At 45.3% G+C, this 576,716-nt stretch overlaps 2 protein-coding genes across 4 annotated transcripts; both read left to right on the forward strand.

Annotated features, from left to right (window-relative positions):
- Positions 1 to 4,247: 4,247 nt before the first annotated feature.
- On the forward strand, positions 4,248 to 311,473 carry LOC119653208. Its single transcript, XM_038057775.1, has 9 exons — positions 4,248 to 5,303; positions 79,442 to 79,492; positions 144,662 to 144,700; positions 211,996 to 212,872; positions 237,974 to 238,125; positions 255,023 to 255,233; positions 275,781 to 275,892; positions 282,461 to 282,744; positions 309,352 to 311,473. Exons 4-9 carry the CDS (start codon positions 212,791 to 212,793, stop codon positions 309,528 to 309,530), a joined length of 1,020 nt encoding a protein of 339 aa, XP_037913703.1. The 5' UTR covers positions 4,248 to 5,303; positions 79,442 to 79,492; positions 144,662 to 144,700; positions 211,996 to 212,790; the 3' UTR covers positions 309,531 to 311,473.
- Positions 311,474 to 480,013: 168,540 nt separating this feature from the next.
- LOC119651961 (speckle-type POZ protein-like) lies at positions 480,014 to 481,649 on the forward strand. Of its 3 annotated transcripts, none has more exons than XM_038055823.1 (2): positions 480,014 to 480,302; positions 480,372 to 481,649. In XM_038055823.1, the coding sequence occupies exon 2, from the start codon at positions 480,481 to 480,483 to the stop codon at positions 481,276 to 481,278; it is 798 nt and encodes a 265-aa protein (XP_037911751.1). In that variant the 5' UTR covers positions 480,014 to 480,302; positions 480,372 to 480,480; the 3' UTR covers positions 481,279 to 481,649. The 3 variants fall into 3 exon arrangements, with proteins under 3 accessions (XP_037911751.1, XP_037911750.1, XP_037911749.1); XM_038055822.1 differs by having other exon boundaries at positions 480,014 to 480,298; positions 480,342 to 481,649; XM_038055821.1 differs by having other exon boundaries at positions 480,014 to 480,298.
- The last annotated feature ends 95,067 nt before the right edge of the window (positions 481,650 to 576,716 follow it).

Here is a 576,716-nt window from a genome sequence, read left to right on the forward strand (position 1 = left end):
TGGAGAAGGATGTAGGTGAGTCCCCCGCGCCTGAAAACGGGACAAAATGTACCAACGGGGCCTCCAGGTTCAGGGTTGAGTAGGGTTAACAACCCTACACGGAAAACCGATGTTACGAAACCACGGAAGGAGCCTCGGACAGGATGAATTTTATAACGATGATCCCGCCAACGACAACGGATAAAGGATTCCCACATTTTCTCAAGGAACGTGCGCTCCCTGTACAGAGATGAAGCTGCTGAGCAGCTAGCCGCTATCCTGTCCCAATATAAGGCTGATGTAATAGCGTTGCAAGAGATGCGATGGACAGGGATCGGTTGCCTGGAGAAAATCCGCTACACCATATATTATGGCGGCCATCCGGTAAACCATGTGCTCAGAGTAGGTTTCTTAGTCAGACAAAAAATGAATCCTGCTGTTATCGGCTTTGAAAATATAAGCGAAAGACTATGCACTCTGCGTTCGGAAGGCAAGTTTAGAAATATAAGCCTCATATACGTTCACGCCCCTACAGAGGAGACTGGAGAGCCGGACAAGGATACCTTCTACGGGGGAGCTGAGCGGACCCCTATAGACTCGGATCACTTTCTCTTTGGTATAGTGCTCCGAGCTCGAATTACGACACCATCTGCAATCCCCCCTGACAATCAGGTGAGAGTGAATACTGAAGCCATTCTCAACACAGCCCTCCGCAACCCCTTTAAGGGCGAAGTGGACGCCGCAATAACCTCAGTCAACACAGATCCTAGAGATGAAGCATCAACAAATGATCTTCACAACCACCTGAAGAACGCTATCATTGATACAACATGATTGATACAAGATGAAGATGGACGATTCTGTAGCCTACATAACGACGAAATTTATGAGCGATATCATGACCATCTGATTGTGGATAAAATCCGGCTCAACAGGTTGCTTTGGGCGAGAGACCTAATTCGTATGGATGAGAATCATCCAGCCCGGAAAGTCTATAAGGGCAATATCTATGGTTGAAAAAAACAGACGAGGCAGACCCTGCCTGAGGTCAGGACGTCAGACAGCTTTCGAATTGGTGGACCTCGGCATAAAACCAAGGTGTCTGGAGTTCCTTATTAAAGCAGACCTAGACTGGATACCGCCTTTGATGATGATGATGGCAATTGCATTGGTGGCTACGCGATGCAGCGGAATCTACTCTTCCAAGATGGCCGGTGAGTGAGTCGTCCCAAGGTCAGTTGGTGTAGAACAGTAGAGGAGGAATGCGAGCGTCTCAGAAAATTGTGGGAGTAGCTACAGGTCATTTTAAGTAACTTGGGCGGTGATACATAGTCGTCGTTTCCGCGCTATTCCCCACTAAAGGGTGAATTGCAACCACATATTCATCTGCTGGTGTGCCGCGACGTCGACCGTTTCTTGATAGCAGTTTTGTGGCTGATACTCGCTACGCCCAGTTCGACAGCAGAACATTCCCAGCTAGGAACTGCTAGTCCGTCTGCTACGTCGCTTTCCGATATTGCTATTGTTGGTCGAAGAACACGGATGCTACAGCTGACGCTGACTGTACTGCCTCCGACAGCTACTGTCTCCAGGCTTAATGGCAACACATAATTTTGTGACGAGGCGCGTATCATCGGCACTTATTCTTCGTCAGTCACCCGTGTTCTGTTTGTGTTTGTTGAGCACATGTTTTGGTCCCTTGAGTAATTCGGAAAAACTGTCCACCCTGGCTTACCGGGTGACCAGGATAAGGGTCCTAGCTGAAACTGCAGGTCTTCAAGGCATTCAGCGACCGCATACCAGAGACCATTGATCATGTAGTACTCGGGGTATGATATACCACCTTAGCCTGAGATCCTGTTAGCACCTTTCTCAGCCCAGGAAGGACGGACCACGGGTTTTGATTCGGTTCATCCCCTCCTAAATCTGCTTGCCGCTGAAACATGATCGGCATGCAAACAGGTGGGTGAACCTACTCCCAGCCCGACCTTACGTACTCTGGGCCCCTCTGAAGGCGGTTTCCAGTGGTTACCATGGTTAAGTCATGTAAAGACTTATCCAATTATGCAGCCTTAACTTGAAGCATAATCAGAAACGGCCGTCGGGAGAGTCGCACTATAGTCTCGCTCGACTAGACAATACAAAGGAGGAAAAAAAATCACTAGTGTTATTCTATTGATGGGGGGGAGCAGGAAGATTCGAAGATAGTCCCTCTCTCAATATAGGAATATGTCTTTTGTAAGGATATCACCAATTGTACTGGTTGGCTAACCTGAACTCTTTCCAGTCGTCTCTATCCATGCTATGTCAAGGCATCCACGTGCTCTCTTCAAACTTATGCCTTAAAAAAGAAACGTCTTCTTGCTTTCGTAGTTTGGTTGTCATTGAGAATATGACAACTCCTTCCTTTCCAATTTTCCAGCTAGACGAGGGACTATTTTTGACCAAGTCGTTCGAATGATGTGCAGAAGTCAGGATTCTAGGTTTCTTCAGTTGTTGCTGGGCAAAATAAGCTTTATTGTGTGAACCTCATCCCTCTCAAAAATTTCCTACCTTTGAAGTAGCAAACGATTGAATGAAGTCTCATCAAATTTTAAGGAATTTCTATTCGATCGATATCCCAAGTCATTGTCTGTATTTTCTTAAAACTCAACGTCGGTAATGGCGCCGTAAAGAGAACACAAACTGTGGTTCCACCAACCCACGACCACTCTTCACGCATCTGCATTGCAAAGCCTTCATCATCGTCATAAATACGGGTTCATGCCGTGCCACTTCTGGTACTTCCAGGAAATTATTCTCCTCAAAGAAAATACCATCAAATAATAATGAGGATTGTAAATGCTCACCATATTCACAGCAGGAGGCAACCCCCATCAAACGGCAAACACCGCACTTTGCGAGCCAAGAATAAACGAACAAACCGACAAATCAGACAGACAAAAGACACAAAGCATACAACACGCTCCTGCCCACACCTAGGTTGAGTACCAGGAGCCAAGGACGATGAATCCTGTTGTGTGTTAAGCGGAGACAAGAAGGTGATATCTGGAACGGATTAGAATTTCGATTGGGATTAGCGAAACGCAGTATTACAAAACACAAGGGACCGATGAGGGCCAGGGAATTCCTGAATGATAAGGATAACGTCGCTGGGGGATTGGACCGGGGGGTTTGACTGGGGAGGAATCTAAAAAATTTTCCCATTAAACTCATTTGAGATGAGAGCCAGAGAGCCTGTGAATGACAAGAAGCGAGATAATGTGATTTACATGGGATGCATCTGTGACTAAAATGGATTTTCAATGTTATCAATTTATTTTGAAAAAAGCCGTTTCTGAGAAGATGTTCCAATGAGTTGAATAATTGATTCGAGACGCTGAGGAAATGAAAAATAGATCAATTGTACGCTGACTTGGCGCCATGAAAGGCGAGTAATTGGTTCAAAATTGAGTTGCGCCCGGTTGGGGGTGGACTGGTTTGTTCAAGGACGATATTCTGGCCTTGAGTAGGTGAAAGGAGGGCTGTTGACATGGATTTTTGTCATTACTATGCAAATGTCATCACTCGTTAGTCCGAGGGAATTGGCTTAATCGTGGAAAATCTGTGGTAAGTTGCTTGGCATTTCGAAGGATTTAGCTTTCGTCCTCCCACTCGAAGAGTTGCTAACTAAGGTCCTGATTGAATTTACAATTTTAATTCATTTTAAATACATTTTGCGGGAACTGCATCCGTTGGTGTTGCTCTGCAGTGCACATTCCACTTCCCACGATAGTGCCAGGAGAAAATCCACTCAAGCAATATGTCCTGCTTTCCTTTTTAAAACTCCACTAACAACCCCCAATTAATAAAGTATGAGCAAATCCAATTTTAATGAAATTTACTATTAGCAGAGATTATTCTGCTTGTTTTGCTCCGCTTGCTCTGCTGAATGCACTTTCTGCTATGAATAATTCACAATTTCCGTGCAGACACCAGCGGACTACCCCTTTTGTCGTCAGCGAACTCGTTCGCTGTAGACTTCAGGCGCATATCCTTCATTTTTCGTCCCCTCTGTGATGTGACGTAATCGATTGTGGTGTGTGTCACGCATGCTCCCGGGCCGGGATTCCCCTCGGACTAACAACATTCTGAGGGACACCACCGAGCCACACGCTGTTAGATAGCATCACGTTAACATGAGTTTTCCCGACTTGCACTCAGCCAGTTCCCGTGGAGTTTCCCAGTCAGCGTGAAAATGACTTTAGTTGGTCGCAGACGTTCTTTGGGATCGTAATGTGAATTCCATTTGGATTTTCCTTGGGTTCCAAGTCTGTCGTGATTTTCCGCGTATTCTGCCTGGTGGTGTACGGGTACTCTCCGGTTGGCATAAACAGTTTTGTCCGTTGTTTTTCATTTGCGGCGTTGACTCTGTTTCGGGGGTAATTTGGGAGCATAGCTTGCACGAGGAAAGTTGGAAAATATATCGGGGTTCAGGGTGCGGGCTTGCTGGGCTGGTCTTCGAGATGTCCGCCTGAATATTGTTGTTTACTTGGGGGTTAAGGTCACCCGCTGGCGCTCTCCGGTCGCTAATAGACATCCTATTTAAAAAGGATCCTCGAATTTCCTAAGGTGGAATAGCTATTCTTGTTGTCGTTACGCGTGAACCGGAATCCTCCGTACACATGAAGTTAATTTGCCGAGGTTGAAGGGTGGAGTGGTGTAGCCTGGTGATTTGAACGCGGATGTGGACGGGGCTGGAACGGAACTAATTTAGTGCTTGTGATTTGAACAGTGATACGACGTGTTGGGATTTACTTTCCTTTGGGCATACCACGATAAAATTGGTGACGCATGACCGCATTCTTCCGGTCTCTCTACTTTCTCTATTTTTAAAAAAATAGGAAAGAAAAAAGTGAGTGTACAAAGTGGGAAAGTCAGGAAAATTCGGGCAAATAAAGAAGGCATTTTAGTGTTTCCAAGCCTAAGTACAGTGGAATCGATTCAATATTCGCGGAGTGATACCGACCAGTCCTCCCGCAACCACCCTCGGATGTTCAGCCAGGGAGGTGCGTGCCGTCGAAGTAACAGTGCTAATAAAAATTTATTATGAGTGTGTTTTGCATTTTTAAGTGAAAGTGAATGGGAATATGAGGCTCACGTGCCATTAAAGTTAACAAGATAGAAGGATATAACGTCTTATTAAGTTGCTGGATTATTAAGTTACGCGGAGAGCTCTAGTGAGGCTGGAGCTAAAGAAAAAGGGATTTTGTGCGATTACTTGCTGAATATTAATAGACTATTGTTCGTTGGATGTTGCGGGGATGAGCTTACGTAATTCAAGGGTAAGAAATCCAGCATTATTATTGTCTGTAGATACACTGAAGGCTCATGCTACTGTTAATTTATGCAGGACAGCGTATGCTCTTCTTTGTTTATTGTTATTATGCTAATTTGAAATTTATTCGTGAAAACAAATCACGGGAAACTGTGCAAAGAATTGGAGCCTGGAAATTCATTAGAAAAGTTGGCAGCTATGACGGAATTGGGGAGCAGAGAGTAAAGGACTACGTGCAAAACAGGTGTGTTTGCCAAGAACGAACAACTCGATGGTTACATTTTGGCAGCAATGGTTGAAGGCGTTAAGTCCTACGCGAAATATAGTCCAGCACCATTGATTTGGGTGAATTTAATGCGCAAATGAAACAAAAGGGGAAATTGTCCAGAAATCTTTAAAATTTCGTCCCCTGGGTAGATAGCAAGGACACACCCTTTTCTTATATCAAGATAATTGCTTAACCTTTTTAGAGTGTGATGGGCTGGTAAAGGGTATTTGGGAAATATTCGAGGAATATATTCCCAGAAATCCTTCCCGAGATATGTCCACACTTCTTCCGCTGTGTTACAAGTTAACATCCTTGCAACTATTGACCCTCTATTTTAGGGATGTTGTTCGTCCTTAACAGCATTAATAATTATTCCAGGAGAGTTTTGTCTGTACAACGGAGAAGGTTGAAGAGAGCTTTTTATTTTCAATGTTCTCTGTTCAAAAAGGAGAAGGAGGGCCAGTTTTTCCAGAGGGCCTTAATGCTAAAAACAACTTGTGTTGAAGTTTGACAGGAGTTGGAGGACATCGTGAAAAACCGATAGAGATAGTTGAAGTACTGGGCTCCACCTGCATTTTTGCGAGAACAATCAAATTAACCTCAAATTTCACCAGTAACTGATCCTCTTTAAGAAAACAAGAAAAAGTGATAATAACCCTCTCTTTAAGGATGAATAATCAGATTTCGTAAAGACATGAACATCGTCCTTATTGGCTCCAGAGATAACCCATAACCCTATATATATGGAAAATTTATAAAAAATATAAACTGACATGAAAGCGGACGAATTCCTGCCGGTAATTTGAAGATATTGACTCAAACCACCTCCACGCTTCTATCTTCAATTCAAACCACTTCGAGAAAACAATTTGTATAAGGTTGGAGTTTGCAAGGATGTCGTTGCTTTTTCACGTTTACCAATCAGTGATAAATTTGATAAATTTGGTGGAATTCGCACTGTAATCAACAACTTTGACGAAACCATAGTATTGTCAATAAATTTGGTATTCGGAAGTGCTGAGGAAGATCCAGTGTCATCGCTTTTTATTAGCAATCTCCAGTTGAATATTCGTATATTATTTCCGAACTAAAAATTGAGAGAACCGACCATCCTTGATTGAAAAACGGTGCAACATCTGGTGTCCGAACAATGTCTATCTCACTAAGGATGGCCAAACATTTGGCTTTTGTTCCGGAGTCTACCAATTCGATTCCCTAGTAGTTGTCGGCCATACTGGTTTTAGGTTAGGTCCACCATGTCTTCCTTTTCTTCCATCCTCTAGGATGTGTCCCGATAGCTGAGTGGTTAGAGCACAATACTGTCATACGGAAGGTTGCGGTTCAAATCTCGTGTATCGTGATTTGACGTCGGATACCAGTCGACTCAACGGTGAATGAGTACCTGAGTCAAATCAGGGTAATAATCACGGGTGAGCGCAATACTGACCACATTGCCTCTTATAGGATACTTTCATCCTGTAGTGTACCGTTATGGTTTTGAATGAAGTGCTCTAACACAGTTCAAGGCTCTGCTCCAATTGGATGGTTGCGCCAACGATTATTACTAATCCCTCTAGGAGTTGCCTCTGTAGACTTTTCTTTACTGAATGGATTAGATGATACCAACATCCCAACATTTTTAGCCGCCTTTGGCACAGCCAAAGGCTAGGGGTAACTTCCTTCATTTTATATTCTACAGAATCCTCCATTCTCCTGAAGGGTGCAAACATTTTTCAGAGGATTTTTCTCTAGAATGAAATTTTTCATGCTCACAATCCAAGCTCTCGAGGAATATATGAAGACTATGCAAACCATTGCTTTGTCTATTAGAGGTTTTGGTGAGGTGACCTAAACAGCCTTTAAAAAATCCAATTGAAGTAGTCTATTCGAAAGGACTAAGCAACTGACGCTTTTGCTAATGGAGTGGTTGCCAGACCAGAAGCAATCTTTCAGCTGCTGGCTTACCTCTGCCTTGCACAGTGGCATGGCCTAAAGCAACCCCAGGTGCTGATAAGCATAATATAGAGGAGAATACCGTCGATGCAGCCCTGAACTATCCTAAACCTAGAAGGTGGTAGTCGCTCCTCAAAATTAGTACGATCCACCTTCAAACAGAAGGTGGATTCAGGACCACTCAATCCTGGAACAAACACCTTTGATATGATTTAGACCTTCCAATATTATTGGAGTTAATCACACCTGCAGCTCTTTTCGGTCACGTTACCCTTCAGTGCATAGTTGACGCTGCATCTCAAGAGTTCCCTATACTCCGACGATGACACCGTCAGGAATTGTGTTTGAAATTTGCCTAAAAAGTGGTCCGTGCACTAGATGGAAAGAGCGACTTGCTCCTCGGAAATCAATGCGGTCCGCTATCAAGGGGATGTTGTATACAGGACCACTCTGCCCTCCAACAACCGACGGCTTTCTCAGAAACATCACCATTGCCCCTAGGCATGAGGCCTACTTATTTTTATTTAGTTCTCCAACCCGTTGGCTTCCACGATTATGTGGATACCGCCTATTTTGAAATAGCACATGTGAAACTCTATTTCGTTTGCAGTCTAAGTCTTGATTCTTCTAGGAAGCCCACCCAGAAGATCCTTTAACGTGATTATATTAGAATCGTTGGTGCAAGAATCTATATTGGATCAGGGCCTTGAAGTGTGTTAGAGCACTTTATTCAAGACCGTAATGGTACACCACAACAGACTTTAGGAGGTAATGTGGTCAGTATTGCGCTCGGGATCGGTTTCTATTAATCTGCGTTAAAGACCTCTGCAGTTGATATATAAATATTACGCTATCCGATCATCTTACAAATAAGGAATGTCAATTTTTTTAAACTTAGGAAGTGGGAGAAACCGTAGTTTAAGTCATATATTGACTCATTGTACTAACCCTTGGTACCTTAGGTATGTAAACGGTTTCCTGCCTGTGCCGCTTGTAGGCTTTCGAGAATCGAACTACTTCTCTTGAAGGCAGAAGGCGTACTGATTTGTCGGCGAAAAACTTCTTTTTGAGGAATCTTCGCGTTGAATCAGGGATTGCTTGGTTGATCCAACCGGGGGGGACATAATATGATTGGAAGTATGCCTATACTATGCAGCTTCGGGGCAATATATCATTACGTAGTAAATTGACATAGTCTTACCTTAACCAGGTAGGTAAAAGCGGGCAGTGGTGCGTGGTTTTGATGCTAAAGGTCACACAAATTCAGAAGAGTATTCCCGTATAAGATGAAAGGAGTAAAATCTGGCGAGTCCTGAGTCTTAGATTTACCCGTTGAGTTCAAGAAAGATAACAGCTCCTTTACTATACAGTTGCTATATATGCCCGTTGCCTGGCTTTATTTAGACTTGGGCTCTCGTTCAAGAAGAAGTGTATGAGGGTCTCACTTTGCTTTTGGTAGTTTCAATATTGAACATTACAGGGTATGCTGACTTTCGTGGTATAGTTCTCGGTCGACTATTGTTCTGAGTGACCCTGCATGCATTTACCTCAAAAGTTCCCATGTTACGGTTTTATAGTAGAAGGGCTAAATCTTCTTCGTTGGATATAGTTAGTTGACATGGTCTATTTGGAATCAGCAACTGATCAGTAGTAAAAATCTGTTCATCAGCGGAGTCAACGCAACGTAGGCAACGCTCACCGCCGGGCAATCAAGAGCAAAAACATTTTTAGTCAACTTGCCGCCCGCCCTTTCTTCTTTTTATTCCTATCTCCATTAACCTAGAGCAGGAAGCCCCCGGATTGTTCAGTTCATCCGTGATCTAACTTAACAGTTTTCATGGATGTTATAGTTCACTCTGAAGCTTCGATGGCGGCATGATGGTCTGTGAAAAAAGCTAGGATATAATATCAAACTGTCGGTATACGCTAGTTGTGGTTAGAAAGACAGCGCTGCTCTGAAATGTTCCTCTAGACGAAATGCTTGCCAAGTGACTGTCTACCAGATCTGATCTGTTTATCCTGCTTCTTAGCATAAATACTATCTAATTCGTAAGATATCCCCACAACCCTATTCCGGTCACTACATCCTGATTGACTGAAGTACTAATATTGCTAAATGTCCCTTTTTTATTCATGAGGCTTGACTACTTTACTGCATTGCTTGTGGTATGATGTCGGTTTGGTAGTTCTAATTGCATACTTCATGAAGAGCAACTTGGGAGATTTCTTTTGAGCTAGGCGTCCTGATAGTTTCAAAAAGACGATCTTTCCAAAAGCGCCCTTTAGGTGATGTTTAGGAGACATCCTTGGATTTTCAATACAAATTGATTGGTTAGCCTAAAACTCTGCGCAGACTCTGGGCCGCGTATGTCCGTCTTTGGAATGACAGCTTGCCGTAGATATGTCCAGGTGTGTGGTACTACGGCATAACCTTATCCGGCTACTTCTGTAACATATCTGGTATTATCTCCTTTAGGCCGGGAGATGGAAATGTTGAGAAGGTGTTTATTGCTTTGCTTTTCGCGTAATCTGTCTGAATCATCGGATTTTTAGCAATCAATAGGTTCCTATGTGTCAAAATCCTAATGATCCTTACGAAGTCGCTGATTCTTTCAGTGCTTTGAGAGTAATCTATCTAGGACCATGTTTTTTACAGTCCAGACTTTACTTTGGTGCAACTTCAGGCGGAAGATTAGACAAATTTTCATTCCAATGGGGTAGTGGCGCCTTTTGTTGCCTTACTGGGTATGAGATTTTGAAGGCAACTTCTATAGCCTTCTCTTAATTTTCGACCGTGGATTTCAGTTTTTCGATGTCGTAAATACTGCCAAAAAATAGTACCAGGAAGCTCTAAAACTTGATCAAACTCCTTCTTATCGGAAGCTTATTAGATCCATCAATTGATGTGGGAATATCTACTGCTAGATTAAAAATAAAGAATATCTAGCTGTAGTGTGGGAAAGATTTCTGATTGGTAACTCTTTGGTGCTCCTATCTAAAGGCCCCGTTATCAGTAAATATTTTCGTAGACCTATCTCCAATTCAAATTACTCTAGAAAGGTCACCCCGTTCTTTTCATGAGGCACCCATCACAACCTACAGGTGGTAAACTTGAGAAGTTCCATAGTATTTCCACTCCCTTTCACTATACGACATTGGTGGATTGAGATCTCATTAAAAATGGAGTGTTAGATAGTTGAAATAAAGGAACACTATTAAAATCCCAAACAACAAGGACCAATGGTTTCGTCCAGGTCAGAGGCAACTGTTCAGACGCTGCTTCACGTCTGCCCTGGGAGCAGCGTGACCGAAAGTGGCAAGGGGAAGGGCGATTATATAAGGGAGCCTTTTTCAACCTGTTTCCACCTTCGGTCACGCTGCTCCCAGGGCAAATGTGAGGCAACGTCTGAAGAGTTGCCTCTGCCCGAAGTTTTGCCATTTTTTCCTCCGATTTTTGTTTTGGGTCTCATTTCTTTGTCAGTGGTTTAACAAACCAAATTGGCCCTTGGTTTCAAAGATGGTTCGCCCCTAATCTTCTCAATTCGCTGTCACCAATAGGACAAGCTCAAAGACAATCTACTATCTGAGTTGATTAAATGCTCCTTTAGGTGGTTATCCTTAGTCTCTTCTCTTTAATGTATGGCTGGGCAATCAGTATTATTTCATGCAGGCATAATCCAGCTTAAAAGGGGCCTTATCAAGTTCCTCTATTTTTAATTGCGCTCTTATGGTGCCCCAGGTTTCATTGATGTATTATCAGATTATTTTGCGAGGGCGAAAATTTGTAACATTCAGGAAACTTAGCAGGAGCACAGGAGAGACCATAATCTTGTTGTGCATCAATACCTGTGGGAATTTTCTGATAAGCTCCTCATCCCTATTGCACTAAGTTCAAACGCCTGTTCGGAAAGGGAGTTGTTGTTACACTTCAATATTGAGCGGCTGGTTGAGCTTCTGTAGCAGACTTCCCTCGCTGGACGTTGCGATCACCTTCAAGACGTTGTGCTCGATCACTCAATGTATGGTATTCGGTGGAAGAATTACATACTACGCACTAGCTATCATCAAGGTGTTGCGGATTTGGATGACTTCAATTCACTTCAGATGCCAGCTAAAAAGAGAAGTGTCCCGTTAGGAGCTCCATTCGAATTTTTGTATCCTCCTTAAGGCTCAACACAAACATTTTCGCCTGCTGAAGATAGTCCAAAATTTTCCATTCGCTTCTATAATTCATTACGATTTCATACTTTGCGGCAGTTTCGATAGTGGACCTTTGATACCAGAAGCTACCTCTAGTCTTATAATTGTAGCAAAAGAAATAACTTCATCGGCCGATTAAGAATTATATTAAAGAGGCCGAAATTTCTTCAACTTTTTATCCTCGAACATAACAACTTCTTAGCTCGCTTTTCTTTTTACATTTCTTTCACATTTTCTAGATTCACTCTCTTAGAACTTCCCTCTCATTTCTTTGACTGCTGTTGTTGGTATTATGGTCAACTGTATGGCCGGTGTGTATATTGGATGGTGGTGGACGATGACAAGCTAGAATGATCAGCTGTGAGGAAATTGGATGAGAGATTATTTCGGCGACAGACAGCTGGTGTTGAGAAATCGGGAGTCAGTTTTCGAAAATCGTTGGCGTTAACGGTATCCAGAGATAGGAGTACAAAGAAGAAATAAAGGAATTGTACATTAGTGAGGAATTCTGATACAAAGTTTACAAAATAAAACACTGCTTTTGAAGAGAATCAAATGATCTCTTTCGGTAACAAAGGAAGTGAAGTGCAATTTGTCATACGATATCTATTTTTTAAATATTTTCCGATTATTATTATTAACTGTGGCGTAATCAAGCAGGGCGTGGTTCACATGGCAAAGTTTCCAAGAAATCGTTGCAAAACTCACCTGTGTATGATTGTCCCCGGGAGTCATACATAACCATTACCATCTTATCTAAATCTGGGTTTTGACCATGGTTTCTCAGTTTTCCGAAAAAAGGTCGTCTGCCGGCCCAATTTTTCATGGATATATCTTTTCGCTTACATTTTCTATTTTTGCCGAAAGGAATTCTTCAATTTTAAGTCGTATGGGCTCCTCTTGAAAAAGGAAGTTCGAGTGGTGAAAAATGTAAATCCTCGATAATATTGTTCGTCCCACTCAAGATTGTTTATGGGACCGACCGACTGTTTTGTAACTACCAACAAACAGAAGAAAGTACTTATTCTCAATAAGTATTCTTAGAAGGTCCCCCTCCCCTTAGGGTGTCGTCTATAAATAGATGACAAAATCTAAAGTGCTCAGATTGATGAGAAATGTATATTCGTAATTAATTATTCTCCCTCTGGGCATATTAGATAGATAAATGCATACTGAATTAGATCGTATAATATGGACTCAATTGAAATAAGATTAGATAATTGATAAAGCCAATAATTGCGTTTGAGTGACAAACAACAAACATCTTCCATATCCTTGGCTCAGTATCTATAATTACAAAATCGTCTTAGAAACAATCTTAGATTGCACTGATTTCCCTGGAAGAGTATGTATCAAGATTACGCTTTGATAAGGGGATATTACAGTCCAGCACTAATTTTGGTAATTAAGGCATTAGGAGGGCTATTGCAATTTTAGCTCGCAGGACGTTTGGGAATTTGCTAGTACAAGGATAAGGTTATGTTTGTATAGGTTTCGTATGGGGCGAATCAAGAGGTGGCGTAAAATCAAAGATTTTCTTCACTTCAAGAAGGGCCTTGGTAAGTGTTCTTACTCAAATTACTTAAAAGGATTTATTATTCCGCCCTGTAAGGCCAGATTGCCCCTTCATTTGCATGTGATTCGTACTGAAACTCCTCCAGAAAAGGTGAAATTCCATTTTATCAATAAAATATTGAGGCTGCAGAGAATGTAAATTCGGATTAAGATTGATATCGAAGGAATTACTTTTCAGAAAAATTAGGGGTTTTCTTGTAGTGCAATGCGGTTTCGAGTGAGTGGTTTTGCAACTATGGCTCTAATTGGAAGTGCAGTCAACCCAAAAGCGGTAATCATCTTCGTAGGGGTTAACAAGATTGTTTTGGAACAAAAATTGGTTCAGATTGATTTTCCTTCAATTGCGGTGAATACTATTGATGTAAACTGAGGTTAAACTTCCTTCTAGCCTAAAAGGGGACGGGTACAATTTCGCATTGCTCTGATTTTGAACAAGTCAAGGATACACTTTTGACGCTTTAACCACTGGTAGTGTCCTGAGGTCTCATTGCGTACAGAAGATCCCATCGTTCCATCTACTTTACTGTTCTCATCCATTTCTTTCCATACAGCTTAACATTTTATTATCTCCCAATTCTCTTAATCATGAGTTTACTACTTTTGCTTTGCTATTGTTGGCAACATGGACAACTAGATGTACAGCGGAGTCAAGTAGCGAAAAATGCTGGTGTATATCGACCGCTGGATGTGTTTGATATCTGAAAAGGAGTTCTGTTTCGTGTATTTTCATTGAAATACAAATGTTAGTGAATAGGACTAAACAAAATCGCTATGGAATTTAGAAGATAAAAACATCTATCTATGAGTAGTATTGATGGAAAAAGCGAGAAGACGACTAGAGAATGTGGGAATGTAGAAAAAGTTTGGCAAAAAGACTCTCTCGTCTTATTACTAAATGGAAAGCAAGAGAACTTAGCAAAAATAGGGATACCGAAGGTGTTTAATATCACAAGAATGACAACTCGGTAGCTAAGATTGGCTTGAACATCCGAGTCGAATAGAAATAGCCCAGACGTTGACCAAAATAATCATGACTAGAACTATATAGTAAGGAAATATGTCAGGTGATCACTTAACTCTCTGTTTTTTCACTCGACCAGTTTTCAATCCACAAAATCATTACGGCAATTCAGTAGCCCTTTTGACACACCGGATATGTTTCTGCTTTTTTAAGATTTTGTCGGTCGGTCCGTTCGTCTGTCGTTCTGTCGGTCTTTTTTGAGTGGGAAATCCATCATATTCATCATCATCATCTGGATTTTAGGACATACATGCCGGACTCTTACCGAATAAAACCTTCCCTCCACACTCTCCCTGCGGGACCACCGTTCCGGTATTGCTTCGCGGGACCGTTCAGTTCTTAGCTGTGCTCTCTAAAGGAGCTACTACCGCTTTGCGTAGCGTTAACTGCAGTAGCTTCCATTCTATGTCTCCGCTGTACTAGTGCTGCTTTTAGCTGGTGGTGGAGACGTTTCACCATTGCAACTACTGTGTCCCATGCTGTATTTGATTGTACCATGTACGTTATCAGATTTTTAGCTTTTAAATCTTGGGCAGGCGAAGAAAACGTGTTCTGCATTTTCGGTTGCATCTTCACATGTAGGACAATCGGGCGATTCAACTAGACCGAACCTATAGAGGTAGTTCCTGTATTCACTGTGTTCGGTTAACAACTGAGTCAGATCGTAACTGGTCTCACCCTGGTTCCACATAATCCACAAACTTAGGTCTGGGATAAGCCTGTGTATCCACTGGCCATTCTCCGCCTGATCCCATGCTGTTTGCTATGCAGCCAATGACCTAATACACTTACTTTGCTTGTTTAGGCTTGCTTCCTGATTTTCGTACAGACGACTTGCCTCATCGGTTAGAATATCTACCGGGATCATCCCCGCAATCGAGCATGCCGCCTCATAAGATATTCTTCGGTAAGAGCAACATGTTCGGAGAGCGCTTAATCGATATGCAGCTTGAAGCTGTCTGCGATTTTCTCCGATTTTTATCGCCGTCGCTCACACTGGTGCCACGTATAAAAGTACAGAGCTGACTTCTTTTTCTTCAGCCTTTGTCCCGTTCACAAGCACGGCTGGCTCGTCGTGATCGGTTTCGTCATTTTTCTCCATCAAATGCCTGATCTGGACGCAATCTCGAGGCTTTTAAATCCTCATCCAGCTTATCAAGCCATCGTTATTTTGGCCGATCTTTTGATCGTTTACCATCGACTTCGATGTTCAAACCAATCTTGGCAAGTGAATTCTCATTAGCACGAATTGCGTGACCATACCTTTTTGGTAGTTTTTCCACGATCGATGCAACCCCATAACGATGGCAGATATCCCCATTTCGGATGTGATCAAAACGTGTCACGTCACTAGTCCAACGCAATATCTTTGTCTCCGTTACCGCAAGACGCGGTTCATTTTCTTTTATAGTCAGCTAACTTTCAGAACCATAAAGGGCGACAGGATGGACGACATTTCGGCAAATTTTCGCTATGAGACGTTCGTTGATACGTCGATCACAAAGAGCATCAGTTGTGGAATGTCACCTGAGTCGTTCCGCAGTAGTTGACGTTGTTTTAAGTCTTACACGCAGCTACATAATGTTTCATAATGTGGCTGCTTGACCTTAAGGTTAACGTTAGGGATGGTACTTTACACTCTGAGCACGTCCTACATAAATCTTATATAGGACAATAAGAGCCGATGGCGGCGGTATTTCCTGCATGTCAGGTACCGTGCTCATTCGAGTACTGATGGAAAAATACCAATGGGGAAGCACTTCGTCCCAATATGGACAATTCAACGGGTGTTATCCAAAGCAATGCCTATCAACCTTACTCTCTTGAATATGAGTAAGACTCATTCAGAGTACTTATACTGCCAGTGTGCAGAGGGAGAATAGGCCTTCATCATAGGATATAATGGTTCTCCATTTGATGAGTTGAATTTGATATGGATTCACTCTTTGATTCAAGATAGTTGGACCGAGGTTGGACAGATTTTAGCCCAGCCGATTTAGGGCCGAACTGATATAATTACCTAAACTGGACATCCCTGAAACCAGTCTTAAGTCCGATCTCGTGGTCAGTTGTCGCACCTCGATTTATGGGATTTATCTCGTCCTTTTCTCTGAAACAATGCCTAGCAAATTGTGGGCCGATTAGAAAACATAAACATGAAACGGAGTTGGTAAAGGCCTTGCAATTCCATAGCTCCATTAGACTGTTCTTCGCTTTTCCACTGAAACCAGGGGCAGGAAATTTCGGAATAGAGTTCGTCCACTTTACGCCTACAATTACAAATACGGTCCGATGTTTTTGGAAGACTTGATCCGTCAGCAGGGATGGCAACAATTTCGGAGCTTGATTCTATCGCGGAAGCACTGAACAATCGAAGTTGCTGGAATCGTAGAGCACTTGGGTACCGATGGAAGAAATAGGGTTAGTCATACAGAAGAGTGGCATATATTCTGGTACGGTTGCGGAACTGTCAATATCTTGGAGCCGCAGCATTAGCACGGACGATGGACGACAAAATTGGACAAGCTGACAAGCTCAGTCGTTAGCGCATAAGAATTGGGTTCGACTTCGAAGATCGAGTCCCATTTTGGACGCTATTTGTAAGGGTGGGATATGGTCAAATGAATCGGATTCAACCTGGATGACAATTTTGGTTAGGTTCAACATTTACGTTATTTACACTTGATTTGTCTGCTTCCTCCGTGCCGTTCTATATGAAGTGTCTTTCTTGGCATGTCCCACTCTTTTTTGACCTATCTAGATCGGTGGAGCATTCAGATTCATCATTTAGATCTCCTTGGGGAAGTTTGCTTCCTTAGCCTTTTGTCAATGTGTGTTCACGGTGTTTCTAGCGAAAAGGTTATGGATTGAAACGCAACAACGCCTCCGTTGCTAGTAGTGGTTTTTATTTGATAATATATCGATATTTCGGGAACAACTTGTCCCCTTCTTCAGTGCCAGGGACCCGGCGGGAGAACAAGCTGTTGCTCCCGAAATATGGAGATATAGTCAAATAAAAACGGACGGAAGTCGTGTTGTGTTTTAGACCCTTAGCTCGCTCAATGCACATCCTACTTTCGTCCTCACCACTTTAATCAGTTTAAACACTGATCCCTAATACGAGACAGCTTTTCTCTACATGCGTCCCCCATGCTCTTTATGATGCTTTACTCTGGATCAATAACGCCATACTTCTCTTTCAATGTTGGGAGAATATATTTCTCCGAGCTGACCTCGTTTAGGACTATGCTGTCATTGTTGTGGGTTGGGTGGAGGACAGAGGACAGAGGACAGAGGACAAAGGACAGAGGACAGAGGGGGTGGTTGTGGGTTTATTGGACTTGTTAAGGAGGACTTAATGCTCGAATGTCAGGTCCTCTTTGTCGGCTGAGGTGATATGACTTCGGTTAAGTCATTTCTGCATTTCTTTTTTATTTTTGGGAAGGTTTCAACATAGACGTCTTCTTTTTGGAAATTATTATTTTGAAACAGATCTTCTGCAGATTCTTCTTTGAACTGGTTGTTGCTTAGCTACTCTGTTTCTGGCTGTGTTGCAGGTTTTGTCCTATTAGTTTTCCAGTGATTCATTCATTTTTTACTTGACAGTTTGCTGTTAACGGCTCATTTACTCGGCTTCTGTTGTTACCTATGTTGGTGAGGTATCACCACTTTCTCCTTGGCTGTTTTCTCTCCTCTCCTCTATTGCTTCAATGTAGAATAATTTGATGCCGTTTATTAAGTTCTGAATGTTTTGGTCAGAATTCTGTTGTTCCTTTATGACGTTCGACAATCCGCTCACCAAGCAAGAGAAAGGTTGTTCCTGAATATATCGGCATCAATCTAGGTACTGTCCATGCTCTTATTGGTAGTGATCTCATGGGTATACTGCTCGTTTTGAAAGGATCTGTCATGGACTCTAGTTTAACCTCAAAATAATTGTAGTTTGCAGTGTAGATACAGAGGTTTCTGGTAGGTAAAATTGGCCCTATAAGGTTGCTGAAAGCTGGTAAAGCCAAAATCGGGTCGTTTGCCAAAGTCCAGAGCATTATGATTTAGGACTCCTGGCAACAAATTGCGAGAAATACCCTTAATGCATGTTGTGCAAGTTACCAGCTTTGGTGACAAGAAGCATGTCGCAGAAAGGACATACGTGAATTACTCTTTGACGTGAGTGCATGATCCTTTACTATCATTACGGGAGACTTCATCGCATATTTTACCGAGTGGGGAAACAAACTTGAACACAACTGCGGACTGATATCCATGGCAACGCTTTTGTCGCTGTACATGTTGGCCCCTAACGTTGAAAGTACTCCCACTCTTTACAGAGGAATTGCGGAACGGTAGATATGACAGGACAAGTAGAGCTCGAAGATATTTGAGACGGAAATGGTCAACGATTTATTTAAAAAAAGTTTTGGTCCGATAAATATGGTAGAAGGAAAGTTTCGGGCGAATTGTCGACAATATAGTCGCAGATTGTGATTTCTCTAAGCCAATGGTCAAAAGAACTGCCCAGACACTCCAGATATGTTGCCGGAATGGCAAGATCACTAATGATCAGGTTAATATATGAAGAAGAGGACACTAAAAAATTGCCTCCCCAGGACCCTGGGGATCAAGTGCCAAGTTTTCTTACACAAGGTAGTGTCAACACAGTTTCCGCAGTAAAATAGACGTTTTAAGGCGGTCGTATGAGAGCATTCCTACGATGGCATTCCTGCACAGAGTTAGAAGATCAACGAACAACCTAGCTATGAAAGCGGCAATAAAATCGAGATCTTTTAATAGATGTTTGGAAGAGTGATAAACTATTTCGTAAGCCATCCTCGAACCACTCCATTCCCTACTGCCGTTATAGGTAGCGTGCTGTTCCTGATCGTAGAAGAGGCATAAGCATATCGGTTCTAAATTTGAACTGCCAACCTAAAAACGAAAGCTATCAACGAAGCAATCAAAGGAGGCAATTACAACCATAAAGTTGGCGATTCTAGGCGATAATAACCCTCGATGAGGAGAATAAGTACAATTTTGTGGCTTGTCAAAATCAGCTGAATGTGCCTACGGAAATTCGACAAATTATCAGGGACTATTTCGTGGATAGGAAGCTCCTCTATGATACTGACGTAGACCAATTAAGCTATGGTGACAACATCTCGGTTGTAGTAGAAAACAGACTTTTTGAAGGTGATCGGCCAGGCAGGTACCTCATGGGTTGCAGCTTGCGGAGCATAGAAATGAGTCTGTATTCATCAGTAGTCAAAAGCTGAAGGAAGTTTTAAGATTTCGTGCAGGACAACATGTGGTAGAGTCCAAGACATACATCAAATGGGTCGATGTTATGCTGGATCATCGGCTATTTTTTTAGGAACACCACTGCGCTAACTGGTATGATACCCAACATTTAAGAACCCAAACCACCGAGGTGGACATTTCCAGCGTGAGCGTAGGCATCCATTCTGCTATATGCAGCATCAGTTTAGACGATAGCCCTCAAAGTACACAAGAACACTGTTTTTAGTGCATTATTTGAGCACGTTAAGAGTCGCTAACCCATTTCGAACAATGTCGGACGACGCAACAGCTACAGTTGTGGGCTCGCTACCTTGACTTTCGGTTCATCCGATGTGGAGATCGTATGACTGGAAGGATTGCGGTGACTACCGGGGAGTAGTGCTAGTCCCAGAAGACGCCCAAAATCCAGCTATGGCAGAGACTCTCGGAAAGTAGTCTTTTTTTTTTTGGGGTAGGGTAGGTGAATGCATTTACGCACACAGTGTTGGACTCCCGATTCGGTACGTCGTCGGATTACCAACTAACCACCTCCCCATCGTCAGAGAGCTAGCCTGGAACCGTTTGTCACATTACTTCGGGCCAGCCCCCGAACTCTCCCGCCTTGCGGAGCCTTCAAATCAGGGAATTCCTTTCACCAACGGGAGGGGAGAGGAGGAAAGGAACTGTCAGTTCAAGGAACCCCCTGCCATCCGGCTCCTCCACCGGTCGAGTTCTATCTTCTTAGCAACGAGAAGGGCCCGAACGTAATGGCAACACGGTTCCAGCTGTCAGCAGTCCTCAGCATCTCTTCCACAATGTTGTCTGGAGAGAAATCCCCTGTGTTTAAATAGAGCTGCTGACGAACCCCATCCCACCTTCCACAAGAAAAAAAAGTGTGGTGGTCATCGTCCACAACTCCATTGCGAAACACACAATGCGGAGAACGCGCCTTTCCAATCTTGTGCAGGTAAGACTGAAAATTTCCATGCCCACTTAAAAATTGGGTAAGGAAATAGTCAGTCTCACCATGCTTCCGATTCAGCCACGCACAGTGTTGCCGTTCTTCGCGAGCAACCACCTCCCTTGGCTCATCTCCCTTGCGCTTGTATATGGCCTGACGCTCCCTAGCAAGAAGGGCAACGGGGATAACTCCCGCGATCACCATCGCGACCGGTTCAGAGACTGTGCGCTACGCAGACGCCACCCGTAAAGCTCCCCGTCTCTGTACTTGCGCGAGGCGTCTACGATATACCTCCTTGTTAAGAGCGCCAGCCCATACCTCTGCACCGTAGAGCAGGACAGACTGCGTTGAGCTCATCAGGAGACGTCGCCTGCTAGACGTAGGACCCCCAATGTTTGCCATTAGCCTACTTAACGCCGAAACTCCAGCCGCAGTCTTGTTTGCTGCTGCTTGGATTTGCTCAGAAAAGCTCATCTTTGAGTCAAGAGTCAACCTGAGGTACTTTACCGCTGATTTTGACTCGATTATCGACTGGCCGAACGATATGGGACGCAGGGTCGGAATTCTCTTCTTAGTGAGGATGACTTCTTCGGTTTTTTGCAGTGCAAGGTTGAAACCATGAGTAGTCATCCATCCGCTTACCCGTCGCATCAATATGCCGAGTCTGCTTTGCGCCTGTTCGACAGTGCGTCCAGCAACAAGGTGAAGGTATTCTCTAATGTGCCTAGAATGTCTTTCCATCTTACGGAATTGAAGGCGTTTCTGACGGCAAGTGTTACGAGGAGCACCACCCGTCGAGTTCGGCGGCTATATGCCTCTGCTCGTCGAACGGCGTCCACGACCTGCATGACAGCATCAATTGTCGATCTCACTGCCCTAAAACCAAACTGCCGGGGAGATAAATCTCCGGCAGCGCGTATCGCTTCAGCGAGTCTATTTCTGGTGAGCTTTTCGAGCAATTTCCCAGCAGTATGAAGCATACATAGTGGGCGGTATGAAGACGGCAGTTCGGGATCGCCTTTCCGCAAGCCTCGCAACTTTCCAACGAGCAGGGAAAATGTCCTCTTTCAGGCAAGCGTTGAATGCGCCGAGCAGTAGGTCTGGCCGGTGTTGGAATACCAGTTCGTACACCTCTTCTGGAATACCATCGGGTCCTGGCGCCTTCTTATTTTTCATAGAGAGGACTGCCTGTTCCAACCCTTTTACAGAGAAAAGTGGACAGTCCTCTGCGCTCTCCGCGCCGACGTCACCATCCCATACGGGGTGTGCTCGGCCTTAAGTGAACAGGGTTTCCGCAGAGCCTCGATTTTTCGGGTTACAAGTTTGTAACCGAATCCCCACGGATCCCCATTCACCTCGTCGATCAGATCTTGTCAGCAGCGAGCTTTGCTCTTGTTTATTGCGCTGCGAAGTCTCCTTTTGGCTGATTTGTACTCCATCATTATGGTACATGCCTCCTCCCGATCGCCTAGACGTTGTGTTAAGCGGCGGAGCCTGTGACACTCCTTCCGGAGCTCTGCGATTTCCACTGTTCACCAATACATGGAAGGTTTGCCGCGCCTCGATGTCTTCCTGGGCATGGAGGCTCCGCCGACCGTCGTTATCAGGTTCATAACTGAATTTACGACAGTGTCAGCCGCGGCGCCACCGCACCCAGGAGTGGCCCCACCTGTTCCCAGAGTTTCGACAAACTTCCCGGTGCTCACTTTCGCGACGTTCCATACACGGAGAGATCGCTGGGGTGGCGCACACCGAGAGTTTGTGTCCACCACTTCGAAAGCAATGTATTGGTGGTCACTTGCCGAAAAGTCTTCCAGAACTCGCCACCCGTCCACCAGCGACACCAGTGATTCCGACGCGAAGGTTACGTCTGGAATGCTCCCTTCGCAGCCCGGGCGTCGGAACGTTGGGGTGGATCCGGTGTTTAGAACTACCAGTCCTGTTCTCGCCGCCATTTCCAGAATTCGTTTCCCTCTGGAATTTGTGTGAGGCATGCCCCATTCAAGTGCCCTAGCATTGAAGTCACCCCCGACCAGGATCCGCCCATTCGTGCTTAAGATAGCGTCCTCCAAAGCCTCAAGCCTCCGACGAAAGTCCGGCATCGTCTCATTCGGCGTAAGATAGACACTAAAAAACGTTATCCCTGAACACCGAATCCAGACAAAGCCGTCCCCTCGGCCTTGGGCAAGAACCCCCAGGAGGGTGTCGTCCCGAACCCAGATGGCAGCGGTACCTGATATATCTGGGTGCCATGAAACTGGGCCCTTGTTTCGGTACTGCTTACTGATGAGTACTAAATCAGCTTTGGTCTCCGCAGCGAACTGCGTTAACAACTCGTGAGCGGTTGCACTCCGGTGCATATTGATTTGTAGGATGCGAATCATGTTGACCGTATCCTAGCTCTTTCCAGTTCTGCTCTGAAAACTGGACACCGCCCCGATCCCGCAGTATGCGCAATGCTCTCATCAGTCGCGCCACGGTCCCTGCATAGGACGCAGCTTTCCTTTTCATTGCAGCTGTTCGCTTTATGGCCTGCCTGACCGCATTTACGGCATGTTGCCCTTCTGTCAGGTCCCAGACAGTTTGCAGATGTGTGCCCATAATCCAAACATCTGTAACATTTGGTTGGGGCTTTTTAGAAGCTTCCTCGCGTATTGCTCGGCAACTTCCACCACAGCGAGTTTTTGGCCTCGGAAGTTTGCAGAGGTGATACCAATCCGGACATTGGTTACCTCCAGGCTTTCGCGTTTGATGGCCTCTTCTACCTCGTTCTTTTCCGTGAGACAGTCAAGGTCTCGGATTTCTAAAGCACACATGGGTTCCCGGCTAGAAATCAAAGCTTTTTCTCCTAGAAGCCCCTTGACTGCTTCACAGAACGTGACTTTATTTATAGTCTTCGGGCCTAGTTCGACTAAGACTCCACCACCCTTCGTTTTACGTATGGAAGACACCTCCGCTCCGTTGTCTTCGGGTTTGATTTTGTAACGGATTTCGCTGAGGACTTCCGCAAAAGTCTTGCCTTCCGTCGGTTAGATAGTAGTAACTAAGCATGGTGGACACACAAACCTGCTCCAGGTGATTGAGATTTGCTAGCGAGAGGGTGAAGACCCTTACAATCACAGGCGATCATTCCGCCAATCCCAAGAAATATAGGACGCAAGTGGCACCGTGAACTGTATTCATGATGAGCTGCATAGAAATAGACACCATAAGAAGGAACAGTAGGAAGGATTCCTATTGAAAGAATAGGCCGATAGGTTTATGATTCGCCTCACTTCGTAATATTTACGGATGGGTTTGTGGTGCAATTGGGCGAGGAGAGGTGGTTTTAATGGATTATAGCCCACGTTCGACTCCCGGGAATATATTCCAGTTGACTGTCTTTCTCGCGAAATCTGCAAGTAATATTCCCAAATATCCCTACCTTCCATGGATGATAGTCTGGCCTGCAGTGAGTTGTGAGTATACTCGCTATAATTCTATGGTTGGCTCTCTTGGTTATTTCTGCGAGCGTTTGGGGTCATTTGTTTTCATAAGACCCCTGGATTGCTCCACTCCTGGCAGGCATACCCGGCATAGTTCCTTCACCAGTACCTCCGCTTTTCTAAGTGTCCTGTTCCGTAAAACTCTCCTTACTTCCATTGAGGGATTCTGGTTCATAAAGCTGTTTTTCAGGTCCTTTTGCTGCTTACTCATCTCCTGCTTCATTGCCCATATCCTTATATGATCTGGAACCAAGAACAATGGAAGGTCTCCCTTCCTGTAGAAACTGCGGGAGTTGGGAAGAAGTAGTTGAATGGCAAAACGTTTTAAGAGAGCCATCTAAAGCATGCAAAAGTGCAATCTACAAGTTTGTAAGCCGTTGCTAAATATATGTGAAGGTTAACGACGACTATGTAGCAAGGACATCATTTTCAGTTGCTTTGACGGCTAGCAATTACCTTGTATTACTCACCTGAAAATTTTATGAAGATTCATCTCTTTTTTAGCAACATTTTCATATTAATTCAAGGACAAAGTTCCACTTCAATGGCAACTTTTTAATGCAAAAACCGCTGTACAAGCCAAAATAATTTATAGTCCCAATGGTGAGCCTTAAACAATGGATAAGCTCAAATTACACAATAAAGATGTTACGATTCTGTTAATTTCGAGGAAAGTTTAAAAAAAATTTACGCTTTCGCATACTGAATGCTACATAAATTTCAAATTAGCACCCAAACCCCCAGACGCCGGGGAGCCATTCGCTAACGACAATAGCAATTAAATAATACTTTATGGGCGGAAGCAATTCTGAAGGACTTAATGAAGCTGTTACCCCTCAAGATGGCAAGCTATGATCTTTATGATTTGTGTGATTGCCAGGAATATGGGGAAGGTGAAGATGAGGATATTAAAGTCAGTGTATAGGTTTATGACAGACGAGGACAATAAAATTGTCGTACTTGAGTCTGCCAAATTGGATGGGCTCTGTGGGGCAACTGTGAGTACAGTGTTGCTGGTATTCCCATTGGTATCCTGGTATCCTGTTTAGAAGCGGAAACGAACGAATTGAAATTGATGAAGTTGACAGAAGGCTCGTCGATGTTCCTGGCATTTCACCAAAATGCTAGGTTCGTCCATATCAAGCAACAATCGAGCTGAGACTTGCTTGGCTCCTTTCTAAAAAAATGGCCTGCAAGTAATCTCATCCAGCATGTGTACCTACAAACATCCAGGCATTTGTTGTGTATCCTCAGAGATGTTTGTATCTATCCTCCACTGAGAGATAATCTCTCCTGAATTGATCCTGATAGGAACAGTTGAAAAGCTGCAAACATGAAAAGAGTCTTCTTCGAAAGGCAAATAAACAACTTTTATTGTTCATTTCGACAAGTGTTCTATCAGCCGCAGGATACCGAACAATTGATGAAAGTGCGACTACCATCCAACAGGAATCCAGTAGAACGAGCATCCATTGATTCCCAGAAAGTGATGAAAAACGCTTAGCACACCTCTTGCCTTCCAACAAAATTGTTTAGTTTATTTACCAACATGTCGGCAAGGATTTATCCTGGAAATGGATGAAATTTGCTGAGAGAATGAGATGAGAATGAATTGAGGTAAGTAACCATGGATATTAGTTCTCATGGAATTAATAAAGGATAATGAATTAGATTGAGATTTACGGGATTTGACTAAAATGGTACCTGGGGATTATTGGAAAAGTGCCAGACAAGTTTGAAGGATTGAAGTTTGTTTTCAGCTCTGTTGATTTCAGCCTTGGTCATGTCTGGACGGCTGGAAAGGATTAATCAATTAGAGATTAAGTCTGAGTATTTTGACTAAACTTTCAATACTTTTCTGTTGAAAATTATCAAGATTTCAGATCTTTGATTGCCCCCGGACAACTTTGGAGACATAACCTTTGCTTACACAGGATCAAAGACGTGTATCTTCTTGGGGGTACGCAAGCTCCCTTGATAAATTGAGTAATTTGCTCCTTTGGTAAATCACACTCATTAAATTTTAAAATAAATGATTGCGAGCACTTTTGATTACCAAACTTGCTTAGGCGATAGAAAGGATCCATTGGTATGCACATCGAAATTGAAATTAATTTTGACCTCTTCACCTTGGCTTTCTGAAGGAGCTCGGTTGCAGTGAAGAGCCACTCTAAAAAAATATTAAATTAATTAAATATTTGATTTAGAATTCACATGCAATGGAGAGGACAAAGGAGACAAGTCAGAGAGCAGAGGATGGAGGATAGAGGACAGAAGCCAGAGGACAGAGCACAGAGAACAGAGGACTGAGGACCGAGGACCGAGGACAGAGGACAGAGGACAGAGGATAGAGGACTAAGAACCAAGGATAGAGGACGGAGCACAGAGGATAGAGGATAAATGACAGAGAACATAGGACACAGGGCAGAGGACAGAGGACAGAGGACAGAGGATAGAGGACAGAGGACAGAGGACAGAGGAGAGAGGACAGAGGACAGAGGACAGAGGACAGAAGACAGAGGACAGAGGACAGAGGACAGAGGACAGTGGACAGAGGACAGAGGACAGAGGACAGTGGACAGAGGACAGAGGACAGAGGACACAGGACAGAGGACAGAGGACAGAGGACAGAGGACAGAGGACAGAGGACAGAAAACAGAGGACAGAAGACAGAAAACAGAAGAAAGAAGAGAGAGGATTGAGAATAGAGGACAGACGTCTCACCTTTCTCAAGAGAAAAAGGTATGTTTAGCGTCGTCCGCCGCTCCATTGCAGAACACACAATCAGGAGATCGCGTCTTCCCAATAGTGGGCAGATAAGACTGAAAACTTCCACGCCCGCAGAGCCCTGTGGAGTCTCCTTTCTGCTGATCCATATTGTGCCTTTATGCCGTATGCCTCCTCCGGCAAGTAGCGTCAACCTCTTCTAGCGCTATGTCCTGGTGATCCCTTGTCGAGAAGTCTTCCAGGACTCGCCACCTGTCCACTGATGATACCAGAGATTTCAACGTAAAAGTGGTGTCAGGAATGTGTCTTTCACAGCCTGGGCGCCGAAACGGTGTGGATCCGGTATTTAAAACTATGGGTCTAGTTCTCGCTGCAATTTCCAGTATCCGTTTCCCGTGCCCGAAACACTGTCCTCCAGAGTGTCAAGCCAGTGCCGGCCGGCATCGTCTCATTCGGTGTCAGGTAAACTCTAAAAAGCGTTATCCCTAAACAACGAATTCAGACAAACCAATTCCCTCGGCCTTCGGCAAGAACACGAAGTCGAATGTCGTCCCGAACGCAGATGGCATCGGTGCCCGATAAGTCGAGATGCCATGAAGCCGGGTCCCTGTTTCAGTATTACTCGCTGATTAGCACTAGACCAGCCTTTACCTCCCCAGCGAACTGCCCTAGTATTTGGTGAGCGGTTGGACTCCGGTGCATGTTAATTTGCAAAATGGGGATCACGCCATTCGCACCCTAGCCCTTTTCAGGTCCGCCCCATCCCGAGCCTGCAGTGTGTGCGACGCTCTCACCAGACACGCCACGATCCCTGCAAAGAACGCATTTTTCGGTTTCATTGCAGGTCTTCGTTTAGTGACCTACCGGACCTCATCTCCGGCATGCTGTGCTCCTGTTCGGTCCCTTGCAACTTACTGATTTGTGTCCATAGTGTAGAGTCTCGTCAAGATCCCGGATTTCTAGAGAGCACATGGGCGCTAGGCTAGAAACAACAGCCATCTCCCCAAATAATCCCTTGATCGTTTCGCAGTACGCACTTTTGTTAGTCGTCTTCGGGTCCAGGTCGATGAGGGCCCGCCTCCTCGTTTTCTATATGGAAGACACCTCTGCTCCGTTGCCTCGGGGTTTCATCCTGCAGCGGATTTCACTAAGGACACCCGGAAATCTCTTGCCTTCCATCGGTTTAATGAGCAGAGCGGACGGTCTAGTTCTTGGTCATTTCCCCACCTTTTCTGGCTTTTGGTTTTCTGTCTCCTTGTCTTTGGATAGACGGGTTTCCGCGGTGTAGTCAGTTGTTTCCGTTTACCTTTCTTCGCCTTCTTTTTTTGGTCCCTCAAAACTACTTTGATAAAGTCTCGTTCAGACACATCGTCCTCTTTTCCCTTTTCTCTCAGTTCGCTATCTGCGGTCCGTCCTCGCTGCCTCTTTTGCTGATCGCTGCGGTGAACGACGCTTTTTTGTGCTGTGCTCAAATGCACACAGCTCTTCCTCCTTCCTTGCTATTTCGTCGATTTTTTTTGTTGTTTTTGGTTTATTTTCCATGGACTCAACTCACCAGGGCATCGTGTGCAAGGAAACGAGCCGAGTCAGGAATGGGTGTATCCTCGGGGACAGAGCCCCTACCCCAGTTCGCTGAGGTCTGACCTACGCTTAGCTGATCCCGGAATTCACGGACGAATTAGGACTTGCTCGGAGCAACGCGGTCCACTAATACCAGTTCAATGTACACTACTCGACCAGCGTTCCAAAGGGGATGGCTCCTGATCTACTTCACAACTGCCACCTTGCCATAGCTAGGCTCACATCACCATATCAACGTTCGTAATGCAATTTGTAGGCAGGCACTGGCACGAGCCTGTCGTTGTAATCGTGCATGTATTTGCACGCGTTTAGCACAAGAGCTCTCGGCTTGTTATAGGCTGGGCAAATCTTTCTTGACTTAACCCATCGCCATCTGAAGACAACGGCTGCTGAGCATTGCTCTTGACAGTTGCCGATGGAACGCAGACTGTGCCGATCGCCAAGACCAGAGCCCCATCTGGCCAGTCTGCCATTATGATTATTATGCGAAGGAAGTGAGGGACGGGATTACCGGCATATTGGCGGAAGTGGTAAATGCCCGGAATTTAGGAAGGCGCTGAAATGAGGTTTATTCAAGTAAACCTCAATCATTGTAGGGTGGCTCAAGATTTACTCGAGCAGACCATCTACGAATCCGAGGTGGAAATTGCCATCATTAGCGAACCCTATAGAAACCGTCACGGTGGCGTATGGGTTATAGATTCGTCTGGTGGAGCCGCGATATGGGCATGCGGTCGACAAGCCATACAATGTACTGGGAATCAGATATACAGCGGCTTTGTGTGGGCGAAAATAAACGGGGTATATGTGTACAGCTGTTACGCCCCACCAAGCCTGACACTGCCCGAATTCGAGGAAATGCTTGGCAGTCTTGTTCTGGATGCAAGGGGCGTAGTCCAAGGGTGATTGCTGGTGACTTCAATGCTTGGGCCCGTGAGTGGGGTAGCAGAGAGACTGCCCCTTGCGGCCGCAGCCTATTAGACACTTTCGCCCAGTTGGATGTCGTTCTGGCCAACGAAGGATATGTAAACACCTTTCAGAAAGGGGGGTCTACCTCAATCGTAGACCTAGCTTTTGTCAGTCCTGCACTGGCACGTGGTATTCTTGGTGCGTCAGCAAGCACTACACCCACAGCGATCACCAGGAAATCTTCTTTGGGCTATGGGTGGAGTCACCGGGCATAAGATCATCATGCCCGAAACCGAGAAAGATGTCAGGCTGGTCCGCTAAAGCTCTGGATGACCAGACCTTCATGGAGGTGTGGTTAGACCAACCTAATAAAGCAAGCGCCTCTACGGAAAGAGCTGCCCATGTGGTCCAATGCATCACCGAAGCGTGTGATGCGTCCATGCCGAGGAGGTGCTCATTCCCCAGTAGAAGACCAAACTACTGGTGGAATGGTGAATTGGCCAGCCTTCAATCAGCCTGTCACCGAGCCAGAAGAGCGGCTCAAAGAGCGGTAGGCAGAATTGACCAAGGGCAAAAAGAGCGCGCCTATAAGGAAGCCCGCAAAACCCTCAAGCTCGCCATCCAACGGAGCAAGAGGGAATGCTTTCAGGAGCTCTGTTTAGAAGCGGGCGTAAACCCGTGGGGGAGCGCCTATAGAATCGTGATGGGGCGATTCAGAGGCCGATCATCTACGCAGATCACGTGTCCTTCACTCTTGTTAAAAATTATCCAGGGGATATTCCCTCAGCAAGAGGAGGACATAGACAGTTTCCAGCGACCTCTGAACGACATGGCAATACCGCCAGTCACCAGTGACGACCTGCTGGAGATCTGCACTAGGATAGGAGATAATAAAGCTCCGGGTCTGGATGGCATCCTGAATAAGGCCCTTAAGCTTGCCGTGAAATCGAGACTGGACATGTTCGCTGAGTTGTTTGAAGCGTGCATGTCCGAGGGGATATTTTCTGCATCATGGAAACGACAGAAGTTGGTGCTACTGCCAAAGGCTGGCAAACCTCCAGTTGAGTCAACCTCCTTCAGACCTATTTATCTTTTGGACACTGTGGGCAAAATGCTGGAGCGATTAATCTATAATAGATTACTTCCGGTCGTTGAGAGCCAGGGAGAGGAGGTCTCTCAGATCGGCAGTATGGGTTCCGTGAAGCCAGATCAACCATTGATGCCATCAAAATGGTTACTGGCTTGGTCGAAGATGCAATCCACGGAAGGGGCAGTACTAGAAAATATTACATAGTGGTGATCCTGGATGTGAGAAATGCATTCAATTCGGCCAATTGGAACCTAATACGGGAATCTCTGGCGAAGATTGGTGTTCCCGCTTATCTTGCAGCTATTGACAACAGCTATTTACAAGAACGGAGCCTTCGGTATGACACCAACGACGGACCCCAAGAGTACGTTGTCTCCGCGGGTGGCCCGCAGGGCTCCGTACTGGGCCCACTGCTGTGGAACATCATGAACAACGATGTTCCTAACCTTCCCCTTTCGGAGGAAGCCACGGTGGTGGGCTACGCCGATGATATAGCGCTGGTTGTTGTCGCAAAGCATCTCGAAGATGCTGAGTTATACTCATGCGAAGCGATCAGTGCTATTAAGGGTTGGCTTGAGAGTTCTGGTTTGGCACTTGCGGAGGAAAAAACGGAAGCGGCCCTTTTCACCAAGCGCCGTAAAAGAAATTTTGCCCGTATTCAAATTGGAAATCATATCATCACTTCTAAGCCTGCCATCAAATACTTGGGAGTGATGATAGACGGGAAGCTTAGCTATAAGCCACACGTGCAGTATGTCTATGGCAAAGCATCCACTGCGAGTGTGGCCCTGGCAAGAATGATGCCGAACGTGGGAGGGCCACGGCATGCTTTCAGGTTGCTTATGGCTAGGATAGTGAGTTCGATCCTGCTCTATGCAGCTCCAGTTTAGGGAAAGGCATTGCAGGTTACATTTAACGGTAACAAACTGAGTTCAGTCTACAGAAGAACAGCCCTAAGAGTGTGCTCGGTATTCAGGACTGTCTCAGATGATGCAGCATTTGTCATTTCTGGAATGATGCCCATTGACATCTTGGCAGGTGAGGTGACGAATATATATAAAGCGAAGTCTATCTCTCCTTTATCGCAGACGAAGAACGCTGAAAGGGAGAGATCGCTAAATAGATGGCAAGAGCATCGGGGACGCTTGGGAAAGGGTCGGTGGATACACAGGCTCATCTCTGCCATCAAGGAGTGGTTGGAGAGACGGTATGGTGAGATTAATTATAATCTTACTCAGTTTCTCACGGGGCATGGAGGATATCGCCAGTACCTGTTCAGGTTTAAATTGGAGACCTCACCCGACTGTCCAAACTGCGATGGAGTCCCAGAGGACCCAGAGCATGTATTCTTCCACTGCCCAAGGTTTGTGGAGGAAAGGAAGAACCTAGAGGAGACTCTAGGAGAGGTGTTCGTACCAGAGAATCTGGTGCGAAGAATGCTAGCATGTCAGGAAAATTGGTATGCGATCAACTCCATGGTCGTAACTATGCATGGCAAACTGCGAAAGACAGAGAAGACCAGAAAAGCGCGGTTACGTACGCCGCGTAGAGACGAAAGGGGACCAAGCTAAAATCAGCTGACTCCGCCCCGTGATGTAATACCGTACGGTGGTTCCACGGGGCTTGGGGGGAGTCAGGGGTGTCGGTTTTGATAAATTGCAAAGAGGAAGGAAGTTAGTTTAGTTTACTGGGGGGAGCCGCAGCTCCGATCACACAGGCCATTGTAAGGCCCATTGTACTATCCCCGTAAATCGCTTATTCAATGGCTTCCCGTCTACGGCGTTCGCAGGCTTTAGCGAATCTGATAACATTCTCCAGAGACAGAGAGTGTGTAGATTCTTCGTTGAAGAAAACCTTGCCAAGCTGTCTTCGTCTGAGATCTGAGGAGGGCAAGCAGCTGCATAAAAAGGGCAGTGCAGACTCCTCCTCCTCCTCCTCACATTGGCTGCATATAACCGAAACCATCACCACAACCTTTTCAATATGGTAGTTTAATGAGCAGTGTCCGGTTAAAAGCCCTACTAAGGTTTTCATGTCCCACTTCTTAAGGGAGAACAAAAATGCCGCTCTAGTGACCCCAGGCTCTTTCATAAGGATTTTCGCCTGCCGGCAAGAGTCCAAAGAGGAAGGAATCACATCGTGTAAATTGTAAATCATATCGGAGTTGAAAAAGTGGCGACTTTGATCAACTTATGCCACTCTGAAATAACAAATCTTTAATTTGCATGGATCTCCGGATAGTCACGTTAGAGGAAAAGTAGGTGTCCTATCTGGAGGTACTCAGAGGTGACGAGGAGCAGATGTGGCAGCAGTCCTAAGTCAACACCGAATGGTCAAACGATTTGTATGTCGTGAAAGTAATAGGCGAGTGGTCTAAGGCCTAGGAAGGCAATTGGGCCGAAGTCTCCAAGGGACTGATCTGAAGGGGATTTTAGCATGAAGCCTCACTGAAGGTTATTGGGACAATGGGAAGAGTTATGTCCCAGGAGAATTAATGGGGCCCGGTTATTTACGGTTGGCTCTCTTCTGAAAATTTTATGGTGATTGTGATTGTGCTTGTATTCCGGGCGGAGTTTCCTTTGGACTCAAGCGTCAAGCCGCGTCGTACCCCTTAATTGGGTTAGAAGTGTAAGATAGGTTTGACATCGATTGGTATGAATGCTGGGCCTGTAGTCAATATAAAGCAATGCCGCTGTGCCAATCACGACGGGCTCTGTCTAAGGTCTCCAAATCAATCCTTGTCCGCAGAGGACCTTGGGATGACAGACCACTAAGTATTATATCTGAAGGACACGAAGGTATGTAATTTTTTTTTGTTGCGCTTAAAAGGATCAAATAAAACGAAAACTGAATGAAACATAGTAAATTCCCTTCTTTCTCGATTGGCATTTGTAGAAAATATCGTCTTCATGCGGGTATAATTATTATTTTCTGCCATGCTTCGAGGCCCAAAAATTATATGTCTCCTGTTCAGTTCACTTTGATTCTTACCTTCAGGAATCACCTGGAATGGATTTCAATTTGTGTTATGGTCGCAAAAAGCATCTAAAAAGGTTTCCAAGACGGCGAGCCCAAAAGCTCTGTCTGTCCGTCACTCTTGCACTATCGGTTACCAGAGGAAACTATCCACCAGACGCTGATCGTAGAAAAAGCCTTTTCTATCAATGCAGAACATATACATATAGAAAGAAGGCATTCAATTATGGGAACCTTGCTGATGGTGTCACTTACTCGGACTTTAGAAAGGCGTCAATTCTTCATCTTCTTTTTCTTTAGCCTTTGCCCCCTTCACAAGCGGAGTTGGTTGAGATCGCTGGCCTGACACTATCTGAAACGAGGAACTTTGCGGGCGCAGAGGCTTGGGATTCGTACGCACTGTGATCGGAAGATGGAAATGGAAGTGGATAGGCCGCACTTTAAGGAGGGGTGACAATTGCTTTATGAGCTACATCATGCAATGGAATCCACTCTCCCAAGGTGGCCGACGAGTGGTTTGCCCCAAGAGCACTTGGCACAGAATAGTAGATGACTAGTGCAAGAGCCTCGGGAAGTAGTGGGGGAACTGAAGTGCATTTCAGGTAACAGCGAGCGATTGCACCTAGGTGCGATTGATGCGATGGTGGGATACATCGAAGTAGTGAATGGCAATCATATATACTTGTCGTAAGGGGCGACTAAAAAGAATAGAAATTTGAGGGCTAGCAAATTTTGGTACTCTATTGCTATTGAACCGTCAGCAACGGAATGGGTAGGGATCGTATCAAAAATGGACTACGATTGGTTTCTGTAATGTGAGTACACTCTTCGACAATGGTAGCGATGGTACCCAGAAGATCCGCCTCCAACTTGAGCGAGAATTCTAGCCATATAAACTGGACACTTTGGGTCTAAGCGAAAAAAGGCTGTGGGACTCTTGAAAGTACTCCTGTTCTTCTTGCGGCAATGTGCTTTTGTACTCTGGAAAGCCAAGTAATAGCAGATGCGGATTCGGTGTCAGGTTGCTTCTGACGGCTATAGAGAGGGACGCTCTCTTGACTTGAGAGCCGGTTTTTTCTAACTGCTAGATTTTGGTCTAGGTTAAGGAGCATCACATTTGTGCAATGTTACACACCAACGGAGACTTCCGACGTAGTGGAGAAAGATACTTTCTATGAGTAATTACACTCTACATTGTGATCGTGGTGGATGATCTGAATGTCAAGATGGGATCTGACATCTTGCTCGGGCATGTGATGGAGAAGCACGGTTTTGACGATCGTAACGCTAATGGTAATAGGTTCGTGGATTTCTACAACTTCCACCGCCTTCCATAAGGTCAGTTGGGTTTCAGCTGACCGACGCTCAGATTGACCACTTCGTGATCAGCAGTAGATTTAGGAATTGTCTTCTGGATGTGCGTAACAAAGGAGGCACTGATATCGGCCTCGAAAGGGATCACTATCTAATAGTCGCTTACGTTCGCTTGCGTGTTGCTTCCGCTACTTCCCGATAGTAGGAGAGCTGGCTTGCAAATCGGGCGCAGATACACTGAGTAACTCGCCTAAGAATATCGAAGATATCCATAAAAAATGCTCTTTTCACGGCCACGTCCCCAAACGAGGTTATAAGCTCGTTGACTGCGGTATCGTAGAAGCGAATCTATGAACGGAAGGGGTTCAAAGCTCTACTGACCGTTGCGAGTGATGGCGGGCGGGACGCACTCGAAGTCAGCGAAATCCCTAGAAGTTCAGCGTAGATTGGAGCCTGGGGTCGGGAGTAGTGACAGAGGGGCCTGCTTCGGCTCGTCCGTTAAGGGCTGAGTCGTAATTAGATTGGTCCCCACTTGAGTAAGTGAAGAATCTGAGTCTAGACTCATGTTCTCCATAGATGAGTTTAGGGTTACCCCTTCACTCGGGTTGGATCGTCACGATCGAGATTTACTTGTAGTTTTTTAAAAGGTTTTGTTTTTTTTTTTGTTTTCTCATCATTGGCTGCCATCGCTTCAGTTTTATCGGGGAAAGTAATTCGATCTCGGCAGAGGCCATTTTTCCCGAGAGAAGGCTAGTTGAAACTGGAGGTCGCCTGGGACCCAGAGTTCACAGTTTATGGCCACATCTTAATCCCTGTAGCCATTCAACCCAACGTACGGTAGTCACACATTTGCTTGGGGTTTTGATTACCGCTTGGTTTCAGGTGTCACCTCTTGTTTTCAGGACAAAGTATGTTATCGCTGAGGGACCTGACCTAACGCAGATAATGAGCCATTGCCAGCTGAAGACAACGGTTGTTCATTAAATTTCTTGACAGTTGCCAACGGAACTCAGTTTGTGGTCACTAAGGGACTACCAAGACCAGAACCGCGCCTGGTTAGTCCTTTAACTCCTCATGTACCTTCATACCCTCTATGCACTTTTAACCGGGAACAGTAAAGACGGTAACTCTGATGGCGTCAGTATCGCCAGTAGTTCTACTTGGAATCCTGGGAGACTGTCTGACCTCGCTACACTGTGTGTATCTTTTTTTTTTTTGTGCGTACACGGAGGTGGAAAATCTTAGAAAGACACGTCCGCCGCAGCTCCGCCGCCCGAACGGCGGAACAACAGCGGGCGCGTGTGGGATTCACACCCACTAAAAACCACCCCCGGTCTCTCCAGCCCCAGCCCCGCGGGACCACCATTGAGGTATTACTTCGCGGGGTAGGTTTGCCCTTAGGCACTCATCCTTCTCCTATTTGCAGCTTTCCTCCTTGTTTGTTCTTTCAGCAACTCCTCCTGCATTTGGATGATTGCGGAGCTAACCGCAAGCCACTTCTCCTCGGAATCCAGCATCTCAGTAACCAAGCTCTCCGGGGTCCCGCTCCTGCCCAGCACCTGGTTTAAGCTCCTTCTCTCCATCGCAAATCGTGAGCAGTGAAACATCACATGCTCTGGATCCTCCGGTATGCCATCGCATCTGGGACAGTTCGGAAAATCATCCAACCCAAAGCGGTGCAGATACTGCCTGTAGCAACCACCGTGTCCTGTGAGGAACTGGGTAATGTGGTAGTTGGTATCCCCATGTTTTCGCTCAAGTCACACCCTAATGTTGGGAATGAGCCTGTGCGTCCACCGACCTTTCGCAGACTCGTCCCATCTGCGTTGCCAGAGATCAAGCGACTCTGACCTTGCCGCATTTCTACGCTGTGCATGCCCCTCCATATGTCTTGCATTGTACAGGACACTCATTTCTTTGGCCAGAATGTCAACCGGGATCATGCCTGCCACCACCAATACTGCCTCATCTGATGTGGTTCTAAGCCATCCGCCGGTAAACCGAGTTCACCTGCTTCCGTCTCTGAGAGTTTGCAAGCGCCTCTGCCCACACAGGCGACGAGTAGAGCAGGATGGAGCGCACCACTCCGGCTAGCACCAACCTCCGGCAATGTTTCGGCCCACCAATATTTGGCAACATTTTTGCAAGTGCCGTGGTGGCACTGGCTGCCTTTTGGCATGCATACTCTAGGTGCTCCCTAAAACTCAATTTGGTGTCAATTATTACCCCCCAGGTATTTGATAGCCGGCTTTGATACGACCGTATGTCCACCGACCTCCACTTTTACAGTATTATTTTTCCTGCGTTTCGTTATCAAGACCGCTTCCGTTTTCGCGTCCGCCAAGGTCAGCTCGGCCTTTTCTAGCCAGGACTTTACCGCTCTCACTGTTTCCGTTGCGTAAACCTCCACATCTTCTGGGTGTTTTGCTGCAACAACCACAGCTAGGTCATCAGCAAAGCCGACAATCGTAGTTCCCTCTGGGACGGGAAGAGCAAGCACCCCATTATACATGATATTCCACAACAGGGGACCAAGTACCGATCCCTGTGGTACCCCGGCTGTGACAATGTACTCTTTGGGGCCCTCATCCGTCCCGTACCAGAGAGTCCTCTCTGAGAGGTAGTTTTCCACCAAATTCGTTAAGTATCCGGGGACACCTATGTCAGCCAACGCCCCTTTAATTCTATTCCAGTTGGCCGAGTTGAATGCGTTTTTCACATCCAACGCCACCACGGCACAGCAGCCACCAGAAATCAGTGCACCTTTTGCCAGGTTTACCACCATGCCAATTGCGTCCACCGTAGAGTGGGCGCTTCGGAAACCAAACTGGCGTTCCGACAAACCATTGCTGGCTTCGACGATGGGCAGAAGTCTGTTGTAGATGACTCTCTCCATCAGCTTCCCCATTGTATCCAACAGGCAGATAGGACGATACGACGCTGGGTTTCCAGGTTGCTTGCCAGGCTTCGGAAGCAACACCAACTTTTGCTTTTTCCACTGGGCAGGGAATATTCCTTCTTTTAGGCACGCCTCGAAGGTGTTGGCGAAAAGGTCGGGCCTAGTCTTCACTGCCAGTTTCAAAGCTCGGTTGGGGATGCCATCCAAACCTGGGGCCTTGTTGTCACCGACCCTACCACATATTTCCCGCAGCTCCTCCACAGTTACAGGCGGTATTATGCGGTCATTTGGCTGGACAAAAACTTGCCTTCCCCTATTTTCGTGGTGAGGGAACAGAGTGGTAACAATCTGTTTCAGGAGGCGCGGACAGGTCACCTGGGGTGATTTCCGCAGCCTTTTCATCACCACTCTGTAAGCTTCGCCCCAAGGGTTTATGTCGGCATGGTCGCACAGCTGTTTGAAGCAGTTCTTTTTGCTCCTCCGAATGGCTTCCTTTAGGCGGCCACGCAATTGCTTATGTGCCTCCTCTCGACCGTCGCCACCGGGTTTTCCCCTGAGTCTCTGGCAAAGCCTCCTTGCCCGAAAACATGCGGCTCGCAAACTTGCGATTTCATTGTTCCACCAGTAGTTGGGTTGCCTACTGGGGAGCAATCGCCTTCTGGGCATAGTAGCATCGCATGCTTCCGTCACCCATCGAGTGATCTGGGTGGCTTTCTCTGCAGTCGTACCATTCAGGGATATGTCGGATTTGAGCACCGCGGAAAACGTGTCCCCCTCGAACACTTTCACTGTCCAGCCAAGTATACCACCCGGCATTTTGCGAAAACTCTTTTTCGAGCTCGATCCGCCCTTGATCTCTATGCAGATTGCCTGGTGGTCGCTGTGAGTATAGTCCTCACTGACATGCCAAGCGATTCTACTGGCTAAAGTGGCACTCACGTATGTCAGGTCCACTATAGACCCCAGGCCCCTTCCCCGGAAAGTGTACGAAGACCCAACATTCGCCAGTACCACGTCCAGCTCCGCGAATGCTTCGAGGAGAACACGTCCCCTGACATTAGTTATCCGGCTGCCCCATTCAAGAGCCCACGCATTGAAATCGCCTCATATTATGATCGGCCAACGTCCTCTTGCATCCAAAACAAGAGCAGCAAGCATCCGCTCATACTCGACGAGTGTAGCGCTGGGTGGAGCATAGCAGCTGTAGATGTGGATGCCCTTCACCTTCGCTTAGATGAAGCCTTCCTCCGGGTGCTCCATTATTTCCTGGAAGGCTTGTTCTCCACAAGTCCACAGCGCTGCTTGGCCCGTTTGGTCTTTGAGCCAAACGCTACCACCGCGGCTTCGGTATGGTTCACTTAGTATGGCCACATCGATGTTTTTCTCGCGGATGGTTTGCGCGAGTAGATCCTGCGCCGCCTCGCAGTGGTTGAGGTTGATTTGTATCAACCTCATCTGCGATTTGTGCTAAGGGCTCTCCTGTATTCCGGGCACCTACTGCTGCCTGCAGTGTGCCGATGGTCCACACCCTGTGTGTATCTGGGAAAGCCCCTGTACCAACTGCCGAGGTACTTCGTCTAGGATGTTAGTATGCCTGTAGGATTTCGCTGTCAGGAAATCGGACTCACATAATCTGATAGCTCTGCCCAAGCAGCTGTATGCCTTTCAAGGCATATTCCTGATTTTTTGGTTGTAGTTAGGGTGCCGAGAAATTGTTTAACCTTGACCAGCCTGAGCCTTCCAGCTAGGATCCTATCTGACACCAGATAACTAAGCTGCCTGCTAGTTATTTTCTTTTGTTGCTTTTTATAGCGTACCCTGCTTAAGGGCAGATTATACTCTCCTTTCGGGTAAGGATAGGAGCAACAATTAACAAGTACTTACAAAATATGGATTTTTGTACCAAAAAGGAACACAATATATAACGGAGTGCAAAGGACGACTATTCTAAAGCAATTTCGAGATGAATTGCAACTACGAATTCCTTTTCCTGTTGATGATACTTTGACTGAATTATTTCAGAGCCCCTAAGAACGGGTCATTATTTACACATTTTCAGCTGTCAGTATTTCAACTTCATATTACCAACGTACTATGACATAGCAGCGTTTATAACTTGGGCAAACCAGCTACGAAAATCAGGGACGAGTGTCATTAGTACCCCCTTGTTGTGGCAAAGTTGTACACCGTAAAATCATAAGCATTATCTGAATGAATGTATCTTTTTTACTTGATACGAAAGTTCATCCAATTTGAGCATCTTCTAAACTCAGCAACTTTCCTTGCCATAGAAACTCGATACCTCTTAAAGTAACGCCCACCCAATTAGAAACTCATTGTTATTTTCCAGGGCGTTGTGTTGCACCCCAAACAAGCACAACCCTAAGGGCAATACTGAACTTTCTGCAAACATGACTTTAACAATAATGTGTGCGTACATAATATAATATTACCTGCCCTCGTCCTCGAGACTTTCATAAATAATTAACGATCGTATTATCCCGAAAGGACGAGTTTGCATAGGTAAACTTCATTAAATGTTGAGCGATTCATCTGTTGAATTAAACTTGGGCGGAGGGGGGTGGAAAGATGTTTGATACGACTCGAATGGAACGCAAAAGAACAACTGAAAGCAAACAAACTCATTCAGGTTTGTGTTCTCCAAATGTTTTATATTTGAATAATCCGCTCCATGCCTGCAAGTCATCCTCGCAGGGGCCGGAAAGGTATTTTATTCGATTTCTGTGTGGGTGTTGGCATCACTCTGATACACACGCATTTCTCCCTGAATTCTTGGGATTCCCATGGAATTTAAAGCGACAGAACATGATATTGAAAGATGCCCCGAAGGATGATACGATTGGATTTCGTTGCAACAAAAATAGCCTGACCAGGACACCGAAAACGGCTCCGTGTTTACACAACCTCCGGCGGGATTTCTTTCGTATCTTTAAAGGAAACCTGTCCTCCATTTGCGCCATAAAATCTTTTATGAGTACTATCTTTTATTGTGAAATGTACCGATGTTAATCATAATGTGAGATGACTCCTCAATTTCACTTTACTCTTCAAGATACATAAATGTCCCTCGAAGGAATAACCACGGAAGTTATTCTCCTGAAATCCCTATCATTCGTTCTGTCCTTGCGTTGCGTTGCGTATCCTTGAGCCTTGCCGGTGCTGTTGATAAAATCTTTTGGCTTTTAGCAAGGAGCTGATGTGCTCGGTGTGCGTGAGACCGTAGACATATCGCACAGGAGCAGAACGGGTTGACCCTATGTTCTAAGAACCTGCCCGGGCTGTCTCAGCCCCATTTCAATCTTCTCTAACTCTTTATAACTATCATGAATAAATGATGACTGTTTTATTTTTTCGGTTACGACCGAAACGCGTCCGCTTTTCCAGGCGCGACAACCAATGGCTGGGAAAAGTGAGAGATGGCAAAAAAAAAATGTGTAAAGAAGCGAAGAAAACCGTTCGTAAAAATGAAACGGATCCTGACAGGCTTGAAAGTGTGTGGATTCCGAGGGGTGGGCTCGCTCCTTCGGAGGAGTTGGATCTTTCTTGGAACACACGCACTATGCGTCAGATTCGCTATGTGGGAACGGGGGGGGGGGGGGGGTGTATGCATATGGGGATTCTTATTAAAGGATTTGGTTAAAACATTATAAATGACATGGATGTATGCTCATACGGCTCGGAAGCTAAACTCAGCCTTGGAGCCGACTTGGGAGGCGTAACAGGAACGCGGTTGTGGTGTCTGCTGGGAAAAAATTTAGGCATAAAACACGAAAACGATGAAGATGATGGATAGCTGTTAAGTTAAATGCCTTGATTTATGGCTTCTTAGAGGAAAGCCACGGTGTAGGCTGTAACTTGATACTATGACTGTAAAATGCACATAAATTTCACCTTGTTAAACCCTATTCCTAGCGTTTACGTAACCACACGTAAATATTTGCCTATAAATCCGTCGATTAATTAGTAAACTGTTCAGCATCTAAATCAAATATTTACTACTTCATTAAGGGATTCACGTTCACTTACTGCTCTGGACACCCACCATTTGCCTGGACGTCCTGGAACATGTTGCTTAATGCATTCCGCTTATAACATGCCGACATTATCCTGAAAGTTTCAAAGTGGATCTTTGACCTGAAAGTGTTTCTCTTCACTTTTATATTCATTGCATTAAATATTAGTGTTGGTGATTAAAGAATATGTTCCTGATACCGGCATGCAATTTTGCGTGCTTATGGCGATTAGAAAGGATACTGAAAGGTGGAACCTTTGTACAAGGATACGCTCAGAATTTGGACAAGATTTACTGAGTGGGAAGATTGTACACAACACTGAACAACTGGAAAAGTTTGCAGGATCCCATAAAATTTGGTGGGAGCTGAAGTTTATCATCCACCTACTCGACGTATCCTTTGATAGCTATTAAAAACTTGGCAATAAATAAGGGAAGTGTATTTCTCAGAAACTCGATTCCTCTATCTCAATTCATTACCAATGATGCCATGATTGGGTCCACTTGATCATCTAAAATTAGCAGACCACCCTAGTTAAGTTATATTGGGTGAAAGGATGTTTGAACAGAACAGACGCCCAACTAAGGTGGCAAGTTGGGAAGGGTTGCATCGTCACAGGATACTATATTCTAGCGTTTCCTATTAAAAATTTAAGGGCTCTTGTTTAAAGTCGCAACCCTAATATCGGGGGATGGACTACTCATGGTTTCAACCTTGCACTGGAAAAAAACCGAAGTAGTCATCCTGACTAAAAACAGAATTCCGACCCTGCGTCCCATATCGTTCGGCGGGTCGATAATCGAGTCAAAATCAGCGGTAAAGTACCTCGGGTTGACTCTTGACTTAAAGATGAGCTTTTCTGAGCAAATCCAAGCAGCAGCGAACAAGGCTGCGGGTGGAGTTTCGGCGTTAAGTAGGCTAATGGCAAACATTGGGGGTCCTGCGTCTAGTAGGCGACGTCTCCTGATGAGCTCAACGTAGTCTGTCCTGCTCTACGGCGCAGAGGTATGGGCTGGCGTTTTTAACAAGGAGGTATATCGTAAACGCCCCGCGGAAGTACAGAGACGGGGAGCTTTACGGGTGGCGTCTGCGTACCGCATAGTCTCTGAACCGACCGTGATGGTGATCGCGGGAGTTATCCCCGTTGCCCTTCTTGCTAGGGAGCGTCAAGCCATATACAAGCGCAAGGGAGATGAGCCAAGGGATTTGGTTGCTCACGAAGAACGGCAGCACACTCTAGACGAGTGGCAGCTCTCTTGGCAAAATGAAACTAGAGGCAGATGGACTGCGCGGCTCATCGGCAACTTAGGTGCGTGGCTGAATCGGAAGCATGGTGGGACTGACTATTTCCCTACCCAATTTTTAAGTGGGAATGGAAGTTTTCAGTCTTACCTGCACAAGATTAGAAAGGCGCATTCTCCGGATTGCAATGGAGTTGTGGACGATGCCCACCACACTTTTTTTTCTTGTGGAAGGTGGGATGGGGTTCGTCAGCAGCTCTATTTAAACACAGGCGATCTCTCTCCAGACAACATTGTCGAAGAGATTCTGAGGACTGCTGACAGGTGGAACTGGGTTGCCCATTACGTTCGGGCCCTTCTCGTTGCTAAGAAGATAGAGCTCGACCGGTGAAGGAGCCGGATGGCAGGGGGTTCCTTGAACTGACAGTTCCCTTCGTCCTCTCCCCTCTCGTTGGTGAAAGGAATTCCGCAAGGCGGGAGAGTTCGGGGGCTGGCCCGAAGTAATGTAACAAACGGTTCCAGGCTAGCTTTCTGATGATGGGGAGGTGTTTAATTGGTAGTCCGACGACGTACCGAATCGGGAGTCCAACACTGTGTGCGTAAATGCATTCACCTACACTACCGCAAAAAAAACGCTAATAAATTCTTAGCCCCGCAACCATTTTCATGAAGGATATGAGCATACGCAAATAGATTCCTCCGAATGGAAATTAGTTTCGGAGACAGAAAAAGGACGTTTGAGGTATCGCTATTCGAAAACATCATGATGTGCCACGAAAACATGAGCTTGGCCGACCTACCTGCTGGAGAACTCCTTCGAAGGACCTTTTAAAATTATAGCTCGAGCTCATACCATGCAGTGTAACCACCGTGGTAAATCACCGAAGTCTGTGACTTCTTTGCGGATTCGCTGATATATAACCTCTAATATAAGCGGTTGAGGGTCAGCCATTAGAAGAAAAAAGGGCAGCTCATTGGAAGCACTTCACAAGACTATGCTAAGATAAGATGTCCAGCCACACTGAACGATCATGCCCCTACAGAGGAGACTGCCGAGTCCGGAAAGAATACCTTCTACAAGTCAGTAGAACGGATCTTCGAAGGAGATTTTAACGAACTGAGCCCGTATTCAGGCGATATGTCTACTCCTATTTTTTGGGACAGAGAGGTGAAATGCATTTAAGCACAAAGTGCCGGAATCCTGTCTAAGACAGACTATCGGCTAAAATACCTCCCGGGAGCGTCTAAGATTCTGACCTGGAACCGGTTGACATGTTACCTCAGGCCAGGTCTATTCAATATAGGTGCGAAAACCAACAGATTCAGGAAGCCTCAGCTACTCCGGAATCTCTCCTATCCATTTCCCTCTTTTTAGCCTTAAGAATGCCTTCAGTTTAACGTGCCACTCGGCAACATGTGTTCGCGCTCTGCAACATGACCTCAATAATGGTGTCCGGGGTCGCAAGACACCCTTCAATCGAAAGGTGATGGCGATGATACTCCCACCTTCTGCAGAAAAAAAAGGTGTGGCAGGCATCAACCATCACATCTTTGCAATAAATATAGTCGAGCGACCGTGATTTCTCGATTGTGTGGTGTGGTAAGATTGAAAATATCCATATCCACTGAGCAGTTGGGTTAGGTAATAGTTAACCTCAGCGTGCTTTCAATTGTACCACAGCCGCACGTCTTTTATGAGATGCGCGGTTCATCTACCTGTAACTCTCCTTCCCAAGATTACTGCCATGCGCAGAGGGAATGGGGTCTCTATTCACAAGCAACAGCTTCCTTATTTCCCTTGCCTTTTCTGAAGCATATAAGCCTTCGCTCGGCAGCATGAAGACCGATCGGAATAACTCCTGCTGATACCATTACAGCTGGCGATACGGTACATGCCCTTACTGAGGGAGACAGCTCATACTTCGGGAGCGTAAAGGAGGACGGATTGCACTGCACTTATCAGCAAGCGAAGGTTGCAAGATATGGGACTTCCAACATTGGATATCAGTCGACAAATCGCAAATATTCGGTCCACAGCCTAGTGTGTCGGGTTACGAATCTGCTCAAGGAAGCTCATCTTCGTATCTATCATGATGTCGGAGTATTCCACCGCCGGCTTTGACAAAAGCAACCAACCGCAACACCATACAGCCACCAGCTTACTCAACTGTGCGTGCGGTAACCAATGCCGCAACATCATCCGCGGACTCGACAAGATGCGATTCATTAGGCATCTCAAACCATAGAGGACTTTCGTATAAGGCGTTCCAAATATCGCCTCCGATATCGTTTCATTAGAGCATAGCACGGTCCTTTAAATAGTGTCTTAACTTCCGCAATAGGTAGCCTGGAGTATGGAAACGATTTTCCAGTACCTCAACCGCGTGGCACCACCTTGCAAAGTTCAAGACGTTTCTTATATCGGAGCTAACAAGGAGTGCCACTCACCGACAGTAGCAACTGTCTACCTAAGCCAGAGTAGTCTCCACCAGCACGTATTGCATTAGTCAGTCATGGCTCAATGTGCCTCTCAACGAGCTTTTCCACTGTATCCAACGCTGACTGCGCCTCGGGGTCGCCTTTGACCAAATCTCGAAACCTTCCAGGGGGAGAAAAGAACACCCACAGTCAAATCTGCGTTGAATGCGCCACGGGTTTCCATACTTCGCTGTGAATACCATCCGGTCCTGGTGCTTCTTGTCTTTCATGAATAGGACCGCCTCCTCTAGTTCCTTTGCAGTGAATAGTGGGCATTCATCAGTATTATCTCATTCATCGCCAGGTTCAGTTCGGATGGGGTGGGCAAGCGAAAGGAAATGCACGATTTCTTCCATCTTCGTTGTTTCCATAGAACAGGGTGATCGTTGTTCAGCAAGTTTTTCAACAACTAGCTTATCCCCAATTTCCCATGGCTCCCATGGCTTACGTCTGTTTATTTCGTGGAGAAATTCCTTTTCCCACTCTTATACTCTGCGGATCTAAGCATCACCTCGTCTTGGTCTCTCGCGCGTTGATCAAGTCGCCGAAGTTTGAGGCAGTTCCTTAATAGGCTTCTAATTTCAGCAGTCTACCGGAATCCGGGTAGTTGAATGAACTAGCGATTCGGTTGCAGTTCTTTTGTCTGCTCCTGGGTCTCGTCACTGATCTTCCCCTCTTGAAATAGTATCGACAAATCATTCCACACTAGGGCACAGGAAGGTCGGAGTGCTACCATATCGGTATTTGGGACAATATCTCTGTCTGTTTGTATGCCATGAGCATCTAGTTGAGGCGTACCGTATCTCTCACCTAGATGGCAGCACCGTCAGATATATCGGCATACCACGTTGGTGAGCTCCTATTTTGATATTGTTTTTGTCCTGAAAATTTTTGTGCTCCGGAGTTGACAGTTGCAACCTTAAGACTGCCCATATCTGGGTAAACTAATCCAGATCTCTTATTTCCTCCTCTTATTTCAAGGGTGCACATGGGTTCTAGGCTAAAAATCACTGCTTTCGTGTCTGGAATGCTCTGGACTGTTTCGCAGAACGTACTCTTCTTATTGGTCCCCAGGGTCTTCTGGTTTGACATTGTTGCGGACTTCTTGAGGAATTTGCGCGAAAGATCTCCCTTCGTTCAGCTAAATGAGAATGGCCTCTGACCGCAGTGTGCCTCTTCTCTTTTTCTTTGGCGCTGATGTTGCCGTCGTAGTCAACTTCGATTTTGTTACAGTAGAGCCACTTCTGTCGCTATTCAACTTAGGTTGTTGTTGCTGTTTTTTCTCCTTCATCGTAGTCTAACTTCGTCTATACTACAGGGGGGGGGGAGGGGACTGCTATCGCTATTCAACTTAGGATGTTTTTGCTGTGTTTTCTCCATTTTTTGACGCTGCCTGGTCCGCTTGGTCACCACCTCGCGGAATTCGGCAGATCCACACTGTTTTCCTTTTGACGATTAATTGCTCCCCTCCCCCCCCTGGCCGGACGCGGTCGTCAAATTTTGTGCAAATGGGGGTTTCACTATCGATGTGCTTTTCCCGCAGCTCTTCTTCAGCTGTCTTCCAGGAGCATTACTGGTACGCAATAAGGCCCAGCAGTTCTTCCATCTGCATTATGCCAGCATCCATGGAAATGTCTCGCTGGACGATGGTAGTATCTTTCATTTCCTGTGGGATCATCCCGCACTTCTTGATTAGCCTCTCTTCCTCTACCCTTGTCTTCCGGATGAGGTCTATCCTCTCCGGTGAGATGACTTGTGTTTCCGCCTAACCCTATTTTTGCAACAAAGGGGTGTCAAGCAGCTCGGAGTTTGCCATATTTTCTCATGGCCCCTTTTCCGAACTCGATTTCGATGGTGTCTCTCCCTTTTGGCCGCGAAGACTCTTAGCTTTTATGATGTCACTCCCTTTTTCACTCCCAGTTCACCAGTCGGAGAGTGGGCATTTCTACCTTTTCAGCAGGTGACCGTCGTAACTTCGTGCTTCTTGCAAAGGGATTTATAGTGGAATTTCAACTGTAGTTGCCAGATGCGGTGGGCGTGGTATATTGTTACTCCCTGTAAAAATTTCGGCAACAGTCGGTTCTGTCGTCGTGTTTGATGTTGCTATTGTTGTTGTTGGTGTTGTGATTGTAGAGACTATTTCAGCTTACAAAAACTGCTCCGCTCGAAACGTCTCACCAAAGGGTCAAAGCTCTTACTATATAAGACTATGATTTTGCCAGTCCTTAAGTATTCCTCGGAGACCTGAGTTCTTAGCAAGGAAAATTGCGAACTCTTGGCCGCGTTCGAGAGAAGAATCATCCGAAAAATTCTTGGCCCCCTACATGAGGATGGACGAACGCGACATCACGACTGTCAGGTTGCGGATAAAATTCGGCTCAGCAGGTTACGATGGGCGGGTCACTAAATCCATATGGATGAGAATGATCCAGCCCGGAAAGTTTATAATAGCAACATTTATGTTAGAAAAAGTAGACGAGGCAGACCCTTTCTGAGATGGAGCGGTGACATAGGTCAGGACACCAGACAACTTCTAGGGACATCGAATTGGTGGACCTCGGCGGAAAACTGGAGTGTCTGGAGTCCCTTGTTGAGGCTGGTCTAGATCGGATACCGGGTGTTGCACCATTGATTATGATGAAGGCACTGCCCCTCGTGGATGATGTGGCAATACGCCAATGCGGACTGCTTCTTCAAAAAGAAGTGACATTTTTTCCGTTACCGTATTCAAGTGGAGTAAAGTAGCTAGCCTTGCGCAACTATTACCTTGAGCCCCTGCATTTTTTGTAGACCGTAAACCCTGAGAATGTGAGAAGAATGAAATGGAGTCCTCAGTGCAATAATTAAGGGGGTATTTTTTTGCTCCCTGCCGTCGTTAAAATAATACTTGAAGCATCAAAGAACACGTCAACAACTGGATCAACAGAGAACAGGCATGAGGAAGGACTATACCTGGGAAATTGAAACCGTGAAAAGTTTAAGGATAAGCTGGGCCAAATATATTTTTTTGTTTTTTGTTTTTTTTTTTTGAAAGCGTTATCGAGGATGGGCATTCCGCTGAAACTAATAGCTCTTACCAGAACAAGGTAAAATTACGTAACAAATTAAACTGTAAAGCGAAGTCCTTAAAGGTTGCATTCTGCCACCGATACTATTCCTTCTTGGTATCGATGACGCCACTTAGGTTGCTGTGTCCGCAAGAAATGGTGCTTCAATGGGCCATGATATGTCTCCACGGATGTCGCGCCTAGACTGATGACATTTGATTGCTCGGACCGAGCCATGGACTTTGGCCGAATGGTTTTGGATTTAAAGGAGCAGCCAAGCAGTGTCGAATTGAGTTTAAGTATCACTGAGGCTAAGGTTGTCAGGGTGACGGGTCCTCGAACTCTTCTTTTATGCGTTGACGAAATGCATACACCTGAACCCCAACATAAAGTTAAGGTTTTTCTTTGGGAATAATTTCTCTGTGGTAGTTTATGGGATCTGCATATGCAAAAAGGCAACCGTGGTTCTATGAAAGCTCTTAGCCTTCGTGAAGACGTGTCCCCACCATGTTCAGGTAGACGTGTTGACAATAAAGTACTCTGTTTTCGGAACATCTTACTAATATTGAGCCTTCTTTCATCAAGTATCCTAACCTAATATTCGTCCTGCTCTTATCCAATTAACATGTTGAATTTTCGCTAGTATTTTTCAAATATTTTCTGAGGTATCTTTAACTGCCGTGGTTCCCTATACTGAGCCAAATATCTACAAAGTTACAAAATAAAAATTGAAATAACAAAAAAAAAAATCAATTTGTAATTAAATATCATGTACTTGGTTGGTCAAACAACCATTCTGAGTGGTCAAAGACGACCTAGAGGGAGGAGCTATCTCAAAACCTAAAAGAAATTGGCTAAGTGACCGTAAAGATTCCCAATTCCTGTCCGATAAGATTCCCAAGTTAGTGAGTGGGTACGGAGCCGCTTCAATATTAAACACACTAACTACAATCGGTCAATGATACAGTCCACCCAACATTCCTTCGCGGACAGAATTTCTTCAGAATCGTATAACACTCCACAAAAATCAAAAAGAAAGTCACCAAAATCGCTTGAAGTCGAAAACTAGCACAGCGTCTCCTCTATGCCGAATGCTAAACTTTTTCCAAACTATGAGTAATTTCCCACTCAATGTCGCTCAATTTCAAGCCCTTAACGATCCGAAATAAATATTTGCTTTTACAGCAATATAGCGGTTTAGGTCCGTCCGGACAATATTCACTAAATCCCACCAATCTTTCACCACTTCGTGAAGTTATCTAAAAGAAATACGAGATTTTTCCAAAATAGAAACAAAAAGGAAAATGTGCCCGAAACGACAACCTCTCAATAAAATCTCGATTGCGCGTTTGCGATCCACTTCCTTCACTTCCTAAGTTTGAGGGACATAAAGAACAGCACAACTGTCAATCCATACTCATTTCCAGCAAGTACGAAATCTGAGCCAAAAAAGATCTCATCTGCCCATCAGCTGTCTCTCGATCAGCCGGTTCCGCAAAATTTGGCCTTGAACTTCTCGAGTTCATGTTGCAGCAGCTTTGACGGATGCGGCAGATCATTCCTCTCTGTCACGATCAATTCGCCCGAATGCATTAATAATGTGAAATGTGTGGTAAGTTAATTGCATACTATAGAATGCATTATTTGATCAAAATAATCCTGAAAAAGGCGGATAAAATCCCGCTCCAGTCGAGAAGCGGCGGCCATTATACAAGACTAGCTGCTAGCTAACATAAAAGAGAAGAAATTTAAGTCAATTAATTCAGGAGAGTATGCAAAAATATGGAGTTTCATTTATGGGTCGTTAACTGTAGAATATTAATTTTCGGCCCATGGATTACAGACGTAAATCTCCCGTCCTCTGTAGTAATAGGCATATAAAATGTCCCCTGTTTGCTCCTGTGTTGCAGTAAAATTGCTTCAAAATATTCAGGAATGAGGTTATAGGAGTGGTAGCGAATTTTGTGTAGCACACCTGACAAGGTGGAAACTGGAGATGTTAAAGCATTCCCTAACCGTCCCTGCGATGTCATGGATAATAGTACTGTTACGCCAGCCTCTTTTGAGAATAAGCAATAAAAATCAACGCGAATATTGCTAGACTTGGCTTTATTTGGAATACTTAAAAAATCACAAGGATGTATGTCCTCTTAAATTGTTAGAAGTTCGTTTGCTTTGGAAGGCCTTCAAGGACAATTTTTCGGTGGCACATTATGCCTGAAAAATACAAAGAGGATGGAGTGGGAATGACTTTTATCCTAACAAAGATGTTTTACTAGAGTCGGTGTCCTTGCAACGAGATGATCCTGAAAGGTTGTTCTACAGGACTGGATGTTCGCTACTATCTCGGCACTCGCTTAAACTAAAGGCACTCCTTCAATACTTTATAGAATCCTTAAATTTTATAATGATGAAACCCAAGGCCTGAGTCATTTCGTTATCTTACATAAAAGAGAGGAATCGAGAGTTGTTTCCACTTTATTGTTTTCAGTCCAATCCCAAAGGGTAATTCATCTCTGTCTCCAATGACTACTGTTGTTTTACTATTTTAAAATTACCTTCATTAGCATAAGTAATGGGAGCCATCTACAAGGGGACGCAATTTACCGCTCTCTCTATTTTTCGGAATCACTGTCTACTTCTGTCAGGACCAACAATTGCTAAAAGCGAACCCTTCTCCGACCCATTGGGGGTGGAAAACGTCTCCCTGGCACAAACGATGTAATAATAACAAATATTCACACTAAACCCGTCCCATCGTATATCAAGTGGGGTTGCTTGAGGAGCTCCAAACAATGTCAGCGTGTTTCAAATAATTGAATAAAAGCACGTCCTTCGTGTATACACGTAGATGTATCTAGGATTGTTCCATAGGTCGGTCGGTCCAAAGGACTAGTATTTCTCAAGCAAAACACTATTTTAGGGAAATTAGGTCAACAATTTCTACACCTTTTTCGGACAGGAGCGTGGTGACTCCTAGATTTCGTTCCGTGCACACATAGCAATCTAAATATGTATGACTATAATTGTTTCACTTGGCTACACGTAATATAATATCACTTCGGAACGGAAGTCCATGTTTCATTGTGCCAGGAGTGATTTGCACATTTCGCATTTTCGGAATTCCACTTGTAGCCATGCGGGGTCGACCGATTTCGGCTCCCTCCTTCTGAGTCCTTTTGATTGACAATAAATTTCATTGATTTTTCATGTCCAACAAATTAATTTCCGTTTTTTATTTAATATTTGCTAATCTGTTGAGTTTGGAGCTTCTGTTTGTCCAGCAATGGAAAAGGGTCAGGATATTTTCGCTTTGTAATCTGCCAAGAATGTGCTCAATAATGGAGAAAATTAGTTCGTCTAGACGTGATCTGATGGTTGTCATTAAGAAGAATGGGAGGACAAAAAATAATAATTGAGCCAATGGAGTTCAATTACTCACCAATCAAGAAGCAATTACGTCCTCGATAAAATTTCAGTGGAATTTACAAGGTTTCAATTAGATAACTCCAAAAAACACAAGGGTTGACAAACTAAGAGCCTCTGCAGGATGGAAAGAGTTGAAGGATCTGCATTATATCAACAAACTGATTCAAACTCTTTCCCTATTTGTCGAAAACCTGCTGCCTATAGACCAATTAAAACCTGAATAAATATTCCAGTAACCGAATTCCAGATACAACTCAATTTTCAGGATTCCTAGAAAGTGACGAGCGTGTCCTAAATTGAAAAATAATTGAAAATTGTGTGAATCCATCGCTTGATGACAAATAGAAATATCAGGATCTGCCAGGCTATCAACATGAATTTAATATAAAATAATTAAAGCAGATTGAATGGAAAAACAGTAATCAGCAATCAAATAAACCAGAAAGAATTTCCCAACTTCATTAATTGATTTTTTTCCGAATATTTTCACACATTCTAGGAATGAAGCTTTGAAATTTAATCGCTTCATAAAGAGATAGATACTTTTTATTGATCATTACTACTCGAAACACCTCTCAGATACTTTTGTATCTTTGGAAGTGTAATGAATATGACTTTTGTGAGATTTATTGTTGATTTTTCACAGGAATTTGCCTTCGTCTAGGTGAAATGTGGAGTTGAAATTTTACTATTAATTAAATCGGATTTTCCTTAAAAAAGGGGATTCCGGGTGTTTTGAAGAAAGATAAAACCAAGTAAAGGGATCAAGTTCCTTTTGCTGGAATCCGTTCTCTTTCAAGCAATTTGGGACGTTCGAATCGTAAACTGGATCCAAAGTGAATTTACTGAAATATTGTATGATTTTGGTTTAAGATTCGTTGGTTCCTGCGTTCCTTAATTATCGACCTTGTTAAAGCAAGATTTTTAAAATCGGAGATTACGAGAAATACTAACGTGATAAGAGGGCTGCAGAGAGGAAATCGGGGCGAAAATTAAGCGGAAAAATCGGAACGGGGTAAAACTGATGCGGATCTGCGACGTAATTTCCATTCTTGACCCCAAACAAAAATTACGGGTATGGAAGGGATCCCCTTCTCCATTCCCCATTCGTCAGGTCTATGTAATTACTTTCGTAAAATTAAGGCATTAGGGGTCGTTTGCGACCTTTAACGGGTCGCTTACGGTACAGGGTGTGACGTTTACGAGGTGCCCGGGTAAGTAGTTCTGACCCCCTAGCTGGCAGCATACCTGCGTCCTAGGTAGTAGCCTCGAGAAAGCCTCTCGGTGAAGAGCGAACTGCTGACGGTACACGCCGGGACACACTGGGAGTCCCCGGGGTGTCGACGTCGATGGGGTGGTGTGAGCCTAGCTCTGCCAGGGTGGTAGTTATGGCGTGTATCAGCAGCTAGCCCCTTCGGTACCCTGGTCGGGTAGTCTGCATTGAATCGGTATTAGTAGACCGCGTTGCCTCGTAAGAGTGCTAATCCGCCCGTAAGTTCTGGCATCAGCTAATCGTAGGTCAAGCCTCAGGTAACTGGGGTAGGACTTTGTCCTCGGTAGTATACTCGTTTCTGACTATTGTGGTCTACTCCCACGATGCGTCGCTAGAAAACTTAAATGAAGAACAAAAACAAAACGAACGAGGAGATAGTGGAAATGGAGAGTGAACTGGCTGCGTTTATACGAAACACGAAAATGCTTCGCTCACCGCCCACCGAAGGACGCAGCAAGGGCTGAAATACGAGCACCTCCAACGGAGACGGGAACCCAGACGGCACCACGCAGTGCTATAGTTGCGGCAAGAGGTACAGTGGAAACTGTCGTAACTAACCAAACGGTTTCGAATATAAGGCGAGTAGGAGGCCTGTCGACTACTCTGATGCAAGCTTAAGAGGAAAGGCTTATTAAGAAATGCGCGGCAGTTGTGAAGCGCATGCTATCTGCGACGTTTCTCCAGGAAAACGAGAGCAAAGGGTAAAAACGGGCTGATGGAGCCGGAGGAGCCCATGGACAGAATTTCATGTTATAGACGGACATGGAGAGTAAGAGAAAATGCGCGGGAAGCAGGAAAAAACCACGCCTCCTGATGTGAAAAATACGAGTGCTAAAGGGATCGCAGACAGCCTATTCTAGAGCAAACTGGGGCAAGAACCAACAGAACCAAAAGAATCTGAAGGAGACTTCATTCAGGTACTTTCCAGGGCTCAAAAGAAGAAGGCGAAAAGGGAGAAGAGACAACAAAACGCCGTGTCATCAGAAAAACCTTAAAATTAAGGCGGACACGAAAGACGGAGAGCGAAAAGAAAAAAGGTGACGAGACGAAGGAAGACAGCTCTGCTTATTAAACCGACGGAAGGCAAAACTTTTGCGAAAGTCATCAGTGAAATCCGTTACAAGATCAAACCCCAAGATAGCAGAGCAGAAGTGTCTTCTATTCGTCAAACGAAAGGTGGTGGAGTGGTAGAATTAGGCCTCAGGCCGGGGACAACAAATGAAGTTACATTCTGTGAAGCAACCAAGGGGCTTCTGGAAGAGAAAGCTTTGATTTTCTGCCTGGAACTCACGTGTTCTCTAGAAATCCGAGACCTTGACTTCCTCACAGAGAAGAATGAGGTAGAAGAGACCATCAGACGCCAATGTTCAGAGGTAACCAATGTCTGGATTGATATCACTTCTGCAAACTCCCGAGACCAAAAACTCGCTGTGGTGGAAGTCGAGGAGTTATATGTAAGGAAGCTTCTTAACAGCAGGAAAATCAGAATTGGTTGGGTATTGTCGATTCGAATCCGGGCGGCCACAACCAAATGTTACAGATGTTTGGATTATGGGCACACGTCTGCAACCGGTCGGGGACCTGACAGAAGGGCAACATGCCGTAAATAAGGTCAGACAGGCAATAGATCAAACACCTTTAACGAAAAGGAAAGCTGCGTCCTATGCAGGGACCGTGGCGCGTCTGATGATAACGTTGCGCACACTGCGGTGTGCGCTGTTCAGGAATAATGTTTTTTAGTGTCTATCTTACTCCGAATGAGAGGATGCCGGAGTTTTGACGGAGGTTTGCTGCTTTGGAGGACGTTATATTGGGCACGAATGGGCCGATCCTGGTTGGGGGTGACTTCAATACCTGGGCACTTGAATGGGGCATGCCTTACTCAGATTCCAGAGGAAAACGAATTCTCGAAAAACAGGACTGGTAGTTCGAAACACTGGGTCCTGCTAGGGATCCTGAATGGGTGCCGAGTTTTGGAAGACTTTTCGACAAGCGACCATCAATACATTGCCTTCGAAATGGTTGGCACAAACTCTCGGTGTGCACTTCCCTGGCCCTCTTTCTGTGCATGGAACGTTGCGAAAGTGGACACCAGGAAGTTTGTCACCGTGGAAGTATGTGCCATAATGACGGAGTATCAATCAGCCAAAAGGAGACTCCGGATCGCAATAAGCAGGAGCAAAGCTCGCTGCTATCAGGATCTGGGTAACGAGGTGAATGGGGGTCCATGGGGGCTCGGCTACAAACTGGTAATCAGAAAAATCGGGGTTCTGCGGAAACCTTCTTCACATAAGGCCGAACTGATGGACCACATTGTACGGGCACTACCCTCCTGCGCACTCTGTACGGGATAACGAAGACTGTCCACTTGTCTCTATAGAAGAGTTTGAACAGGCACTCCTCTCTATGAAAAGCAAGAAGCGCTAGGGCATGATGGTATTCTAGCAGAGGTATGCAGCCTGGTATTCCAACACCGGCCAGATTTATTGTTCGATGCATTCAACGCTTGTCAGAAAGTGGGCATTTTCCCTTCTCGTTGGAATGTGACGAGGCTTGCGCTGATCAGCAAAGGCAAAGGCGACCCCGTATTCATGCCGCCTACTTTGTATGCTTGAAGTAGACTCGCTGAAGCGATTCGCGATGCCGGAGACTTATTTGCACGGCAGGTAGGTTTTAGAGCAGGGAGATCCACAGTTGATGCTGTCATGTAAGTCGTGCATGCCTTTCGTCAAGCGGAGGCACATAGCCGCTGAACTCGACGGGTGGTGCTCCGCTTGACGTCAGAAACGCCTTTAACTCCGTAATATGGAAAGACATTCTAGACACACTAGACAATACTTTTTCTTACGGATATTGACGGACCATCTGAGGAGCCGCTTATTGCTCTATGAAACGCTAGAGGGTCAGAAGGGGATGGAGGTCACATTAATATGCTAGAAAAGTCGCGCCAGGTCGGTTATGCTGATGTTGTCGCGGCGCTTGTTGTTGGCCGCACTGTCAAACACGCGCAAAGCAGACTCGGCATATTGATGCGACCGGCAAGCGGGTGGATGACTACTCATCGTTCCAACCGTGAACTGGAAGAAACCAAGTCATCCTAACTAAAAAGAGAATTTCGACTCTGCGTCCCATATCGCTCGGCGAGGCCATAATCGAGTCAAAACCATCGGTAAAGTACCTCGGGCTGACTCTTGACTAAATGAAGAACTTTTTTGAGTAAATCAGAGCAGCAGCGAACGGGACTGCAGCTGGAGTTTCGTCGTTAAGTAGGCTAATGGCAAATATTGGGGGTCCTACATATAATAGGCGACGTTTCCTGATGAGTTCAACGCGCTCTACGGTGCAGAAGTATGGGCTGACGCACTTGGCCAGGAGGCATATCGTAAGCGTCTCATGCAAACGTAGAGATGGGGAGCTTTGCAGGTGGCGTCTGCGTACAGCAGTCTCTGACTATCTCTGAAGTGGCCATGATGGTGATTGATTGATCCTTGTTGGCCTTCTTGATAAGGAGCTTCAAGCCATATACAAGTGCAAGGAAGAAGGGCCAAGGGAGCTGGTTGTTCGCGGAAGACGACAACGCGTCCTAGACGAGTGGCAACTCTCTTAGAAAAATTAGAGGCAGATGGACTGTGCGGCTGATTGGCAACTTAGGTGGGTGGCTGAATCGGAAGCATGGTGAGACTGGCTAGTTACTTCCCCAGTTCTTTAGTAGGCATTGAGGTTTTCAGTCTTACCTGCAGAACATTGAAAAGACACGCTCTCCTTTTTTCTTGTGGAAGGTGGGATGGGATTCGTCAGCAGCTCTATCTAAACACAGGGGATGTCTCTCTAGATAGCATTGTCGAGGAGATGCTGAGGAGCGCTGACAGGTGGAGGCGTGTTATTCATTACGTTCGGGTCCTTCTCGTACAAAGAAGATAGAGCTCGATCGGTGGAGGAGCCGAATGGCCGGGGGTTCCACGAACTGACAGTTTCCCTTCCGTTGGTGAAAGGAATTCCCTGATTTGAAGGTTTTGCAAGACGGGAGAATTCGGGGCATGCTCTCTGACGATGGGGAGCTGTTTAGTTGCTAGTTTGACGACGTACCATTGCGGGAATCCAATACTCTGTGCGTAAATGTATTCACCTATCCTACCCTAACAAAGAAAGAAGCCATATATACGAATATGCATCCATTTTTCAAGGAACAGTATCACTTTAATACCATTTGTTGAACGAAACTAGACAAAAACCGTAAATTCCTTTTTTTGTCATCTGTTAAAGTACCCTATATAGGAGAATGGAGATACTTATCCAATCCACAGCAACACAAATACTTCCTACAACCATCATATCATGGAAGAAACTGCATCCCGTGGAACTAGCCTGGAGTCTTTTGACACATTACTTCGGGCTAGTTATCTCACTTTCCCGGCTTGAAGAGTCTTTCAGTAAGGAAATTCCTTTCACCAACGAGAGAGACGAGTAAGGAGGGACTTGCTAGTTCAAAGAACCCCTTGAAATTTGGTTCCTTCATTGATCAAGCTTAATCTTCTTTGCAACAAGAAGAAGCCGAACGTAATGCGTAACACGACTCCATCTGCTAGCGCTCCTCAGCATTTATCTGACAACGTTGTCTGGAAAGAGTCCGCCTGTATCTGCGCAAAGTTGCTGACAAAACCTATCCCAGCTTTTACAAGGGAAAAACTGTGTTTGCCATCGTTTGCCACTCCATTGAAGAACATAAAATCACATAAGATAGTAGATATAGGGCCCTGACAGTCGCTGTTAGCCGATTCAAGGCCGAGACTCCAACTGCAGACTCGGTCGCTGCTGCTTTGATTTGTTCAAAGAAGTTCATCTTCTAGTTGAGCATGAAACCAAGGTATTTAACCGGAAGTTTTGACTCTACAGTCAACTCGCCGAAAGAAGAGCGAAGAGTGGAGATCCTCTTTTTGTTCAATATGACCATGGGCGCTTGGCAGTCGCCTGCTTTGGCTTTTTGAACAGTACGTCTGGCAGCAAGTGCTACAACGTCGTCTGCATAATCAACCAGGCGCGGCACTTCTGACATGCCGAGGCTTAATGGGCTATCGTAAGGAACGTATCAAAGGTCCGGCGATAGGATGGATCAATGTATTACTCTCGACGTGATCTCCATCCTCCTCTTTAGCGTCTCATAGAGTAAGGAGAGTTAACTCGGATATGGAATAAGTTTTCTCGTATACCTGGCATATCTGTATGTCTTACGAAATTGAAGGTATTTCTGACATCCAGCGTTATAAGGAGCAATATCCCTCGAGATCGGCGGCTGTGTGCCTCGGCTTGGTAAACCGCACCCTCAGCTTCCATCAGAACGCCTACCGTGGATCACCCTTTTCTGAACCCAAACTGTGTTAGAGATAAGTCCCTGTCAGCGCGCGTCTACTCTACTCATGAGGAGCTTATTGAACACTTTCCTGGCCGTGCCAAGCATACACAGCAGTCGGTATATAGACAGTTGCTTCTTTGTTGATTATTTCAAGCTTCGCCACCTTCCAGTGATAAGGAAAATTGAGGCTGTCCTCGATGACTTCCTTACGGGATGTCTGGGGAATAATTCCCGGGCAATGCGGCTATCTGGTCGATACCAAGTGCGAAGGGCGATATTTCGGGTGGCGAATTTATTACCAAGTTCCCATGGGTCCATATTTATCTCGTCGACCAAGTTCTGGCAGTCGCAAGCTTTTCCTCTGTTTGTCGCACTGCGGAGTCTCTTTCCTTCTGTCATTGTTCGCATGTTTTGTCGCAGGCATGTAAACGTTGTTCGAAATGGCGGAGCTTAAGATAATCGGCAATTTCTGCTGTCCACCAGTAGATAGAAAACTTGTCATGGCTGGGGCTCTTCCGCGACATGGAAGCTTCACAGACTGTCATTATCAAGTTCGTCTTTGAATTTACAACAATATCAGTTGCAACGCGACGACTTCCCGAAACGCTCTCCAGCGCGACACTGCCTGTTGCAAGAGTTTGACAAATTTCCCGACGTTGACCTTCGCGGCATTCCACTCGCTGGGGGAGCGCTGGGTTGATACACACCGGCAAGTAGTTTTAACCATGATGTAGCGATGGTCACTTGGCGAGAAGTCTTCTAGAACTCGCCACCCGTCCACCGATGACGCCAGAGATTCCGGCGCAGAAGTTATATCAGGAATGCTTCTTTCGCAGTCTGGGCGTCGGAATGTTGACGTCGATCCGTTGTTTCTGTTTGGAGTCTGTGTGAGGCATGTTCCATTCAAGGGCCTTACCATTAAAGTCGCCGCCTACCAAGGTTTGCTCTTCCGCGAAAAAAACGCTAAAAAATGTTATCCTTGAATACTGAATCCAGGCGAGTTCTTGGCCCTAAGCATTCACAGAAGCGATAGCATTGGTAACCTTTGGACATTCATGATTTATGGCTTCTTCTTTTTCTTTCTGTGAGGTAGTCAAGATCTTTAATTTCTTAAGAGCACATAGACTCCAGGCTAGAAACGAGACCCTTCTCCCCCAGTTGCCCCTTGATTGCTTAGTGGAACGTACATATTCCGATTTTTCTAAATCCTTTTATTACATCAATCACAATATATTCACTTAAAAATGTCCTGTGTTCAATCTCCTGCTGCCTTTCTAGCCACCCTTGCAGAGTTTCTTTTCAAAGGTTACTCTTTCCGGTTTTTCTTTCCTTTCTCTCGTGCTCACGAATGCTCTATACTAGCCTCTTACTACGTGTATTCTTGTTTTTTATTATTGGTCTTTCCTCGCTTATGCATGCTTAATTTACGCAGACAATCTTCAATGATGTGCTTCCCAGTCCTTGGACTGGACTGTGTTCTCTCGTCTGCCTGCCCGTTTGTCTGTCTGTCTGCAACATCCGAGTTACTCGGAAGGGTATGAGTGACTCTATCAAGCTTTTCCAACAGTAGATTTAGCGTAACAGGATCCCATCCTTCCAGGTTCAGGTGACAATTGGTTAACACAAGCAGACATTCCTAGGTGGCATCATCCAACATTTTCATTGCATTGGATGACTCGGTTGTAACTGTTGGCTACTGTATGAGCTTATCCAGCAGCGACGCTACTTTCAATCTTGGATTTTCGAATCAATTTCTCTCCTATGCCACCTTATAGGGCAATGCCATCTGACGATAAAGCTGGACCAACGTTGGCTGCTGCGGAAGCCCCGATGGCATTCTGCTTCTCTGGTTCTATTGGTGGAGTTGTAAATGCTGCCTTCAAGATTCCCTCGGAACCATGAAGCCCTTGAGATATAGCCTCCTTCACTTTGACGTATTGACACTTCACCGCGTCGAAAAAGCCCTTCGTAAAGTACAGATGGTCGGAGCAAACGTGAATGGTATCCAGAGTTCGTCTAGTCGTGTTAATTGTGCTGCAAAAATATTCCCCGATTTTTCTCTCCGTGGAGTGAGTACTTTCGATAGTTAGAGGTGAGATGGTCCCGTGAAGTTTATCCTGCTCGCAACAGGTTTAGTCCGGAGGGGCTAAATATAGGATGCATACACTTGTTCAATGAATGCTAACAGCAAGATACGATTACCCTTAAGGACCACGTAGAGATCAGCAAAAAATGTTTGTATATCCAAGGTTGGCCCGCTTGAATAGCAGTCGATTGAATGCAGAATACGATCTGGCGCTTTAGGGGTTGATCGAATGTTGCGGACAAATTTCAGCTTTTCTGGGGATTGGCATCCTTCATTTATCAGATAAATACAGATGTGACCAAGTTCGTGTGGTCTTCATATTTCCAATGCGCATCTTCAGTACGCTACCCGGCCTGAACTTTTAGCTGAATATGTGCAATCTTGCATTGCGTCCTATTTTGCGTTAACTAGCCATAAGGATTCAATACTAATTAGTTTTTAACGCCATAGTGCTAGGCAAATTAATTCCATCCATGTTCCATCAAAGGACAACGATTCCTTTCTCATTTTTTTGGTAATGGATTACCTTCCAAGGCTGCTTGCATAATATCCTTCTTGTGAAGCATGTGACACAGATCCTTAGAAATACCCATAAACATATTTTACGCCTGATGACTGAAAGCAGGGAAGGTTAGATTATCGACGAACTTTTTTTGTGTATATCTAATATGTTTCGATATTCCTAATCATCAACATCGTCCACCCCCAGAGTTGTCCTTAGACAATGAGGGCATTGAACTTCTTGTAGATAGCTTCTGTTCCATATTATAATCCTCTTTCTCCCTAGTCCTTGTTTTAAGTTGATTCAACTCCAGATTTAGTTAGCTGGTGGTTTTTCTGGTGACGTGACAGAGTTAAGGGAGAACTTTCTGAAAGCAAATGCGATAGTTTCACTAACTCACATTATCCTCACATTCCGTTGTTTCCGCAAACTTGGAAGCAAATTAGGGGGAAATTATCGAACGACATTCGTCGAACTTATAAAAAAAATGCGAAGTTATCCACTTAAGTTGGAGGTTTGGCAAACATTTTACCACAAGAGGAAAGGGGGGGGGGGGGTGATTATGTATGAATTTTTCCTACCATAGTTCCAAGAGGGATAGGTTAAGATTGCATGAAAAGTTATGAAGGAGCTAAAAAATTTGTCCTTGGGCTTGAAGTTCCTTCATGGTAAAAGAAGAAAGTCACCCCCTTTGGAACGCATCAGAAAGCGGTTATTCACCCCTGCAACATTCCTACTAAAAGGACTTTATTATAACGAAAAACACCCCAATTTGTGTTTCGGTTCCGACTTTCAATTTACAGGAACATCCCCAAATTGCAAGTACTTTGACATTTTCCATAAATTAACATTCATAAGAGTAAATCCCGCACTAATTACCGCGGAACCCAATGCGTGCTGCCATGAATTAATCGAAATGCGAAATCAAATTGAAATTAATTTTATAAATAAATAAATCTCTCGCGTTCATATAATAACAAAATATTTTATAAATTATTTGTGAAAATAGCACCGCGAATCACACCATGTCCACGTATGTATATCGTTGACGCGTAAGGCAATTTAAACAACGAGATTATTCCTGAAAAAGTGTTTACAAAGGAAAAAAAAAAGGATTCATCCCAGTTTAATTGCCTCCTTTTTTTTCGAAAATTCGCTTATTAATTTACACAAGTAATTTATCCGTCCCGGGGTTGAAAAACAACAAGAAAAAACAACAACATTCATTCGTCAACAATCGGAATGTGTCAGGAGAGGTTTATTTTATCCTTTATTCACACATTTACCCAACGGGGTGCGACAGACACGTGAGGGTTGATTGTGTACACGGATACAGACATTCTTGAAAGTTTATTGTGAACACAATAATTTCCAATTTAATTTTAATTTTTTTTTTGTCTTTCCTTTGTAAATGATGTTTGTGAAAATGAATTGTTCGGAGAGAATTGATACTTGTTTTTGTGCAAACTAGCAGATATGCAGGTGCAAATTGATGATCCTTTGGGACAGGAGGAAAAAGTTTACAGATTGTGGGAAAAAGTTTTCAGATCCTGAGGAAAATGGCTTTTCGGTGTCTGTTATTATACTTTACTGTTGTGGAAAATACCTTAGCTATGAAATTACTTACTAGGGCTAGCGTAACTCTAAGCGGCAGCCAAACCCTTATTGCTATGCAGGCAGTGTCCGTAGACATCCCTAGCTTTCATAGGTGATGGTTCAACCGACAGTGACCAGTGAGAATTCCCACTATGATTCGGAGGTTCTCTTTGGTGAGGTTTAAGCAATCCTTTGTGCGCATGGGTTCGTATCCCCCAATAAGCACCCTGGACTGCTCCATCCCTGGTAGGCCCTCCCAGTATAGTTCCCTCAACCGTTCTTCTTCATTTCTTAGATTCGTAGCCATGAAACCGTTCCCAATTCCACAGAAGGGTTCTGACCCATGTAAAGGCGTCCCTGCTCCCTTCTTGGCTAGTTCGTCTGCTGCCTCGTTGCCTTCCAACCCAGCATGACCTGGAACCCAAAGTATCCAGACCTTGTGAGACTTGCTGAGTGTATTCAGTCTCTCAAGGCATTCCCACACCAGTTTAGAGTTCACCTGGTTGGACTTAAATGCCTTGATCGCTGCTTGGCTATCGCTGAGAATAACAATGTTCTGCACCCTGTAGTTCCTTTGCAAATTACATTTTCCTTGGACCAATGACACCGGCACCCTCTCCCTCTGCTGTGTGGGATCCGTCAATGTACCAAGTAATCAGTTGGTTGTATAAGCCGTATGTCGCAGCCAGGCTCTCCCAGTTTGCCCTGTTACTCCAACGTGTTTTAAACTTGTTATCGAAGTGAAACCTCGTTGCCATGTGATCCCTTGGTATCAATAATTCACTCATAAGAGACTTTAAGATTATTTCTAGGCCTCTTTGGATTAGTGCTGGAAAAATTCCATAACTCTGGGTGATTTCAGTGGTTGAAAAATTCCCACTGCTCACCTTACCGTAGCTTCTGAGCGTACTTCTATTGCTAGTATTCAGTTCTCCTTTCTTCTCCTTTTATTCGTTGTTGGGGTGTCACCTGCCGCCATGGGGTATTGCTCTGGGAAATGAGTTCTTAGAAGCAGGTATACTCTACCCCCCTCATTCTCGGCAAATGTCCCATCTTACTTCATCAAATAGATAAAGGATATAGCCCCGCCTTTAGCTACAGCTTTGTAAAGCTTGGTTGCTTCGGTGATCTGTTCGATCCCTTCACCGAATTTCCTGAAGCTATTCCGCGTTGCTTCTACTTCGTGGTGCTATATGCTATATGGTCAGTCCCTGTTTTGCGGAAGAAGAGTTTTCGTTCCTCTGTTCTCGTTCTGGCTAGGTTCATGATGACTTAACTATCTTAGCCAGACAGCTGGCCTCATATGCGGCAATGACGACTGTGTTGTGGTTTTTCACCACTGTTTCTATTTCCAGTTCACTCCTGATGTCACCGCCCCCTTGAATGTTTTTCCTCAGGTGCCTTCCATAGGATTCCCAATTCGTTCTCCAGGGATTCCTTATTATTCTTTTCATTTCGGAGTTACTCTCAATGTCGATTCTGATTATTCTGTGATCACACATAGAGGGCTTCTCTAATACCCTTCAATTCCTGACCAGCCGCTTCATTAGAGTATTTCCTTGAGTTATGTCCTTCCTAGTGCTGGTCAAAAATATTGGAATGTTCCCTATGACATATATTTCTAATTTATTGCTGAGAATAATCGCTGCCGAGGAGAAGTGGTAACGCCCTCTTCTCACAGTACTTCTCCAGTTTAGCGGTTTGATTCGGTGGAACCGGAATATTGTCCCCTGGGAAATATTCCAATGTCACGAGTACCTCTCGAGTGCTCCTCCCGGCTTTCAGTGAGACTTGGATAGCCACAAAGTCCCCGGTCAGGAAACCTGAAAGGCAAATATATTTTGAATTACGTTTAAGAACTATGCAAGCTCTTGGTTTTTCACAAGAGGAGTCCAAAATCACCTGCATGCTTCCTTCTTGCAGACCGCGAATCTGTCCCCGGTACACGCAGGGTTCTTGAGCCAGGACTATTCAAATGTTCTCCTTGGAACCTACCCTTGCAGTTACCGCAGATGCATCTTTCGTATGATAGAAGTTTATCTGGGCTATGTTAGTGCTGGCCATTGGCTTCTTCATTGTTTCGAGCTCGTCTAGCCCTAGAAGTCCTAGGTCTAGGCCATCCAGTTTCTGCTTTCCACTGGGCAGCAGGTCTACTTCCTGGCTGATCTAGTCCTTTCCGCCTCTATGGCTTTTGAGAGTTCTTCGGAGACCTCGGCATGCTTTTCACCCGGTGTCCCCTCCGAGATGCCTTTCCTCGGCTTTTCCCTGTGCATGTTCACAGGTTTGTTGCCAAATCGATAGTTGATATGGCAACTTCGACGTTTGATTGCCTCCAGAGATCTACCCTCCCCACCTCCTTGCTTCTGAAGACTCTCTATAACCGCGTATGGAGATCCTCATTCTGAGCTATTAGGAAGCCCATGAGATTTTCCGTCTCTATTGCTGCAGCTTTCGGGAGAATAACTGTCACCATGTGTATATCATCCCCAGCACATGTTGACAGTTCTGCTCCTTCCCAGCCTAGCAATTTAGGAACTATGATTCTAAGCTACTCTGGAGTATCTTCTGTCGAGCAGTCCAGCAGAATATGACTTGATCGAAAGCGTATCTAGGTGGACACGAAATTCACAGTCCATCTCTTGCACATCTGCCTGACGGCAAGGTCTTCGATAGTTTCCTGCTCCTCATGAGTGAGTATTTGCTGGGGAAACATTTTTGGCAATATGGCCAGCCGAATGCCCTTGACCGCACTAACATAGCGGGCTTCCTGATATCTGTCTTCACCCCTGACCTGCCAGGATTTTCTCCTCTCTTGAGTTCAGGTTTGGATTTTTTTGGGGGCATTCCCTTCATGCCGGTTAATCTACATGTTCCCCGCTTTCTTGGCTTAGGTCTTCCGTGAGTCTTCTTAATTGCTCTTTTGTTTCAGGCCTCCCTTCAGCGGAGGGGAAGTACCATTTAGCACCTGCGCCACTGAGACCTGTCTCCTTCCTGACGTCTGATATAATTACCTTAGACGTTCTTTTGATTGTCCCTGCTTTTTGAGCAGTGGTGTTTGTTGGTTGTTGTCCTCTCAGTATGCAAACTTTGACCATGAATCCACTGCTTAATTTCCCAACTTCTCCCCTCTTGGGTCTAAACTCAGACAGCGTATATCAATTAACCGCTCTTTTGGATACCATGAGCTTGAGGGGTAATGTTACACCGATGACTGCGACAAATTAAAAAGATGCAGTTACGTCCGGGTGGTTTAATTATTTAAGCCAAACCTACGGTCTTCTCAAAACAACGATTGATTTTGTGACCCGCAATCAGAGCCCCACTATGAAAGCAAAAACGGTGCCTGTTTATACTGAGTGCATGTTTTATGCTGGTGGATGCAAGACAAATCTCTACCGAACTAAGGCGTACGACACTCGGGTTGTGAACGGAGACTCAGAGACTCCAAAGACTAAGGTATAAAGGTCGCGATCGGCGATGTGGACGCAACCGCAAATAACCCGGCTGAGAACACATACCCCAAAAATTTCCTTTTATTAGGCCCATTGCATTCTCCTCTAAAATCACCTATCACCATAAACCTGCGGTGTTCCCAAACATTTTCCAGATTCAGAGAGTGTGCAGATCCTGTGCCGAAGGAAACCTTTCGCAAATAACTTCGTCTGAGGTTATTACCTCTATGCCAGGTGGAGAATTGCTGTAAGATACTGCATCGCCTCAGGGGGTAGGCGAGAAAAGTGCAGGAAATTTGCAGCCCTGCCGATTGCTCACTGAGGAAGCAGTTAAGTATCAAATGCAAATCCATCTAATGAGGAGAAAAATTAATTTAAGGTCCGATACGGATAACAGGCAGGAGTGTCTAACTTGGTGACAGAGTTGGGCTCCCGTAATGGACAGCACGGCGTGGAAACCGCTAATCGTGAGGTGGTTTGACATCTGGCCGCTACGATGACTAGGACCATTGCTTCATCTGCTGCAGCTGTTTCTCGTCACAACCTGAAGCGAACACTTCAGTAGATTCGTGTAGGCAACGGATGGAGGAGGAAATGGACCTTTTTATCATCCGCTCCTTCTACGAAATAATAGAAGGGGGGGGGGGGGGGGGGGTGCAACATCTTATCGCCACTTGTTGCACCGGAAATTTGTCGAACGCTTCCCGCAATACGCGCACTTGACTATACAGCGGGTCGCAAATCAGTGCCGCTTCATTACTCATTAGTTGCTATCTCGATTATGCCAAGGCTTCCAACAGCCTCCTGCTTATCTGGCTAATTGATGTCCTACGTCTCTATCGCATTGATCCCAAACTCAAGCAGTCATGGAAGGGTGGTATACCATCTTATAAGTACTAATACTCTAGAGCCTATCCATATACAGGGGATTCGTTGAGTCCCCTTTGGTTTTGCATGGCGTTGAACCCCCTTTCATGGCTACGGAATGATGCTAGAGGGCATGGTTTTGCAATGAAATATGGACTACGTGCTAAGTGCGAGTTGATACACTTGATGACATCAATTTGTATGCTGGTACTAACGACCAACTTAAAAGTCATAGTAGACATGTTCAGCCATGATATTCGGATAGAATTTGGATTAGATAAGTGTCGAATCTAAGCCATCCTCAAAGGTCATCACAAGCCACATACCGGACATAGCATTGATGACCTCCACATCCAAGCTATGACCGAGACAAACTTCAACAAATACCTTGAATTTCTGTAAAGAGCTCGAGTTGGTGATTTGAAGGATGCTCTGCTGTCCGAATTCTTGTGACGTGTAAAGCGGGTACTGAAATCACTTCTCTCGAGGAAGATTAAGGTAAGCGTATTGTATGTATTCGCTCTCCCTTCCCTGTCTTAAGCGTGCGAAATATTGGACGAAAATCGATCTGGAAAAGGTCTACCGGTGGATACGCACTACAGATTCTGAATGCGTCATCCCACCTCTGTCGTCAAGCGGATGAACCGGCCTCCTGACACGGAAGGCGGGGTATGGTTGACATTGTGGCGCAACATGGCCGACATGCAGTCGAGTCTCTTGTATTCAGTTAACTTGAAGGATCGATGTTTCAGCCTTCTGAGTGGGTTGAAGTCAGACCAAGAGCAGATCGATCAATGGCAGCCATTTGTCGATTTGCATTTGTCGAAAAATAGTTGTGTGCTGGAGAGCTCTTTGCTGAGACGGAGAGATTTATGTGTGCTATTCAAGATTGCGTGGTCACCGCCCGAGCTTACAAAAAGCTGATATTGAAAGAGCGGCTGGAGAACGACCATTGCAGAAATTGGTTGTAGTTCCCATAATATGGTCAGTTTTAGGTATTGTACCTAAATCCCTCACAGCTTCCCTTGATGTCCTGAGACTCTCACTTAGTCTCCAGTCTACAGTAGCATTGATAGCTGCGCTCTGCAAAAGACTCGATGGTCTGGTGCCAAAAGCTGCGACGTACAACACGAACGCGGCAAAAATGTCTATAAACTTCTCTGTTGTGGACGCCCACACAATCAATGCGTTGTTAATATTGTCAAGACTGAAGAGTTCCGTGATACTATTAAAAAAATCGAATGATTTAATGACCGGCAGATGAAGCCCACCATTATATCAGCTGATCTCACTATTAACTTTTGTCAGAGACGCGTTCGCACTACAAACAGGCCGACCTGATTTTGGCAGATTCAGGCAACTTCTTTATGCGAGAGCCTATTAGGTGCCTGCTGATGACTCTATCGTCGTTGCGGGTGACCTTAACGATTATCCAGGTGATAAGACAGACGGCAGCAGGCGCCATTTCGGAAAAAGATTTGGAGCGCGCAATGAGCGCGGGAAATCTATAGTCGATTTCGCGGACACCCATGGCCTTGTACTTGTCAATACATGGTTCATTAAGCGACTGTCTCACCTTCCTAGATTTTAGAGTGTTTCATCAACCGAGATACTTGGCTTTGGAATGACAATGTTAAAATAAAGGTCCGTGACAAGAAACGCCTCAGTCATAAAGTTCTCGATGCTAAAATGCTGGCTAATTGGCGGTGGAATTCGGGAAGCAACAAGAGCTGTCATTGTTATCCGAGCGGTCGATTACAAAGATCTTTTCGGTAAACTGGACACTCGGAATGGCGAAAGAGAGTTATATCGACTTCTCAACAGCCGACACAAGCGTACACAAGATATCAAAGACTTCTGTTGCGATAAAAGAACGGTACTTTGCTTACCGGTGGACGAGCCGCGACAGATAGATTTCAATTGAAGAATTTATTCTTCCTCCACTTCTGAAAGTATTACCTACATTTGGAGGAATTTCACCTGTCAGCGCAATTGGTGCTCAGAGGTGGTAGTGAGGAACACGGGACAGCAACCCTGTCGGCCAAACTAAAGCCAAGTTTCCGAGGAGAACTTCCATAGTGGTGGTACCAGGAGACGCTGTATCACATTCGTTTGCTGGTGGTGATGTAGTGCGCGAATGGTCCAAAGGCCGAATTAGAGGGGGGGGGATAGCCCTTAAATTGATGTGTTTCAGAAGGTAGGTACGCAGGCAAATCCACAGAGACGTAAATGGCAGCGCAACTGAGTTCTTGGAAGCAATAAAACGAATGGAACTTGATTTTTGGAAGTGGATGCAAACTAGTAATGACTATTGTTGATCAATGGAAGTAGCATTTACTAACACGTAAATGACAAAGTGAAGTTTCACAGAATTGAGAAGTGTTTCCAGTTTTTCAACGCAATCTGCTCTCCTCGAAAGTGGTATTATTGGCTCCTATACGTATCGCTATGGTTCGTATCTGATCAACACTCGCTTCTGACCGTCTGAGCGAAATCTGTTATTTGTGAGACCTTAAATTTACGGGCCATACATTTGCTACCATTTGAAAAGATCAGTCACCTCCATAATGGCAGGATACCAAGGTAGGGTGAGATCCCCTGAAAATCTAAGGCAGGGGAAACGTCCATTGTGTAAGTGATCCGTCCTGCATTTTTGTCTCGATCGTGATGCTCGGGTTGCAAACTTTTCCAATTCCTATGCGTGATCGAATCATTTTAAGGTCACGCCAAAATGTTATAACCGACACGAGAAAATTGAAGTGTCAAAAGGACCCTTCGTATTCAAGAGGCTGGCCAGCTTAGAGGCGGTGCAAACCCATCTTGACGGAACACCGGAAAGTTTTACCATTTTCCATAGATTTTGGGATAACTCAGACTGCGTTGTTGATTTTGGTTAACCTGGATGGTCCTGCGTCAGTGTCATTCCCCCTACGGGTTGCGATGAGCCTTTTGCTGCTTTAGTGTTACACTAACGAGTGAGGGGTATTTCTTCCTATACTCATGGCTAAGATAATATGCTCTCCCCTATGGAAGATGCAGGAGAAGTCAATTAAGAGTTTAAACCTATTTACAGAGATTTACACACTTTATCTAGTGCCTTTTCTTTGGGGCCGTGATGAACTTTTCACAACTTAATTGTCACTCATCTTGCCCCCTCCCTACACTTCAAATTACTGTAATAATTAAATACAAAGCAGGAAAGGTAGGTACAGAATTGCCCAAAGCGAGCTCGCATTTCCAAGTATTCTTCTCCAGCAATCAAGTCTCTCTCTTCTGACTTTATGAAAATCTGTTGAAGGTCCCATTTGAGTTTATAAAAACGATTTTCCATAATCTGTAATCCTTTCCCTATCATAATTTATTCAATATCCTCCCACAAGCTGACAGAATTTTGGGACACATCCAAAACAAATCTCGTAAATCACGAAATATGTTAAAGTAATTGGAAAATTCGGAAAAATTTTAGAAGGAAGCAACGGAAGCAATGGAGGCAAAAACTGGGTAATTGTGAAGAAACTTTACTTTGTTCTGTTCAGGAAGGAAGGACGAAGAGTCTGAACTTTTGAAAAGGGTCTCATCTCAAATGGGATTTATCCTAAAGCCAAAAACATTCTCTGGAGTTACCCTGGAGGGCTAATAACACGATATAGTTTTTGGCGCCCAACGTGGGGTTGCTTAGGTCGAATGTGCTTTTAATTTGAGGATTAAAATTGGAAATTGAACCCGTTGCGGCTTCTCATCCCATTACCTCCTGTGAAATATTCATTAGTATTAATCTCGCAGTTTAAATGGAGCTCTTTCAATGGAAAATCTAAATAAAATCTCGCCCCCCCGCCCCCCCCTCTTAAGGGGAACAGTCAATCTCCAGCCGCTTTTCAATTTCCTAATCGTTTTTCCAATCCCGATGTGATTTTGGATTGCATTCAATATGTCAATTTATTTATTTTCTTTTTCGGATAGCGATGACGACGTATGATCTCTGGTGAGTTGCCCGGCATATTGTCCTGGCCCCCGCAGGATTCAAAACCAATACCGCTTTATTGGGTACATTTTGCGGTTTTGCATCAAACTCTACTCATAATCACATTTCGTTGCATCATCAGGTATCATCTGTAGTTGAATTAATTGACAATGGTGAACCCTAGCTAGGATTAGATATTTCCGGCCAATCGAATCACAAATCCGATAAGTTATCCAAATTGATTCCATTTTCCAACTAATTGTCCTGTTGCGCGTTGGATGAGTTCAATTTACACAATTTTCCCGGAGTTCAATTTTTAACGTGAGCTGTGTGAATGTGAGTGAATTTTATGCCAAGCCCAGGGAGCCAACGATAAACCATTTTCACTGATTAAAAAGAAATTCATTTTCTCTGGACAGATATCAGATATTGGGAAATGTCCATACGTTCGTATGTGGGAAAAATAATTGCCTTTTCCACGCTATATGTTGCCAAATGCTTAATGATATTGTCATTATCAATTTGAACTGTCGTTTTGAAATGGTGGAGTTTCGGGGATAATTTATTTAAATTAATGGAAAGCAGAAGGTATGCAATGCAATTTTTTCAATTGAGATTTTTCAATCTTTTTGTAAATTTGATAAGACAGATCTGGGTGTTATCATGTTGAAGTGGTCTGGCAGATGAAAAGAGTTAAAAGCCCACTGGGACTTACTGTTTGGTTCAAATGGAAGAGCGCTTTATGTAAATTTCTTGACACACGTGCGACGGAAAAATGAAAAAAAATTATGGATCATGTTTTACTGAGTAATAAAAACAAGTCGCCCTTTACATTTACTCCAATAATAAGAGAAAATCATATCACGATCTTATGACCCAAATTTCTTGCAGATTCGTGCACCCTGTCGCCCTTTATGGTTCTGAGTAGTGACCTACTAAAAGAGACAATGAACGACGACCCGCCGCTTGTTTCGTTTGTGAAACACGCGATGATCACCTCCGAAATGAGGACCTAAGCGATGAATATGGCATTAGACCGATCGTAGAAAAATTGCGAGAAATGTAGGGTAGGTAGATAGGTATCAGTGGCCACTCCGTTTTGATGTCATAACTGACTGCTGTTATGGGAGCAGAGAGGCAGAGTCTAGTCGGCAGCTTTCCCACCCAGCAGCTAGAAATTTCTCTGAGGTCCCCAAAGAATGATTTACCCAGTGTCTGTAGCCTGACTCTAGTCATGCAGAGAAAGTGCATGAAGGTTTCCCTTCCTTCTCCGCAACCTCGGCAATGCAAATTGTAGGGTATGCCGAGCCTGGCAGCATGGTCTCCTATGGACCAGTGCCCCGTGCAGACTGCCGTAATTTTGAATGCATTTGCACGCGTCTGGCACAGGAGCTCTCGTGATCTCGTGATGTTATAGGTGGACCAAATCCTCCTTGACTTGGCGTAGATGGAAAGCCTTTACCATCTAAGGAACGCGGCTGCTAAGTAGTGTGGGTAGACTCCGCTCTTGACAGCCACCAGCGAGACACCGGCTGTACCCACCGAAGGGCTGGCAAGAGCAGAGCCCCGCCTGGTCAGTCCGTTCATTTCCCTATGTGTTCCTATGCCCGGGAACCCAGAAGAGGGTGACCTTGAGTGTGCCGCCCAGATTATTCGTTTCTCCACTGCCCCACCGGTCTCGAGGATGCCGTCGCTAAGTACAAGGCCTTATTCGCACCATTTCGCACTAATATCACCAAGTGGTCGGCATACACCAGTACCTTGAACCGCCTGCAGTCCAACATTCGTAGAATTTCGTCCATCATTATTAATCAGACCACTGGGGAGATGGCTGCACTCTGCAGCGTGCGTTCGTTCACAACTCTGGTCAAGTGGTTGCCTCTCACATCCGACGGGATTTGGTACTGCTTCTACTGTGCCAATTACCTTGTGGAGAGCGGTTTCTGTGGATCTGTCTTTCAGATAGGCATGCTGGGACTTACACAAAAGTGTTTTTTTTATAATCGCCTTTAAGCGGATAGCTAGAACGCGCTAGGGTCTTCAGCACAAAAGTGGTGAGGCTGATTGGTCGAAAGACCTTCGCAGACTCAGGGCCTCACCTGCCGCTTTTGGTATAAAAACCACTCGTGCGCGTCTCCAGGTCTGTGGTACGTATCCTAAAGAGATACAGCTCCGGTGAATCTCAACAACCCTCCACAAACCCTCCATGCAAGGCGCTGACTCACAGTCCTCCTCGTTGGCGGGAAAGTGTATTTGAACCAGCAGCTCCAAGGTTTCACTAGAAGATTTTGTCCGACTTTCTAAGATATAATGGGCTCTTAAGTTCCTTGGACAGAATCTTATTATGCCTCGCAGATTTGTTGGTGGAAGACTAACTTGCATGAGTTGAATATCTCAACGAACATGCCCGGTCTAGATTTCACAGCGAATTTAAGATGCCTATTCGGCACTTCGTTCTAGCTGGGATCATTGCTGTCCCCTATTCAGCTACAGATCTCCAGCAGCACGTCAATGCTTATTGTAGGAACTGAAGTCGCATTCAGAGAACTCTGAACAAGGTAAAAATCCTAGTCTTTCTGGGGGTGATAAGAATCCTATGAGGGTTCTTATTACAATCCAATAGGCGCTCCCCCCCACTTATTTCCGTCCCCCCACCCCGAACAGAGTTGTTTAAAATACTCCACTCCGCTCGCTTTTACGAACTTTCTTATATGGATGCTGTTCTTGCCATTTATCTGACTCGGTGGTAACCACCACATGCATGGAGAGCTCTTTCTGGGTGGTAACTTCCTCCTAATCACATTCCTAATGAAGGTTTCCTTGTCCAATGCTTCTGTAAACCAACCTGATATTCCTCTCCACTTTGAGTATGTGGTTTTTCAAGCATTATACCCTCTCCATAGTTCAAAAATAATTGCCTTGTGATTATTGGCGCACCAGTGAATCGCTGACGAAGGTCAGGTCTACGATTCCAGTAGAGCCCTCTTTCAGAAAGATTTTTATATCACCTTCTTTGGTCAGAACTCTATCCCATTGCGCAAAAAACCCTAAAAGAATTCATTCCCTTACGTTAATTCTCTGCCTCTCCATTCCAAGGCCTAAGTGTTAAAATTGCCGTCACCTGGAGGCTGCGTCTGTCTTAGTTGGTGGCATGTCCTGCGAGCGCACCCGTTGTTCGTCGGGATCTGTGGTGGGCGTTAACTATCGCTCCGCATCAGCAGTCCGTTCCTAGATCCAACCAAGGAGTTTACTGCCGATGGTATGCGGCTGTCTATTGGCTCGGAGCTTTCAGAGAGAAGAGAGTATGTTGGAATTACATTCCCTGGGCTGTGATAATTACCGCAAGGAACACCAAAGCGCGAAATCCACTCGCGATAGAGGTCGCAGTAACTATGCTGCAGTGTGCTTTAGATGTATTGTGTTAGGACACAGCGTAAGCCAATTAATGATCGTGGGACAATATTTGTAGCCGGGCAAATAGGGTCTACATGTTTCGTGCGGGAGCGCTTTTTCGACATACGGAGCACTCCTACTTCCTTCATAGTAACCACCTTACACTTCGGGCATGAGATGCACTTTCTGGCCCAAAAATTCACGTCCTTGATCATGCTCGGACAGAAATATTTGCCTAAGACTAGCCGGCTCGTTGTCCGAATGCAGGGATGTGCCAAACCGTGCGAAACACTTCCTTACGAAAAGCGAGCGGAATATATGGCCTAGGTATAAAATTTACTAGAATGTCGTCCGTCCTATTGCTCCCAATGGTTCTGAGTGTTGGCCGACTATAAGAGACATCGAACGGCGTCTTACGGTAATGTAGACGAAGATGTTGCGCTGGACTATTCGCGTAACACGTTTTGATCACATCCGAAATGAGGATATCCGTGGTCGATATGGAGTCGCACCGATCGTGGAAAAACTGCGAGAGATGCGTCTTCGATGGTATCGTCATGTAATTCGCGCTAACGAGAATTCGCTTGCCAAGATTGGTCTGAACATCGAAGTCGATGGTAAACGACCAAAAGGCTTGATACGCTAGATGGGGATTTAAAAGTTTCAAGATTCCATCCAGATCAAACATTTGATAGGGCCAAGTTTTTTTTTTTTGGAGTAGGGTAGGTGAATGCGTTTACGCACAGAGTGTTGGACTCCCGCAAAAGCACGCTGGCGGACTACCAACTAAACACCTCCCTGTCATCAGAGAACTAGCCTGGAACCGTTTGACACATTACTTCGGGCTAGCCCTCCCGCTCTCCCGGCTTTGGGAGCCTTCAAGTCAGGGAATTCCTTTCACCAACGGGAGGGGAGGGGAAGAAGGGAGTTGTAAGTTCAGGGAACCCCTTACCGTCCGATCCCTCTGCCGGTCGAGTTCAATCTTCTTCGTAGTAAGAAGAGCCCGAACATAATGCGCAATACGTTTCCAGCTGCCAGCGCTCTTCAGCATCTCTCTGACAATGTTGTCTGGAGAGAGCTCCCCTGTGTCTGCATAAAGCTGCTGGCGGAGGCCATCCCACCTCTCGCAAGAGAAAAAGGTGTGCTCAGCGTCATCCGGCACTATTGCAGAACACACAATCAGGAGATCGCGCCTTCCCAACCCTGTGCAGGTAAGACTGAAAACCTCCATGCCCACTTAGAAGTTGGGTAAGGAAGTAATCAATCTCACCGCGCTTTCTGTTCAACCACGGGTCTAATTTGTCGATGAGCCGCGCAGTCCACTTGCCCCTTGGCTCATTTTGCCAAGAAACTTGCCACTCGTTAAGGGTGCGTTGACGTTCTTCACGGGCAACCACTTCTCTTAAGTTTTCGCCCTTACGGCGATAGATAGCTTTGCGCTCCTTGGCAAGGAGGGCAACGGGGATCACTCCCGCAATCACCATCACAGCCGGTTCGGAGACAGTGCGATAAGCAGACGCCACTCGCAAAGCTCCCCGCCTCTGCACTTGAGCTAGGCGTTTACGATGCACCTCCTTGTCAAGGGCATCAGCCCATACCTCCGCACCATAGAGAAGGACGGACTGCGTTGCTCCCATGAGGAGACGTCTCCTAGTTGATATAGGGCCGCCCACATTCGCCATTAGCCGACTCAAGGCCGCGACTCCTGTTGCAGCCCTGTCCGCGGCTGCTTTGATTTGCTCGAAGAAGCTCATCTTCGAGTCGAGCATTAAACCAAGGTATTTAACCGCTGGTTTTGACTCTATAGTCAACTCGCCGATCGATATGGGACGCAAGGTCGGGATTCTCCTTCTGGTCAGAATGACTACTTCGGTTTTTTCCAGCGCAAGGTTGAAACCGTGAGCAGTCATCCATCCGCTTACCCGTCGCATCAATATGCCAAGTCTGCTTTGCGCCTGTTCAACAGTGCGTCCGGCAACAAGTGCCGCAACGTCGTCTGCATAACCGACCAGGCGCGACTCTTCAGGCATATCGAGTCTCAGCAGACTATCGTAGGAAGCGTTCCAGAGGTCCGGCCCTAGGATGGATCCCTGCGCTACTCCCGACGTGATTTCCATCCTCCTCTGGCCCTCTAGCGTCTCATAGAACAGGGAGCGGCCTTTCAGATAATCCTTCAATATCCGCAAGAGATAGCTTGGCACGTGAAAGGAGTTCTCTAGTGTGCCCAGCATATCTGTCCATCTTACGGAATTGAAGGCATTTCTGACGTCAAGCGTTATGAGGAGCACTATCCGTCGAGATCGGCGGCTGTGTGCCCCGGCTCGATTAAACGCATCTACGACCTCCATAACAGCATCCACTGTAGATTTCCCTGTTCTAAACCCGAACTGCCTTGCGGATAAGTCCCCGGCAACACGGATCGCTTCAGCGAATCTACCCCTGATGAGCTTCTCGAGCACTTTTCCGGCCGTGTCAAGCATACACAGCGGTCGGTATGCAGACGGGAGCTCCGGATCTCCTTTACCCTTACGGATTAACGCGAGTCTGGCCACTTTCCAGCGAGAAGGAAAAATGCCCTCCTTCAAGCACGCGTTGAACGCTTCGAGCAGCAATTCTGGCCGTTGGCGGAACACCAGTTTGTAAACTTCCGCCGGGATGCCATCAGGGCCTGGCGCCTTCCTGTTTTTCATAGTGAGAACCGCTTCTTCGAGTTCTCCCATTGTGAAAAGGGGGCAATCCACGAGGCTTTCCGCGCTGTTTACATCAACCCGTACAGGGTGTCTGGGGAACAATGCCCGCACAATGCGGTCCATCTGGTCGGTGCTCAGTATGCAGGGCTTCCGCAGAGCCCCGATTTTCCGAGTGACAAGCTTATAGCCAAGTCCCCACGGGTCATCATTCACCTCATTAACGAGATTTTGCCAGCCGCGAGCTTTGCTTTTATTTATAGCGCTGCGGAGTCTCCTTTTCGCTGATCTATATTGTGCCTTTATGGCACATGCCTCCTCGTTGGCGTACAAGCGTTGTGCCAAACGGCGGAGCTTATGACACTCCTTCCGTAGGTCGGCAATTTCCGCCGTCCACCAGTACATAGAAGGCTTGTCGCGCCTGGGGCCCCTCCGGGGCATGGAAGCCTCACACGCCGCCGTTATCAGATTCATCACTGAACTCACGACGGTGTCAGCTGCGACACCACCACCAAGTGGTGGTAGTGCCAAGTGGTGAGGTAGATCACGACGAGCCAACCTCGTTGTGTACAGGACAAAGGCTGAAGAAGAAGAAGGAGAGGTCTCTTTCCGGAGATCACGCAGCAGATGAAAGTGAATCATTGTATTTGGGGCCCGACTACACGCTCTGAAGAACAGTATATTTTTTGCGCCGCAGCGATTGCCAAAAAATCGACTGTAGTTGGAATGTTCATGATTGCTGACATCTGGAACAAAAAGTTGGCAAGTAAGTTATCTTCACCGGACACATGTTGAATGTGGGAAGTAAGCTGGCTTATGAAATTAGATGCTGTAATTGACTAGGTGATGCTTTGTTGGGCTTTTTCGGTAAGGCAAATGAGAGGCTATGGTCTGTGAACAAGGTAAACGGTTTGCCATCAAGGGAAAAACGGACTGATTTGATGGTTGGGTACGCGGTTAATAGCCAGGGATTGTAGGAACCGTAGTTGCATTGAAGCGGATTCAACTGCTATGGGAAAAATTTAAGACTGCCAGCTTTGCTTTATCTTCTACTGTAGATCAACATTTACTGCGATGTCTAAAGCATCGCCAAACGATCTAGCATCTACCAGCTGCTACTTCGCGGTCTAAAATGCCTGGATTACTTCTGTAGACTACAGAGTCCCCGCGATTCTTTGGTTCGAGGCACTGACAGCAAGGCATCAAGGTGCGCTGGTGGTGGGCGGCTTTGGACGGGAAAGGCAGTAGTAGGTTACCATGCTTAGGAACCTTATGAGGTCTTTTACTGTATTAGGCAGCGGAAAGCTCGTCACCGCGTGTACCCTGTTTGGGTGAGGTTGTGTGCCTAGAGATTTCACCTTTTTAACATTGAGAGCTAAGCCTTGGTCAAAGAAGCGCTGAAAATTACACTCTAGATGTGTCAAGTGTCCAGACTCGGTGAAGTAGGCGACCAAAATTTCATCGAAGTAGACAAAGCAGATATCGAAGTTTTGTAGCACAGGGTGAGTGAGTTATTGGCATGTTTGGGGCGCGGTGCAGTGGCCAAAAGTCATCCGTGGGAATGACAAGAGTCCTAAGGGCTGCCTTTGGAATATCTTCGGGAACTGCAACAATTTATAGGCATGCTTGGTGAGATCCAAGGTCGAGAAAACAGCAGAATTTGGGTACCCGTCCGAAGGCGCATTCAGCCGTCTGTAATCTCCGCAGCGTCTGAGTTTCACTACTTGATTTGGGGAACAGATAGTATGGAAATGACCAAATGCGGCTGGAAGCTCTTCATATACCCTACTTAGTTAATTCGTTGGACTCTTTCCACACAACAGCGAGCTTCTGGATTGAAAAAGGACGCATCTTGAAGAGAAAATTGGGGAACCAGTATTATTGATCTGGCGCTGAACATCATGCTTAATTTGTTTGGTGTGGAGACTGGAAGACTGGCTGAGACTTCTGCCCCTGTGTCCACCGGGAAATTGTGTCTGCTAAGAGGGTCGTACACTGTTAGGCGACGTGTGGCTGCACTTTGGGTAGACGTCGCCTTGTCGCCCATCGAACTAAGTTTATTTGGTGCCCCCAGAAACGTGCATGGGATGGTATATTTAGTGACCTGACCTGCAAACGTGCGATGGTACCATCACACGCCGAAGTTCGGACCACGGTGCTTGACTACCCGGACGCTCATTTCTTGTGGTGGAGGTTGAAAGTGATCTCGGTCGTCCATTCCAACGGAAAGCAAAGCATTCTTGAATTTCTTCCCTTCTATAATTTAGAGCAAACTGATAACCCTGCGGCATCGAGGGTACTGGGGAGACACTTTCGCAAAGATCTGCAATTTGAGAAAGAATCCGAACATAGGTTGGATTCGAGAGTACATAGAGAGGTCAAATCTCTAACCACATGGCCGCTGTATCCCAATTAAGCTTTTGAAAATTGCCCATCACATAAGTTTTCAGTTATTCACCTCTTCAAATTTTAGGATCATTTCCATTAACTTTTCTATTTCAACTTATTCATTTCAGGAGCTACAGAACTGAAGTTTCAAGAAACGCCGTGGGATTCGTCCTCACCGAGTAAGTAATTAGTTCTATTGTTCTCTGCCTTGAATAAACTTTTCATCCTGAACAACCAAAGTTTTAAGTTAATCATATCTAAAGATACTCTTTCATCATTTGAAGAGAAGATTTCAATTGAATGGAAGCAGAGTATGATGACGGTAAGGATAATAGATTCCACGTTCCCACAACTTGTGACTACCATGAACCTCTGGAAAATTTCCAGATTATACCCTCTAAATTCCGCGATCCTTTCGTGAAGGTTAATCATGTTACTTGGCGGTTAATTATGTATCATGTTGAGAGAACTTTCAAGTATGGTGGATGTTAGGAAAGTTCAGATCTATACCGGGCGTAAGTACAAATTGGTGACGGATATATGAATTATGGGAAGAAAGGATATCACGTTTAATATGCATACATAGTATATGAAAATTGAGAGTGCTATCCGTTCAGGAAGTATTGAAGCAGGAATATGACGTGCCTTATTCATAATGGATGAACTCATGTTTGCCCTTTTCAGATATTCATCTTTCAAAAACATTTCTAATTACGGATAAAGGTTGCATAGCTAAGAGGTCAAATCAGAGCTGAAAGGGTAATTGAACTGGCTTTTGTTTTTTGGGTTGCACCGAACTCAAGGTAAGGATAGGATTGTGTTCTAAAGGTTTTCTATTTTCTTTGTATCGAAACTAATTTAAACGGGATGGACTACTCATTGTGAAAATTGGTGAGGAGGGGGTAACCTATATAACGACGAAATCTATGAGTGATACGGTTACCATTTGTTTGTGCATAAAATCCGACTCAATAGGTTAGGGTAGGTGATTCACTTAATTCGTGTGTGTGGCGATGAGCCAGTCTATAAGACAATATCTATGGTGGAAAGGGAAGATGCGGAAGACCCCGCTTCAAATGGAGCGATAGCGTAGGCCAGGATCTAGAGATCTTTCAGGGATAATTGATGGACCTCGCCGCAAAACCGGGATGTCTGGAGTTCCTTATTAAGGCAGATCTAAATGGCGTTGATGACGATCATAATAAGAGGAGAGTAGTCGGAGTGGGAGAAGTCAATGAAGAAATACAGCTGCAACAATAAGAGTCAATAAGGTTGTGACAATTATACATTGGAGCTAGGGGGTTGGGGTTCAAAAAATTATGGTGGCTGCTTTGAAAAGTCGATATAGTTCAGCGATTTATGCAATTTTATTCTTCTTCTCTATTGAATTCAAGGAGGTATGATATAATTGATTCAAACTCTCGGTGTGCGTTATCTCGGCGCTCTTTCTATGCATAGAACGTTGCGAAGGTGAACACCGAGATGTAGGATCACGCTGGAGAGTACCCGTAAATTTAGTTATGAACCTGATATCGATGGTCTGCAGATGGCCTAGACGTGGCAAACCTTCCATCTATTGGTGTAAGGCGGAAATTGCAAGCTCCGGAAGGAGTCCCACAGAATCCGCCGATTAATACAACGTCTAAACGGCTGGGAGTAGGCATGTACCATAAAGACAGAGTACAGCCAAAAGGAGCCTCCGCAGTGCAATAAATAGGAGTATGGCTCGTTGCTGGTCGACGATGTGAATGGGGCCCTTGGGAACTTGGTTACAAACTATAAACCCAAAAAATCGGCACTCTGTGGAAATCATGTCCACTTAAGGCCAAGCAGATACGGAATGATGACGTCGTTCTCTATAAAAGAGTTGGAATAGGCAGTCCTCTCTATGAACACCAAGAAGGCGCCAGGGCCCGATGGTGTTCTAGCAGAGATATACAGACTGATGTTCCAAAATCGGCCAGACCTTCTGCTCGTCGAATCCAACGCTTGCCTGAAAGAGGACAGTTTCTCTTGTTGTTGGAAGGTGGCGAGGCTTGTGCTGATCAGCGAAGGGAAAGGCGATCCTGAGTTGCCGTCTTCATACCGCCCACTTTGTATGCTTGACACTGCTGGGAAAGTGCTGGAAGAGCTTATCAGAAGTAGACTCGTTGAAATGACATGCGCTGCTGGACACTCAGCTCCACGACAGTTCGGTTTTAGAGCAGGGAGATCGACAGTTGTTGCTGTCTTGTAAGTCGTGGATGCCGCTCGTCGAGCACACATAGCCACCGAGCTCAACGGCTGGTGTACCTTGAAACGCTTGACGTCAGAAACGACTTTAATTCCCTAAAATGGAAACACATTCTAGGCACACTAAACAATACTTTCCACGTGCCAAACTATCTTTTATGGATATTGAGGGACTATCTGTGGAACCGCTCTCTGTTCAATGAAAAGCTCTTAGGAGGATGGAGGTCGAGGATGGACGGCGCTTGTTGCTGGACGCATTCTCGAATAGGCGCAAAGTAGACTTGCGGATGGATGACAGTTCATGGTTTCAACCTTGGACTGGAAAAAACCGAAGGGGTGAGCCTAATTAAAAAGATAATTCCGGCTTTGGGGCTCATATCGTTCGGCGAGTCGATAATCGAGTCAAAGAAAAGTTAACTTACTTGGCGCCACGTTCAGAAACTTCACATTAGAGGAAAGCGATAATCTTTGTTCATTTAGCCACGGGAGGTGAATTCGTGCACCCTTGACTTGGTAGTAAATAACATTAGCTCTGTTTTGATCGAGTTTATACCAATGAATGAATGATATCGGCGTTGATGACCGTTCTCTGTAGGTAATTAAGGATAACAAAAGCCAGTTGATCAGCGTAGTAATATCAATGGAAAATCTGTTGGGATCCCTAAAGGAAGATTATGGATGTCGAAAAGGCAGAAGCAAGACTTCTACCCTTTGAAGAGAAGAGACTGAACGATGTCGACCCGGGAATTCTGGCGAACAGCGAGTCATAGACTGATGAATAGTGAACTAGAGACAAGCACCAGGTCAGAGGAGTCCTAAAAATTGATGGGGCACTAAGAGAGCCCTTGTAAAACTCTACTATGCAAAAGTTGCATCTGCAGTAAATGCTAAAGCAATTTCCAAGAAGGCATTGGAAAAATTAGAGTTCAACGACTCTAAGCGAACGAGGGGCAGATGCGCAGCCTACCAGAAAGAGACATGGTAGACATTTTGAAATCCAACTTAAAGTATATATCTCGTTTAGAGTCCCTTATTTGGGATCCCGTGGCTTAGTAATATGTTAGAAATACACAATGCGAAAATGGCGCCAATACTTGTGACTAGCACCTTGCAAAGATCTTAGTTACAATAGACAAAAGTCAGCATCATGAATGGTTCAACTTCAATGTTACAAGTATCGAGCGAGGATCGAAACAGAAAATCCCTCATTCGGAAAAATAAAGCGAGGACTTTTCTTCTTTTTCCTATGCCTTTCTTCCGTTCACAAGCGGGGTCGGCTTGTCGGGATCGATTTCGCCACTTTGTTTTATCAAAAGCCTGTTCTGGATGCAATTGCGAGGCTTTCAAATCGCCATCTAGTGTATCAAGCCACCGTGGTTTTGGTCGGCCTTTTGGTCGTTTAGACCAAACTTGGCATCGAAAGACGTCTCCTTCGCAATTTTTCCACGGTCGGTGCAACCCCATATCGATCGCGGTTATTCTCATTTCGAATGCAAAATTTTCGTCTCCAATATCGCAAGACGCCGTTCGTTGCCTTTTAAGGTCAGCCAACACTCAGAATAATAGAGGGTGACAGGGCGGACGATCAAGCGAAAATAACGTGCTGACGATCAGAGAAACAAAACGAGATAATTTTAGGAAATTCTGTGAGGACATCAGATGAATCAAGAAAATATGCAGTGAATGAAGGGTTTTAGCTAAGAACAGAACAATATCTTTTATCTGTTACCAATAATGTGGCGGGTAGGGTATAATTACTTCTCAAAACTAATTTGACAGCATTATTCCGTACGAAACTCCGATAATAGATGAACCAAGTAGGAAAGCCAGAGACTGGACACTTCAGGAATGAAAGGTTTCGTGTATTATTTCTAATATTTCAACATTCGAGTGGATATTTGTCCCCTTACCACCTAGCACATAATATATATGCATATATTATGTCGAAATAGTCACTTTCGCGCATTAGTGAAAAACTACTCTTTTGTATATATGGAGATCCTCTTTGATTTCACATAGAACGATGTAATTCAGTGGATGCATGGAGGTTCACAGTTCCCATCTTTTTACTAAATTTGGTGTCTATCGGTATAGTCGCTTGTGAGAAAAATGCTTGTGATAGGTGACAGACATACAGACAGGCGAACAGACAAACAGTTCCCCGATAGAGAGATTCATTTCTGCAGCAATCCCCCTTTTACTTATTACCTAGTATTTTTTATCATTTTCACAGTTTTACTTCCAATTTCATGGATCAAAATTTCTACCCAAAACCCATCAATCTCCAGCAACCCTGAGTCCGATTTAATAATTTTACAATTTTATATATTTGGAAACAAAATAATAAATAACCTTTCTTCTCATATTTAGTATTGCGATGCTACGTACTTTTTATTTTTAGCGTCCAATTCGATGCATTTTTTTTTAGCCAAGCGTCTTTCAGTCTATTTTTCAAGGGAAGGAAAAAGTTTTATTTCTTAGTCCGGGGGAAACCGGCTATTTAAATGACTCATTAGGAGAGAAAGTTTTAGGATCTAAAGGCGGACGGTAGTTTCTTTTTAATCGAGACTAAATTTCTGGGGTTGCGAGTTGATTTGTTGGGAAAAGAAATTTGTTGATGGGTATAAAAAAAGAAAACGTTACAATATTGATTGGGATGATTCTGAGAAATCGCAATCTTTTCGAAGTGACAGCTCCGCGATTGGTTAGAACTGATTTGAATATTATTCTGTTTTCTTTGTTTTTTTTTTTTGAAAACAAGAAAGCTGGACCCTTTGTATCTTAAATAAAAAAAATCTGCTGTGAAAATTTATATATCGAGAGTTCCTTATTGTCATTAGGGAGACATTTATCTTGAGGATTTGGTGGACTTTTTCTGGATGTTTATGGTCATCTACGGCTCAAAAGACACTTATGCTGGTGGGGTACTAATAGAGCCTGTTTGGTGGGCTGCTGTCCTATTTGTAATTGGAGTTTTTTATCTTTATAGACCGTTTGCCAATTTTGCTCTGGCATTTGGCTGTGCTGTTTGAAGAAGAAACGGTGGTAAGCCTGACGCGCTGACATCAAGGACCCCATGAAGAATTTGTTTTCCTGATGGGTGATGATATCTGAAAATTGGCAGGTGGTATTATCCTTAAGTCGGGTCAATATTGGCTTATACATGATGTGTACTTATGGTTAATTTTCTTTTTTTTTCCATATTCACTCTTTCTTCTTTTTGATTTGGTCTTCGGCTGATGTTGAATGATCAAATTGTATGTATCTTTCTGCCGCTGCCCTTCTTTCTGCCGCTGCCCTTCTTTCTAGCTCCCCGCCGAGTTCATACTTCCACACTCTTATTTAAATAGCCGGTACATACCGAATCAGGATAGGAACAAAAGGCTGCTCCTCATTGGCAGCTGATATATTGGATGAGGATCTGAACCGGACCTTCCCTCTTCGATTTTTCGGTAAATTCCCACTTGCTTCCCTAACAACATTTTAGATACTGCTGTATACCCAATCCATTTCGTAAGACATGTCAAGTTTTTTGCATGATGTGAGAGGGACTGGAGTACCCAAAAAGACTCCTCCCACATCCTCAACCGCGGTGAGCACAGAGGAATGCACACACGTGTTGATGGGAAAGACCATTGGCTCTGCATGATCTGCTTTTACTATTTTTCTGTTATTGAGATATTCCTGCCGTGGTGTCGACCGTAGTCAATCCGGACATCATTTTGTCCATCTCCAATGCTGGTTATTAGCGAAACTGTTGTAGGATTATTTTTCTACCCTCCAGTTGGCTGGAGTAAGTTGGAATCGACTGATATTTTTGGGGATTGGCATTACATTTTTTAAAGTTTTGTGTAAAACAAAACCTTATTAAAATCGGTTTACTGTCTCTCTGTCTGTCTGTCAAACCCATTTTCCTCGGAGACGGTTGTAGAGATTGACACCAAATTTGGTGGAAAGGTGGGAACCATGAACACTCACGCATACAGAGAGCTACATCATCCTGGATCGAATTTGAGGAGGAGGGGGTCCACGCAAAAAGGGGGTGTACATTTTTTTTAATTTTCAGGTGATAGTATGTCGAAAGGAGTAAGCGAACTGATGAACCAGTTTTTACGGCTCTTCGCTTTAAAAGTCATTAATGCCTGATTATTTATTTAATTATAACCCTTAAGCCGATGAATAAAATTCAAACAAATATCATTGCCAGAAGTCTACATGGAAAACTTCAACACCTCCACCACAAGTCTCCCCGTCCCATTGCCTCTCGGCTAAAAAGGCGAACTTCATCCAAGGATGAATTCCCGGAATTTCCAGAATAAATCAAATTAGTCTTCTACAAAAATATTTGGCAGATGTTCATTCCTCAGAACCAATTTCAAATAAAATTATTTAACGCTCTCATATGTTGTCATTTCCATGACTACGGTGCCGACCTTGTAAAATGTTCAAACGAGCAGGTAAAGTGCTAATAAAGGACTCCTGCCTGAGATTCAAAGGTTTCTTCACATCTTCCCGGGCTTAATAAAAATTCGGCTTCCATACATTCAAATAAAATTCATAGAACAACTCTTGAGCCTATTTTGGGTAAGCTCATTTTTCCGGAATATTTTCGTAATTCCATCGCTAGGATATTTTCAAAGGAATTCAATCGACTCAATTTTGTTATTATGCTCGTATACCTTCCCCGACAAGTGTTGGGCTGGCATGTGATGTTCCTTCACGTAGTAATCCATAGTCAGGAGGCTACGTGTGCTAGGGAAATGCTTTCGATTTTTACAGATATAAAATTTCCACGTGTAGCCAAGTGAAATCCTTGTAAGGGTATGTACCCTGTACGTATCTTCATGATCTGAATAATATCGAAATTTAATGAAATTGCAAACTTTAAATAAGAAAATTGAACTCGTGACAGCGACAAGCACTTGGGTGAGATCCAGTGAATGTTGGGAAACCGCTTTCCAAGTTTTCCTACGTGATTCAAAAAACCAGTCCGGCCCTTTCATCATCAGCTTTCGACCCTTCCACGTCTTGGGGACGAGAAAATTACAACCATCTCCCCGAAATGTGAGAATTGTAAAACTAATCAAAATCTGGAGGACTTGGAGCAAGGACACAATTGAAAGCCGTATCAATCAATGTTTTGGAACAAGGACTTTCCTGCACTCGTCCACGCTTATCTGGCCTCTGATTTATGTGTGTATGTCAACATAGCATCTGGCCTAGTGGCACTTTCGCCTGTAATTGAATCCATCACAATGCCTGAGAAGCGAAGGACTCAAGATCCTCATTGTCACCGCTAAAAGCTTCTTTCGACTGATTACTATGAAGAATTCCACAAAAGTTTCGATTTTCCAAAGAATGCGGAGCGATGAAAGCAAGGACACTCCACTAAGGAAGCCAAGGAAGGTGAAAGGCAACTTGACCTTGCTTAAGAAAAATCTCAACGGGTGACAAGGTATTGGAACATGCGTTCCCTTCAAGTGCCATTTCTCTCGTTCATGAGTGATCCAAGTTGGCAAGGACAGGGACAAGCATCCTTAAGGACACCGGCACGACCGGCGTGGGTTCAAATGCAATAAAGTGAAAGGGTTTAATTTTCGTAACGAAAATTCATGTTACAATGAATACATTACTTGAGGTAAAATTTTGTTCAAGGATGGAAAAAGGCAAACTGGAGAAATTAGATTGGATTTTTTTTTTGGTCCGGAAATGGTAGTTTTTAGGTTCCAGCGAATGGATGAATGCTTGGAGTTATGATGGAGTTAGGAACAAGCTTGAAGTCAGTAGAAGTTATGAATAATTTGTTGGCTGGATCGGGAGTACCAGTTACTTTCCTTTCTGTATTATGGTGGTAGTAGCTCAAGGGGATGCTGGGGATTAGATTTTAAAAGAGATTCAAATGAAGAGCAGCTGCGAAAGGTGTATGTGGTGGGCATGTATGGCATAAGGTAACCTTAACTGATAAATTTCGTAGGAAATTCATTTTTAAGACATCAAATCAGATGTCATACTTGTGTAGGTGGTTGCGGTTGCGGGACATATCACTCGGTTGTCGAAATTCCTTCAGAGTTTCATCCCTCCTACAATATTTTGAGGTAGGGATTTCCAGTTCGATCCACACGTAGGCTATCCTGGGATGAAAGTCCGGGGGGGGGGGGGGTTTAACGTGAGCACCTGCCGTGTAGGCATAATCCCACGGTCCTCTTTGGACACGAATTGATTTTTGGACCACAATCAGAACCCCGCCATGCGAGCACAGTGGTCCTGGTTTATACTGAGTGCAGACTCAGCATTCATACCAGTGGATGCGAGGCCTATCTAACACCTCTACTGCAACTAAGGGGTACGGCACCTCATGAAACTCCCACTAGGGAACCAACCACAAATAACCGGACCGAGAACACATCCTCCAAGAATTCTCCTGGAGCATATGCTCTCAGAGGGCCATCCCGGTTCCCATGGTACCAGATAACCTCCGGTGAGGCTTCGTGGCAGAGCCACTTCAGATGAGTCCCTTGCAGACACGGGTCTGATCGCCCTCCTCAAATACGTGGGGACGGAACTCCCCAACGGGTTAACTAGAATCAGCCCGAGGGGGAGAACCGTAACGGAACCTTTCACCAGCTAACTACCACTCTGCGTACAATACAACACAAAGGACATCACAAGACAACACTAATACCAAACACACAAGACTGATTGCTAACCACCACGGCCACTAGGCCATTCGCCCATCAACTGCAAGCGAAGCAGCGTCGACGATCTCTCTCCTTCGTCCGAAGGAAGCACGCGCATTTAAGTATCCCACTGCTAGCAAGGCACTGGCTAACATCGAAGACACCGTCCAATACGTGGACGCCCATGTCGTCTAGATTGCGGATGTCACGGTACGCTAGACAGACACAGAGAACATGTAACCATTCCTCCGAGTCAGCCCCACATAAAACACAGCCCTGACTGGAGGTAAGGTTGCGCTTGAAGAGGAACTCATTCAAGCTGCCGTGCCCCGTCAGGAGGAAGCCCATCTCGAACCCGAAGTCCACGACGGAACTTCCTCTGGCAGACACGTTTCTAACGTACTCATACGTGACCCGATCTTTTCCACATTCATCCCATCTAAGCTGCCACTTAGATGTAACATTCTTAGTTAAAAGCCTTTTAACTGCAAGCGGTCCTAGCCCCTCCACCTGATCAACACTTACTAAATCGGTTTGTAGCAAAGGTACGTCCCTCCTGATCCTGTAGGCCGTGGCACGCCGGACTACCTCCAGATCAAGAGAAAGAACACCCAACAAGACCTGCATGGCGTCAGTCGAGACCGTACAACACACATGAAGACACGCTAATAAAACCACTCGCTGACAAGCGTGGAGCAGATGCCTGCCCCTCACCGTCTGCGCTAAATCACACAACATAAGGGACCCATACGTAGAACCCGCAAGGAAGAGTCCCACATAAATGGATCTAGCAGCCCTCCTGCTTAGACCCCATTCACGCCTCATAACACGCCTGAACATACACACTAATTTTTTAAGACGCAGCGTGAGCTCGCGCAGTTACGCGACCAAAGACATGCGTTCCGCGATCGTGACTCCCAAGTAGGTCACTTTCTGCCGGATCTGTAAAGACACTCCGTTCAACTTGACGTAAGGTGGACGACGTAAGATGCCTTTTAGCATCATCGCAACGGTCTTATCGGTTGAGATCGCGACATCGACTTTAAGGGACCACGCGTTAACGACGCGCATGTATTCGGCAGGCTGCTGCTCGAGCTCAAGGCGAGTGCTCCTCTCAACAAGAATGAGGAGATCATCCGTGTAAGCTACACATTCAACAACGGAAGAAAGCTCAGCCAGCAGTTCGTCCATCATCAGGTTGCATATAAATGGACCCGCGATAGATCCCTGCGGACAGCTGCGATCAACATTCCCCCGCACACGCTCACTGACACCTTGGACGAATGCTTTCCTACCATGGAAGTAGCTCTTCCACAGAACTAATTCCAGGCATTCATACTCACGAATTTTGGACAACACAGACGATCAACTTAGGTAATCAACCACAAAGTTCTTCACATGCATCAAGGCATCGTCGGTGGACCTACCAGTCCTGAAGCCATACTGCTTGTCAGACGCCAGATGGGATGTTTTCAGCAACAGTCGCTAGACCATAATCCTCTCCAGGACCTTACCAAGGGCCGGGAGAAGAGATATCGCCCTGTACGACCGAGGGCTACTCTTATCCTTCTTTGGCGACTTCAGGGCACAACCACCCTGACAGTCTTCCAGAATTCAGGAAAATCGCCCTCCCGAAGACAACACTCAACCAAACACTGGACATGAGATGGGATGGCCTGCCAGATGGCTTTGCACATCTCGCCTGTCATCCCATTCCAGCCAGGTGACTTTCGAGACCTGAGCCTCGTCATGCTCTCCCCGATCTCACAACTCGTCAGGGTAGGAATTCCTTCTCCTCCCTGAGCGCGACCGTCCGGAGACACCGAAGGCTCGGATCTCGGAAACAGTTCACTTAGCAGAGCACAAACACTTTCACGCCAAGTCAGCATCGGTTCTCCATTCACCTTGATGTCAGCTATGTCGTGACTTTGCTTTCCTCTGCAAATCCGGTAGACCCTACCCCAAGGGTCATCGCAGCGCTCACCGACGAATCGCCTCCAGTCGTCTTCCTTCGACTGCCTCAATAGCTCCTTGTATGATGAGACACATAAGCTGGTCTACATCAACAACAGAATCAACAACACTTTGACGACGCGCCTTTTGGAATTTCTTCCTCAGACGACGGACCTTCCTCCGCTTAACACGGAGAGCATTCGTCCACCACGTGACATGCTTCCGAGCCCTCCGTTCGGGCTTCGTCAGCATGTCATCATTGACGCAGCACAACCACTCATTCAACAATGCAATTTTATCATTCACAGACAAAAGGGCAAACTCAGAGAGGGGTGAGCGGCCTGCTAACTCCTCCATCCGAGTTACCCCAGTTACACCCACGCGTATTCCAACGCGCCGGTATAAGCGGGGGATCCACACTCACATTCGCATCCCCTATTGACCAGCACGAGCTATCCTGGGATAGTGGATCACACTACACGCCCTTTCGTAGTGTGTTACCTATCAATTGGCTTTACGGTCTTTTAAGTAAAAACTGATATTCTCTTAGGGAGTAGTAATTTGATGTGGAAGAGGCAACTTTGACATACGATAATTTGGTTAATAATATTCGGATTTAGACCAAACTTTGCAGTATGCGGCTTCACATTAAGGACTATGTTCCTCCATTTTACGAACCTAGGATGAACTTAAGGGGGCGCTATCATATGCATGGACCCCTTTTCAGATTGGGTGGTTTCTGGGAACGAATCCTTGAAGTAATTGAGCCCTTTCGAACCCCGCACTCCTCCCAGCTAATGTCAAAACTAATACCTACTTCGGAAAGTAGTAGTCAAGACCTTTTATTTGATACCCCATATGGCTATATTCGGTGAAAACAAATGTACATCCATATTTGACGTGTATGGAGATACCTCCCCCCTTTTGAGAAAAGTACGTGTGACAGACAGACAGACAGACATATATTTGGACAGACAAACAAACAAACGGATAGGTATGAGAGGTAGGAAACTTACTGTGCAGGGGCTCGGAACTTCAGTATCCGCGGCTTGTGGGAATGGGCAAACGAGCTGCCGGTGATCGATATCCCTTGGCTGCAGTCTTCGTTAGTGGATAATATGGCTACCGTGGCATCTTATGAAACAAGTATTTTATTAAAGAGGGAAAGCCGCAGGAGGTACTCCAGAACCAAGAGAAAGATCCTTCATCGACTTTAAACTCTTCGCCACTGCCGTGAAGGATAAAGCGGAGCAAAGATCAACGAATGAAAGGTTGAAGCAAAATTTGGAACAGTAATCCGGTCGGAAGTCTTGGAGAATAGAGCCCTGTTTCCCCACCCCCAGGTGTATAAGAGAAAAAAAGACAAATTAATAGTTCCGAAAAATGGAACTAAAAGTGCTAAAGGGAGAAAGTAGGTCCCCCAAATATGAGCTTTGGCAATTGAATCGGTGAAATCTGAAGGGAGCGGAAAAGGTGGATTGACCAACGTCGTTAACAGAAAAGCGAAGAATGAAGCAAAGGTGCGAATTCGCTCAGATGCATTTATGATCTTTAGCAAGGGCAACTTGTCCTACGTGGTGACATTGAGAAAGATCAAAGCTGACCCTGACCTGAAGGATCTAGGCTCAAATGTGAATTAGATTCGAAAGATCCAGAAGAGTGACCTTATAATTGAGCTGAAAAAAGCAAGCTTGGACAAAGGTACCGCAGAAGCTATTGGCTGAGGGAAAAGTTCGTTTTAGAGAGCAGATTTCTTTAAGGCGTGTTTCAAGTACCTCTTGGTCATGTCCTACGAATCTGAAACTGTCACGGTGGCGTATTGGTTATAGATTCGAGTGGTGGAGCGACGATATTGGCTTGCGGTCGACAAGCCATAAAATGTACTGCGAGTCAGATAGCCAGTGGCCTTGTGTGATCAAAAAGAAATGTGCTATATGGGAATAGCTTGTTACCCTCCATCAAGGTTGATACTGTCTGAATTCGAGGAAATGCTTAACAATCTTGTTCTCGACGCAAGGAGACGGAGCTCAAGGGTGATTGCTTGTGACTTCAACGCTTGTGCCTTGAGGAGGGGGGGGGGAGCCGAGCAAAAATGCCACGAGGCGCTGTATATATATGTGTAAATCCTCTTTCGCAGTTGGATATGGTCCTGACGAAGGCGATGCAAACATCTTTTGGATAGCGAGGTCTGCCTCCATCGTAGACATAGCCCTTTTCAGCCCTGCACTGATTTATTGTGTGTTTCGATGCGTCAATATTGGCCACACTCGCAACCATCACCTGGCAATTCTCTTTGAGCTTTCGATGGAGCTAAAAGGCGGAGCACCACCATGCTCGAAACCAAAGAAGATTTCGGACTGGTCTGCAAGAATCTTGGATGGGCCGGCTTTCTAAGACGCGCGACTAAATAAACATAATAAACCAGGCACTTCTTCGCAAACAGCTTTCAATTTGGCACTACGAATGAGACGAATCCGGGCAGGCAGGCTTCTGGAGGAGGCTATCTTGGGTACAATGAGGCGGATCTTGGTTCGGTCATGCCAGGACATTTGAATGGGGTATGCAGCACTCAGCCTCCTGAGGGAAATGACTTCTTGAAATGGCGGCGAGAACAGGGCTCCTGATTTTAATCACCACCGCAAAGTTCCTGCGCCCAGGCTGTATATGAAGCATTCCTGACATACTCTTCGCGCCGAAATCATTGTCCTTTTAACAATTTTGACAAAATGAATTGCAGAGTTTGATGCCAAAGACTCCTATAGGTACAGCTCGTGAAGATCATCATAATCGTGTACACGTTTGAACGGATATGGCTCAGAAGGTCTCACCACCGGTTCTTGTTATAGCAGGGACTGATTCACGACCCCTTCGCCATCTGAAGTCAGTAGCTGTGAGATAGTGCGAGAAGATTTTACCCTTTATACTCGACAGTGGGGCGGAAGAACAGAGCCCTACCTGACAGGTTTGTCGATTTGCACATTCCTCTTCTTCTTTCTATAACCGCTGACCCAGAGTAGAGTGGATTAGAGATCGCGTCCAGATGCGTTCAGGGGGCCAGCTCGGTTTCCATGGTACTAGATAACTTCTGGTGAGGCTACGTGGCAAGAGTTAATTCAGATGAGTCCGTCCGGTCTGATCGCCCTCCTCGAGTACTTGGGGACGGCACTCCCCAACGAGTTAACTGGAAAAGACTTGGCAGACAATTTTTGATCGGCTGGTAAATAATAGTATGTCATAACCCTACAACAAATCGCTGCTTTTCTAGTTTGCCCTTATCTGTTGCCTAGTCTGTTGGGAATGCCCAGAATTGCTGAAGTGCTTCATCTGAGATGATGCTATGAGAGGGAGGACCCGACCCACGCAGTCTCATAGCACTATCCCATCTAGTGTATTTAATACGGATATTCCATTGGGGGCATCTGCCAGGCAGGACTACAAGGCCCTAGCACCTATACAACTGTCATTGGTTATACTTTTGTGGGGAATGCAATTTCAGATTCATGATGATGCCGAGGCAACTGGCGAAACTTTGGAAAAGTACATAAAGATTTTTATATAAGGAAAGATTTTGGTTGATACTCTGGAGTTGTAAAACTCTTCTGAATACAGGAAAGGAACGTCACATCTTAAATCTAAAGGGAACCTTGGCAAGCCAACTCTACTGGCAGGTTAGGATACTCCACTAGGTGCTTTTGATTGAAACCTTCTTCAGGGTTTCATGTTTCCCAGGGTTCCTACTGGGAGACAGGGAAGCAGTCTTTAATACCGGGAATCCAACATCTGTCCTCAATCAGCACAATATAGCTTTACAGATCCCATGTGGAACAGATACACAAGAACATTATTCATAAGAAAATTGAAGGGAAGGGTTCCTGCAAATCGCATCACAGCTTTTTGGATCAGGAGGAGGACGTACTGTACTGAAATGTTTAACAATGTCTTTACATCATTAATGAATGATAAGCCTTGTAGCTTACTAACGAAGTTATCTCGTCAATGCTGAAGTCCTTGCTCAGCTCCTTTATTGTTTTTGTGTTTTGGATGGAAGTTCCAAGGACGTCGGTCGTAAATTAAATTATCCAGTGATTTCTGGCCTCTCGGGAACATATTTGGGATTTTCGCAAACCAAAACTCTTTTCTGGTCGAAACGGAAAGCAAGGATAGCTTCAGTATAGGGTTTCACTGAGAAGGGTTGGCTCTGAGTGGAATTTGACAGTCGTGGGCTAAACGCCACTACTCTTACCCTCTAATAAGGTTACGATTGCTCCTGAAGTATACGGCGCTGCATAGTAGAGAAAGAGTATAGACTTCTCAGAAAGCTTTGGAGGAACTAGAGTCATGTAGGCTGACGGCAATGATGCGTTGGTATTTACGACCTCCAAAGCTTCATCAGAAATTACTTGATGCTACCATTTTGAAATTAATACTTTGAAAGTTTAGTGGATTACTAACTTGAGATTGGCAGGGTTGAATTCTTTCAGACTATTAAAAGTTTAGTCATAACTTCACCATAACTATGTAAGGCCAAAAGTCTTAGTTGACCTTGTTTGAAATTTTAATCCCCATGATGATCCTACCAGACGTCATCAATTGCTTCCAAGAATTCTTAATCCTCATTGAATTTTACATTCAGAATTTTATATTGAAAATGGTATCGAAAAGTACAAAACACTGAGTGGGTGCTTATTCTGTATTCATTCAATGTCACTCCATAAATGAATACAAAATGGAAACGTTACAAAAGTTGTTCGAAATGGGGAGATCAAGACAGGGTTTTAAAATAAATTACATTAGAATTGAATTCAAAATGAGAACACTTTCCCATATGATTTCATTTAAAATGGGTGAAGATTCGAATGGAGACAACCTTTTAATATTTTGGAGATAGATACGTGAGGGACTTGAAAAAAGCTGAATAGAGGGTTTTAAAATCGAGACTTTTGGGATTGATGTTAGTTACCTTAGATTCTTCTAAAAATGGTCCTTTTCTTCAAATTAATTGAATAATGATATGATGAAAATATTCAAGTCTCGAACAGTCGTAGGCCAGAAACTTTTCGATTGAAAATTTAAAGCTGGTCGAAGACCATCCCCGAAAGCCTGGTCTTAATGTCGGTCTACACCTCCGGCCCCAATTTCCCTGTAGTAGAATTGTCATCGTTAAGTGCCTCCTGGCCATGTCGCTACTGGGTTTCGATGAGTGTGCTTCCTAGGTCGGTCATTGCTGTCTCACTATTTGCAGAGGTTGCTTGACATCTGCAATTCCTTTGAAAACTCCTCTCTTCTCGTTTTCCTGCTCGACTTCATCCTGGGACTGGCTCTTTAAGGCGTTAGGTTTCGCTTTCTACTGGTTTTCCAGGTATCTGTTGTTGTATTCTTAGAAAATTACCTGGTATTTAGCTGGATCCTTTTCATTCAGCTCGTCGACATTACCGGCCTCTGTATTCTTGCATTGATTCTTGAGCAAGATTCCAGTGAACTTCCGCTTCCTGGAGCCCCTTGGGGGATCCTCGACGTTGACTGGTACTCGCCACCCCTAGATTGGCGACAATGGTTTCCAAGCAGGAAATTGCTAACTCGTGTGCTACCTTGCTTACAGGTGTCCCTATTGTTGGTCCCAACACAGAGTTATTACGGGTTGGAAAGGTAATTCTCTCTCGGCGGCAACTTTTTCTAGGCGGGATGCCTGCAGTTCGGCTTCCGATGGTGCGCTTGGTATCAAAACCTTGATCCCAGGAATAATCCGGAAAAATGTCCATCCTGGCCAGCTCGAGCCCCAAGGTAATGATATTAATTGAAACTCAAAGTACCCAAGGTATTTAGAGTTCGCATACAAGAGATTGAACTTTCCCTTTGCCACGCAGCCCTCGACATATGCTGTTCCAGCTTGGCGTCGGGTCTTTCTAGCACGTTGAACAGTGCAGGGAAGACCATCCTGGGGTTGTTGCTTCGGCGCATTCCCTGGCAGATCTACTCGCCCCTAAAATATAGCTAGCGGGCAAACAGATCCTGAACGGTTGAATAAATCTTCTCTTACCATGACCCTGCATATTATTGAATCATTCCAAGATGGTTTGTGCGGGCATTGCGGGGAGTTCAACTAAGGACTTGCCTAATTATACAGCCTTATCCTAACACATAATTAGGCCTTATACATGTAGACAGGTAGCACTGAGACTTTATTTTTCGAAACAGCTTTAGGGGTAACCTTAAGATTTTCAATCCTACAGACTTAAACAAGCCACCATTTCGCAATAGCGTCAGGAGCATGATTGAAACAGAAAGGGTGAAGACCTTCAAAGTATTGATTTCTGACTGAAACATAGATTTCAAACCAAAATATTTCCACCTTAAACTAAACTTTGAATGGTTATATTCACTAAATTCGTAGAAGTTCCAAACTTTCAATGGTGTGTGCGCGTGTGATAGACAGACAGGCCTGTTTGGAGTTGGGAGGTCTCTCAATAGTAGCGTCCCTTCGTACGAGTTGTGCGTATATGGACATGTTTTTGGGTAGGTCAAAAGGTGGCAGAACAACATATGCACCTGTGTGCAGAAATAGTTATGTCAAGGACACTTACTGCAAGAAGCCAGTATGGATGAAAAAAGGAGCATGCTCCTGGCCTTCGATATCCCTCGACTCTGCCTCAATTTTGGATTACTTTTACCGCCTCCATTGTATCTAAACTAAGCAAGCAGTTTAGAGACAGATGTGTCGTAAAGGAGTACACCACTCCTGATAACACCCTTTGAAAAGACACAAAAAATAGCCTGACAAGCTGTGAATTTGTCACTTTGCAGTTGGCCGTAAAATCTTCTACTAAAATAAGCGAAAAAGGGAAGCTGGGGGAGTTCGTTGGAAACTAGCAAATACGGAAGTGCACAGAAAGAAATTTAAGCAGAGGAGCAGTGCCTAAATATGGGCTAACAATCATTCACCCTGCCTTAGGGAGGGGGGGGGGGGGGGGTAAATGGTAGAGTAGTAGAGTAGTTCCGTGTAACAGAGCCAAAGACGAACCAAACGTCACTCACGCAACAAAAGCGACGCCTCCCCGAAACTAAACGGACTCTAAACTCAAAAAGGGAAGGGTAGAGTAAGTAAATGATTCTTTTGGGCCCTTGCAAGAAGTTAAAAAGCAAAAAGGGGTCTTATCGAGTGCAACAAAACAATCAAAATTGCGGAAACAGGGGAGGTCAATGAAACCATGGGAGGTAAGTCCCACGGAAGTTTGACTGAGGTTGGTGCACGGGAAAAGCGACATATAAAAAAAGATCATGGCTCAAATTGATCAGCATCTCCAAAAAAGGTGATATTCACAGCAAGATCAAATGTGACCATCGTCTTCACAGAAATATTAGCTAAATTAGACGTTCCTACAAACGCAAGAACAGAATCCTGGCAAGATGGCTGAAAGTCCTTACGGGTCAAGCAAGAGAATGCTTTACAATGTAACGATGCTGAAGGAGTTACGGCGAGGGAGGATGAAACACCTCTCCCAATCGAGGGTATCATGTGATCCGTGCGCATTGGATAGTTTGCAACTAGGAATAGCTTACTGGTTTCGAACAATGCCTCACTGACACCTGTTCACCTCAGTGAGCCTGCTTGGTCTTAACATGGCGCATGATGGATTTCTTAAGCTCTGTTCTTGCGGAATTCATATGAGCACTCAAATTAACAACCAAACAAGCGGGTTCCCATATTGCATCTAAACTGGTGCATCAAGCAGAGGCATATCTCCGCAGTACTGATAACCAACCGGTAGCACCTAAAAGGGAAAAATTGGGTAGGGAACCTAACATCAACAATGGCCTGCTACGAAGAATAAAACCATCAAATGTTCATGATGAGAAACCAGGACTTTCAGAAGTAGGTAAGGCTAAAAAGAAAACAGACCTGAGTGACGCAGGCGCTAAATATTATCATCGCTATCTAGAAAGCTTCCGGGAATCGAAAAGACTCACAAAAAGATTGAGAATAGACATCAGCCGTCAAAGGTAACACAAAAGAAAAAGGGACAGCAGCAAAATCACTCCACAAGAAAGGAAGAAGGAGAATGCTGTCAATAAATCCAACCCCAAACCCGAAAAGGAAACAAATTCGGATAGGAGATCATTGTGAACCTTATTGTCGCGCAATTCGGAGTGTCTACTATTGCGGTCAGCAACATATGATGTGGCCAGGTATTGGTAAAACCTGCAAGGGAAGCAAAAGAGGGACGAGAAAGGCTACGGTTTTGTACCAGGGCAGAGGCAACTCATCAGACGATGCCTCATCTCTGCACTGGGAGCACCTTGGTCGAAGCGGCTCGCAGATGTCATAGGAGGCTACCGTTTATAATTCGCAAAACACGACAATGGTGCGAATTATATTCAACCTAAATAGGCCCACAGTTCAGACCAAAGCTTGGCCGGAGCTAGGCACTTTTTTTTTTAGGAATTTGGGAGTCCTAAGTCCGCATCTACTTGATGACGGACCGGACCAAATGGAGAGCAACTTAGTCCCACTCTTTATGGTCCACGGACTCCTCTTTTTGAGTTTAACACCCAATATTCAAAAAGTAAAAATTCCTAAAAAAAACTGCAACGGAAGATACGGCAGAATGGTGGCAATGTGAAGAACTAGGGGATTGAAGAGGCTTTGGAATAACCTTCTTAGATATTCTGTAATCTAATCATCATCATCAACGGCGCAACAACCGGTATTCGATCTAGGCCTGCCCTAATAAGGAACTCCAGACATCCCGGTTTTACGCCGAGGTCCACCAATTCGATATCCCTAAAAGCTGTCTGGCGTCCTGGCCTACGCCATCGTTCCATCTTAGGCAGGGTCTGCCTCGTCTTCCTTTTCTACCATAGATATTACCCTTGTAGACTTTCCGGGTGGGGTCATCCTCATCCATACGGATTAAGTGACCTGCTCACCCCGCCCGCCCAACAGTTTTTCCATCGCTTGTCGCGGAGAGAAAATCTGATCTGTTGCTGATCTGCCTGGAGTGAAGCCTCTTTGGTATGGGCCAATGATGTTCTGGGCGTATGGGGTTATCCGGCCTAGCAATATAGGGGAGAATATCCTATAGATGGTACTCAGCAACGTGATACCTCTATAATTGCTGCACTGCGTGATATCTCCCTTTTTATGTATGGGATAGATAATGCCTCGTTGCCAATCGTCAGGCATTGATTCGTTGTCCCATACCTTGAGGACAAGTTGATGAATCACTTGGTGTAACTGGTCGCCTCCATATTTAACCAATTCGGCTGTAATTCCATCGTGGACATATGATTTTTAAGCCGATGAATTGCTGCTGCCGATTGACTGCTTCTCCTATACTTTGTGGTGGCCGTATTTGTCCGTCGTCTTCAGTTGGCGGGACCTCCGACGTTCTGGTTGTTCAGTAGCTCATCAAAGTACTCAATCCATCGCTCCAATGTGCACATTCTGTCGGAAATCAGATTTCCCTCTTTGTCTCAACAGGATGAGCATCGTGGTGTATAAGGCTTCATCCTGCTGACTTGTTGATAAAACTTCCGCGCCTGGTGCGGCTGCTCCCTGTACTTTTCTAGTTCACAGACTTGTTGGTTCTCCCAGGCTTCCTTTTCCGTCTGTGAAGTCGCTTCTCCGCTCGACGGAGTTCGTGATAAGTCTCTGCGCGTGCCCGCGTTCTTTGAGAATGCAGCATTACTCGGTATGCGGCATTCCTCCGTTCCGTTGCTAGCTTACATTCATCGTCAAACCAGCCGTTGCGACTTTTTTTGCGGCTGGGGCCAAGTATCTTTGTGGCCGTATCAATGACAACGTTCTTCAGGTGGTTGTGAAGATCGTTTGTTGATGCATCATCTCCAGGACCTCTGTTGACTGCGGTTATTGCGGCATCCATTTCCCTCTTATAGGTGTCGCAGAGGGCTGTGTTGTGGATGGCTTCAGTATTCACTCTCACCTGATTGTTAGACGGAATTGTAGGTGGTGTCGTAATTCGAGCTGGGAGCATCATGCCAACGAGACAGTGGGCCGAGTCTATAGTGCCCCCGCCCATATGTTCTGACATTCATCAAGGCTGAGAGGTGGCGGCGTTCAATCAGCACGTGGTCAATTTGGTTGAAAGTGGTCCCGTCTGGAGAGGCCCGCGTATATTTGTGAACCGCTTTCCGCGCAAACCAGGCACTTCAAACAACTATTTCGTGTGATACTGCTAACTGGATAATGCGCAATCCGTTATCATTGATATCCCTATGTAAGCTATGGGAGCCAACGTATCGCTTGAATACGGGCTCCGTCCCTACTTGACGGTTGAAATTTCCAAGTATTATTTTGATATCATACTTGGGACAGGCTTCGAGGGTCCGCTCAACTGCCTCGTAAAAGGTATCCTTCTCCGACTCTGCAGTCTCCTCTGTAGGGGTGTGAACGTTTATGAGGCTTATATTTCCAAACTTGCCTCGCATACACAGAGTGCATAGCCTTTCGCTTATATTTTCAAAACCGATAACCGCAGGTTTCATTTTTTGGCTGACTAAGAAACCTACTCCGAGCACATGGTTTACTGGATGACCGCTATAATATATGGTGTAGCGGCTCCTCTCCAGGAGACCGGTCCTTGTCCATCGCATCTCTTGTAACGCTGTTACATCAGCCTTATATTGGGACAGGGTATCGGCTAGCTGCTCAGCTGCATTCGGTCTGTAAAAGGAGCGCGTTAATCCGTTGTCGTTGCCGGGTTCGTCGTTGTAAGATCCATCCTGTCCGAGGCTCCTATTGTGGCTTCGTAACATCGGTTTTCCGTGTAGGGTTGTCAGCCCTATCCAACTTCCAATCTGGAGGACCAGTTGGTACATTTTGTCCCGTTTTCAGGCGTGGGAGACTCGCCTTCATCCTTCTCCGTCTGCAGTTTTTCATGAAGAAAGAACTCGCAGCGATCACCACGTGGAGGTGGAGATGGGGTTTAGTAGTAGAGCTGTTGGTGTTGGTTCAGCAGGCGTTTCCCAGATTTTATGCTCCATCGTGGGTACCAATCCACATTTCGGCCTGGGACCAATACTACCCTTTGACCGCCTAATCTTATAAGTAATAGTAATAAGATTGGGCGTTATAGATACTCTAAAGTAGAGAAAATTGAAAGGAACTCCAGAAAAACAAAGTGGGATTCCTATGTACGGACTCCTAGCAACATCACTGTTCGTTTAGAGGTGAGTGGTGATATCAGGGACAAACTGGAACTAGAGACAGTGATGGAGAGAGTAATCAGCTCAAAGTGCCCAAACGTAGATATCGAGAGCGGTTTCAGCAACACAATGTATGCAGGAATGAACAATCACCTAACCTACAAGGGAGTAGGGAATACTCTTGATCAGAACACATGAACACAACCCAAGGTTTTCCACAGCTAACTGACGAACTGTCAGAAAAGCTAACCAATTCTGGAATAAAGGTGACGATATTCTATTAGTCTAAAGGGGTAAATATGAGCACACCCTACGCTACCTAAATCGGGATTAAGGATTACTAGTAACTAGTGCAGGAAGGCGGGGGAAAGCAACATGTCAAGACCGCCATAGCTTGAGAGCCATTAGACTGTATGGCATAGAAGTTGAACAGGGAACAGAGGGCAAGTATTTGCGAATTACACTAGACCAAAAGCCATCTTGGAAGATAACCCTCGGACACATATGTAGGATGTGGGTTTTACCTGCAAATCCATAGCAAGGGCGCATACTACGCTGAACATCTATTTATATAATTTCACAATCCTTACAGCAACCCAGATTCGGTGAACATTCCATGTGAAACCTACTCGTCATCGAAATAATTTGTGCCTGCGCCAACTAAATGCAGACATGCACGATAGCCCAATCATACTCGTAAAATTAATTATAACTTTATCAAAGAAGTCTTGAATGCATCATTATTTGTTCAACTTCCAACTTTGGATAACTTCAATGGTCTATTGACTTACATACGTGTCAGTATTCGTACATACAATCCTTCACACATGCCACAAAGTGTTGAGAGACCAATCAATATCTGTATTTACTCTTACATTTCCATCCACGCGTAGTCCTTATCGATTTCGTCTTCAAAGTTTAATGACGGAGCTCGTTTTTCAAATATATCAAAATCATGAGTTCACCTCGAAAGGGTGAAGTATTTGAGTCAAGCATGAACAGTAATTAATGACATACTATCTGGGGACAAATATTTTATGTATGTCCGAAAAGGGTAGAGCGTGTTGAGTGCGAAACCTCAGCACTTTGAAGACAAGAGTCGATTTCTTATAGTAGAGGAGAATGGGGTCGAAAAATCTGTATCTGGTGGGAAGACTTCCGAGCTTGAATTCGGAGATGTCTACGGCGAGTAGCTAGAAACTAAGTATATATTGACACCCTAAATTGGCCGCATTGAATTCGGTAAGGGGTGAAATGTATTCTGGGCTCCTTCGTTGTTCTAATGCATTCAAACTTCTGAGTTCCTACAGAATGTGTATGAGGGACAAAATCGGTCATAATCTCCGCGGAACTCTCTCAGACTATTCTGATTGTGTTTCTTCATATTATCGATAAGATTAATTATCTTTCGCCATAAATCCAGATAAGGACGAGCTTGGTGGTTCAAAAATGTCCATCAAGAAAGTAAGGGTCAGCCCGGTCATCGTCGGAAGGGAACCCGAGCTGTGAACTGCCCACATTCGGAAGACTATTAGGAAATAAAAGGAAGTTTATACATAGCTTGAATACTGAAAATATTAAGTAGGTTGTGGGTTGTTTTTTGCAGTTCGTATTTCAAGCCTGCAATTTTTCTATTGTAATGTGGATGGTTAGATAGTTTCTGCGGGGAGGAGCATATAAATCTTCTATAACTCAGGGTCAACAAACATGTCCTTGGTACGAGAGCTAAAAATTCTATGTCCTATCGAAACTACGAGCTTTTCAGTCTTTTGAACGTCTTTTTGCGGTTTTACATCTGATAAATGACGTGGTATCTTAAGATCTTAAGATAAAAATAGACAAGTTCGAAACAGCGAAGGCAACATCCTTTCACAGCGATCACCATTCCATCCAACAATTGCAATGCACTCTGCGGATAATGTAGGAGGAGAGGACAATTTCCAGTTTTCTCATTGAGGTATCTGTTGAATATATGCCACGACTATACGTCATCACTATTTATTTCTACTAACTCACCCCCCGATTTTCCGAGAAGCTTCCACTCCCCCCCCCCCCCGCACCCTATTTGGTCCATCCACAAGGCGGTTTGCTGAAATCGAGGATTCAATTGCTTGGTCTTTGTCTTGGTCTGGTAACTTGTTACAGATTTGTCATCCACTCTCAATGTAGGACTTATTCGCTACCATTTCTGACTCTTCATTAGTACGTGGGCGTCATCTAATCCACATGCCGGCAAAGTTCTTCATTTGTTACTGTCTGAGGCCAGAAAACCCCGATGACAGTAAGCGAACCTGAATTGACGAAAATTTGGAGCGGTAAAGTATGTGTAGCACTTTATGTGTGCTGTCAACATGGTGGTACAGAGAGAACATTGACGTTGTGCCAAACATCGTAGCTTATGACACTCCTTCCATTGGTCGGCAATTTCCGCCGTCTACCGTTACGGCTGAGACCCCTCCGGTGCATGGAAGCCTCACACGCTGTCGTTACCACTGAGCTTACTACAGAGTCAACTGTAACACTACCACCCCCGTAGCGCATTCCAGCGCTACTCTGCCTATTCCAAGAGCTTCAATGAATTTACCGATGCTTACCCTCGCGACGTTCTACACACAGGGGAAGCGTTGGATTGGTGCACGCCTGGAAGTAGCGTTAAACACTTTAAACGCGATGTACTGGTAATCACTACTTAAGAAGTCTTCCAGGACTCGTCACCCGTCCACTGACGTTGCTAGAGATTTTGACGCAAAAGTTATATATAATATATTGGCGTGGATTCGGCGTTTAAAACTACGAGCTCGGTTCTCGCCGCTATTTTCAGGATCCATATCCCTCTGGAGTCTGGCTGAGGCATGCCCCATTCAGTGGACCTATCATTAAAATTACCACCTATCAGGATTCGCCCCTGCTACTGCCGGCGCCGAAAGTCCGGTGTCATCTCATTCGGCGTCAGATAAATCCCAAAAAACGTCATTCCTAAACATCGAATCCAGAAGAACACGAATTCGAACGCCGTCCTGAACCCAGATAGCAACGCTACCTGGTAAGTCGAGATTTCATGAAACGGGATCCTTTTCCGTTGATATTCGCGTTGATATAGTGTAGTGGCCGTGGCTTAGCGATAGGAGTGGTGTTCCGTCCACCCTTTCTAGCGTCAATCTGATCAAATGAATGCATTATTTGGTCAGATTGTGTAATATTCTCCTTATCCTCACATTTACCCCTTTATATCCCTTTAGTTTTCTCAATTATTCTTCTTTATTTCATAAATTCCATCCCTTCCTTCATTTAAATACAATACTTAATACGTCAATCTTATGTTTTGAACAATCCACCCATTGGTCCCTTTTCCTTAAATTTCATAGTCCAATTTCACTTAAACCATTTCAAATTCCATTTTTTATAAAATTGCTTGTACTGAACATTATTGGGTGCAGGCAGGCGGTTGTTCGCAGCTGAGAATAATGACTTGCAGCACACTTCAACAATCGTGGGCCGGGAACGCAGTTAGCGGCACCGAGACCGGCTGACCGATGGACAGCTGATGAGCTGGACTAGCGGTCGTCATTTGATAAGCGAGTCTGGTGAAAGCAGTGCGTGCGTTGTGTGAAAATTTGTAATTTTGTGATAGTAAATCCGTAAGTCAAAGGAAATGAAACCTTTCATATTCTAGCGGTCAATACGGAAAACAAATTGAAGCGAAATTTCTGGGAAATCATCCACGGTGAACATGCATCCAGCGGTAAGGATCTGCTACGTGCCATATTGATTAATTTAGAATCTGGCGGATTCAGTACGTAGTGGACCATTCAGTCACATTTTCTGACCAGGAAATTTTGTATTTGGACAATCCGGCGCTGGTAATAACTGGGTTGGCCCAGTGAACACTGCACAGAAGAGTTGAATTAGTTGATTCATTATTAAAGGTTGGATGAAAAGAAAAAGGAAACAGAACATCAGATACGATGGAGGCGCATTGAGGAGGATTGCGTGCGCTGCGACTTGATACGTCCATATTGACATTTCCTTATTTTTCTGGTAGCGGAAAGAGCTCCGAGCACGGAGTTTAGCGTAAAGTGAAACTAGAGATTCGCGTAGCTTTCCAGTGCAGTGTGCAACAGGAAAAGTTGTGCCTTTGCCTGCTTATACTCTAATTGTGGTCGCTACGCTCTTCTTCTTCAAGGATAATCCGCTCTTGGTTCCGTCCAAGACTAGGACAGGTATGTGCTCGACGGAAGCGTATCTCCAATTTATTCATAAATAATACAAACGTGCATAATTATTTTTCTTAGCCACAAGTGATGCGAACCAGATATCTGCGCATTGGTCGTAGAAGAAATCGGACCCACGAAACAGAAGGAACGCGTGTGTTTTTGTGAAATGACCCGTGAGGGATCGAAGCGCTCAAACGACTCCACCCCCCACCCGCATACTTTCCCGAGCCTGGCTAGCACAGAGTCGTGCAAGCACGTGTCAACGAAGCACTTCCATGAAGATTCAACATTTGTGGGCGGACCTTCACAGTAAATTTTACCAATGTTTTGGGATAACTCTCTCCTTTTAGTTGTCTGGATCGGGGTGGCGAGTACAATGGACCAACACGGCCTGCGTGCTCAGTAGCTGTAGCTTCTCCCCCACCATACACACATACATACACAGTCGCCTGGATATATAATAAGGTTCGCATTTTCATTGTGACGCTGACGAAAGAGGGTCGGAAAACTGGCTTGCGCTAATTTCCCTTTGTACCATTAAAAGACGATTATTGCAGACCTAGCCGGGACTATAACCCACCCACCCCCCTATGCCCATGAGAAGGGTTTTGTGATTGCAATGTTTGGACAATTAAAGATCGTTGAAAGGTTCTAATCGGAAGGGAACCCTACTGATTAAGAAGTTCTTCAAGATTCCCCAGTAGGATTTGATTTTGAAATTGCGAATCTACGAAGGTATTCCAAGGACAAAGTGCGGAACTTTTCCGTTGATGGAAACCTTTCTTTGTCTAAGGTCGGAGAAGGATGAACAACTGCATTTGAAATACAGGACTATTTTCTTTTCTTTTTCACATTGGCATATAGCCAAGCCTACCCCCCATTTTTTCCATGTATTAGTTTAAAGAGCAGTATCCCCAAAATTGCAAACTCTTAGCCGCGTTCGAGAGAGGAATCCTCCGAAGAATTTTTGGCCCCCTACATTAGGATGGACGATTCCGTAGTCTACATAACGACGAAATCTATGAGTGATAGCACGACCGTCAGGTTGTGGATAAAGTCCGGCTCAATAGGTTACGGTGGGCGGGTCACTTAATGCGTATGGATCAGCATAGTCCAGCCCGAAAAGTGTATAAGGCTAAGACCGTAGAAAAAGAAGACGAGGTAGACCCTGCCTGCGATGGAGCGGTGGCTTGGGCCAGGACGTCAGACAGTTTTTAGGGATATCGAATTGGTCGACCATGGCGCAAAACCGGGATGTCTGGGATTCATTAATAAGGCAGGCTTCGACCGGATACCGGTTGTTGCGCCGTTGATGATTTATAGCGAAATAGTCTAGTCGAAAGTCTTCTAGCACGACTTGAACGTAAGTCCATTTGAGTTGACAAAGGGTAACTTTACACGTGAGACAAGACTTTCGTTAGATTCACCAAATCTGTGAAAGAAGCCCATTTTGACACCAAGTTTCGTATTGGGTTGTCAAACAGACAGGACAATATTTTTTTAAAATTATTTCCTAGGTAGGTCCTTCCTACCCGACTCTTTCCAAGAAGCAATCGGTTTTACCCTGTAAAGTTCCCTTTTCTTTCCTTTGGTAGTGTACCAAAGATAGTATGCCATTTGTGTGTTCCCCATAAGATTTTATGTCTCCTAAATGATTGCGTCTTAAGACGGGTTTGGAAATACACGCGTTTGCGGCTATAAGCTGAAGGGTATTACCGTCTGAACTTCTAAGGAGTATCCTTCCTCTTCCTAGGCAAAGAACTTGACTGACTGGCTGGTTGAATTATTTATAAAATTTAGTTGTGGTTTATTGGTGCTGAGCCTTTTCTGTCCTTAAGAGTTTGCTTCATTCCGATATCTGATCTCTGACAGGGAGAAAGGAATTCCCGCCTTTCCTTTTCTTGGTAATTTTTTATCCTTTACTTCACAACAGCTGGCTATTCGCCGGAGCAAAGTAATTTATTGAATTTTTGGGTAACATTTTTATTTCCGATTGGCACTCGGTCTACGGTATCCGACTTTCCGCGAAATGGCTGAATGTCTACCATCCATTGCCGTGTTCGACACCCTATATTCCAAACAAATCATTATTCTGTAGAATGGCATTAAGATGAGCAGCAATGACGACCAGTTGGCAATCCGACAGCTCAATTTGTGCCTGGTCTGTTGAACCCCACCGCCAGAAGGGCCAACTCAGCCGGCCTTGCCTTGAATTTGTTCAAATTCTGACTGGGAGTAGTTGCCCGATCACCACTCAGGCTTCGTGGAAAGAAAGGAGTCTCCAAAGTCCAAGAAGACGTCCTTTCCCGGGGATACGCAAGAGTAATAGGGTGGCCCTAAATGGCGGCTTGCAGGGAAATTCGCGATAGATTCGGAAGTTGGAGCTGTCACTATTGGTACAAGAGCTGAAAAGTAAGACCGGCAATTTTCATTTGACTTGCTACCTCCATTAGAACTAAAAGCGACACGTCGGGATAATTCAGGCTTTGAGAGCAGCAGTAGGGTGGAGCCTCAGTCTTGGTCTTCTGGCTCCGTTCGATCAAGCCTCTTTCTTCTTTTAGTTGCATTAAATTTCCTGTCATCCATCTACTTTTTCGCGGTTACTCCTCTCACTGAACAAAATCTCCCTGGGTTTGGCGCAAATGGTAGTTGTGGTTGTAATTAGGGGCGTGATTTTGCTTATATTTGCGCTATAAGGGGCAGAAATGTCCAACCTACCACTGAACATTCCAAATCAACACTACAATAAAGGCATGCAAACGCGCGTCATTGGAACCTTTTGGGTTGTTTTCAGATGAAGTCCTGGCTCACTATGAGGGTATGCACCAATTTCCGTGCATGTTACAGTTCTGCCCCCCTTCTGCCACCTCCAATACACTTAAGTCCAAACCATCCAATATCTAATTCCACTACTACTTGAAGGTTTAAATATATATCACGGTTGTTTCACGCTTGCATCTTTCCTCAGTGGAAGTTGAAAACTGAAAAAGGTTTTTCGCTGATTTTTGACACTGAGGAAGGGACCTTTTGTGTGACAGGTTAGTTACGTACAATGAAATTTGGCCTCATCAAAATAAATTCGACTCACAAAGGGCCGATATGATGCAGAGATGAAAATAGCAGCCAAAAATCGTTCATCAGCTTGAAAGGTCATAAGATCGGTTGGCCAAGAAAGCAGAATTTGGAGCTAGAATCGACCATTTCCAGTCAGAAGAAAACTCTCTAATGTCAAACTTACTTTCATGAGGCCCATTTTGGGCGTCAGTTGCAGAGAAATTTGGGTTTGTAACCAAAAACCAATTGACGACTACCCTTAGCTAACTGTTGTCAACCAAGGTAGTGGAGCTACCTTCATATGTGGAATTTAGTGGAATCGAGAGTTTAGAAATGAGGACACATGGTTCCACTCCATTAGTTGGTAACCCGCACGTTTGGAAAAACTCAAATCTGCCAGTGAGCTGTAACCTCTGAAAGACTTCTTTATTGATGACTGCACAATTTTTCGAGTAGTTTTCAGGCCCATTCAGATCGGTGCAGTTGAAGGGGGTTGCGACTTCTCTTGTCAGTAGTGACTCAATTAATTTTCAGAAATGATCCTCGGCTGATCGTAAGGGTAATCAATTGATGCGTTAATCCTGCCATCCACGTACAGTTCGGACTGTCGGTTACACTGGAAGAGCCTGCCAGTTGAACTAAATGGCACCATTCATTTTTCGCTCGATTACCGGCGGTTTGAAGAGTCCAAACTGACAGGCTCAAGCCTCCCATCCACATTATGGCCGCCAGTCCAATGAGGACTATCCAGGCATAACTTACAGGCTGAACTGTACGTGGATGACAGGCTTTAGACATTTGAAACCCTAGCGATTCCACGCGCAATCTCGAAAAGTGACAAATTTGTTACTGGTGGTCGCCCACATTGGGCGCCGTTTTTTAAAATCATTAAATCCTGTAATTATCCTTGTATTTCGTAGGCAATCTATTCCCAAATTATGTAATCTTAAAACTGTGTTTGCAATGAACATATATCGAACTGAATTCCATTCCTGCCAACACTCTTTCATTATTCCCTATCCGGACGTTTTCAGTCGTATGGAATCGTAAAATTCAATTCGTTCCTTGTGCAATTCATTATTCGACCCCCAATGACTCCATTCTTCTCTACATTCAATCACAGTTCCAAAGACTAATTACTTCCAAGATGTCGATACCCATTAACTGAATTGCCCCCCAGGACACCATAGGACCAAAGTTCAAGCTGTTGTACATTTGCAAATCCATTTCTGATTGTTTAAAGGTTGCATCAACTTTATTGTTGTTTACTGGGGATTATCCTTGTAATGAGAATCACTTACGACACTCAACCACTCTATCAAGGAATTTAATTGGAATTGGTAACGATCCAAGCTTGTCAAGTGTCTTATATAATTCACAAATTGAAAATGCCCAACTGTTTCCATTGTTCGTAGAGATCGATAGTGTCTCGATAAGTATCCATCCTGGCACAAAGCGATTAGTGATAATAGGACTCGAGTGGTTGTTTTAATTTCAATTGAATTCTACAGTTCAATTCGTAAAAATCCCAGCTAATTGGCACTTTTACGTAGTAGCAGGAGTAAACAAAGTCTGATTTAGACATGGTTGTAATTGGCGCTACGACAATTCCGAGGGCTCTCCACGAGCGCGAAGGAGTGGAGTTCACTTTATCGCTTTCGAAAAAGAGGAAAAACGATTCCTCCTTATGCTCTCTTTGTCGAGTCAAACTGCTGCAAGCAATTCAATATGGTGCCCTTTTTTGCGACAAAGTAGAATACGAACGACGGAATAAAGAAAACCTTCCACTCGGGAGCACCATCCCCCGGGGGCATCTGGAAAGTTAAATGAATTTTGTAAAGGACGCCCGTCACAAACCCCCACTGAGTCCAATTAGGAACCCCAACAAACCCAAAGGCGATCAAACTTGCACTTTTCTGCAGTTTGGAACGATTTGATCTAATATTCTATTCTATAACCAAAGCTGAGGAGGCTGCACAGTAACATGAACGTATGGAAGTGCATCGAACCGCCACAAGGCTTTCAAGCGATTCAAATTCGAATTCTCCCGCCTCCCTCAAAGCCCTGTAAATTCAAATATCAAATTTATGGCCGCAATTTTCAAGATCTCAATTTAATTATATAAGAGCCATGACAATGACGAAACTAAAGTGTAGCAATTTTTCCTCGAGTTTTCCAATTTTCCCTTAAGTCGGTGAATAATTCGTCCTCATCGGTGTCATTGTCATCCTCGTCGTCGTTGTTGGTCTCAATTTTCCCATCGACGTCATGATATTTTTATCGGAAACGTTGCGATGTTCAACGGTCGCATCGCATCAGTCCAAATAGAATCTGTGAAAATCGATCAGACGATGATTTATTTGGTAGGATTCAAGTAGCTCCATGAGAGGCAGCGCAGAAAAATAGGAGTTTGTAATAATGCAATCATTCTTGGGAAGATTTAAGGTTTAAAATTGGCAGCCTTTTCTTCGGTAGAGCGCCTTATGTAATGGATGATTGTGTACGATTGGAAAATCTGAAAATCAGAAACAATTAGGCGTTTAAATGGAAGAGTTTCTCTCCGTGAGAGGTACCAGGAATAGATTTGAGAATGTTGAGTTGAAAGTGGATTTATTTGGATTGAGACAGTCCTTAAGGACATTATTGCATACAGCAGTTTTCATCCTTATGGCAATAGTAGTAGGTCCTCCCATGGACAATAGGGGAGTACTTCGTACTGATGAGAAAAAGGGTTGTCTCAAAAGGAGCCGTCACCTGGAGGATTATAATTTTGCAGTGTGTTAATTATCTTGTTGCAAAAACGGAAGGAACTTTAGACAGCTTGTCGAACCTTCATTGGAAATACTACTGTTGCTAACGGAAATTAAGTACTTATATTACCTAACTTACTTTCTGGTTTGTCACTGGATCTACAAAGAAGAAAAGCTGGTCTGCACAGACATGCAGGTTTCGTACATCCAATTCAGAATTTTCCAAACCAAATTCAGAATTTTCCCAACGAATTTCAGACCTTTCCAAATTAAGTTCAGAATTTTCCAAGCGAAATTCAGAATTTTCCATTTCAAATTCGGGGGCAATGGTTTTAATTTTTTAAATTGACGGTCCAGGAATTGGCTTCCTAGGATGAGTGGTTTATAAGACGTGCAGAAATTGCAAGAAGAACGTTAAACCTAGCGCTTTACTCCGTTTGGATGCACGGATTATGATGATTAGTCATTTCGAGGGACGGAAGTTCACCATATCCGATATGAAGACCCTTCCTTTTGGGAATAAGGGGTCCACCGTTTACGATTTATACAGGGCCATTGAACGATTTGCTACTAAATCCAATTTCCTTTGTAATGCGGTATACCGTTCCGAAGTCATTGCTATATGCGGTACTTTTTGCTTCCTTGACTAACTCAATAATAAATTAGTCTTTGGATTTCGCTCGGAATATCGGCGTTCAAGCTAGTCACGCTCGCAGCGGCCAATGAGGCCTTTAGTCTTTCTCTCGTTCATCAACCCGCTTCCACTTTCCAACCGTCACTCAGATCTTATAATGTTATAATGTTGGCCATGACAGAAAAAAGAGGAATTTTTATGGAGGTCCAATGCTCATATTAGTTTAGGTGGTGCCTATCTAATATCTCTGCCACAACAAAACGTCCCCAAAACTGTAACCACATTTCTATGCATTGAACCCACAAAGAGCTCTGGGCTCGATATGGGTGCCACCGTAACAACCATAAAATTTCCACTTTTGATTTGGTGATGACATTCCTCAACGGCTTGATTGGAATCCGCCCGATGCAGAGAACGGTAACGTGACTTTTCAGCAGTCACTGCTCTTCGTACTCCACAATAGAACAGATATCACATGACCACACTAACACAAAACACACCGAACTGATCTCCACCACGGCCATTAAGGACCCTCGCTCATCATACTGTACTGTATTAAGCAGAATCAAGAAACCCCCCTCGTTGTCGAAGCACGTATTCATTAGCGAATCAAAGCGTAATATTGCTATCAAAGCACTGACTAACTTCAAAGACACCGCTCATTTCATGACGCCCATTCCGCGTAGCTTTCAGATGTCTCAGTATGCTGGAAAGACATGGAGGATTTCTATTTAGTCCTCTCAATCTGCCCCACATAGAACACAGCTCTAGGGCGAGGAGAGGAACTCACTCCAACTACCATGCTCGTCAGGAGCAAGCCAGTTTCAAGCCAATAGTTCATGATAGAATTAACTCTGGCAAACATTCATTTCATGTGCCATATGTGACCCGAACTTTACTATTTCTGTGCCTCGTTTAACAACTTTCTGACCTCAAGTGGGCCTTATTAGTACTAACCGGATCCATTTCGAGCAAAGGACTCATAATCCTGTAGAAAGTGGCACACCCGACTACCTCTAAACAAATAGGCTGAAACCCAACAAAACCTTTATGCATCGGTCAAAGCCATGATACTTACAGGGAGACACATTAGCAATACCCCCTACTGATAGGCGCGGAACAGTTACCTGGCTTGCACCATTATTTCAAAGTCATACCACAGAGGGATCCGTAGGTGGAATATGCAACAAAGAGTTCTGTTAAACTTAACTGCCTTTCCGTTAAGAACGTGGCCGAGATTTTAAGAGGCCACGCAAGGCGCACGCACTCAGTACCCCATTGATCGAGCTCAAATCGGCTCCTTCATGAACAAGAGTGAGGAGATAAGCACCCACTTAACTGAGTTAACCTACCAGTTCAATCATTTTTAGCTCCTATATAAATGGATCTGGAATAGATCCCTGTGGGCAGCCAGGTTTCACATTCACCCACACACGTCCATTAATGCTTTGGACGAACCTTTCCTACCACGGAAGTCGCTCCTCCACGGACATAATTCTTGGCAGACGACAGACGATCAACTTCGGTAATCAAATGCGTTTTTGAAATTTGTACAAAGATTCCAGGGACGTATCTGCTTACAGAGCGAACAACAAAGTTTTTGACATGGATCAAGAGTCGTTTATGGATTTGCCAGTTCGGAAGCCGTACTGCCCTTCGGATGTTAGATTGGGTATTTTCACCCCCAGTCACTTGACCATAATTCTTTCCATTGTCTCTCCAAAGGCGGCCAGAAGATCACTCCGGGCGTGTGAGTGTTGTTGGAGGGAAGGCTATTGCACAGGCCCTGTGCAGTCGAAGTTATTCTTATCTTTCATTTGGACTTCAAGAACATAACAACCCTTGGAGTCTTTCAGCAAGGATGAAAATTGTTTTCCTGCAAACAACACTCATATACCCGGGCTGTCCCGCACATCTCGCCAGTCATCCAATTCTAGCCAAGTGACTTCGCGATATAAGCTTCGCCATACTTTGCTGGATCTTACACTATCGCAGGAGGGAATTCCTTCCTCCTCTTCAGCGCGATCGCCAGAAGATAATGGCGACAGCTCCCCAATAACGCACAAATATTATCATGTCATGTCACCTTAGATTCCCTGTTCATCTAAATGCCGGCAATATCGTGCATATCTGGCAGATATTTCGCGGAAGATAATTGCTACTGCTCGCCGTCGAAACGCCCTGAGTCTCCTCCCCTGGAACGGCCTCAACAACTCGAAGTTCTACAGGCAAAAGCACATGCCTAAAGAGCGGAGAACAAACGGCTAATTCTTTCATCGAAGCGATATATTCTATAAAGTTACACCTGCGTGTATGCCAACGAATTTTGCATAAGGGAGGGATCATCGTTGATATTCACATGTTTAGTGAGCAGCATAACCTCAATAGGAGTGTGGCCACTATACATGACATCCATCCAAAAACCTCCTTAACTGGACACACCCGTAACGTCAATGTTACTAATGACTCTGGAGCTTTGAAACATATAAATATTTAACGGAACATTTAAACAAAGCAAACCATGCTTGACAAACGTTTCAGACAATACTCCTTGGTAGGATGGTGGTAAGATGTTCCCTGGGAAATCTTGCTGTGCCACATAGAGGAAACCGTATTCCTATTCGTGTCTAGGTGTTGAGCGAAGACCTACCCGATATACTGGTCCAAATTATCTGCATCCGGACAGTGCATACTAGATATCTAGAGATTTGTGACAACAGCCGCCTTGGCCGCCTTGATATCTCCACTTCGCGGTTCTCCTTGGTCATTTGGGGTTGACTCAGCAGACTGAGTTCCTATTCCCTCCCCATGCTCGAGGACTTTATGGGGACCCTCGTATGGTTGCTTTAGCGGCTCCCCATGGACGAGGACTTTATAGCAACCCTCGTATGGTGGCTACAGCAGCCTCCTAGTGGAATCAGTCTTCATCAGAAGATGGGTGCAAACTTCCAACTCCAGAGGTGTAAACCGCTGGCCACGCGTAACGAGATAGCGGAGGTGGCCTCAATCTGAGAACAGCCTTCTTTTAGCAGCCGCAACAATTCGATTTCTCCAAGCCCATCCCTCCTATCAAGGACGAGGTTGCCGGGTAATAATAGGTTCCCCCTGTATTCCAGATTAGCAGACCTGTAGCAAACTCTTCGCGGATGGCTTTACGGACGTGAGCAGAACGAAGGGCACGATTTCAAACCTGGACGGTTGATCGTGCGTCCTAATGGCGGCCCAAGAAAAGAGTGGATTCAAATCGCATTCTCCAGGGCCCAATTCATTCTTGACAGCTGGCCTCAGCACATGATTGTGCTCTAATGTTCTCCAAAGGTATTGACTCAGGCTACCACGTAAACCGATCAGTGATCGTGAGGCAATACTTACAGGTGCGGGAGTCTCGCAAAGGGCCTACAATGTCAAACTGTATAGTGTGAAAGCACTTTGTTGACTTAAGGAATACACGTAATTCCTTCTTAGCATGCTTAGTAACCTCACAATTTTGGCATCCTTTTGGGCCCTAGGAATTGAGAAAAATCGACTGCGGCTGGAATGTTGATCTCGAAGATCTGATATTTGAGGCAGCAGCGACCAAGTTGTCTTTACCGAATACGTATTGAATGACCGATGTAATTACTTGATGTAGGCTAAGTATCGAAATTGGACTCTTGTCTTAAGGCAAAAGGTAGAGGCTTATGTTCCGTAAACACGTTAAACGGCCTGCTTTCAAGGGAAAAGGGAATTACTTAGTGCTCGGATACGCGGATAGTAATTCGCAATCATGGGCGCTGCAATTCTATTGAGCGGGATTTAATTGTTTTGAGGCGAAACCCAACGGTTGCCAGCTTTGGTTCACCATACGGTGAAGAGCATCGCTTACTACGATGTTAGAAGCATCGACGAATACGGCAAGGGGCGCATCCTGTTGAAGGAATGCTTAAAGTGTAGCCTCTACCAGCTGTTGCTTGGTTTTTTTAAATGATTGGACGGCTGCTTGTGACCATACAATCTCCCGTGATTCTCTGGTCTCTGAACCAGACAGGCGTTAAATAAAGCCTGGTCATGAGCGGCTTTGGTGAGGAAACTGCGGTAGAAGTTGATCGTACCATTAATTCGAAAGGTGGACAAATTGTGGCCTTTGGAATATCTTCAAAAGCTGCAGTTATTTATCATAATAGTCAGTCTTGGCCAAATCAAAGGTGGAGAGAACACGACAATTTACTAAATAATGCGCAAAGTCTTGGATAAGTTCAATGGAGTATCGGTCCAAAATCGTTAGAGAATTCAGGCATGTATAATCTTCACAAGGTCGCCATTCACCCTTGGGCTTGCGGACCAGTTGGAGGGAAGATCACCACTTGCTGTTAGAAGGTCTGCTTATAACCTAATTAAGGAGCTGTTCAAACTCTTTTTGCGCAACAGTGAGCCTGTTAGGGGAGCGGAGGAGTAAAGGACCCATTTTCGAGGAGATTGTAGAGCCAACAGTGCTAGAATGTTACTGAACATCATGTGTAACTGCTTGAGAGAGGCTACACTCGGTAATGATGTTACGATATTTTTGAAGGATTTCGTAAATACATGGGTTGACAACGTTTGCAAAACCGATAGAAAGAGCGCTGAGTGAGCGAATTGACCTAAAGGAGGTTGTGGATCTGTCAGGGACGTCATGAAAAGGTCCTACGAAAACCAAAACTTATGTCTACTTGCCTGTAGTCGCAAGTTCTGGCGGGCGTGGAGTTTGCTGCCGATAATTTCAGCTGCTTAGAAAAAAGCTTGTTGGATCTGAAGCCAGAAAAGGACCGAAATCTCCGCGACCGTGTCAATTAGAGAATTGCGACTTCTAAAGGAATCAAACACTGTAAAGCGGGTATATGTCGCCGTGTCCCCCAGCGAACTCAGTTTCTTAGACTTGTGAGAAATGTGATTGCGCTGGTACATTTGGTGGTCTGCACCGTAATTCATCGCCGCCGTTAGTGCAGCTACATTGGCCGTATGTGCACGGCCATTTGCCTTCCCAATTCCGCCAGGACGATGGCCACACGCAACACCTCCGCGACGATGGGGTGCGCGTGCACCTCGTATATTTTATCCGCAGTCGCGACTAATACTTCTAGAGAACTACCGTCGGCATACGCTAGTATGCCCTGCATGTCCTCTGGTAGTCGCTGAACGCACAAGAACTCAAATCCAACTTTGTCCTCACGCAGCTGCTGCATCTCCCGAAGTAACTGGCGGGGGGGGGGGGGCGGTCTCTAAGTGCCAGATTCGTTAGCAACATTAAGATTAGGTGACCCAGCTGGTCCTTCAGCTCAGTTCATCGGCAACGAGTGCGACCCTCATCCAGGCCGACCAAAACTTGTTCGTTGCTTTAGATCCTGGAACGCTCCGTTTCATTATTTCAATGTCCTGAATAACATTCCTTCACAAAAAGGGTAAAGTATCGTCCAATTAAGAAGCGATTTTATCATTTTTAAGGGCCTCACGGCATTCAAGTTTTCAATTAGCTTCTAAAGTGGAAGTTGATTGAAGATGCAACTCGCTCGATTAAGCAGTTGAGCTCGGAACTTTCAGGATTTGTATTAATTTTACAAAGGCACGGTTGCGGGGTGCGTTGAGAACTGGACAATGCCATCTACCATTGACCGCGGGATGATGATGATTGCGGATATTCACCTTTCCTGGCCCACTTTAAAGGAAATCCTGTGATTATTTGTGGTTATACACTACGGAAACTGACAGGGCTTCATACAGGCAAACCAATTAAATGATGGAAAAAGGATTGAGATGGAGGATATCATCCATCATCATAATAAAAAAATATTTTTATCTGCCGTAAATTAATTACAAGAATGTAGATATGATGAGTGTTTGCTGCATAAATAGATTCCTGTACGGCCCGATAAGGGACTTGTGAAATAATTTTCTGAAACGAACGATTCCAGCCAATATAACATATATTTCCAGATATACCCCAGTGAGCACACCAAGCGTAATTAAAAGTTTCACCCCCAAAACTTATTCCATGCATTCCACCAGATATCGGTTAGCATACAATTAACATGAAATCATAAATCTAATTACAAGCCAACAATAAACAATCCGAGCATAAATTAAATTTATCATTTAACCACCCGCTATTTTAGTGTTTTCATTTTGCCGCTTTTGCCGCAACACATTTCATCCCTTCCTAGGCCTGGCGTATATCCTGGAACATTTATGACACAACAACGTAACACATTATGCATGTTGTTGTGTGATTGTGACTTTCTTTTAAGTCATTCTGGAAATTTTCAGGGAACAGGAGGACCAGGGAGTGCTGTTGTGATGGCTACGACGCCGTGCACCGGGAGCGCTCCCGTGAACAAGGACCAACTTACCCGGTCGTAAGTAGAATTTATTAGGTTCTCATTTCCTATTCCACTTAAGGTGATTTATTTGTCAAGTGTAGGAAATTACGCTTTGATGATGACTTCAAGGAAAAAAACACGCTGAGAAGGAGCCGTGTCCTATGGCAACCTCGTGCCGGGAATGGAGCATCTGGATTTTGTCGAACGTTCGGCGGTGTCGCCTGGGTGGTGGAATCCGAGGAGGTGCGCACCTGAAAGGAGCGAAAAAACTAAAAGGCCAACGTGTGTATGCAATATGGTTTATTTTGTGTGCTCAAGTGCTGAAGCATAGCAGGGAATACTCATAAAAGTATCGTAGGCCCTGGTCCCGTGTCTCGGCTCCTTGCAGGCGTGCCCTCGCCGACCTATTTCACATAATGTACAAATGAGGACTCATAAAAACAGTAGCTGCTCGTTTTACATCTTAAGTGTGTGTTGTTAAGATGTGCGACGACTAAGAGCCCATTTATAAGAATTTCCAGTTTCCGTCAGGACAAATTTACCTTGACTAGGGGGGGAGGACTCCGATGGTTTATTACGGTGGCGGTTATTATTTGACTATTTGCAATGAAACGTGGAAATGTTGAGATTCAATTGCGATAGCAATTTCCTTACTGGCAGGGTGGAAACATGTAAGATTCGGTGCTGATAACTAGCTTTGAGGTAAATGCGACCCTGAAATTGGGACGTTATGCACGTAGCGCCACAGTTATGATTACCCTTAGGTTAGGGGTTGTTCTTTATAGTTGGAGATTTTCCATGAAAAAAAACTGCAAATAGGAATCTTGTTTGCATCAGCTGAGGAGTAATGCCGAAATTGACGATTAGAAAATCATTTTCCTTTTAAAACTAATAAACAACAGTAAACCTGCATGCAAGGATGTGCAGAGAAGGACCTCAGAATTTTATAGATCTTTTATTGATCTTTTCGGAGTGTAACTCATAAAAAGGGGATGTGTTTCGGTGTGTGTATGAGGTAAGGAAGATGCAAAGCCTGGAATCATTCAGACCCTAGTGCTCCATTGTAGTCGATTTCCTGGTCTAACGGAATGCCCCGAATTCGTTTTAGTATCTTCCGCCGTTCGTTGTTATCAGACCAGCTGATGTGATAGACTCAGACAATTTCTCCCCTCTCGAATTGCATTTGCTACTGCCTGTAAGCGTGAACGTTCATAGTTCCCACCTTACCACCAAATTTGGTGTCAACCGCTACAACCGTTTCCGAGAAAAATGCGTGTGACAGATAGACTGATAGACTGACAGACTGACAGACAGACAATGGATCGATTTTAATAAGGTTTTCTTCTACAAAAAACCTTGAAAAGGCAGAGAGGGACTAGAGTGTTGTTTGGCCTAGAACCCAGTCCGTGAATCCACCAATAGCCCGGGAAGCGAGTAATATGAAGGAGACGAATTCAGCTTGCCCCACCAAATGTGAACACACGTTTACATCCTCCAGCGACCTGACAGGAGGCAGGTTGGCTATAAAGTCAATACATGCAACGAAAAGGAGAGTTGATTTCTATCTAAGGATCGTGACGTGTCTCATGAGCGCCTTACACACATTGCGGGCTCGGGGAGGTGTCCAGTCTACAGACCAATATGCACCGGAGCTCAACTGCTCATGAGTTGTTAGCGCAGTTCGCTGCGAAGTTCAAAACTGATCTAGTACACATCAGTGAACAGAATAGGAAGAAGGACACAGCTTAGTGATACTCCGATGCTCTTTTTGTACGTGGAACATCGCGCAAATGAACAGCGGGAGGTCTGTCCAAACTGTTAGAACAGCTGAGGCCGTGCTGGAGGGCACTCCTGGGGCTGGTGGTGCTCTAGCTAACACTGCCATAACTTCAGTTGTTATAACGACAATCTGCGAAACCCCGGTCACATAAGGCTGAGCTGATAGACCGCATTGTACGGACACTATTCCCAGTGCATCCCATACGGGTTGATGACAGTAGCATGGAAGGCCCCGAGGATTGAACTTTTCTTACTATAAAAGAGTTGGAAGAGGCAGTTCTCTCTATGAAAAATATGACGGCATTAAAACCCGAGGGTATCCGGGCAGTAGTATATAAACTGGTGGTCCAATATTGGTTAGCCCTACTGATTGGCGTATTCAAACCTTGGCTGAAAGAGGCCATTCATCCTTCGCGATGGAAGGTGCCGAAGCTTGCGAAGGCGACCCGACCCTTTCAAAATTTGACACTCGTGGGAAAGTGCTGGAAAACCTCACTCGCTGGAACGTGCTGCCGGAGACTCACCACCACCGCGGTGCGGTTTTAAAGCAGGAAGATCCACGGTGCACGCTGCCATGTAAGTCGTGGATCCCATTCACCAAGCAGAAGCACACGGCCTTGCTTTTCGTAGCGCTTCTTATCAGAAATGCCTTTCACTTCATAAGATGGAACGACATTCTAGGAACAGAAGGCAATACTTTCCACCTAGCCAGCTATCTCTTACGGATATTGAGAGATTATCTGAGGGACCGCTCCCCGCTTCAAGAGATGCTAAATGGTCAGAGAAGGATAAAGAGGGATCCATCCGGGGGCCGGACCTCTGGAATGCTTCGCGCGATAGCCTTCTAAGACTCATATGCCAAAAGAGTCGCACCTGGTCAGTAATGCACTGTGGAACAGGCACTAAGTAGATTGATTCGATGAGTAGGCGAATGGATGACTGGTCAAGATTTTCACATTACACTGTAAAACACTGAAGTAGCCATCCTGATTAAAAAGAGAATCCCGACCCTGCGTCCCATATTGATCGACGAGTCTATAATCGAATCAAAACCAATGGTTAAGTACCTTCAACTGGCAGTTGACTCAAAAGTAGGATTTTTCAAGCAAATCATAGCAGCAGCATACAAGGATGAGTTGGGATTTGGCAGTAGCAAACGACGTCTTCTGATGAGTACAATGCAGTTTGTTCCGTTCTATGGCGCAGCAGTATGGGTTGACACTTTTAGCAAGGAGGTACATCTAAAGCATCTTGCGCAAGTGCAGCTATATCCTTGGTGGTTTAACGTCGAGTTGACTTAACTTACGGTCTTCTTCAGACACGGATCGATTTTTTGACCACAATTAGAGCCTCGCTCGGCGACAACGGTATCAGTCTATAATGACAAACCCAACCTCTAACAAACTAAGAAGTACAGTACCCTAGTTGAAACGCAACTCCACGGTTGAAGCCCGAAGTTCTCTTGTCCACTTGGATGTAACCACACCCACATAAAACTCCCACTGGGGGACCAACTGTTGCAAAAAACATCGATTTCTTTCGCAGTATCTTATTCTGTTATTGACTGGTAGCTCACAGTGTCTTGGCCGCATAGATCTTTTTCCATATACCGGTATTAGACTAGTTCAACAGTTTCACTTCCTTCCGAAGTTCTTTTGCAGCTGAAGTTACTTTCTGTCTAGCCCTTCCTCTCCCGTTTTCTGGAGGAATTAGGCCATCATCTAACCGACAGACCGGTCGTTCGTAGTCAGGTTTCCAGTTCCACTCATTAAGGGGGTCCGTAGACGGTGGTTGGAGGCTTTCCACTGAAGTGGAGAGCATGTATTGCATAGATTTCTCTGTGGGGAAACATGAATCTGATGAGACCTCCTTCGTGCCCCATCCCAGGAGGTAGGTACGTATCAGTGGCCGCTCCGAGGAGAACAATTAGTACTGTGGTGCGACGCCACAAAATCCTAAGACCAAGACTGATGTATTAAGAGCAACGAGGCATAGTCCAGCTGCTTCAAATCTTCAGAACCAGAACGTGGCTTTTACGGAGGAAAACAGCCCTCCACCCTGCAGGGAGATCTTTCTCTGAGGTCCTCAAAGGATGGTTTAACTCCTCTCCTAGTCCGTAGATTGCGCTAGAGAATCGCGAAGGAAGTACCTCTCTTTTCTTTGCAGCTTCCGCAATGCAAATTGTAGAGTATGACGATTTTAGCGGTATAGCGGTTTGCCATCTGAGGTCTACGACTGCTAAACTGTGTGAATAGATTCCACCCTTGACAGTCGCTGAAACATCTACTCGCTCGCCATCTTCACTCTAGCTGTAGGAAATAGACATGCCGTGCTCAGAGAGCAAAAAATATTGTCTCCCGTATGTTGACAGATCGTTTCGGTTCCCTACGTCGGACCAAGAAGCTGACACCGTTGCTCGGGTATTCTATAATGACTGGATATGTCGTTTCGGCACGCCTCTTTGACTCCTTGACAACTGCTCTGGGAAGGCAGTCTGTCTCGCACAACTCATTTCCGTGCAACGTCATACCATGCTCGGGCCAGCGAGCATTCACATCGATAGCTTAAAACTGCTATCTGATGCCACGAGAGTGCGGAACTGACGCGCCTATTGCTGACGGTTTTTCTCGATATTCGTTTATCGTAGCGCGAGGATTGAGAAGCCACTGCCGCTGACCCTGTTTTTGGATTACCTCTCCAACTTCCTGGTTAATACCTAACACCGCTAAATCTCAACAACCGGGACCCTTCTCCGTTCATCATCCAGTTGCGTCAACATTTCTTTCGCTTATATTTTCAAAGCCGATAACAGCAGATTTCACTTTTTGGCAGACTAAAAACCACAACTGCTTCGGTACATCAGTGAAACCGCCGGTTTGGCTGTTGAGCTGTCACTTCTACTTGACCATGAACAAAACGGACTTGGCACCACAACTGGTCGTTTAAAGAGGGCCTAACCTTTCTGTCCTGAGGGTATTTGGTCCTAAAACTCCGAGCTGGTAGATAACGAATTTTTAGAGTATCTTAGTTGACGAATTGAAAATCAAAGGATGTCATTCTTTACTTGCTTCAATATTAGCGTAGCAACGGTCGACTATACCATTCTACTACGCTATGTTTATTAGTCGTCCCAGCAGTTTCTATTCTCACGTGGTCTCTGCCCTGATTGACACCAGAACCATCGTCAGTTGTTTGACCTCACACTTCGCGGAGAAAATTTTTAAGGACGGTCGCTGCAGTGATGGGACTAGCTACTCGATAGTAGGATGGCATTATGTTTCGTGATAAGGAAAAAGCATTGGCAAATCTGGTTTGAGCACCTAATGTAAGGTACCCTTCATATTGCTTTGAGTTACTTAGAAGACCATAATGTGAACAAGGCTTCCGTGCCGGCAAAAAATGTTTTGTGGGGCCGATTCGTCGGCAAGAATCTGTGTTAGCAAAGTCAAAATCAACGTTGTTTAGCAGCTCATCTATCCCACAGGAACTTCTCCTCCGTGGATAAGAATATATCCTTGCAATATCGGATCTACGGTAACATGGACTCTATACACGAGGCGCAGGGCAAGGCTGTGGAATTGGATTTGTAATGATAATATCCAAGTGAGAAAATATGTTCTATTGGGGGACTTCACTGGAAGAGTCGTGAGATGCATCTTAGTTGAGATTTAGATAGGTCTAAGTTCAACATCAAGGCATTGCGCGGTCTACTCTATATTAGGTCACCAGCTGAGGTGTCACTCTGTTTTAAGGTTTCACGCTAATTGTGACTTAGGCCTGGTATGAAAAAGCGGAACCTAGGGTCGCTGCAGATAATACATTCACCAAGGCTGTGTTTACTCATATTTTTCTGAGTGAGTCAATAAATGGTCATGAATCTTTTGGGATTACAGACTTAATAATCTTCACTGAGTCATGGAAAATGGATTAGGCGTAGGAGTGTTTTCGGGAAATCCCAGTATGGAAATAGTTCGACTTCTTGGAAGAATGATCTCCATGCTGAGATATATATATACCATTTTATTGCTAGCAGAAGAATATTTGCGGCAAAAATAGAGGGGTTGCATCATTCGAATCTGTTCCGACAGTCGTACAGCATTATCAGCACTAAACAACAACGATATATTGAGCCAGCTGGGGTGGAATTGTTGTCAGGTCCTGCTGAAACTTGGCCGATTGAAGGAAACATTCCTGATGTGATTGCCAGGGCACTCAAACATCGCTGGTAATGAGAAAGTTGACAGACTGGCTTCCCTAGATTCTGAATTCACAATGTTGGGGAAAGAACCAACTTTTGGCATCCGGCCATCTACTGTCAAATCTACTCTGAAGGGGGAAATTGCAAGGATTCGCGCAGCCAAATGGAGAATTTTGAAAGTCTACCGGCAGGCGAAAGGCGAAGGAACCCGGGGCGGCATTTCTGCTGTCCCTTAAGAAGTGGGATATGAAAACCCTAGTAAGGCGTTTAACGGGACAATATCCCTTAAACTACCATCCACCAAATCGGAGTGGTAGTCTGGGCCATATGCAGCCAATACGAGGAGGAAAAAGAGACCACACTTCGTATGCAGCTGCCGGCCTCTTCAGACCACTGACGTTTTTCAATGAAGGGTCTCAGACTCGTGAGAACCTGTGAATGCCGTCGGCGAGAAGCCGATGAATAGGCGATCTCCGAGGATAGTACAACTAAACTCTCTGACTAAACTGTTCCCCCCACCATACAGCCAATAAAGGAAATATTTTCACTGGAATTGGAGGAGTCTTCCGGCTATCCTGAATTGGTCGCTACAATCGGAGACCCTCAGTATATCATGTTCGATTGTTCGTGGTTCGAAGTGGAGAGACAGGGTTTGAGTCACGCTCTCAATGTAGATATCGAAACCCACAATCCCATGAAGGAGATGCGGATTCTAGCGGCATAACGTATGATCTGGACATACTTTTTTTTTTTTGTTGAGGAGGTGGAAATCTTCAACACCAGCGTGTGGGATTTTTACCCACTAAAACCACCCCCGACTCCCTCCCTGCCCCGCGGAACCACCATAAGGTATTACATCACGGGGCGGAGTCAGCTCACTCTAGCTTTATCACCTTTCTTCTATACGCGGCGCACGTGACCGCGTTTTCCTCCTCTCCTCTACTTTTCGCAGTTTATTTTGGATAGATGCGATCATGGAGTTGACCGCATCCCAATTCTCTTGATGTGCTAGCATTTTCGGCACCAGATTTTCTGCTACCAGCACCTCTCCTAGAGTCTCCTCTAGGTTCCTCCTTTCTTCCACAAATCTCGGACAGTGGAAGAATACATGCTCTGGGTCCTCTGGGACTCCATTGCAATTTGGACAATCGGGTGAGGTCTCCAATTTAAACCTGTGAAGGTATTGGAGATATCCTCCGTGCCCCGTGAGAAACTGGGTGAGATTATAATTAATCTCACCGTGTCGTCTCTCCAACCACTCCTTGATGGCAGGAATGAGCCTGTGCGTCCACCGGCCCTTTCCCGAGCATTCCCACTGCTCTTGTCATCTATTTATGGATCTCTCCCTTTCAGTCTTCTTCGTCCGCGATGAGGAAGAGGTTGGCTTTGCATTGTATATGTTCGCCATCTCATCTGCCAAGATGTCAATGGGCATCATTCCAGAGATGACGAATGCTGCATCATCTGAGACAGTCCTGAAGGCAGAGCATACCCTCAGGGCTGTCGTCCTGTAGACTGAACTCAGTTTGGTAGCGTGCCCTGACATCCACAACGCCTCCCTCCAAACTGGGGTTGCATAGAGTATGATTGGGGTCACCACCCTGGCTATAAGCAACCTAGAGGTATGCCGTGGCCCTCCAATGTTCGGCATCATCCTTGCCAGGGCCATACTTGCAGTGGATGATTTGTCGCAAAAATACCGCACATGTTGCTTATAACTAAGCTTCCTGTCTATCACCACCCCCAAGTATTTGATGATAGGCTTGGAAGTGATGATATGATTCCCGATTCTAATACAGGCGTAATTTCTCTTCCGGCGCTTAGTGATGAGGACCGCTTCTGTTTTTTCCTCCGCAAGTGTCAGACCAGAGCTCTTTAGCCAACTTTTAACAGCACCGATTGCCTCACTTGAGTATAACTCAGCATCTTCGAGATGCTTTGCGACAACCACCAGTGCTATGTCGTCAGCGTAACCCACCACTGTGGCTTCCCCCGGAAGGGGAAGATTAAATACATCGTTGTACATGATGTTCCACAGTAGTGGGCCCAATACGGAGCCCTGCGGGACACCCGCGAAAACAACGTACTCCTGGGGTCCGTCATCGGTGTCATACCAGAGCCTCCTTTCAGTTAAATAACTATCGACGATAGCAGCGAGATAGGCGGGAATACCAACCTTCGCTAAAGATTTCCGTATTAGATTCCAATTGGCCGAATTGAATGCATTTTTCATATCCAGGGTTACTACCACGCAATATTTGCTGGTACTACTCTTTCCGTGAATTGCATCTTCGGCCAAGTCAGTAATCAATTTGATGGCATCAATGGTTGATTTGGCTTTACGGAACCCATACTGCCTATCTGAAAGGCCGCCTTGGCTCTAAACAGCCGGGAGTAATCTATTATAGATTACCCGCTCTATCATTTTCCCCACGTCATATGGGTCGATATGAGGATGGTTCACCTTGAGGTTTACCTGCTTTAGGCAGAAGTACCAACTTCTGCCGCTTCCATGCCACTGGAAATATCCCCTCGGGCATGCATGCTTCGAACAATTCAGCGAACATGTCCGGTCTGGATTTCACGGCAAGCTTAAGGGCCTTATTCGGTACTCCGTCCAGGCCCGGAGCTTTATTGTCTCCTATTCTACCGCAGATATCCAACAGCTCGTCTCTGGTGACTGGCGGAATTGCCGCCACATTCAGAGGTGGTTGGAATGTATCGGTGCTCTCCTCTTGCTGGGGGAATAACCCCTGGATGATTTTTAGCAAGAGGGTGGGGCACGTGATCTGCGGAGATGAACGGCGTCTGAATCGTCCCATCACAATTCTGTAGACATTCCCCCACGGGTTTATGTTCGCTTCTGAGCAGAGCTCCTTAAAGCACTCCCTCTTGCTTCGCTGGATGGCGAGCTTGAGGTTTTTGCGGGCTGCCTTATAGGCGCGCTCTGTCTGCCCTTGATCGACTGTACCTACCGCCCTCTGAGTCGCTCTTCTGGCTCGGTGGCAGGCTGATCGAAGGCCGGTCAGTTCATCATTCCACCAGTAGCTTGGTCTTCTACTGGGGAATGAACACCTTCTAGGCATGGACGCGTCACATGCTTTGGCAGTGCATTGAGCCAGATGGACCGCTCTTTCCGTAGAGGTGCCTGCTTTATCAGGCTGATCTAACCACACCTCTATGAGCTTTTCCTCATGCAAAGATTTTGCAGACCAGCCTGAAATCTTTCTCGGTTTCGGGCGTGATAGCTCTTTGGCCTGTGGCTCGACACATGTCTCAAAGAAGATTTCCTGGTGATCGCTGTGGGTGTAGCGTTCACTGACGCACCAGGACATACCACGCGCTAGCGAAGGGCTGACAAAGGTCAGGTCTACAACCGAGCCTGACCCCCCTTTCTGGAAGGTGTTTACAGTACTTTCGTTAGCCAAAATTATGTTCATCTGCACAAAAGCTTCTAATAAACTGCGCCTCCTAGCATTTGATTCCCTACTACCCCACTCTAGGGCCCAAGCATTGAAATCACCAGGAATCCCTTTGGACTTCGTCCCCTTGCGTCGAGAACAAGATTATCAAGCATTTGCTCGAATTCAGACAGTGTCAAACTTGGTGGGGCGTAGCAGCTGTATATATATACACCACTTATTTTCGCCACTGCCTGCCTGACTTGCAGTACATTGTATGGCCTGTCGACTGCAAGCCCATATCGCCGCTCCACCAGTCGAATCTTTGACCCATATGCCACCGTGACGGTGTCTATACGGTTCGCTTATGATGGCGATTTCCATCTCAGATTCGAACGTGGCCTGCTCAAGTAAATCCTGAGCGACCCTGCAATGATTGAGGTTTATTTGAATAAACCTCATTTTCTCATTGCAGTGAGCGCCTTCCTAAATTCCGGACATTTACCACTTGCGGCAATATGCCGGTTATCCTGTCCTTCTTTTACTTCGCACAATAGGCATTTAGGGTCCCTATTGCACTCTCTGGCAATATGGCATTTCTCCCCACACCTTCAGCATCGATCGGATCGATCAATGCTGCTGGTGCATGCCTTCGGACATACTGGTTACTGGTCTATAAGGGTGTGCCCTCTTGGAATTGTTAGCGAGGATTCAGCCGAAGCTTAGGGAATAGTTTTCGACTCTCAAATTGTAGAAGGTCCTACAATCCCAATGTTATTCATATTATCAGTATCAAAAGGCAACTACAGATCTGCCATTACCCCGTCTGCAATCTATTTAGGCCTGAGTGGATCTTGACTTCATCCTTTTTAGTCAAGGCTGCAGTCATTTTTGGGGGAATACTTGCATCCTGCCTCTAACAGACGAAGCATATGGTGGGCGAACTGAAAATGATTGATGTTTTCTCAAAAAAGAGGTAGATCTTGTAAAGGATATGAAAATATCTGGCGTGAAAATGTGCGTTCCAAACTTTTTAATTTCCCATTTTCATACAGTAAACGCTCAACACCATGAATCCTTTTCATTTCCCGACATTGTACATATGAAGGCTTTTATCGTATGAAATTTTTCCGTGCTGCAGGGAATTTCGTTGTTCTTTATCTGCCATCAATCGCTTTCGTTGTCAATTTAACGTTAATTTTTCCAGAAAAAAAATCTGTTGAATGTGAAAATTCATTTTTGTGAGTTGCTGGAATTTTTAAGTAGTCACGATTGCTGTTACCCCCGACTTCAAAGGAACCGGGTAAAGTCGAAATTCGTTTTATTTTGGTCGCTCCTGTTCAAGGATCCTTTTTATCTGGAATATCTTAGTAGGGCGAGGAGCAGATGAGTGGGTATAGTATCTCCACCTATGCATGGTAGCTACTCATGTGGTTTAAGATTAACCACTGAAATTCAATATGAGGCGGAAGGAATTGGTTTAATTAAATTCATTGGGTCGAGAATTTGAGGAGCACTCATTTCCCAGGCCTAGAAAATTCACTACTTTTTCCCTCATGCATCACAGATAAAATTTAATATTATTAATTCCATATAATTTCCACTGAATACGCACTCATCAGAAATGAATCGGTGGTCCTCCAGCCGCAACGAGTAGGGAGCGAAAAATTAAAATTCAGAAGAGAGCAAGGATGGAAAATATATTTTCCTTTTAAGAGCATCCTCTTAATAATTTCCCGAGGCATTCAATGGCCAACCTCAAAACTAATCAAGTAGATGACCACGAATTCAACTAAAGCAATTACGTTTAATGAGGCTTCATTCTTTGAAGGGTACCGAGCGAACAGGGTCGTCCTCCTTCATAAAGGAATAGAATAAAAAAGATTTGGCATCTTCGGTACGTTTTTGTCCCTCTTCACACCACAGACTGGCAAAAGTCATACAGACTGTGTGAGGAAATGTTGAGGTAAAGCTTCGGGAAATAGGACTATAATTGGTTCAGGATGCCAATAGAATAGAAGTCGGACCTTTTTTTGTTCAGGTGAGAGGAAAAAAGTGATTTCCCCGGGATTGTTCATGTCCTTGTTCCGTGGTCCGGTCAAATGAGAGCCATAAGCTGAATAATTTCACAAGAGCCCTCCAGGCGCGCTTTAATAGCACCGGAAATTTATATGAGTAGGCGATTTTTTTTCTCGTCCTCGTAAGAGTATCTGCTCTCAAATCGGAAGGATACACATGCCTACGTTCGGCGTCAAATATTTTCGCAAGCCAAGCTGTCGTTGTTGAAGGAAACTGTACATACATATATGGCTACATATGGTCGTGGAGTGCAGGACTCCTAGAACTTGGGCCATGAATTCCAGGCCTGAGCGAAAAAGTATGCGAAATGTTGACATAGCCCCGGGCCCTAATTCGATTTTACACTAGACTTGATTTTCCCTTAGTTTGGTCATCCCCGGCAAGAAAGTCCTGGGCAAAAGGAAAAGATCTTTCATCATCGCTACTTTTTCGCCAGCAGGGTGGGTCGACGGGGGAGGGGGGGTAAGGATGTTTTTTTCGTACTTTTTGTTTTTCAAAGTTTCTGCTACAACAAATAGAGATGATTTCAAATACAAATAAAAAGTATAAGGAAAAATAAGGAAAAGTTACTTTCGGGTATCGGATCAGTGGCAGAATTTTGATTTTTTCTTGGAATTCAAGATTAATGAAGTAGTGAGGAAAATGTGAAGTCATAAAGTCAATATATTCTATCAGCAGAGAGAGGAGAATGCTTCGCGTGGTCTTTTTCGCCTCCACGAAAAATGATTTTTCTTCCTTATCACTGACCATTTTTTATTGACTCACTCGCAATCCATGCTCGTAGGCTATTTATATTTGTCCCGAGAAAGTAGATACTGAGGAGCAGTTGCTAATGCTATTAAGTGGCCAGTGGGGAGAGACAAATTGGAGGAATCAAGAAAAACATGGCTTGAATTTTAGTAGACGATGACACTGACCTAAGGATTACGTTTGAAGAGCTCTTTGAGCACTCTCTGATTAGTTTCGACATACCCCCAGTTGGGGTCGATTTTGAAACATATTTTTCGAAACTCCAGCAAAGATGGGCTTTGCAGTGGTTTTAATTTTAGATTTTTCTTTGATATTGTTAAAAAAATATCCTTTTTAATGGAAATGAATACAGAATCTCGCTTGAGAAACGATCTTGGTGGAATCCTCAATGCGACTCTAGGATGCCCTTCGATATAAGTTCAATGAATGGACTCCTGAATTGTATTGATTTAAGCATTAAAAGATTCCGAACCATTTGACTTTCATACTTTCCACTCAGTGTCTCCTCTGTTAAGTATGTTGTTGCGTTCACTTCATTTCCAAGATACTGTGGCACTAGCCTGTAGTCGTCCTCGTATAGATGAGGATTTTTACGACCATCGTAAAAAAAGGAAAAGTAAATTATAAGTCTCTGTGTTACTTGATTTCTATGAAGTTCGGCGAAAATACTTACCATAAAAGCAACTATACCGAAAAGGAGCTTGCAGAAATGAAAATCTTCTTATCAATAAAAATAAATTGCACCAAAAATGGTCCCAGGCAAGGAGAGGAAATTGGGACTAAAATTCACATACACCATTCACCAAAACACCAACTACTTCACTCAGACCGGAATTACTTTGAACGCAATTAAAATATTGTAATGGGTGTGGGGGTCAGAGCTGATTATTGGCAACAATGAGGGAATAGCTATAATATATTTTAGAAAATTAGAAATTTGGGACCCCCCAAATCCAGTTCTAACAATATATCTGTCAATGCTTGCTAGTTCGCGGAGTTTGGTGAGTTCAGATTATTACCACCCCTCTCTCGAGTACCTTCTGGTTTTAGGTTAGGTCTGCAAACATAAGTCAAGGCACCGAGGAGTCCAAATAGCACTAAGCTGTGCTGTTTTGGGTCCACAAACTCCTCAAACCGTGACTGCTGTAGGAAGGACAAAGGTAGTAGAAAGGGATCCATCTTCTAGCATTCATGAAAGATAGTAAGTTACTCTTCAGCTCTACAACTAGAAACCTCTTTGAAATCGCCAAAAAATCCTTTACCTAGTGTGCGCAGCCAAACTCTAGATAGAGCTGGACAATTTCAAAGGACATGCATGAGGGTCTCTCTCTATGATCATTTCAGAGTGAACTCAGTTGAGCAAGGCTGTTTGATTCGGCATCGTGCTGCCTTTCGCGAATTATTTCTTGCTATGATGCCCCACGCAGGAGGGCGTGCAAACTTTGAGCCCACGCTTCTATGTTTGGGAGCATGGGACTCAGTACTTCGGCCCACTCGGAACAGCTTCGACGTTCCTTTCCACCGCATGCATTTTTCTTCTCTGTGTGATGAAAATCGCAAGCGGTTCAAAATAAACTTGCATTTTTGAAGTCACGAGAGAACACCAGCTAACAAATAGCTTCTATTCAACAAGAAACACCCCACCTTATTTTCAGGCGGGTTCACCACCATTTTTTTTTTGGGTAGAGTAGGTGAATACGTTTACGCACAGAGTGTTGGACTCCCGGTTCGGTACGTCGTCGGACTACCAACTAAACACCTCCCCATCGTCATAGAGCTAGCCTGGAACCGTTCCTCCCATTACTTCAGACCAGTCTCCGAACTCTCTCGCCATTCGGAGCCTTCAAATCAGGGCATTCCTTTCACCAACATGGGGGGGGGGGAGAAGGAAGAGAACTGCAAGTCTATCCGGCTGCTCCACCGGTCGATCTCTATCTTCTTAGCGACGAGAAGGACCCGAACGTAATGGGCAGCACGGCTCCACCTGTCAGGACTCCTCAGCATCTCCTCGACAATGTTGTCTGGAGAGAGATCCCCTGTGTTTAAATAGAGCTGCTGACAAATCCCATCACAACTTTTCACAAGAAGTGTAATGGCCGTCATCCTCAACTCCATTGCAAAACGCACAATCCGGAGATCGTGTCTTTCCAATCTCGTGCAGGTAAGACTGAAAACCTTCATGCCCACTTAAGAACTGGGTAAGGAAATAGTCAGTCTCACCATGCTTCCGATTCAGCCACGTATCGAAGCTGCTAATAACACGCGCAGTCCATCTGCCTCTAGTTTCATGTTGCGAGTTGCGAGATTTGCCACTCGTCTAGGGTGTGTTACCGTTCTTCACGAGCAACCACCTCCCATGACTCTTCTCCCTTGGGCTTCTATATGGCTTCACACTCCTTAGCAAGAAGAGCAACGGGGATCACTCCTACTATCACCATCATGACCGGTTCAGAGACAGCGCAGTACACAGACGCCACCCGCAAAGCTCCTTATTTCTAAACTTGCGCGAGACGCTTACGATATTCCTCCTAGGCAAGAGGGTCAACCTATACCTCTGCACCGTAGCGCAGGAGAAACTGCGTTGAATTCACCAAGAGACGTCGCCTGCTAGGTGTAGGCTTCCACTTTTTCTCATTAGCCTATTCTACACCGAAACTCCAACTGCAGCATTGCTCGTTCTGATCCAAGAGTTAGCCTGAGGTACTTTACTGTTGGTTTTGACTCGATTATCGTCTTGCCGAACTATATTGGACCCAGGGCCAGAATTCTCTTTTTAGTAAGGATGACTACTTCGGTTTTTTTTCAGTACATGGTTGAAAACATTAGTAGTTTCCGGTCGCATCAATATGCCGAGTCTGCTTTGCGCCTGTTCGAAAGTGCGTCCAGCAACAAGCGCCGCGACATCATCTGCATAACCGACCAGGCGCGACTCTTCTGACATGTTGAGTTCAAGTAAACTATCATAGGTAGTGTTCCAGAGGTCCGGCCCTAGGATGGATCCCTGTGCTACCCCCGACATGACCTCCACCCACCTTTGACCATCTAGTGCTTCATAGAGCAGGGAGCGGTTCCTCAGATAGTCCCTCAAAATCCATAAGAGATAATTCGGCACGTTGAAAGTATTGTCAAGTGTGCCTAGAATGTCTTTCCATCTTACGGAATTTAAGGCGTTTCTGACGTCAAGTGTTACGAGGAGCACCACCCGTCGAGTTCGGCGGCTATGTGCCTCCGCTCGTCGAATGGAATCATTAACAGCATTTACCGTGGACCTCCCTGCTCTAAAACCGAACTGCCGTGCAGATAAGTCTCCGGCAAAGCGTATAGATTCAGCGGGTATATTTCCGATGAGTCTTTTTCGAGCATTTTCATACAGTGTAAAGCATACAAAGTGGGCGATGTTAAGACGGCAACTCAGGGTGGTCTTTCCTTTTGCTGATCAATGCAAGCCCCGCCACCTTGCAACGAGAAGGGAAAATGCCCTCTTTCAGGCAAGTTTTGAATGCGCCTAGCAGTAGTTCTGGGCGGTTTTGGAACACCAGTTTGAATACTTCTGCTGGAATATCATCGGGTCCTGGCGCCTTCTTGCTTTTGACAGAGAGGGCTTCCTGTTCTGATTCTTTTATAGAGAAAAGAGGATAGTCCACGGCGCTCTCCGCGCCGACGTCATCACCCCGTACGCGGTGCGCCAGGAATAGTGCCCGTACAATGTGGTCCATCTGCTTGACCTTAAGTGGAAAGGGTTTCCGGAGAGCCCGAATTTTTGGGGTTATCAGTTTGTAATCGAGTCCCCACGAGTCCCCATTCACCTTCTCGACTAGATCCTACAAACAGCGAGCTTTGCTCCGGTTTATTGCGTTGGGGGCCTCCTTTTGTCTGATGTGTGTTCCGTCATTATGGTGCATGCCCCCTTCTGGTCGTTTAGACATTGTGTTAAACGGCTGAGCCTATGACGCTCCTTCCAGAGCTCTGCACCGTCCACCAATACATAGGAGGTTTCCTTCTTTTCGATGCCGTCCTGGGCATGGCGGGCCCGCAGGCCGTCGTTATCAGGTTCATAACTGAACTTACGACACTGTCTGCTGCAGCGCCACCGCTCCCAGGAGTTCCCTCCAGCGCGGCCCACCTGTCATAAGAGTTTCGACAGCTACTTGGTGTTCACCTTCGCGACGTTTCACACACAGAAGAAGGCGATGTATTGATGGGCGCTTGTCGATAAGTCTTCCAGAACTCGTCACCCGTCCACTAGCCACATCGGTGACTCAAACGGGAAGGTTACGTCTGAAATGCTTTCCTAGCAGCCTGGGCGCTGGAATGTTGGGGTGGATCCGATGTTTAGATCTACCAGTCCTGTTCTCGCCGCCATTTCGACAATTCGCTTGCCTCTAGAGTCTGAGTGGGGCATGCCCCATTCAAGTGCTCTGACATTAAAGTCACCCCGACCAGGATCGGCCCATCGGTGTCTAAGATAGCGTCCTCCAAAACCTGCTCGAAAGTTCGGTATCGTCTCATTCGGCGTAAAATAGCTACTGGAAAACGTTATCCCTGAACATCGAATCCAGGCAAGGTTGTCCCCTCTGCCTTGGGTAAGAACCCTAAGGTCGGTGCCGTCGTGGCAGCGGTGCCTAATATGTCAAGGTGCATGAAACTGCGTCGTTATTTCGGTACTGCCCAATGATGAGTACTAAATGGGCTTTGGCCTCCAGAGCGAACTGCACTTTGAACCCATGAGCGGTTGCACTCCACTGCATATTGAGTTCTTGGATGTGAATCAAGTTGACCGCGTCCTATCTGTTTTCAGTTCTGCTCTGAAGGCTGGACACCGCCCCGAGCTATATCAAAATGAGTGTTACTATATTCCTGTCATTATGTATGGAATAGCACATCATTCAAACGGCCAACCCAGCTACACCAGCAGGGCGTCAAGTGATGGCTTAATGTAGATGACTTAATCCCAAAGGAAATAATTGAGGCCTGTCAAGTCACCAATTGACGAACCTCACGATAATCTCCAAATTTTCCATTACAGCGTTGGCGGTGCTCGAGTCTCCTTCGTAATTTCGGAAGAAATGTGATCCGATAAAACCAACATGTCAGAAAATGCACCAAACCGCTAAAAATAGACAAGCTGAGGTTTTGCTCTAAGCAGAGGTAACTCATCATATCCTGCTGCACTTCAGCCCTGGGAGTAAAGTGACTGAAGTGGTTATCAAATGTTGTTCGCTCCCTTATATGTAAATCGTAACCCCAACGTAAGCCACCAACGCCTCGGTTTTGGGTTAGTACCAAAAAATGGACGATTTGCGTCTTCGACCAAGACGCTGCTTCACTGCCTTAGGAGTACACGGTCAATGTTTGTGGATGCATTGATGCTTGACTGAATACTTCCCTTCTTCTATGCTATGCTATCAACTAAACTGTATCAGCCGTTAGTCAGCATTTCATCATGATTATGTTTTAAGATTGATGCGAGTTCTGGGCCTATTTTCACTTGATGACAGGCTGGATTGAGGAGAAGTACTTACTATTTTTTGACACGCGGATCCCTAGTTTTGGCCAAACTACATCGAAAACATTGGCATCTCATCAGATGCTCCCTCACCACTGCCCCAAGAGCAGCATGACGGAAAGTGGGTTGCAGGAGTTGTTTGCTTCTATTGGTCCTGAATATAGTTCGCAACCATGTCATGTTTGTGGATATAGAAGGGCGAACAATAGTGAGAACCACTTTCAGTCACATCCAGGGTACCGATTGATGGAGTTTGTCGCCATTGACGAAGGCATTAGGCAAGGAGCGATCAAGGTCTCAGAAGCCTTATTTCATGTTGTCAGATCAGTTTCCTCTTACACCTAATTTTCACCCAAATACTGTTAAATCAGTGATCAACCTTCATTTCCTTCTAGCCTTCCTAAGTTTTGGTCTTAATATTTAATATGGTTCAGCAAAGTGATCCAAGAAAACCGTCAACTGAAGTTTGGAGCAACTCTTCCTAGGTGGGTAAATTCTATTCCAAATGCGTGCTGTTGCGTTTTCCAGGAGCATTGCTGTATAACGTTGCAGGAACTACATCCTTTATACATTGTAAAACTGGTAGACTTTTGTTGAAAACACAGATTGCTACCCAAATTGATGGCGATCCTGGTAGGTCCAAAAGCAGCTATTGCATGTTAAGCGAACTAGGGTTCTTTCTGTGAATTTCAATTCTCTCTCTCTCTTTCTGTCTGTGACTTCATCGGTAGTTCCTCTCCTTGCATCGTGTATCCGAATCAGGATAACCTTGCCCTTCACTTATTGTCAGTTCTTACTCCATTTTGGGTAGAGTTCAATATTCTCAATCTAGATAACAACATCAATCCTCGTCCTGGTGGATTTCTGAGCTTCCTTCTACTAAATATGAAAGGTCAAGATATACTAAAGAAGGCTGACCCACAAAGACGCGACCTTTGGATCTATCTTTGAAGAGCCAAACTCTCCCCTTACCAACATCCTTGCTCATTTCAGTACATTTCACCATACTCACATACAAATAGTGAAATGTTACTCTGATGAATGCACGTTGAAATAGAGAAAATATTGACCAACAATAATTCATGATGAATTGATAAAATTAATGCAATTTCGAATCAGAACTAACCACCGTCGCATATTATGCTCCATATTAGTGAAATCATAAATTCTCGACCTAATAAACGCCATCGGCCAGGGGTAGATTTCATTATCTCTCTGGCAAATAGACCAGATCCGAATATAAAATATTCCAACCCACCCCACCTCGAGTTCCATATCTGAATTGATGGTTGATTTGTTTTGGAATTTAATTTGAATATGCAAATATTTGAAATTATTAATAAAAACTGATGAAATGTGAATTTCAAAATATGACATGATATTGGTATCGACAGATTGCGGTAAATGGATTGAAGTGTATCACTATTACCAAAAAGGGGCTTACAGAAGGGCCGGAAAAGGATGTAGTGAAATGGCCTTCCTAGAAGAACCATTTGTTGATATTTTACCACCAACCATGACTTCAGAAAGTCCAGTGGAGATGGTTTAAGAAAACGAAATTCAGCTAAACAAATTTTTGGAATCCTGGACAACATTTGGGGAAGCCATTCCTGTTTCTCTGAGAATTTATCGGATGTTTTCAGATACAGATGTAGTGACCGCGGCTTCGTGGAATTTCATTCGCCTCTTTCTGAATTAATGTGCTCAAATAATGCATTCCATAATGTGCAATTACCCTAATGTTCGCCGCAGATTGCACATTATTGAATGCATTCGGGCGAATTGATCTTGACAGAGTGGAATGATTTGCCACATCCGTAGGCGCACACGCATGTTGCTGCAACATGAACTCTCGGAGTTCGACCGAGTTCAAGGCGAGCATAGCGGAAGAGGACCGGTTCGTGGGTGGACAGCTGATCAACGCCTGGTGGAATTTGAAAAGGTCATTGTTTCGGCTTTGAACAAGGAGAAAGGAAAATGTCGTTTTTGTGGTGAATAGATGGATTGCGAAGAATCGAAAATAGAAAAGTGGGAAAATTTTCATGAAGTAAAATCAAACGTGAAAATTCTCGCTGGTACCAAAGGAAAAAGCTCAGGCAACCTGTTGGCATGGTTCATTGCTAACTAACTATTTTACTATTTTATCAAAATTTGTTCTGGATATTATGAAGTTTGGGGAAATAGTTTAGAGTTAAAGTCATCGACGATAAAAATTTAAATTGGGAGAAATTGACGCTGATTAAATGTTCTCAAAAGTTCAGCATTATTCAGACAGTCAGCAATGGGCGACCCCCTCTCATCGCTGCTATGCGAGGTATTTATGGAGAGCCTGGAGAATGAACTCGAGAAAGTGGGGGTGCTCTCGAGATTCTGGATCATATAAGGCAAGAACAATCTTCGAGAAACTCAACCGGGTACACAGGAACGTCGATTTCACTATGGAGATCGAAAAGGAATGGGAGATACCGTTCCTAGACTTAAAAATAATCCGGGAAAGAGGGGAGTTTGAATCTACAGAAAACCGAACCAGACACAACGAACACCTCAAACCGCGATTTCCACCATAAGATGGTGGCTCAATAAGGAGAGAAGAAATAAAGGAATGAATTACATCCCGGTAACAGCCAAGAAAAACGGATACAACAGGAACTTCATCAAAAATCGAATCAAAAAAAAACTACGCCAGCCCTCAAGACAGCAACTTTCAACATTCTTGCAGGAGGTGAACACAGACCCTAGGTAATGGATAACATTAACCTACCCGGGTTGGACGCACATCATCAAAAGGCGGCTACATAAACGTAGATTTCGGGCCACCTCGACCAGCAGACGATACCTATTGAGGACCCGGTTACAGTCAGTCAAGGACAAAAAGAGTGTATGAAAAAAAGCGGCATTTATAAGATTTCCTGCCAAGACTGCAAAAAGATTTACGTAGGGCAAACAAAACGGCTAGATCACGCCAGGGTGTTAGAACACTTTGTCTGCGCTGTGCAGAGCAGAATCTAGCTCAACAAAACCCGAATTAGAGAGAGGAAATTGATCATGGTTGTTTGGCATATCTAGAGCTCCTCGTTCCAAAATATAGGCGTAGACTGAATATCTCCAAATATGCGAAACACAGAAGACTACATTATTTTCATTGAAGGTGTAATATAAGTCTGCGAATAAGTGGCATCGTACTGACAACAAGATATCCTACCAAATCCCTGCTCAGTAAGCTCGAAGCCAAGAATCGCGAGGCAAAGTGGAAGACTGTTCAATCATCGAAGTCGTTCAGTTTCTGTATCCAAGAGATGTTATTATCGACGCCATCTTGGACAGATAGTAAACCGATTTTAATGAGGTTTTGTTTTACGCTTCTTTAAGGTTTCTTCCCCAAAAAATTCAACAACGTTCAGAGAAACTTTCACGATAGAGGTAGGTTGGGTATTTCCCAAAGATGAAGGAAATGGCTCTCCGGATGCCCTTTGCCATATCCGCACCATTGACAACCTAATCATAATCAACCCTTTGAAACACAAGGCAGCCCGAGACGCCGACAATGGTTTGAAACGCCTCTTTGAATCTGAAGCCGAACTGAGTTGGGCAGGGGTAATCCTTATGTGCCAATTTATTAGGACGCCTCGACAAAAATTCATCGTCGTCACGTTCCTGCGCCTCTCCGCAGGGGTATATTCGATATCACCCACGGTGCATTGTTCATTGCTTGAAAACCCACGAAGAAGGATCTCTGTCAACTGCGGGGGTTCAGGCATGGAGAAGAATCTCGCTCAATGGGCAAAGACAAGCTTGCTTTTCAGAGCAGTAAGAGTTCGCCGTATTACAGAGAGTTGGATGTTTCAGATTTCTATTTCAACCACGCGCAAAACTTATATCTAGGTCGTGTGGATGTACTCTCCAGCTCTCCTTAGTTGACCATTTCTGCTGGCCTAGAGCTATCCCTCACGGGGAGACGTTGTTCTTGTAGACAAAAGCCCCCATTTTCGTCAGAGTTAGAGACAGTTTCATTCGAAGATCCTTATCGCACTATTGCTCATCCAGTAACCAATATTACCTAAGTTTATTTCTAGGGATGTGAGGTAGTTAGGAATTCGCTATCCACTTGCAGACTGTTCAATCATAGACGATGGTTTTTTCCAGGGTGGAGGCAACTCATCAATCGCTGCTTCACCTCTGCCTTGGGAGCAGCGAGATAATTCATAATACAAGATGGGTATGGATTATATTCAAGGCAAAAATTGCCTGGGCAAACAACATCTAGTAAACACTTCGGTCCCGCTACTCCCAGGGCAGAGGTGAGGCAGCTTCTGATGAGTTGTTTTTGCCTTGGACTAGCCCGTCGTCAAGTTTTTCAATATACGAATCTGAGTCATCTAGTACCTTATGGGTTTCGTTTCTACGCCGCATTTCTAACCGATCACCCGGTAAGCCACAGCTACACCAATCTCAGCTCAAAGAACTTCAGACGCCGTAGTATATTCATCATTGTCTATGACAAATGCTAATGAGAAAACTCTGTTGGAAATCAACCATTCAAGGTGCTCTTTGGAACTATTTCGGCCCAATTCCTGTATTATGCGAAGAAAAATTTAACAGAGATCTTTCGGACACCGCTTTGTCGTGGGGGTTGCGCTAAAGGTGCCCGCAACACACGGAGACGGAAACAAAGAATTGTATCTCTCCAAGTGGTAAAACGTCACAGACGTCGAATCCACCCACGACTTTGAGAAATCAGGCCATGGCTGAGTCACGGACATTGGCGGCCTCACCAGCAGATTCATGTTCCCTCACGGAGAAATCTGTGGAAGACAGGTTCTTCACTTCACTGGAAAATCTGTACCCGGTGTCTATGGCGTGGTCAGCCAGAAAGGATAGTACACCAACTCCCTTAATGAGAGGAATTGGAAACTTGACTACGGCCGCCTGTCGGTGACACTGTTAACTAGCTTTTCCAAAAAACTGGAGAGGAAGGCTCGCCAGAAAGAAACTTCAGTCGCAAAGGAGAAAGAACTACAGGCTTGCCTGTCAAAATCTTCTCCTCCGTCTCTACCAGGAAAAACGGAAGAAATGAAGGTACGATCCATGTAGCCCGGACACCTGGAAAAAAGTCTGCTTTAAAGAGGCTTGTCCTATTTTCCCAGACCAAAGTGGTAAAACGGTTCTATGGATGAAACCAAGAACTGCAAAGACTCAGGAAACTGACCAGATGACCTCTAAATGCTGCGGACAAAAGCAGTAAGAATGAACACTGGTTAAACTTGCGGAATTCACAGCGTTAATATAAGAGGCTCATTAGATGTTCGAAACGAGACTCCTTTGGAGCATACTATGAGGAACTGAAAGGCGAAAGAGAAACTTCAAGGCCTTGCAGAGTCCTTAAAAGGAATCAGTAGGCCAAGTTGAATTCTCTTAGAAAATCTGATGGTACTTTTATGAACTCCAGAGTTGAGTCTATTCAGACCCTTTTGGAAGTACACTACCCGGGAGAACAGGCCTCCGAAGTGGGAGGAAAAGAACTAGCGGTTTCTGCAAACTTTTCAACATGTACGCGATGGGGGTGTTCGTGAATTTTGAATGGACGTTTTACTGTGCTGTCAGAGAACATGGTGTTCATGAAACCACTGAGATTGATGTGTGCTGAAGTGGATGTTGTTAAAGTGAGACAAAAAGGTTTTGACTGTAATCTTGCCACACTGCAAAGAACTATCGGCGCAGCTCTAAATGCATGAATTGGGCTTTTCCTTTGGGACAATATACAACGGGTTTTCAAACCGAAGTATGTGCGATCCTTAGGACGGTAAACTGGGTGACTGAGAGCGATTGAAGGGCACGTCTTCAATGTCAATAGCAATGCCTTCAAAAACTGGAAACAAGCTTCCCACAATGACAGTTGCGAAGCCTAAATGCTACTAGACTCACCAAAGTTTTCCCGGTCAGAAACGAACATGCGTACCGTAAAATTTATTCTGTCGAAAAGCTGGAGGAAATACAGGATTATTGTAGGAATTTTGACAGGACATAATTCAAAGGTTGGACATATGTTCTGAATAGGAATTATTGAAGATGATACGTGTTTCTCCTGTAATGAGGAAGCGGAATCCACGGGAAGCATATTCTATATCAATGCCTTGCCTATGGACTCATCAGATCTTCGATGCCGATGTTCTCCAGTTCCAGCATCACATTCACTAACGAAAATCCTGCGATACTTTAACACACTCGGGATGTTCCTTTAGATGGGACTGTCGAGTACAATGAGCCACCAAGACCTGAGTAGTCTGAAGCTACAGCTTCCCCCTATATTGGAGCAAAATATCGGCTAGCTCTTTGGCAACTCTTTTTCTGTTCAGGAAGCACAAGCTCCATGAGAAAATGTGCAAATCGTTCGTTCATTTTCGTTGCGGGTTCGTCGTTGTTTGGTCAACCAAGTCAGAGAGTCCTTTCGTGATTCTGTAATTTTGGCAGGACCAGCTGATACAATTTGTCCGGCTTTTGGGCGCGGGACACTCGCTTTCCTTCTTGTTGTTGTTTTTTTTTAAACATACATTATCCGTATATGTTTGATGTTCCTTCCCCCAGTCTCGAGATTATACTGATATAATGAAGCGCTAACAACTTGGCTCCTGGTCAGGAGAAAATTGGTCGTTCTAGAACTGTAAAATTTTCAGGGGGTTAAATAGAGTTTATTTGCAAGAACCAATCTAAACAAATTTAACCTTCGCGAAACAGTTAGGACGAGGATAAACATATTTTTCCAGTAACCGTGTTCAGGGATAACCACGAATGTCACTGAAGAAGACAAGCCAATTTGCGACTCTCCAGTAACTTGAGAGAAAATAGAGACCGCAAAATGGTTTTGGTTGATAGATTTGTGGTTAGCGTCACTGAAGACAGTATGCTATGGTTTAGAGATACCTTCAAATCCCTAAGCCTCATAGGTTGGGAAACTGTCAATCACAGCCTCGAGCTGTACTCGCTTGTGAGCCGTGAACTGATGTCCTCGAAGCTTTCACTTCATACCTAATTGAAAAATATATTTCGCGGATTTAAAGCGGTTAACCATCCTTTTATCTTTATACAATCGTTTTTATGGTATTCACCGATACGCATGGAAATATGGTAAAATTAGCGCCTTAATATTCTATTATCCTTCCCACTCCCGCCCTCCTAACAAATGGGTTCAAAACGATTTTCGCACGCACTCAATCCTGAAAATCATATCACAACTATTTCCCAGGCAAAAACACGATAAGGATAATAAAATCTACAAATTAAGCGTGACTATCGTTGTCAGGAGACCAAATGATATGATTGGCGCCCGAAGCCAGACATTCACTGTCCACTCAATTAATGAATGAAAAACATTTTCCAACCCCGAAACTTCATTATAAGCTTTTCGAAAATAGAGAACAATTTGATTTAGTCCGTAAACTAGCGCACGCACTTTGTAGTCTGTAACGGAAAATTCTGTTAAGGGGATGGTAACGGGCAAAATATTTGGTTTTTTGATTGCATGAATATTTCATATTTCTAATGATGAAATTTACATTAATAACTCCTTCGGGCAAGATTATGCAAATTACGTTGAACTTTTGATGAGCAAAATTCCGTGCAAATCTAAATTTTAGGCTAACCAAAGCCTGGGGAAAATTATGAATGCAAACTTGGATTGGTGGAGCATTTTATTGTCTTTTTTGGTCCCGAACACGTGCCGAGATACTTTGTGAAAACTATAATATTTTGGTTAAATTGGGGGAGACGGGTTACTGTGATGTACTTAGTATGTCATCCCTTTTATCGGAGCCTTAAGATAAAAGGGATGACTTCCGTTACCTTTGAAAGTTTCGGGTTGAATCATTGCTAAATATTTCTTGATGAGGAGGTTTTCCGCTGAGGTATGGGGGAGGGGTGGTAGTGTAACTACGCTAGTGGATCTGTTTTGAACTGACAGTTATAGAGCAATAGTCCAACCCCCCTCTTCCTCCATTGAATGACACAAAATTCTAAATATGAGAGATACCCCAATCGCAAACATATAATCTTGCAAATCTCATATTTCCAAGAGCTTCCGAATATATCCTGAACCCACACTGAATCAACCTCTGAAAGGCTAAAGAAACCAAACCAATCAAGATTCCTCGGCAGATTTCCAAACATTTATTGAAGGAAACGCAAACATACTCGTAGGACGGAAGCAGAACTCAAAAATAGACCAGAAACCGAAAATGAGCAAAAATCCTAAAGAAACTGAAATTTAATTTTCCATTTCAATTTGCCAGGATGCTTGGTGGAAAATTTGCCTTTCCTGTTTGCTTTTTTTTTCTTCACGGTATTGTACCTATTGTAAACGAGTTGCTGGAAATTTTCTGCTATGATTTCCGGTTGAACGATAGATGGTCCATGATAAGTAAAACGGATTGGATTTCATTCCTTGTATTTATTCGGGAAAATGAATGGAAGTTTATGTTAATATTTCTGACGTTTCCGTTTTGAAATCTGTTTGATTTGATGGGGGTGCAATTATTTCCGAACAATGGGATGATGCTTTCTTATCCGCAGTTTATATTTCAGGGTCGAATTTATATTCAGAATTAATTAGAGCGTTCCTTATCTTTCCTTGCAGACAAAATACTACCGCTAAAACTGTAAACAACAACAGCCAGTAAGTACTCATTCACTTAATATCTAGAGAAAGCAGAGAAAGTAGACCATTAATTTGAAACGAAACCTCATTTAGGATCAATAGTTCCGTGGAATAATATGAAAGGATTCTGTTTTCTCCTAAGTCAATATTTAGTTCGAAAAAAAAGGAATTTCCCCCTAAAGTTCATTAAACATTTCCTTTTTTCTCCTATTACAATCTTTACATTCCTGTAACCCTAAAATTCCATTTAGTACTTATTCTATTACTTAAATTGCGAATTAAAATAGTTACTAGTCCCCTATTTTTCATCAAATTGCATGACATTGGATGTATTTTGCCTAACGGCTCCGTACGGGTAATAGAGAAATTTTTGCATAGGACATTGGAGAGTGAACTGATAGGAGAATGGAATTTCTTTGGGGTTTCGATGTCATCGGGCAAGCGGTTTTCCGATTTGAAAGTCTGGCCGGTTCATTCGATGAATCATGCTAGTTCTGTGTGATCCCAGTAACGGTTTTTGAGAGTATTTGCAAAAAATTTACTGCTGAACTCTCCTGCTTTGCGAAGCTTTCACATCAGGGAATTCCTTTCATCAACTGGAGGGGAAAGGAGGAAGGGTTGACGTTGAAGAAACTCCCTGCTATCCGACTCCTCCATCGGTCGAGCTCTATTTTCTTTGCAACGATAAGGACCCGATCGCAATGAGCAACGCGGCTTCACCTGTCAGCACTTCTTAGGATCTCCTCGACAATATTGTCTGGAGAGAGATCCCCTGTGCTTAAATAGAGCTGCTGATACTGCTGATCTCATACCATCTTCTACAATAAAAAAAGTGTGATGGGCGTCGTCTGCACCTCCATTACAAAACACACATTCCGGAGATCGTGCCTTTCCAATTTTGTACAAGTAATATTGAAAAGCTCCATGCCCACCTAAGAACTGGATAAGGAAGTAATCAATCTAACCATGCTTCCGATTTAGCCACGCACCGAAGTTTCCAGTGAGCTGCGCAGACCATCTACTTCTAATTTCATTTTGCCAGGAGAATTGCCACTCTTGTAGGGTGTGTTGCTGTTCTTCATAAGGATCCACATCCCTTGGCTCTTGTCCCTTGTCCCTATTCCGTCCCATCAATATGTCGAGTCTGCTTTGCGCCTGTTCGACAGTGCGTCCAGCAAACAAGCGCCGCGATATCATCTACATAACCGACCAGGCGTGACTCTTCTGGCATGTCGAGTTTAAGTAGATTATCATAAGAAGCGTTCCAGAGGTCTGGCCCTAGGATATATCCCTGCACCACCCCCGACGTGACCTCCATCCTCCTATGACCTTTTAGCGTTTCATAGGACAAGGACCGGTTCCTTGAATAGTCCCTCAATATCCGTAAGAGATAGTTCGGCACGTGGAACGTATTGTCTAGCCTGCCTAGAATGTCTTTTTATCTTACAGAATTAAAGGCGTTTTTGACGTCAAGCGTTACGAGGTGAATCACTCAACGAGTTCGGCGGCTATGTGCCTCCGCTCGTCGAACACTATCCACGGCTTGCATGACAACATGTGGGGATACCTGCCCGTCTTAAGTGAACAGGGTTTCGTCAGAGGCCCGTTTTTTCGGGTTACCAGTATGTAACTGAGGCTCCACGGGTCCCCGTTCTCCTGATCGACCAAATCCTGTCAGCAGCGAATTTTGAAGGCATTGAAGTCTCCCCCGTATCGTCTAATTTGGCGTAAGATATAATATATACTGAAAAACGTTATCCCTGAACACGGAACCCAGACAAAGCCATCCCCTCGCCCTCGGGTAAGAACCCTAACGAGAGTGCCGTCTCGCACGCAAATGGCAGCGGTGTCATGTGCCATGTCAGGGTGCCATGAAGCTGGGTCCTTATTTCGGTTCAATGATGAGTACTAAGTCAGCTTTGGTCTTCCCAGCGAACTGCGCTACCAACTCGTGAGGGGTTGCACTCCGGTGCATATTGATTTGTAGGAAGCAAATCGTTGACCGCGTCCTAGCTCTTTCCAGTTCTACTCTGAAGACTGGACACCGTCCCGAGCCCGCAATGTTCGGAACGTTCTCATCAGACGCGCCATAATCCCTGGATAGGACACAGCTTTTCTTTTCATTGTAGGTGTTCGATTTATGGCCCTTCGGGTCCCCGATAGGTTGCAGACGTGTGCCCATAATCGAAACATTAGCTACATTTGATTGGGGCGGTCCGGATTCGTATCCTACATACTACCCAACCAATTCTGATTTTCCCGCTGTTTGAAAGCTTCCTCGGAGCAGCTCCAACCACAGCGAGTTTTTGGGCCCCCGAAGTTCCCTGAGGTGGTACCAATCCGGAGATTCGTTACCTTCTTTTTGCCCTAAAGACTACCTTGATGGAATTTTCTCCAGATGCGGCTTCATTCTTTCACTTTTCCCTCAGTTTGCTCTGCAACATACTATCTATTGTCCGTTTGACGCTGACGGTACTCTAAGCGGAGAATCTTCCTCGGCTGTGCATGTTTGTCTGTAGAATAAAATTCCGGTTTCGTCGACACGGGCGCTAAGGTGTCGACTCTCCCTGTACCTCGTCCCAACACCCTTATGCCACAAAACTTACGACTGGCTGCCGCGATTTCTTCTCGCATCTGCACCTATGGCTATAGGCAGATGTACCTGAGTCTCGAACTGCGCCGCGCGTTTTCGTAGCGTTTCTCTCTGGCGAACATTAGTACCCCCATATTAGGCGCATATTTCCTGCGTCACTATGGGCTGTTGGTGGACCTGTAGAACAAGGCTTTGACAGACCGTGCGAGAAAATTTCTACCTAAAAAGACGACACTCTTTTGATTATTTTCGAGGACATTGACGACCACCATTCGCGCATTCCTCAGAAAGTATCACAACATTACTATGGAAAGTAGTTTCTCCAAGCCAGTTAAGCACAATATGCAGCACCACATCGACAGCACCGGCTCTCCAATCTTCTCAAAGGTTCGTCCTCTTTCCCTCCAGAAGCTTGCAGTTGCGAAGAAAGCGTTTAATGAAACAGGGTATCCATACACCTTTCAATAACTGTTGATCCTCTTCACTTTATTTGGTCCTTAAGCCAAACGGCGAATGGCGGCCATGTGGAGGCTATAGGCGTCTAAATGCACAGACAGTTCCAGAAGGACACCCTATTCCCATTTTACACATTCGATAACGAACTGCTCTCTTTTTACGATCTTTGATCTAGCCAAGGCGTATCACCAAATCTCTCTCGCTCTCGAAGATATTCTGAAGACGGCTATCTGCACATCTTTCAGACTCTCCGAGTTCACTAGGATGACTTTCGAGTTGTGCAACGCTGCGCAAACTTTCCAGAGATTCATCCACTCTGTCTTGCGGAACTTCAACTTTTGTTTCGTCGACATGGATGAAGTTTTGGTCGCTTCCTCTTCAGGATTTGAGCATTTAGAGCATCTCGCATTTTCTAATGGCTTTTTGGGGCCGGACTTGTCTTAAACATTGAAAAATACAGACCTCTCCAGAGGTAGGTAAAATTTCTCGGCCATCTGATAGCACCTAACGGTATCCAACCTCGCCCAGATAAGGTTGAGGCGATATAGAGCTTTTCCCTAGCAACCACGGTAAGGGTCTGCGAAGGTTTTAGGGCATTTTAGACTTCTATCGTCGTTTCTTGCTCAAGGCCGCTCATCACCAAGCGATCCTGAACGCCTAGTTTTCGGGGCCCAAAACTGAAGACTCTCGTCAGTTTGCGTGGGCAGCTGAGGCCGTCCATGCGTTTGAGCCAGTTTAAAAACAGCTTGTTGAAGCAAAACTGCTGGAAGTTCCTCAGCCATAATGTGCTCGTCGATACCACTGATACAATGGCAGGCGCGGCTCTTCACCAACGGGTGAATCAAATCTGGCAACCATTGAGCTTCTTTTCGAAGTAACTCAACCCAGCTCAACGGAACTACACCACCTACGATCGTGAGTTACTCGCTGCGTACCTCTTCATTAAATACTGAAGGCCCCTTATTTTTTCACTTAAACAAAAGTTCGATAAAGCGTCCCCAAGCCAACTTTGGTACTTGAGTTACATCAGCCAGTTTGCTTCTGATATCCAAGACGTGTCTGGAAAGGACAATATTGCTGGAGACGCTTTGACTTGAATTTCGGAGATCACAGTCCTCGCCGCGGTGCCGATGCACAAAAAGACGACGCAGAGCTTCAGAATCGGAAAGCAAACTACAAGTACAAGTTGATGGAGTTTCCTATTTTTGGCTCAAACTCCTATTAACTGTTCGAGACGCCAGGAAAGGGATCCAGGCGATTCATCCCGCCGGTTTTTGCAAGGAAGTATTATACGCAATACACGCACGTATACACAACCAGGCATCAGGATGGCGAACCGGTTAGTCACTGAAAAATGTTTCTCGCAGTCCATGCACAAGGACGTTAACTCTTGGGACAGACAGTGTATCGCGTGTCAGAAGTGGAAGATCAGCAAGCACATACCAAAGAAAGTAGGTGCACTTTCTTGGTCAACCAAGGGTTTTCACACTATCTATCTCGACATCATCGGCCCTTTGCGAGACTCGCACGGATACAAGCATTGCCTTACAAGTATCAATAGGTTCATGAGGTGGCCTGAAGCAATACCTTTGACTGACATTACTGATATGATTGTGCCGAGGCTCTATGTCGAGAGTGGATCCCGCGTTTTGGTTTACCAGCCGTCATTATCACGGACCAGGGAATGCAATTCGAGTCTAATCTTTTCTCGGAGTCAGGCAAGCTCTTTGGCTTCAAATTGCATAGGACTACTGCGTACCATCCATAGTCCAATGGTTGGCAACGGACGCTGAAGGTTGCCTTAATGGCTCGCAACGATCCGTGGTGATCGCGGTCGTTGCCTTTTGTCCTCCTCGGCCTCAGCACAGCCCACCGAGTGGAGTTCACGGCCAGCCCCGCGGAGATATTGCACGGAGATAATCTGCCCCTCTCCGCTGACCCTGCCCTCGACATCAGAGCATGGTTAAGCGACTCTGGCATGCTGACGCGGTTTCGAAGCTGCGGCCGACTCTACCTTCCCGCCTCACGACAACGCAGGTCGACATCCCCAGGAACCTCAAAACGTATGCACAGGTCCTCATACGGATAATGCATCATACGAGGGCCTCTTTAGGATTCTGCAGCGAGACGTGCGCTCCTTCAGACTCGACGTTGGGGGCGGGCTCAAGTGGGTCTCCTTGAGGTAGAAAGCGTTCGACGAGTCGGCGGTGGCTTCGAAAAAACACCCGCGAAGCGTCAGGTTCAACCAGTGACCCCGTTGACGGGATTACGTGGTCGATTTGCTCCGCTGAACCCGCGCGATTTTAGCTGGGGGCGGAGTGATGTGGCGGCACATCAGAGACGTAAACCTTGCACGCTGACGCACTGAACTGCTGTCGGCACAGTTGACGGCCTAGCACGAGGCCGCGCCTAAGGGCAATTGACTCGAGTCCAACTTAGCCTAAATTCTAAAGCCATTTACGCAGTTCGAAAGGACACCTCTGGCCTTCTTTTCGAATAAGGATAACTGTAGAGTACCGAGACAGAGATTTTTTTATTTGTCAATGGGCCCCGTAGCAACCCTACGCTGGCAGTTGCGATGTGTGGGCACATTTTCATACTGAACCCAAATTTATCCCTGGAGTAAAAGTGTTAATTCCCTGGGGCGTGACCTAGGGTCAGTCGATCCCGGAACTCACGGACAGTTCCATGCACTTTCCTTAAGGACCTTGCCACACACCTATGTAATCAGGCTTACATGATTGCATCGACATTGTCTACGATTCTGGGGACTCCTAGGTATGATGCCACAGGTGCCTCGGGGAGCTAATCACTTCGCAACCCAATCTGCTGCTTCGTCCTTCTGTCACATTATTTTTGATTACGAATGAATCCATTGGTCCTTAACAAGCTGCTTGAATGTTTAGTCGGGTCAAGTATCTTGAAAGCCGAATTCATTTCACAATTGCGACAAAGTGCCACAGGCAGGGAGGTATGCTCTTTCTGCAACCGTCCAAAAAGCCGCTTTTTCCAGAGATGTTTTCCCAAATCCGAGCACCACTAACAGCCAATTTATGCTTATAGTAATGAGCTGCCCCACCCGAACCACACATCCCATCTATCCAGAGAGTCCCACATTAGACCCAAGCCAATATTCACCCAAGCATGACCCGATTGGCAACTGGAGCGGGCAAAAGTGCTGAGATATTGAAATTCTAATCGAGGTATTATCATGAGGTATTTAGACTGAATCCATTTCAGCATAGAATACTGAAAGCATAGCTCAAAGCTGCAGAATGTCCGCACAGGTAACCATGATACCCCCTAACTTGCCGATTCCACTCGTACCACTCATTTCGAGCCTTGGCAACTCACAACAATTATTTCATAGCCCCAAACCACAGGAATCTTTGTTGTCTGTTGCGTGGCATTATTTGCAAGTCTATGAAGTTGTTTATTTCATCCTTGAAGCTGGTGAAACAACAGCAAAAAGGACTTGGAGCGAAGCCATCTATTGTGCTTGTTCTCATCTCAACTTCTTTACCTACTAATCATTCAAAATTTCCATGACAGAATCTTAACGTCATTGTTCATGAAAAACGATAGGGAGGCGGAGTTCAAAGGAGTTCAAAGGAGCAGCAGCGGCAAGGAGGACGACAATAAATGAAAACATTGTATTTGGTATTCAATGCCGTTTTGAAGGTCATTTTTCATTTCGGCAGTGCTGGCTTGGCGTGACGGTACTGGGAAAACGGGTGCCGAAAAACGCCCCTTTGCGAATGATATTTCACTTTAATGCTGCATGGAACCCACGAGCAAACATTTATTAAGTCGCATCTGAATCCCACGGAGGAACTTGAGACATTTTCGGTGGCAAGGACTCAGAGAAAATCCTTTGCTGATAGAAATGTATTTAAGACCGTTTGACTTTCAATTAAAAGTTTCTCTCCCCAAGTCCTTGCTGAGGAAAATAAATTGTGGAATGAAATAGTCCCAATCGTCTCCAGTTCATCATGCACCTATTCTCTATCCTTCGAATATAAAATGTCCTTTAAATCAGTTTTGCACCATCCTGTTCAGCTGTTCCACTCCGAGGTAGCGGTGGAGTCCCAAACTTTGGGAGGGTTTCCAAATTTACCGACTACGAATCGTCGCCGTCTGCTTTTCATTCTCAGCACGAAAAATAATTCCATCAAATTAGGATTCTATTCCTTGGGGCAATCTCATAATTGATAGATACATTTGCTTCTGTAATAATTCCTTTATTTTCCTCCAGTCGTTTCCTTTCTTGTGTTCTTGTCGTTCGGAGCGTTTTTCTTCCTTTTTGCGTTATATTTGCAGTCAGGGAACATGATAAACGGGACAATCTTCAGATACGTAGCTGCAAGGAATACTTGGATTTCCCTACCGAGTTTTTGTTGCTTGCATGGAAGTCCGAGTAGAATGGAAACGGATTGGAAAGGATAAGATTTTTATTTAGACCAAGTGAAAGCAGGGAGAGGTTTTCTTTTTTCTTTTTAAATATTTCAACAACGTAAACTAGAGCGATAAGAGGATGAGGATTAAGTGGATAGCAAACATTATCACAACCATGGATTTTTTAAATTGCTTTACTTTCAGTTTAGTATCAGAGTCCTGTGTGAGTGGTGGGGGAAAAACTGGCAGTTCCTTTTGCAGTGAAGAAGAGATTAAGTTGGTCTTTTCAAAATTTATAGTTTTCTTCGCAGTTTTTGTTTCGAATCCTTTGCCTTAGGCGGAGTTTTCCTTCTTAGCTGGCTTACCAATCTACTCAGCTCTCCTTTTTATAGTCCAAGGAAGTGTGTTTATCTTCTTGAAAGTCTCTCGGATTTGTTAATATTGGAGACTTGGAGGGACTTAGAGCAGTAGACCATCTGCATTGCAAACTCAATTCCAGGCGTACTTATTGGCAGGACACCCACAGTGAAAGTTTTCCGTAGACCAAGATTTATTTTTGCAGAATAAGCACGCAAATAAAATCTACTGGAATAGTTGCGGTTACTGAGGCAAAAAAGATCGCTGTGTCTCTTTATTTTGCAGGTTCTCGAGTATGTAATTTGAAAGGACCTGTCCAATGGCTGATTTAGATTTGGGATTGGTTCTCAAGGCTACGATTGCTACAAATACCCTTAGCGCTGCATTATGTCTTACTGAATAGACCAGCCGTTACCAGGTCATCCCCCGAAAGTCCCTTACTGTGAGCAAATCCTGATAGTAAGGAACGTAGCCAAGGGAGAACTTACGCATACAGGAGAACCCAACGAAGGACTTCGTGCAACTTTTGACATTATTATTACGGTGTGGCCGGAGGAAACTGGCTCTCCGTTGGTCATTTTGTCAGGTGGTTTGAGTTGGTCGTTTCTCTCATGTCATCAGTTCGCTCCCCTTCTAACAACTCTGTATTTCTAAGCCGAGAAATTGTGCGAAAACAAAGAGGTAATAATAGATTCTCCGAATGCTGGGATTAAGGATTCCTCAAGGTCAACTTTGTTAAATGCCAGAGTTTAAGATGTTCGTTGTATTAGATTCCTTGGCTCCTGTCGTTGACGGCAAGGAAATCGGAAGTTGAGCTACGACTGATGTTAACCGAGTGATACTCGCTAAAGGTAGCATGTTGTTCGCTTCTTCAGTTAAGGATGACTTGAGGGGCTTCTTGACCTCGTGGACATGGACCAAGTAGAAGAACCTCAGCTTTAATGAATTACTGCAGTTACGCGGACGGTTTCTACGGACTCTTGCGTTTACTTGATGAAGAGCTTCGTATTTGAGAGTGCGTTACACCGAAGATTAGCCCGGAAGAACCAATGCTCTCTTTGGCTAACATTCGAATCCCAAGGAATACAGTGGGTAGTATGCTTTCCCAACAACGTGTGCATAAAATGGATGCGCTTGAAGACTTTGTCATGCCACTCAAAGGATGGTTACAGAAAATTGCTTGGTCTTTTGAAGAACCGATGAAACCTTGGAAAGTGAGCCTTCTTCCTGTGGCTGGGGTGTAGGTATACTGGAGATGGAAGTCTTACAGAGAACATTGGCAACTTATTCAAGGGTAATATTCCCTAAAGAGACGGTCTTTTTTTATTCATTACATTTTTCAATTTGTTGCTTAGAGTGGGAGAGGTCGTGGACCATATCTACGATTTGATTCCTCAAGGTCTTGACAAATACGAGCAGATGGTCATATAATGTGAGTGTTACCCAGTTTCAGAGATTCCAGATAGAGTGACTTCAAATCCGCTAAGCGTTGTTGTGACTCCTCGTCATACTGTTTGTGGCTGTCATACGTGCGTAGGGTTACTATGTGTACGGCAGTACACCTACGAGCCATTCTTGATCGTTCGTACCAATGTGCTTCAATTCACCTCAGAATTTTCGGAGAAGCTTGCATCCCTTCTTCAGTGTCCTCTCCCTAGGGCGTCAGCTCAATGACCATCCTGGGATAGTGAGTTCTATTGGATGGCATAACCCACAATGGAGTTGTGTACATGAACAAGCCGCTTTCTAATAAACGGTTCCAAGGGTATCTGGCTCGCATGTAGACGAAATTCTTCGTTAGATTTTGCGGGAGGCCAGAATACCCAGATGAGATGTAGGCATAAGTTGATGAAAGCTTTGAACGTTCAATGTTCAGTCCATTAACGCAAACAGGATCACTGCTTGGCGTTACGTTACTCATGCTTCCTACAGCAATTCTAGAGCTGGCCAAGGTTCATAACACGGATCGAAGGCAAGCAAATGTTATCAAGATAGTCGAGGTATTTAAGAACAGGAGCCACCTTGCATTGAACCTTTCCATATTCTCCAGTCAAGGCACCATGGAGAATGTCACTAATAACGAGAAAAAAAGGCTGAGCAAATGTAACCCTGATGGGCCCTACTGTGGACTTCAAAGGCTCAGAAAACTTTTGTCTCGATGCAGTTTGTGACATTGTTTTTTTTGGAATGACCCTTTTGCGTGGATTATCCCAGACGCTTTTTCTGTTCACGCTCTTTAGAGCCTGTTTGACATTGGTGAAGAGCGGGTGGAATGAGGATCTAAACACAGCACACTGCTGATCTGAAGGATGCTAATATGGTCAATACAAAAGCAAGGATCGAGATTTGGAGTTGGGTCAATATTTTGAGGTGTTCTTTGATGAGTTCTGTAATGACCTTATTGCGACCGCGAGAAGCACTCCAAAAATCGTAATCAAAACGGATACCCTTCTCAACGATCATCTCCTCCTTCTATTCACTGAAGATGAGTTCGGAATCCCAGAATTAATAGCTGAGTCAAAGTAGTAGCGCAGCATAGACTGCAAAGACTGTTAAAGACAATTCAGACAATTCGTGATGAGCTGATGAAGGCTTTTGGGAAAAAAGCTTCTTATCTAGGGAGAAACACCTATGCCCCTTTGATTGCTACTAGTGGTCCAACCAGTACGTCGAACCACTCATACGTATTCTGAGACTTGAAAGATGCCTTTAGGAGTCTGCTCCAGCTTTCAGTTCCGCCTTTCGGTGCGGGTTGATAAACCCTTGTGCTCCTCCTCTGGGTTGGAGCAGTATTTGAAAAATGGGAGGCTAAAACTGTGGACTTTGTTGATTTTATATTCCGCAACATTGAAGAGTTCTTCAGTAATGTTGTTCTTGAATGGGATGATCTCTTAGCAACGTCTGTGTCTATCTATTTTCATACCCATTTAAAATTCCTAACTGGATTTTTAACTCCACCGACGTGAGGAACACCAAACGAATGGTCTAGATTGTCACATTTTTCTCATGGTGTAAGTGGCAGGACGGAGTAGACGAATCACAGTCCACGATGGGTTCAGGGTAACCCCGTCTTACTGGTCAGAGTCGAGGTAAATCGGGGTCTGTAAGCATCGTTGTAGCTCCACGACATCCTGATGTGCTATAATTGAATCCTTGACATTTTTTTCAACACCACTGATTCTGAATAATGCCTGCGATATTGTCACTCCGTCAGCGGAATTACTCCAAAAATACTCTGATGGTTTGCTCTGGGAATTGAGAAAATGACATTTGCTACCGGGTTCTTGCGGAAGCAACCATAATGACCCTTTCTTTTTGACACCTTTCAAGAATTGGACCAGCAGCTTTCGGTAGATTGACAAACGTCTACGAACTGTTTGAGTTCTAAGACGTTTTGTGACTTGTTATAATCGGTGTTGATGGGCTCCTCCTTAAGTTCCTTGTTAGTGATTATGTTGGGCCTAAATTGCACTTGTTTATTTTTGTGGTGATTGAAAGTAATGAAGATGCCTTCTCTGTACGCGAAAATGAATCTGAGCCCTCTTTGTGCATGGCTGCTGTGCGGTTGGAACGTTTGAACTGCAAGCCTTAAACGAGAGCTTATTATATCAAAATCATATAAACCAACCGGCGTCATTATCACTGTTTTTGGGATTTCTTCGTTGGGGACTGGCGAAGGGTGGGGGCGGGGAATGAGATACACGCAAGTGAATGGCCTATTATACGTTTTGGGCTTTTGGTAAATTTTTTATGGTGTAAGTAAATACGTCGCTTTCGCGTGGACAAGGTGCTCATCATTCAGGGCAGTCCTGGAAGTGGTCTCACCGTGCCTGATGTCAGTATATTTCAAACTTTCTAATGCGTATAATAGCTTTAGCACCTTAGTCTGAGGCTCACCTATTTGTTGGATCTACGGTATTTCGACGATGACATCAACGTCTCGGATTTTCTTCCATAACAGCACTATGAAACTAGATTTAAACGCGAGGCATGAAATCAATTTTCCCAGTTTTAAAGCGGTTGTAAAAAGTGAGACGGTTTCCTGTAGCCGATGTTGCAACTTTGTAGAATGCATCAGATTATGGTCCCTTTAGATGTTGTAAAGGGAGCCAGAGTCAGAGACTCTTCAACGGGAGGATTCAATTTGGTTTGACCTCTGGTGCCTTATGATTGTGAAATTAGAATCTACTTGAGAAATGGAAAATTAAGGGACTGCTCGTAGAAAGTGCATACTTTTGTGGTACGAATTTTGTGGCCCATTTTGAATACCCTGGTACTACCCAAAGCATCAACAATTTTGGGTAGTACCAGGGTATTCAAAATGGGCCACAAAAATCGTTGCTCATTTTGGTATCCTTAACTTGGTTCTTGTCAAAATCTTCGACAGATTCGTAAATACGTACTTTGCTATATACCGGCTCGGATGTTTCCAACAAAACAATCTTTTGGCAGACCCCTGCAATAGACCTGGAAATCTTCACGTATGAAAATTGTCAAAGATCATGAAAATTTTGTGCAAAAAGGCCCAAGAACCGGATTGTTGAAATAGAGGTTGTACTATGGGCTCGATATCCTGGTCATTGGTGTATATTTATAATATTTCGAGAAAAATGACTGCAAATACGATGTTGACCTTCGGCTCCTCTGAGGAGGAGAACTTCTTTTAAATGCCATTTTTGGGGAATGTTGACCGTCAGTGCTGAGTCGAAGAAGACCAACTTGGTACCCATATGGACGTTTAATCTAGTAACATTCCATGAATATAAATGTCCCAGGTGCACTTGGCATAGGTTAATATTTCCACCATTAACACTCAGTGGGATCATGGATTCATCAAGGGTTATCTTTGAAGGTCATGTAGGAAGTTATGTCACATTTTCTCATTTTGGAATAATTAATTAAGTAATTTTGGATTTGTCACTTCCATTTCGGGGAGAATTTCTTTTTGTAGTCAATGTCATCAAGCTGGTTGCTTTGGTTGTGTTTTGATTTCTTACTTGGGTTTGACAAAAGTCCATCCCATTGCTCCTAACGTTATGAAACTTCAACCAGTAGCCAGGGTAAGTGAATTCTGGTGGGGCACCTGATATCTTTTTTTTTTAAATTTACTCCTCCCTACTTTGTATGGCTAGTTTCAAGGAAGTCCTATCCCCCCAAATAAATACAATTCGGTTTACCTTTAATATTTCCCACATCCCTAACAAATTTAGTGTCCAAGGACAGGAAGTTGTACAATAGAAGGAGATGAAAATAGGTGGAGCACAGTCAGGTCGACAAGCTTGTAACTTTCTGTTATAAATTTTCTTTTCGTCTAAACTTTCTCATATGGAGCTCCGTTGCCTAACCAACGAATTATGAACTTTCTGAGGAGCTTCTTCATAGAGCAAAAGAGATGTTTGATGTTGAATTTCTAATTATGTGAATCCCATCTTCCAAACTTTATGAAAACATAAAAATAGAATTTCATTAAAAGGACAAACGACAATTACTTCTTTATAGGGCAGTAGTACTTTTTTGTGAAAGTTCCCTTTTTGATATGGCTTATCTATTTTTTCCTCATTCGAAAGTATTCATTTTACGCTTCTTTTGCTCAGAATCTGAACAAACCTTTGCAGACATGGAGGGCAGAATTGATTCCATTGGGAACAAGAAGTGAATATAAATAGTAGTCGTCATCCCCATCAATGGCTCATAGAGCAAACTATCCTGAAAAATATGTAATAGCACAACCGAGTCAACCTCCTTTCCTTCCTTCCTCATTTCCAACTCCATTTTTGGCAGGCGTGAATACGGTACTCACTATATGCCTTTTTATATTCCCAGAGCTAATTTGTATTTTTTACACCGTAATAATATCCTAAATTGGTTTGCTCCTGCTGGCGCAATACTAAACAACGGGAAAAAATGAAAATGACGTTATAGGAAAAGTCCAGTCTAAACTGTTTTCAGTGGATAATGTTATTTTTTCTTCTGATCAGGCACTTCTTCATACTGCCTTGACAGCAAAACATGGCAGAGTTCAGTGGAACATAATATCGCCAAATACCTTGATTCATCATCATCTTCATCAACGGCACAACAACGGGTATCCGCCTTAATAAGAAACCCCTGATATCTCGGTTTTACGCCGAGGTCCACCAACTCGATATCCCTAAAAGTTGTACGGGCCTACGTCACCACTTCACTGAGGCAGGCTCTGCCACGCCTTCTTTTTCTACACTTATATTCCCCTTATAGGGTCGGATTTAATCCACAACCATATGTAGTATCACTCCTAAATTCCGTTCTTATAGACCCTAAGAAGTCGGTCATCCTCCTGTAGTGGGTCAAAAAATCTTCAGAGTATTCTTGTCTCAAACGCTACCAGAAGTTTGCAAATTTTCGTGCTAAGAACCCCAAATTTCGTCTTGCCTTCATTGATGTGTAGCCCAAGATCTCCCACCGCCTGCTTGATCTGGATGAAGGCAGTTTGTACATTTCGAGATGCTCTTCCCATGACGTCGATATCGTCAGCATAGTCCAGTAGTTGAACTCTCGTATTTATCTCAGCATTACGGATCAATTTTCAAGGGCCACGTTGAAAAGGGTTGATGTTGAATGTTCGCGAGGATGATCGTGCTGCTTTTATCTGGCCTCTCCCATTGGTCGGGATGCCCAATTCCCTCTTGATCGTGTGCAGTTTTAACTTGACCATGTTAACATAGGCGGCCTTAAACTCGATGAAAAGATGGTGCAACTGATGGTCATATTCCAACAGTTTTTCCATCTTTTGCGACTAAGAAGTGAAGGAGTGAAGTCTCTTTGGTATGGGCCGATGATGATCTGAGCGGCTAACACACCTACCAACATAGCGGAAGGTATCTTGCAGCAGTATAATGCTCAGCAACTTTATACCTCTATAATGCGTGACATCCCTGTTTTTATATATGCCTCTGGCAAATAGACAGATAGAGGCATTATCTCTCTTTGTCAGCCATTAGGCATTGATTCGCTCTCCCACAAACTCAGCATAAGTTCATAAACCGCTTCGGGTATTTGGTCGACCCTATATTGAAGTAATTCGACTGTAATTCTATCGGCTCCTGGCAACTTGATTTTTAAGCCAATGAACTGGACGGACTGCTTCTTGTTCGTGGTAATATTTCTCCCTCATCTTTATTTACCAGGATCTCCTATTCGTCGATAGTCGATACAGTCGGAAAGGAAATTTCCCTCTTTGTTTCAGCAGAATGAGCGTCGAGATGTAGAACGCTTCCTCCTGCTGACTTGTTGGTAACATTTTGCGCCTGCACTTGTTGAGTCCACAGACTGGTCGGTTTCCCAAGGTTTCCTTTTCCCGTCTGTGAAGTCGCTTTTCCACTCAAAAATATTTGTGATAGGTCTACGCTTGTGTCCGCGTCCTTTGAGAGTGTAGCATTCCCTTGCGTACTGCATTCTTCGGTTCCATTGCTAGCTTACATTCGTTTTTGAAACAGCCGTTCCAACTTTTTTTGCAACTGAAGCCAAGTATGTTTGTGGCCGTAACAATGATAACTTTCTTCAAGTGATTGTGAACATCATTTGTTGATGCTTCATCTCCAGGACCTCTGTTGACTAGGGTTATTGCAGCATCCATTTGCCCTTTATAAGCGCTACAGAAGAGCTGTGTTGTGGATGGCTTCAGTGTTCACTCTCACCTGATTGCCAGAGAGGATATCAGGTAATGCTGTTATTCGAGCTCAAAGCAGCTGCTTGCCGCGGTTTCCAGTAATAATTTTATGCGACACTGCTAGTTGGATAACCCGAAGTTTGCTGTCATTGGTTGTTTAACGAGCTCTAATTGGAGCGAACGCATCGCCTGTATACGGGCTCCGGAAATCTCCAAGTATGATTTTGAGCTCATACTTGGAACAAGCGTCAAGGGTTTGTTCTACTGCCTTGTAGAAGGTACAATTCTCCGACTCTGTAGTCTCTTCTGTAGGGACATGGGCGTTAATGAGGCTTATATTTCGAAATTTGGACTCGCAAACGGAGAGATCATAGCCGTTCACTTATGTTTTCAAAACCGAGAACGGCATGCTTCATTTTGTCGATGACTAGGAAGCCTACTCCGGGCACATGGTTTGCCGGATGGCCACTTAAATATATTGTGTTGCGGCTATTCTTCATTAAACCGGCCCCCGTCCAGCATATCTCTTACAACGCTATTACAGTAGTCCTATATTTGGAGAGAGTATCGGATAGCGGCTTGGCAGCTCCTTTTTGTACAGGAAGCGTGCCTTCTGTAAGAAAATGCGCAAATTATTCAGCCATTTTCGTTACCTGGTTCGCCGTAACTTTGGTTTTCCGTATAGAGTTGTCAGTCTTAACCAACTCCCAAATAAAACAGGGTTTAATTTCCCCCTTGTCGAGCCCGGAACTAGCAATTCCAGTGTCAGAAGCATTGGTTAAGGCTGCCTTCAAAACTTGGAAACAAGACGCACCTAACTTTTCCAGTCAGGACCTAATAAAGATACTATAAAATCTTAGGAATTTTAGGAAGACTTGTGGGTTTTTTGTCTGGTCAGAATTCATTAGCTGGGCAGATATTCAGAATAGGAATTGTACAAAAATATATGTATCCCTTCTGTAATGAGGAAGCGGAATCTACGGAGCATCTTTATTCATCAGATCTTTGGTGTGGATGCGATCCAATTGCAGCGGGTTGCATCACATCTGCTTACGAACGTCGCTCGCCATTCGTCCTTCCTTCAATGCAGCCCGTGCTTCCCCTAAATGTTCTCTGATCCCGGTGGCCGCCAGTCTTTTAGTTTGTCTGGTCGCACTCGCATTCCGGACAATCGATTTTGTATATTCCACTTCTCTCATCATTCATTCTTTGGGAACCCAGTTCTTGTCTTAGCTGTTGTTTCCTGCTTGTAGATATGGGCACCGGGTTTGTTTTCTTCATTAATTTTTGAGATGCAGGGCAATCTATTTCTATCCTCTGAATTTTCTAATTGTTGTATGCTTAGGTGGATTAGTTTCCCCCTCTTCAGTTCTGCTTTTTTTCGCTTCATTAGATGCTTCACTTCACAGACTATTTCCTCTTTTTCCATCCACTGATTGATTTTTTGGTTCGATCACTGCTTTCACCCCAGTGTCTCCTCTGAGGTCTCTTTACTCGGCTTTTCCTGGTGCACGCGCACAGGTGTGTTGCCAAATCCATAATTGAAATACAACTCAGACATTTAATTACTTCCAGGGATTGGTCATCTAACCCCGATTGTGAGAAGTCTAACCTTGCTCTCCACCTTGCTTTCGAAGACTCTTCATAATCGTGTATGGATTTCCTCATTTTGAGCAATTAGGAGGTCCGTAAGATCTCCCGTCTCCATTGTTGCGGCTTTCGAGAAAAATTGTACTTCTGGTATATCATTTGCAGCACGTATTGACAGTTCTGCTCCTTCCCAGCCTGGCAATTTAGGAACTATTGTCCTGCACCACTCTGCAGTGTCTTTCGTCGCGCAGTCCACCAGTATGTAATTTGTTCCAAAGCGTATTTCGGTAAACAAAATTTTCGCAGTCCAACCCTTGCACATCTGCCTGACGACAAGGTCTACGAAAATTTCCTCTTCTAGTTTTGGCAGTATGGCTAGTCGAATGCCCTTGACCGCGCCAGTATAGCTATTAGTGGGTTTCCTGATTCCTGCCTTCACCCCTGATCTGTGCGGATTTTGTCTCCTTCTTCTTCCTGACATCTAATATATTGATTTTATACGTGCTTTTACTTGTCCCTGCTTTTTGAACAGTGGTCTCTGTTGGTTGCTCTCCTCACAGTATACCAATTTTGACCTTAGATCTACTGCTTGACGTCTCAATTTTTCCTTTCTTGAGTGTAATGACCTGGTTCTCATTATTTCGGAGATGTGCCCCCGCCTGCTTAACCAGTTTGTGTACGGTACAGGGTCAAGCATGTTTTGTTGTGATTTTCCTTTTTCTTCTATAACATCAGTCATTTCGATTCCCATGAGCATGGGGGTTAGGAATTCCGCAGTGCCATAGTCGTTCGTTGCACAATAAGGTGAAACTTACTCACTGAAGCGACCAAGTATCAATGAGGCTCCGTTCGAATGCAGTCAGTTACACACGACTGCCCAGAACTAACCGATTTAAATACCTCGGGCCAACCCTATCAACCAATGGAAAACTGCGTAACGAAATTGCTCCACGTATTTCTGACTCCCTAGCCTAAATCTGTAGCGTTTGGCTAATAGTAAGTTCACCTCGTACCACTCACTAACGGTCTTGGTAGACGAGAGGTTGGAAAAGCACACACCACCCTCGAGAAGAGACAGCCCACGCTGAAAGAGAGATAGGTTGACCCCAGGGTGGAATATTCCGCCTCAGTCTATTCTACTGTGCACTGTTTGACACTAACTTATCTGCTTTTGAGATTTGGTGTCTGTTTTTCTGTTGTTGTGCGCCTATTTCTATTGCACCACTTTAATTCTACAAACTCCTAAGAGTGTTACTGGTGTGGAAGCATAATCTGGCCGGCTCAGATCTTCAGAGCCAAGCTATAGCATTTCCGTCCCGAAATTCTCTTAGAGGTCCCAGAGGATCGTCTAGCTAACTCACTACTAAAGTTGGGCAATCACAAAGGAAGTGCCTGAGGTTCTTTTCCTCCTCTCTACAACTCCAACAATGCGAATTGTAGGGTATTCAGATTTTGGCGGCACTGTCCAACATATTTGTATGTTCCTATGACCCGGAATCCAGAGGAGGTTGACCTTAAACGGCTGTGTTTGGACTGCTCTTCCAGCCTGAAATATATCACCATTGAGTAAAGGTCTGATGGTAGCAGTGTCAGCCATCGACAGGCCTCTTGTTGCGCCACCATTTTAACTTAGAATGCGCTGGCAAGCCGTATGTTACTCCATTCGTGTCTGCACGACCCGTCCGTAAAGAATTTTGTCCCGCAACTCTGCAAAATATCGCCGGTCTTTCGCAATGGTTGGTTGGAAAGCTCATTTTAAAATTCCTCCAGAAGTTCAGCTTGTCGAAGCGTTGTCTCTTGGGAGTGCCCTAAGTTTCAGTGGTATTTGGTTTGGGTCTGATTCACGGAATCTGACAGCATTGCAGAGTATATTCATTATGACCGTCCAGGAGGAAAAGCTGTTGGAGTATTTTAGGCGAATCTGCAGAGTAAGACTGCAGAACCTTAGTTGACCTTGTATGCGGTTCTTTAGATCCCATAAAACATGGTCCCATTTCATTTCCGTTTCAGCGCTGACCCTGATACAACTGGTCTGTACGATGGACTGGGAGGAACCACGATTATGTGTAACCGAGGAACCTCGACAGGAGATCCTATTTTTTCAGGAAGTTCTGCTTACAGGGGTAAAAGGCTATACAGGCCTTCTTTACCTTCAGTTTTGCTTTTATTCCCCAATCTAGCATAGAATACAGAATTGGAGGAAAGTGACAATCTTTGTGCATTTAGCGTGTGAGACGTAATCATAATTCCTAGTTTTAGCGGTAAATGGCATCACCACCGATATTTGGATTAGCTTAGATTTAGGTTGTCTTCATCAAACCTTTCTGAATTTTTTATTGATTTTGCCTTTCCGTAGACCTAAAATTAAGGATCTTTCCTTGTCCTTTCGAAGAAGATCATATGGTCTCCGTCAGAGTTCATATCAGAAACAACTTCCTTGACTATCTTCCAAGGATGCTTCTTCAGGGTAGGATGTAGAGGTCCTTTCAGCTCATGCGATGTGTACTCCATCTCCGTTCGATAATACCATAGGAGGAATCAGTCCATTCTTCCCATGGTACTACTGAATGGAGTTGAAAAAGTATCGGTTTCCACGAGGAGTGATTGACGCTACTCCAGGACTTTCCTTTCCCACTGGCTATTTTTCAATGTTTACAAATTAACCTCGATATGAACTCCTTCCTCCGCTCCGAATACGATACACCCCCAAACATAGGCAGGTAATTCCAGCCATGACGTGAAAGTATATTTGATGAATTATTTCCACTTTCGCCATCATGCCTGATGGCAATAATCAAATTCCTGTCACCGACACGTTTGTCACGGTGCCATGTCATGTCGTGTAGGTGAATTTATCGTGACCTGGCCACATATGTAATTTGCATGGAAGTGTTAAAGCCACGTTACAATCCTTCCGCACATATACACACACATTTCCACCAGGTCCTGGGACAATTATTTTGAATGCACCGAAGTAGACTAGTAGGGCACTTGCGGGAAAACAATGCACGAATTGTATGTTGCCATGTAGGGAACTTCTTCAACTATGTATGAATGTTTTGGCATATATGCACCCTTGAACAATGTGTTCTGTGCAAAAGGCGCCCCTAGCACTAGTCGCTAATTTACTAAACGAGATGCTTTGCAACAAATGTGCAGCCATCCATAAATTATTCGAATTGAGGGAAATTCATCTAAATGGAAATGTGCTTTTATCAAATAATGCGCTTCATGCTGTCTATGTACTGAGCGCCGGATGCAACGGAATGGATAATTGCTATGCAAGCCATTTTAACATTTTTGAAGCTGCCGGAGACGGGGCTGAGGAGCTCCTTGTTTTCAGTAGGCACCGGGAGGGGGTTGAAGGAAATTTTCAGCTCTCTCCATTCAACCAAACACCTCCAGAATTAATGTTTAGATGACTTGATATGAGAGGTTATAAATTGTGAATGTTGAACGTGCTTTTAAGTTCCATTTTGCTCGACAGATGCCTTATCCTTTAATTAGCACGAAGCATATGGTATCTTATGTGTAGATCCCACTCGTATGCCAAGGTATTGTGTATGCTCTTGAGGAAAAACGGTTTGCACACCATTTTTTGACGCATTCGCATATTCGTATTAACGCAAAAACCTTTCTGATACACATCTACTCGGGTAGCTTTTTTGATTCATTTTTGTTTTGGAGGCGAGGGTGAAACATCCTATCCTATGTTTAATTTTCTCAGCCTTCCATTGGGATATTCTGCAAATGACTCTCCTTTACTTTGAACTATTTGAGATGATATTCAGCTCTGTGACATCAAGAATTGTTGGGGTCGACCAGAAGACCATGGTTTGGTCAATCACAAGGGTCGCGCGGCAAGCCCCATAATAAAGTGACCAATGATGCTGGCAAACCACACGACATCTAGCTCTAGTCACGAAGAAATGTCCATCGATAAGCGCAACCACATTGCTAGTCAGTTCGAGGATATAAGCCACTAACATCTGAGATGCACAAACAGATTTCTCACAAAATCCGAAACTGCTACATCCACAACTGTCACAAATGTCACAAATGTCCTCGGTAGTGCCTTTATGAGAAAAAGTTGAATAGAAAGAGTCGATCAGTGCTATCTGCTCCAAAAATCTGGACAGGGAGGCGTATCTGGGACAAAACCAAGGAGGAATTGTACTTCTCTTCTGTGACCCTTGGAGTATTCCATGTCCTGATATCTCTCAGATCTAAAATACGAGGTGGTCCTTTTACAGTGATGCTATCGCAATCGTTTACTTTGTAAAGAGAAATAGTTTTCTGACTGGAGTCAGGACTAATCCAGTTTGAATGTGGAAACGTATATGACTTAGGTAACCCAGAACTAGGACGAAAGGGCCATCCATTCAAACAGTCTTGAAATGGTTTGTGAAATCAGAATTTTCCAAATAAAGGCTTCATGAGGTATGGTGCGTGATAACCTCCACCCTGGAAAGCTATATGGCCTAAGAATCACTAAAATGAACACCAACACAACGAAATGATAGTCCTATGAAGGGTTTCAAATAAGGGTAATTCAATTCCTCTGACTAGGAAATAGTACACTCCCTGGTACTCGTTGATTAGCAAGAGTTACTGCATGCTTTGACTGTCGTTGAGTTCGGAATTGGTAGGCACCGCGGTAACTAAGGCAGGTTGTTGTTCTAGGGGTCAATAAGTTGAATACAAGTTTAGGTAGGGAACTTGGTCAGAGGCATTGCCCCTAACTCCGCTTTAAAACTATTAGATAACAACGAACGAAGAATTTATACCCAACTATGTGGTCAACAAATCCAACGAACACTTTAACCAGGAACAGCTTTCACTTCTTAATAATACATTCCAAGAAGAAAAAGCTGGCACAAGGAAATAGCATAATCCAACCATCACAAAACCATTAAACAATTAAAAGAGAAACCAGTTTTCTACTCACCAGCAGACAAAGCAAACGCAGTGACCATCATGGAGAAAGGACCATCTGCCAGATTCCGTTGAAAGAGTGGAAAAGGCTCTGGCTGAATGCAAGCCCATTATTACTTAAAATACTTAAAGAAAGCAAAGGGGTCAGAGAGATAATAGCAACAACGAATTGACCGACCCAAAATATTCCGAAATGGCTCTTGGAAGAAGTCAAAAGTTAGGCCTTAAAATGGACAATCCCCCTCTCACCGCTGCTATGCGAGGTATCTATGGAGAACCTGGAGAATGAACTCGAGGATGTCGTTAAAAAAATGTTATGACGTGATAACAGTGAACGTCAAAAGTGCTTTTAATTCAGCCAGCATTGGCTTAAGAAGGTACCCCAGTTATTTGACAAAGCTTTTCGATACGGAGATACGGATAAGGGACCTAAGTTCGTGGCCACTGTAGGAGTGCCACAGGGCAGGGCTTGGCTGTATAGGCTTCTCTCCTGTGGAACGTAATGCACAATAGGGTCCTTCCCGCGCAAAAGGATTAACTCGTCATAGCTGACGTCGTGGAACAATTTGAAGATGTAGAAGCTTATGCTTGTGAAACCATTGGCGCTATGAAACCTTGGCTGGAGAACGTTCAGTTTGACCTTACGGAAGAAAAGACGGGGGCGGTCTTTATTACTAACTGGAAAAGGAACACGATTAGTATTTGTGTTAGTGGCTACATTGTCACATTAAAACCGGTTATAAAATTCCTGATTGACACGAAGATAAGTTTCAAGGGATGCCTGGACGCCAGTGAGAATGCGGCAGCAGGGATGATGGTTAACATTGGAGGTGCTAGATACCACCGAAGATAACTTGCGGCCCGAGCAGTCTGCTCTACCGTGTTATACGCAGTATCGGTCTGGGAGGAAGCCCAAGCGTGGGAGATCAATCGGAAGAGGACAAAAATAACTTGCCACTTAATGGCGTCAAGGGTGTGCAGTGCCCCCACTGCACTCGCTGGCGAGGCTGCGTGCTAATTGCGGAAATGATCCCCATGGACTCTCTGCAAGTCAAATACGATGTCTGTACGTGGAAAGGAGAATGAATTATCTAAAAAGAATACAGAATACCGAAGGATGGCACGGTAAGTTTGGTTAAAAAAATGGCAACAGCGGTGGGATATTCCGCCGGGGGATCCATAGACCTACACTTAAATTTCGCGTATAAGGGAGTGGATTCAACGACGACACGTCGAGATTAACTATCACCTGGCTCAATCCTTACCAAGGTGTGATGTTTACAGAAAGGGTACTGATTCAGGTTGAATTATTTTATCTTTCGCCTTAAATGTGATTTCAGTAGGAACATATCATGTTTTACTGTCCACGAGTTTGCTCAGGAAGTAGGTGCCTGAAAGGCGCTCTTTTTTGTAAGGGGTTGAAAATCTTCAGAACTCATCAGAGCATGGGATTTTTACCCACTAAAACCACCAGATGTCAATGGATATCATTCCCGAAATGACGAATGCAACCTCCTCTGAGACCGTTTTGAGCACACCCGTATGGCTGTCCTCCCATAAACCGCACTCAGTTCATAAGCACTATATAATTTGTGAAACTGCTTTCCCCAAATAGGGGTAGCATAAGGCACGATGAAGCTCACCACCCTAGCAATAAATAACCTACACGTATACCGTGGTCCTCCCACATTCCATATTCGCTTGTGTTTCTTCCTCCGCAATTGTCAGTCCCACGTTTTCTAACCAGGCCTTAACAGCACTGATTGCTTTGCAAGGGCATAATTCAGCATTCTCAGCATTGTTTTGCTACCACAACCAATTCTATATCATCTGCGCTACCTACCACCGTGGCCTGCTCCGGAATCGGAAGATTAAGTACTTTATTGTACTTAATGTTCGACAATAGTGGACCCAGTATAAAGTCCGTGGGGCACTTGCAGAGACGACGTCCACCTTGGGCCCGCCACTAGTATCATACCAAAGCCTCCTTTCTGCTAAGAAGCTATCAACAATACCAGCGAGATAGGTGGGATCACCAACAGCTTCAGAGTTTTTCCGTATTAAGCTCGAACTGGGCGAAGTGGATGCATTTCTCTCGTCCAGCGCTCCCCCACGCATTTACACCCGCTTCCGAGCAGAACTCCTTAAAACATTCCCTCGCGCTCCGCTGGAGGGCAAGCTTTTGGTTTTGCGCGTTTCCTTGCAAACATGCTTCTATTGATCCTGATCGCTCCTTTCTAACTCCCTCTGAACCGTTCGTCTGGTTTGATGACAGGCTGATCGAAGGCTGGTACTATTCAACCAGTAGTTGGATCTTCTACTGGGGAATGAGCACCTCCTAGACATGGAGGCGTGACATGCCTTGGTGATGCATTGTGTGACATGGAGAGTTCTTAGTAGGTTGGCCTAGCTATACTTGCAAGAAGCTTCCCTCGTTCAATGTTTTTGCAGACCATCTTGATGCATTTTTCGGCTTTAGGTTTCCTATTTCCCTGACCTCTTTGCCTGAAAATCACTCTTGGGGCAATCCCCGCTAACGCATATCACATACCAGTGCAAGGCTGACAAAGTCAGGTCTACGATTGTGGAAGACCCCCTTTGCAAAAGCTGCTTGCATCATATTCGTCGGTCAAAATTGGATCCAACTGGGTAAAAGCCTCTAATCGACTTTGGCCTCTTGCTCTACTGTCCCTGTTTCACCCACTCGAGGGCGTGGTTGAAGTCACCGGTATCACATTTGGATTTCGCCTCTTTGCATCCAGAGCAAGCTTGTCTAAAATATATGGCTTTTCTCCCCATACCTTTTACATCGATCGGATCGATTAATATCGCTTGTGCCTTCACCAAGTGTCCAAATATGAAACACTTGGCGCACCTCTTTAATGAAACCTGATCTCGCAGTCGGGAAACAACCCATCCCATTTCCACTTCTCCCACCGGCAATAATTTCTACACCGCCTCGACTGGTTGTCGCATTGCAGCCATTTTACCATTACCATAGGCTTTTCTCAAGCTCAAAATGGATTCTGACCTGAAATTGTTTTTTCAAGGCGCTAGATATTTCCTCTCTGGATGTTACCTCGTCGAGATCTTTACATGTGACGTGAATCTCATTCTTTTACACTCGAATTCTGACATTCTCCGCAAGTGATGAAGAACTCGCTGGGTGCGAAAGGCTTCGGTTTTGCCCAAGCTGGATTTTTTCAACCCAAACAAGAGTTCGTCCTTCTGAACTCTTCAGATCTTGCTGACTTTTCCACTTAGATCTTTTAGGTCGCAGTCAGATTTGACCTTTTTTAGCATTTCCGCATACGAAAAATTGTCTCTATTAGAGGTAACAATTGCCTCTGGGCGAATTCGCATTTTCGGTTTCTTTTTCGTCTTCTTATTAACGAACTTTGTCCGTCCACCATTTTCGTTCCCCTTAGGTTTCCCTTCGATTGTTGGGCACAGGTATCTTCCATACTTTTTGTTTCATTCTTTTTCTCTTAGGCGCCTGCTGATTCCCTAGACAATCACCGTCTTTTTGCCGGACTCTTTTCTTTGGTAGCAGGTTGCTAACACTAAGATACGCTAACACTCGGTTTTTCCTTGGGACCTCTTTCCTTCTCCTGCGATTTATTTGAGAGGACCCTAATGGTTCTCATCATGTTTTCGGTGGCTTATTGCACGTTGTGCTTGGCCTCGATAAACTCGCACAGCTACGCTATTTTTGCTCCAAGATGTATGAAAGATAGTTCCTCTAGGCCAGGCTTTTGCTGTCTATGAGCATTTGGCGGATCATTTTTTGCAAACGCACCTTCATCCGTTGCATTTAACGTGCTTTCCCGCGTTTTACTTTTTCCATCTTTGGAAATAGTGGAGACCGGAGAATTGAGAAGCTTCTCAATTCCTTGGTCTCGGGGTACCTTTTGGGCTCGTCCTTCTTGCACAATGCGTGGGTGTCGAAACCGCCCTAGTCGGTCAGCGATCTCCTACGAACCCGCCATTTTTTGCCTTCATTATTGGTGTTATTGACAAGGTCTCGTTTCGCTTGAACACATCCTTCTTCAACTGTAAATCACTTGTAGCATAAGATGGGCCAAGTTGTCCAACACCGAGGCACTACGGTCGAGGAATACTGACGGCCGGGAATCCGCTTCCTCACCACCGGCACTAGGGTTCCGAGTCCCTACAACGTAAGTTTCCTCCTTCTCTTTCCTCCCATGTTAGTTTTATTTCCTGGGTATCCTTCATATAGCCGTTTTGGTCCACCGATCAGAGATGAGCAAAAACTAGGCTATGCCCAGTTAGGGAATAGACTGATAGGCAATAGACTTGCCCCTCTCCGCCACCTGCGGTCGCGCCAGATGGGAGATCTGGCAACTCCTCATAGGCTGAAAGACGAAGATGTTGCGTTGGACTAGTGGCGTGACACGCTTCGATCACATCCGAAATGAGGACATTCGCCATCGATATGGGGTTGCACCGATGGTAGAAAAACCGCGAAAGAGGCATCTTCGATGGAATGGTCACGTAATTCGCGCTAACGAGAATTCATTTGCCAAGATTGGTCAGAACATCGAAGTAGTGGCTTTATATGCTGGACGGGAATTTACATCCGGATCAGGCATTTGGTAGAACCAAATGGCGAAGCCGATCACGACGAGCCGACCTCGCTTGTGAACGCGACAAAGGCTGAAGAAAAAGAAGATAAGCTCTCTGAAGATTGCCGGTGAAGTGCTCAAGTGGGAGGCAAATTGGTGGCCGACGAACTGCGTAATCAGAAGGATATAGGCGGAACTTGGAAAAGCGGAGAGCACAAGGAGGGCGCGAAGAGTGGAAGGCTTAGTCGTTAAAAGCGCATTCCCGCCGCGAATTAATGCTTCGCGGTGAATCCGCGGGGAAAGAAAAAGGGAAAAGGGTGGGTTTATTGACGAGAATACCGTACGCTGTTGCAACATGACAGACATTGAACCGATTTTAAAAGGTTTTATTTAACAAAAAGCCATGAAAAATGAAAATTTGGTCCTTTCTACTGGACCCACGTTGGGCGCCAAATCTGGAAAGTTACATTTTGGCGCAGAGAGCGGTATGTAGGTGCAATAGTCAAAAGTGTGCACTCAAAACAGGCTATCGACATAGTCCTGGGACGTGGGAAGCAATAGCTATAAATGAAAAACACTTTACCTAACTGCAGGAGTCAATGCACGATTAGTGTTCCATGCCCAACTAAATTGTAGCTGAAAATCGCTTCACTTCCACCATAACTATGCGCGCATTAGTTCAATCTTTAATTGGAAAACCCTTGATGACCTGATTCGTCTGATGACTCTGCACTCGCAGGATAGGCAGTAAATTCCACAGAACTCATTCATACATTTCAATGTTCACCCGATACCTTCTTGATTTTATTTGCTCCTCCCAACTTTCTCCGCTTCCATGCTCATTTTCCGGGATGTGATTGCATGATCTATATCCTTGCACACATGTTCCAGTCAATCTTTCATGTCATGTGCCATGTGTGATGGGTGCTTAGCATTTGTTGAGTAATTGCTACCGAAGAGCTCTCTATCCACGATTCGAATGATATTCTAATGATTCCAAGGGAGGGTGTGCAACTGTTCACACTTGCCCTACTCACCCGCCCCGGGGAAGCAGAGAAACCACTCCGTCTGCTGCCGACAACTGCAGCACTCATAGGACGCATGAGTGCATGGTTATCCTCTTGGATAAATTGCCACAAGATAGTGTGTAAAGTGGATGATACCATTTCCGGATATGTGTACATTGCACTGTCTGGTGCTGGGTGCCAATGCAGCGTTCCGCTATTTATGCCGGGAGTATGGACCATGTGTCGTTTATAAATTTACCCACATGTCGAAATATTGCAGAACGACGAACTTCAGTCTTGGTATTCGGGATATTAGCGATTAGATTTGGTTTATTGACAGATTAAAGGCGTACAAATGTTGGCCAATACGAGCTTCTGCAATATGAGTAAGGGGCTCGGGGGTGGGACGTGGCTACGATAAATTTCCGTGTGAGTTTTTCCCTAGCATGCAATCCCATTTGATACTATAAATTTCAGCTCATTTCGTACTATACTGGGTGGGATATGGACGTTCTATAGGAAGTGACTCGTTAGGTTTGAGAGCGTTAGACGCTGATTGCGAGTGGGGGTTCTATCGAGTCGGGAATTTGCAAATTAATAGAAATAAATAACTTCTCTGGATATTGCTGTGTGAGCTATAAAACGCTAAATTTGCAGCGTCTATTGTCAGGAGTGTTATTGGATAAAAAAACTTGAATGCGTAGAACATAAAGTTCGAAATATGCAACACGAAAATACATAGGCACTAGCCTCCGGCTTCAATTAAAAAGATAGTTTCGGACTCTATAGGGCTTCAGCTGGCTGGTGGATTACCACTTAAATACGATGCAGATCCATTAAAGTGTTGGATATTTGATCGAATAGACATTTGACGGATTAACTAGTGCGTTAATGGATAGGTCATCAAAGGAATTCCAATTAAACATTCGAACATCTACAACTAAGCCACGGCTCGAATGACTCGTATCTGGTCTACAAGAAGTGAAAGATTCATGTGTTCATGGATTGATTTCTATGATTGCCCAGGAAAGATGGTAATCTGTCTTCATTGCTTCATAGCAAATACTTGTATTTGTTGAATTTTCTATAGCAGATCACATTCGTATTCTGGAGAACATTTTATTCTGGTGAGTTTTTGAAGAGATTGGTTTCTATCTGGAGTAGTCTTCGTACGCTCGGTAAATTTTGATACCAAGAAGACTACATCCGGGAGGAACAAATCATTGCATATACGCAAAGTAGGCATGAGGTAGCTAACTAATTCGTGTCGTTTGTAGTTCACGGGTGTGTGGGTGTGCACTACATCACATACACAACATTAGCAACAGAAGAAAAACGCGCAAGTGATCGAAGAATGTCAAGCATGTGCAACGCTTTTCTTCCACCACACAAATTCAAGCAATGCGTCGCGATTAGATTGAGCCATTAAAAATATGGAATCGAACCATTCAAACGCTTTGGAATCAAAGTGCTGATACCACAATTCGTGACCCCGAAATAATATCGTAGAGTAAAGTCGAATGCAAATCCGCGTCACAATGAGGGCCGGCAATAGAAGCACCTCTTTAGAGAAATCTACTCTCTCTCAAACGGCAAACAACCCATATGATTCGAACTTCCCCGGCCGGCCAATAACTTCTGCGTCGTCCACTGGTAATCGCAATGTGAACGTTTGAGTATTGCCATAGGCTTTCCGCAAAGTCACAGTGGACTCCTCGGCGAGTTCCTCTAAGTCTTCCAACTATTCCATCAAAGCAATGGAAATTTCTCCTTTGGATGTCACTTCATCGAGATCTTTGGACTTCTTCTTTTTCTTCAGCCTTTGTCCCGTTCACAAGCAGGGTCGGCTCGTCGTGATCGGCTTCGCCATTTGGCTCTATCGAATGCCTGATCTGGGTGCAATCTCGAGGCTTTCAAATCCCCATCCAGCGTATCAAGTCACCGTTGCTTAGGTCTGCCTTTTGGTTGTTTACCATCGACTTCGATGTTCAGACCAATCTTTGCAAGTGAATTCTCGTTTGCACGAATTGCGTGACCATACCATCGAAGACGCCTCTCTCGCAACTTTTCCACGATCGGTGCAACCCCATAACGATCGCGGATATCCTCATTTCGGATGTGAGCTAAACGTGTGACGCCACTAGTCCAAAGTAGTATCTTCGTCTCCATTACCGCGAGACGCCGTTCATTGTCTTTTATGGTCGGCCAACACTCAGAACCATAGAGAGCGACTGGACGGACGACATTGCGGTAAATTTTAGATTTGAGACGTTCGTTGATACGTCGATCACAAAGGACACCAGTTGTATATAAACTTCTTGTTTTTAGGTCCCTACTCTGGCCCAAGTTTTTCTCAGACCCTTCCGGGTCCTTCGAATTTTGCTGACATTTCCGCCTAGATCTTTTAGGTCGAGGTCAGCTTTGATCTTTTCAGTATCTCCGCGTAAGATAAATTTACTTTCCTGGAGATTACAATTGCTTCTGGGCGAATTCGCGCTTTTGTTTTTTTCTTCGCCTGCTTATTAACTACCTTGGTCCACAGTTTTCATTCCCCTTGGGTTTTTCCAATTCGATTGATGGAGCTAGCACTTAGAGGATCTGCTTTCTCGCTTCGGTGCTTTTAGTTCCGTTTTCTGGCCTTGTTCCTCTTGGGCGCCTGCTGATTTCTTAGAGGATCTACATATTTTTCTTGTTTGGTGACAGTTGCTTGCAATACGATTAGGTGTCACTTAGGCCGACTATAACACCGGCGCAGCAGGGAATTTCGACTTATCCTTGGAATCTCTTTTCTCCTGCTGCGATTTGTTGTAGAGCACCCTAATAACTCTCACCATATTGTTTATGGCTTGGTGCACGTTGTACTTATCCCTAATGAACTCGGACAGCTCAATTATTTTTGCACCAAACCCTGTGAATGGTAATTTTTCTGGATCAGGACTCTGCCCTCCATGAGTCCTAACCGGATTACTATTTCTAAATAGCCCTTCACATTTGGCATTCATTGAAATTCACTCCATTTTATCTTTTATGATGTTTGGTATTGGCGGAGATCTAAAGTTGACGAACTTCTTCTGAAAAGGGAATTTTCCTGGTCCTGGAGTACCTCCTGCTGTTGCTCCTCGTGAATATGTGCGGTCGGTGTTGTTGTCGTTTTTGTTGTCCTGCAATCTGCTTTCAACTCATCCTTCTTCGATTTGTTCTCGGTAGAGTGGTACTTTGCTTGAACACTTCCTTTTCCAAATCTAAAAGATCTGTAGCATTAGACACCACGATCGCGAAGTTGCCCACCACCGAGGCACTGCGGTCGAGGGACATCGACGACCGGGACCCCGTTTGTTTAGTCCCAAAAGCCGCCGGTACTGGACCTGCACCGTAAGTTTCCCCTTTCTCACATCTTCCATAGTGGTTTTATGTTCTGGATATCCTTCCCATAATCATTTTGGTCCCCACACCAGAGATGAGCAAATACTAGCCCATGCCCGGTTAGATGCAGATACTTCCTGTAACCACCATGTCCTGACAGGAATTGCGTCAGATGGTAGTTAATCTGACCGTGTCATCGCTGGATCCACTCCTCAATACGGGAAGTCAAAGTGTGAGTTCAGCGACACTTTTGCGAGTCATCCCACCGTTGCTGCCACTTTTTCAGCGACTCTCGCCTTGTCGCCTTTCGGTATTCTGCATTTTTTTTTCAGGTGGTAAAAGTTTATCGGGATCATTTCTGCAATAACATATGCTGCGTCGCCTGATATGCCTCCGAAATTGGTGTGGCGTATATTAGTGTGGAGTGAACCACTCTGATCACAAGTAATTTGCACTGTATCTTGAGTCTCCAATGCTCGGAATTATCCGTGCTAATGATACGCTGGTTTTTGCCGCTTTCTCACAGACGTAGTCCGGGTGTCCTTTGATTTTAGCGTCAATCATCACCCCCAAGTATCTGATAACCAGGTTCGAAGTGATGAGGTGGCCACCAACACGAGTATTAACCGTATTCCTCTTCCTACGGTTGGTAATCAAGACCGCCTCCGCCTTTTTTTCACAAGGTCAAACTGAAGCATCTCCAGCCACGCTTTTATGGCGCTTATGATTTCGTTAGCGTAAACTTCGACAACCACAGCTGGATCATCTGCGAAACTGCGAAACGATTATCGTGGTCTCCTTTGTCACGGGAAGGACAAGGACCCCATTGCACATCACCTTCCACAGGAGAGGACCCAACACTGAGCTTTGTGGTATTCCTGGGGTGACGGTGTACTGCTTGGATCCCCGATCCGTATCATACCAAAATGTCTCTCGGAGAGGTAACTTTCGAGGCGCTTAATCAAATAACTAGGAACACCCGTTTTAGCCACTGAGTTTTTTACCCACTTCCAGCTAGCGGAATTTTTGATGTTCAACGAAGCCAGCAGTTTGAAAGTTACATCAGCTGGTGAGCTTATAGCAGTCCGAACTGCTTTTCCAAGGCGTTGCAAATATCCGCCTTGATTGTGATTTCATCAATATCCTTACATTGTATAACAATCTGCTGCTTCCTGGTCCGTACTTGTCCTTCTCCGAAGGACTTCTCCACCTTCCCGAGGAAATTTTCAACCGTTTTACCCGGAGACTTCTTCGGCTCCAGCATCAAATTTCCTTTCTGGGAGCGTCCTATTCCGCCGACGTTTTCTCCAAGGTCAATCAACTCAGATCGGGTTTGGCCTTCCTGAGGATATCGGCATAAGTGATATCAATTTTTTTGCAGATGATAATTAATTCGGGCCGTAATCTTCTTTTATTGTCTTTTATTTCTTTCCGCCAACCTTGGTCCAGGCTTCCTTGGTTCCTTTTTGGGGCTTCACCTCCCTTGGGATCATTGGAGCTGGTGACGCAGTTTCCATGATTTTGGTAACTTTGTTTGTCTTCCTCTTTGCTGGTGATAGGCCCTTTTGCCTTTTCGCGTCCTGCGAGGATCCGAAAGAATTATTCACGCACTCTCTACTCCTCTTTTCAAACTTATCGCCCTTTGGGTTTTGAGGGGGTATCACTTGTGTTGCCTGGGTGACGCTTGATCTCTGCGAGGCATTTTTTTCGTCACCATTGTACAGTATACGAATGGCTCGGACCATGTTTTTGATGGCCTCATGCTCACTGCGTTTGGCCTTTATGAATTCGGATAAATCTACTATTTTTCCACCGAGTAGGGCAAACCACGTCCGTATTCTGACACTACTCTTCTGCTTGGTTTTCCCACTGGGCATTTCTGTATTTATTAGCTCTCCGGGAGCTTCGTGAACGTTGATTTCGAAAAAGATCGCAGAATCGTCAAGCTTCTCCTAAATGGAGCAAACACTAATTCCTGCAACATGTTCCGACCAGGTGCACCACTATGCGCTAATCAATGACCAGCTTGTGGGGCATCTTTCTGTGTGTTTTAAAGAAGCGTTCTCGGAAGTGATGTACTCCTTTTAAATCTCTGTTTCTCCAGGCTACTCGTGGTATACGATGCAACGGTGGCCAAGTGATCCAACACCGAGGCACTGCAGTCGGGGGATATCGACGGCCTGGAGCCTGCTTGCCCACTTCCAAAAGCTGCGGGTGCTGTGGTTCCGAGTCCCCGCAAAGTAGGTTTTTCTCTCCTTTCTTCTTCCATATTGATTTCTTGTTCTGGGGGTCCTTCCTATGGCGACTTTTGCCCACGGGTGGGTGTTCTTCTCCCATCTACTCGACCTGCGGATAAACAGGCCCATGCACGTACAACTCCAATTGCGTACAAGTGCATATTCGTCCACCATTGGAAATTACCTTATCCGCACGAAGAGACACACCTGATGAGAGGTCTGGCATCTCCTCACAGGTGTTTGTCCGTCTGTCTGTCTGTCTTTCTGTTTGCCTGTCCAACGAATTTTTCTCGGAAACCGATATAGCGATTGACACCTAATTTGGTGGAAGAATGGAAATTGTGAACGTTCACGCATGTAGGGGTTACATCATTCTACGTCAAATTTAAGGGGGGGGGGGGGGGATTCCCATACATGCAAAAGGGGGCTGTACATTTTTTACCAAATATAACCATGTGGGATGTCAAACGAAAGGGCTCGGTTAGTACATTCCGAAATCGTCCTTAGTTTTGGCAATTGTTGGAAAGGGGGGGAGTACGAAGGGTTGAAATTGATAATTTCCTTTAGGGACCCATTTTCAAAAACTACCCAATTGAAAAATTTGAAAAAAATTAAGAGGCTGCCACTATATGGTGGCTAGATTCCGCAATACCCTTTATACCGATATTTGTCGGTTTGGTGAAAATCAGTTCTTTTACCCGAAGCACCAGCTTCCGGTATTCCGACTTATTTTGATCCCCAGAGCAAATGCATAGTGTCTGCACATATGGATGACGCTCTACTGATGAAAATAGATTTTAAACCTCGAATTTCCATTAAGAGGGTTCTTGTATTAACTTTTTTCTTCATCTCTTACTACCCACTTGGTTTCCTCGATGCATGAAAATATGGACCTGCATCTAATCCTGAAAAGATTTTAACGACAAAATACAGGATATTCGTTGAGGAAAATATTATTTACTCCCCCGAACCATAGTCTAGGGAACGTTGAAGGTACGACTTCTATGTTTTTTTCCTCTTTGTGGTCGTCCTTTCGGTTCTGAGAGCACTTATGCAAAGCTACTTTCCTAAATTTGTTAGTCAATGTATCTCTTGGATGAATACGGGAGCGAAATGTTTGCGAAATACTCCATTGGCGAGCGTCACATTACGAACACTTTCAAGTCTGCTGCTTTCCACTGGCAAATGAATACACATAAGCTTACCTCCCTGCAAGTACTCCGAAAGCCATAGAGTGGTAAACCAAACCATCCATGTCTAACAGGTAAGTGGATGCCGAACTACATACATAAGCCCCCGAGCCAAGATGGCTGAACGAGCACTATATGTGCTGCGATGGCTAGTGATGAATTCGTCCTTACATAGGAGCATATCTGCTCTTACCTAGGCGTTGGCACCGGAGCTCCACTTCGCCACCTTCACACTTTTTGCCCGAAATATTCATTAAAACTGCCTTTCAGCTCTTTGGATTCTCTTTGAAACTAAATTGCAACCATTGACTTTGCTATTTACTTTTTTTTGCATCAGCAAGCAAAAAACGCCCCATCCCTGCTTAGTTATGATACGTAACGAATTAGTGTCAATGGCTTAAGTTGGCAGACTTAATAGCTTCCATGTTTGGAATTTCGTTGAAGGGAAATAAGGTCATATGGAGTGAATGAGATCGATAAATGGAGCAGGCAGGGGTGGCAGGGTAAGCGCTTTAGAATAACTGCAGAAGGGGCGGGATAACTGAATAAATGGATGAACGGATGACGGCTGAAGCCTCTTTGAAAGGGATTTGTACAAATAATCCAGTTAATCTCGAATGCAAGCGATACGGAATCAAAGGGAATTAGTTAATTTCCAACTCATAAGAGTTAAAGAGACTGCGACTGTTTTAACACGTTTAATCGAAAGGTATTCCTCCCCCCCCTATGGACTCCCTATGGTATCATTCTCAAGTAATCCCAATCTAAAGGGTAGCACTGTGCATTCTGCTTAAACTGGCACTGGTCGCCCCCCTCGCCAAGTGCTCCGGCTATTTATAAATGCAAAACGGAAAGGTGATGAGTCCGTTTGACTCAAAGAAAAATTCACTGCAATCCACATAAAAGGAAAAGGAAATAAAGTTTTCCGTTTGAGGCATGCATGCATTATGTATTTGCGCTTTCCGGCCTGGAAATGTAGCGAATTTGGCTTTGTAGCTTAACGAACCCTGCTCCTGTTGCCTCCGTGATGGTCCCAGTTTGTCCAAGTTTTTATGCTTTTAATTAAAATCCCATGACGCCAAGGATCCTGAAAGGAAACATATCTTGGCAGACGTCGATTGAGCCCAAGCAGTCTCCGTTTAATGGGTCCTTTTCTTCGATTTCCTGCTCAATATAAAATTCAATATCATCCCGATTCCACCGGTAGTAATGAAACATCATAAATTTATCATAATCCTTCTTTCTGACCCTAAAATATTTACGGCCCCCTAAATCCCTGGAATAACTACAACTTTCCTCATAATCCCCAATTGAATATTACACTGATTTGATTAAAATTTAATCAGCCATCAACGTAACGGAGTGACTCGTTGCGAAACAAGCGTCGCTCAATTGGCCATTCGCCGAACTTATTCATCCGCTCATTCATTAAATATAATTGGTAATGTTTTCTAGATTTTATGACTTCTCCACCGCCGGCAGATACTCGCCCAGACGAACCACACTCTTAAAATATTTACGACACAAAATTTTGTCATTTATTCGAAAAACTTTAGATAGTCTTCGGGTATGAAGGAAATCCCGGGATAACGACAAGATAACCAGGAAAAAAAAATGGATTCTTAGGGTGAGCAGACAGTTTGCGCTGGAATATTTCGCGGAGAATGCAGATAGGAGACAGTTGGGCATGCTTTCGCTAAGCAAGTACACCGGAGACTTATCGTTCTTCCAATATAGGACGAGACCCCTTTCTTAATCAATGCTATGCACATGCACTATTTGCCACAGGCATAAAAGGGTAAAAAAATTATGTTACCAATTATGTACACAAAGTTCTCAAACCACCTAACTAACGTCGGGCATGAAAAAATCAGCTCTCCGTAAACAACAGATCACAATATATCGAGTCCCTGGAATTCCCAGGAGCTCTCCCGACTCTCTCGTTGCACGATATGTAATAGATTCTGTTTTTTTTTCTTCTCAAAGGAAAACTTATTCCCATATCTATGAAGGATACCGACGTGAATGCTAAGCGTTCCACAATACAACTTTTCGAACTCCCCTCCTCCAGTCAGCCTCCATCGTTGTGGCAGATGGATATCGATAAACTTTCAACTATCTCCGCAATGTTTCTACAATGCTTCCACAGAGTGTGTTAGATATTTACATATTTTCGATGAAAGGCGATTGTGATACTTGTAACAAAGTTGAAACGGTTTTGTAAGTTGATACAGATGGGATAGGTGGTAATCCGGGAGCAATGTTAAGGGAGCATATGAATTCTATGCCAATTTATTTTTTTCGTTTGTTGATTGGGGTTTTGATTTAACAATTTGGAAACGCTTAAAATGAGGATCTTTTGTCAACACGAGGACAGAACCTAACAACAAAACCGCAAAGCCAGAAAATTTCCATTGTTTAGATCCAGTAACTCCTATGAAACACCCCTAAATACGCGCTTATTTTCCTCTTTGCTGGAGGGTCCGTAAAGGTGGGTTGGCTTCCACCTCTACGTGGTGACCGCTGGGACCTCTTTCTTAACGAATAGCTGCAGACGGAGAAGGATGAAGGCGAGTCTCCTGCGCCTACAAACGGGACAAATTGCACCAACTGGTCCTCCAGGTTGGGGGTTGTGTAGGGCTGACAAACCTACACGGAATACCTAAGTTACGAAGTCACAGCAGAAGCCTCGGACTGGACGGAAATCACAATTCTTACTGTACAAGACAATGATCTTGCCAGTTCTCATGTATTCCTCGGAAACCTGGGTTCTTAGCATGAAAAATTGCTAGCTCTTGGGCGCGCTCGGGAGAAGAAGCCTCCGGAAAATGTTTGGTCCCCTTCATGAGGATAGACGATTCCGTAGCCTATATAACGATGAAATCTATGAGCGATACCAGGTTGTGGGTAGAATCCGGATTAATAGGTCACTTAATACGTATGGACGAGGATGATCCAGCCCGGAAAGGTAGCAAAAGAAGACGAGGCAGACCCTACTGAGATGGAACGAATTGGTGGACCTCGGCGCAAAACCGAGATGTTCGGAGTTCCTTATTTAGGCAGGCCTAGACCGGATACCGGTTGTTGCGCCGTTGATGATAAATTGAATCCCGATTTGATACCCCTTTCGACCCCCGGTGGAACCCAAAATGAGGGGTGGCCTTTGAGGTTCGTGCTTCTTCTTGATGTGGATTAACGAAGCGCCTTATTGGAAGTTACTAGTAGAAGGAAAAGAGCCTAAAGTTAAAGAAAATTTAGCTAATCGACATTCTTGATGGGTAGCTTTAGTCTACATAAGTGGCTAAGATCTCACGGGCAGGGAAGAAAGTCCATGAGGTTTGTTGTCAGGAGAATTACTTACCGAGGCTGTCATCAAGGAACCTGCTATTCAGGTATAAATTACGCCACCAAACATTGGCGGGATACTATTGGTATGGGAGAGCTAGAGATCTAGGCGCCACAGTGACTAGGAACTTCGACTTCTGTAATTCTTTCACCAAATCTACAGTGACAACTCAGCATATTTGCATAGGAGGGGGACGAAATATACTGTACAGATGATCCTCTTTGACATCTGTTTCTTTTCTGGAATCACAGAGCAGGTAGGTGAAATATCGTATCGTCCTCTGTTCTACCAAAAATTCTTCGAGCTTCTTCCGTAATAGCATACGGATTGAAAAGCGACGGCTAAATATTCGCAGCCACATAATCTGGCCCGTCACTAGGAAGTGCTATAAAGGAAGAGTCACCGTTCTACAGTGTTGTCAACGTATTCTGCATATACCCGGAACAGCCTTTTTCACCGTCACACTAAAGCCTCCATTAAGGCGCAGGACGAATTCCAAGAATGCATGTATAGAATCTTTAGAAATGTATCCATTGCATAGACCATGTATTTTAAGGGCTTTTCCTCTTCCAGCTCTAAATATTCAGCCTGAACTCAAAGATTGAAAGACGTCTCACCTGCTGATGAATATGTTCCTCTAGCATTTACAGCCATTTCGCTTTTGTGTTGTTGGTTTGAGTGGCCGAAGGGACTCCCCATGAAAATTGTTCCTGTTGAACTGAGGTCGGCTACATCATTATCAACGGTGCAACAACCGGTATCCGGTCTAGGCCTGCCTTAATAAGGAACTCGATATCCTTAAGCTGCCTGGCGTCCTGGCCTACGCCATCGTTCTGTCATTAAAATCACGTGTTGTAGATTTACAGAGATGCTTATAATTACATGTGCGTCTTACTGGAACTTACGGGTAGGAGCAGGGAAGGATCTAAAGTTTAGCTCAAAGGCAACGATCACGGAGGTAGGAAAGAAAATCCATGAACTTTATCGTCTGAAAAATTACTCAGTTACAAAACCTGCCATTCAAGTATAAGTATAAGTATAAGTGGGATGGTCCTCAAAATTTAGGCGTCCCGCTAACTAGAAACGTTCTCTTCTAGAATTCCTTCATCAAATCTGCGGCATAACTTTGTGCAGATTCACATAGGAGGACGAAATATACTGAGAAAATGACCCCATTCGGCAACTACTCCTATTTTGGAATCACAAATATCGTTACGACCCCTGATGCACCAAAAATTCTTCGAGCTTTTCCCGTAATTGTACACTTGATTGCAAAGCTGGGTGAAAAGTGCCGGTTTACCTTTCATAGGCACTTAATTCGAGCCGTCGCTCGAGGCGCCATGAGGGAGGTAGAGGCTCTAGGTCGAGAAAGTTGCAGTACTGCCATCAACGGATTCAGAACTCACTGGAGCTCCTTTTCACTGTCACACTAACGCCCCCATTGGGCATCTTATTTGAATTTAACATTAAACTATCAAACCACCGTTTCTGTTAAGATCCCCCCCCCCCCTCCGGCGCTGGCGACATCAATAAATTCAACCACGCGTTTGTCTTCATTGACGAAGAATCTGTCGCATTCGTTGCCAATATGCTGAGCGTGGGTTCCTGCACCCAACTCAAATACCAGCTCATCAGGAGCTTGTCTGTAGTTGAGACAGCCAAGCCGAATCATTGACTGATGGATCGCGCACTTGGCGATGGCCCCCTGTAAGCTCCTTCGGGAGATGAAGCAGCTGGATTGGGACAATGTTGGCTACTGAAGCCGTTTTGGCTTCTGCAACTGCGGGAGGGTATGTAGACCATATTGGCGTGTGGCGACGACAGTTCCCTAGAAAGGTTCGCCGCAGTTGTAGATGAAATTCACGACGTGCACTCACGCTCCGTAGTTAGCGAGATGTAGCTCGGGTCCGCCGAGGTGACAGAACTGACGAGACAATTGCGCAGCCAATATGGTTACACTGACAGCGGCGGTGAATGCGTTGCGCTAGGGAGGGCGGTCGCGGATTCGTTCGATGTCCACTTCGAAAAATGAGAGTTCGTGTAGTCTGACTCCGCGGTCCACTTTGAAGTCCTGCGTGTGATGGTACTACCATATCATGCCACGAAATCGACCAGCCCATTTCCCGCGAACTCAAAAAACTGGGACGTAGCGACATCAACCCGAAGAAGTCGTGCCTTACTGTACCCGATCCTTTTAGTGTGCACAATTCCCTAATAGAAACTGGTGCAGAAGTTTCGGTCTTTCCAGTCCCCGAACTCAACGGACTACTCCCTTAGCAGTTGAAATTAACGAACTTTTCCATTGCGCTCCATTTTGGCTGACATCAGTGTTCTCATATTAGGCAAAGGCTTGCTGATCCTGATAGACCGAATAACCTCTCTTCGGTCGCCAGGAAAAATTTTAACCTGCTCGAACAAAAATACTATCCATCATTTTCGAGGACATTGCGGGCCCACGCATTTGTGCACTTCTTCAAAAAGGTCGCAACATTACTACCGAGTATAGTATTTCTCAGCCACTTAAGCATGATGCTTAGCATCAAATCAGCACTATTGGGAACAGCAATCGGGTCACTCAAATAAGGGTCGTTGGATCGACAGATTGATTCTGCCATGGGGAGTCGCTGCAGAGAAAGCGTGGGGTGATCAATTATAATCGTACCCAGCTTCCTACGTAGGCATAAGTTGGACTCTTCACTGGATTGTCCAAACTGCGATGGAGTCCCGGAGGACCCAGATCACGTATTTCTCCGATGCCCGAGGTTTCAACCAGCTTCGAAGAAAGAACTTAGGGAGAATTTTAAAAAAAATGCTATCACCGGAAAATTTTGAAAAAATTGTCAGGAGGACTAGTTTGCGATCAGCTCCATGATCGCAACGATTCAGTGTAAGCTGCGGGAAGCAGGAGAGGTCAGGTCAAGGCACGGCCACGAACGCCACGGGCGGAAGAAAGGAGATCTAGCTAAAATAAGCTAACTCCGCCTCGTGATATAATACCAAACAGTGTTCCAAGGAACAAGGGTGGGGCTGCATGCAGAGAGACAAATAGTAAACACATTCGAGTGAAATATTAAAACTCCATTTATAAAAAATATTCTTCTCCCCAGTCCTTTTTAAGGTTTTGTTTGTAAAAAAAAACCTTATTAAAATCGGCTGTCTGTTTGCCACACGCACTTTTCTCAGAAACGGCTATACCGATTGACACGAAATTTGGTGAGGATTTGGGAACTGTGAACGCCCAGATAAGCAGTGAGTTACATCTTTCTACGTTGAGGGCTCCATGTATGACATGCAAAAGGGGGGTGCACATTTTTTTTTCACCGAATATAGCCACGTAAGGTATCAAATGGAAGGTCTTGATTAGTATTATACTTTTCGATGCCAATCTTAGTTTTGGCATTCGTTGAAAAGGCGGGGATTGGGAGGGGACGAAAGTGTTGATTTATTTAACGGATCCATTCTCAGTAACTACCCAACCGAAAAATCTGAAAATAATCATGAAGCTGCCTCTATACGGTGTCCAGGCTTCAAAATACTTTTCAAATCGATATTTGCTCAAATTAAATTAATAACAGTGTATTACTTTGTTTTTGAGAAATTGGTAGGTATATAGATTCTAGTATGAGCGCCTGTAAATTTGTGATGGAAAGATTCACAAGTCGGTCACCTTCGCAGGTCATGTGCCCTACTCTTGTCGAAAATCAAATAGAGGCACACCCTTCAAGACCTTGACCCAATTGGATTGTTGCGCCAACGATTATTATTTTCCGAGCTATCACAATCTCGGCAGATGCCGAATTTTGGCTAATACTAAGACGAAGTGCCAAGCATTTAGGCTTGGATGATCCTACCTATTCAAAAACTAAAGGGGCGCTGGTGGTGGTGGCCGGTGGTAGGACAGGGGAAGATCCGTCGAGAACTCCCCGCAACATCGAGCAAGCATGCAGAACGGTGTACTTCGGCATGGTTTCAAGCAGACTGTGTGAGAGTCCCAGGACATCAAGGGAAGCCGTGAGGGATTTAGGTACAACACCTGTAGCTGACAATATTATGGGAACCACAACCACCCGCTCAAGACGCCAAATTTCTTTGATTTCCCGAGTCAGTGGCTCATAGTTTACCTTCTTCGCCACGTACTTCCGTTCAATGTTGCTATTATGGGGGATAGCAGCATCAATAATATACGCAGAGCAACCCCCCCCCCCCCATTAACAGCACGTCAGGCTTGTCGTGCGGTATGTGTATATCCTGCACTGGTCGCTCTCCCCTCCCCACTCTTTCATGTTGAGCTTTCTATAAGCGACCAGGCCGTCCAGAATAACACACACGAATCACTCCGTTTCAGCAAAGAGCTCCCAGCAAATAGTCATCTATTCGACAAGCAAGGAATGCAAGGGACTCGCCTGCTCTTTGTTGTAAAAATAAGCGCGCAGCGAATCGACTTGGCGGTGATGTTATGCCGCCACGTTAACTACGCTCCTACCTCCGATATCACGAGGCAGATTCATCCGCTCCACGGCAGACTTTGGATGATGCATTCGGAATTTGGATATAGTTCTCCGTATCGTTTCCGGATCGGTCTTCGTCCGCGGCAATATTCCGAATGCATAAGCCAGTGAAGGGATAGCGAATACACTCAATGGGCCTTATTCTTCCCCGAGAGATGCGATTCCAGTACTAGCTTCACACCTCGCAGGAATTCAGATAGCAGCGTCGATGTGGAGGTCACCAATGCTAAGTCCGGCATGCGGCCCGTTATGACCTTTCGACACTTGTCTAATTAAAACTTCATCCGAATATCACGACTGAACATGTCTACTATTCGTAACAGACTTCTAAGATGATCGTCAGTACCAGCATACAACTTGATGTCATCTAAGTACACCAAGCGTGTCAGTTCGCACTTAAAACATAGACCATACTTTACTGCAAAACCATACCCTCTAGCATCATTCAGTAGCCATGAAAGGGGGTTCAGTGACATATAAAACCAAAGGGAACTCAAAGAATCTGCCTGGAAGATGCCCTTTCGTATATGGATAAGTTCCGATGTATTGGCACCCTCTGATGAAGGCACTGATAAGGTGGTATGCCTACCTTCCATGACTGTGCCAAAAAACTGGTGCCAAAAACTTTATTACTTCCGGATCAATGCGACACAGATGTAGGACATCGATCAGTCAGGTATGCGGGACGTTGTCGAAACCCTTGACATAATCGATATAGCAACTAAAGAGGTTTCTTTGGCCTCTAGTTCCTTATCCTACAACTACCGAGTCGATAATGAGTTGCTCTTTGCAACCCCTTAACCCAACTCGGCAACTCCCCTACTACTACTCCCTACTAGTACTCTCTACTCCCCGACAGAATGTTGTTGGTCTCGAGGTGCGCATTGACCCTTCCACTAATGATAGACGTTATGAATTTGTAGAAGGTTTGTAAACAAGTAATCGGTCTTGTTTCTGCGGGGTCCAGCCCTGTCTCATTTTTAGGGACAAGCAAATCTTCTGACCGTGCAATCTGATAGCCGCAACTGCACCACAATGCACAAGTGATTGTAGTTGCAGCTGCGACAGTACACAATCCAGATGCAATCTCATCATTGATTTGAGATAGAATTTTCGGAGGTGCTGGAGGTGCATAGAGCCTAAGGATACCTGCATTTCCGAGAATTTTATGCACGCTCTTTGTAACTCGTCCCGAATCTCAGCGGAAACCTCAGCTGGACGGTGGAGAAGAGTGCTTCGTCGAGTACTGACACTTGGGCCTGCAGTTCGGAGTGGTGTTGTTGATGACGCCACCTCTGCCCCCATCGACTCTTGGTCGCCAGTTTCCGCGATGACCTCAAGCCGAACACGCTCCCTGACGATGGCCGAGATTGCGTCGCTGCGATCTACAAAGCGGTACTGTCTGCGACTCGCTGCATAGTCACGTACGCGAATTGCGGGAAACGCTCGACGAATCTCTGGTATAACCAGGGGCGGTAAGATGTTGTACCCGCCCCGTGGTTATTTCGTAGTGGGACCGGATAAAGAAATGATTCATGTCTTCAGTCCACTTCATCCGCCTACGCAAACCTGCTAAAGTGGTCGCTGGGACCCTCATCCGCCCCGATAATTTCCTGATGCCATCGTAAATACGGAGCTTAAGCGACTAAATATACCACCAGCTGCACGTTTTATGATAAACAAAACTAGGCACGCTGGGTGCCTCGGCGACGGCTACCTAAAGCGCAGTACCACGTTGCCTTACAATCTTCGACCCCCTGAGCAGGCGTTGCTTCCTGGTCGACAAGGGCACTAAGGGTGTCACCCTGTACCCCGTCCTAACACATTAATCCTGCAAAACCTACGACTGACCGCGCCGAACTTATCTCCCATCTGCAGCTATGGCTGTAGTGGGTGGACTATCTTAGCATCGGACTGCGCCGAACGTTTTCGTGGCAATTCGTTCTGGCGGACATTAGCACCCCCGTATTAGGTGCAGCCTTCTCTTGTCATTATGGGCTCTTGGTGGACCTGCTGAACAAGACCATGATAGACCCTGCAATCTCTTTGCAGACGTCAGGGAACAATTCGACGACACTCATTCTATTATTTCCGAAGACGTTGCCGACCACCGCATTCGCGCATCCTCAGAAAGTGTCGCAACATCGCTACTGAAAGTAGTGTCCCCAAATCGGTTAGGCACGATGTGTAACACCACATCAACTGACTGTCTAATCTTGTCAAAGGTGCATCCACTTTCACCCCAGAACCTTGCTGTAGAGAAGAATGAAACAGGGTATCTTCAGACTTTCCCATAGCCGTTGGTCCGTTCCACTTGATTTGGTCCCTAAGCCAATCGGTGAATGGTGGCTAATGTGGAGATTATAGGCGTCTGAATGCTCAGTGAGTTCCCGACCAATACTCCATTCCACTCATCCATAATTTAGCGCACTCGCTTACGATCTGCCGTATTTTTACGACCTTTAATCTAGCCAAGGCGTATCACCAAATCCTTGTCGCTCCAGGAGACATTCCGAAAACAGTTATGTGCACAACTTTCGGACTTCGCGACTGCACCAAAATGACGTTTGACTTGTGCAACGCTTTCCAGGAGTTCAACTACTCTGTCCTGCAAAATTTAAACTTTTATTTCGTTTATGTGGGTGATGTTTTGGTCGCTTCTTTGTTCGAATTTGAGCCCTTTGACCATCTTGAGTGCATTTTCCGTCTCCCTTAAGCCGGACTTGTCCTAAACGTTGAAAAAAGGAGATTCCTACAGAAGCGGATAAAATTTCTCGGCCACTTGATAACCCTTGACGGTAGCCAAACCGGCCCAGACAAGGTTGAGGTGATTAAGAGCTTTGCATCCAGTCGTTTGAAATAGTCAAACAACAGCTTGTTGATGCTTCACTACTGGCATTTCCTCGATCAGATGCTCCCCTAGCTGTGTTCGTCGATGCCTCGGATGCAACGGTAGGCGCCACTCTTCATCAACGAGTCAATCAAATCTGGCAACCGTTGAACTCCTTCTCAAAGCCGCTCAACCCAGTTCAACGTAACTATACCGCCTATGATCGTTAGCTCCCTTACTTTCGCGCTTAGACAAAAGCCCGACAAAAGGTCCCCTCGCCAACTTTGGCACTTGAATTATATCAGCCAGTTTACTTCTGATATCCAACACGTGTCTGGAAAAGACAATATTGCTGCAGATGCTTTGTCTCGAATCGAGGAGCTCACAGTCCCCGCCATGGTCGATTATACGACAATCGCCGAGGCACAAAAAGACGCAGAGCTTCAAAACCTGAAGGCAATATAAAAATACAAGTTCAATGCGTTTCCTGTTTTCGGCTCAAACTCTTATTTATTCTGCAAGACCTCAGGGAATGGGACCAAGGCCATTCATTCAGGCCGGGAAATATTTCACGAAATCCACGATCTTGCTCACCCGGGCATCAGGACGACGAACCGGTTAGTTACCGACAAATACTTCTGGCCGTCCATGAACAAGGACGTAAACTCAAGAAGCACTTTTGAAAGAAAGTAGACGTATTCCCTAGTTCAACCAAACGCTTCCACGCTATCCATCTCGACATCATCGGCCATTTGCGAGACTCGCACGGGTACAAGTATTGCATCACAATTATCGACAGATTCACACGGTTGACTGAAGCAATACCTCTGTCTGACATTACGACACAATCATGTGCCGAGGCCATCTGTCGAGAGTGTACTTCAGGCTTTGTTGTACCAGCCGTAATCATCACGGACCAGGGAATGCAATGCAATGCAATTACTCTTTTCGCAGATTTGAACAAGTTCCTTGGCATCAAACGGCACAGAACTACTACTACGTACCATCCACAGTCTAAGGGAATGCTGGAACCTTGGCAACTGACACTAAAGGCCGCCTAAATAGCTCGCGACGATACGTCGTGGTCGTAGTCCTTGCTTTTTGTCCTCCTGACTTCCACACAGCCCACCGAGAACAGTTCACGGCAAAGGTACAGAGAGAGTGTGGACCTTCTGCAGAACCTGTGCTGGACATCAGAGCAGGTTTAAGCGACTCTGGAATGCTGCGTCTGCTCGGAGGTCAAAAGTCTCAGGGACCTCGAGAGGTATCCAGAGGTCCTCATTCGGGTGGACACCGTTGCAACTAGGGTCCCACTACTGTGGAACCTCATGTACAGCGATGTTCTTCCGGGTTCCGGGTTCTTCCGGTTTCGTACTAGGCCATGGCAGTGGTAGCAGCGGTGCTGATTGCAAAGCATCTCGAAGATCCTGATTTATACTCCTCCGAGCAATCAGTGCTGTTAAGGCTTATTTAGATAGTGGTGGACTGCAAATTGCAGAGAAAAAAACGTAAGCGGTCCTCATCACCAAACGCAGGAAGAGAAATTTCGCTCGCATTTCAATTGGAAACCATATCATCACTCGCTAGCCTACCATCAAATATTGTGAGTGATTGTGGATGCAAAGCTTAGTTTTAAGCTGCACATAGAGTATGTTTGCAAAAAGGCATCCACCGTCCGGAAGGCTCTGGCAAGAATGATGCCGAATGTAGGAGGTCCAAGGTGGTTGTAGCTAGGGGAGTGAGTTCCATCTTGCCATATGCAGTCCCAGTTTGGGGATCAGCTTCGCATCTCTGATCTAGCGCACATAAACTGAGTGCAGTTTATAGAAAAAGAGCTCTAAGGGTGTGTTCCGCCTAAGGACCTTCTCAGATGATACGACGTTCGTTATGTCAGGAATGGTACCTTGGCAGATGAGATGATGTCATGTCTATCTCTCCTTTATTGAGAGATCTGTAATTAGATGGCAACAGTGGGGGAGACCACACAAACAGGGGTCGGTAGACATACAGGTTGATCCTTAATATCACTGGAAAGAAAACGGGGGGGGGGGATCAATTATCATTTAACTCAGTTTCCCACGGAACATGGAGGTTACCGTCAATACCTATATAGGTTTAAATTGGAGACCTCACTTCATTGTCCGAACTGCCATGGGCTTCCGGACGACCTAGCGCACGTAATCTTCCAATGCCCGAGGTTCCTGGAAGGAAGGAGAAAACTCTATGGAAAATGCTATCATCGGAAAATTTTGTCCAGAGGATGGTAGCTTGCCATGTAGATCGGGAGGCAACCAACTCCATTATAGCAATGTTCCAAAGTAAACTGCGAAAAGGTGAGGAAGGCGCGGTTATGATCGCCGCGGGTAGACCAAAGGAGACCTGGAAAAGGTAAGCTAACTGTGCCCCGTGTTGGAATACTTAAAGGTGGTTCCAAAGAGGTGGGCGGAGGGATGGATTCGGCCGTAGTTTTAGTGAGTAAAAATCCCACGCATTAACTTGTCCAGGGCACTGACTTTTGAAGATTTCCTCCTCCTTCAAGAAAAGTTTTACAGAAAACCTTAGAAGGCCAAGGATGTCGCATAAGAAATACAATTAATTCTTCCATTAATCCCCGCCGGTGAGGTTTTTTCTTATGTTGCACATACTAATTAGATATTTTTTGCATTTTCACCCTTCAAAGATTCCGTAATTCTATCCACCTTGGGAATTTGATCTTGCATAATAGAAGATTTAGGTGCTTTTATTTGTCTCCCCCGAGGGTGCTAAAAACAACATTGTGACTGTTTTCGCAATTCAATCTTGTAGATAACGTCGTATAAAACATTCCCATGTACGCCATATTAATTCTATCTTTTATCTGTTCCGCACGTACAATCCGTACATATTGAAAATAAAAACAAACACCTTCCATTCTGAGCTATAAATCCTCCAGCGTCTTGTATCTCTCATCTGAGCCTAAGCACATCATAGATACATAAAGGGCTCATGTTGAAGCATCTACATCTGCCGCTCGAGTCACATACGTGCTAAGTACTGTAAACAATGGCTAATTTGTCGGTAATTAATCCGCGAGAATCTAAAAAGGAACTCGTTTAGGTTCCCACTGTGCCGCCAGTAAGACTAATTCAGATACACACGTACATAAACTCCACTCCAGGCGTACTGGTTCACATTATTTCGTTTATGCACTGAGTACGTTGGGAACATATAATGAAGCCTACATGTCGAGCTGTTGAGGCCATGTTGCTGAACTACCCTCAATCTCCTGCTGCTTCCATACGAGTCCTGTTCTAGCTCCCTGTTTGGGACTGGAGCTCGCAGCTACAGCATCTCCGGCAGCAACAGCAACAGCAGGGATATGTTATGTTCCTCAGTGGCTCATGTCAGGAATATTCGTGTGTTGTTCCCTTTAATTAGCGGCAGAAACGATTGATGGTTTACATCCATGGAATGCTAGAGGGGGGGGGGGGGGGGGGGGGGGGGGGATTGTGTTGAAAGGTTTGCCGAGAAATCTCTTTGAATGAGTCTCACTAAATTATGCTAATAACTGTCGTCATATTTGTTCACAGATAAGTTATTTGCTTGGAATATTTGTGCTCGAATTTTTACAGTCGGACAGAAACCAGAGGTACCGGGCTCTGGTACCAGGAGAGACAGCGGAGTCCAAATAGTCGAGAAAATTAGTTCCATTGGCTTTTAGGTGTTGACGCAGCGTTTGATGCTGCTCATTACAGAGGCTCCGCATCGAGCTCATTTGCTTTCATGTCGCGACATCAGTCGGGAACGACATTAACCATAAATTCAGCCCCAGAACAGGCTCCTTACTGCTCTCCTGCTTGGCAGCTCCTTAACACTACATCAGACGACCCGAGACTCCTTCAGACTCTCCTGGCACCGCGGAATCTAGCCACATTTTAATTAATTTCTGAAAATCAGATAACATGGTATTTTTGGAATTTGTCTAATTAATATCTGTGGAATTTGTCTCCTGCGAAAACATCTGTCACGGGGAAATTCGCTCCCGGAAAATTGGACAGAAACGTATCGTCGGGAAAGCGAGAGCAAAAAGGCATATTACATATGAGCAATTCAAATTTAATGGATTTTTATGGCACCTGCTGTCGATAAATCAGCTGCCAGGCAATAGCTCTCGACTAAGAGCACCTCCCCCTCCCCCCGAAAAAAAAAGATGGGAAAAGCCGCGCTCGATCATCTTCATGCCACGGATGACGATGATGATGAAGCGGACCATAAACGATATGCGTATCGCATCACGTCGTATCACATCCAGGACATATTTCATAAATGTATCTTGCACGCAGGCCGTACGAGATACTAATGTTCCGTAGGAAAAAAGATGGAAAAAATTTATGAAACATTAATTTTAATATGTCGCTAAATTTATTTTCAACATTGCTTCAATTGCCGCTATGTGTGTCGTCGGAAACTCCTGATTGCCGGCTCCGGGCTGAAGCACGTTCACTTTGGGGGAGGAGTCCGGGGTTTTTTATTCCTGAAAAATTAGGTAGATTCTAATTTCAGAATGAAAAATTTCGTCAGGCTCGGTTGAAGGGAATTAATGAAGCTGATGTGGAAAACCGGGGCCGGGAGTATGCGTTCAATTTACAGACAAGTGTTCGTTTTAGTGCCGATTAGCGCCATTTCAAATCCTGCAAATTCTGCAATTTAATATCTGACGAAAATCGGGGACGAAATATTTTTCCTGATACGTTTTTATGATGGAGGATATTTCCGCTTTATGGTCCACAAACACTCAGCCTTCACCCTCGGGAGTTTAATAACTTTTCCGGTTTCTTGAGAAATTTTTAATTCTATGGGAATCCTCAGCACAAATGTAATATTGAGCCAAGTCAGACTGACCTTAATGAGGACTCGATTGAAGTATTTTAAGACTTCGAGGGAAGTAATAACGATCCCGGGATTTTGATTTACAGAATATCATTTCAGTGAGACGTGACTGCTCATTTTAAAAGGCTTCAAAGATTTGTCTATTTTATAGTCCAGCATTTTGTTGGAATTTCTGTTCAAATTATTCAGAAAATATGATGTGTTCCCCAATATATGGAGGCGTTTGCTTTGAGAGATAAAAGCATTTGGCACTAAAATGTCAAAGAATCACCCACTCAGTGACATCAACTGCTTCGCTAGATATGAAATGTGGGAGCGAATTTGTGTGTACATTTTGTTAAAAAATGTCAATTGAAACTTGAAGTAATGACAATAAACGAGGATACATAAATACATAACAGTAGGACGAGTTATCATTCTAGATCGCTGAGGAGTTCAGACGTCATTGAGAAGTTCTCAAGTGGAAGTAGTTTCTGCTAAAGTGGGTATATAACATTTAACTACAACGAAAGGAACATTGACAGCTCTCAAGGTCAATTTCCCCGGGTTATACGGAAGAGTATGGACGGGGCTAAGTAGTGAAGAAGAGCCTATTAAACTGTCTACCATTTCTACTCCTCATGAATAGAAGTTGGCCAGGGGTATTGGAATTAAGCACTATTATTATTAAGGCCTTCTCTTTCCCGAAACGGAAAGGCCACTTAAATCCAGTTGACAACAATAATCTACCACTAATTCAGGAGCTAAGGCTAAGTTTGATCACAGAAGTACCCAATACACTGTATAACCCAAAACATCGCGATCGGGATCGGCTCATAGCCTCTGTTCTAGCTGGGAAGTAAGTAGGTAGGTAGGTATCACCGGCTGTTCCGAAGGCCAAAATTAGCACTGTGGTGGGCTGCTTTGATGCCACAAACCCCTAAGACCACGAAAGAAAGCAGCTTTCCCAACCTGCAAGTAGAGATCTTCCTTAGTTGCTCATAGAATAGTTTATCTAATGTCCATACTTTAGCTCTAACTGGGGTCTGGCACAAGAGCTCTCGCGATCGGATCTTGCTTGAGGGTGTCCACTTGATGGAGGTGGTGTGGCTTCACCATATGATTCCACCTTTGACGGTCGACAGCGGGCACTGCCAAGAGCCAAGCCGCGACTGGCCAGTCCATCAGCGCGTTTATTCTCTTCTATCTTGCTATGACCGGGAACCTTGAGGAGGGTGACATTGAACCAGTCGCCTGCAGCGCATTCCTACACTGCCTCACCAGGTTGGAGGATATCGGCACTGAGTAAAATGCTTTCATGGCCCTTTCGCCGTCGGTCAGTTTGGATCATATCACGCCCCGGCCATCGACGCCCCCCCCCATCGGCTACACCAGCGAACTCTTGTAGACCGTAAGACAAGACGTATATATCCGAGGAAGTCCTCGCACTGGCGCCAAAAGCCATATTTGATGCATCGTTTAAGAATGTTATGCCACAGCCTTGCAACACGTTGCCAATCTTTCACCCTGCCCTGGTTGGAAATTCCACGATAAAGCTCCTCGTGAAATTCGGCTTGCTTATGGCGTAGTGCGTGGGGAGGTACTTCATCTAGGATGTTACTATGACCGTATGGCTTTCCCGACGCTGGAGCATATTCAATTTGGAGGTATAGGGGGAGGAGGTGTAAGAGTACATTGACAGCATCTGCCTGCTAGACCTGCGCAGCCTCGCTAACGACCGGACGTGCAATCGAAGTTTCGAATTCTATCACGCTTCGTTCTATTATACTTTTTGAATAGCGTCTGCCAACCTATAATAAAACCAGAATGGAATTAAATACAACTGTGTACAGAGAAATACCTTCGGGCGGAGCCCTCTTTTCTGTGTAAATTTTCTTCTAGGCGTCGAAGGCTTTACAGACCTTCTTAACCCTCAATTCAATGTTCGATCTCCAATTTAGCTTCGAATCCAGGATACTTCACATTCGAGAAAAGTACCAATCTTTGTTCATTCATCTGCGGAGGATGGAATTTGGGTATCCTTGCCATAGTGGTGAATAGCAGCAACTCTGTTCCACATCATGCGGCCCAGAGGCATACCTTTCCCAACACTTCTTCCATGATGTCACTCATAATGGAGGGAAGTAACCGTGACATCAATATCACCAAGTCGTCGGTTTACGGCACCGCTGTCATCCCGCTTCAGTTCAATATGCGTAGAATTTCCTCTATCACTATGAACCAGAAATTGCGCCATACTGGGCGTACCACTTCTCAAAGCTTTGGTTAAGTGGCTACCTCCTATATCAGGCTGGATTATCCCAGCTCGTATCATTGATATTTGCAATGCCCCCCTCCCCTCATCCTATAATGTTTAAGGCTCCCTGATGGCGTTGGTACTAACCTTGTTGAATCATCATCATTAATGGCACCACTACCGCTATGCAGTCTAGGTCCACCTTAATAAGGAATTCCAGGTAGCACGGTTTTTCATCGAGGTCCACCAATCCGATATCACTAAAATCTGTCAGGGGTCCTGGCCTATGCCGTGGTTCCATCGCAGGCAGGGTCTGCTTTGTTTTCTTTTTCTACGAAAGATATTGCCCTTACAGATTTTTCGGGCTGGATCATCCTCATCCATACGGTATAAATGACCCGCCCATCGCAACCTGTTGAGCCGAACAACCAGACGGTCGTTATATCGTTCATAAATTTCGTCCTTGCGTAGGCTACGGAATTGTACATCCTCATACAGGTGGCTAAAAATTCTTCGAAGGATCTTTCCCTCGAACGCGGCGAAGGGTTCCCAGTTTTTCTTGCTAAGAACCGAATTCTCCGAGGAATACATTAGGACTGACTTTGACCCTATGGTTAGACGTCTCGAGCGGAACAGTTTTTGTAAGCTGAAATAGGCTCTATTGGCTGTCAATCCGTGTCTTGAGAAGATCGTCGGATTAAGTCAATATGACAAACGCTCACGCTAAATGACCAGGACGTAACTGCCTCCGTTTGTATAGTCTTTTCAGCATTTCAACCGGCATTGTCTTGGCGTGCATCAGAATGTCCTTTCTGTTTCCTTTTAAGGGTTGTTTGAACTTACTTTGATTTGGTCTTCCTTCTTCTATGCGCGACGTTCGTAACTGCAACTTCACCTGTTCCGCTTTACGCAGCTCACCCTGGATCCTTGCGATCATGGAGTTGATCGCATCCCAGTACTCCTGGCATATTAGCATTCTCCGGACAAAATTCTCTCACTTAAAGTGAGTGCTCTCTAAGTTTCTCTCTTCTTCCACGAACCCCGTGGATTGGAAGAATAAGTGATTTGGGCCTTCTAGGATTTCATTGCAGCTCCGATAATGAAATGAGATGTTCAATTTAAACCCGTACAGATACTGACGATATCCTACATGGCCGGTGAGAAGCTAAGTAAGATTATAATTGATCTTGATTGTTCTCTCCAGCTACTCCCCGATGGCAGGGATCGACCTGTGGGTTTAGCGATCCCTTTTTGAGTGATCACATCGCTATTGCTATCTATTTATAGATCACTCCCTTTCGACTTCAACTACAACAAAGGAGAGATGACGTATTCACCATCTCGTCTGCCAAGATGTTAACTGAATACATTCCTGAGATGACGAAGGCCGTATCATCTGATACGGTCCTGAACGTAGAACATACTCTTAAGAACATTCTCCTGTAGACGGCACTCAGTTTATGTGCACTAGATAAAACATGCAGCGATGTTATCCAATGTTGGCCGTCCTACATTCGACATCATTCTTATTAGGGCCACATGCGCGATCGATGGTATTTCGCAAGAATACTCTATGTGCTGCTTAAAAATGAGCTTTAAATCTATCATCACTCCTAAGTATGTGATCGTTGGTTTGGAAATGATGAGATGATTCCCAATTGTAACGAGAGGATAATTTCTATTACGACCTTGACAGCGCCTATTGTTTCGCATAAGTACAACTCAGCATCTCCGAGACACTTCTCGACCATAACCAGTGCGTAACCAATCACTGTGGCCTTATCCATGACTTTAAGATTAGGTACATCATTGTACATGATGTTTCATAATAGCGGGCCCAGTATGGAGCCCTGTGAGACATCCGCGGAGACAACGTACAACATCATCGGTGTCATAAGAAACCATCCATTTCGAATAATAATGATATTGTCAAAGCTGTCCCACTGCACCCTAAAAGAATTATTCTGTTCCTTTAATGGTTGTGCCGTGCCTGTATACTATAGTACGTCGTTTAAACCTATAACCTACAGAAACTTTATTATGGTCCCTACTTCCAAGAGTTTCAACTTGGCGTCTGGTATTAAGTATTCTCCCAGGTGCCTGACTAATTTTCTAATTTGTACAAGCGCCGGACACTGTTCCAGCACATGTGTGGGCGTTTCATCACTCTCTTCACAGAATCTACAGACAGTGCCTATAGATATTCCCAGTTTTTCCTAGGTGATAGTTTAGTCAGCAATCCCCAGTGAGTATTCCGACTATGATCCGGGAGCTGTACTTGGTGAGGTTTAAAAAATTTTTTAAATTCTTGGGTTTGTACCATGCCATGGCGATGCTCACTTTAAGACGATGCGCTCCACTGTGAAGTCAATGATTAAAAAAGCGCATAAATGGTACTTATTGAGCGTTGAAGCCGCCTTGCTCGCGGTAACTTGAAAACTTTTTCATCTCACACTCGCAATTCTCGTAATCCCACTCAATCTTTCCCTTCTTCTATTAGTTTTGCTCTTTCACTGCTTCACTGCTAACTCCCCTGCGATTTTCTCTGCACTCACTTCTTTTCCGTGGTTTCACCCTCGACTCCTCCACCCCAATGACTCTTCTAACTGCAGACTGCTCCAAATCTCAGGCCATTCCTCTCCTTAAGCCTTCCTTGGTTGCGTTCGTCATTGACCCCAAAATCAGACCTGGCCCGATGGACTTCCTAACCTCTTTCTTCTTAACTGTAGGAAACGCTTTACTCTCCCCCTGTGCATAATCTAAAGCAGAAGTCTAGAGGAATTTTACTTTCCCTATCTATGGAAAAAGGCTCTTATCATCCATATCCTCAAGAGCGGAGACCCATCCCTTACTGTGAACTACTATTCCCTTCTCTCGTCTAGCTCCAAAATCCTCGGGAGATACGACTGGTTGACTGCGCACTTTGGTCACCTCATTGTCAAAGAATAGTATGGTTTTGTGAAACACAGATCTATGACTTCAAAATTTCTGGTCTTTACCAACTTCGCTGCTAAATGCTCTAATTTATAACAAGGGGTACACGCTATTAATACTAATTTCTCCAAAGCCTTTAATACCGTTGACTATAATATTCCCCTTTCCAAACTGTCTCTACTTAACTTCCCCCTCAATCATCTCCTGGCTTTGCTCCTATCTCGCATCTTTTTATGGTTACTCATCTCATTCCTTTTCTCTTTCCTCTGGTATTCCCCAAAGCTCTATACGTAGCCCCTACGCTTTTTGTTTTTTATCAATGATCTTGCCTCCATCCTCACCTGCCCCTATTTGCTTTATGCAGACGACCATAAATTATTTGCCCCTGTTTCGTCTCTGTTGGACTTTGCTCTCATGTAGTCCAACCTTGATAATTTGATTCATTGGTGGTCGGTCAACAAGCTAACACTGAATGTCAGCAAATGCCATTGGATATGCCTATTCCTATTGTCTTAGTAGACAACCCCTTTCACTACTGACTTCCTTTCAAGACCTGGGTGTAATATTCAACGATAAACTTCGTTTCAATCCTCACTTCGTTGACATCATCCACAGAGCTTCTAAAATGTCTGGTTTCATCCTACGTTCCTCTTCCGACTTTACTTCAATTCAGCCTTCCTCAACACTCTTCAGCTCCCTTGTCAGAATCAACCTTGAATGTTGCTGTGTAGTCTGGTCCCCTTTTGGCATCCGTAACTGTCGCGCTCTTGAAGTTGTACAACGCAAATTCACCCGGACTCTCTTTTACAAAAAGAACCTTCCAGGGGTTGACTATCCCTCATGACTCCGCACCCACAATCTCACCTCCCTGCAGTAATGTCGTATCTTCCTTGATATGTGTACTCTTTTCAAACTCTGCAATTGCCTGATGGACAGCTCTGCCAACTTGGATATTACTTTCCGCAACGCCTCTCACAACACAAGTACCCTTCGCGGAGCTCCCAATTTACTGTCACTCCCCGATCCCGAGGCTATGCCGGTCCTACAACGCCTCACAGCTTGGGTTCTTTGACTCTGTCTCCTTCTTTGGAAGTCGCAGAAATCCACAAGCCTTCCAAAATTCTCATTACCGTCGACAAGTTGGTGTTTCCACATCACAGTAAGGTGTTATCAGACCTGATCTTGGTATTCAGATCACTCATTACGATCACAACGTTTCATTTTATCAGAAACCGACTTCCAGGCGAAGGGAGGGCGCCTTCCGGTCCCAGTCAGAGACAATTCGACGCCGGATTCGCGTCTCCATTCACTTGGCTTTCCAGAGAACAAAAACACATTGCCAGGGAGAGGAGTGCTCTTCAGAATCCCAGCATTTTATTTCGCTTAGGCCCAAAGTGTCCAGCTTATATCGTTGAAATTCCGGCTCCAGTTGGAGGAAGTAAACACTCTGTGGATGCACGCTATCGACGTCGTGTCGGTAACAATAAAGTCACACACAAATATCTATTTCTTTTATCATAGTTGATCCTTACAACAGGCAGGGACGACTTTGAGTGTATTATTGAGTCTCAACTCACAAGGGTGAACAACCTATACCTCCTTCAAAATAGTTGAGACGTAGCATAAACTGCACGGCCAATCCTGCTTTAACTTTCTCTTTTTATTTGAAAGGTATACCATTTTTGTAATTAGAATTTCGGTTTTTATAGTCCGGACCTGAATATCTTCTTCCACTCCCAATTAGAAATCTAATAAATATGCCGGCAACTTCCGCTAATCTGTCTGCCTAACAAATTATTAACTTCCTTTTAATCTTGCAACGGCCAATCCTTCCCGAATACCTAGACCCCCCAAGTCGACCCCCAAGTTCATGACCGCCGTTTTAATTTTGCCAAACATTCGAAAATCCTTCTGAATTCTCACCGCTTAGCACCCATTCCGGCATAATCCACTGAAACATGGTTTGATTGCTGGCTGAAAGCATCCTTTCACCTTTCTCCTAGCGTCGTAATTCAACGGGCTTTCAATAGGAGCAAGTGCATCATGAAAACGCACCACAGGGAGCACCAGATTTAATACATTCCAGCAAACACATTTCTCGTGTTCGACGCTAGTAAACCAGAATTTAATTGAGATGCTCGCCGGATATGAATCTGCAGCCACCTCTCTGTACCATTTCTGTTGCTGGAGCATAGTCGTAACCGCAACTCTATAAAAGATCTCCCGAAAAATACAACTTGGTAGCACGTCTTTTCCATCATCTTTTACGGTTGATCTCGTCCGTACAGACGAGAAAGTCTTTTTATCTTTTAATGGGAAGATAAAAGCCTTTCATAAAGTATTTTGACAGATTTATGAGTAGATATATCTTCTAATACCTTCTCATTTGGATTCGTATCTGTCGAGGCTTATTTTTACTCGGGGTTTATTTGTCTTGGACGGAAGGGTAGGCCGGGACGATGGTGAATTATAAATTGCAGGCTCCGAGTCGTAAACAAAGTCTAATTAGTGAAAGTGAAAAGATTATCGCTTTGAATTTATTATTGCTGAATTATAGTTTCGGCACTACATATATTTTCCAATTAAATGCTGGATTAGGGACTAAATTTGGGGATGATGGGGGTGCAGAAAACCCATTTCGCTGGGAATTAATGCCGGCAATAATCGTGACGGAAGTACTTACTCCTATTATGTTTCAGAGATTTCCTACTAAAGTAAAGGGTTGTTGTTGGGGTTGTGCCATGATTCCCGGAAAACGAGCTTAGGATTTGCATAGATTGCAGCAATAGGGAACAATAAAGATACTCTCTTCCAGCTCAGCAACAACAACAAGCTTCTGGGAACATTTCAATACGCTCATGATTCCATTCGATCTTTTTGCCTAGACGACTACAAAAGGATACGCTGAACATGGATCTGATAAAGCACTGTAGACTGCAGCTGGTGATATTACATCGTATCCCCATATCAGAACATATCGGAAAATATTCATGGAAAATATGCGCAAATATTGAGAAAAGAAACTGGTTTGATTACAATCGGCGATGTAGCGTGTAATAGAGTTCCACCCTTCGAACTCACCAAGTGCTTCCATTCACCTTTGAGTGCAAGTAATGCAATTTCCATGGACTGAGCCTGAAACTTTCCCAACTCCATGTAAATTTATTATGAAAAACTCGTGACAGGAAAATGCATATTAGTTAGTTGGATTAAAGCAGAAGAAAGTTTTGAGTCTGGCGCACGAGACGACTACTGCTGGTAGACACGAAATATGGAGGGAGGGGGGCGGTTTCGCAGGAGCAAGTTTTGATGAAAGCCCCAAGTACTGGGTCAAAACTTTATCGATAATCCTATTAGATTTTGTGTATGGAGTGAGTTTACGATTCTAGAAAGCACAATTAGGTAATCAGATCCTGACTGATTTATGAGTTTTTTGACTTATCAACTTGCTGACAGGATCCTTGGGAAGTGACTGCATATTTATGGATACATAACAGAAACCCTTCTCAGTTCCTGATATTTTGAGAAGTTTTGTTCTGAATTTCGGGGGATTTGTAGTAAGTACTAAGTTTACATCCCTCAAGAATGCACAGAGTCCCTCCCACTCAGCCCCCGATTACGATCCCCGATTACCTTCACTCCCTTGCGGTTCTGTTCATTAAAATTAAAATCTGAAAGTCAATCTTTTTCCCCCAGGCAGAATCAGAATTTAATATAATGAGCGCTGCATGCACAACAGTTACGAAACTCAATGTTTAACTTAAAGGAATTATGGGTAGCAAACTTAATCCCGACAGCAAACAGCCGAGAATGTAATCAAAACTTTCATTGAATACCTAGGACAGTATCTTGGCGATCAATCTAATTAAGTCTTGTAGATTTTATCTGACAAAGTAACTCGGTAAGTCTGAAAATATGAAAATCTTGTCAAAGTTTATCTCAATAGTTTCCAGTTGAGTCAATATGTATCCACATAGATCCTTATGCAGTCTGAGTTCCATAATGTCTCGGTCCACAATGTTCAGTATTTCTTCCGCAAAGCTCTCAATCCGATTATTTCATGTTTTTCCATGGAAGTCTTTACAATGATGAACTAAGTCGTCCTGTTCAACTTCTTCTGCTTTGTTTAGGAGAGTTTTCATCATTGAGAATAGTTTTATGAAATAATAACTTTTTGAATTGTATTTGTTGCGCTGTCTTTGAAGGATCACCGTGGAACGTAATGCTTTTTACTACTTTCCTGGAGAAATCAATATAATTAATGCATGAATGGAGGGATTTACAGTTTAATAAAGATGAATTCCCACAACCATGGATAGGAAGAAAAGTCCCGACAAATATGCAGAAAAATGATAGAAAACGGAAATATTTCTTTCTGATGTTTTGTGTTCACTAACTGAAGCCGCAGCTCAAGATTTTGGACGACTAAGACCACACATCTACAACCGGTATCCCTGCGGAACCGTGATAAGATATCATTTCGGAGGTCAAAAAAGAGCAATAAGCATTATCGAACATTATCTTCTGGAAGGGGTTGGAGCGCTGTAAACTAACTCCGCTTGTGCTTGAATTCCTCAGTGACACCCTTCTTTTACACTAACCTCCTTCAGTTTATTGTACTCACTTTGTTTACTGTATTCCATACTTCCTTTGCTTGGACCATTTCAGGAATTAACGTTTCAACTGGCACAGTACCGCGTAACATCGGATACATTCAAACTCTTTTCTCTCCCCCGTCAATTCTGTGCAATGAAATGAGATATGCTCCGGGTCCTCCCAAACATTCGAGAAGGTTTTGCAGAAAAAACTGTTGTGACGTCCTGTGTAGTGAAAACAAATCCTGTAATCGCCGTGCTATGCCTGCATAAGACATCGTCGCCAATATCCCTTAGATGGGGTCTAGAGCGTACCCTCGTATCATCGGTACCAGTTCCCCTTTCACTATTCTGCGTCCTACGTTTATAATCCAACTCCCTCCTTGGCCATTCTGAGACAGCGGATTTGGCACAATAGAATTATCACTCTTCCTTAAAGTGTGACCTATCGACTGTCATTTCCGCCGTCTAAATCACGCGTTTACCGATATCTGGCTTGTAAGTCGACGTATCTGGTCGCTCGAGATTTTGTCGAACCAGAGTACACCTATGACATGGTGAAGACACGTACTAAGAAAGGCTTCTAGTATCTCAGTAATATTTATTTACTTTCCATGCGCTACCTCCTTCAATATTCCACCTATTAATACAGATAGCAAGAGTCCGATGATCTTTCACAATGACAAGCTTGGTTTCGTTCGTGTTTTTCTTCAGCTTGTCTCCATCTTCAGATTCAGAGTCCAAGCAACTGTCACATGTCATCGGAGCAGTCAAAGTTTTGAGGAAATATGTCATGATCCATTGAAGTCTTCTGTGATCTTCGGGCAAGGTAGCATGGTGAGGTCACCGATAACGATAGGGAATATAGAATAGGCAGCAATCTTCAACTTTGTCAGATTCCACTTTCTCCTTCAAATTCCCCCAAAATTTCAACTCGATGCTAGCTATTAGTGCCTCCGGAATTTTACCCTCCCTCAGAATATTCCAGACACAAAAAAAGTTGACTGCCGGTTTCGCCCAGGGCAGAGACAACTCATCAGACGCTACCTCACCTCTGCCTTAGGAGCAGCATGACCGAAAGTAACGACACGTGGTAATTGCTCTCACCTGTCATTTATTTTCAGTCACGCTCCTCCTAGGGCAGAGGTGAGGCAGCGTATGTAGTATTGCCTCTGCCCTGGAGAAGTCAGTCAACTTTTTTGTCATCAAGTGGGTGCGGACTCAGGACTCCCAGCATCTTCAACAAAGTAAATTCCAGACACACTTCCTATTAGCACTTCATCCAGAGCAGAAACTAAGCTTCTCTCCTTCGATCATGGTAACTCCACCCCTTAAATTGCTCATAATCGTGGCTGACGATCGTTAACGTCTTTGAAGGATTTACAATTAAGTAACTAAATACCTAGCGATTTACTGCCTGAAGTTTTTCGTGGAACCGGAGCTCAAACACATCACGTTCGATCTTACGTTTCGCCAAGGTCGTCAGATAGCCCATCACACCTAGGTAGTTTCTTGATTTCTATTGTATCGGAAATCTCTATTGTTGGGTAACTATTGAAACACTCCTCATTTTTGTTTTAATTAGCCCCTGTTACGATCTTCATATCGATCGTAGTGAGTTAGTTTTAGATACCAAATTACGAGTCTCTACAAGATGCTTCTATTGCAATTTTTATAAGGTCGGCGCAACCCCTTTGCAGAGAACAATAACAGAGAGCCGCAAAAGAGAAAGGAGTGCCCTTCATAGCCCAACATCTTACCTCGCCTAATCGAAGTCTCGATTGTCAAGTAGCCAAACCAATGAATGCTCCATAGACGCACCTTTCTGGATTCATGTAAGTGTTTTAACAATATCCACCGAAAGATACCACTCCAGCCACCATCCCGAATGCGTCCTCTGATATCGTTTTGTAGGCGTTTGCTACTCCCGTCACACTTGGGAAGGACGAACACACATGTTTACTGTTCCCTGTAAGCCTCTAGCATTATTCCAGAATAATAGTCCTAGCACTGATCCTTGTGGTACTCCGGTTTTAGTTACATTCATTCGTGACATTCTGAACCAGTGTTCATATTTGCGTAGGCTAGTTAAGAACAGCCCTCTTCAGGAACTTATCACTGCACTCCGTAAGGATATCGGCCTATATAATGAATAATTCACTTGTGGGTTCGACCGTTTTCGAAATAAGCAACTGACTTTTCCACTCCTTCAGAAATACCCTTTCTCCCCCAGGCAGGCGGTGAACGCACTGAAGAAAACAGTAGATCTTCCACCGCAGCTTCCACTGGTTTATTTAAAACTCCATCTAAACCTGAAGCTTCCATGTTTTTGATTCTTTGGTTCCATATATGATCGCGCATAAACCTCTCCCCCTCAGAGCAACATTTTCTGGTCGTCGAGGAAACGGAACATTTGCAACTTTCTGCAGAAACACCACACCAGTAGCTTATGGCTGCCCTTTCTCTAAGTTCACCGATAATTATCCTTCAGGCTTCATCTAGCTATCGATGTTTGCTTCGTCAATTAATTGCTTGTGCTGCGTTGTTATTTCCTTCTTGCTCTGGATTATTCAACTTTTAGTCAATTAATACTAAATGCAAGTTTCTTTCGAGTTCCCTTTTAGATTGCAATTATGTCCGTAAAAACTTCTTTATCAAAGTTTTCGGAGTCTTCTTTTGGCTTAGCACATTTTCGCCCGTAGGACCCTTCATTTTCTTGTTCAACTATTTGAATTACAACTTTCCACTACGAAAACCTGGCGCTCTAACTACTAAACCTTCCGAACAAGGTTTATGTCTCCAAACCATTATATAATGACAGGAATCCTTAAAGGTAGTGGACCGGGTCTTCTTTTTTTCTTCTTCTTCGGCCTTTGTTCCGTTAAAAAGTGTGTTCGACTCGACTTGATCGATTGCACAATTCGATTATAGGCCTGATTATGATGGAATCGGGAGGCTCTAGCATGTGACGCCATCATTGTTACTGTCGGCCTTTTGGTGGCTTCCTATTCACTTCGGTGTTCAGACCAGTCATAGCGAGTTAGTTCTCGTTAGCGCGAATTACGTCTCCATTTAGTCGAAGGGGCCTCTTCACTAATTTTTTTACAATTTGTACGACTCCATATCGACCGCCGATGCCCTTATTTCTGATGTAATCATTCCGTATTACGCTACTATTCCAACGCGAAATCTTTGTGTTCTTTCCCGCGAGGTGCCATTCATTGTCTTTTATAGCTGGCCAGAACGTGGAACCGTAGCAGGAAACAGGGCGAACGGTATTGCGCTAAATATTGGATTTGAGATGTTCGGCACGCCGCGTTTTCTGATATCATTTTATAAACGCTTACAAGTGATTACTTATCCTGCCTTTTGATTCATTACGAAGACGCACTTTTTTCTCTGCTGCCTTAAGATAAAAATTGTCTCTACCCTGTGACCTGGTATTTCCAAGCTAATTGCCTACAGCCACTTTTTGATAATTCAGACACATTTGTCGATTGTTCACTCTATACCTATCATGAACCTTTTTCTGAAATCCCAATCGTCAAGTCGTCCATATTCCACAACCTGGTGGTCATTCCAGGAAGTTTCAGGTGCAGCACGCCATCATTACAAATGCTCCTCAGCAATACTCCTAGCGCTGACCCTAATGACATTCTAGCATTCTGCAATGTCTGTATCCATTTCAGACTATAGCTATACTTCGAACTTGCCTATCTCCGGTTAAGTCCTGTAGATCAGGCAATTTCCTTCTTGACGGGTGTTGATTGAAGGGCGGGAGTTTCTTTGATCAATGAACTTCTTGATATTTGGTCCTGCGACCAATTGAGTCTAGTTACCATCGCTAGAAGAAGAACTCGAACGTAGTGCATAATGCGACGCCCATCTTTCAGCGCTCCTCGGCATATTTGACTGAGTTTTCCGGAAAGAACTCCTTTCTGTCTGCAGCGAGTTATTCACGAATTCCATCCAACTTTCTACAAGACAAAATTACATAATGGGGGTAGTGGACGACATAGCAAAACACACAATTACGAACCTTTCCAAATTGGTACAAGTAAGACCGAAACCGAGACGTGGCACGATAGACACGATGTTTTCGGTTCAATGATGAATCCAAGTTGCGATGAGCACCTTGCGATGATGCCTCTTGTCTCAGGGGTGAAGTTTGGCCAAATTCACTCTCTACTGCCATTTTTCATAAGAAACTTCCTTCTGTGAGTCCTCTTCTTAGCCTCTGTTGATGGTTTTCCAGTCCTCTGCAAAAAAAATTGTTGGGACCGCTCCCACAATTTTCATCACACCTGGCTCTGAGACAGTACGCGGTTATCATTACAGCTGGCTCTAAGAGTATGGTGTAAGGATGCCACCTACAAAGCCCCCCGCCTCTGCACTTGCAATAGACGCATACAGTACACTTTCTTAACAAGAGCGTCAGCCTATATCTCCACGCCGTAGAGCGGAACAAACTGCGCCGCATTCATGAAAAGGCATCTCTTGATAGAGGTGGGACCCAACATTTGTTATTAGATTTAAAGCCGAAACTGCGTATGCCTTTCGGTGTGAAACTTGTGTTCTTTCCCTGCTAATGGTTCTCTCAATCATCAGTAATTCTAGTAAACGCAAATTATATAGGTAGTCTCAAAATCATCCTTTGAAAAGGACCTATGTTCGGTCGGTTCGTCCTATTCTTACATAAGCTTCTATTGTGTGGTAACCGGTGCTGAGCCAAACTTAATAGGATTCAAAGACACAATTGTGCGGATGCCACTGAGATTCTGTAATTCTGATTGGTAGATACCCTCAATTTATTTCTGCCCCTGCTTCACTGAACCTCCACATTATGTACGCTGTAGCTTGCAATGCTGTTAGACAGCGAAGCCCTACGGCCACAGTAATATACTGGACGAAATACTTCGGAGATCTCCGTGTTTCCAACGGAGTACGCCAGATGCAAATCTGCTTTTGACGTTTCACCCAGGGTAAAGTAGAAGACCAGTGATGTGTTCCAACTTTATGACATTCACCGACGGTTCAAAGATGATTTGTGGAGCCAGTGTGGGGATAAAGAAAATGTAGCCGAATCTTAATGTTTCCTAAGATTCGCCAGTAAATTCCAGGCGGAAGTACTGACCATACTGGAAGCCTGTTCCTGGCTGGGGCATGATCCTAACCCCAAGTATGACATAGTCATCTTGACCGACAGCCGGACCGGCATTAAGAGTTTTTACTTACACCAGGCTGGTGGAGCAGTGCAGGTATGCGTCTCTGCGGTATGCTTAAAGTGACCCCACCCCCTCTGGCTTACCGGTCAAAGGAACATAAAGGGGAATGATCAAGTTGACGATGGTCGTTAAGTGGAGCTTTGTCCTTGGCAGGCATCGTTTGACACAGTCTGCTTTCGGCTGGTGACTTCGATGAGCAGAATCTAATCGTGCTACTTAGCTGACTTCTTTAAAGTTTATGTTCAAATGGATAATGATAATCAACAACTGTTAGCATAGGGAGCACGGATCCTAGGTTAAGAGCTAAGTATTGACGATACGGGTAATTTTCACTGACTTGATGGTAGGTTCACATTTGATAACTTATACGGACATAACGACGGGTTCGAACCTGAATTTAACGACGATAACGATTCGTCTTATGGATGCCAGGCGCGGCCCCTTGATTCCATCGCAGTGGATCATGTCTACACTATCATCCGATCCTACGAGCTGGTTTTGATGCTACGCCAACTTCTTTGCCTATCAACCAGCACTTGTCTCGCGTGGAATCACAAGCTAATTCAACCTTGCATGGGGATTTCAGTCTGCTCTGTAGTTATGTAGACACCTAGATTGGTACTGAGACTACCACCAGTCTGTCGGGCGAACTGAGTGAACCTCTTTTCATGAGCCTCTCCGTTAGCAGGTTCACTAGAGGAGTGGGATATCCTTGAACTGATACGAGACCGCACTCAAGGTCCATGTGAGGATTTTGACAGTTACCATAAAGTTGTTAGCTAACGAACAGGCTTTCACGGAAGATAAATTGGTAGACCTGCTACGTCGTGGGCTGAGATTAGATGTTCAGAGGAAACTTCTCTACTTTCCGAGTAGAACGGTTAACGAGCTGTGCTTGCTAGTAGAGCAACGTGAAAATTTAGAAAAGCAATTCTTAAGCAGGTGCTCAGACCAATTGCACAACAATTTAGCTAAATCTGGAGAGAACGTGAACATGAAGTACATCTCAGGAAATCCTTAGGTTGACAATCGAGATTTTGTCTTGAATCTGCTCTGCTGAAATTGTCGACAGATTGGACATACGCATGAAAACTGTTAGGAAAATCCCAAACTTTCTTGTTGTGGTTGTTGTCTTCCTAAACATGTCATGCCCTTGTGCACAAAATTTCCAGTTCCAGAACCTAGGTCCAGCCTTCAGGGGGTTCCTGGATTGGACGTTTACCGTGAATTTCGCCAACTTCCTTTTTCTGCTTTAGGTTTTAGGAGGACTCTCCCCCTTGGTCATCTCCAGCCACTGAGGATGATCTTTAGGCTAGATGGGGTGCAAGTCATCCAAGAAATTGGCTTAATTAGGACTAAGGAGTTAGCTAAAAATTGGCTAATAAAAAGGTAGTTAAGAAATGAGTTAAAAAAAGTGGCCATGGAAAATTATTTTGATAGCCGTTAAGTTAGACTCATATGTAAATTCAATTAAGGCCATTTTTAAGCTAATTCTTTGGCCTACACCTGAATCAATTTCTAAGCTAATTCCCTCGGTCCGGTTACACCAATTTCTTGATCATTATTCACAGCACAATAACCGGATTCGGTTTAGATCTGCCTAAATAGGCAACTCTAGATATCCTGATTTTGTTCCCAGGTACACCAATTCAATATTCCTAAAAGTAGATTGGCGTTCTGACCTACGACATCGCTCCACCTCAGGGAAGGTTCTCTTTTTCTCCCATACTTATTGCCCCTATTGACTTTCCGGGCTGAATCACCCTCATCCATATAGATTGAGTGATCCGTCTACCGCAAGCTATTGAGCCGCATTTAGTCCATAACCATCCCTTGATGATGTTGAATGATTTCGGGGGTGATCCTGCTGCTTTTATCTGGTTTCGTAACTTGGTCAGGGTCAGCCTAGTCGGGATACCTAATTTTTTTGCTAATCCTTTTGTCATTTCAAAAGAAGGTATGTAAATGATGGAAAATCCTGGTTACAATTGTCGTCCTAGAACTGTCATTTTTTTGTCATTCCAACCATGAACTAGGAAGGAATAAATTTATTTCAAACAACTATAGTTCCATGCGTATTAATTGGTGTTGGTTATTTAAAATAAAGAAGGCTATCATGTTTATCTGTGCCTTTTCAAAACTGCTTAATAAAACCCAACCCCCAACCCAAATTGCTATGAACCAATAGCCCTATTCCCCTCCCTTTATTCGCCAAATAATGCCTGGAACTTCAGATATAAATTCATCTGAAGCGAACAACTTTGCTTTCGTTTCAAAATAGTTAAAAGATAAACATTTAGAAGATAACCAACCACCACAGAAAAATATTTAAAAAAAACAATGACAACCACATTATTGCATTTCCTTTGAATCAACATTTACTGAATAAATCTATCTTTGATTTCTTTTCCAGGAAAGATAATTGAAACATCAGAAATAACAACTACATCACAGATATCTAGAGTCCATCATCAAAGCTCACCCACAGGCTACACGTCAGTTTCTACTATACGTCAAGAGCTTACCAATTTGCTTCCATCATGTATCCTGCGACGATTGCTTCCCAGGTTGCTGAGGCTTCAACTACACAACCAAAAATAGCTTCCCATTAGAGCAATTAAAACAGCGACCCAGGCTATTATAGCTACGATCCAAGGATCTCTGCCAGATGAAGTAATTCCACATAAGGACCAGAAAGCCGAAGGGGGTGCCAGTAAAAAAATATCCCAGCATCAATTTCAGTATGAAAACAAAGCGTCGTTGTAGATATATGTTAACATCAAAATTAGACAACTAGGACAGCAAAACAGGTACAAAGGGACAGGGACAGGACAACAAAACAAAGCCTGTGGGGGTGGAATCAGATGTAGCCCGCCACTTACTTGGCTAAGCATTCCACCTTGGCAAACCTGAAAGTCAGAATGATGACATTCATATCGACTTCAACGACTTCTCTGCCGCTGAGCATTACAAGGATCTCCAGTTTGCCATCAAGCGTCCCCAACATGAATGCAACCCCAACCGAGTTGATACATAGTGGAAAACTATTAATCGACTACCACTACGACTGCCAACGTTATTGTTAGGAAGGACTCTTTGAGCATATCCCCGGGACAGGACAAAACGCCGGGGCCGAAGGATTGATACAGTCCAGCCATTGAAAGGACATAGTCAGCGCAGTTATAGCTTCGACGTGGAGTTAGTTAGAATGGATTTAATGACAATAGTCGGAAGATGTCTTTGGACTTTGGTCTTTATTATCTCGTTTATTTGCTGTGAAACGTTTTCAGGTGAGTATGCGACCTGTGAGCATATACATCCGTTTTTATATGCATCGTCCTTTTGTTCTTTTATTATTAGTAATTTACGCCGGGACTAGAGAAAAGTTATTAGTGGTTCGGAATGGGGTTAATGGCGACCTTATTCGGGACAATAATGTGCATTGTTCCGCTCAGATTAACCAGCTTTTTGTAATCAGGAATCAATGAGGGTCGGTATTTTCTAAGACAGGACTTTCTTTTGTTATTTGCATTAGAAGCAAAATTGTTTACGTACATTGACCCGTGAGAGCAGATTGTTCAAAAGACTCTTTCATAAAGTATTAAAATGTTCGTTTAGGAGTCAATAAGGACGCAAAATGGGGTAATTAGCATTGTGTCGTATCAAATTATATGTTATTAAGTGAGCAACAATAATATCACATGAGCTTTCATTATGTGTCACTTAGCATAACTGTCAACAACGAGGGCTACAAAGAACAGTGTTTATTGGATACGTTGTATTTTATCCTACAAAACGCATATCCTTTCCCATTCCTTTAACTTGTTTGCGAAAAAAAAGAAGTCTTTGTTTTTGGGGCTTAAAAATACACTCAAAGTCTTTTGTGGCTCACATAAGAGGTGACTAAAAGAGCTATTACTTTATTGCTTTCGGAAATGTCAATAACGCTTGGGATAGGGATTGACCTCATGCTGAAAACCCTTGGCTAGCGAAAACAGATTATGATTGGTTTCTGGAATATAGCGAGGATCCTCAGAATGCTCACTTTCTCCAACTTGAGTGTTAATTCTAAACAGATGAGCTGGACATTCTGGACCTAAGCGAAGTAAGATGGTGGAACTCTAGGGAGTACCACTCTTATTACAATACGCTTTGGTACTCTAGAAAGCCAAGTGATCTCAGCCGGGAATCCGGGGTCGTGTTGTTTCTGGGAGTTATCGCAAGGCGCGTTCTCTTAACTTGGTAGTCAGTTTCTGACAGGCTGGACTGACTGCAAGGACCACAATTCCACAATGGTATGCACCAACTGAGACTTTCGATATAGTGGACAAGGATGCTTTCTATGAGGAGAGGCTTTCTAGGGTTCCATGACAAAGTTACCGAGTACAGAACCTACCATAAGGTCAGATTGTCAGATTGGTTTCAATTGAGCGACACTAAACGGACAATCAGATCGATCCTTCGCGATCAGGAGTAGATTTGAAAGTTGCCTCCTGTGTCTGCTTCACAAGAGAAATTCTGACATCGACCTCGAAAGGGATCACCATCTGATGGTCGCTTACGTTCGCTTGCGCGTTGGGTCCGCCACTTCTCGCAAGGTTGGAAAGCTGCGACCCACCACCACCAGTGCCTAGAAGGCTTGTCGCGGTTGGGGCCCCTCCAGACATCGAAGCCTCACACGTCGTCGTTATCAGGCGCACCACTAAATTTGCTCCGTAGCCTGGGCGCCGGAACGTTGGCATGAATGCGATGTTTAAAACTGTGAGCTATTTCCAGAATCCGTTTCCTTCTGGAGGCATACGCCATTTAAGGGTCCTTGCATTAAAATCATCGCAGACCAAGATTTGCCCCTAAGTGCCCGAAACGACGTCCTCCAGTGCATTAAGTCCGACATCTTTTCATTCAGGGTCAGGTAAACGCTAAAAGACATTATCCCTAAACACCGAATCCAGACAAACCCATTCCCTCGACCTTGGGCAAGAACACGAAGTCAAACTTTGTTCCGAATCCAGATGACAGAGGTACCCGTTATGTAGGGATGCCATGAGGCCAGGTCCCTGTTCCGGTATTACTCGCTAATTAGCAGTAGATCAGCCTTTACCTCAGCAGCTAACAGCGCTAGCAGACGGTGAGCGGTTGCACTCCGCTGCTTGGCAGAATGTGCATCATGCTGTACGCGCCCTAGCTCTTTCTGGTTCCGCCCTAAAAATTGGACACCATCCCGAATCCTCAGTGTATGCGAAGCTCTCACCAGATATGCTAGAATTTCTGCAGAGAACGCAACTTTCACTTTCATTGCAGGTCTTCGTTTGGTAACCTACCTGACCGCATCTGCGGCATGGAACGAGCAACTGGCGTGTCGAATGCACGCAAGTGTGAATCGTGGCGACTATGAAAATTTTTGACAGAGAAAAGTTGCTCGTCCTTCCACACTGTGGATGGGACCCGATAGGACCTGTGCAAGTTGTTGACGAGTATCCATAAGCCAAACACCTGTAGCGCTTGATGGCGATTATTTGCATTGGTACCTTGCATTCTACCCATCCAAGAAATTTCCTCGCATATTGCTCGGGGAGTTCCAGCACAGCGAGTTTTTGGTCTCGAGCATTTACAGGGGTGATACCTATCAAGGCATTGGTTACCTCTGGACATTCACGCTTTATGACCTGATCCACTTCGACCTTTTCTGTAAGACAGTCAAGATCTCGAATTTGTTTAGAACACATAAGCGTTAGTGGCGTGACACTTTTGATCACATCCAAAATAAGGATATCCGCGATCGGTATGGGGTTGCACCGATCGTGAAAAAATTACGAGAGAGACGTCTTCCATGGTGTGGTCATGTAATTCGCACTAACGGGAATTTACTTGCCAAGGTTGGTCTGAACATATAAGTCGATAGTAAACGACCAAAAGGCCGGCCAAAACAGAGGTGGCTTGATACGCTGGGTGGATATTTAAAAGCCTCGAGATTGCATCCAGATCAGGCATTTGATAGAGCCAAATGGTGACATAGGCTCTAGACTAGAGGCGAGAGCCTTCTCCCACAATAACCCCTTGACCGCTTAATCTTGTTAATCGTCTTCGGGCCTAGTTCAAGCAGGACTCCGCCACTCTTCGTTTTCCGTATGGAAGACATTTCTGCTCCGTTGTCTTCAGATTTCATCCTGTAGCGTTTGTCGCCTCCTTGTCTTGGGCGGCATAGCCAGTTGTTTCCTTTTATCTTCGCCTGGAAACTACTTGAATAAAGTCTCCTTTAGGCACTTCTTCCTCTTTCCGTTTTTCCCCAGTTCGCTTTGCAGTGGGCTATCTGTGAACCATTTGGCGCTAGCAGTGTTTTCAGCGGGAAGTGCGGCTGTTTCTGCTATCCATGCGCCTTCCAGTGCTCCCCACGTTCGCCGATAGAAGGAGATGCGGTCCAGTAGTTCCTCCATTTCAATCAGCCTGTTTTTGACGCCTTTGTTGAAGTTCCTCTAGAGTAACGTCGACCGCACTTCTGTTCGGTGATCTGAGTCCACCTGCGCAGGACTAGCAATTCTGACTGTGATTTTTTCCTTAACCCTGTAGTGTCCACAGGGTATTGGAGTTGCCGTCCCCGTTTCGCCAGTCATGCCACTTGGTAAGGCTTCCTTTTTATTTGGGATCTTCTTCTTCCCTGCTACTTAGTCGATTCCTTTTTTGTGAATTAGGTTTATTCTCCTTGGAACTTTCACCAGGACATCGTGCAAGGGAGCGGACCGCAATAGTCAGGAGCGGGTGTACCTTTGTGGTCACAGCCCCTACCCCAGTTCCCTCGGACCTGATCTACGATTAGCTGATCCCAGAATTCACCGGTTCAATGCACACTAACCGGCTGGGGTCCCGAAGGGGTTGGGTCCTGATATATGTCATAACTGCCACCGTGACAGAACTAGGCTTTCATCACTCCATCGACGCCGATAGAGAGTTGTCGGCGGCTCCAGGGATTCCCAGTGTGTCCCGACGTATACCAGTCATTCGCCGTTTGCTCCTCACCGAGAAGCTTTCTCAAGGCTACTACATAGGACGCAGATATACTGCCTGCTAGGAGGTCAGAACTACTTACTCGGGCACTTCGGGACTAAGAGGAGAACTGCCAGATATATATACACGGGACTTGTCGTTGCATGTTTTACGTGGGCGTCCCCTCTTTTATACGAGTTTACGATGACAGTGCAGGGCAGGAAACTGCTTTACACTTGTTAGCGAGCAGCGTTGTTAGCCAGTCTTCCTGTGTATCGCACGGTTTTGACTGACGCCATGCAGGTACTGTTGGGTGTCCCTTATCTTGACCCAGATGTAGTCCGGCATGCCACGGCCTAAAAGATCAGGAAGGGTTGACCTTTGCTGTAAACTGAATTAGGAAGGGTGAATCAGGTGGAGGGGTTAGGACTGCTTGCGGGCAAAAGATGTTTAGATGAGTGTGTAACACCTAAGTGTCAGGTTAGATGGAACGAATGTAGGAAAGCTCGGGTCACATACGCATACGTCAAAAGTGTGTCTGCCAGACCCGTCCTGGACCTTGGGCTTGAGACGAGATTCCTCCTGGCGGGGCATGGAAGTCTCAATGAGTTTCTTTTCCCGTGTAGTCTTGCCTCTAGTCAGTATTGTATTCTGTGTGGGACAGAGTCTGAGGACTAGTTTCATATCCTCTGTGTCTGCCCAGCGTACTGTGAAATCGGTAATCTAGACAACGTGGGCGTTCACGATTTTGATTTTACCCACCGCCTAGCTAGCAGTATTATATTTCGATGTGCTAGCGCATATCCGCGTGTTGCTTTCTGACGAAGTAGGGAGTTCTTCGACGCTGCTTCATCTGCAGAATGATGGGCAAATGGCCATAGTGCTTCTTGCACTTCCGCAGAGCGGGAGTTGAGTGGTGGAAAGGTTTGCGGTTCTCCGTTGGGAATGCCGTCCCTAAGGGCTCGAGGAAGGTGATCACACCCGATATTGGAAGGGGCTCATCTGAAATGGCTTTGCCACGATGTCACACTGGAGGTTGCCTGCTAACATGGGAACCAGGATGGCGAGAGGTGAGAGCATAGGTTCCAGAAGAATTCTTGGGAGATGTCCCCCTTATTTGCGGAAGAGGTGGTAGATACACTTCGCATGCACTAGTATGAATGCTCGCCTTGACTGGATCATTGTACTATGCTGTAAATCGAGGGATAAAAAATTCGGCATACTGGCCAATTGAGGCAGTGTGTATCATCGTAGGAATCGTCCTTTGCTTCGAACAGCAACAAGTACTAAGGAGTTGTCGCTTTTTGAACTGAAACTGTAGAGGAATCCAGGAATCGGAAAAACCATAATTTACTCACTCGCTGTGAGCTTTCTTTAATTTCTCTTCGCCCGTTCTCTTTTTCTTCCCAAATTTAGTCTCTTCACCACACCATGCGTTCCCTTCGTAGGCGGAAATTCAATACCATTGTTGTCCATGTCAAGAAACATTCCTTCCACTCAATAATAGCAAAATGATCCAATATGTTACCATTTCTTATATTTACACTAGATCATGTAACATTTCGCCGCCATTAATATGTGTCCATAAATTCTGATGGGCCATAAACAACCCATCACAATATTCTTGGATTATTGTATCCTCGTCAATGGGCGCTCATATCCTCCAAACAATCCCGGCCACTGATCCACACAAAGCTTCATCTGTACGTTAAACAAATCGAAATGTAATAAATCAAAATGGTCAACAGGAATCCGTTTGTTAATGCTGAAAGACAAAGGGCTCCTACACATGCCTAGAATTTTGCAGTCAAGTCTATCGTATCGAATCGAGTCATAGTCAATCGATTTCTGCCATGTCCTTGGCAGAATCTTCTAACCTGTTTCCGTTCTCTCTCAACTGGAGTTTTGATATATTGAGTGGAGTTGGACACAAGAATAGTAAGAATTGATGATGGTCACGATCCGATATTGAGATCGAAATCCAGGTCTATTTTCGCAGAATTTCGACCAATGTCAATCATAACTCTGGGGATTGGGGGAGAATGCGGAAGGCAAACATGGAGAGTCCTAGGCCCGGGTCAGAGTTATCATCTCCGAGTTGCAGCATCAAACTTGACATAATGATGGACTCAGTAGAAGGAGCAATTTTTAGGACTTAGCGAAGCAACGGATGAGCTGAACCATGAAAATCGAAATAGCCCCAGAAGCTTGAAATTTGAGATATCCTTGTTATGATAACAATGAACATTGGAGCTCCATAGTCATGCGTTCGTTATTGGTAGTCAAGGATTTTTCCGACAGAGAACTGCTTCCTAAATATTCTGCAAATAATTGAATCGGATCAGCTCCTTCAACAGGAGAGGGCCATATGCCCTCTGGATTCAAAAGCTACGGTTCACAGATCGCATAATATGTACATTTTGCTGAAAAAGGATACTCAACGAAATCCGAAAGGTAATCCTGCCATCAAATCGACAACTCTGCCCATGCAGCAATCATACGCTCACGCAAAGAGCAAAAATGATTCCTTTCTGACCTGACGACTATTTGGCATGTTTCCGAATGGATACGGACAGCGATAAAAGGAAACTAGTAGCTCTCCTTGACAGGCGTGCGGAGGAAATCAATAACAAGGAATCGAGAGGGAGATTTACAGTAAATATTTGTGAAACTATGGTAAACAGCAAAGACGCTGTCAGCAGGCACCCTTGTCCTGGTCACAGTCGGCAATCAGTATCATAGCTTTCATATCGACAAAAAAAAAAGCCCAAGCCCGCATGGGGTGGTACTTTTCCTGTCACCCTCGCAAACGGAAAATTTTTAGAGGTTTAAGTCATGTGAAAATATGGTGATAGGTGAATAGCAGGCCGAACATGTAATCTTGATCTTTATTATGTCGGAGTCGATAAAGTGCCGAGTAAATCATAACGAAGCCAAGATTAATTCGTCGATAAATTGGGGACGACAATATGGTAAAAGGATAAACTTATGATAATTGATGTGGGCCAATGGCTTTTCTTTAGTACAAGTATTTTATCATTGTTGTTTATGCTTCATTTGGTTTAATGGAGAAGCAATAAAGTTGTGAAGGAAAATGTTCCTTTTTGAGCGAGAGTGGGGGTAGATTGGGTTTTAAAAGTTGCGTACCAACATGTAAGGGGACATAATGGTCCTTCAATTTTGGTGTAATGTAGTAACTCAAGGGTAACCGGCCTTGTCATGGACGCATAGGTTTGGTAAAGACTTCTTATTAGGCCAACACCCAGTAATGATGCAATCCTTTCATTTTAAGGAATTCTTGCATGACATGCGTGGAACCCGTGGACTTGAAGAATTGTACCTCAATGAATTGCGATAATAAGGCCGGATGAGTAACTGCTTGCTCTGGTACTCCGGAGTTAAGGCGACTTCCCTATAATTTACACAGAAGTAGTCCTGGGCGCTGATTGTCTCCGAGTAAGGTGGTATGCCAGATACTCCACTAATGACCGGTGCTGAAGTAGTAAATGTGATGGTTCACAGAAGACTTCTCGCAGGAACAGTAAACACTACTTTCCTTCATCAGACCCTGGGAAATACCCCAACATTTGTGATTAACTCCAGTCAAGAGGGCTTGTCAGGAAATGAAGTAGACTGAGGGAGTCGTCGTCATTGACACCTATGGGACCATTTGCCTGGTTAGATTGTCATTTTATCAAGCGATGTCCTTGGGGAAAAAAGAATGGCAACATAACTCCGAAAGCGCCGAGATAAAGGAGGCTAGCCAAAATATAAAAACGCACGTACGACGAACAGCAACATGATCAGAAAAAAAGCGGCGAAACTCCAGGAAATTCTGCGAATGTACTCAACAACACAACACAGAAGCATCTAAGCTACACATGGTTATAGCCAAGGAAAGACCGAACAACCTTCTCATTCCGTTTCAGAAAGAATGGTGAGACATTTATCGAGAACAGACTACTTTAGAGGGCTCTATAAAATATTTTAGGCTCCCCTCGGAATGCGGTAGGGGGTAGTATAGCCGTTTTTTGGGGTAGTAGATTAGATGAATGCATTTACGCTGAGAGCGTTGGACTCCCGCAACTGTACGGCGTTTGGCTATCAAGTAAACACCTTCCCATCGTCAGAGAGCTAGTCTGGAACCGTTTGTCATATCACTTTGGGTTAGTCCAAGAACTCTCCCGCCTTGCGGAGCCTTCAAATCAGGGATTCCTTTCACTGGGAAGACTGTTAGCTCATTGATCCCCTTGCCATCTGGCCCCTCCACGGGTCGAACTTAGGTTCTTTGCAACGGGAAGAACCCGAATGACTCAATCAGTCAGTGTGATGCATTGCAAAACACGCAGGAGATCGCGCCTTTTCAATCTTGTGCAGGTAAGACTAAAAACTTCCATGCCCACTTGGGAGCTGGGTAAGGAAATAATCAATCTCACCATGCTTCCGATTCAGCCACGCACCTTACTTGCCAATGAGCTGCACCGTCAATTTGCCTATAATCTCATTTTGGCAAGAGTGTTGCAACTCACCTAGTGTACGTTGTCGTTTTTCGCGAGCAACCACCTCCCTTGCCTCTTTTCCCTTGCGTTTGGCTTTACTTTCCGCAAAAGGGATAACTTCCGCGATCGCCATCACGTACCATTCAGTGAGAGCGCTGTGCACAGACACCACCTGCAAAGCTCCCCGTCTCTGCACTTACGCAAGATGCCTACGGTATACCTCCGTGCCAAGAGCGTCAACCAATTCCTCTGCGTCGTAGAGCAGAACAGACTGCGTTGAACTCAACACAATGCGTCGCCTGCTAGACGTAGGGCCCGTAATATTTATCATCAGCTGACTTAAGGCCCAAACTCTAGGTACAGCCTTGCTGCTTTGATTTGCTCGAAGAATTTCACCTTTGAGCCAAGAGTTATTCCAAGGTACTTAAGCGTTGGTTTCAACTCGATCATCGGCTGGTAGACCGATATGGGAAGTAGGGTTGGGTTTCGCTTGTAAGTCAGGATGATTACTCCGGTATTTTCCAATGCAATGTTGAAACCGTGAGCAATTATCCATCCGTTTAACCGTCACATCAACATACGAAGTCTGCTTTGCGTCTGTTCGACAGAGCGTCCAGTAGCAAACCCCGCGACATCATCTGCATAACCAATCTGGCGTGTCGTATCTAAGCAGACTATTATAAGAAGCGTTGCAGAGGTCTAGTATTACGATAAAAGTCTGCCCTACCCTCGAAGTGACCTTCATCCTCCTCGGACCCTATAGTGTCTCATAGAGCAGAGAATGCCTTTCCATATTACGGCATTACAGGCATCTCTGACGTCTAGCATTACGAGGAGCACCACCCTTCGAACTCGACGACTGTGTTCTAAAACCGAACTGCCGTGGGGATAAGTCTCAGGCAGTACGTATCGTTTCAGGGAGTCTACTTCTGATGAGCTTTTGGAGCACCTTCTCGGCAGTCTCAAGCAAAAGAGTGGTCGATATGAGGACGGAAACGGAGGGTCCCCACCACTACCTTCCAACGAGAAGGGAAACTTCTCTCTTTGAGGCAAGCGTTGACTGCGCCAAGCAGTAAGTCTGGCCGATGATGGAACACCAGTTTGTATACCTCTGGCAGGATTTCTTCGGGTCTTAGCGCCTCCTTGCTTTAAATAGGAAGGACCGCCTCTTCCGACTCTTTTATAGAGAAAAGTGGACAGTCCTTGACGTTCCCCGCGCTGCCGTCATCACCCCATCAGTGAGCAGAGTTTCCGAAGAATAATTTATAACCAAGTCCCAGTTCCCATTCATGTCTTTGACTAGGTCCTGCCAGCAGTTTGCTACACTGCGGAGTCTCCTTTTGGCTCTCTCATTATGCATGCCTCCTCCCGATGGTTTGGACGTTGTGCTAAGCGGCGGAGTTTGTGACACTCCTTTCGGAGCTCTGTGGTTTCCACCGTGCACTAATACTTAGAGGCTTGCCGCGTCTCGATGCACTTCCAGGTACAAAAGCTTCGAAGGTCGTCGTTAACAGGTTTCCCCTGAAGTCTAGGTAAGGTAAGTCCTATTCAAGTATCTCGGAATTGGGGCCATACCTGTCCGGGACCACCCTTCTGTGCCCAAAATACTGTCCTCCAGAAGATCAAGCCTGCGTCGAAACTCCATCGTCGTCTCATAGACACTGAAAAATTTTAACCCTACCCCGTTACCCCCCGGAATTGGACAATAACTTTGTCCGTGCATTAATCCTGCCTAAACCCCTGTGGTACCTTGCAATAGGAAGGGCGACCCTTATCACTAGAGAGCCAAAACTACTCTGGAAGAAACATGGCAGGATTATATTATATGTAGAAAACTTATTAAATTTTTAATGACTTGCAATCCCGAAGCAGGGAGGCAATGGGAGTGCACCCCGAAAATGCTTTGCTAGGAGGGTGAAATGCATTTACGAACGAAGTTCCGGACTCCTGTCTCAGACGGACTATCGGTTAAAACTCACCCTGCTGCATCTAGGACACCTCGAACTGTTTAACACTTTACCTTAGGCGGTGCCTATTCAATGAAGAACCACAATCTGGTGTTTCAGGGAGCGCCAGCTACCCTCGTATCCTCGCTTTGTAACATGGCCTCCATTATGATGTCCGAGATACTTAGCGCCCTTTCGTTTGCAGGCATGTTGCATGTTGGTGGCGCCCCCATTTTCAGCAGTTCAAAAAGATGTGGCAGGCATCACCCATCATCCGCAGTCAAGGCAATCGGGCAATCATGATCTCCCGATTCTATGAAAGTAAGATAAAAACCCGTGTCCGCTGAACAGCTGGGTTAAACAATCTCACCGTACTTTGAGCTGAACCTCGGACCGGAGAAAAACCTCGATACTATTTTCTAAGATCGATACCATGCGCCGAAAGTGCAAGCTCTCTCTTCTCAAGCGGGGGTTTGTTTATTTCCCACTGCTGTGCAGCATGGAGAACGATCGGAATAGTTCCCATCATTACCATTCCTGCGGGTGCGTGAGGGTTGGTTAGACCGAAGCAACTCGCAAACCTACTCCTCGTTGTTGTACTTGCGCTAGGCGCTTGCTTATTGGGGACACCTGCTCATACCTCGGGACCATAAACAAGGATGGAGAAAACCACATCTACCAGTAAACGCCTACTGGATAAAGGACCACCAATTTTGGACATCAGCCGACCAATCTCGCAATACTATCTGCGTATTTGATCTGCAGATAGGCAGCCTATTATTTGAACCGTCCCAAATGTGCTGATTAGGGATTTACCTCTGAGCTACCTCCGATGTAGACCTTATTCTATGCTTGTTTTCCGAGACTGGAAGAAAAGCACGAGGTCCTTCAAGTAGTCCCTCCGACAAAAAGGCTAGTCTTGATGAGTCCTTCGAGTTTTCCATGGTACGTCCAACGTTGGGGAAAGAGCCCGCTGTCAAACTGACCTTCGACGCCCTGAGTAGCAAATTCGGCTTATACTTTAGCACAAGTTTCAGCACTTGGCTGGGATACCATCCGATTGCGGCATTTGCGTTTCGTGGGCAAGACTGTTTCTGGCCGTTCATTTACAATGAATAGTTGGCGATCCCCCCCTCATCGGCAGCGTTAGCTTGGATGAGGTGGACTGGAAAAATCAACTGCTCAGTTTCTTCAATCTTCACTGCTTACAACTTATACCCGAGATTTTATGAATCTATATTAATGCCACGGACCAGTTCCTGCTAGCAACGTTCTTTTGGCTACTGATTTCGTGGAGGAGTTCTTTTTTCTCTCTCTTGCATTTTGCTTATCTAAACGTTACCTCATCGTGGCCACCTGTGAAATCCGCCGAAGTTGGTAATTCCTTTGTAGACGTATAATTTCAGCCGCTCACCAGCAGACAGGCAACTTTCTGGCACGGAGATTCTTTTAGGCACTGATGGATTGTAAACTGCCAGGATAAGACTCATTATTTAGTCCACCTACAATTCAATCGCAGCTCTTCCATCCAGATCCAGGTCTTACGGCTCGTTTTCGCCTTTTGAAAGAGCATTGACGAATTTGCCAATGGCAATTTTCCTGTTGGGCTTCAGAGTATCGAGACGAGGAGTTTGTCATTTCGGAGACAATGTACTGGTGATAACTAACCCTTAGTTGCACCGCTAATACTAAGGGCTCTGTAGCAGAGGTAGATATGTTGAACTTGCAATCAGGGAGTCAAAATTTCCGAGTGCTACCAATTATTGAAAAAAAAAAATAAATCCCGTATTAGCCCCAACAATCTGTTTGAGCCATGTCACATTTATTAAAGTCTCCTCCAACTAGAACTCTCCCGCCCGTCTCTCGACCTAAAAGACGTCAATCCTATTCCGAAAGGCGGACATAGGCTCGTTCGTTGCGAGATAAACGCTGGAAGAGTCATTTTCGCACAACGAACCCAAAAGAAGTCAACTCATATCACTTACCCAGCTGGCCGCGGTACCAGATATATGGGCATACCATGATGATGAACTTCTGTCAGGGTAATGTTCGCTGAGGACCAACTAGTCAGCTTTTCTTTCTTGCAACGTCTGCCCTACCAGCTCGTGAGCAGTTGCACTCCCATGTATGTTCGCTTGCAGGATGTGGATCATGGTGCTTGACTTTTCACTTCTGTAATTCTTAGAGGAACCGGGAACATAAGTCAGGTCTCCTTCTTCCTTCTAACCCCTGGTCTTACAAAGAACATAGTATTTTTCTAACGCGAAAGACTTCACTTTATACCTCGGTCCGACTTCACTTCTAACATAAAGTGCTTCTGCCCCGTCCTTGCAAACCCGGGTTATGTATCCGTATGGACAGCACTTAAGACAGCGGGAGTAGGGAGTAGCACTCCTAATCTTTATTTTTTTTTTGCAATGAAAAAACTGGCTGGCTGTCTTTTCAGGGACTCTGACAAAGGCCCAATTTTCGTTTTCTGGATTTCACAGTTGTAAGACCCACCTTGAGGTTGCTTATATTTGGATAATTCCTCTTCATCGCTTCTTTCACTTTTTCTTTGTTCAAGAGATAGTCCAAATCCCTTCAATGGGAGATGCACGTATGTTGCACTGCTTTCCTGCCTGTAATGATCTGGACTGTCTCGCAGAACATACTCTCCCTATCAGTCTTCCATCCAAGTTTGCCAAGTATACCGCGGTTTGAATCCATCGGATAGATTTAAGGACTACCACAGCGTTTTCTGGTTTGGCGTTGTCCGGATTTCTCGAAGAACTTCTGTGAAAAACCTACTTTCGTTCGGCTTAGGAGCGGGAGTAGGGCCTCTGATCATGGTTTGTCCCTTCTCTTTTTCTTTGGCGCTTATATTATCCTAGTAGCCAACATGGACTTTGCTACAGTGGAGTCATTGTTATTGATATCCAACTTACGGGATTGTCGCATTTCAGACTTTTTTCGTCGCTGCTTGGTCTGTTTGACTACCACCTTGCGGAATTCTTCTTGCCGCGTCCTTGATAGCAGATCTGCACTGTCTTCCTTGCGCCCCCTTTTATCAGTTGAGGATGAACATTCTGGGGTGCTGAAGGCCTCATGTTTCGCATAGTTCGCTTTTTCCTCAGTACCCCTCTGTCGGTCTTCCTGTAGCTTCGATGGTGAATAATAAGGTCCTGAAGTTCCTCCAAGTCCATTATGTCATTTTCGACAACCAAACAGATATGTGTTTTGCTGGTTTATGTCATCATTTTCGTAAGACCGACCGCAATTCTCGGATAGCCTTCTTCTTTCTTTCTCTGTCCTTGTTTTTCAGATGATATCCATCCTCTCTGGTAACATTACTTGCGTTGGGAGGAGTTCGTCAATCTTTCCTTCCTTCAATTCTTACAGGGGAGAGTAACGCAATTTGGAGTTTAGAATCCTTTCTCGTGGTCGTTTTTTCTGACCAGGAGGCCGATGGCCTAAATCCTGAACTGTCAGAACTATTACTTTTCCCAGTGCTACCCTCTCTCACTGGTAGTCTTCTTGTCCACGGGGACAGTGATGATTTCTACCTTTTCATTGGGCAGCCGGGGACTTCTTCCAAAGGAATTGATAGTAGAGCTCGGCATTTTAGTTACAAGAAGCGGGGAACGTATGGCATTACCGCTCGTTTTAAAAATTTCTGCTATTGCTGGTTGTGGTGTCATTATGTTTGTTGCTGTTGTTTTTGTTGTCATTCTATTATGGGTCCCGACTGCAGCCGTTATTTCCGCTAGAAAGCGCAGTCACTTTAAATGATTTCCGCGATTACCCATGCAAGCAGGGAAGTTGCGGGTCACGGGTTGACACAAATGTTGGTGGGAACTGGAGGGGATGGAATGAGATCAATCGCTGATCAGGGGTTCGTCCAAATAGAACCTGCGCTACGCACTTTGTGATGTCATAGTTTTGAACTTACTTGCATACCTGCTAAGAGTCTTACGTGACGGAAGAAGTTGCAACATTTGCCGGAGGGCCGTCTCTAGGAAATGCCAGTCTGGTGTTCTGAGGTAACAGAATGCCACAGTTGGTAGCTCAAATGAAAATTTTACCGAAGTGTTCGCCAAATCATCATCATCCGTGTCACGCTGGGTCTTCGTTGTCGCCGCTGAATGGTAGTTATCCGGGGTTACCAACTGGGAGTTGTGAGTCGGCTTCACTTCGTAAAAAAGCAAGAAAAGTTGTCGTTTAGAAACTTTTCCCTCTCTGTCCGAGCCCATTTGGCACCGGAAGCCTTTGGTAAAGGTATCAGACATGCCTGTAGTGGAACTTCGGGACTATGTTAAACGAAACGCTCATGGACCGGATGGGAGCTATCTCCATGGAGCTGCCTTTTTGGCAGGTATGTTGCCTAAAGTGAAGAGGTCACCTAGGAATGGACACATGTATATCGCTTGAACCGATCTACTAGCCTTTCAAGTTCTTCGATTAGAAAGGAACTTCGGATCGGTCGGAAGCTGTTTGCGTCCTGGTAGATGACCTTCTCTGCTTTGAGAATACATATCACCTCCGTTTCACAACAGATAATGGGAATATAAGCGTGTTTGAGGCATGTACAAGACCCAGGGTACATATTTCCTTTATTACAAAAGCAGGAGCTATACCAACCGGGTCCCCACATTTGTATCTATAAAATCAGTTAAAATCCCCTTTTTACTCGTTCAGGTGATATTGTATTGCATGACAAAGTTCAGTTTTTCGGTTGGAGGGTATATACGGCCTTCAGCTGAAATTTGGGATGCTACCTGGGAAGTACACTTCAAGCAAGTGAATTTTCATTTCTTTTTGTGTCTCTCCTGCTCTGTGAATAGCGCGAACTACAGGGCCTATCATCGGCGACGCCCCTCACGCGATTTTTCCACAATCAGTTCAGCCTAACGTCTTCAATCGGATGTGATCATGCTGTATTACGTCACTGGTCTAAAGCAACATTTTCGTCTCCATTACCGCGAGGCATCGTTCATTACCTTTTATAGTCTCTCTCCCACGGGCTTTAAAATGGAGTGGTTGGAGGTGAATACATGCCTATTACGAAATCGATGCTACGACAGTTGCCGTCATGTCAGGGCAACTTCCGAGGTTAGGATATGCAATGTATCTTTAAGTTTATATGTAGTAACGCAGAAGATATTTTTTTATACCTAACAAGCCACAATCCTCATTGGTTGGATGGTAATTGATAGACCTTTAATTAGTGCATTTCCAAATAGGAAGGCAAAAGTTGATACTAGGCCACATGTATCTATTTTCAATACCTACAGACAGCATAGGAAATCTGGTCAAAGGCTGCTTCGCTAATTATCAAATCAATGTACGTAAGCACTCTAATCTCCCTTTGAAAGGCTCTTTCAAGGACTCTCTTTGTGATGCGAATTCGAATCGAAATGGTTCATATTTAGGAAGGAGATCAAGGAAGTCTATTTAATACTAATTAATATTAGCTCCGCATCCAATATTTCTGTTACCTTGATACTATCCCTGCAGGCTCTGATTTGCCAGACTGTGGAAAACCTATCAAAGCCTCTTTGTTCCCTTGTCAGTAACTTCCGAAACATTAACTGCTTCCACTCTACCAATATCGCGGAATGGTTCATTACGTACCACCTCCGAAGCACTACTACCAGCACTACACATACTTTTACAGGACTATATCCTGCGTATATCCTGCGTATGATGATACTATCCTGGGGCTAGTTTGCGAACACGAAATCTCAATTAATTATGGCGAAAATGTACTGTTCACACATCCATTTCGCATGGAATAATTTCTCTGCCTAATTTTCACTCCGGTCCTAGGGTAGCTTGTAGCGTGTTCGGCCATTTTTTTCGGGCTGTTGCTGGACTGAGCTCCTTAGGCAATCATGATTGCGTGGCCATGCTATTACCGAACCGAATTCCCAATAATTCATATCGTATGAGATAGTTTATTAGCGATAATGAGCTACTTAATGGGAGCTTCCTTTGGGGCTGAACGGGACATAAAGTGAGGCTTTATTGCTTGGAATATTAAATAAACATTTCGTGATGAAGGAGCTGTTGGCATCACGAGATACCAAATATGAACGGAATTTCAATGTTGGCTGTCACTATTATGGTTACAGGAAGGAGAGGAGGAATGTTGAAATTGGTATCTTGAATTCGCTCTACAATTATTATCAACCTCTTGAAGCTGCATTCCATTTCGCTGCAGATTCCTGAAGTGAGGTCCCAAGTTAGTTCCTCTATTCAAAACCGCGGTGACTCTCCTTTTGGGAAGCCAGGTGCCTTCCATTTGTTAAATTGCATAAAGCAATATTCCCGAAGTGAATTCCTTTCAGTCTCAAGGGAAACATTTCGCAAAATAAATACAAAGGAGACGAGTGGCTTCTGTTTTCTCCGGAAAATTGCATTTATTCCTTGTTTAGGTACAATGACGTCCTGAATTAACTCCACTGAGTAGAATTCAGAGAAGGCTTATTGCAGTCTTTTAGGTTCCGTTGAAATCCTAAATTTGATTAAAATTGTTCTGAGATTCCTAGGTCCTGTTCCTTTTCCATTTGTATACGGAGACGCTATACCAGCGGGTGCGGCTCTATGAAAAAATAGCTCTCGGAATTGAAGCAATCTAAGCTTGAATTTGTTCTAGAAATCATCGAAGGACAAAAACGGAGGCAGAATCATTTCAAATTTCATTCCCTTTCATTTGCTGTTCGAAGCTAAAACTCTCTTGACTACATTGGAATCTGAAACTTGACCGAAAGTATCGAATTTTAGGTGCTAGGGTCTCCAGCTGAGGTCGTTAATGATGGAGTGGCTCGAGGGTTCAAAAGCTATATTAGGACCAAGGATATCTTGCGAGAGCATGGTAATAGGGTCTTAAGCTGTCTTTCCTTCTGACTGGAAGCTAAAGTATGTATTAACAGCTCCCCAGTCTCGCCTTTTTCGGTGACCTCACTAACCGCCGTCGAGAGAGGGTTTGAAAGGGCAAGAAAGCCCCGCCTTTGCTATCTGTCTCATTGCCTGAGGATAAAAATTGGCTATAGGAAGAATACCCAGAAATAAAGAAAGATAAGGAGGAGCTGAAGAAGAATAAAGTTACGGTGCAGACCGCAGTGCCTCAGTAGTGGGAAACTTGCCTACTCTGACATCTAATGTTACAGACATACAAAGTTTTTAAAAAGGCGCACAGTCAAAAGCCCCTTCAATGTCCACGAACACCTCCATCGTGTACTCACCATTCAAAGTTGCATCCTCTATCTTTGCGACCAAATAATGAAGAGCATACTCACAGGATTTTCCACGTTGGTAAGCATGTTGGTTTTCACTAAGTGGGTGTGACCTAAGTGCGTTTCCACGAATGTGACGCTCCACCAGTCTCTCCAAACCTTTCAGCAAGAATGAAGTAAAGCTGATCTGTCTGAAGTTCTTTGGATTAGAATAGTCATCTTTCCCAGGTTTCGGTATGAAAACTACCTTAACCTGTTGCCAAGAAGAAGGCACGTAGCCCGAAGCAAGACATCCTCGAAAAATATTTCTTAGAGGTCGCTCTAAATGCTCCATACCTTCCTTTAGCATTGCCGGATAGATGCCATCCATGCCAGGTGCTTTGAAATGTTCAAAGGACAGTATGGCAGCTCTCACCTTTTCATGGGTAAGAACCGCTTTCGCAGTGTTCCAGTTCCCCTTGCAACGCTTGCGTGTTGAAGGGGTTGCAAGAACCGTCAACTCTCCCCCTACCACTTCTCTCACCCGTTCTCCCGGGTGGTGAACTTCCAGAAGGGTCTGTACTGAGTCCAGTCTGGAGCTCGTGAAAGTACCGTCGGGTTTTTTAAGAGAATCCAACTTGGCCAACTCATCCCTTTCGAGGACTTTGCACAGCCTTGAAGTCCCTCTTTCGCCTTCCAGTTCCTCACAGTACGCTCTAAAGGAGTCTCGTTTCGAACACCTCACGAGCCTTTTATATTCACGTTGTGAGTTCCTGAAATTTAACCAGTCTTCGTTCTTGTTGTCTGGTTGATTTCCTGGGTTTTTGCAGTTCTCGGTTCCACCTAGGAACGCTTTGGCCTTGGGAAATAGGACAAACCTCTTCATAGCACTCTAAAAGTGTGCAGTTCAGAGTTTTCAATTCATCTTCCAGCACCAAAGGAGTCCTCAGTCGCCTAGGCAACTGTACTTTATTGCCAAGAAGTTCATTGAACTTTGCCCAATCCGTTTTCCTAGGGTTCCGTCTTTGTACTGCAGACTGTTCGCCCGCAATAGTCAGATTGAATTCTCGATATCGGTGATCTGACAGTGAGACCTCGTCTAGCACTCGCCAGTGTGTAATCAACTCTAACAATTTTGGGGTTTGGACGAGAAGGACTGGGACTAGTTCCAACGACAGGCCCGTTCAGAAGAAGCTACAAATATTGACAAAATCCTTGGTGGGATTTGAGCCAAGACCGAACGAGTGAAGCAACGCTATGGGGTTGTGGAGATCAAGCCTTCCAAAAAATAATGAAGCCCTCGGAAGAAGGCTCATCAGAGCGAAGGTGAAAGGAGTTTGCATCTACAGCTGTTATGCTCCGCCCAGTACTACTATACACTTGTGTAGTATGAGCTGATGCCGAGCGCTCTGGTTTCGGACGCATGAGGACGTTGGCCGACCATCATAGCAGGCAATTTTGATATGTGGGCTCTTGAATGGAGCAGCCGGACAACGAATGTAATAGGCCGTGTTCTGCTAAAAGTATTTGCGGACATAGACGCGGTATGGGCGAATATTGGAGCTTCATACACTTCCACGGAAAGAAGCCTGGGGTCTATAATGGACCTGTCATACTTGAGAGCCGCTTGACAGGTATACTCACGGTGGCTAAGAGACAATCTGCATGGAAATCAAAGGGGAATCGAGCTTGGAAAACGCTCTCGCAGAATGCTGGGTGGTTTCTTCAGCTGGACAGCGAAAACTTTTGAGAGGGACACTCATACTCGACATATCCCTGGATGGTACGGATAGAGAAAATGGCCACCCAAATCACCTGATGGGTGAGTGGAGCATGCGATGCTACTTTGCCCAGAAGGCAATTGCTCCCCAATAAGCAACCCAACTACTAGAGAAACAACGAAATCACAAGTTTGCGAGCCGCGTGTTAGCGGGCAAGGAGGCTTTACCAAGGACTCAGGAAAAATCTAGGTTACAACGGTCGACAGGCAACTGCGTGGCAGCTTGAAAAAGGCTATTTGCCGGAGTTAAAAGAATTTTTTCAAACAGCTGCGTGACCATGGTATAAACCTTTGTGGCGAGGCTTACAAAGTGGCAATGAAAAATCTTTGGAGATGACCCCAGATAACCTGAACGAAATTGCTACCACTCTATAACAGACTCCTACCCATCATGGAAAACGCCAATGGTTTTTCGGACTTCCAGTCTGGTTTTGAGCATGCCCACTCTACGATGAATGTAATAAGCATGGTCGTAAATAAAATTTTTTGTTGAGGATGCTGGGAGTCCTAAGTCCGCACCCAATTAGTGACGGACCCACCACTTGGGGAGCAAATTACTCCCTCTATTGTAGTTCCCGGACTCCCCTTTTTTAGTTAAGCCCAAGTTTACAAAAAAAGACAAAAAGTTGACTGACGGTTTCGTTCAGGGCAGAGGCAACTCATCAGACGCTGCCTCACCTCTGCCCTGGGAGCAGCGTGACCGAAAGTAACGATAGATGGTCGTAAACCTGGCAAAAAAGGCACTGGTTTCTGGCGTCTGCTATGCCGTATTGGCACCGGATGTCAAACGTGTATTCAACTCAGCCAACTGAAGCAGAATTAAAGGGGCGGTGAATGGCATAGATGTTCCCGGGTATTTAGCAAATCTGATGAGAAATTATCCCTCAGAGAGGAGTCTCGGATAAGGGGCGGATGGGGGCTCCAACAAGTATATTGTCACAGCAGGGGTGCAACAGCGATTGGTACTGGGTCCCTTGTTGCGGAATATCATGTATAATGGTGTACATACCCTCCCCGTCCCAAAGATGGCAATGATTGTAGATGATCTAGCTATGGCTGTTACAGCAAAATACCCATAGGATGTGGAGTTCTACGCATCGGAAACAGTAAGGCTGGTAAAGTCCTGCCCAGAAAGACTGGGTTGATCTTGTTGGACGCGAAACCATGTCGAAAGTAGTTTCTAGCCGGAGTGGTTTCAGGATGCCCCTGCTTTACGTTATCTGTGTGGACAGAGACGCTTTCAACCATTCAGAAATGGAAGCAGGTGAACTCGGTTTAGCAGCTAATGGCTTTGAGGGTCTGCAGTGCTTTTAGGACCACATCAAGTGAGGCAATGCAAGCGATGGCCGGCATGATCTCTGTAGACGTTATGGCCAATGAAATGAGTGTGCTGTAGCATGCAAATATAGGAATGACCTCTGGCAACGCAGATGGGACTAGCCTACGAAAGGTTGGTGGACGCACAGGCTCATGGCCAACATTAGGATGTGGCTTGAGCGGAAACACGTTGAGACCAACTACCGCATTACCCAGTTTAAGGATACAGGAGTTGGTAACAATGGAGCTCTCTTTCCATGTGCTGCTCCCATATAGAAACACAAAAAACAACACTAGCACAGAACACTCTCAATTTGATCTTTGTATTTAGATAACTCCACTTCCAGATTTTAGACAGAGCAGCGAAGACGTATTTAGCACTGTTAATGCATTGAACAATATCCACTTCGGCGCCACCATCCGAAGAAACCCCGCCTCCCAGATATTCAAATCGATCGACAATTTGGCTGCTCTGCTCTTTAATGCAGATGGGGAGAGTACGATGACCCGTCAGACTGAGAACCTTGATTTTGTTGGTGGTTTCGGGATCCTGATGATCATCCACTTCTTCCACTCTCCATGAAAGGTCTCGGAATCCCAAGATGTCTGTATGGGTGGAAACAGTAGATCCCTAGGTGAAGCAGTGAATAACCCTGTCGATTGATTGAGTGCATTGATGGGCGATATGCTTTCTTTTCTGTTTCCAGGAACAGTCCGCATTTGCATGTTACGGTGACTAACCAGTTCATCCATATGGGGAAGAACTTCACCGGTTGTGAAAAGGTTAAGACACGTGGTCGCGTGTTCTTTCCACTTCTGCAGTTGTTCGTCATCGTGGATGAGAAGCCGACTGTTAACGCAAGCAACAAATTCCATTTTGTCCCGCCCCACATTACATTGGATTTCCCAGAATTTTGCTCGATATCTGACCCCGAACTAGTCACGCCCGCCATCACTTGCAGCAGTCAATAGAGCCTTCAATTTTGTTCATACATCTGCTTCCAGAATTCCAAAGAGCTAGAAGAAATCTTGCGCTCTTTCGGGACGTGCCCGACGAACTGTGGACCCAACGCTCATCGATATTCTCAGGCGAGTTACTCAGTATATCTGCGCCCCAATCAGCAAGAGAGCTTTCCCACTTAATCATTCAATCGGCCGATGTCAAATTTGAGGGGTGCAAGAAGTGGCAGAGGTGAAATCAAGCAAAACTCCTTGGCAAACATTTAAAAGGGGAAGCTCTTGAGTTTCGGATGGGTAAATGAATGGACATGATCCATTCCGCTTCTTTCTATAATACATCATCCACTCAGGTACCTTGGCAATAGTTTCAGCCGGCTATGCAGAGGAATCCGTTGAAGATCCGTGGTTCGGGCGTCGAGCTCGAACTTACAAAAGGAAGTTCACCTAGTGATCAAAGTCCTCCTAAGTTCGTTTAGGCATTAGAGTATTCACAAACGAAGGAAGCACTTAGGTCATTGGCAGCCCCATTGGACTATTCATGTAAATCGCCTATTCAATGGCTTCCCGCCTACCGCGTTCACAGGCTTTAGCGAATCTGAGAACATTCTCCAGAGGCAAAGAGTGTGCAGATTTTTCAATGAATTTCTTCAAGGTGGGTCAAGGTGCGTTCGTCTGAAATCTAATGAAGCCGGGCAGCTGCATCAAAAGTGCAGGGCCGTCTCTTCGTCCTTCTCACATTGGCTGCATACAGCCGAAACCACCACCCCAATCTTTTCCATATGATAGTTTAAGGAGTAGTGTCCCGTTAAAAAATTTTCATGTCCCACTTCCTAAGGGACAACAAAAATGTCGCTCTGGCGACCCCAGGTCCTTTCATAAGGATCTTTGCCTGCCAGCAATAGTTCAAATTTCTCCAATTGGCTGCGTGAATCCTTGCAGTTTCACCCTTCAGAGTAGACTTGACCCCACCTGGCCCCACCATTGTGGATAAGGACCCTCGGCGAGCCAGTCTGCCAGCCTCCTTATTACTAGCGATGTTTGAGTGCCCCCGCCCACTTTCTTCAACGTGGTCAGGCGAGAGGTCATCGACATCATGGTGGCATTGCGGCTCTGATCGGGAGGTGGAGAGTATCAAACGATATCACACTTTCAGATCACAGACGCATTGATTTCGTAATGGGCATGGATCCACCTCCACCCACTTCATTTTGGAATCCGCGGAAGACAAATTGGGCGACGTATAAAATAGAACTGAGCGCCCGAGCTGCTATCCCTGGGAGGCGCATTAAATCTATTGCTGGAATTAAAAAGACAACCCAAATGATCGCAACTAACATGAGAGAAGCTTTCGAAAAAAGTTGTCCACTCAAGACGCCAAAGAAGGGTAAAACACCATGGTGGAACGCGAATTCGCCTGGACAAAAGGGAACGGCAAGGATGCTTCTAAATCGTGCCCTGAAGTGTAATTCAGCCGTTGGCGGGAATCGCTATAAAGAGGCACAGAAGATTCTAAAGGAGAGCATAAGGTGGAAAAAAATGCATATACTGGTCGGCCAGAAGTCTATTGAGGCAGGACACCTTAGGGGCTGCCCACGGGGAAGGATTCTCTCTCCGCTGTTATGGCTCCTGGTAATGGATACCCTGCTGTGGCTACTGGAGGACAAAAAGTCTTCGCGCAAGAATTTATGGATGATTTAGCCGTAATAATTACCGGCACAGTGTGTGACCGCTTGAATGCAACTCTGCATGAAATCCACAGTTGGTGGTTCCGCAATGGAATTCACGATGAACACTAGGAAGGCTAGTTATGTTCACTAGGATTTTCATTCATTTGGAGGTGAAACGGAAAGCAGCCAACGACGCATGTAGACTCGATACCATTGGAGCGTGGAAAGAGGGCCAATTATATGGTCATGCGTCAATCCGGGAATTTCTGCAACTCTAATACCGGTCGAGCATATGGTTTCCAGATTCGTCTTTGGAAAGACATTAAGTTGTTCCAGAACCTCAGCACCGTTACGCTCTTCTTCTGGAAGCCAGAGGACGCACTTTTTGAACGATGACAGCTCAGAGACCCTTTACAGGGTTAGTCGCGCACCCTCTCACAAATGGTTGATCGGGGAGCAGTGCTACCTGACCACTCATTCGTGTCTTCGTCGGCAATGTTAAATCATAACATTTGACGGTATATGCCAACCGGCTCAAAGTTAGGAGGAGTTTCCTCTTAGGCAGTTCGCACTGATCAGTATCTTAACCTGATGGATTAGAGTCGTCGTACAAGACCCATCCATCGGCTTCGATAGCCGTGGCTGCAAATGAAGGCCTAGCTGTTGCTGACCGAGCCCTCTTTGCTACCTTTTGTGTCCAAGATTTGGGATCGTCTGAGGACCACTGCCGTTTGGGTTTCTCCTTAGCCGCTGGCGCTCTGAACGATCCTTTTCCCTTAACCTTGGCACGACCCGTGGGTTATGATTTGTCCGAAGGTGGCTTGCCCGACGGCGGTTTGCACGGGGGCGGTATGCCCGAAAGCTGTTTGCTGTCCGTGGACAGGTGCTTACCCATGGGCAAGACTTTTGCTTCAGCAGGTGGCACAGATTTTAGCCTGGGATCAGGAGTGCGGACAGAAGGGGCTTGCTTCGGCCCGTGCCAATTAGATTGGTTCCCCCTTGCGTTAGTGAAGAATATGTGCCTAGACTCAGGCAATCGGGGTTGGATCGTCATGAGATTTTTGTTCTCATGATTGGCTGTCATGGTCTCAGTTTTGCCGAGACAAGGTTAGCTGAAACTGGGGGTCGCCTGGTATCGAGAGTTCACCGTTTACGGCCACATCTTAACCCCTGTAACCATTCAGCCTCCCGCCTTGGTTAAGGGTTTTGATTACTGCTTGGTTCCAGGTGTCAGCTCTCGTTTCCTAAAGGATCTTCCTTACTGAGCTCACTCACCACGACAAGGCAGGTAATTGCCGAGGGAGATCCTAATACTAACAGACGCGGTGGGGGTAAACCCCAAAAGATAGTGAGAATGTTTTATGTTGGGTGCCAACTCTGTTGCGTACTGCGACCCCACGTTGGGCGCCAGCTCTGTTGCGTAAGCAAAACTGTGACCCCACGTTGGGCGCCAATTCTGTTACGAAGCACCATTCTTCAGCAAAAAAGGGACCTATGTGGGAACCTAGCTAGGACCAACTCACCACCCCATGCTACTCAGGAGAAAAATATGACAGCTGTTTGCAGGCTTACCTACTTTCTCTGTGTACCTAAAAATCTAATCTAAAACCATTTGTCGGAACACATTTTGCAGAGACTCCTCAAAAGTACTTCCTGAAAGTTATCTCAGATAGTTAGATACTCGACTAAATTAAATACTGAAGATCTAATGTGTTCTATGTTTGCACATCTGATTCTCCATTCTTGCTCATGAAATTCCTCAATTTCAGAGTTCTAATTACCGAATTCTAAGTGGAGCTTGCATCTCCGTCAGCAAGCGGGCCAGATTCCCAGATTTCCCTGCATAAAAGCACACATACACATAAAATCAATTAACATTCATTTCCCAAGCAAACTTCATTGTTACATGCATTATTCCTTTTGGAGCAGTTTCGCACCCTCACACGTCGTTTGCCTGCATCCCGCCCCGGGATTCATCAATTCTCAGTTGCATTTTTTTCTCTGCTGATTTTTTCATCCCCACTTTTTTCTCTATTCCATTGCAGATATGGGAAAACTATCATCATCGAGTTTTCAGAATCACTTTAGCACATCGGCATCATCACATTTTACAACGAAGAATAATACGAAGGTGGTGGCACAAAAAGGTGGACTAGCAATTCTTCCATGTGCTCTTAAATTGAATTCGCCAGCCACGGTACGTATATGAGTTCATGAATTATAGATGGATGTATCTCTCGTTTCAGTTGCAGTGGCTACCGTTCTTGTTCCAGGACGATGACAGATACGGGCACAAGTACGACACTTCGTAGAAGTCCTGAAAAATTACGTTCAGCGAAAATCGTGTCAAATCGAAAAATTGGATTTGTATTTCCTTTTAGCCCCGTAATTCGGGGCTCGATATGCATACCCAGAAAGATTCAATTTTCTCTGGCAGTAACCTTCTCAGGATATCTTTGTAGGTTTTATAATTCCAAATGGGGCTCGTTTCGCAAATACCCTGGGCTTTCTGTGGACACGATGATTACGGAATTTTCCCGCCCTATACCTGCATATTGGGCAAATATCCTGAGCCTATTCCCTTCTGTTCTCGGGCAAAGTACCTTTGAATATTTTCAAATTTGCGATGCCCTCATTTCGAAGCTCATACATTTGGCTTGATTCGAATGATTCGGATTTCTGCCCGGTGAGTTCACAGGATTCCCTGTGTTTGTCGAGGAAAAGCAAAGGAACAAGGGCAATCCCTGTCCGTTTCGAATCTTTTGTGTAACTCCAGGACTGATCTGAAATTTTCATTCCGCAATGCAATGTTAGTGTGAACTAGAAGAAGACAAAACAATGGAGGAAAACGAGGTTTTCAGTTGGGAGGAGCATGAAACGCCATTACGGAACATATCTGAAAATTGCCCGGTGCATGTATCCTATGACGGTTTGCTCGTTGCGCCGTGTTCCCTCATTTTACTTTCATGACGTTTTTTTTTTGGGCCTTATTTTTCCTCTGCAGTGGAAAATTGTAACTCAGATTGTCCCTCAATTACATGACCCGAAATGGTAGCATGAGCAGTTTCCAGATGGACGAAATCTATAGTAGGGGCTGCATAGTCGTGCCATGCCTTTTTCAGGAGCTTTAAACTCAAACGCACAGGGGACGTCATGCCATTGTAATCCTGAGTCATTGAAACCAGTTTTGGGCACTTGAAGAATATGTCCCTGTTACAAGTGTGGGACATACAACAAGAAAAGAAATCCTGGGCAATGACAGGCACGAAAATGCACATTGGAATTTTCTGAATAGTTGATGGCTTGTTTGCTCGTGGATTAGGGATGCATGAAGGTAAAGTGGAGCACCTGTCGTGGAAAAAAAGACCCAGCAAGCGGCGCATAGGGAGAAATTGACTTTCACCAGCATACTAATGTTGAACGGACGCCTGAATACCCTTAAAAGCAATTGCAGATTCCAGCTCCAGATACAATTTCATTTCGTATCTGGCACCTGTGCGCTATGGTGTATGAATGCAGGTGCAAATCATGGCTGTTATGATAAGTTTCTCGTTTTCCTGCGTTACTACCCTCGGCCCGGCGTGGTGCTTTTTCAACAATGAAACCGTAGAAACGCAATTGTTGGAATTCATGTTAGTGCCGTTGTTTGTTGTCGACTAAATTGCATGTCAGAACGTATATCTTAAATTGTAAAAAGTAGACTAAGCGAGGAGGAGTCTGTAAGTGAAATTTTCTGGGATGAGCCCAGCTGTCCTGAGGTAAAACTTTATGCCTTGATTAGGGGTGAACCTGTTGTGGATGAAATAGTATCTTTGAGTGCTGTAGCGAGATTAGTTTGAACACGGTGAAAGGCTATGATAAGTAAAAAACACCCACTTGTAATCCACCCGTAAAGGGCAAATTCTAATTCAGAAACATATTCCATTCGGCACCCAATGTGGGTTAAAATTCTCTACTTCATTTATGGCGTTATTTCGATACTCCTATGTGGCACTTGACGTTCATGGACCTGGAAATCTGATGTAGACCTATCCCGGAATAATTTTGTGAAAATAATCCAGGGAGTATTTCCTCAGCGCCCCTGAATGTGACGCCGATTCCACCAGTCACTAGGGACGAGCTGATGGGGATCTGCAGTCGAATAGTCGACAGTAAAGCCCCGGGTCTTGACGGCATACCCAATAAGGCACTCAAACTTGCCGTCAAATGTAGACCGGATATGTTCGCGGAGCTGTTCGAAACGTACCTTCCGACATGGGTATCTTTCCTGCACCATGGAAACGGCAGAAGCTGGTGCTGTTGCCTAAGGCTGGCAAACCTCCAGGGGAACCATCCTCTTATAGACCCATATGTCTTCTAGACACTATGGGGAAAATGTTGGAGCGGGTTATTTATAATAGACTACTCCCAGTCGTCGAGAGCCAAGGGGGCCTTTCAGATAGGCAGTATGGGTTCCGTAATCCGTAATCCGTTCCAGATCAACCATTGATGCCATCAAAGTGGTTGCTGGCTTGGCCGAGAATGCAATTCACGGAAGGGGTTGTACCAGCAAATATTATGTGGTGGTGACCCTGGATGTGAGGAATTCATTTAACTCGGCCAATTGGAACCTTATACGAAAGTCTCTGGCGACGATTGGTGTTCCCACCTACCTCGCCGCTATTATTGATAACTACTTGAAAGAGCGGAGACTCTGGTATGATACCCATGATGGTACCAAAGAGTGCGTTGTCTCCGCGGGCGTCCCATAGGGCTCTGTACTGGGCCCACTTTTGTGGAACATCATGTATAATGATGTACTCAACCTTCCGGTTCCAGAGGAGGCCATGGTGGTGGCCGTGGTACGCCGATGATATAGCACTGGTTGTGGTCGCAAAGCATCTCGAGGATGCTGAGTTGTACTCAAGCGAAGCAATCAGTGTTATTAAGGCTTGGTTAGAGAGTGCTGGACTGGCACTCGCTGAGGAAAAGACGGAAGCGGTCCTCATCACTAAGCGCCGCGAAAGAAATTACGCCTGCATTAGAATCGGGAAGCGTATCATCACTTCCAAGCCGGCCATTAAATACTTGGGGGTGATGATAGACGGAGGACTTAATTTTAAGCAGCACATTGAGCATTCTTGTAAAAGAGCATCCACCACGAGTATGGCTCTCGCAAGTATGATGCCAAACGTAGGAGGTCCGCGGCATACTTGCAGGCCGCTCATAGCCAGGGTGGTGAGCTCTATCATGCTGTATGCAGTCCCAGTTTTGGGAAAAGCAATGTAGGTTTTAGGCAATACACATAAACTGAGTGCGGTTTACAGAAGAACATCTTTAAGGGTGTGTTCTGCCTTCAGGACCGTCTGAGACGATGCAGCGTTCGTCATCTCGGGAATGATGCCCATTGACATCCTGGCAACCGAAATGGTGAAAATTTATAACACCCGGTCCACCTCTCCCTTATCTCAGGTGAAAAAAGCCGAAAGGGAGAGATCTATAAGCAGATGGCAACAACGATGGGACCAGTCAGAAAAGGGTCGTTGGACTTACAGGTTGATCCCTTTCATCGGGGAGTGGCTGGAGAGAAAGTGTGGGGAGATCAATTATAATCTCACCCAGTTTCTCACCGGCCATGGAGGATACCGTCAATACCTTTACAAGTTTAAATTGGACACCTCGTCTAATTGTCCAAACTGCAGGGTCCCAGAGGACTCAGCGCACGTTTTCTTTCAGTGTCCTAGGTTGGAAGAAAGGAGGAACCTAGAGGAAACCCTAGGTGAAGTGGTATCACCGGAAAATTTTGTCCGGAGAATGATAGCCTGTCAGGAAGACTGGGATGCGATCAGTTCCATGATCGCTGTAATCCAAGATAAACTGCGAAAAGCAGAAGAAGTGAGGAAGACGCGGTTACCAACCATGCGGGTAGACGAAAGGAGACCTAGCTAAAGTAAGCTAACTCCGCCCCGTAATGTAATACCTAAAGGTGATTCCACGGGGTAGGGGGGGGGGAGTCGGGGGTGGTTTTAGTGGGTAAAAATCCCACACTCTGGCTTACCCAGGCTAGAGTCTTTTGAAGATTTCCACCTCCTCAAAAAAAAAAAAGACAAACAGACAGACGGGCAGATAGACACCGTCTCGATTCTATTAAGGTTTTGTTTCACACAAAACCTTAGAAAGGCAGAATATCCAGACAGGGAAACGTGGCTTTCCATTGTTGTACAGCTAAGACTAGAAGCCTCCATGCAAGTTTAGAAGCTGGGTAAGCAAATAATCAATCCAACCATACTTGCCATTTAGCCTCGGTCTTAAGTTATCGATGAGCCGCGCACTCCTTCTGGCTCTTGACTCCTTTTGTGAGAGAGGGGACTCTTTTGGGACTTATCCCCACGCCTCTACATGGCTTTACGTTCGTTAGCAAGGAGGGCAAAGGGTATCAATCGTTATCCCCATCACACCCGTAAAGATCGTCACCTCGGTACCGCCGTAAAGCATGACTCCCAATAAGATGTCTCTTCCTAAACCTCCGAAGATTGCCTTTAGTGGGTCCTAAGGACGAAATTCGTATTGGAGCGTTGTTGCCTCTTGCTCTGATTTACTCGAGAAAGTTTTGAAGGCAGCGTCAATCCAAGATACATAACTGCCGATCTTAAGTCTATTATAAACTTACTGATCAACATTGGGCGGAAGGTAGGGATTCTATTTTTAAGTTAGGATGACTACTTCGGTTAGAGCACAACCGGCCAGGCGTGACTCTTCTATCATGTCAAGCTGAAGCAAACTATCGCGAGACTCGTTACAGAGGAGCTGCCTTAAGATGGGTCTCTTGTGCTTCCCTCGGCGTGCTTCACGTCTTTCCTGACCCTCTAGTGCCCCATAGGGCAGGCACCGGTCTCTCAATATACGTAAGGGATAGCCCGGCCCGTGAAATCAATTTTCTAATGTGCCTAGCATGTCTTTCCATCTTACAATATCAAAGGCATTTCTGACATACTCGGGGCAATTCCCGTCGAAATCGACAGTTGTGTTCCACAGCTCAATGAACTCCTTCCAGGACTATGTCCAATTTCGCAAAGTTGCACGCGCAGAAAGAACGCCGGACAGCTGCCCGCCGAGAGATAGCGCCCACCATCTCGAATGCAACGTATCGACACTCAGTTGCCGAAAATTGTTCCAGAACTGTCGACCCGTCCAATGATTTCAAGGTTACATCGAAAATGTTCCCTTCGCGAACTTGGCGTCTGAACGTTCGCATGGATCTGGTGCTTATCACTATGAACCCCTTCCCGTTGCCATTTCAGAGCACCGTTCCCTGATTTAGGTATTCCTCACGTTGAAGTCAAGTCCAGTCAGGATTATCTCCAGTGCCCAGGGAAGTTTCTTCCGTGGTATCAAGCCTGTTTAGAAAGTCAGGCATCATCTCATTTGGTGTTAGATAGACGAGAAAAAAGTCACCCCTAAACACCCCCGTCCTTGAGCAAAACTCGAAACCAACTGTCGTTCCGATCTCCACTAACAATAGTATCTGACAAGCCGAGATGCAATGAAGTTGGGTCCTTGTTTTGGTATCGATCGTTAATGAACACTAGATTAGCTTAGCGGTTAAACTCCAGTGCATAATGGTCTGTAGGATGCCAATCAAGATCGCACTTTCCAATACCCTCGCAAGATCAGATAGCACCCCCAGTCCGCAGTATGTGCAACGCTCTTACCAGATGCGCTACGATTCCTACAGAGAACGTAACTCCCCTTCTCCTCGCTGATTTTCACTTTATCATCTACCTGCTCATGGCGTTCATGAACTTCGTGGCCTACGGCATGCCGCCCTCGTAACAGATCCTTCCCCCTTCGGTCTTCACCAAGAAATTTTTTCAAAGCTGCCACCTAGGGTGCTGGTATGTATATTGCCAGCTAGGGGTTCAGAGCTATTGCTCGGACACCTGGAGTGCGCCATTCCTCGTGTCGTGCGCAACTCGAACTTGTGATCTTTAATCACAAGTCACCCCTGAGGGGAGTTTGATTGAAAATACTACTTTGAAGACGTATGTCTATGTCTCGAATCCTGCTTGGAGGAAATGTTGGGGTTGACTAGTAAGACCACAAAACCTGAAAATGTTGCCGTTTGTTCAGAAAGGTGACTGTGCGCACTTGTACATCCTACCTGGCGAAGAACTCTTCAGGCTCCCTGAGAGGAGAAGTTCTGATAGGGACGCCTTCAGGTCTTCCTTGTACGGGGCCTCAATAGAAGGCAGGACGACTAGTCGTAGCTCCACCCAAGAGATACGCTAGTAACACATAAGCGTGGCCTTGAATGTTTTTGATAGTATTCGTTGACCACGTTTACCTGTAGATGGTACACTCAAACTGTGCTCCCCGGTCTGTGGTGTGGAAAAATGATCCATGTGGGGGCATTGTAACAAAGAATGGCTTTTATAAGAACTTTACATAGAGTCAGCTTAGTTTTAGTGCAAAGTCCTAATCTATTCACCACGCGCTTTACGTAGGGATCGAATCTTAAATGTTCATGAAATGCCATTTTTTGTGAACTGCTCACCGCAGTATTCCCGACTCGTATCTTTAGACGTTTAGCTTTTCTGTGGATAGATCTAGATCCCAAGTATCTGGATTTTCTCCGAAGAGTGATGACCTGTGTTTTGGCCTCATTGATTTTTCATGCTCCAAGTTTGGTAGTACACGCAGAGATCTGATAAATAGCATTAGCTGCCTTACCGGGTCGGATGCACGACGAGAAGATGAGCGTGTCATTGGCAAACTATAATAGTTCTGTGCCGCTCTTTTTTCTGACTAACAGAGCGGTACCGTTTGTATTGTTCCGGATAATGTTATAACCGGTAAAATTTACATTGTGCCTGCTTTTTAATTGTGTCTCTGAAATATAGTAGAAATCCGCTTTCATTGAATCTACCAACACTTGTGCGGTGACACGTTGGGAGGGGGGCGGGTCTTGGGCATTCCCCCCGCACATAGGTTTTTGTGCACCTCACGCACCTGCACACAATGGAGCAATTGCTGGTGGTTTGCCAAAAAATTTGACAGAGCTCGAAGGTAGCCATGAGCGGCCCCGATTGCGACTTCAACGGGAGCGTTGGGTTCTGGCTATGGAGATGCTTGTCGATTTGCGTGACCAGGTTCGACTCGCGGATCCTCTTCATTGAGCTCAGCCGGGCCTGTCTCTTTGTGGAGACCGTGGATTGCTAAGGACTGAGTCCTTGAAGCTAAGCTAGTTGTCTCATGTAGCCCCTTTTCTTTAACGAGGTTGCAGGCCGCCACAAGATCTTCGATGCTCTGCGCAAAGATGAGGACCCTATCGGCCCTCGTTTCTTTAGGGTTGCTTTCAACCCCTTTTCTTTTAGAATTCACAGGAACTGAGTTACATTAATTATGTACCCAGTGTTGGGCGGAATTTTTTCTTTTTTTTTGGCGGGTAGTTTGGGGCGAGGGTGCCTGTGGAGGAGCACTTACACGATTGACCGCATCTTTTGTTCTTCTCTTCTTCCGTTGCACAAGTTGAATTTGTCGTCTTCCTTTTCCTCGATGAGTACTTCGAGGCACATCTCTCTTCAATCTTGGGGTTGTTGTTGTTGGTCTTGTTGCTGCTTCTGTTGTTGATATTATTGTTGACGTTGATGTTGTCGTTGCTATTACTCCGACGCTGGTACCGGCATTCTCCCTTCGAGGGGTGCCAAGCGCTCCTCCAACTGCTTGATGATGCACTGATGGCAATCCAGTTGCTCGCCTTCTCTTATTTTAATTCCTCGATTTTTTTCAGGAGGATCCTTCTTCCGATGATAACTTCTCCGGGAGTATCATCTTGCAGCTCTTGGCAGGCATCCTGTCCGTATCTGGTGCTGCAGTTGTTAACAAAATTTTTTTTTAATTGCTCCTTTTTTGAAATTACCTTGCTGGACTTGACCAGTTATTATTGGCACCACTGTCCAGGAGAGATACTTCCTCAAAGAAGGCGCTTAGCCGCTCTCGAAATGCTTCTGCTGCTGATCTGTGTCCGCTTCGAGAACTCATAGCGAACTCTGTATCTGCGGCCGAGTGCAGCCGTTTCTATGATTCCGGGCCATAACCGCGGAAAGTAAATGAGAACATGTTTACACTTTATTAGGTACGCCCCTATACACCTCCTGTGCTCACACCTGATGGGAGATCTAACAACTTACCACAGCCCTTTGGAAACAGCTAAACCGATTAGGATGAAATTTGATGAATTTGTGCAAACTGTGAAATCCTATGCTTACACTTAAAGGGGTTATTTTGTATGTCGTTTCAAAGGGGGTCCACATTGAGAGAAACTGAAGATGCACAATTTTGTGCCCTCCGAACATAACCGTATTCCGTATCAAACGAAAGGCATGGATTGATATTTCATGAAGTAGGTCTCAGGTTTCTTAGGAGGTGAGGGGTTCAAAAATGTGAGGCAGGACTCATTTTTGGAGTCCAACCAAAACACTGAGCATGAGCACTAAATAAGGTTTGGGAATGTTGAGGACAGGACAGCCCCATGAAAATAGCCTACTTCTTGGACAGTACCGAATATGGGATATAAATGCAATCGGTGCACCTGCTCTCTCAGGACCCAACTAAGCTGATGTCTCTGGTTCATTGATGGGCTCAAGAATAAAATTCATAATTTCCGTCACATACTCTCACTCACGAAATACTTCATCTAGAACTGTTGCCATCCGAAATCTTCCTCAGCATTTCTGATTTAGATATCACAACAAAATATCGGAAAAATACAACCCTCTCCCCCCCCCCCCCCCCCCGTCTGCAACTCATTCCGCGAAGAAAGTTCTTTGTTTCGCGTATAACAGACTCCCTTGAACTCGCTGCTCGGATGAAATTTCTTTATTTCAATTGGGTTCAGAAAATATACAACAAAAAGGATACAGGCGAGATACTTATATAGAAGTTGAATATCTGCAGGATATGTTTTCTTGCTGTCCTTTTTCTAATGAAACATATTTTCCTATGAATAACATTGTTTGCCGTCAGGACGAAGACGAGAACTTCTAAGAGTTCATTAAAAAAATTAGCTTGGTGGAAACGAGATACAATTGCTTGAATAAGATATTCATGTCTTGGGATTCGAATACACTTGGGATTCAGAATCTTAGATGCTGATATCTAAATTCATTCCAGTTCAGTTTTGTTCACGTGGAGGAACTTTAAAATAAATAATTCATCCTAGTCTTGGTCGTTTAAAGGACACACTTAAATTTAAGACAAGCGAAAATTCAGCCTCTGTAAACAAGGACCAAACATTTTCCTTTGACAAAGATTATGCGTAGGTTTTCGCCGGGTTCGTTACCCTAACTACCCTTGGAATTTCAGGGCAACTAACAATCCAAAACTTTTCCAACACCCTCAAGAAATGTCTGCCCTTTAAGTCTTTAAGAGACACAAAAGCTTGCTGAGCATCCTGGAATTGTGTCCTGCATTAAATTCGGAATTGTATTCAGCATTAAATGAAATTATTCGGACAAAAAGAAAAAGGAAATCTTACGTTCCGATTGATTCCTGAATACTCAATTTGGTATTCTCTCGAAATATATTTATTTATTAAGAAAGAGAAATGTTTTGTTGGCCTTGAAAAAGGACGAACTTTTGTACTGAATACCGAGGAAAAACTTGTTTATCATCGGAACTTCAGGTCAAGTTCTAGGTCTTCCTTGAATAGAATAAGTCCGCTAACAATTTGGGGGATGTCCTTTTTCGACAGTTGAAAGAAAAAAATCCTAAGAATGACCAGGAAACCGGACAAGGATATATTATCTGTACAGCAAGTTTTTATTAGTGTGTCTCTTTCCATGTCCTTCCGGATGCTAATAAGAATGCCCCTCATTAATGCTGAATTTCTAGGCTTTTTTCTGAAAATAAGAAGGATTTGGTTGGAGTCCAGAAACAACAGAAAGAAGCGCTACCAAATCATTTCTTTGTCGCCCCTAATTTCCATCAGATTTTCGGAGTTGCTCAGTTTGAAAATATCTTAAATTTTGGTGTTCGTTGGAATTTATGCAAAACGCAGCCCAAAAATAGATTCCACATTCAGTTGCTATCTTCCAAGATGACTATGTAATCAATTAAATGGAAATATTGGCTAAAAGCTTACATCAAGGTCGATAAAGAACTGCGTCACAACCTTGGATTCAGTTTGAAGGAAGTTAATATACCACAAATTCCGAAAAGCTGGAGGGGTTTAGCGACTTACTTCTGTCTCTCCCAAATACGAAATTAAAAAGTAAAAAGAGCAAATGAGATTCGATAAAATCTTTGTAATAAAAGTTAAAAACTCAAAAGATATTTGAAATAATTAAGACTTTCCCTTTTCAATTCGCCAGTGATATTTATTGATATTGCAAATGTCGATATTTCGGGAACCACTTGTTCCCTTCATCAGTGCTAACAAGTCTCTCAAAATCATTCCAACGCACTGCAATGAAACGAGCTACCACGCCTCACCAAAATTAGGTACATAAATTCAGATAATTTTCTGCAGTTTTAAATTATGGCAAGGAAACTTCTGTTGGGCGAGAAGTTGTTTTCGGGACTCTAAACAAGATTTGGCACGGTTCAGGAGCAATCCATCCAATCGCTACAGAAGCAATCGTATCCATTTCTCAGTGACGTAAAATCGTAGTGTCCTCTGTAACTAAGTCTTCCTCTTACCTCAATGGCTTAGTTGAATAAACCTTCCAAGGTAGGTTGTGTCCAGTCTTCTCACTGTCAACCGATTCCTTCTGTTGTTTGTTTGGTAATGGGATATGGGGATCACTTGGCCCTGATTGCTGACTTTGATCGTGTCTTATCTATGATGGAAATACCCTCCAATATCGGGGCCGTCTATGTGGGAGATAACCTGTCAATCATACCCATGCGGCACCGTTACCGATTTCTAAGAATGTACTTTAGGCCCTCTCAGGGGTTTCCGAGAAGCTTACGCGCCTCCTGCATTGTCCTGTGCTATGTTATTCTACGGCTACTCATCGGCTGTTGTAGTATAGCAGATTCCATTGCATGACATACGCCGATAAAGTCCTTTGTTTATTATTGTCTCAGAGCAGGGGTAACAAAAAGCGCAGTTAGTGCTGTGAAATCCCCAAAAAATTGTTTACCAAGTGTCTACAGCCTAGCTGGGGCTGGATAGTTGCATAGGAGGTGTCTGAGGGTTTCTTCCTCTTCTCCCATATGCCTCCATCCCAAAAGTTCTTGCGATTGGATATTGTTATCTGAAGTCAGCAGCTGTTAAGTAGTGCGAGTAGATACCATCCCTGGCAGTTACCAGTGGAACGCCAACTGCCCCCACCGGAGGATTTTTAAGAAAGGAAACCTGCCTGGCCGGTCGCTCAATGTTGGTATGACCGGTAGCTCAGAGAAGGTTGAGTTTGAACTTGCCGTCCAAACTCACTGCCACGGAGATTACCAGACATATAAAACAGAATTGGGCACCATGGCTACGAACCCTGAGAGACGCATCAAATCCATTGCTGCAGTTGAGAAAATAACTCAGATGATCACAGCTAGCATGAGAAAAACTCATTATGCGGACGCTCTTACGAAGAGACATACTCTCTTGTGGCGGCCTCAAAGTTGAAGTGGAGCCCTGTTAAAGAACATAGCTGGTAGCTGGATTATCTATGTTTGCAGAGGTAAAGGTAGACAGAAAGCGATGAAGCGCTGGAGTGCTCCCATTTTAGGGGCAACAGGTGTATACAGCCCTCAACCCGAGATTGGATCTACCAACCGAAGTAGTATCACCGGAGCGAATAAAATGGACAATTAACTCGTTCCACAGATACAAGACTGCGTGCCCGGTTGATATCATTCTACTCTAATATTAAGGGGAATGGACGCCCTGGATCTACAAATTTCGAATAAATACCGTGTTCGTTTTGCAAGCGCAAGGGTGATGTGAAGGAGATGTTTATCACCAAGCCAGGAGAACCCACCTACATACATGGATACAAAAGGCTTCCACCGACCAGTCTAAGTTCTTTTCTACTAAAAGGACTAGAAAGGCTAGTAAGTCAGTAAATCAGGGGCACATACATTTCAAAGTAGTCACTTCGCTTTACACAACACCATCATTAACCATAACAACCGGTATCCGGTCTAGACCTGCCTTAATAAGGAACTCCAGACATCCAAAAAAAAGCACAAAGGCAGCACACCTTCAGCTCAAGGCAAAAATTGAGAAGACTCAAAAGGCTCGAAGTCGAATTCGCCTTAGGCTCATTCTTTGCCATCTCTCGTTTGTTATGGCTCCTATGACTCTTGAAAGATCTGAAGGTCGTTGCATGTGTTGCTGTGGGAAAGAGAGATCCAGAAAGTGGTCCATATAGGGAAATTTTATACCAAAGAAAAAAAAAACGGGTCATAGTTACGGAAGGGTGATGAGATCACTGAACAATACTCCAGGATGCTTGTCACGAGGGGGTTGAACAGAATTAAGACGGGTTGGATGGAGTCAAAATCAGAGGAGGAGCGAAGTATAAGGCCTGACAATTTCGCTGCTGACTTGTGACACGGTAGCGGACCTAATCTTAATTAAGCCGTGTTGTTCTTTCGCTATTAGGTGGTCTAATTGTGCAGACACCCGGTCGTTGATATAATTTTCCAAGATTTTGGAAGACGAGGAGAAGAACGAAATGAGACGGTAATTCCCGGCAAGAGTGCGATCGTCACTTTGTGAATGGTAATGATGAGAGCCTCCTTCCACAGTTTAAGAAAATGGTTCTCTTCGAAGCTTTTGCTGAAAATAAGAGGTAGGGGAAGTGAGATGGGCAGACAAGTTTTAAGCAAAACGTGCTTTGGAAGACCGTCGTAATTACGGTCGACATTGGAGTCAAGCTTGCTAGTGAGGTACTCGATAAGGGGAGGGGAAAGTAAGGAATGGTAAGAGATATAGGGAAAGGGAAGAGGAGAGATGAGAAAGAACACAGATTTAAGAAAAGTAGCACAGAGCAAATCACAAAATAGTTTGAGGGTGTTATCAGCGGGACCAGAGAATTTAATTGAAGGAGGAGACAACTAGGCGGGACTGTGGGACTTGCGAATGTGGAACCAGGAAAGTTTGAGGCTTTCACGCTCCTGTGAGCATTCTCCAGATATTTCTTTTTGGACTGAAGTAATAACGATTTGACCGAGGAACTCAGAGTTTTGACAAAAGCCGAAGCAGCATAGGTTGTACAAGGCAGGAACTTCTCCCTCTCAGTGTGTTTTTGACGAAGTTTTTTGTTGAGTTCAGTGGTGATGGAGGCAGGGTAAGAGTGCAGGTGTTTAGGAGAGGAGGGGACGTAACGAGGGAAAAAGATCAGATAAAATAATATAGAAGGTATTCAGTGCTTGGTCGCACGTTAGTGAAAAAGGAGGGGAGCCCAGTTAATTGTCGACAAGGCTGAGTTCAGATCTCTAAAGTTTGCCTTACGAAAATTAAAGGCCATCCATGGGATGGAGTCGGAATATATCACTAACAAACTCTAGAGCAAGATGATGTGCGTCAGAGGCAAAGTTGGGAAAAGCATGTTATTTGCATTAGGCGCAAGGGTTGCCTAATGGGGAAAATGACAGACCTCGCGAAGGATTTGAGTCTGCTATGGCGGGCTAGAATTTGACATTCAGCCATGCAGTGTCAAGTTTGCTCTGAAGAGAGAGGCCAGGATGTACGGAGCCGACAGGTGAAAATTTTTGTGAAAGAACCCAAGGGCAGTAGGATGGCACTTTTGTTGTCTCTTAAGTAGTGAGACATGAAATCTATCACCGTGTTCATCCGAGACAACTGTTGCACCGACTTCACAGACTGCCTTCGATCCGTCGGTGTAGAATACTGCGTCATAGCCCCGCAGCACAGCGCAGGTCTTCCATTCTGACTGGTTGGAAAGCCCACAGCAAAATTCCTCCTGGAGCTCAGCTTGTATGTCCAGAATTCCTAACATACTTCGTCCGGAATGTTACTGTGACCATAACAATTCACTTTTCAACATCCCGAATTACATTGTCTGACGTGGGAGTGTTCGGACGGAGACGGTGCAAAAGTACATTGAGCGCATCTGCCAGACAGGACTGCAGAGTCCCGGTAGTACCTGGAGACGCGGTTCCTTGAGTCCTAATGAGCTTGTTTCTATTGTATTCCTTTCTCAGCGCCTGTAACCATACAATAGAACTGTGTGTTAGAACGAATCACGGCATTGTACATCCAGAGAATGCTTACCAGTCGAATACCCTTTTTCCGTACCATGGCCCTCTTGCTGGAGGAAAAGGCTATGCAGCCCTTTTTGACCTTCAGTTTCGTATTCAATCCACTAAACGAAACTAAACTTATGACTGAAGATTGCACTCAGATACTAGCGCGGGAGTTCGCATCTTGAAGTCCACACCCCTTTGCCAACGTTCCCCTCATGATTTCATCCCTGACACGAATATCACCAAGTCGTCGGCGGAGGCCACATCCTGCCAAATATCCATAGAATTTATCCCATTACCATCAATTAGAGCAACGGGGTGATGTTGGCATCCTAGGGCGGCCCTCTTCTAACAGGACTGGTCAAATGGCTGCGTGTCAGACCAGATTGGATTATTATGGTTTTTTGGCGTGGGTGCTATCTATTGCGTAAGACACCCGTCCAATCCCATTTTGGTTAAAGCGTCTTTGATGGTTTTACTACCTACCCTTATTGAAAACCCCTTTTATGTGCAGGAAAGCAGTAGAAACCACTCATTGATGTTAATAACCTCGTGACTGGTGGTTTCTGAGGATTTGGCTTTAAGGTAGGTGAAATAGCGCTTGGAAGAGGTGATCTCTTCATGATCGTCCTTAAGAGTATGTCCAGGACCGCGCTCTATCGTCAGGATGAGGTGATGCTGATTACTGATTCGGTATGAAGATCATATGCAGGCGTCTCTATTAGTGCGGTACATAACCGAACAAAATACAGCTCCGGTAAATATGTGGAAGCCGTAGCGCAACTCTTTGTTAATATTTCTGGAAGATGATTGGCATTATGCCATCTGTGCTCGGAGACATTGTCAATAGCTCAGTTGACTTCATCCTCGTTAACTAACATTTTTACAGTTTCAAATGCTGCATACTCTCCAAATAAGGTCCTGTTTATCTGGCGGCAAAGTGAGTATGGACTAGCAGCTCCAAGATCTCGCCAGAAGATTCCGCCCAGGAGCCTTCCAACGTTTTAAGAAAGGATCGATTTCGATACTCCTTGGAATCTTGTGTCTTACACACTGGTGCTTTCAATATTCTGACAATATATCAGCCAGGAGCACTTCCTATCAGTCTTGACGGTCGACGGGCACCTATTTAGGCAGTCCTTGTGTGGATGTCAGGATTCGAGGCTGTAGAGATAGAGGTTGGACAGATCTGCATTTCACCATTATGGCAATGTCTCTTTGTTGTATTTTGTCAGACACAAGATTTTAAAGACATTTTTGAACACCTACCTACCTTTGATTCTGATTCACCTACCATATCAATGTTACTATTGCAAGCACCGGAGAGCTTGTTATTAATGACTGCACTACCCGGATAGGTTTGTATTAACAATGAAGTCAAGGAGGAACTTACCTCTTTGGTTGATTTCCAAGCTGGGCCAAAGCGTATACCTCGCATCCACGTCAAGACTGTCGACAGGTTGGCCTTCTTCGCAATGATAACGGACATCACATGTTGGAACACTTCTGGTGGAGCTGATCCGTGGCGAGCCTTGTAAGCCGAGTGGACATGCACGTTCTCCATTCCTGCCAGCGTCAGTTTAACCACGTTTAAATCGCGGGAATTCAGGCCTGAACGCTCTACAGGTAGTCTTGATCAATACCCTCAGCTAACTGGCTAATATTCCTTCAGTCTACTTCAATCCTTTGCTGGGTAAAGGCGTTTAGCTTGTCAAAAAACTTACTCAACTATTACCAGAAACCATACCATAGGATGTAGCTTAAAAGGAAGACCTGGAACTATAAAGTACTCATCGGAGTTTGTAAGGGAGAATATGTAAGGACTTGGACTTTTTCTAGAGTACCTCCTCTGGAAATCAAACCTTCATATCCTGAGTTCGATGGATATTGTATGAACGAATTCCATTGGTCAGAAAACTACTGTCAAAAATTGTCAGATGAAACAAACGGGATAAAAAGGGCTATCTGAGCTTTAATTCGTGATAGCTATTTAAAGCAGATACAGAGCAGTCCTTTTTTTTGTCCGATGGTTAACGGAAGGCTTCGTCAAGTAGTCGCGTAAGTTTCTTTCTCAAAGTTGAAAGATTTTTACAAAGGCTTTACCTCCTTAATAGCAAGCGGCAGGAAGGCGGAAAGGAGTTTAACAAAAGAAGGAATACGGCTCCCGATAATTCCTACTCACGCGATACTAGTTTAAAGCAGGAGGAAAGTAATTAGTTGAAAGTGACATTTGTATGTACCAGGACTTGCGATTGTTTGTAATATCGTTTTCACTGTCATCAAGAGTTTTGCTTATGACCTAGATTGAAATGAAATTGTGAAGGACCATCTGCGAGTACAGAAGATACTTTTCAAGGAGCTGTTCTGGATTACACTTAAGTTTCCTTGATATTACGATCTTAAATTCTGTTTGCCCGGGGCGCTTCGGAGCGCGGACCCAAAACACCTATCATTCCGAATAGTTATTGCCTCTTACTTCTTCCATATAGAAATTGGTCTCAACAGCACTTCCGTAAATAGGAGAGCATCTGAGCAAGAATCATCAACCTAATTTCCAAAGTAAATGCGAAATCCCACATTTGATACTCAAACCTAGATAAGCGAAGTTTAAGGACTTCCCTTCTCATTTGGACTAATAAACATGGGACGGGGGATGAATACTGGACAGGGTATTTTGGCTCGTTTTACCTACATCAACTTCCGTTTGCCTCCGCCACTCTACATCTCCCGAGAAACCCCCTGAACCGTGTAATTCGTCCGACGTAATTGAATTTTATGGTCCTCACTGGCAACTCTAAGTATATTTTTAACTGACATTCAGATCCCGCCCTTCCTCCTATTTTCATTTGGTATTCGGTGATGCTTTCTCTAAAAGTCCTTCTGTTTTTTATCTCTCATTGCAGGTGTCATGGATACGACGTCGTGATTTTCAATTGCTCACCGTTGGCTTGTCTACCCACAGCAGTGACGGTCGCTTTTTGGTGGAACATACAAGACATATGGGTCACTGGTCGTTACGAATAAAATCTGTACGTGAGGAGGACCGGGGCCTTTACGAGTGCCAATTATCTGTGCATCCATCGGAATCGATATTTGTTGAACTCAAAGTTGTAGGTAAGTGTAATTGGGGTTGAAGTTGAATGAATTCTTTGAAGGTTCTAACGACCCAAATGTCAGTCTGTCGGTCTTTTGAAAAGCAACCACTAATTCCAGGCTCCTTTCACTGAACCTGTCGCTTTCACCTTTGTCCCACTGGAAAATTACTACCGGGAAATTCTAAGGATTTCTTTCAACAGTATACGAGTCGGAAGAATGAGGTGAAGTACATTCACTGAATTCAATGGCGTAATTATGTATGAATATTCCGAACCTCCTTTTAGTCATAACATTACTCCCAGCGCTCCTAATTTGAAGTGGAAATCTCCAAACTTTCGGAATTTCTGAATCTTTCAACTTTTAAGAATTTAACTTAATGTGCCGGAAGTAAGCTTAATTGAAGTTCTTTTGAACAAATTTCTTGGAGAGTTTTCCTGCTGTGGTTCACATTAAGACAAAAGATTTTTATCGAAGGAGGTCGCCGTGAAAAGTGTGAAGTTAAGAATATTTTATTCGTCTGAAAGCATGCCCAATTGCCGTGGAGGCTAATATCCACTCAATGTTCAAGAGATACTAAGATATTTCAAAAGGCTGATATGGGAGTCGGGAAAATTTACTTTCTAACGAGCCCTACGAACCCTTTTACTCGAGGGGGAGTTATTCATCGTGGAGGAATTGATTGTTGGTCACAGTTTAGTAGGTAATGTTCGGAATTGAAGCAGGTGCAATCGACAATCCTGTGAAAGTGTTTTAGAGCTTTTTTTTCTACTTTGTGGCTAGGATTTTAACATTGTGTATTTTGCGCCCAACGTGGGATCTAACACTAGGAAAGAACGTCGTATGACAGGACCTACCCCTACGCATCCTACCATAAATGTTGGCCTTATAAACTTATCATGTAGGGTCTTTGTCGTCCTTTGAGATTAAGTGGTTCACCTATCGTAGCCCGCTAAGCCTAATTTTATACATGCCCGGGTGGGGGAGATATCGTCCACAGACTTCGTCATTATAAACGTGTTGGAATCAACCATCCTCTGGGTGACTGAATAATCTGCGGAGTATCTTCCTTTCGACCACGGTTAAGAGTTCGCAATGTTGAGACAAGACCTACTTTTTCAAAGGGTGTATGATTAGCAAGATCACAAGGGCGTAAGAGGCGACTAAAAGGGATATAAATTTGTGGGCTTCCAACCTGCAAATTTTAAAACTTTATTGCTATCGAAACTTCCACAATGCCTCGGTTAGGGAGTGACCTAACAGCAATGACCTTTCGCTATGGAAAACGGACTATGATTGGTTTATGGAATGTGCGTATGCTCCTCGACAACGGTAGCGTGAGTCCTCAGAATGCTGGCCTTCTTGAACTTGAGCAGGAATTCCAGCAATATAAACTAGACATTCTGGGCCTCAGCGAAATAATATGGTGCCCCTCTTCCTCTTGTGGCAAAGTATTTTTGTACTCTGGAAAGCCAAGTGGTAGTAGACACGAATCGGATGTCAGATTACTTCTGACTCCTGCCGCAAGGCGCGTTCACTTAACTTGGGAGCCGGTTCTTGACAGACTTCTAGTTATAAGATTCCGGTCCAGGTTGAGGAGCATTACAATTGTGCAATGCTATGTTACGAAGGTTTCCAATTTAGCGGATAAGAATGCTTTCTATAAACAATTAAACGCAGTTCAGGTGAGGCTTCCTAAAGGTGACATTGGGATCGTGATGGCTGATCTGAATGCCAAGGTGGGATTTGCCAACACCTTGCTCGGACATGTGATGGGGAAACACGGTCTTGGCTACCGTAATGATAATGATGGGAGGTTCTAGGATTTCAGCAGCTTCCACCACCTCGTCAATGGAGGCACATTTTTCGAGCACAGGGCTTGTCATAAGTTCGGTTTCAACTGGCCGAGCAATCAGATCGACTACTTCGCGATCAGCAATAGACTTGTTGGATGTGCGTAACAAAGGAGGCGCTGATGTCGGTTTCGAAAGGGATCAACATCTGATGGTCGTTTACGTGTTGCGTCCGCCAATTCGCGCAGGGTTGGAGAGCTGCGACCCCCTCAGTTCAACATCGACCAGTTATATGACCCAGCTGTCGCTCGACAGTGAGATTGCTGACCAAGCGGCATATATACTGAGTAACCCGCCTGGGAATATCGATGAGCATTGGGCCGCCATCAATAGTACTCTTTTATCGAATGCTGGGCGGTTACATGTCCCACAACTCATACCTTCTCACCATATACGGACATCACGTAACCATAATATGAGTCATCAATAGGTCTAAGCCGAGCCAAGCAAAATTCCGAGATGATCAGCATAGAAAAAATTTGCTACTCTACTGGTCAGGGAATCCGAAGATGTTGAAAATCGCAATGATTTTCAGGAATGTGTACCGCATCAGGAAAGAGCTAGCTGTAGGCTGCAAATCTTCCCACGGTACTGTGAAAGACGTTAACGGTCGACTTCTTATGCATGATGATGAAAAATTGAGGAGGTGGAAAGAACACTTCACGACGGTTCATAATCGTATCACATCGGGTGAAGTTCTCCACTTGCGGATGAAATGATGAAATGGCTAGTCGCTACGGTGGATATGGACTGTTCCTTTAAGCAGAAGAGAAATAATTTCCGTCAGCAGTCCACTTAAACAGAGTAAAGCCGCTGAGTTTGATGAACTCCCCGTAGAGTCATTCATCGCTACACCTGCAGTTAAGGTTGATCTCCTCTTTCCACATGCACAGAAATCTTGGGAATCCAATACTTTTCCCAGAGAGTGAAAGAAGTGGATGCTCGTCAAGATCCCCAAGAAGGGGACCCATTTTCAGTGTGACAATCGGAGGGGTACCTGCGTGCTCTCTGCGGTTGAAAAAATAATACCTAAAATAATTCTACAACGTATTAAAGAATATCTTGAAAGCTTGGTCGGCAGAGAGCAGGCTGGTTTCCATTCCAGATACTCCTGCATTGACCACAACAGACATACGGATCAATTTGGAACAGTGCGCGGAGTTTAGATTTGCGCTGCACATGCTCTTCGTCGAGGCACTCCAGAGGAACTAATAGCCATTGTCAGAAAGACATATGATGGCGCAAAATGTCACCCGTTGCGCCGAGGTATAATCTCGGAGGATTTTAAGGTCCAAAGCAGGGTTGCATCCTGTCACCGATATTACTTCTTGTTCGTACCGGTGATGTCCTTCATACGGCCGTGTCCGGAGGATTCAGAGGAGTTCAATGGACAATAACAACTTTCCTCAAACACCTCGACTACGCTGATGACAAATGGCCAAATGGCTCTGGATTTTGAAAGAGAGGCAAGTGGAGATGGACTGAAGATAAAGGCCAACAAAACCAAGGTTCTCTGTCTGACAGGTCGTCGCACTCTCTCAATCTGCGTTAATGGGCAGAGCATCGAAGGTGTCGATCAATTTGAATATCTAGGAATCATGGGTTCTTCGGACGATGGCACCGAACTGAATGTCGTCCGACGCATTTACAGCGCTAGATCCGCTTCCGCTGCCTTGTCTAAAATCTGAAAATACAGATATCTCAAAACCAAGATCAAGTTCCGTGCTAGTGTTCTTCGTGTATTATTATATGAGAGTAGCACATAGAAAACGAACTCCAATGTTACCCAAAAGCTCGAAGCTTCTGTCAATACCTGTCTGTGTCGTGTCATTGGAGTGCGCTGGCCTTACACTATCCCAAACGAAGAACTTGGTCAACGCACACGCCTGCCACTCATACGCACTGTGATCGGAAGATGGCAGTGGAATCCGCTCGCCTAAGATGGCCAACGAATGGGTCGCCCCAAGGACATTTGACGCAAAACAGTGGAGAATGAGTGGGGGCGTCTCGGGAAGTCAAGGGAGAGCTGAAACGCGTTTCCGATAATCGCGAGCAATGGCGCGTAGATGTGGTTGACGCGCTAAACCCCACTAAGGGGTGAATGGCAAGCATATATAAAGTAGGTTCGGTTAGCTGCCATTGGCTGCAACTTTTGACTGCAAAGGAGGGAATAATTTAACGTCTTCGATGTTGTATCTTCTTATCTGTGCAGACCAATACGTCTCTTCTCTGTTCTTGATGCGGATGCCGTCATTATAAATGTGCTCTTGCATTCATTTACGTAGGTATAGTATCAGATGTGATCCTTAAAAATTTCCCTCTTACTTCGCCGGATGGGCAACTTGGGGTTTTTGCAGGCTTCCTTATTTTTATTTTATTTTTACCCTTGAATGATCTTGCCTACCGCCCCTTGAAGACGTTCGTTTTACTGCGTGGCAAGCCAGCCGTAGGCTAGACAGTTCACCATTCCACCAATGACTGGGTCTTTTGCTTTGGTATGTGCATCTCCTAGTCATGGGCGTGTCATATGCTGCTTTAGGGCTGTTAAAGGGTCATCCAACTTCTAGTTAGCCAAGGCACACCACTCGGCAAGAAAGAAAGTCATCAGCGCAGTCGAAGTATTCGAAGAAAGTCGCCATGTTTTAGTGAAATTCTTACTGCTCTCCAAAGAAGGTAGTGTGGAGAATCTTACCGGCAATTAGAGGAAAAATTATTCGTGACAAGAGCGACCTTGATGGACTGGAGTTTTGGACTTCAAATTTTCCCGAAACATTGCCTCGTTGCATCACATGACATTTTGCGGCTTTATTTGCCAACCAGGTAACCACTATTAGTTCTTCTGGAATGCCCTTCCTGCGTAGAGTAAAAGTGGTGAAGAGCAGAGGGAGCGGAGATATGAAACCCACCGGCGGCTCCAAAGTGATCCGGAAAATGTTGATCTGGAGAAGGATCCAGAACGAAAGCCAGACTTCTCTCTCTCTATTAATTTTTACAAATGTCCTTTGATGCGTTACTAATTCTTTGTGATATCACTGAGCAAAATAGCCTTTTTAATTGTTGCACTCAAGGCTGGAACCCCGTTTAAGTGCATTGATGGCCGAAAAGATTTCTCTTCTGCTTGGAGGAGAGGAAGTACCTAATAGGATATGATAGGGTTAAAATCCGTGCTGAAGTCTTCTTTGTACCTATACAGCTGCTCGTTATCGTGGAAGAGGAGTAGATCGTCCACTCTTTCCCAAGATCATCGAAAGATTTACAGCCACGTCCTACTTCAACACGCTGAACTTTCCGGGAGCACAACCGGTATTGGAGTTCGAGCGCATTATTACTCGCATTACCCCCTATTCGGGACCTACCAAAAGATCTGTGTAGCACCATAGAAAAGAACATTTTTGATGGCGAACCAATGCTCATCGAAACTGTCAGGCAGATTGTGGTTATGTGTGTGCTTGAAGTGGGGGAGAGGCTAAGCCTCTGAGTACTCAGACTCGAGTGGTCCATTTTATTCGATTCTCCTGAACATAGAAGAGAATTCCTGTTGTGAACATATGCTCAGATAATGTGAATTAGTAAATTATGGCCAGTAAGAATGCTCACAATATTTCTGCAAGTCTTCCTGCTTTTCGACAGGATAAACTTTGCGGTATGTTTGTTGGGTTTTGACAGGAAAAGTTTCGTGTGTCTAGTAGCATTAAGGCTTCACCAACTGTCATTATGGGAAGCTTCCTCCCAGTTTTTCATAGCAGTATCAGTCAATGCTACTGAGCCCCTGCTGGTTCCGGTCCGAGCATGGGGGAAATTGAACCCTTTTTGATAAAGCATCCAAAATATCATTTCCCTCTACACCCACAATGACCGAGTGCCCAGAGTAATTCAATTGTGTTGAATCTCGAAACAGAGTTCAATCGAAAGATTTTTGAATTGATCAAAAGACTGCTCAACGCCTTCAATGCATCTTGACGATCGCTATACATTGCGTTCTGTTTTTGAGCCATCGGTGCAGAAGACGTCAATATATCCTGGAATGCATTCTTCTAGTTGGTCCCAGCCTTTTTTTCGTTTCAAGAGAACCTCATTCTTCAACCAAAAGAAGGTATGAGGATCCAACAATCAAAAGGCATTGCAAAAAATGGATTCAGTTCTCCCAATAGCTCTTCCAGTGCTCGGTGCCCCCCCACCTCCATTATTTCTCCGTAGATCTAATCGAATTAGTCTATGAATTGCTCTCATTAAGTAATGCGAATTATGAATTCAGAGCTGGATATCGTTCTCACGGCACCGGTGATATCGAGACAGATGCTTCTTTGCAGTGTGGCTGGTTCAAAGTGAAATCCCTTTTGTTTCACCTCAACCTACCGATGCATAAGCGAACACCGGCCTAATAATAGCGACATATAGCCACATTACTACTTGAGTCCCAAATCCTCGGCAAAGGTCCTCCAATATAGCCCATAAGCTGTAAGAGCTCGTTCCATCTTTATCCCTACATGTCTGTTCCAAAGAAACTTCTTGTCTAGAATACCTTCCAGATATTTCACTTCTTCATGGAATTGAAGGGTTGCACCCCCAATCTCTCGAAGGCAAAAACCATTCAGTTTCCTTCTTTTGATAAGTCTTATTTGGATTTACTGAAAATCCATGCCTGAGGCACCAACTGTCAATCAAATCAACGGCGCGTTGTGTATTTCCGTTCCGGGATCTAGACCAGCAGCGAGCACAGTCACATCATCGATGTAGATTTGGCAGTTCGCATGGTAGTGAGTCGATCAGCATACTCCACAGAAGTGGCGATAGCACACCTCCTTGAAGGTAGCCTTTCGTCACTTCTGTTGTTAGGTAACGATCAACGCCCACTTCAGCACACAGCAATCTGTACGTTTGCATAGCGTAGATCGACTTAATTAAAGTTTCATCAACACCATGCTCCCTGGGAGCACCACAGAACTTTCGGAAAGGCCCCTTCGCGTACTCGCCTTTCAGAGTTACGTATCGCCTTTTCATTCGTGACAGCTCTACCTTTTCATTGGTAATATCCGCTTTCGCAGGATGCCAGTTCGACTTGCAACACCTTCTTGTTGACAGGTTTACAGAAACCGCCAACTCTCTTCCTCTCACTTCTAGGACCTCCTCTTCCGCATGGTAGATTTCCAAGAAAGCCTCTATAGACGACTCAACTGTGGAGTTTGTGAAAGTACCATCCGATTTTCTAAAAGAGTCCAACTTGGCCGACTCATCTTTACTAAGGACTCTGCACAGCCTGGAGTCTCCCTTTCACCTTCTAGTTCCTCATAGTATGCTCTAAAAGAGACTCGTTTCAAACATTTTACAAGTCCCTTATATTCACGCTGTGAGTTCCGGAAGCTTAACCAGTCTTCACTCTTATTGCTTCTGCAAGAACGATTTAGAATTCATCTGGTTAATTTCCTGAGCCTTTGCAGTTCCCGGTTTCATCATGGAACCGTTTTACCGCATTGTCATCGGGAAATGGGGCAAGCCTCTTCGAAACACTCTAAAAGTGTGCGATGCAAAATTTCCACTCAGTTATTCAGTCCTTATTCGCCTAGGGAGCTCCACGCCAAAAAGTTCAGCGAACTCTTTCCAATCCGTTTTCTTAGTTTTCCGTCTTTGTATTATAGATTGTTCGCCTACAATAGTCAGACTAAATTCTAAGCAACGGTGATCTGAGAGTGAGACAGATTGTTAGGTCAATTACTTCACTTCTACTTGGCCCCACGAGCGTAGGAGTCCACCCTACATTCACGGTCATCAGACCAGCTGAAGTGCTGAAATCAAACAGCTTCTCTCGATACTGCCCCAACAAATGTGCTGAGCTTTCGCATCACAACCTATTAAAACTTCAAGACCACTTGACTCTGCATACACTACCAGATCCCTTAGTTCTTGCGTCGGCAGAGGACACAAAAAATGATAGGGTAAGTAAGCAAAGGCAAGTATGGCGTTTCTCCTTTTACCATTAACCTAGTATTGTAAGTTGGCCGCAACAAGGTCCTGCGAACAGAATTGTCTCAACATGGTTGTTTCTAGCAATGATGACATCAGAACGAAGGCCCTCGGTCTCGATGATCTTTCATCGAAGAAGATCCTAGTCTTTAGTTCAAACGAACCCATGGCTCTTGAACTAGAAATAGTCTGCTGCGTTTAATGTGGACCTCACCTGGTTACCCACTTGTCCTTCCTTCCGTCGTCCCGTTTTTTCGTGGAAAGTTCCGCTTTCTTTCGCCCAATTTCTCTGTTTTGTTGCCCAAAATACCAAGTGTGGCGTTCACTTGCTGGTATAGCAACACCCGTATCCTCTTCAGAAACTTCGCCTCCTTTGGCATTGCCCTTCGTTGTCGTCGACTTGAAGCCCTCCCAGTTTACACGGTGTCCAAAATGCATAGATCTATTTCCGCATACCAGAATTAGACCAGTTGTGTCCAAATTACTCGTTGTTAACTTCCCTTTCTTCAGCTTTTCCTAGTAGAGGCGAAGGAGAAGGTTCTGACAGGCAAGCCTGTAGTCCTTTCTCCTTTGCTGAAGTTTCCTTCTGCCGAGTCTTTCTCTTCCGTTTTTTGGAAGAGTTAGACAGCAGTGCCACTGACAGGCGACAGAAGTCAAGTTTCCAGTTCCTGTACTATCCTTTCTGGCTGACCGCGCCGTAGACACCGGGTGTAGGTTTTCCACTGAAGTGGAGAGCCTGTCTTCCACAAATTTCTTCGTGGGGGAACATAAATCTGGTGAGGGCGCCAAAATTCGTGCCTCGGCCACGACCTGATTTCTCAAAGTCGCGGGTAGATTCGAAGTCAATGACTTCTTACCACTTGGAGAGTTACAATCCTTTTTTTCCATCTTCATGTGTTTGTGGACACCTCTAGTGTACTAGTAAACTACCACAGGCTCCCTACCACGATAAGGTGGTTTCCGAAGGGGAGCTCAGGTGGGTTACCTAGCTCTTTCACTGTCGAGCGACAGCCGGATCACACCCCAGTGAGAAGTGGCGGACAAAACACGTAGACCAACGAAAGTGGCCATTAAATTTTGATCCTTTTTGAAACCGTTGTCAGTGCTTCTCTTGTTAGGCGCATCCAGGAGACAACTCATAAATCGACTGATGATCGCAATGGCTTTCGGGTCATCTATAACCATCACAATGTCACCTCTAAAGAGCTTCTTCTGAATTCTGGGTAATTTTAGTAAGTAAGCATCCTTCTCCACTATATCGAAAGTCTCCGCCAGTATAAAGTGCTGTACAAATTGATGCTCCTTAACCTGGACGAGACACTTGCAATCAGAAGTCTTCCAGAAATTGGCTGCCAGGTCAGGGAAGCGCATATTGCGGTAGCCTTTGAAAACATCCCAACACCGGATTCGCGTCTACCGCCACTAGGTTTCCCAGAGTACAAAAGCAAATTGCTAGAAATAGCGCAAGAGGGAGGGGAGGACTCTGGAGAGTATTCTGAATACCCTCGCTACCGTTGTCGAGGAGTGTGCACACATTTAAGAGACCAATTGTAGTCGGTAACCAAAGGATGTAACCATGAGGTCAGCCCCTATTAGAGACGTTTTTGACGTTCCGGTAGCAGTAAAGTTTCGAAATTTGTGGGTTGCTAGCTCACAAAATGTCTATCCCTTTTACTAGCCTCTTAGGACAAGCAGGGAAGAATTTGAGTGTGTTCTCAAACCCCAACGCGCAGAGGCCTGATCAGGTCCAATTTGTTTATTTTAATGGTAATTTAAGGAACTCTTTTAGCGAGTGGGATCTACTTCCAACGTTCTACCAACACTTCGCATGTAAGTCTTATTAATAAAGGAAAACGTGGATACCATGAATATTGCATCTCCTATTTATCACGAAGCTCAAAATAAGAGTACGGCTCCCGAATTACAAGCCCTTCATCAATCTAAAGGATTCCTAATCAATATTTCAACCCCATTCTAGACATGAGCCAGCATTTTTTTTGGATATTTCCTAGTAAACAAAACAACCAAAAATAATCGACATTTTGTATCCATTAAAAAGTAATAATCACGCAAACTTGGTGCTGAAAAGCATATCAACAATTTTCCGATATCCATTTCAACCAAATCGATAGCCATTATCCCACTGAATTCGCCTCAAAAGCATTGGCACACTCGTTGAGTTGGAGACAAGTGTAGCTTCTTACCCTTCAGTACACATTTCTGACCATTATCAGGCACTTGGCTAGGAGCAGCTCGATAATGGTAAAGGTCAACATGACTCGATTTTTTTTTCCAATTCTCGTAGTCCTTACTATTAGGATGGGATACATTTGCCTGTGTAAGTACAATTTTATTTCACTCGGTCGTATCAAGGCTATACCACTTTGTATCCTGGCCGGAACAAAGCGAGGACAGCGTTTGAGAGAAAAGGGTTAGAAGGACTTCTTGACACCCGTGTCTGTAATGGTACTTTTTTAAGTATAGCCATTGCGGACATTTTCCGCATGCATAATCCTTTGAAGTCCTTTCGTGGAGTCAATAAAAATTATTTAGGTCCTTACTCTGCTCGATAGCTGGTCCTTTGTTTCTAAGGCTAAACTCAGCTCCGAGTAATCCTTTTCATTCTTTTCCACCATTCCAAAGTGTCCAAAGGAAATTAAATTCGGCCTGTCTAAGTCCAAGTTTGAAACTTTAAACAAAAGCGAAAATCTCTTAGTGCCACCCATTCTCCACCCCTGCGACCTCCCATGCATGACAGTACGAGGCCAATCCAGTGACGCGGTAAACCAGCATTTTCCTATCTTTTCCATCTTCCATCCCAGTTGACCACGTCTCCGCGCCAGAAATCCCATATTATATCTCCCATTTTCCCGTATATGGGTTAGCCAAGTCGGGCAAATCCTGGACTCAAGCTAAATGTAATTGCGACAAAACTCCGAAAAGAGTCTTCAGGAAGAATCATCTCGGTAATACCCTCATTATCATCGACATTTCTACCCTAGATCCAAACTCTTTACCCCATCCAAATGCACGGTACCTGTGTAGGACTTTGCTCGTTACAATGACTAAGCTCGACGCTTGAGAAGTCAAGTTTTCCCGGCACCGACGAGGAAAACCACTCACTGCACATTCCGCATTGTCATGTACATGCAAGTACACATCCCAGTTTCACACACAGATCCCATTGCAAGTCACAACAAACTCATTGCAACTTATTTTCCACTCCTTTCCGCCTGCCAGGCAACTTCTTCTGTTCGAACTTTCATTCCATCGTTAATGCACTCACGTCCAACGTCTCCTTGCTCCCCATGCAAGTGCACTTGGATGGCCTTTCAAGTGAAAAGGAAGTAACTTTCACAGGCAGCCCTTGAGGAGGTGATGACAGGCAAATTGGTCTTCTCTGCTTTTTATCAGCATATTTCCCACAAACACATGCCCCCATCACGTTCGTCCGATATCCTGGTGCCTGGCTCGGTTCGAAAAGGGAATAATTTGACCATTCAAATTTGGAAATCCAAAAATAATGTTTCAGGCTCTATGCAGGGAAGCCGGGCCATGGCTGCTCCAGTTTCCAATGCTCATATTTCCTTTCCGCTGCTCCTTTTTTGCTGGGCTGACAGTTTGGATAGGTTCATGTGTTCAGTGAATAGGAAGTGGAAGGCCATTGAGAGGTGTGAAAAAGGAACACTTTTGCCTGTTCGGAACCAAGCCGTTGGCCATGAGTTCTGTGAGTTCGCAGAGAGCCAATGGATTTTGCATGAAAGCCTGACGATGTTGTTTCAGTCAAAATTGGAAGTGCATATGCGAGCGTATTTTCGAATATTGAAGCACTTTGAGCAATTTCTCGAAATGCAGTTCCGTGCAGGCAGCAGTATCAGCGCAAATTATTCAGCTTTTGCCTCATGTTTTCTGCACAGTGGCTTTTTCGTCGGGATGTGTCTATAGCGAGGGATGAACCTCTCTTGAAACTTTCGAATAGTGAGATCAGACCTAGACACGAACGCTTAAATATTTTCACATTTCTATTCGTCCAATTTTCAGGATTTCACAGGCCTCTCCTTCCTCAGCTTTATGTCCAAGTAGCAGAAGCTTGCTCTGAATTTGGGCTCAGTTTACGTGCTCCTTTCCTTTTGTCATTCATTTTAGTGAAATTTGAACCTCCTTTGTTTTGCATCGAGCGGAATTGACATGCCCCATTTGTCGCTATTGTATGGTTGTCCAGTTTCGTTGCAAACCGTAACTAGGTGTCGAGCTTCACACTTTCTCATCTACTGATTTTCCGATTCATAGGACGATGCTAATTTTTTTACAATTGCATCAGGACGAAACAATTAAACCATTTACCCCTTGATAGGGTATAGCGCATCAACCACACCGACCCGTCATCGTTCGCAGTTTCCTGAAATGCCCTTCAATTCCCCCATGGCTTCCAGAAACGTCCGCACTCTCCTTCCACTCTTTTACTCCAAGTGCCCCCCCAAGGCGGCCCACCCCAAGTGAATTCCATCGCATGGCGAAGCTCACAATGCAAGTGTCGCCCCTCCTTACTATGTGACCTATACACTGTCACTTCCGCCTTCCGATTACATCGCGTACCAGTGACAGGCCTGTGCGCCATCCAAGTTCTTCGTTTGAAATAGTGTCAAGGCGGCCTACTCTCGTGATACGACGCAGATCGGTGTTAACGAAGGCTCGGACCTTTTGAGTAACAATGGAGTTCACTAACCATGTACTACTCCCATAAAGCAACCCAGAAAGGACACTAGTACAGAACAGTCTCAACTTGATTTGGTGTTGAGATAACTGCATTAGTAGATTTTAGACAGCACAGCCACCAATGCGGGGGGCAACATCCAGGGCAGTGCCAGCGCCAGTAAAAAACCATGCTTCCTAGATATATAATTTGGTCGACGCTTTCAATGGCGGTTCATGTAGATAGGGAGAGTGCGATAACCCGTTAGTCTAAGAACCTTGGTTTCTTCAATCCAACTCTATTTGACTCTCTTTCCAAATTCAGAACCATTTGGTCAAGATCCATTACCCGGTGAGAGAGCAAACAGATGTCATCAGCGCTATAGAGGCGTTGAAAAAAAGTTGTCATAGTCCATTGACCTCCTCCAGGTCCTCCGGACAAGGAACCATTGAAGAATGTCACGGATAACATGAAAAAATAATATCGCACTCCCGTTTGGACATCAAAATCCTATGATACTTTACCACTGTACAGCACATGACATTTTGCGCCATCGTATGTCGCTCTGATAATAGCTATTATTTTCTCTGGTAAGCCCCTCCTGCGTAGAGGACTCAATACACACTGCCTACTCACGCCATCGAAAGATTCCTCGAAATCGATGAAGAGCAATTGAAACGAAGATCTAAACTTCGCACACTGTTCCAAAATGATCCTTAGGATGCTAATATGGTCAATTCAGGAGTATCCGCAGCGGAAACCACTCTGCTCTGTCGATCAATCTTTCAAGATATTCTTGGATGGGTTCCAAGATTATTTTAGCTAATATCTTTGCAAAGACGGGCAGAAACCAGAGGCCTCTCCAATTGTCACACTCAAAACGCGCCCCTTTCTTTGGAAACTCAACCTTCATCCCCAAAATTTCGTATGAGTGGAAGTAGCAGATCTGCAGTAACTGCAGGTGCAGTGGTAAATAACTCTACCGGAAAGTGATCAAATTAAGGGGCTTGACTCCGTTTGAGGGCATTCTTCTTCTTCTTCTTTTTCTTCAGCGTTTGTCCCGTTCACAAGCGGGGTCGGCTCGTCGTGATTGGCTTCGCCATTTGGCTCTATCGAATGCCTGATCTGGGTGCAATCTCGAGGCTTTTAAATCCCCATCCAGCGTATCAAGCCACCGTTGCTTAGGTCTGCCTTTTGGTCGTTTACCATCGACTTCGATGTTCAGACCAATCTTGGCAAATGAATTCTCGTTTACACGAATTGCGTGACCATACCATCGAAGACGCCTCTCTCGCAACTTTTCCACGATCGGTGCAACCCCATAACGATCGCGGATATCCTCATTTCGGATGTGATCTAAACATGTGACGCCACTAGTCCAACGTAGCATCTTCGTCTCCATTACCGTAAGACGCCGTTCATTGTCTTTTATGGTCGGCCAACACTCAGAACCATAGAGAGCGACTGGACGGACGACATTGCAGTAAATTTTAGATTTGAGACGTTCGTTGATACGTCGATCACAAAGGACACCAGTTTGAGGACATTGATGACCGAAATGTTTGGAGGAGCAGTCCGTATCCGCTTTGACTAGCCATTTCATCCTCAAAAAAAGGAACCTCACTGGATGTGATAGGTCATCCTTCACATGACTATCGAAAGATCGACCACTTGGAAGATCTCTCGTGTTGAGGCATACACTTCTGAAATCATTTCGTTCTGCGGCATCTTCTGCTTCCCTGACAAGCGCAATAGCAAATTCTTCTTTGTCACGGGGTACGCGGTATCGGAGTTCCAGTGCGTCACACTCGCGATCACTCCTAGCGATCAATACAGCCTTCAACCCCTTCAATTCATCGAAGCGTTTTAACCTTTCAACTACTATGATCAACAGGTACACTATAACCAGTAAAAGGGGCACAATAGTTCTTCAAGGACGCGGTGCGACTTTCCCTTAACAAAATAATAATAACCTTTCAACAGTCTGCCAGATTTTACGATGCCCCTTCTGGACGTGCTCGACGACCTGCGCAGCACCCGTAGAAAGAGCATTTTTAATGGCTGCCCAATACTCATTGATATTCTCAGACGAGTTACTTAGTATATCTGCTATCCGCTCGATCATACAAGGAGTCAATGATGAACTTGACGGTCCACAGTTCTCCAACCCTGCAAGAAGTGGCAAACGCAGCACACAAGTGAACGTAAACGACCATCAGATGATGATCCCTTTCGAGGCCGATGTCATCGTCTCTCTTGTTACGCACATCCACGAAGCAACTCCCAAATCTACGAAGTGGTTCATCTAATTGGTAGCATGATATCGGTGAGTGGAAACCCAATTGACCTTATGACTGGCTTTGTGCTCGAACAATATGCTACCAATGGCGAAGCGAAGGAAGTCGTAGAAATCCACAAAACACTCCCAAAAGTTATCGTTACTGTTGCCAAAACCGTGCTTCAGTCCATTCCGCACGTTCTAGAAACCCATCATAGTATGTTTCCAATAGCTAAAGGTCTTCGGTGTGCCCATCAGGGGTCATAAAAACGATCTTTAACGAGTCGCTTACACTATCTGGCATAATACATATATCCTAGGTGGTCTTAAGAAAGCTTCTCGGTGAAGAACGAACTACTAATAAACGATACGTGCCGGAACACACTGGGGGTCCCCGGAGCCGTCATCAATTCCTTGTCGACGTCAACGGGGTGATGCGAGCCTAACTCTGCCAAGGTAGTAGTTGTGGGGTGCATCAGGAGCTAGTCATTTCGGGTCCCTGGTTGGGTAGTGTACATTGAACCAGTATTAGTAGACCGCTTTGTCCCGGGCGAGCGTTGATCCGTCCGTGAGTTCCGGGATCAACTAATCGTAGGTCAGGCCTGGGCCTGAGGTAGGGGCTTTGTCCCCGAGGGTATACCCTTCCTGACTATTTCGGCCTGCTCTCTTGCACACAATGCGCTGGTAAACAACTTAAATGGCAAACAATACGGACGAGGAGATAGCGGGAATGGAGGACGAGCTTTCTGCGTTTATATGCAGCACGAAACTGCATCGCCCGATCCAGCGAAAGACGCAACAGGGGCTGAAATACCCAACGAGACATCGATATGTGCAAACAGAGAAACGAAGAAAAAGTGGCTGATAGGGCTGGAGGAGCTCCTGGACAGAACTTCATATTATGGGCGGACATGGAGAGTGAGAGAAAATATGCGTTGGAAGATGGTCATTCCCAACAAATCCTCTAACGGTTTGAACACAACGAGCACGCATTTACGTGCGTCCTACGCAAAAGCTCTGGCGATCGGGTTTCCTCCTTGATTCGGGTGCGTGGTGAACCTTCCCCCTTTTGAAGATAAAACCTGTCAAGTAGGGCGAGTAGACTACACTTTTGACTGTTGCAGTCGGAACGGCAACTGCAGGCACCAGGGGGGTATCAATAGCGAAGCCTCGTCTGGTCAGTTATCAGCCAGCTCATTCTCCACTTTGACTTTGAGCACACCGCCCAGGCTGCCCAGTGCGTCTCTCACTGACGCTAGCTTGGTGCGTGTTAGTCGACCAGAATGACTATCTCAAGGTTGGGGATATGTTCATGCCCAGCCGTCGACAGCCCTCTAGCATCGCAGTACCCCCGCCTGAAATACACTGGCGAATCCCGAGAAATCTTCCGCACTGATTCCAGAGACTATCTTTGCGCCAAAAGTGATGAATACTGTGCCATAACCTAGTAAGACATCGCAGGTCCTACACACTTTTCTGAAGTGAAAGTCCGCCGCAAAGTTTACTTTGCGCATGGCGCAATTCGTTGGAAATCCCCGGAGTTTCGGAGGTACTTCGTCTGGGATATTATTGTGGGCGTAAGGCTTTTCTGCCCACCATCTAGATTCACTTAATCCGACAGCACTGTACGCTACAGCATATTTAATATAAAGGACTAGGTGAAGAGGTTTGAGAGTATAGCGAAAGCAGCTGCCGGTTAAGACTGCAGAGCTCCAGAGCAGTTTTCGGCTCCTATTATATTTCTGGTTCATCACCTACCGCTGTACGTTTTCATTGAACAAACCACGCAGCTAGAGACCGTATTCCCTCAGAAAGATCTTCTTACAGGCATAGACGGCTGTAGAGGCTCTCTTTTTCTCGGTTTTATAGTTACGCATTAAGTTATCCTGATTCCTGGGTGTGAATCCAGGTACCATACATTGGAAATGAAATGCAATCTTTATTGCACCCTTGCATTGCTGGTGAATAGCATCAGCTTTCTTTTGGCTAGATTTATGCGGAATCCGCGTCTTGAAACATACACTCCCACTTTTTTCAAGACTCATATCACTCATATCAAACGGAAACATTCCTGATATCAATATCACTAAGTTGTAGGCATACGCTTGATATTCAACCAGCTCCTAACCAGTATCCGTAGAATTTCATCCATCACTATCAACCAGAGCACCGTCCCTCTACTCACATCTCCTTCCAGATCAGATTATATTATCTGAGTTGGGTAAGATATCCCTCTAATCCTATTCTGAGTGTAGCCTCGTTGTAGTTTTGGTATTAACATTATTGGATGCTCCCTTTAAATCTAGGACGACCACTAATATATGTGGCTTGTAGTGTAACAAACTTCAACTAGGCTTACAGTCCTACCTCGAGATGTGCACTTTCTATTGAATTTCCCTTTAAAGTAGCCGTGCTGAGATTTCGAGAAGATCGACTTCTCCATGATCGTCCTTAAGTAGATATTCAGGATGCGATCTAGGATCTTCAACGCGAAAGAAGTGAGGCTCATCGGTCGAAAGTCCTTCGTGGGCTCATGCTCGCTTTCTGTACGAAGTCCCTACGCGCTCGTTTCTAAGAGTGTGGTACGTATCTCAAGAAGATACAGCTCCGGTAAATCTAAGGCTTTGTAATGACTAAATGTCCGGATGGCCGGAGAAGACCAAGAGGGAGAGCTATCCCAAAACCCAAAAAATAAAAGAATATTGGCGAAATCAACTAGGAAGGTCTCTTCGCAAATACTGAAGCTCCATCAAAGTATTCCGTCGACTTGCGCTTGCTTGCCTCTGTGCTAGTCAGGCTCGGGAATGTAGGCGGAGGGGGGAGCCTTTGAACACTGTGATTCCCCATATGTCACTTCGGCAACTTTCTTTTCTTTTTCAGATTTTGTTTCTCCCCCTTAGCCGTCTCCGAACCCTTAGGATGGACTTTTGACCATGGCCATTCTGTCAATGGGTCAACATTTGTTTGGTTCTTATAAATAAAGAAGTGGAAAGTCGGAAGATTTCCGCTGCCAATTTCATTTTAGTGTACCAGATAAAGATACAACAGCTTCCCGGCTAGGCTCCTCCTGCACTTGACTTCATCTTTCATGTTTTAAGTTTGTTGCCTTTGCCCCCAGAAAATAGTCTTCCAAAACCTCATTTTCGCACCCCACCTTGTAGAGTAGAGTTTCCTCTCCTATCCTTGGTAGTATACATATCTCAATAGCTTGCTGTTTCATGTGTTTGTCTTTCAAATTTAGCACCTCGTAGATGATTGCCTTCCAGAAGTCCTTGTTTCTACGGGGCTTTGCTGTTACACGTTTGAAAGCAATGCTGTCCCGGGTTCTAAGGAGTGTCCTTTCCAACCTTCGTTCAAATGATTGAAATTTTTAATATTCTCCCCCTCTTTGTGAAGATGAAGTGACGGATGGGATGAGAATTTAATGGAATACGAAGGCCAGTGCTATGCCGTTCGGTCCTTACGTGTTTCGGATTCCAATCGAGGAAGACTGAATTTTCACGATTCCTTCTGACTTGATCGTGGTCATCTAACGGGCTGCGACAATGAGCAAGGAGTTTCTCCGTCTGGTAATGCACTGTGGGGCGGAGTTTTCTTTCAAATATAAAACAAACACGTTTTGGGGTTGGGATGGCATTTAGGCAAAGATGATGCAACGTCTGATGAGTTGCCTCTACCCTGAACGAAACGGTTAGTCACCTTTCTCTCCATCCTATGGATTGGGTTGGTCCTTTCACACAGGATGCTAGGGCAACGGACACCTTTGCTGTTTCATGAGTGCAAGATATCGTTCGTAAGCGCTTAGCTAAGCTTCAATAAGCGAACCCGAATACACACTCAGGTCAACAGGCTTCTCAACATCAGCCTGTCTCAACTCGGGTCTCGCATATGATGGACGGCTCGATAATTTTTACGGATCGTCACGGTCAATTCCGCCAGCTTCCTTTTTTTAGGCCATCTGGACCCTGAAATTTATATATCGACAAGTTATTCATTGTTCAGCTGATTTTATCCCCTGTGATTCGCGATTCGATAATTTCACGCGACTAAGGGCTACATGCTCCAAAAGGGGTCTGACCCAGGATCTGCTTCTGTCCAGGTGTCTTTCGTGATATAAAGGACCTCATCCTAACAGTCGCAGTTATCCGAGTGGAGGAAATGGAAGGTTGGTATACCGAGGTGCCCCACAGCGTAGGATCAATGTTGTCGTCTATCAACAGGTAGGACTTCTTCGTTTGCGGTGATGGACATTAGATGTTCCAGTTCCGCCGGTAGAACTGATCGGTCAGGAGCTGTGTAAGCCGAGGTGCCCCAAAGCGTAGGATCAATGTTGTCGTCTATCAACAGGTAGGACTTCTTCGTTTGCGGTGATGGACATCAGAGTTCTAGTTGCGCCGGTAGAACTGATCGGTCAAAAGCTGTGTAAGCCGAGGTGATGTACACCTTCTTCTCTCACACTTGTTCCAATTTGACGACGGTTAGGTCCCTGGAACTTAGGTCTGTGTGGGCTCTTTTTGGAGTGGATGGACGTTCCAGGTCTTGTTTATTTTGGAGTCCTTCGATGTTTCGACCTCCTTCGATCGAGGACTCCTGTGCCAATGCGCTGCTCTACTGCCTAGGAGGATCGTCAGTCCCCGTCAGAGCATGGATCTTTATTGCCTCTAAGAATTCATTAATGGCGTCGACTGTGTCGGTTTCACGTGTTCAACCCCGAATTGCTTTCAACCACTCCTTATCCTGAATACGAGTATAGTCAACGTCTCTGGTGATCTAGGCCCAATTTCCCTTTTTGATTTTTCCTGGATGTTTTGCGCGTTCGGAAGAAAATAAACTTTGCCGATACCAGTCAGTACTCCTTATGTATTTCAACAAACCTTACCCCTGCCATTACAAGGGTTCGAAGGTTTGGTTATAACCTTGGCAAAATCCTTTAATATTTGGTTTTATGTTCCTCCGCTTAGTAAGCTTGTTTTGTATCTATTTCTTCCATTATAATTGCGTCACGTCTATCGACTGGGACGTTGTTGATGTAGGCATTTTCCTTTAATTCTCACAACATTCTGAATTCGTCCTTATTGGGAAAGGCTCTCTTAGGGGACAGGAAATTGGTGGTAGATTTTTTCCTCTTGCTCTGAACCTAATCTCGCTTTGTATCCTTCCTGGTAAAACTGCTCTTTGTGCATATTCCAGTAATTAATTTTCTGATGTAAATTTCGTCGCCGAAACACAATTCCCACTTCTCAGAAAAAGTGGGGACCGAAAAATACAACGCCTTGAATTCCAATTAATCACTATTGTTGGGAGCCAACTTTGCAGGTTTAATCTTACGAACTAAGTATGCACAGTCTTGCCTCCTTATGGTTTCAAGCCCCGTTGTGGCTGCATAAAATAAACCCTTTGTGGAGCAGAGGGAAGTGACTCGGGCTTATTATTTCATGCTTAAGAGCCTGCAAGGAATTTATAGGGCAAGTACTATCGGAGCATGAGTATCTCATTTACATGAGAAGTTTGTTGCTGGTCGCTCCGTTCGCACAAATAAGGATGTGTACTTGCCCTGCCATTATACGTGCGTCATATCGTGCTACAGTCCCTGATGCATACTCCATACAATAAACATGGAGCTTCGGGAGGATATTGCTGCAAAGTATTGGATCTGACCGGTCGTTTGGACGCTGTAATGATATTGAATTACGGTCATAATATCATGCCGCAATTATCCACCCCTATATTGAACGCCGACTTAAGTACGTTTATATTTGTATTGGTTTTTTTTCGTATTGCAGAAGCAGTTGCTGAAATCGCTGGAGCCCCGGATTTACATATTGATGAGGGTTCGACGTTACGACTGGAGTGTAAGCTTAAACGTGCCACCGAGAATCCATCTTTTGTATTTTGGTGAGTCCTGATTAAGGTTTAATAGTTGCTACTTAGTGAAGAGTACATTATTGTTTGCTTTTCATTTTTTTTGAGTGCCTACTTTGGGGATTATGCCGAAAAATTTATCAAGGGTAATTAAGCCCATATTGTCGTTTACGTTGTACAAGTAGAGGGAGGAAAAGGAGTCGTCGTATTCCCATAATTCATACTCAGAGCCGCGGAGAACGGCCTATCCCCGACCAGGCGAAGATAGAGTGAGATCTTGTGGGATACGATACTTTTATTCTCGAATTATATGCGCCTTGGGGATGCTCCCGTATTCCTCTTGACCGCTGTAAAAGGGAAGCTCACTAGCAAGTGCATTGCCAACGGCAAAAGCCAGTCTCCGCTGGAGTCTTTGCATCCGATGCAAGAATAAAATCGACGTTCGAGGCACCACAGTCACTCACCCCTCACTGATGATCCCTAGCCAGGAGACAACAAAAAGAACGACCTACGGTTTCATCCAGGGAAGAAGCAACTCATCAGATGCTCCCTCACCTCTGCACTGGGAATAGCCCGATGGAAGTGGCAACAGGGGAAAAACGTTCGTTTATATAATCGCCAAAACACGACATGAGTTCGAAATATATCCTTGTTTAAGCCGCCAATAATCGGAATCTAAGCTAGGCCAAAGCTAGATTTGTGGTTGGACCGGACCAAAAAGAAAACTGCATTCAATAAATTCATCTCCCGGGGCATTACTTAAATTTGTATGGTGGAAGAAAAGCATTGCACATGTTCAACGTTCCTCAATCATATGTCGCGCATTTACTCTAATTTTAGTGTGGTCTATATGATGCGTGGGATGTGGAAGCCCTGCCCCCAGAAGACTATCTAGGCACCTTCGATCTCCCGATTCGAGATTTGCCGACTTTAGATTGTCAGTAGATTGAAGACATAAATGAACAAGCATGTGGTTGTCAATGCAGTGAATGGCCTGAATGAGGCTGCTCCAGTGGCTTTGTATTGAGTTGATTCACTTAGAAACATAGTAACAGCTCCCTGAATTCCTGAAAAAGAATAGTTTCTTCGCTGCAACATGCCTGCATGCTGTTCTAGGCTTGATAACCCGAGCGAAATGACATAAGTCTTCCACGAACGACGAAGCATCGAAATTTTTGTATTTCAAAAGCCGGGGAGATCTGTCAGTATATTTCGACTGCATGTGAGTGCTTCCTCGACCCTTCTTTAGAAACCCTTAATTATGCCGTTCGGTTGCAGATATTCTGCGTTTTTCGGACTTAGTTCGCGCCGAAGACATTGGGAGTTGATTCGAACCTCTGGAAGAAGGATACCCAGCGGCCACCTTGAAAATCGATGGATAACATAGGCAATGTTGTATCTCCTGGACTTGTGGCAACTTTACTACTCTTTACGAATATGATCGGACCAGTTGTCTGAAATATCGGACAATTCCAAGGCATGTGAGAATGCATCCTCAAAGGTTGGCACGTCTGACACTGTTGGATCTATCGAATGACATCGTGACGCGTTTCCGGCCAAGCATACTTCTGCAGCCTAACTGAACTGAACTGGAATGAGCTAGGTTACGAAGCGTACCGAAAGTTCTTCCGACTAGGGTAACTAGTAGATAAGGCTTACCTCGTTGTCCATTTCTTTCAGGAATATAAAGCCTACTTGAGACAGCAGGATGTAAACCAGATGACGCGCTTGTCTAGACAACCCCTTTTTCGCTTCCTTGCAGAAAACACTGAAAGTGCTTAATGGCAACAAGGGCAACAAGCAGCTCTTGACCGTATACGTTGTAACTACTCTCCCTGTTTGTCAGTTTCTTTGAGAAGAAACACAGGACTCCTACAGCCGCGAGGAAATCCTTGGTCGTTCCTTGACAACAAAAAAATTATTGCCGCAACGGGGAGTACTGTTTTGCTGCGAAGTACAGTTTGCGATTCGGGTGGCCGACATAGCGAGACTTCTTTTTCTTCTCGGATGAACAGCTCAGATAGTCGAGTTGTATGGTTTCCCAGGATCCGCCAGTGTATTCCAAGTAGAAGTACTGACACTATTGAAAGCCCACCGATGGCTGAGGAATGGTCTGAGCCTCAAGTTTTACATAACTATCCTGACCAACAGCCAAGCAGCCACTTTAAACTGAGTGGTGATATCCTCCAGACACGTTGAACAGTCTGGGCCGCATATTCAAAGTCAGCCTCCTCTAGTTTCCCTGTCATAGGAACATAGGAGGAATGAGCGGCCTGGCGGGCTTTGCTCTTAGCAGTCCTTAGGTATGCACAGTCTGCGTTCTGATGGCGACTGTTAATGTTCGCATATTATTTAGCACCCGCGGACTTCAGATGGTGAAGACTCCTCGCCTGCGCCAAGTCACGACAGCTCTAGTGCCAGATGCATGCAGAAGAATACGGGGTACTGGCTTATTTGAGACCATGCAACTTGTCTTAGCATACCCTAAAATTTGCATAGTCGAAGCTGCGGAGAAGAGGGAGAAATCCTCAGATACTTCCTTTCCTTTCCTACAAGCTGGTGGAACAGTCTGAGTGGCACGCTTACAGTCATCCACCCTCCTGATTTCCCGGTCATATTAACATGGAAGGTAATGAGTGGGTTCATGACCTAGCTAGAAGGGACTTTGCTCTTGGCAGTCCCTCGGTGGGCAACAGTCTACGTCCCGATTGGAACTGTCAGAAGCAGAATCTATTGTCACTATTGATCAGCCAGCAGACTCGATAGCAGGAGCTTTCAGGCCAGATGCGCACAAATACGTAAAGGAAAGCGGAGGTCGTCGCAGAACACTGACCTATAGAGGACCATGTCACCAGACTAAGTATACCCAACAAGTTGCATTGCCGAATCTGCGGAGAGGATAGACAAGTCTTCGGGTGATTCCCCATCGACGAACTTCAGAAAGATCTCTAGTTGCAGGGTGGGAGAGCTGCTTTCTTTCGTGAATGCTACGAGCTGACTCTGAAAATCTAAGCCGACTGAACTATGCTCCCTTGCTGTTATCACAATCGTTGTGGTCTTAGGAGCGTATGGCATCAAAAGCGGCCGCAACGCTAATTGGGCTCCTCGAAGCTTCCGCTGATACTTATCTATCCTTGGTGGAAATCCTTGGAACACAGCATAGGTAAAAGTTAAGCATTGCTGGAAATCGCCGAAGGTCGATGGCTGTCTCTGGTTTTGAAAAATTTACGATGACTTTGGCCTCGTGAGAGAGAGATCTGATGTTTTCTGAAGAGACGATGCAGCCGTGGTAGTTTTGCGAGAGACTGGATGGAAAGCAGCTGTCGCAGTTATCTTAGGTGTTGATCGCAGTCTCCCGAAGCCACAAAGGCGGAAGGGATAGTCGACTCGAGGAAAGCTTTTTTCTAGAAGAGGGAATAGGTAAATTTACGTTGGACCTTTTCAAGGATAAAGCAATCTCAGCTGAGTGACCAGGTCACGGAGCAGTACTCGAGGATACTTCTCAAAAGGGGGTTGAGGACAGTTAGGGAGGGTTGCATGGATTTAGAGTCAGGAGATGAGCGAACCATAGAGCCCAACAATTTTACAGCTTGATTGGTGACTTCGAAACGACATAGAATACACAGGGATAACCAAGGAGGGGAGAAGGTCGTTGATCTAGAATGAAAATAATAAAGAATAAATCCGTTTGGGACGCCAGAGGAGGGGGGAGAAAGAACAGAATGTACAGACATCAAAAGAAATACGGCAAATCGGGTGTAAAGGTAAGAGGCAATCCATGAAACAGATAAATGGGAACGCTGAGAGCGGTGGGTTTGGACTGGAGCATCTTGTGGTTTACCGCGTCAAAGGCTTTAGTATAGTGAGTGTAAACAGTATACACTTCCTGCCGTAAATTTACACATTTGGCCACAAAATTGATGAACTCAAACAAGCTTGACGCAGTGGATGTTCGCTTAACAAAACTCTATGAGATAGGCAAAGTGGGCAGACAACCAATCGCATACCATGGCATACCTTTCTAAGATTTTGGAATCGGAGGAGAGGAGCGAACGTGATTTTCGCCAAAAAGTGGTCAACAATTTCGTGAACGGGAATAATGAGAGCCTCTATCCTAGACCAAGAAAATGGTTCTAGTCGAGGCTTTCGTTGTAAATAATGGGGGGGTTTGGAAGACCATCGACATCAAGGCCAACATTGATGTCAAACTTGCCAATGAGGTTCTTAATAACAAGAGCGAATGGTAGAAGATGCGGGGCAGGCTGCTTCCACTAGCGGGACGGAAGAGGAGAGAGGATAGGGAGCACAGACTGAGGAAAAGTAGCGGCTCATCACAAGAGAGTTAAGGGAAGTTAGAAAAGAAACCAGAGAATTTAATGAAAGGAAACATCAAGTTTACGGGACTGTGGGGGTTGCGAATGCGGGACCAGAAAGGTTTGAAGTTTCTGCGCTCTAGTGAATCAGTCTTTAAGACTCACAGATAACTATTTCTGGAAGCTAGTGTAAAGGATTCGACTGAGAAACCTTGAGTTTTGTAAAAGCATGAAGTCAATATAGGTTCCAGAAGACAGGAACTTCCATCCAAGTTTTTGGCGAAATTTTCTGGATTGCAGTCGTGAATCAGAGATTGTTAGAGCGCAGGGACACGTTGATGAACAGTTGAATTAGAAGAGGTGGAATGGAGTTTTGGTCACTGCCATTGGAACGTCCTGGTAAAAGACCTTGCGGAGGTCGATAACAGAAAAAAGCTTGTTTCTTCTCTCCTGAAGCAAGCCCGCAATTATAGATAGCAAGTAATGATCTGGAGTCACGTAAGTGTTAAGACGCCTGTAGTCGCTGGTAAATTGCCATGTGCCGTCTACTTTTGAGACGAGTGGGATGGTCTACTGACTGAACGATAATCAAAATATGCCCCACCCCTGTAAATATGCAACTGCTTTATGGCTGGGTCTGCCAAGCCCGCATAGGTCATCTTGGGGATACTGTGTGGATATTGCGATTCACTGTGCGCTGTAGGGAGCAGATGCTCTCGTTTTTTTTAGGAGTGCTCCATAACGTAGTCTGAGGTATAGCATATAGCATATTCCAATGATGGAAACGTTGTGACTGGAAGTCGCTTCAGGTTGCCGTACGGGGTGAGCCCAGTCAAAGGATGCCATAATTTGTTACCGATGATCGCTGATTGAACATCTGTGATGATCAACTGCCAACCGTTTGGAGTGACCACCGAGGCGTGACTGCTTGGACACTTTGGAGCTGGCACTGGGCTTTCCCTCTTGACCGCAGCCTGAAAAAGCTCCGAAATTAACTTGTAATTTGATTCGGGTATTTTAGTCGAATACGAGTCCATGCATGCAGTTTTCTTTGGGGCGGTAGCGTCGACCTCTGCTGGCTAGTTCGGCTTGTCCAGTTTCCTTGGATCATGCTGTTAAAGGAGTAAGATGTCCTGCATTTCTGCACCTGGGAACCATATGATTGATGAGTGCGTTGGCTCCCGGAAAGTTGTAGAGGCTCATTGGTCAACTGCGTCCTCTCGGTCCTGAATGTTCTCCATGCTGATTGATGGGCATAACGTAGAAAGCAACCTTGTTTTTGGTCGACCTCCTGGCCAGAGAGGTTAGTTTAGTTATGTTGGGGCGAAGCGTTGCCAATGAACTTGGCATGCGGTCGATTTTTATTGGAGAAAAGGATAAAGGGTGCGTACCGATATCGGAGACGAAACGGCTCGACCGCGGGTATTGACTGCTCATCGAGATTGGAGGACTTGAGCAACTTCAGTAGTCTGAACACATTAGGGGGCAACGGGTTCAGCCGATTCTGCGTGGGCGCGAATCTGTCTGAAGACCTGCGTGGGCATCCTCGCCCGAAAAATTAATTCGGTGATCAAGTTGTGTAATTACTGGTCTGACGAATTCGTGAGACGGTTGACGCTGCCTAAAAATGAGAGTGCTTGTGATAGCTTCTTCTGAATGATGTTGGGGTCGAAAAAAGGATGTCTGATCAAGTCCGAATGGATACGGTGAACCTCGAAAGGCCACCTCTACGTCCAAGGACAGCAGTCTGGGGTTTTCTTTCAGAACGACGAAAAATGAAAGTAGAACGCTGCTTTGATACTGATTTGATGCTTTTCCACCTCATTTCCCGTCGAGAACTGGTCACCGGTTGCAGTATTCTTGGGGCTCAAGGATGCTTATCGAGGCTCGTTACCTTCTTATGGTCACCTGTTGAGCTCATAGTCTCGGAGAACGTCCGGTATCCAGCTAAGAAAGGCAAGTCTCATTTCCAGTCTTTGCTTCTGGCGTCCAAATAGAATCGGCGGCGGGGGCGTAAGAAGTGTAGTCTGAAGCGGGATAGCCTGTTGAAAGGAGCTCTTTGGCAAACTGCGTTTCATTTTCCGGTCACGAAATATTCTAGAGTTTATTTTGTATTATGAACCGAAACTTTTGATTGATGATGATGAGGAAGGCAGTTGGCTGGGTTCTAGGTATTCAGGGATTACTGTCATTCGGAGTCGAAATTTTCCCTCGTTCATAAGCACCCCTAAACTAATTTTCCGCTAATATTTCATAATCCTATCATTTCCCATTTAATTTCATTGCAGGTATCATGACAATAAAATGGTAAACTACGACTCGCAGGATGGATTCTCCGTCACTTCATTTCAATCCCTCAGCTCATCGCCTATTAGTTCCATTGATGCAGCGAGTAGCAACAATATAACGAGTAGCTTAATAACGATGGCCTCATTATCAACACAACCGCATTTGTTGGCGTCATCGACAAGTATCCTAACTATTGAGAAAGTGCACTTTAACCACGCCGGAAATTACACATGTGCCCCATCCAACACCAGGGCTGCCAGCATTACAGTGCATGTGTTACGTGGTAAGTGCTTTTGAATGTTTTCCACCCTCTTGTGAGCGTTCAAATACGAAATCCTTATGAAGGCGTTGTATGTGGCCTCCTGTTTTGTATTTCGGTGTATTGTGTAAGTGCGGTGTTATACGGAAGGCTAAAGGAGTGCGTAGGGTCCTGGGAAATTATGACTCCCTGGCACAGATGTTCAATAGAATAGCTTCGATATGGACCATAATTTAAGACTTGGACTCAGTCCGAAGACAATTGCATCCTGCAGGAGTGGGTGTTATCGAAACGTGCCGGCTTAAACTTGGTTCAGTAAGATGCGTCCAACTTAGATGCTCAATAGTTTTGAAAAGCTCAGAAGATCCCGGAGGAGCTTAGTGCCTGTAATTGAATAAATAGCGCATATGGATATTGCCCGATGCCCCACTCAAATACGTAACTTTGTATCCTTCGGAACTTGCATTTCGGCCCTCTCCAGTTGCGCAATCCTCCTCTACCAACTTCTCTAGTGGGTCCTTCACTGCCATCATGAATGCGCTCGAACTTTCATGTTTCCCACTAAACGCCGATATGTTTGCCAAAGTATTTGATTGTGGCTCTAAATGTAAATATCGTGGAGGAACTCGAAAACTGTGTAACAGCTTTTCAACTCTATTATTACAATATGAGTGCTAGTATGCATACTTGATATACCAGTCGAACTAGGGCCTCTTTTGGTACGTAGTCTCTTCGTTATGTGCCCACTTTATGTACGAACACCATGCAAAATTGCGTATTAGTTTAATGATAGTGAAAGTCCTTGAGAGCATTTTGGATTTTCCCTTGAATCATTCCCAGCACGAGTCCTTACGCAGACAGGATAATAACATTCGAGAGGGATGTGCACGAGTGTAGTTGGTGCAAGTTGAAAGATATAATGGAAACGTTTGCAGATTGCCGTAAGTAATGCGGTTGTTATAAAATGGCGTTTAAAGTGGATTTAGCCGGAAGTAGTTGGTTAGGACGAATTAGGGAACTTCCTAGTTTTAAGCTCTTACACTTCGGAACAATAAACTTACAGAGAAACTTAGATAAAACAGGATATCTCATAAAATGATCCACATCTCATAGTTCGGTCCTCTGAATGAACAAACAAAGGTCGGGTGAAAAATTAAACTCCAACTGACACGGGGTAGATTCGCTGACAATTTACATTTTCACATATCAGCGCCAATACCGTGTTCAGTCCTTCCTGACACAAAAAAAAATCCAATAACAGTCCACTGCCCAAGCATATCGTCCTCGCTCCACTATATGATTTCATACACAACATTTTATATCCAACTTTTTGCAGGCATCACAGAACATATTTTCCACTTTTATCCTGGAGGGTGAACTAAATTGAGGCATTTCAGTGGAAAATTTTAGCAATTTGAAGCTTCCGTGGAATATGTATGACCCGATTTTCCCATTTATCTCCATCAATAAATTATTGAAATTATTATTGCTGTAGTATGAAGACAAGTCAATATTTTCCACTAGAATGGGCTCATCTTACCATTTCATCGGGTTAAATTAATTTATCTGGGCCTGAGGGGGTGAACAGAAGATGGAGTCGTTTTGTTTCTTGGTAAAGGACTTCATCTGTAAGATGGAATTCAATTATAATGGATTGAATTGATGCCTGTGAGGTGAATTTGCATACTACAATCTGGTTCATATTTTATCAGTATCTACAGTTCCTATAAACATAACTATATACTTCCCAGGGGGATACAAACGGCCCCAACCTCTTTCATTCCCACCATTCATCCTAACTTTATGACGCCCTTAAAATGTCTTTACTACAGAAGCGTATTTGTCAACCGAAATCCACTCATCACAAGCGAATCAGTGAGCAATACACAAACGGCCTATCGTAGTGGGGTGTCCCTTTGAGGACTGAGAATGTTGCTATGATAAGGTTTATCGTTGAATTCACTAGTGACAGTTCCTTAATGCGCGTCCATATCTTTTGGTTCATTTACCTCTTTTAAAACAGCTTTGGAAAACTTCGAAGGGCTTGATGGCGTAGGATCGCTGGAATGCTGAAATGACATGCTAACGATATAATTCCCGATCAGACTGTCACCTCTGAGATTCAAGCGCCCGGGAATAGTGATAGACATACCCCCTGAAATGTTCTGCCCTTAAACCAATTTGAACTAAGACACTCCTTTCCGTATTTCGAATTTCCTTCTCCCCGGTGACAACCGAAAAATAGGTATAGGTTAGTTCAGTGTGAGGCTGTCTCCAGGAAACAAACTCATATGAAACTATTTCCCTGATAATGTCGTCGCATTCGTAAGATTATCCCCTATCTGCAGGATGGGGAGCAACATGTCCGCTTTTTTAAGCCGCAACATCTATCCCATTAATTCGTGAACATTTTTATTCCCATTCCCTTCATTGAAGAGCTGACATCGCTCAGAACTAGGTAGGGTTTATGTCCTTGCTCGTTATACTCGTAATACAAAGCGCTCCTGTCCTTACTCCGACAATGTTCCCATCAGCACTGGAAGCTCCGTAGAATCCGGAAAAGTGCCCATTAGCACTAGAAGCTCTGTAGCGCCAGGAAACGTGCCCATCAGTACTAGAAACACTAGGTTACAACAATCCTTTTCCTTATCTTGCAAGTGATCCACCCGGACTTCATTTTGCTGCCATTGAGAAGCTGCCCTACTGTCTTCTCAAGAACGCCGACAATGATCAATTTTTGACCTCAGAAATCACCAGATGTGACTCCAACCATTGGTTTGGTAACTTTGTCTGCATTTTTCTCACCTACAATACAATCTAGATCCCTTATTTCAGTGGTGGATGTTCGTTTAAGGCGAGAAACTATTGATTTCATCCCCAGTATGCTTTGGAATGCTTTGCCGAGCGCAAGATTCCCGTCAGTCCTCGCTGCAACCTCAACAAATATAACATCGTCGTCGCGTCGATTTGAGGTCTATTCTAGTATCTTCCGGCTTGACGCTATTACGGATTTTATGACGAAACTCCGCCGAAACCTCCTTTTGGGTAGCTTAATGATCCATTGGTACCAATGATGGAGCAGAAAATCTGGTAAATTTCTACTGGAAAAACACCAACAACTCTACTACCAAACCCTCTCTTCACTTCCATATAGTGATCGCTGGGGGTCCTTCCTTTTCAAAAAGTTCAAATAGTAAACGATGGGCACGATGTCTGAAAATGGAGCAAATCATATCAACTGGTCCAGGTTAGCGGTTATGGGCCTGACAGTCTCACCCACAAAACCTCTCTGTTACGGAGCCAAAAGAGGAGTCTCAGATTGAATGCCTTCTACAACGACGGACCCAGCAACGAAAGCAGACAAACGGTTTAAACATTCTCCCATGGAATATGCGCTTTCTGTACAGAAATTGTTAGCCTACCCTCTCTCAATATAAGGCTGATGTAACAGTGTTACAAAAAACATTCTGGACAGGAACCAGTTTCCTGGGAAAAAGACTCTAGACCATATATTATAGTGGCCATCCAGTAGTTCATGTACTTGGAATAGGTTTCCTAGTCATGCAGTAATAAAACCTGCTGTAATCGGTCTCTCCAGGCGGAACCATTTTCAACCAAACTGACCACGTGTTAATTGAGCGCTCCACCTTTCAGTCTTGATGAATGTCGGAACATTGCACAGAATCACCTCTGACAATCACTGGAGAGTGAACACTGAAGCCTACACAGCAAAGCCTTTCGTAACACTTATAAGGAGGAAAAGGAGGCGACAGTAACCGCAGTCAACAGAGGTCCTGCAGATGAAGCATTGACAAAGATCTTCACAACCAACCTGAAGAACATTATCATTGATACAGCCACAAATATTGATTCTTTGTCCCAGCCGCAAAAAAATACCGGGTAATGCTGTACTCCCAGAGAAAACATGCAAGTGCAAAAACGTATCACAATTTCTGCCCAGTAAACGAGTGAGTTCACCGACAGAAAGGGGAACCCTAGGAACCAACAGGTGTGTGAACTCGAGAAGTAGAGCGAACAAAAGCACCAGGCAGTTGAAGGAATTGAAGGTCCCGCCAAATGAAGACGGTCAAAAACTGCCACCAGCAAGCGTGAAAGAACTAGCCCGTCCTATTCATCGGCTTAAAACCCATTAGTCGCCTGGAGCGGATGGAATTATAGCTAAATTGGTTAAATATGGAGGCGAGAAACTACACCAAGCGGTCAAGGTCTGATACAGCGAATCAATGCCGAACTATTAGGTTGTTGCATATGAAATGGCCGTTTTGGCAATCAAGTGAAGTTAGTTGCGATTTTGGTGTATTAAACCACCACCAGTTGGCGCTTTTGGTGTTGAATATTGAAGTATAAGTACTCCTAGATTTAATCAAGGAGTCATTTCAGTTTTGACCATCGTTGCGATAACAGGGAATAGAAAGGAAACAAGTCGGGAAACCGGAAGCTAGACGCTTCAGGTATGAAAGGTTTTGTGTATTTCGTTTATAAGGAGACTTGGGCGTGCATTTGTCCCATTAGCATGTAGCACGTAAAATATGCATATATTATGTGAAAAAAGCCACTTTCAAGTGATATTGACATTCATAGTCTTGAATTTGCAGAGGAGCGCAGATTTGACCTAGTATAACTTTGTCAGTCATAGTGCGATTTTCACCAAATTTGGCAGGATCATGATCTATACTGTAGCCTACATTGCTGCAAAATTTTGTGATTCTAGGGTGAACTTAAGGGGGGTTTTCCTGTCAATTACTAAAAATTATAGTAATATACTATTATTAACTTTATTTGAACAGGTATCGATATGGAGGGTATTTCGGAGCCTAGGCACCATATAGTGGCAGCCCCCTGATTTTTTCCAGATTTTTTGGTTTGGTAGTTCCTGAGAATGGGTTCGTTAAAAAAATGACCACTTTCAACCCCCCGCACTCCCCACCTTTTCAGCTAAAGTCAAAACTAATACCGGCTTCGAAAAGTACTAACCGAGACCTTTAATTTGATACCCCACATGACTATATTTGATGAAAAAAAAATTTACACCCCCCTTTTGCATGTATGGGGACCCCCCCTTAAATTCGTCGTAAGAGGATGTAACTCACTATATGCGTGAGCGTTCACAGTTCCCACCTTTCTACCAAGTTTGGTGTCAATCGCTATAACCGTCTCCGAGAAAAATGCGTGTGACGGACAGACAGACAGACAGACAGACAGACAGACAGACAGACAGTAAACCGATTTTAATAAGGTTTTGTTTTACAAACAAAACCTTAAAAAAGGATGGAAAAGAGCCAAGAACGTATATTTTTTCTGTATGAGTTCAAACTCGGTCATAAAGCGGGGGCGACCAAGAACATTAACAGCGCATTCGGGACTGATACGGTAACCGATCGAACCACACGCCGGTGGTTCGAAAAATTCCAGTCAGGCGACGTAAACCTTCAAAGTGAGCCACATGGACATCCAGGAGCATCGATTGACAACAACGAGCTGCGTTTGCTAGTCGAATCTGACACACGTCAGTCAGTGAGGGACATTGCAGAGAAACTGGGCGTACACTATTCGACAGTTTTCCGGCACTTGCAATAACTCGGAAAGGTGAAAAAACTCGACAAATAGGTTCTGTATGCCCTTACGGAGCAAAACATGGCGCTTTGAATGGAAATTTGCAGTTCTCTAGTCACCTGCAACAGAACCGATCCCTTTTTGCAGAGAATAGTGACATGTGATGAAAAGTGGGTATTATACGACAATCGTCGTCAATCAGCGCAATGGCTAGATGCTGATGAGCCACCGAAGGACATGCCGAAACCAAGCCTCCATCCGAAGAAGGTAATGGTGAGTGTTCGGTGGTCTAGAACTGGAGTTATCCACTATTCTTTTTTGGCACCTGGAGAAATGATAAATGCACAGAAATACTGTACCGAACTCGAGGAAATGCACCAAAAATGGAGTATTCAAGGGCCGAGATTGGTTAACAGAGATGGTGTGGCAATGCACGACCTCATGTATCCAGAACAACGGTTCAAAAGTTGAATGAATTTCAGTATGAGACTCTGCCTCATCCACCATATTCACCGGACCTTTCGTCAACCGACTACCTCTTTTTAAGGTTTTGTTTGTAAAACAAAACCTTATTAAAATCGGTTTACTGTCTGTCTGTCTGTCCGTCTGTCTGTCTGTCTGTCTGTCTGTCTGTCCGTCACACGCATTTTTCTCGGAGACGGTTGTAGCGATTGGCATCAAATTTAGTAGAAAGGTGGGAACTGTGAACGCTCACGCATATAGTGAGTTACATCCTTTTACGTCGAATTTAAGGGGGGGTCCCCATACATGCAAAGGGAGGGTGTAAATTTTGTTTTCATCAAATATAGTCATGTGGGGTATCAAATTAAAGGTCTCGATTAGTACTTTTCGAAGCCAGTCTTAGTTTTGACATTTGTTGAATAGGTGGGGGGTGCGGGGGGTTGAAAGTGGTCATTTTTTTAACGAACCCATTCTCAGAAACTACCAAACCGAAAAATCTGAAAAAAATCAGGGAGCTGTCGCTATATGGTGCCTAGGCTCCGAAATACCCTCCATACCGATACCTGTTCAAATAAAGTTAATAATAGTACAATGCTATAATTTTTAGTAATTGACAGGAAAACCCCCCTTAAGTTCACCCTAGAATCACAAAATTTTGCAACAATATAGACTACAGCATAGAGCATAATCCTGCCAAATTTGGTGAAAATCGCGTTATTACTAACAAAGTAATACTAAGTCAAAGCTGTCGCTTCTCTGCAAATTCCAGACTATGAATGTCAATATCACTTGAAAGTGGCTATTTACACATAATATATGCATATTTTACGTGCTACATGCTAATGGGACAAATGCACACCCAAATCTCTTCATAAAAGAAATAAACAAAACCTTTCATACCTGAAGCATCTAGCTTCCGGTTTCCCGACTTGTTTAAGTATTTGGATCATTTTTTGGCGAAAAAACCAATTTAGGAACGAAGAGGCTGTCAAAATTGCCTTCGACGAATTTATCAACACCTGACAGTTGGAATTCTACGAAACTGACATAAATGCTCTTGAATCTCGCTGGGAGAAGTATTTTGAACCGACTGGCACCTATTTTGATTAAATAAATAAATTTTTGTAAGCTTTACAGTCATTTCAAATTTTAGTACAAAAACGGCCATTTCATTTGCAACAACCTAATACAATTGAAGAAATATCACCTTGCTGAGGCCCATCTATAAGGCATTCTCCATTAGTTCAGAACATCATGCAGAGGCTTGAATCCATGCAAATCAACAACAGATCAGATTTTCTCTCAGCGGCAGGCGATGTCAAAACTTTTGGAATATGTCCATCAGTTACGCTATCTTTTTATCGACTTCAAGCTCGTCTATGATAGGAATAATCAAGGTAAAACTGCACATGGTGATGAGAGAATGGAGTATCCCGACTAACTTTACAGCACAGGCCAGGCCGACGTTGACCAACGTGCAAGGCCAGATAAAAGGGGCGGGATCACTCTCGAGACCATTTAACATCAACAACGGCCTAAGACAAGGGGGCGCCCTATCATGCATTCTCTTTGACCTGGCCCTGGGAAAAGTGATCCATGATGCTGATGTACGTGCGAGAGGCAACATCCTCTCCAAGCCCATGCAACCACTGATCTATGCTGACGATATTGACATTATGGGCAGGGAAACCCGAGATGTAAAGTCTGTCTACCCTGCCAAAAACCAACAGCATGAAATGGCGCTGGTCAGAAGAGAACAATTAAGATAAGAGGCTTCGACTTTCGGGCCATTAATAATTTCTCCTACCTAAGGTCGAAAATCACAATCGATAACAGCTATGACGATGAAATCTACGCCGGACATGAGGATGGACGTAGCTTCTTTATCAATGAAATTTATGAGGGATACCACGACCACCTGGTTGTGGTCTCAATAAGTTGCGATGGGTGGGTCAGTTAATACGTATAGGTGAGGATGATCAAGTCCTCAGAATCTATAAAGATAATATTTATGGTAGAAAAAGAAGACGTGCCAGACCTTGCCTGAGATAGAATAATGACATAGGCCAGGATACTAGACAGCCTTTATGGATATCGAATTGGTGGACCGGGATGCCATTTCATGAAGGGGAATATGCACAAGAATCGTTTTTGCCGGATCCGAAATAAAACGGTTTCTTGGCTAAAAATCAGGAAGGATTGGCAATTTGATCCACCTCAGTAGTTAAGGTAATCATTTTGTTACAAAAAAGACGCAGTCCCCAATTCATTTAGTGTGGCATAGATTTCCTACAGTTTTGGCATTAAGGAACCCCCGCAAATGGGCTCATCCATCCCCGTATCCAAACTATGCATAATAGTAACATCCTAATTTACTCGACCGATCCCCACCTTTCATCATCATCATCAACGGCGCAACAACCGGTATCCGGTCTAGGCCTCCCTTAATAAGGAACTCCAGACATCCCGGTTTTGGGCCGAGGTCCACCAATTCGATATCCCTAAAAGCTGTCTGGCGTCCTGGCCCACGCCATCGCTCCATCTTAGGCAGGGTCTGCCTCGTCTTCTTTTCCTACCATAGATATTGCCCTTATAGACTTTCCGGGTGGGATCATCTTCATCCATACGGATTAAGTGACCCGCCCACCGTAACCTATTGAGCCGGATTTTATCCACAACCGGACGGTCATGGTATCGCTCATAGATTTCGTCATTGTGTAGGCTACGGAACCTTTCGCTGATATCTTAGTTGAATGTCGCAGGCAACATAGGCAAATAGAAACACAAGTGTGGCATTTCAGCAATTATTATGGATACTCTAGGTAATGACCACTGTGATGACTGAGTTTAACAATAACTTCATACTAAGTCAAGCATGTAGACCAGGCTCGAATTGTTCCTCGGAAAAAAGAGGGACTGCTTTGTGCAACTAGGTTGCGCCCACATAGCTTATCTGAAAGATTATAACACTGGAATCCAACTAATTTTTGGCCACTCAACTCTTCTCCCCGGTTATGCTCTGACCTTAAAGGGCGAGATCCATGCTCATAATACATTAAACGATGAAAGGATAACTCTAAGTCGTAGTAATATGACTGAAATAGCGAGTTCTGACAAACTACTATTGCTACGACTTGCTCTTCTCCTACTACCAGTGACAGTTGTACTGGGGACGGGAAAAATTAGGCAGTACAAGAAAATTTGGAAAGTAGAACAATTATTTGAAAGAGGTCTGTACATAACCTTATCACAACCATCACAGAACAAAATAAGCAATCTCTCCTTCTTGATAGCTATAGGCATCTTATCTCGCATCTCATAAGCTTTCTAGATGGGAGGGAACTCCAAGTAAAAGTTTAGCAGCGACTGCCTGTGGGTTATTACAAAACTGTCTGCTGTCTCTCTTCAAACTGTTCGCGGAGGATATTCCTAAACCTTTCCTTGGACCTAATCCTAAACACCGTTTCTCCAGACCTTTGTTAAAATTGAAGCACCAACAATAATTAGAGTCAGCACTGTACAATACTGCTAAGCTGGATCAGAATCTTGCAGTCAGTAGTCTGTCGGAAACCAGTTGTGCCGGTAGCTGTCAGAGGCTATCCAACACCGGATATGCGTCTGCTAGCATTTGGCTTTCTAGAGTACGAAAGCAAATTAACAGAAGTGCGGCAACAGGGAGAAGAGTACTCTCCTGAGTCTTACCATATTACTTTGTTTAGGCCCAGAACACCCAACTTATATCTTTGAAATACCCGCTCTAGTTAGAGAGAAAGCGAGCATTCTGGGTTCGCTATTGTTGTCGAGCAGCGCGCCCACATTCCAAAGACCAACCATAGTCCATTTTCGATAGCCATTGGTTTTCAGCATGAAGTCAGTCCCTATCCGAGGCGTTGTTGACGATTCGATAGTACCTCCTCCCAAGCTTTCCGTTAAAGTTGATTCAAGAAAAAGGGTCGGTTTTCAGGAAACCTATCTCCAATCGACACTCTTCACTTCACGAAAATGGCTCCTCCGATTCGATGGAAATTCAGCAACTTTTAACCAGAAGTTGCTTCTAGTGTTTATGCCAGACCCTTTACCAAGGTTTGGTGGTAGGTAGGTAGGTATCAGTGGCCACTCCGAGAAGCCCAATTAGCGCTTTGGTGCGCCGTTTTGATGCCGCAAACTCCTAAGACCGTGACTGTTATTATGGGAGCAGGGAAGCAGAGTCCAGCCGGCTCGGATCTTCAGAGCCAGCCCGTAGCATTCACGAAGGAAAGCAGCTAGAAATTTCTCTGAGTTCCACAAAGAATGGTTTACCCAGTGTCCGCAGCTTGACTCTAGCCAGAGCTGGGCAATCGCAGAGAAAGTGCATGAGGGTTTCCCTTCCTTCTCCGCAGCTTCGGCAATGCGAGTTGGAGGGTATGCCGAGCCTAGCGGCATCGTCTCCTAGGGGCCAGTGCCCCGTGCAGACCGCCGTAATCTTGAATGAATTTGCACGCATCTGGCACAGGAGCTCTCGTGATCGGCGGCTGCTAGGTAGTGCGAGTAGACTCTGCCCCCAACAGCCGCCAGCGGAACACCGACTGTATTCGCCGAGGGACTGGCAAGAGCAGAGCCTTGCCTGACCAATCCGTCAGCCCGCTAATGGCCCTCTATGCTCCTATGCCCGGGAACCCAGAGGAGTGTGACCTAGAGCGTGCCGCCCAGACTGTTCAGCGCATCTCTGCACTGTGCCACCAGCCTGAAAAATGTCGTCGCTGAGTACAAGGCCTTGATGGCCGCTCGGCTGTCGATTAGAATGGCTATGTTATGTTTGGGGCCCGAATCTCGCTCCAGCCATCGACAGGCTTCCAATATCGCCCGTACTTCCGCCTGGACTGGACACTGGTGAAAACTGGGAGACCATACGGCTTGGATAAACGGTGTTTATTTGAGAAAACCCCCGCGCCGACTCCACAGGCCATCTTTGATGCGTCAGTAAAGATCGCTGAGTCATAACCTTGCAACGCACTGCCGGTCTTTACCCTGGTTGGGAAGTCCACAGCAAAGTTTCTCGTGAAGTTCAGCCTGCGTATGGCATAGTCCGTGGGGAATGCCCAGATTTTCCGAGGTACTTCGTTTAGCATTTGCTGTGCCCATTGAAATTCGCTGCCCAACATCCGGACTCACGTAGTCTGACGCACTGCACGCTGCAATGTATTTAATGTGGAGGTCTAGGGGGAGGAGATGCAGGAGTACATTGAGAGTATCTGGCGGGCAGGATTGCAGAGCCCCAGTAGCATCTGCACATGTGGTTCCTTAAATCTTAATAAGCTTCATCGTATTGTATTTTTTCCTCAAAGCCTATCACCATACAATATAGCCGCAAATCAGGATCGGACGCACTACAGCGGTGTACAGTCAGAAAACCATCCTCCCCATTTCTTTGCAAAGGTTCTCTTCCAGGAATAGAAGGCTATACAAGCCTTCTTAACCCTCAGTTCTATGTTCAATTTCCAATTTAATTTTGGATCCAGGATTACACCCAGATACTTCACATTAGAGGAAAGAACCAATCTTTGTTCATTCAGCCGTGGTAGATGGAATTCAGATATCCTTGGCTTGGTGGTGGATAGCATCAGTTGCGTTTTGGTTGGGTTTATGCCGAGTTTGCATCTTGCGGCCCACTGGCACATCTTTTGCAACGCTCCTTCCATGATGTCGCTCATGATGGACGGAAACATCCCTGATACTAATATCACCAAGTCGTCGGCATACGCCACCACCTTCACCCCGCTGCTGTCCAATGTACGTAAAATTTTGTTCATTACTATTAACCAGAGCACCGGTGAGATGGCGCCACCCTGGGGCGTGTCTCTGTTCAGAGATCTGGTCAAGCGGTTGCCTCCCAGATCCGACTAGATTATCTTGGTACTTGGATGGATGGATATAATCCAATGCATAAGATAACCCTCCAGTCCAGTACCGGTCAAGGGTTCCTTGATGGCGTTGGTACTAACGTTGTTAAAAGCTCCCTCTATATCCAAGAAGGCAGCTAGGGTATACTGCTTGTACTATAGCGACCGCTCAGCCGTGCCAATTACTTCGTGGTAGGCATGCTGGAACTTAGAGAAAGGCGTTCTATCCATAATCGTCCTTAAGTGAATGTCCGGGACGCGTTCTAGGGTCTTCAGCACGAAAGAGGTCAGGCTGATTGGTCGAAAGTCCTTCGCGGAGTCATGACCGCGCCTGCCCGCTTTCGGTATGAAAACCACTCGTACGCGCCACCAGGGCTGTGGTACGTATCCTAAAGAGATGCAGCTCCGGTAAATCTCGACAAGCCGTGACACAATCCTTTCCTGCTGCTTCTGTAACATGACTGGCATTATGCCATCTGGGCCTGGAAATTTATATGCGGAGAAGCTCTTTATAGCCCAGCCGATCTTATCCTCGGTAATTACCGATTTGATAGTCTTGCACACCTAGGGTGGCCGCAAATCCTCCAAGCAAGTTTCTGACTCACAGTCTCCCCTCGCTGGCGAGAAAGTGCGTTTGAACCAGCAACTCCAAGGTTTCACCACGAGATTCCGGCCAGAAGGATGATCTCTTATGTACCTTGGACAGAATCTTACTGAGCCTCGCAGATTCACTGGTACTTTCGATGTTGTCCAACCAAGACCGCCTCTTTGCGGTCCTGATGGCTGACTTGTACTTCCTCAGGCAGTCCTTGTATGACTGCCAATATTTTTGCCTACAGCAGATGTGGAATATTTTTCTGGTCAGCTTCCTGAGGCTGGAGAGGTCTCCATACCACCACGATGGCAGGGTATTTTTGCTGTACTTAGTAGGGCACGAGACTTTAAAGGCGGTGTCGAATGCCTTTTTCAGAGACCCGACCTTTGACTCCAGTTCGTCGGTCGCGCCAATCTTACCAATTTGCGCACCGGAGAGTTTGTTCTTAATTACTTGACCAAAGTTTCTCCAGTCGATCCTCCTGGGGTCTCTGAAGGGTTTGGAGACCTTTGCGGCGAGATCTAGACTGAGAAGAATATAACTGTGATCAGAGAAGGATCTCTGGTCAGACACTCTCCAGTCCTCCACCCAAAGAATCTCAGTGTCGGTTATTAGGGTGATATCAAGGACTTCCTCCCAACCGTGACAGTTCTCCAAGCAGGACAAAGGGAAGGTTGATGTACTGCCCCTGTTACACACCGATGGATTTGCTGGTTATAGTGTACCTATTAATCATAGTATCTCAAGCATGCCTATAATCGTCAGAAACTTTAGTATATTCCTTTCTTCCACATATTTCAACTTTGCATCCGGTATTAAGCGTTCTCTCAGATGCCTCGGCCTACTTTGCGCCAGTGCCAGACACTGTCCCAGGGCTTGTATAGAGGTTTCATCACACTCCACACAAAACCTACAGGCATTGTCCGTCTAATGGAGGAGTTGGTCCAGGTTCGGGCTGTGGCAGTGGATAGGTGACATTTTAAGGAAGGGCGCAAATTTCATTGCCTCATTCATGAACTTCCCCCGCCAGTGTTCAACCCCACACCCGGGTTCTATTCACCCGACATGCGGATGATGTCCCCTGCCTTCCTTCGAGGATCAGGTATCCAACATCCGACGTTGTTCTGCCGTTTAGAAGTTAAGAACAACGATGTTCACTGTTTATAACACTTCATTTATTTCATAAAAACAATGGCACTGACAACTTCAACAAAGGATGAATTTCATAGAAATTTTGTATAGGAATCTTTTCACTTTTTCCAACAATACAACTAGTGCTAGTTACTTTTATTATTTTTCTGACATCTTCATCTTTCGGTTCTCATTTTTTTCTCATTCCAAAATATGACATTTCTCGTCACCTACTCTGCTCTAGGTCTAAACTGAGTGGAGAGTGCCGGTGACGTCATCTGTCCGCTGGTATTCGCAACATTCGAAATAAATTTCGAATGCCGCGACTCCTGCCGCGCCACATAACTCCTCCCCCACGGAGCTGGTATACGGGGAGAACCCGGGACTCCCAAGTGATTCGGTCTTCGACAAGAGATCGGGTCTCACAGAATCGGGGTTGATGCGTCCGCTAAGAGACAATCTCCGACGCATCAAGGCCGCTCCTCCCACCCAACACTCGTCCGCACCTGTCTGTGCGCCCAAGGAACTGGACACGTGTACGCACGTCCTGGTCAGGACGGATGCCGTCCGGAAGCCGCTGCAACTTCCTTATGAAGGCCCGTACCGCGTTCTCGAGCGGGGAGAACATTTCTTCCAGCTCGAGATCGGTGGACACAAAAAGGCGGTCTCCCTGTCCAAGCTGAAGCCCGTGTGCATCCCTAAACAACGGCGCGTTCGCTTCAAGGACTGATGGGGAGTTCCGGATTCGGTCGCTGAGACCCCTCGGTTTCATCTGGGGGCGGAGTGATGTGGCGACTTCAAGGCAGCCTCATCAGTGGACTTTCAATGGAGAAGTCCATCGTAAAAACTTTCATTATTAAATTTTGGCTTCATTGCAGACTCCAGCATTTTTTCGACAGGCATTCTCGGAAGATGGTAAATTCTGCCTCTGACATTTTGCCATCCTTGGAGGAAATTCAAACAACAGCGCCCAAAAATGGAGCTGCAGCTTGCATATACGTCCTCTTCCTTACCGCCTTCGTATTCGTATTCATATGGGTGGGACTTCGTTGAGACCTCTCCTACTGATTTGATCACCTCCCAGCTCACCGGTAATAATCCCCGAGGGACGGGCGATTGTACGCCCTGGGGAAGAACACAATCAAATGATGCTTGCCGCAAATGTGATCAACCTACGCTTTTTACGCTCATTACTGCTGACTGAGGAGCCCGGTCCGGTGTGGGTCTCATTGGTATTACCAGTTTGTTCTTACCTTCCGTCGTGGATACCGTCTCCCTGCGTTCGATTTCTCTGGACGTTATCGCACCTGGTAGTGTGGCCACATCCCAAGGCGCTCCATTGTGTTCTGCAGTGCCTTACTCTACCGCTGGCTTGGAGCCTTCCCAGGCCCACGGTGTCCAGGCCGCTTGGCTCCATTTTCGCATGCTTGGGTTAAACCAGTAGGATCGACGTCACCAGCTTTTCTTTCATCCGCCCTTCCTGATAAGGGTGGAAGAGGAGGTTCTGACAGGCAGGACTCAGTCTGTAGTCCCCCCTTCTTAGTGGCTGAAGTTTCGTTCTGTCAAACGTTCCTCTTCCGGTTATGGATAAATTTGGGCTGTAATACCACGATGGGTCGAAGTTGGATTTGTGGTTTCTCAGAGATGGAGAGTTTAAATCTATAACTTCCATAATCCAAAGGTACGTGGACCGAGCAAAGTGAATGACATTTTTTCCTTTTGGTCTGGGCCAAAATCAAGGGGACACCGACTCGGGGTGCATACAGTCCCAGACAAAGGCTGGAAAAATAGGCTATGAATAAAAGTAAAGTTTACGGAATGGATGAATAGGATTCTAGCGAAAGCGATTGGGATAAATTGGTGTGCTCAGGAAGAGGGTGGAGACAAGGGTTGCTGCCGATTAACCAAGCAAATTACAGGCTACCACAAATAGTATGAAAAAAGGGTGCAACCATTTGCCACTCTCGGTGAAGACTATCATTACAAATCTCAGGAAAGATATTGCCAGTATCCACAAGAAACTAGATATTGCTCCAATTACGCTTCAAAGCATTCCCTATTCTCCCTTTTCCAGCTGCAATCTACGAGCTACGAGCAATTCGAGAATGGCTTTGCAGATGCAAGACTCTCCAGTGGAATTAATTTAGAATTTCCTTCAGAGCAATTAAGGATTATCTTAACGAGGTAATTACCGCTGTCCAGCGTCTGCTCAATTTTTATCTTGACTTCTTGATTCCTGCTCTTCACTGGGCGCTCTCTGATATCTCTATCGTAATTAAAACTTTGTTTGTATCCTGATGCGCTCCGACTTGATAACAAACTTAAAAGAGCAAATTAATAATCACCGAAGTGACCCAGTTTCAGGTGCAACTTAAGTCACTCAACACTTCACGAACCGAAGTCCGAAGTAACTCCACACAGTTAAGAGATGGGGGCACAAGGAAGAAAGAAAAAAACTTTCTTTTACTAAATAAAAATGGAGGGGGTTGGTCTCTCTGGTTTTTCCTTTCACCTTCTCATATTTTCTTTCATCTTTTTCCCAGCAACTTTTCCCAATAGCGAAAGGCGAAGTTGAAATTCAATTTCAAGTGAAATGTATAGTCTGCCGGCGGTTGAAGAGCATTTTCTTGGCCCTCAGCAATTCCCGGGAGTAGTTGCTCGGCATTGGGAGTTACCGTGGCTGAAATTTCAACTGAAAATTTGAATTCAAAATTTGGACGATTCTTCAGAAATTTATTGCTGAAAGTTTGGAGTTAGTCTTGCATTCCTATTCGAGATCCTGAAGGACGACTAAACTATTCAGATTGGACTTAACTCCAAAATGAGCACAAAACTTAGATGGCCCCATCAAGGAATCAAATGGATGCAGTTCTATGCAGAGTAGGGAGCGCTGTAAAACTCATGGCTCCCTCGAGGACCCAGTTTTTAAGATAAATCTGAGAATTCCATATTGTGCGAAACACTTCCAGGATGAAAAGCGCCTGTCGAAAGCGCGTCTTGTTCTGAATTTTATTAGCGAAACACCTTTGCCGACAACCCTCCAGAGCATTGAAATCCTCGATCCGGAGGCCCACCCCCAGGCTGCCCTCTTAGCCACACTAGCTGGGGTTACTTTCAATGATGTGTTAGCGTGTAAAGTTGAGTCGATTTATTTTGTTGCGTAGCGTTTCATTATTATATTTTTTGGAGAGTTTAAAAGCCTTCCGATATCAATGGGGATTGAATTCGGAACGGGAGCGTTGTGATGGTGGCGAGAGAGCTCTGGCTTTCTAAAGGCTCTCGTCTTCCTTCTCGGTGAATGGTTAATGGTGAATGGTGGTTTTCTGTTGAATCAGAAATGTCGAAATCATTTGACCCGAAACTTCATTGTATTCCAGATGATTGAAAACTTCATGAATACAATGCCATCACCACTTCCACTGTGTACACTCCGTTAAGATGGTGAAATGGTAAAATTTTTAAAAATGGGAGCCGAGCTGCGGTGGGGGAAGTACGGCTGGTGAGACGCTTGAAAAAATCCGAACAAGAGCGTACTGAGGACGGACGGCATGGCGATGGGAATAATGAAATTTGCTTTTAAATATTTTTACTTCATTTTCAATTTCACAGCTTCATTATTGATTTTCTTTATGGAGCTTGTTTGCCGTAAGTGGGGGATATTCAATCATTCATTTCACTTAGCAATTTCTGTATTTATTCCCCCTTCGTTTTGGGGCAGAAATGATTTCAGAGGATTATAAGGAAAGCCACAACGGATTAGAGGCAAAGGAGCTCAGGTGGTTGTGGCTGGTTGAATTCTCCTCAGTTTTTCCTTACAAGGATGTTTCCTATTTAAAGAGCTCAGGACATCACGCCAACCAGCTTTAAGTCGGACAATTTCTCGTCAATATACTTTTGTCGTTGCAAAAAGTGACCGACTCATTGATTCACTTTTCTGACCATCCCTTCCATACGACGTAGAAGCTGAAATTACAAACGACATCCTACACACAACCGTACACAGCTGGGACGACTGTATCTCCTTCATCAATCAAGCTGTTGCCCATGAGGTGACCAAAACCACCGATGGAATCACGGAAGAACTGCTTGAAAGGGAATGAATAGTGGAAAGTCCTCATGAGTGCTATTCACGGTGGATCAATAGTCCAGGAATAGACGACTTCAGAATTCGTTCTGTAGAGAGGCTACGTGCAATAATAGCGGGAGCCAGGAACAAAAGGGAATATGCAAATAATGGTGATAAGGTGGACTATTGGACGTGGACAATTGTGTTCATGTAGCAAAAATCCTTGGGTTCGTTTCGGGGAATCAGTCTTCAAAGTGAGACCGAATTGAACTGGAACGGCTTATTCCATTGATATCGCGCAGAATGTGTGAAATTTTGAGATTGAAAGGCAGAAGGTCCTGGTCTCCCGGAAATTGTATTTCTCCCAAATTATGACGGCTTTTTTCGATTGGTAATTGGTCAGGAGTAGTAGACAATCAGCTAAAAAAAACATTGTAAAGTTTGAACTATGCCGGAAGACCAAAGACAACAACAAAGCCAATTTTTAAGGAAACAAGAAATAGGGACTCGAAATACAAATAGAGGGAGTAGCTCGAAAAAGAGTTCTCGCAGAATGCCGGGTTGTATGCTCGGCTTTGAAACGAAAGCCTTTGAGTGGGACACGTTTTCCGCGGCGCTCAAACCCTACATATCCTTGTATGGTACGGCAAGAGAAAAAGTCACCCAACTCGCTGGATGATGGACGGAAGCCTGTGACGCTACTATGCCCAGGTGAGGACGGTCAGGAGGAGACCCAGAGGGAACTGCGTGGTCGCCTAAAAAAACCCATTCCGAGGAGCAAAAAGAACTGCTTTAAACAGCTATGTGACAATGCCGATATGAGCCCTTGGGGCAAGGCCTACTGAGTGGTAATGAAAAGGCTACGGAGATCACCCCAGGTGACCTATTCGCGCCTCCTAAAACAGACCACTCTGTTCCCTCACCACGAAAATAGGAGAAGGCAAACGGTTGTCCAGCTAAGTAAGGACATAATACGTCCAGTAACTATGGAGGAGCTGCGGGAAATATGTGGTAGGAGCGGTGACACCAAGGCCCTAGCTTTGGGTGACATCCCCAACCGAGCTTTGAAACTGCCAGTGAAGACTAGGCCCTAGCTTTGGGTGACATCCCCAACCGAGCTTTGAAACTGCCAGTGAAGACTAGGCCCCACCTTTGAGGCGTCCTTAAAAGAAGAAATATTTGCGCTGCAATGCCGCTAACGCTGGCCGAAATCCAAAAAAAAACTTGAAAATTTCCACGTCGTCCAGTCGAAAAAATGGATAAAAATGCAAAATCGTCGGATTCTCGTGGGCGATCTCTTGCTCGAAAGGGGAGGCGGATTGCCTGTCCAGTGGAAAAAGCAAAAGTTGGTGTTGTTTCCGAAACCTGGCAAGCCACCTGGAAACCTAGCATCGTATTGTACTATCTGCCTGCTGGATACAGTGGAGAAGATGATGGAGAGAGTAATCAGATCAGACTCCTACTAATCGTCGAAGTCAGCAATGATTTGTTGGAACGGCCGTTTGGTGACCAGAACTTAATATTTAGCGAATTTGGTAGAAAACTACCTATCAGAGATTACTCTCTGGTACGGGACGGATGAAGGCCCCAAAAGGGTACATTGTCACAGCCGGAGTACCACAGGGATTGGTACTTGGTCTCCTGTTGTGGAATATCGTATATAATGGAGTACTTCCTCTTCCCGTCCCAGGAGAGACTTCGATCATTGGCTTTGGGTTTCAGTCAATTTCTAAAAGTTGTTAGTATATTATTATTAAACTTGTTTGGGCAGATATTGGAATGGGACATATTTTGAGGCGTAGATTTCATCGAAGCGCACCTTCCTATTTTTTTCGGATTTTTGGGTTGGGTAGTTTCCGAAAATGAGTCCTGTCTCACTTTAAAGGTGTACGTTTCGACTCCTTACTCGCACAGTTTACAATCCACTTGAAAATCAATATCGGATTCGAAAGTATTAATCGAGAAATTTCATTTGATACTCCACATGATGAAAAAAATTCTACATTCCCCCTTTGCATATATGGGCGGGCTGCCTTTTCCAACTCTTTTACAGACAGTAAGTGGACAGTCCTCGCCGCCATCCGCGCTGTGAGCATCGTTCCCCACAGGATGCGCAGGGAATAATGGCTGGACAGTATCATCCATCCGCTCCGCCTTAATTGAATAGAGTTTCCGCAGGGCCCCAATTTATCGTGTTACCAATTTGTAACCGAATCCTCCCGGGTCCCATGCACCTCATCGGCCAGGAACCTCCAGCAGCGAGCTTTGCTCCTGTTTATTACGCTGTGGAGTCTCCTTTCAGATGCTCTGTTTGCTGTCATTTTGGTACATGTCTCTTCCCGGTCGTTCAAACGTTTTGTCAACAGGGGTGTTTGTAACGCTCGACTTTAGGCAATCGCTCCCCGAGCCAACTGCTGCATGAGATGAAGAAATCCTGAAGTCGCTGTTGTTTCGGCGATATATTTTTGCCGACAAGGCAAAGAAGTTTACCAGCCCATGCACGTTAAAAGCGTGAGGTTCGTTGGGAACTCCGGTGGCGGCTACTTAGAATGCAGCCCCACGTCGCTTAACAATTTTCGATCCTTTGAGGAAGTGCTATTATCTGATCGGCACAGACGTAAACGCCTCAGTTCTCCCCGTATCGCGGAATCATAAACTGATTTTGCATCAACTCAAACTAGTGGTGGCCTATTCTTCGACCATATATACTTACGGCTGCACGCGTGTGGACGTAAGTTTAGAGTTTGGGACTTCAACGAACGTTCTCATAGCGATTCGTAGTACCGGACATTAGTAGTCCCATGTTAAGCGCAGACCTTCTAGGCCACTGTGGGTTGCTAGTGGATCTGCAGAATAGGTCTTTTATAGATCTCGTAACTTCGCTCAGGCTTTCAGGAAAACTTGCCACCTGCTCTACTGCTAGTCTTTCAATCATTTTTGAAGAAGTAGCCAACCCGCATTCTTCAAAACTTCAGAAACAAAACTACCGAAAGTAGTCACTCGCAGTCAGCGAAGCATGATGTACAGCACCATATCCGCACTACTGGCCCTCATATTTTCTCGAAGTCCCGTCCATAGCCCCCCAGAAATTCGCAGTTGCTAAGAAAGAATTTGACACACTTTTAAAGCAGGGGATGTGCAAACCATCAAATAGCTGCTGGTCTTTTCCACTACACATGGCCCCAAAGGTCAACAGCGAATGGACACCATGTGGCGATTACAGACGTCTAAATGTTCAGACATTCCAGGCCGCTACCCCATAGTCCACGACTTTTTGCACAACCTCGCTAATTACCACTTAAAGTCTCTGGCAAGGTCGATTTTTCGGCGATTGCCGACGCATGACCTGGTCACAAGCAAATATTTCTGGCCCTCAATGAATGAGGATATTAACTCCTGAATAATTCCAGAAGTGTAAAGTCATCAAGCACGTACAGAAAGAAGTAGGCTCATTCCCTCTGTCTACAAAACGTTTTCATACGACTCATATTAACATCATTAGCCCACAATCATCAATAGGTTCACCCAGTGGCAACACCTCTGGCCGACATTTCCCCAACCGTGCACCGATGCCTATTGCTGGGAATGGATCCCACACTTTGGAGTTCCAGCCGAAGTTATTACAGGCCAAGGAATGCAGTTCGAATCAACCCTGTTCTCGGAGTTAGACAAACTCATAGGCTTCAAACACCAGACGACAGCGTACCACTCGCATTCCAATTGGTCGATGGCATAGGACACTGAAGGCCGCTATAGTGGCATACAATGACTCCTCGTGGTCGCAAGTCTTGCTCTCCATTCTACTTGGCCTATGTACAGCCCATCGTGAAGAGTTTTTCGCCAGCTCCGCCAAACTAGTACAGGGCCTGGCCGCCTGCACGCATGTCCTGATTTACGTGGGTGCTTTATGCTACTAAATGAGGGCCCATATGAAGTGTTAAACAAAGGGTCCAGCCTAAAACTTTTCGCCCCGGGGCTGAGGTCTCTGGGAAGGAAGGTGCACGGCACCCTAAAATTGGCGGGCCAGGAATTGGGTTTTGTCGCAGAAACCCAGTATCAGCTGAGGGTGGGTAGTGTGGAGGAAGATGAAGATTCACCCGAACTCTACACCAAAATAAGCGCAACAAAACCCACCAAGACACGGAACTCATCCACTTAAGTAGTTCGCCTAACATACCTGTTGCCACGGGGCCGGCGTAGGTACCAGGCTATCCATTTTGCAGTCGGCCGTTTTTGTAATTTAACAAATAACTGTTTCGTGTGACACTGCTTGTAGGATAATCCCCTGTCCCATTTCATTGATACACTTACGCAAGCTATAGGAGGCAATTCATTACACGTAGTTGGCAAACTAGACCCCCGCCCCCTCTCTACGTAGTCTCCGCTGTGCGTGGTGAAATTTACCTCGAATGCGCATAGTGCTGCTCGCTAAGGTTTTCGAAGCCGATAAGGGAAAGTTTCACTTTTTGATAGATCACTATAATATGAGGTATAGTCGAGGAAACAGGTTGTCAGCTAGCTGCTTCACAGCTTTTGTCCTATTCAAGGTATACTCCTTCCACAGAAACGAGCGAACTGTCGGTACTTTTTTTACCCCTACTCACGACTGAGTGGATGAACCTTTGAAAGGTTTGCGCCACATCGCACAATCCGAAAGTCATCTGTGTGAACTCGAAGTGTCCAAAAGGTGTGTATATTGCCCCCTTTGGAATGTCTTCTGAAGCTACAGGGATTTAGTGATAGGCCTTGGTTAAATCTAAGGTCGAAAAGATGCGGCCGTTTGCGATATGATGCGCAAAGTCGTGGATGAGTGGAATAGGATATCGGTCTGGAACAGTCTATGCGTATAGCCTTCTGTACTCCCCACACGTCATTTGGCTTAGGGAGGGTATGAAGTGGGGAAGACCAACAACTGTCCGAAGGTCTGCAGATACACTGTTGCATAAGTTGTTCAAACTCTTTCCGTGCAGTAGCCAGCTTTTGGGGGTAGAATTAAGGCGACGTGGCACTGCGTTCTGGGTGGCCGTCGCCAGGACCCCCCGCCAACCTAGTTTTTTGTGGTAGGCGCGAATTTTCAGGGGAGCGCACATCTGGTAGCTATATCGCCGAATCTACGATGGTACCAACAGATGCTTCGGTCCGTATGTTGCCCTGACGACTTGCTACTCGATCGCCCTTTCCGAGCAGCAGACCGCGAGCGAACTCACCACCTGCCGCCCGAAAGTTGAGCGTCCAGCGTCGTCCGCGTTTTAGCCATACTGGTTGCAAACGCGGCCATCTCGAGCTCCAGCTCGCCAACTTTGTTTGACGGCTGCTGAACGGCCGCTATGGCCGGGCGTGCGTGCACCTTGTGTACCTTATCGGCCGCAGCTGCCAGTGGCTCCAAAGAACCGGTGACGCACGAGAGGACCGCCTGGGTGCCCTTCGGGAGTCGACGCAGCCAGAGCGATTTCATCAAGTCATCGTTGATCTTGCTCCCACTCAATAGCCTCATTTTGCAAAGCAATTGGCTGAGAGTTCGATCGCCCAACGTCAAACCTGCCAGCAAGTGATCCAGTTTACCTGACTCACTTACCGACAGACGCTTGATCAACTGGGTCTTTAAAAGAGTGTAGGAGCGGACTTTACTATGTCGGCCACCAGTAGGATGGACTCCTCATCTAGACCTACGACCGCGTAGTTAAACCTCGTCGCGTCCGCCTTGATCCCGGACATCTGGAAGTGCGCCCCTAGATGGACGAACTACAGTTCCGGGTTTCGTCGCCAAAATGGAGGGACGCGGACAGCGAGGGTCCGATGGACCTGCCGCGTCTTTATTGTCAACCGACATCACCAAAAGCTGATTTTACGATGCGAGTTTCTGTCGAAGACGTGACGATACCGAATTCAACAAGGCGGTTGTTATTTCGATGTAAGCCAAATAATTCACTCCAGTTGCACTTTTGTCAAACTACGAATTGCTGTGTTGTTGCCGTGCGTGAAATGTATCAAGTCAACCCTGTATTTCTTCGAATTCACTGTTCACGACTGAGTCCCATTTTCGCAATCGTGCATAACAATTTGGTCATCTTCCTTCTAAGAGTTTGAAGGGTCCAACGATGAGTAACGCGGAAGTACAAATTGTCGAAATCAACTCTAATGAGGCTTTGCTTTGAACGATTTGTCGATCTTACTGGGACGACACTATCGCACTCGCATATAAGTGTAAATGCTTGATCAGAATGATTTATACTTATGGATACTATCTTCGAACAAACAACACCTAGAATCCCCTCTGACATTCAGGTGAGAGTGAACACTGAAGCCATTCACAACACAACCCTCCGTGACACCTATAAGAGGGAAACGGATGCCGCAATAACCGCAGTCAACAGAGGACCTGGAGATGAAGCATCAACAAATGATCTTCACAATCACCTGAGGAACGTTATCATGGATACGGCCACAAACATACTTGGCCCCAGCCGCAAAAGGAGTCGGAACGGCTGGTTTGACGATGAATGTAAGCTAGCAACGGAACGGAAGAATGCTGCATACCGAGTAATGTTGCATTCTCAAAGAACGCGGGCACGCGCAGAGACTTATCACGAAATCCGTCGAGCGGAGAAGCGACTTCACAGACGGAAAAAGGAAGCCTGGGAGAACCAACAAGTCTGTGAACTAGAAAAGTACAGGGAGCAACCGCACCAGGAGCGGAAGTTTTACCAACAAGTCAGGATGAAGGATGAAGCCTTACACACCTCGATGTTCTTCCTGCCGAGACAAAGAAGGAAATCTGATTTCCGACAGAATGGCCACATTGGAGCGATGGGTTGAGTATTTTAATGAACTACTGAACAACCAGAACATCGGCGAATTGGAGGTGGTTCATCAACTTGTACTCAAGGTATGGGACAGCCAATCAATGCCTGACGACTGACAAAGAAGCATTATCTGTATCACACATAAAAAGGGAGATACCACACAGTGCAGCAATTATAGAGGTATCACGTTGCTGAGTACCACCTATAAGATATTCTCCGCTATCTTGCTAGGCCGGATAGCCCCATACGCCCAGAACATCATTGGCCCATACCAAAGCGGCTTCACTATAGGCAAATCAGCGACAGATCATTTTCTCTCTGGGGCAAGCAATGGAAAAACTGTTGGAATATGGATAACAGTTGCACCATCTATTCATCGACTTTAAAGTCGCCTATGATAGCATAGCCAGGGTAAAACTGTACACGGCCATGAGAGAATTCGGTATCCCGGCGAAATTGATAAGACTGACTAGGCTGACCCTGACCAATGTGAGAGGCCAGATAAAAGCAGCAGGATCACTCTCAAGACCATTCGAAATCAACAACGGCCTACGACAAGGGGATGCCCCATCATGCGTCCTCTTTGACTTGGCCTTCGAGAAAGTGATCCGTGATGCTGAGGTAAATGCAAGAGGTACGATCCTCTTTAAGTCGACCTAACTACTGGCCTATGCTGACGATATCGACATCGTGGGAAGAACCACCCGAGACGTACAAACTGCCTTCATCCAGGTCGAGCAGGCTACTATTGGCGGTGCTGCACATCAATGAAGGCAAGACAAAATATATGGTGGCAACGTCGGCACCGAAAACCAAACAACCAATAACTCTTGACCGCATTCGAGAGAAGAATCCTCCGAAGAATTTTTGGCCCCCTAGATGAGGATGGACGATTCCGTTGCCTACATACCATGACCGTCTGGTTGTGGATAAAATCCGACTGAATAGGTTACGGTAAGCGGGTCGCTTAACTAGTAGGGATGAGGATGATCCAGCCCGGAAAGTCTATAAGGGCAATATCTATAGTAGGAAAAGAAGACGAAGCAGACCCTGCCTGAGATGGAGCGATGGCGAAGGTCAGGACGCCAGACAGCTTTTAGGGATATAGATTTGGTGGACCTCGACGCAAAACCGGGATGTCTGGAGTTCCTTATTAAGGCAGGCCTAGACCGGATACCGGTTGGTGCACCGTTGATGATGATGATGATATATAGCGTGATGCAACGCGGTGATACCAACCTTATATTGAAACAGTGTGTCAACTAGCTTTTTAGCAGGGCCTACTCTGCACAGGGAGCGCACAATCTATGAGGAATTGCGTAAAACGTTTATCCTTTTTCTTTGCCAGGTCCGCTATTGTGTAGTTAGTCCAGTCTGAACTACCTTCCGTGGTTTCGTGACAGGTAGCTCCTCCGGATTGGGTTGTCAATCCTACATGAATCGACAATATGAATGTTCAAACTAATGACTGTATCGAGGAGAAGTTTGGACTGCAGACCCACAAACATGGAGGTTCCATCCAGTTCAGTTCATCTTTCTGGTTGAGACTACTAAAGCTTCGAAAGTATCTCTGGTAAAATTATCAAAATATTTGTCGAGAGAAATGGTTGAAACCCAACTCGTTGTCCTATTTAACATACAAGAAAGGCTCCCTCTTAGGCCCGAACTCCTTTCTCCAAATGGTACGTCCATTAATCTTTACCTTTCTCCTTTGATCTTTTTCCTTCATGTCAGGTCTCCTGGGGCAGATATTTATGAACATTTTGACATTGAAATTAGTCTCAAAATTCGTCCTTTTTATTCTTCTCTGGCGTCGAAGTTTGTTCCTAATTTGCATTTAAACATAATTAAGCCCTACAAAAGCCTGATCAATTACGTCTTTAACATTGTACACAACCATTAGCTCGCACAAAGGATTCGGACAATGCAAATTAACTTCGTAGTCCTGAAATTAGCACTTAACAGGGTTGGAAATCCGCCCCCATGGAGATTGCAAACTTTGGAGCAATTAAACCCAATATCCTGGAGATAATATATTTCGATTTCCTGTTTATCGTAGTCTAATTGTTCATTCCAGAGATGACCTTTGCTAACCACATCCCTTTCACGTTTCAATTACAGGTGAAAAGCCAGCAGCTATGCAACACGCAAACCGCAGCACCATTGAAGATGGCAAGTCCAAGGCATCCCCATCAATACGGAGCAATGCAACCGAACGACTTCTCTCCTTTTGGTATCTAATAGTCTTAAGTGCAATTTACACTAACTGTTTTGGAATAATGTCCTTGACAAACAGATGAAACTTGTTCCAAGTGAAAGTCTAGCCAAACGTCGAAACTGTACAGGTAGTTAATTTTAACAATTACATTAATCACTACGATTACTTGACAAATGTACTCAACTAGATGTAAGTCCTGGAAGCATGATGAAATGATTATATCGAGTGCAAGACTCAATTACTAGCTATACGTTTGCAATGAGCCCCGAGGAGCCGGGGGATGCATTGTGAAGCACTGCCGGCTTGACGGGGATAATCCTGAATTAAGACTCGGCGAATGGGTATCGGAAATATTCATACAAGCTACGTCTGGGGCATTTAAAGCTGCTTAATTAAATTCCACAGAAACCAGCGCTACGTGTATCCAAATGGAGTTTCGCAGGACTCAATCTTCACCTGACTACCATCCGGCTTCGTATTCTCTCTGTTTTCAGCCCCGCTCCGGTTTCAAATGTTCATCCGTGCAACTTTTCCTAACACATCCCACGAAGGACGCGATGTTCCTTTATGGGTATAGTGGGTATAGTGGAACGACAGGAGCCTGGTGAAGCCATAGCTAAATCCATTTACTGGAGCTGCAACTCTTTCTCGTTGCATAAAAGCCGCTTTTATGGCTTTCGCGTACCTGGTGTTCCATATTTGAACGACCAGTGCATGGCGGTAGTGACAAGGATGACGGGGATTGTAGCGAATTGCAAGGAACCTGTGAATGAATAAAAAGTGGGTTAGTAACTTTGTCCAATGGTGATGCATTTTCAAATAACACTCGAGTAGTGTGTATCGAAATAAAGTCGGATCCGTGTAAGATTGGTTGACTGGCGAGAGAGGGTGAAGTGGCTACAGAATGGTTTTGGGACTAATGACTGCTGGAGGAAGTTCTATTTCAGTGAAAAAGGATTTCTATGAAACTAATATGGAATGGAAAGTGGCTTTCCCAGCATTTCCGTAGGTAAAAATATTGAAGAGGGCAGACAGATCAAAAGTTGTAGCTAATGTAAGTGAACACCGTGACTAATGTATTGGGTTGAGGTAGTTCCGACTAGAAAGGATTTTGAAACGCAATAGTTCCGGCTCGAGTGGATTTTGAATTTGAATTGATAATGAGGTACTATGATTGCTTGTTTAAGAGGGATATCATGCTCCTTGTCACAAGGTAGATAGTGTAATATTTGGTATCACCTTCATTTGATACAACCTCGCTCTACTTTGCTTCCTGAATGAATAGAGGCGTTCAAAAAGTTTACGCTAGTAAGTCTCTAAGCCATCATATCTAATGAATTTTTTTTAAAACGTCAATGAAAGGATTGACTTTAGCAAAGAACATAGATAAGTACAGGTAGTCCTATTTTCTTCAATTCCTTTGGTAGGTGACCTGAATGCCTTTGCATTCTTAGGGGGAAATTTTCCTTACCCCATCTCTGCCTTGGGAACAGTGTGACATAGTCCTATCTAGGACAGAGGCAATGAGAAGTCTAGATGGAACCGCAAATTCTCTGTTTTTTAAAAGTCAGGTTCTAGTTCAGAAAAAGTGCCTGACGTTGCCTGGCGTTTATCCTACAGTCGCTACATTAGCACCACCGCACGCTTCCTCCTGTGTATCATCGACGGCTGCCACCGCTGAACCGTAGGCCTTTCCGACCTCGTGTCGTCCGAGCGGCCCCAAATTGAACGTCGCCTCGCCACCGAAACAGCTGTTTGTGTCAAGGCTAGCATACTCCACTAAGCCCGACGAAATTCTGGCCTATATCAGAAGCAAAAGCAACTTAATTTTGTCACCTCTTTCCTGTGTGAAGCTGACGAAGGATGGCTCCCCTGACCGAGCTTCCTTCAAAGTGACATATCCCCATGACTTCGATGCTATCGTCCAATCCTCCTTTTGGCCACAGGGGGTCTTGGTTAAGCCTTAACAGAGGTCTAAGATTTGTGAAAATTTCCGGCCCGCCCGCCTGCCTCGCCGAACTTGAATGATTCCAATAACTATACGCTATTTTATCAAAATGTAAGGGGTCTAAGGACCAAGCTGTCGGATTTCAAACTGTCTGCCTTAGCATTCCAACATCATGTCATCTGCATTTCTGAAACCTGGTTGGATAACAGGATTTTAGATTCTGAGCTCCTCGAAGGTTACTCTGTCTTTCGTTGTGACAGAGACTGCGTTGCGCTTGGCAAGACAACTGGCGGAGGTGCCCTAATAGCTGTTAAGTCCCCTCTCCGTGCCGAAATCATCTTTTCCTCCTCCTCCTCCTCCTACGATTCTGTTACCATACGTGTCCTTCCGCCAAACGTATGTCCCTTTATCATATCGTGTGTATATTTTCCCTGCCTAAGCCCGCCTTCTCTGTACGACGATTTCTTCGACAGATTATCAGAGGCCCTAACCGTTTTGTTTCCCTCACTTCCTCTCATCCTCTGTGGTGACTTTAATCTTCCTATGCTCTCCTGGCCCGTTACACCTGGCCTTCCCTCCCTCCCTAATAACTCGACCCACCCTTCCTTTCCTCTATCCACTTTCATGTACACCTGTGGCGCCCTCCAATTTAACCTTTCTAGAAACCACTTAGATCGCACTCTTGACCTTGTCCTCTCTAACCTTCCTGTACCTTATCTTTCCCAATCCCTTCATGCTCCGTCTTACGTTGCCCCTGACGCCCATCATCCTGCTCTCGAGTTCGATGTTCAGATATCCCGACTCCACTCTCCTGTCGCTCGCAAGCCTACCAAGTTCAACTTTCGTAAGGCGAACTTCGAAGGTTTGAACTCAGCCCTGGCGTCAATCAACTGGGACCCCCTGCTCTCTCCATTTACTTGTGACCAAGCACTCAATACTTTCTACATCATTTTATCTGATCTTCTTCCTTGTTACGTTCCCTCCTCTACTAACTGCTTACGCTCTTACCCCGTCTGGTTCACCACTGAAATTCACAAAAAACTACGTCAAAAACAGACTGCGAGAAAGAAGTTCTTGTCTTCTAGAAACGTTGCTGACTTAGTTTTTTTCAAATCCCTTCGTTCCTCGGTCAAATCTTTAATACCTTTAAGTCCTTTAAGTCCAGACACGAATATTTGTCCAGCGTGGAAGACTCACTAAAGCGCGGAAACCTGAAACCTTTCTGGTCCCACATTCGCAACTCCCGCTGCCCCGCCCAGTTATCCCCTCCGTCCATTAAATTCTGTGGTTTCTCAGCTAACTCCCCCCAACGATCTTGTGATTTACTCTGCCGCTACTTTTCGTCAGTCTATGTTCCTCCTCTTTCCTCTGAATCCCTCTCGATAGTAGATGTAGCCTGCCCCGCATCGCCTACCATTCCCTTTCTTATTCCTATCCTTGTCGAATACCTCAGTGGCGAACTTGATGCCAAGGTCGGAACTGACTACGATGGTCTTCCAAACCTATTTTTGATCAAAACTGGTAAGTCCGTCTCCCTTCCCCTATCTCTTATTTTCAACAAAAGCCTTGAAGAGAATCATTTTCCCAGCTTGTGGAAAGATTCTCTCATTATCCCCATTCACAAAAGTGGCGATCGTTCGTTTGCCGAGAATTACCGTCCCATTTCCCTCCTCTCCTCCTGTTCCAAAATCCTGGAAAGATATGTCAGCGACTGGTTGTCCGCCCACTTTGACCAACACATAGTGAAAGAACCACACGGCTTCGTTAAACGTAGGTCCACTGCCTCCAACCTGCTTGACTTTACCAACTTTGTCGCCAAATGTCTAAATTCACGGCAAGAAGTGCATACCATTTACACTGACTTCGCGAAAGCCTTCGACACTGTAAATCACAAGATACTTCTATCCAAACTCTCGTCCCTAAACGTTCCCATACCACTTGCTTTATGGCTTTCCTCTTACCTTTCCAACCGATCCTGCCGCGTCTCTTTTGATGGCTGTACTTCCCGCTCCTTCTCCCCCTCTTCTGGGGTCCCACAGGGGTCTATTCTGGGTCCTTTGCTATTTTTATTTTTTATTAACGACCTTCCTCTCCTCGTTACTTGTCCCTGTTTGCTCTATTCAGACGACCTTAAGCTGTTTTCCGCTATATCGTCGCCTATGGACTGTGTTTCCCTTCAGAATAACCTGGACACTCTGGTTCGTTGGTGCTCGACTAATGGTTTAGCGCTAAACGTCAGAAAGTGTCACTCTATGTACTACTCCCTAAAATCCTCACCCACTTGGCTCACCCACTCCTACTCGCTTAACGGACATTCCTTATCCTGCTTAAATTCCACTCAAGACCTCGGAGTCACTTTCGACAATAAGCTCCGCTTTGACACCCATTGCCTCGATGTCATCAATCGAGCAGCAAAATTGTCAGGCTTTATTCTTCGCTCCTCCTCTGATTTTGACTCCATCCAACCCTCCTTAGCTCTCTTCAATTCCCTTGTGAGGAGCACCCTCGAGTATTGCTCCGTGATCTGGTCGTAACTGCGATTGTCTTGTCCTTGAAAATGTGCAACGTAAATTCTCCCGTTCTCTCTTCTTTAAGAAAAGCTTTCCTCGTGTGGATTACCCCTCCCGCCTCTGCTTTCTAAACCTTCCCTTCCTACAACAGCGTAGATCCTATCTGGATCTATGCAGATTCTTTAAACTTTCCTCGAGCCTGATGGACTGCTCCGCCGCTGACGAGATCACCTGCCCTCCTGCGTCTTATAACACACGTAACGCAGACATTTTCAACGTGCCCTTCGCGGAGCTCGGAGTCTATTTTCATTCCCCGATTCCCAGGCTTTGTCGAAATTATAATGCAAGACAGCTTGGTCCTTTTAACTTCCCTACTTTAAATAGTTTTAAACGTAGGATAAGTTTTTTGCTTTCTCCTCCTCCAGAGAACAATAATTAATTGGAATTCTCTCTGTTTGTTGTCCGTTAATTAAATAAATAAATAAATAAATAAAAAAGCAGGAGAAAGTTTTCACCCAGCTGATGTGGTCCGTTATCAAGTGAATGGCGAAGTCAGGTAATGCCTTGGGTCTTAGCTTACTTTAACATTTTCCTCCAACCGTCACGGTCTAGTGACCGCGTGCTCTAATTCTCTTATACCCAACAGATTTCGCGGTCGGCTTCAATTCTATCCTTCCATCTACTCCTCAACGTTCCAATAAGTCCACTATCGTCTTCTTCTTGAATACCATTTTAGGTATATTACCTGAAAGTCCACGTTTCTCTACCAGAACATATCACAAGTTTGATATTCATCTTGCAGATGGGCATCTTCGTCTTCCTGTATATGCTTTGGAGTGGAAAGAACCGAGTAGTAAGTTTCAACCTCTCATCCTACATTCAGTCACTCATTTTAAAATATGAACTAATAAACCATTATTTTAACTTTCTTTTCACAAAACGTTCTTACCTTTTAAACTTTCGAAAACCCTAAAATTCATTTAAATATTTGCAATATTTAAACATTATTGGTATATTCAAAACTTGATCATTAACCTTTTTGTTGTTGTTTTTACCGTAGAACTGATTACGCTGCGTTTTGTCAAATGCCTTTCTAACGTTCATTTCTGGCTAGGGCAAAATACTATGCATGCAAAAGCAAATCTAAATTCTAGAATTTTGGAAAATTTTTTTTTTTGGGTAGATTCCGATTGATGGAGGACATCTGAGCCGGTTCTTTATTCAAATCGTTGGGGAGTGCAGGTTTGATGGTTTTGGTTGATTTCCTGAGTCTGAGCTACTGGAAAGTTTACTTTCTTTTCTTTTTCAATGTCGGGGAATAGCAACATCAATAATATACGCGGAGTTACCCGTCTTGCCAACTCGCAGCACATCAGGCTTATTGGGTTGAATGTGTCAATCAGTTAATTGCCTCAATGCGTGCTGTGCGCAGAACTCTCGAGAACTATAACATGCGGTAACCGGACATATTCCTTTGATCAGCCCATGGTAGCATTAAGGCTATCGCTGTATTATCCCGGCGCCATAGCAGTTCAACCAGAAATGAGGAGTCCAACATGTCTAACGCCAAACCATACATTCCGCGCTGTTCACCCTCGACCGGCTTTTGTCTTTTGAGGTTTTTATAAACCTGCGTGGCTACCACGCCATCCTGAATGGCGCATATAAATCTTTTCGACTAAGCCGACCCGGCTGCCTCCACTAATAATTGACGTTATGAGTTTGTAGAGGACTGGAAAGTAAGTAATCGGCTTTGTGCCCGCGGGATCCTTAACCATGTCCTTTTTAAGGACAAAGTAAGTAATCGCCACTGGATGAAAGGATAGAAATTATTCCATGCGACTAATGATCTGAGTTATGCAATGTGCCAACCGAGCGCGTGTACTGGTGGACTTTTTTTACCAGAAGTTCCGGACCTGATTCAGACCTCAGGTCTACCTTCAGTTCTTCGGATTCCTTATCAGTCATCGAAGGTCTTCGGTAACGTCGTATCGTATCATATTTGACGAGAAGAAAACCGCCCTTTTCATGCATTTCCAACTTTTATATCTGATCCCTTTAATTGATGACGGCATGTCTACTTAATACTATGACCATTTGCAATATTTCGTTTTCCCAAAATGAAATGCCTGTGAAATGCCTGTGAAATTAATAATACTCTCTTCCACATCATAAACTTATAAAACAAGCTTTTTATTATGATTGTGCTATTGCTGGCATTTGAGAACAACTAAGTGGGCGGTTCGAACATTGAGTAAAATCAGTGGGAGAGTTAGGGGGCAATCCTTTATAATAGTCGGAGTATTGCAGGCATTTTTGACAATTAAGTGGTCGGTCCGTACATTGAGTAAACTCAACAGGGGAGGTTGTGATCCCTTAAATCAACTGGTTTTGCATTGAATGAAGATATATAATCCAAATTTAAGTGTATGAATCGTCGACCACCCGCGGCGAAGGGCAATGATATCGTTAGTCAAAAGAAGATATAACGCCCACGTTGGGCGCCATTTGTAATGAATTCTAGTCATACATAGTTTATAATAGCATGGAAGGTCCAGTCATGCAGGTCAGATAGCTTAATTTCTTTATGGTATATGAAAAATCCTCTCTTTCGAAAAGTCCACGTGACGTTCTTTGCATATTTTCTCCGAAATCTTATGAGGTATCTCAATAGCTAACCCAAGCGCTGGTTACTCCGGGATATATCTTGAGGCAACCACTCAAGATTTCATCTAGGGGGCTTACCTCCAAAAGGGCTAAGTGAATTTGTTTATTAGACCCGTCTTCCTTCTTTTGTATCTTTTGCATCTTTTATCCATGGTAATTGCAAGTATTCTCGTTTTGTTCAGTTTTAATCCTCTTTTCACACAATTTTTACCGGAAAAATGTGTGTCATAATAAATAATTTAGGTAGAAATAGAGTTAACAGGACATTGATTTTATAGTCACATTAAAGGCATCTAAAGATTACTGATAAACGTTATTTTAAATTCCTTCAAAGGTCCGTAAGAGACCCGAGGGTAGGGTCGACTTGCTGCTAATATTTTGGTCGCTTTTCGACCCACAGTAGGTTCCCTATTCTCCGATATTTCTAAGTCAATTTCTTTCTAAAATCCTTATTAGTTATAATTTGAATTAGGCCCTGGCACCCCAATTCAGTGTAGTTTATCTTAAATGATTTCTATAAGAAAGAGTTATTCAGATAGTTGAGACCAAACTTTCAAAAGTATGATGTACCCTGGTTTATGCTGCTCCCGTTTTTTGTAATCTCTCGAGTACTCCTTGCGTCCCCTTTGTAATGAATGTATTTATTCTTCGTTTTTCAAATCGTTACGCTACGAAACCTAGCCAATTTTCGTGGATCATTGCCTATTTTCCTGACTTGAAAGTCTTCAAAAAGACTGAAGCATGGCAGTGTCAGATCCTTATTCATTTCTTGTTCCTGCACATGAGTGTGAGAATCTAAACTATGTCGGTGCATTGCGAACGTATTTAAGACTCACAACCACACAAAGCCACGCTCGGTCTTGTCAGCCCTGACCCTGCGGAACCATCATTTACGCATTACTGCGTGGTGCGGTTTACCTTCAAATCCCCAGCTTCGGCCTCCTTCATATTTGCTCCTTTTCGCCTCCTTCACCTACTCGTTTCATATTTGTACAACTGCGAAGGTCTATCAACCCGACAATCTCTGCAATTATCCTCTCTGCAATTACATTCGCCCTCCGTGCCTCATTGGGGTTTCTGCTTTCACACTTTCCAGGATAATTCGGGAATCATCCAATCCAAAGAGGTTCATATACTGTCTGCAGCAACCACCGTATCCTATGCGGTTTTGGGTAATATCAGTTAGTTTCCACGTGCTTTGCTCATGCCTTTTCGCGGATTTTATCTGCGTTACCAGCGATTAAGATGCACTGACCTTACCGCGTTGATGAGTTCTGTACATCCATCCTTTCGCCTTCGGTGGTACGATCATTTCTCATATAAGGATGTCGACTGACATCATGACTGCCAGCAGCAGCATATTCTCGAAATGGCTCTGAAAGCGCTGGAAATCTATGGGTCATCAGACGGTAAACTGAACTCACCCGCTTCCATTCCTGCGAGCTAACATAAGGGCAATGCGCCTAATAGAATTGATCGCACCAGTCAAACTTAGGGAATCGCTGACTGAGTGTGTTTCAGCACGGCCATATTCGGAGAAATTCTTGAGCCCAGTATATCTGATCTTTACTCTCATCCCCTTCATATCAAACTGCCTTCTCGGAGAAATTATTCCCATCCGATATTGTTTAGTATCTAAGGAAACTTAGTTCAGCTAATGTCACTTTAATTAGGGTCTTTTTTAACATTCGCCTCAAATAGGGCCAGAATTAACTCCCATCTCTTGCCGGTCGAGCCAATTAAATGGCTGTGATTGCACTGACGGTCGACTGGCGAGGCCAAACTCACTCCAGGCTCAGATAAACCAACCACCCTCATCATCATCAACGGCGCAACAACAGGTATCCGGTGTAGTGCTGTCTTAGTAAGGAACCACAAACATAGCGCTGTCCCTAGAAGCTTCAGGGTCAGCCTCATCTTCTTTTTCTACCATAGATATTGCCCTTATAGACTTTTCGGGCGGAGTCATCCTCACCCATACGGATTAAGTGACCCGCCCACCATAACTTATTGGGCTGAATTTCATTCAAACTCTGACCGTCATGATATGGCTCATAGCCAGCAAATAGTAAACCAAACTCCCCTGATTGCGTCTTTTGAGTTTGCAGATAAGGGATGTGTTTAATTTCTCAGCCATTGTGATGTAGATGAGGCTCTTATCTATCCCATACCAGAGAATCCTCTCCGAGGAATAATCTTCTGCCGTATCCAGGAACATCTAGTCTAGCTAATGCGCCTTTAATTCGGTTCCCGTTCGTAGAGCCGAATGCATTTTTGACATCCAACTTCAACAAGGCCCACTTGCTAGCAGCCCAGGCGAGAGGCTGTACTTATTGCATTCAAAATGAAGTAGGTGAGACGAAACCAATAGTGGCTCCTCCAGAGCCCATTGTCAACCAGACGGTCATAATATTGCTTGTAAGTTTCATCCTTATAGAGGCTACGGAATCGTCCATCCTCATGTGGGGTAACAATTCTTTCGAGGATTCTTCTCTCGAACGCGGCCAGAGTTCGCAATATCTCTCACTAAGAATCCAGATCTGCGAGGAAAACATAATGACTGGAAAGGTCATTGTCTTGTATAGTAAGTTTGGCCTGCACCCCGTACTTTTCAAGCTCACAGATCAGTTGGTTCTTGCAGGCATCCTTTTTCTTTGCGTGAAGTCGATTCGATTTGACGAAGTTTGTGATAAGTCTGCGTGCTTGTCCACGTTCTTTAAGAAAGCAACATTACTCAGTATTCAAAAAAGAACGAAAAAGCTGACTGACGGTTTCGTCCAAGGCAGAGGCAACTCATCAGACGCTGCCTCACCTCTGCCTGGAAGCAGCGTGATTGTATAATCGCAAACACGTAATGGGTACGAATTATATTCAAGAAAAATCCGTCATAAGACCAGACCTAAACCAGGCCGAAGTAAATTTTTGTTTAGGATACTGGGAATCCTTAGTCCGCACCAACTTAGTGGCGGACCGGACCACTTGGGAAGCAACTTACTTCCTCTTTTGTAGTCCACGAACTCCATTTTTTTTTGAGTTAAACCAAAGTTTTCAAAAAAGAAGGAAAAAGCTGACTGACGATTTTGTCTAGGGTCCGTTTCGCCGCTAGCTTGCATTCATCAGCGAACCAGCCGTTCCAACTTTTTTTGAGATCAGGAACAAGCATGTTTGTGGCGGTATCAGTTATAACGTAATCTCGTCAATAAAGGAGATCCCAAACGACAATGCTAGGAAACCTAGACAATTTTCATGGATGGTTGCCACTTTCCCTTATTTGGAAATATTCAAAAAGACCGAAGGATGCCAGTGTGAGATTTTTATTCATTTATTGTCCCTAAATGTAAATGTAGAACTCTCAGCCAAATGGCCGCCGGAGCGAAGGTTGGTACGTCTGGAATTCGGACTAATTAAAAGTCAACTTCGGTCTCTTCGAACTTAAACCTGCGGAATCATCATTTAGAAATTACATATTGAAGTGTTTCACCTTGAGACCTTCCCGCTTTGGGCTTCTTTAGCTTTTCTCCCGCTAGCCGCCTTCAGCAGCTTGTTTAATATTATTTCAACTACGAAAGAAGTCCCTCTCGACTCTGAACATTACAATTACGCTCTCCGAGGTCAGGTTCGTGAGATTTCCTTCTTTCACGCGTGTATTTTGGAAAGTCAAACTGGTATACAAACGCATCCAGGACAATTCAGGATTCATCCAATTCGAAGCGGTGCATAAACTATCTGTAGCACCCACTGTATCCTGTGCGGAACTAGATAATAAGTTGCACGGGAGCTCCACCTGCGTTACCTGCGACTACGCTACTCTGACCTTGCTGCACTCTTGCGGTCTGTCCACCCATTCATACGTTTTGGGTAGTATGGGGGATGTCATGGTCATATGGGGATGTCAACCGGCATCATGCCTTCCACCACCAACACAGACTCATCCGAATCGGGTCCGAAAGCACTGAAAACCATTGACCATCTCTGGGCTTACGAGGACCTCGACCCACATGGCCAATGCGTATAATAGACTGAGTCAAACTTCAGGCAATCCCCAACTACGTTTCAGTGCGTCAATATTTGACATCTTGATGATTGATATGATGATTTCCTGTTTTGACGGTATTCTCTCTGGAGTCCTCATCCGTTGTATGCCAAAGGGTCCTCTCCGTAAGGTTAGTTATTTTGGACCGAAATTTCCAAATAACTAGGGAAGCTTACTTCATCCAACACATTCCAACATTCGGCTCTAATTTGCGAACTGAAAATATTTTTGATACCCTTCACGTACCCAATTAACTATATCTCTTGTCGGTGAATCTAGCTAAAGGTCTGTTATTGCAACTACAGCCTTCTGGCGAGACAAAACCCATACTGGGCCTGTGCTGATTTCTCAAATTGGTAGCATTCTTTTGTTAATGATTCACATCATTGTTTTCCTTAGTATATCCAAGATTCTAATCGGACGATATAGGTGGCTTTTTGAGTATCAGAAGCAACACCAATTTTGTCTCCCTCGTCTAGACTGATAACACCCCTTCCTTTAGGTATGCAACGAAAGTGTTTGCGAATAGTTTGAGCCTAGTCTAGTCTGCCAACTTGCTGCTCCCAGGGCAGAGGTGAGGCAGCGTCTGACGAGTTGCCTCTGCCCTGGTAAGGAATCGTAAAGCCATCATCGCCTAATAGTTTCAAAGGTTGAGTGCTAAGCCCTAAATGAGGGGTCCAGGGGCCAGAAAAAACGAGGGAGTAAGTTTCTCTCCATTTGGTCAGGTCCGACATCAAGTTGATGCGGACTTAGTACACCACAATTCTCAAAAAAATATTCAAGGTTTTTGTTGTGACCCAAAAGTCTGGGGCGTTATTTTTGTTGAACCGCTACATACCCCCATTAGTAACTGGAGATATCGTCCACCCGCTGAATTGAGCACCTGGATTGAGTCCCTTACCGAATTTCCCAAAATCTTTACTCCAAGGATATTTTTTTCGGTACAAACTGCCCCCACAGTACGTGAATATCTGACTAGCGACATCCTGTGCGCCACCAATGACAATGAAAACCCACACAAAAATACCTGAATATCCTGCGACTTACAGCTATGTGGAGTAAAGCGGATTTGAGCACTGAGCTATGACGATGAGAATATCTTTTCATTTCTGTATAAATAATATCTAAACTTTGTTGGAAAGCGAGCAAAACAAGTTTACCTAACCAGCCGCCATTATAAAAGAGATAATATCAAACTTTATGGTTAGATTTCGCCCCTCTCTGTCGCAGGTTATACCACTCGAGGATTGTAAGGTTTCTCGCTAGGTCTTTAATGGAATTGAATCGATTGGCGGGATTTGATGAAATTTATTTGGATTCTTTCGTGTCGTCGGCGGAAAGGAATTTTTGGTGTATAAATTTGATATTCGGGAGAGTTCCTCACGGAAGCCATCGCACCAGATAAACTTAAAGGCTTGAGCGGCTCTAACTCGGCAAGGATTGGTTACTAAGTCTCTGGTAGTAGAGACGTGGAGCAAAATGCCTCGTTCCTCAATTACCTGTATTATTCGACCCACAAAGCTTATTGAGTTTTTCCGGAATAAATTACGCTAAATGAATTGCTGGATTTTTCCCAAACGATTGAAAGCACAAACAAACCTGCGACGTATTTTCTTCTTAGACATTACGCCCATAACGTATTTCCATCGTGAGATGTACCCACTCAAATCACAGAGCGTAAGTAAAACCGTCTTTTCTGAAAATTTTCCGATTTTCTCCTGCTGATTCCGTTTAAGTACCATTGAAAGCCTGAGCTCCTTAGAATTTGTTTTTGTTCTTTCACAGAACAAATTGATGGAGTGTAAATAATTGTTCGAACCACATTTACATCAAATCCAACAACCTTGTCACTGTCTTGGCGGGGAGGATGGTACCGCCAAAATGTGCCAGGACCTTCCCTTCAAACAAGCATGCATAAAATCATTACACAGCTCGATAAATATTTCATGAAATTTTCCACGCTCCATCACCCCGGGCCATTATGCCGTCATTTCGACACTACTCTCCCGTGCTTCGTCGATAGGGTCTGGTTCATTTTGGCTCCTGCTCCTTTTTAAAAAAACATCCAGAGAACATTTATGAAACCAATTCGATTTCTCCGCGGGTTCCATAATCCAAACGGGCCATGTCCTTCATCATTTAATTTCAATCAAAGTCAATAACATTAACAGCAATGAACCTCGAACCTCCGCTGATTCTGTTCCATCGCCACTTGCCGAATCCTTTTGGAATGAAGCGGTTTATGTGCCAAGAATACATTGCGCAAAAATCGTCAAGGACTTCAAGGATGAAAAAGCTTAAGATGAAATTGGGTGGGAATGATTTTTCACAGCAGATCCCCCATCGCGACGATGATGATGTTGTTGACAATGACTTGGATGATGATGACGATGATGATAGTGGAGGTGAGGGGGGCTGGTGACCACCAGCAACTAAGAATGGGATTTAGTAAGATGCGTAAATAGGAAATGACAATAAATCGATTTCGCTTAGAATTTGGGTCCATTGGGTAATGCTGCCCGAAATTATTTGCCTGACTTTGACGCGGATTCGGTCGATTCATTTGAAGTCAAGGCTATGATGGATGATTCAGGTATGGCCCATACCATGGGGACCATAATTGGATCATATTCCCTTTATGTGTTTTTGAAATATGTAAATTACAGTAAATTCGAACGTTACGGAAGATTCAAACATGGAAAGTTAGGGGGTGACTCTGATAAATATAAATTATGCTGGTCTATGCCATCGTTTCATCTGAGACAGGGTCTGCCACGTCTCCTAATTCAACCTTATACTTATTAGTTTTTCCGTCTGGATCATCTTTATCCACATGGATGATTTGACGCGCCTACCGGAGCTCATTGAAACACAACAAAAAGGATGTGATATTGCTCATAAACTTCTTTGTTTCTATAGGCTCCAGAATCTTCGATCCTTCTGTAGCGGACCTCCGTCACTCTCTTCAGCGGCACGGATCACTTCCTCCAACACCAGGCCAAAAAGGGTGAATTACAGAGCATTCTCTTGTCTCAGACCGATGACGAAGATGAAAGGTCTGAACAGTGATCCTGCACCTTTCGCCTGGCCTCGCACAGTCGCCTTATCAATCTTATTAATTTAGTAGGAGTACCATCTTCTCTTGCGGTCACTTAGGGTTTTATCATGACTTTGCTGTCCGCTCCAGCTTCGCCACATAAAAGTCGAAGGAAGAGACGGCGCGTGCGGAATTTGCACCCACTACAAAGTACCGCGGGACGACCATTTAGGTATTGCTTCATGGGATGGGTTTGCCTTTAGGCTGGAGGAAACTGTAAGCCAGTTCTTCTTCGACCTCAGCATCTCCGCAACTATATTCGCCAGGTTCACGATCCTACCCGATGTTTGGTTCAGATTCTTCCTCTCCATTATGAACCTTGGGCAAAGAAACATCACATGCTCTGGATCCTTCGCACCCTGGACTATTCGTAGAATCATCCAACCCAAACCAGGCAGATAACGCCTGTAGCAACCAGAGTATCCCGTGAGGAACTGGGTAATATAGTTGTTGGTCTCTCCGAATTTCAATCTCGTCTGATGTGGTTCTAATAGCACGGCAAACAATCAAAGCTATCGATCGAAAAATCAAGGTCACCTACTTCCGTCTCTGAGAGTTTACAAACGCTTCCACCCACCCTAGTGACAAGTAAAGCAAAATGGATCGCACCACTCCAACTAGAACCAACGTTCGGCAGAATTCCGTGCCGCCAACACTCGCAAGATTTTTCCAAATGCCGCGATGGCACTGGCAGCATTTTAGCGTGCATACTCTGGGTGCCCCCTAAAACTGAGTTTGGCGTCAAATATCACTCCCAGGTATTGGACAAGACGGTATCTCAGGTAGTCAGGACTTTACCACTCTCACTGTTTCCGTTGCATAGAGCATCACATCCTCTAGATCCTTTGCTGTAACAACCACAGTTCCCTCTGAAACTGGAAGATCAACCACCGCATTATACAAGATATTCGACATCAGGGGGCCCAATACCAAGCCCGTGATACCCCCAGTGACAATGCTCTTTAGTCCCTCATCCGCCCCGTACAAGACGTAATTTTTGACTAGACTGGTTGAATAGCTGGCAACACCTATGGCAACCAACACCTTCTAATTTTGTTACAGTTGGCCGAGTTGAATATATATTTGACAGCCACTGCCAACACGAGACAGAAACCGCCAGAACCCAGTCCGTCTTTAGCCAGACTCACAACCATGCTTATTGCATCCACCGTAGGGTGAGAACATTCAAAACCATTCTGGTGCTCCGACAAGCTTTTACTGCTTTCGACGAAGGCTAGGAGCTTGTTGTAGATGACTCTCTCCATTATCCTCCTCATTGTATCCAACAGGCAAACCGGATGATATGATGCTACGTCTCCACATGGCTTATTGAGTTTGGGATGTAACACTAATTTTTTTCTTCCTCCATTGGCAAGGGAATATCCCTTCTTTTAGGCGGGCCTCGAAGGTGTTAGCGAAAAGGTTTGGCCTAGTCTTCACTGCCAACTTCAATCTCTGTTGGGATGCCATCCAAACCTAGGGCCTTGTTGTTACCGATCCTACCACATATCTCCAGCAACTCGGACTTACTTGTTGAAGGTGAAGGTTGAATGTGACAACCGTTTAGCCTCCACTGTTTTCATGGTGGGAAAGCAGAGTGGTATTAATCTATTTCTAGAAGCGCGGGCAAGTCACCAGAGGCGACTTTCCCAACCTTTTCATTACCACCCTCTCGACCATCGGTATCGGGCTCTCCCCTGAGCCACATATTTCCGATTTCATTGTTCCACCAGTAGTTGGGTTGTCTTCTGAGGAAAGTCGCCTTCTGGGCATCGTATGTAGCACCGCATGCTTTCGTCACCCATCTAGTGACTTGAATGACTTTTTCTCTGACCGTACCATCCAGAGGTATATCGGACTGAAGCGTTGCGGAAAGTGCGTCTCCATCAAAAGCTTTCACAGGAGCTATTTTGCGAGCTTGATCCGTCCTTGATTTCCATGCCGATGGTGAACTGGTGTTCACTGTGAGTATAGTCCCCACTAATTTGCCAAGCAACTCAATTCGCTCAAGCGGCGCTCACGTATATCAGATCCATTATTGATCCCATGCCTTTCCCCTGAAAGTGTATGAAGTCTCAACATGCGCGAGTACTACGTCTAGCTTCGAGCAGAGCACGTTCTCCCACATCCGTTGCCCGGGTGCTCCATTTACAATCTCATGCTTTAAAACCATCTACTATGATTATCGGTCAGCGTCTTCTTATATATAAAACAAGGACGTTGAACATCAGAAAGTGTAGCGCTATATGAAACATACCAGCTGTAGATGTGAACTCCTTTCACCTTCGCTCTGATGAAGCTTTCCTCCGGATGCTCCACTATTTCCTGAAATGTTTATTCTCTGCGAGCTCATAGCGCTACTTGACCCGTTTGACCCAAATATCATCGCCATGCTTTCAATGTACCTCACTAATTATAGCCACATCGATGCTTCTCTCGGTGACTGTTTCTGAGGATAGGACTTGTGCTGTCTTTTTTTTATATTTCTCTTTTATTCGGAGTGCCTGCTGCTACCTGCCATGTGCCGATGGTCCACAGTAAATAATTTGGATCAGCTCCACAATCATTACTGATATGGCCTTCTGCTCCGCATCCCTTGCATTGCTTTCACCTGCCATTTGCCTTCGCAATGTTGCCGAAGTCAAGGCATGTGAAGTCTTGCTTCAGTGCCACCTGTTACCTAACCCGCCACATAACCCAGTCTACTCTCCCTGCTGCTAACAGTTTGAGTGCTGCCTCCACTGGCAAGCTGGTGATTGCGGCTTTTGTTCCAGCTTAGGCTTTTTCAAGGTCTCAGGAACCTACTCCTTTGTTGTCTATATCATCCTCATCTATATCCTTCCAGCTAGCCTTTTTGTTGTTTTTCAGTTTTACCGACTTTACGGTTTGGCTCAAAAATTTTTCTACGGTTACATCCTTGGATTTTTTGAACTCTAGCATAAGGACTGTTTTCTGGGAGCGTCTAATGCGGCTGCCATTTCACCTTAAATTGCTGAGCTAGGGAATCAGGCTTCACCTTCCTGAGAATGTCAGCCTATAACCAATCCGTTTTGAGATGATTTTCATCTTCCTACATTTTCCTTCGATCGTTTCTCTTTCGAGGTGCCACGTTTCTCCAGGCTTCCGCATCTGCCTTGAGTGATTTCCTCCCTTTTCTCAGAGTCACGGCCACTGTCAGTCACTTCCTCCATTCCTGCAACAAAGCGATGCCGGCAGATTCAAAAGTTGCAGCTTCTGTTTTCGGTGAAATTCGATAGTAATTACTTGGGTCATCTGCTGAAGCACTACAAATCGGCCAGGGAGATTTGGTCCCAAACAAGAAAAAGGATCCTGCCCCTAAACTGGCAGACAACGCGAGGGACCGAAACATTTCCAGATCCAGAGGGGATTGTGAGGAAGGTAAAGCTCAAAACAGCTAGTAAGGACAGTGTGCCGCCAAACAGCTCCACACTACCCCACCCCCAGCTTATACCGCGTTTCAGCGACAAAACTCCTGGCCCGCAAATTTTAGGGACGCAGATCGAATCTCACCCACCGTGCACACTTCTTCCCAGAGACCTCAACCCGGGGACAAAAAGTTTCAGCCTGGTTCTTGGGCCTGCCATTGACGTCAAGCCTAAAGAAGTGCTTTACTCTGTTTTATACTTCATATTGGCGCCTTAATAGTAGTTGCAGGGGCTTCCGGGAAGCATCCACGCGAACCAAGACTTTGTGCAGACGCCCAGGTCCTTGGGGATGTTAGTCTTTGCCAAAATTGCAGGGGTGATTTTAGTTTGGCCAAGGCGTTCCGCAGCAAGCACTAAAGTTCAGTAGTTCACAGGGCTGACCTGGTATCGAACAGAGGGTCGTTAGGTAATCTCAAGTTTTCCCCGTATACCAACTCGGCGGAACAGACGACAAACTCTTCACGCTGGGCTGTACAAAGACCATAGTGCCATTTTAGCGGCCTCCAGCGTCCTATACCAGCCAGCCTCCAGTTGCAGCATCTCATTGGATTGCGGGTGATACGTAGTCATTCGATGGCGCTTGAAGAATAGGAGTTTGCCTAACTCCCAGAACAGGGTGGATTCAAACTGCCTTCCCTAGTCAGGTATGACTTCGGCGGGAACTCCAAAGCGTGGAATCCTTTCCTGACAAAGGGTCTTGGTGCACAATTGTTTATCAAAGGAATTGCTTGAGGCCACCGTAAGAACCTATCAATGATTGTGAGGCAATACTTGGAGCTATGCAAATCTTTCAAACAACCAATGATGACGATGTGGATCGTAGCAAAACGCTTGGTGGGTCGAGGGAATGAGGCTACTTCTTTCTGTACGTGGCTGGTCACGTTACATTTCTTGCACGTAATGCACTGTCTGGGCCAGGAATTAACATCCTTATTCGTTGAGGGCCAGAATTTGCTAGAAATTTGCTTGTGACCAGCCGATGCATGAAATACTTCCTTGCGCAAAGTGGCCGGAATATATCGCCTAAATCCTTTTTCAGATGTCTCGCAGAATATTTTGGAGGTTGAGCCGGAATAGCGAAACCCCCGAAATTTGCATTTGAGGTTGTGAAATAAGTGATAAAGCGCCTGCAACTACATTGTGCTTGCCGGATACGTGCTGTTTGTCTGAAGTAAACTGGCTTATGAAATTCAGGTGTCGAAGTTGAAGGGAGCACCTACTGCGATGTGTAAAGCATCGACGAATACGGCTAGGGGTGCATCAGGTTTAGGGAATGTTAGGAGTGTAGCGTCAGCTAGCTGTCGTTTGGCTAACTCAAATGGCTGGACGACTTCTGTAGGCTACGCCATCACTCGTGAGTCTTTGGTGTTGGCTCCTGACAAGTAGGCGTTAAAATTCACTTGATGATGTGCGACTTTGGGCAGGAAACGACGATAGAAGTTTAACATGCCCAGAAACCTTCGCAGATCCTTGACTGCTTGAGGTTGTCGGAAATCTGTGATGGCCTGAACTTTGTCTGGAAGAGGGAACCAAAACATCATTCAAGTATAGGAAACAAAAGTTAAGGTTTCGCAGGACAGAGTGGATGAACCTCTGCAAAGTTTGCGCCACATTGCACAGACCAAAAACGATCCGTGTGTTCTTGGAGAGTCCGAAGGGTCTGGATATTGAGATTTTCGGAATATCTTCTGGAGCTACAGGGTACCCCTGGGCTGAGTGCAAGGTTGTGAAAACGCAGAAAAGGTGTGAATGAGTGGTATGGGATAGCGGTCTGGAATGATGTGAGTATTTAGATGTCTGTAATCGCCACATGGTCTCCATTCACCAGTGGGCTTCAGGACCATATATAGTGGAGACAACCAGCAGCTATTTGAAGGCCTGCAAATACCCTGCAGCAAAAGTATATCAAATTATTTCTTAGCAGCAGCAAGCTTTTGGGGTGGTAATGGACGCACCTTCAAGAAGTTGCGAGAAAGTGGAGCCAGTAATGCGGCTGTAATTCTGTACATCATGCCTAGCTGGCTGGGATAGATTACTTTCGGTACTAATGTTGCTGTATATTTGAAGGAGCGCGTGAATGTCCTAGCCATCTTTTGCTACCAGCGGATACCAGTTGGAGGTAATCCTTACTCCATAAGTCACTAAGGCTACTTGGACTTACCCCAGAGTGAATTGAAATACGTTTTCAGAAAGAGAAAGTCCGAGCCCAGGGTGAAAATTATGGAGAAAAACTGGGCCTACGGTGAAAATTGTGTTCGTCTCCCTATTATCCTTTTCTTACCCGATAAAACTCCCGGATAGAGCGCCTCCTTGATTTGCTAGGCTCAGTAGAGAGTCCAATGCAATCTTAAGTTCACTAGAATGGTATGGCGTCATTCCGTAAGGGGCTGACATGCTCTGATTCAACAACTACGCCAGTTACGGCTCATAGCATTCATGTCGTTCCATCGAAGGAATCTCCGCCTCCAATTTTCTGAATTCCAAGCAACAAATGTACTAACCTTGAGAAAATATTTCACAAAAACGACTCCGAATTCATCAAACAATTCCACCCTCCACTGTATCCTCATAAATCAATCTAAACAAATTTTCCGTGACCGAACACTGAAATCGAATGACATCGTTCAAGGAAAATTCAAATCAAAAGTAATCAGAAGTCAAGAGTTGTACTACGCACCGAATACACACTCGAATGATCCTTGATTGATTTCTAATTTGGTCATCAAGAGTACGCCAGCCTTGGCTCCGGAACACTCAAGAAAATCAATCAAAACAACAAGCGCTCTCCCTCCACCCAACATCCCCCCATAATCGTCCTTGATCAATCATTTTGCGAAAGAAATTCAAAAGCAAGCAAAGAGTTGTTGCCTGGTACGAACCTAATAAAATTCAATCGAAAGAAAATTTCTATCAGAAAACGTGCGTTGTAAGGATCAAACAAGGACATGAATCAATCGAAATTGATATTCATACGCTAGCACCGACAAATCATTTACATATTATTGGATTCACATTGCCTGGCAAATGGAGAAAGTTGAAAAAATAAATTCCTTAATGACTGAGGGGGCTGTCTTCAGGACTCACAGGATAATGGCGGGACAGATACTGTCAACATTCCCGTCCCATTCGTGGTCGCGGCTTATGAATAAATAACGAGCAAATGAAGGATTGCATAAACGATAAATTTCCGCGGAATTGTTGATTGTTTCAGGATTCACTCAGGTCCTTACACAAACACACAAATCACTCGTCCTGGCCAAGCTTCTTGTAGACAAGTTTCGGGTGAAGTTTGTCTTTGCGTAATTTATGCAATTATCCATTATTTTTCGTTCGATAAAAACTGAATATTCATCGCTAATTGGATTCATTAGATAAGGACGGGTCTGTAGGGTTGGTTTCTGTGGAGGAGCGAGGGCTCACATAGCCGCGTTTTAGGAAAATCCATTCGAATTTCAAATGGCCTAGTTTGGGGTGGAAAATTCGCGAATAGGTTGGTCAGGTTGAGGGGCTGATTTCCGCCTCGGATCGTTGCATATTTGATAAGGCTCTAAATGGTCTACGAACTGAAAATATAAAAAGTTTTTAAAACTTTTAAGCTAATCTTCTGATAACTTATCGAGTAAGTCTGGAATTTATTTGAAGCTGGTTGGAATCCGGTGGTGACTTGATTATAAATCAGAGTTTATATAAAATAGTACTTCCTTGAAGAGGCGTCAAGCAGAATATTCAAATTTAAAGAAAATAACAGTCAAAATTACTCCCGTGTTCTTGTTGATATTATGGTCAAGTTAAAGCTAATGGAAACCTACAGTTGTACGGTACTAACCTAAGTGTAAAATACAAACATATATGATACGCTAACAAAATATTTTTTATATTAACAGAAGTAATCTTATCTTGTAATTACTGTACCTAAGCCATCTAGAGAACGTGTAAAATTGTAAGATACTAGATATTTGAAATGCGTCGAAATAGAAATAAATGTAAATAGATTAATTTAACGAATTGAGTTTTATTTACCCTGGAAGGATCTCGGAGCACATTCTGGAAAGGTAAGACTCACTCAACTCGGGCCAGGATATTAAATCCAAAATCAGTTTTCAGGAAAACAAACCCACTCAGTAAATGAACAAACTTACTCTCCATATTTATGCTACGGAATTGTTCCGTATTTACCTTGCATTCGCCTTAAACTAGCACAGTTTCCTGCGTTATGTACATATTTACACCGCAAACTACATATATCAGTAACAAACACAAACATAAGTTTTGTTTCCCACAAAATAAATGTGAAACAAATATTGAAATTGCTGAAATGAGAAATTTCCCAGAAACATTCATTTTGTGGCTTATTCGGAACCGACGCACGACACAAGGGACAGTGGCTGATTTTGGCCCACACAACCAATTATTCAAGCCCAAATATAACGAAACAAGGACACATTTTCGATAGGATGAAATACGATGGTTAGATCCTTGAGAGAGGTTGAGTTTGCAAAACTAAATTAGGAAATGACGGCGACCCACAGGCGCTCATCGGTTGTCATTCGTGGAAGATTTTCTATGCTTTGGAGAAATTAATATGATGTATCCACCACCAACCCTTTATGGGATTGCAAAAACGATCAGGACTTCCTGACAAAGCTTTGTGTTAATCAGCATCCAGGAGAGAAATGTAAACCGTAAGGGATCTAAGGGCTAACTAAACAGCCCCCTGTCATCAGAGAACTAGCCTGGAACCGTTTGGCATATTACTTCGGACAGGCACTCCCGCTTTCCCGGCTTAAAAAGCCTTCAAGTCAGGGAATCTCTTTCGCCAACGGAAGGGGAGGAAGGAGTAGTTAGTTCAGGAAACCCTTGCCATCCGGTCCCTCCACGGGTCGAGTCCAATTTTCTTCGCAATAAGAATATAATGCGCAACAAGGCTCCAGCTGCCAGTGCTTCTCAGCATCTCTCTGACAATGTCTCACCTTTCGCAAGAGAAAAAGGTGTGTTCAGCATCGTCCGCCAGTCCGTTACAGAACACACAATCAGGAGATCATGCCTTCCCAATTTTGTGCAGGTAAGACTGAAATCCTCCATGCCCGGTTAGAAGTTGGGTAAGGAAGTAGAAAAGTGCGGTAAGCAGACATCACTCGGAAAACTTCCCGTCTCAGAACTTGAGCAAGGCGCTGTCAAGGGTATCGGTCCGACACTCCTGCTGCAGCCCTGTCCGCTGCTGTTTTGATTAACTCGAAGAACCTCATCTAGGAGTCGAGCATTAAACCAAGGTATTTAACCGCCGGTTTTGACTCTATAGTCAATTCGCCGATCGATATGGGACGCACGGTTAAGATTCCTTTACTGGTCAAGATGAACACTTCGCAAGGCTGAAACGATTAGGAGTCACCCATCCGCTTACCCATCGCATTAATATGCCAAGTCTGCTTTGCGCCTGTTCAACAGTGCGTCCGGCAACAACAGCCGCAACATCGTCTGCATAACCGACCAGGCGCGACCCTTCGACCATATCGAGTCTCAGGAGGCTATCGTAGGAAACGTTCCAGAAGTCCGGCCCTAGGATGGATCCCTGTGCTACTCCCGACGTAATTTCCATCCTCCTTTGACTATCTAGCGTCTCATAGAGTGGGGAGCGCTCTTTCAGACAATCCCTAAATATCCGCAAGAGATAGCTTCGCACGTGGAATGAGTTTTCTTCTGTGCCTAGCATATCTGTCCATCTTACAGAATTGAAGGCTTTAATGACATCAAGCATATAAGGAGCACTATCCGACGGTGGCTGTACGCCTCGGTTCGATAAACCCAATCCACGACCTCCATAACAGCATCCACTGTAGATCTTCCTGTTGTGAACCCGAACTGCCTTGGAGACAATTCCTCACCAGCATGGATCACTTCAGCGAGTCTACTCCTGATGAGCTTCTCGAGCATTTTCCCGGTTATATCAAGCATAGCAGCGGTCGGTATGCAGTCGTGAGCTCCAGGTCTCCTTTTCCCTTGCTGATCAGCGCGAGTCCATCTTCCAGCGACAAGAAAAAATGCCACCTCTTTCAAGCAAACGTTGATCTCCCGGCGGAAAACGAGTTTATAAACTACCACTGGGATGCCATCAGGACCTGGTGCCCTCTTGTTTTTCAAAGTGAAAATCACTTCTTCGAGCTCTCTCATTATGAAAAGGAGACAATTCTTGATGCTTTCCGCGCTATTGACATCAACCCATACAGGCTGTCTGGGGTACAATGCGGTCCATCTGGTCGGTATTTAGCATGCAGGGCTTCTGCAGAGCCCCGATTTTCCGGGTGAAAAGTTTATAGCCAAGCCCCTACGAGTCCTTATTCACCTCGTTGACTAGGTTTTGCCAGCTGCTTTTATTTATCGCGTCGCAGGGTCTCCTTTTTGCTGATCTATACTGTGAATTTATGCCTCCTCGTTGGCGTGTAAACGGTGTGCCAAACGGTGGAGCTTATGACACTCCCACTGTAGGTCGACAATTTTTGCCGTCCACTAGTACATAGAAGGTTTGTCATGGCTGGGGCATGGAAGCCTCACACGCGGTCGTTATCAGGTTCATCACTGAATTTACGACGATGTCTGGTATGACGCCACCACCCCCTGGAGCGTCCTTCAGCGCGAATCTGCCTGCTTCACGAGCTTCCACGAACTTCCTGATGTTCACCCTCGTGAGATTCCACATGCAGGGTAAACGCTGAGTTGGTACTCGCCGGCAAGTAGCCAAATGCGAATGTACTGGTGATCATTTGCCGAGAAGACTTCCAGGAATCGCCATCCGTCCACTGATGGTGCCAGCGATTTCGACGTAAAAGTGATGGCAGAAATACCGTGAATCCGGTGTCTAAAAATCCGAGCAGGGTTCTCGCTGCCATTTCCAATATCCGTTTTCCTTTAAAGTCAGGCTGAGGCATGCCCCATTCAAGGGCCCTAGCATTAAAATCGCCGCCTACCAGGATTCGCTCTTCCGTTGTCGAAACGGCGCCTTCCAGACCATCAATGAGACACCTAAAGTACTACATCGTACGGCGGCAGGCAAACGCTAAAAAATGTTGTCCCTAAACAGCGAATCCAGACAAACTCATTCCGTCGGGTGTAAGAACACAGAGTCGAACGTCGTTCCGAACCCAGATGGCAGCGGTGCTCGATAAGTTGACACATCATGAAGCCGGGTTGCTGCCATTCCTGCCCTAGCGCTTTCCAAATCTGCCCTAAAGATTGGACACCATCCCGGGCCCGCAGTGTGTACGACGGTCTCACCAGATGCACAACGATCCTTGCAGAGAACACAACTTTCGGCTTCATTGCAGGTCTTCGCTTGGTGACCTACTAAGCCACATCTCCGGCATGCTGTCGTCCTGCCCGATCCCTTGCAAGTTGCTGACGTGTTCCCATAGTCCAGACATATATAGCACTTGGTGGGGATTATCCGTATTCGCACCCAGGATACTAGCCATGCAATTTTGATTTTGCCGCTGTTAAAGAATTCCACCTCGGCGAGTTTTTGGCCTTGAGAATTTACAGGGGTGATACCTATCCGGGCATTAGTTACCTCTGGACATTCAAGCTTTATCGTCTTCACCACTTCGACCTTTTCTGTGAGGCAGTCAAGATCCCAGATTTCTAGAGAGCACATAAACCTTTTTCGGGTATGGTGAGTGAATATCTAACGATGGACTCTCTAACAGTAAACCAACTAACCACCTCCCAGTCGTCACAGAACTAGCCAGAAAGTCTTTGACATATTATTTCATGGTAGCAGGACTCGCTGAATCGACCCGACTAAACCAACCACTCATTTCATTGACTGCTCTGAAGACAGAGTTTAGTTTCCTGCCAAACTCTTCCAATCAGAGACTGTATGCCTTAACACAAGCGTTCAATAGGATCATAGTGTGGAGTCCCACGAGCTGGTCGCACCGAATTTCATCGATGTCGCTGTATACTTCATCGTTTACGCCGAAAAGGGTGGCTAGAACCTGATCCAGTAACACCCTCTTTTGTCTCCTCGCCTCCGGAGCGTTGAGTACTTCCGCGATCTTCTGGATGATGTCTTCATATTTGAATCGAAGATACCTTAACAAAGCGTAGCAGTGTGTGATCGACAAAATTTTTGAGGTTTCGCAGCACATGCTTCTCGATAGGTCTAGCACTTCATCATATTTTGGCGGTGCTCGATCATCGCCTGTATTGGAAAGTCCACCTCAATCCTTAAGTATCCACCAACCACTTTTGATTCCCCAGCTCCTCCACATTGAATTCAAACTGCCGTGTCGATAGCCTGAGATTGTTGATTGCTGTGAAACGCGGGGTTCGAGCCGGGCGGTGAAGCTCTCCGCTTTCGTTTAGCAGGACTTGTTTCGGAAAATTTCAACTTCTGCTCGTTTGGTAGTTCTACTGGTGAGTGACATGAGTTGACTGAACCGTAACCGCTCGGACTGCTCCATCGTCTCCTGGATGGATCTCACAGATACGCGACAAAAGTCACTTTATAGTGGGTGTCTCCTTTTCTCAAATCAGTACCAATCTTACACTTGGGTTCACTTTGTCCCATTTAGTCCGAACGAAGGGGGCAGAATCTAGCCGGCTCAGATCTTCTCAGCAAGCGCGTAACATTCATGAAGAAAAGGTACTCTCCCACCCTGCAGCTAGAGATCTCTGTGAGCACCTCAAAAAATATTATACCTAGTGCCCGTAGCCTGGTTCTAGCTAGAGCTTGTCAATCGCAAAGGAAGTGCCTGAGGGTTTCGTCTTGCTAGCCTCGGCCCTGGTTGGGAAATTCACTACAAAGTTTTTCGTGAAGTTCGGATTGCGTCTGGAGACTGCCCAAAGTTCCCGAGATACTTCGTCATGTTACTTTGGCCATAAGGCTTCACTGTCCAACATCCGGACCCACGTAGTCTGACAGCACTGCACGCTACAACGTATTTAATGTGAAGGTCTATAAGAGGAGGTGTAGGAGGCAGAACTGCAGAGCCCCGTCAGCACCTGCACACGTCGTTCTTTGAATCCTAAGTTTCGATTTATTGTACTTCTTGCTCAGCGCGTGCCACCACACCGGAATGGGGCCAACCATGGCTGCTTACACTCAGAAAACCATTCTCGGCCGGAGACCTCATTTCTTTGCGAAAATCCTCTCGCAGGCATAGAAAGCTGTGCAAGATTACTAAACCCTCAGTTCAATCTCCAATTCTGCTTCCGATCTAGATTCCCATGCTGGGATATAGTGAAAGGCCTTCTCTTCATAATCGTCTTTAAGTGGATGTCCAGGATGCGTTCTAGGGTCTTCAAAAGGAAAGAGGTCAGGCTGACTGGTCGAAAGTCTTTGGTAGACTCATGGTCACGCCTGCCCGCTTTCGGTATGAAAATCACGAGCATGCATCTCTGTCACCTCTCAGTGTGGAATGTATGCCAAAGAGATGCAGCTCCAGTAAATTTTGACAAGCCACAGCACAAGCATTATGCCATCTATGCTCAGAGATTTATATGCGGAAAAGCTATATACAGCCCAGCCGATCTTATCCTCGGTAATAACCGATTTCAGAGCCTCGCACAACTTGGACTGTATACCTTCCAAGCAAGGCCCTGACTCATATTCCTCCTCCATAGTGGAGAAGTAAGCCTGAACCAGGGTTTCACCTGAAGATACCGTGTAGGAGCCTCCCAACTTTTTAAGAAGAAATGGGTTCATATGTTTCTTTGACAGAATCTCATTGAGTGTCACAGATTCGCCCATGTTTTCAATATTCTCACAATAATCTTGGTAGTCCTGGTATGGCTGTCAACATTTGTGCTTGTAACAGATAATAAAGATCTCCCTCATTAGCTTCCTGGGGTTGGACAGATCTTCATTCTACCACGGTGGCAGTGTCTTCTTGCTGTATTTAGCAGGACACGAATCTTTAGAGGTGAATTCCTTTTCCAGAGCCCCGAACTTTGACTCTTGCTTGTCTGTCATGCCAATCTAACCGATTTGTACACCGGAGGATTTGTTCTTGATAACTTAACCAAACTTCCCCTACCCGATCTTTCTGGGGTCTTTGAAAGGGTTGGAGACGTCTGCGGTGAGATGTAGACTGAAAAGTATCCAACTGTGATCTGAGAATGATCTCTGCTCAAATACTCTCCAGTTGTGTATCCTAAGAACACTATTGTAGGCTGGAAGGGTGACAACAAGAACCTCCTTCTAACCGTCAGAGTTCGACGGAAGGTTGGAGTATTGACCTCTGTTACACACCGGTAAATTTGCGTTAATAATAAAATAAAAGAATGATCCACCTCTTTGGTTGATTTCCGGGCTTTCCCAAAACGTATGCTTTGCGACTAGGTCGCTGAAACTCACGTCCGGACACAGGGAAACATGCAAAGTGTTCCTCGTTAGGATACATCCTCTAGGTCTGTCCCAATCAGCATCCCTGTTGCTTTGGAATACATTTGCATATTTGCAATGGAGCCCTTCGTTGTATCCAATTCATGGCTCCTGCGTTAATGCGACGAGGAAGATTAGCAGATTAGCTGTAGTACACTTCGAAAGCTACAAATTTATCGGTGCCATCCTCGGCATGATCTGCTTGCGTAGGGGGTTCGTCAGTCCCCGTCGGACCGTCGATCTTCATTTTCAGGTCGTCGTCTGGTTTCCAGGAATGGAGCATTTTCACCCTAACGTTCCTTACTTCGGACAGCACTTTGTTATTCGCCTTTCCCAGTGCTTCCAGGCGCTTTCATTTTATACGGAGGAGAAAAGGTTGATTGTTAGCCTGGAATTCCTTCCTCTTGATAACGATCCAGTTTTCAATGGGAATCCTCAGGTTTTTAAGGTGCACGGATCGAAGAGCTTATTGTTATCCATATAACATAATTCCCGTGTGATAGCTCTTGTCATCTAGGAGACTTTTCATGACCATTTCCAATAGCCAGGCTTCAACATTTTTGTCAGTCCTTGCTTTTGTGGGGGCCCTTGGTGCCGACATTTTAGGGTTAGGAGTGCTTGTTTGGTTTTAGCACAGTAGTGCTACGACTAGCACCAACGCTACTACCCTCGACAGCTAATTTTTTTTTTTTTTTTTTTTTGGGGTAGGGTAGGTGAATGCATTTACGCACACAGTGTTGGACTCCCGATTCGGTACGTCGTCGGACTATCAACTAAATACCTCCCCATCGTCAGCGAGCTAGCCTGGAACCGTTTGTCACATTACTTCGGGCCAGCCCCCGAACTTCAAATCAGGGAATTCCTTTCACCAACGGGAGGGGAGAGGAGGAAGGGAACTGTCAGTTCAAGGAGCCCCCTGCCATCCGGCTCCTCCACCGGTCGAGTTCTATCTTCTTACCAACGAGAAGGGCCCGAACGTAATGGGCAACACGGTTCCACCTGTCAGCAGTCCTCAGCATCTCTTCCACAATGTCGGTTGGAGAGAGATCCGCTGTGTTTAAATAGAGCTGCTGACGAACCCCATCCCACCTTCCACAAGAAAAAAAAGTGTGGTGGGCATCGTCCACAACTCCATTGCAAAACACACAATCCGGAGAACGCGCCTTTCCAATCTTGTGCAGGTAAGACTGAAAACTTCCATGCCCACTTAAAAATTGGGTAAGGAAATAGTCAGTCTCACCATGCTTCCGATTCAGCCACGCACCTAAGTTGCCGATGAGCCTCGCAGTCCATCTGCCTCTAGTTTCATTTTGCCAAGAGAGCTGCCACTCGTCTAGAGTGTGTTGCCGTTCTTCGCGAGCAACCACCTCCCTTGGCTCATCTCCCTTGCGCTTGTATATGGCCTGACGCTCCCTAGCAAGAAGCGCAACGGGGATAAATCCCGCGATCACCATCACGGCTGGTTCAGAGACTGTGCGGTACGCAGACGCCACCCGTAAAGCTCCCTGTCTCTGTACTTGCGCGAGACGTCTACGATATACCTCCTTGTTAAGAGCGCCAACCCATACCTCTGCGCCGTAGAGCAAGACAGACTGCGTTGAGCTCATCAAGAGACGTCGCCTACTAGACGAAGGACCCCCAATGTTTACCATTAGCCTACTTAACGCCGAAACTCCAGCCGCAGCCTTCTTCGCTGCTGCTTGGATTTGCTCAGAAAAGCTCATCTTTGAGTCAAGAGTCAACCCGAGGCACTTTACCGCTGATTTTGACTCGATTAACGACTCGCCGAACGATATGGGACGCAGGGTCGGAATTCTCTTTTTAGTCAGGATGACTACTTCGGTTTTTCCAGTGCAAGGTTGAAACCATGAGTAGTCATCCGCTTACCCGTCGCAACAATATGCCGAGTCTGCTTTGTGCCTGTTCGACAGTGCGTCCAGCAACAAGCGCTGCGACATCATCTGCGTAGCCGATCAGGCGCGACTCTTCTGGCATGTCGAGTTTAAGCAGACTATCATAGGTAGCGTTCCAGAGGTCCGGCGCTAGGATGGATCCCTGTGCTACCCCCGACATGACCTCCACCCACCTTTGACCCTCCAGTGTTTCATAGAGCAGGGAGCGATTCCTCAGATAGTCCCTCAAAATCCGTAAGAGATAGTTCGGCACGTTGAAGGTATTGTCTAGTGTGCCTAGAATGTCTTTCCATCTTACGGAATTGAAGGCTTTTCTGACGTCAAGCGTTACGAGGAGCACCACCCGTCGAGTTCGGCGGCTATGTGCCTTTGCTCGTCGAACGGCGTCCACGGGACCTTCATGACAGCATCAATTGTCGACCTCCCTGCCCTAAAACCAAACTGCCGGGGAGATAAATCTCCAGCAGCGCGTATCGCTTCAGCGAGTCTACTTCTGATGAGCTTTTTGAGCATTTTCCCAGCAGTATCAAGCATACATAGTGGGCGATATGAAGACAGCAATTCGGGATCGCCTTTCCTTTTAGGGATCAGCGCAAGCCTCGCAACTTTCCAACGAGCAAGGAAAATGCCATCTTTCAGGCGAGCATTGAATGCGCCGAGCAGTAGGTCTGCCTGTTCCAACTCTTTTATAGAGAAAAGTGGGCAGTCCTCTGCGCTCTCCGCGCCGACGTCACCATCCCATACGGGGTGTGCAGGGAAGAGTGCCCTCACAATCCGGTCCATCTGTTCGGCCTTAAGTGAACAGGGTTTCCGCAAAGCCCCGATTTTTCGGGTTACAAGTTTATAACCGAGTCCCCACGGATCCCCATTCACCTCGTCGACCAGATCTTGCCAGCAGCGAGCTTTGCTCTTGTTTATTGCGCTGCGGAGTCTCCTTTTGCCTGATTTGTACTCCACCATTATGGTACATGACTCCCCCCGGTCACCTAGACGTTGTGTTAAGCGGCAGAGCCTGTGGCACTCCTTCCGGAGCTCTGCGATTTCCACTGTCCACCAATACATGGAAGGTTTGCCGCGCCTCGATGTCTTCCTGGGCATGGAGGCTCCGTAGACCGTCGTTATCAGGTTCATAACTGAATTTACGACAGTGTCAGCCGCGGCGCCACCGCCCCCAGGAGTACCCTTCAGCGTGGCCCCGTCTGTTGCCAGAGTTTCGACAAGCTTCCCGGTGTTCACTTTCGCGACGTTCCATACACAGAAAGATCGCCGGGGTGGCGCACACCGAGAGTTTGTGTCCAACACTTCGAAAGTAATGTATTGGTGGTCACTTGCCGAAAAGTCTTCCAGAACTCGCCACCCGTCCACCAGCGACACCAGTGATTCCGACGCGAAGGTTACGTCTGGAATGCTTCCTTCGCAGCCCGGGCGCCGGAACGTTGGGGTGGATCCGGTGTTTAGAACTACCAGTCCTGTTCTCGCCGCCATTTCCAGAATTCGTTTCCCTCTGGAATCTGTGTGAAGCATGCCCCATTCAAGTGCCCTAGCATTGAAGTCACCCCCGACCAGGATCCGCCCATCCGTGCTTAAGATAGCGTCCTCCAAAGCATCAAGCCTCCGACGAAAGTCCGGTATTGTCTCATTCGGCATAAGATAGACACTAAAAAACGTTATCCCTGAACACCGAATCCAGACAAAGCCGTCCCCTCGGCCTTGGGCAAGAACCCCCAGGAGTGTGCCGTCCCAAACCCAGATGGCAGCGGTCACCTCGACAGCTAATGTCACATGACAGGATGCCACCAACTCGACCTCTGATGAAGCGCCTGATATCGCCACTTGTTTTCTTTCGTCCGTTGTTTGTTTTTTTTTATCGAGTCTCATGTCTTAGTCCCTTAAGTAGTCCGGGAAGAATGTCTACGCTGGCTAGCCCGGTCACCAGAGTAAATTTTGGAACTGAAGGCCGCCAAGGTACTCAGAGCTCGAAAACTAAAGACCAGATTCTCCATTGGCCACGCCACCCTCGGCTTATACTGTCCCACCTTGGTTTTGGGTCCGGTTAGCGCTTTCTTCAGTGCAGAGAGGACAATCCCCGGGCTGCTGCTTCGGCTTGTCCCACCGTTAGATCCACTTGCCCTTAACACATAGCCAACAGGCAAATAGGACCTCGTCCGTTGGATGAGCCTACTCCCCGATATACTCTTGGCCGTTCGAACAAGCCAAATATTTATTGGGCTTGACTACCAACAGACTCTGCAAAACTGAAAAAAGATTGTTTGATCAAAGCGCCCACATTTTCAAAACCCTTTCAATGATTCAACATGGACGAGTGCAATCCAATCTCTCACTTTTCGACGTAGATACAAGACTCAGTTAGGAGGTGAGGCCACGCTCCTTAAATAATTCATGTTTAATTTCCATCGGTCCGAATCTCAACATAAAATAGCATACCTACCCTGCAGCAATTTTATACTCGGAAACCCTCAACCCATTTAAAAAGTCTGAAAACAATGATAATCAATAATGAGTAATTTCCTTGAAAGCTTCTTATTAACACGATCCTGGCCCAGGTCTCGGTGGTTAGGGCATCCAATCAATAATGCCTTCCTTTCAACCTTTACCTGTATCTGACCCCATCCAAGCCTCGCTGTTCAGCCCTAAATGTTAATTTCGTAAAATGTTAAAGTTTTCCCCTTTGAAGTAATTACTCTACTTCCCCTTGAGCTAAATACCAAGCGAAATATGACCCCGGCAGAGTTCGTCCACCCGTGGGTAAGGGATGGATTCGGTATCTAGTAAATTACATGTTCTACTTCACGCAAAGTTATTTTTATTTTCGGTTTTAAATTTCAAAAGCCGAACACGAAGCTTCGTCAAGTACTAATGCTACGTAAACAATCCCGGAAGTTAAGGACAAATTCCACTCACCCTCTGTTGTGTCTCCATAGCTACCCTTGGAATTTGGGAGTTTCTATTTTTGCCAGCAAACTCCAGTTTTCAAACAATTTTTATGTATTCAACGAGTCATAAACTAATTGTATTTTTCGCTAAATTATTGTGCTTTTTTCCTAGTTTTTGCCACCCTCCATTCACCCCAGGCACCCCCACAAATCCTTGTGGGCTATACTCGTTCTTGTTGTAGAGATTTCTGAAAATATTCCACCTACATTTGCTCACATTAATTTTCTTTTCTGCTTATTTGCTCCCCGGAACATATAGCGGAATTACCCACCCCCGTTTTTCGCATCCCCCAACTGACTAATTTTCTACCCAAGAAAATTTCACTTATACATTTTTGCGTTTGTAACATCAACGCCTAAGTCAAAATTTATGGCCTTCGAAGGGTTCGGATGTTCCCAATGTACATATGTAAGGAAGCGGAAAGCTTTGTGGTGGTCCGGGGAGAAGGATAAATAAATGCGTGCGGTTAATTCTTGATCCTGATAATGGCAATGTTCGGAAACATGCAGGTCTTTGATTTCATGTAATTGCCACACACATAAGACACCACCGACAGGGCTTCGTCGTTTGTTTTATTTTGTGACTGTTTTCAGGCTTCAGGGTATATCTTGAGGGTTGTCGTAGTTTTGAGCTTGGAATAGGGGGATTTGGTACCAGAAAGCTGGTTTGACTCGCTCGAGTCCTTGGTGGATTACCTTAATGATAACTGGGCAAAATTACGCCTAAGTAGGACGGAGCTGATTCAAGACGCAATACAGGTAATTAACTTCAATTCGACGCAGAGTCTGCTGGTCTATCTGCTGTAGCTAGGCAAGTTTTCAACCCCCAGGGATGGTAAACACCCCGAAGCTCACAGAGTAATTTATTTCTGTTTGTTTACTAATGGCAAGCTGCTGAGTTTTCGATCAAACAGCTTCCCCACTCTGATGCATTCTCAAAATTGCTTCGAGGCACTAAGCCTCACCAGAGCAAATTCCTCCAACGAAAGCCCTTTTGTGCCAGCAAACTCTCTACCAAATACCCCAAATACTTGACTACGTAGAAGCAAAGCGGAAAGAAATCACTTTCCCCAAAGAGTCCACCTCGCATACCTTTCCTTCTCGGAATAATCCGAAAATCTTCCAAACGGAAACACCATTCTTCCAGTCGTCCCTGATCCTTCCTACATAGTCCCGTCCTCCTTCGCATTCGAATTCATGTTTATGCGTACTACACTTTAGGGTAGAGATAATGTCAGATATTAATCTTAAGCGGATTACCATTAGAACGAGGTGTTGTCTTATCCTGAATTCTCTTTAATGTGGTGCCATAATGCGAGCAAAAACAAAAGGGTCGAAAAGTTAATTTGTACCGAGCTAAAGGCGAGCGATATCGCCATGCTATTGCCACTGCTCCTTAATTCCGTACGCACAAGACGGCGCCAACGAAATGTTTTGGATATAGACGACACAAAATAGGACGAGAAACATGTCCTTTACGCGTGAAATGTTGCTCTGTTGCTGTGCATGTCAAACAAAATGCTCTTTTGCGTACGGTTGACATTTTTAACTTTTTCCCAGGATAAACGAGTGAACATATGCAAACCACGAACTGAAATAAATCACTAGCGAAAAAGGCCCTCGAAATCCCTCTACGTTAATCTTTAGGATTTCTTCTCACGACTAGGCGAGCCCGTTACCCGAAGCAAAGGTATGTTAGCCGTAGCCAAACGTAAAATGTTTGCGAAAGTTTTCTTACTTCCACCCCCCACCCCCCAAACCCTACTCCACCTGAGTCCTTGTGCGGGAACCATGCGACCCATGGAAGTTTTAAAGCTGTCTCCCCGTAGCAGCTGAAAGTTTCGGTTAGCGTTTTAAAGTGGGCGAGATTCTTTGGCTTGCACATAAAAAGGCTTAGGAAATGGTTTCGACCCTTTTAAATAAATGATTTTAGGGATTCTTAGTTAATCTGTAGGTCATAAGCGATGATGATATTACGGAGAAATTAACAGGAAGAATTTTCTTTGAAAGAATCTCTCATCGCAGATACGGGTTAACTGCATAATTAAGAGGCAATCGCAACCGTGTTGATTTAGGACTAAATTATTTCATTATTCTGCAATGAGATGGGATGGAGTCCTAGATTCTGTTTAGGCCGCTTCCTTATCCCGGACTTCTGGCCCACAATATCCACTATCGTTGTAAAGATAGTTCTTCCAAAAAGATAATCTTATCACTCAAGATATATGTAAAAGTTAGTAACCCCTAAAACCGGAACTAGTTTCACTACCGTCCCAGCCAGTAACCAGGATTTCTGGGTGACATTGCATCACTTCCGAGTGAGACCCATCACAGATACTTCCCCAAGGACATTTTACAGCCAACTTTAGGAATTAAAAAAAATCACAAAAGATTCCGTATCGACTTAATAAACAAAGGCACGTGCTGTTGCTTCCAACTACCAAAAAAACTTTTATTATCCTTAAGAGCATCTTATGCCACTTTGATCCGAACTAAGCCTGTCGAAAAAGGACAAATAACCCGGAACAATACCCCAAACCTAATCCGTCAATTCTCATTCGATTTCGAATTGCTAACGTGGATATAACTGGAGCAAAGTTTTTGGAAGCTACATAAGCCAACGGTTAAATAGCAGGACCTGTGACTTAATCCGGAAAACTTTTGTTATAATTCAATCGTTGGGAACTTCCTGTATACAGAATGGATGACCGTGAATGTGATGCAATGTCCTGTAGAGGCAGACAGCGATGGATTCTTATGAACATTTGACAGTAATCATAAGTTTACAGGGGGTAGGAGGTTAGGTTGTGGGGTCGTAAATTTAGGAAAAATTGAAACATCACTAGGAAAAGTTTAAAAGCCAATATCCCACCATTTTAGAGGGCGATAGGAGGCGAAGAATGGTCCATGCTTTGTGAAGGCGAAAACTGAGCAAAATGGAGAAATATTTCAGAAAGTCTAGAGTCCGCAGCTTGCCAGCATTCGCATAATTTCATTCGCTTTGTCCCGTGACGTGCTGACTATATAATTTCCTTTAATACCTCCGCATTCTTTCAATTCTCTCCTCTAGCTAAATTAATTTTAGAAATATTGATTCAAAAATAATCGTTTTTATTTTCAGTTTTACAGTTTTATTTATAAAATCCTCTCCCCTTTCAAATTTTCAAATACCTAAAGAAAAAATGCTCATTAGCAGTTTTTGTTGTTGTTTTCATATAGACCTAATCATGCTGTATATGACGAAATGCATTTCTAACGTTTGTTTCTGACTGAGTATGAAAATACGCCGCAGTTTAAAGAGCAGCTTTGTTTTGTATTCTTCTTGAATTTAAAGGAAAGTCTAAAAGGGATCATTTCTGGGGATTTCAACCGAATTTTGACAAAGATTGAGCGACAATCGGAAGCAGCTGAAAAGGGTCTTAAGACCTTCAGACAGTGCAAGCATTGGTAAGGAGGAATTGGTCGTCTTTGGGTATAGCAGCGATGCTGTTATACACTGGAGCTTCGAAAATGCCGACTCGTCGGATAGTGGGATGCACAGATAGATGGTGAAGGTTAATACCTTTATCTGCAACGGTGCTCATTTCGGATCATCAACACCCTTAACGTGAAGTTTTACTAAAATGACATGAATGGGACTGAAGTTTTCAAACCCTCCCACATTTCCTAGCCTGGCTAATAAAAAGGCGTGCATCGCGGAAACACTGCATTTGTGCTTCAGTATTTGCGAGTAGACCCTCACGGTCAATTTCGCCGATTTTTTAGGTTATTGGGGTAGCTCTCACCTCTCCGTAGACGCTGACTATTCAGGATGGTCTTTCGACCACTGTGCAATTCACATAAGTCATTAGCAGATATTTTTGGCAAACTTTAAAGGCGGATATCTCGTCCGGTATCGAAAATTATAGAAAGAGAAGGCCAATCCCTGATTACCAAGTTTTGGGAACGGTAGGATCTAAAGAATGCATTAGTTGTGGGGTGGGAAAATCTAGAAAATCGAGGAAAAATTAAATAATCTTATAAAAGATTTTAAAGGTGATATCCCTGTGCGACCAGGCATAATCTAACCCTCCATTCCCACAATTATTATGGCAATGTTCTCGCTGATCTATGGCACACTCTGTGCTATTTGCAAACAGCCGAAATCAACTGGTTCCATTTTTTGACTGCGGTGGGTTCTGTGGAATGAATGGGGCTAACCCGTTGGTGACTCTAACCCAAACTACGTCCCAAAGCCGCCATCGTACGGATACGATTCCAACTCGGCTTCCACCGCGCTACGCAGCACCGTTGCTGCCATTGACCTGGCACCTCAACGTACTTCTCTCCTGTGCCTCCTCAATGTCTGCCGCCACGCAACTGCAGGTTAGACCTACAAACTTTGTCGCCTCCTGTTATTCCATCGGCCCGGTGCTGAAATTTGTATCACCAACCAAACAACTATTTCTGTCGAAACCAGCTTGATCCATCACTTCAGATTGCGTTGTTGCCTAGGTGCGAAGCGGGATGAACACAACTCCGTCATCTCTCCCATGTTTGAAGCTGAAAAAGATAATTCTCCCAACCGAGTGAGGATCAACGTTAAAGTGATAAACCCACACGACTCCGACTTCCTTTTGCCTGCAAGAGGTCATCATCAAAACACATAAAAGAGCCATACTAAAAGAAAATTTCTAACCTAGGCACCTGCCTCGCCTACCGTGAATCATTTTTCAAATAAAGCTGTCGAACTTCAATTTAGCTTAACTTTCCATCACGTCATATGCAGATAACAAAACTTTAGATTCCTAGTTCCACAAATATAAATCTGTTTCTCGTTGCCCCAGAGAGCGGTAAACCAGCGAAGATGCCCCCACTTTTTTGTAAAAGAGTTGGAAGAGGTAATCCTCTCTATGAAAAGCGGGGAGACGCGGGACCAGATGCTGTCCCAGCAGAAGTATACAGACTGGTGTTCCAGCAACGGACAGATCTACTGCTCGACGCTTACAGCACTTACTTGAAGGAGGGCATTTTTCCTTGTGTGTGATATGGCTTCTACTCGTCAGCAAAGGTTAAGGCGACCCTGAACTACCCTCTGCATACGGACCACTTTGTATGCTTGACACGGGCGGGAAAGTGCTCGAATAGGTAATAAGGAGGAGACTGCCGGAGGTCATCCTGAAGATAATTAGGTTTTAGAGTAGTAAGATTTATATTAGATGCAAGCCTAGCCAAGCAAGCCAAGCGAATGCACACAGCGGCCGTGTTTGACGGGGGGTTCTGATGTCAGAAATGCCTTTAATTCCGTGAGATGGAAAGACACTCTAGGTACACTAGACAATACATGCCACGTGTAGAGCTACCTCTTACGAATATTGAAGGAGTATCTGAAAAACCGCTCCTTGTTTTACGAGACGCCAGAGGACCAGAGGAGGGTCGAGATCACATCGGTTGTAGCACAGGGAGACATCTTAAGGTCAGGCTTCTGGAATGCTTCCTATAGTATAGTATGATAAAACTCGACATACCAGAAAAGAGGCGTCTGGTCGGTCACCCAGATGACGTTGCGCCACACACACGGTTGAACAGGTGCAATCTGTTGTAGATTATTCGCTCCAGCATTTTTCCCGGATAGCTCAGTGGTTAGAGCACTAGGCTGTCATACGGAAGGTCGCGGTTCAAATCTCACTGGTGGCAGTGGAATTTGCATCGTGATTTGACGTCGGATACCAGTCGACTCAGCTGTGAATGAGTACCTGAGTCAAATCAGGGTAATAATCTCGGGCGAGCGCAATGCTGACCACATTGCCTCCTAGTGTACCGTTACGGTCTTGAATGAAGTGCTCTAACACACTTCAAGGCCCTGATCCAATATGGATTGTTGCGCCAACGATTATTATTATTATTTTTCCCATAGTGTCCAATAGACATATAGACCTGGACGAAGATGGTTCACCAGGACGCTTACCAGGTTTAGGGAACAACATTAACCTTTTTTTACCATGTCTCAGGAAAGATCCCATCCGCCAAGTATGATTCAAACAACTCTACTAATATATCTGGCCTCGATTTAACGGCCAGCTTAACAGGTGTTTGGTATGCCGTCGAAGCCAGGCGCTTTATTGTTTCCCAGCCAATCGCAAATCTCCAGTACTTCTTCCTTCGTTACTGAGGGTATTAAAGCCACATCTGAAGCTGCCGACAGACTGTAACACCTTGTGTTCTCCTGAGGGAACGAACCCTGAACGATTTTCAGTAGGAGATGGGGACTTAAATTTTGTGGAGTTGCCTGGCCTCTAAATCTCCCCATCAGAACCCTGTAGGCGCTTCCCCATGGGTTTATATCCGCCTCTGCGCAAATTTTCTTGAAACAGTTCCTCTTGCATCGCTGTGTAGCCAGTTTCAGGTTTCTTGGTGCTTACTTGTAAGCTCGCTGATTCACTTCCTAGTTTCGGCATCGATGAGTTGCATTCCTTCGCGATACACTCCGTGGTATGGATTGCTCTTTCTGATGGTGTACCATATATACTGTCCTAGTCCAACCACATATCTATGAATGTTTGTTCTTCAATTGCTATGGCAAACCAACCCCTCTTCTTTTTTGGACGAGCAGATTTACAACCGCTTGTCTTGCTCTTTAAGTCAAAGACTGTCATAGTGGTTACTATAGGTATACCGTTCACTGACGTTCCAGGACATATCGCGAGCTAGTTAAGGGCCAACAAAAGTCTGATCCACAACCGAACCAGATGCCCCTTTCCGTTAAGTATTAACCTGACCATCGTTAGCCAGCATGGTATCTAACTGACCTCCAAGAGACAACGCCCTCTCATGCATTGAAGTCACCGGCGATGACTTTTGGTTTCAGTCCTTTTGCATCCAGAACCAATTTGTCCAGCATGCCCTCGAATTCGGCTAAACTCAGACTTGGGGCAGCATAGCAGCTGTAGATGTATATGCGTCTATTTTTGCTCATACGAACTCACTTGTGAACTACCGCATACATTCCTGTATGGCTTGGCCCCAGGATGCCCACAAAGCCGCTCCACCTATTAGATGGGCTTCCCATACATTATTGTTTCTATAGGGTTCGTTTATTATAGTCACTTGCACCTCTGATTCATGGGTGGTTTGCGAGAGCAACTCTTGCACGACCCTGCAGTGATTGAGGTTGAAATGGATAAACCTCATTTTCTCACTGCACTTAGTGCGACACTTGCCACTTCCGGCAATATGCCCGCTGTCCAGCTTGAACTGCTCCTTAAAAGTGACTTCATCTAAGTCCTTGTACTGTATAGCGAGCTCATGCTTTTGAGCATGCACGGCAGCACTTTCCCAAAATACATTTTTGACTTGGCTGCGGGAGCCTTCGGCTTTGGTCTCTTCGGGCCTTTGGTTCCTCCGGATCCTGCTTGCATTCCCCCCGCCCCCAAGTCTTTGAGATAAGGGCCAGCTTTCTTTCTTCTTAGTATGTCTGCTGCATAGGACATACCACCTGTGCTTGAAATCATGACTGCCTCGGGGCGGATCCTCATTCTCTTCTTCTTCTTTTTTGGCTTCTTTGGTCCAACCTTTGTCCAACCGTCGTGTATCTTTTGAAACATCAACTCCCTTGGTATTTTAGACACTATTTTTCCGCCTACCGAGGTTTTAAGCCCCTTCTTCAAAACGGGTGGTATGACTTTTTGTTTTTTTGGCAACCTGCTAATGTCCTGGGTGTTCATCTTTCTTATCCCGAACCATCTTCTTCCTCTGCCCATCCGGGAGTAGTTGGGTGTCACCTGCGTCGACTGCGCCAGCGTCGAAAGGGGATCTCCTTCAAATTTTTCTCATCTTCCCGGGATTTGTTATATAGAACCCTAATGGCTCTCACCATATGCTTGATTGCTTGGTGCACATTGTGTTTATCTTTGATGAATTCCGGCAACTCAACAATTTTCTCTCCAGGCAAAATGAAGGATGATTCCTCCAGATCAGACTTCTGTTCCAAAGCCTCCATTCTTCTTTCCACACATTTTCTGGCTTCAACGGGATTCCTGTGCCCCGCCTTGGATATTGGGGGAGATCTCATAATTATTGAGCCTCTCTTAAACGGATCCAGCTTCCGATCCTGAGAAGCACGGTTGCAAGTTTGCAAGTTTATACATCCTTTCTTCGTCCATATTGGTTTACTATTCTGGGTAACCTTCCCACAGCTATTTTTATCCACGGGTGGGCGTTTTTCTTCCCACCTACCCGACCTGCACATAAACATGACCATGTACGCACACCTTCGAATGCTTACGAAGGGCCACGCCTGATGGGATATTTGTCAACTCTTCACAGGTCTATTTGTCTGTCACATGCACTTTTCTCAGAAACGGCTATACTGATCGCCATGGAATTTGGGGGGAAGGTGGAAACTGTGAACGGCCAGACATGCAGGTAGAAGGGAGGTCCTCATACATGCAAAAGAAGGATGTACATTTTTCTTCCACCAAATATAGCCATGTTGGGTATCAAATGGAAGGTCTTAATGAGTACTTTCCGAAGCCAGTATTAGTTTTGATATTTGTTGGAGAGACGGGGAGTGGTAGGAGTCGAAAGTGATGATTTCTTTAACGGACCCATTCTCGGAAAGTACCCAACCGAAAAATCTGAAAAACCTCAAAATACTCTCCATATCGGTATTTGCAGCGTAACTCCATCTGTTCAATCTTCTTTGAAAAGAACCTGCTCCATGAGGACTACCCTTCCGCCTATGTTCTTTTAACCACACCTTCCAAGCATAATATGAAACCATATCACGTTCCACACCGCGCGTAAGGAGAATGAACCTGGGCCCAAAAGGAGAATAACACTGGGCTTTAACCAAAACTGCATATTTTGGTCGGTGTAAACCGTACGAGAGCCAACTTAACACTCTTTAACCAATTAATTTTTCCGCCAAAAATTTGATCGAGAATCATTGCAACTTCTGACTTCTGGAAGCCTGCTTCCGCGACAATTATTTGCTGTTGACTCCCTTACCACTGCTTCAAATCATTGGATAAAACTCTTTGGGCTCAATGTGATCCTCGGTTCCCTTGCCTCCAGATGACAACTACGCTAAGTCTTTGCAAGTTTCAGGTTCGTCCTTATCTGCTAATATAAATGCCAAGGGTGCAATTGGCATGGACTGGTGCCCCTATTTCAGGGTGATGGTTGGTGAGCGAAAAAATTCTCAGAAATCCAGTTCTGTCTCCTTCCTTCCTTCTCCTTCCTTTTGTTGTTTCTGATTGGGCAATTCATTCCAGGCTACATCTGCCAGGCTTCTGCAAATCACATTTCTTCAAATTAATCCATGTCGACCTTCCTTTTTCCGGTACGTGCATTTTCTACACGATGACGAACGTCTCAAATCTAAAATTTATCGCAATGTCGGCCGAACAGTCGCTCTCTATGGTTCTGAGTGTTGGCCGACTATAAAAGACAATGAACGGCGTCTTGTGGTAATGGAGACGAAGATGCTACGTTGGACTAGTGGCGTCACATCCGAAATAAGGATATCCGCGAACGTTATGGGGTTGCACCAATCGTGGAAAAGTTGCGAGAAGGGCGTCTTCGATGGTATGGTCACGCAATTCGTGCCAACAAGAATTCACTTCCCAAGATTAGTCTGAACATCGAAGTCGATGATAACCGAACAAAAGGCGGACCTAAACAACGGTGGCTTGATACGCTAGATGGGGATTTGAAAACCTCGAGATTGTACCCAGATCAGGCATTCGATAGAGCCAAATGGCGAAGCCGATCACGACGAACCGACCCCGCTTGTGAACGGGACAAAGGCTGAAGAAAAAGAATAAAGAAGAAGATGACGGTGAGGTTACCTAGATTGACACTTATGGAAGCCTGTTGACAGTAGCACCACAATCACAAACAACAGGATAATCTGATTGGGATCGTGAAGCACGTAGTCAGAAAGATAATAAATATGACTCAATTTTTCATCTGTCTGCACAGTGTATGGACGAAGCTCCCACTGACCCCATTGCTTCCGACCTGAACTGAAAACATAGATAAGTGCATGGACCACTTGGCAATATTCTGCTAAATGTTTTTTTTTCAAAAGCCCAGTCGTTCCGTAGTCCTGCATTCATAGTAGCATGGGGACTACCTCCCAAGTTAAGTTTAATATTTTCCGAGTTATTTTCAATATTGTTCGGTTTTGTAGGTAGTCATGCGAGCGGAACCAGACCCTCCCCAAATGCAATCAAATCATAAACTGCTGCTCCCTTGTCCATCCAAAGGACACCCTGGAATTTCTAGACCAATTTATTATGCTCAAAATTGCTGGAGTGGGTGCATAAACAAATCCACCTAAAACCAATATGTAACCCTTCAAATCGCTGCTGTGCACATTCAGCTCCAATTTGGACACATCCGCATCTTTCATTCCACATCGACCCAAACAGCTCGACCGCCACCCTCCCACCCACATTCCACCAAATTTATGTGAGCGGGTTTATAAAAATTTCACTGGATCCTCGCCTATTTTCCTATTCAGTGTACAATCTAGAATTCCGAAAGTCAGTCGGCCATCACAATTGAATTTGCCTACATTAAAGTAGGTATAACCGCAGAATGGCTTTGTGTACAAGGGTCGTCATGGCGTTCGTCTGATATCTCCCGGAGGACACAAGTATGTAGTTTACAGCTGTTACGGGATCACGGAAAAAAAAGACAGAACTCCTGTAGAAGAATTACAACAATATTTATTCACTTTAGGCATACATTCCACCAGACCCTTGCACTCAAGGACGATGATGCCTCCCACCGGAGCCCATTCTTTCACCTCTTCCAAGCAACATTTCAAGTCGGCCCGGCTGTATATTATCCTGGAACCGAAGCTGAAAATGGTAAAACAATTGCCCAGTCAGACGGTTCTTGTTTATTTTCCGATTCGTACCTTTCGTGCCGTCGCACTTCTTTCCGTAAACCACTCGGAGCGATACAATGCCGTCCACGAAGTTTCGGAAGGATATCAAGGGATTAAAGTTCGGGAGGATTATATGCGTGACTGGAATACGTTTATCTTGATACCTTATTCTTTTCACATAGCTCGAGAGGAATCTTTATGTATCCTATTGATCTATGTACATCGATTCGCCTAACCGTAACTTTCCCCGAGTCCTTATTTTCCAAAGGATGTACATATATCGTTGCCTTTTCGCAGAACAAAAAGGCTTGTCATGGTTGTGACTAGAAATCGGTATCCTATCCTAGTTTTGGTTTCCCAAACTGGCGTGGCCGTGATGGCGGGCGGGGTGTGTGCCATGTATTCGGGGCACATTCGAAAATCGATCAATTCATGTTTGCGTTATAAAATTTATAGCCAGGTTGCGTTAAGTGGCAGGATAACCGGTGACAATTCTTTCACTGGCAGCTTGTTATTCCGGGTGGCGTTGTTCGTTATCGATATTGTGATATTTCCCTTTATTGGAGTGACATTGTCGGAGGACGATGTTTCGCAATTTATTCATGGATTCAGGAAGGAGTACAAGGAACGATACGGAAAAAGTTTTAATGTTGCCTTTGGCTAAATATTCATTGTTTTGTTTGCTACTTGAGAACTTTTCAGATGTATAATCGCCCACTCGCCAAGTCAGCAGGAGGCTCGCAATAAATATGATCCCCAACCTGATTCCGCCTCATTTTCCAGCCGAACCTTGGCTTTTACTATCTGTTTGCCGAGGCATAGTACGGTCTATGCGTATCTATGACTCGAACACTATTTGCATTTCGGGGTATTTACGACTCCAGCTTATTTGGTATCACATTTAGCAGATACGCTTCCTAAGGCTTGCTCACTTGTAATATAACGCTCAAGATAGTTTATTGACGCAAACATCATTCGCTATTTATGGAAATAGTTCCATTAACATCTAGCTCCGCTTGATATACGGGTCAAAGTTCGCGGTCACGGTCGAAAGATTCCATATAAAAGCTTTTCGTCTAAATTTGTATGCATATTACTTCCCCCGACTTGGTATAACTACTATTCCCGTTGGTCCTGATTATTCCCTTCGGCCCGCAGGGTACTTCGGCCGGAAACATCCCCCTATAATGGTTGACGCGATACATAAGATTCGCGGCGACTCGATGCTATTCACAAATCAGGGAATACATCTTTCCAGGCGCCTCCGCTCACATAGGTGATGGGTAAATCAGAAGGGATGGAGAGCTAGTAGCAACCTCCGAAAGTATTTCGGCCCGTCAACATTCGGCAAGGTTTATGCAAGTCTCACGGAAGCACTAACTGTCTTTTGACATGTACATATATTCTCCGTATCCCCTCAAGCTCAGTTTGACATTTATCATTACCCCCCCCCCCCCCTCCATCGACTTCCACCTTCATAGTGTTCTCCTTTCTATGGTTCGTTATTAAGACCGCCTCCGTTTTTTTCTTCTGCCAAGGTCAACTCGGGTCTTCTAACCAGGTCTTTATTGCTCTCATTGTCTTTCACATCCGTTGCTTGTTTTGCTGTAGCGAATACGGCCAAGTCATCTGCAAAACGGACAATCGTAACCTCCTCAGGAACATGAATAAGAAGCAATCCATTACTCATGATATTCCGCTGTATGGGGTCTTGTGATGCCAAACCTGTGAGGAGGTGCTATTTGAGGCCCTCACCCATCCCATAACAGAGAACTCTCTCTCAGAGGTAGTTTTCAACTACTCTCAATAGCTATATAAGCCAATGCCTCTTAAATTCGCCGGTTATATCACATATTTTCTCCAGTTCCTCCTCGGTTACTGAGATATCACGCAGCCGTTGAACTGAGCGCCATTTGCCTTCCACTTATTATGACGAGGAAGCAAAGAGGCAACAATCTTTTCAGAAGCAGCGAGCAGGTTACCCAAAATGACGCTCGCAGCCTTTCCTTTACCACCCTATAGGCCCCAAAGTAAGGGGTTATATCGGCATGATCACAAAAGTGTTTGAAGTAGTTCCTTTTGCTCCTGGCATTAGCCTCTTTTAGGCAACCCCGCAGTGTGAAAGTGTATCTTGTTTTGATCGTTATTTCCAAGTTTGCCCTAAGCCTGTTTGAAAATTATCGGGCAATCTAGGTATACCTCCGGTTTGAGCGCCGCGGAAAACGTGTCTTTAAAACCTTTCGCCATCCACCCGAGCAACCGACCTGGTATTCTTCGGGAATTCTTTCTGATCTTAATTCGTCCTTGATTTCCAAGCAGATTGTCCGGTGGTCACTGTGAGTATAGTCCTCAGTGACTTCTCAAGCAACTGTTTTGGCTAAAGAGGCGCTCACATTAAGGTCAATTATATGATTGATCGCCGACCCCTGATCTGAAAGTGTCTGAGCTCCTGATATTCACAAGTATCAGTCTAACTCTCCAAATGCTTCCCGCTGAATTTCCTACCTGCCTCAGTCAAGAGCTTTAAAATCTCCTGGTATGATTTTCGGCTAAGGTCGTCTCGCTTCCAGAACCAGCACGCTGAGCATCCGCTCTCATACTCGGTATATGTAGCGCAGGCTAGAGCATAACAGCTATATGCATGTGTGGACTTCTTCCACTTTTGGTCTAATGAATCTGTCCTCAGATTGCTCCATTATTTCCTGGAAGGCTTGTCCTCCGCAAACCCATAGCACTGTTTGGCCCAAATACTACCACCGTGATTTCAATATGACTCAATAAGTAAGGCCATGGCGGATGGTTTCCGAGAGTAGGCATTGCAACATCTGCAAGTAGATCACGTTTCTGCTGCCTGCAATGTACCAATGGTCCACACTCTCCTTCCTTTTACACAGTAAGCAATTTTGGTCAGCTCCACAGTCCTTGCTGATATGGCTATACCCTCCGCATCTTCTGCACTGCTTCACCCAGTCATTCGAATTGGTGCATGCCTTCACAATATGATGGAAGCCAAGGCACCTCAAATACTGATTAAGGGGTACCTCTTCCTTAATCCGGCATACAACCCAGCTACTTAGTCTCTCTACTGCCAACAGTTTGAGTGATGCCTCCACTGCTAGACTGATGACGGTTTGTATTCCACCGTAAGCTTTCCTTAGCATTTTCACCACTGACTCTTGAAATTCATCATATACTCACACACATAGTCGCCATTTCTTTTATTATCTTTGTACTTATAAGGACTCAACTAACCCATTATGCCTACGTTTCTGCAATGTTATGTAATACACTCTCCTAATCAAGCTGCATAGCGTAAGAAAGAGTTCACAGTGAGGGTTGTAGGCAGCATACAAATATTCCGCCAGATTCTTCGTGACGAACATACTCAAGTTTCTGATTAAACTCACTATTCCCTCTAAAAGTGTCAATCCAGCACTCTCTAGCCATCTCTCTACAATACTGATTACTTTGGTATACCCAGAATCAACGCAATATTTTGTCAACTACAACCAAACAATCTTCTTCTTCTTTTTCTTCAGCCTTTGTCCCGTTCACAAGCGGGGTCGGCTCGTCGTGATCGGTTTCGCAATTTGGCTCTATCGAATGCCTGATCTGGATGCAATCTCGAGGCTTTCAAATCCCCATCCAGTGTATCAAGCCGCCGTTGCTTAGGTCTGCCTTTTGGTCGTTTACCATCGACATCGATGTTTAGACCAATCTTGGCAAGTGAATTCTCGTTTGCACGAATTGCGTGACCATACCATCGAAGACGCCTCTCTCGCAACTTTTCCATGATCGGTGCAACCCCATATCGATCGTGGATATCCTCATTTCGGATGTGATCTAAACGTATGACGCCACTAGTCCAACGTAGCATCTTCGTCTCCATTACCGCAAGACGCCGTTCATTGTCTTTTATGGTCGGCCAACACTCAGAACCATAGAGAACGACTGGACGGACGGCATTGCCGTAAATTTTTGATTTGAGACGTTCGTTGATACGTTGATCACAAAGGACACCAGTTGTGGAACGCCACTTCATCCAGGTTGCGTTAATGCGTGAAGCAATTTCATAACGCAGCTCTCCATTGGCTGATAACGTTGACCCGAAGTATTTAAATCGCTCAGTTCTGGGCAGATCACTGCCGCTGACAGTGATTGTGCCTGTTTCATGGGGATCGGTCGTCAAAAATTTAGTTTAATTCAGATTCAATCTGAGATCGTGTTGCATGAGGCGATCATTCCATTTCTGGACAAGTTGTACGACACCATTTTTGCTATTGGACGCTAGGAAAACATCATTTGCATAAAGCAGTGTATAGGACGCTGGATGACCCCGTATGACAGTGTCCATAACAAGAACAAAGAGGAGTTGTGAGAGGGCGCTTCCTTGATGAGCACCAACAGAGATACGAAGCGGTTTTGATACACCCGCCACGCTTCGAACTTTACTTTTCGGGAAGTAACCGGATCGGACGGCAATTTGAACATTCTGCTGGACTACCTTTCTTTTTCCATATTGGAACAGTGGTACCTTCTTGCCAACCTGATTGAGTTCTACCTTCCCGAATAACCCGATTAAAGAATTCCCTGAGCTTAATAAGCGGGTCAAAGTTCGCGGTAACGTCGAAAGATTCCATATAAAAGCTTTTCGTCTAATTTGTATGCATATTACTTCCCCCGACTTGATATAATTACTCTTCCATTTGGTCCTGATTATTCCCTGCTGCCCGCAAGGTACCTCGATCGGAAACATCCTCCTATAATAAGATTCGCGGCGACTCGAAGCTATTCATCAATCATCACAAATCACCATTTACACGTTATAGCGTACGCGCCGTTGACTAAGAGTTGTGTCAGATGGAAAGAATGGTTTTAGTCTAGATAAGGAGACCCTTTTTGGATAGACCCCGATCTCGAGCTGGAAAAAATGCTTTCCCTGCTCGAGCACACGATATGGACCCTTATAAGGCGGTCGCAGCGGCTTCTGGACGGCATCCGTCCTGATCAGGACGTCCGTACATTTATGGAGCTCTTTAGGTGCGCTGGTTATCGCGGATGCGTGACAGGTGTCAGTTTGATGCCTTTTAAGTTTTGTGTCAGCAGACGCAGCAATCCTGGGTCCATGAGATTCGATCTTCTGTTAAAGACCGGGTCACTCGGGAATCTCAGGCTCTAACCGAATACCAGCTCCGCGGGGTTGGCAGCAAACCCTTCCCAGCTGGCTGTTCGGAGGCCAGGTAGGACGAAAGGCAAGACCTGCGTCCAGGAGGAATCATCATGGGCCATGACCAGGTTTTCAGCGTCCTGTAACAACGTACTTGCATCCCATTGGATTGCGAGTGGTATGCAGTGGTTCTATAGCGTTTGAATCCCAGGAGTTTGTCTAGCTCCGAGAAAAGGGTGGACTTAAACTGCATTCCCTGACCAGTGATTATCACTGCCGGGACTCCAAAGCGCGGGATCCACTCTCGACAGAGGGCTTCGATACAAAATTATGCTGTAATGTCTGCCAGGGATATTGCTTCAAACTACCGCATGAACCTGTCGATGATTGTGAGGCAATACTTGAAGCCATGCGAATCTCGCAAAGGGCCTATTAAGTCGAGATGGATCGTTTGAAACCGCTTGGTCATTCGGGGGAATGAGCCCACTTCTTTTCTTTCATGCCTGGTTACCTTACACTTTTCGCACGCGATATACACTCTGGCCCAGGAGCGGATGTCCTTGTTCACAGCGGGCCAGAAGTATTTTCCGGTAACCAACCGGATTCACTGCCCTGACGCCTGGGTGCGCAAAATTGTGAACTGCATGGAACACTTCCTTACGAAAAGTGGCCGGAATGTATGGCCGAGGTCCCTTCTCCGAGTCTCCGCAGATAATAGTGAGGTTTTAATCGAAGAAAGGCAAATCCATATTTGTATTTGGGGTTGGACTTGAGGCTCTGAAGTACTGCGTCATCTTCTTGTGCCTTAGCGATAGCCGGAAAGTCGACTGAAATGGGGATGTTTACTTCGAAGATACGTGACAAAGCTTCCGCAACTATGTTGTCTTTGCCGAACACGTGTAGTATGTCAGAAGTGCACTGACTTATGAAGCTCAAGTGTCGAAGCTGACGAGGGGACGCGTTGTCGGGCTTTTGTTTTAAAGCATACGTTAGAGGCTTGTGGTCCGTGAGTACTGTGAGAAACGGAAGTATTTGATACTCAAGTACGAGGCGAGCAGGTTTCGAACGTAGGTGCTGTAGTTCCGTTGAGCGGAGTTCAGCTGCTTAGAGAAGAAACTCAACGGTTGCCAGATTTGATTCACCTTTTGGTGAAGAGCAGTACCTACTGCGACGTTAAAGGCATCAACGAATGCGGCTAGGGGTGCATCTTGTTGTGGGAATGACAAAAGTGAAGCATCAACCAGCTGCTATCGGGGTTTTTCAAATGCCTGGAAAGCCTCTTCAGACCATACAATCACTCGTGTGCCCTTGATTTTGGGGCCAAACAAGTACGCGATCAAAACAGACTGGTGGTGGGTGGCCTTGGCAGGGAACGACGATAAAAGTTTAGCATGCCCAAGAACCTCCGTAGCTCTTTCACAGTCTTAGGACGCGGGGAACTTGAAATTACTTGCGCCTTGCCTGGGTCGGGTTGGATTCCATCAAGGTTAATGGAATGGCCGAGGAATCCCTCAGGACTTTGGAGAAACTTCCATTTGTCCACGTGTGGGACTAGTCCGGCCTCAAGACGTTGGAAATGCACTCGAGATGGGCGAAATGCTCAGGAAAAAACTATCAGAATATCATTCAACATACAAAACAGAAATCAAGGTTTCGCAGGACCGAGTGGATAAACCTTTGAAAGGTTTGCGCCGAGTTGCACAGCCCAAAAGTCATCCGCGTGCACTCGAAGAATCCAAAGGGTATGTATATTGCGTCTTTTGGTATATCTTCGGGAGCTACAGGGATTGGCCTTGGCCTTGGCTAAATCCAAGGTCGAAAAGATGCGGCATTTTGCGAGAGTGGTGTTGAGCTGGTGCAGCAGATTGTACTTCACTGGTTTCGAGAGCTCCGTAGTAATCTGACTGAACTTTTGGAGGAGTGCCCGAACACCAGTGTCGGTAATGTCCTCCAAGAGTACAGAAAGGCGGGTCGAGATTTTCCCTGACGAAATGAGGTTGGTTGTTGGGTCTATAAGTGACCTGTTCTGCAAATCCACTAGCAATCCATAGTGACACAAGAAGTCTTCTTTTTCTTCAGCCTTTGTCCCGTTCACAAGCGGGGTCGGCTCGATAGTGACACAAGAAGTCTGCGCCTAAAATGGGGAAGCCGACATCCGCTAGGATGAACCGCCACGAAAACGTTCAACGCACGCCAAGACTCACATCCACTTGCCTGTACCTGTAGGTATTTATTTGTGAGGAGTTCACAGCTGCGAGTTTCAAATTTTGTGGTATTAATCGGTGGTGCCGTGTCGGTATCCATAAGGTACCTGCGCCTGCTAAGAAGGTCCTGGATCGTGAGGCGAAGTGGCGGTCAGCTTTGCTGACTCACTTACTAACAGGCATTTGATCAATTCTCTCTTGAGCTTAATATACGAGGCATCTTTGACTTTGTCGGAGACGAGGACGACGGTCTCCTCATCTAAGCCCACCACTGCGTAGTTAAACCGGACTGCGTCTGGTCATAATTCCCGACATTTGGAATTGTGTCTCCAAATGGACGAACCATAATTCCGGGTTCCGTCGCCAGAATGGGGGACGCACAGCCAGTGCAGGTACCTGGCATAAGAAATCCGTGCCTAAGTTAACAATGCAAGCACCAAGAAAACGCTCGTTGAAGTCCAGGACTCAAATCTACCTATCTAATAATCTATAACCATACGTGCCAATCGACGAAGAAATTGCTGTCGCGAGTTTAAACGATTGCAATATTAAATTATGATGCCGGGATACGCGAAGAAGTGACTAGGAAGTAGCGCCGGCTCAAGGGATCGCAAATTATGAGAAGACGTAGTGTTCAGTACTCGCCAGAACTCCCGGTATGTTCAGTTTTTTGGTGAGAAATTGCGGGGGCTGATACATTTCTTAGTCTTTTCGACAAACCGGCGATTGTACCAGGGTGCCCGGTACTTACCGAAGGTCCTGGCGACCTATTACCCACCTGCCTGGTTAAGCTTAGCTGTTTCACCCAGGCCCCTTATGAACTGCTCCTTGTAAGAGCTGCCTCATCTAGCCCGACCAGCGTGTAATTGAAGCGAATAGTGTCAATTGTGACGCCAGACGAAGCGAATTGGACCTCGAGCTGGAGGAACCATGGTGGCGGGGACCTACGCTAAAACAGCGGCACCAGTACGGCCACGGCAGTTACCGGAGGACTTGCCTCTCAATAGTTTGGTTGAGCTAATAGTAATAGTGCCGTTTTGAGGAGGCGTACATTAATATAAAGTTCAATGATTACTGTACAGAATAAGAGAGAAAGTGATCTTAAATGAATCAGTCTAGTAGAGTTGCTTGCTTCATTTGAAAGTGAACTCTTATCTGGTTTAGCTGGTTACGATGACAGACACAAGCTTGGAACCGTGTTTTTCCAGGAAGGGACTATTGTTTTACAGGCCTTGATTTTTGTGGTTTTCAAAAGATTCTTCCTTTTTTAATTTGTATTTTGTATTCTCTATGTGATTTTTATTTCCAAGCACTCCAGCTCGTGGAGAAATCAGAACTTTCATTTGTCCCTAGCGACTATATCCAAACACCTGGATGAAGTGGAGTTCAACGCCTCCCGCTATATCCAAACACCTGGATGAAGTAGAGTTCAACGACTCCCGTTCTTTGCGATCAGCACAACAACGGTCGTCTAAAATTCAAAATTTACCGCAGTGTAGGCCGTCTGCCGCTCTCTACGAGGTTGTGGTGCGCCGACTATCAAAGGTAATGAACGGCGCCTCGCGGTAACGGAGGCAAAGATGTTGCAGTGAACTATTAGCATTACATGCCACGACCACATCCAAAATGCGAATACCTGCAACCGATATGGGTGGGCACGGCTCGTGGAAAAATTGCGGAAGAGGCGTATCCAATGGTATGAACATGCAATTCTTCCCGATGGGAATTCACTTGTTATAATTCGTGTAAACACCGAAGTCAATGGGAAAAAATCAAAAGCCCGACTGAAAAAACAATGACCTTATACGCTGGAACCCTTCTGAACATAATAAAGACTGAAAAATCAGAAAAATAATGGAAAGAGTACCAGTGGGTCGACTTAAGGAAGACTTTTTATTAAGAGCGAGCGAAGAGGATGGCCTTAATATCTGGTCGGAAGAATTTGGGCAATTATAATGTTATCATCCAATTTTCTTCTTCAATGAGCCGACAGACCAAATTGGTACTGCGAATATCTACCGACAATTTTCGAGACTAATGAAGTAGAATGAAAAACGTCAAAGTCAAAAGGTCAATATGTTGTCAATTACCCATGATGGAAAGCTGTGGGTTGTTCTGGATTTTCGGCAACCACTAGGAAGAACAACAATCAAAAACGTCAGTAAGAAAGTTGGCATGTAGGCCGGACCAAAAGACTATCAGTAGAAAAGGCGTAAGAGGATATTCAGGACCAGAAAGAAAGGAGGAATGAAATGTTACGAATGAGTGGTTTCCCAAAAAGGTTGAAAACTGCAATATGTGACGGCACACTGCATAAAACCCCGTCAAAATGTCAGTTCCCTTACTCATGAGACAATCCCATCTCAGCTGAACTTAAATTAATCTAAAGTGTCCTCCCACAAAACTCCCTATCCACAGACTGCAGTTTCCTTATTTTCAATATTTCAGGGCAATTGATTCTGGATACCCTCCCACAGCCACCAACTCATTACCCAATCAATTTTTCTTTCATGCAGATTGATTTTGACCCACCACCAAGCCCGAATCCTTCTAAGCTATCAATTCGCAAATGATTTATTCACTTCAATATGAAACTACGTGATGGTAACAAAATTGCATCGACTAAGAAAACAATTCCGGATCAGCAGATTTTCCTGGTCTAGCTGTGAAAAAGCTTCGCCTCATATGTCCAATACATTTATGGACGGAGAGATGCTTCCCTAAGCATATCTGGTATGTGTGCCATTCCAGCATCCCAGCATGGACCACCAATAGCTAGGAAAAACGTGAAGTTTGAATCATTTGCGAACGTTTTTATATACTGTCTACATCCAGGACAACAAGATGAATATTTGGTAGTATCCAACATGTTGTGTGTTTTTAGTGTACCCAAACTCCGCCATAAACACGACCTTGTGGTTCTACATTTGGATGGTGTTTGGCACAAATCCAGAAAATTACCACCAACGGTCGGAATTGGAGCGACAAAATGGGGAGCGAATGGATGCATGCTACACTGAGGAACGCATAGTATTTGTTCATCGGATTGGAAGGAAATTTGTCAAAGGATATGTGGTTGTAAGAAATGGAATCCGACAAAGTCGAAAATTTGACACTCGGTCCTGTTCCAGCAGTGATGAGAGTAAGGACATCAAATAGACAAGAAAATTTTAGATTCACAAAATTTTTAAAATCTACTCAAGCCGAGACAGTTGACATGGGAAAGGAAGTCTGGTTAAGAGAGAAGAAAGAAAATTTTGACAGATGGTACTCTGAATAGCGAAGAAAATGTTACTTCTTCAAGTAATAAATACCACAGAGGAGGAGCTTAGTGATGAAAATCAGCTTCAATAGCGCCGTCTACAAGTCCCAGGCCCAAAAAGAAACCTAGCTGAAAAGGTCATTTTAGTGAAAATGACCGAAAATCGGATAGGTACCACCCCTCCCCACCCCCCACACTTCAGTATTCTAATAAACGCGGCCCAAGCCTGGATGAGACAAGGAAAGTAAAAGTATGTGAACAAATCAGATATATAAACACGGCTTCCTTTCAACTTCTGCTATCAACCTAACCTGGCTACTCCCAAAATGGCGACCCCGAGTTTGGAAAGTGAAAATTGTCGGGTCCAAAGTAAACGTAAAAGCAGTGACAACGAGAATACCGAGAGCACGCAACACGCCTATGGACAAGAGTATGACTCCAACCACTGTAAATTGGGTACCAAGTTTTCCAGACTTCAGTTCCTAGGGACCTGAAATTTGAGATAGATACATAGCTCATGGAGGACACATATTTGGACGACAAGATGCCCTACCAGTTCCTCCTGCACATTCAGTGTCTCAGCGGTACTACAGTTCTGGAGACGCTGATGAGAAGTCAATGGTTAGGACGCCTGCCATCTGCTTTTCAACCGATTATCGCGACGATGGATGGTCAGTCACTACAAATTGCAGCCGACGTGGCTGATAAGGTCTACCCACACTTCCGTCAAATATCGCGAAAACAACACCCCTGCTTTTCGCAACGGAAACCAGCTTAACGCATCTACAACAACAATTATCAAGTCAACTTGCAGAGTTTCGAACGGAGCTACACATGATCAAACAGGAGTTCCCCCCATTCGCGACCACATTCACGACCCAGATCCGAAAGTCTTCGTCCCCAAGGTATATGCTGGTATCACTGCAGATTTAATGCCGGTGACACCAGATGCACGAAACCGTGTAGGTTGACTTCGGGAAACGCCATCAGGAGCCGTAAAAATGGCAAACGGTCCCGTTTCATCGCCTTCATATCGCCTATTCGCCAATAATGCGAGAACACGGTTCCTCACAGACACAGGCGTTGATATATGCCTTATCCGCAATCAAAGTTTCAAAGACCATCTAGAAAGACACGGTTTGAACTTTCGGCTGCCAACGGAACACGCCAGACAGCTTTTAGGGATATCGAATTGGTGGACCTCGGCGCAACACCGGGATGTCTGGAGTTCCTTATTAAGGCAGGCCTAGACCGGATACCGGTTGTTGCACCGTTGATGATGATGATGAACGGGACACCAATTGTCACATACGGAATTCTAACCTCCCACTCACCCTCGTCCTTGGACGCGATTTTCCATTTGTTACAGCGGACATTTCTAAACATATATTTGGAGCAGATTCTTTGGCACACTATGGACTCCTTCCAGATCATCAGCATGGCTGTCTTCGCAATTCCACAACTCACCTTACCTAGCATCGCACCTTGGCAGGTAAGGTGGCAGAATGTACAATCCCGACCATCACAAGAAGTACCGGAGGAAGCCCTTATCATGATACTTCCGGAAATAACCCGTCCTGCAAAATTGGGGTGTCACCGAACTAACCATCATATAGTCACAACGCAGGTCCACCAGTTCTTTAAAACCCAGACGATTAGCTCCGGACAAGCTGGACATCGCGAAAAGAATTCAATATCATGATCCAGCAAGGATTAGCGCGTCCATCAAATAGCCTGTGGACTGCACCCTTGCATATGGTGCCTAAAAAGAATAACGCGTGGAGACTGTGCCAAGATTATCACGCACTCAACGCCCGGACCGACAAGTTTCCAGTTCAGAACATCCAACATTGCGCCCAAACACTCTATTCTAAAACTATCTTTTGAACAATAGACCTGGTAAGAGCATTTAACCAGATCCCGGTAGCTGAAGAAGACATACCAAAGACTACCAGCACAACACCATTCGGCCTTTACGAGTCTCTATTTATGATATTCGCCCTATGGAATGCAGGGCATACTTTCCAATGATTCGTCGACGAGGCTTTGAGAGGTCTGGACTTCTGCTATGCCTACATCGATGACATATTAGTCGCTTCACCTTCACGTGAAGAGCACCACAGCCACTTAAGAACTCTGTTCCAAAGGTTGAAACAATCAAAAAATCAGCACGAGGTCAGTTTCTTGGGATACCTTGTCTGAAAGGAGGAAACACGTCCCTTGCCAATCAAAGTGAAAACGATCCAATCATATCTGCGACCAACCAACGTGAAGCAGCTTAGAGTAATCTTGGGTATGTTGAATTTCTACAGACTGCACCAGTCGTGACCTTATCGGGACCGTATCTTATCGTTATGCCTTATTGCGAGGGGCATGACAGACCGTTTCTTACGTTGGTAGCACCAATCGCCGACTAAGAAGCCATCAGAGTTGCCAGAGCGTTCCTTGACACATGGATCTCCAGGTTCGGCATACCATTTCGGATCACCACAGATAAAGGAAGACAGTTTGAATCGAGGTTGTTGATGGGTGCAACCCACATCACAACTATAGCATACCATTCGGTAGCTAATGGCATGGTCGAGCAGTTTCACCGTCAGCTGAAAGCACCAATAAGATGTCACAATCACCGCTGGATGAAAGCACTGCCTTTCATGTTACTAGGCATTCTCGCAGATTGGAAGGAAGGCCTGGGTGCAACGAATAAGTTCTTTAAAGTTGAAGTTGCCGATCGTGTCCATCCATCGACCATCCCAACAAGTGCTGGAGGAACTCCTTGTCACGATATCCTACCTAAATTTCCGGAAATAACTTGTCCGGACGAAACTGCCAAAATGGCCAGGACCACCAGTTGCTTTGGTGCTGCTGGTCGTATCCATCGATCGGCCTGCTTACGGGATGGTTGACGATATCGAAAAGAACTCTATCTCAGACTAACAACAGGTAGCCTGCGTGACAATGCCCATTCCCAAAAGTGACATCCTTATTCAACAACCTAAAGTAGCAAATTCAACGAAGTCTGGGGTGAAATTTCCTGATCGTGACCAGGCAGACCTTCAATAATTTAACAATAAAAAGCCACAGATTTGCGGCCAGCTGAACCACTCAGTAGGCGTCAAGGATAGTCCTGCCTCCTTCCACCAGGAGAGTACGGTAAACTAACTACACTTCAATAAATGGTAGAAGGTTTTTGACTAATTTTTTTGTCCGGTGGCAATATTTCCATGGGCATTAAGGACCACGCCTCAAATGTTAATTCCAATATGGTTGTCGAGGATCTTCATTTCTGCTTTTTGTAGAAAGGATGTAAGCGTCTTGATACGTTGCCCTGAGGCTGCACTACCCCTTCCAGTAAGATACCTTGGGCCCTTCATAGTAGTGCCGGGAAGTAATTATCCTCTTAAATGTTCAGATTGTCGGTCTTATCCTAGTCTTCAAATAGGACCTCCTTGCAATTGTATTTTTCCCATTTTCCTCCACTACTGACCTCCACCTTGATACAGGACCTCGTGAAAAGCGTTTTGGAAAATAGCAATTCATATTCTCTCCTTTCTCGATAAACTTCCCATCTGCCCCTTTCATATCGACAAAGGATATTTCTTTGTCCTTGGCCCAAACTAGCCTGGTGTGGTCATTCGATTCCCTCACAGAATTTCCAGAATTTATTTGGCTCTGCTTCCTTCACCAGTCCCCGGTTTATTCTGTCTGATTGAGGAGTTTTGCGTTCTCTGTCTTCACTAGGTGTAGATTCCTGTTTCAGTAAGTTACCTACCATGATAACAGCACAAATTCCAATGGCATCTTGGGAATTCCCTCTTGAAATTGTTGCGACTTTTGCATTCTGAAGAGTACCTGGACTATATAGCGCTGAAAACCTGCTTAATTGATTAAAGCTCTTGTTTGGCAGATCAAGGTTAAGATCATCCAATTTCTATTCTGCAAAAGCCAGCAGGTCCGCCTCCTTACTGGCAATATCTTTTCAGACTCCATGATTTCCGCGATTCCTTCAAAGACCTCGGTATATTCCCTTTCGTAGACGTATCTCCGTTGCCCACTTCATCGATTGCACCGCTGTTGAAGCCTTAAGTGCGTTTTTGAGGACCTTTCCCGGACTTTTCTTTAGATATGCAGATACTATTCGGCTTCTGCACCCCTGAGGGCTGTTTTCTTTTTAACGCCTAATAAACAAACCTCAGACGTAGGTTAGTCTCGCTGGTCTCTGTCCTGTGATCATTGATCTTTGCTGTTTGTGGCCTTCGCATCAAACGAAGGTTAAATTTAACTTCACTATTCTCGGGTATTGCCATCTTATCAGTACTGCAGAGACATGAATCCATCTGATGCACCATGTTGTGTGATACATTGATCTGTTGCACGCTTGTAAAAGCTACCAGCAATCAGGCACCGCACAAATTGAGGTAGTTATCATCATCATCAACGGTGCAAAAACCGGTATCCGGTCTAAGCCTGCCTTAATAAGGACCTCTAGACATCCTGGTTTTGCGCCGAGGTCCAACAATTCGACATCCCCAAAAGCCGTCTGGCGTCCTTATCTACGCCATCACTCTATCCGAGGTAGGGTTTGCCGCATCTTCCGCTTCTATCATAGATATTACACTTATAGATTTTCCGGCCTGGATCATCCTCACCCATACGAATTAGGTGGCACACCGAAGCCTGTTGAACCGGATTTTATCCACAACCAGACGGTCATGGTATCGTTCAAAGATTTCGTCGTTATGTAGGCCACGCAATCGTCCATGCTCATGTAGGGGCCAAAAATTCTTCGCAGGATTCTTCTCTCGAACGTGCCAAAAGTTCGCAGTTTTTCTTGCTAAGAACCCAAGGCTCCGAGGAATACACGTGGACTGCCAAGATTATTGTCTTCTACATTAAGAGCTTTGACCCTATGGTGAGACCTTTCGAGTGAAACAGTTAGAAATAGGGTCTGTGCGTGCGGAGTCGACGTATCGCCTGAATACGGACTGCGGTCATACTTGGCTGTTGGTACAATTTATCCCCTTTTTAGGCACGGGAGACTCGCCTTCATCCTTGTCCATCTGCAGTTTTCCATTAAGAAAGAGCTCCCAGCGATCACCACATGGAGGTGGAGATAGTGTTTCCCCTGGAACGTATACTACCCTTTAACCGCCTAAACCAAACCTCACCAGTATTTTGCGGCAAACTTTCGAACTAGGGCAGAGTGAAACACCGGCGGCGTGATTTTAACATTATGGCAAAGTATTCTTCCCTTCAGAATCAAAGATGGTCAGTGGAGCCCGGGTGAGAGTTTCCTCAGATCCGCACAGATTCAGGCTTTTCCGGAGTCTCCAGAGTAGTGTAAGAAGTATTGGCGATATTGAAAGCCTGTGGATGATCCGGGTCACAAACGTGACATAATGGTTCTGACCAACAGCTGGCGTGGGCCTTTAAGCGATTGTACCAGGCTCAACATGCATTGTTGAAGTTGCACAGGGGAGGAAGATATCCTTAGGCACTTCCTTTTGCGATTAAGCATCTCTAGGTCCAACCAGACTACATACACTAGGTGGACAATTTTTAGGGGACCTCAAGAAGAATGCTAGTAGTATGGTCAAGAAGCTTCTATCTTTCGTAAACGCAACGTGCTTGCTTTGAACATCAGAGCAGGCTTGATTTTAATCCCTTTACCTTGCTACAGTTGTCACAGTCTTAGGAGGCATCTAAAAAGCGCACTGCGTTCCCAATTACGCTCCTCGGAGTGGCCACTGATACATGCTATACCACGATTCAGCAGGTGACATTTTGGGCATAATATGTCCCTATTATACTACCAATTAGTGTCTTCGTATACCCCCTCTTTCCAGGTGTTCAAAGATAATTTTAGCTATTATCTCACCCTGTGCTCTTCTTTGGAATCTCATCTCATCGATTCTTCTTCCAATCAGAGCTTAGACTCCCAGAGGTGACGAATCAGTGGAAATACCAGGACTGATCAGAGAGAGGGGGGGGGGAGGTTGGAGGCTGTAAGACACGGCCCCAAAGGGAGACTGACAAGGCCGGTAACCTTACCCTGCTTGAGGGCCTTGATGCAAATATAATTTTGATTCTGTTGAGAGAGAAGAGAGTGAAGTGGCCCGTATCACACGTTGAGGTTGCTTGCCATATCACCCAAGTTCTAAGGTGCCACTACATCGGATGTTAAACGATTGAGAAACTTGGTAAAGTGCTTCTTCTGTTTGTTTGGTTGCTTTTCATTGTGGATGAGGAGCTTAATATTTAAAGGCTTATAACCACCTGCAAACTATGTCGAGCTACGGTTTCCGGAAGTGACATTCCTGTTTCTTTTGCAGGGGATACAATGTGTTGAGCCACTTGCATTTTGCCGCGGTAACCGATGCAGACCCCTGCTTGCAGCAACCAAGGAGCTCTTTGCTCCCTACGTTCATTGGTCTGCCTCAATGTTTTCGCAGTCGGCTACGTCTTATTACCATTCTTTTGGGGGAAAGCCAACAATTTGCTACCAGGTATGAAGACACGTTTAATGGTGGCTCAGTGCTCATCAGCACTACCCAGCAGGTTGTTAAAGTTTATGTAATTTGTGTAGCAGGTGGAAACTTTTGGAGTAAGTGTTCTGCTCTCCTATAATTAGATGCAGTAGCTACCCTAAGTGAAGGGAAGCGACCATCTGATTATGGTCCCTTTCGAGGCCTGAGGCACACGCAGGCCAATCATTGGAGTTTGAGGAACTCCTTGGCTGTCGTGATGAGTATAGTTCTTTCCGCCCAGATGGACAGTAATCTAGGTATTCATTGGCCTTACTATTTCAGTGTATATCCAAAGTAGTATCTTCGGGGTACAACCCCATTTTGTTGCTGCTATGGATCAGCAAGCCATCAGAGCCCTAGTAGCTTTCTGACATGTGTCTTCCAGAGTAATTTGCTTGATGATCATATTTGACCTCTGTTTTTCGTTTCAACTCAATGTTGTGTAACCTTATGGCTCTCAGGCGATCAACTTTACGTCTCGTAGTGAATGGTACTATGGTGGTTTTGGCTGGATTAATACGCAGCCCCGCCTTCCTGCGCAGGTGCTAGTAACCCCTAATCCAGTTTGTCGTCCAATGTCGTCAGCGTAACCCTGGTCTTGTATTCCAGTATTTGTTAGCTTATCCAGGGGTTCATGCACTAGCATATTCCACATAAGCGGTGATAGTACTCCGCCCTGTGGACAACCTTCAGTAGTATTCATGACAATAGAATTTGTTGCTGTTGGTATTTCTCTTTGGCTACTCCCCAGAATTCTTCCATTAAGGAAGCCAGAGTGTTTCACACTCCCTTGCGAATCAGAGCATCTTATATCTCTGTGTGTGATATGTTATCGAATTCTCCTTCGATATCGAAAAATGCACACAATGCTTTTTCTTTTGTTTCTATGGCATCCCGTAGTACATGCCTTAACTGATAGAGAGCAGTTTCGATTGACCGTCCTGCTCGTTCTACCTTCCTACCTTCTTCACTATTTTGAATACGAACGATGTTAGGGAAACTAGTCTGTAAGATTGAAAATTAAAAAAAGGATCCTTTATACCCTATTTCGGAATAAAAACCACTTTCGCCTGCCTCCATACCCTTGATATATATCACAGGGCGATACTGCCCCTTACCACTTTTAGAAGAGGCTCTAAGACGATTTCTAGGTCTCACTGGGTTAGTGCTCGGAAGATGCCATCTACTCCGGGTGATTTCGGTGTCGACTTTTGCCGTGGGGTTGGATCCCGGGAAGTGAGTTCTGAGAAGCAGGTATACCCTGTCCTCTTCATTCTCGGTAAATGTTCCATCCTCCTTCTTCAGACAGACAGACGATATTGCCCCGTCTTTGGCAATAGCTCTCTAAAGCCTGGTTGGTTTTATGGTTTGTTCGATTCCTTCGCAGAATTCTTTAAAGCTGTTTCGTTTTGTTTCCTTGATCACGTTGCTGCTGGTTGAAGAGTTTGGGTACCTCTGTTCTCATTCTGACTAATCCTGTCTTTTCCACCTCTACGGCCTACGAGATTACTTCGGAGACCTCGGTAAGTTTCCCACCCGTTGTCTCTTCTGAGGAATCTTTCCTCGGCTTTTCCCTGTGCAGATGCACAGATATATTGCCAAATCTATAGTTGATATGGCAACTTCGACGTTTGATTGCCTGCAGGTCATCGAGTCCGATCGTGAAGAGTCTATCCTTGCGCTCCACCCTGCTTCTGAAGATTCTCCATAATCGCATATTGAAATCCTCATTCTAAGCGATTAGTAGGCCCATGAGATCTTTCGTCCCACTGTTGCGACTTTCAGAAGAAACACTGTCACCATATGTGCTCTTGGTACATCATTACCAGCTCATGTCGACAGTTCTGCTCCTTCCCAGCCTGGCAGGAACTATAGTGGTAAGCTACTCTGCAGTGTCCTCGCGCAGTCCACCAGTATGTGACCTGGTCGAAAGGGTATCCTGATGAACACAAGGATCGCAGCCCATCTCACATACATTTGACATTTGACGACAAGATTTCGATAATTTCCTGCTTCTCACGAGTGAGTATTTGCTCGGCAAGTGTTTTTGGTAGCATGACCAGTTGAATCCCTTTGATCGCAATGGCATAACTAATGGCAGGCTTCCTGGTTCCTGCCTTCACGCCTGATCTTACCCGGGTTTTCTCTCCTTTTGGGTACAGGTTTGGGTTTTTTTTGGAGCTAAACTCCGATAAAGAGGGTTTAGGTCTCTCCTGAGAATTCTTAACGGACTCGCCTGATTTCAGATAACGCAGGTACCATTTAGCAGCTACGCCACTGAGACCGGCCTCCTTCCTGACGTCTGATGTATTGATCTCAGACGTGCTTTTGCTCGCTCCTGCTTTTTGAGCCGCGGTATTTCTTTGGTTCTTGTCTACGCAGTGTACCAAAGTTGACCTTGGATCTATTGCTTGACGTCCCAGGTTCTCCCCAGGCTCTCAGTGTTTGGGAGATTTAACTCCCCCTGGTTGACTAGTTTGTATGCGGTACGGGTTCCTGCTTGTTTGATCGTAGTTTTCTTTGGTTTTATACTTTCACTCATTTGATGCACAAGAGTATGGGGGGTAGGAGGTCTGCTATGCCATACACCCTCCCCCCACCCGCATAGTACGGTAAGATCAAAGTTACTCCCTGAAGGCGACCAGGAATCAGTGGGGCTTGGTTTGAATCGAGTCAGTTACCGCCCGACTGCAAACTATCCAATGGACATGGTTCGCATGGATTGAGGGAGGAGTTTTTCGACTCGCTAATGGTAGGGTCATCTCGTACAGGGTGTGACTATCACCACTAACTAACGATCTTGGTAGACGAGAGACTTGGGTCCTGGAAGGCCACATATCCTCCTAGAAGAGAGACATCGTACTACCAGAGAGAGATAGCTTAGCCTCAGAGAGCTATATTCTGCGTCAGTCTATCCGACAGTGAACTACTTGACCCCGTTCTTTTGCTAACCATACACTACAAAGTTTTAGCCAAACCCGAAGCATCAATGCGGTACTGGCAGTCATGTTAAGAAGTTGGGACTCTCGGATTATCTTTTTCCAAAAAAGTCAGAACGAACAGGATTAATTAAGCATTTGGTTAGTTTAGTTTAGTTAACTGGGGGGAGCCGCAGCTCCGAGCACTCAGGCCATTATTAAGCCCATTGTACTATCCCCGTAGGTGCGTATTCAATGGCTTCCCGCCTACGGTATTCGCAGGCTTTAGCGAATCTGAGAACATTCTCAAGAGGCAGAGAGTGTGCAGATTCTTCATTGAAGAAAACCTTGCCAAGGTGTCTTCGTCTGAGATCTGAGGATGCCGGGCAGCTGCATAAAAAGTGCAGGGCCGCCTCCTCCTCCTACTCACATTGGCTGCACACAGCCGAAACCACTACCCCAATCTTTTCCATTTGGTAGTTTAAGGGGCAGTGTCCCGTCAAAAGCCCTACTAGGGTTTTCATGTCCGAGTTCTTAAGAGGCAACAAAAATGCCGCTCTAGTGGCCCTAGCCTCCTTCACAAGGATTTTCGCTTGCCGGCAAGAGTCCAAATTTTTCCACTCGGTTGCGTGAATCCTTGCAATTTCACCCTTCAGAGTAGACTTGACAGTAGATGGTCGGATTCCAAGAGCTGGTTCTGGCCCACCATTGTGGATCCAAACTCTCGGCGAGCTACTCTGTCAGCCTCCTCATTGCCGGCGATGTTAGAGTGCCCCGGCACCCACATCAGGAATGTTGCGTTCAGTCGGCCAAGTTTCAGCAGCACCTGACGGCAACTCCACACCAACTTGCTTGATATGTTGTTGCCATTTAGTGCCGATAATGCCGCCCGACTGTCGGAACAGATTCGAATGGTGCGACCCCTCCATTTTTGTCGCAGACATTCTTCTGCTGCCAATGAAATGGCATATACCTCCACCTGGAATATGGTATTCTTTTTTCCGAGGGGTCGGCCCAGTTCAATAATCGGATTCTCCTAGAACATCCCTGCGCCCGATCCATCCTCCATGACTGACCCATCGGTGAAGATTATTAGGTCTGTAATCTGAAAAGACTCATGGCCACTTATCGACCATTTTTCTCTTTCGGTGATTACGACAGTGTATGTCTTTTCAAAGACGAATTTGGAAACCATATGATCGGTCGGCATCAGGGCTACCGGATGTTTTTCAAGGAATTTCCAGATAGACGCATGCCCGTTGGATTGGCCGCCTTTCCACGTCCCAATGGTATCGAGCCTATATGCGTCGTTGCCCGCTTTTCGTTTCACCTCCAAGTGAATGGGGGGTAAATTTAGGATAGCTTCAAGTGCCGCAGTCGGCGTAGTACTCATTGCTCCAGTAATACTTAGGCAACCAAGTCTCTAAATCTACGTTAGCAGCTTCCTGCTGCTAGCAAAGCTCAGTCTTGGCCACATCAAAATGGGTTTTATTTTGGATGTATACATCCAGTATATCCATTTGGGTGAAAGTCCCCAGGTCTTACCTATCGCATTCCTACAGCACCAGAGCCATCTGCAGGATTTCTGATATTGTTCCTGGATATCATGCTTCCATGTTAACTTGGAGTCGAAGTGTACTCCTAAGTACTTAACTGTTTGTGCCAGGTAGACTTCCGTCCCTGCTAAGGTGGCTAGAGTATAGCTGCCCCACCTGATGTTCCTAGTGAACATAACTAGTCCAGTCTTCCTAGCGTTCACCGTGAGTCCATTGCGGAGGCACCGGCTGTGGATTACATGCAGAGTTGCATTCAAGCGGTCACAAACGGTGTCCGCAAACTTGCCGGTAATTATTACGGCTAGGTCGCCCGCAAATGCTTGCGCGAAGACTTTTTTGTCCTCCAGGAGCCACAGCAGGGTATCCATCACCAAGAGCCATAACAGAGGAGAAAGAACCCAGCAGCCCTTGAGACATCCTGCTTCAATAGACTTCTGGCCGACCGATATGTGGATTTTTCTCCATTCTAGCATGTGAAGGATCCAACTGATTAGCAGCGGTCCGATTCCATGCTGTCTTGCCGCATCACAAATTGCCGCGAATGAGGCATAATTGAAGGCACCTTCGATGTCCATGAGTGCCCCTAGGGTGTATTCTTTTTCGGACATCGCCTTTTCAATTTTTGCCGTAAGTTCATGGAGTGCTGTCTCCGTGGATTTGCCTTTCTGGTAGGCGTGTTGCCTATGGTGAAGTGGCCACTTAGGGATGTCTGTATAACTTATGAACCGATCTACTAGTCCTTCTAGTCCTTTTAGCAGAAAGGACATTAGGCTGATCGGTCGAAAGCTTTTTGCGTCTGTGGGTTGGGTGGGTTTTCCTGGTTTGGGAATGAACAACATCTTCACATCCCGCCATTTAATTGGAATATAAGCGTGTGCTAGGCATGCGCGATATATATTCCGAATATGTATTCTATTACTAGCGCGGGGATGATGCCATCCGGACCTGCCGACTTGTATCTATGGAACGAGTTAAATGCGCATTTCACTCGCTCCAGTGATACTACTTTGCATGCCAGATTCCAGTCTCTCGGTTGAGGGCTGTATGCACCTGTTGACCCCGAGATTAGATTTTGGATGCTGCCTGGGAAGTGTACTTCAAGCAAATGATTTGCCGTTTCTTCATCGCTTTCTGTTCTGTAAACGTAAATAACCCAGTTTCTGGCTACGCTTTATAGCGATTCCAGCTAGTGCTTGATTCACCCTTCAGAGCACGATTGAGGAGCATCCTTGTCGTTCTGCTCTGTTTTGCCAAATCCGAGTTCCACCATGGTGTTTTACCCTTCTTTGGCATCTTGAGTGGACAGCTTTCTTCGAAAGCTTCTCTCATGCTAGCTGTGACCATCTGGGTTGTCTTCTCAATTCCAGTAATGGATTTGATGCGCTTCCCAGGGATCGTGATTCGGGCGCTCAATTCTGTTCGATACATTACCCAATCTGTCTTCCTCGGATTCCGAAATGGAGTGGGTGGAGGTGGATCCATGCCCAGTACGAAATCAATGCGTCTGTGATCCGAGAGTGTGATATCGTTTGATACTCTCCACTCTCCGATCAGAGCCGCGATGTCAGGAGATGCCACCGTGATGTCGATGACCTCTCGCCTGACCACGTTAAAGAAAATGGGTTCATTACCCACATTTAGGATCTGCAAATCGGTTCCTACTAGATACTCCAGTAGTCTCGAACCTCTTGTATTGATGTTCGAACTTCCCCAGCATATGTGGTGAGCGTTGACATCACATCCTGCTATTACCCCCATGCCTCTACTTTTGGCATTAATTAAGCATAATAGAAAAGGTTATACTTTGGAACGAAGCTTGTGTTAATTCACCCTATTTGGATAATTAGAATTTAAATAAAGACAGAAAATACATCCCCCGTTTCATTGACGGCCACACTATCTACATAATCCTGAACTCAGCAATGTCCTTTCGTCTACCCTCTATCTCGCCTTTAAAGATAATAGGAGCTACTTGACAATGACTCGTAAACTTTAAACATTTTCCTCTCAATAATCTTGTAAAACTATTCCGTACACTTTACAGACACTCAGAAAGGACGCCGAAGGGCAATAGCATCTTTGTTATCTGAATTGGTATGGACGTACTGAGTGCGAGTATTTTGCAGACACTCAGAAGTGTAATTCCCTAAGTTTTCCTTCAGATTTTAATGTAAGATAGTTTGGAAAAATGGGAGCAGACTGAATAGTTCCCATGCATAAGAACCATCGCGCCCCCCTCCCTTTTTAAAGGACAAAAGCGATAGATTTTATTATCAAGCCTTTCTGTCTAAGAACTCACTTGATAGCATTATTCAACGAAGACTTTCGACCTCGTCAGGCCATAAAAACATGGAGCACTCCTTGAAAGAATGTCCTGACACAATAGATACTTTTAACCTGACCGGCGTCAGGTCGATACTTGTTATCATACAATGCTATCAAGTTCCCTTTTGTTTTAAATCCTTTCGATGGAGTCGTGTGTGTCGGGGTCAGATAGACAGATAGCTGGATGACTGAGCCAAGGGAGATAGGCAGATGGGCTGACAAACACTCGAGTAGACATTGAACCGAGTTGCATTCAAACTTGTAAGGAATTCCCAGGAAAATGTCGAAGTAAGACTCTGCTTATGTTATCTCCAAGGAAGGACTTTGTTGTGAACCTACTTTTTATTTTTATCCTGATGAGCTCCATATTTCTTGCTTGCCAGCGGGAACCACAAGTCTCCTCAGCAATAAGACGTGATACATTCCCGCGATGTGCATAAATTCTGATACTTGAAAAGTCGTAACTCATTTTCCTACAGTTTCGCACTTTGCCGTAATGAGACCCCGAAAAAAATTATGGTAACCTGAATTCATTTAAGCATCTGAAGGAGATAAGATAAGCAGATGTGCTACATAATTATCATAAGTGATTAACGTGGAGCGAATCCTTAAAATGTGTGCCAGTTGCACGTGTCAGGGATTCGAAACGAATGTCCTCCCCATTCCTGGAAATCACTGCAGCGACTGTGCTCGAACGTAGTGTGAATGGAAAACAGGATTCCTGTTAATTAAAAGTGCTGAAGATCTTGTCCCAGGACTTTATCCCTGTTAATGAAAGAACTTCTTTTTTCGTTCAGTGCATGTTGAAATTTTAATCTTATAAAGGTTAATTCGTCAAAGGAGGGACTTCTGAAAAGATTGAATGGCAAAAAGCCCAAGGGTGGAAATTAACTTGTTACAGGTGCCAGCGATCTCAAATAAGCTGTTGGAATATGTTGTATGCCTTTTGACAGTTTTACACTTTCTCCATCTTACCTTTCCGTCAGGTATTTAGATTATGACGTGGAAGTACTTGAAATTTTCCATTAAAAGGATATCCTTTGAAGCAAGGGTGCACTTGGATACATTCATACATTTCATAAAAATTGGTGGTAGAACCAGCCATGCAGGTTTAGTTTAATTACACATATTGAGTAATACATGTATTACAGGATGCATTACCACACTTACTTGTAGGTAACCTATGAATACTATGGTCGTCTGGGGCTCTTATCAAGCTACCCTTTTGTCATAAAGAAGCGTGGATGGAATAAAGCCCTTACCAGACATTCTCCTATTGAAAAAATAGAAACACTTTTTTATGTGCCGAGAATTGGTGATACTAGACAAGCTAGTTCCTCCATTCAGAATCACTGAATGATACTCGAGGCTGCTTCGTTAAAACCAGACACACTTTTGGAATAGGAGATAAGAATGAGATTGCGATAATAAGAGCTGATTATAACTCTCCGAAGAAAAATAACTTCTAGAACGGAAAACAGGCGATACTTGATGTATCTAAAAAACAGAGTGTTCAACTAGTAGTGCTTAGCGCAGGTTGAATCTAAGTTTTTGATAGCTGGGGACAACCCAAAATCGATCCTACACTTACCGAAAATTGCAAACAACAAACATAGACAGTATTTGGTTTTAGTAGACAGAATCCAGACAAATCAGGACGAGAGAAGCCCTCAACTACAACAAAGATACATCAACATCAAACGTGAGAGTTTCGTGAAAGAAGGCGGCCTTAAACTCTTCATACCGTTTAGTGCGACGTGCCGCTATGGCATCATTAAGGGTGCATCCTCTTTTGCATCAGAGTCTCTGGCATAATCGGTGGACGGACGGGTGGCGAGTTCTAGAAGACTTTTCGGCAAGTGATCACCAATACATCACGTTCGAAGTGGTTGACATTACTTGCCACGTGCACTAACCCGACCCTCCCTCGCCCTGTGGAATGTCGCGAGGGTGAACACCGGGAAGTTAGTTGAAACTCTTGGAGCCAGGCGCGCTGGAGGACAATCCGGGGGGTGGAAGTGTCACACCTGACACCGTGTGAGGCTTCCATGCCCCGAAGGGGCCCCAGCCGCGGCAAGCCTTCTATTTACTGGTGGACGGCAAAAAATAGCGACCTACGGTGGGAGTGTCATAAGCTCCGCCGTTTAATACAACGTTTACGCACCAACGAGGAGGCATGTCCATAAAGGTACAGTATAGATCAGCAAAAAGAAAAGTCCGCAGCGCTATAAATAAAAGCAAAGTTCGCGGCTGGCAGAACCTTGTCAACACGGTAAATGAGGATTAGTGAGGGCTTGTTTCCCGGAAAATCGGTACTCTACGGAAGCCCTGCATATTAAGTACCGACCAGCTGGACCGCTTTGTACGGACATTATTCCCCAAACATACTGCGCAGGTTGATGTCAATAGCGCGAAAAACGTTGAGGATTTTTCCCTTTTCACAATGTGAGAGCTAGAAGAAGTGGTTCTCACTATGAAAAACAAGAAGGCGCCAGGTACTGATGGCATTCCGACGGAAGTTTGCAAATTGGTGTTCTACCAATGGCCACACTTGCTGCTTGAAGCGTTCAATGCTTGCTTGAAGGAGCGCATTTTTCCTTGTCGCTGGAAAGTGACCAGACTCGCGCTGATCAGCAAAGGCAAAGGAGACACAGAGCTCCGGTCTGCGTACCGCTGTGTATGCTTGACACGGCCGGGAAAGTGCTCGAGAAGCTCATCAAGAGTGCACTCCGCGGTGCAGTTCCTCAAAACAGTTCAGGATCAGAACAGGAAGATCAACAGTGGTTGCTATTATGGAGGTCGTAGATGCGGTTCATAGAGTCGAGGCACACAACCGCCGATCTCGACGGATAGTGCTCCTGGTAACGCTTGATGTCAGTAATGCCTTCAATTTTGTAAGATGGACAGATATGCTAGGCACATCATTCCTCATGCCAAGCTATCTCTTGCGGATATTGAGGGATTATCTGAAAGACCGTTCCCTGATGCTAGAGACCCAGAGGAGGATGGAAATCACGTCGGGAGTAGCACAGCGATCTATTCTGGGACCGGACATCTGGAACGCTTTCTACGATAGTTTGCTGAGACTCGATATACCCGAAGTGTCGCGTCTGGACGGTTATGCAGACAAAGTTACGTCATTTGTTGCCGGATCCACTATTGAACAGGCGCAAAGCAAACTTGAAATATTGATGCAACGGGTAAGCGGATGGATGCCTGCTCACGGTTTTAGCCTAGCGCTGGAAGAAAACCGAAATGGTCATCTCGACCAGAAGGAGAATCCTGACCCTGCATCCCATGTCGATCGGCGAGTTAATTATAGAGTCAAAACCGGAGATAAAATACCTTGGTTTAATGTTCGACTCGAAGATGACCTTCTTCGAACAATTCAAAGCAGCAGCGGACAGGGCTGTAGCTGGAGTCTCGGTCTTGAGTCGAGTAATGGCGAATGTCATTGGTCTTATATCTACTAAGAGACGTTTCCTCAACGCAGTCGGTTCTGCTTCATGGCGCGGAGGTATGGGCTGATGCCCTTGACAAGGAAGTGCATCCTAAACGCTTTGCTCAAGTGCAGAGACGGAGAACTTTGTGAGTGGCGTCTGCTTATCGCACTGTCTCCAAACCGGCGGTGATTGTGATCGCGGGAGTATTCCCCGTCATCCTCCTTATTAAGGGGGCGCAAAGCTATCTACCGCCGTAAGGGGGAAAACTTAAAAGATGTGCTTGCCCATGAATAACACCTTACCGAGTGTCAACTTTCTTGGCAAAATCGGCCAAGGGGCAGATGGACTGCTTGGTTCATCGACAATTTACACCTGTGGTTGAACTGAACGCTCGGTGAGACTGATTACTTCCTTCTACTCCTAAACAGGCATGGAGGTTTTCAGTCTTACCTGCACAGGATTGGAAAGGATTGTGTGCTGTGCAATAGAGTGGCGGAAGAAGGTGAACATACCTCTTCTCTTGCGAGAGGTGGGGTGGCTTTCGGCAGCGGCTTTATACAGCCATAAGGGAGCTCTCTTCAGACAAGATTGTCTGAGAAATGCTGAAGAACACTTGCAATTGGATTCGTGTTGCGCATCATGTTTGGGCTCTTCTTATTGCGAAGAAAATTGAACTCGACCGGCAGAGGAACCGGATAGCAAGGAGTTCCCTGAACTAACAACTCCCTTCTTCCCCTCCTCCCGTTAGTGAAAGTGATTTCCTGACTTGAAGGCTCCCAGAGCCCGGAGAGCGGGAGGGCTAGCTCGAAGTAATGTGTCAAACAGTTCCAAGCTAGTTCTCTGATCACAGGGAGGTCAACTAAATGATAGTCCGACAACGTACTGTGGCGAAGGTCCAACACTCTGCCAGTACATATGCTGCTTCTCCTGATGTTGTTCGGCAAGCACTGCATACCCGGAGTCCACTTAATCGATACGCCATTCCCAGTTTTCCGCAGTTTGATTTGTTTTCCAGAACAGTCGCCTAAACTGGAGCTGCGTAGAGCAGCACGGAACTAACTACCCTTGAAATAAGATGACGTCTTGGTCCACCAATGTTCGGTAGTATCTTCCAGATCGTTACAGGGAAGGAAGACGCTTTAGTTGCAGCGCACTCAATATATTTTTTAAAGTTGAGCCTTTTGTCAATCATTACTCCCAAGTATTTAAGCGACTCTTAGGAGTCAATTGTTTGTTCACCAACTTCAGTTTTTACGGTTGTGTCCTTCCTTCTTTTGATAGACCGGACATTTTATACCAGGAATTGATCTCCCATATCGCTTCATTTTGGTAGATTTCGCCATTGCGCAGCATTTGTCATCTTGTATTGCAGCTTGAGCCAGGTCAGTCACCATATTCATTGCATCAACGTTTGATCTCCACTTACGAAACTCGAATTGCTTGTCGGATAGGCCTCCTTCCTGTACGTCAGCGAACGCTACACCCACAGTGATGACCAGACAATCTGCTTTGAGGTATATGTCGAACCACACGGCAATGGCCCATCATACCCAAAACTAAGAAAGATTTCAGGCTGGTCTGCAAAAGCTTTGGACGAGCAGACCTCCATAGAGGTATGGTTAGATCAACCTGAAAAAACATGCGCCTCTACGGGAAGAGCCGCCCATGTGGCTCAATGCATCGCCAAGGCATGCGCCGAGTCCATGCGCCTATAAGAAAGCCCGCAAAACCCTTAAGCTCGCCAATGATTTAAAAAACTCTCCTCAGAAGCGGACGTAAACCCGTGGGACAGTGCTTGTAGAATCCGTGAAGGGACGATTCAGAGGCCGTTTATCGCCGCAGATCTCGTGTCCTACCCTCTTGTTGAAAATCATCCAGGGGTTATTCCCCTAGCAAGAGGAGGGTACCGACACATTCCAACCACCTCTGAATCTGACGGCAACTCCACCAGTCAACAGAGACGAGCTGCTGGAGATCTGCGGATAGAATAGGAAACAATACAGCGCCAGGCTGGGACGGAGTACCAAATGAGACCCTTAAGCTTCCCGCGAAATCCAGACCGGACATGTTCGCTGAGCTGTAAATGCTTATCTGACGGAATATTTCCAGCGGCATGGAACCAGCAGAAGTTGATACTCCTGCCTAAGCCTGATAAACTTCGAGGTGAACCATCCTCATACTGATCCATATGTCTTTTGGATACTGTGGGGAAAATGTTAGAGAGGGTAATCAATAATATGATAGATTACTTCCTGTTGTTGAGAGCCAGGGCGGCCTTTCAGATCGGCAATATGGATTCCGTAAAGCCAGATCAACCATTGATGCCATCAAATTGATTACTAGCTTGGCCAAAGATGCAATTCGGAGCGAGTAGTGCCAGCCAATATTGCGTGGTAGTAACGTGAAAAATGGATTCAATTCGGCCAATTGGAATCTAATCCCTAGCGAAGGTTGGTATTCCCGCCTATCTCGCTGCTATAGTTTGATAGTTATTTAGCTGAAAGGAGGCTCTGGTATGATACCGGACCTCAGGAGTACGTTGTTTCCGCAGGGTTCCACGACCACGGTGGTGTGTTACGCTAGTTGTTGCCGCAAAGCATCTCGAAGATGCTGAGTTATATTCAGGCGAGGCAATCGGTGCTGTTAAAAGTTGGCTAGAGAGCGGAAATGGTCCTCATCACTAAGCGTCGGAAGGGAAATCATGGCCGTATTAGAATTGGAAATAATATCGTCACTTTCAAGTCGACCATAAAATACTTAGGGGTGGTGATAGACACCAGGCTCAGTTATAGGCAACGCGTGGAGTATGTTTGCAACAAATCATCCACTTCAAATGTGGCCCTGAGAAGGATGAAGTATTTGTTTTTCCGGATAGCTGAGTGGTTAGAGCACAATACTGTCGTACGGAAGGTCGCGGTTCAAATCTCACTGGTGGCAGTGGAATATGTATCGTGATTTGACGTCGGATACCAGTCAACTCAGCTGTGAATGAGTACCTGAGTCAAATCAGGGTAATAATCTCGGATGAGCGTAATGCTGGCCACATTGCCTCCTATAGGCTATTGTAATTCTGATCCAATTAGATTATTTCGCCAACGATTATTATTATAATTATTAAGGATGATGCTGAACGTGAGAGGGCCACGGTATACCTCTAGCCCGGGTGGTAACCTCAATCATGCTCTATGCGACCTCGTTTGCAGGGGGGCATTGCGGATCTCAGTTAACGCTAACAATCTGACTGCAATCAACAGGAGAACAGCCCTGAGGGTATGCTCTGCCTTCAGGACTCTTTCAGATGATGAAGCATTCGTCATCTCTAGAATGATGCCGATTGGCATCTTGGCAGATGAGATGGCGAACATATACCATGCGAAGTCAATCTCTCCCTCATTGCAGATGAAGAACGCTGAGAGGGAGAGATCCATAAATAGATAACAAGAACGATGAGAGCACTCAGGAAACGGTTGGTGGACTCACATACTCATTACTGCCATCAAGAAGTGTTGGAGAAACGACAGATTAATACTAATCTCATCGCCAATACCTGCTAAGGTTTAAATTGGAGACTACGCCCGACTGTCCAAATTGCGATGGAGTCCCTGAGGACCCAGAGTGGATCAACTGTCCGAGATTTGTGGAAGAAAGGAGGAACCTAGAGAAGACTCTAAGACAGCAAATCAGGAGAATTGGTACGCGGTCAACTCCATGATCGCATCTATCCAAAACAAACTGCGATAGGCTGTGGAGACGAGAAAAGTGCGATCACGTACGTGTCGCGTATAGAAGAAAGGTGACTAAGTTAGAGTGAGGTGAATTCGCCGCGGGGCAGGGAGAGAGTCGGGGGTGATTTTAGTGGGTAAAGATCCACACGCTGGTGCGTCCAGGACAGTGTCTTTTGAAGATTTCCACCCCCTCAAGAAAAAAAGACAGACGGACAGACAGAACACCTAATGAATAAATTTATGTAATGAACATTGAGTCATTTTTGCTGACTTGAAGGAAAAACTATCCCAAAGATCTGAAAAAATGAGAACTTTCAGAACAGATAGTTGTGATTATCTTAAAAAGAGCAACTGTTCTGAGACCATATAAAGATATTTTGCTTGATGAATGCCGTAAAAAGAAAGGAACGTTAAGAGTACAGCAGAGAATCTACAGTGATGGCACGTCCAGGTATTATGACCCACCAAAGATCACATGTATTTTGGGTTAAGCCTAAAGTAGAAACTGCAACCAGATTGACTTAAGAGCACGTCTCTTATTGGAAATCTTCCGATGTCTATAATTTCCAGACCTCCAAAACTATCGCCCAATTTTAATGCCCACTCGATGCATGATTAGGTACGTATGATGGTTTTGTTTTTTGCATGAGTAAATTCCAAAAATGCAATGCCATTTAGGTCATATTACGACTAAGGGCAACTTAATATATATTACCAGAAAAAGCTCAAAAAGACTCCTTGAGGCTAACTGGGTAACCAAAGCGAAGAGTAGCAAAGTGTCAAATAACTAGGGGCATTCCTGCTATTGGTGAATGCCCTGGTTCGTGACACTTTTTATTAATGGAGGATAGGCCCATTGGTTAATGCATTGAACGGGGACCCTATACCCTAACAACTCTTCCTCTTTTTTTTTTGGAGGTGGAAAATCTTAGAAAGACACGTCCACCGCAGCTCCGCCGCCCGAACGGCGGAACTACAGCGGGCACGTGTGGGATTCACACCCACTAAAAACCACCCCCGGTCTCTCCAGCCCCAGCAACGCGGAACCACCATTAAGCTATTACTTCGCGGGGTAGGTTTGCTCTTAGGCACTCATCCTTCACCTATTTGCAGCTTTCCTCCTTCTTTGTTCCTTCTGCAACTCCTCCTGCATTTGGATGATTGCGGAGCCAACCGCAAGCCACTTCTCCTCGGACTCCAGCATCTCAGTAACCAAGCTCTCCGGGGTCCCACTCCTGCCCAGCACCTGTCTTAAGCTTCTTCTCTCCATCGCAAATCGTGGACAGTGAAACATCACATGCTCTCGATCCTCCGGTATCCCATCGCATCTGGGACAGTTCGGAGAATCATCCAACCCAAAGCGGTGCAGATACTGCCTGTAGCAACCACCGTGTCCCGTGAGGAACTGGGTAATGTGGTAGTTGGTCTCCCCATGTTTTAGCTCAAGCCACACCCTAATGTTAAGAATGAGCCTGTGCGTCCTCCGACCTTTCGTAGACTCGTCCCATCTGCGTTGCCAGAGATCAAGCGACTCTGACCTTGCCGCATTTCTACGCTGTGCATGCCCATCCATACGTCTTGCGTTGTACAGGACACTCATTTCTTTGGCCAGAATGTCAACCGGGATCATGCCTGCCACCACCAATACTGCCTCATCTGATGTGGTTCTAAAAGCACTGCAAACCCTCAAAGTCATCCGCCGGTAAACCGAGTTCACCTGCTTCAGTCTCTGAGAGTTTGCAAGCGCCTCTGCCCACACAGGCGACGAGTAGAGCAGGATGGAGCGCACCACTCCGGCTAGCACCAAACTCCGGCAATGTTTCGGTCCACCAATATTTGGCAACATTTTTGCAAGTGCCGTGGTGGCACTGGCTGCCTTTTGACATGCATACTCTAGGTGTTCCCTAAAACTCAAATTGGTGTCAGTTATTACCCCCAGATATTTAATAGCTGGCTTTGATACCACAGTATGTCAACCGACCTCCACTTTCACAGTGTTATTTTTTCTGCGGTTCGTTATTAAGACCGCTTCCGTTTTCGCGTCCGCCAAGGTCAGCCCGGCCTTTTCTAGCCAGCACTTTACCGCTCTCACTGTTTCCGTTGCGTAGACCTCCACATCTTCTGGGTGTTTTGATGCAGCAACCACAGCTAGGTCATCAGCAAAGCTGACAATCGTAGTCTCCTCTGAGATGGGAAGAGCAAGCACCCCATTATACATGATATTCCACAACAGGGGACCAAGTACCAATCCCTGTGGTACCCCGGCTGTGACAATGTGCTTTTTGGGGCCCTCATCCGTCCCGTATCAGAGAGTCCTCTCTGAGAGGTAGTTTTCCACCAAATTCGCTAAGTATCCGGGGACACCTATGTCAGCCAACGGACAACTCTTTCTCTCTCTTACAGCTAACAGTGATGGCAATGAATTCATACCATGAAGGATCTAGTCCAGTTCTGATTGGGAGCGAGTGGTGTTGCACGCGCTCAAGAGAGATATACCAACTGGAGTGTAACCCTCACACCGCACCGCCCTGTTTTAGATGATTTTGAACTCTTAAAATACATTATAAGGACCAGGCAAATCCCAGTTACAGAGAAGACTGAGTATATCAGGGTAATGGTCTGGACTTCCTCGGGGCTTTACACTGACGTAAGGGTCAGAACTATACCTTTTGAAAGGACGAAAATCCTACTTAGAACAATCCGTCGTACCAGAGGGGTTCCTGCCAAAGGGTTTGGTCTCTCAATTTCGGGAACATTGAACTCTTCTCTACAAAAACTTTACTGAAATAATTATTCCCTCCAAATGAGGATCTTTTTAGTCCGCCCCGTTCCGTTGTTCCTTCCTAATATTTTCATGACCATAATCATACCCCAAATAAATTTATTTCCATTGAAAATGATTGTCCAGCAAATTAAGCAACACCACAAAATGCTACAAACTTTCATTATCCACCCAATCTGGGCGGAGGGTTGCTTCTACGAAATTGCTCTATCCTGAAAGAGGTTAAACTTATTACTTTCCGCTTTAAATTTCTCTCTGGTTGGCCACTATACTGCGATAAATAGATAGTAATGAACATCCGTAGTCCTAATGAAAGCTACTGACTACATAAAAGGGCGGAGGCCAGTATTTATTCAAGTTGAAGCCATGCTTATGCATATATTATGAGGCACAGACGTGAGCGCCATAGCTAAAATTATATGACCAGGGAAGGCTGAAAGGCTTGAAAAATTTATGTTTTTAGAAAATTTCGTATTAAATCGTATTTCGTCCCCATGAGTTGGTATTCAAATGCAGTGCAAAAGCATGTTCGCATTATTCCACCCCAGCTGGCAAGGGCCGAAAGACAAACAGAATATTATGAAAATATCAGCCAAACTTTGCGATTTCTAATTCAAATTTCGCTTTGAGGAGACCCCATGGAAGCCAGCCTGGTCATTGTGTGAGTTTAGGTTGTTATGTTAATCGAGTAGATGCAAGCTGGCTTTTGTTCAGATAGTCTGCAATCCATGCAATAAGGAGTCACAATACACACATTTATTAGCGAGTTATTGGAGCGTTTCTATTGTTCACACTTGAAGGCGTCCAATATGCATTCATGGAAACAGAATCCAATTTTCGTATTTCAATTGCAATTCAAAGATATTTGCGAGTCTCTATTTTCTTAGTAACAGCAAATTATGGATACAATCCTAGATAATCCAAAGAAATCAGGACAAGAGCCCTGTTGGAGGGGGGGTTTACGCGCTCCGTGCTATTGTTATCCAGAGCTAACTTATTGACCCTTGTAACTAGAACCGTCGTTAGTTCAGGCTTGCATGGCCTCCTAGAGGCTCAAAGGTAGAAAAAATCGGAAGCCCTTCTCACTGAACACTAAAAAAAATGTTAGCTGCATCGAATGCGGGAATTCCAAAGCAATTCATTCCAAATTACCGTGCTTCCCTTGGTCTTCCAAATGCCTTCCTTGGAAGAAAAATGCGAATCAAAAGTGCATTGACAGCGTAATGGCTGAGAGATAGAGTGCGACTCCCAGCTGTCATGGATGTTCGTGTTCGTCTTTGTGCTTGTCTCGCTGCTATGGGCTCATCACGCCGACAAGCCTCCTGTAGAAACAGAAACAGTACATGGCTCAGGTACATGTACTATGTATTCCCCAGAAAACTCCAAAGCCCGAATTCCACGTCCCGACTAAAACCTTGCCTACTCATATTCCTTTGGACGTGCCCAAAATCCTTTATGTAGCAAGTCAATATGTTGCTTTGGCCAAAAGGACTCGCTATACAAGATCCTAACTTCGAAAGCCTACCAGTTCTGCGTGATACCGTGATGATATGAAGATCGTGTGGATGAAGTTGCAGAAATATGTGGATGGCGTCCGTTGAATAAGGCTGCATAGCCACACCTGCAGGCCTTAGGATGCTGTTTCCCTTGGATATATTATACCTCTTGATCAGTGCAGACAACAAAACAACAGCACAATAGGTGAGGATTGGACGAACTGTGGCTGTGCATATCCATAGAAGCATTTTCTAACGAAGTAACGAAGACTTTTAGTGTTGCATAGAAAGCTACCTCGGCATTCTTAAACCACAGTAATATGTTTAGTGATCAATTTTAGTTCGCATGGAGGATCACATCGAGATACTTCGCACTTCCCAAACTTGTTAGTTTGTCCTTTAATTCGCTGAAAGTGGAACTCGGGTATTTTCATCTTAGCGGTGAATAGCATGACATCAGTTTGGGTTGAGCCGAAAATATAACCGTAGAAGGAAATTCTTGAAATAGAGCAACCTATGGGCTTATGGGACTCCCCACAATTAATTATCCTTTCGTGGTATTTGGAATTTAACTATTTAAAATACGCTGATCCTCATTCTGTATGCAAATTATGCATTTTGTACACACGTTCCCCGATGTCCTTTGCAATGGTAGAATGTAACCCAATGTCCAAGCAAAGCGGATATTTGACAGTTCGCCTAGCAATCCCCATTCATGTTTAGGGCAATTGTTAACACACTAACTTCCAACAATAGATGTTAAGATCAGTGAGTTTAACTTCATAGTAGAATGCAGTTATAGCCAAAAATGCATCTTAGTGAACCTAACCTTCAAATAGTCCTACTGCCTTTAAAACCAGAATGCACTACCATTGGATTCAAAAGGATCAACACTTCCCGAATTGGCAGACGCCTTGCAAAATAAACGCGTCAATATCTTCTCAGAGGTACATAGTTATACATATGGTTGTCGTTCACCTCACCGTGGGGAATAGCTTGTCAACCACACCTCACAGCTCACCCGATGATTTCCGGAGATCCCTTCACTCCTTCTCTGCTGCTCTGCGCGAAGTGCTCTTGGGACGATCGACCCATCGGCCATTATGAGCGAGTCGATTCCATTGCATGGCGTAGCTAGCAATGTAATTATTGCTCCTCCTTACCGTGTGACCTATCCATTGCCAGTTTTGCCTTTCGTACGAGTGAGATCTGTGCCCCGACTAAGTCCTTTATCAGGCCAGTACACTCCGATGATAAAATGCAGACAGGCATGAAGGCTTCGAGCTTTTGAGCAACAGGGAATTCACTTTCCATGCGCTGCTCCCACATTGCAATACAGAAAAAAACTCTAGTTCAGAACAATTCCAACTTGATCTTGGTATTGTGATAACGTATTTCCAGTTTTTAGACGGGCCAGGGAAAGCGGATTTAGCGTTGTTAATCCATTTCGATCCCACACACCGTCAGCAGAAACCACGCTTCCAAAATATACAAACTGATCGACGCCTTCGATGTTCTACTCATTAATGCAGAGAAGGAAAGTGCGCTGTTCTGTCAGACTGAGAATCTTGCTTTTGTTGGTGTTTATCTTCCGTCTAACTCTACTTACCTCTCTTTGCAAATTCAGACCCATTTGGACAATGTGCATGAGAGAGTAAACAGGGAAAGATATCATAATCTGTTGAACCCCTCCAAGTCCTCCGGACAAAGCATAAAGACAAAACACCGACAACAGGAAAGATAATATAGGTGAAGGGATGCAACCCTGACGGACTCCGCTTTGGACCTCATAATTTGCCGAGATTTTGCCTCGTTTGAGCATGTGATTTATCGCACCATCATATGACGCTCTGATAATGGCTATTAGGGAATACCCCTTCTGCATAAAGAAAACCAAATATGTTCCGCGTTCACACTACCGAAAGCTTTTTCAAAACCTCTGAAGGGCTCATAAAGCGTAGGGTGTTGATGTGGTCAATACGGTAAGACCCAAAGCGGAAACCAGCCTGCTCTCTGCCGATCAAGTCTTCGAGATGTTCTTTGATGCCTTCCAGGATTATTTTAGCTCCAATTGTCACACTAAAACTGGGTCTTTTTAATTACGATCCCCTTCTTCCACTTTCTGAAGAAGGTTTCCGGCCTCAGGTCTCGTTATCGGAGTTAAAGCGCGTCACGTCCGGAGGTCCAGCGGTCAATAGAGCTCCCAACTCCTTCCATTCGTCGATCTGCTTCCCCGATTCTGTAGTCATCCAAATCATATGACGTAGCCGATGACCAGCGCAGAATCTTTGAAAAAAACATTTTTTATGGCGGTCCAATGCTCATCGATAATCTCAATAGGGTTACTCACTATATCTTCCGTCGCATCAGCAAGATAGCTCACCGACCGTCGAGCGATGGCTGGATCAGGCAAGCTGTCGATGTTAACCTTGGGGGTCACAGCTCTCCAACCTTGCGAGAAATGGCAGACGCAACACACACGCGAAAATAAGCGACCATCAAATGGTGATCCCTTCGAGGCCAATATTAGCACCCTTCTTGTTATGCACATTCAGGAGACAACTCCTAAATCTATTGCTAACCGCCAAGTGGTCAATTTGATTGTTCGCACGGTACCGGACAATTGAAATCCAACTGACCTTATAGAATGTTCTGTGCTGAAACAATGTGCAACCAATGATGAGGCGGTGGAAGTAGAAGAAAAAATCCACAAAACCGGCTTCCGACACCGGATTCACATTGCCATTAGTGTGGCAAGTGGGAAAGGAGTACTCTCCAGGGTTCTACCATCTTACTTCGCTTAAGTGCAGCTTACATCGTTGGAATTCTCGCTCAAGATCAAAAAGTGAACTTTCCGAAGGCCCTCGCTACCGTTGTCCAGAAGCGTGCTCAATGAGTCATAATCAATTTTCGATAGCCAAAGATCTTTGGCGTCCCTATCCAAGGCATATTTGATGTTTCGATAGCAATAAAATTTGAAAATTTGTAGGTTGCTAGCCACTAATTTCTATCCCTTTTAGTCGCCTTTTGCGACAAACGGGAAAGACTTAGAGTGTATTCTTATTATTCATATTCATAGAGCAGCCGAATTGCGCTGAAATAGTATTACAGGAGGAAAAGAACAGTAAGAGCTCTCTTATGTTTGGGCCAAATATTTCTACCTATTTATTTATCGGTTCATATAATGTAGACAACATGCAAAGTGAATCCTACTACTTGTACATATAACCGATAAAAAGAAAAGAAGGTAAAAGGCGCTCCTAGTTTTTCGAAAGAGGAACCTTAAATTACCTGCATGCTTCCTCCTTGCAGACCGCGAATCTGCCCCCGGTACACCCAGGTCAACAGAGCCAGCACTATTCCAATTTCATCGTTGGAAATGGCCATTGCAATTGCTGTAATAGCCGCTTTTGCAAAAGCCGCTTTTGCAGAGTTACCTGGGCTATCTTAGTTATTGGCTACATTAGTGCTTTTAGGTCTTCTCCAATGTCGGGTATTCATCCTTCTCCAACATTCAATACCTTGCGTATTGTTGTCTGTTTTCATTGGTAGAAGGTCTAGGTACAGGTTGTTCAAGTTCACCTTCTCATTGGGCAGAAGGTCGACTAACCTACTCGGTCTTTCCCATTCAGCCTCTTTGGCCACCGCACTTCCTTCAGGAATTTTGGTAGGCTTTACACCCGATGTGCCCGCCGAAGTATCTTTTCTTGGTTTCTCTCTGTACACATGCTCAGGTATATTGCCAAATCTGTAGCTGCTAACGTAGTTGAGACGCTTAATTGCCTCCTCCTCTACCCCTATCCTGATTTTAAAGACTCTGCATATTAATCATCATCATCATCAACTGCATAACAACTAGTATCCGGTCTAGGCTTGCCATAATGAGGAACTCTAGACGTCTAGACGTGTAGTGCCGAGGTCCACCAATTCAATATCCCTAAAAACTGCCTGACGTCCAGGCCTACGTCATTATTCCATCTCAAGCAGGGTCTGCCTCGTCTTCGTTTTCTACCATAGATATTGCCCTCGCCGTTATGTAGGCTACGATTCAGCCAAACCTTTAGATACCGCAAATACCATTTAGTACTTGTGCGACTGAAGTTCGTCTCCCACCTGACCTCTTATGTCCTGTCCTCAAGCATATTTTCGCTGGTGTCTGCCTCTTGGGCATGGACTTTTGTTGATTGCGGTGTTCGCAGTAGACCGATATTGAGCTTGGCTTCGCCGTTTGACTTCGCAATTTGTCCCTTCCTGGGTATAGTCCCCTGGTTTTCTGTATGAAGAGATGTGGTTCGCCTGATGGACCAGAATTTATGCGGTATGTAGTCTCCCTATTTGTTGATTGTCTTTTTCGTGTATTCATTTTTTGTAATCATTTGAATCCCATAAGTATGGGAACTGGCAGGTACAAACCTTCTGTTGATAATGGTTCGCATGGCATTCTGGATTGGAGAAAGTATTTTTTGAATCCTCAGCCGAGATCCACTGCGTTTTGTTAATCGCAAACTCACCTTGTACTGTGTGTGGGTGTGTGGGTCCACATATCCACCCCAAAGGGAAGTGGGGTGGCTCTCAGAGAGCTGTATTCCGCATCAGTATATCTTCTTGGGCCCTAGTTGACCCCACAGTTATGCATAAGAAACTGCATGAAGTGCTGCAATCATTAATCTTCTTCTTGAATCTTCCAGTTTTCCTAGTGATACCCTCCTAATCCTTTACGCGATGCGGCTTAGGCTATGTTAAGCCATTCTACACTAGGATTAATAAAGGAAGGGGAACAAGAGTTCTTAAAATCGTGTTGGCGCTGTATTGCTTTCGAGAGCTTATTGACGCAACAGGCATTGCAAAGGCAAGGAATATTCGGCAGATACTGAGCAAAAATTTCAAAAAAGCTTCCTTGTTCACCTAGAGTGTGGAAAGACTTCCCATCCGTTCATCGCTGGAAATGAAGAGATCAAATTGGTTCGCTACTGTAGAAGGAATATAAAGGATTGTTCATCCCGAAAAGCGTCACTGACATTGGCTTTTAATTCTAAGTTATATCGGCCAACCCTAATTTTTGCTTCACCCAAACAGCAGCGTATGGTCTGAAGGTTGGGATATGTCATAGATATGAACATTCCACCTCATAATTTGGTAGGTAAAATGCTAAAATCAATGAAATTCGAGGTCGAAGTAAAAACCACAGTAGCAGGGATAAAAAAGTTACAAAAATTTGAACACCCTTCAAAAGCAAGGCAAGCATCTAACATGCGTAAACCTAGAACCCTCTCTGCAGAAGAGGATAAGGGTAGAAGGGAAGTTTAGATAAATACTTTTAGTGAATATTATGTGAATATTATTGTAACCCAAAAGAATGATCCCCAAATTGTTTTCTTAAGACCGAATCTCCTGTGTCAATTATCTTTAGGCTACTCATCCCTTTTTTTAACATTCTGAGATAAGAATCATTCTGCCTTAACGTACTCTGTCCTTCACTTTATATAATTTACTTTGGAACACAAACATTATAAAAGAATCCCCCAACTCCAAAGCCCAACCCCTCAAAATCAATAAATTCCTAACTCAAGTATATTATTGGTCAGCGCTATTGGCAGATGCGTCTCTATGGTTTTAGGTAAGTACCTGTCAAGTTGATTTAATCTCACGGTCTTCTCCAGATACGGATTGAGTTTGTGACCACAATTAGAGCTCCGCTGAGACAAGCACAACGGTACCAGCCTACATTGAATGTATGGCCCAGTTTATTCATACTGTTGGAAGCAAGACCTACCTAAATTTCTACCGAACTTTGGAGTACGGTACCCGTGTTGAACCGCAACTCCACATTTCAGGCCCAAAGGTCTCTCTCTCGGGATGTCAATCGCTTCAGCCGAAAGTAAATAAACTAGGAGTTCGCCTGCAGCGTGTAAATTCGGATGGTTATTGCGGTTCCCATGGTACCGGTATACCCCTGGTAAGGTTGTGTGGCCGACGTCATTCCTGATGAGCCTCCGCGCCAACTCGGGTCTGATCACCTATCATCTATCACCTATATAGGCCTTATACCATTCGCCTGATGCATTACGACCAACAAGTCATAGTGATTGCAAGGTTTCCCGGTGCTACAGTGCTATGGACTAACTAAGCAAGCAAATCTACAATTTAGTGACAGCATTTCTACCACAGTGGAAAAACAAACTACTACTGAAATCTGGAAATATGCCTGTTGAGGTCATTGTGTTTGCGAGCGAGGAGAAAGGAGGATGCCCGAAACATGCAGAAAAATGCTGAAATCTTCGTAGTAACTTTGAGAAGTCCTTGAGACAAATTGAGGCCGGAGGAGCTGCCTAACAACGTTTCAATGAATAAAATTCGTCGGTCAAAATCACTTCAAATGTGAAGACTCTCAAAGTAGTTACCGGACCCCATAATACCGTGTACTTCGATACAAGAAAGGCTGTAGGAACTAGATGGAGCTCGGAAAGCGCAGTGGCCGCGTTCTTTATTCATGCCGTGGAGTAATGGTTCACGGTTGTCCCGCAATGTGGGTGGGGGTACTTTTTTCGGTGGGGATCCTATACACTATCTGGCACACCAGGGTTTTTAAAACTCCCACCGAAAATTCTGTCCATAAAAAAAGACGAAACAAAAACACCCGGAACGCCAACTTTTGTCTTCAGGCTTGTTCAGACAGATATACGTAACGGGTGGGGGAATACCAGGATGTTATTCTCCCTTCGGTGTACCTCTGGACTTCTATTCCAAATCATTTAAAAAATCCAGAAAAAACTGATTCAATGGTAGAGACTTAAGAGAATTTTCAAGAAGGAACCTACACTCAGTGTTGGTGATCTTGGAATCTTCTTAAAACTGAGAATAGACTCCCTGCTTGTTGTAAAAGGTGACCAAAAGGGGTAGAAATTCATGGTAGGAAAGGAAATTTCGAAGCTACCATTATACATGATATCACGGGTATGGCCTTCTGCTGTCAAAACTAATTTCGGTTGTTGGAATGTACACACGTTCCTCGAAAACGGTAACATGGGCTTTACATTATACGCTTTCTCCAAGTTGGGTGAGAATCCCGACGATATAAGCTGGACATTCTGGACCTAAGCAAAGTTAGATTTGTGGAACTCTGCAGAGCACTTCTGTCTCACTTGCGCCACTGTTACTTTTTGCTCTGCAAAGCCAAGTGGTGACTGACGCGACTCTGGTGTCGGGCCGGCGCTGACGACAACCACAAGGCTCTACCTCTTGACTTGGGAGCCGGTATTCCTAGGATCTTGACTATAACTGGCGAACCCCCACGGAAGCAGATTATAGCTGAGGGTAACGCAGATAAATCTGTAGCACTTTAAGTGCGCCTCGACTAATATGCTTGTCTTCCTCCTAAAGGTGGATGACTGGAGAGTGTCTGACGAGAGATCCTTCTCGGATTATAGTTGGATACTTTTCAATCTAGATCTCGCCGCAGAGGTCCCCAAACCGTTCAAAAATTCCAGGAGGATTGACAAATTCTCTGGTGCGCAAATTGGTAAGATTGGCACGACGGAGGAACTGGAGTCAAAGGTCGGGGCTCTAGAAAAGGCATTTGATACCGCCTTTAAAGTCTCGTGCCCTACAAAGTACAGCAAAAAGACACTGCCACCGTGGTGGAATGAAGGCCTGTCCAGCCCCAGGAAGGTGGCCAGAGAAATTTTCAACATCTGCTACAGGCATAAATATTCGCAGCCATACAAGGACTGCCTGAAGAAGTACAAGTCGGCCATCAGGACCGCCAAGAGGCGATCTTGGTTGGACTATTGCCAACACATCGAAAGCACCAGCGAATCCGCGAGGCTCAGTAAGGTTGTCTCCGAGGAACATAAAAACCCATCCTTTCTTAAAAAGTCGGAAGGCTCCTAGACGGAATCTTCTAGTGAAACCTTGGAGTTGCCGGTTCAAAGGTATTTTCTCGCCAGCAAGGAGTACTGTGAATCAGAACTTTGCTTGGAGGTTTTACGGCCACCCCAGCTGTGCGAAACTATCAAATCGGTAATTACCGACGATAAGATCGTCTGGGCTATAAACAGATTCTCCGCATATGAATCTGCGCCCCCGGTGGCATAATGCCAGTCATGCTACAGAAGCAGCAGAAAAGGGTTGTGTCGTGGCTTGTTGAGATTTCCCGGAGCTACATCTCTTTAGGATATGTACCATAATTGACACGGTTGATCGGTCGCTGCAGTACAAGCAGTATACCCTAGCTGCCTTCTTGGATATAGAAGGAGCCTTCAACAACTTTAGTACCAACGCCATCAAGGAAGCCTTGACCAGTATTGGATTGGAGGGGTATCTTACGCATTGGCTTATATCTATGCTAAGTACCAGGATAATCCCGTCAGATCTGGGAGGCAACCACTTGACCAGAGCTGTGAACAGAGGCACGCCCCAGGATGTTGCCATCTCTCCGGTGCTCTGGTTAATAGTGAAGGACGAAATTTTACGAACATTGGACAGCAGTGGGGTGTCTCTGTTGGTGTTCATCAAGGAAGTGCCTTCTCACCACTCCTCTTTGTCCTTGTTATGGACACCGTCACACGGGATATCCAACGTCCAGCGCCCCACACACTGCTTTATGCAGATGATGTTTTCCTAGCATCTGATAGCAAAAATGATCTCAAGCAATTTGTTCAAAAATGGAATGATCGCCTCATGCAACCCGGTCTCAGATTGAATTTAAACAAAACTGAATTTTTGACGACCGATCCCCATGAAACAGGCACAATCACTGTCAGTGATTGTGCCTGTTTCATGTGCCCAGAACTGAGCGATTTAAATACCTCGGGTCAACGCTATCAACGAATGGAGAACTGCGTTATGAAATTGCTTCACGCATTAACCCAACCTGGATGAAGTGGCCCTCCACAACTGGTGTTCTTTGTGATCGACGTATCAACGAACATCTCAAATCTAAAATCTATCGCAATGTCGTCCGTCCAGTCGCTCTCTATGGTTCTGAGTGTTGGCCGACCATAAAAGACAATGAACGGCGTCTTGCGGTAATGGAGGCGAAGATGCTACGTTGGACTAGTGGCGTGACACGTTTAGATCACATCCGAAATGAGGATATCCGCGATCGTTATGGGGTTGCACCGATCGTGGAAAAGTTGCGAGAGAGGCGTCTTCGATGGTATGGTCACGCAATTCGTGCAAACGAGAATTCACTTGCCAAGATTGGTCTGAACATCGAAGTCGATGGTAAACGACCAAAAGGCAGACCTAAGCAACGGTGGCTTGATACGCTGGATGGGGATTTGAAAGCCTCGAGACTGCACCCAGATCAGGCATTCGATAGAGCCAAATGGCGAAGCCGATCACGACGAGCCGACCGACCCCGCTTGTGAACGGGACAAAGGCTGAAGAAAAAGAAGAAGATTGGACAGCAGCGGGGTGAAGGTGGTGACGTTTGCCTACGACTTGGTGATATTAGTGTGAGGGATGTTTCCGTTCATTATGAGCGACATCATGGAAGGAGCGTTGTGAAAAGTGTGCCTGTGCGCCGCAAGATTCGGCATAAATCAAAATAAAAAGGAACTGATGCTATTCACCACCACGACAAGGATACCTGAATTCCACCTACCACGGCTGAATGACCAAAAATTGACTCTTTCCTGTAATGTAAAGTATCTGAGTGTAATCCTGGATCCAAAGCTAAATTGGAGATTGAACATAGAACTGAGGTTTAGGAGGGTCTGTATAGCCTTGTATGCTTTCAAGAGAATCTTTGTAAGGAAAAGGGGTCTCCGGTCGAGGATGGTACTCTGGATGTATACCGCTGTCATGCGCTCGATCCTAACGTGCGGCTCTATTGTATGGTGACAGGCTTTAAGCAAAAAATACAATAGGATTAAGTTTAATAGGAGTCAAAGAACCGCTTGTGCAGGTGGCACTGGGGCTTTGTAGTCCTGCCCGGCAGATGCTCTCAATATACTCCTGCATCTCCTCTCCCTAGACCTCGGTTAACATGAACATAGCGATATGAACCCAGAGCATTTTCTGCTAAATAATGGACTTCTTGAATTCTTCAAATCAAGCAGATATCATCCTATCTCTTCCTCTATCTCTATAAGCCAGTTCCTACCTTCCAACTCCTCAACCTCTCAAAACAAATAAATTCCTACCTCAAGTATTTTATTGGTTGATGCTCTATGACTTGTGGTAATATTTCATCCCTTCAACATCTTTTCGACATATCATTCTCATAGTATTCGAATCACTCACTTGAGATCCAGAATTCAAGTGGAATCTTCCACAAGTTCAATGCCTTAAGGTCCTTCCAATTGTTGTGTCTAACCATTCACCCTGCAGTCATCGAAACAATTTAATTTCGCGCTTAACGAGCTAATCCGAGATGTTATGGTTGATCTAACCTTTGACCTACGGCAGTTCCCAAGCAAAGGTGAGTTGGTGCTCTGACCAGACGCAAGATGGATGTACGTAAACATAAACAGGTCTATGTCCTTCGGATCTCCTGCTTCCTCGTATTTATGGGGCTTGTGCTGTATGCCTACACACGTCAACTACGAAACGCAATAAATTCATCAGAATAAAGAAATTTATTCGGTCCCAGGTTCTTGCATAGCTGGGGAGGCTTATGAATAAAAAATTGCATCCTTGTAAAATTTTTGTAAACAATCATTCAGTTTTCAACTTGTGTACATCGACTTCCTGGAAATGTGTAGGTTTCAAGGAGCCAATTTTGTATCATGAAAGAGCAATTGGAAGCCTTGGAAGCTATGCGAAACCATTGAAAGGAATTTCTGGGATCCTCGCAGAGTCCATCCCGCTCTTGAAAAACAACAGAATACAAGGATAACTACTTTCAACCTGGACTGTAAACTGAAGGGTCCACGCTCCTCGCATAGTATCTATGCAGATACGCAACCTAAATTGTTGAAATATCCTTTTTATCGACGATGCACACAATTGTACGGCTTATATCCCATGTGGCTACAGATTGTGGGCAATAGGAAAAGTTTAAATTGAATTTTTGGCCATCATAGTCGATATAGACCCGCTAAAAGTCCTTTTCGGTTTGTTTCGTCCAATTGCATTAGAGTAGGTACCGAGTTCAGCAGAATAAAGTGCAAAGTTGAGTTGCTACTGTGGACAAATATATTTGGTGAGTCCTTCGACTACGACCCAGGGTCGTTTCCGACTGCAATTACCGCCCCTTCAAATAGCTGTTTTGTCCTGCGGAGAGTGTGCTAGTTGTTTGAAAAATTCATAAAAGGATTCAAAGTTTTGTTGCAGAGGTCCGTCCGGCAAAGTGTACTTGGAATTTCGTATAAATTTTTCCACTGGAAATTATTGTTGGGCACTGACTGCAACTAGAGAATGCCTGCTAGCGTCCTTGTAATGGACGTTATGAATAGCCTGGTGAGCTGCAATGACCACGTTGAACGCGACCACTTAATTATGCGCAATTTTCGACTGATGAATTCCTATTACTTTCATAATTACTCAAAAAGTTGTACGAGTTGGACGACTGACATTATAATTAGTTTTCACGCGAAAAAGGAGAATTTTATGTTCAGTTATGTAGTAATATCAGACAAAGGAGGGTTTATCCTTGTAGAAATTATCCAGCTAATTTTTGGAATATTTTAATGGGGACAAGGGGGCGAGTGTAGATTTATGCGTTCTCTCTGGAGATGTGAGAATGTTAGCAGAGATGGTGCATACCAACTCAATGGATAGAGAAAAGAGTCGAGAAAGCGCTTATGGAAATTTCAAAATTGTGTCCTTAATGACCTCCTTTAATTTAGTACCCCCTTTAGCTTGCAATGATGAAAATTTCTTTAACCCGACAAAAGGATTTTTGGTTTGGTGACTGGCATCCTTTTCCAATTCCACCCTGAAGATTGGACGTTCCGTTCCGGTGCCGCAGTGTGTCCAGTGTGGCCTTCGCTTGATGACCTACCTGGCCGCATCTCCGGAACACTGTTCTCCTGTCCAATCCCTTGCAGGATGCTGACGTGTGTCCATAGCTCAGACAGCTGTAGCACTTTCCGATTTTACCGCTGCTAAGTAGTTTCTTCGCATATTACTCGAGGACTTCCACCACGGCAAATTTTGGCCTCGAGCAATTTACAGAGGTGGTACCTGCCCAGGCCTCCTCCATTTCTGTGAGGCAGTCCTAATCCCGAATTTCTAGAGAGCATATGGACTCTAGGCTTGAAACAAGAGCCTTTTTTCCAAATAAACTCTTGACCGCTCCGCAGAACGTACTCTTGCTAGTCGTCTCCGGACCCAGTTAGAGGACTCCACCATTCCTCGTTTCCCATTGCTTTCGGGTCCTGTAGCGGATTTCATTAAGGACTTCCGCAAATGTCTTGCCTTCCGTCGGCTTAATGGGCAGGGCCGACAGTCTAGTCCTTCTTCGTTTCTTCGTCTTTTCTGCTACTGGCTTTTGGTTTCCAGCCTCCTTGATTTTGAACAGACAGGTCTCTGGCGGCGTAGTCAATTGTTTCCATTTATCCTTCTTAGCCTTCTTTTTTGAGCTTGAAAACTACTTTAATAAAGTCTCCTTCAGGCATATCGCCCTCCTTCCGCTTTTTCCCCAATTCGTTTTGAAGTGGGCTATCTGCGGTTCGTTTGGCACAAGCAGCATTCTCAGTGGGAAGCGCATCTGTTTCTGCTCTTCAGGCATCTTCCGCTGCTCTCCACGATCCCCTGTAGAAGGGGATGTGATACAGTACTGCCTCCAGCTCCATCAGCCAGCTTTTCCTGCCTTTACTGACGTTAATCTGGAGGAAGAAACATAATACTGCAAAAATCCTGGCAGGGAATCAAGAGGGCGTTTCAAAATCCTCAAGAGACACTTGGACTAGTCGCAAGAAATAATGACAGAGGCTAGTTCCTCGCTAGCAAGGACAATACAAAATATTCGGGGGTCAAAATACAGTCGCTAAATATTTACTGCAGGGGTGGTGAAATCCATCCGGCTATCTGTGGCTCCTGTCTGGGCGAGAACACATCAAAGAAGGAGATTGAACAGCACCCTCAAAGTTGTTACCGGTCCCCATAATACCGTAGGGCAAATGACGAGGCTGGAAGCAAGTACAAACATGTGAAATGCAACAATAACTTCAATACGAGAAAAGCTGTAGGAACTAGATGGAGCTCGGAAAGCGCAGTGGACGCGTGGTTTAATCATCCTCGTGAAGACAAGAACTCTCTTCGCGAAGTAATGATTCACCGTGGTCCGGCGAAGAGGGTGGGAGTAGTTTTATTCGGTGCGATCCTATACAGTACCTGGTGCACCAGCGTTTTTAAAAATTCCACCAAAAGTTCCGTCTATAGCAAAAAGCAAAAGCACGTGGAACCCCAACTTTTGTCTTCCTAGTTCAGACAGATATACGTAACGGTTGGGGGAATACCAGGATGTTATTCTTCCTTCGATGAAACTCTTTACTTCTATTCCAAATCTTTTAGAGAATCCAGAAAAAAAGGGACTCAGTTGTAGAGACTGAAAAAAAACTTCAAGAAGGAACCTACACTCTGCGTTGGTGGTCTTGGCACGTAGTTTTGCCTTTATGCGGTTTTGTGGAGTCGGAAATCAGTGAGTACGGAAGCATCGTACGAAATCCCACCGCAGGGAGGGTTGTTGCTTCAACAGGATGTGAGTTGACTTGGCTTCGTTTTTGTTGTTACGCTTCGGTTTTTCGGCTCCGCTGTCCCATCTCAGCTTCACTTTCTGGCTCATATGTCGCCAGAGGAGAAAACCGCGGGAGGCCCAGTTCTCCCGGTGGCAGCTGTCGCGTTCAGGGTGTCCCCTTTTGGCGGCGCGATTCCGCCCGTTGGAGGCGCAATTTGCGCTGGCAGGCGTCACAAACGACGCCACATGTTTCAACCACGCCCTCATCGGTCTCGACGAGGAGACCATTGGATTAGTCAAGGACGCGTTGAAGGACTGCTCCTACGTCCGACTGAAGGAATAACTCATATGCCGCATTTCGGTAAATGAGGAAGCGAAGCGAATTCACTTACTGAATGAGCTGCCGCTGGGTGACCGTACTCCTAGCCAGTTGCTTTGAGAAATGAAATGCCTGGGTGGGGATAAGATGGGCTCAGAGTTGTTAAAGTTTCTATGGTTGCAGCGGCTCCCGGTGAGCACCCGCGCCATCTTTGCTTGCGCGGATTCAAGGTGACTCGAAGTGTTGTCCACGAGATGTACACGCGCACCATGGTCGTGGAAGTTCCTCGAGACACAACTCGTCAGATCGACAAACTAAAAACAATGGTGACGTCACTGGCCGACGCAGTCATGAAGCTTACGACGAGAGTAGGTGCTTTTGCGGTCCGAGGGTAGATTTCGATCGCAACCACGGTCGGTGTCTGCTTCCCAAAAGGGGCGTTCGGATTGTTGCACGCCGGGACCCTCATCGCCTCGACGTTTTCCTGGTATCACGGTAAATTCAGAGCTCATGCGAATAAATGCACCACCGGATGCAATTTCAATGCAGTAAAAACTAGATTCAGTGGGTGCCTCAGTGACGGTTACCCGAAGCACAGTGCCACATCGCCTTGTAATTTTCGTTCCCCTGAGCAGGCGTTGCTTCCTGATTGACACGAGCGCTGAGGTGTCAGTTCTCCCCGTACCCCGTCCAAACACATTGATACAGCAGGACTTGTGACTGGCTGCCGCGAACTGCTCTCCTATCCGCACTTACGGCAAGAGGCAGGTAGACATGAGTATCGAACTGCCCCGAACGTTTTTGTGGCGATTTTAGGCGCAGACTTCTTATGCCCCTATGGGCTGTTAGTGGATTTGCAGAACACAGCCTTAATAGACCTCGCAACCTCTTCAAAGGGGCAGGAAAAATTTGCACCTACGCAAATTACACTCTTTCCATTGTTTTCGAAGATGTTGCCGACCATTGCATTCGTACACTCTTCAGGAAATACTGCAACATCACTAGTGAAAGTAGTTCCTCTCAGCCGGTTAAGAAAGATGCACAGCACCACACCTTCGGCTCCACGATCTTCTCAAAGGTGCGTCCCGTATCACCCCCGAAGCTAGCTGTTGCAAGGAAACAGTTTGAGGTTCCAATCAAACTGGGTGTTTGCAATAGCTGTTGGTCATTTCCATTTCATTTGGTTCCTAAGCCAAACGGCGAACGGTGGCCTTGGGGAGATTAAAGGCATCTGAATGCTAAGACAATTCCCGGCCCATACCCGGGTCCACTCATCCGTGACTTCGCGCATCTTGCAAACTGTCGTATTTGCTCAACCTTGGATCTAGCCAAGGCGTACCATCAAAACCATGTTGCTACTGAAGATATTCCGAAAGGGGTTATAGGCACACCTGGCTGATGCAACGCTAGACAGACATTTCAGACATTCATCCACTCTGTCTTACGAAACTTAAACTTCTGTTTTGTATGCATGGATGATGTTTTGGTCGCTTCTTCTTCCGAAACTGACCTTTTGGACCATCTCGAGTGCATTTTCCAACGTCTCCTTGAGGCCGGACTCGCTCTAATCGCAAATTTCTACAGAAGCAGGTGAAATTCCTTCGCCACATGATTACCCCTGATAAAATCCAACCTGACCCAGACAAGGTTGAAGCGATTAAGAACTTTCCCCTGCTAGCCACGGAGAAGGATCTGCGAAGGTTCTTAGGCATGCTAAACTTCTATCGTCGATTCTTGCCCAAGGCCGCTCATCAACCAACGATCCTCAACGTTCAATTGTCTGGGCCCAAAACCAAAAACTCCTACAAGGTTGTGTGGCCTACTGAAGCCGTCGAGGCGTTTGAAACCGTCAAAAAATAGTTTGTTGATGCTACACTGGTGACATGTTTTGGTCCAGATACACTCTTAGCTGTGTTTGTCGATGCCTCAGACAAAGCGGTAGACGCCGCTCTTCACCAACAGGTGAATCAAACTTAACAGCCGTTGAGCTTCCTTTCGAAACAAATCAACCCAGCTCAACGTAACTTCACAACGAACTCTACGATCGTGGGTTACTCACTGCGTACCTTTCCATTAAATTCTTCCGTTTCTCCCTTGACGGCAGGCCATTTAAGCAAAACCCCGACAAGGCATCCCCTCACCAATTTCGACAACTGAGCTTCACCAGCCATTTCACTTCTGACATCCCACACGTGTCTGGAAAAGACAAAGTCGTTGCAGGTGCTGCAGTCCTTAACGCGGTCGAATATACAGCAATCGTCGAGACGCAAAAAGACGACGCAGAACTTCAGAGGCTTAAGGCGAACTACAAATACAAGTTCAAGGAGTTTTCTATCTTTTGCTTAAATTCCTACTTACTCTGAGAGACCTCAGACAAGGGACCTTAGCCATACATTATGGCCGATTTTCCCAGGGAAGTATTTCATGCAATATGCGATCTTGTGCACCCAGGGTTCAGGACTGGAAAATACTTTTGGTCGTCCATGACCAAGGACGTAAACTCTTGTCCAGGATCAACAAACACTTCAAGACCCGCACGGATACAGGTATTGCCTCACAATCATCGACAGATTCACGTGGAAGCGTGGAGCCATATCTCTGATCCAGATTACAGCACAATCATGTGCCGAGGCCTTCTGTCGAGAGTGGAACCCGCGTTTTGGAGTACCAGCCGTAATTATCACTGACTAGAGAATTCAGTTTGAGTCTCCTATTTTCTCGGAGCTAGGCAAAGTCCTTGGTTTCAAACGGCACAGGACTATTGCATACCATCCGCAGTCCAACGGGATGCTTGGTCGTTGGCACCGGACATTAAACGCCACCTTAATGGCTCGCGATGATCCATCGTGTTCGCGAACCTTGCCATTCCTCCTCCTCAGTCTTCACAAAGCCCACCGAGAGGAGTTCACGACCAGCCCTGCGGAGATGGTGTACCGGAAAAATCTGCCCTTTCCGGCCGACCATGTGCTGGATATAAGAGCAGGGTTAAGCGACTCCGGCATGCTGCGTCTGCTCAGGGACGAGGTTTCGAAACGACCGACTCTCCCTTCCGAACACAAGACACCGAAGGTCGACACCCCCAGGAACCTCTCGAGACATGCTCATAAGTCCTCATTCGGGGGGACGCTTCTTGGAGGCCACTGCAATCACCATGCGAGGGCCCCTTTAGAGCCCTGGAACAAGGGGAGCATTCCTTCAAGCTCAACGTCCGGGTGGGCCCAAGTGGTCTCTCTGCCGAGACTAGAGGCCTTTGATGAGCCGATGAATGCTTTAAAAAAAAAACCGCGCGAAGCGTCAACTTCGTTCAGTAACCCCATTGGCGGGATCACGTGATGGGCTTGCTCCGCTGAACCCGCACGATTTTATCTAGGTTCGGAATAATGCGGCGGCGCAGTGGAGGCGAGAACCACGGATGCATCGCGGTGAGTGTCAAAGGACAAAGTCCCTTGCTGAGCACTTAATTTTCTTTGGAGTGTTGATCAATCGAATGGAATAAATTTTGTACAATAATTGGGTACCAAAGAACAAAGTCCCAATGATCTTGCCAGCAAACTTGAAGATTAAATACCCTCAAACCCATCCGACGAACGAATTGGGTATTTCTTCAGTTCGGTGAGTGAAATATCCAAAATGCCACCAGTATTTGCTAGGACGATATTCACACGTGAGAATGGTTCGAGCAATATGCGGCCTCTTGCATTTGTTTCGTGAATACCTTAGTCTTGATCAGATTGTAACAAGCACTGAAGAAGGAAACAACTACTCCCGAAGCATTGGTATATGCGTAAGTATACCGAGTCTGTTCCTAATTTGAAAGGCGATGACAAAAGGCAACTCAGAAGTTCAACACCAAAAACACGAATCTATAGAAATCCATTAAAAAAGTCTCAAATGGTAGAATAAGATGATCCTAAGAGTTTCAAAACTACACATAGGGTTAAACCTTGCCATAATGGACCTCCCATGAAGGAATAAGGAATCCTGAACCCACATTATCTCGAGAATGGGCCAGACCAGCTGGAAAGACATTTTTTTCTACTTTTTTGGACCACGGACGCCTCCTTTTGGACTAACGTCTCAACTTCTTAAAAAGGACGTCTTAATGCACATAAGAGTGGGGCAGGATCTGAGGGATTGCCTCTGCTATTGAAGATTCGTCAGTTTGACAAATTTCAGCCCTTCCTTCTAATTAGCAATAGTCGTTCACGCCTTTTCCCAAGACCGGCACCCTAATGATTTCATTTCCATAATTACACTGTTAACCTCCTCACGTTTCAACCTGCGGTTTCACTATCCTGGCTTATTTCAATTAAATTTCAATTACAGATGATGTCGTGTAACATTTAATTTAGGATACCCACCCTGAGGACCCTTCAAAAACAGTCAGTTGGAACGTATTCCATTCAAGCCAGGGGAGTGCTCCTTGCAGCGCAGTCAAAACGTAGCAATAGCATCCACTTGAATACTTTAATTCAATAATTTCCCCCACTCAAATTTTCAATTCATCATTTTGAATTGTTTAATATTTTTGTTCGGCACAAAACAACTTACAAAAAGGATTTCCCACCAATTAACAATGCCTTTCAACTACGAAATTGTCCATTTGTCTTAGAACAATAAATCTCTACTTGCCATTCACCGTTATTAATCATCGTCTGGTATATATATATTAAGTGTATCTATATCTTTATGTCTGTACGTATGACAGGCAGGGATAGAAACAAGGAGCAAGTAGTGGAAAGTGCCTGCAAATAGCGGGGACAGGCTCAACCCCATCCTGGCTCCAAAACTAAAAGCTTTTTACGCGGAAAACCGCATAGTGGAAATGAAGGAGACAGTGTCTTATACGTTTCCGGATGATAGTGGATGAGGTGCTGGATTTTAACCCCAAAGGACGAACAGCTCCTGAGATTTGAGGGTAGTCGAAAAGTAAAGCTCTGCCTTTGAGCTTCGTATATATATTCTGCTTTAAGAGGAGCAATCTTAAATCACAAAATGTGTCTGCAGAGATACTTTTAATAAGAATCCATTAAATGCGTCGGAAGCCATCTCCTTAGACAAGCACAGTCCTCAGAAAGCCCCAAGAAGGTGGGGCCCACACTTTGCAGCAGCACATCATACGTATTTCGTGCGGAAATTATTTATATCCTCTGTTCTCTCCTATGAGTCCTTGCTCGGTTCCCGAAAATATGCCCAGCAGTCAGTGGTTGTGCTTGGGAGAAAAAAATATGGACAAAACTGGACCAGCTCACATAAAGTTCCATGAAATGAAATGATTATGGCCATTTCTCATTTTGGTAAGGCGTAAAATTGCTGTGTTGCTGGAACTGAAAGTGCTCATACTTTACATCATAACTGGAAGAGATTTCTCATATGAAAAATTGACTTCTGCGAATTGAAACTCAACCATGATGGAAATTTGGTTACTTTAAGGTCGACACCAGGAGAAAATGAAAAACCTTAAAGGACATTTTAAAGAGTAATTCATCGTTAAAGCTTTCATTTCAATATTCGTGCTGAGAAAATATTGAGGGGCGGTTAGGACTTTCCTTTGAGGTGTCAAATAGTGTTAACAGGTGGCTTCACTTCACTAAAGAAAAATAGAGAACCTACCTCGTGGTGAAGGAACAGAACGGTAACAATCTGCTTCAGGAGGCGCGGCCAGGTCATCTGGGGTGATTTCCGCAGCCTTTTCATCACCACTCTGTAAGCCTCGCCCCAAGGGTTTATGTCGGCATGGTCGCACAGCTGTTTGAAGCAGTTCTTTTTGCTCCTCCGAATGGCTTCCTTTAGGCGGCCACGCAATTGCTTGTGTGCCTCCTCTCGACCGTCGCCACCGGGTTTTCCCCTGAGCCTCTGACAAAGCCTCCTTGCCCGAAAACATGCGGCTCGCAAACTTGCGATTTCGTTGTTCCACCAGTAGTTGCCTACTGGGGATCAATCGCCTTCTGGGCATAGTAGCATCGCATTCTTCCGTCACCCATCGAGTGATCTGGGTGGCTTTCTCTCCAACCGTACCAAGGCAAATTTTTGCCCAGCTAAATCACGGCATAATACCGCCTGTAACTGTGGAGGAGCTGCGGGAAATATGTGGTAGGTTCGGTGACAACAAGGCCCCAGGTTTGGATGGCATCCCCAACCGAGCTTTGAAACTGGCAGTGAAGACTAGGCCCGAAATTTTCACCAACACCTTTGAGGCATGCCTAAAAGCAGGAATATTCCCTGCCCAGTGGAAAAAGCAAAAGTTGGTGTTGCTTCCGAAGCCTGGCAAGGCTACTGGAAACCCAGCGTCGTATCGTCCTATCTGCCTGTTGGATACAATTGGGAAGATGAGGGGGAGAGTCATCAACAGACTCCTGCCCATCGTCGAAGCCAGCAATGGTTTGTCGGAACGCCAGTTTGGTTTCCGACGCGCCCACTCTACGGCGGACGCAATTGGCATGGTGGTAAACCTGGCAAAAGGTGCACTGATTTCTGGCGGCTGCTGTGCCGTGGTGGCGTTGGATGTGAAAAACGCATTCAACTCGGCCAACCGGAATAAAATTAAAGGGGCGTTGGCTGACACAGGTATCCCCGGATACTTAGCGAATTTGGTGGAAAACTACCTCTCAGAGGGGACTCTCTGGTACAGGACGGATGAGGGCCCCAAAGAATACATTGTCACAGCCGGGGTACCACAGGGATCGGTACTTGGTCCCCTGTTGTGGAATATCATGTATAATGGGGTGTTTGCTCTTCCCACCTCAGAGGGAACTACGATTGTCGGCTTTCCTGATGACCTAGTTGTGGTTGTTACAGCAAAACACCCAGAAGATGTGGAGGTTTACGCAACGGATACAGTGAGAGCGGTAAAGTCCTGGCTAGAAAAGGCCGGGCTGACCTTGGCGGACGTGAAAACGGAAGCGGTCTTAATAACGAAGCGCAGTAAGGTCGGTGGACGCACAGACTCATTCCCAACATTAGGGTGTGGCTTGAGCGAAAACATGGAGAGACCAACTACCACATTACCCAGTTCCTCACGGGACCCGGTGGTTGCTACAGGCAGTATCTGCACCGCTTTGGGTTGGATGATTCTCCGAACTATCCCAGATGCGGTGGCATACCGGAGGGTCCAGAGCATGTGATGTTTCACGGTCCACGATTTGCGATGGAGAGAAGGAGCTTAAACCAGGTGCTGGGCAGGAGCGGGACCCCGGAGAGCTTGGTTACTGAGATGCTGCAGTCCGAGGAGAAGTGGCTTGCGGTTGGCTCCGCAATCATCCAAATGCAGGAGGAGTTGCTGAAGGAACAAAGAAGGAGGAAAGCTTCAAATAGGAGAAGGATCAGTGCCTAAGAGCAAACCTACCCCGCGAAGTAAAACCTCAATGGTGGTTCCGCGGGGCTGGGGTTGGAGAGACCGGGGGTGGTTTTTAAGATTTTCCACCTCCGTGTACGCACAAAAAAAAAGAGGACCTACCTCATTTAGAAAATACATGGAAAGTAAGATTCTGTCCAAGGAACATAGGAGCCCATCCTTTCTTAAAAAGTCGGACTCGTGGACAGAATATTCTGGTGAAACTCTGAAGCTGCTAGTTCAGATGCATTCTCCTTTTGAGACAGAGCCTTGCTTAGGGGGCCTGCAGCCACCCCAGCAATGCAATTATCAAATCAGTAATTACCAAGGATAAGATCGGCTGGGCTATAAACAGCTTCTCGGTATATAAATCTCCGAGTCCACATGTCATAATGCCAGTCAAGCTACAGAAGCAGCAGGAAAGGGTTATTCCTTGACTCGAAATTTACCAAAGTTGTATTTCTTTAGGGTAGGTACGACAGTCCTGGAGATGAGCCCGAATGGTTTTTATACCGAAAGCAGACAGGCGCCATGAGTCTGCGAAGCACTTTCGGCTAATTAGCCTCACCACTTTCATGTTCAAGACTCTAGAACGCATCCTTGACATCCACTTAAGGGCGATTATGGGGAGAACACCTTTTTCTAAGTCCCAGCATGCCTACCTAAAAGGCAAATCCAAGGTGTCGGTGCGGAGGTTTTCTCGAATACACACAGTGTATCCGAGTGGTATAGGCTCCTAGGTTTCGCGAATATATTCGAAGCGGGAGTACTGGCAATACTGAAATTTGGTCGATGGCTGGAGCATGATCCGAGCCACAAGCGTAACATAGTCGTTCTGACTGACAGCCAAGCCACCATTAAGGCCGTATACTCACCAACGACATTCTCCACGCTGATGGGGCAGTGAAGAAACACGGTCAAGTTCACCCTTCTCTGGGTTCCCGGTCATAGGAAGATAGAGAGGAATGAGCGGGCTAACGAATTGGCCAGACAGGGCTCTGCTCTTGAGAGTCCTTTGGGGGTACAGTCGGTGTCTCCCTGGCGACTGTCATAGGCGGAATCTGCTCTCACTACTAAGCAGCCAGGGCGGACTGGAACAATTGGAAATCGTGGTTTTTGGTCCTGCTTCTCCCCAGCATGTCATCTATACATTTTTTGCATTTTTTGAATTTGTGTTGCAGCCCATAGCAGAGGGGTCCCGCATTCATGTCAGTAGATGCGAGGATACGAGGCCTATCCAATACCTCTGCCGCAACTAAGCGGTATGGCGCCTGAGTGGCACAGCGAAACTCCATGCTTTAGCCTACGCGGAGCTCTGCCCGCGATATAGGCACAACCAGAATCATCAGCAAGCAGCCACGTCAGCTGAGTCCCTCTAATCGCCCTCCTCGAATATGTGGCGAGGGCCTTCCAACAGGTAAAGCCAAATAGCATATGTATCTATTGCAGTCGCCTTGAAAATTCTTAAGCCTTTCGGTCAGACTTCTCCTCAGAAGAGACGGCGTTTTTCTGGCAAGCCAGATGGAAGATTTCTTGAAGGATGCGCCCTTACGAAACCCTCACCGGGGGTCCAACTATAGCACGTTGACTTATTGCAACCCCACAATTATCTCGAGTTCAACTCCATTGTTAAGCCCATATGAGAGAGAGCCTGAAGGTTAATTCCAAATATAAATTCAAGGAGAGTCCTATTTTCGGCTCAAACCCTTCCTTACTCTGCGAGACCTCAAATGAGGGATCCAGACCATTCATTCCGGCCGATTTTTGCAGGGAAGTATACTACGCGATCCACGATCTTGCCTACCAGGGCATCAGGACGCCGAAAAATATTTCTGGGCGTCCATGAAGAAGGACGTAAATTCTTGGGCCAGACAGTGCATCGCGTGCCAGAAGTACAAGATCAACAAGCACGTTCGAAAAGAAGTAGGTGTGTTCCCTCCGTCAACCAAGCGCTTTCACATCATCCATCGCGACATCATCGGCCCAAGTTCGGTTCGGTTCAAGTATTGCCTCACAATCATCGACAGGTTTACGCGGTGGCCTGAAGCAAGCCCAGCGTAGATGGTTTAGGGGAAGAATCTACGCTTCGCCACCGATCCTGTTCTGGGCATCAGAGCAGGGTTGAACGACTCGGAAATGCTGCCACCGCCCAGACACGTGACATTGGATGTCAACACTCCCAGGGGTCTCGGGACGTGTGACTAGGTCCTCATCAAGGTGGACGTTCCTCGGAAGCCGCTGCAACCACCATACGAGAGCCCCTTTCAAAGTTCTGGAACGAGGCGAGCACTCATTCAAACTCGACAACCAAGGCGGACCCAAGTGGGTGCCCTTGTCGAGGCATAAGACCTTCGGTGAGCGGAAACGTGAGATGTCATATGCAGGATCAATTCCTAAAAATGTTCAGCACAAATTCCACAAAATTAACTGAATTCAGAGTTACCAAAATTAAACGAAATATACGGTTAAATCCTGTTTCCTCAATGTGATCCTGCCCCGCTATCTTTTGCCACTTGCTACTCTATCTATCATCTACACTTTAATTCCATACGTCATCCCCTCATTTAGAAATCGATTTCCCTATTTAGGAATTTAAAGCGACAAAAGACATCCTGTCCTGAAAATCCTCTGGAAAACATTTCATTTCAAATACTGATACCATTTCAATTCGGCGAAAATTGAAATGACTATTCAAATTTGTATCGGGCGGAAAATGGGAAACTGGAAAATCAGCATCTAGTTCGTCCTTTTGCTCTTTTTCCAGTGAATAAGGTACGAAGAACTGAGTCAAGTTTCGACCGAAGCGGAAAGATCCAATAGAAAAAGGAGAAATGAAAAGATGGATAGTCCCGGAAGATAAATTTATTTGGCCTTAATTCTTTTTTCGTCTCCCTGACAACCCCCCCCCCCCCCCAAATTTAATTTATAGAATGAGAAGCAAAAACAAAAGTTTCTGAAATTTACTAAACGACGTGATTACGAAGCGCTTTCAATCAGAGGAAAACGAGATCCTTTTTTTTTGTCAGACGTGGAAACTACGGGGCCAGCCTGAAAATGAAATTTTCACTAAAGATGCTTGCAGTGCAGGACATCAGATCTGAGTTGTGTTGTTGAGCGAAAGTAACGAACGAGTTTGTTGAGTAGCTCCTTGAACAGAAGGCGATAAGAAGGAAGATGTCCTGGTGCTTAGCAGCTACACAGGCAAGGGTAACTTTTAAATTGATGGTTGCAACTGGCAAGGATGAAGGTGTTGAGGTCATGAAAGGCTTTTGTGTGAATAGCGTTGAAGTCAGAAGTTTTGATGCAGGATGCAGTCGCAGGATTTGATGTTTGCTCTATTATTGTTTTGCAAGAGGAAGCTGCGAGTATTGTTTGAGGAAAATAGACTCAGTTTTGTGTCCTTATTACATCGGGAATTGGAAGCCCGGTTAGGAATGTTCATGCAATGATATCTCCAGCAAACAATTGGAATGAAAACAGAATTGAAGTCTTTATCGGATAAAAGTATTTAAGTTTGGTGGAGCTTGATTTTGAAGAGGGAAACATTGTATTTTTGAACAACGAACAATGTTTCTGTTTAGCAACATTTAGAAAACTTCGCTGGTCTCAGTAGAACAATCTTGTTGAAGAATTTAGTAGAGTAAGCGAGCGTTATTCGTATAAAAAACGAACTATTCCCAGCTTCTCACAAGAGAATGGTCAAGGATTAAAAAGCCTTCCCTATAATAGAACGCGAGTGAACTTAAGTGAATCCTATGTGACCACAAACATCTAGATTTCAGCTTTACTCAAATAATAGGCTATTAGGTAATAGTTGAGGCTGCTGTGACTATCCTCCAAAATCTACCCTCAGTCGACTACACAAAAGTAAAGAATATAAAAAATACCATTTTTGCTGGTCAATAATGGTCCTCTTTCCACCAAACTTTCCAGAATGGTGCCCCATTTTATAACCCATGTAATCAAAATATTGTTTGGTTCAACTTTAGAAAAGAAGGGAGGGATCGTCAAAATTGCCAAAAATGCAAAACCGGCCGATTGCCTGGAACGGAAAGGCGGCCCAGATTCCACAAATTCATAAATCTCCACGCTACGGTGACGGAAACGCAGGATATTGGGGAAAATCGGCCGCCGCACAGGCTGGTCAAAATCCAAGAAATTTGAAAATTTTCACGACCCCCGGATCGTCAAAATGGCCAACAATGCAAAATAGTGGGATTGTCGTGAGTGACATCTCGATCGGACGGGGAGGCGGCCCAGATTCCAGAAATGCAGAAACTTTCGCGCTACGGTGACACAAACGCAAGATATTACGGGAAATCTGCCGCCAAAGAGGCTGGTCAAAATCCAAGAAAATTGAATATTTTCACCACCCCCTCAAGTTCTAATCCGCAAATTAACAAAGGAAAGTTCCATAAAGATCAGGATTGAAAGGCAGACCATATATTTGCAGTCATTCATGATTGCTTAGGAACTTAACTTCCTTTCTGGAACGCAAAATATACGATTCATGAAAAGGACGCTGGATATATAGAGTTATTTCAAATGTTTCAAAGCAGACGTAGAGGTTTCCAAACTTATGCATCCGAGATTAAATATGTAGCTGAAGCAGAAAGACAGTATACAGGAGATTCAAGTCCCAGCACATTGTTTGAAATTTCATAGTGTAGAAAAATCATTGCGCAAGTTTAGCCGCGACGGTAATTTGGCATGGTTGCGAGCACATATGTGCGGATATGTGGCATAGCATAACCGGTTTGTGGCTTATCACATGGGATGCGGAAACACACACAAGGTAATCATCAAAATGCCATCGACACACCGACCCACCAATGCAATAACCTTATCGGTCACCGACCAGTTAGCTACCTCGACCCTACCTACAATGCCAATGTATCTGCTCCTCCTCTATACAGTCTTCTTGAGCTGAAGCAAGATATCTGTGTTTTCTAACAATCATAACACCATCGTAGCTATATGTCTAAATATAAGCCTCATTAACGTTCACGCCCCTACAGAGGAGACTGCAAAGTCGGAGAAGGATACCTTCTACGAGGCAGTAGAACGAACCCTCGAAGCCTGTCCCAGATATGATATCAAAATCATACTTGGGGATTTTAACAGCCAAGTAGGGAAGGAGCCCGTATTCAGGCGATACGTTGGCTCCCATAGCTTACGCCAAAATACAAATAATAACGGATTGCGGATTATTCAATTAGCAGGGTCACACGAAATGGTTGTTGGAAGTACCTGGTTTGCGCGGAAAGCGGTCCACAAACATACGTGGGCCTCTCCAGACGGACCACTTTCAACCAAATTGACCACTTGCTGATTGAACGCCGCCACCTCTCAGCCTTGATGAATGTCAGAACATATAGGGGGGCGGAGGCAATATAAATGCGGACTTCTATCTCGTTGGCATAGTGCTCCGAGCTCGAATAACGACACCACCTACAAACCCCTCTGACAATCAGGTGAGAGTGGATTCTGAAGCCATCCACAACACAGGCTTCCGCGACACCTATAAGAGGTAAATCGATGCCGCAATAACCGCAGTCAACAGAGGACCTGGAGATGAAGCATCAACAAATGATCTTCACAATCACAGGCGGCTATCGGGGCGAGATCTTGGGCTGCACCTCAATGAAGGCAAGACAAAATATATGGTGGCAACGTCAGCACCGAAGACGAACCAACCAACAACATCAAACCGCACTGGTCAAACACAAACACGAAGAAGAATAAGGATAGGAGAATACAACTTTGAGACCGTTGACAATTTCTCCTATCTAGGGTCGAAAATCACAACCGATAACAACTACGATGATGAAATCCGCCCACGGTTGTTGTCAGCCAACAGAGCCTATTTCAGCTTACAAAGACTGTTCCGCTCGAAACGTCTCACCATAGGGTCAAAGCTCTTACTGTACAAGACTATGATCTTGTCAGTCCTCATGTATTCTCGGAAACTTGGGTTCTTAGCAAGAAGAATTGCGAACTCTTGGCCGCGTTCGAGAGAAGAATCCTTCGAAGAATTTTTGGCCCCCTACAAGAGGGTGGACGATTCCGTAGCCTACACAATGACGAAATCTATGAGCGATACCATGACCATCCGGTTGTGGATAAAATCCGGCTCAATAGGTGACGGTGGGCGGGTCACTTAATCCGTATGGATGAGGATGATCCAGCCCGGAAAGTCTATAAGGACAATACCTATGGTAGAAAAAGAAGACGAGGCAGACCCTGCCTAAGATGGAGCGATGGCGTAGGTCAGGATGCCAGACAGCTTTCAGGGATATGGAATTGGTGGACCTCGGCGCAAAACCGGGATGTCTGGAGTTCCTTATTAAGGCAGGCCTAGACCGGATACCGGTTGTTGCGCCGTTGATGATGATTATGATGATGACGAAAAAGGAGTGTTTTTCCACCTGTTGCCACTTTCGGTCACGCTGCTCCCAGGGCAGAAGTGAAGCAGCGTCTGATGAGTTGCCTCCACCCTGGACGAAACCGTCAGTCATTTTTTGATTTTTCGATTTTTATTTCAAATGTTTCAAAGCAGACGTGCAGAGTATGACGTAGATCTTTTACGCTGCGGACATGGGAAGTTATTATTCGACACTCTAGATGATGGTGATCAAAACTGTCTCCGAAACTGTGTTATCACCCAAGGTAATAATAGAACATATTAAAGGAAGAATTTGAGGAGCGATGGAAAAATTGCCGAAGGCTACATTATTATTATTCTGTTAAGTGAAAGTCGCACTGCGTCCTTGAAGAACTATTGTGCCCCTACATACAATGTGCTAAGAAATGAGGAAACCAAGCGAAGCCAAATAATCATAATATCTTCGTAGGCATAGGTCTGGATAGCGAAACACAATTCATACCTAGCGCATACCCTGCACTAAATACAGGGTGCGGCAGCATAACCTTTTTTAAAATTCGCGCCACTCAGTTAGTTGATGTCATAGCGGAGCGCTAGTGGTCTCGTTCAAGAGGGGATACTGTAAAGTTTTGTCTCGACACGGTTCAGTCGCCATCATGCGTTGGAATAGTGAGGAGCGTGCCTTTGCCGTTGAGGTTTACTTTTCAAGCGGATGTTCGGTTATTGCAACACAGCGTGCATTTCGGAATCGCTTTAATTTAGCCCCGTTGGCTCCCGTCCTAGACCGCAAATCAATTGTTACATGGGTCATTACATTCAGACAAACCGCAAGTGCGACAAAAGAAAGAACTGGAGTCCTTCGGCCCGTTAGATCATCTGAGAACATTGAAGCAGTGAGAGCGTCAATGTTGCGATCGCCACGGAGTTCTGCGCGCAAACACGCATCTGCCCTTGGACTATCGGATCGTTCTGTGAGAAGAATTCTTCGTGATGATCTTTATTTTCATCTCTATAAGATGGCGATAGTGCAGGAACTTTCAGAACGTGACTTCAATTCTCGGATGAACGCGTGTGAGCTTCTTCTTGATGTCGTTCCCGAGGATGCTATTGTTTTTGTTTAGCGATGAAGCCCATTTTCATTTGTGTGGGTCGGTTAACAAACAAAATGCTACTGGGCTGACACCAACCCTCGAGAATTCCATCAAAAGCCTTTGCATTCACCCAAAGTCACAGTGTGGTGTGCAATTTCCTCAGCTGGAATTATTGGTCCCTGGTTTTTTGAGGGAAATGTCAAGGGGGAGCTGATTTTATGTACGAACTAGGCAGGGCGCTATCGCAGACCTTTTCATAGAATGCAGTGAGGTACAGATGCAAGCGATATTTCAGCCTGTTCTTGATAACTGTGACCAACGGATTAGATTCTGCTATTCGTGTGAAGAGGTTGAAGAAAATGACTCTGGTTTCAGCTAGCGAAGGCACTATTACGGATAATATCCTTGCCAATCTGGTCAAGAAAACAGCAAGTTGTTTCCCATCAAGATTGAATTTTTATCAGCACGTTCAAACGACTAACTCTGCCGAGTTAAAACATAAGAAGCATTTTGATCTTTCCATTACCATGTTTTGACATTCCTAATTGTGGCCAGAATAAACCCTTAAATTGAAAATTTATCCATCGTAGAGGCATATTTCAGTCATCTTGCAATCATCAAAGCGCAAACATGAACCAAGAAGACTACACATTGGACATCTGTCTTCCGTGCCTCCTAGAAACTTGATTTCCTCCGCCAAGAGGCGGTCTTGGTTGGACTATTGTCAGAACATCCGCGAGGCCCAACAAGATTCTGACCAAGGAACACAGGAGCCCACCCTTTCTTAAAAAGTCGGAAGGCCAGTCATGCTATAGAAGCTGTAGGAAAGGGTTGTGCCGTAGTTTGTTGAGATTTACCGGAGCTGTATCTCTTTAGGATGCGTACCATAGCCTTCGAGACACACCTGAGTAGCTCTAATACTGAAAGCGGGCAGATGCGGCCATGAGTCTGCGAAGGACCTTCGGCTAATCAGCTTCACCTTGTTCGTGCTGAAGATTCTAGAGCGTGTCCTGGACATCCACTTAAGGACGATTATGGAGGGAACGCCTTTCTCTAAGTCCCAGCATGCCTACCTCAAAAGAAAATCCACTGCAACCGCTCTCCACGTGGTAATTAGAACAGCTGAGCGGTCAATACAGTACAAGCAGTATATCCTAGCTGCTTTCTTGGATATAGCGGGAGCTTTCGACAACGTTAGTGCCAACATCATCGAGGAAGCCTCGACCAGTATTGGATTGGTGGAGTATCTGACGAATTAGATTATATCTATGCTAAGGACCAGGACAATCCAGTTGGATACGGGAGGCAACCACTTGACCAGAACTGTGAACGGAGGCACGCCCCTGGATGACGCCATCTCTTCGCTGCTCTGGTTAATAGTAATGGACGAAATTTTATAAACATTGGAGAGGGGCATGATGAAGGTGGTTACGTTTGCCAACGACTTGGTGTTATTAGTGTCAGTGATGCTTCCTGTTGTGGTGTGATTGTTGGCCGCTAGATGCGGATTCGGCACAAACCTAATTAAAACGGAACTGATGTTATTCATCACCAAGACAAGGGTACCTGAATTTCACCTACTACGCCTGAATGAACAAAGATTGGTTCTTTCCTCGAATTTAAAGTATCTGGCTGTAATCTTGGATCCAAAACTGCATTGAAGTTTGAACATAGAACTGAGGGTATATAGCCTTCTATTCCTGGGAGACAAGCTTTTGAAAAAAATGGGGGTCTAACGGCCGAATATATTCTGTGAATGTTCAATGCTGTGGTTCGTCCAACCCTAACGTACGGCTTTAATGAATGGTGGCAGGTTTTGAGCAAAAATTAAAATAGAAAGAAGCTTAATAGGATTCAAAGAACCGCGTGTGCAGGTACGGCGGGCTCTCTCTCTCTCAATGTGCCCCTGCATTTCCTCCCCCTAGACCTTCACATTAAATACGTTTTCGAGTGTTGTGCCGTCAGACTCTGTGTGTCTGGATGCTGGGCAGCGAAGCTCTATGGCCACAGTAACATCCTAGACGAAATTCCACGGGAAATCTAGGCATTCCCCAGGGATTATGCCAAACGGAACTTGAACTTCACGAAAATCTTTGCTGTGAACTTTCCAACCAGGCCAGAGTGGAAGACCGGCGGCAGGTTATGACACAGTATAGTTCATCGATGGATCAAAGATGGTCTGTGGAGTCGGTGTAGGGGTTTTGTCGAATACACACAATGTATTCGAGTCGTATGATCTCCTAGGTTTTACCAGTGTATGCCAAGCGAAAGTGAAAATCTATAGTAGGCCGGAGTATGATCGGAGCCCCAAACGTAACATCGCCATTCTGACTGACAGCCAAGTAGCCATTAAGGCCTTGTGCTTAACGACGACATTCTCCAGATTGGTGGGACAGTGCAGAAACACGCTGACCAATCTGGGCGGCACCCTCAAGGCCACCCTCCTCTTGGTTCCCGGTCATAGGAACATAGAGGGGAATGAGCAGGCTGACGGATTGGCCCAGCGGGGCTCTGCTCTTAGCGGGTAGAGTCGGTTTCTCGCTGGCGCTTATCAAGAGCGGAATCTACTTGCACTACTTACTAGCCGCGGGCCTTAGACGGCAAAGGCTTACCACCTGCGTCAAGTCAAGGAGGATTTGGCCCATTTATGATACAACTCGATCACAAGTGCTCCTGTGCCAGTCGTGTGTAAATGTATATAAGATTATGGCGATCTGCACGAGGCACTGGCCCATAGGGGACCATGCCGTGGGGCTTGGAATACTCCACAATTCGCATCGCCGAAGCTACGGAAAAGGGAGAAGGGGGGAAAACCCTCGGGTATTTGCTCTGCAATTGCCCAGTTCTAGCTAGAGTAAGGCTACAGACACTGGGTAAACCATTCTTTGAGAACCTCAGAGAGATTTCTAGTTGCAAAGCGGGAGAGCTGCTTTCCTTCTTGAATGCTACAGGCTAGCTTGGCGGATCTGAGCCGTCTGGACTCAGCCTTCCTGCTCTCATAAGGGCAGTCATGGCTTTAGTAGTTTGAGGTTTCGAAGCGGCGCACCACAGCGCTAATTGGGCTCGTTGGTGCGACTTTGATACCTACCTAGTTCCAAAGCCGGCTGTGATTATGATCACAGTATTAGCCCCACTGGCCTTCTTGATAAGGAACACAAAACCATCAATAAACACAAGGGGAAATGCATTCGCCAGCCACTTTAAGTAGACGTAGCGAAGCCCTCCCTTGGCAACATTGTCAGAGAGATGCTGAGGAGCACTGATAGACGGAGCTGCGTTTCAAATTAAGCTGGGGGTCGACTTGCCACGACGAAGATCGACCCTGACAAGCGGTAGGATGGGATGGCGCTTCCGCTGAGTTCATCATTGTTATAGAGTACTTCCAGAAAGGTTTCCGCAATTTAAAGGATCAACAAAGGTATAACATCTTGGGATAGTACCAGTGAGCACCGTGTGCAAATTCGATGATTATAAAAATCTGCTGAAATCCTTCGAGGCAGAAAATGGAGCCCAAAATGAATTTTTCCGTAAACTTTATTAAAAGAATTCTTTCCTCGAAATTCCATATTCAGTACTTCCAAACCTGGTCCTCTTCTAAATATTCCCCAACGTTCATTCCCGATTATCTCGCGAAACATTGTATCTTCCACATCTACAATACCCAAGACACAAATTTCTATTAATTTGAGCTTAAACATGGACCAGATCTTAAGGCGATTTAATTTAATAATTTCCACGCTATTTTAGCATTATCTCCGGCTAAAACTTGCACACGTCCTTTGCCTGCATCTTTTCTCTTGAAAATTCGCCAGTGTAAACATTTTGAAGCATTCCCGACGGAGCTCTACCGTTGTTGAGTTCCCAGCGAGGAACTGCAACCATTAACAATGAAACCGGAAACAATATTCCCAGTGGACCAATGTAAATTCAAGGAAAATAGAAAGCGGACTGAATACATTCCGGGGGAGGATATACCATACAACGCTTCCTACTTACAAGTGTCGATCTCTCAGTCTGCCCCCACCCCGACAGGTAGAGTGCTTTCAGCCCACAAGGAAGTTTAGAGCGGTCTTAGTCCAATCAATGACTGTTGACCCAATCCTCCGTGTGTACTTTGTAATGCCATCATATCCTTGCATCCCCATTCAGCCCCATCCGCTGTCCGTACGTTGCACTATCGTCATCAGCTTGAATCACATAAGTTGAAAGTACTTTGCCTTCGTGAATGGGCTCCCCGCCCCCGCCTGCCCGGGTGTTGTCCTTCGTCCTTGCTGTCATTGTCGTTGTCATCTTTCCTGTCGTCATCATCCTCAGTCGTGTTCACATGAGTGCTTATTTGCGAATTTCTACTGTTTTACTTGGGAAAGTAGTGGAGAAAGTCTTGAGGGCAGAATATCATTTAAATATCAGACTCGGGTTAAATTTCACCTCGTCGTCCTTTTACTCAACAGATTTAGCATACATGTCCCTGGGAAATTCCAGATAGATTTTTTAGGGGAGACAGTGGACAGGGAAAATATGCGTGGCTTGGAATGAACATGACTTCCTTCAGCAGGAAAAGCTCACGAATTCTTCTGAGGGCGCCGTTGAATTCTGGAAAACCATGTTTTGGTGAAACTCGTGCGTGCCATTGTCATTCGTAATGAACCTGAGACTGTTGCGGGCTCGTATGTTTACGGGGTTGATTTATTAAGAGTGGAGGCATCTCACCCTTTGTTTACTTCCAGCTGAACGCATAGAAAGCTGCCGTATTGGAAAATAGAAAGGAAAGTACCCAAGCTCTTGTGCTGGTTTGTTTTTTACGCTGTTGGCCCCCAGACGCAGATAACTCCTTTGTAGCTCCCAATTTCCGCTGTAAGAAAGTTGCGTGTATCTGCACCTCGTCCCTTAGTCGAGGTTTGATTGATAAGCATGCTGATTGCTCTCTGCTGGGAATACAGAAAATATGATTGCATATTCTGGGAACGATCTCAAAGAATTACTTTCTCTTGGCATAAAGCTTGCTTCAACCATTCATTGGAGCTGAATTGGAGTTTCATCAACGGAACAAGATGAAAGGTCCTCAGAGAATTATGAGGAATTTGGCTTCATTAGGCAAACTAGCTTTTAATTTTCAGTTAAAACCTGGTTGTGAGGACTATTCGTGCAGTTTTCCGCGAGCTTCTATTTGAAGCTAATCACTATGGTCCCGCTTTCCCTAGAAACGCTATAAATTGCACCCGCATGCATCCAGCTTCGGTGTATCCTTTGTCTCTGCTCCCGAGGTAAAGTTCCAATGTAAGAAGTTTTCCGTGCCACAAGGATTACATCCTTGAAACCCTATCAACACAATGAGCGGGGGCCTTACCAGTAACGAGTCCTCCGCTGGTGGGGGTTAGTCAGCTTCCACTGTTTTCTGCAGCACAGAATATCATCCCCACAGAGCGCTCAAAGAATTCGGCGATGCTGGTATTTGCAATATGAAATTGCAGTGGCGAAGTTGTGTAATTGCATTTTCATGTGCACGTATACGCTCAGTGTCATACTTGCAGATTGCATTACATCGCGACTTCGCGAGCTAACTGGGAGAACTCGGGGGTGGCCTGTGCCAGCGGGAGGAGAAAACTTACTATACGCAAATTGGATGACGCCCATAAAGTGCCAAGTGAATAAGTAAGGCAGCATGTTAATTTGATAATTGTGTATGGGCTGCATTCTATTTGATGAGGGTATTGTGCTAACGAAGTACGGAGGCGCTTGCATCCCCCGTGGTGACCTCGTTTGTGGTGCGGAGGCATCAGCAGCGTGGTGTCTATATCAAAGCGAGATCACTGCAATGTGTTGGTAGGTGGTGTGAAGGAATTTTAATCGAATATATTCATCCAGTTATGCAACTTTGCTGATGGTAGGGAACATGATGCAAACAGTGCTTCCAGCACGCATGGTTCGTGTTAAAATTTCAACTCCGCGATTTCCTTGAGTTGGTTTGATGGCTCGTTGGATGTGGTAAAACCGGTGCCTGTTCCGGTGTTCAGTTGAACGCATCTTCCTAATGAACATTTTGGCAGTATCAGTTGGAACATATTCCAAGTTACTAAAGAAAGTGTAAAATGTGGATAACTCGAGCATATAATTATTATTATTCTGTTAAGGGAAAGTCGCGCCGCGTCCTTAAAGAACTATTGTGCCTCGTTTGCTGGTTATAGGGCACTTATTAATCATAGTATCTCAACCACGCTACTTTCAGATCTTTCAACTTTGCATTTGGTATTAAGTGTTCTCCCAGATGCCTCGACCTACTCTGCACAAGTGCCGGACACTGTCCCAGGATGGTATAGAGGTTTCATCACACTCCGCATCGAACCTGCAGACATATATCCGTAGGTATCCCTAGCTTCCCTAGATGATAGTTTAGCCAACAGTGACCAGTGAGAATTCCCACTATGATTTCGAGGTTTTTTCCGGTGAGGTTTAAGAAATCCTTTGTGCGCATGGGTTGGTATCCCCAAATAACTACCCTGGTCTGCTCCATTCCTGGTAGGCCCGCTCAGTATAGTTCCCTCACTGTTCCTCTTCATTTCCTAGTGCCATAGCCATGAAACCATTTCCGATACCACAGAAGGGTCCTCGCCCGTGTAAAGGCGTCCTTGCTCCCTTCTTGGCTAGTTCGTACGCTGCCTTAATTCCTTTCGAGCGTATTCAGTCTCTCAAGGCATTCCCATCCCAGTTTAGAGTTCACCTGTTCGGACCTAAGTGCTTGGGTGTAATGCCCTAAAAGAGGGGTGCGTGGACCAAAAAACGTGGAAGAAGTTGCTCTCCATTTGTTCCGGTCCAACACCATCTGGATGTAGACTTAGGATTCCCTATATCCCAAACAATTGAACTATGTAATTCAATAGCTAAACAAGGCGCTTCTGAGTCCAGGAAGCGCGGGATTTCGGGTAGCCCTTGGCGTAGATAAACCTTGATTTTTCAATGCCTGTAATATCTGCGAATGCTAAACATCCTACATCCTATTTCTCGATTAATCGTGATTGTATCATTCAGCAAAATCAAGTTATATGCACCTGAAAATTTGGAGGCGAATCAATGGACGTATTTACGTACACGAAGGATTGCATATTCAGGCGATGGTTGCTTTGCTTCATGAACCAGTACCGCGCGGTCTATGAAGTTTCGGTTCTTGCTTTTACCTTTTTTGGGCTAGTTTTGCCCATTTTTTTGAGGTGGGTTAGGTCAATTCATGTACCCACAGAGTGTTGGACTCCCACAATGGTATGTCGTCTGACTGTCAACTAAACAACTCCCCATCGGCAGAGAGCTAGCCTGGAACTGTTTGTCACATTTCTTCCGCCTTGCGGAGCCTTAAAATCAGGGAAGTCCTTTCACCAACGGACGGGGAGAGGAGGAAAGGAACATTTAGTTCAAGAAACCCTTGCAATTCGGTCCCTCTACCGGTCGAGGTCTATCTTCTTTCCAGCGAAAAGAACCAGAACCTAATGTGCAACACGACTTCACCGGTCAGCGCTCCTCAGCATCTTCTTGACAATGTTGTCTCGTCTTTAAATAGCGCTGAATCCCATCCCACCGTCTACAAGAAAAACAGGTCTGATGGGCATCATCCACAACTCAATTGCAAACCACAAAATATCTTACGCCAGTAAGATGGAAAATACCCACTCAGGAGCTGAGTAAAAAAATAGCTAGTCTCGGCATGTTTGCGATTCACCCATGCCCCTATGTTGCTAATGAGATGCGCAGGCCATCTGCCTCTAATTTCATTTGATCAAAATTGTTGCCACTCATTTAGTGTACGTTGCCATTCTTCACGAAAAACCACCTCCCTTGCGCTTATATAAGGCTTTACACTCCTTAAAGAAGCGCAACGGGGATGATATCCACGATCACCATAACGGCCGAGTCAGAAACAGTGCCGTAGGCAGATGCTACCCGGAAAGCTTCCCTCTCTGTACTTGTGAAAGACCCTTACGATATACCTACTTACCAAGAGGGTCAGCCCATACCTTTGCGCCGTAGACTAGAACAGACTGCAATGAACTCATCAGGAGACGTCGCCTGCTAAACCTAGGACCCCCATATTTGCCATTAGCCGACTTAACGCCGAAACTAAAGCTGCTGCTTTGACCGGTGCTGCTTTGAGTTGCTCAAAAAAGTTCGTCTTTGAGTCTAGAGTGAGTCCAAGGTCTTAATTCTCTTTTAAGTCAGGAAAACTACTAAGTTTGTTTTGCGCCTGTTCGACAGTGCGTCCAACAACAAGCATCGCAACATCATCTGTATAAGCGACCAGGTGCGACTCTTCAGGCATGTCAAGTCCAAGCAGACTATCGTAGGAAGCTTTGCAGAAGTCCGGCCCTAGGAAGGACCCCCTTACCCTCGACATCACCTGCATCCTCCTTTGGCCTCTAGCGTCTCATAAAGCAGGGAGTGGTTCCTCAGATAATCCCTCAATATCTGTAAGAGATAGTTCAGCACGTGGAAATGATTGTCTAGTGCGCCTAGAAGGTCTTTCCACCTTATGGAAGTAAAGGCATTTCTGACGTCGAGCGTTACGGGGAGCACCACCCGTCGAGATCGGCGGCTGTGTACCTCCACTCGATGAACGGAATCCATGACTTGCATGACTGCATGAACTGTGGATCCCCTCTGAAACTGAACTGCGGTGGGGTTAGTTCCCCGCAGCATATATCGCTTCAGTGAGTCTAATTCTGATGAGCTTTTCGGGCACTTTCTCACGACATCATTCCGTATGAGGTGTGGAGGGAACAGTGTCCTTACAATTCGGCCAATCTGTTCGGCCTTAAGTTAACAGGGTTTCACAGGGCCCCGATTTTTCGGGTTACCAGTTTGTAACCGAGTCCTCTTGGGTCCCCATTCACCTCGTCGACCAAGTCCTGCCAGCAGCGAGGTTTACTCCTGTTTACTGTGGTTTCCTTTTGGCTGATCTGTACTCTACCATTATGATACATGCCTCCTCCCGGTCGTTTATACGTCGCGTCAAGCGGCAAAGTTTGTGGCACTCTTTCCGGAGCTCTGTAATTTCCGCCACTCACAAATGCATAGAAGACTTGCACGTCCCGATGCCCTCCTGGTCATGGAAGCTTCGCAAGCCATCGTTGTCAGGTTTATAACTGAATTTACGACAGTGTCAATCGTAGTGGCACCACTCGGAGGAGTGCCCGCCAGCGCGACTCCACCTGTTCCAAGAGTTTCGATAAACCTCCCGGTGTTCACCCTCGCGAGGTTCCATGCGAGATGACGTACATCGAGAGTTAGTGCCAACCACTTCGAAGTCAATATATTGATGGTCGCTTGCCGAAAAGTTTTCTAGAACTCGCCACTTGTCCACTGACGACACGAGTGATTCCGACGCGAAGGTTATGTCGGGAATGCTTCCCTCCCAGCCTAGGCGCCGGAATGCCCAGCTGCAAGCTCTGTTCCCACCGCCATTTTGGGAATTCATTTCCCTCTGTAGTATGAGTGAGGCATGCGCCATTCAAGTGCCCTGGCATTAAAGCCACCCCGACCAGCACAGAGGGGCGGTGCTTCTGTCTGTCTGCGTCGAAAGTCCGACATTGTCTCATTCGCCGCTAGATTGGCACTAAAAAACGTTACCTCCAAATACCGAATCCAGAAAAAAAACCGTTTAGGTTTGGCCCTATAACGAATTTCACTGAAGACTTCCCCAAAATTCTGGCCTCCCGTCGGTTTTATAAGCAGAGCTGACGGTTTAGTTTTCCTTCGTCTCTCCAGCTTTTCTTTTGGTGCTTCATGCTTTGTGTCCGCCTTAATTTTAAGCAGAGTAGCCCGTTTTCACCCCTTTGCTGACGTTTTTCTCGAGAAATTCCGTGGAAGCTGCACAACTACCACACATTTCTTGATAAGCTTTCCCTATTTCGGTTTTGTCAGATTTGTCGACATCTGGTTAGCAGTTTCCACTGTGCTTTTTTCAACGACAGCAGGACTACATGGCTCTGGGTTAGGGTCTCCGTCGCGAGACTTCTTCTCAGTTTGCGCATCCCATTATCTCTTCCGGTATTTCAACCTTTGCTGCGTCCTTCGATGGGCGCTGGGGGAGAGGAGTTGCGCCCTTTGCTCTTCGCACAGCAGTAACAATTTCTGGAATGTTTGACCTCAAAATGGCAGACCACAGTACTTATTGGGTTTCTCGGAGTAATCACTAATGCCTAGCTACCTGCCCACCGTGATAATTAAGTATTATCTCTGGGAAGCTTGGTGGAAGCCCTCTACACCTATTCTTGGAACTAGTCTATGTTACGATATATCCTCTTTACCTTTGTACTTTGAGCCGGAGAACATCCGGGTTATTTTAATATCTGTAGGTACCGAAGTTCGAGCGAGGCGCGTATCGTTTTTTACGGCTGCTGGAAACCTGACTTTCACAAATCGCATTCCAGTTACTTCTGCCCTTGTCGTTGTCAGAAATGAACTCCGGAGTAGTCAAAAAAACGGCCCCAAGTGTTCTTTATTGACCTATTGACTTTGCCTCCTTCAAGCTTCTCAATAATTGATGGACTCCTAGTTTCTTCGACTAAATGGATGACATGCTATGTACCCTTAACCTTATTTAAAACAGACCGAATGCACCTACATTATTGCAAGAAGTTACTGCCTCCTTTTCAAAATATTTCTTCCTTCTTCTCGATAAGAAGGAACAAACAAAGCTAAACACTAACTTGAAGTTCATTGCAACCCCTATTTTCAGTTCCTTGTGAATACTTCAATGCTTTTCCAACCGTTTCAGACATGGTAAATTGGGTGGGTGATTCTTAAATCGAGCAACCCCATATGGCGTACGTCGCGGTACTCAATCAAATATGCGACGCGCCGTCTACTTATAAAATGGCAAATATATACTTCACAGACGCCAAGGATCCTGTTGTATTGTGAAGTAATTAAACGCTAGATGCATTTTCAGATTTATATTGGAGCCAGTGATTTTCAACATTTTTCAGGGATGATTTGGGTCGTGACAGATTGATTCACTACACTTTTTTACATAGACTCCAACGGAAGTAGATCCGCAGTTTATTGAAACTAATTTTTTTGGTCGTACACGCAGGTGGAAAATCTTAGAAAGACACGCCACCCCAGCTCCGCCACACAACCGCTGAAGCTACAGCGGGCATGTGTGGGATTCGCACCCACTAAAAACCACCCCTGGTCTCTCTAGCCCAAGCCCCCCGGGGGACCACCATTTAGATATTACTTCGCGGGGTAGGTTTGCCCTTAGGCAGTCGTCCTACTCTTCCTTTTGGCTTTCCTCATTTTTGTTCCTTCACCAACTCCTCCTGCGGAGGAAACCATAAGCCAGTTCTCCTCGCATCTCCACAACAAAGTTGTCCGGGCTCACGCTCCTGGTCAACACTTGGTTTAGACTCCTCCTCTACTTAGCAAATCTTATGATCTGGATCCTCCGATATGCTACCGCTTCTAGGACAATTCGGAGAATCATCCAACCCAAAGCGGTGCAGATACTGCCTGTAGCAACCACCGTGTCCCATGAGGAGCTGGGTAATGTGGTAGTCGGTCTCTCCATGTTTCCGCTCTAGCCACATCTTAATGAATGAGCCTCTGCGTCCACCGACCTTTCGTAGACTCTTCTCATCTGCGTTGTCGGAGATCCTGGGTCTCTGACCTTGCCGCATTTCTACGTTCTGTGTGGCCCTCCATACGTCCTGCTAGGTACAGTACATTCATTTCTTTCGTACGACCAGGGACAGGGATTATGCCTGCCACCACCAACACTGTCTCATCTAATGTGCTTCTAAAGATACTGCAAACCCTCAAAGCCATTAGCTGGTAAACCGAGATCTGCTCCCGTCGCTGAGAGTTTGCAAGCGCCTCTGCCCACACAGGTGGCGAGTAACGCAGGATGAAATGCCCCACTTCGGCTAAAAGTAACCTCTGATACGGCCCACCAATATTCGGCAACGGAATGGATTTTCGGAAGCAACACCAACCTTTTATTTTCCCACTGGACGGGGAATATTCGTTCTTTTAGGCACGTCTCTAAAGTGTTGGCGAAAGGGTCAGGCCTAGACTTCACTCCCAGTTTCAAAGCCCGATTGCGGATGGCATCCAAACCTGGAGCCTTGTTAACCCGGATCCTACCACACACCTCTAGCAGGTCCTCCACAGTTAGGAGGTATTATGCCCTCATTTAACTGGACAACCATTTGCCTTCCCCTGTTTTCTTAGTAAGGGAACCGAGAGGTAACAATCTGTTTCAGGAGGTGCGGACAGGTCACCTGGGGTAATCTCCACAGCTTTTTCATTGCCATTCTGTACGCCTCAACCCAATCGTTTATATCGGTATTGTCACAAAGCTGTTTGAAGCAGTTCTTTTTGCTCATGCAAATGGGTTCTTTTAGGCGACCATGCAGTTACCTCTGTTCCTCCTTTTAAACGTCGCAAGCGGGCTTTACCCTGACCCTCTGGTAAAGTCTCATTGCCTGGAAACATGCGGCTCGCAAACTTGCGATTTTGTCGTTCCACCAGTAGTTGGATTGCTTACTACGAGCAATCGCCTTCTGGGCGTAGTAGCGTCGCATGCTTCCGTCCAACCATCGGGTGATTTGGGTGGCTTTTTATCTAGCCATGCTATTAAGGGATATGCCGAGTTTGAGCGCCGCGGAAAACGTGCCCTTTTCGATAGTCCAGCCGAGCATACCACCTGGCATTCTCCGAGAACTCTTATTTGAGCTTGACCCGCCCTTGATTTCCATGCAGATTATCTGGTGGTCGCTGTGAGCATAGTCCTCACTGACATGCCAAGCGACTCTACTGGTTAAAGCGGCAATCATGTATATCAGGTTCACTATAGACCCCAGGCCCCTTCCCCGGAAAGTGAACGAAGACCCAATATTTGCCAGTGCCACGTCTAGCTCCGCGAATGCTTCGAGAAGAACACGTCCCCTCCTCTTGCATGCAAAACCAGAGTGGCAAAAATCTGCTCATACTCGGCAAGTGTAGCGCTGCGTGAAGCATTGCAGCTGTAGATGTGGTGGAACATAGCAACTGTGTAGCTCTGATGAAGCCCTGCGCAGGGTGCTCCATTATTTCCTCGAACGCTTGTTCTTCACAAGCCTATAGCGCTGCTTGGCCCGTTTGGTCTTCGACCCAAATGTAACCACCGTGGTTTAGATATGGGTTACTAATTATGGCCACGTCGATGTTTTTCTCGCGGATGATTTCCAAGAGTAGATCCTGCGCCGCCTCGCAGTGGTTGAGGTTGATTTATACCAACCTCATCTGCGATTTGTTTTAAGGGCTCTCCTGTATTCCGAATATTTGCCACTGCCTACTGTTGCTCCTTCCCTTTGTACAGTAGGCAATTTAGGACTGATCGACAGTTCTTGCTAATGTGACCCTCTGCTCCGCATCTGCGGCATAGCTTCGACCTGTCATCGACACTGCAACATACCTTCGCGATATGCCCGAAGCCAAGACATCTAAACCACCGCTTAAGCGATACCTGCTCTCTAAGGCGTCAGATAACCCAATCTAGTTTTACTCTCTCTGCTGCCAACAGTTTTGGTGCTGCCTCCACTGGTAGATTGATGATGGCAGACTATGTCCCATCGTATGCTTTTCTTAGCGTCTTTACCGCTAAATCTTGAAGTCCAATAAGGTCGAACTCTTTTTCCAGCGCTTCACGAACCACCTCCTTCATAGTGACCTCATCTATATCCTTGTAGATTATAGAGATCTTCGGCCTGCTAGCCTTGATTTCAACTTCCTGTCCCAAGGAGTTTCCAATTTGACTCAAGAATTTATCCGCATAACGTCTCCTTTTCGAGACCGTCTAATGCGGCTAACATTATTTCACAAAGTGGTTAGTTTGCCTTCACTCTCTTGATGATGTCAGCGTATCAATCTTCACCACGATTCGAGTTGATGATAACCTCCTCATTCGCAGGGGTTTCTGTCTGTAAGGGTTGGGAACAATCGAATTTCCTCTGAACGCGTCCGTCAATGGAACCAGTTCTACTGCATCCATCGCGTTTGTAACATTTGATGCCACAGTAGCCAAGGTTACCACTACTGCGGCGCGGCGGTCGTTGAATATCGACAAGCGGGAACCCGATGACCCACTCCCAAAAACCGCCAGTACTGGGTTTTCGAAGCCCTGCACGTAGCTTTCTCTCTTTTCTTCTCCTCCATGTTTGGTCTTATTTCTGGGTATACGTCCCATAGCCAACTTTTATCCACGGGTGGGGGTTTCTATTCCCACCTATTCGACCTGCGAATAAGCGAAAGTCAGTCAAGATCTCAGATTTGTAGCGAGCACATAGGCTCTAGACTAGAAACGAGAGCCTCCTCCTGTAACCCCTTGACCGCTTTGCAGAACGAACTCTTCCAAGGCATCTTTGGGTCTAGTTCGATGAGGACTTCGCCACCCTTCGTTTTCCGTATGGAAGAAACCTCTGCTCCGTTGTTCTCGCGCTTCATCCTGCAGGCGATTTCACTTAGGAGTTCCACAAATATCTTGTCTTCGATCGGGTTAATGAGCAGAACGGCTGGGCTAGTCTTTCTTCCTTTCCTAATCTTTTCTATTACTGGCTTTTGGTTTGCAGCCTCCTTGTCTTCAGACGGACGGGTCTTTGGCGGAGTAGCCAGTTGTTTCCTTTTATCCTTCTTGGCTTTCTTTTTTGAGGGGGGAACCTGGAAACTACTTGGAAAAAGTCTCTTTCCGGCACGTCTTCCTATTTCGGCTTTTTCTGTACTTCGTTTTGTGTTGGGCTATCTGCGATCCGTTTGGCGCTAGCAATGTTCTCAGCGGGGAATGCGACTGTTTTTGCTTTCCGCGCTTTTTCCGTTCCTCTTCACGTTTGCCTGTAGAAGCAGATGAGGTCCAGTAGTTCCTCTAGTTCCATCAGCCCGTTTTTGACATCTTTGCTGAAGTTCCCCTGGAGGAATGTGGCGACCGCACACGCTTCATCACTGCCACCCATTTCCTGATGAGCCTTTCCTCTTCGGCTCTAGCTAAGACGATTGGCTGTACTTCTACATGGTTCGTGTTCGAATCCACCTTCTCAGGACTAGCGATTCTGACTGGATCTTTTTCCAGAATATGAACACTACAAGGAACTGGAGTTGTCGTCCCCGCACCGTCAGTCCCGCCACTTGGTAAGGCTTCCTCTTTATTTTGGCGTTCTGGTGTTACATCGGGTGTTTCAGTCCTCGCTGCCTCTTTCACTGGTCGCTGCGTTGAGCGACGTGTTTTTTTTGCTACAACCAAAGACAGTAGGCTCTTTCTCTTTACTTGCTATTTCGATGAATTTGGTTTTTATGTAATTGGTTTTATTTTCCATGGAAAGTTCTCTGAGCTCTGATCTACGCTTAGCTGCTCCCGGAACTCACGGACTGTGGACGGCTCCGGGGACCCCCAGTGTATCCCGACGTGTACCACCAATTCATATATTAAGGCATCGTCATTAGGTGTTCGGAGCAGATACTGTTTCTCCGACGTCAGTATGGGATGTTTTCACCCGTCAGACGGTTTGAGCAACTTAGGATTAGGCTTAACCCCGCGGTCTTTCCAAGACACGTATTGATTTTGTGACCACAATCGAAGCACAATAAGTAGCAACGGTACCAGTCTATACTGAGTGCAGGCTGAGCATGCATTGTGGTGGATGCAAGATATATCCAAATCTATAATAAACTTAGGAATATGGCACCGATTTGTAAGGCTCGTAGGACTCTATCCTCGATGTGGACGCAATCACAACTCGCATAAAATTCCTATGGGGGCTAACCGCAAATAAGTGGGCCGAGAACACAAGCCCCAGGAATTCTCCTGAGACAAACGAGTATGAACTCGGAGGGCTATCTCGGCTCCCTTGGTACCAGATAACACGTGGTGAAGTTTCGTGGCTGAAGTCACTTCAGGAGGAAAACTTTGCCTTCGACGGAGCGATAGTGCAAAAATAGATCCTTGAAGAAGATCTGCGTATCCTGAAAATATCAGACCTAAAAGTTTTTAAAATCTTTTATTCACAGATAAGCTATTCATGGTTCTTTTTGAGCTCCGTAATATTCAGTTTTGGAAAAAGACGAGGGTCAACATCACTGATACCTTTGGATGATCTACGTTTTCTGGAAGTGGCAGACAATCGAAGGCTGTTTTTATAATCCTTCAAATAATTCCCCCTGTATCAACTCAATTTTATCCTAATTACCACATCCTGAAACATAAAAGATACGCTGAAATCTCAGCGCTCCAAGCCCCTGCATCCATTCGCAACATTCTTCCACCATCTGTCGTCATTACGTAAATTGCATCGAGTGCAATCTACACTTGATTCCTGATTGTTCAGGAAACCCGCGATGCCTGCGATTCCAGGTTTAGATTTTTATTATTAAGGAAATGGTTCCATTGTTGACGCCGACGCAAGGTTAGTGCTGAAATCAGCGACGCGGATGCCATTTTCAATGTCTAGTGCGTTGTTTATGGGACCATATGGCACCAAATCTTGTAAATGGAGCTCTTGTGTGCCAAGGCGTCGGGATAAAATTAATGTTGAAAGTTGTGAGCACCCGGAGAGTGTGGGTTTCCCGCATCTTACGATGATTCGAATCTAATCTGCGTCATCCCTCTCCCTGGCAAGTGATTGAAAGCATACACGAAGGGCTTACATGGTGTTATACAATATTATGCATGTCACCAGACAATGTCCTAAGTAAACATAGGTTGAAGAGGGTCGCAGTGTCTGGCGAAGGCGGAAGATCCCAGGCTGGGGGAGAGACCTTGTTTGGATAAGTATCTGAGGGCAATGCAGTTTCAAAGGGTGAAGCACTTGAAAGTAATATGGCAGCTTGCAATAACATCAGCGTTCTCAGTGTTGTTTTCGATGTTTTGTGCTCGTGACTTTATGATGAATTTAGTGTTTGGGGTTGGATGTTTCAGCGAAACGTTTGATTTATGTTTCAGATTAACATTTGATATCTCACTGAGAAATTAGTGTTTGTTCTGCGCATCTGTTCCGTGGGATTTCACTTTGAATGCATGCATAATTTAGAGATAGATCTGTGCAATGACATTAGTAAAGATGCAAGCGATGAAGCTAAAAATCCTTTGCCCTTGTTGTATCTGTTTATTGATTTCTTTTGGAATCTATCTTTGTTAAAATTGGAAAAATTGTAGGCTGTGAATTTTGATAAGCAAGGCAAATACCTTGGTACACGCATAGATACTGGCTATTTTGGCAAACATTTTCGTCCACCACGGAACATTTTAATTAAATGATATACAGAGTGCGGCAGCATAACTTCCTTTTTTCAAAACTCAATAAAAACTAAATATTTATTTATTTTTTATAATGTAGGAAATGCACGCTGTGTTGCAATAACCGAACATTCGCTTGAAAAGTAAACCTCAACGGCAAAGGCACGCTCCTCACTATTCCAACACATGATGGCGACTGAACCGTGTCGGGACAAAACTTTACAGTATCCCCTCTTGAACGAGACCACTAGCGCTCCGCTATGACATCAACTAACTGAGTGGCGCGCATTTTAAAAAAGGAAGTTATGCTGCCGCACCCTGTATTACAAGCCGAAGGCTTAAACAGCCTTTTGCTGGGCTGCTTGTAACCGATGTGTAAGGCCTCAGGGCCCACCAGCAAATCAAAGCGTTTCTCGGTGTCACCACGGTTTTCCTCTGGAGCACTTATCCTGGGATGACTTTGTTTAAAATTAAGGAAGCTGATTTCCTTCATGACGGACGAACCCGATTGGGAAGTAGCTGTCTACCACTTTTTTGGTCCATTGATCCTCCGTTTCAGGACTGGTGTGAGGTCGCCTTTGTCTGCGTCATGCTGCTGTCCTTGTGACTGGCTTCTGGTTGAGACGGTATCCGCATAGTAGAATAAATGTCATGTAAATTAAATATTGATTCATACCAGATGGGGGTGAAAAGAAGGGATTCTCCCGGGCCCGCACTTTTTTGGAGGCTCGGCATAGACACTTCTATAGAAAAAAAGGGATATTAGAGGGGCCCTCGTAATTTTTATCTTAGACTCTCATAACTTTCACCCCATTTTCCTGCTAGTAAATGGCAGCTCTGCATTATGAGACACTGATCAACCAGATTTCACTATCTTGTTGTTGCAGGGCGGGTTGGAAACTAGAGTTTGGAATAGATATTGTGCCAATCCAAAGCCAATTTTATTACGAAGACTTTGAAGGTAAGTGATCCGTGACGTCTCTAATTTCTTTATTACAAAAGAACGTGAAACTTTAGAGGACTTGGGAAACGAACTAGGGAATTTTACTTGATGTGAGATGTAGCCATATGTATATGGTCTGAGTACAACTAAGCTTTTTAAATAGATGTTTGGGTGGAAATATCACCTTTCAACCCCGCAAAGATTAATTATACTTATATCCCCACCATCACCCCATTGCTCTCTCACAACCCACGTCCAGTTTCGAAACACATTCGACAACAAATTTGTCAGGCAAGTCAACATTAGAAGTCTAACTTTGATAGTCACTCTCATTCCTCCAATTTCAAACTCAAAACAAATCCTGATATAAGTGGGTGTACCGAACAACTGAAGGAGACGTGAGATTTAAAGGAATTTCAAGGACTCCATCCCACCAGAGAACTTGTCAAAGCATACCATGAGCCCAAAATACTCCTGAAACACTCGAAGAATTCAAACTAGTTTCAACAATTATCCAAACTTTGCCAGAATATCACTCTGGATGACAACAAGGACACCATTCAACTGGGATTGCAAATGAGTTGCAAATAAACAAATTAGAAGCTATCCATCGTCGAATTTATTTTGACATTGTCAGAAGTTCTGGAAACCCCAATTCTCTGCTGTCCATAGCAATCTCGTCATGTCAAGGACCAACTTCGTGTGCTAAGTGTCCACTCTTTAATTGAAACAATTGAACTTTATCCAGGAATAGATACGAGTGACAATTTTTAATGAATAACAAACTATCAAATCATGCTGGGAAATCCTTCTTAATTACTCCAATTGAAAACGTCCTGAATTTTCCGGATATTCCCTTGCTCCACATGGAATTTAAACAGAATACATCCCAGTCTATTTGTAGAGTCAGAGTTCATTCGCATGGGTACGATTGCTACCCTCCTCAAGACTTCCTTGATCTCTGCTAGGACATACTCCCATGCCGAACTCCTCAATCCACCACCAAAATATCGCCAGTAAATAATTTGTTACCAGTTTTAATTAAAAGTGACTTTTTTCACTTTCCGGTGTCATTGCGCTCCTTCGGAATGAGGCATTGTACAGCGTGCCTTTGAGGGAGGTCTATCAAGGAATCTGTTTCCTTCAAGTATCCTCTTAGCATTTTTCAGTAAATATTTTTCATTTGATGACGAGACACTTGACTTTTCAAACAGCTAGATTGCGAATAGCTTTTTGATATGGAGACTTTCGCAGTTATTTTGAGAACGTTGAAGCGAACATCCTTTCTTTTTTGACGGTAGAAGTGTTTGTTGGGGGTTGGCTGGAGATATTTTAGCAAGACAGCACAGCTTCACAAGGAAATAAAATTTGATTAGCTACTGACGAGTGCAAGAAAAAGAATCTACAAAATCCAAACAGGTCGTAACATGTGGTATATTGGTAAGACAGAGTGAGGATAGTCAATTCCTGTTTGAACTGTAAGACAAGGAAGCCTTAAGGACAAAATATGGGCATTGTTAGGGTATTAAAGTACAAAATTAAAGCTATAAATTTCCTCCCTGCTCACAGGTTTCTACAATTCACATTCCAGGATACCGTGAATAATTTCTCATCATATTACAAACATTTGCCACCTTATTTGACGTGATGGACCTTAGGTGTAGCTTCATCACGAATGATTCAATAATTATTAGCAAAAGGAAGACCTTCTGCATATGCTCTGGTTACTGCATCCTTGCACCTACATAAGAGGAAGACAACCAGTACAACCACCACTTATTGGCACTACCTTAGGCGAGGGGTGACTTCGGTACGCCAGGACGCCTGGCAGCCTTTAAGGGTATCGAATCGGTTGACCTTGGCCAAACCCTGGACGATTGGAGTACCTTACTAAGGCAGGTATAGACGGAATGATGAAGGAGTTCGGTGGATTTCCTGGTAAGTATGGTACGTGTTGAACAAAAAGGAAGTTAAGCCAAGTCTGACCAGATTTATTCCACAGTTTCTATTATCTTCTACATAGTTCCTTCCTAGTGACTTTCGGGAGGAGCATCACTTTCGCCAGGTGATTCTGCCTTTCTCATAGAGACAAAGTCTTGCCTTGTGGTTAACGCTCTCACAGTGATTCGGCGGTATGTCATACGTAACCTTCTTCGGTATACTAGGCGAAGTATCTGGAAAAAGGGCGGTACTTGGCAAAAAGAATCGCCTCCATCCGTCGACTTCACTTTGACTTTTACTAGCCATAATTTTATGGCATGAATGGTTTCGCTTTACATGGTTCAACGTTTTCGGATTTTTTTTTTTTGCAGCTACAGCTACTTCTAGATCATATAAAAAGCCAACCAACGTTAGTCCATGGTCCATCCAAATGATGCTGCCACAATTTGTATCATCATTCGACTCGCTCTAGAGAAACCTACTCCAGAACTCTAGAGTAAACTGGCAACTACCGAAGCTAACCAGCCATGGTTAATATATATAGTAAAAATGGTTTTAATCCCTCCCTACCCCACCGAGTTGTAAATATTTCTGATATTTAGCGCTTGTCAATAGCTACAATTCGAATCAGGTCCACGACCATTATTTTGGTATCGACTGAGAACCAAATCTACACTACCCCTCTGGTAGACCACACGCTTGCTCGGTGAATGATTTTAGGAGTTTTGTAAACCCAGCAGGATAGACAATACACAAATAAAATGTGTTCATAAGCTCAATCGCAGAGTTTTACCTAGATCTACTAATGACGCCGTAACCCGTTTGGGCAGAACCTGATATTATATTAAGTGAAAATACCAACACTTACGTTGACGGGGTAACCTCAGAAGATGAAATCTGACGGTGCGGTATCCACTTGCTGCTATGAGGCATAGTGCGTCAACCATGCCTATGCACCAACGTACACGGTTTACTCAAGTGCATTCAACTCCCCCTCTCCTCTGTAATGACTAAATTTGGATTTGGCGTTGGCCTGAAGATTGGAGACGACCACGAGGGAAAAATTATCTCAACGACCTAAAAAAAAATGGCGAAATCGACCGTGAAGACCTGCCCGCAAACTCTGAAAGTCCATCAAAGTGCTTCGTCGGCACGTGCAACAGCTTCGGAACTCTTAGAAATCATTAATGGTGGGATTAATTCCGGGTATGACAATTCTGGATTGTCGGACCGTTTAAATACGAGAGGCGGGCCGAGAATCGGGGCGTTTAAAATGGTGGTGGCATTTGAGCTTTGCGGCCCCCTTCCCCAGGGAAACCGATTCTGAAGTTATTTGGGCGCGAACATAGATCATACATTCCAACCTGGAGGGGGGTTCCTTTCGAATACAGTCAGTTTCCTCACATAGGTTAGGTTAATTACTAGAATATCTTTGAACAGAGGTATTGGGATTTTTCCATTCCTGTTTTGACACCTCTAGCAAGAAATCGTAAACACCATCTTTCTGGACGTATCATCTTCTTATCCTCCTAATATGAAAATATGTTCAGTTTGGGAAGTATTGCATAAGCCCAATAGCTCTACATATCTCCTCTTCCAGCGCCTAGCGAGTGATTTCCCTGCCCTTTTTGAGGGCCGGGTATCCAGTGTTCAGCATATTCTGCATTGCTTAGTTCGGTATTCACCAGGGTGAACTTAGGTGACCATCAGAACTAACAACCAGGGTTACCTCCTGACGCTATTTTAAGGTAGCTTCAAACGAGGGAGCCCATTGCAAAAACCTGGATTATTAAACCTTGGGTTTGGTCTAGGCGTTTGTAACAGGCTCACCCGCTGGATGGTGAATTATTCATCTAATATCTTACCGTCCTTAAAAAGAAACTCTCATGGAAGCGGTCAGAAACGAGGCTGCCACTTGCGCATATATTCTCTTCTTTCCTTCTTTCGTGTTAGCATTCTTATGGGAGGGACTTGTTTCAATGAGGTGTCTCTTATTGATTTGATCCCCTTCCAACAAATCCACCGTAGTTGTCAAAATTGCGCCCATGGTTGAATGTTGGTCTTGCACTTTTTCCGCGTATTATTGCAGACCGAAAAATGTGCTGGAGATACCAGTTTTTCCTTACTTCCCGCTAAAAGCTCCGCTTTGTTGCGCCTGATTTCTTGAGAACCTGATTACACAGCAACTTCCATGTCCACATCTCTAAGAAACTCCCCCTTCACTTCCTGTGCCTTTCATTTTCTTCCCAAATTCACAACGTCCAGGCAACATGAGTTTGCTTTCGCAAACCTATTTACCTTTCGTCCATTTTGCCTGCTAGGGATGGAGGTGAAAGATCTGACAACCAGGACCTAGCCCGTAGTCCCCATCTTCGTGCCTAAAATTCCCTTCTAAGAAGCCTCATTTTGTTTTCTGGACTGTAGCAACAGTTCCACTGACCAACTGAACGTAGTCGAGCTTCCAGATTTACTGATTGGGGGAGTAGTCGTACTTTCCTTTTTGGCTGACTGTGTCATAAGACCCAGTATAGGTTTTTCATTGAAGTGAAGAGAATGCCTTGCACCGATTACTCCGTGGGGAAGATGCTTTTTGTTAAACATCCAAAATCTACGCCTTGGATGCGGTTGAATGCTTAAATTCTGTGACTTTAAAAACCAATATCCCTAGATTCATTTTTCGGCACTCTTGCTGTATTAAAAAACTACTAGAGTCTACTCGTTCGAGGTTGCCAAACCTGCCATCAGGTAAGCCCCTTCGTTCGGATAATGGAACGCATCTGGAGATATGCGTGTATGGGCATACTTATGCGCAAACCCAGTAAACGAGGCAAAGCGTCCATCTGTTTCCGCTATGGAAAGAATACCAAGAAATAAAACCAAACATGGAGAGGAAGAGAAATAGGTCAAGTTATGATGCAAGGCTTCGTAACCCAGTATCGGCGGTTTTTGGGAGTGGGTAAGCGCGCTCGAAGCCGTCGATATCCAACGACCGTAGTGCCTCAATTGTGAAAACCTTGGCTACTGTTGCATCAAATGGTACGGGCGAACGGAAAGGGATAGAAATGATTCCATTAAGAGCCCATTCAAAAAGCTCCACTCTTCGAATTGCTCGAGCCGAGCCCTTGTGAATGATAATGTTACTCCCAATGGGAAGAATGTAGCAGGATACGGGAAGGGGTAGCGACCAATAGGAAGAATAAACTGGGTTATGTGTTGTCTTAGGCAGCAGGTGGCACTGAATCAATGCCTTTGATACCTAAGCTTCGGTCTTATTCCGAAGGCACTGTTCCTTAGCCCAGCTATTGGTGGAAAAATGGAATCCCAATTCTGCAAGCCGCATATTTCCGAGCAAGGAAGCTCCACCGGAGACTTAAGAGAAAATCCAGGAGTAACTGTTTCGAACAGTTGTACGAAGATGTCGACATATACCATTGGGGTGGGGCTTACAGGGTCATAAGGAAAAGGCTCACTACGAAAATAGCGGAAAGCAAACGGTGGTCCAGGTCAACGAGTGTGTGATACCTGCAGTTGCCGAGGAGCTGTGACATTTTAGCGAATGAAATGAGTGTAGTATACCATGCAAGACGTATGGAAGGGCACACAGGACGCAGGAATGGGGTAGGTAAGAGTTTCTATGGATCGGAGAAACAGTGAATGCACAGGCTCATTTCCAACACTAGAATATGGCACGAGCAAAAATATGGATAAACCAACTACAGCATTGCTCAGTTTTCCTCTCTTGCTCTCAGTTCCTTTCGGGACTCGGGGCTGCTACAGGCAACATCCCCGCCGCTTTGGTCTAGAATATTCGCCGAATTGTCCTGCATTCAATGACGCCCCGGTAAGTGCAGCTCATGTGATAATTCTCCAAGGTCCGCCATGGATGGAAAAAACTTGTATCAAGCGCGTGAATCCGGAGAGTGTAGTGCGGAGAAGCTTACGGTTTGCTCCATAATCGTAAGAATGCAGAAAGAGCTGGTGAGGGAAGCAAGGCGGAGCGAAGTTCAAAGGAAGAGAATCACCAGTGCCTAAAGGGATATTTACCCTGCGAAGTAATACCTAAATGGTGGTCCTACGGGGCTGAACCTGGAGAGACCGCGGGTGACTTTTGGTAGGTGTGAATCCCTTACCCGCCCACTTTAACTGCTGGAATGGACGTGCTTTTATAAAATTTTCCACCTTCGTATATGCAAAACAAGTCGGGAATCTACCAACTCTTATAACTCTGGGATACATTTAAGGGGGGTTTTACTCAATTTTCCCAAAATATGGTAATATACTATTATTAACTTAATTTGAACGGATATCGATATGGAGAGTATTTTGAGGCCTGGACACCATATAGAGGCAGCTTCATTATTTTTTTCAGATTTTTCGGTTGGGTAATTTCTGAGAAAGAAAGAAAGAAATCATCACTTTCCACCCCTCCCACTCCCCGCCTTTTTAACAAATCTTAAAACTAAGACCGGCTTCGAAAAGTACTAATCACCTTCCTTTGATACCCCACATGACTACATTTGGTGAAAAAAAAATTTACACCTGCCTTTTACATGTATGGGGACCCCCCCCCCCCCCCTAAATTCAACCTAGAAGGATATCACTCACTGCATGTCTGGGGGTTCACAGTTCCCACCTTCTTACCAAATTTCGTGTTAATCGGTATAGCCGTTTCTGAGAAAAGTGCTTGTGACAGACAGACAGACAGAGGAAGCTGGTCTGACACGGAGCATAAAACCGAGGTAGTCTTGATTACCAACCGAAGGAAGGAGACATCGATAAAGATCAGGATTGGCGAACACATCATATAGTCGAAGCCAACGCTTAAATATCTAGGAGTCATAGTTGACCAAAGACTGAAATTCAAGTCCCATCTTGAAATTTTAGCAACCAAGGCTTCCGGAGTGGCTACATTGTTGGCAAGAATGCTGCCAAATATTGGTGGTCCTAGGCAAGCCGGCTCCTGATCTCGAGTGTTGTTAGCTCCATCTTGCTTTATGCAGCTCCAGTCTGGGCATCGTCTTTGAAGATGGAAGTCAACAGAAGAAAAATCGCATCCCCACACCGCTGCTGCGAAGGGAGGAGCTTCAGAGGAAAGTTACAAATAACGACAGAAGCCGCAGTTCATAACTGATCCTGCCCCGCGATGTAATACCGAAATGGCAGTCCCGCGGGGTAAGCGAAGGAGAAGGAGGTGATTTTAGTGAGTAGAAGTCTCACAAAACCGTATGGCAGGAGCCAGCGGTAGGTTTTGAACCTTTCCACCTTTCAACGTATAAAAAAAAACACAGACAGACAGACATTGAACCGATTTTAATAAGGGTTTGTTTTGCAAACAAAACCTTAAAAAACCGCTTTTGCTTCTTTTTGTTTCCTTTCATATTTCGAAGAAAAATGTCCTCAGTGTTTCCCCTCCACCTTTTCGCACCCTTTCTCAAGATCACTGACAAAGTACCTTCTCAAAGTACCCAGTGATTTTCCACTCACCAAGTCCTTAAACCCTTCCTCGAATGCATTCCATGGATTGACTTTCGAACAAAGCATTCTAGCTTCCTACTTTCACCTAATGTTTCCAACTTAACACCCCATTTGTATCCAAATGCCACAAGCTCACGTCCGATTTTTACCGCCCAATGATCTATGCATTTTATGAGCCATAAATAATAGACTTTTATTTGAAATATGAACCCCCAATTTCAGATTTGATAGTGTCCTTCGTATCTGAAAGAGGAAACATGTTTAAGTGACGTATAAATTGTGTGACACACGATCCTGTGCGCCCACGTGGAGCTCCCTCTCATTCACTGGTTGACTTCAATGGGAAAGGTGACACTTTTGCATCTTTTCCTGGTTATAGAGACGTCATTAAGAATGGAATACGCTTTTCAAAGTTTTCCATGTCCTTGAAGGACACTCCAAAACTTGTTCCTTTGTCGAGGTTGTCCTTGCCTGTTGGAATCACCTTAAAAATCATTTCCACGAACACACCCCTAATTAGATGTATTGTGCGTAGATACCCCAATAAAAAAATAATCCTGTCACGTTACGAAAGGATAACTCAAGACTCGGCATCTAATAAAAAACATTTTTACCCTAAATTCTCCACTTTTCGGAAACCAATATCATCTCACCCTTATTTTCACACACGCCTGTAACATATTCAATTTTATCAGAATTCCCATGTTTTTTTCTGCTGTTGGTATGACCAACCCTTCATGTCCTTTCTGTTGATTTTTTATCTCGGCATTGCTATTTTCAGGAATGTTGAGTTAGCACACCGACTACACAAGGATTTTAGGTATTGTGACATTTTGACATTGCGTCTACCACCATAGCAGGGATCCTGATTTCTGTCCAAATGTACAGATACAAATGGGAATTTAATGAGTTCCACCGCAGTCAGTTGAAAATCGAATGGGATTGAAGGGGATTGTGATGGTGTCGTCGACACATATCAAAAGGAGATGATGAAATCGAACAATGAGGAGGGTTTTTTCCGAATCAGTTTATTTGATTGTGATATTAGTGCTGAGTGAATGAGGATGTTGGGTGGAGGCATGTGCTCAATTCCGGTGGGTGTTGTTCACACCGTCACGTGGGAGATGTAAAAGTATCTGGAACAAAAGTATCTGACTTTTCTTTCAAATGTTACTTTCCTGTTCCTAATCACTTTTTTCAAAATTAATTTCCTATTTTTGCATAATAAATGCGTAGCTTAGTAAGCAATGCTAAATATAATACCACCATATCCCGGGAGTGCCAAAATGTCAAATGTTAAGTGCAATCCAGGAAAAAATTCAACTTTTTCATATGCATGAGATATTTACCACAATAATAAGCACATTTTATGTTCCACTGCAAATTATAAGTTTGACAATTTTGACATTCTTCCAGAACTTTTGGCATTATTCAGGATTCTACCACATAGTCAAGTAAATTTTAAAGCATTACGCGAAGATAAGCCATCTTTTCCATTAAGCAAATTATCATTGCAAATTTCCTTTCTACTAACAATTACTAGACTTCCTTGCTATAAATCTACCTTTCTGGATGGGCCAGATGAAGTTGTTTACACTAATCCAATCATCCATCACAATTAGGAACCTTTTTCAGTCCTCTTAATCAGCACCAAAGGGCAGAGCTTTGATATGATCTGATCTACTCCACCCCTTTATATTATCACATAGGGATCGTCCTCAGGAGCGTTTCTCCTATGGGCATTCAGTTGAGCACGACACACTGCCAATCAAAATCGTTTGCGAACTGGCTCCATTGTTACACATATGCCTTAAAAGATTTAAGCCCCCAGGAAAAGCAGTTTGAAGCGTGTTACACTAGACTGCGCTATAAGTACAAACCCGGCATTCTCTACTCCAACCTTCTCCTTATCAACTTCCAACAATCCAATCCCCACTCCAAAGGCAACCTTATTGCCAAGAGATTCCTGTCTCGGGCCCAAACAACTTCAAATGACTCGAAGTCTCCCCTACTACCTTTAAATCATAATCGTCCTCAGTCTTCGTTCCCACTGTTTGCTGTCCCTACCACTCCCTCGATCCCCGAGTTTTCCAACCAATCTACTCCTTCTGCGCCCCCCCCCCCCTCGTAGCGAACCGCGCAAAATAAACCCTGGAAAGTATGCGGTACCGGTTTCTAATGGGAGGTCACCCCAGCATTAATCTGTCCCAATTTATTTCCGCGCTTGCCAACTTCAGTAAAGGTTATTGCCACTCCTACTTCGCCCATTTCATCATCAGTAGTAGCACTACTGTTAACCACCATGCTAATACCTATCCTTTTCCGGAAAATGTTCCCAAAACCAATGACGACGCTGACGTTGTCCTAATCTATCGAACTTCCTAACAGAGTTATCAGTTCCCTCCCTCAATTCTAGATTCCAAGAAGGCGAATTAGAAACTCATTAAACCGATCCTTAATGCCAGACTAGATACATTCCTACCCCCATATAAGACCATGGTATCCAATAAAACCATCGATCGACCAATCGCCAGGACAATGGATCATTTTAGCTAGTATGAAATGATTAATTCAGGTCCGCCTGAGCAACCACGAAAACCTTATTTCACTTCTCAGTGATATCTTCAACGACACCAAATACGAAAAAAAACAACTCTTCCGTGGAGACTATTTATAGGCAAATCTGCCAACAAATTTTGACCCTATGATCGATAAGAACCTGGTCATACCCTTGCAGAAAGTCAAGTGTGGAAAAATATCTTGAACTTCCAAGTTCATCCAAGGTATCATCAATCCGCGGTAGTGTGTACGACATAGGTACCGCTTTGGTATGTTTCTTTGGTACCAGAATAAATGGAGCGTTATACGGCCTATCACTCAGCTCAATAATGTCGTCCTAGAAAAGTTACTCTGTTTGTCGCTTGCAATCATCATGGTGAGCCCGTGGTATCCAGTTTATTGCACTCCAATATGCTGCGGACCTCAGCATCTCCTCTCAGTGAAACATAAAATGCTCCGGGTTCTCGGGTGCAGCGGCACAATCGGGACAGTCTGGGAACTCATCCAGTCCGAAACGATACAAGCGCTTCCTGCATCCACCGTATCCCGTAAGGAACTGCATGTAGTGGTAATTCAATTCCCCATGTTTCCGCACGATCCCTCTCTCACTACATTATTGTTGCCATTTTCTGTACAGCTCCTTCCAAGTGGCATTTTGAGAGCCCACATTCGCTCTCTTTCTCCGATAGAGACAGTGTGCCTCACTTGCTAGAAGATCCAAGAGAATTATCCCCGTGATAGCGAACAGCCTCATAAGATACCGTCCTATATGCACTGCACACCTTCAGCCCGATTGCGCTATATGCTCAACTTACCCCTCCCTGGCTCGCTGCCTTATCCAATGCGCACACCCACACAGGAGCCGCATATAGCAGGATAGATTTCACCACCTCTTCGATAAGCAGCCGGTGACTAGATTTTGGCCCTCCAATATGAGGCATCTTCCTTGCTAGAGATGAGCTAGCCTTTGCTGCTTCTTCGCATGGATATCTCAGGTGCCCTTGAAGCTCAACTTGGTATCGATCACTACCCACAGACATCTAATGATTGATTTTGAAACAACCTCGTGATTACCAAGCTCGATTTTGACAGTATTGTTTTTTCCTGCGATTCGTAATAAGGACCGCCTCCAGCTTATCTTCCGCTAGGCCCAATTTCACCATTTGGAACCATGCTTTGATAGCATTAATGGTTTCACTTGCATACAGTTCCACGTCCTCCGTGAAGTATTACTTCGCGGGGGAGGCTCTGGTTCGCTATACCAGCTTGTCCATGTCACGTCTCCGTCGCGCCGCCTTCCGAGCTCGATCCAACTCCAGGAGTTTTGTCTGCACCACGGCTACTGCCTCATTTACCAGTTTTCCTCCGACTTCAACATCTCTTCCACCAGGTTGGAGGGCTCAATGTCCGCCCCTAAGATGCTGTTCAACCTCCTTTTCTGCTGCAGAAATCTGGGACAATGGAACATAACGTGCTCCGGGTCCTCGGGTGTAGCACCGCATTCAGGACAGTTGGGAGACTCGTCCAACTCGAAGCGATGCAAGTACTTCCTATAGCCACCGTGTCCCGTAAGGAACTGTGTCAGGTGGTAATTCAATTCTCCGTGGTTTCGGTTGACCCATTTCTCGATACACGAGATCAATGTATGGGTCCACCGGCCCTTGTCGGAGTTATCCCATCGTTGTTGCCACTTGCCACACAACTCTCTCCTGATGGCTTTTCGGAAATCCGCATTCACCTCGACTGGATTTGCCTTCCGTTTTTCGTACCGCCAGGTCATCTGCGAAACCAATCAATGCTGCCTCCTTTGGCATGCGAAGACCAAGTATTCCATCCGTACATCATGTTCCATAGCACGAGCCCCAATACAAAGCCTTGGGAAACATCTTCGGTCGCAACATATTCCTTCGGACCGTCATCTGTCTCGTATCAAAGAAATTTCTCCGAGAGCTAATTCACGATTATCCGAGCTAACTAACCAGGGACTCCAAGTTTAACTAGCGTGCCCTTAATGCAACCCCAGTTGTTCGAGTTAAAGGCATTCTTGACATCTAGTGTCACCACCGCGAAGCATTTACCAGCGGCCGATGCCTCCCGCGCCATATCTACCACCGTTGCAAGGGCATCGACTGGGGACCGCGCTCTGCGAAACCCATACCGCCGCACCACCCGTTAGCTCGATAAAGGGAAGCAGCCTGTTTTATACCACTCACAACCCACCACCCACAAATCTTCCCCATAGTGTCTAAAAGATAGATAGGGCGATATTAAGAGGGTACGCCATTCGGTTTTTGAGGCTTCGGTAGCAAAATCAACCTTTGCCTTCTCCATTGAATTGGAAACACCCTTGCGACCATGCACGATTCAAATGTGCTTATGAACCATGGTCTGATTTTAGCAACCAACTGCAGGCCTTTGTTCGGAATCCCGATCAATTCCGCAGTCTTATTTTCTCCAATTCGTCCACAGACCTCTCGTAGTTCCTTTCCGGTCACCCCGGGGATTATGAAGATATCCTGTTGAACCATTGAATGAGATCCACTTTCAAGTTGTTGTGGGAAAAGAATTGCGATTATTTTGAGCAAAAGTCGCGGGCACGTCACTTGGGGTGAGTTTGGACCATGAATCTTGTTCATTACAACCTTGTAAGCAGCGCACCCCGGGTTCGTATTTGCCTCAAGGCACAACTGCTTGCACCGACTTCGCTTACTTTCCCGTATAGCCTGTTAAGGCTACTTGGAAGATCGTGATATTCCTTCTCCAACTATCCATGTTTTGGCTTCCCATTGGTTATTTGACAAAGCCTCCTCGCTAACAACAGCGCGATTTCTTGGTTCTACCATTATTTTCCTACTGTGGTGAAACTTCCTTCGCGACATTGTAGAATCGGATGCCTCAGTTACCCGTTGGCATAACTGACTCACTTTTTGGAGCGCCGTTTCTCTCCTTCCTTCTTTCTAAAGCTGCCAGGAATGCCTCTTCCTCGAAAGTTCCACTCAGCTATGCTGGTTTTTTCGCTCCTGTTGCTCACTCAACTGTCGCCTCCCTCGGTCCTGATGTCGAGAAAGATGTTCTGGTAGTGTGGATGTGGATATAGTGTTCACTCATCCGCCAGACCATCCATCTCGCCAACGATGTACTGAGGTAGGTCAGATCGACGATTGAGCCTAGCTCTCCTTTTCGGAAGGCGGGTACGCATCCAACGTTGGCGAAGCAATATTTGGCCTCTGGTGTTCGTTACTCCATTTCCCCAGTCTAGGGCCCAAGCGTTGAAATCGCCGACAATGATTTTGAGGTTATAGTCTCTAGCGTCCAACACCAAGCTGTCGAGCATCTCCTCACATTGCGCTAATGTTGCCCTTGGAGGAGCATAACAACTGTAGCTATGGCCGTCATTGACTTTTGTCCTTACGAAGCCTGGGAATGCCATTGTTTCTTGAATGGCTTACCGTCCAGATGCCCGTATGACCGCGATCCCAGAGGAATCTTTTACCCATGTAGCACTAACATAATTTCGATAAGGTTCATTTATTACCGCCACGCCCACATACGACTCTCCAATGGTTTGCAAGTGCAAGTCTTGAGCTGCCTCGCAATGGTTGAGGTACATTTCTATCAACCTTATTTGCCCTTCGCGTCATTCAACACCGAGGTCGGTTCTTCTAGCTGAAGTGGTTTGTGGGATAAAAGGCATTAAGAACCAAAAGAGTGTGCTACAGTTTTATGAATGACATTGTGCGTTAAAAATGAGTTAAAGAAAGCATCATCATCATCACCATCTGAGTGAGAAATAGGATCAATTTGCGAGGGGGGAGAGGGAGACCATAGCCGAGGAGATGGTTGGAGAAAGCTTTAATGACAAATAAGTTATGGATCAACCAGATTCTCCGGGCACAAAATTGTGATGATGACGGCCAAGACGGGACCTACTGTCCTAAATAATGGTGAAACCCCGACATTTCGACACCCTGGTTCCGAAAGCACAATCCTTAACTTAAGCTTTGCTGTAACCTGGCATTCTTAATGTCAATAGCGTAACAATGGAGGACATTGGAAGAGTTCATAGCTAATGATTACCAAATCCTTTCCTTCGAGGTATCAAGGAGCTACTCCCAATGTTCTGACCTCCGTCAAATACCTACCAAGTAGAACATCAGAAGAATCAACGTTGGCTCCGAAGCTCACTCAAGACGGGTAAGAAAAAACCAAAACGCGCACGCAAATGGAAACTCTGAGACTTATACATTAAGGAGCTGAACAATGAGCTTTATTGCGGCAAGTTGCAATGTATTGATGCCAAAAGCAGGCTCCATCACGGGTAGTCTATGTACTGGCGCAATTACAAGTCTGCAAAGGAACTACCTGTGACTTCGGCGGATTACACAGCATGCAATGAGTGGGTGATACTGAGCAATGCCCGCTCTTCTGGCGATCTAAATCTACATTACTCCTAGCTGTCCAGAAGACCAAAGTGATCGTGCTGATCAACGAGAGTTTCCCACAGTCCCGCCCATTCAGGTTCATGAAACCATGGTCGGAATGGAATCGGACATGAAGATGAGCTTCGTCAATCAGATTTGGAACATCAAAGACAGGGCTGCAGCTAGAATGTTCGCGATTTGCCGGATGGAGGATAAGGATCTGTGGGCCTTGTTTGCTACGAAATACCGTTCAGTTTGTCTTATTTTACGGTGCCGAAGTAAGTCCCGGATTAGCTTAGAGCAAGTAAAATGGGGAGAAATTTTCAGTAATGATGATGATAGCAGTAATTATTCCGATCGCTCTCTTTGGGTTGAGCAGCGCAGGTCTACATACTTCAGAAAAAAGATGGAAATAAGTAAGTCGTTGCTTGTGAAGAGAGAGCCGGCACTCTTAGCAGATGGAAGGAATACTGAGAAATTAGATTGGAGGGCAGGTGAACGCAGTTTCTCAGGGGTCACGCCTATTTTCCGCCTTAGCAGGATATCTGCAAGGACCTAGTGGATGATGCCTGCAACACCCGTTTCTCGCAGAAGGTGGGAACGCTATCGTCTGCCATTGCAAGGATGCCAAGTGTCTCCGAATACCTTAATGGAACGAGGATACATCGAACAGGGTAGCACGTTCCACTAAAGGCATTCTTACGGCCAAAAAGCGGGATATCTATAGGAGAGACAGCAGACTAACTGCGACTCCTTAAACCACGGAGTGTGTGCACTTACACTGAATAGGCATGGCCTGAGGTAATGTATCAAATGGTTGCGGGTTAGCGTCCTAGACGAAACCGAAGGGTGTAGCAGCCGGTGGTCTTTAAGGACACCCTCAAAAGAAAGGCACACAAATGAAATGAAGACATTTTAATGTACCAAGTACCATAGTTGGTCAAGAAAGATTGCATTCCTGGAACAATCGTTTGTTATTATTAGTGGGTATCCACTTGCACTTTACTAATCGTTTACTCATATTCCAATATTGGAATACTAATACCTACGAAAATTGCATGATTAGCCCCAATTACACCTGATAACTCTCACATGACCTCTGTTGCTATCCTTATCAGAAGTGATAAAAGGAAGTTAGCTAAGACGAATCCTGGTTGGCGGTGATTGTAATGCCAGGGTTCTTGAATGGGCCATGCCTCAGTCAGACTCCAGAGGGAAACGGATTCTAGGAATGGCGAGAACCGGGCTCGTAGTTTTAAACACCGAATCCACGTCAACGTTTCGGCGCCCAGATTGTGAAGGAAGCATTCCTGACATCACTTTTGCGTCGGAATCTCTGGCATCATCGGTGGACGGGTGGCGAGTCCTAGAAGACTTCTCGGCAAGTGATCATCAGTACATTGCGTTCGAAGTGTTTGACTCTACTTGCCGCCGAGCACCAACACGACGTTCTCCCTGCGTGTGGAATGTCGCGAGAGTGAACCTCGGGAAGTTCGTCGAAGCTCTTGGAGCAGGTAGGGCCGTGCTGGGGGGCACTCCGGGGATATACTGTCGCAGCAGACTCCGTCGTAAATTCAGTGATGAACCTGATAACGACGGCGTGTGAGGCTTCCATGCCCCGGAGAGGCCCCAGGCGCGACAAGTGTTCTATATACTGGTGGACGGCAAAAATTGCCGATCTACGGAAGGAGTGTCATAAGCTCCGCCGTTTGGAACAACGTTTGCACGCCAATGAGGAGGCATGTGCCATAAAGGCACAATATAGATCAGAAAAAAGGAGACTCCACACCGCTATAAATAAAAGCAAAGCCCGCGGCTGGCAGAATCTTGTTAACGAGGTGAATGATGACCCGTGCGGACTTGGCTATACGCTTATCATCCGGAAAATCGGGGCTCTGCGGAAACCATGCATACTGAGCACCGATCAGATGGACCGCATTGTGCGGGCATTGTTCCCCGGACACCCTGTATGGGTTGATGTAAATAGCACGGAAAGCGCCGTGGATTGCCCCCTTTTCACGATGAGAGAGCTCGAAGAAGCGGTTATCACTATGAAAAACAGGAAGGCGCCAGGACCTGATAGCATCCCGGCGGGAGTTTACAAACCGGTATTCCGCCAACGGCCAGTATTGTTGCTTGAAGAAGGGCATTTTTCCTTGTCGCTGGAAAGTGGCCAGACCCGCGTTGATTACTAAGGGTAAAGGAGACCCGGGGCTCCCGTCTGCATACAGACCGCTGTGTATGCTTGACACGGCCGGAAAAGTGCTAGAGAAGCTCATCAGAGGTAGACTCGCTGAAACGATCCATGCTGCCGGGGACTTAGAACAGGGAAATCTTCAGTGGATGCTGTTGTGGAGGTCGTAGATGCGGTTAATCGAGCCGGGGCACACAGCCACTGATCTCGACAGATAGTGCTCCTCATAACGCTTGATGTCAGAAATGCCTTCAATTCCGTAAGATGGACAGATATGCTAGGCACACTAGAGAACTCCTTTCACATGCCAAGCTATCTCTTGTAATGGAGTGGTGGACGACGCAGAACACACCTTTTTCTCTTGCGAAAGGTCTTCGCCAGCAGCTTTATGCAGACACAGGGGATCTCTCTCCAGACAACATTGTCAGAGAGATGCTGAAGAGCGCTGGCAGCTGGAATCGTATTGCATATTATGTTCGGGCTCTTCTTATTGCGAAGAAGATTGAACTCAACCAGCGGAGGGATCGGACGGTAAGGGGTTCCCTGAACTAAAAACAACTCCCTTCCTCCCTTCCCCTGCCGTTGGTGAAAGGAATTCCCTGACTTGAAGGCTCCCAAAGCCGGGAGAGCAGAAGGGCAGCCCGAAGTAATGTGTCAAACGGTTCCAGGCTAGTTCTCTGATGACAGGGAGGTGTTTAGTTGGTAGTCCGCCAACGTGCTGTTGCGGGAGTTCAACACTCTGTCCGTAAACGCATTCACCTACCCTACCCCCAAAAAAAAACCCTCGCATGACCTCTGTTGCTATCCTTATCCTTAGAGGTGATAAAAGGAAGTTTCCAGGTTAAATTAATTAATTCCATCTACGAAGTTCTAGAAGGCGATTGTGGGGGTCAATTATAAAAATTAAATGCAACGTGGCCAGACGGATCCTCGCAACCCTTATAGCAAAATTCTCGCATAACCAAAGTTTGCAAGGACTCTATGTTTACGAGAATTCTTTATTTCTGTATCCAATACATTCATTTTAATAGCAGTGAACTGAATGTGAGCACAATGAGGACAATACTCCATAGTTCTAACCCTGAACACGCTTCCCTAAAATCCCAGAATGCTGCATTGTGTTGCAACTATATGTGGATGCATGAACTACATATATCCAGCGGAGGCTACCATAAATGCTTGCCAAGCATGACAATGGGATTTACCCGGGAAAGGATGGTAATAGTGAAAGGCGAAAAACTGTGTTGATGCGAAATTGTATGCGTGAACGAAGCTACAAAAAGGACGAGTATGTCATTTAGCAAATTTCCTCCAACATCAGGATGTCCTTGACCATCAAATTAACCTTGTCGTTACTTAGGACTTTTGTACACACATCGTTTTATTCCCGCGGGCGTCATATTCAACTAAGTACGTATACATGCCCAGCCCTTAATGTATCCTAGCTAAAAGCAATCTTTATAATGTTACCACATGTGACTGAAAATGTCCTTTAAAAAAAAGAAAGACACAAATACATTGCCTACAAAGTTTTGAACGTTGCACATAAAAAACGTAAATAAATCCCAGAAAGGATAATAAAAATCACATATAATTTTTAAAATACATCAGCGTTTTTCCACTGTATACATAAGGATACGGTTTCCTTGATGCGTAACTGATATATTAGGATGTGTGGATAGGGGATGAAGGATTCCATGGAAATCAGGAACTTCATATTTCAGAGAGTTCAATGGGTTGAAATGTTGAAAACTTCCTTGTTCACTTCTAGGAAATGGAGTAAAATATAAATGGAAGATGAAATCATGCAAGGATCAAGTGAAGTTTCTAGACTTCAAAAGATATCCTTACAGGAAACGCTTAAATTGTTGTGATACATCCGCTGAGAACTAGGACGAAAAATTGCTTCTATTTTTACAAACACATGTCAGCTTGGTTTGATCAAATAACGAGATACATTTGGTTCTGTAAACTTGTTGTGTGAAATTTTGACATGCTATTCTCCCGAACTGGAGGGTATCCTTGAACGCAGGTAAATAAACTGTTTCAATGTGAATTTCCATCCTGATTTCGGTGTTGAATTTCCAACTCCCACGTAAAAAGGCGCAGGAAACTACACAAACCCGGGCCAAGGAGAATACATGCCTTGATCCTTTGAACTGAGGATATAGTGAAACTCAGACTCTCAAAAAATCTTTTCAGATTTTCGAACCCTAATCTCCGCTAATACGCCAGACGTTTCACCTACTTTTCGGGAGTGGAGGAAGTACAAAACTGTCGTATATCACATCTTGCGTTATAAAATTTTCAATAGTCAATAAAATCAATGTAAATGTTGAATATAGCCGAGAATTTAATGGACATTAGGGAAGCCATAAAGGTATACGTATAATAGATTAGGTCCCTGCTCAAATAGCATAGAACCGCCTCCGGCAGCATACGGTCGTACCATAAATCCTGCCCTCTTACCAGGCCCATTCATATGTTACTTTCTAAGCAGCTTCGATAAATCACGGGAATAGGGAAAAGCCGAGTGCATTGCTATTCAAACTAATTTACCATCAATCGAAATTAATCCTTCAAAAGGATTGCGGTACGTTTTGAAAGGATACCTGCCCAGTTTACATTTCACAAGCAATTCTCGTAAATTACACCTGAGTAGATACTGGCTCCGTTTAATTCCTGTTAATTAGTGTGTGCTCGAGTTTCCTTGATTTGAACTCCTGCAGAGTCAGTTAGTTGAAATAGGAGCGAAGCCTTGGAGAAAGGATACCGAATGGCATTCCCTGAGTGTGTAAATGATTACATAAATGAACGAGAAGGCAACCTGTATCGAAAAAATGGCTCAAAGGAACTTGTTTTGAGTCAAAGGTTTTTGGTGTCAGGACAAGTTTGTCCTCATCTGTTTCGGAGGAAGGAAGTCCTTACAAATGACATTAGCCCTGCGTTTTCAATTCCGGTTAGTCTGAACGACCCGCAAAAGTGATAGATAAAAAATGAGAATTTCCTTCTAATTGAAGGAAGCTCAGACAGGCAGAAGTAATCGAATTTAAAAATGATTTGTTCATCTATAATGGAAGTGTCATAAACTGACATATACAGAAGGGGAAAGGAAGTGTAATGAAAACGAAAAGTTAGAGTAGACGCATAGGAATAAAAAAATAGGTGAATTCCTTCCTTAACTATGTATTGATTTTCGGAAACTATAATTGACATACATGAAATGAAATCACAAAAAAAAGGGCGCAATTTTTCATGCCATCCCTCCTTTTATTTGGTTGAAAGAGCAGCATTTTGGAAATCAGTTGCTTGAACGAAAATTAGGATCAGAAATGAGGTTCGAAATGGGTGGAATTGTCACATTGGCTGCAAAAGGAAGCCTTAATGGGGGATACCTCCGGAGAAACTAGTAGGAAAACCAACATCTTTGCAGAAAATCAACCCCTAAACTAAGTGTTTACTACCGTGCTGCGGACTGAATCGATACAAAAGTCAAAATATGACCTTAAAAAACAAACTGAGTTTACGCGGTGACCTTCGGGTTTAACTAGCCTTGCTTCAGTAAAAGGCATTCGACAACAGTCATCTTCATCAGCAGCGCAACGAGCGGTGTCCAGCTTAAGTCCAATTTAATAAAGAAGAAAAAAAGGACAAAACCTCCAAACATCGCGGTTTTGCACCGAGGTCTACTAAATACTAAGACATCTGAGGCAGGGTCTGCTAAGCCTTCGTCTCCGACCATAGTCTTTCCGGGCTAGGCCATCCTCATGAGCAAGAACTAGGCCACCAACTTTGCCTACTACCAAATGGTCATGGTATCACTCACAAATTTCTTTCTTATATTGGTTACCAAAAATGTTACTTCTCCCTCTCTACCGATTGCGTAAAATTTGTGATTCTTAAGCCGATGAATTCCACGAACCGTTTTGGCCATGCACACCTGGCAGTTAGCCATAAAATGCAAATCAATCTAATAGGGAGGGACTTAAGATTCCGTATGGATAACAGGCGGGAATCGTCTGGCAAGGTGACTGGGTGGGGCACCAGTAATGGATAGCATGGCCTCGAAGCCGTTCGACGTATTGGCGCCAGGATGGTCAGCAGCATTGATCCGCCTGCTGCAGCTGCTTCGCCACAATCTGTCGCTACCACTCCAGCAGGTTCGACTAGGCAGCGGATAAAATTGACTGAGGATATGAACCATTATCATTCGCCCTTACTACGAAATAATGGCAGGGGTGACCCCAGCATTTTAACGTCTCTTGTTGCAGCGAGGATTCGTCGAGCATTTCCTGCAATTCGCACAAGTACCTGTGCAGCGACCTGCAGACTTCATAGCAAAGACAAGAGGAACAACTATTATTATCTATCACAAGCATATACTTGCTCAACGTCCTCGTTTATATATGGAACAAACTTATTTTAAATGACCTCACGCTACAATCAGGGCCTATATCTCACCATTCTTCACGAATCATCCAGAAAATGTAGCCCTGGAACATCAGAACCATACATATCCAATAATCCACGGTACGCAGACAGTCGTGAACAATATCCGAGTGAACAACATGGAAGACAAAATATCAGTCCCTTGGATACTTCAATCTGAAACAAGCGTTGATGAATGCCGAAGCCATTTCCTTGGTCCTGTTTCACCACGAGATGACATTCAACTGGCCAACATGAGTGAGGATTTAAAAATGGCAGCTGACACCATTTTGAACACATATTTGAGATGCTGAGTAATAATTCCTTCGGTTATTCTCAAAGAAACTGTCTGGAACTGTATTCAAATCTCGAGCCGGTTCCTATATTTACTATAGTTAAAGTATTCCAATGAAAGTATGAACAAATAGTTCAGGCAATACCGACTGACCTCCCTCTACAATATGCGAGTGTATACATTGATCTTGAAGAAGCTACCCCTGCTTGAGCAGTGCTAGCGTTGAGGATCTAATACAGTTTGATCCACAGAAATCTTGGATGCTATCCAGAAATCGACCTTGAAAACGAGCCGATAGACATAAGGGAGCAAATGGGCTGTCAACTTTCCTTGAAGCTTTGATCCTTCGTGTGAGCGAAGGGAATACGGGTTTCCTTACCCTTCATTTACGGGAACACATCAATATTTTGTTCGCATCTCTGCGAATAACGCTTCTTGCCCGTTCCAAGGATAGTGAAAATGTTGTCCTACAGACCCCTGAAATCTTGGCCTGCTAATAACTTTACACAAATGAAATACATGGGTGGGGTATTCCTTTCCGGAGATCGCTTTCTCTGTTCTCATCGAGGGTTCCCTTTGTAGATTTGGCGTACATACCTCTTGTGAACCGATCTACTAGTATTTCAACACCTTTACTAGAAAGGAAGGTAGGTTGATCGGTGTGACACTTTATGCGTCCATGTAAGCTGGGTTCCTTGGTATGTAAACAAGCATCACCTTCATATCGCGTCAGGTATTTTGGATATAGGCACCCACTATTTCTATGACTAGAAGGGAAATGATTTCATCTGGCCCTCGTATTGGTATGTGCGGAATCAGTTAATGCTTATTTGACTCCCTCAAGTGAAGCTATTCCTCATCCAGTCTCTGTGTTGAGGGCTGCATTTAGCTGTCAAATATAATATGAGGACTTGGAATCAAGGCTTAAGAGTATCTCTTGAAAAACAGCCTTTCCTAATTAAAGTCTTCATTATATTCCCACTAAAGCTGATTATGTTCTGCGTACCACGTATTGAAGATCACTTGGAGGGAAAACCGAGGGATCTGCCACAGACCCGCGATGATCTGGCTATCTCATTGATCTCTTTGCCTAAACTGGCTCCTGAAAGCAGTGCAGCCAGCAACCTCTTAATCCACTGAGGCCTGTGTCACTATGATCGTATACCCCTCCGACTTGAGCTTCAGAACGTCCACTTTACAGATTGTAGTGAGATCAGCCTAACTGAAAGAATTCGCCATTCAACAAGAGGAACCATTATTTTGTCCTTGCTGTCTATGATGTTACCGAATTTCTTGAGGACGTTTGTTAGAATATTGCTCGTAAGAAGGTCACTTCCGCAGAGGTTGTGTGCTTTTTAGATAAAAAAATTTCCTTTAGAGCAAGGAGGCTTCTTTTAAACGAATGAGGAAGTTCGTTGGCGAATGCAAAACAACATAGTACGGGGTCGACTTAGTAAGTCCCTGGCACCTTCCCATTGAGGAAACCGCAAGAGGCTCTGTGTATCCTGTCATGATACTTAGGTACAGCTATCATTGACGATGCATGGTCGAGGATGAGCCTTATGGCTCTTTTGTGGAGTTTCTGCGCTTCCTGGGGTGTAGCCCCAGTTGTTTACAATCGCAAAATATAAAACTCTCTCGCAGCCTTAAGAAATTCCTTTCACCAACGGGAAGGGACCAGACGAAGGTTCAGCAAACACCTTGCCATTAAGTTTCTCTGTCGGTCGCGCTCAATCTCCTTCGAAATAAGAAGAACCCCAGCATGATGCAAAACACGACTCCTCAGTGTCTATTTTATAATGTTGTCTGGAGAGAGCTCCACTTTGTCTAAATAAACCTGTTGTCGAAAGCCGTCTCACCTATCACAAGAGAAAAACGTCTGTTCGGCGTTACCCGTCTTGTGCAAGTATGACTGAAAACCTCCATGCCCACTTAGAAGTCGGGTAAAAAAGTAACCAATCTCATCGTAGGTTTAATAATAATAATCGTTAGCGCAACAATCCATATTGGATCAGGGCCTTGAAGTGTGTTAGAGCACTTCATTCAAGACCGTAACGGTACCCTAGGAGGCAATGTAGTCAGCATTGCGCTCGCCCGAGATTATTACCCTGATTTGACTCAGGTACTCATTCACAGCTGGTATCCGACGTCAAATCACGATACAAATTCCACTGCCACCAGTGAGATTTGAACCGCGAGCTTCCGTACGACAGCCTTGCGCTCTAACTGCTCAGCTATCCGGACACATCGTAGGTTTAGTTCAGCCTTTTGGCTCATTTTGCCAAGAAAGTTGTAACTCGGTAAGGGTGCGTTGATATTCTTTACGGGCAACCATGTCTCCTAAGTTTTCGCCCTTGTGGCTGTAGATAGCTTTACGCTCCTTAAAGAGGAGAGCAACGGTTATCACTCCCGTGATCACCATCGCGCCGGTTTTAAGATTGTGCGATAAGCAGACGCCATTCGCAAAGTTCCCCGCCTCTGCACTTAAGCCAGGCGCTTACAATGCACCTCCCTGTCGAAGAAATCAGCCCATACCTCCGCGCCATAGAGCAGAATCGACTGCGTTGCTCCCATAAAAGAAAACCTCTCCTAGTAGTTGGGCCCTCAACATTCGCCATTAGCCGAATCAACGCCGAGACTTCAGTTGCAGCGCTGTCCGCTACTGCTTTGATTTACTCGAAGAAGCTCAACTTTGAGTTGAACATTAAACCAAGGTATTTACCCGCTGGTTTTGACTCTACAGTCAACTCGCCGATCGACTTGAGCCGCAGGGTCGGGATTCTCTTTCTGGTCAAGAAGATTACTTTGGGTTTTCCAGCGTAAGACTTCCGCCATGAGCAGTCATTCATCCGCTTAACTATCGTATCAATATGTCAAGACTGCTTTGCGCCTGGATCAATAGTGCGTCCGGCAACAAGAGCCGGAATGAGCCGCGACGAATTTCAGCAAACTATCGTAGAAAGCGTTCCAGAAATCTGGCCCTAGGATGGATCCCTGTGCTACTTCCGACGGGATATCCATCCTCCTCTGGAACGTTTCATAGAGCATGGAGCAGTCCCTCAATATCCGCAGGAAATAGCTTGACACGTGGAATGAGCTTTCTAATGTGCCTACCATATCTGTCCATTTTACATAATTAAAGGCGTTTCTGACATCAAGCGTTATGAGGAGGACTATCGGTCGAGATTGCCAGATATGTGCCTCGACTCGATGATCCGCAACCACGGTCTCCATAACAGCATCCACCGTGGATCTCCCTGTTCTGAACTCGAACTGCCTTAGATATTAGCACAGATCGCTTCAGTGAGTCTACTCCCTTGAGCTTCTCGAGCACTTTCCCGGCCGTGTCAAGCATACACGGCGATCCACCAGCAGACGGCAGCTGCGGGCCTCCTTTTCCCTTTCTAATTAGCGCGAGTCTGGGTTCCTTCAAGCGACAAGGAGCCCTCCTTCAAGGAGGTGTTGAATGCTCCGAGCAGCAAGTCTGGCCGTTGGTGGAACACCAGTTTTTAAACTTAACGTAAACATCAGGACCAGGCGCCTTCTTGTTTTTCATGGTGAGAACCGCTTCTTGGAGTTCCCACATTGTGGAAATTTGGCCAATCTTCGACGCTTTCGATGCTATTGACGTCAACCCACATGCCTGGCAAATAATGCTAGTACAATGCGGTGCATCTGGTCGGTACTTAGTATGCAGAGCTTCCGCAGAGACCCAATTTTCCGGGTGATAAGTTTATAACCAACGCCTCACGGGTCCTCATTCATCTGGTTGCGCAGATTCTGCCAGCCACAAGCTTTACTTCTATTTCTCGCACTGCGAACTCTCCTTTTTTCTGATCTATACTCTACCTTTATGACGCATACCTTCTCGCTAGCCAGTAAATGTTGTGCCAAATGGCGGAACTTATGCCACTCTATCCGTAGGTCGGCAATTTCCGACGTCCGTCAGTATATGGAAGGCTTGTCATGGTTAGGGACCCTCCGGGGCATAAAAACGTCACACGCCATCGTTATCAAGTTCATCACTGATTTTACGACAGTGCCAGCTGCAACGCTACCATCCCCCGAAGCGCCCTCCATCGCGGCTTTGTCTGTTCCACAAGCTTCCATAAACTTCCCGATGTTCACCCTTGCGACGTTCCACACGCAGAGGGAGAGCCGGGTTGGTGCACGCTCACAAGTCACGTGAGCCACTTCGAACCTGATGTACTGGTGATCACTTGAAGTTTTCTTGGATTCGCCACCCGTGCACCGATGGTGCCAGAGATTCCGACACAAAAGTGATGTCAGGGATGCTTCCTTCGCAGCCTAGACGCCAAATTGTTGGCGTGGATCTGATGTTAAAACTCTCAACTCAGTTCTCGCCGCCATTTCCAGGATGTGTTTTCATCTGGAGTCTGGCTGAGGCATGCCCCATTCAAGGGCCCTAGTATTAAAATCACCGCCTACCAGCATTCGCCCCTGCGTACCCGAAACGGCGTCCTCCAGAGCATCAAGCCGGAACCGAAAGTTCGTCATCGTTTCGTTCGACGTCAGGAAGACGCTAGAAAAACTATCCATAAATACCGAATCCAGACAAACCCATTCTCTTGGCCGTGGGTAAGGACATGAAGTCGAACGTTGTCCCGAACTCAGACGGAAACGGTACCCATTGAATCAAGCTTTCATGAAGCCGCGTCCCTATTCCGGTATTTCTGGATGATTAGCACCAGATCAGCCTTTACCTCCGCAGCGAGCTGTGCTAGCAACTGGTGAACCGTTGCACTCCGGTGCATGTAATTTGTAGAATGCGAATCAAGCTCTTCGCGCTTTAGCCCTTTCTAGTTTCGCTCTAAAAATTGAGTTTCATCCTGTAGCGAATTTCACTAAGGACTCCAGCAAACGTCTTGTCTTCCGTCGGCTTAATAAGCAGAGCCAACGGTCCTTCTTCGTTCTCTCGTCTTTTCTGTCACTGGCTTTTCGTTTGTAGCCTCCTTGTCTTTAAACAGACGAGGGCTCTGGAAACTACTATTATAAAGTTTCCTTCAAGTACGTTTTCCTCTTTCCGCTTTTTCCCCAGGTGGCCTTGCAGTGGGCTAGCTGCGATCCGTTTAGCACTAGTAGAGTTCTCAGCAGAAGGAGTGCGGCTTTGTCCGCTTTTCACGTGTTTTCCGCTGCTCTTCACGTTCGCCCATAGAAGGAGATGCAGTCTAGTAGTTCCTCCAATTCCATCAGCCCGTTTTTGGCGTCTTTGCTTGTGTTCCTCTGGAGGACCGTTGCAAACCGCAAACTCTTGACTTTTGCCGTGCATTTCCTGACGAGCTTTTTTTCTTCGGCTCTCGCTAGGATGGTTGACTGCACTTGTATTCGGTTCATGTCCGAATCACCTGCTCAGGATTAGCTATTCTCACTGGGTTTTTTTCCGGGATAGGGACAGTACAGGGTATTGGAGTTGCCATCCCCGCACTGTCAGTCCCGTCACTTGGTAAAGCTTCCTCTTTATTTGGACATCCCAATGTCACATCGGGTATTTTGGCCCTAATTGCCTCTTTCGCTGGTCGACCAAAATCTACTGCTACCGGGAGGGGTGATAACGGGCCAAATTAGGGCTGATTCCGAAAGCAAATAGGTATTTGTCCCTATTTTGCATCATGTTAAGGTCATCATAAAATACATAAAAAATTCAGGAGAAGTAATGACAAGTGTCCAAAGTATCATATGTTACGTCAAACCTAGAATGTCAGTCGATCGAAGTACATCCCTCAAACCAGGTTACATCATTACAATTCCATCCTGCTATCCTCATATCTGAATTTCATATTGAAATAGGTACCACCTACCGTCAATTATTTCGCATGATAAATGATCAATCACTGCCATCGTCTCACAGATTGACGTGAGATATCTTTTGTCACTTATGTCTCCCTCAAAGGACACTGAAAATTGATAGAGCTGAAAATATCCCAGGAATTCACTCCCAGACCAAGCGAATACACCTCATGCAATTTTTCAACATCACCTGTCTAATGGAAGCCTGCAATTACTCACCCCCAGCGCTTTTTTCTGCTAAATGAATTTATTGTACATATCGAAGGATTAAAGGTCGGTCGCATTTGGTAAACAGGAAAATGCGGAGGTCAAATTGAAATCAATACGGAACACTCGGGCCAGGATCATTAGAACAGGGCAGGCTCGTGAAAAGGAGCTAATAGCAAGGTTCCAAGCAGTGAGCGCACAATTACGCCCACCTAGTTCGGACTTCAACTGTTATTATTAGTTGAGTTCTCCCAAAATGGAAACCAGCACTTCTGATCAATCGGAAACAAATTAAATTAAAGGACCAAATAATCCATGAATGGATGGAATTACATGCGTGTTATGTATATTTAAAGGTCCTGTCCGACCGATGGGAAGGGGAGATTAGTTCCAGGAAATATATTGTTTGCGATAAATTATTCAACCGCAGAACCGAACGCCTCAAAAGCATGAGCATTTATTTTCGGCACGGGGCACGTTACCCCTACCAGCCTCGGAAAATTACGCTCAAAGGAGGACACTGTTGACTCCCACGCTTTCCTGTTTATTTTTTGATAGCCCTAGCTGTTTACGTATTCAACGATATCAAATGGAAGATAAAGTGTCTCTCGGGATAAATGTGTCAACTCGAGCCCCAATGGTTGTACAAACTGGGAGCCCCAGGCGTCAGGTCCTTTGGAATTAATTCTACCCAAGCCTCCACTTAAAATTATTAACAGTCCACAATAGCTCACAGGTGACAGGAATAAATGCGATCATTCATTCCATGCACATACTTCATAATCGAAAATAACCCAAAGGAATTATTATCAAAACGAGGCTTTCACCTTCATCATAATTTCCTTTTTCTATTCAATTTCAGTCCAGGACTGCTCCCCTGAATGCTTGCTGCCTTCTTCCCTTCCCAGGTCCCTTTAATTTCTCTTTTCCGATTGTATCAAGTCAACTGACTAAGCCATTCATTCGCTTCTGTGTCCTTTTCAAAGGATATTCGTTTCAAATCGAAAAAAATAAGGAGGAGCCCAAAGTAAGGATGTGTATACATGTGTGTATTCATATGTGCAAGCTCCATGTTTTTGACAGGACGAATGAATAGAGAAAGGAATTGAAACTGATGGCCTGGAATGAGGAAGAACATATTTTTATGATAGGAAACTGACCTGTGTTACAGGCACCTTTTGTAATTCCTTTCGATTTGAAGATGGTCAGTGTTAGGGATGATGGGCTGGTATCGGTGAAATTTTGGTTTCTCGTGCCCTTAAGGAAGTTTTCAAGTTTGGGGTTGAATGAAGGAGCACTTCTTGGTACTCAAGTTTTGATTCTTTTGGTTTGAAGGATTTAACCTAGGCATCTTTGTGTCACCTGGTAACGAAGTGAGTTATAGCTTTTATTCCTTTGTTGGGAAAAATCCTCTAATCCTTTCTGACGTAACCACCTAGAAAGAATCTTTTCTAACTAGGCCTAAGGAAAATAGATCTGTAGTCAGGTGGATCTTCCTGCAAGTGAAAGAGACTTTTCAAGAAAACCTATTTTTTGCATGTTGAAACTACGTCAATAATCTTGATTCCAGTTTCTGTTATAAGATGTATAACAAATCTATGGATTACTCTACCCAGGAAGTTGAAAAACTCAAATCGGCCTAGTTGACTGACACGTCAAATTTCTGCAAAATAAACAAGCTTATCACCTCCAACGGAAGGACAAGAAACCCCCTCCCTTTTTCACGAAACATATCATCATCACTATCAAGGAAACAACAATCAGTGTCCAGTTTTGCACCACGAAATTTGACATCCCCTGCCAAACGTCCTGGTATACACCACCATTCCATCTCCATCTGACGCAAGGTCTGTCACGTCTTCTTCTTTTGCTATATTGCAACTATAGATTTTCTAGGGGATTGGAGTGGGTGATCTTCCCATCAGAGTTCAATGACTTGGATTTTGCCAAAACCAATGAACGAAGGATAAAACCAAATATTTTGGAAGCACAAGTGGCCATGTCGGCCAAGTGGAAATTGAAAGGAAGGTTTCGCATCGCATCATGATGGTAGGATATACCAAAGTTTTGAAAGGACCTCAGAAGCGGTAACCGCTGTCTTTCAACGGAGTAGGAAAAGGATGTTTTTGAAGATTAAAGCAAGTAACACATGCCTCGTTGCCAATGGTCGGGCATTGATTCGCTGTCCCATACCTTGAGCACAAGTTGATGAACCACTTGGTGTAACTGGTCACCTCCATATTTAACTAGTTCGACTGTAATTCCATTGGCTCCTGGCGACTTATGATTTTTTAGCCAATGAATTGCACGGACTGTTTCTCCTAAACTTGGTGGCAGTATTTGTCCGTCATCTTCAGTGGGCGGGACCACCAACTTCACGAAGTTCTGGTTGTTCAGTAGTTCATCAAAATACTCAAACCATCGCTCTAATATGCCCATTTTGTCGGAAATTAGATTTCCCTCTTTGTGTCGGCAGGATGAGCATCGAGGTGTGTAAGGCTTCATCCTGCTGACTTGTTGGTAAAACTTCCTGCCTGTTGCGGTTGCTCCCTGTACTTTTCTAGTTCACAAATTTGCTGGTTCTCCCAGGCTTCCTTTTTCCGTCTGTGAAGTCGCTTCTCCGCTCGACGGAGTTCGGGATAAGTCTCTGCGCGTGCCCGCGTTCTTTGGGAATGCAACATTACTCAGTATGCGGCATTCTTCCCTTCCGTTGCTAGCTTACATTCATCGTCAAACCAGCCGTTCCGACTCCTTTTGCGGCTGGGGCCAAGTATGTTTGTGGCCATATCCATGATAACGTTCTTCAGGTGAATGTGAAGATCATTTGCTGATACTTCATCTCCAGGTCCTCTGTTGATTGCGGTTAATGCGGCATCCATTTCCCTTTTATAGGTGTCGCGGAGAGTTGTGTTGTGTATGACTTCAGTGTTCACTCTCACCTGATTGTCAGAGGGGATTGTAGGTGGTGTCGTAATTCGAGCTCGGAGCACCATGCCAACGAGATAGTGATCCGAGTCTATATTGCCCCCCCCCCCCCTATATGTTCTAACATTCATCAAGGCTGAGAGGAGGCGGCGTTCGATCAACACGTGGTCAATTTGGTTGAAAGTGGTCCCGTCTGGAGAGGCCCATGTATGTTTGTGGACAGCTTTCCGCGCAAACCAGGTACTTCCAACAACCATTTCGTGTGACCCTGCTAATTGAATAATCCGCAGTCCGTTATCATTTGTTTTTTCGTGTAAGCTATGGGAGCCAACGTATCGCCTGAATGCGGGCTCCTTCCCCTACTTGGCTGTTAAAATCCCCAAGTATGATTTTGATATCATATCTGGGACAGGCTACGAGGGTTCGTTCTACTGCCTCGTAGAAGGTATTCTTCTCCGACTCTGCAGTCTCCTCTGTAGGGGCGTGAACGTTAATGAGGCTTATATTTCTAAACTTGCCTCGCAAGCGCAGAGTGCCGTTCGCTTATGTTTTCAAAGCCGATAACAGCAGGTTTCACTTTTTAGCTGACTAAGAAACCTACTCCGTCAAATCCCTGCAAAATAAACCACCTTATCACCTCCAAAAATGGACAAGAAAACCCCCTCCCTCTTTCACAAGACATATCATCATCACTATCAATGGAATAACAACCAGTATCCAGTTTTGCACCACGAAATTTCACATCCCCTGCCAAACGTCCTGCGCTATACGACCATCTGACGGAAGGTCTGCCACGTCTCCTTCTTTTACTATAGATTTTGGAACTATAGATTTTCCAGACTGAGTTATCCTAACCCATTATTATTAATTTGTTAAGGGGAAGTGACACCGCGTCCTTAAAGAACTATTGAGACCCTTTTGCTGATTATAGTGTTCCTGAGGAACATTTAGTATATTCCCTATTTCCAGATCTTCCAACATGCATCTGGTATTAAGTGTTCTCTCAGATGCTCCGACCTACTTTGCGCTAGTGCCGGACACTGCCCCAGGACGTATATAGAGGTTTCATCACACTCCGCACCGAACCTGCAGGCATGTGTCCGTAGATATCCCTAGCTTCTCTAGGTGATAGTTTAGCCAACAGTGACCAGTGAGAATTCCTACTATGATTCGGAAGTTTTTTCTGGTGAGGAGGAGCACCCTGGATTGCTCCATTCCTGGTAGGTTCGGCCAGTTTCATTTCATTGATTTTTTAGTTTCATAGCCATGAAGCCGCTTCAGAATTCCACAGAAGGGTTCTGGCCCATGTAAAGGCGTCCCTGTTCCCTTCTTCGTTAGTTCGTCCGCTGCCCCATTGCCTCCCAACACAGCATGGCCTTGAACCCAGAGTATCCACACCTTGTTGGACGAGCCGAGTGAATTCAGTCTCTCAAGGCATTCCCACACCAGTTTAGAATGCACCTGGTTGGACCTAAATGCCTCCATCGTTGCTTGGCTGACAGAGAGAATAGCAATGTTGTGCCCCCTGCAGCTCCTTTGCAGATTAAAGAAGGCACATCTGGCTATGGCATATATTTCCGCTAGTGCGCTAGTGTACCTCCCCATTGGCTCGAAGTACATTTTCCTTGGACCAATGACACCGGCACCAGCTCCCTCTGCTGTGAGGGATCCGTCAGTGTACGAAATATTCAGTTGCTGGTTTAAGCCGTATGTCGCAGGCACGCTCTCCCAGTTTGCCTTGTTACTCCAACGTGTTTCAAACTTCTTATCGAAGTGAAACCTCGTTCTCATGTTATCCCTTGGTATCAATAATTCGGGATACCGTCTAGAAAGAATATCAATCTTCCTTCGATTTAGTCAGCTCCCCGCCTCACTGATACTACCGGCCATCCTGAATATTGCCCTCCTTGCCCGCATCTGTCCGTGCAGATGGAGAGGGGTTAATCCCAGAAAGACCTGCAGGGATTCCGTTGAGCATGTCCTCATTACCCCTCTGATACACACGCAAACCAGTCTTTGGAGCTTATGTAATTCCCTGACTTGTGTGCTAAGTTCGGTTCTTTCGGCCCAGATTACGGTCCCATAGGTAATCATTGGCCTTACTATTCTAGTATATATCCAAAGTAGTATCTTTGGGCTGCAACCCCATTTTTTCCTGCTATGGACCTACAAGTCATCAGAATCTTTTTGGCTTTCCGACAAGTGTTTCCAACATGTGTCTTCCAGAGTAATTTTTGGTCGAGCGTGATTTCCAAATATTTGACCTTTGTTTCTCGTTTCCTCTCCATGTCATGTAACCTTATGGCTGTCAGGTGATCAAGATTACGCCTTCTAGTGAATGGTACTATGATGCTTTTGGCTGGGTTGATCCGCATTCCCACTTTCCTGCACCAGGCACTAGTAACCCTTAGTCCAGTTTGGATTCTGTCTCATAGGGTATCCTCACATTTGTCCCTGCAGATTAAAACAATGCCGCCGGCGTAATCCTGGACCTGTATTTCAGTATTCATTAGCACGTCCAGGAGTTCGTCCACTACCATACTCCACATCAGCGGCGATAGTACCCCGCCCTGTGGACAACCTTGAGTAGATGACAATAGAACTTGTACCTGTTGGTACTTCTATTTGCATACTCTCTAGCATTTTGCCCATCCAGAAAGCCAGGGTGTTTCCCACTCCCTTGCGGCTAAGGATATTCTGTATCTCTGTATGCGATGTGTTGTCCAATGCTCCTTCGATATCTAAAAACGCACACAGTGCCACTTCTTTTGTTTGTATTGCATACCGTAATACATCTGTCAGCTGGTACAAAGCAGTTTCAGTTGACCGTCCTACCTGGTAAGCGTGTTGACACTCATAAAGGAGTTGTCTATGACCTTCTCCACTGTTTTGAGTACGAACGATGTCAGATAAAATGATCTGAAAAATTTAGGGTGAAAAGGATCCTTTTTACCCGCTTTCTTAATAAAGGATTTGCCCTATTGCCCGTCTCCATGCCCTTGGTATATATCCCAGTGCTATGCTCCCCCTTACCGCCCTCAAAAGAGTCTAAGATGATTCCCAGGCCTCTCTGAATTAGTGCGGGCAAAATGCCATCTACTCGGCGTGGTTTCAGTGGTTCAAAAGTTCTCACTGCCCACCTTTCCCTAGCTACTGAGCATACATCTTTTGCTAGTTTTCAGTTCTCCTTTATTCGTGTTTCCGATGTCAGGCAGAATGTTGTCGCCTGCCGTCGTGGGGACTCCGGGAACTGAGTCCTGAGAAGCAGGTGTACCCTGTCATCCCCATTCTCGGTTAGTGTCCCATCTTCCTTGTTCAAACAGACAGCGGATATTGCCCCGTCTTTGGCTACAGTCTTGTAAAACCTCGATGCTTCTGTGATCCGTTCGATTCCTCCACAGAATTCCCTGAGGTTGTTCCGTTTTGCTTCCCTGATCGCGTTGCATTTTTGTACCTCTGCCAATCCCCGGTCTGTTTTGCCCGGTTGAAGAGTTTTTGTAACCCGTTCGTAATAGAATTTCCTAGAGTTATGTTTAGTACCTCCTGTCTAGTGCTGCTCACAAATGTTGGAGTGTTCCCTAACTGTATGTTTCTAACTAATTGCTAAGAATGAATTCAAAAAGGTACTCACCCTTTCCCGTAGAGCCTTTTTAAGGCTTCTTTGAAGATCGCGGTATTCTTTCTCCGACTGCTGATGTTCTGGCTTCCTCTGGTCCATTGGCAAAGCCTCCTCGCTCGCAGACACGATCCTCTCAACAACGCGAGTTCCATCAATACTTTGGTTTCCTACTGTAATAGAACTTGCGTCGCGGCATTGTAGAGTAGCAGGCATCAGTTATCTGCTGACATAACTGGCTCACTTTTTCCAGGGCTGTTCTCTTCGGATCGTAACCTCCATCTAAAGCCACCAGGAATGTCGCTTCTTCGAAAGCTCCAGTGGACCACGCAGCTATCCTGGTTTTTCCGCTTTTGATGCTCACTCAACTGTCGCCTCCTCCGTTACTGATGTCGAGAAAGATGGCATGATGTTCACTGTGGGTATAGTGCTTACTCATTCGGCAGACCATCCCTCTCGACAAACGAGGTACTGAGGTAGATTAGATCGACGATTGAGCCTAGTCCTCTGCTGTGGAAGGTGGCACGCATCCAAAGTTGGGAAGTACGATGTCCAGCTCCGCAAAAGTTTCAAGCAAGATTTGGCCCCTAGTGTCCGTCACTCAAATTCCCTAGTCTAAAGCTCACGCGTTGAAGTCGCCGGCAATGATTTTGGGGCTGTGGTCTTTAGCGTCCAACAATAAGCTGTCTATCATGTCCTCATATTGCGCTAATGTTGCACTAGGAGGAGCATAGCAGTTTTAGATATGAGCGCCGTTGGCTTTCGCTTGTACAAAGCTGGCTCCCGGGAATGCCATAATGCCGCGTGTCCCGATGTGTCTTTCACCCCCGTAGCACTATCGTAATTTCGGTACGGTTCACATATTACCGCCACGTCCACATTCGACTTTCGAATTGTTTGCGAGAGCAAGTCTTGAGCTGCCTCACAATGGTTAAGGTTGATTTGAATCAGCCTCATCTGGCCTTACGATTCAGCTCCCTCCTATATGCCAGGCGCCTGCCACCACCTGCAACTTACCGGTCATCTACTCCTGTTCTCCCTTTGCACAACATGCAACGTGGGTACAATCTTTGATAAGGTGGCTTTCTCCACCACACTTCCTGCACCTTCTCGATCTATCGTACTCGCTAGTACATGCTGCTACAATGTGACCAAAATCGAAGCATCTGAAGCATCTCTTTAGAGATATTTGCTCCCTAAGTCAACAAACGACCCAACCTATTCTTACCTTGCCCGCAGTAATCAGTTTAATCCCTGATTCCACCGGCCAGTGTACCTCCATATGCCTTCTTCATCTTTTTGATGGTCTTCTAGGTAGCTAAGGTTGAATTGTTCCCTTAACGCAGCACAGATATCCTCTAGTGATGTGACCTGGCCTAGGTCTTTGCACTCGTTCACTATTTGATTTTCCGAAGAATATCGGCGTAGGACATATCTCCTTTCTTGGAAATGATGCGGCACATCCCCTTGTGTCGCTTTTCGCCACCCACTTTTGTCCATTTTTTCGGGTTTCTGAGCTATGGGCTGTTCCCCTTTTGTGGCAGTTGGACCCGTAATCGAAGGGCTACCCGGAACTTCCGCCGGCACAGCTTTCTTTGACGATGAGGCTTTTTTCTTCTTCGCCACTTGTTGGGCACCAAAGGATTCACTTATTCCATCCCTTCTCCATTTGCCCGCTTTCTCAACTATCTTACGTTAAGGTGACGTCACCTGCGTCTCCCGTGTGACTTTGCCACATGACGCTTATGCGTTTTTTCCTCCACCGCCCTAATGTAGGACAACTTATTACCTCGTATCTGAGCCCTGATATTTTAGTGGATATTCCGTCTCTCTTTAATGAACTCACGGGCACTATACTACCCATTTGTGAACGGCTAGAAAGGCCCTTTTACCTCTTATTCTCATGTCATTCTTCTTCTTGATTTTAACCTCTGATAAAGTTACAGCGGGGTGAGCTTAAATTGCACAATTTCTCAACCACGATTTTATTCCATGTTAGGGACCATTTACTGTAAACCGGCCATAAGGTTTGTCACTTACGCAGAAAGGTGTGAGCTTCACATTGCTTCCTGCTGTAATCTTTAAGCAGGAATTTGTTAAACCATATTGAGGAGACAGACACTATAGAACGGCGAGCCTGAATAATAATTATGCATTGCGAATTATAAAAGAGAGCGTATAACACCTGCGAGCCGCTTCGGTCACGCTGCTCCCAGGGTAGATATGAAGCAGCGTCTGATGAGTTGTCTCTGCCCTGGTACGAAACCGTAGCCGCCTTCGTCCCTCTTTTACTTTTTGAACTTTGCGGGTTAAAGTCAAAAAGAGGAGTCCGTAGACCATATAGAGTAGAAGCAAGTGGCGCTCCATTTGGTCCGGTTGGACATCAAGTGGATACGGAGTTAGGAATCACAAATTTCTAAAAAAAAATTACGCAAATTTCCCACATTTCTGGGAGGACAAAGCCAAATTGGTCACAATTAAAAGAGTGATAATTTTTCCTAACTACAATTTCATTCCACGTTGGGCGCCGTTTCTATAAAGCCGATGTGCTACGATAGACCAAAGGATATCCTCAAATTTGACTTATTAAGAAGTTGTTCTTACTTCTAAAGCGTATCAGTTCATCTTGCACAAGCAATTAACCTCAACATTGGGGGAGAAAGAAGCTATCAGACAACAGAAACGTCTAATACTATATTGGGTGAGCTGGTATCTGTAAAAACACCACCATGCACTCCAAAAAAAGCCCATCTAAATACACAATATCACTTTTAAGATAAATATAGCCACGAGCGCTAATACCTAGCAAAGAAAACAGTGAAAAAGTTCCTAGTAAACTATCTGGTCGTTTCCCACCAAACTTCGATGCTCAAACCAATTTTGACAAGAGAGTTTGCATCAGCACCAATTAGAAGTTCATATTATCTACGACAAGGGGATGCCTTACCATGCGTCCTCTTTAACCTGGCCCTCGAAAAAGTGATCAGTGATGCTGAAGTAAATGCGAGGGGTACGATTCTCTTTAAGTCTACCCAACTACTACCCTATGCTGACGATATCGACATCATGGGAAGAACCACCCGAGACGTACAAACTGACTTCATCCAGATGGAGCAGGCGTCGCGAGATCTTGGGCTGCACATCAATGAAGGCAACATCAGCACCAAAAACCAACCAACCAACAACATCAAACCGCACTGGTCAAACTTTGAAGCCGTTGATAATTTTTCCTGTCTAGGGTCGAGAATCCTCTGAAGAATGTTTGGTCCCCCTACATGAGGATGGACGATTCCGTAGCCTATATGACGACGAAATCTATGAGCGATACCATAACCGTGAAGCTGTGGATAAAATCCAGCTCAATAGGTTACGGGGGGCGGGTCACTTAATCCGTATGGATGAGAATGATCAGGGCCGGAAAGTCTATAAGGGCAATATCCGTGGTACAAAAAGAAGACGAGGCAGACCCTGCCTAAGATGGAGCGATGCCGTAGGCCAGCTCCCCAAACAACTTTTAGGGATATCGAATTGGTGGACCTCGGCACAAAACCGGGATGTCTCGAGTTCCTCATTTTTAGGCAGGCCTAGACAGAATACCTGTTGTTGTGCCGTTAATGATGATGATCATCATCATCTAGGACGCTTCTCTTGCAATTTCTCCATGATCGGTGCAGCCCCATATCAATCGCAGATATTCTCATCAACCCAGTTTTTAGGAACACAAATGAATATCCTTAATTGTATCTATATACAATGAATATGTTTAATTGTATCTACTACTGCACACCTTCTCGTATCACCATGCTTGGAAAAACTAAAGGAACATGTAGTGCATTCCAGGATTCAATCTTGCAATCTATTGTGAAGTCCTTTGGGCTTTAGAGGAACTTTCACCTATTTGTAGAATAGTCAGGACCCGGGAACAGGGGACAGATGACAAAGGCTACTGTTACCACTGAGGATGGACTTAAAAAAGTAGATCCTAGTTCCACCGATAATATCGTAACTTCAAACCCATATCCTTATCGATACCACTTGCACCCTCGTTGACTTCCTTCACCCGATGTCTGCCATTCAAAATGATCCATCAACCTCAATTTTTTTAGCAGCCATGACTAAGCTCCTAAGTCTCGCAGCGCTCGTATTGAAGTATGGATGGATAATACACAAGAAAAACATGATTGAGGCATGCTCCACACGTACGTAAGCAAGGTATTGTGGCACTAAAGGAAAGAAAGAAAAAGATACTTTTGATTGTATTAAAATCCAAAGCGGATGATGTTTTTTGTAGCTTTTTTTTTGAAAATAATTCAAGCGCAACGTCCACGTGCTGCATGCCTGGAAGCAAATTTTTTCGGGCATGGAAATGATAAACTATTCATAAGACATTGAAGGAACCTCCGGGAGATGAGTTTCCGCTTGTTACACGGAAATAATTGCGGTGGTTGTAAGGATGTTGGACCTGATTAGGAATGGGTTGTTATCACTTAAATGCAGATTAGAACAGGTGGCCTGTAATGGATTATGTACAATGGAAGACATATGTATTCAAGATTAGGAACGCTGAAAGGGGTGCATACTTGTTGCTCCTTATCTTTTGCTACAAAATCTAATACCTTGCTAAGCACAATTAAATTCGAAAAACTTGAACAGATACCATACCTTCCCTTTGATTTCTACAGAAAAATCCAAAATAGCCAATGGAATCACAATGACTATCTACCAAACAACAAACCATGGGTAACATCTAGAGGCTTGGAACAGATATGAAAGAAGCCAAAGAGGATATAGTCGAATGGAATATAAGTTCATTTTAAGTAACCTTTTTCCTTAAAACTTCCACAAATTGGCTTCTTACTGGAGCCGAAAACTATCATCAATTCAACCCTCCCCAGTGATGACTCGGAGAGCTTTAATCAATGCAAATTGAGACGTAATCAATCGCATTCGAGTTGAAGACCTCGCAGGAAGCACCTCAAAATTGGGAACAAAAACTAACAGAGGGAATTAAGATCTGCTCCAATGGGAAGGATATCGAAAAATAAACTTTAAAGAAGCTCTTTGAGACACGCTCAAATATGAGCGTATGGTCCAAAAGGTAACGCTACTCCGAGGAATACCTCCAAAACAAAGTTCTTATCTGGAGCAATTACCCTGAATTGTGCTCAAGGCGTGATGGTTGAGTTGATTGAGGGCGAACCTCTCTATCTATTTGCCAGAGTTCGAACCACGGTCGTGATAAAGGTTTGTATCCATTGAGTTACCGCTTGCGCAGCATTAAATGTGGTGAATTTCAAAGGGGGGACGCAATGGGAAGTAAATTCAACTTACAATTATAACCCTTTGATGAGAGGACGACTCAATATGTCTGCAAATAAGATACAAATAAAAGGGCTAATGAAGAGAATAGAAAAAGCCAGCCAAGTAAACCCGCAGTATTGTTCAGTTTCTTGCTATAGACTGCACCAAGAACACAGAAACAAGGGTGAGGGAACTTTTCTGCATACGCTGAGGACCGATTAGCGTTTGTTGAGGAGAAGCGTTACCTTGAAATACTTAAAGATGAAGAAAAGTTTTCTGGTACATTTATAAGGCTCAGAAACAGCCCACAACAATTGTAAACATACCGCAAATAAATGGTTGGAATCCCAAAGAATATGTCCTGTTGTCAACTAAGATTAAGGGAGGTACTGAGCAAGGAAGCCTATGAGAAACACAAGTACCAAAAATTCGGATCACATTCATATCTACATAAAAGGCATAGAGCTATCCGAAGTGTCAGCAAATGAAGTATTCTTGAATCTACTGCAGTGGATGAACCCAGGTCGAAAGCAAATGTTAAGACATGAATCCTTCTCGAGGCAACTCTGACCTCTAGGACTCTGCTATTTGAGCCACTGTAACTTTGTTAATACTAGTGGGATCTCCACCAAACCTTCCAGTATGGTACTTCCACTTAAAGCCTATTTTACCGTTTTATGGATCTAGGATGAACTCCACGGGGTTTCACAGAACATTTTGGAAATATAATATGGTACTATTTTTAACTTTATTTGAGCAGATAGAATAGCAAAGAGTATTTTAGAACCTATTGCGCAAAATACTATAATTTTTTTTCCGCTTTCTCGGTTGGTTAGTTTCTGAGAATGGCTCCTTGAAGTAATTGATCCCTTTCGCGCCCCCGCTCTCCTCGCCTTTGCAGCCAATGTCAAAACTAATATTTGCTTCGAAGAATGTTTCATTTGATACCCCACATGGCTATATTTAGTGAAAAAAATGTGCACCCATCTTTTACGTATATGGGGACCCCCCTTAAGTTCGTCATGCAGCAACGCAATTCACCGGATGTGTGGAGGTTCATAGTTCCCATCTTCACAACAAATTTCGTGTCAATCTATATAGCTGTTACTAAGAAAATTGCATTTGACCGACAGACAGACGGACATACAGATAAAGCCCATAAGCCGGCTGTTAATCGAGGCAAGAAATATTTATAGAGTTGTTTGAAGCATGCTTGGTGGATAGGATCTTTCCCGGAACATGGAAAAGACAAAGATTAATGTTGTTGCCTACACTTGGTAAGCCTCCTGATGAACCATCCTCCTACACAGCTGTATGCCTATTAAATACTATGGGAAAACTTTTGAGCGACTTCTCTACAACAAATTCCTCCCGACCGTAGAGAGTTTGGAATGATTGTCAGACCGACAATTGGGTCTCGGTACGGCTAGATCAACCGACGACACTATCAAGGTAGTCACTGGCCTATTTTTTTGCGAGTACGGTAGGCGAATGCGTTTATGCACAAAGTGTTGCACTCTCGCAATAGTAAGCTGTCGGTCTAATAACTAAACACTTCTCCATCGTCAGAGAGCTAACCTGGAAGCGGTCATCACATTACTTCGAGCTCTCCCGCCTCGAGGAGCTAAGAAATTCTCTTTACCAAAGGGGGAAGAGAAGAACCGTTTAACACATTACTTCGGGCTAGCCATCCCGCTTTGGGAGCCTTCAAGTCAGGGAATCCCTTCCACCAATGGGAAGGGAGGGAGGAAGTTGTTAGTTCAGAGAACCCTTCCCATCCGGTCCCTAACCTAAACTTCCCTGTGTCTGCATAAGCTACTGACGAAAGTTGTTCCACCTCTCGCAGCAGAAAAAGCTGTGTTCAACGTCTTCCGCCACTCCATTACAGAACACACCATCAGGAGCTCGCGCCTCCCCAATCCTGTGCAAGTAAAACTGAAAACCTCCATGCCCACTTAGAAGTTAGGTCATGGGTCTAAATTGTCGATGAGCCGCGCAATCCATCTGCCCCTTGGCTCATTTTAGCAAGGGTAGGGGCAAGGGTGCGTCGACCTTTTTCACGGGCAGCCATCCCTCCGAAATCTTCACCCTTACGACGGTACATAGCTTTGCGTTTCTTGACAAGTAGGGCAACGGGGATCACTCCCGCGATCACCATCACGGTCGGTTCTGAAACAATGCGATAAGCAGACGTCACTCGCAAAGCTCCCCGTCTCTGCATTTGGGCAAAGCGCTTACGATGCACGAGGTGCTACCACCGACGTGATTTCTATCCTCCTCTGGACTTCTAGCGTCTCATAGAGCAGGGAGCGGTCTTTCAGATAATACCTCAATATCCGCAAGAGATAGCTTTACTTGCGGAATGAGTTTTCTAATGTGCCTAGCATATCTGTCCATCTTATGGAGTTGAAGGCATTTCTGATATCAAGTGTTATGAGGAGCATTATCCGTCGAGATCGGCGAATGTGTGCCCCGGCTCGATGAACCGCATCCACGACCTCCATAACAGCATCCACTGTGGATCTCTCTGTTCTGAACTCGAGTTGCCTTGGGGATAAGTTCCCGGCACCGCAGATCGCTTCAGTGAGTCTACTCATGATGAGCTTCTTGAGCACTTTCCCGGTCGTAGTAAGCATACACAGCGGTCGGTATTCAGACGGGCGCTGTGGGTCTCCTTTTCCCTTGCTGATCAGCGCAAGCCTGGCCATCTTCCGGCGACATGGCAAAATACCCTCCTTCAAGCACCCCCCAAGCAACAAGTCTGAACCCCAGGTTGTAAACTCCCACCGGGATGCCATCGGGACCTGATGCCTTCTTGTTTTCCATGGTGAGAACCGCTTCTTCGAGCTCTCACATCGTGAAAAGGGGACAATCCTCCGTTGAGAATTCACCAGCGCATCGTTTCTCGGTCGAATCAGTGCTCACTCGAGGCAACGCGGTCTTTTAACACCAGTTCAATGCACACTACCGGATAAGGGTCCCGAAGTGGATGGCTTCTGATAAACATCACAACAACCACCTTGGCAGAGCTACGCTCACATCACTCCATCGGCGTCGACAGAGAGCCTTGTAAGGAAGTCAGTAGTGAAAGGGTAGGATTTACACGAATAGCATATCCAGTGACATTTGGTGAAATTCAGTGTCAGCTTATTGACCGAACGCCAAAGGACCAGATTGTCAAGGTTAGACTGCAAGAGAGCACAGTCCAGCGGAAACGAAACAGAGGTAAAGAATTTAACGTTGTCTGCGTAAAGTAAACATAGGCAGGTGAGGATGGAGGCGGGGTCATTGATAAAAAACAAGAAGAGTAGAAGGCCAAGTATAGAGCCTTGGGGAACGCCAGAAGAGGGAGAGAAGGAACAAGATTAGTAACCATGTAAAGGAACTTTGCAGCCAGGAGATGACTGAGGGAGGGAAGTTGAATAATGAGCGTCTAGAGAGGAGAATATTATGGTCAACGATTTCAAAGGCTTTGAAGAAATCAGTACCTGTTGTCGTGGATTAAAACATTTTGCAACGAAGTTGGTAAAGACCAGAAGGTTTGAAGCGAACGACATGGGTAAAAACTAGAAGGTTTGAAGTCGTAGATCTATGTTTCATGAAACCATGCTGCTCTTTGACAATGAGGTGACTGAAGTTCGCAGTCAACCAATCGTTGACATATCTTTTAAAGATTTTGGAGCAAGAGGAGAGAAGGGAGATGGGCGGTAGTTTACAGCAAGAGGAGGGTCTCCGCTCTTGAGGTTAGGGATGATAAGGGCCTCTTCCCAGAGATGGGGAAAGTAGCATTCTTCTAGACTTTTGTTGTAGATTATACTGAAGGGGAGGGAAGTGTGTTTTCTACAGTTAAGAAGGAAAAGGTTAGGAAGCCCTCAGTGTATGTTTCAGGCGAAGGTCATTAAGGATCCTCATTGTAAACCACGTTGGGTACGAACAGGGGAGAAATCGGACAGGATATTGTAAAAGGTGCTTAGAGCTTGATCACACGTTGAGCTGCTTAATATATGAACCCAGTTGAAAGATACTAAAATTGATTTCAGACCGTCAAAATTGGCTTTGCGGAAGTTGGACAGATTTGCACTCGATTTTCGAGTTTGAAAGAGGGAGCTCCGCTTCAAATTCAAGTACGATATGCTAAGCGTCAGTTTTGACATACGGGGATGTGCAAGGAAATAAAGAGAGGTGGAGCTCAGAGAGGTTGGAAAGGAGGAGATCGAGAGTGTGGTCTAAGGAATTTTTGATGGTATTGAAATTCAGGGCAGAGCAAGTGTTCATAAAGGAAGAAAGTGTAAGGAATATTCCATTAAAGAAGGGAATCGAGTATCAGCAGCTTTGCCTCTCCTCCAATTTATACACACACACATGTATGAATGCATCGGAAAGAAAATAACTATGACAAGAAGGATAGATCTGCCGTCTTGATCAATCATCTGACTAAAACTAGCTCCGTATTTCCATAAGTTCACCTGCTTTGGTGGCGATTTTCCGAAGCACTCTTGTTGAAAACAACCAGATACCACTCCTAGATTTGACCACCCAGGAACGGATTTCCTTCTGCAAGTTCACTCAGCTTAAGTCCCTCGACAAACAAGGTGGAAGGACGAACAGCCCATGAAAACTTCCTGGTCCGCAAAAGGTACTCTACTAGAAACCCTGCCTAGTCTTATGAATCGCAGTCGATTAAGAACCTGGTTTGATCAAACGGATTAAGTTTCGCACTTTTGGGCCCGCTGCTTGCTCGCGCACCAAGTGGAAACATTCACCTACTCCACTTAAGAGGTCATCCGTCAACTTTTATGTGAACATGTCTAATGATCCCAGAGCCGTTTATTGGTGTCTTCATCGAACCACGTGTAAGAGGTGGTCTTCATGGAATTCAATGGAGAAGCCAACGAACGGCTCTGGGACCATGAGACAATTGAGAGTGAGAGCTGGATGGGAATGAAGGAAGTCCCCAGGAATCAGATCGACGATCATGGATGCTAGAATGCTAGGAAGCCTGGAGTAATCACCGAGCTCGATTAAGCACTCAGAAAAAGTTTTCAATCCGGTCTTCAAACACAATTTTCGACCTACATCAAATGTCTATGAGGTAGCATCTCCCATGACTTTGAACGGAACTCTCATCAGTTTTTCTACTTTAAAAATGACGCTTGCACTCTAGCCAAAGAAGAGTTCCGTTTCACTGGAGGCTAGCTATTCTCGTTTCCAATGTACATCGGTTGAATAGCTGATTAGCACTAGTTGATCGGAAAACTTTTACTAGTTGACACCGAGTTCCCCTACTAGTGCAAACAAGTGTAATCCGTCATAATTTATACTGTTTTTTGTCCATTAGCTTCAAAGTCCGCACTTTCACTAGGTGCAAAAGAAAGCACATTAGCGGGACAGTGATAAGTTTGCGGTAGAAGTCGTTGATACCTCCCAAACGTGAAAAATTGTTACACAAACCATTAAGGGATCACCACAGAACCTGAACATAAGTGGAGCCCATAAGGCAGGTAGGTAGTGGTATTCTCTTGAATTTTCTATGTCTAAGGTTAGAGAGGGACCGAACTTTTTACTATTCCCCAGATGTTGTTGCAGCAATTTTGGAGGGATCGGTCACTACGAAAATAAATCTCTGTCGAGTTAGTGTGCACTAAACTATCAGAAAGCAAAGCAACACGACTAGGGAAGCAAAATGCCGAATCATATCACTCGCGAAATACACACAGCGAAGTTTACTTCCACTGACTTTTTCCAAATGACTCTGAGACCATACTCCGCCTATCTCTACTGCCAAAGCGAATTCGATGCGAGGGACATCAAGGGAACTATCAAACTTTATCCACGAGGATGTTGCGAAGAGAACAAGAATTGGCTGTCTCTGTACGTCTTAATCAAACGCGACCCTAGGGCGGAAGTCCAGGCTAAAGTGTCCTTTTACCTTAAAAAGGCAAATCAAACTCGAGGCGTTGTCAGTCAAACCGGACAATATCATCTGATTTTTCATCCCCACGCTCTTTGGCATGTAAGTCATCTGATTCGCACTGAAACCGTTTTGGATCCAAGTGAAGGATATCTAACTAAAGAAGGACAGGTTCAAATAGACATTAGCATTGAGGTCCGAGTGAATAGGACCCCAAGCAGATTCGCCGCCCCGCCGATATATGAACATCGGGAAGAAGTCCTGCAAACACTGAAGAACGAGGCGTTTCTGGAAACCTGTGATATGGAGTTTTTGGTGGAGGGAAAAGTGTACCGCACTCACAGGTGGATCATAATGTGCAATGCATCGATAAGGTTTCTGCTTCAAGAACTCGGGAACAATTTCGATGGTCCAATCCCGCTTCCTACACTGTCAGGAGAAGATTTCGAGGACCTTGCCATGGAGTGCTATATGGTGTCGAACAGGTTTTGCAAGAAGTGCTTCCACTATCGTGGTTTGAGTGATCAAAGGTGCTGCTCTGGAAAGTGGAGAGCTAATGAAGCCGATTGATCCCGAGGTGCCTGAAGTCGTCCTGGGAACAGGACACGTTTTTAATATTTGAGGTAAACCAGGATTATACGAATTTATTGACCATGCAACCTTGCAAAATCGATTTTAAAGTGTGTTAAGTTTTTAAAGGGTATCCTTCCGATCCCATCGTTATTGTCCGTGTCTCTCTTAAGTGCCGCCACGTGTAAACATTTATTAATCAATTAGACTATTAAGGACAATTAATTACGCTAAGATTCCTCTACAAAATCAGCAATTTGTAGCTGAGGGGGCTTTGGCTAATTAAATTTTCAAATAATCGACATTAAGCAACGAAACTATAGAAAGGACATTAATTTCTGTTCATAAGGAAAATAAAATGGTTGCAAATATCCCGAAGGACTTCTTCCTACTTTCGACTATCACCTCCCTGATCACCTCTCCCACACTAAAGGGAGAATCGGCGGATTAAATCGGTTCCTCCATTTCACTTAAAACGAGGTTAATTATTAACGGGTTGACTGTCTGTTAACCCCCGATCCCCCTGTTTTGTGTTGCTTCCGAACCTTGTCCGTACTAGAATGTTTATGAGCTATTACTGGCGGACATAAAGACATGAAATTGGTTGGTTTAATGACTGGGAATTTGCCTGGAAAATGGATTGGATTGTTATGGCCAGTGGAGAGGGTTATAAATGAGACATTTTCGAAAAAAGAGTGCGGTTAGAAACAAGGCATGATATGAGGTTGTTTGGACAATTGCCGGGCTATTTACAGTCCGATAAACAAATGATTAGGGATCAATTGATTAACTCCGTAATTGAAGTGCGGACAGCTATGTATTTTGGATTTAGATTGGAAAATGGTTTGTCCGGTAATTACGTTCATTTTGCAATTTGAATGTGTTTTATTGGTTTTATTGGTCCTAATATATCTCTAGAGGTTTACATAACTCGGTAATGGTTGGCTTTTCAACCACAATCCTGGACAGGAGCATATAGAAAGGAGGCAGTTGGTTGCTCCCCCCAATACCCCAAAGATACACCCTCGGAATATTGGTCCTCAACACCACGAAGCGACTGCAATAGAATATTGCATGCTCTGTGTCTCCTTCCTCGCTTGGTAGGTTGGGCATCCTGGCGAATCATCATCATCGTGGCACTACATCCTGACGTCAGGTACCGGGCGCCTGGATCGCTATCCTTCAATTATCTCGGCCACGTGACCGTATCCTCCAATCTTGGAAGTCCAGTAGTTGTGCTCCCCCACAGTGCTCTCGGTCTCCCTCCTGGTCTCGCTCCGTTGATACGTCATCCGTTCATAGTCTTTTCAGGCATGCGATCGTCGCTCATTCACAGGATATGTCCTGCCCATTCAAGACGTTCTGGTTTGGCCAATTTTGGGTCTTCTAGCTCATCGTACATTTCATACAACTCATGGTTGTAGCGGATGCCCCATCCATCACGGTCGTGAACTGCTCCAAAAATTCGCCGAAGGACTTTCCCTTGAAATTTTTGCAAGCTTAGATTAGAGTCCAGGTTTCACACCCATAGCTTAACACTAGTCTTAGATGACTTTGTATACGCGGAGCTTCGTGTTTCTGTGCACAAGCTTCGATTTCATTATGGGAAAGCCGAGATGGAAGTCTTATTCCCTAGCTGTGTCAGTCGCCCGCCCTCGTCAGTCTCCTTGGCGTCCTTTGACCGGCTACTACCCAAATATATAAAGCCGGTATCCATTGCTTTGATAACGTATTCGTGTGCTTGGTTAAAGAGCGTTAGCGCCAGTCCGTCACCCTGCTTCAAACTAGTACGTGTTTCAAAAGGATCAGTCAACCTATGAGATGGAGTTGGTCCTAGTCATGTTCGTCAGTCGTACCAGTTTAGCTGGTATGTCAAATTGCAACATTATGTTTTACAGTACTCCTCGGTCTATATTGTCGTATGCCTGCTTGAAGTCGACAAAGATTTGATACACGTTAAGGTTATATTTCCAGCAGTTTTGCAGGATTAGTTTAACGATAAAAAGCTGGTGAGTTGTGAGGCGACCCGGCCTGAAACCGGCTTGGTACTCGCCAATGAGTCGTTCTGCGTATGGTCTTATTCTATTCTCCAGAATTTCGTCAGTGTTTTATAGGACGAACAGACTAATGGAATTCCTCTGCAGTTTTCACAACGCAATCTATTTCCCCTTTTGTGGATGAGACAGATGATGCTCCTGCGCCAGTCATTTGGAATCTCCACTTCCTCCCAGACTCGCAGCAACAGTTGGTGTATCGAATTTAGTAACCCGTTCCACCAGATTTTAGCAACTCGCTGGAATCTCGTCTGCACCCGGTGCTTTGTTTGATTTCAATGACCGTACGGCGAAATAAACTTCTTCCTCAACCGTAGGACGTGTAGTGGGGCAGGGATCGCCAATGTGAGGCCAGGTGTCGGATTCAGAAGCTCTTCAAAATAGAACGCCTATCGTTTGTTGATGCTGTCAACTTCGCTCATTATGTTTCCTTCTTTTTGGCCTTGCAGAGGCTAGTCCAGGGTTGATAACCGTCCTAAATTGAATTCACAAGTCTTTTCTTAATGGGTGGAGGTGGAAATCGTCCTTAAAAGGATGCCAAGTTGCAGCACCTTGTGGGATTCTCACCCACTAAAACCACCCCGACTTCCCCGATCACGGTGAAGTATTACTTCGCGAGAAGGGCTCAGGTTGACATGAGCACAACAAGTCGCGCGTCCGTCGCGCTTTCCGGGCTCGCTTCAGTTCCTGCAGCTTTTCTTGTTTCGTAGTTACTGTTGCGTTTATCGCACTCCAATTTCCTTTTAAATTCAGCATCTCCTCCACAAAATTGCGGGGTCCGATAGCTACGTTGAGGGCATCGTTTAACATTCCTCTTTCACTGGTGAATCTCGAACAATGGAACATAACATCCGGATCCTCGGGTGTAGCGGTGCATTCGGGATAGTCTGGGAACTAATCCAATCCACCGTGTCATGTAAGGAACTGCGTTAGATGGTAATTCAACTCTCCATGCCACTGCTCGACCCATCTCTCACTACACAATCACCCACCGTTGCTGCCATCTCCTGTACAACTTCATCCAAGTGACTTTCCGGGAGCCCGCAGTCACTTCGGTCGGATTCGCCTTCCTTCTCCGGTGAAAACTGTGTGCCTCATTCGCTAGTAGATCCAAGGCAATCATCACGCGATGACACACACTGCCCCACCAGATACTGTCCTATATGCACTGCACACCCTCAGCGTGGTATGCCGAACTTACCCTTCCCTGGTTCGCTGTGTTATCCAGTGCGTACGCCCAGACAGGAGCTGCGTATAGCAAGATGTATTTCACCACCCCTGCTATAAGAAGCCGCGCCTAGATTTTGGCCCTCCAATATTACGCATCGTCCTTGCTAGAGATGAGCTACCATTTGCTTTTCGCCCTTGAAGCTCAACTGGGTATCGGTCATTACTCCCCCAATTTTGCAGCGACCTCGTGATTACCAACCCGAATTTTGACAGTATTGTTTTTCCTTCAATTGGTAGTAAGGACCGCCTCCGTCTTATCTTCCACCAAGTCCAGGTTCACCATTTGAAGCCATGCTTTGATGGTATGAACGGTTTCACTTGCATACAGCTTGACGTCATGGGGGTGTTTTGCAACTACTACCACTGCCAGGTCGTCTGCAAAAATAACCAACGTTGCTCCTTTGTGACGCGAAGGCCGAGCATTCCGTCATACATTATGATCTATAGCAGGGGTCCCAGTACGGAGCCTTGGGGAATTCCTGCTGTTACCACATATTGCTTCGGCCCATCGACCGCCTCGTTGCAAAGAAGTCGGAATCCCATCCAACCCAGAGCCTTATTGTCCCCAATTCGTCCACATCCCCGTAGTTCCTCCTCGGTATCCCCGGGGATTATGAAGACGTCCTGTGGAACCGTTGGTTGCAGCCGACTTTCTTCCTGTTGGTATTCCAATTCGAGATTATCGTTCAGGGTGGACCGCGCAAACGCTTCCATCTGAAACAGGAATCGCTTCACGTGAATTGCATTCCTTGTAAGTATTACGTCTTGTCCGCGAATAGTGCAGAACCTGGTTGTGGCAGCAGTGCAGAGGAGGCCGGAAATTGGGCAGTGGAAGGGACCAAATCCGAAAACGATTGCAGTAGCCCGGTGAAAACTTCCACGAAATTTTCGACAGCGTACATGGCGTGAAATGGTTGGAGCGTCCCATATTGAATGAACTGGTTAAAACTCTCCCCCCGGGGGCTAATCCGCCAAGAGAAAATTTAGAAGCTCGCCTAGCAAATCCATCGCAACCAAGCACCGGATTGGCTAGAAAGAGCACTTCGATGGAGCTTCAATACGTCTGAGCGGACCATCACGTTCAATTTCGCCATCTTTTCAGGTCTTTGGTATAGCTCTTCCCTCTTGGTCATCTCCATCCATTATAAATGGCGCGTGGTGATTACTTGAACCAGTGGAAAGTAGCATTTTTCGGCTTACAACTTCGTTTTGATATGTCAGATAGAGAAACGCGCATTTGACATCGTCCGGCAAGGTTAGGTTTCACGGCTTTTACCCAGAGACAAGTGTTCATTCGCTTCAATTTCTTGCCTTGTAGAGTTTCCCATCCTATCCTCGGTAGTATACCTCAAGACCTGGTCGTTTCTTGGGTTTATCTTGGATACTTAGTGTCACGTAGGTGCCTACATTCGAGAAGTCTCTGGACCTACGGACCTTAGCGCTATATGCTGAAGGGATTGTCGTCTGAACTGCTGAGGAGTGTCTGTCCCCACCTTTATGTGAAACATCCACCTCTTCATTTCACTGATTGAAAAATTTAATATTCTTTCTTCTTCGTCGGAATGAAGGGAGAGCTGAGTTGAATTTTTGATGGAATACGGAGGCAGTCGGTTAAATGCTGTGGCATTCCGTCCTCATTGATCATCACTTCGGTACCGGATTCGAAACGAGGAAGATTTAATTCTTGCGATTCGTCTTTGAGCCCGCCAAACTCTCGTTACGAAGGGGTGCCCTTCAATGAATGGCCTGAGGATGCCACAGCTGGGTAGGAACATCCAAAATTTGACTCACTATATATCCGAGGCACGAGAAATATTGATCGAGGATGTGATCCGTCGTAGATCCTCCCTCTTGATTGCAGCCCTTCGACCCGAAGTTCTACGGCTCCACCCCGGCCATTATTATTTTTTTTTTTAATTTCGTTTCAGGTTTAGCTCGTGTGATGTTGTTTTGGTAGGCTCGCGCGAATCCTCCAGTTTGATTAGTTTTCAGAATCCAGTACGGACCCATTCATCGAAAAGGACACGTGACCTTTTGTAGAAAGACGCAGAATCAAGGAGAAATAGAAGTGCTCAAAGGAACCCCCCACATTCCTCAGCCTGGCTAGCACAGAGGCATGCAAGTATGTGTCGATGGAGTATTTCAATGGAGCTTCACTATTTGTGGGCGTATCTTCACAGTCAATTTCGCCATCATTTTAGGTTTTTGGGATTACTTTCCTCTCTTGGTCCAGCCCCAACTCATTTTGTCATGTGCAAAGGCAATTTTCGACCCAATTGTAACTTGCACTACTGTTGCATTTGTGAGTATACAATGAAGCGATCGGCATACGGGATCCTCTTTCAGTCACGCTGCTTCCAGAAGGCTTAGAGAGCGTCCAATGAGTTACCTCTGCCCTCGACGGAATTGTCAGTCTTCTCTTTTTAAAAAGTTCCGCGCTTGGTTCAACAGATGTGGTTAGTAAAACCACATCGACGAAATCGGTTGATGAGGGTCGGATCGAGAGGTTCTTAGATTTTCTTCTAGCGTACGAACCCCCTGCTGTTTTGATCGGGTTTTCTCGAGGTCATTTTTCATCAACTTGGCAATCCAGGCCAATATTACCAGAAAGCCTGAATGCCGTTAAAAATTTTCAAGGACCCGACTCCAACACTTCTCTCAAGAATATGTTCTCAGTTGAGGGTCAGTTTAAAGAATTGCCTCGTTTTCTAACCGTTCCTTGTCAAGCAATTAATGCCGAAAGAATCCTCCAAATCAGCCCCGGCAAACAATTCTACTAAGAAGTCGTGATTGCTTCCGTAGCAGAAATGTCTAGCCTGAGATTTGGTATTGCAGGCGTTTATCCCAGGTTCCTTTGGAAGCAGACGTAAATCCAGACCTAGACCAATATCCTGATAAACTACTTAACTCCTCGTAAGCACTCTAGCTTTCTTCTCTTACTGATGATAAAACATACCAGCAGAAGACGGTCATGGCCTAACTTTTAGTTAAATCCTTCCTTGCTGTCAATAGCAATAGCTACAATTCGAACAAATCCACCGATAAACAACCACCCCAGGAAACCAGTTACATAAATTGTTGATCAGATGAAAACGTGTCTCTATAAAATTGAAAAGTGGCTTCCATCAACAAAGAAGGATACATCGTATTACTTTCGGCTAAAAAGGAGAAGAATCACATCAAAACCTTATAAAAAATTTACCACGAGATTTATATTGCGATAACCTCCCCACACTCCCTCATTCGTCCCTTTTGCACGTACTTATTTTCATATCATCAAACAAAAATAACTTCGAACACAAATAAGTTTTCTCTATGCGTACCGAGAGCAGGTCGCCAATTTCGCTTCCTGTCCCGGGGCCAACTACAACAGGAGATGGTTCCCACTCAAAAATTTCTATCTGTGGTTATCCTTCAGTGTGTCACCATCAAGTTGTTGCTCCTTTTGCCTTCTTATGTTCACGATTGTCTTATCCTAGTCCCTGGCTCTCTGCCGGTCCTCGTCAAGAGGTTCCCACAGTTTACAAGTGGCTCAATTCAGAGGGATGAAAATCGTATATTGTGAAAGGCTTGATATTTGCAGCTCCAGGGCAGGAAGGAATGTACAATATACTCGAACGTAGGACATACCGTCGAAAATATTTTTCTTTGTGCTGAAATCTGTACGGTATCCGTACAATCGGGGTAGATGACACCAAGGTGGGAAGGAGGTGGGTACTTTGTCAAGCGACTTTATTGTGGTCGATGCTGGTCTTTGCCCTGGGAAGATTTTGATGTTTTGACAAAATTTTCCATGAGAACGGATCAAGGAAAATCGCTGAAGTGACGTAGATTCTGAAGTACATTCTAGGATTCGAGCAGCGATACTTGGCCAGTGTGGAATTTCAGGACATACTCAAAGACGGTGAAAGCATTTTTGCCGCTACCGAGGGTCGATTTTCAAGAGAACTGAAAGATTTCACAGAGCCAACCGCGATATGTCGTGCAGTAGCTGTGAGTGTGGTTTGCCTTTGAAACAGGACCTGCCTTCCAAAGTGTCATTCAAACCCCAAATCAATTATTCATTCTGCCTTCCATAGTGGGGCGCTACCCCTTGTATAGTACTTCCACGCAAGGGACCGATGCATCCTCAGGACATTGTAGGTCACTCGAATCTAATATCGATTGCCAGAGTGACGGGCTGGCTTCCACTTTGATGAGGAAAGTGTTTACGAATTGAATCTGTCCCGAAGGTTCCGAATATTGTTCACATGTTGATTCGAATTCCGTACAACGGAACAGGACCTGTATGGCGCCATATTGAGGCAAGCATACGTATCACGACCGTATGAAAAGTTGAATGTGTTTTGTGTTCAACTTTTGTTCTGTTGGAACAGTTTACATAATTTGACAGGATTCGTCTTTGTTTGTGTAAAGTTTTCGTGGTGTAGTTCTATTTGTCCTTTCGGCTTACGATGGAGAATGAACGCTTTATGAATATTTGATTTTGGTATACGGGAGCACACAGAATCTTGTGGGAAAGCCAACGTATGATTACTAGTCCTATTTACGTAGGAGAGAAAACTAGAAAGATGTTCGTTTGTTTTGTTTTATGAAAGGCAAACAAGTTTAAGGCGCTTATTTGTTTCGAAATAGACGGTATTAACTAGATTCGTAGAATAGTAACAATCTAGCGGTTACTCTGGAGAGGTTTCCCACAAGGCCCAAAACTGGTAGTGAAGAAAGTTGAGATTTCCATCTAAAAACCTTTCTTATCAAGCTCCTTTGCACGGAAGAACCAATACCGTGCCAGTGTCTTTTTTGTTCTTCCCTTACATAATCAATAACACAGATGAAAATTTTAGGGAGATTTGGATGACATAAAAGGACACAACCTTCTCCCCTGGCGCGATCTTTAAGAAGATTTAGTGTATTTCGGGAGATTAACTTCTCCGTGATAATAGGTGGCTATGCGAAAGAAAAGGAACTGACATCCGCGGTTAACGTGGAAGATGCATCCGTGGGAAACCAAACAGGATACGGAAAAGTGAAGAGCAAGGATAGGTCGAATATTTTACCCATGGATAATCGACCGAGAATGGTCAAAATTGCTAAGGCTTTGAGGCCGAATAGAGACTCTAAAAAAACATTACAAGGACACAGGCAAATGCAAACCACCGGGACTGGATCGCTTAGGTTCGCAGAGAACAGTTGCGAGTTTCTGCAACTAGGAGGTGATTATGGTCTATGAAGACACCCAACAAAAGGTTGGCTCTTTGTTGGGTGTCACAAAAGATTGGGTATCCTGAGATTATAGGTATCATCGTCAGCCCTGCCCACCGGTGCCAAAAAGACCCATGTTAGCAAGAAATTAAGCCAGTTCGAGTTATACCGAAGCATCTTTAGTTCTGTCTAAGACGGATCCGGAATGAGAAACGCAGAGAAATCAATCATGCTTCAGAGCTAAGCCGGTCGTGAAACACTGAGGAGGGCCTGAAAGTACTATCAAAAAGCTTATCTGATGGGTTTACCTTAGTGTACTCACCGGACTTTGATTGGGAAAGATTGAATACTTAGGTGTCGTCAATTGTTGGTTTGGCTCTTCAATTAGGAAACAGATCAAGGACCAACACTAAGGTCCTCGCGATGAAAGCTTCTGCAACCAAAGAAGTACTTTCTCCAACTGGATCGTCAAGCCTGCGTTATATGTTCCCGTGGAAGCGATCTCGTTGACAGAATTGCGAAAAAGAAGAGAAGACCCTAGAGCGCTTCCACTACGATTGCTCAGCTCTAGCTAGAGCTAGGCTGCACACACTAAGTGAACAATTCTTTGAAGTCATAAAAGTCTGGTTCTAGGGTAGAAGAGCTGCTATCTTTTGTAAAAGCCACGGACTGGCTCAGAAGTTCAGGCGTCAGACTACGCCACATCACCAGAGAGCTAACTTGGAACAGATTGTCACAGTACTTCGAGCTACCCCCAAACTTTCCCGCCTTGCAGAACCTACAAATCAGGGAAGTCCTTTCACCGACAGGAGGGGAGAGGAGGTAGAGAACTGTTGGTTCAAGGAACCCCCTCATGGCCGGCCTCTCCGTCGATCGAGCTCTATCTTCTTCTCAACGAGAAGAACCCGAACGTAATTCGCAACACGATTCCACCTGCCAGCATTCCTCAGCCCGGTTCAGAGACAGTACAGACGCAAAAACCACTCACAAAGCTCCACTGTACTTGCGCAAAAAGCTTACGATATACCTCCTTACCAACCCATACTTCTACCCTGTAGAGCAGGACAGACTTCATTGAACTTATCAGGAGACGTCGCCTGCTACTTAAGACCGAAGCCCCAACTGCAGCCCTGTTCGCTGCTGCTTTGATTTGTTCAAATCTTTGAGCCAAGATTCAGTTAAACTACTTTATTATTGATTTTGACTCAGTTCGCCGAACGGTGTGTGACGCAGGATCGGAATTCTCTTGGTAATCAGGATGTCTACTTCGGCTTTTTCCAGTGCAAGGTTGAAACCATGGGCAGACATCCATCCGCTTACTGGTGGTGCATCTAGCAACAAGTGCCGCAATATCATCTGTATAACCAACCACATGCGACTATCATAGGAAGCGTTCAAGAGATCCGGCCTTAGAATGAATCCCTGTGCTACCCCCAACATGAACCCCAGCCTCCTCAGACTCTCTAGCGTTTCATATGAATATCCGTAAAAGATAGTTCAGCACTTGGAAAGTATTGTCTAGGGTGCCTACAACGTCTTTCCATCTTACGGAATTAAAGGCGCTTCTGACGTCAAGCGTTACATGGAGCATTAACCATGGAGCTCGGCGGCTATGTGCCTCCGCTCGTCGAACGGCATCCACGACTTGTATGACAGCATCAACTATATATCTCCCTGTTCTAAAAACGAACCGCCGCGCGGATAAGTCTCCAGCAGCGCATATCGCTTCAGCGAATCTACTTCTGATTAGCTTTTCGAGCACTTTCCCGGCAGTGTTAGTCACACAAAATGGGTGGTATGGAAACGGCAACTCAAGGTCGCCTTTTCCTTTGCTGATCAGCGCGAGCCTCGCCACCTTCCGATGAGAAGGGAAAATGGCCTTTTTCAGACAAGCCTTGAATGCACCGAGCAGTAGGTCTGGCCGTTGTTGGAACACAAATTTGTATATTTCTGGCGCCATCTACTTTTTTATATAGAGGTCTGTTTTTTCCTCTCTGCTTTCCTCCTTTATAGAGAAAAGTGGGCAGTCATCGGCGCTCTCCGCGACGACGTCATCTTCCCGTACGGGGTGTGCAGGGAATAGTGCGGATACAATACGGTCTATCTGCCCGGCCTTAAGGAGCGGAATTCCCGCAGTGCCCGATTTTTCAGGTTACCAGTTTGCAGCCGAGTCCCCACTTCCCCCCTTCACCTCGTCGACCGGATCCTACCAGCAGCGAGCTCTGCTCCTGTTTATTGCGCTGCGGAGTACAAGGAAGTGGATTGCAAGAGTCAGGAGCGGATATACCCTCGGGGACAAAACCTCGTTGCCCCGAACCAGCACTGATTTGTCGGCGAATTCCGGGATTATCTAAGGGGCGGTGTCACCGAGGGTACACCCATTCCTGACTATTGTGGCCCGCCCCCTTGCACACCATGCGCTGGTTAGTTGTCCATGGAGGTCGAGGTGTATTGTGAACCGCTTGGTAGTGCGGGGAAATGAGCCCACCTCTTTCCTTATATGCCTTTACACTTCCTTATATGACTTTACACTTTTGGCATGCGATGCACTCTCCGGCCCAGGAATTGACATCCTTGTCCATCAAGGGCCAGAAGTATTTATCGGTGACTAACCGAGTTGTTGATCTGATACTTGGATGCGCCAAGTCGTGAACACTTCCTTGCGAAAGGTGGCCGGAATGTATGGCCGAGGTCCCTTTTCCGAGTCTTCGCAGCAGAAAGAGAGGTTCGAGCCGAAGATGGGCCACTCCCGAAATTTGTATTTGGGGTTGGATTGGAGGCTCTGAAGTACTGCGTCATCCTCCTGCGCCTTGGCAATAGCCGAGAAGTCGAGTGAGGCGGGGATTTTAACCTCGGGAACACGAGACAAAGCGTCAGCAACTATGTTGTCCTTGCCGGACGCGTGCTGGATGTCTGACGTAAATTGGCTTATAAAGCTCAGGTGCCGAAGCTGACGAGGGGATGCTTCGTCGGGCTTTTATTTCAAAGCATATGTAAGAGGCTTATGGCCCGTGAACACTATGAACGAGTGAAGAAGCTCAACGGCTGCCAAACGTGATTCACCTTTTGGTGAAGAGTGGCACCTACTGCGGTGTCAGAGGCATCGACAAAAACGGCTTTGCATCTTGCAGAGGAAATGCCAAGAGTGTAGCATCAGCCAGTTACTGTCGGGATTTATCGAACGTGCTGACAGCTTCTTCAGACCACACGATCTCTCGAGTGTCCTTAGTTTTGCGGCCAGACAAGTACGCGTTCAAAAGGGACTGGTGTTGGGCGACCTTGGGCAGGAAACGACGACAGAAATTTAGCACGCCCACGACCTTCGCAAATCCTTTACAGTTTTCGGACGCGGGAAGCTTGTAATCGCTTGCACCTTGTCTGAGTCGGGCTGTATTCCTTCAGGGGAAATGGAGTGGCCGAGGAATCTCACCCGTGTTTGAAGGAACTTGCATTTCTCAACGTTTAGGACTAACCCGGCCTCAAGGAGACGTTGAAAAATGCACTCGAGATGGGCTAAGTGCTCAGACTCTGAGGAAGAAGCGACCAAAACATCATCCAAATATACGAAACAGAAGTCGAGGTTTCGCAGTACCGAGTGGATGAACCTTTGAAAGGTTTGCGCCGCATTGCACAATCCGAAATTCATCCGGGTGTGCATATTGCCGTCTTTGGTATGACATCTGGAGCTACAGGGATTTGATGATAAACCTTGGTTAAGTCCAAGGTCGAAAAGATGCGGCAATTCGCGAGGTGATGCGCAAAGTCGTGGATGAGCGGAATTGGATATCGGTCTGTAATCCCCACATGGGCGCCATTCGCCGTTTGGCTTAGGAACCATATGCAGTGGGGAAGACCAACAGCTGTTTGAGGGCCTGCAGATACCCTGTTGAACGAGTTGTTCAAACTCTTTCCACGCAATAGCCAATTTCTGGTATGGTAGAGGACGCACCTTCGAGAAGATCGGAGAACCAGTAGTGTTAATGCGGTGCTGCACATTGTGCTTCACTGGTTTGGAAATACTACACTCGGTAGTAATCTGGCTGAACTTTTGGAGAAGTTCCCGAAGACGAGAGTCGTAATGTCTTCGAAAAGAACGGAAAGATTATTGCCTGGGTGAGATACCATTTGTCCCGACGAATTCCCCCGTACTCGAGGAGGGCGATCAGACCCGAGTCTGCAAGGGACTCATCTGAAGTGGTTCTACCAAGAAGCCTCACCGGAGGTTATCTGGTACCATGGGAACCGGGACGGCCCTCTGAGAGCATATGCTCCAGGAGAACTCCTGAAGGATGTGTTCTCGGCCCGGTTATTTGCGGTTGGTCACCTAGTGGGAGTTTCATAGTGGTTGTGGTTATGCCTACATCGCGGGCAGAGCTCCTCGGAGCTCAAGCATGGAGTTGCGCTGTACAACTCGGGCGCTATACCCCTTAGTTGCGGCAGAGGGGTTACTCACGTTAAACCCCCAGGACTTTCATGTCCCGACGAATTAAGGTTGGTCGTAGAATCTATAAAAGACTTGTTTTTCAAGTCCACTAGCAATCCATAGTGACACAAGAAGTCTGCGCCTAGTATGGGGAAGCTGACATCCGCCAGGATGAAACGCCACGAAAATGTCCTATGCAAGCCACGACTCACGTCCACTATAGTTGTTGATCCGGAAGGAATTTACTGCTGCCAGTTTTAGTGGTTGTGGAAATAGTCGATGGTGCTGGGGTACGGGAAGAACCGAAACCTCCGCACCAGTATCCACGAGGTAGTTGCGCCTACTGAGAGGGTCATAAATTGTGAGACGACGTGGCGCTGCGTTCTGGGTGGCCGTCGCCAGGACCCCCGCGGACCTAGTTTTTTGTTGGAGGCGCGAATTTACATGGAAGAGTACATCTGGTCGCTTTATCGCCAAACCTACAATGGTACCAGCAAATCCCTCGGTCCGTAGGCTGTCCTGACAACCTGCTACCCGATCGCCCTTCTCGGGTGGCAGACTGCGAGTGAGCTTGTGATCTGGCGAAATAAATTTCGAATGTCGCGAATCCTGCCGCGCCACATTGTCATTTGTTACGCCCATGGAAAAAGAACTAGGCAGAGTCTGAAAAAAGAATTTCTGTCCCCGAACTTAGTGTCCTACGTCAAGGACAATTCTTAAGTAGATTCGAACGTCTAATATATTCATCTTCTCGCTGATGGGCATTTACAAAGCAGTAGCAGAAGGTGAGACAAAGGGCAAGGACTTCGCTCTATAATTTGTATCTTTCCATCTTTTGCATTTGACTCTATGTACCTTCCGGCTAAAAAGATAGACCAATTAGTAGGCAGACTATGGGTCGACTTAAAAAATAAAATTTCCATATTCTCTGTAATATTTACTTATCAAAAGCTGAATAGCAAAGGTCTGTGTAAATTGCAGGTTAAATGAAGTAATTTGAATTTGAATTTGAAATAGCCAAGCAAACAACTTCTGCCATAACTCTCGTAAACTCTAGATGAATTCTATATTCTGAATAGTATTCTTCATCAGAAGGTACCGAATCCTCCATAAACTCTATTTCAACTGAATAATAACATGCTTCCAGGGTAACAGACGAGCTATTCACTCTTCTGCACTTAGCAATGCAAGCCAAAAGGCAGAGTCTCCGGACGCTGCACCTATTGCACCTTAGCCATCGGCATCCTGCTCAGGACGATATAGTATATGAGCATCTTCAATCCGAGCACACCTGGATGCTCCTTCCCGCGACGTTTACCCACTTCTATATCTACTTTCTATTGAGCAATGTTTCTATTGAAAGGATCGCATCAAGTACGGAGTAGAACCGAATGAAAATGTAGTCATAAATCGAGTTGGACTAGGTTGGCTTCAAGGAGCCTGGGAAATCGACAACAGCATTTTATTGTTGCATTCTTGGATTCAATCGATGAAATGGAAGTGGAACGAAAAATAACGTTGAGCACCAGAGGATTGGACTACATTAACTCAAAATATTGAGACGCTTAACGCTTCAGAAAATTCCTGAAATTGGGCCAAGACTCTTCAGTGAATTCCTATTTTTCAACCCCCACAAATTGGTACTTTTTGGCCTCAAACAGTATTCGCTTCATCAAATACTATACCTCTGTATAGAGCTTGAAGGATCATTATTCAGAAATACTCCAAAAAGTTCTCAGCCCTGAAGCCCCCCCCCCCCTCTCAAAAGTCCTTTATTGCTCCTGCACCCTTACAACTCGCAATAAAACTTCATACAACAGAAACTTATGACGACAAGGAATAAAAAAAGTCGCAAAACTCCTGTAAAAGTTAAATTTTTATAATGACATCAATTTAACAATGTTTTTTAGCAATTGCACTGCATCCAATACATTTCCACGAAACAGGAGCACGTTCCTGAAAAATTGCTCCTGCCCAACACAAAGGGAAGGAGCAACTTGGAAACATCTGCTCAAAACGAAAAGTATCTGATGCTATAACCGATATCGGAATGGAATCCTCTTACACACACTACTATATGTATAATACAATAGATCCTTAAAAATTGAAAACGGAGAGAAATGAAAGTTTTCCTTTCACCGAGTGTGTAAAAACTTATCCTTTTTACGTTTTTATAAATCGCTTAAAGTTTTCTCGTTGAGATGTGTCTTTTTTGTTTTTGTCCTGGTCCTAGTCCTGGTCCTGGTCCTGGTTTTATGCTGAAATTGATAGGAATGGTGCGGTTGTATTTGCCAGAAATCTTTTAGGACAAATCTTTGGGAAATATGCTGCTTCTACATCTGTTTGGAAATAAAGTTTCCTTTTTAGCCATTTTGAAGGGAAAATGGCTCGGTTGTAGGTGGCAATGAAAGTTCAATCAATCATTGGATCGGTGAAATGAAAATGGGGGTTTTATGTTCGAATTTAGAGCAATCGATTGGCGAAATGTTGGAAGTAATGATTGTTTATTTTTCATTAGAGGCGGGATTTCCACTTGAAGGATTTAATTTACGACACTTGTAATTGAATCCGGACCCGTTTGAATAGATTTTTTCGTGCGAATGACTTGAGGGTGAAGTAACCCTTTTTTACTGGGGCCAAGAATGGAATAAAGGGAAGGATTTAATTGAGGAAATTAAGTCAAATACGAGCATCGTCCATCAAGGTAGGTACCAGGAAGTTCAAGAAGTATTGATCTGAAAGGAGACTTTGAAGTGGTAGCTGCTCTTCGATCTCTGGGTTCGCAAAGACATTTGAATCCTAGAAAAGAAAAGTTTGCCCATCAAATCCTTAACTTAAGGTTCACAGATTATTTCACTAAAAACCATGGAGAATGACAGTTGAAGATGTGGAAAGCAAGCACTACTCTATGCATGTCCTCAAATCCATCAAGAGCTACAGCCCCAAGCAGTATTTCGCTAGGTTCCCCATTTCTCGGTGTGCATGAACTTTTAAGATCAAGCCAGTCACTTACCAGTCAATACATCCCCTCTATGATTAGCAACCTTATCGTGTTGGAGGAGCTGAGTAAGAAAGATCCTTTACAAAACCAAATCCTTTAAGAGCTAGAAGTGAAGCCTGACGCTAAGCGGTTACCAAAACCCCAACGCATGGGTCGACTTCAATGCAGAGAGCTAAATAGTTACAAGGGTTGAGATGTCGCGGATATCAGGTGACCTGAAATGAAACAATCCAAAAACCAAAATTAGATCATGGCAATCCAACCCAAAATGAGGAACAACCCTGAGCTCATCCATGGCGGAACGAACCTAACCTAAGATTCTCCAATCTTTTAATTGGTAACCAATCCAATTGGGACTCTTTGACGTCTTTAACGGGCTAAGTGATGCAGGCTCCTGTTCTTTGCACTCCCCACCCGAGCTTCAGTCGTCCTCCGGGAAAACTACCTACGGACATACCGCAACCGCTCAGTTTTTCGAAAGTTCAGAAAAAAGGGGCCAAGGGCCAACCAAAGCAACAGATCCCAACTCTTCAGCACAAAGGGCTTCAGTACTACTCCTCCCCAACGATGTGTGAGAGGCTGTGCGACTAACACTGGAGAGGCGGTGCGTATTGGTGCTGAGGTTTAGGAACAACTTGTTCAGAATAAACTCAACACCTCCAATTGGATGCTACTTAGCAGCGCAGGAGGAGAGAGAGCCGATAGGCCGGGAACTTTCTTTACGATTGGCATTTTAAAACTGTATGTTAAGAAGATTCTGGAAAAAAAACGGCTTGTCAAATCTATTAAGAGGTTGGGGCCGTCACGTTGCAAGTGTTGACTCTTAAAGCCAGCGCAGGGGACGCTCACCTCATGACATTTTCATCTGAAGCGTGTATAAAGTGCCAGATTCCCCAAATAAATTTTCAGCATTGTATAGTAGCCACTGCACTAATCAGTCGTCAGATCAATGACTGTAAGACATCTATATCATCATCAACGTTTCAACAACCGTACCCGGTCTAGGCCTGCCTTAATACGGAACTCCAGATACTCCGGTTTTGCGCCGAGGTCCACCAATTCGATATCCCAAAAAGCTGTCTGGCGTCCTGACCTACGCCATCGTTCCATCTCAAGCAAAGTCTGCCCCGTCTTCTTTTTCAACCATAGATACTTCCCTTGTAGATTTTCCGAGCCGGATCATCCTCATCCATATGGATTAAGCGGCCCACCCACCCCAACCTGTTGAGCCGGATTTTATCCACAACCAGACGGTCGTCGTATCATGTAGGGTGGTAGTTTGGTGGACTTAAAGAGGAGAGTGCCTCCCGTATTTACGTCTACTTCGCGAATACTTTCTCCAGGGACAGGTTGAAGAGGACGCAAGATAGGACATCCCTTGTTTTAGACCGTTATTGATGTTGAATAGTCTCGACAGTGATCCAGCTACTTTTATCTGGCCTCGCACATTGGTGCGACTTTAAAGTCAATGAAAAAATGGTACAACTGATGTCCATATTCCAACAGTTTTTCCATCGCTTGCTGCAGAGAGAAAATCTGATCCTACCCTATGCATGACATCAAATCCATCAAGAGCTAAAGCGCCAAACAGTACTTCGCGCGGTCCACCGTTTGTGGTTGTGCATAAACTTTTAAGACCAACGCGGTCACTTGCCAGTCCATACACTCCCTCTTTGATTACAAACCTTATTGTGATGGGGGAGTAAGAAAGATCCTCTACAAAAACCAAATCCTCTAGGAAGCAGAGTCAGGGGGGGTGATAATGAAAACCCCAAACCAAGGTATGATCACCGTGCGAGGGCTAAACATTAACAGTGGATAAGATGTGGTAGTCAACAGTGAAATCTAGGTGCCTCTCAGTTTCAACTAGCCTTGTCTCCACAAAAAGGACTTCGCCGAAATCGACCGAGAAACCCCAATAAAATAAAGGACATGGCAGTAAACTATGAAAAACCTCTAAATTCACAACGTGAAACAAAGCAAAAACCAAAACTGACTTTCGACATGGGGATCCAACCCTGAGCGAGGAGAAACCCTGACCTCTTCGATGATAAAACTGAGTCTGACCTCAGATTATCCACTCATTTAATTGCTGACTAATCCAATTGGAGCCCAGGTCCTGGGGGAGGCGATACAGGCTCCTTCTGTCTGCACTCCCAACCCCGGCGCTTCCAAGCTAACCGCCTCCTGATATACCAAAACCCCCGGATTGTTCCAAAGTTGAAGGGAAAGCAGCGTCCGAGGCATCTGCGACTAAGGGCAAATTCAATTATGAACCTGATAGCGGCAGCCTGCAGAGCTTCCATGCCCAAGAGGGCATCGACACATGGCGAACCTTCTATTAATTAGTGGTCGGCGAAAATTAGAGAGCTCCGGAAGGAGTATCACTGACTCCACCGAGGTCTAAACGGCCGGGAGAAGGCATGTACCATAATGACAGATTACAAATCAGCCAAAAGGAAACGCCGCATCGCAATAAACAGGAACAAAGCTCTCATGCTGGTATCCCGAAAAATTTGGGTTCTGGGCAAACTCTATTCACTTAAGGCCGACTAGATGGACCCTATTTCCTGCGCACCCCGTATGGAACGATGACGCTCTCCGTGCCGATGACTGCCCACTTTTCTCTATAAAAGAGTTAAAACAGGCTGTCCTCTCTATGAAAAACAAGAAGGCGCCAGGACCCGATGGTATCCCAGCAGAGGTATACAAACTGTTGTTCCAACAGCGGCTTGACTTACTATTCGGAGCATACAACGCTTGCTTGAAAGAGGGCATTCTCCCTTGTCGTTGGAGGGTAACGTGGCTCGCGCTGATCAGCAAAGGGAAAGGCGACCCTCAGTTGCTGTCTTCATACCGTCCCCTATACTTGACACAGCTGGAACCGTGCTCGAAAAGTTCATCAGAAGTAGACTCGCTGAAGCGATACGCGCTACCGGAGACTTATCTCGACGGCAATTCGGCTTTAGAGCAGGGAAATCAACAGTTCAAGCTGTCGTGCAAGCCGCCGAGCTCGTAGTCATCTCGTAACGCTGGACGTCAGAAACGCCTTTAATTCCGATGGAATGGAAGCGTATTCCAGGAATACTAGGCAATACTTTCCACTATCTTTTATGGATATTGAGGGGTTATCTGAGGAAGATTCGCGCCTGGTCGATTATCCAGATGATGTCGCGGCGCTTGTTGCTGGACGCACTGTCGAATAGGCGCAAAGCAGACTTGACATATTGATACGAATGGTAAGCAGAAAAACCGAAGTAATCATCCAGACTAAAAAGAGAATTCTGACCCTAAGTCCCATAGTCGAATCAAAACCAGCGGTAAAGTACCTTGGGCTAACTCTTGACTCAAAGATGAGCTTTTTTGAGCAAATCAAAACAGCACCGAAAAAGGCTGCAGCTGGAGTTTTAGCGTTACGTAGGGTAATGGCAAATATTGAGGGTCCTACATCTAGCAGGCTATCTCTCCTGATGAGTTCAAAGCAGTTTGTCCTGCTTTACGGTGCAGAGGTATGGACAGACGCTCTTGACAAAGAGGTAGAGATATCCGGCATCGCTATAGCGCCTACGACCGTGAATTTTGGTTAAAAGCTTGCTGAGGATTCTCGAAGGCATATCTTTCACGTTTACGCACCCAGCCAAGCGCGATTGTATTCGGCTATTTAATACCAAGCTCTCCCGCATCGTCACCATCTCCATGCCCACAGCGCTCGATCTAGAGTCCATTGCCTTGGCCCAAGTCGAAGATCACGAACTTCACCATATTCCCAGTAAATAGAGCCTGGATCTCCAGCCGCATATGATCAACAATTTCTCCATCTCCTGCGACGTCTCTACGGAAACAGTTAAGCTCTACCTATCTTCCTATATAGTCTACCACACAGGAGCGTCAAACCTGCCACGCACCAGTTATCCTCTAAATTCGTTTGGCCTGGAGTGCATCGCGATCTCAGTTGATAGAGGCGCTTGTACGAACCCCGCCCATGGACTAAAAAGGACGGTTCGACCAAATGCGCGTCGTCCTGATTAAACTTCCTCTCTGCCAGCAAGCAATCACTGTCGTAAGAGCCCTCATCGATAGATCAGTGTATATTTGGAATCGCGTAACATTACGACAGACCAATGGGCTCAGTACGAATCTACACTAAAAACAGCTTTCTCGTTCGAACAAAGGACGCCAATGGCCTAATCTTCTGCCTCTGATCTAGCTTGGCCTCCGCAACACTTTTAACAGGGATTTGTAGATCGGAGCCATTCAGGATTCCGGGAGAATTCTTCTCCAGACGAAGCCCACCAGACTCTTGCCCCTCTACTTTCGTCGAGACTTTCCGCAACCTCGCACAGACTATTAAACCTGCACCAAGGTCGAGACATATCTCGGAGAAGACCGCCTACCACGACCAACACCTCAACGACAAATACATATATGCGTCCAACTACCTCATATTCTCTCATTCGTCCCCACGTACTCGAGGAGGGCGATTAGACCCGTTAGACGCGTTGTACAACTCGGGCGCCGTACCCCTTAGTTGCGGCAGAGGTGTTAGATAGGCCTCGCATCCACTGGTATGAATGCTGAGCCTGCACTCAGTATAAACCAGGACCGCTGTGCTTGCATGGCGGGGCTCTGATTGTAGTCCCAAAATCAATCCGTGCCCGAAGAGGACCATGGGATTATGCCTACACGGCAGGTACTCACTTTAAATCCCCAGGACTTTCATATTCTCTCATACTGAACACGGATTTCTTACGGCGATTGTAGTTGGAAGACTAAGGGAAATCTAGGCTGTGAAATTAGTACGAAGTCGTTTAAGAGATTCGGGCGAAGCGTTGTTCTCCCTTCGCACGGCCAACGGTGAGTTCCTCCTATAGCCGGAACCGCTGAACATGGTCACTAAAGTGCGCATTTGCAATCACACCTGGAAGAACCTGTTATAGGGGCTTGGTCCAATGTATTTCCTACAATAGGTCTGGGTGTTGCAAATATCTAATCTATATCTCTGGCACTGTGACCTTGGACCTTCTTTTCTGGAGTTGCTCTTAAATTTAACAATGCAAATCGGCACGTATGCCAAGTGCTGGGTAAACTCCACTATGGTTTGAACTTCCTGTGCTGCCTGCACTTTGCCTAGCAAACTCCCCGCACGTGGATAGGAAAACCACAGGTGCCCCATCTTTCGACGAGGAACAAAGGCAGTATTCCATCCAACTTTGAAACCACAAGTTTTCTAAATGGCAGCACAGGAGCACATACGTAACTCCGGCATACAAAAACAATCCAACGAATAGATCAGTGAAGGTTCAGTGCACCTCATTATATTACGTTGTGGTAATCATTCCAGCCATTTCCTCGTTTTCTCACAACTCTCAATGTCTCCATGCACAGGCAAACTTCGGCATTTTCAGATTCCCTGTAGCCGTAATTACCTCCAGAGCTCATTACGAGAATTTCCCGCACATATAAGCTGACTTCCTAGCGTAAACAGGCACAGCCATCACATGTGAATGGGAGGCTGAAAAACCAGAATTAACTCAAATTCAACATAGTCCTTGCCGGCATTACATAATCCACCTAATCACCCAATGAAACAAACAAACTGAGCCCACTTTTGTTAAATGCAATTATATTAACAACTTTTAAATTATACGGTACAATGTGGAAGCTTCGTAATTAAAACTAAAAGGTCGTCTAGAAAGTATTTAAGGCTTCCTTAGTCGACAATTACACAGCTCACGCCATCAAAGTTTGCGAAACTTGCTTTTTGCCTCATCCTTTTTGCTTCTTTCGTCATCACAATCTGCGGGAACCATTCCCAGGATTCCTGCCGGAGCGAATATAAAACCTACCCCACAGTCCCACATACACTTGTCGTCCGGATTCATTTGGAAGGAACTCGCATACACAGTGCACGTATCCTTGTACTCGCACATAGTACCATAGTCCTGGAGTAATCAAGATTGCTATCAAAAGAACTAAGTAAGGAGCGCTTATTGCGCCGCCACCCCGGCATGTGGAGGAACCGGGTGTCGGCCTAATCTTTCAGAAAATATTCCGGGAAAAGCCAATTCAATATTTTTGTCTAATGCGCGCCTACATTCGGCACAGATCCTGGCGTTATCCTTGAAGCACTTATCGCCGTGCAATTTGAAGCTTCGCAGTGAACCCAACAGCGATTTCCACGAACTGGTTGCCATCAACTCGGTGTCCCCAACCCCCATCCTGCCGTCGCAGGAGTATGTGACCAATTGTGCAGGATGTGGAGCACACGTACTACTATCAACGACTGTGTCTAGTGTTACGTATTGCCTAACGGCTTAACTACTTTCAGACATAAAATTGCGATTATTTCGACAGATCGAGGGTGGACGAACAGGAGATGAAGAGATTCCCGGGAATGTGTTTTGCACTTTACGCAAGATTTCGGCAGCTGTTGCCACGCACAGCTGGAATGCGTACACGTTAACAAGCTGAATGCCATTTCCATTAGGTGAAAGTAGGAATGTGAAAAAGTCCTGCCTCTTATCACACTATCCGTCCCGACACCCCGGGCCCAACCCGGGCCCAACCCGGTCGGGCGAGAACATCCAGAGATGTTCCTATAAAGTGGTGAAAATAGAAGGCAAACGAAATTATTGATATAAAGTCGTCCTTAATGAGTCCAAGGGATGTCGGTTATGGGAAAAGTTTCGTCCTGAGACGGCTATTAACCGATGACGTTCCAAGTATTACTCTGAATGCTAATGTTAGCTTCTCTTGCTTGGCTCCTTGGCCGAACCGAAGACTTTTGGTAGTATCGATTAAATCAGGGATTTCCATTTCTCACACTTTCCCGACTTGCTCCCGAATCGGGTCAGGATAATCTGAAAGTTTATAATTACATTGTTGAGCAAACAACTGTTGGAGGCTGAGGCTATTTAATAATGACGGAATTAATGAAGTTCTAGGCCGTACTGAAGTTTGGCCGGGTTAGTCCCCGTGCACAGAGGGTACGCGCTTGTACTTTGTCTTTGTTAGCGGATGCTAGTTGCCGAAGCTGGAAGGAGCGATCCGATCTGTGGCACGTATTAATTGAGTTCGACAGGAGGAATTGGTGTGGAGTTGGGGAGTTTCCTGTATTTGGGTCGGGATACCCTTGGTTTCTGGTGTTTTAGTGGGAACATGGTGTTTGCTTTGATGGAAGCGGTTGGAATGGAACCAATGAACCAATTTGTCAACAATTCAGTTTAAATGCTGATCCTGCCGGTTTGTAGTTTTCGCTTCCCTTATTTTCTTGACTGCAATTATTTATGTGGAGGCATGTGGGCGAAAACAGCCCTCTACTTCAGCTCTGTTGTGAAGTGAGTAGTTTGGGATAATAGGAAGTCGGAAATAACTTTGCAATGTTCGCCCTCTTTTTTCTTCCAGCAATAAAAAACTTACTCACTGACCCGTCGTTTCTTCGGTAGCTTTTCTTTTGCACTCATCCACTGTCAGTCAATTGACATATTATATTCTCGCTGCTCCTAAACTACTTTTAATTTCCCTTCCAGAACATCCTCCAACCACCTCGTACTTTCCGGAGTGAATCGCAGGCAACGGTACATGAAATACTCCTTCTTCAGATTCTGCGCGTATTACTTCAGCTAGCTTACTTCTGATGAGCTTTCCGAGCACTTTTCCAGCAGTATCAAGCGTACATAGTGGGCGGTATGAAGTCGGCAACTCGGGATCGTCTTTCCCTTCTTGCTTTTCATAGACAGGATTGCCTGTTCTAACTCTTTTATAGAGAAAAGTGGACAGTCCTCTGTGCTCTCCGCGCCGACTACATCATCCCATACAGGATGCGCAGGGAATAGTGCCCTTACAATGCGGTCCATCTACTGCTAAGTGAACAAGGTTTCCGCAGAGCCCCGATTTTTCGAGTTACCAGTTTGTAACCGAGTCCCCACGGGTCGCCATTCACCTCGTCGACCAGATTCGGACAGCAACCAGCTTTGCTCTTGTTTATTGCACTGCGGAGTCTCCTTTTAGCTGATGTGAACTCCATCATTATGGTACATGCTTCCTCCCGGTCGCTTAGACGTTATGTTAAGCGCCGGAGCCTGTGACACCCCTTCCCGAGTTCTGCAATTTCCACCGTCCACCAATACATGGAAGGTTTGCTCCGTCTCGATGCCCTCCTGGGCATGGAGGCTCCGCAGGCCATCGTTATCATGTTCATAACTTAATTTACGACAGTGTCGGCTGCAGCGCCACTGCCCCCAGGAGTACCCTCCAGCGCAACCCCACCTGTTCCAAGAGTTTGCACAAACCTACCGGTGTTCACTTTCGCGACGTTCCATGCACAGAAAGATTGCCGGAGTGGCGTACACCGAGGGTTTGTGCCCACCACTTCAAAGGCAATGCATTGACGTTCGCTTACCGAGAAGCCTTCCAGAACTCGCCACCCATCTATCAACGATATCAATGATTTCGACGCGAAGGTTACGTCTGGAATGCTTCCCTCGCAGCCCGGGCGCCCGAATTTTGGGGTGGATACGGTGTTTAGGAGTACCAGTCCTGTTCTCGCCGCCATTTCCAAAATTCCTTTCCCTCTGGAGTCTATATGAGGCATACCCCATTCAAGTGCCCTAGCATTGAGGTCACCCCCGACTATGATCCGCCCATCTGTACCTAAGATAACGTCCTCCACCAGGCGCATCAAGCCTCCGTCGAAAGTGCGGCATTGTCTCCTTCAGCGTAAGATAGACACTAAAAAACGTTATCCCTGAGCAACGAATCCAGACAAAGCCGTCCCCTCGGCCTTGGATAAGGACCTCAAGAAAGGTGCCGTCCCGAACTCAGATATCAGCGGTACCTGATATGTCAGGGTGCATGAAACTGGGTCCTTGTTCTGGTACTGCTCACTGATGAGTACTAAATCAACTTTGGTCTCCGCAGCGAACTGCGCTAGCAACTCATGAGCGGTTTCACTCCCGTGCATATTAATTTGTAGGATGCGAATCATGTTGACCGCGTCCTAGCTCTTTCCAATTCTGCTCTGAAAACTAGACATCGCCCCGAGCCCGCAGTGTGTCCAACGTTCTCCTCTGTCACGCCACGGTCCCTGCATAGGATGCAGCTTTCCTTTTCATTGCAGATGTTCGCTTTATTGCCTGCGTGACCGCATTTACGGCATATTGCCCTTCTGTCAGGCCTCAGGCAGGTTGCAGATGTGTGTCCATAATCCAAACATTTGTAAAGTTTGGTTAGAGCGGCCCGGATTCGTATCCTACACGCTACCCAACCAATTCTTACTTTCCCGCTGTTTAGAAGCCTTCTCGCGGATCGTTCGGCAACTTCCACCACAGTGAGTTTTCGGCCTCGGGAATTCGCAGAGGTGATACCAATTCAGGCACTGGTTACCTCGGGACATTCGCGTTTGATGACCTCTTCTACCTTGTTCTTTCCTGGCAGTCAAGGTCTCGGATTTTCAGAGAACACGTGGGTTTTAGGCTGGAAACCAAAGCTTTTTCTCCCAGGAGCCCTTTCACTACTCACAGTACGTAACTTTATTTATGTCTTCGGGCCTAGTTCGACTAGGACTCCACCACCCCTCATTTTACGAATGGAAGACGCTTCTGCTCTATTATCTTTGGGTTTAATTTTGTAACAGATTTCACTGAGAACTTCCGCGAAAGTCTTGCCTTCCGTCCGCAGAATAAGCAGAGCTGGCGGTCAAGTCCTCCTTCGTCTCCGCACCTTTTGTTTTGGTGCTCCGTCCTTCGTGTCCGCCTTAACTTTAAGCAGAGGTTTTTCTGATGGCGCGATGTGTTGTTGTCTCTTGTTACTCTTCGCGCTAGAGAGTATCTGAGTGAAATCTCCTTCAGATGTCCCTTCCTCTTTTCGTTTTTTTTCCCAGTTGGCTCTGCAATGGGCTGTCTGCGATCCGTTTGGTACTCATAGTGTTCTCGTCGGGAAGCGCGGTTGTTTCTACTTCTTGCGGATTTTCTTCTAGTCTCCATGTCCGCCTATAATATGAAATCCTGTCCAGGAGCTCCTCCAGTTCCATTAGCCCGTTTTGCACCCCCTTGACGACGTTTTTCTGGAGGAAAGTCGCTGATCGCATGCGCTTCACAACTGCCGCGCATTTCTTAATAAGCCTTTCCTCTACGGCTTGCGCCAGAGTAGTCGACAGCCCTCCCCCTCGGGTTATATTCGAAATCATTTGGTTAGCTTCAGCAGTTTCCACTGTGCCTCTTTCCGCAATTATGGCGCTGCGTGATACTGCCTGGGTTCCTGTCTCCTTTGCACAGGACGAAATTACTTTGCGAGTCTTTCTCTCTGTCTGCGCGTCCCGATGTCTCGTCGGATATTTCAGCCCTTGTTGCGTCTTTCGCTAGGTGCTGGGGCAAGCGGCGCATTTTCGTGCTGCTAATAAACGCAGCCAGCTCACTCTCCACTTCCAATATCTCCTCGTTTGATTTGTTTTTGTTCTCCATTTAAGTTGTTTACCAGCGCATCGTGTACAAAGGAGCAAGCCGCAATAATCAGGAACGGGTATACCCTCGGAGACAAAGCCCCCACCCCAGTTCCCTGAGGCCTAGCCTACGATTAGCTAATCCCGGAATTCACGGACGGATCAGCGCTGACTCGGGGCAACGCGGTCTACTAACACCGGTTCAATGTAAACTACTCGACCAGGATCCCGAAGGAGCTGACTCCTGATACAAGTCACAACTACCACCTTGGCAGAACTAGGCTCACAGAACGGGGACTCCCAGAGTGTCCTGGCGTGTATCGGTCATTAGAAGGTCGCTGATCACCGAGAAACTTTCTCAGGGCTACTACCTAGGACGCAGGCCAGCTAGGGGGTCCGAACCACTTGCTCTCGCCAGAAAAGGCTGATCAGCCAGAGTTGGACTATCGGGAGAAAGGCAGGAGCGGACCACGTAAGGATTATCAGTAATTTAGCGTATATTTCCCAATTAACAAAAAGCTTTCCCATACTTCATCCTATTCAGTATCGGACAAATTCCTTCATCCCAAATTTCCATGGAATCATATTAAAATTAGTCCATAACAGCCAAATGCGTAGTCAGGACAACCCGCAATCTATTCTGTAGTAGTTTCCATGTGATTTGATGAAGGTTATAACCTTCGGAGTATTCCTATTAAATCACGATTAAAACTTGAGCTTGTAATTTACGTTCCCAAATATGAGGGTCTGGTGCTATCAACCCGCCCGACATGATTAAGTTCTCCTAATTCTATCTCCGCTATTCAAAATCCCATTCCAAAGAGCGTACTCGTACGTTATTTCCAAAGGATTTTGAGGACATGGGACGTACTGAGTCAATCATGGAAATTTGATGAATATCGCGGAAGCACGTCAAGTGCTTTGGTTGTAATGCGGAACAAGGATAATGAGCGAAACGCTGTAATTACGAACTAGGACTCTTTTTTCAGAGCCAAAGAGTTCGGGGTTCATAAAGGAGGATTTGGTCCTAATTTTTTAAACATGTAATTGCAGAAAGCCTGCAATCAAGGGCAATTCACTTTGCCAAATATTTATTCGGGCTTAATTAAAAATATTGCATCCATGCCGGCGAGGACACTCCACTGCAATCGGCAATTTTTATTGTCAATGGACGACAACAACGGGAGGATCGAATATTGAATTTATTCAGCAAATAGCGTTTTCGAATTCCGTTGAATTATTTACAACAAAAAAGCTGATTTGCGTAGACACTGGTCCATATTTCTCTTTGTATGTTGCCCAGGACGAGTTGATTGAAGTGAACACACATTAGTTTGCAGCCCTGCGTCCTTGTTGGACTCTTGTTTACTCTGCTCTCTGCACTTTCCTCAATTCGATCGAATTCCATTTTCCAGTTTTCTTTTGACGTGAGTAAATCATTCACTTCTCTAATTCAGTTTATTCATCCTGAAAGCATCATTGTTTTCCCACGAGCAAGTTCCGGGAAAACAAGCCTTGCCCTTTGCAATCGTATCTCCTGTATTACGACTAATATAAACTTTACATAGTAAACAAGGATACATGTCGGCCCCTCCTGCCGTTGATTTATGATATGGCCCAGATATGCATGAGCTCTGGTTTGCAGTTTGCAGTTTGCACTATTATTAAATTTTACGAGTCTTGAAATGAAGTCAGTTCTGGTGCTCTTGTAGGGATTCAATCTTTCCGGGGGATCAGGAACAATGCCAGAGTTAGCCCCAGCCGAGCGGGACAGGGAGGGACGTCTGAACATATGTAGAGAATGCATATCCTTTGGCAGATACAAATTTTGCATTTGTGATTGCGAGGGTTGAGTATTTTATTCACCACATTTGCACGATGACTAGGAAATGTGGACCAGCACCAGACACCAGACAGAATGCAGTAAAGCAATCAATGGTCGAATGATGATGATATGTTGGTCCATCTGGACTTCCGTTGTGCATTAACGCATTTCATAATTGAAATTGAACGCGCTCGTCCAGGGGGCGGGTGGGTTGAAACGAAGATAGTCCGGACTGTGCATCCCCCACAAGCTCACCAAGCAATCGAGCTCCACTCAAACGAGGACATTAGGGACGAGAATGCAATATTTCAATTCAATTTGGGATTTGATAGATTCAATTTGCGATTTATACGTAATATCATGCAGATAACTAATGTGAGAATTTATGGATTGCCTGGACATTCCGCAAGGATTGGAAACTATACGCCAACACGATGGTGCCGTCTGGGGAAAATATTTGGGGATATTTTCAGACAATTCGGACATATTTTCTTTTTTTTATGTGATTCTGAGTGTTAGCCGACTACAATAGACAATGAACGGCGTCTTGCGGTAATGGAGACGAAAATCTTGCATTGGACTAGTGGCGTCACACGTTTTGATCACATTCGAAATGAGGATATCCGCGATCGTGGAAAAGTTGCCAGAGAGGTGTCCTCGATGGTATTGTCACGTAATTCGTGCTAACGAGAATTCACTAAACAACGGTGGCTTGATACGTTGAATTGGGACTTAAAAACCTCTAGAGTGCATCCAGATCAGGCATTCGATAGAACCAAATGGCAAAACCGATCACGACGAACCGTCAGAAGTTTCAGCTCCTGGTTCAACAGCCCATAGTTTTTGTGTGAAGTATAGGACTCTCCCGGAATTATTGATGCGATGTTGTTAATACAGTGGTCGCTTGTGGAGCCAACCGCAAGCCACTTCTCCTCGGACTCCAGCATCTCAGTAACCAAGCTCTCCGGGGTCCCGCTCCTGCCCAGCACCTGGTTTAAGCTCCTTCTCTCCATCGAAATCGTGGGCAGTGAAACATCACATACTCTCGATCCTCCGGTATGCCATCGCATCTGGGACAGTTCGGAGAATCATCCAACCCAAAGCGGTGCAGATACTGCCTGTAGCAACCGCCGTGTCCCGTGAGGAACTGGGTAATGGGGTAGTTGGTCTCCCCATGTTTTCGCTCAAGCCACACCCTAATGTTGGGAATGAGCCTGTGCGTCCACCGACCTTTCGTAGACTCGTCCCATCTGCGTTGCCAGAGATCAAACGACTCTGACCTTGCCGCATTTCTACGCTGTGCATGCCCCTCCATATGTCGTGCATTGTACTAGACACTCATTTCTTTGGCCAGAATGTCAATCGGGATCATGCCTGCCACCACCAATACTGCCTCATCTGATGTTCTAAAAGCATTGCAAACCCTCATCCGCCGGTAAACCGAGTTCACCTGCTTCCGTCTCTGAGAGTTTGCAAGCGCCTCTGCCCACACAGGCGACGAGTAGAGCAGGATGGAGCGCACCACTCCGGCTAGCACCAACCTCCGGCAATGTTTCGGTCCACCAATATTTGGCAACATTTTTGCAAGTGCCGTGGTGACACTGGCTGCCTTTTGGCAAGCATACTCTAGGTGTTCCCTAAAACTCAATTTGGTGTCAATTATTACCCCCAGGTATTTGATAGCCGGCCTCAATACGACCGTATGTCCACCGACCTCCACTTTTACAGTGTTATTTTTCCTGCGTTTCGTTATTAAGACCGCTTCCGTTTTCGCGTCCGCCAAGATCAGCCTGGCCTTTTCTAGCCAGCACTTTACCGCTCTCACTGTTTCCGTTGCATAAACCTCCACATCTTCTGGGTGTTTTGCTGCAACAACCACAGCTAGGGCATCAGCAAAGCCGACAATCGTAGTCCTCTCTGGGACGGGAAGAACAAGCACCCCATTATACATGATATTCCACAACAGGGGACCAAGCACCGATCCCTGCGGTACCCCGGCTGTGACAATGTACTCTTTGGGGCCCTCATCCGTCCCGTACCAGAGAGTCCTCTCTGAGAGGTAGTTTTCCAACAAATTCGCTAAGTATCCGGGGACACCTATGTCAGCCAACGCCCCTTTAATTCTATTCCAGTTGGCCAAGTTGAATGCATTTTTGACATCAAACGCCACCACGGCACAGCAGCCGCCAGAATTCAGTGCACCTTTTGCCAGGTTTACCACCATGCCATGCGTCCATCGTAGAGTGGGCGCGTCGGAAACCAAACTGGCGTTCCGGCAAACCATTGCTGGCTTCGACGATGGGCAGGAGTCTGTTGTAGATGACTCTCTCCATCATCTTCCCCATTGTATCCAACAAGCAGATAGAAAGATACGACGCTGGGTTTCCAGGTAGCTTGCCAGGCTTCGGAAGCAACACAAACTTTTGCTTTTTCCACTGGGCAGGGAATATTCCTTCTTTTAGGCACGCCTCGAAGGTGTTAGCGAAAAGGTCGGGCCTAGTCTTCACTGCCGGTTTCAAAGCTCGGTTGGGGATGCCATCCAAACCTGGGGCCTTGTTGTCACCGAACCTACCACATATTTCCCGCAGCTCCTCCACAGTTACAGGCGGTATTATGTCGTCATTTAGCTGGACAAAAATTTGGCTTCCCCTATTTTCGTGGTGAGGGAACAGAGTGGTAACAATCTGTTTCAGGAGGCGCGGACAGGTCACCTGGGGTGATTTCCGCAGCCTTTTCATCACCACTCTGTAAGCCTCGCCCCAAGGGTTTATGTCGGCATGGTCGCATAGCTGTTTGAAGCAGTTCTTTTTGCTCCTCCGAATGGCTTCCTTTAGGCGGCCACACAATTGCCATCGAGTGATCTGGGTGGCTTTCTCTCCAGCCGTACCATTCAGGGATATGTCGGATTTGAGCACCGCGGAAAACGTGTCCCCCTGGAAGGCTTTCACTGTCCAGCCAAACATACCACCCGACATTCTGCAAAAATTCTTTTTCGAGCTCGATCCGCCCTTGATCTCTATGCAGATTGCCTGGTGGTCGCTGTGAGTATAGTCCTCACTGACATACCAACTGATTCTACTGGCTAAAGTGGCACTTACGTATGTCAGGTCCACTATAGACCCCACGCCCCTTCCCCTTGATTTGTATCAACCTCATCTGCGATTTGTGCTAAGGGCTCTCCTGTATTCCGGGCACCTGCTACTGCCCGCAATGTGCCGATGGTCCACACCCTCCTTTCCTTTGCACAGTAGACAATTTGGGTCAACTCCGTAGTCCTTGCTGATATGGCCTTCCACTCCGCATCTTCTGCATTGCGTTGACCTGTCATTTGGGTTAGTGCATGCCTTCGCAATGTGACCAAAGCCAAGACATCTAAAGCACCGTTTTAACGCCACCTGTTCCCTAAGGCGACACATAACCCAGCCTATTCTCACTCTCCCTGCTACTGACAGTTTGAGTGCGTTCTCCACTGGTAGGCTGATGATGGCGGTTTGTGTTCCCCCATAGGCTTTCCTTAGCGTTTTCACCGCTGACTCTTGTAGTCCGGCAAGATCGAACTGTTTCTCCAACGCTTCGCGAACCTCCTCCTTCGTCGTGATTTCATCAATATCTTATATTGTAGATTATAGTGATCTCCAGCCTGCTAGCTCTTATGTCGGCTTCCTGCCCTAAAGTCTTCCCGATTTGGCTTAAGAATTTGTCCGCGGTTACATCCTTGGATTTCTTAAGTTCCAACATAAGATCTCCCTTCTGAGCCGTCTAATGCGGCTGACGTTGTCTCCCAAATTGGTGAGTTCGGGTTCTGTCTTCACTTTCCTGAGAATGTCGGCGTATGACCCTTCGCCCCGTTTGGAAATGAAAACCACCTCCAGTCTAATCTTCCTCCGATAATTTCTTTTCCGCGGTTCTACCTTTCTCCAAGCTTCCGCATCCACCTTTGAAGGTTCGATCCCTTTTCTCGAGGTAGCCACTGGAGTATTTTCACTGGCAGCTTCAGACGTACTTTTCATGAACTCCACCTTTTTGGGAGTTGAGTCCTTTTTTCTTTTCGGGGTTTGCTGGCCTCTTGAGTCATTCAGCTTCTCGCGCAGCCTCTTCCCCGGTCTCTCCCCTTTTGTGTTTTGAACCGGCGTTACTTGAGTTGCCTGGTTCACTTTTCCAATCGGCGACTTCCCTACTCGTTCATCCTGGGCTTTGCCGTACGTTAAACGGATGCCTATTATCATGGCCCTTATATTTTGGTGAATGTTCATGCGCTCCTTTATAAACTCACACAGCCCCATGATCTTTTTACCAAGGGCCCCAAACATCGCTCGGGTGAATCGGCGTCAATGATTCTTCCTCATCGAAGACTCCCGCTATACGGTGCGATCGTGGGGGCTTGTGCCCGTGTGGGAGGGGATCTGCGAAAAATCGAGCTCCTTCTGAACGGGTCCATCACTGGTGCCAGTTCAAGTTCCTTCCGTACGCTTGTAACATTAGATGCCACAGTAGCCAAGGTTCCCACTACTGAGGCACTGCGGTCGTTGGATATCGACGGCCGGGAGCCCGCTTGCTCACTCCCAAAAACCGCCGGTACTGGGTTCCCGAAGCCCTGCACCATAACTTTATTTTTCTTCTGCTGTTTGGTTTTATTTCTGGGTATCCTTCCCATTGCCAATTTTTATCCATGGGTGGCCGTTTACTTCCCACCTACCCGGCCTGCGCATAAACATGCCCATACACGCACATCTCCGGATGCGTGCATGTGCATGGCCATGACACATTCGCCGAGCATTCCCTTATCCGCACGAAGGGACGCGCCTGATGGGAGATTTGGCAACTCCACACGTAGAGCTGACGACCCATTTATTCTCGAACCTTCTTGGCTTCAGGTTCAAAAACGCCGATAATAAGGTAAACTTTTGGCACTCACTCCTGCGTTCGAAACTATGCTACCTGCATAGGAGCCATCATAGAGCCTTCAGGGACCTTTAGCGCACCTGGTTTCAAGTGAAAATGAAAGTAAAATATCGTCCTTCATTGCTCTTTGAATACTAAGAAATATGGGAAGAGGACAGGCCTAGTTTTAGTAAAGGAACAAGACAGAACGATAATCCCTGAACAGATCAAATAATTTTTGGAACGCGAAGAAGAACCTCATACTTAGAGGCTGTCACACAACTGTATCCTGTCTTTGAACTTATCAATGAAAAACTCAAAAATGTTTATTTTTTATCAACTTTATTTGAAAAATAACTAAAATACGTAAAAGAAGTAAAAATCAAGTTATTAACTACGCCTCTTTAGCAGGATATCCTGGGCGCCATCTGCCCTTTTTCAGGAGCTACAATCTGGATGCTCCAATAACATCCTGGTTAGCATTTTATTCTCCGTCTCTTCGAACAACCGTAGGTATTCTTCTTCATCCTCTGAAGAAGACGCCGCACACTCGTCATCTTCTTCATCCGAGACAGAACCTCCCTCACTGTCTTCAGCTTCGTCCTCTGAACAACTACCAAGATTCTCTTCGCCTGAATCGAATCCTGAACCATATTTCAAGGTTGTGTCTCGCCTACTGGCTCCCTGTTTATGCAATTCATAGATTTCTTCCTCGTCAGAATCAAGTAAGACCGTGCTCTGAGCTACGAATTCATCGTCTGATGAGAAGTCTTCCGAAGAATCTGTGTCATTTCCTGAAGCAAGTTGGCTTGAGCCATGTGACCTCAATGCTGATACCGGGTAATCTTCAGTGTCCTTACCAGTTGCCTGCGGGGCTACGTAGTCATCGTCGTCTGAAGAACTTTCTTCGGAATCATCGTTTTCCAAAAGAGGTCGATTGGAGGCATACGGCAGTGATACTTTTCTCCTTATCTCTTTAAAGAGGTTGGTTCCGGATTGAGAAAGTTTCTGCCTCTTTACGGTTGCAATACGAGCCATATATCTTTTGACTGTGTTCCTCAAAGCTTCACTGTATGTTCTTTTTGAGGTAGATACAGTATTTGACGCCGTTGATTTGGGTGACTTCTGCTGCGGAAGATCTACTTGTGGACGACTGGTGTTTCTAGTACGTGGATCCATATTATCGCTCAGTTCAAGAAATATTTTCAGTTTTAAGAAATTGCTCAATTGTTAAAAGTAAGCTGAAGACTGATTGAAATTTGAAATGAATCCTTTTAAATAGGAAAGAAATATAATTGGCTTATACCACTTTCAGGGATAGTCATTATAACATCCCTTAAATGGTGCTAACACGCCCAGGATAATGTATTTTTAATTACATTTTCTTGCCTGGTCATCCTTGGTGCTCAGAGGTGACGACGTGGAAGATGGGGCGGCAACCCTATCGGCTATACCAAAACCAAGTGGTCGAGGAGAACCTCCATAGTGGTGGCACCGGGAGGCGCTGTAATCACTTTAGTTTGCCGGCCGTGATTCAGTAGGCGAATGCTCCAAAGGCCTAATCAAGGCGATCAGACCCGAGTTTGTACGGGGACTCATCTGAAGTGGCAAATTGGTCACGAAACCTTACCAGGGGTATACTGGTACCATGGGAACCGGAAAAGCCCCTGGACTCACATACTTCGGTCGAACTCCTGTTGTATGTAAGGACAGCTCGGTTCTTTGCGGTTGCCCCCCTTAGTGGGAGTTTCATGATGGTTGTGGTTATGCTCAAGCGAGAAGAGACCTTCGGGCCTCGACGTGGTGTTGCGTATCAACACGGGTGCCGTACTCCATAGTTCGGTAAAGATTTAGGTAATTCTTGCATCCACCAGTATGAATGCTAAGCCATGCACTTGGTATAGACTGGTACCGTTGTTGCTTGTCTCAGCGGGGCTCTGATTGTGGTCACACACGGGAGGTTTGCCGAAACTCTGGAAACAAGTAGGACCACGCTGGAGGGTACTCCTGAGGGCGGTGGCGCCGTAGCTAACATTGTCGTAAACTCATTTATGAACCTAATAACGACGACCTGCGGAGCCTGCATGTCCAGGAGGGCATTGAGGCGCGGCAAACCTTTCATGTATTGGTGAACAGTGGAAATCGCAGAGCTCCGGAAGGAGTGTCCAAGACTCCGCCGCTTAACACAACGTCTAGGCGACCGGGAGGAAGCATGTACCATAACGACGGAGTACAAATCAGCCAAAACAAGACTCCGCAGCGCAATAAACAAGAGCAAAGCTCGCTGCTGGTAACATCTGGTCGACGAGGTGAATCGGCACCCGTGGGGAATCGGTTACAAACTGGTAACCTGAAAAATAGAGACTCTGCGGGGACCCTGCTCCCTTAAGGCCGAGCAGATGGACCGCATTGTAAGGGCACTATTCCCTACGCACCCTGTATGGGATGATGACGTCGGCGCGGAGAGCGCAAAGGACTGTCCACTTTTCTCTATAAAAGAGTTGGAGCAGGCAGTCCTCTCTATGAAAAGCAAGAAGATGCCAGGACCCGATGATATTCCAGCAGAGGTATACAAACTGGTATTCCAACACCGGCCAGGCCTACTGTTCAGCCTATTCAACATCATCATCATCATCAACGGCGCAACAATCGGTATCTGGTCTAGGCCTGCCTTAATAAGGAACTCCAGATATCCCGGCTTTGCGCCGAGGTCCACCAATTCGATATCCCTAAAAGCTGTCTGGCGTCCTGACCTACGCCATCGCTCCATTTTAAGCGAGGTCTGCCTCGTCTTTTTTTTCTACCATAGATATTGCCCTTATAGACTTTCCGGGCTGGATCATCCTTAAACATACGGATTAAGTGACCCACCCACCGTAACCTATTGAACCAGATTTTATCCACAACCAGACGGTCATGGTATTGCTCATAGATTTTGTCGTTATATAGGCTACGGAATCGTGCATCCTCATGTTAAGGGGCCAAACATTCTTCGGAGGATTCTTCTCACGAGCCTATTCAACACTTGCCTGAAAAAGGGCTTTTTCCCTGCTCGTTGGAAGGTGGCCAGGCTTGCACTAATCCACAAAGGGAAAGGGAAAGGCGGCCCCAAGTTGCCGTCTTCATACCGCCCACTGTGTATGCTTGACATTGCTGGAAAAGTGCTCGAAAAGCTCATCAGAAGTCGACTCACTGAAGCGATACGCGCCGCTGAAGACCTATCTTCACGACAGTTTGATTTTAGAGCAAGGAGATCCACAGTTGATGCGTCATGCAAGTCGTGGACCCCTTTCGACGAGCAGAAGCACATAGCCGCCGAACTCGACGAGTAGTGCTCCTCATGACGCTTGACGTCAGAAACGCGTTTAACTCCGTAAGATGGAAATACTTTCCACGTGCCGAACTATCTCTTACGAATATTGAGAACTATCGGAGGAACCCCTCCCTGCTCTATGAAACACTAGAGGGTCAAAGGAGAATGGGAGTCACGCCGGGGGTAGCACAGGGATCCATCGTAGGGCCGCACCTCTGGAATGCTACCTATAATAGTCTACTTAAACTCGACATGCCAGAAGAGTCGTGCCTGGTCGGCTATGCAGATGATGAGTTCAACGCAGTCTGTCCTGCTCTACGGCGCAGAGATATGGGCTAACGCTCTTAACAAGGAGGTATATCGTAGACGCCTCGCGCAAGTACAGAGACGGGGAGTTTTACGGGTGGCGTCTGCGTACCGCACAGTCTCTGAACCGGCCGTGATGGTGATCGCGGGAGTTATTCCCGTTGCCCTTCTTGCTAAGGAGCGTCAAGCCATATACAAACGCAAGGGAAATGAGCCAAGGGAGGTTGTTGCTCGTGAAGAACGACAACGCACTCTCTCGTGGCAAAATGAAACCAGAGGCAGATGGACTGCGTGGTTCATCGGAAACTTAGGTGCGTGGCTGAATCGGAAACATGGTGAGACTGACTATTTTCTTTACCCAATTTTTAAGTGGGCATGGAAGTTGTCAGTCTTACCTGCACAAGATTGGAAAGGCGCGATCTCCGGATTGTGTGTTTTGCAATGGAGTTATGAAAGCCGCCCACCACACTTTTTTTCTTGTGGAAGGTGGGATGGGGTTCGTTAGCAACTCTATTTAAACACAGGGGATCTTTTTCCAGACAACATTGTGGAAGAGATGCTGAGGAGTGCTGACAGGTGGAGCCATGTTGCCCACTACGTTCGGGCCCTGCTCGTTGCTAAGAAGATAGAGCTCGACCGGTGGAGAAGCCGGATGGCAGGAGGTTCCTTGCACTGACAGTTTCCTTCATCCTCTCCCCTCCCGTTGGTGAAAGGAATTCCCTGATTTGAATGCTCCGCAAGGCGGAAGAGTTCGGGGACTAGCCCGAAATAATGTGACAAACGGTTCCAGGTTATCTCTCTGACGATGGGGAGGTGTTTAGTTGGTACTCCGACGACGCACCGAATCGGGAGTATAATGCTGTGTGCGTAAATGCATTCACCTACGCTATCCAAAAAAAAATCAGACGATAGGCAGAATTTTTCTTCCTCCAGTTCTGTACGTTTTCCAAAGCCTCCGCTCACACAAGCGACGCATAGAACAATATGGACCGTACGACCCCAGCTACGTTCAGCATCATCCTGGCAAGGGCTGTGGTGGCCTTTGCAGCTTGAAACTCAGCCTGGCATCGAGAGTCACCCCAAGGTATTTGAAGGCCAGCTTTGAGACGATCATATGGTTTCTAACCCGCAGACTGATCGCCAAGCTCAGTCCGGCCCCCTCAAGCCTGGATCTTACAGCCATAACCAAGTCGGTGGCGTAAAACTCCACATCCTTCGGGAGTTTTGCATCGATCACTATGGCCAGGTCATTTGCAAAACCAACCAACGTAGCCTCCTCTGCTACGGGAAGCAACAGCACTCCGTGATGCATCACGTTCCAGAGCAGAGCACCGCACCTTTTGGTATCCCCCCAGGTGCATTCATTTTGGCCAATGACTCCTTAATGCAGCCCCAGTTGGCGGAGTTGAATGCATTGTTTATATCTACCGTCACCACAGCACAGGACTTGCCAAAAATCAATGCCTCTCGAGCCAAGTCCACCACTTTTCACACTCCGCCAACAGTAGAGCGAGCTTTCCAGAACCCATATTGTTCATGGTTACAATTTTTCGTAGAAGCAGTGGATAGATCACCTGGAGCGACCTTTGCCCCTGCAACCTCTTCATATCCAGCTTGTAGGCAATGTTTATGTTGGTATCCACACACAGTCGCTTAAAGCAATCTCTTTTGCTTCTACGAATGGCCTCCTTTATTCTGCCACGCAACGTCCTATAATCCCGTTCGCGCTCCTCGTGGTCAGGTCTTCCCCTGGATCGCTGGAACTGCCTTCTTGCTCGATGGCATGCTCAGCGATTTCACTATTAAACCAATAGTTTGACTGTTTAGTTGCAAACTCTCGCCTCCGGAGCATAGCAGCGTCAGATTCCTCGGTCACCCAATGCGTGATTCTCGATGCCATTCAGGTCATCCTGACCCGCCTGAGCTTCAGAGAACGTATTTTGCTCAAACGCCCTCGTCTTCCAGCCCGGCATCCCTACTCGCTTTCTGCGAGCATTCACCCGCCAGCTGGTCCCCCCAGTGACTTTAATGAAGATCACCTGGTGGTCGCTGTGGGTGTAATGCTCACTGGCATACCAGGTAGCTCCCCTTGCCAATGCGTTGCTCACGTACGTGACATCGACGATAGAGCCCAAGCCTCTCCCTCTGAACGTAAATGAGTTCCCAACATTAGCATATACAGCATCCAACTCAGCAAATGCCTCGAGCAGGATACGTCCTCTCTCGTTTGACCCTTCGGCTACCTCACTCACAAGCCCAGGCATTGAAGTCACCCGGTATGATTTTCGGGGTATGACTCCTTGCGTCCAGCACCAAATGGTGCAGCATTACGAGGAGATGAGCACGTGTTGCGCTAGGAGTACCGTAACAGCGGTAGACATGAATCCCGCTCATCTTTGCTCTCACCGGACGTCGCACAACTTCCTGAATGGTCTTCCTGCCGCACGTCGATATCGCTGCTTTACCGGTCTGGTCCCTAATCCAGACACCATCACCGTAGTTGCGATAGGGTTCACAAATAATGACAACGTCGATTACCTTCTCTGGGATGGTCTGTAAGAGGAGATCTTGCGCCGCCTCACAATTGTTGAGATTGATTTGAATCAATCTCATTTGGGCCTTGTATTTAGCACTCTCCTGAACACTGGACATCTGTTACTGCCAGTAATATGTCGGCTGTCGATGTCCTCTTTTGCTTCGCACAGCATCTATTTCAGGTCAGCTGTGCACTCCTTGGCAATATGTTCATCTCATAAATACTTTACTACACCGCTTTGATCTATCGTGGTCGCTGGTGCATGCTACGGCTATGTGCCCAAAGTCGAAGCACCTGAAGCATCTTTTCAAATGTACACACTCTCTGAGTCGACAGTTGGCAAAATCTACCTTGACTCTGCCCGTCGCTTGTAATTTGGACGCTATCTCTGCTGACAGGCTGATAACTGCAGTCCACGTCCCCCCATAAGTCTTTCGCATCGATTTGACTGTCGATTCCTGTAGTCCCGGAAGCTCAAACACCTTTTCCAGTGCTGCGCAGACATCCTCCTTCGTGGTGACCTCATCGATGTCTTTGCACTCGAGAGTTACCTCCTGCCGTCTGGCCCTTACTTCAACTTGCTGGCCAAGGGATTATTCCACCTGACCACCTAATTCGGTTGATGCTGTTTCCTTGAAGTTGCTTCCTCCGTTTTGGAAATAACGATAACTTCTGGCCGTATCCTCCTCCTTTCCTTCCTCTTCTTCAAGACAACTTTGCCCCATACCTCCGTGAATCGCACTTCATGCTCTGCCTCATTTGCAGGCATCACAGCTACCGCCTTTCCTTTGGCATCTATGGCTGTTTTCAATGCTTGCTCCAGTTTCTTTGGAGAAGTGTTATTCATCCTTTTGGGGATCTGATCGGGTCCAGGTATTTCACCCATTCCCTCGCGGCTTTTTCTGTCCAGCTTTTTCGCCGAGTAACCTTTGCAGAGGGGGGTGTCACCTGTGTCACCTAGGTGACTTTCTTTGCTGGTTTTTCAGGCTCTTTTCTCCTCCTGGGGTCTGCCATTCTGATACCCCTGATCACAGCCCTAATATTTTGGTCGATGTTCTTCCTATCCTTAATGAACTCACAGAGCTCCATTATCTTCTCACCCAGGGCGGCAAATGCCGTTCCCGAATGGTCGTTCGCTCGCTGACATTCGTCACACCTATCATCTGATATCGGAATCACATCGCTAGGCTTGGCTTCTTTCAATTTTTTCGTTATTGGCTGACAAACTCCTCGTCCTAAGAAGCACTGAACTCCTTCTGTATGGAATTAGGTGTACCCTCCTGGACACCTGCAACCGAGGCCGTAAGGTCGCCGGTCATCGTCGGTCGGAAGCAGTTTGTTCCCAAAAACCGCCGGCGTTGGGATTTTCAAGCCTTCTGTTGTTCGCAACCATTTGCTTGTTTGAGCATTTGCCCCAAATTCAGGCACGGGCTCGCGTTCACGGACCAAAGCCATGGCAAATGCCCGCTACCCCCGTGCTCCATAGGAAGGCCTATCCCCCCAGCTGTCCTTTCCCCTCTTTAAACCGCCTTCCTACCACCTGCAGGCAGCCGCCGAACGTTCCGTAGACCTTCAGGAGTAGTCCAACCTGCGCGTCCCGTGAGTTAGCTTAAACTAATGTCCTTCCGTCTGTCTGTCCGTCCTTTTAGTCGTGCTAATTCAGGTGTTTCCCCTAGTTTAAGGCGCGCTACCTCCCTAAACCGCGGTTCACCCGCCTCAGGAATACAGCAAAGTGGCGTGTTGGATTCCGGATCCCGCAGGAACCGTTCAACTCAACCCGGGTCGCCGAATCGCTCATGCAGAGAGAAACATGGACGTCTCACTGACATGTAGGGCTGGGAAGACCGCTTACAAGATGATACAGCTGGTTGCCGTACCATCTTGCGTCATTAACGTGTTGAGGATATGTTTTGCAATCAACTTATTCGGCTCTCACGTAGGTAGATGACGCCAGTAAGTAGCTGACCATATCATCTTCAAGGGTAGAAAAAATTCACTCCCAAGTGGAATTCTGTTAAATTGATGATGCTGTCGAAGGCTGAAATACGCACTGTTCCACCCTTGCTTCCTTGTATCTCAAGTTGGCATGCTCTCAGCTTACGGAATGCCATCCAAAATATAGATTATCCTCGCGTAATTGATTGGAGCTATCTTTTGAAATGTGACATTATCGAGCAATTGATTAAATCAGGCTTAAATAAAAGATGACTATAATGAAGGAGCACGTTGTTGTTATTACGACCCCAGTTCCTTTCATTATGATCAACATCAACATCATCATCATGGCTGCTTGCTTGTCGTCTTCTTGCTGGAATGAAGCCATTTACTAATTTGTTTTCATGATGAACTCAATAATTTAGGGAACTACATAGTCATTGGGGCTGGGGAGTCTGAGCTGAAATTTCTAAGTACTTCGTCCTACATTGTCGTTGTGAAGCTCTCCCCGGGCATTGCTGTAATGAGTAATTAATCCAATTGAATGATTTTCACTGATGAAAATAAAAGATGAATTAGGCACGATTAGATGACTTTGGGTTGATGCCTATCACCTTTATCGATGTGGAGTTAATTTACATACGAGATTGTAACAATGCGCATTGTTGGAGGGAGTAAGGGCTCATGGTTTATTGTCTATTTTAGACTCCTTCAGGTTCAATCTCAAAGGAAGGTCTAAAAGGGAGTTAATACCCTGAGAATATGAGTAGAACAGGGTTTTTTTTAATTCAAAGGATAAGTCAAGAATGAATTTTAACCCCGTAGGAATTGACCCAGGGAGAGGGAAGAAAAAGCGGAGAGAACGTACTAAACCAGTTATTCAGGGAGCAAGAACTATTGAGCCAGTTAAAGTTAGACTACAATAAGCAGTGAACCCTAAAATAAGCTTGGTATCTTTTTGAACTCTTTGGTTAACCATTATAAATTCATTATAATTCGCATCCAAAGTGGCTTCCTAAACCTAGGAGGGCGAGTAACCGAGATTGACCCATTGTGACTAAAATTTGGATTAAGGCTTATTAAGAAATGCGCGGCAGTTGTGAAGCACATGCGAGCTGCGACGTTCCTCCAGAAAATCGTCAGCAAAGGGGTGAAAAACGTGCTGATGGAGTTGGAGAAGTTCCTTGTTTTATAGGCGGATATGAAGAGTAAGAGAAAATCCGCGGGGAAACACGGGGGAACACTGCGAGCGCCAAACGGATCGCAGACAACCCATTCCAGAGAACTTGGGAAAAAACGAAAGTAAAAAGGGGCATCTGAAAGAGACTTCACTCAGGTACTGTCCAGTACTCAAAAGACGAAGGCGAAGAGGAACAGTAGACAACAACAAGCCGCATCATTACAAAAACCTCTCCTTGAAATAAAGACAGACATGAAGGATGGAACACCAAAGGAAAAGGTGAGGAGACGGAGGAGACGCCAGTTCTGTTTAATAAGCCGACGGAAGGCAAGACCTTTGCGGAAGTCCTCAGTGAAATCCGTTACAAGGTCAAACCCGAAGGTAACGGAGCAGAAGTGTCTTCCATTCGAAAAGCAAAGGGTAGTGGAGTCCTAGTGGAACTAGGCCCGAGGATAACAAATAAAGTTACGTTCTATGAAACAATCAAGGGGCTTTTGCGAGAGAAGGCTTTGGTTGTCAGTCTAGAACCCACGTGCTTTCTGAAAATCTGGACCTTGACTGCCTCACAGATTGAAATAGAAGAGACCATCAAACGCGAATGTCCGGATTGGTATTACCTCTGTGAACTCCTGAAGCCAAAAACTCGTTGTAGTGGAAGTTGCGGAGCAATACGCTAAGAATCTTCTTAACAGTAGGAAAATCAGAGGTTAGGCAGTGTATAAGATAGGAATCCAGGCCGCCCCAACCAAATGTTACAATCTGCAACCTGTCGGGGACCTGACAAAAAAATAACATACCGCAAATGCGCTCAGGCAGGCCATAAATCGAACACCTGTAAAGAAAAGGAAGACTCCATCCTATGCTGGGTCCAGGCTAAGAAGCAGCCAACATGATCCGCATTCTACAAATCAATATGTATCGGATTGCAACCGCTCACGAGTTGCTAACGCAACTCGCTACGGAGACCAAAGCTGGTTCAGTGCTCATCAGTGAGCAGTATCAAAATAAGGACCCAGTTTCATGGCATTCTAATATACCAGGCACCGCTGCCATCTGGGTTCCGGACGACATCCCCCTTATGGTTCTTGCCCAAGGCCGAGCTGGTCGACTTGGTCTGGATTCGATGTTTACGGATAACGTTTCTCAGTGTATATCTTACGTCAAATGAGACGATGCCTCACTTTCGACGCAGGCTTGATGATTTCGAGTACGCATTATTGGGCACAGAGGAGCGGATCCTGGTCGGGGGAACTTCAATGCCAGGGTACTTGAATGAGGCATGCCCAATCCAGACTCCAGAGGGAAATTCTCGAAATGGCGGCAACAACGGGACTGGTAGTTTAAAACACCAGATGCACCCAGACGTTCCGGCGCCCAGGTTACGAGTGAAATATTCCCGATATAACCGTCGCGTCGGAGTCACTGGTGTCGCTGGTGAAAGGGTTGCGAGTTCTGGAAGACTTCTCGGCAAGCGAACATCAATACATTGCTTCCGAAACTCTCGGTATACGTTGCGAATGTGAACATCAGAAGGTTTGTCGAAACTCTTGGAACAGGTAGGGTCGCCCTGGAAGGTACTTCTGGGGGTCGTGGCGCTGCAGTTGATCTTGTCGTAAATTCAGTTATGAACTTGATAACGACAGCCTGCGCGGCTGCCATGCCCAGGAAGATAACGACGCGTGACAAACCTTATATGTATTGGTGGACGAAATGCACAGCTCCGGAAGGAACAACAGAGATACCGCCGCTTAACACAAGCTCACAACGACCGAGGACAGGAGCAAAGCTTGCTGCTGGCAGAATCTGCTCGACAAGGTCAATGGGGACCCATCAGGACCCGATTACAAACTGGTAACTCGAAAAAACGGGCTCTTTGGAAACCCGGTTCACTTAAGGCCGAGCAGATGGACCGTATTGTACGGGCATTATCCGCTACGTAGCCCGCACCGGATGATATCGTCGGCGTGGAGAACGCCGAAAGCTGCCCACTTTCTCTATAAAACAGTTGGAACAGGCAGTTCCCTCCATGAAAAGCAAGAAGAATCCTGTCCCCGATGGTATTCCAGCAGTGGTATAGGAACTGGTATTCCAATGTTGACTTGCTTCTCGGCGCATTCAACACTGGCCTGAAATAGGGCATTTCCCCTTCTCGTTGGCAGGTGGCGAGGCTTGCGCTGGTCAGCACGGGGAAAGGCGGCTCTGAGTTGCCATCTTCATACTGTGCACTTTGTTCGCTTGACACTACTAGAAGAGTGCACGAAAAATTCATCGGAAATAGACTCGTTGAAGCAATAAATGCTACAGAATACTTATCTCCACGGTAGTTCGGTTTTAGAGCAAGGAGATCCCCAATTGATACTGTCATGCAAGTCGTGGATGCCGTTCGTCGAACGGAGGCACATAGCCGCCGAACTCCACGGGTGGTGCTCCTCATTACCCTTGATGTCAGAAACGTCTTTAATTCTGTAATAAGGCAATACTTTTCACGTGCCAAAATATCTCTTACGGAATTGAGGGCCTATACTAATTGCAAATATTGGGGGTCCTTCTTCTAGCATCTCTTGATGAATTTAACGCAGCCTGCCCTGCTCTACGGCACGCAGGTATGGGCTGACACTCTTGGCAAGAAGGTATATCGTAAGCGTCTCGCGCAAGTACAGAGACGGAAAACTTTCCGGGTCGCATCTGCGCACCGCACTATCTCTGAACCGGGAGTGATTCCCGTTGCCCTCCTTGATAAAGAGCGTCAAGCCATATACAAACGGAAGGAGGATGAGCCAGGTGGTTACTCGTGAAGACCGGCAGCGCACCCTAGATGAGTGGCAAATCTCTTGGTAAAATCAAACTAGAGGCAGATGGACTGTGCAGCTCATTGACAACTTAGGTACGTGGCTGAATCGAAAGCATGGTGGGACTGACTATTTTATTACCTAGTTGTTGAGTGGACATGGAGGCTTTCAGTTTTACTGACACAAGAGCGGAAAAGCACCGGATTGTGTATTTTGCAATGGAGTTGTGGACGACGCCCATTACACCTTTTTTTCTTGTGGAAGGTGGAATGACAACTTTATTGAGGAGATGCTGAGGAGCGCTGAGAGGTGGAGCTGTATTGCCCATTGCGTTCGGGTCCTTCCCGTTCCGAAGCAGATAGAGCTCGACCGGTGGAGGAGCCGGATGGCAGGGAGTTCCTTGAACTAAAAGTTCCCTTCCTCCTCTCCTCTCCCGTTGTTGAAAGGAATTCCCTCCGCAGGGTAGGGGAGCTCCGTGGTGAACCTGAAGTTAGGTAACAAACGGTTCCAGGCAAGCTCTCTGACGATGGAGAGGTGTTTAATTGGTAGTACGACGACGTACTGTTGCGGGAGTCCGACACTTTGTAATATATTAAAAACAAGGTATGAATATGGGGCTTACATGGGCATATAGTCTACGGAATGGCATCGCGGCAACCTGTGTTCATCATTGGAATAATTGGAATAATCTAATGAAAAGAAACACACTATCCTCAGAAGTCAAAAAAGAATCTCTCAAAAACTAGCTCCCAATCTGGAGCATCCACCAAGCGAACCAAGATGTTTTATTCCATTCTAAAAGCGACACAATTCCGGCTATCATGAGGAAGTGTGTTCGACCAGAGGTCATCACGGAAACTGGTGACGGAGAATCGATGGGAACAAAGGGGAAGACATCACCAACACTACACCGCGCTATAGACAACAATTTCAGCACTCGCCGAAGCACACTTCTTCTTCTTCAAACAAATGTCCTTTGGGATTCGGGACAAATTTCGAAGGACGTGTATATAACTTTCGGAAATGGATCCTTTGCCTGCACATCTCGGATTTTTCTTCCCATAATGCCAATATCGTCAGCGTAGGCCAGCAGTAGGGTGGACTTCAGGCTGTATAGCCTAGCAGCCCTGGCCGGCAGATGCTCTCCATGCACACCTGCATTTCCTCCCCTTAGACCTCCACATTGAATACGTCGTAGCGTGCAGCGCCGTCAGACATGAGACATGAGTCCGGACGCTAGACAGCAAAGTCCTATGGTCAAAGCAACATTCTAGACGAAGTACCCTCGGGAAATCTGGGCATTCCCCTCGGACACTGGGTAATTCATTCTTTGGGAATATCAGAAAGATAGCTGCATGGTGGAAGAGCTGCTTTCCTTCCGGGCAGTGAACGAGAATGACCAATTATGACTCTAAGATTGCGATTAGGACTGTGAGATGGAGCTTACATAGGCACCACGGCAACCTATTTCATCATCGGGACAATGGCTCTAGCGTTAAACTGGTGAGTGCAGCCCCAATTTTCTTTGAGAATGTAACATCACTCGGTATGTGTCATTCTTTTGTTCCATTGCTAGCCTGCATTCATCGCCGAACCAGCCGTTCCGAGAGCCAAGTATGTTTGCCCTGTCAATGATAGCGTTCTTCTGGTGATTGTGAAGATCATTTGTTGTTGAGTTAAAAGGAAGGATCCCTCAGCCAAGCATTGATCAACGTTGGGGCAAAACAAGACGACTGCCCAATGGATCCGAGCCTAAGTTGGACTCTGATTAAATCAAGAATGGAGTGCGGCGAAGCAGAGGAAATAATTCGGAAATGACACCGTCAAGAAGCGCTGGTAATAACGACAAAACTGCTGTTCGAACTATTAAAGAAAAACAAGAATCAGATAACTTACAAAAGAAAATCGAGGCTCCATTCGGGGAACAAGTGACTGTCGCGTAAGTCGGACAATGTTTGTGATAAAGTTCAAAGACCTTGACAACATACCGCCAAGGAGGAAATTTGCACAGGTCTCAGGTTTAGATGTTTAGGTTCCAATCCGGCGTCTATTCGGCACCTAATTGAAACCGTATATAACCGAATGCTCTTACGGTACGAACAGGTATTAAAAAAATCACGGCTTCCACACGCGCACGATTCAAATTCAGGTTTTGATTAATGGTGAATTGTTAAAATTTGCCAGATTTTATTTGGGTTAAAAATAAGCAGTGTAAGCGTGTATGTGTGAAAGGGTTTCATTCGGTTTGCTTTAGGTTGTGACCGAATCCAAACTGAATCGAATGCAGCAATGTATAGGTGTGAGACGGGCCTTACTGAGTTGGGAGCGAACTCAAAAATAGAAGCTCGATTAGAAACAAAGGCTCGCCAGGAGTAGAATTGCAAGCCAAATGTTAGCAATGGCAATACTAGGAATCTTATGCAGATCACCCGTTGAGAGGAACAGCTGACGCCGCGCACCACCTGGCTTATTTGCTACTGTGAATTAGGACTTAAAAAGCCTGAAAAGAATCAACACAAAAGGTTGAGAAAAATGGCGTTTCGCCCTTGCACACACAGTCAAGTAAAAATATATTTTTAAACTTTATCTTCTTTATTCAATAAATCATTATTCGAAATTAAAAGCATCAATAAATCTTGTACTGGCCAATCTATACAACATGCGACTAGTTCTAAAAAGTTTACAACAATCATAACCTTCCTTTCGGTGATATAAAAAGCAACACTGACAAAAGCGATCCGACCTCATATAACAGTCACCCAACATCTCCTCGAAAATGCTATGTCGCATAAAGGGCAGGTCAACCAATCCTCGTTTGCAGTTGTCCCTCAATATGCCTCTAAAAGTTGAACTGCAATTCAAGACAGCTTTGTGGGCGTAAAAAGTTCTTCCTCTAAGAACAAGCTTTAGGTCACAATTTTGGGATCCTGTCTTCAGCATCTCTCGAATATGATCCCACGTTGGTTGATACAGAATCCTTAAAACTCGGCGATCGACCCTTTCACTCAAGTGAAATCGAAGCATAGAAACAAGCTTGAGTCCTCCATCTGGCAGAAGGTAGTCATTCCAGGGATTCAATACTTTCTCGGTAGGGACGAGTGGCACAGTATTCCACATTGAATCCGAGGAAAACATCAGGCTAAACTGTTTCGTTAGTGAGGCCACTTGGCGAACTCCCTTCACCGTTACAATATACACTTCCAGCATCGCGTAAATTTCGACGTTATCCTTGGGTTTTAGACAAATAGACAGTGATAGCCAGTTCTTGTCACCATTGGTACGCCCCTTTGGAAACACCCGGACACATCCTTCGATTCGGTTGAGAATTTGCAGTGGGTATTCAACATAAGTGCGATGATCATGAGGATAATCGCACAGTTGACTGAAGCTTTTGATAGTGTATCTGAGGAATTCCTTTGAAAATCGGGGTTTGTCTTGATCTAATCGTACTAGGACCGTCTTTGTTGAGAATGTTGAGAGTCCTGAATCCATCTTCGGTTTAAAATATTATGAAAACTATGGTATGAGATAGTAATACTAGCGATCAACTCCAAGTTGTTGAATTGTTTGATTTCAAAATAGCCCAGGGTTTCCTTTATATTCTGAAAAATTTCAAGGTTTAGGGAACTTTCAAGAGAAGATGATTAAAATATCCAGTCCCTTAATTAATTTCTCTTATCTACTCCCTAGTTTAAACCCTGATTATCAAGGTCTTTTTTTCGTAATTATAAAATCAGGAAACTTTTACTTATGATCTCTGCGTATGGACCTTTTCAAATTTTTTTGTTGTACTCATTCAAGGCTGTAATGGGGAGGGATCATACCCAGACTAAGTCGAAGGGATAAATTCACTACACTGGGAAGGTCATATTTTCTGATTTTAACTTCTTTGCAGGCAAGGGCGTAACTCAACTAAAGAACTACAAGTTCGATAACGTACAAAAGCCCAGAAACCTTCACATTGGACTGTTTGATCCAATTCAAGTTGTAGCTGCCCTAGTACCAAGTTTTTGGCTGTAATACAGGAGAAGGAACACCGCCTAGCCATAGTCGCATCTTAACAAAGTTCCTACTCCGGTTTTTAAAAAATTGAGACCCTTCTCTAAGAATCAAGTACACCAACCAAGTATCCTATTTATTTTGTTGCTGGCAAGCTTTCCATTGCTGATCCCTCTATAACCTGTACTGATGAAGGTAGCCTGATGACTTTTGTGGCGAGAGAAACTGTAGTGATTTAGTGGAAAGGATCATCCTGGATGGTTCACCACGAGGGAAGAACTATTCCATAATCAAAAAAAAAAACACGGCAAAATTGACAGCAGTGGTGTGCCTGCAAATACTGAAGCGTCCTAAAGACATGCGTTTGCACCCCTATCTGCTAGTCAGGCATGGTGACACGAGGTAGTGGTCATTTAGGACAATTCGACCCTTCATGTGTCATTCACTAAAATTTCACATCTCCTTTGCACAGGAACCTGAAATAAAAAAAGAAAATGTCGCTCGAACCTGTCGGAAAACCCGTGCGAAGTAAATCTGGAAAAAAAGGAGGGACGGACCGTGTGTAAGGACCTGTAGAAAAGGCAGTGCCCAATATCATACCCATACGTTCTCATTTCGCTCTTCTTTAGTTTAGTTTACTAGACGGAGCCGCAGGTTCCAGAATTCAGGCCATTGTTAAGCCCAGTGTACTATCCTCGTAAATCGCCCATTCAATGGCTTCCCGCTTACAGCGTTCGCAGGCTTTAACGAATCGGAGAACATTCTCAAGAGGCAGAGATCCTTCATTGCAGAAAACCTTACCAAGGTACCGGGCAGCTGCATAAAAAGTGTCGTGTCCTCCACATGTACAGGTGGTATCGGGCCTTTTCAGTCCTGCATGGAAGGTCCTCTCAATGTAGTCCTATACCTCTTTTCCCTAAACCTCCACATTAAATACGTAGTAGAATGAAGTACTGTCATGCTACGTGCTGAACAGCGAAGCGCTGCGATCATAGTAACATCCTAGACGAAGTACCTCGGGAACATTCCCCACAGACTACGCCACACGCAAGTCAAACTGCACGAGAAACTTTGCTGTTGACTTCCCAGCAAGGACAAAGTGGAAGACTAGCGGGGTTTGTAAGGTCATGACACTATATGGTCTATCGACGGATCAAAGGTGGTCTGTGGAGTCGGTACGATCTCCCAACCCTGCTCAGTGGAGCATCCTCCAGGCTGGTGGGGCAGTGCAAGGACGCGCTGAGTAGTCTGAGCGGCATACTTAAGGTCACCCTCCTTTTGGTTCCCGGTCAGTGGAACATAGTGAGGAATGACCCGGCTGACGTACCGAAAGCCCTTCGGTGGGAACAGTCTCTGTCCCGCCGGCGACTGTTAACGGTAGAATATACTCACACTGCTTAGTAACCGAGGACATCAGATGGCGAAGGCTCATCACCTGTGGAGAGAAAGCGCTTTCCTTAATGAATGCTACGGACTCGCTTTCAAGATAGGAGCGACTGGATTCTACCCCCTTGCTCTTACCACAACAGGAGTCTTAGGAGTTGTTGGTTGCTCTTTGAGTGCAACTGCCGTGAGAAAACGGATCGGCTCCTTGACAACTTAGGTCCGTCACCGTATACCAATTTTTAAGCTGTCTTGCACAAAATCTGTAAGGTACGATCCCCTTTGATGGACGATGTTGATTACACATTTTTTTATAGGAAGGAGGGATGGGTTCATCAGCAACTGTATGCAGATACAAAGAGAAGAGCGCTGAAAAATAGAGCCGTGTTTCTTGCGAAGGCTCTTGAAGGCTCCCCAAGACAGAAAAGCAAAGTACTGTATCAGACAGTTCCAGGGAAGGTATTTAGTTGGTAGTCCAACTGCTTACCATTACGGGAGTCCAACACTCAGAACGTGAACGCATTCCTCCACGCTACCAAGAAAATCATCAGAGGAAAAGTCTTTTCCCGCTCTCTTGGTTTTCAAGGTGTTTTCTCGGCCGAAAATCGACCTACTGATCCAAATAGGCCGTCATCACTTCACAGGGTTTTATGAGAATTCTGCGGCACTTCTAACTCTATATTAGCCTTCATTTGCTAGGTATTGACTTTCGCTATGTTGGGCCGATTACCAAAAGAGGAGATGGAAGAACCACAGCATTTTTCGAGATGTATTAATGTAGTGGCTTTCCCTGAACTATAAAGATACCAACAACCAACTGACACTGAGATCACGAGTTCGATTTTGCCACACATCCATGCTAGGAGAAGTGAACCTACACGAAACTAGGGCTCCCTTTCGAAGAAACCCAAAGTGCTCCTTCGAATATTTAAGACGTCCTTGCCTAGTTTTCATGAAGAAAACACTGAACTGGAATGTCTGTAAATGAGTTTGGAATGAATTTATTCACCGCATCGAAATGCCAAATTCATTTTAAGTAGTTCGAGAAGTCCAGTAAGGGATGACGGGCAAAACTCTCTGGACATACCTCATCTATTGTACAGTTGAAAGCTGTAGTTTTCGTAATTTAATTTAAAGTTTTCTTCGTAGTCATTCTCTATGTATTCAGTGAAGTGTATGGAATTTAGGGCAATCCCAGAACTCAGAGTCATCCCAAACATATCAAAGAGATAAGAAAGTTAATATCCAACTTCCATTAGTATTTGATACGATGGCCCCGAGCGAAAGCCATTATCCTACTTTGCAACTAATTTATTCAATTCTGAGTTTCATCGTGCATTCAGTACATTACGTCCTCTCAGTGCTCTCGTCCTCAACCCCATCCTGACCCGGTTTCAAGGCGTTTATCTGAATCTCCATTGCCACATACGTACTCCAATTGCTTTGTGTTACTTGCAACCCATTCAACCACGAGACGTCCTTCATCTCAAATTATTCATCTGTGCTCGCACGGCTTATTGCCGGGCCATACACACGTCCACGCTTACCGACAATTTTATGGCAAAACACATTATCCTCGAATCATCAAACATACATACATCAAAAGCCACTTTAACGTAGTGTCCTGAAAACATCAATCCTTGCATCAACACTCTGGCCAACTGGAGCTTTCAAGAGGATTCCAAAATTCTGACTATCGCCAAAATGGAGGACAAGACAACAATAAGCAATCCACTTGACCCATGTCCTGAGACATAAAACAAGTGGCCAGGATACCAAGGGTACGCACAGAATCCGGGGCGGCAACGAAGAGGTCAGTCCGTCTTCCTGATTAACATCATTCGGGCAATGAGTTTAAGCCATTTCACTAAAGGGGTTGCGGTAAATTAATAATCCTTTCTATCTGTTTACATGATGTTGCTGTGTTGCCTCGTTGTCAGCCCCGACGGTGCTGATGCAGGACAACACATTTCATATAACTTTGTCCATTTTTCAATGGAAATGAGACCCGCCAGACCAACAAGTTTCCCTCATTAGTCCGCTGGCCTTTTGTTTGCCTAAGAGAGAGAGGATTCTGAATTGGAAATCCTTTTCGTTGCTTGATGAGAGTTTTTGCTGCACTTTCAAGACATCCTACCAGGAATTGTGTTATGACATGCCATTTGCATAGTTATGTCAGCTTTGAATCCTTGGACTTTTTCAGTCCCAAGGATTTGGATTAGGAGGGCATTTTGAATTCCTTAATTGAGCTGGAGTTTGGTTCCGAGATTTGTTCAAATGACTGACAATTGCGCGCCGCATTCGCCCCTCTTTGCGCTGCTATTGTGGACACGAAAAGCTTCCCCGTGGTACTTCCAACGTTTTCAATTCACAGGATTATTCTTATTACATAGGAAGCTTCCTGAGAGATATTGTTGTTATCCATTATCTCCATTGTCAAGGAGAGAACGGAGAGCCTGAGGGTTCCTAAAATTCAGGTGACCTAATGGCCATCTTCAAAGCGAAATAGCAAAACCCCCATGTGCTCTCCGCTTTCATAATGATTTGCATGATTTCGCCTGGTAGAACCCAGGGAACACTGAGCCAAGGCTTGCTTCTAAGTGGGCTGATCCCAACCATGGTTATCGGGGCTACGTCCAAGTCTGGCTAGAAACGAGCCACCAGACTCCAGGTTTTGCCAAGTTGGGAGATAACAAGCACACAATGTAAACAGCAGCGTAAAGGGTCCTTGTTAGCCAAACAATACGCAGGAAATTACAGACACGATTTTGTCATCTTCGTTTGTTTACTCTGCACAATAGACAAGAATCAGGAAATCAGGGAACCAGTATTTTATGGGCTGCCGCTTGGCAACGAGCTGTAGTCTCTAATTATGCTTGGGATTCTCCAGAATACGAGAGAATAGGTGAAGCGAGTTTCCTTGTTTTTGCGCCCCCTGTTTCAGGTCAACGCTTTCCAGTCTTTTTTGCTTCCTGTAATTAACTTCAAGTGTCACTGACGAAGCTGGCATCGTGTCAAGGAATAATTATCTTAAGCGAATGTAAATTATCCATATTTACCTAATTGTTCATTCAGGAATGCTCAGGAGTGGGTTCAGGTCAAGGTAAAAGGAAATACCTTCCAAGGTAGGACAAGGGAGCTTCACATTTTACTCTCGTGGATGTTTGATTTGAGTCAAACGATCCTTTGATAAATGTCAAGCTTCCGTGCAGTGGAGAATCAAGTCCTATTGACCTTCACTCGGTATCCTTTGCAGCAACTGATTCCGATTTAATGTTGCGGCTTTGTACAGAAAATAAGTGCAGCTATTGAAAATTCATAGGGAAAAGTTGATGTAGAAACTGAATTAATTAAGGGTTTTCGTCCTTATCTCTAGTGGAGGACCTTGAATTTAAAATTGGATTGCACAAACCGAGTTTGGTATTGGCTGTCAATTAGGGAGTTGATCCATTTGTCAAGTGTTGAAGATGAATCGGGGGCAGGATTAGGCTTCATTAGTGTTAACGATTTTCAAATCTTTCGGTAACCTTTTAGATAAACTCCAGGATTTCGTGAATAATTAAAGACCATTAAACGGTTCAATCATTCGAGGTATGATACCTGATCCTTTATCACATGCTTCTGTCGATATCATATACTCTTTTCAAATCATCAGGTCATACGTCAGAGCCTACAACATATGGACATTTTTTTACCCCCTCAGATTGGAGTTAATAGGGAGAGAGTTCCTCAAATCTTAGACAAATCCTCCAGAATACCTCAACACTACTCAATTTTGCTGGGGTGGTGGGACTTATACTTTAAACAACTACCTCCATTACAATCCAGTCCTACTGGTTATTCCTCTACTCAGTACAACCTTCATTAAGTATTTTTTCATTGAAAAAACTCTGGTCTAAATTAACCCCAAAGTTCTTCTTGCATCGCTGACACTATCGGTACTAAGGTATTGGTCCACCATAAGCTGCCATGGTTTCCAATATCCCCTCAATGACGGTTAGTGCGTCAACCACGCATATCCACCATCGTTTTCGGTCTACCAAAAAATTGCTTTCGATCTCTTCATGTCTTCCCGAGAAGCCTCCCGTCCCGAATTTGAAGGTCCGGAATACGTTGTCGCAACTTAACTCGAAGCTGTCGAGTAGCCAAGTACTCCTCTTGCCAGCGTTACCAAAAATCCTAGTGTGTTGACAGAGCCACTGCCGTTGTTCAAGCTGGCCGGTTGGAAGATCGAGCACTGTAGGTTCTGGCAAGAGATGATATTCCAAGCATACAGGCCGGAGATAACGCGAATTTGTCATCTGGATAATCATGTGGAAGTATGGTAAGCCTGGGGTTAATACAAGCCTTGATGCCCACAGCAAATTGGTTCTTTTTTTTTTGTAAATAGGTGGAAATCTTCAAAAGACTCCGGCGCCAGGACACGACAGAGTGCGAGATTTTTACTCACTAAAACCACTCCCGACTCCGCCACCCCCTTGGGACTACCACAAGGTATAACATTACGGGGAGAACTTAGTCCACTTTAGCCATTCCCCACTCCTTTCGCTTTTGGCAGTTCACCTTGGATTGATGCAATCATTGAGTTGATCGCATCTCAATCCTTTTGCGGTGTTAGCATTGTCCTCACCACATTTTCCGGTATCAGTGCTTTACCTTAAGTTTCCTCTAGGTTTCTCCTCTTGTCCCTGAATTTCGCACAGTGGAAGAATATGTGCTCTGGGTCCTCGGGAACTCATTCGTAGTTTGGATAATTGGACGAATTGCCCAATTTAAAGCTGTAGAAGTACTGGCGATAATCCCCAGAGTTTATGTAGAGATTATAATTAATCTACCCATGTTGCCTCCTTGATGGCAGGGATCACCGACCACCGGCCCTTTCCCGAGTGGTCCCAACTCTCCTGCCATCTATTTACAGATCTCTCCCATTCGGCATCCTTCGTCTGTGACAAAGGAGAGACTGACTTCAGATTGTGTATACTCATCATCCCATCTGCCAAGATGACAATTACCATCATTCTGGAGATGGCAAATGCAGCCTCACCTGAGACGATTCAGAAGACTGAAAACACCCTTAGGGCTGCACTCAGTTTCTGAGAATTACATGAATGGCGAAATGCCTTTTCCCAAGTAGGAGTGGCATGAAGGAAGATCGAGCTTATCTCCCTGGCAATAAGTAGCCTATAAGAATACAGTGGTCCTCCCACGTTCGGCATTATCCTTGCCAGGGCCATACTAGACGTAGCATACTGCACGCGGTGTTTAAAACTTAACTTTGTATTTATCATCACTCCCAAGTATTTGATGGTCGACTTGCAAGTGATGATATGATTGCCTATTCTATATTTCGGTCGCAATTTCGCTTCCGATGCTTGGCGATAAGAATCGCTTCCATGTTTGTCCTCCGCAAGTACTAGCCCAGCGTTCTCCAACCAACCCGTAACATCATTGATTTCTTCGCAAGATTAAAACTCACCATCATCTAGATGCGTTGAGACTGCAAACAATGCTATGTCATCGGCGTAACCCACCACTGTGGCCTCCTCCTCCTATTCCAGAAAGTTTAATACATCATTATACCTGATGTTCCACAGTAGTGCGCTTTGCACGGAACCTTGTAGGACACCGGCAGAGACAACGTACTCGTTGGTTCCATAGTGCCAAGAAGACATATATGTCTATGCCTTAGGCAGCAGCACCAGCTTCTGCCACTTCCATTCTGCAAGGAATATCCCCTCGGACATGCACACTTCAAACAATTCAGCAAACATGTCCGGAGCTTTTTTTTCACATAATCTACTGTCGATCTTCAGCTAGTCCGTGAGAAAGATCTCTGAATTGCGTCAGTGCCCGTCTCTTGCAGGGAGAAAAACTCCTCGGCGTCACATGCCTTGGCGATGCATTGTGTGACATGGAGAGCTCTCTCCGTGGGACTGCCTGCCTTAGTAGATTGGCCGACTACCGAAGACCCTCCTTTGCGAAAGATGCTTTCATCACCTTCATTGGCCAAAATTAATTCCAACTGAACAAAAGCCTTTACTAGATTCCGAACCCATGCGCTACTCTCCCTGCTTCTCCACTCGAAGGCCCAAGCTTTGAAGTCACCAGTAATCATCCTTAGACTTCGTCTCCTTGCATCGAGAACAAGGCTGTCTAACATGTCTTCAAATTCAAAGTGAGACAGGGTGGGGCGTAGCAGCTATACAGGCACGTACCGCTTATTTTTGCCCACACGAAGCCGTTGGCCGCCTGACTCATGGAACATTGTGCAGCTTGGCGAGGGCACGCCCATATCGCCGCTCCACCTGTCGAGTCAGTCACCCATATACCACGGCCACTATAGGGTTCAGTTATGATGGCAATTTCCATCTGAGGTTCATAAGGGGTCTGATCAAGGAAGTCCTGAGCGACCCTGCAATGATTGAGATTTACTTTAATAAATCTCATTTTTTCATTGAATTCAACGTCTTCCTAGTATTAGGTATTTACCACTTCCGGCAATATGCCAGTCAGCCCTCTTTTCTTTCCTTCTCACAATAGGTCGCTATTGCACTCCATGGCAATATCTCCTTTCTTCCCACACCTTCTGCACCATCATAGGCTTTTCTCAAGCTCACGATCGATTCTTCTTTCAGTTCCTCCAACTTAAATTGTTCTTTCAACGCAGTGCATATGTCTTCTCTGGATGTCACTTCGTCGCAGCTGCAACATTCTCCCTAAGCGAATCCTTCATGTGGGTGCGAAACCCTTGAGCTTTGCTCAAACTGGAACAAGAGATAGCTTTTTTTGGTCCTTCTGATCTTGCTGAAATTTCTACCCAGATCACTTAGGTCGGGGTCAGATTTCACCCTTTTTAGAATCTCTGCGTACGAAAAATTGGCCATATTGGAGATAAAAATTGCCTTTCTGTTAACGTTCTTCCTCTAGCCACCATCTTCGTTCCCCTTAGGTTTCCCTTCGATTGCTGACGCTCCCACTTGCGGCACAGGTTTTTTAGCTTCTCTGCTCTTAGTTGCGTTCTTCGGAATTGCTAGTGTCCTTTTTTTCCTCTTAGGCAACTACTGATTCCCTAGAAGATCACCGTCTTTCGCCCGGACTCCTTTCTTTGCTGGCAGGTCGCTAACACTACAGTTCGGTGTCACTTGGATCGCCTGCGACACTTTTGGAATGGACGGCTTCGACTTTTCCTTGGAACCTCTTTCCTCCTCCTGCGATCTATTATAAAGGACCCTAATGGCTCCCATCATGTTTTCAATACGTTAATGCACGTTGTGCTTGTCCTTGAGGAACTCGAACAGTTAAACTATTTTTGCTCCAAGCTGCTTGAAAGTTAGTTTCTCCCGATCAGGACCCTGTTCTCTATGAGTCTTTGCTAGATTACTCCTTTTAAATGCACATTCACCCGTAGCATTCAACGTGCTTTCCTACGTTTTATTTTTTGCTGTCTTTGGTATTGGTGAAAATCGAAGGATTGAGGAACTTCTCTAGAATGGATCTTCTTGGTTTTAGTGCACCTCCTGTGATCGTCCCTCTTGCACAAATGTGGTAGGTGTCTAAACCGCCTTGGTCGGCAAGCGATCTCCCTTCAACCCTCATTTTTTGCATTCGTTATTGGTGTTCTTGACAAGGTCTTGCTTCGCTTGAAAATCTCATTTTCGAACTCTAGATCACTGGTAACATTAAATGCAACGGTGGCCAAGTTGTCCATCGCCGAGGCATTGCGGTTGAGGGATGTCGACGACCAGGAGCCCGCTTAGTCACTCCAAAGGCCACCGATACTGGGATTCTGAGCCCCTGCGCCTTAAGTTTCCTTCTTTCCTTTCCTTCCATGTTGGTTTTATTTCTGAGTATCCTTTCCATAGCAATTTTGGTCCATGCACCAGAGATGAGTAAACACTAACCCATGAACACATATTTACACATCAGTAGGTATGACCAAATCCACCAACCAAGGTCGCACCTGGTGAGAGATCTGTCAACTCCTCCTCCGGTCAGATCTGACTGAAGACCCTACGGTGCCATTGTTATTGTGCAAGTCGGCGCATCGACCTCGTCTTCCACCGACAACAGTTCCAAGGTTAATGGAAGCACCTGGCTGCAACAAAAGCAACATGAATATGACCGACATGAATATATTAAAAAACCATGAAGTGCCATCATGCTATCAGGAGGCGTGCCTGACTATCGGGAAATGAGCATTTGATTGAAGTCGTCAACTCCATTCCGAAATGTGAGCCATGTTCGCACCGTTGAAGCTAGAAGAAGAAAAGAAGTCCGGTCCAGGCCAGCTGGCCAGAAAGACTGAATGGTGATTTTGTACCGTTATGGGCACCACAAAGCCAACGGGATGAAAGAGCCTGGTCGTTTCGCTAAGTATCTATCGTTTAGTCGGAGACACTATCAAGGATGGGAGATCCACTCGCAACAGGAACCCGTCAGATGCTGGATATCAATGTAAGCCAAGTATCGACGCAAGAGATAGCCAACTCAGCAAATAAGGCAAAAATGCCAATGGTTGCCTGATCCTGGAATCTCATTAGACTTCCAATTGCGCAATCGAGAATGCCCTACTGAAAGGATGTGAAAGATGTCACGGGCTATATGTGGTGCGACCCAAATCTGGAGCATCCCTAGTTCGTCAATGAATGTCGTTGAAGATTGGAGCCCAGTGATGTTCTCCCTATTGATGGTTAATACCAGGAAGCTTCTGTTGTAGCCGAAAACATTGTATGAGGTAATGCAAACTTAGCTCGTTGTTTTAAATTGGTAAACTGAACAAAGATATCGGTTTCAATGAGATCGGCATCGCAGAAGTTGGACCAAGCACAGCAAACAAACACCACGTTATCCACTGCGAAGTCCGGGCTACACTGTGAGACCCGGAATCTCAGCTCCGAGGACGACGATGCTTGCTGATGCTCGAATATTCGATACGTCAGTTATAGTCCTCGAAGACACTGCTTTTCGATTGGTCAATTTGTACTGCAGAGATGATGGAATGGGCTTATAAACTTCCGGAAACACTTAATCGTGCACCAATATCTTCGTATACCAGAAATTCTTATATCAGAAATTCTCCACTCGATCCAGACCAGGGTGCCTCCAGTTCTTCGGGCTGTTTATGCCTCAGTTGGGATTCGCTCAGAGATCTGAAAAAAAATCCGCTGGTTCTTCGCGTATGTTGCATTCTGAACACGCCTGAACTTTCGCCATACGATTGTAACCGATTGCATACGACAAAAAGTTTCTGCTTTAGTGTGTCTAGAATTTCAACTACGGGTATCTCAATGGGGATGACACATTGCCAGAGCTGATTTGAATCAGCCTGGCAATGTCCTGTCTTAGTGAGTCGCGCCAACGTTCCAGACGAATTTTCCATGGTGGATCTCTTCGGTCACTCAAACCAATAACACGAAAGCGAATCTTTTGACCGCGCCATCTGACAGCAGCAACTGCACCACAATACACAAATGATTTTAGTTGAAGCAGCGACATATCAGCACACAGCCGAGATGCAATCTCATCATTGATTTAAGGTAGGATTCTTGGAGTTGCTGGAGATGAATAGAGCCAGGAGATATCTGGTTTATACAAAGGATCCATTTCCGAAAATACTAGACACGCTCTTTAGTGTTCGTCCAGAACCTCACCGAAAACCTTAGCTGGACGGTGGAGGAGAGTGCTTCGACGAATACTGAAACTGTGGCCTGCAGTACGGCGTGGTGTTGCTGATGACGCCGCCTCTTCCTCCATCGAATCTCGGGCACCAGTTTCCGCGATGACCTCCAGTCGAACACGCTCCCTGATGATAGCCGGGATTGTGTCGCTGCGAGTGATAAAGCGGTACTGGCCTGCGACTTGCTGACCAGTCACATGTGCGAATTGCGGGAAACGCTCTATGAATCTCTGGTGCAACAAGGGTGGTAAAATGTTGTACCCGGCCTCGCCGTTATTTCACAATAGGAGCGGATGATGAAAAGATTCATTTCCTCAGTTTACTTCATCCGTTTCCTACGCGAACCTGCTGAAGTAATCGGCACAGGTTATGGCGAAACAGCAGCAGCAATCGGTTCAATGCTCTTGGTCATCGTGGCGTCTAGACGTCGAACCAACCCCCGATTAGTGATTTCGTCGCGATGTTGTCTGTTACGGGAACCCGACCCAATCACCAAGTCAGACGACATTAACTTAGGAATGTCAAAGTATCAATTCTTCCCCGTTAACTTGGAAGACCGCAAATGGAATTCTCCCCAATTTTTTACCCTTTCAGAGGCGGAAATCCAAAAACTCTGACCAAAGGATTTGAAACGGTGCCGAGAAAATTTGATGTAGCCGACAGCTGCTAGTATCTTTTTCCTGGCCCTTACTTTCAACAGTACTTTCATTCTGCACCTATAACTGGTGGAGAATTGAAAATCACTCCAATATCTGTTGTTTCTCTGCATAGAAAGGATAATTTGGAATTGAATGGCTTTGCTGAAGTCTAATCAGTAAGTTGAATCCTGTTTTTTCCTACTTCCCCCTTCCTTTATATAGTTATGTCAGCCAAGCCACGTGAAGGCATAAAAAAGTCTTATCTAATAATTAAAAGCTGTAACAATCAGGTCCCATTTAGTAATACTTCATTTCCTACAATGACGCAAACAGCCCTGGGCCAAAAAGCAAAAGGATACAAGCATCATCCAAAGGAGTACAAACTGAAAGGTATTTTTCAGTGTCACCTGCTTTCTCTATTCCATGTCTCATTTGCTTATCTCCGCGTTACTTTTGTGCAGAAGTTTTGAGTTTTCAATTCAAGCTTAGATTCTTTTGTGGAGCTGGAGATGGAAAAAAAGGAGAATTCCATTCGCGATTTCTATTACACCGCGAGATAAGTGATATGAGATAAGAAAATCATTAAAAAAAGTTAAAAAGATGTTTCTCCTTTGTGAGATGGGAGTGTTTATGTCAAGGATACACGCTCAGATATTAGAAACGAGTTTTTACGTATCTGAAAAGTGATTCGTCGTACTCAAATGTGCGCACAGAAAAAACTGATTTCAATGTGACTTTCTCGAAGTTTCATTTTGAGCTCCCACTCATGTGAAATAAATGCTTTCCTGAGCACCTGAAGATACTTTGGTGGATTATTTGCACAAAAGATATTTAGTATGATGACATGATTTTGCAGGTGATGGTACAGAAGACTCTTATTGTGTTGGCTTTTTTAAGACTGTGTAAGTCACTGGGCTCGAAGTTAATTTTGACACTTGCGACGTCTTGACTCAGCGATTAGTTCAGGACCAACAAGTACAACTATGAGGACCTTTAAAAAAGATCTGAAAAGTTTCGTGGATAACATATTGCCTAAGGAAGTGAAAATGATGAGAATTCCAACTTTATGTTCAGGCATTATGTACCTCTAAAAAGGGATGGAAAGCCTTCAGGCCTGGTGACACCTAGTGGCCTAGTCTACACCTACAGTTGAAATCTACATCTACCAAACAAGCTAACAAGCATCACTATCTTTCGCACAAGATAAAACAAGCAGAGGTACACTATGGCGATATTGCTCTTGGTTGCCAATTGGAGGTATCAGAAATGAATCGTCAATACCAGAATTAAACCCCTGAGGTACTTACTACGCTGGGAATTCCCTGGAGAGGGTTGGTATATATCCTCCCTCACTAGCTGGAGTTTGTAAAAAACTGTGAGATGAATGAAATGAAAGTGGGGGTATATTATTCACCACTTTTAATAACGGGCGCACTTTGGAGCTAGCTTCGACGCAGGCATAATCCCGCTTCCTCACCGACCTCGTAGTCGCTCGAGCTCTCTCTAGCCGATGGAGGGTCCGGTGGGCGGTGCATCGCCCGTATCAGACATTCAGTCTACCTTCTGGAAGAAACGCTTTAAAGCCTGTCCAAGGAGATTGTCTTGGGCTTGACACCGACATCCAGACTGAACGCGGTCTCCCCACGCTCGAAGCCCTTATAGCGGCCCTCGTATGTTGGCTGCAGCGTCTTCCAAGTGGCATCAGTCCTCACCAGAACATGGCTGGTGACTTCAAGCTCCTTGGGGTATGGACCGCTGGTTGCGGATGACGAAATGTCGGGGGCGGCTTCAACTTGGAAATGGCCTCTCGTAATAGACACAACAATCCGTTCTCTCCAAGCTGGTCTCTCTTGTCGAAGACCAGGTCGCTAGTGGACTCAACTCAGCAGGATTGGCAGCAAACTCCTCGGGGACAGCTGTACGAAGGGCAACCCTAGAAGGCAACCTGGATGGCTCGTCGTGTAATAATGGCTGCTTTAAACGCCCGATACCAACGTTCTAGCATACCATTGGCGCTGGCGTTTGAATCCCAGGAGCCTCCGGAGAAGAGAGTAGATTGGGATTGCATTCCCTGGTCTGTGATGATTGCAGCGGGAATACCAAAGCGCGGAATCCACCCTCGATTGGGGGTCTCAGCACATGAATGTACTGTAGTGTCCCTCAGAGGTAGTGTCTCAGGCCACCGCGTAAACCGATCAATGATTTTGAGGCAATACTTTTAATCATGCGAGTCTCGCAAAGGACTTAAGGAATACACCTACTTCCTTGCTAGCGTGCCTAATACCCTTACACTTTTGGCATTCAATGGACCCCAGAAATATCTACTGGAAACTAGTAGGTCTGTGGTTCGAATGCCGGGGTACGCAAGATCGAATCTATGGTTTTGGTCTCTTTTCGGAGATCTCATAGTAGCTAGAGGAAGGTGAACCGAAGATGCAGAACTAATTGAACTTCTCTTTGGAATCCGACTGCAGGCTCTGAACAACTGCGTTGGCCTTCTGAGACACATATATTGCCGAAAAATCGCCTGTGGCTGGGATATTGACCTCGGCGATTCGGAACAAAGCATCAGCGATGTGAAATAGCTCATGAAGACTAAGTGCCAAAATTTGCGAGCAAAGGTTTTGTCAGGCTTTTGCCTTAACATAAAATTTAGAGGCTTATGGTCCGTGAACACCGTGAACGGCAGACGGTTAGAAACATTGCGTTCTGCGAAGCGGTCAAGGAGTTATTGAGGGAGAAGGCTCTCGATTCTAATTTAGAGCCTATGTGCTCACTAGAAATCCGAGATCTTCACTGCCTCACAGAAAAGGTCGAAGTGGAGGAGGCCATAAATCGTGAATGTCCAGAGGTAACCAATGCATGGATAGGCATCACCTCCGTAATTGCTCGAACCCAAAAGCTCGCCGTGGTGGAAGTCCTCGAGCAATATGCGCGGAAACCCGTTAGCAGCGGTAAACTCAAAATTGGATAGGTAGTATGCAGGGTAAAAATGCGGTTAGTCCCCATCAAGTGCTACATGTCTCTGGACTACGGGCACATATTAGCAACTTGCAAGGGACCCGACAGGAGGACAGCATGCCGCAAATGGGGCCAAGTAGGTCACCAAGCGAAGACCTGCAATGAAAGTGAAAGTTTCGTTCTCTGCAGGAATCGTAGCGTGTCTGTTGCGGGCTCGGGACGGTGTTCAATCTTTAGGGAAGAACTGGAAAGGGCTAGGACGCGCATTGTACAAATTAACATGCAAGGGTTGATCTAGTGCTAATCAGCGAGCAATACCGAAACCGGAGCTCGACTTATCCAATAACGCCGCCATTTGGGTTCAGGACTACGTTCAACTTCGTGTTCTTGCCCTAGGCCGAGGGAATGGCTTTGCCTGGATTCGGTGTTTAAGAATAACGTTTTTCGGTGTTTACCTGACGCCGGACTTTCAGTGCCGGCGTGATTCTCTGAGAACACCGCCGGAAGGGAAAATTCTGACAGGCGGTGATTTTAATGCTGGGGCCCTTAAATGGGACGTGTCTCAGCCAGACTCTAGAGGGAACCGGATTCTGGAAATGGCAGCGAGAACCGGGTTCGTAGTTTCAAATAGCGGATCCACGCCAACGTTTTGGCACCCAGGCTGCGAAGGAAGCATACCTGACAGCACTATTACATCAGAATCTCTTGCACCATGATTGCCCACTTTTCACACTGTAGAGCTCGAAGTTCTCGCCATGAAAAAGAGGAAGCCGCCAGGTCCTGATGGTATCCGGCAGAAGTTTACAAGTTCCGCCAACAGCCAGACTTGTTGCTTGAGACGCTTGAGGGTTTTTTCCCTTCTTGCTAGAAAGTGGCGAGACTTACGCTAATCAGGAAGGAAAAAGGAGACCCGGAGCTGCAGTCTGCATACCGACCACTGTGTATGTTTGACACGCTCGTGAAAGTGCTCGAAAATCTCGTCAGGAGTAGACTGGCTGAATCGATCCGCGCTGCCGGGGACTTATCCAGAAGGCAACTTGGGTTCAGAATAGGGTGATCCACAATGGTGTTATGCAGATCATGGATGCGGTTCATCGAGCCGAGGCACTTAGCCGCCGATCTCGACGGATAGTGCTCCTTACAACGATTGATATCTAAAATGCCTTCAATTCCGTAAGATGGGCAGATATGCTAGGCACAATGGAAAACTCATTCATATTGAGGGATTATCTGAAAGCGCGTTCCCTGCTTCTTGAGACGCAAGAGGGTTAGAGTAGGATGGAAATCACGTCGGGGGTAGCCCAGGGATCCATCCTAGGGCCGGAGCTCTGGAACGCTCCCTATGATAGTCTGCTGAGACTCGATATGCCCGAAGGGTCGCGGCTGGTCCGTTATGCAGACGACGTTGCGGCACTTGTTTCCGGCCGCAAGTAGATTAGGCATATTAATGCAAGGGGGAGCGTATGGATGGCTGCTAATGGTTTTAGCCTTGCGCTGCAAAAAAAACCAAAGTAGTCATCTTGACCAGATGGAGAATCCGCACCCCTGAAGATGAGCCTCTTCGAGCAAATCAAAGCACCAACCGGCAGGGCCATAACTGGAGTCTTGGCCTTGAGACGGCTAATGGCGAATATTGGGGGCTTATATCTACTAGGAAACGTCTTCTTATGGGAGCAAAGCAGTCGGTCTTGCTCTGATAGGGGAGTAATCCCCGTTGCCCTCCTTGCCAAGGAGTGTAAAGCTATCTGCAGCCGTGAGGGGAAAAGTTAAGAGAGATGATTTCCTGCGAAGAAAGTCAACGCACCCTTACCAAGTAGTAACTCTCTTGGCAAAATGAGCCTAGAGGCAGATGGACTGCGCGGCTCATCGGCAATTTAAAACCGTGTATTTGTTGGCAGGCTTAGAAGTGAAGATATGATTTCCAATTTGAATACGGGCATGATTTCTTTTAAAGTGCTTGGTGATGCGAACCACTTCCATTTTTTTTCCACAAGCGTCAGACCAGAACTGTCTAGCCAACCCTCAACAGTACTGACCGCTTCACATAAGTATAATGTCGAGAACCTGGGCGACTAAAACCAGTCCTAAACCGTCGGCGTAACTCACCTCCGCAGCTTCCTCGGGAACCAGAAGAAGGACATCATTGGACACGATATTCCACAGCAGTGGACCCAGTACGGAGCCCTGTGGGACAGCCGCGGAGACATCGTACTCCTGGGATCCGCCAACGGTGTCATATCAGAACCTCTGTTCTTATCAATAACAGTCGACAATAGCTCCGAGATAGGAATACTAATCTTTCCCGAGATTTCCGCATTAGGTTCCGATTGACTTAATTTTATACATTTCTGACGTTCAGGGGCACTACCCCCATTTGCTGGCACTACCCTTTGCGTGGATTATATCTTCGGCTGAGCCAGTAACCATTTTGATGGCATCAATGGTTTATCTGTTGTTGTTGATCTGAGAGGCCTTTCTGGCTCTCAACAACCAGGAGTAACCTATTGTAGATTACTCGCCCTAGCATGTTCCCCATAGTGTCCAAAAAGCATATAACTCTGTAGGAGGTTGATTCACCTGGAGGTTTACCAGACTTAGGCAATGGTACTAATTTCTGCCACTCCTACGCCGCTGGAAATATCACCTCGTACAAGCGCGGTTGGAACAACTTAGCGAACATGTCCGGTCTGAATTTCACGGCAAGCTTAAGGACCCTATTCAATACCCCATCCAGACCTGGGGCTTTGTTATCTACTATTATAACGCAGATTTCCAGCAGCTCGTTTCGGGTGACCGGTAATATTGCCTTCAAATTCAGAAGTCGCTGGAAGCTGTCAGTGTCCTCCTCTTGCTGGGAGAGTAACCTCTTTATGATTTTTTAACAAGAGGGTAGTCCATAAGATCTGTGGAGATGAACGGCCTCTGAATCGCCCCATCACGATTCTGTACTCGTTCTCCCACAAGTTTACGCCCGCTTCCGAACAGAAGTCCTTGAAGCCTCCCCTCTTGCCCCGTTGGGTGGAGCTGTCTGTCTGTCTGTCTGTCACACCCGATTTATTCAGAAACGGCTAAGGCAATTGTAACGAAATTTGGTGGTTGTCTGCGATTCGCCTTAGACACACCAAGTGGCGCCATTTTTTACTGAGTTTAAGGGGGCTCTCCCTGCATGTGAAAAGGGATGCAATTTTTTTTTTCTCAGAATATGGTCATGTGGGGTATCAAATGAAAGGGCTCAATTAGTACTTTAATATTAGAGTAGTAGTAGTAGATTGGATGGAACATAGGGGAGTGAGAGCTCAAAATGTGTGTCCGGAAAAGTGTAGAAGGTGTCGTTCTCAGAACCTATCCAACAAAAAAAACTGAATAAAAAGGGGGAACCTATACAAAATCTAAACGTAAAAAACAATCAAAAAATAAAGTTAATAAAAGGATATAACTATATTTGAGAAATGTACCCAGAAACTTCCCTTAAGTTCATGCTAGAGGCACAAAATTTGGTACGATAAGTAATAATGTAATACACAATTTTGGAAAGTTTGGAAAAAATAGAACAATTGTTAACAAATTTGTACCACAAAATGAACATAGAACATTTCTACCCGACTTGTTTTAACTGCATTTCAGGCTTCTTTAAATATTGTTAAGTTAAGCTACTCATTGTAACTTAGGGAAGTACATGCGAGCATCCTTCTACCTCACAAAGGACTTTGTGCGAACAATTAGCTCCTAAAATACGTTTTAAGCGAAAGAAAGAAAAATCGTTGGCCAAAACCGCAAAATTATTCAAATATTTGTCAAACCAGTAAAATTTCCAGTTTCTCACAAGAAAATTCCCTGAAATCCAGCTCCCCATCGTTCCCTAGTTGCCCTCCCCCCACCACCAACCGACTGCTGTTCTCAGCTTGTAATCTCGCCCCAAGAACAAAGTAAAGGATATTTCTACGCATTAAGACTGAGTGAAAAATATTATTCATTCAGCCATTAAAAAAAAAACTTCACCCAACGATTCAGGACATCATTTTAAAATGGCCTGACCTAACAAAGTGCCGAAACGGTCGAATAATTCAGCAAAATACCTACCTAAACTCAAATAGACGGAAATCTTTCTTTTGCTGGAAATAAAAAGGGACAACACAAAATGTCCATTTTGTAATAAATTCTTATCGACATCTCGGCCCCGCAAGGATACCGGTCGCTGGCTATTGTTTTGAAAATGAATCTGTCGACAATTTTGTAACGAACGAAGCGTAAACCCAGAACGTAAAACAAAGGGACTGAAAAATCATGGAAAAAAAAAGCGCGAAAGAAAAGGACCCATAAATAGTTAATCAAGGGAATGTCGGAACAGGACAGGAGCTTTGTTGCCTTTTAATGTAATTGACTCATGAGCAAGTATGTTCCATTTGCAGGACCCCGCCTGGGACAATTATTAAGGACGCAGATAAAAATTCTGGTCTCATTGTCCATCTTTAAATGGCTACAAGGATTGCATATTCAAAGCTAGGATAGTGGCTTAAATGCGGAGAATATTTCAGATTCACTGTTAATTGAAGGCGACTTGCAGGATAGCAATTTCGTCCTGGAGAGTAGTCGACCGTCTTTGGCCCACAAGGATGGCGAGTAAATAGTTTTCAAAGGGAGAGTAGGTCTACGCGGATCTCGGGTAGAACTCCTTTGCGTACCAGGAATATGCTTGCCAAAATACCAGGAGTTGTTCATCCGCTTATCGCTGAAGAGGTAGCATCCCTGTTTGCATACCCTTCTCTATCTTTAGCTGCAAGCCTTTACCCCTGAAATTTCCGTAGTACCTGACGTAATCCACTCTAAGGCCAACGCGGAGTAGGATTAGCTGAAAACTTCCTTTTCATCAGATGATTAAATTCGCGGAAACCATAGTACTATCAGCAAGAAATCCAGCATTACTGGTGCTGGATTCCATCCTTGGTAAAGTTCATTGCTTTTCTCAAGGCTATAAATATCAGGAGCAGCTTGAAATATCCAACCAACAGACGCCCCCATTCTCACCCCCGAGGTCCGTCTGTGTATTATAAGTAATATCAATTAGCTGCAAAGTGAGTTCCCATCGCCGCTCTCTGCGAAACACAGGACTCCTTGGAGGCGAGCTAATCTAAGAGCCTTCGTCCCGCTTTGATTCCACCTACAAGTCACTTCACCACCAGCGAAATTATAATATTTCAAAGATCCACTCGAACAACCAACTTACGGCTAACAAGGCGTGAATTTTTCTCTCGGTCCTTATCGTCAAGGATTTCGAGTTTATGAAACTGAAGGGAAAACCGTGAAGTTTCAATTGTTGCCAGCGAAGAAGTTTACTGGATTTCATTGAATATTCGTAAACATGATGTAAAGTAGGAATCCACCCCTGATACGAGGTTCGCGTACCAACTGGGGGGGTGGAGAAGTCCTGAACTTTTTAATGTGTTTTTCTCATTTCGACTTTAACAGTTCATGTTTTATTTAAAACATAAGCAGGGGGGAGGGGGTGGAGGCACGTGTTGTCCTAGGTTGCAATTTGGATAATAGCTATTCGAATCTGCTTTGGTTTTCGCAGCTACGCAAAATAATGCTTTTTGATGTTGATGCTTTTTTAGAATTACCCAAACAGCCTTGAGGAGGAGAGCAAACTGCGGAGAATAGAAAAAGATTACATTAGGGATTCGAGATTGTTTTTAAGGACAATGTAAATGTTTCGGTAGGGATCCACCTTCGTTTCGTTTGAAGTCATGTTTGCGCACATTATTTATTGAGAGCGATTCCAACAAGGATGATTGTATGGCGTTTCAGACACTAAATGTGTTCAGGAGTACCTGCCTTCTCTCGGATCCTTTTATAAGTTCCTCTTTCGCCAGGATTGAGGCTCTACATGCATGGTGAATGTCGCTTACACATTTGTTTCCGCTTCGTTGGAAGGGTTATTCATTTAGACTCTTCCTTTTGGTGCACTCTGACTCGATACAAAGTATCCCTTTGTCGTCTGTAAGCTCGCATCACAGGCTGTCACCTCTAAGGGTCGGGTGACTCTACTGGTATTGTTTTCAAGTTCCTATTTGTGTCTTGAATTTTTTCACGCGACATCCTTGAAACAATAAAAATTGTGAATGCAATATTTGAAAGCCTGTCATATTCCACTTGAGCAATGGCTAAAGGAACAGTCACAGGACCCAGAGAAAAGACCATCCATTTGAATTAATTGTTCAGTGACACATAGGTACCATTTCGTTACTCCGTGATGTAATGCAAAAAAGCAATCACTTTGTTGATTAGAGAAATCCCGAATGACCCAAAGTCAAACGTACTCAATCAGGTAGAATCCTTTTAAGGAATTGGTGAGTCTCAACTTCAAAAATGGAACCTGGAGAGCCTTACAACACAAAACAAAAACATATTGACATTTAGGCGCCAACTTGGAGGAGGGCTTGGAGAAAGGAGAGCCAACTACATTTGAGACGGCAGAAAATGACAGATTCCCAAAATTTTAGTCAGGGTTAGGACAGGAACATCGAAGCTTCATGAAGCCAACAGTTTAGGTTGCCTAAAGGAGCTTATTGCTAATCAGAGGAAGAACGCGTAGATCCTACAAAAGGGAATATGCCCATTTCCACTAATCAACATATCTTGAATTTGTGCTAAATGTCTCTAACAAATTTTATCACAAAAAAGCTCTGACCCCCCAACTGGCATAACACCTGCGTCTTAGGTAGTAGCCTCGAGAAAGTTTCTCCGCGGAGAACGAACTATTAAGGACCGTGTGATATGAGCCTAGCTCTGCAAAGGTAGTAGTTGTGGCGTATATGAGGAGCCAGCCCCGTCGACACCCTGGTTGGGTAGTGTTCGTTGAACCGGAATTAATAGACCGCGTGGCCCCGGGCGAGCGCTGATCCGTCCGGGATCAGTTAATCGTAGGTCAGGCCCCAGGGAACTGTAATACGCACTTTGTCCTCGAGGGTATACCCGTTCCTGACCATTGCCAGCCCGCTTCCTTGCACACGATCCGCTGGTAAAAAACTAAATTGTGAAAACAACCAAAAGATCGCGAAGATAGTTGGGATGGAGAGTGAGCTGGCAGCGTTTATACGCAGCACAAAAATGAGCCACTCACCTCGGCACCCAGCGAAAAACGCAGCAAGGGCTGAAATACCCTATGAGAACCCAGGATGTGCAAAGGAAGAAGAAGACTCACAAAGTGATGCGACACCGGCAAAAGAGACGGGAAGCCAGACAATACCACGCAGTGCTATAGTTGCGGAAAGAATTACAGTGGAAACTGCCGAAACTAACCAAATGGTTTCGAATATAAGCCGAGTGGGAGCGCTATCGACTACTCTGGAGAAAGTTCAAGAGGAAAGGCTTATTCAGAAATGCACCGCAATTGTAAAGGCCATGCGATCTGCGACGTTCCCCCCGAAAAACGTCAACAAAGGGGTGAAAAACCGGCCAATAATACTCGTGGAACTCCTGGATAGAATTTCATATTATAGGTGGGCATGAAAGTCCTGGGGGTTTAACATGAGTACCTACCGTGTAAGCATAATCCCACGGTCCTCTTCGGACACGGATTGATTTTGGGACCACAATCAGAGCCCCACCATGACTAGCAAAGCGATATTGGTTTATACTGAGTGCAGGCTCAGCATTCATACCAGTGGATGCGAGGCCTATCTAACACCTCTGCCGCAACTAAGGGGTACGGCACCGCAACCGCAAATAACCGGGCCGAGAACACATCCTACAGGAATTCTCCTGGAGCATATGCTCTCAGAGGGCCATCCAAGTTCCCATGGTACCAGATAACCTCCGGTGAGGCTTCGCGGCAAAGCCACTTCAGATGAGTCCCTTGCAGATTCGGGTCTGATCGCCCTCCTCGAATACTTGGGGTCGGAAATTATAGGCGGGCAAGGAGGGTAAGAGAAAATCTGCGGGCAGTAGAAATAACCGCGCCTCCCGATGGGAACACTGCGAGCGCCAGAAAAGAATCACAGACAGCCCATTGCGGAACGAATTGGGGAAAAAACGAAAGGAGGAAGGGCATTTGCAGGAGGCTTCACTCAGTTACTCTCCAAGACTCAGAAGAGGAAGACGAACAGGGACAAGGGACAACAAAACGCCGCGTCATCGCAAAAACCTCTGCTTAAAATTAAGGCGGATACGAAGGACGGAGGACCAAAAGAAAAGGTGGGGAGACGAAGGAGGACTAAGCCGCCTGCTATGCTTATTAAGTCAACGGAAGGCACGACTTTTGCGGAAGTCCGCAGTGAAATCCATTACAAGACCAAACCCCAAGATAACGGATGAGAAATGTCTTCCATTCATAAAACGAAGGGTGGTAGAGTCCTAGTCGAATTAGACCCATGAGCAACAAATAAAATTACGTTCTGTGAAGCGGTCAAGTGGCTTCTAGGAAAGAAAGCTTTGGTTTCCAGCCTAGAATCCATGTGTTCTCTGAAAATCCGAGACTTTGATTACACCACAGAGAATAACGAGGTAGAAGAGGACATCAAACGCCGGAGGTAACCAATGTCCGGATCGGTATCACCTCTGCAAACTCCGAGGCCAAAAACTCGCTGTGATAGAAGTTGCCAAGCAATACGCGAGGAAGCTCCTAAATAGCGGGAAAATCAAAATTGGTTTGGTAGTGTGTAGGATACGAATCCGGGCAGCCCCAACCAAATGTTACAAATGTTTGGATTATGGGCACATGTCAGCAACCTGTCGGGGATCTGACAGAAGGCAACTTGCCGCAAACATGGTCAGTTAGGCCATAAAGCGAACACTTGGAACGAAAAGGAAAGGTGCGTCCTATGCGGGGACCGTAGCGCGTCTAATGAAAACGTTGCGCACATTGCGGTCTCCGGGCAGAACTGAAAAGATCTAGGACGCGGTCAATATAATTCGCATCCTACAAATCAATATGCACCAGAGTGCAACCGCTCACAAGTTGCTAGCGCAATTCGCTGCGAAGACCAAAGTTGATTTAGTGCTCATCAATGAGCAGTACCGAAACAAGGACCCAGTTCCATGGCACCCTGACATATCAAGTACAGCTGCCATCTGGGTTCAGGACGGTACCTTCCTTAGGGTTCTTGCCCAAAGCCGAGGGGACGGCTTCGTCTGGACTCGGTGTTTAGAAATATTGTTTTTTAATGTCTATCTTACTCCGAATAAGACGATGCCGGACTTTTGACACAGGCTTGATGCTCTGAAGGACGCTATCTTGGGAACGAATGGGTGGATTCTGGTCGGGGGTGACTTCAATGCCAGGACACCTAAATGGGGCATGCCTCACTCAAACTCCAGACGGTAACCAATTCTTGAAATAACAGCGAAAACTGGACTGGTAATTTTAAACACCGGATCCACCACAACGGTCCATTGAACAGGCTGAGAAGGAAGCACTCCAGACGTATCCTTCGCGGCGAGTCCTAGAAGACATCAATACATTCCCTTCGAAGTGGTAGACACAAACTCTCGGTGTATGCCATACCGGCGCTCTTTCTGTGCATGAAACATTGCAAAAGTGAACACCAGGAGGTTTGTCGAAACTCTTGGAATAAGTGGGGTAGTGCTGGAGGGTACTCCTGGGGGTGGTGGCGCTGCAGCTAACGCTGTCGTAAATTCAGTTATGAACCTGATAACGAAAGCCTACAGAGCCTCTATGCCCAGGAGGGCATTGAAGCGTGGTAAACCTTCTATGTATTGGCGGACGGTGGAATTTGCAGAGCTCCGGAAGAAGTGTCACAGAATCCGCCGCTTAACACAACGTCTAAGTGACCGTCTTCATACCGCCAACTTTGTATGCTTGACACTGTTGGAAAAATAGTTCAGGACCTTTAGATACGCTAATACACAAAACCCGCGATTGCCCAATCTGGTGTCCTACAATATAGTCTACTGTACAGCTGGCTACTGGAAACATTCAGAAAAGTCTACAACCCTACCTCACCCCCGCGCAGCCCCCTCACTAGGTCACGAACCGGAGTATAGCAGCCGACAAAGATCTAGTTCCAGACGCTGCAGTTAATCTAGTGTCTCCGGGTTTACCCCCCCCCCCCTTCCTCCATCAAAATCGCTCCTTACCTCCAGGCTTGCGACCTTACTTCTTCGGACGAAATGTTAGGGTACATTAAAAGCAAAATTTGCTCACTTACACCACTCTGTTGCATTAAACAAACAAAATATAGCAACCTCGAATTGTCAAGTTCAAAGTCACTTATCCCCATGAATTCGACGCCAATTCTTCTTTATGGCCGGAAAGTGTTTCGGCAAACCGTGCCAGCGAATCTAGTCCCGAGTAAATTTCAGCCCAGCCCGTCTCCTTACCGATCATTGTTGAAGGTTCGGTCTTCACTGCCCGCTTATTATACCAGAATATTAAGAGATTCAGGACCAACCTTCCACACTCAATCACAACATTAGAACCACATCAAACCCGTCTCCTCCCACGTCTGGCCTTGTATATATTTCTCCAGTGCCTTAACTTGTTTCACCACAGAGATCCATAAAAAAATCCGCCTGAAACATACACTCCCGCAGAAGTTTCTGGTTTTTAAAAATGACCCCGACCTCGCTCATTTCGAGGCTGTTCATTCATCTGTGAAGTTCATGATTAAAAAAACGCATAAACGATACATGATGCGCGTCGAGCCTACTCTTACTCGTAATGATTTGAAACCGTTTTGCTTCCACAACCCCTATTCCCCAGCCAACCTTTTCTCACTTCCATTAACTTTGCTGGCTTTGCTGCCAACCCTGTTCTTACTTCATTCAATCATTTTCCTCCTTGCGCTCCTCTAGCTCCAACTGACACCGAGGAGCAATTTTCGCTGTCAAGAACTACTTTTCGATATCATGGTCGCCACGAATCACACTTGCGTGCGTCCGACATCCAAGCTGCCCCTTCCGCCATAACACTCCACCCCCAGCTGAAAGCAAAGGGGGATTTCAGTGAACGACCAAACACACGGCTCCATCAACTCAGCTGCCGCAAGTTAAAATGGACGCGTTACGCGCCTTTCGCCCTGGTCGCGATTTCTTCTTGGACGAAGGACTTTAGGTGAGCCAAGGAGTGCTATTTGACCGTGCCCCCAGCGTTAAGGCTATAATGAAGTTAGCCTCGCTCGAGAACTTCAATGGGGCCTTCATAAGGTGGCTGCAGCGGCTTCCGAGGAGCGTACATCCTAATTAGGACATGCGTAGAGGATTCGAGATCCCTGGGCACGTCAGCCATGATTTTCGCTTGGTTTGCAACTTGAGCTTCGGCATTGCGACCGGTAGCGTGGAATCCCGACCTGATGTCGATAACAGGATCATTGGAGAGTATCAGGTTCTTCCCGTGTACCAGCTCCACGGGACTTCCAGCAAATTCTTATCGATTGGTTATCCGGAAACCAGGTAGAATGATTCGCAGGACCTGCGACCAACAATTGTTGTCTTGGCCCATTATAGCGACCTTCAGCCTCCTGTACCACCTTTCGAGCATCCGATTAGACTGCGGGTGGTACGCTGTTGTCCAATGGCGTTTAAAGCCGATGAGTTTGCCCAACTCTGGGAAAAGGGAGGATTCAAATAGCTTTCCCCAATCAATGATTATAATTGCCGGCACACCACAGCGTGGAATCCATTGTCGACAGAGGACCTCGGCACAAAATGGTGCAGTAACGTCTTTGAGAGGTATAGCCCAATCCATCTATACCTGAAACCGTGCGAATATCGCAAAGGGTCAATATTTTCGAGGTGGATTGTGTGGAAACACTTGTTGGAACGAGGGAGCACTCCTACCTCTTTCCTCGTATGCTTTGTAATTTTGCACTTCTGGCATGTGACGCACTGTCTGGCCCAAGAATCCTTGTTCATGGATGGTACTACTTCACTGACGGTGACTGACCGATTCGCTGTCCGAATGCCTGGATGCGTCAGATAGTGAACGGCGTGAAATACTCCCTTTCGGAAATCGGCCGGAATATACGACCTTGATCCCTTATCTGAGGTCTGGCAGTATATACTGGATGTTCAGTCGAATGTAGGAAACTTCCTAAATGTGAATTTGGAGTTGTTCCTCAAGTTCTGAAGAACTGCGTGGTCCTTCTACGTCATTGGAGAGGATCTTGACCTTCACAACACGTAGCAAAGCGTCCGCAACCACGTCATCTTTTCCAGACACGTGTTGAATGTCGGAAGTGAACTGGCTGGAAGAGCTCAAGTGCCGAAGTTGTCTATGTAGGAAAGAAAGTACAGACCTTATATCAAACATAAGGTATGTAGCCTTATGTGATGCTGACCACCATCACCCCTTGCTAAAGTAGGAAATGTGGGTTGATCTTAAAAGGGCATATGAAAAATTAAGCCCCTTCTAGAAAAGCTACATCCCCAGATAATTAAGAATCTTAAATCTTCTTCAAGTCGTTTCAGAATATTTTTTTCAAGAAGTGGGTGTCCTATGACGTCCATCCCGTAGATGCTCTTATCGGTACGTCATACGCCGGCACATGTGCATCCATAACTTTTAAAAGGTTAATGCTCAACAAAAGCATACAGATGTACGTTTCCCGAATCATTCAATCCATCCACCCCCTTACCTTTAGTTATCGAACAAATGGAAGCACCCACATGCCAACCCTCTGCAGGATATTCGGTTTTTTAACACCTGCCGTATGGTTGTAGGAAATTCTAAAAAAAATCGCTCAACAATACGTGTGTACGTACCCACATGGATTTTTCGTCAGTGTGCCAACTGTAACATTGTTGATAACAAAGGATGCTTTTTTTATAAAATCAGGACAATACAATCAATCAAAATGTTGCTATTTTTATTCAAGGACATGATATATGATGAAGGGTTATGAATCGATTCAAGTGCGCGGAATTAATTTTATTCGTGACAGAAAAGTAGACCTGCTACGGGATCGTGTCCTATTTTTCTAGTGTGTACCATGATTATCCAGGATAATAGGCTTATGAGGACTGGAGGAGAGATTTTAAGTGGTATATGTGGGAGTTGATTAATTTTCTAAAAATCGGGACAACATTAATTTGTTTTATTGCATTTTCAGGCTGACTTTTTGTAAACGTGCTTATTAGGTCAAAGGATCAAAAAAGTTATAGTCAACCCCAATTCCTCGCTTATTGCTAACTATGGCAATCGTTAAGGGGAATAAGAGAACGAGGGAAAAGGAGTAGAAGTGCAACCATCAAAGGAAACGCTGCAGGATCGGGAGGGGAGGTAGGAGGCAAGCCATGTAAAGTATGTAGTATTTCGTGGTTAACGGAATCGAAGGCCCTAGAAAAGTCCGTGTAAATAACGTGGACTTCCTGCCGAGGGATTTGGCCACAAAGTTGTTTGGTCCAGACGATTGGTAGCAGTGGATCGGCGTTCTATGAAGCTGTTCTGCTCCTTCCCTATAAGGTGCTGAAGTGGGTGATCAACCAGTCATTGACGTATCTCTCAAGGATCTTGAAGCAGAATGAGAGGAGCGAAAAATAAGGCTTTATTTCCATAGGCTGGGAAAATGACACTCCTTGAGGCTCTTATTGAAAATAATGCAGAGAGGAAAGTAAATTAACTTAGGTGTTTTAATCAGGAAGAGGTTGAGAACCCCATCGGAGCCGGGTCCGACATTGGCATCAAGGTTGTCACTGAGGTATTCCACTAACGAGGGAGTATGGAGGCAGAAGATTCGGAGGAAGCTATCTATACTCAGAAGGTGGAGAGAGGAAGAAGAGGGAGAGGAGTTACACACCGAGGAGAGAGAAACTGCAAAGTAAATCACAGGATAGCTGAGGAGAGGTAGAAGTGGAGCTAGAGAATTTAAAGACAGTGGGTGGGGGATGGGAGGCATTGCGGACGTTACGGATTTGAGGCCAAAGAGGCTTCAAGTTACCACACGCCAGTTCAACTTCAACACTGTCCAGATAATCCTTCCTCGACATAACTATCAGCGACTTTACTGAAGATCGCGGAGCGCTGAAATGGTCATAGTCTGCACAATTTCTGGTGGATGTAAACTTTTTCCTCGCTGCTTGGTTCAAACGAAGTTTTCTATGGATTTCAGTGCTGAACCATAATGGGTTGGAGCTCAGTACTTTGGGAGAGGAAGGAACGTAACTAGGAAGGAGGTCACGTAGAATGGATTAAAAGTAGAGGAGGGCTTGGTCGCAGGTTAATGGTGAGAGAATGGGAGCCCAATTGATTGGCGCCAGAACTAAGTTCAAGCCGTCAAAATTGCCCTTACGAAGGTTGAACTTAGAGAGCTTGCACATAGTATGGGAGTTGAGGAGTGACAGCTGCACCTCGAAATCAAGAGCAGAATGATTGGTATCAGGGGCAACATAGGGAAGAGCATGAGAAGATTGAGAAAGGAGCCGTTCTGACATATTGGAGAGGACTAGATCGAAAGTGCGATTAACATGACTTGTGGTGCCGTTGAACTGAAAAGCAGCATAGGTGCTCATGAAAGTGAATAAAGGGAGAGACGGATGAGAGGAACAAATTGAAAATTGTTTCGGGCCAGGAATGTCAGGCCAGGAGAACAAAGGGACCATAAATTCACGACAGACAATGAAGAGAAAAAAGGTTAAAGCTAAGGATTTCTGAAAGACTGTCGAAGAATTCATAGTACAGATAAGAGGGACTGAGGCAAGGGAAGTATACCCAACATATAATAAAAGGACTCGCGTTGGAAGGGAAAACACGTAAAGTGATACAATCATACCCCCTATGAAGATGAAGAAAAGATGAATTCGGCTAATAAGGGGGACTTAACTGCAATCAAGACACCTCCACCAGCTGAATTACCTGAAGCTACGCAATCTTTTCCGCATCGAAAGGCAGAGAACCCCTCGAAGAACTCAGAGCTTATCATCCAGCCACCTTTAAGTGACACAGATGAGATGGTGTTGAAAAGTCAGAACAGAAAGGTTGAAACACAACAGCTTGGTATGTACATTTTGCTAATAAAGACTTAAGCTACTTGACAAGCTGGGGGCGACACGGAAATTTGTTCGTAATTTATTCCGCTGGTAAAGCTTAATACTCTTTGCGGCCAAAAGGACGGTTGGGCGAAGGCATCGAAGTCCTGTGGATACGGCATTTTGAAGGATGCGGTCGAAGGATCCATTCTTCGTCAGTTTCACGCATGAAAGAGACGACGAAAATAAACCGGCTTTACTTCTGATGTAGCTAAGAACTTTATCAGAGAGAGGACCAACACGCCTATGAACTCGAAAAGTACAGGGATCAACCGCATCAGGCGCGCAAGTTTTACCAACAAGCCAGCAGGATGAAGCCTTATACACCTCGATGCTAGTATTGCCAGGGTCAAACTGTACACGGCCATGAGAGAACTCGGTATCCCGATGAAATTGATAAGGCTGATTTGGCTGACCCTGACCAATATGCGAGGCCAGATAAAAGCAGCAGGATCACTCCCAAGACCATTCGACATCAACAATGGTCTACTAAAAGGGGAAGCCCTATCATGCGTCTTCTTTAACCTGGCCCTGTTCCGCTTGAAACGTCAAAGTTCTTACTGTATCTTACCAGTTCTCATGTATTCCTCGGAAACTTGGGTTCTTAGCAAGAAAAATTGCGAACTCTTGGCCGCGTTCAAGAGAAGAATCCTCCGAAGAATTTTTGGCCCCCTACATAAGGATGGACGATTCCGTAGCCTACACAATGACGAAATCTATGAGCGATACCATGACCGTCAAGTTGTGGATAAAATCCGGCTCAATAGGTTACGGTGGGCGGGTCACTTAATCCGTATGGATGAGGATGATCCCACCCGGAAAGTCTATAAGGGCAATATCTATGGTAGAAGAAGAAGACGATTCAGACTCTGCGTGAGATGGAGCAATGGCGTAGGCCAGGACGCCAGACAGCTTTTAGGGATATCGAATTGGTGGACCTCGGCGCGAAACCGGGATGTCTGGAGTTCCTTATTAAGGCAGGCCTAAACCGGATAACGGTTGTTGCGCCGTTGATGATGATGATGAACTTGCGACCATTTCGGGTTTAACGAACTTGTTGTGAAATCAAACCGGCGGGGCTGGGGTGTAATTGAGAAGAGTAGGTACTGGAATAGGTAGAAGTGGAAACTCCGCTCTCCTTGATTGTAGAGAGCGCCTGACCAAAATGGAAAATGTTACGTACCACGAGTCTTGTTGTCGGCCAACGGTGTAGCTAGCGTCGAGTCTGATATTTAAATCGACCCCTAAAATTATGGACCACAATTTGGCAGGTGGGCGTGGCTAATCCGCGCAAAAATTTTATAGTGTTGAGATCATTCGGAACGTAGGTTGATTTCGGACAACAAAAGGAAAGGACTTGATTTCCATTAAGACTATGGTCGGCTCAGGGGACTTAAGGAGGCTAGAATTGCGGTACCTCCGGCGAGGATTGTGAGCGTTTGATTGAAAGTTGTGAAATGAGGGCCTATGGCAGTAGTGCAGCTTAGTTGCGAGTTGTGTTCACCGAGAAACAGTTCAAACCCATATCTACAAACTTGTCTGATTAAAAAGTTTATCATCCAAACTGGCGGATGCAGAATATTTTGGTTGGGTAATATTGGAGGAGTTGAAGGAGCAGGTGTACTTGGGTTGCCATTTTGAAACGCGTCGAGAAAGGCTACAGGTGGCCGAGGGAAGCAGGGTGGCAGGACAAATGTGGGGTTTATCGCCGAGATTTTCAATCTCGAAAGAGACTCATTCCACGGCCCTCTTGCTTTGCCTTCACTTTGATGAAAGGTTTGATGGACAGTACGCTGAGATGCTTTAGACCTAGAGGTCCTCAGTGATATCCTTTGCAAAGTAAGCCTCTTCAAGGCCACGAATTACTAGCGATATTGTTTTCTCCAATTGGAGCGTATAAGTAAAGAGCTTTACCTGGTTCTTTACGAGAAGGTCCTTGGTTACGGAGGATCTCGTGATTGGATTTTGAACCAGGAATTCGTTCGTGGCCGAATGGTTGTGATATTTTCAGGAGTTTTTGCCTTTCCCTGCTTCTCCTGCACTAGTGTGACAAAAACGCGTGGTGCCCATTTACGACGGATGCTGCTTAGTGTGCAACTGGTGAAGCTGCGGCTCCCGGTGCGGCAGTGGATAGCTGGATGAATCCCCCGAAAGAATTACGAATCGTAGTCCCCAGGCTAATGTTGCTTGGAGTCCCCGACCTAGCTGTTTCAGGAACTGATTTTCTTCCAAGGAAGGTGGATTAGTTTTAATCGGAGTTTTCGGATAGACAGGTATGGTGTTGATGATTTTGGCACCCCGGGCTTAACTCTATTCGTAAAACCTAATGTATTCCGGGCGACAATTCACAGTTTTAGTGTAAATGCTAGCACACTAAATCCTAAGCAATTCTCAAGTCAATTTAAAATCCTTCCAGATACAATTTTTGCATAAATCCATCGTTAGTTCTCCTGCAACTCCCCCATCCTCCGATGCCCATCTGGCAGTTGCAAGGATCAATCAGCTTCGCTACTCACATGCAACGTCAACGCCATCAACAAATTATGAAAATAGTGCAAGTTGACGTCCTTAAACTTTTCATTATGCGGAGCAGCCTGACTCCTTTATAATATGATTGATGACTCCATAAAAATACAATTTGAGCCATAAGTTCATGAAAGTTGCCAGATGACGCGCTCGCTCTCGTCAAAAACTATCCATAATTCCGGGACGACTACAAATACACAATGTGAGGATATTATGAAGGAATCAAGTCACTCAATCTTGTTGTATAGTTTCCACGGTTTATAAATCTTATCTAGGATCGAAAGCTGGAAGGAAAGAAAATCGATTTTTTTTTTAAAAAGAAAGTGGAAGAAAGTATGGAGTATGCATCTTGGAGGAATTGGGGCAGAGAAAATTGAGTTGTTGTTCTACCCCGTAACGCAGGAAATTAATAGGGAACAAAGTGCTTGCTTTGAACGTAGACAACTCCTTTTTCTTATAAAGACAATAAAGGAGGACGGAAATTTATAAAATTTTTATATTTGAGAATGTTGAAAGGAATGTTACTAGTGCAAGGAAGCAAATTGCAGTAGAGTTCCAGCAATAAAATGAAAATCAAGAAAAACAAGAGATTGTGAAGAAGCTCTGCACCCAAAATGGGAGTGAATAGGAGGAGCCTGTAAAAGGAACTAGCTTGATATCATTTCCTAGCGAAATGCGAGATGTAAGCCTGGGAAATTTCTTCAATTTTGGTTATTTCGCGAAGTTTCCGAATTCCTCTATTTCATTTTTATCAGTGAACAAGGCGGGTCTAGCCCGTAATGGAGGAACGAAATTTCGCAAGAATGTCAGGGATGATATTATCAGCTATAAAGGGTTCCATCCAGAATTCAGTTTAAGCGAAACTGCTTTAGTTTTAAGGTATATTCGGGTAACAAGGGCTTCCTAAAAACATAAAAAAGTAACCTTTTCCTTTGTGTCCCTCACTTTTCAAACATTGTCTCTTTCGCTGTACGACTTGGGCTACAAGCAGTCATCATTGTTTGATGACTTGGCAATATCCCAGTTGAGCTTATTCAGGATACAATCTTGCAAATACCAGACAAATGTTTGGCGTACCAAAATGTCATCCAGCTACAAACCCCAGCAACCACAAACCAAGAGACTACATGAAAGCCATCTACCCAAATTTGAGTAATGGAACACTTTTACCTTTGCGCTCCTGACTCCAAACCCGACCTTATAGTCTGCAGTTCCTAATGCCTCTAAAACTTAGCATTTAAGCGGAGTGGGAGGGGCTCTTCTCGTTGATCATCACCTAGTCATTAATGGGGATCTTGAAGTTTAGGAAACGCAGAGGTTGGACCAGCTTGTCCTTATCCATCCAAAACTTACGCACCCCCTGCTGCGATGTGAGGAATTGCCTTATATGATGGTACACAATCTTCTTCAGAATATAGATGGACTTCTGATGCTGACCCTAGAGCAGGACTCGGTTCAACGACTCGCCGTTGTGTACTTTCCTAAGCTGGCGGCCTTTTGGAGGCTCCGTGGTCGCGGAAGTGCGGCGACAGCTACCCGGAATGTAGACCCCCTAAGCTGACGTTGTTTCCTAGTTGACACGGGCGCACTCCTCAAAAAGCATCGCCACACTACTGCGGAAAGTAATTTCTCTAAGCCGGTTAACCATAATGTGTAGCACCACATCAACACCACCGGCTCTCCAATATTTTCAATATTGCGTCCGCTTTCACCCCAGGAGCTTGCTGTTACGAAGAGGGAGTTTGTAGGCTTAATGAAGCAGGGTATCAGCCGCGCTTCCCGAGGAGAACACCACGACTACCAAACGGATCGCTGACAGCCCATTGCAGAGCGAACTTGGTAAAAAACGAAAGGAGGAAGGGACATCTGAAGGAGACTTCACTCAGGTACTCTCCAGGGCTGAAAAGAAGAAGACGAGGAGGATAAAAAAACAACAACACGTCGCGCCATCAGAAAAACCTCTGCCTAAAACTAAGGCGGACACGAAGGACGGTGTGCCAAAAGAAAAGGTGGGGAGACGAAGGAGGACTAGACCGCCACCTTTGCTTATTAAGCCGACGGAAAGCAAGACTTTTGCGGAACTCCTCAGCGAAATCCGTTACAAAATCAAACCCGAAGACAACGGAGCGGAGGTGTCTTCCATACGTAAAACGAAGGGTGGTGGAGTCTTAGTCGACCTAGACCCGAAGACTATAAATAAAGTCACGTTCTGTGAAGCAGTCAAGGGGCTTCTAGGAGAAAAAGTTTTGGTTTCTAGCCTGGAACTCTCGTGTGCTTTAGAAATCCGAGACCTTGACTATCTCACGGAAAAGAACGAGGTAGAAGAGGCTATCAAACGCGAATGCCCGGAGGTAACCAATGTCCGGATTGGTATCACCTCCGCAAACTCCCGAGGCCAAAAACTCGCTGTGGTGGAAGTTGCCAAGCTATACGCAAGGAAGCTTCAAAACAGCGGGAAAATAAGAATTGGTTGGGTAGTGTGTAGGATACGAATTCGGGCCGCCCCAACCAAATGTTACAGATGTTTGGATTATGGGCACACATCTGCAACCTGGCGGAGACCTGACAGAAAGGCAATATGCCGTAAATGCTGTCAGGCAGGCCATAAAGCGAACACCTGCAATGAAAAGGAAAGCTGCGTACTATGCAGGGACCGTGCCACGACTGATGAGAACATTGGGCACACTGTGGGCTCGGGGCGATGTCTAGTTTTCAGAGCAGAATTAGAAAGAGCTAGGACGCGGTCAACATAACCCGCATCCTACAAATCAATATGTACCGGAGTGCAACCGCTCACGAATTGCAAGCGCAGTTTGTTGCGGAGACCAAAGCTGATTTAGTACTCATCAGTGAGCAGTACCGAAACAAGGACCCAGTTTCATGGCACTCTGACATATCAGGTACCGGCTGATATCTGAGTTTGGGACGGCACCCTCCTTGGGGTCCTTACCCAAGGCTGAGGGGACGGCTTTGTCTGGATTCGGTGATCAGGGATAACGTTTTTTAGTGTCTATCGTACGCCGAAGAAGACAATGCCGCACTTTCGACGGAGGCTTGATGCGCCTGGTGGAGGACGTTATCTTAGGTACAGATGGGCGGATCGTAGTCGGGTGTGACTTCAATGCTCGGGCTCTTGGGGGGCATGCCTCACACAGATTCCAGAGGGAAACGAATTTTGGAAATGGCGGCGAGAACAGGACTGGTAGTTCTAAACACCGGATCCACCCCAACGTTCCGGCGCCCGGGCTGCGAAGGAAGCATTCCAGATGTAACCTTCGCGTCGGAATCACTGGTGTCGCTGGTGGACGGGTGGCGAGTTCTGGAAAACTTCTCGGCAAGTGACCATCAATTGCACATTGCTTTCGAAGTGGTGGACACAAACTCTCGGTGTGCGCCACCCCAGCGATCTTTCTGTGCATGGAACGTCGCGAAAGTGAACACCGGGAAGTTTGTCGAAACTCTGGGAACAGGTGGGGCCACGCTGAAGGGTACTCCTGGGGGCGGTGGCGCCGCGGCTGACACTGTCGTACATTCAGTTATGAACCTGATGACGACGGTCTGCGGAGCTTCCATGCCCAGGAAGACATCGAGACGCGGCAAACCTTCCATGTATTGGTGGACAGTGGAAATCGCAGAGCTCCGGAAGGAGTATCACAGGCTCCGCCGCTTAACACAACGTCTAGGCGACCGGGGGGAGTCTTGTACCATAAAGGAGACTCCGCAGCGCAACAAAAAAAGAGCAAAGCTCGCTGCTGACAAGATCTGGTCGACGAGGTGAATGGGGATCCGTGGGGACTCGGTTACAAACTTGTAACCCGAAAAATCGGGGCTCTGCGGAAACCCTGTTCACTTAAGGCCGAGCAGATGGACCGCATTGTGAGGGCACTCTTCCCTGCACACCCCGTATGGGCTGGTGACGTCGGCGCGGAGAGCGCAGAGGACTGTCCACTTTTCTCTATAAAAGAGTTGGAACAGGCAGTCCTCTCTATGAAAAACAAGAAGGAGCTAGGACCCGACGGTATTCCAGCAGAGGTATACAAACTGGTATTCCACCACCGGCCAGAGCTACTGCTCGCCGCATTCAACGCTTGCCTGGAAGAGGGCATTTTCCCTGCTCGTTGGAAAGTTGCGAAGCTTGCGCTGATCCCTAAAGGGCAAGGCAATCCCGAACTGCTGTCTTCATACCGCCCACTATGTATGCTTAATACTGCTGGGAAAGTGCTCGAAGAGCTCATCAGAAGTAGACTAGCTGAAGCGATATGCGCTGCCGGAGATTTATCTCCCCGGCAGTTTGGTTTTAGGACAAGGAGATCGACAATTGGTGCTATCATGCAGGTCGTGGAAGCCGTTCGACGAGCAGAGGCACATAGTAGCCGAACTCGACAGGTGGTGCTCCTCGTAACGCTTGACGTCAGAAACGCCTTCAATTCCGTAAGATGGAAGGACATTCTAGGCACACTAGACAATACCTTCAACGTGCCGAACTATCTTTTACGGATTTTGAGGGACTATCTGAGGAACCGCTCCCTGCTCTATGAAACACTAGAGGGTCAAAGGTGGATGGAGGTCACGTCCGGGGTAGCACAGGGATCCATCCTAGGGCCGGACCTCTGGAACGCTACCTATGACAGTCTGCTTAAACTCGACATGCCAGAAGAGTCGCGCCTGGTCGGCTACGCAGATGATGTCGCAGCGCTTGTTGCTGGACGCACTGTCGAACAGGCGCAAAGCAGACTCGGCATATTGATGCGACGGGTAAGCGGATGGATGACTACTCATGGTTTCAACCTTGCACTGGAAAAAACCGAAGTAGTCATCCTGACTAAAAAGTGAATTCCGACCCTGCGTCCCATATCGTTCGGCGAGTCGATAATCGAGTCAAAATCAGCGATAAAGTACCTCGGGTTGACTCTTGACTCAAAGATGAGCTTTTTTGAGCAAATCAAAGCAGCAGCGAGCAAGGAGGCAGTTGGAGTTTCGGTGTTAAATAGGCTAATGGCAAACATTGGGGGTCCTACGTCTAGTAGGCGACGTCTCCTGATGAGTTCAACGCAGTCTGTCCTGCTCTATGGCGCAGAGGTATGGGCTGGCGCTCTTAACAAAGGGGTATATCGTAAACGCTTCGCGCAAGTACAGAGACGGGGAGCTTTGCGGATGGCGTCTGCGTATCGCACTGTCTCTGAACCGGCCGTGATGGTGATCGCGGGAGTTATCCCCGTTGCCCTTCTTGCTAGGAAGCGTCAGGCCATATACAAGCGCAAGGGAGATGAGCCAAGGGAGGTGGTTGCTCGCGAAGAACGGCAACACACTCTAGACGAGTGGCAGCTCTCTTGGCAAAATGAAACTAGAGGCAGATGGACTGCGCGGCTCATCCTTAGGTGCGTGGCTGAATCGGAAACATGGTGAGACTGACTATTTCCTTACCCAATTTTTAAGTGGGCATGGAGGTTTTCAGTCTTACCTGTACAAGATTGGAAAGGTGCGATCTCGCGATTGTGTGTTTTGCAATGGAGTTGTGGACGACGCCCACCACACTTTTTTTTCTTGTGGAAGGTGGGATGGGGTTCGTCAGCCGCTCTATTTAAACACAGGGGATCTCTCTCCAGACAACATGGTTGAAGAGATGCTGAGGACTGCTGACAAGTGGAACCGTGTTGCCCATTACGTTCGGGCCCTTCTTGTTGCTAAGAAGATAGAACTCGACCGGTGGAGGAGCCGGATGGCAGGGGGCTCCTTGAACTGATAGTTCCATTCCTCCTCCGCAAGGCGGGAGAGTTCGGGGGCTGGCCCGAAGTAATGTGACAAACGGTTCGAGGCTAGCTCTCTGACGATGGGGAGGTGTTTAGTTGGTAGTCCGACGACGTACCGAATCGGGAGTCCAACACTGTGTGCGTAAATGCATTCACCTATCCTACCCCAAAAAAAAATAAATGCAGCCCGAGACTTTTCCCGTCGTATCCAATCCCCAAACTGACCGCCACTTCAGATAGTATGCAGCTTTTGAAGGCCACCAAGAAGGAGGAAAAAAGGGAAGAAATACTCAGGTACCACTTCTCATCCTAATCTAAATGTCAGAGCAAATAAGCGCCCACCAGAGTTAAGTGAAAGAATTATCTGACTTCAACAAGAACACAAGCAAACCGCTCACTCAAAATCAACACTAATTAGAGCGGAACACACTGTCCTCAATCTTACCCTAATTGGCACCTTTCTTCCGCAATTTTCATTTACTTCCGTTTTTCCACCAATATACTTACCTTGGCCTTATAAATCTGCATGGAATTTCCACTGATTCCTGAATTGGTTGTAAATACAACCCTTCCATATCCGCCTTAGCCATTAGCTCACCTCGCCTAAAGCGCTCTCTAAACAATTTCCTAATCCTTGGCCACGAGTTCCACTGAGAGATGAACATCGAACCACGGAGGGCAAAAAAAAGGCGAACGAACGCGAAAACTCCATTTCCGATCTCCTTAAGACCCGGCATGGAAGCAAATACATAGTACAAGCGAAAACTGAATTAAATTCACCAGTTTTGCCTGGCAGGCTTGAAAAAAGGGATGATAGCCAAAGACCGCGAAACATACCAACAACTCATCGTCCAATTTATGCTTTCGCAGCAGATCTGCAACTAAAATTGTTGGAGATAATTAAAAAAGTTTTCGCCTCTTTTGGAGAATATAATATTTTTCTGTCGTTGGGGTATTTTTTTCTCACTCAGTTGCTCCTTTTTTCGGGGCCATCCTGGTTTGAAATTTGTTCCTGTTTGCTTGCCTCCGAGACGAGACCAACTAACTAACTTTTTAGGGTTTTTGTAATTTGGCAAATTGCATTTCCCTACCATTTGCCAGAAATGTAAGATGGAAGGATGAAGTGACCATTGGGAAAATGTATGAGAAGGGGATGATTTCTTTGAAGGGTTTTTTTTTGTGCCACGGAAATGGAGCCGAGAATGAGCTTCCTTAAAGGAGTCTCAACCTTTTGCTTTGCCTAGATAGCAAAGGGCAGGAGAAGGCTTCTGTCAACGATACTTTTTCTAATTAAAGATAGATTTCAGTTCGGGCGATCCTGAAAAGGATGGGTCCTAATGAGTATGAGTCGAATATCAATTTCAGCCTTCCTAGATGAAAGGATTCGGTGTCTATTGATAGTTATCCGTTCAACCCCGGTCAAAAGTCAGCCCACCAACCTCCCCACTTTGTTGTGATGGAAACCTCCAAAAAGGCAATCCTGAGAACATCCCCATTTCCCACTAGGACTTCCTTCCGCAAAGCCAACCACCATAAAGAGTTCAAGCAGATTTTCGAGAGACTTGTAATGTTTGCGCTGTCTGGAATCCTCCGGGACCGACTTTAGCTGGGAAGTTGCGTCCCAGCCTACAGGCCGAAATGGCCTATTAGACATGTGTTCTAATAACGCCAACTTCATGAAAGAAAGTCCGCTCCTGCACTTGGAAGAAGTGAAAATGATCCTGTTCCGTCCGCCAAACTCACAAACACACCCGGCCACATTGAATCCTTGCAAATTACAGAAATTAAGGTGTATACGAGCGTACGTGAATTTAAAATAATTACCCGTAGTATCCGCACTGTGGGAATACGGAATGCAATCTTCTCAGTTGCTCATTTGGAGGTGGAGAAAGTTTCGCACGACACTTTGGGCGACATTATCTCCTCACGTTGTTGATGGTGGCTCGTATGTAATCAGAGTTTTCCGAGTAATATCCGTCGAGATATACACGTAGGGCATGTATGCTATTCGCTTTGTGAGTAATATGTATGATTTTATGTGAGGAATATCTTACAAATGTAAGGAGTATCTTACAACTGTTTTGCGGCACGAAAAGGGCAAAGTTCCGGAATGCTTCACGGAGGAATATTCCTTCTGGATTACAGATTACACACATTCGAGGGAGACGTATCTGAACATAAGGCAGGTGTCGGAAGATTAGACGTGTTCATATAGTTATGTAATAGCCTCGGTATCTGTGGTTCCTTCCATCGCTCGGGACTTGTAAATTTAAGGAAGAAGTTGAGGTTGTAGTAGGACGAATTTGCATCGAATTTGCATGGGTATCTCGCTTGATGTCAGATGCATACAAGCTTTAGCAACCGCCCTTCGCCCGAGAGGGACTGCGGCATTTGAAGATGGTTGTGTAAAATGTTAAGTATTTTCCTTCCTGAAAAGCTACTAGTGTCAATCATTTTTCAAAACCGTAAGAAGCAGCAAGGATTTTCCATGAACTTTTAACTGTTGGAAGACAAGCGCTTGATAGGTTTCCTGTTCACTCGGAATTTTCTATGTTGAGTCAAGAACGTTTCGTTGAAGTTGGGACCGAAAAAAATGCAACGATCAAAACAATTGCATGAGAGGGAAAGTTTCATACGCATTAGGAACAAGAAAAGAGACAAGATTAAGAGGATCCCTGCTGAAGAGCTCCACTTCTATCGACCAGAAGCGCTGCAAAATATATTATCTCTCCTAAGATGGAAGTCCTAATCTAGCATGCCCATTGTCCTTGGTCAACCGACAGCCGCCTGGACAAAACGTATTTCCACGCCAAGGTAGAGAGACTACCTGTCACTAGAGAACTAGCCTGGAACCGTTTGACATATTATTTCGGCTTTGGGAGCCTTCAAATCAAGGAATTCATTTCACCAACAGGAGAGAGAGGAGGAAGGAATTGCTAGCCCAAAGGACCCGCCGCCATCCAGTTTCTCTCCCTTCTTCACAACAAGAAGAGCCCGGACATGATGCACAATACGACTCCATCTACTTGCACCTCTCAGCATCTTCCTCACAATGTTGTCTGGAGAGAGCTTGCTGATGGATGCCATCCTACCCAAGAGACAAAAATATGTTCAGCGTCATCCACCACTCCATTGTAGAACACAATCACGAAATTGTGCCTTCCGAATCTTGCCCAGGTAAGACTGAAAACCTCCATGCCCACTCAGAAGTTAGGTAAAGAAGTTACGTCTCTGTGGTCGAACGTGAGTACCTGCCTCATGGACTTAATCCCAGGATCTTCTTAATATACGGATTGAATTTGTGACCACAGTCAAGGCCCCGCTAAGGCAAACATAACGGTACCAATCTACCCTGAGTGCACGGCTCAGCTTGTTCATACTGGTGGATGCAAGACCTACCTAAATTTCTACTGTACTTTGCAGTACACCCACCACCACTTTTGAGGCCCAAAGGTCTCCGTTCTCTTCAACGTTACCACAACCCCTATGAAACTTCCACAAGGGGGCCAATCGCAACAACCGCGCTGAACGCACATGAAACAAAGATTCTCCTGAAAGACGTGAATTCAAGGACTATCCCCGTTCCCATGGTACCAGTAAGGTTTCGTGAACTACTGTCACTTCAGTTGAATTCCCGCGCAGCAAACCAAAGTGAATACAGCGTTTTCCGGTGCTATCACTATGGAGGTCCTTCTCAGTCACTTGGCTTTGGTTTGGCCGACAGGATTGCTGCCCCGTCTTCCTCACTGCCTATCAGGTAAGGATTTAATTAATCTCACCATACGTCCGGTTCAGCCACGGATGTAAATTGTCGATGAGCCGAACAGTCCAGCTGTCTCTTGGCTCATTACCCCAAGAGAGTAGTCATTCGGCAAGTGTACGTTGACGTTCATCAAGGGCAACCACCACCTTTAAATCTTCGCCCTTATTGCTGCAGACGGTCTCACGTTGCTTAGCAATGAAAGGGCGAGGGAGGTAACCCCCAACCACCTTCACGGCCAGTTTTGAGACAGTGTGATAAGCAGACGCTACTCGCAAAGCTTCCCGGTTCTTCGCTTGGGTAAGGCGCTTACGAAAGCACCTCCTTGTGAAGGGCATCCACCTATACCTCCGCACCGTCGAGCAGAAAAGACTGCGTTGCTCCCATAAGAAGACGTCTCCTAATACCTATAAGGCCCCAACATTCGCTATTAGCCGGCTCAAGCACGAAACTCCAGCTGCAATCTTGTCTTCTGCCAGTCTGGGTCCTTGTTTCAGTATTGTTCGTTGATTAGTACTAGATCTGCTTTTACTTCCGCAGTGAACTTGCCTAGTAACCCGTGGGCAGTTGTAATCCGGTGCGTACTAACTTATGGGATGCAGATCATTCTAGCCCTTTCCAGTTCCACCCTGAACATTGGACACCATCCCGAACGAACAGTACAGGCGACGCCCTCAATTCTCTTCTATGTCAAAATTAGATATGTGCCCGTCCTGTGTGAAGTTACCAAATCTCTCAGCAGGCGCATCCCTTCGTACGGATAAGGGAACGCTCGGTGGGTGCGTTATAGCTATGCAGGGCGGACCTTTCCGCACTTTACTGGGGAAATGCATAAATGAACTCTGTGAGTTCATCGAGGAAAGACGGAATATCTACCAAAATGTCAGGGCTCTGATACGTGGCAGTATTAGGACGGTGGAAGGGAAAAATGTCCAAGCGCCGCCTCCTCAACATAAGGTAGGTGAGAACGCGGGAAAACAGAGTAGGGACGGAGTTAGTGAACCCCTTAGTGCCCGGCAAACGACCAAGAAGAACAGGTTTCTCCGTCGAAAAAAACTGCACCAGAGAAAGTTCCGAGTAGTTATTCGACTACGGCCCCAACTTTGACCAAAGAGGAAGAGCCTACAACTCGTAAACCCGAACAATGGAAACAACAACAACGAACAAACGTGGGCGGCAAAAGGCTGCAGAAGGAAAAAAGAAAATTCGTCCAAAAATAATCATCAATTCCAAGAAAGGGGACATGTTTTGCACCGATCTCCTTCGGAAAGTCAAAGCCGATCCGGAATTGACAGACCTGGGCGCAGTATGAGTTGTATCCAGCGAGAAGACAGCGGATAGTTTTCGCGAACGTTACTGAAATTACGCTAGTGCTTCCTGGACGAAAGACTAATCTGGAAACTCGAAGGTATCGGCATGCGAACGGCAAGTCATTCAAGAAACAATGGCATTTCCAGGAGATAGTTTTGGAAGTAACGTTCATATCTACAACTGTTATGCTCCTCCTAGTGCAACATTACACAATGCTAGAAGGCTTGGTGTTGGACGCTAGAAACTACAGCCCCAAAATCATTACCGGTCATTTCAACGCGTTGGCTAGACTGGGGAAGTCGAGCGGCGAACACCAGGAGCCAAATCCTGCTTGAAACCTTCGCGGAACTGGACATCGTACTAGTCAATGCTAGATGAGTGCCCACCTTCCGAGGCAGAGGGCTACGCTCAATCGTCGATCTTACCTCAGGGCCTCTTCGACGAGAGGGACGATCTGGTGGGTGAGATAAAATTATACCCACAGTGGTCTACTGGAGCTTTCGTGGAAGAAGCCTGCCTGGGGGCTTTAGAAGGAGGTCAGGGGGACGACGCTGAAAAAAGTGAGCAAGCTATATCGGCGGGTAAATGAGGCATAATATTGATAATAATCGTTGGCGTAACAATCCATATTGAATCAGGGCCTTGAAGTGTGTTAGAGCGCTTCATTCAAGTCCGAAACGGTTACAATGTAGTCAGCATTGTGCTCGCCCGAGATTATTACCCTGATTTGACTCAGGTACTCATTCACAGCTGAGTCGACTGGTATCCGATGTCAAACCACAATACAAATCCCGCTACCACCAGTGAAATTTGAACCGCGACCTTCCGTACGATAGCCTTGTGCTCTAACCAATCAGCTATCCGGACACTAAATGAAGCATGCCCGCAACTCTTGTTCAAAATAATCACAATCCTTTTCCCCCAACAGGAAGAAAGTGGACTTCAACCAAGAGTGCAACAGTATGGCTTCACAATCTCCGGAGTAACCGAGGAGGGACTACAAGGGTTCTGTAGAAGAATTGGGGATAATAAGGCTTCAGAAATGGATGGGATTCCGAACAAAAAAGCAGATTTAAGTCATGCATGGTGAAAGGGGTGTTCCCCGCAAAGTGGAAAAAGTAGAGGTTCGTTCTGCTACCGAAGCCCCAAAAACCACTTGGCGCAACCTCTTCATATCGCCCTATCTGTCTTTTGGATGCTATGAGAAAGATGTTGAAGCGGATGATATACAGCAGGCTGGCTCCTTTCGTCGAGGTAGCGGATTGTCTATTGAAGCGAGAGTATTGTTTTCGCCGAGCACGGTCTGCTGTCGATGCAATAGCAACGGCAGTCAACCTGGCTCGAGAGCCATTGGCCGCTAGAAAGGGTGGCGTGGTAGTGACGCTGGATGTCAGGAATGTCTTTATCTCGGCTAACTGGGGTTGAATTAAGGGCACCCTGGCTAAACTGGATGTCCTTGGTTACTTAGCAGGGATAATCGGAAGTTACTTCTCGGAAAGACTTCTTTGGTAAGAGACGAGCGACGGACTGAAGGAAAATGTTGTAACTGCAGGTGCTCCCTAAGGTTCCGTACTAGGGCCCCTGCTGTAGACATAATGTATGACGGAGTGTTTGGCCTTCTCGTGCCAAAGGAGACAACATTGATTGGTTTTGCAGACGACTTGACAGTGGTAGTAGTTCCGAAACACCCCCAGGACGTGGAACTGTATGAAAGTAAAACCATTCATGCCATCAAAGCATGGCTCCAAATGGTGAAACTAGACCTGAGGGAAGATAAGACGGAGGCAACACTTATTACCAATCGTAGGAAAAACAATGTTGTCAAAATCTAACTTGATAATCACGAAGTCATTTTAAACTCGATGGTTAGATACCTGGGAGTAATAATCGATGCCAAGTTGAGCTTCAAAGGGCACCTGAATTATGCGCGCGAAAAAGCAGCAAAGGCTAGTTCGTCTCTGGAGTATCAGAGTTTATCGCCGGGAGGGTGAAATCCATCGTGCTATACGCGGCTTCTGTCTGGGCTTGGGCACTGGATAACACAGTGAAACAGGGAAGGGTAAGTTCAACATACCGGTCCATCACGCCGAGGGTGTGCAATTCATATTGGACAATATCCGACGAGGAAGTGAGTGTCATCGCGGGGATCTTCTAGAGAATGAGGCACATTGTCTTCACCAGAGAAGGAGGGTGAATTCGGCCGAAGTGACTGCGTGTTCCGAAAAGCCACTAGGAAGAAGTTGTACAGGAGATGGCAGCAACGGTGGAACAATTCCGAAAAAGGTCGCTGGACCCATACACTGATCCCGTGTATTGATAGATGGGTCTAACGGAAGCATGTACAGTTGAATTACCACCTAACGCAGTTCCTTACGGGATACGGTAGATACAGGAAGTGCTTGCATCGCTTCGCATTGGATGAGTCCCCAGACTGTCCTTAATACGCCACTACCCCCGAGGACCCTGAGCATATTATGTTCCATTGCCCGAGATGCGCGAATTAAAGAGGAAGATTAAACGATGCCCTCAACGCGGTTATCGAACGCCACAATTTCATAGAGGAGATGCTGAAATCGAAGGGAAATTGAAGCTGCGATACAAGAAAAACTACAAGACATGGATCGAGCCCAGAAAATGCGACGCGGCGTGACATAATTGTGCTCGTGTAAACCAGAGGTCTCCTCGCGAAGTAATTTTCCATGGTGGTTCCGCGGAGATATGAGCGGAGTAGTGGAGGTGGTTTTAGTGGATGAGGATCCCACTCACTGCTGCAACCTGGCGCAGCAGCTTCTTTTTGAGATTTCAACCTCCAACCATAAAAAAAGCAAAAAAGATATATACCCATAGTCTATTTGGAACTCTGGGGCGGGTATATTCGCAGTCCTTCCTTTCATAATATCCACCCCCCTTGGGAATTCGTAGAGGTGATACCAATCCGAGTATTAGTTACCTCTGAAAATTCACGCCTGATGGCCTCTTGCATTTCCACCTCTTCTGAGATACAGTGAAGCTCCAAGATTTCAAGAGAGCACCTAGGCTTTAGACTAGAAACCAGAGCCTTCTCTTCAAGTCGCCACTAGACCGCCTCGCAGAAGGTCCTCTTGATAGATGTCTTCAGACCTAATTCAATGAGTACTCCGCCCCCTTTCTTGTTTCTTCTTTCTTTCTTTCTTCTTACGGCTGCATGGTTTTCTGCCTTGATCTTTGAGCGGGTCCCGCAGGGAACATTCGTCAGTTTAATGAGCAGAGCCGACGGTTTGATCCTTTTTCGTTTCCTCGTACTTTTCGTTACATTTTTTATACGCCTTGACTTTGGACGGTTTTGTGATGGCGTGAGGT

The sequence above is a fragment of the Hermetia illucens genome, chromosome 3, assembly GCF_905115235.1.
Source record: "Hermetia illucens chromosome 3, iHerIll2.2.curated.20191125, whole genome shotgun sequence".
Classification (NCBI taxonomy): Eukaryota; Metazoa; Arthropoda; class Insecta; order Diptera; family Stratiomyidae; genus Hermetia; species Hermetia illucens.

Coding starts and splice junctions, on each gene's coding strand:
- LOC119653208 (XM_038057775.1), top strand. CDS start 212,791: ATGGATTTAATGACAATAGTCGGAAGATGTCTTTGGACTTTGGTCTTT. Junction 238,126..255,022: donor AATTGAATTCGCCAGCCACG/GTACGTATATGA, acceptor CTCTCATTGCAG/GTGTCATGGATACGACGTCG. Junction 275,893..282,460: donor AATCCATCTTTTGTATTTTG/GTGAGTCCTGAT, acceptor ATTTCATTGCAG/GTATCATGACAATAAAATGG.
- LOC119651961 (XM_038055823.1), top strand. CDS start 480,481: ATGCCGAATCATATCACTCGCGAAATACACACAGCGAAGTTTACTTCC.